This window comes from Microcaecilia unicolor, chromosome 2 (assembly GCF_901765095.1).
Source record: "Microcaecilia unicolor chromosome 2, aMicUni1.1, whole genome shotgun sequence".
Classification (NCBI taxonomy): Eukaryota; Metazoa; Chordata; class Amphibia; order Gymnophiona; family Siphonopidae; genus Microcaecilia; species Microcaecilia unicolor.
The window spans coordinates 174,839,946-175,416,661 of record NC_044032.1 but is presented as its reverse complement, the minus strand read 5'-3'; the positions used below and the strand labels follow the sequence as shown (position 1 = coordinate 175,416,661).

The 576,716-nt window shown below is 43.0% G+C and overlaps 1 protein-coding gene across 3 annotated transcripts; it reads left to right on the top strand.

Moving 5' to 3' along the window:
* Window positions 1-315,876: 315,876 nt before the first annotated feature.
* SEMA6A (semaphorin 6A) lies at window positions 315,877-575,359 on the top strand. 3 transcript variants are annotated; one of them, XM_030193513.1, is made up of 20 exons: window positions 315,877-316,363; window positions 447,574-447,706; window positions 459,578-459,695; window positions 470,128-470,188; window positions 473,247-473,309; window positions 480,171-480,272; window positions 494,636-494,726; window positions 506,713-506,832; window positions 507,582-507,670; window positions 512,892-513,109; window positions 517,888-518,019; window positions 525,584-525,739; window positions 526,699-526,875; window positions 527,739-527,879; window positions 528,024-528,104; window positions 529,176-529,234; window positions 531,616-531,636; window positions 531,759-531,809; window positions 547,135-547,290; window positions 573,393-575,359. In XM_030193513.1, the coding sequence occupies exons 2-20, from the start codon at window positions 447,607-447,609 to the stop codon at window positions 574,586-574,588; spliced, it is 3,132 nt and encodes a 1,043-aa protein (XP_030049373.1). In that variant the 5' UTR covers window positions 315,877-316,363; window positions 447,574-447,606; the 3' UTR covers window positions 574,589-575,359. The 3 variants fall into 3 exon arrangements, with proteins under 3 accessions (XP_030049373.1, XP_030049375.1, XP_030049376.1); XM_030193515.1 differs by lacking the exon at window positions 531,759-531,809; XM_030193516.1 differs by lacking the exons at window positions 531,759-531,809; window positions 547,135-547,290.
* The last annotated feature ends 1,357 nt before the right edge of the window (window positions 575,360-576,716 follow it).

The following is a 576,716-nucleotide window of genomic DNA, read 5'->3' as shown; positions in this document are numbered from 1 at the left end:
TTACTATGTAGATATTTTTATACAAAAAAAGTATATGTGCTAATAACATAAAGAAGGGATGTCAGCACCATACTGGTGTCAAAAAATATCCAACTCTCATAATTTTGAATCATTGCACACGTGAAAAATTTATTGTAGATACAATGTCCAAACCAATCCATTTATATTGTATTTAGATGTGACCAAGGTGAGATAATCTGCCGATATGTAGTTTCTGTGTAGAAAATCCTGTTTGTTCTGTTTTCTTAATAAGAGATATGTTGGGATTCTCGAGACTGGTGTAATATTTGCAATGCTGTCTTTTCATACGCGGTATGGCTAGTGACAGGGGCATAGATACTGTGGGGGAGGAGCCCAGAGAGTCATCCTGTCACCTAATTCTGGCCCTATATTTATTTATTTGTTGACATTTTTATCCCACATTATGCTTAGACGTGTTCAGGTTCAATGTTGCTTACATGACAATAAAACAATTGAGAAATACAATTTTAAGTATATTAACATTCATGAATGCATCTAACAATTAGGATTAAATCTCCTAGTATAAAGCACGTAGTAAAGAATTTTTATATGTAACACAGAGTTATAGAATGTAAAAACAAATATAAACATTTGATTAATTACAATCCAGTCAAAGATTCATTGATTGAAATAGAAGTTTGTAAGAAGATAGAATGTGTTGAATCAGAACAATCATTTGGTAGTTATAAATTAATTGTTTCCTTCTTTAAAAGTTGAACTGAATAGTTTTTTTTATTATTATTTATTTAGATTTTGCTCACATCTTTTTCAGCAGTAGCTCAAGGTGAGTTACATTTAGGTACACTGGATATTTCTCTGTCCCAGGAGGGCTCACAATCTAAGTTTGTACCTGAGGCAATGAAGAGTTAAGTGACTTGCCCAAGATCACAAGGAGCAGCAGTGGGATTTGAACCGGGATTTGTTTTGTAGTAGGCTACAAAACAGCATGTAGTCGTCAATGAGTCTGATCTGTTTGGGTAGGAAATTCCATGTTTTGGTACTTTCATAGGAAAAATTAGCAGTATGAATGGTTTTATAGATTAAATTCTTGCAACTAGGGAAGTTGCAAATTAGATAATCTCTAGTTGTTGTGGAGGCACTACGTGGTGGTAAATCAATGAGATATTCATGTAGGATGGTGACTTACCATGTAGAATTTGGTGGACAAACAGCAGTACTGGCACTTTTTGTCTAAGAAAAAAGCACTGAGGGAATAGTATGACTTCCTGTTCCGATATATAGCCTGCAGGTGGTATGGTCCAGTTTATCCTAAGAATGCATATATTGGGTTTCATTTTCACTCACTTGTACAGGTCCATTCTGTCCTGAAAAACCAAAACACAGTAAATGTTGAGAATGTAAATATGAGAAAAGTCCAAAAAATGATTTTTTTGAATTAATCCCCATGATGTGTTTTGGAGTTTTGCTACAGGCTTGAAAATGCAACCAGATGTTAAATGGCTTCCATATTAAGAAGGACATCTGGTGAGTTAGCTTAGTTTTGACAAATATTTGAGTTACTGGGTTCTGGCTTTTCAGGGCAGCATACTATTCTGGCAGTCATATACTGTTACATAATAAACAAGCAAGATGTCCACTTCAAGTTTTTCCTTGTTGGAGGAAAAGATTTCAGTTGCTCGGCTTTTTGTGTAACGAGTACACATAAAGTGCTGGGAGAGCTTCCTCATCAGCCAAAAACCTCCGACTTAACTTATAGTGTCCAATAGTCATGAAAATACACTATTACAAATTGGACACTATAAATTAAGCTGGAGGTTTTTGGCTGATGAGGAAGCTCGCCCGGCACTGAGTAAGTGTATTCATTACACAAAAAGCTGAGCATCTGAAGTCTTTTCCTCCAACAAGGAAAAACTTAAAGTGGACATTTTTCTTGTTTACTATGTTATAGAAATAGTTTCATCAACAAGCACCATACATTAATAGAAGTCATACACTGTTGCAAGATTGCATAGGCATACTTGAAACTACTGTCATCTCTTCTGGAAGTCTCTCTACCTCAGCTCCAAGCAAGAAGTTACAGTTACTTGTTTATACTGCTCCACAGGCAAAACTCCAGCTTCAGTCTCAGGACTGAACACACTCCCCCTTGAGCAGTGGTTCTTAACCAAGTCCCCAGCTCACCCCCGGATAGTCAAGTTTTCAAGATGTTCACATTGCATGTGCATGGGATAGATTTGTAAAAGATAGGGGCAATGCATGCAAATGCACGACATACATATTTAATATAGATATCCTGAAAATCGAACTGGTTGGGTGTGTCCCAATGGTTTGGATATGCACTTAGGGGCACTTTTACTAAGGTGTGTAGGCGCCTATGTGCATCCAATGTGTGCCAAATTGGAACTACCACCTGGCTACTGCATTCCCCGGGCAGTAATTCAATTTTTGACGCGCTCCCAAAACACGCGGTAGAACATATTTTCTATTTTCTACTTCTTGACACTTACCCGGCGGTAATCAGCAGTGTATGTGCGCTGGCCGCTTACCGCCCGGTTAGAACTTGAGACCTTACCGCTAAGTCAACGGGTAAGGTCTCAGCTCAAAATGGACGCACATTGACTTATATTTTGCTGCACGTCCATTTTCGGCCACAAAAAAGGCCTTTTTTCCAGGCGCACTGAAAAATTGACCTGCACATATCCAAAACATGAGCCTACACCAACGCAGGCCATTTTTAGGCACGCCTTAGTAAAAGAGCCCCTTAACCTGTTAAGATAACCGCATAAATAGGACCGCATAAAATGCAGTTCTATCTTTATGTGGGTCTTCATAGCCAATTAAGTGCTGAATATTGCATTTAACCATGTTTTCACCACCTCCATATACCCAGAAATTCAATGCTGGAGCCCAGAAGAAAGTAGTCCCTGAAGAAAGAATACTGAAACCTGCGGTGTCGGGCGTGTTCAGGGGAAGGCGAATAATTAGAGATTTATTTTCAGACATAAGAAAATCATGGACACAGCATAAAAATAATGCAGATACAGCACAACTCAGATAAGTGTTCATTAAATATTTTAACATTAATTATTTTTACATAGCACTGATTTTGATGAACATTGGGGTAGGTTATATTTTTGTATTGCACATAAGGCTGGTAGGAAATTATTATTATATCATTTGAAGAGTTATACCAGCCTGTTAGCACTTATCAGGTGATTCACAAAAGACGAATAAAAATGAGTAACCCGATGAAAGAAGTGCTACACCACTAAGCAACAAAAATTTGTTGTGCTTTTTATAGTGGGAATATCTGAGGGTGCTCTTAAAAAATTACAAGAAGTGAAGTTGATATTGTTAGGTTTATTATATTCTGGTTATAGTATTTTGTCATCGGAGCCCAGATATGGACAGGCATTGAATTTCCAGGTATAATGCAGGTGGAAGTTAGCACAATGCTGATTGCCGCCAGCTGAAAATCTGATCCATGATAAATAATGTGTCCAAAGTGGAAAACTGGCTGCAGGGAATGGTCATATCATACCCCACTGCTTTTTAATCTGGAGCAAAATACTGAGAAGAAAGGCCAACAGTGGTGGAGATAAAATGAAAGTTCGCTGGCAGATCCTCAGTTACTCAAATTGGAGTGGCGCTCAAAAATTATTTGAAGGATAATGATAAGGAGAGGTGACACCAGCAACTCTATCGGAAGGTTTAAAAGCTGTTGTTAGAGGTTAGCTAATTATGATTGGAGATTACCAGAAATGTAAATATAATGAATGGGTGAGAGCACTTCACAATCGTTGGCCAATGTGGATACTAAGCATAAGGCAGAACCTCATGATAAATCTTTATTGCAGCTTCTTAGCAAAACTCACCTGGAGTTGCTGGAGATGGATTGGGATAAAATCAAATTTAATTTGCAAACGTTTGCAGCATCACAGGAGGAATGTGGGTTGCATTTTAGGGATTATTTCCTTATCGTCAAGTCTATGATTTCCTGCAGCATAAGGCCTTAAAAGATTTGTTGCCAACAAAGCAGAAATTAGAAAACGTTGTGTGATTGAGAGAGAATTCAAAGATGATTTCTAAACTTTATAACGCATTGTTAATCTATGATAAACACAATCTTAATAATGAATAAAAATGGGAGAAACATTTGGGATATTCCCTAACACAGGGTGGGTTCAGACATAGGAAAATTCTTGAAGCTCTTGACTGCAAATAATTTAATTGAGAATGGGGATACTCTATCAATGCTATCATACTCCACATCACCTGAAAGGCTTTTGTACTGCTCTTTCAGATTTATGCTGGAGAGATGTTTTTTTTTTATTTTCAAATTTTAATAATTACAATATTCAGTGAATCTTGAATAAAATACACGAAATATGCAACATCATCATAGGGAAACAATAATATAAAGAGAACTAGAAAAAATTATGCTGGAGAGATTATTGGTCACTAGGGCACATTTTTGCATATTTGGTGGCCATGTTCTAAAATACAATTATTTTGGGATCAGATGGCCCAGATGACATCTGAAATGTTGGGCAGACCTGTTGGGAAATCTTTGTCCTGGTTGCTACTTAATGACGATCTGCCTGATTTACACCCAGAGGCCCAGCATTTGACAGCCTTAATTGAGACAGTTGTAAAAGTAGTGGTTGCAGCAGCTGAACCTGAACCTTCTCTAAAGGATGTAGTCACAGCTTTTTATATATGATGTGGGCTGAATGGAATAGATTAGGATCCTTTGTGAAGATCTGGAAACCTTTTAAAGATTGGTGGGGACTATAAGATACCTGTCTTTATTCTATATCCATATCTCTGTTCTTAGAACTCAGTTTCTATTTCTTTAAAGATATTTCTGGCTGCTTGGGGAATTTCTCTGGTTCTTCGGCATTTAAGAGATCGGATCTTTGAGTGGGAGAAGGAAGGGGAGTGGAGGATTCTTTGCTGGCTGTGATTTACAATTGTACTGAGTGAATCCACATGGTAAACATTTCTACCTAAGTGTATTTTAGAAGTAGTGCCTAGATTTAGGTGCGGTATATAGAATACGCTTAGTTGATATCCCAGCGCTTAAAACTATGCACATCCATTTATACCAGTGAAAAAACATGGTGTAAATCCCTGCATATAGATTTGCACAAACTGGGCAATATTCTATAACAATGTGCATAAATTTGGGAACATCCATAAAACACCCATTTCACTGCCCATGGCCATGCCCCTTTTGAACTGTGCACTTTAGAATTTAGGTACAGTTCATTATAGAATACGCTTAGCGAGTTATGCATGTAAATTCTAATTACTGCCAATTAGTGCTCATTATTGTTAGGTGCTATTATTAACGCTGATTAGCTTGTTAAGCCAATTAAGTTACACGTGCTATTATTTTTTATTTTATTTTATTTTATTTCTAGCATTTGTAGCCCACATTTTCCCACCAATTTGCAGGCTCAATGTGGCTTACATTTGCCATAGTGGTGATTGCCATTTCCGGTAACAGAATTACATTTGGTATTGCATTAAGGTGCATACATACCTGATAAGGAAGAATACATTATGGTGATAGATTGAAATGTAACATATGTTAGATCATCAATTATAGAGAAATCGATCGTTTTCAATATAAGGATTTAAGTGGTATTGCATTAAGGTGCGTACATACATGGTAGAGAAGAATACGTTATGGTATTTCACATAGGTTCCAGAGTAATAGCTTAGCTAGTAACATTTGTTAGGTCGTCAATTATATAAAAATCATTTCGACGTTAGTGTTAAAGTGGTATTACTTGTTCGTTAATAGTAATGAGGTTGGTCAGTCAAGTGATAAAAGTTTGGTTCTGTCTGGTTCACGATCATTCTTATTATTTTAATAGTTAGGATGGTTATTTATGGTATGCCTTCTTGAACAGGTCTGTTTTCAGTAGCCTTCGGAAGATAGGTCTTGCGTTGTTTTTATGGCCTTCGGTAGTGTGTTCCATAGTTGCGTGCAAATGTAGGAGAAGCTGGTTGCGTATGTGGATTTGTATTTTAGTCCTTTGCAGTTGGGGTAGTGTAGATTGAGGAATGTGCATGCTGATCTTTTTGCATTCCTAGTAGGTAGGTATATAAGGTCTGACATGTAGGTCGGGGCTTCCCCGTGTATAATTTTGTGGACCAGGGTGCAAACTTTTAACGCGATTCGTACTTTTAATGGGAGCCAGTGCAGTTTTTTTCTTAGGGGTTTAGCGCTTTCGTATTTTGCTTTCCCAAATATGAGTCTGGCTGCTGTGTTTTGAGCTGTTTGAAGTTTCTTAATGATATGTTCTTTGCATCCAGCATAAATGGCGTTACAGTAGTCTGGGTGGCTTAGCACCATTGATTGTACTAGGCTGCGGAATATTTTCCTTGGGAAGAAAGGTTTGATCCTTTTAAGTTTCCACATTGAATAGACCTGGATTTTGGCACAGATCTTTAGGTGCAATATGTAGAATCCGGCAGAATAGTAGCTCTTATGTGGATGATTAGTGTCAATAATTATAAGTTATGTGTTTAAGTGCTAGGAGGTATTCTATAGACATTGCACCTAAATCACTTAGGGGGTCTTTAGTAAGATGTAGTAGCATTTTTAGCTCACGGTAGAAATCAGCTGGTGGTAAACGCTAAGATGCCCATTATATTCCTATAGACATTTTGGTGTTTACTGCCAGCTGATTTCTACCGTGAGCTAAAAACATTATGGTGAAATAGTAAAAGACCCCCTTAGCATGCAAGTGTCAGGGGACATACACATGGGAAGAGCATGGGCGTGTTAAGGGCTTGTTACCAAATGAGGCATGCAGCAAATAGAATCCTATCAGTTGTGTACATTACATGGCACACTTAGCCGTGCCCATTTAGGACAGCCATTGACCTGTCATAAGTGGCACACCTAACTTTTGGTGCACTGATTCGGCTTTGCGCAAGTATTCAATAATGGCTAATGCATGCTTTTAATCCATTAGAGAACTGATGATAAGTGAACCCATTTGGGGTATCTAAAATAAGGAGTCAATTTATTGAATTGTCGCCACAAAATGTGTTTCTTTCTGCCTGTTTTCATTTGTGAACAGCATGCAATGACACGACATATGCCATTGATGCTTTCCATGTTTTTGCAAGCACCTGCCCATTCCTATTATACACTTCTCCCACCCGTCCCCTGGCTGGCAGTAGAAAGAGGAGGAGGAGAATAGGAAAAGCAACATACCTCCTTCCTCCTGTTGACAACCTGCCATCTGCTTCTGCTGTTTAAAGTTTCTCAGTTTGAACAGCACATGCCTCATGGGAATAAGTACATATTTATTCTGCCATTACTACTAAATAACTAAATGATGGCGTGAACTTTTTAAGATCTCTCTAGTATTGTTTTTCCCATTGAGCAGTGTAGGCAGTATAAACCTATTTTTAACCAGGCTTCTGTATTTTCTTTCCTTTTACATACCCCCTGCAGTGATGAAAATACTTCTGAATAAGGAAAAATGAATGAGAGTTTTAGGAAAGCCTGAGAGTTTGAACCACTGATCTGAGCCTAGCAACTTGCATGGACTGTGCTTAGGAAGTCATTACCAGGCAAATTGATCTTCTAACAAACCTAATCTTTTTTCCTCAGGATGGGAGATTCCTCCCGGCTGCAGATTTGAGGTTTCCTTTTCCTGGATGCTGATTTTGACTGATAGCAGCCAACGTTCTTTAAAACATGCAAGGTTTGCTCTCATGCTTCTAAGCCCTTGGCTTTATGAACTGTCCTCTCGGTGTAGGGCATCCTGTGCGTAAAACTGTTGTGTTCCACACTCTGTATTTTTACTTTCATCAGCGTATAAGTCAACTAGAACAGCAGATAGGAGGGAAACAAGTGAACTACAGTAACCTCAAGTAAAGAAGAAAATAATATATAGAATCTAGTTCTGCCCATTTAGAAGACATGAAAAAGACCAAACCCATAACATCAATTTTATCAATAAAAAGTATAAATTTAAGTAGCACCTGTATTATAGAGCTCTGGCATATTTTTCTGTCTTGCAGTTTTTCCTTTTGTTTGTTTTAATGACTATTTATGGGAGACCACACAAAGAGCATATGCATATACTTTGAGGATATGATTACCTTCTATACTTCAAAAGTGAATATGTATTTTAAAAAATGAATAGTTCAAAATGCATTTATTGATTCCTTTTTATTTAAAAAATAACTTTATATTTGTATCCAAGCAAACGTAATTGAAATCATGAAATGGATCAGAACCAAAGTTAATTATTTATAAATAACTGTACATTTATATCCAGGCAAACATGCAGAGCACATTTGTGTTTAAAAATCAGAGCAATGCCGTAGCGAGGGCGGTTGACTCCCGGGGCGGGTCACCGCTGCGCCCCCCCCCCCCCCCCCGGGTGCAGCACAGCACACACCCCCTCAGCGCACCCTCCCCCCCCGGAGCGCATTCTTACATTGAATTAGGAAGTGAGAGGCGGGCGAGAGGGCCGATCCGCCCCCGAGTGCACGTCGCTGGGAGCTGCGTCGGCTCCGCTGGTTCCCTGCTCTCTGTGCCCCGGAACAGGAAGGGGTTAGATGGTTTCTTAAAGGACAAGTCCATAAACCACTACTAAATGGACTTGGGAAAAATCCACAATTCCAGGAATAACATGTATAGAATGTTTGTACGTTTGGGAAGCCTGCCAGGTGCCCTTGGCTTGGATTGGTCGCTGTCGTGGATAGGATGCTGGGCTCGATGGACCCTTGGTCTTTTCCCAGTGTGGCACTACTTATGTACTTATGTAACCTGTTCCAGGGCAGAGGGCAGGGAACCAGCAGAGCCGACACCCCCCCCCCAGCGGCGTGCACCCGGGGCGGACCGCCCCACCGCCCCCCTTCCTATGCCACTGAATCAGAGTTGCCCCTTCAAACAGTAACATTATTAAACAACAACAACAATGAGCTTTAGTCCAGTGTCTGTAGGTTAGCTCAAGTTGAAGAGGGACCCTGCCAATGCTGGAAGTGTCTATATTGAACCATATACCTTAGTTCAGAGATGCCGGTGTGATGCACAATAGAAAATGACACTCTGAAATCACTCTTTCCTTATGAAATCACTCTTTCCTTACTTCTAACACAATTGGGGAGATAAAACTAGGAATGTCTGTGGGAGAGAAAGAGGACCAAAGAAGAGTAGGAGTAATGCATAAGAGATAAGGAGGCAGACCCAGAAATGAATGATGAACAGCTGACGAGGAAGTGGGAACTAGGTAATGAGTGAAGAAAGGTCCTTTAAGGATAAAGAAGGAAAGAGTGGTCTGGGAAATAATAAACTGGGAAATATGAAAGATGGAGAGGACTGAAGATGGGAGTGAGAGACAGGATCCTGGATTGGGCAGCAGAGATAATGAAGAAAGAAAAGGTTGGGGAATGGAGGAAAGTATGTAGAAGAAAGGGGAGGAGGAATAGGAAAATGAGAGCTTGAAAGGGAAAGGGGAAGGAAAATGGGACTTGATATACTGCCTTCCTGAGGTTTTTACAACTACATTCAAAGTGGTTTACATATATTCAGGTACTTATTTTGTACCAGGGCAATGGAGGGTTAAGTGACTTGCCCAGAGTCACAAGGAGCTGCAGTGGGAATTGAACTCAGTTCCCCAGGATCAAAGTCCACTACACTAACCACTAGCCTACTGGGGATAAGGAAGTAGAGTTGAGCAGAAAGATAAGTTAGAAATATTTACTCTCAAGCAAAGAAGAATGAGAGAAGTAGAACATATTACTACTAATAATCATTTCTATAGTGCTACAAGACAGTTCTGTACACATTATATGCAGGTACTTTATTTGTCCCTAGAGGGCTCACAATCTACGTTTGTATACTTGGGGTAATGAAAGGTTATTTGACTTGCCCAAGGTCACAAGGAGCTATAGTGAGAATTGAACCCAGATTGTCAGGCTCAAAGTCTGCCACACTAACCATTAGGCTGTCCAGAAGACATTGTTGTAACTTACAGAACAGGTGAAGGAAAAAATAGGCTGGGGACCTTGCTAGACCTTTCTCTTTTTTATCCACAAGTACAAAAAGCTCCTACACTTGAAGTACGGCAAAGAAACATTGTGCCCCTAAAGTTACTGCTCTCATTACAACTTCAGCCTCTATCCAGACTGAATGCTTGGTCCAAGGCAAGATTCTGGTTTCATGTGATAAATGTATGCACATTGAATCCTTCATGAAAGAAGTGCCAGTACTAAGAGAGGAGGTGGCAAGTCTAAAAAAGCATCTGTGACAACCAGAAATTCATTCTGGAGGTGCATGTTGAAATATTGGGGATCTCTAGCAAAAAGAAAGAAGATCTTGTACAGAAAGAAGATAGCTGGACACAGGTCACCAGATCCTGCAAAATCCCCCAACTCCATCTTTTGTTGAACTGAAGAATCGGATCGCAGCCCTGAAGGCAGAAGAGCTGAAAACATCTCGAGAACATGAGGAAATAATGATAAAAAATCCCAAAGCCACTGGATCAGTGGCCAATACTACTACTACTACTTATTATTTCTATAGCACTACTAGATGCACGCAGTGCTGTACAATAAGAAGTGAAAGGTAGTGGTGGTGGGTGATTCTCTTCTGAGGGGTACTGAGGCACCCATCTGTTGACCAGACATGATGTCCAGGGAGGTGTGCTGTCTGCCTGGTGCCAAGATTTGAGACGTAGTGGAAAGATTGCCGAGACTCATTAAGCCTACTGACCACTATCCTATGCTGCTTATCCGTGTTGGCACAAATGATACTGCAAGGTATCCTACTGAACATATCAAAAGTGACTTCATGAATCTGAGTCAGAGAGTGAGGCGGTGATCTCATCAATCCTTCCTGTAAAGGTAAAGGCCAAATGAGGGAAGCTCGCATCCTGGAACTGAATGTGTGACTGTGTGGATTGTGCCAATGTGAGCACTTCAGTTTCCTAGATCATGGGATGATTTTCCAAGAGCTACTGAGCAGTGGTGGTGTCCATCTTTCAAGGAAGGAATGAAGTATCTTCAGTAACAGACTGGCTAGAGTACTAAAGAGGTCTTTAAATTAAATTTGCTGGAGATGGGTGAGAAAAGCCCCAAAGTCATTAATAACCCTCAGAAAGGTAAGGCATCAAATACCTTATAGAAAAGGGAAAAAAGAGCCTTGTAAACCAATGCCCATAGTATAGGAAACAAATTTCTAGAGCTAGAGGTTACAATGATAGAAGCTGACTTCCATGACTGGGACATAGTTATACCTGGCTATAATCTATTCATGAAGGACAAGGTAGGAAAAAAGGGTGGAAGAGTGGCATTATGTGTTAAGAATAATATTAAAGTGACAGAACTACAGGATATATGGGGAAAGGAAGAAGCACTGTGAGTTACAGTAAACTGGTAATAGGGAAAGGAAAATGTATGTACATTGGTGTAATATACAGGTCAACTTCACAGTCAGAAGAAATGGACAGAAACTTAAATGAAGACATCCACAAGATAGCTAGGAAAGGGGAAAAACTACAGATAGGTGATTTTAATATGCCCGACATTGATTGAGGCATTCCTGTGGGGTCTTCAGCAGTAGGTAATGGAACCAATGCAGGATGGAGCTATTCTAGACATGGTGCTTACAAACAGGGAGAACGTTTCTGATGTTATGTTGGGAGATCATCTGGCATCTAGTGATTACCGAATGGTGTGGTTCAATATTAAGACACAGGAGGAGAGGGCTTATTCAAGATTGAAAGTCCTAGATTTCAAAAGAACTAACTCTGCTGAGATGGAAGAATTTCTCCCCGGAAGAGTTAATCCGATGAGAACAGCTGAAGGAAGTAGAACATCAGTGGGTAAAACTGAAGGGAGCTATTTTAAAGGCAACAAACCTCTATGGAAGAAAATTACATAAAAGTAAGAGGGGAAAGAAGGCCACTCTGGTAAAGGTAAGGGAAAAGGTAAGGGAAAGAAGGTTAGCCTTCAGATGTTACAAGACTACTTAGAAAGAGGAAGATAGGCAAAAATAAATAGAAAAGCTAAGAGAAGCTGGAAAAGCTGTCAGGAAAGAAAAGAGGCAAATGGACGAAAAGATAGCCAGTACAGTAAAATTGGGGACAAGATGTTTTTCAGATATATAAGTGGCAAGTGGAAGTGCCAAAATAGCATTGTGAAGCCTAAAGCTGAGGGGGGAGGAATATGTAGAAGTTGATATGGATAAAGCTGAACTGCTTAGCCATTATTTCTGTTCTGTGTTTGCAGATGAAAGGCCAGGGGTAGAACCGCAGAAAACAAATGCTAATGGGGATAAATGGATGGTAGACTAGGGCCAATTCTCAGAAGACTGTGTTCATGAGGACCTAGCTAAACTAAAAGTAGACAAAGTGATGAGGCCTAATGGGATATATCCGAGGGTACTCAAGGAACTCGGAGACGTTCTGGTGGCTCTGTTGTCTGAGCTCTTCAATGCTTCCTTAGAGTCTGGAGTGGTCCCAGAAGACTGGAGAAGGGCAGATGTTGTCTCTCTGCACAAAAACGAAAAAGTATGGAGGAGGTTGGGAATTACAGACCTGTCAGTCTGACCTCAGTGGTAAGTAAACTAATGGAAACGCGTCTAAAGTGGAGGGTTGTGAGGTTTCTCAAACTGAATGGACTGCAGGACCCGAGGCAACATGGTTTCATTAGAGGCAGGTCATGTCAGACAAATCTGATTGTTTTCTTTCACTGGGTGACCAAACATTTGGATGTGGGAGGAGTGCTAGATGTGGTGTACTTGGATTTTAGCAAAGCCTTTGACACAGGCGACTGATAAATAGAGTGCCCTCATTATGTGACCTAAAGTGACTAATGGGCTCATTTTCGAAAGAGAAGGACGTCCATCTTTCGACATAAATCGGCTATAAATGCACAGGTCACCTTTTCTAGACCATCCAGGCCTGAGACTCTTGCTCATTCAGTTATATCATACATATTCAAATTTGTACCACAAATCCAGGGCTTTTTTTGAGGGGGTACTCGGGGGTACTGAGTACCGGCACCTTTTCCAGTGTCTGCTAAAATTGACCCATGGACCACAAGTTTTTATGAAAGAGCTCAGGCTCAACACACCAATTCTGCCTTGTCATAGATTCTGTGACTGGTTGCAGGGGACCTGGCTAATGTGGGATGAGTCCCTCAAAGATCAACCCACCCTTGAAGGTTGGCCTGGAATTTGAGTACCGGCACCTTTTTTCCTAGAAAAATTGCACTGCACAAATCTATTCCACTTTGACAGATTTCATATTATGTTCTTAAATAAATCTTCCTAGATCCATATAAGCTTTGTGACTTTATGTAACAGAACAATTAATTAAAGTCTTCTCTCTAAATAATAAAGATGACATCTTCTGGTCCTGCAGTTGAGCTCTGATATTCAAAAGGGATTCATAGTTGCTAAGTCACTGAAGTACATTGATAAAAAAAAAAAAAAGATTTATTAATTAGTCATATCACACAGCACAAAAATGCAAGAAGCCCAGAATTTCTTATTATGCAATACTCTCATTGTCGGAGAAGGTCTGCACAATTTTCTCATTGATACGGGGTTGAATGTCATGGCAAAATATTTGCCAGGCAGAGATTTCATTAACTTGTTTATACTGTCAGTGTGCCCTTTCATTTAAAAGGACATTGTTTTCTGATTAAAATAGTCACAGTATCTTGTTATGCGTCCTGTGTAGGTTTTTAGACTGTGTTCATTAAATTAGTCAGTCAAAATGTATTTTCAATTTATTATTTTTAATTTGGAAACTTTTATGTTGATAGCCCAGCAGCCCTATCATCTTCATTAAGATTTAGAAGAAAGCTACAATATGCAAACATATTTTGCCTAGTTACTAAACTAAGCAAAAGCAAGCTAACTGCTCCCAAAAGTACCATATTAGGACTAGCAGACACTCAGTGAAATTCACAAGAGGTAATGGCCAATTGGAGACTGGTGTGATTTTAGAGAATAGCACCAGTGGACCAGAAGAGCTAGGGATTTGATCCTGCTGATTTGGTCACCACAGGATGGAGTAGATGAAGGAGAACTCTGGGGTAGTCTACAGGGGTCAAGAGGGATGGTTACTCTCTCTCTCTCTCTCTCTCTCTCTCTCTCTCTCTCTCTCTCTCTCTCTCTCTCTCTCTCTCTCTCTCTCTCTCTCTCTCTCTCTCTCTCTCTCTCTCTCTCTCTCTCTCTCTCTATATATATATATATATATATATGTGTGTGTGTGTATATATATATATATATGTGTGTGTGTGTGTGTATATATATATATATATATATATATATATACAGTGCAATCCGCTTAAGTGCAAGGGTCTGGGACCAAATAAATGAAAGAAATGCCCATGCTAGTCTCATGCGGACCCCCGTGGGGAGAGGATCGATTGCCTCTCCCTGCTCCGAGGGCGGCGGTGGTGCCACTCATCGATCCCACATGGGCTCTGGCAGCCGGTTGGCCACACAGTTGTGGTCTCTGCTCCATCTGCCTGAAGTGCACTGCACCCACTAAAACTGCTCCAGGGGCCTGCATACTGCTGTCATGGAGCTGGGTATAATATTTGAGGCTGGCATAGAGGCTGGCAAAAAAAATTTTAAACTTTTTTTAGGGTGGGAGGGGGTTAGTGACCACTGGGGGAGTAAAGGGAGGTCATCCCTGATTCCCTCCAGTGGTCATCTGATCAGTTTGGGCACCTTTTTGAGGCTTGGTCGTGAAAAAAAATGGACCAAGTAAAGTCGACCAAATGCTCGTGTGGGACGCCCTACTTTTTTCCATTTTGGGCTGAGGACACCCATCTCTTAAGCATGCCCCAGTTCCGCCTTCGCTATGCCTCTGACGCCCCCGCGAACTTTGGCCGTCCTCGTGACGGAAGGCAGTTGAGGATGCCCAAAATCAGCTTTTCATTATGCCAATTTGGGCGACCCTGTGAGAAGGACGCCCATCTTGCAATTTGTGTTGAAAGATGGGCGCCCTTCTCTTTCGAAAAAAAGCCTGATAGTGTTAAAGCAATAGACCAATAACCTTGGCTGAGCAGCAGCCATAAGAAAAATAGGGGGGGAGTGGGGTGTCATGAGGCAGAGATGGTAATAGGGTTCTGGAAGGAGACAGGTGGCAACGAGAAAATAGAGAGTGGTAGATTAAAGGGGTTGTGGGCAGGAACAGAAGAACAGCAAAATCAATGGAAAGGAAGGGATTGGCTTGGGGGAGAGGGGAGGAGATTGGAAGGACGGGAAAGGAATGTTTTAGTGGGCAGTAAGATTGTTAGAGTGGTGGGTAAAGGAGGGGAAGGGTGAGGGAGAGAGTGTGGGAGTAAAACCTGAGTAAAGCTTTAGTATTAATTCTCTACCTGGGGTGCAGTGTCATCTGCTGGGGCAGGCAGGCGCAGTGCCTGTTACCGATTGCAGTGTGGTGTGTGGTGACCATTGATGAGATGCGCTTTCATCAGGGTGTTGTTGCATTATCAGGAGTGCTGAGTGTCCAGTAAGTGGCTACATTGCTGTATGTCTTTCAGGCAGCTGGTGCCGGAGTTTGCCTTCTGGAGTGGTCTGTTCGGTGATCAGCAGGTTCTAGGTGGAGGGGGTGGGGGGTTGAATTGTTATAGGAAGAAGTTAATTAAGCTGTGGCTAATTTTATTCCACACTTGTGTTGTGAGGTGTTAATTGATGTTAGTGGTTGTATAATTAGTTGAGAGCTATGGATGCAGTGCGAGTGCCAAGGTTATTATGGTCAAACAGAAGCAAAGTTGGCTTTGAGAAAGCATTCAAGAAAGAAATCTAAAACTAATAAGAAATGTACATAAAAAAGCTCAAACGCCAAATATGCAAGTAGAACATGTGACACAGCAAGGCTATATTCTAGACTATACTATACCGAATATTAAGACACATCGCACAATTCATTAATAAAAGATATAAGATGAAAATTAAATAGATGGTGCTGTGGCAGGGTAAGATAAAGAGTGCTAGAAACAAATCTAAGTAAAATTTTAAAAGTGAAAGCACAAATTGCAAAATATGCAATAAGGATATAATACAGAGAAGTAACATTAACGCTTAGAAAGTGCTCAAGAAGCAAATCTAAATAAAATTAACTCATAAAAAATGCACCTATTAAAAGTGCCAAACACAAATCATGCTAATTGAGTATAAGTAACACAGCAAGACTATATGATACCAAATATTGAGAAAAATCGCACTATTCGGTAACGATAGATATAAGATGATAATTTATATACTAACCAGCTTATTTTCGAAAGAGAAAGACGTCCATATTTTGAACCAAATCGGGAGATGGGCGCCTTTCTCTCATGGGCGCCCAAATCGGTATAATCGAAAGCCAATTTTGGGCACCTCCAACTGCAGTCTGTCGCGGGAATGAACAAAGTTGACAGGGGCATGTCGGAGGCGTGGTGAAGGCAGGACTGGGGCGTGTTTATCGACCGAGGAGAGATGGGCGTGCTCGGCCAATAATGGAAAAAAAGAAGGGCAGCAGAAGCTAGAATTCGGGCTGCTTTTTTTGGACCCTTTTTTTTCACGAACAAGTCCCCAAAAAGTGCCCCAACTGCCCAGATGACCACCGGAGGGAATCTGGGATGACCTCCCCTGATTCCCCCAGTGGTCACTAACCCTCTCCCACAAAAAAAAAAAAAAAAAAAAGAACTTTAAAAACTTTTTTTTCCAGCCTGTATGCCAGCCTCAAATGTCATACCCAGCTCCATCACAGCAGTATGAAGGTCCCTGGAGCAGTTGTTAGTGGGTGCAATGGACTTCAGGCAGGTGGACCCAGGTCCATCCCCCCCTACCTGTTACACTTGTGGTGGTAAATGGGAGCCCTCCAAACCGCCACCAAAACCCACTGTACCCACATGTGCCCCCCTTCACCCATAAGTGCTATGGTAATGGTGTAGAATTGTGGGGAGTGGGTTTTGGGGGGGATTTGGGGGACTCAGCACCCAAGGTAAGGGAGCTATGTGCTTGGGAGGTATTTAAAATGTTTTTGTTACTTTTTACAAGTGCCCCCTAGGATGCCCAGTTGGTGTCCTGGCATGTGAGGGGGACCAGTGCACTATGAATCCTGGCCCCTCCCATAACCAAATGCCTTGGAGTTGTTTGTTTTTGAGCTGGGCGCCTTCGGTTTCCATTATCACTGAAAACCGATACCGCCCAGCTCAAATCCGATGCATTTGCCTGGCACTAACCGTATTATTGAAACAAAAGATGGACACCCATCTTTTTCGAAAATACGGTCTGTCCTGCCCCTTTGCGTACCCATCCTCGGAGATAGGCGCCCATGGAGATGGGCATTCACGTTCGATTATGCCCCTCCACGTCAACCACACTGTGACAAATTAAGGGATCTTTTTACTAAGCTATGGGAAAAGGGGCCCTGTGGTAGCAGTGGGGGCCATTTATCCTGCATGCTAGGGCCCTTTTTACTGCAGCAGGTAAAATAACCCCCCCCCCCCCCCTCAGAAAAAAAACAAAATGGCCATGCTATAAGATAACCCTTAATGCATGGCCATGCGAGCGGGGAGCGCTTATCGCCGTCCACTGAAGTGGCTCTAAGGGCTCCCACGGTAACCTGATGGTAACTGGACAGTACACGGTGATGCCCAATTACCGCTGGGTTATCATCACACTACAGATAAAAACATTTCTGAAACACCAGAAATGGTACGTGCTCCAGCCGGAACTACTGCGTTATAACCATTATGGCATATTTTGCAATTGGTGCTTTCACTTTTTACATTTTACTTAGATATGTTTCCAGCATTGTTTATCTTACCCTGTCACAGCACCATCTGTTTAATTTTCATCTTATATCTTTTTGTGATATAGCTTAATATTCGGTATAATATAGTCTAGTATGTAGCCTTGCTGTGTCACATACACTAGTTGCATATTTGGAATTTGGCACTTTTTTTATGTACATTTCTTATTAGTTAGTTTTATTTAGATTTCCTTCTAATGCTTTCTGAAAGTTGTTTGGGCTTCTGTTTGGCCATAATTATAGACCTATTTTTTCAAATATGTAACGTTCATGTAGCAGTGTTTGTTTCATTAAGTTATTTTTTTTTCCTGCTGGACTTTCTTATGCTTCAATAGTGTTGTTGCTAATGTTTGTATGGGTTTTAAAAGGTCTCTTCTACTTTGTAATGCTTTACATTGTTCATATTAGTTTTTTGCCTTTTAATTATATATTTCCATCAGGATTATATGCTATTTCTGCTGACTTTTTATATTTGTTACAGGTGTTCTTTATAGTTATATTATCACATTTTATAGATTTTTATTAGGTTATTTTCCTGTATTGCTTTTCACATTTCTTTACTCTTCTTTTTTTCTTTCTTTAACTTGACCTTTCCACATTCCTTTGAAATTCACATTTGCACTTTTTTCAAATTTCACATTTTTTTATATGCATACATATTCACAGATTCATTTATGTCACATTATCACTGTTTAAGGTGGAATATTGCTGTTAGTCACAACATGAACATGTATCATATATATATTATTCACCTTTTGTTTCCTCTTTTTTATCCTTTTCTGCATCACGTACTGTCACATTTGGATACTATTTTACCTATGTGATTATTTATTGTTTATTTGGTTGTTTATTCTTTTATGGTTATTTTATATTTTCTCTATAGTTGTGACTCCTGTGAAAGGCACACTGCTGAAACACGGTCCTTGTTGTTTCTGAACTGTTTTTGCAACTTTTATTGGAGAATAAACTTTTTAATTTTGAAGATATTTGACTTCTTGCTGTCCTTGGAACCATTTATTCTGAAATACCAAACATACTTGTGTAAGTGCTGACACTTAGATGAGCATGTTCTCTAGATGCCTCTGTTGATGTTTTAAATGTTGACATTTGGAAAATTGGTGCTGTTATCAAAAGAAGTCAGTACATACACACCCATTCCTAAATGTGTTTTAAAAAATGCTCTTCGTCTACAAACCCTTTTCTATAATATTACCGAGACTGCACAGAGTCTTCATCCCCCACTTATATGAGTCAGAATGCCTCCTAATCCAGCTGAGAGATAAGAAACTACTGTGGTTGCTTGTGGTCTACCTAGGTTACTGATCATGGGAGACTTAAACTTACACATTGAAACTCCAGACATTACCACTGTTGCCTTCCTTGATACGATGGCAGTTCTAGGATTCATTCAGGTGATCAAAATTCCAAACCATGAAAAAAGGCCATATGCTAGACTCGATGTTCTGCAGTGGGGTTGACATCTTTGAACTCAAGGCTGGTGGCATGAAAATAACATCTTTATCATGAACAGATCATTTTCTAATTTTATTTTCTATTAAGGACTACCAAAAACAAATGTGCCCAATCAAAGTTTGGAAGGAATTTTGAGACATGAAAAATCTGACTACTGATATATTCCTAGAGGCCTTCTCCTATCCCTATGTGGATGAAAAGATGATGACAGAACAGGTTGATGTCTGGAATGCATACTTAGCAATGGCATTGGAAAAAACTGACCCTCGGCTGAACGTACAAATGTTCTCCCTAGAACTATGGGTACTTAAGCCTCAAGTATACCAACTTGAAAGAAAATGGTGCAAATCTCATTTAGATGAAGATAGGCTCAAATGTAAGAAACACATGGCAAATGTACCACCAGACCTTAACAACAGCCAAAAAAACAATATTTCTCTCAACACATTGAACAAGCTGCAAATTCAACCAAACAACTATTTAAAATACACAGCCTACTACAAACCCTACAACAGAACCAGCCTTTCCATCACAACTAACCAGAAATTATTTTTCCACATACTTTACCAACAAAATTAAAGGTCTCATTCAGGACCTACAGACAGTCCCATCAAAACTCTCACCAGCTAATGAGAACACTCCCTCTCCCCCACCATGCACAGCCATCTGGGACTCACTCAACCAGGTCACAGAAGAATCTCTTGAAAAAATTCTGAAAGGCCTATGGATGACAACTTGCCCTGTTGACCCCTGTCCAGCAAAGATAATATATCTAGCAAGCACAGGCCTCATTGAAGGGGCCACAAAAATTGTTAACTCCTCTCTTGTGGAAGGGCAGTTGCCAACAACACTAAAAAGAACTGGGGTACACCCCCTATTGAAAAAGGGCTCCCTCAACCAGGACAAGCTTGAAAACTACCGTCAAGTCTCTAACATTCCTTTCTTGGCAAAACTTACAGAACAGACAGTTTGTATTCAATCAATGATTGAACCTATGTTAATCTAGCATCAGACCTGGGTACGGAACAGAGAAATTTCTTGTATCCCTTCTCGATGATCTACACAGAAGCCATGACAGAGGATCTGCTTCAATACTAATGCTACTGAATTTTTCAGCAGCCTTTGAAACTGTGGATCATAATATCATGCTTATGGGGCTGGCTGAAACAGGTATCAGTGACACAGTATTTACATGATTCAAATTCTACTTGTCAGACAGACAACAATCAATTTTCTTCAACAACAGCACATCATTACCTTCAGCTCTGAACTGTGGGGTGCCACAGGGATCCATACTGTCTCCCATTTTATTTAATATCTACATCAAGTTTTTGTCGAATGGTACAAAATTCTATATCAATGCTGATGATCTGCAACTACTCATACCCATTGAACCAAATCTACCCACAGCTTTGAATAACCTGACTGCCTGTCTAACTGCAACTCAGGAATGAGGGGGAAAAAACTCTATCTGAAACCAGGCAACAGAAATTTTTTGGGTACCTAACACAAGTGGACAAAGACCTGACTTCAAAATACCTTTGGGGAAGTATGAACTTCTCCTAAAATCACAGGTCAGGAATTTTGGGATTCTGCTACATTCATCACTCACTCTGATCCTGCAAATTCAAACAACCCATAAAAATTGTCTCTATCTCCTATAGCAAGTATAAAATCTCTCTATATATATTGAAAAAAATGAGACTGACCACAGTGGCCCATGCCACGATAATGTCACAACTAGACTACTATAATGCCCTATATACTGTCAAACCAAAAAGAACTTGCATCAGCTCCATCTAATTCAGAATGCTTCAGCCCAACTGAAAGAAGACCGCAAGTGGCCTGACCACATCACCCCCTTCCTGCAAAAACTACACTGGCTACCAGTACCTTACAGGACTAAATTTAAAACTCTGTATTTGATTTTGAAGGTCCTTAGACAAAATGGATTAGAGTACTTAAAGAATAAGTTAGCCCTCTACACACCTTTGAGACCTCTAAGGTCCTCTTAAGGAGCATTACTATCTATGCTCTCATCAAAAGAAATTGTCTGATGTGTTATCCATCATTGAGCCTTCTCAGGAGTAGCCTCCACAGTGTGAAGTTTACTCCCAGAGGGCTACGTCTAACTCAAGACTAACTCTACTTCAGGATACAGGTGAAGCCTGGCTCTTCTCACAAGCCTCTAATACATGTGGTGACTGACTCTACATTCACTCCGCATCTGGACTAGCTTGCTACACAACCTATAACTTAGACCACTTCCTCATATCTTCTTTAACTGTACAAAGATTTTGCCTTGAGTTTAACCACCTATCTATATATCCCAATTGACTCAGTACTACAAATCTTGCCCCCATCTATATATCTGCACTTGGCCACTCAGCTACTTAGAAAAGCATTAGCATTATAAATGCATGTTATATGTAAACTGCTTTGACTGTATCTACAGAAAGGTGGCATATCAAGTGTGGAATAAACATAAACATGTCAATGCTATTTGAATGTTCTGTTGCATTGCTTATTAGGTGTTTTATTGGTATTATGCTGATGTCGTATTATATCTATAACTAGCCATTGAGCCCGTGAAAACGGGCTACTTTTGGAATGGGGGGGTCCGAGCCCCCCCCCCCGAGGTCGGCGCCGCCCCGCCTCCCCCGGAGTTGCCGCCTGTCCACCCGGCCCGAGCAGCACTATAAACTTACATCAGCACGCAGCAGCAGCAGGCACATCAGCAAAGCTACCGTCAGGGCGGGCTTCCTTCTCTGCCTGTGTCCCGCCCTCGTGTGACGTAACTTCGGCGAGGGCGGGACAAAGGCAGAGAAGGAAGCCCGATGGCAGCTTTGCTGATGTGCCTGCTGCTGCGTGGTGATGTAAGTTCACAGTGCTCGGGCCAGATGAAGGGGCGGCGGCGATTCTGGGGGAGGGGGGAGGGGGAGCAGTTCTGACGTCTGCAGCATGCCAGTAGAGACTTCCCTCTCTGTCCCGCCCCCGTCATCACATATTGACGTGGGGGCGGGGCAGAGAGGGAAGTCTCTACTGCGCATTTGCGAGTGAGTATGGTCACTCGCCATTTATATGTTTGATATTTGAATATTCTTCCATGCTATTATGGTATTGTTTGTATTGTACTGACATCATATTTCCAAGTTTACTTAATTTAAGACTCCTTTGACAAAACCACACTAGCGATTCTGGTGCAGCAAATGCGATGAAGCTCTTAGGAATTGAATGGGCTTGTTGCAATTGCCGAGCCGGAATAGCTAGTGCGCCTTTGTAAAAGCAGCCCATATTGAATTTATGTATATATTTGGTCATTTTACTATTGTGTTGTTAACAAAATTGTGTTTTATGTTAAACTGGATCTGTTGTACACCACCTTGGGTGAATCTCTTCATAAAGGCGGCTTATAAATCTCAATTTGGCACAACTTGACCTGCATGTCTCAATTCTGATTTGCATGTTCTTTCTAAAATCTGCCTTTGGGGCTCATTTTAGAAAGATAAAAATGTCTAACAAGTGGCATAAAACACCATTTGGATGTTTCTCTCACAAAAATGTCCAAATCGGTATGTTCAAAACATATTTTTCAGATGTTTCTGAATGCTGTTCGTCTACAGTGCATCCAAATCTCTAAGGAGCATGTCAGGGCTTGTTAAAGGCGGGATTTGGGCATTCCTAAGATTTGGACATTTTTCAGCCATAATAGAGCAAAACAAAACTGTCCATGACTAAACTAAGATGTTTTGTGCTAGACCTGCATTTAGCACAAAAGGTTGCCCTAAATGACCAAATAACCACTGAAGGGAATCAGAGATGACTTCCCTTTACTCCCCCTGTGGTCACTGATCCCCCCCCCCTGTCACCCCACAAAAATATGATTAAAAACATTACTTACCAACCTCTATGCCAGCCCCAGATGTTATACTCAGGTCCTCCAGAGCAGCATGCAGGTCCATGGAGTAGCCTGGTGGTCAGTGCAGTGCACTGTAGACAGGTGGACCCAGGCCCATACCTCCCCCTACCTATTGCACTTTTGGTGGAAGACGTGAGCCCTCCCAAACTCACCTAAACCCTACTGTGCCTACATATAGGTTCTCCTTTCACCCATAAGGGCTATTTCAGTGGTGTACGGTTGGGGGTAGTGGGTTTTAGATAGGTTTTAGGGGGCTCAGCAGTCAAGGGAGAAATGGTGATATGTGTACCTGGGACCATTTATTTGAAGTCCATTGAAGTACCCCCTAGGGTTCCCTATTGAGCTCCTGGGATTTCTAGTGGACCATTCTGCTAAAAATGCTGGCCCTCCTACATCCTAATGGCTTGATTTGCTATATTTTTCACTTGTGTGCTTTTTTTCAAAAATGATCAAAAAAAACGTACAAAGCAGAAAACTGTCTGAAATGGTATTTTCAAAAAATGATAGACTTTTTTTTTTTAATGGTCTTCTTTCTTATTTGGATTTTTGACGTTTTGTGCAAAACATCCAAAGTTGGATTTAGATGTCATATCAAAAATGCCCCTCTTTGTATGTGTGAATTTGTTCCTCACCTTGAACAATGGAAGGTGGATAATAAATAGGTTTAATTAAATAAAAGAAAAGAAAAATGTCTTTGTGGGAGGCTCTAAAAATAAAGAATAGGAAAAATCAAAAGCCAAAAGTAGAAGAGGCGTAAGTAACAAGAAAGCAGACTGAAGAAGAGAATAAAGAGCAGATAAGGAAAAAAAATACCCGGGGTCTTGTAGAAAAAGAGGATCAGTGATAAGGGAAATAAACCCTATGAAGATGAAAGATGTAATTATGTGAAAGGAAACAAATTGATGTGTGTATATTGGGGGGGGGGGAGGGAATGAAAAAGAGAATGAAAAAGAGAAAAAATATGTTTAAAAAAAGGGAAGCAGTAAAATCAGCTCATATAGAAATTTTTACTGGAAACTGAATTATATTCAGAGGTGCCACAATCAAATTTCTTCTGGGAATTTGTAAAAACCACTCTCAAATTGTTAGTGAGAAGACAGAGTTCAATCCATATACAAAGAGTTTATTAGTGTCCAGGCTCCCTATTTTGCTTGAATATTACTGTGTAAAGATGAACACTGTCTTCTTATATTAATAACCTGACATGCATTGCTCTCAACATTTGTCCACTCCTGTACCTCCAGAATTTGAAGAATGAATCCCTATGTGACACCAAGCAAGCTACTTAACCTCAGCACTAAAACAATTTCCACTGCAAACTCTTTCAGGAAGCCACTTAGTACCATGTGAGTGCAAATTGATAACACCAAGTCAGACTCTAAGGAGGTGTCTTTTGAATGATTAAGGACCCTGTTTACTAAGGTGCACTAGTGTTTTTAGCGTGTGCTAAAAATTAGCACGTGCTAACCATATAGACACCCACTGGAATATTATGGGCATCTACATGGTTAGTGCATGCTAAGCTCTAGTGTGGCTTAGTAAACAGGACTCTAAGTGCATTTTGCATGTGTGAAAAGCTGATTTACAATTGTAAATTAGCATGTACACAATTTTAAAACAGGCCTATTAGACATGTATTCCAGGGCACACAGATTGATGGAGGGTATGTTCTAAATGTGGTTTGGACAGACCTTGAAAATAAGTGCATATTCTGCATTTTGAAATAGCAAAAAAATATTCCCCATCAACCTTCACACCTGCTTCAAGTAAAATGTAGCTGTGGGCTAACTTTGGCTGGGCTTGGGAGAAGAGCTTGTGGGGGAAAATTGTGCTTTCCTTTCTAGCGCTGAAAATCAGTTCCAAATGCCAAAAAATTCACTGCTTAGACCTGCAAGTAGTGAAGGAGTAGCCTACGGGCCCTTTTACTAAGTTGCATAAGCGTCTACGCGCACCCAATGTGTGCCAAAATGAAGTTACCGCACGGCTACACATGGCTCTTGTGGTAATTTCATTTTGGCACGCATCCGATACACACATCTGAAAAATAATTTTTATTTTTGGCCACGCATATCAGACGCGTGCCAAGTGTCATTTGGCGCACGTAGGTCATTACCGCCCGGTTACCGTGTGAGACCTTACCACTAGGTCAATGGCTGGCGGTAAGGTCTCAGACCCAAAATGGACAAGCAGCAATTTTGATTTTGCTGTATGTCCATTTTTGGCAAAAATTTTAAAAAGACATTTTTTCCAGGTGCACTGAAAAATGGATTCTGCTCACACACAAAACACGCGCCTACACTACCGCAGGCCATTTTTCAATGTGCGCTAGTAGAAAGACACCCTAGTGATTAGAACACTAGCCAGCTTATTTTAAAAAGAGATTGCCGTCTATCTTCCGACACAAATCGGGAGATGGGCGTCGATCTCCTGAATCCAGCCAAATCGGCATAATCAAAAGCCGATTTTGGGCGGATTCAACTGAGTTGCGTTGCGGGGCCGGCGAAAGTTCAAAGGGGGCATATTGGCATGGTAGCGAAGGCGGGACGGGGGCGGGATGGAGGCGTGCGTTGAGATGGCTGGCTTCGCCCAAAAATGGAAAAAAGAAAGCCGGCCATCACGAGAATTTGGTCCGCTTTATTTGGACCCTTTTTTTTCAGGTCCAAGTCCCTAAAAATGGCCCCAACTGACCAGATGACCAACGGAGGGAATCAGGGATGACCTCTCCTGACTCCCCCAGTGGTCACTAAACCTCTCCCACCCTCAAAACAACAACTTTAAAAACTTTTTTTGCCAGCCTGTATGCCAGCCTCAAATGTCATACCCAACTCCCTGACAGCAATATGCAGGTCCCTGGAGCAGTTTGTAGTGGGTGCAGTGCACTTCAGGCAGGAGGACCCAGGCCCATCCCCCCCTACCTGTTCCACTTGTGGTGGTAAATAGGAGCCCTCCAAAACCCCCCAAAACCCACTGTACCCACATGTAGGTGCCCCCCTTCAATCCTTAGGGCTATGGTAATGCTGTAGAGTTGTGGCCAGTGGGTTTTGGGGGGGATTTGGGGGGTTCAGCACCCAAAGGAAGGGTGCTATGCAGCTGGAAGCTAATTGTTTTATTTTTTAAATTTTTTAAAAGTGCCCCCTAGGGTGTCCGGTCGGTGTCCTGGCATGTCAGGGGGGCCAGTGCCCTAGAAATGCTGGCTCCTCCCATACCCAAATGCCTTACATTTTGCCGGGTTTGAGATGGCCGACTCTGGTTTCCGTTATGGCTGAAAATCGGAGCCGGCCATCTCATCTAACCCCGGCGAGCGATTTGGCCGGTGCCAAGCGTATTTCGCTTGGCTCTGCCCCTTCACAGAGCCAGCCCTGAAGATGGCCACCCATCGATTTGGCTGGCGCCGTTCGATTATGCCCCTCTAGGGAGCTTGGTTCGAATCCCACTGCTGCCTCTTGTGATCTTGAGCAAGTCATATAACCTTCTATTGCCTCAGATACAAAACTAAATTGTGAGCCCTCTGGGAACAAGGAAATATCTAGTATAGCTGAATTAGTTCACTTCAAGCTACTACTGAAAATGATGTGAGCTAAGTAAATGTTTAAAAAGTAGTGCACCTTACACTACAAACTCCCAGTGCTCCTTATACTACAAACACCTCTCTTTTTCCTTTTGTAACATGTTTTCTTCTACAATGTGTCCTGCCAAATGCATGTTTTTTTTTTATGTGCTATGCATTTGTTATTGGACAGAATACAGAGAGTAGGGTTAAATGATGATTTCTCTCAATGGAGGAGGAGGGTGAATAGTAGAGTGCCGCAGGGATCATTATTTGGACTGGTCCTGTTTAACATATTTATTAATGATCTGGAAATCAGAATGGCAAAGCAAGCGGCACTACTGATTAGCAGCACGCTGAATGCAAAGCCCATTCAATGGGCTGGAGTGGAGGAGTGGCCTAGTGGTTAGAGCAATGGTCTTGAAATCCAGAGGTGGCCCGTTCAAATCCCACTGCTGCTCCTTGCAGGAAGATCTTAGGAAACAAGAAGACTATCAACCACATGACAGATTAATCATAGTTATCTTGATGCTAGGGTGCACTTTAGGAGTCATCACTCAAGAAAAAGACCTAGGTGTTATTGTAGATAGTACACTGAAATCATCTGCAGCCCCTCCTTACCTCTCTACCCTCATCTCCCCTTACGTTCCTTCCCGTAACCTCCGCTCTCAAGACAAATCTCTACTTTCAGTACCCTTCACCACCACCGCCAACTCCAGGCTCTGCCCTTTCTGCCTCGCCTCACCCCACCCCATGCCTGGAATAAACTCCCTGAGCCCATATGCCAGGCCCCCTCCCTGCCCATCTTCAAATCCTTACTCAAAGCCCACCTCTTCAATGTCGCCTTCGGCACCTACCACCATACTTCTATTCAGGAAATCTAGACTGCTCCAACTCGACATTTCGCCCATTAGATTGTAAGCTCTTTTGAGCAGGGACTGTCCTTTTTTGTTAAACTGTACAGCGCTGCGTTACCGTAGTAGCACTCTAGAAATGTTAAGTAGTAGTAGTAGTGTGATGCAGTGGCCAAAAAAGCAAACAGGATGCTAGGAATTATTAGGAAAGGGATGGTAATTAAGTCCAAGAATATTATAATACCTCTGTGTCATTCCATGGTGCGACCTCACCTTGAGAATTGTGTTCAATTCTGGTTGCCGTATCTCAAAAAAGATATAGTGGAATTAGAAAAAGTTCAAAGAAGAGCAACCAAAATGATAAAGGGGATGGAACTCCTCCCATATAATAAAGAGGTTAGGGCTTTTCAGCTTGGGAAAGAGACGGTTGAGGGGGGGGGATATGATTGAGATCTATAAAATCCTGAGTGGTGTGGAATGGGTAGAATTGAATCAATTTTTCACTCTTTCAAAAAGTACAAAGACCAGGGGGCACCCAATGAAATTACATGGAAATACTTTTAAAACAAATACGAAGAAATAATTTTTTGCTCAAAGAATATTTAAGCTCTGGAAGTCGCTGCCGAAAGATGTGGATGTTGTTAGCGTATCTGGGTTTAAAAAAGGTTTGAAAAAGCTCCTGGAGAAAAAGTCCATAGTCTGTTATTGAGATGAACATGGGGGAAGTCACTGCTTGCCCCAAGACTGGTAGCATGAAACGTTGCTACTAATTGGGTTTCTGCCGGGTACTTGTGACCTGGATTGGCCACTGTTGGAAGTAGGATACTGGGCTAGATGGACCGTTGGTCTGACCCAGAATGACTATTGTTATGTTCTTATGTTAAAAAGGTTCAGCTTTCAGTGAGCATTTTATAATATGCTACCACAGTTTTGCACACACAAACCCAAACATCTGTCTTTTGAGTCAGATGTACTATATAAAATTGGGCTGTGCATGTGACTGTGGAGAAGGTTATAAATAGTCGATGCAATCTATTACTGTATGTCTGATTGCTTATGTCATAAAGATCTAATTTGCACAGTAGGAAGATTACTCACCAGTAGCTGTAGTTTTCACAGTGACTGATAATGGCTCACAGCTACTGCACTCTGTCACTTACAGGTCAAGGTTGAACTTAAACAACTGCCACAGCTAAATTTAACTTCTATCAGAAGGGCTAGCTTTATGTTTCTAACTCTAAAATGAATGAATATAATTAGGTAGAGCTTACGGAAATGTATTCTTCCTCGCTGACCATGGCCTCTTAACTAACTGCAATTCAGGCTACCATGTAAATGCTATGATTAACCAGTGAAAATAAACCTCACACTTGCAGCTGAGCAACATGATATCTGAGGTATATACATTCCTCCCTGGAAAAATATACACTCAAAGAGTTTTCTGCCAGAGTTCTCTTTTAAGGCAACATTAACGGCTTTCATTTAAGCTGCAAATGTTCCTAAGTAGCATCCTCTTTCTCTTTCTTCTTCCAGTGATATACTGTGTTTTGATGGTGGTCCTACTGTTTACTCAAAGGCAGAAATTTCCTGTTCAGCGTGCAATAGTTAGACAGTAATTTCTTTCTCCGACGCTGGAGCTTTCTATGGAAATTGAGGGCCGCAGCATGGGATGATGGACATTCCTGCTGGGCGTAACTAACAGGTGCCACACAGATAGATTTTCTTGCTCAGTCTTGATGTGTCATTGCTGAGGGTCTCCCCATTGTAAGCTGTTACGCAGCCTTCACTTTTTCAATCAGTGCCTTGTAAGACCACTGCTGCACATGTGAAGCAGGGCTGGGGAGGGGGAGGTTTTTGAATGGCAATGATTTTTGTGCTCAAAATCTGTGCTTTCAGAATGCCAGTTCAGAAATTGTGTTCATGCCTTGACCGTTTCCATGTAAAATGCTTTCTGGGCTGCTGAAATATTGCTGCTAATTTGCTCTGTAGCTGTACGTAAGGAAATCAATGGCAACAATTTGCACAATCAATCTTTAGTCTTGTTTCCCTTTATTGAAAATTTGAGTAGGCACTGCCATACTAAAATGCTTAAAAAGTGCTCCTTTCCAAAGAGTTCAAATGTGAGATCATAAGAAGCCATTTGACTTTTTATTGTAATTAATAGGGGTGTGCAGCCCCCAAAGTTTTGTTTCAGATCATTTTTCGTGTCTGTTTTGGGAGTGTTCATTTTGTTCACTTTTTAAAAAAATGTTTTTACATCATGGGAGCAATATTGTTGGTAGAGTACCTTTTTTAGGAAGAGTGTGTGCCCTTTTTGTAAACAGTGCATACTCTTCATGAATAGTATCCATTCTTTACAACACAACCCCCCCCCCCTCAAAAAAATTGGAGGTTTACCTGTTATTTTCTATTCTATTGTAATCAGGGTATTTATAGCCTACTAATATCAATAAAGAGTCTAAGTTCAAAATATTATACTGGATAGTTAGGAAGGCTTACAGAATTAATCATTCAGATGTTTGTTAAAAAGATAAGTTTTCAATCCCTTACGGAACTGTAGATAACTAGAAAGCACATGGAATTGTGTAGGTATAGAGTTCCCCAGTTGACTAGCCTGAAAAGAAAAAGAATTATCATGAATTCTCTAGTAACGGAAGGAAACCCCAATGACAAAGTGGGATAGAAATGAGACAATGGAGAAATGTGGACAATGGGGAGCCGGTTGATATTGTATATCTGGATTTTCAGAAGGCGTTTGACAAAGTGCCGCATGAAAGACTCCTGAAGAAATTGCAGAGCCATGGAATCGGAGGTAGGGTATTATTATGGATTAAGAACTGGTTGAAAGATAGGAAGCAGAGAGTAGGATTGCGTGGCCAGTATTCTCAGTGGAGGAGGGTAGTTAGTGGGGTCCCGCAGGGGTCTGTGCTGGGTCCGTTGCTTTTTAATGTATTTATAAATGACCTAGAGATGGGAATAACTAGTGAGGTAATTAAATTCGCCGATGACACAAAATTATTCAGGGTCGTCAAGTCGCAGGAGGAATGTGAACAATTACAGGAGGTCCTTGCGAGACTGGGAGAATGGGCGTGCAAGTGGCAGATGAAGTTCAATGTTGACAAGTGCAAAGTGATGCATGTGGGTAAGAGGAACCCGAATTATAGCTACGTCTTGCAAGGTTCCGCGTTAGGAGTTACGGATCAAGAAAGGGATCTGGGTGTCGTCGTTGATGATACGCTGAAACCTTCTGCTCAGTGTGCTGCTGCGGCTAGGAAAGCGAATAGAATGTTGGGTGTTATTAGGAAGGGTATGGAGTCCAGGTGTGTGGATGTTATAATGCCGTTGTATCGCTCCATGGTGCGACCGCACCTGGAGTATTGTGTTCAGTACTGGTCTCCGTATCTCAAAAAAGATATAGTAGAATTGGAAAAGGTATAGCGAAGGGCGACGAAAATGATAGTGGGGATGGGACGACTTTCCTATGAAGAGAGGCTGAGAAGGCTAGGGCTTTTCAGCTTGGAGAAGAGACGGCTGAGGGGAGATATGATAGAAGTGTATAAAATAATGAGTGGAATGGATCGGGTGGATGTGAAGCGACTGTTCACGCTATCCAAAAATACTAGGACTAGAGGGCATGAGTTGAAGCTACAGTGTGCTAAATTTAAAACGAATCGGAGAAAAGTTTTCTTCACCCAACGTGTAATTAGACTCTGGAATTCGTTGCCGGAGAACGTGGTACGGGCGGTTAGCTTGACGGAGTTTAAAAAGGGGTTGGATAGATTCCTAAAGGACAAGTCCATAGACCGCTATTAAATGGACTTGGAAAAATTCCGCATTTTTAGGTATAACTTGTCTGGAATGTTTTTACGTTTGGGGAGCGTGCCAGGTGCCCTTGACCTGGATTGGCCACTGTCGGTGACAGGATGCTGGGCTGGATGGACCTTTGGTCTTTCCCAGTATGGCACTACTTATGTACTTATGTAATTCCTTCGTAATGCTGGATAAGCTATCAACTGCGGAAGCAGAGACGAACAATTCCCCTGTAATATGCTAAATACAATACAGGCAATCATAAAAAGTATCCAAGTAGAGACTGGTAACCAATGTAATATTCTAAGCAATCAGGCTACATGATCATAACGTGAACATCCATATATTAATTTGGCTGTAGTATTTTGCAATAATTGCAACTTTATAATTAATCCTGAATTTAATCCACCATATAAAGTACTACAATAATCCAACTGATGTAATACAATAGCCTGTTTTGAGCAGAAAAAAAACACAAAGGACTAGTTTGAGTTAATGGCGCTCAAATTTCAGCACCCAAAAACATTGGCGTTAACCGTGATTCTACAAAGGGTACATGTACATTATAGGATCATGCTTACTTCCAATTCTGTGCTGAACATTTAGGCGTCATACTTAACGTCTGGTAAAATCATGTGTAAATGCTGGTGCCTAACTTGGGTATATGTGGCCTGTATTCTGTAAATCCATACGTAACTTTTTGGAATGCCCCAGACACGCCCCTGGCCGTGCCCCCTTTTTAGATGCATGCTATATAAGTTAGGCGCCGAGCCTTATAGAATAGCAAGCAGCCAGATGTGCACACAAATCCTAATTGGAACCAATTAACTGCAATAATTGGGTGTTAGTGCCCAATTCTTGCTAGTTAAGGGCTCGCTACTCAACTACGTTGTATGATCAACTTGAGCACGTTTTGGGCATGCAATTTTGGATGCCATCCCCCGGACTCTATATATCTTGCCTAGATTTCTGCATGGAAATCCAAGCGTATTCCATAACAATGCATATAATCTAATTGGTTAGCATGCCAATCAACACTGTAAATTGGTCATTAACAAGCAATTAGGAGCACTAATTGGCATTAATTAGAACTTATGCACACAACTTGCTAAGTGCGTTCTATGAATTAGTCCACATCAATTCTAATGTGTGTTGTTAGAAATGGGGCATGGAATAGGCAGATCTTGGGAGTTCTGAAAATGTATATGCACGGTTATAGAATATACCTGCTTTGTACCTAACTTAGGCGCTGGTATTTACACCAGGATTTATTTGGCATAGTTCTTCATGGCTAAATATAGTTGTGTGAATGTCTATAAGCATATTCTATAAACTGTGCGGAAATGTTATTGAATAAGCTTAGGCGGAAATGTTGTCCGCACAGATTTTCCAGGTACCATATATAGAATCTCCCTCCATACATATAGAATCCAGGGGGAAATGACATAGGAAATGTCATTTCCATGTCATTTTAAATGAATGCACATCCCTAGTAATTAATGAGAAACCGTTAAAAGACATATGAATACATTACTTTTCTGTTTCAAAAAAGGCTGCTGAAAGGCTCCACATGTGTGACATAGTAAATATAGTATAGGGCAGCAGATAAACCCAAATGGCCCACCCAGTGGGCCCAGTTGTCCCTGCTTTTATGCTCTAGCTAAGAATATCTCACAGCTGTCAGCCAAACTTGAACACCTGCAGAAGATCTCTCTTTGTCCAGACCAACTTTTTCGTCTCAATTTTTGGTCTTCTGCCATTAAGGGTATTTAAATCAACACTGAGGCTCTCATTTCCTTTCCCCAAACCTCTTTCTCAGTCTCCATGGTACCTTTACTCTCTGTTCCAATTAGAGGCATGCTTAAATTCTGTCATAACGCCACATCTGAAAAATGAAAATGAACCTCTTTGTTCATGATTTAAAAATCTGCCTCCATCTCTGTGGCAATACATTATGGAGGGACTGCTGTAAATGGTGCCTAAAGTTAGGAACTAATTCTGTGCCCGACTTTCAGTGTGGAAATACATTCTAACAGATGCCAGGTGCTGAAATGGGGCTGAAAGGGCAGATCAACATGGAGATTTATTTTAGCCGAAACTCATCTTCTGGTTTTAGCCGAAGCTGAAACTGAAACCCAAAACTCAAGTTTGGTTGTGTGAATGTGAACCTGTGAGGGCCACTGGCCATTGTCAGTGCTTGCCATCTACATCCCTCTGCTAATCCCACAGTATCCAATCCAGAATATAATGGCCCACCTAGGGTTACCATATGTGCGGTTTTACCTGGACATGTGTCAAACTTGTGAGTTCTTGTACCAAGTAGAGCACTGCCGAGTCCGATGTAGCAAACCCGGGTTCTGCTTGGCGGCTGGGGAACCCCAAGGTTCACCTGCGGTGACCACTGTTCCCTGGAGGTTGAGCCCCCAGCTGCAGGCAGCCAACAGGACTTACGTGGAAAGACAAGAAAGGGGGTGCCAAGGGATTCGGCCAGCAGAAAGGAGAATAATTCCGAAGCAGGTAGGCAGCAGCAAGAGAGTAATCCAGGTACGGGCAAAGTCAATAGGCAGGCAGCAGGCAAGAGAGTAATCTAGGTACTGGCAATGTCAACAGGCAGGCAGCAGGCAAGAGGGTAATCCAGGCACAGGCAAAGTCAATAGGCAGGCAGCAGGCAAGAAAGTAATCCAGGTACAGGCAGAGTCAGCAATGAGGGACAGAGTAGATCAGAATCAAACTACAGAGCAGGTAACACCTACCAAAGTAGAAACCGAAGCATGGAGTCCAGGAAGAGCTCAGCTGATAATGTGCTGGCATCTGACATCAGCAGGAACCAGCATGGAGAAGGAGCACAGCCATAGGATAAGAGCAGGGGGAGGAGGAAACCAGAAGCCCAATAGGAGAGAAGCAAGGGAAGACAAAGAATGTTCCCACCAGAACTCAGCCAACACACACAGCTGACAGGGAAAGGGAAGCCAGGCAGAGAAAGAACAGACACAGGTGCGTGGAAGCAAAGCAATCAAGGAGCATGGAAGCCAAACAGAGAGAGCAGACACAGGTGCATGGAAGCAAAGCGATCAAGGAGCCTGCAACCACCGTCTCTCTGAACAAACCCAGAGAAGAACTACACACACATGGCTCAGGGCTGTGCCAGTCAAGTGTGCATGTCGATGGGAACCCGCACAGCCCGATGATGCTGCTTGCGTTGAGGTAGGGGACATGACAACATGTCCTCGTTTTGAGGACACTGCGGGGTGTCAGGACAGGTTTTGCCAGCTTGGCCATTTGTCCGGATTTGCAGACAGATGGGTAGGCTGGCAGACAGATGGGTGAGCGGGCATCAGGGTGTCCTCCCCTCCCCTCCTGTACCTTATTGTCATGCCCTGGTGGTCTAGTAGCCTCTTTGGGGCAGGAAAGAGGTCCTGGTGCCAAAACCTATTCTATAAACAGCAACCAATTCAGAGTGCCAGTTAATTTTTATAGGCACCCAAGTTTGGGTGCTATTTATAGAATTTAGTCCTATATTGTTACCAGTTCTTTAAGCTTGTTGTTTTGATATCAAGTTTGTGGTCTGAAAAGCAGTAGAAAGGAGACTTTCTGGACCTTCACAACTGAAAACTTCTCCTACAAGGGACCCTTCATCATGATCAGCACATTTATGAGCAGGCAGTCTCGTTTGGCTCACATGACGCTATCATCTACTGTTGTACTATGGATGACAATTTGAAGTAAAAGTTTGAAATCAGCATAAAAATGAATGCACCTCTTTTTGTTTTCTGTTTTTATGATATGCAAATCAGTGCATGTGTGTCATCAACTTCTACCATTGGGAGGTTATGAACCCTCAGAATGCAATTTTGAAGAGTGTTTATGAATTTCCAGAAGAAGTGTTACCTTCCCATGTTGTGTGGGGAACAAAGCTGGTTGTAGGCTGTAGAAGTAATTGCATTTATTGCTTGGATTTATGTGCAATAGAAACACAGCAGGTTACCAATGACATATAAATGCTAGTTTATATTTTTGTATTTGTTTTTATTTTGTTTATGGTGATTGAATGTGTGTTTTGATTATGTCTTATGTCGTAAGCCTCTTAGAATTTTAGATTTGGGACATATAAATTATTTTAAATGAAATAAAAATAACATATACGGCCATATAATTTTTAAATACGCTTTTCCACATCTAAAATAGGGTGTATACACAGAAAAACTGTTATACAATTACCCATTTTATGCCTATTGTCACCTTTTTTTCCATAATGTAAGAGCCCAGGGGTTTTATATCTGTTTTATAATAAGATTTGAAGGCTTTATTTATATTTCAACATCTAATTCTTAATCAAAAAGCCAGACTGAGACTCAATGTGTGTTTTGATTATGTCTTATGTCATCCTTTAACTGTTCCACCTCTCTTACTGCTGATGAACCACCAGTTCCAGTGGATGTTCTGTCCACTAGGCCCAACAGACAGTTCTCTCTCAATAATGCAGCTGCAGGCACTTCAAGTGTGAACAAAATCTAAATGAAATATAAATGCCTGGGGGTGGCAAGGCTGTGATGATTCATGAGGAACTATTGCCAGCATTCTTGCTCCATAATATTCTTTCTTTTTACTCTCATCAAGGGCGACGAAAATGATAGTGGGGATGGGACGACTTTCCTATGAAGAGAGGCTGAGAAGGCTAGGGCTTTTCAGCTTGGAGAAGAGACGGCTGAGGGGAGATATGATAGAAGTGTATAAAATAATGAGTGGAATGGATCGGGTGGATGTGAAGCGACTGTTCACGCTATCCAAAAATACTAGGACTAGAGGGCATGAGTTGAAGCTACAGTGTGGTAAATTTAAAACGAATCGGAGAAAATTTTTCTTCACCCAACGTGTAATTAGACTCTGGAATTCGTTGCCGGAGAACGTGGTACGGGCGGTTAGCTTGACGGAGTTTAAAAAGGGGTTAGATAGATTCCTAAAGGACAAGTCCATAGACCGCTATTAAATGGACTTGGAAAAATTCCGCATTTTTAGGTATAACTTGTCTGGAATGTTTTTACGTTTGGGGAGCGTGCCAGGTGCCCTTGACCTGGATTGGCCACTGTCGGTGACAGGATGCTGGGCTAGATGGACCTTTGGTCTTTCCCAGTATGGCACTACTTATGTACTTATGTACTTATCATTGTTAAGACAATAAATACAAGTGCCAAAAATAAAAAGACTCAAAATAAGTCATCTCATCCATCTGCAACACATACACACAAGTTTAACCAATATCTTGCACAGTTATTCTCTTTTATTTTCTGGCTCTCTGCCACTCTCTCTCTCTCTCCTGTGTGTGTCTCTCTCTACTGCCTCATGAGGTCCACAAACATTTCTTGAAGACAATCTCTAAGGGAAATCTGTTGATAACTTCTGTTAAACATTTTGGGGTCTTTTTACTAAGCTGCGGTAAGCACTAACACATGCTTACCTCAGGTTAAAAACATCTACCTTAGGGAACACTGAGGCATCCTGCAGTAGTTTGGGGATTGATGTGCACTTCCCATGTGCTAAAACATTGAAAATATTTTTTAGCACTGGCGAGGTGGGGGGGGGGGGGGGGGAGAATAGGCATGCCCAGCGCTAATCACTAGTGCAGCTGCATTACCGTGTGCTAAGTGATTAGCATGTGGTTAGCACGGGAGCCATTCCATCTAATAAATAGGAGTTGGTAAGGGCTCCCATGCTAATGGCCATGTGATAATTGGGAAATAAGCATGTAGCCATGGACAATGCGGCTATTTTACAGCTGCGCTAAAAGTGAACTCAGCTCACGGGAAGCCCGTGAGCTAGTAACAGTGCAAAATAACTTTTTACTGCAGCTTAGTAAAAGAACCCCTTTTATTCAATAAATTTTGTTTCTAAACTTGTAAAGTTTGGATACATTTTGACATGAGCTGAACAGATTTTTCAAAATTTTATGCAAAGCCAAAACATTTGTATTGGACTGTATTTTAAAGATTCACGTATCTCTAGCCAAGAGCTCACTTAATTCTAAGGGTGTAGGGACTAGAGCAGTGCTTCTCAATGCAGTCCTTGAGATGCTCCTAGTCTCCAGATTTTCAGGATATCAACCATGAACATGCATGAGATAGCTTTATATATCAAAGAGGCAGTGCATGCAAATCTATCTCATGTATATTCACTATGGATATTCTGAAAACCTGATAGGACTAGGTGTGTCTCGAGGCCTGGGTTGTGAAGCACTGGACTAGAGGAATGCATCGTATTTATTTATTTTCAGCATTTATATACCACCTGGTCCTAAGCGGTTTACAATTTTCTTTTTCAGGTACTGGTAGTGTCCCTAATGGGCTACCAATTGAAAATACTTCTAAAGTGTTAGGGATTATTTTAGACTCTTCTTTATCCTTTGAACCTTTAATTATATGAAAGGTGTTTCTGTAGGGACCATCCATCTACATTTACACGAAAACCATTTTGCCATCTTAGTATAATTAATTGTTTTGTCTCAGACTACTTCTGGCATCCTTCAGGAAAAAAAAAAAAACGTCAACTTTTGCAAAATACAGCGGCCAGATTAGTTTGTAAAAGGAAAATGTTTGATCATGTATACCTTTTGTTCATTAGTCTCCATTAGCCCCCGAATTAAAGCACATACTGCTTTTGAACTTGAATGTTTAATTTTTAAGATTCTAAACGGCTTGGTTCCTGAAGATTTGCTTTCATTGATTTCTGTCCATAGTAGTTGGGAACCTTCTAGATCGAGGGAACGTCAGGTTTTGAACTTTCCATCTTTTCGTTTAGTTCATACTAGGAAAATTCTTGAATCATTTTTGTCCTTTCAGGCAGTTTTGATCTGGAATGGCTTACCATTAGGGATTAAACAATTGTCTTACCACTACTATTACTGCTGATTTCTATTGCGCTACTAGATATATGCAGTGCTGTACACTTAATACGTATGAGACAGTCCCTGCTTGACAGAATTTACAATCTTCTTATTCTGTGTTCCATATACACTTTAAAACTTATTTGTTTCAAACATTCCTGATTAGTTCTAACAATTGATAAACTTTATGGGGTTTTTTTGTTTTGTTTTGTTTTGTTTTTTGTAAACTGCTTTGGACCTATATCACTTGGGAAAAGACAGTTTATAAATTCAGAGATTATATTAGATTACTGAAGAACAAAAGACCATGAGTAATTAGCTAACCAGTTACAATATTGCATCCATTTATGTCACCGTGGTGGATATGACTGATTTGAAACCTAGCAAATTCATTTTTCATCTTGTGGAAGTGAAAGTCTTGGTCCATGAGGTGGTCTCACGTTTCCTAAAGCTGTTTGGAAAACATTTTGGTACCATTAACAATGTCTCCAGACAGGATATTTGGAGCCAAATTCAGGGCTTCTTTCACTAAGCGGCAGTAAGCCCAACGCAGGCTTACCACTAGCTATACAGGAAGTACTGCCAGGTTACCATAGCAGCCCAGCGGTACTTCCCACCCCTAGTGCACCGTCATTTCCGGTGCTACAAATATTTATTAATTTTTGGAGCACCAGCATGTACCCGGCGGTAATCAGGCAGAGCCACGCATTGCCCGGTTACTGCTGGGTTAGCGCAGGAGCCCTTACCGCCATCTCAATTGGTAGCGGTAAGGGCTCCCACCCGAAATGGCTACGTGGCAAGTGCTTTACTTGCCACATGGCCATTTCTTGTAGGAAAACAAGACTTTCCTTTTACTAGCTGCGGTAAAAGGGCACCTCGGTGCACGTGAAAAACGTGCGCTGACACCAGCGCAGGCCCCCTTTTGTCACAGTTTGGTAAAAGGGACCCTCAGACCCCTATTCACAGAACTGAAAAGACACCCAGCAAGGAAGAGGAGCTCAACCCCAATTGGAGGGACATGAGATTATTAACGGCAGGGCTTTTTTTGAGGGGGTACTTGGGGTACTGAGTACCGGCACCTTTTCCATTATCTGCTGAAATTGACCTATGGACCCCAAGTTTTAATGAAAGAGCTCAGGCTCTACACACCAATTCTGCCTTGTCATAGATTCTGTGACTGGTTGCAGGGGGCCTGGCCATTGTGGGGTGGGTCTGTCAGTGATCACCCCACCCCAGAAGGGTGGCCTAGCATTTGAGTACCGGCTCCTTTTTTGCTAGAAAAAAACATACTGATTAACGGTCTGTATTTGTGCCAGGATCAGGGATCATGCCAGAGGCACCAGAGGAAATTAATGACTTACAAAATAGTCCATCAACCCGGGGAAGTTGGTTGCTGAAAACACCACGGTTGAGGAGATGATTCAGGGGCTCTTTACACTGAAGATTTCTTCCCCAGGGGTACCTCAAAAGGACCCCAAACCACTGAGGCCACCTACATCATGGCCAGGGTCCTGATAGTTGGTAGGTAAGTTTTTGTGTTATAGAAAAACAAATTGAGCCTCTAGGGAGTAATTCAATAACTAGGCCTCTTCATTTATGCACCCTCAAGGCCGTAGGATAAGAGCAAATTCTAAAATGGAGCCCAGGCACTTAAATTCTGTTTTAGGATACTAGTGTAACCCGGTATCAGCATGCCTACAATTTGGGCTCTCGCACTTACACCAGCCATAGAGCTGGTATAAGTGCAGATGCCTTAATGCTGCAAGGACATGTGTAACTTACAATATTCCGTAAGTTGTGTGCACAAGTGGGAGCCCCACTTTTATCCGGCCCATATTCTTTCCTTCTGTACACCTCCATTGCAAATATGTGCTCTGTAAGTTAAGTGGGTATTTGTAGAATAGTGCTTAGATGCCCTGCTAGCACTTACATGGATATGTTCACACATACCCCATAAGTGCTTGCATTCTAAACATTAACACATGAAACATGCCTATGAAAGTGGACACCTAGGTTAGAGAATTGCCCTTCACATCCATAGACTCTGAATGAGTATTCAGTGTGTAGAGTACTCTATATTTTTCAGATGATTTAAAATGCTGCTATGAAGATGCTTTGCCCAGATCCTTGATGCTGTGATGTGACATAAGGAGGAAAATTGCTGATGTGATGCTGTCCTGGCAAAAAGATATCAGCACAGACCTTGACAGACTTAAGGACATTCACATAGGTTACAGAACATTTAAACATTCTGGGATAAGTGTCAAACAGAGGAAATGTATTCTGCATGTGTAGTAACACAATACTGACATTGAGGATTAATGAGACAATTTTCTGAAAATGGAACAGAAGATTTTAAAGTGTCAAGTGGTTTTAACAAGGTGAGGGTTGTAATCTACTACAGAGAAAGTGATGCTGTCTGTTTACAAGTGAGGTTTGCTTAAGAAAGTGCTTCCTGCGATTTCTGGGGAGTTGATATTTTTCACATTTCCTTGTCCTGGTGTGTGATATATTAAGACAGTATGTTTTATATAAACTAGACTTTCTAGTTTTGCATGAAAAGAAGGGGGGGGGGAGTTATCGAAGTCTCTCTCATAGATTACAATGGGTGTCTTATGACAGAAGTAAAGGATTTTCCAAAGATATACTAACCAGATGCACAGAAGTATAATCATGGGGTGGGGGTGGAATCCTAGGTTTCACTATCTTTGCCTCAAGCCTACTCAATCCAAGACACTTTAGAAGATGGGTATCAATGCAAGTGGAATTAGAAAAGTGACATTCCTATAGACCAATCCAATGTAGGAAGAGCTCTGAGAATAGTAAGACAAGGCTAGACTCAGCCAATGGAAAGGCACTTAGATGGAAGAACTGGAGGGCATGCTACCAAAAGGGAGGGTGTGAGTGCCTTTGCCATGCTAGCAAGGCTTTTGCGCGAGCTGGCTGGGCTGATCTCTAAGAGAGGCAACAGAACCAGTGATGAAATAATTCTATGTGCGTGTGTGCATCAGTATATGTGCACCTGAGAGTAAGACAGTGTATGTTTGTTTCGGAGGGGGAGAGGGAAGAGGCAGTGTATAAGAGAGAAGGTTTGGCTCCTTCCCCTTCCCCAGCATAAAGCTAATACCATATGTTTATGTGCCTATGAATGTTAATCTTAGGCACTACCAAACATTTCCTGCTGACAATCATCCCACAACACAAGGCTTAAAAGTGCATACCAGGAGCAGGTTGTGGCAGTAATGCAACAATACAGTTCTCTAAATTAAGAACCAATCAATGTATCTGTATTTATATTCTGCACATTATAACAATATGGATCCCAATGATGTTTGTTACAATCCCCATCATTGAAACTGGTGAGATTGACTTCTACAAGGAACAGAGCCTTTAGTTGTATTGGACCTTTTCTATGGAACTACTATGCCTACTACGGTCAGTAATTTGTCTAGTTATTTTGGATTTTGAACAATTTTTAAAACTTGGATTTTTGAAAAGGCTGTGAGCAACTCATAAGCTGTATAATTTGAGGACTTCTGTTAGTTAGGTTTTAACATTGTATTTTTAAGTTGAATTTAATGGGTATTCTTTTTTTTTTCAATTCCAATGTATATTTTAATTATATGCTATTTTTTGTTGTAAACTACTTTAAAACGTAGGGGGTTGTTTACTAAAGCTTAGCTCAAGTTATCTGCAGCAGGGTCCATTTTATTCCTATGGGCCCTGCTGCAGACAAAACTCGAGCTAAACTTTAGTAAACAACCCTCTTAAAGTCAAAAGCGGTATATCAAATCAATAAATCAAATCAAATGCATGTACAATCTCTATGTTTGTGCAGCGCTGCGTACACCTTGTAGCGCTATAGAAATGCTAAATAGTAGTAGTAGTAAAAACATAGCAATCAAATAAAAATAGCATAAAACAAATAAACATCACAAAAATAGACATGGAGGGGTATAATCGAAAGGGATGCCCAAGTTCTGTTGAGGACGTCCTCGCAAAACCTCCTGATGGAGGGGCGGGGATACCCGTATTATCAAAACAAGATGGACGTCCATCTTTCGTTTCGATAATATGGTTGGGAATGCCCAAATCTTGACATTTTGGTCGTCCTTAGAGATGGTCGTCCCTAGACTTGGTCGTTTCTGATTTTCGGCAATAATGGAAACCAAGGACGTCCATCATAGAAACGACCAAATTGAAGCCCTTTGGTCGTGGGAGGAGCCAGCATTTCTTGTGCACTGGTCCACCATGACATGCCAGGATACCAACCGGGCACCCTAGGGGTCACTGCAATGGACTTCATAAAATGCTCCCAGGAACATAGCTCCCTTACCTTGTCTGCTGAGCCCCCCAAACCCCCCTAAAATCCACTTCCCACAACTGTACACCACTACCATAGCCCTTATGGGTGAAGGAGGGCACCTAGATGTGGGTACAGTGGGTTTTCTGGTGGTTTTTGGAGGGCTCGCTGTTTCTTCCACAAACGTAACAGGTGTGGGGGGGGGGATGGGCATGGGTCTGCCTGTCTGAAGTGCACTGCATCCACTAAAACTGCTCCTGGGATCTGCATACTGCTGTCATGGACCTGAGTATGACATCTGAGGCTGGCATAGAGGATGGCAAAAAATATTTTGAAAGATGTTTTTTGAGGATGGGAGGGGGTTAGTGACCACTGGGGGAGTAAGGGGAGGTCATCCCCGATTCTCTCCGGTGGTCATCTGGTCATTTTGGCCACCTTTTTGTGCCTTGGTTCTAAGAAAAATAGGACCAGGTAAAGTCGTCCAAATGCTCATCAGGGACGCCCTTTTTTTTCCATTATGGTCGAGGACGTCCATGTGTTAGGGATGCTCAAGTTCCACCTTCGCTACGCCTTCGGCACGCCCCCCTTCAACTTTGGCTGTCCCTGCAATGGAAAGCAGTTGGGGACATCCAAAATCGGCTTTCGATTATACCGATTTGGATGACCCTGGGTGGGAGAAGGATGCCCATCTTCCGATTTGTGTCAAAAGATGGGCATCCTGCTCTTTCAAAAATGAGCCTGATAGTAACATAATAAAATAGGAACATCCAGTACACCGAACAGTCACATTCATATCAATGTGTGATTAAACCAACAATCTTAGGGGCCCTTTTACTAAGCCGCTTTAGAATACAGGCTTAGCACATTTTAATACAGGACTTTACTAAGCCCATTTGTATTGTAGACATTTTTCGATTATTTTTTTCAGATCATGTGCTTATGCTCACATTAGTGTGTGTAACCTGAAAAAAGTTAATGCAGGAGCATTTAACACTTCCTATTTAGGAGGTACTAAGGGCCCAATTCTATATATGGCGCCTAAAGTTAATGCACGGTGGGTAATAAATCTATGCATGGTATTTAGAATGCACTTAAGCATAGTTCATGTGACTAGATCTACACGTGTCCATTTACACCAATGAAAAGCTGACATAAATCCCTGTGCGTAGATTTGCATGCATTGGCCCATATATTATAACTACGCACGTAGATTTTGGAACATCCATGAAACGCCCATTTCCATGCCCCTAACCATGCCCCTTTTTGCCTGTGCAATGTTAGAATGTAGACGCAGTACATTACAGAATATGCTTAGCTATGTACACGCATAAATTCTAATTTTTCCCAATTAGTGCTCGTTATTGCTTGTTAAGAGCTGTTAACAGTGCTTAACAGCTTGTTAAAACAATTAATCTAAGTGTGTAGTTACAGAATACGCCTAGATTTACACACAGAACCTCACGTAACTCTAGGCATGCTATATAGAATCCGGGGGTAAGCACTCCCGCATTAACTCTGTGTTAACCAGTTCACTCACACTAATGCAAACACTCTAGCTGGTTATTGCTTCCTTGCCTATTCTCTGCCCAAGACATACCTTCAGCAAAAAAAAAAAAAATATATATATATATATATATATATATATATATATATATATATATATATAAGCGAATGAATGAGTTATCACATGTTTTGTTGTAAGTCTTTTTCCACATTAAGAATGTGTTAGCACTTTATGAGGTTTAGTAAAAGGGTCCCTTAATTTGCAACATGCCACTAATCCTTGTCTCTTATTTTTTGTTCACCCTTCAGACTCAAGACCTCAGATTTGTATTTTTTTCAACATATATCTTTGTAACTCCCTTTTTACAGTGTTCAGCATAGAAAGGAAAAGGGAAGGGAAAAGCTGCCTGAATTCTGGATCAGAATTCTTCCTCAGGGGACAATAAGACCAGAGGGATCACTTGCAGTTTTTTTTATGGAACGTCTTCATACGAGTGTATTTTCCAACCAAAATGAAACTTTACAGAGGTCGAAAACCTCATATGTTAAAGTAGCAGTACAGAGAATGTTTATGAGTTCAAAGTCCACACCACCAATCACTAGGGCCTTCTATATTCTGACACTTTCCAACTGGAGGAGTGGTAGAGATCTTCAATGACAGCTGGAACCAGGACCAGAGGAACCTTGTCAGTGACATTTGCCCTTGAACTTGACAACATATTAACTGTTGAATTATTTTTAGGCACAATTTGGAAGACATTTTTACCTGTGACTTTAAATAAGATTCAAATGTTTCTACGGAAATTTGCAAATGGACTTTGTACAGTTGATCCTCCTCTAGAAGTAGTTTTATGGCTGGCTAATTTGATAACGAGTACTTTTCCACATCTGTTTGGATGGATATTGTCTTCTCAGCTGAAATTCTATAAATGGTGCTTAAAATTGCATGCACAAATTTGCATGTGCAATTTAAATGAATAATGAGCCAATTAGTGCTAATCTTTATCGGCACTAATTGGTATTAATTGAAATTTACGTGCACATTTTTAGCCATGGGGATACATGAGTAAATTTTACACATGGCTCCAAATGGTGGCATGGCCATGGGAGGGTCATGGCTGCATCAGGGCATTCCTATAATTTTTGTGAGCTGTTAAAGATTAAGGAGGATCAGCACCTAATTTAAATATGAGGATTTACACCAGAGTTTACTTGGTGTAAAGTCTCACATCTAAAGTTACAGTAGGTGCCGATCCCCGCTAACCCCGGATTCTATATGGTGCGCTTAGATTTAAGCGCTGAAATTGGCATGGATTCTATAACACTGCATGTAACTCTGGAATTCATTGCCAGAGAATGTGGTAAAGGCGGTTAGCTTAGCGGAGTTTAAAAAAGGTTTGAACAGCTTCCTAAAGGAAAAGTCCATAGACCATTATTAAATGGACTTGGGGAAAATCCACTATTTCTGGGGTAAGCAGTATAAAATGTTTTGTACTTTTTGGGGGATCTTGCCAGGTATTTGTGACCTGGATTGGCCACTGTTGGAAACAGGATGCTGGGCTTGATGGACCTTTAGTCTTTCCCAGTATGGCAATACTTATGTACTTATGTAACTTAACAAGTTAATGAGCACTGATAACAGCACTTAAAAAGCAATAATGAACACTAATTAGTACTGATTAGAATTTAGCGCACAAGTTGCTAAGCATATTCTATAACGATGTGCACCGAACTTCTAACGTGTGGAGAAAAAAGGGGCGTGGTTATGGGTGAGGAAATGGGCTTTTCATGGGCATTCTAAAATTTAGGTGCCTAATTACTGAATATGGCCCAGTGTGCCAAAATCTAAGTGCTGAGATTTAACCAGGTTTTCATTAGCTTAAATGGATGTGCACAGTTATCGGCACTGAAATATCAACTAAGCATATTCTATAATTAGCGCCTAAATCTAGGTGCCGATTAAGAATACATTTACATAGTAATATAGTAGATGATGGCAGAAAAAGACCTGCACGGTCCATCTAGTCTGCCCAACAAGATAAACTCATATGTGCTACTTCTTGTGTATACCTTACCTTGATTTGTATCTGCCATTTTCAGGGCACAGACCGTAAAAGTCTTGCCCAGCACTAGCCCCGCCTCCCAAACACCAGCCCCGCCTCCCAATCTCGGCTAAGCTTCTGAGGGTCACATGTTTTGTGGTAAGTCCTTTTTCCACATTAAGACTGTGTTAACACTTTAGGAGGTTTAGTAAAAGGGTCCATTAATTTGCAACTTGCCACTAATCGTTGTCTCTTATTCTGGTCACTGATTTCAGCACTGATTTTTTAGGCGCCATATATAGAATCTCCTCCTAAGCATATTTTATAAACAGCATCTAACTTTCAGCGCTGTTTATGGAATAGTACTTAATGTGCATTTTTGGCACTATTTGTAGAATTGGTCCATTGCTCTTTTGGGTTAGATCATAGAAGCTATAGCTGCAAATCAATTGTAATCATATTTGGATGCTCGTGATTTTTTGCATCCAAAGCAGTCTGGATTCTGAGCCTTATTCAGCACAGAGACATTGCTTTCCACCCTGATACATAATCTACAACTTTTACTAGGCAGAGGTAAGCAAGGTATCATGATGCAGTTGGAGTTATCCACCGCCATTGATTTGATCGATCATGATTTACTGTTTGCCCTGTTGAATGATTTGGGGATCACAGCAGTGGTGTAGCAAGGGGGGGGTGGGAGGGGCAGTCTGCCCCGGGTGTCAGTTCGGGGGGGGCTCCCTGCCAGCTCCACCCCCGGGTGCAGCACGATGACACCCCCCCGACCCAGTGCCTACCCTCCTCAGCTCCCTCCAACCAGCTGAGCACCCTACCTTTAAAGAAATTTCGGAAGCCATGGAGAGGCGAGGCGCAGCGCCTCACGCCTGCAAGTAAAAGAAGCATGGATCATCATCGGGTCTTCCCTCATGCTGCCTCTCCCGCTCTCCGCTGACGCAACTTCCTATTTCCGCAAGGGCAGGACAGACAGTGTGAGGGAAGGCCCGATGACGATCCTCGCTTCTTTTACTTGCAGGTGCGAGGCGCTGCGCCTCACCTCGCCTCTCCACGGCTTCTGAAATTTCTTTAAAGGTAGGGTGCTCAGCTGGTTGGAGGGAGCTGAGGAGGGTAGGCACTGGGTCGGGGGGTGTTGATGCGCTGAGGGGGGGTGTCATCGTGCTGCACCTGGGGGGGGGGGTGCAACGGCAAACCGCCCCGGGTGGCAGCCCTCCTTGCTACGCCACTGGATCACAGGTCCTATACTGAACTGGTTCTCAGAATTTCTGTCCAACAGAAGGCATCAGAAGAGAAGACGAGGAAGAGGGGCAAGAAAGGAGCAAAGCCGAAGAGAGGCAAAGCTACAAAAACATGTTTAGGAAAGCATCGGAGAAGTAAGAAATGCTGGCTTAGCTGTTAGACATTGAGATGAGGTTGAAGTTAATTCGTCCCTATAATACACTGTATCACCCAAATTCTATACACGGCACTCAAAATTGTGTGTGCAAATTGGGGTAAGCACTCAAATTTGTGCACACAATTTAATTGACAAATGAGCCAATTAGCATTGATAATTGGGTGCTAATAATCAATTATCAGTGCTAACTGGCATTAATTTAAATTTACACACGCAGCTTGAGCATCAGGATCAGTGATTAAATTTTACATGCAGCTCAGAAAAAGGGGTGTGACCATGGGAGGGGCATGGGCAGATCAGTGGCATTCCTAGAATTTGCACATAGTGTTGTTACAGAATAAGGGAGATCCGCGCGTAATTTAGGCATGAAAATTTCACCAGGTTTCAGTTGGTGTAAATCCTTGCACCCAAAATTTGGCACAGATCCTGGTGCCAAAACCTATTCTATAAACAGCACCCAATTCAGAGCGCCATTTAATTTTTATAGGCACCCAAGTTTGGGTGCTATTTATAGAATTTAGTCCTATATTGTTATCAGTTCTTTGAGCTTGTTGTTTTGATATCAAGCAGTAGAAAGGAGACTTTCTGGACCTTCACAACTGAAAAGTTCTTCTATGGGCAGGCAGTCTCATTTGGCTCACATGATGCTATCATCTACTGTTGTATTATGGATGGCAATTTGAAGTGAAAGTTTGAAACCAGCACAAAAATGAATGCAACTCTTTGTGTTTTCTGTTTTTATGATATGCAAATCAGTGCATGTGTTGCATCAGCTTCTACCATTGGGAGGTTATGAACCCTCTGAATGCAATTTTGAAGAGTGTTTATGAATTTCCAGAAGGAGTGTTACCTTCCCCTGTTGTGTGGGGAACAAAGCTGGTTGTAGGCTGTAGAAGTGATTGCATTTATTGCTTGGATTTATGTGCAATAGAAACACAGCAGGTTACCAATGACATATAAATGCTAGTTTATACTTTTGTATTTGTTTTTATTTTGTTTATGGTGATTGAATGTGTGTTTTGATTGTCTTATGTCGTAAGCCTCTTAGAATTTTAAATTTGGGACATATAAATTATTTTAAATGAAATAACAATAAAATATACGGCCATGTAATTTTTAAATACGCTTTTCCACATCTAAAATAGGGTGTATACACTGAAAAACTGTTATACAATTACCCCCTTTGTGCCTATTGTCACCTTTTTTCCATAGTGTAAGAGCCCAGGGGTTTTATATCTGTTTTTTTAATAAGATTTGAAGACTTTATTTATATTTCACCATCTAATTCTTGATCAAAAAGCCAGACTGAGACCTATATCACTAGGCTTCCTGATCATGAATTATGAAGATCTGATCAGCCCATCTCTAGTCTATGTCAAATGACATTGGAAATGTATCATAGAGCATATGATCAATTCAAAGATTAGAACATTATATTATATAAAAAGAATACAGGGTGATTATTGCTGTGTATGCTTTGCTTCTTCCTCAATCATATGACCATGGGCAAAGAATTATAACGTGAAAAATGTTGCAATGTCCTCTACTATAAATGTAATGAGCCCACAACCTTCTGCGATTACGGAGGTGTTGACCATTACAGGCAGAAAATAACTGGTATTTTCAATGGTGGAAATAATACTGGCATTGTCAATAAATGTCTGAGTCTTTATGGCTGTTGCAAGCTATCCAAGTGCCAGCCGATGTTCAGACTGGTTCCCGGGTAACTTCCAAATAAAGTTAGAACAGCTCTTTTGCAGTCCTAACTTTATCCAGGTACTTGCCCAGTTAAACTGAAAATCCATGCTAATTGCTTAAGTTCCGGCACCATCCTGACTCCATCCACAGACCACGCTGGCACAAACTGGATAATGGTCTGTGCTGTGGCACTACCCAGTTAATTGGGATTCAATTGTTTAACCAGACAGGATCCAGAGGAATTTAACCAAGTAGAAGCCTTCCTACTCGGTTCAATCCTTTTAAATATCTCCTCCTAAAATGCTTAACTTTTCATGAAAAGGGGCAGGATGGAAACAAATACTGTTTTAAGTATAGAGGTCTCTCATTGTAATCTCTCCTGCCTTACCCATCAGGCACCACCTCAGGGACTGTTTTTGTTATATACACATATGGAAGGTAATTATTTAACAAGTTGTCTATTTGTGAAGGCCACGTGGGTGCCAAATTTTTAGACAGTTTTATAAAGATACATAGCAGCCTACAGGGCCAGTGCTATGGTCTCTGGTGCTCCCCTGCAAACTATCAGTTCGCACCCTCCCAGCATCTCCTTCTCTCTCCTCCCACCCCGCACCCCCGTTTTTTTCTCAACAGCTTTTAAATTATTTGAAAGCTTCTCATATATAGATATAAATATCATGAAATAAAATTGAATATCACTAAAACTGCTTAAAAATTATTGTAGCTGGTGGAAACAGCACAATAAAGGCTATATTTTGTGCTCCTTTTTCTGCACTATTCTATACAATTCAGTAATACATGGCCAAATTTCAGTGAGGATATCCTGTTTACTGATGGGTTCATCTTAACTGTTGCTATAATCTGCCTTGGGAAGCCTCGTGTTTATTGGAATTAAACTTAAACTCTCCTTTCATTGGGGCACGTATCTTCACCTCATCTCTTTTGTACAAATGGAGTATTCTGTTTTGAGCATGTTTCAGGAACAAGTGGTTTCCATAAGTCAAAATAATAAAAATAAATATTTTCTTTCATGCAGATTTCTCATTTGTTTAAACATAACTAAATGGGTATAAGCCCCTAAAGCAGTCCATTGATTTTCTTACATTTTGTCCTTGTGATGAGTGTCTTATACTATGCCAAGACCTGCCCCCCCCCCCCCCACTGCCACCGCAGCTTCCACAGTTGCCACCAGTTTGCCCCGCACCAACATCAGGCTCATTGGTCTATAATTTCCCAGATCATCTCTAGAACCCTCTTTAAAAATTGGTGTTACATTGCTCACTCTCCAATCTTCTGGCATCATGCTTGATTATAAACGTAAATTACATATTACTAACAATAGTTCTGTAAGTTCACTTTTTCAATTCTATCAGTACTGTAAGATGTATGCTATCCAGTCCAGGCAATTTGCTACTCTTTAATTTGTCTAATTGCCCCATTACATCTTCGAGGTTTACAGAGATTGTTTCAGTTTCTCTGACTCATCAATATTGAATATCATTTCTGGCTCTGGTATCTCTCCCACTTCTTCCTTGGTGAAGACCAAAGCACAGAATTAATTTAATCTCTCCGCTATGGCCTTGTCTTCCCTGAATGTCCTTTTTACTCCTCGATCATCTAACTGTCTGTGAGGCAGTGAGGGACTTAGGGGTCCTTTGACATAGGTTTGGTAAAAAGTGGCCTGCGGTAGTGTGGTTGTGTGTTTTGGATACATGCTGGGCCATTTCTTTACCACATCTGGGAAAAAGGGGTATTTTTCATGGGCTAGGAAATGGATGTGGGGCAAAATTAAAACTAGTGCATGCCTATTTACGGCCTGACCCTTAATGCCACCCATTGACATAGTGGTAAGGGCTCATGCACTACCCGTGCAGTAACCATGCAGCATGGGCCAACTGCTGATTACTGCCGGGAACGCCCTCCGCAGTAGAAATAGAAAATTATTTTCTACTGCAGGATTCAGCATGCGCCAAACTCAGAATTACCGCCAGGCACACGTACTAGCCCAGCGGACATGCCGATTTGGCGCATGCAACCTGCTCATTAACCCTCCCTTGCCTTTGTAAAAGGGCCCCTTAGTGCAGATATTCCTGCAGTTCAGACACCTTGCAGCAGATGGCATTAAAACCTGCTGTATCAGGAGCTGAACTGCAGAGCTATTGTGAAAGAGTTAGTGCATTGTGGGAAGGGTAGGCTGCTTGACTAGGAGGTAGTGGCTTCACAATGCACAAGAGGAAGTTAAAGGCTCAGCAAGAGAGCAGAACCGAGAGACCCAGGAGAGAGAGAGGTCCAAGAGAGAGAGAGAGAGAGGCCAGGGGGAGCAGACAGAAGCTCCATTAGATGCCCTGACCCCAGTACAGAGGTTTAGGGAGGAGATTGAGGCCCCAATACAAAGGTCCCAAGCCATGAGTGTGTTTAATTACTGTGAGTTGGCTGAGTGAAGCCATGAGTGTGTTTAATTACTGAGAGAGATGGCTGAGGCCCTGATACAGAGGTCCCAAGAAGGTAGAAGCCATGAGTGAATTTTGATTGTGATGAGTTGACTGAAGGTAAAGGCTGGGAGAGGAAATCCCTAGAGAAAGTTATTACAGCCTATAAAGGAAATCTGGAAGAAGATTTGGGCGGGAAGAATCAAGGCTAGAGGTGGGGAGAACCCTCTGTATGTTAAGCTTTGTAATCTACGAGAGTAGTATTAGTGAGCTGAACTGAGAAAAGGTTTGAGAGCGAAGGTGTACTTATTTGAAGAGTGGAAGTGTGCTAGAAGCCTTGGCACTACTTAGAGAAGTTGGAAGGTGGTAGAAGCCTTGGCACAGCTGAGAGAAGTATGGAAGTGTGCTAGAAGACTTGGCACTAGTTAGAGAAGTATGGAAGAGTGCTAGAAGACTTGGCAGTAGTTATAGAAGTATGGAAGTGTGCTAGAAGCCTTGACACTACTTAGAGAAGTTGGAAGGTGCTAGAAGCCTTGGCACAGCTTAGAGAAGTATGGAAGCATGCTAGAAGCCTTGGTACTACCTAAAGGCCCTGTTTACTAAGGTGTGCTAGTGTTTTTAGTGCGTGCACAAAATTGGCGTGCGCTGTATAGGTACCCACAATATTCCTTTGGGTGCCTACACAGTTAGCGAATGCTAATGGTTAGCACGCGCTAAAAGCACTAACGCGACTCTAGCATGGCTTAGTAAACGGGGCCCTAAGTGAACTATGTAAGTATACTAAAGGCATTGGTATCACTTTGGTGATGTGAAGAGAATTGTGAAGTGTACTGGAAGTCTGGCAGAGGCCAGACCAGGATAGGGAATGAGATTAGAGAGAAGTTTGGATGATAATTGAGTTTTTGAAACTGAATACATACTGAGGTTGAGTTTTATCCCTGCCGTCCAGCTGCCTTATTTTATAGGCCCGAGTCCAGCCCTTGCTCGGGGTCTTACAATGTCCAACTGATTCTTTTACTGGCTTCTTGCTTCTAATAAACCTATAAAGTGTTTACTATGTGTTTTTCCCTCCAATGCAATCGTCTTATCAAAGAGTCTCTTTGCCTTCCTTATCAGCACTTTGCATTTGGCTTGTCATTCCTTATGCTGTTTCCTATTATTTTCAGTTGGAGCCTTCTTCCATTTTCTGTAGGATTTTGTTTTAGTTCTAATAGCTTCCTTCGCCTCACTTTTTAGCCATGCTGGCCGTCATTTGGCCTTCCTTCCTCCTTTTTTTAATATATAGAATATATCTTGTCTGGGCTTCCAGGATGGCATTTTTGAATAGCATCCACACCTAATATAATTTTTTAACCTTTGCAGCTACTCCTCTAAGGGTTTGGTTGTTGTTTTTTATTACCATTCTCATTTTATCATGGTCTTCTTTTTGAAATTTAAATGTTAACATATTGGATTTTCTGTGTGTACTTACTCTGAGATTAATCAAATACTGTATGTATGCAATTCTGGTCACCACATCTCAAAAAAGATTTAGTGGAATTAGAAAAGGTACAGAGTAGGGCGATAAAAATGATAAAGGGGATAGGACGACTTCCCTATGAGGAAAGTCTAAAGCGGCTATGACTCTTCAGCTTGGAGAAAATATGGCTGAAGGGAGATATGATAGAGGTCTATAAAATAATGAGTGAAGTGGAACGGGTAGACATGAATCGCTTGTATACTCTTTCCAAAACTACTATCACTAGGGGGCATGCAATGAAGCTACAAAGTAGTAAATTTAAAACAAATTAGAGAAAATATATGTATTGTACTGTTTTGGGATCTTGCCAGGAGCTTGTTATCTGAGTTGGCCACTGTTGGAAACACGATGCTGGGCTTGATGGACCTTCGGCCTGTCCCAGTATGGCAATGCTTATGTTCTAATTATCATGTTATGACCACTGTTATCAAGTGGCCACAGCACCATTACTTCCTGCTCCAGATCATGTGCTCTATTTAGGACTAGGTCTAGAATTGTTCCCCCTCTTGTTGGTTCCTGAATCAGCTGCTCCATAAAGCAGTCTTTGTTTTCATCAAGAAATTCTACCTCACTAGTATGTCCTGATGTTACATTTACACAGGAGGGATACCGCAAAAGCAGAGGATTGTATTCCACTACGTCAAAAGTACAAGGAAAAGGAGTAGTGTGACCAGCAGAGCTCTCCCATGAAAAAACAACAGGGCAATGAATTGAGTAAATAAAACCTTTATTCTTCAAGAGACCCGACATAGCACTGTGTTTCGGCAGAAAAGCCTACATCAGGGGTGGCTAACTCTCCATAATTTTGTTCTTTATGATAGTTTCCACTATTTTGACTGGCTCTGAAGTCAGGCTTACCATTCTATAATTTCCTGAATCACCCCTAGAAACCATTTTCAAAATCAGCATTACATTAGCCACCCTCCAATCTTCAGGTACTATGAACGATTTTAACGACAGGTTACAGATCACTAACAGCAGATCACCAATTTCATGTTTGAGTTCTTCAGTACCCTAGAGTATATGCCATCCAGTCCAGGTAATTTATCACTCTTTAACTGAGTGTTAGGAGCTCCTTGTACCGAGTACACACATACAACTTCTCACCAAATGGGAGATAATCAAACATGTGAAACTCAGTGCAAAAGATTTGTTGCTGGACTTCTGCCTGCATCTTACTATTGGTGATTTCTTAATTAGTTGCAAATAGAGTGGGAACATGTAAGCTAAAGTCCCCTAAGCTTGCTTGTTATATGTTAGGCAACGCTAATATTTAGTTTTTATTATTATTATTTTTTAACATTATTAGTAGGTTCCCCTCTATGATTCTAAGTAGACTGCATTTCTAGGAGCTAATTACTGGCTCATAGAGATGCCCTAATTAAAGTTAATTGGTTCAAAGGCCTATAAATTAGAGAACAGGCCAGGGATGGGCGGGAATTAACATCTAAACTGAGGCTTCCTGTGCCTATTAGTTGTGCTTTATACTGATAAAATAGTACAAATAGCCCCCTTAAATGCTAGCCTATGGAACTGTACCAAATACTTTCCTGCTTATAATCGAAACAGAAAAACGCCTATATTGTGACCCAAATCGAGAGATGGGTGTCTTTCTTCCGTGGGCGCCAAAATCGGTATAATCGAAAGCCGATTTTGGGCGTTTCCAACTGCAATCCGTTGCGGAAGAAGGTAAAGTTGACGGGGGCATGTCAGAGGCGTGGTGAAGGCGGGACTGGGGCATCGTTATCGGGCGAGGAGAGATGGGCATCTTTAGCTGATAATCAAAAAAAAGGCATTTTTAACCGCGATTTTGGGTCACTTTTTTTGGACCCTTTTTTTTTTCACGAACGAGTCCCAAAAAAGTGCCCCAACTGACCAGATGACCACTGGAGGGAATTGGGGATAACCTCCCCAGACTCCCCCAGTGGTCACTAACCCCCTCCCACCAAAAACAACCCACTTTAAAAACTTTTTTTCCAGCCTCTATGCCAGCCTCAAATGCCGTACCCACCTCTATGACAGCAGAATGTGTTCTATCCTGTGACAGCCTTTCCCTGGTTCTGATGTGGCTCTCGGGTGAGTGTGACACCTTTTCTGTTATGCGCACTGCAGAGTCACATTAGCAATGCATTGTGGTGGGTGTAGGGTATTGGGCTCCGTGATTCTACTAGCTTGTGGCAAATGCTCACGATGTTGGTAGTTGGTAGGCTCTACTCCCATGGTGCTTTTCCCCCTGCTTACTGGGTCAGAGTGTGCCCTGTTTTGTTTCCGGTAGTCCATGAGGTAGTGGCCATTTTTGTAAGCCAGTTTTAGATCCCTTTCACGTGTTAGCCACGTTACAGAACTTAGTTCTTACCTTGAATGTGGCTGAAAGAGGGCATTGTACAGCTTTCTGTCAGCTCTGACCTACTGCTAATCTCAGTACCAGGGAGACTCTTTGCTAGTGGGGCACAACCAGGGGTGTGCTGGTAAATTTTTAACAACAGGCTCTTTCACTGGACGTAGCCAGCTCTGCAGTTGGAAGGGCCAGGGGTGGCCGGAGGGGGGTGGGGGGGAGCAACACTTGTCTCTCTCTCCTCCCTCCCTTCGTGCGGGCATGCTAGGCATACCTTTGCTGGCAGCCAATAAATGGACTGCCACCACTCCCAACATCTTGCTCTGAGCAGCATGCTGGAACTTCTCTCACATGCTCGAGAAGTCCCAGCCTGCTGCCCAGAGCTGGAAAACAAGCAGAGGGGAGAAGCAGTAGTCTATTTACTTGGCTGGCAGGGCTCAGCATCCCCACCAGCAAAGTAAAAGATAATTCAGCAGGTTGCCCAAGCCCACATTTTGGAAGCCAGTTGTTAAAGTAGCCGTGGAGGGCCCTACTTTAACAACCGGCTCCCAAAATTCTTAAAAACTTAACAACCGGCTCTTGCGAGCCTGTGAGAGCCTGCTCCAGCACACCACTGGGCACAACCTCTGATCTGCAGTTAACTGTGAGTAAGCGTGCTTATTCCAATAAAGGACATTTTCGGAGAGATTAGTCTTCAGGTGTCAATGTTATGTTATATAGCAACAACAAGTCCTAGAGGCCTGCATGTATGCAGGTCCTGGAGCACTTTTAGTGGGTACTGCAGTGCACTTCAGCCAGGTGGACCCAGGCCCATCCCCCCCCCACCTGTAACACTTGTGCTGATAAATGGGAGGTCTCCAAAACCCACTGTACCCACATGTAGGTGCCCCCTTCACCCCTAAGAGCTATGGTAATGTTGTACATTTGTGGGTAGCGGGTTTTGGGGGAGGGGGGTTGGGTGCTCAGCACCCGTGGTAAGGGAGCTATGCATGTGGGAGCTGTTTCTGAAGTCCACCGCACTGACCTCTATGGTGCCCAGTTGGTGTCCTGGCATATCAAGGGGGCCAGTGTACTACGAATCCTGGCCCCTCCCATGACCAAATGGCTCGGATTAGGACATTTTTGAGCTGGGCATTTTTAGTTTCCATTATCGCTAAAAAAAAAACAAACGCACAGCTGAAAAACGTCCATTTTTTCGAAAATACGGTCTGTCCCACCTCTTCACGTACCCGTTTTCGGACATAGACGCCCATGGAGATAGGCGTTCGCGTTCGATTATGCCCCTCTTTATATGCTACAAAAAATTATTCTTTAAACTCCTTTGCTAAGTGAGCAAAGTAACTTAAAATAAAGTCCCTGAGGTTACCTATTGGACACAGTGAAGAAACTTGCTAAATAGTGGGGGTGTTCAGCACCCAAAACAACCAATGTGCTCCTGGATCCTATGACAACCAATATGCATTTTAAAAATGATGATAATAATAATAGGAAATAATAATAGAAAGATCTAGTGAAAATACTTAGGGCCCCTTTTACCAAGCTGTGACAAAAGGGAGCTGGCGTGGTGTCGGTACATGTTTTACACGCATGCCAAGGCCCCCTTTTACCACCGTTGGTAAAAGGGAAGTCTCGCCTTCCTGCAGGAAATGGCCATGTGGCAAGTAAAGCACTTGCCGTGCAGCCATTTCAGGGGGGATCCCTTACCGCCATCCATTGAGGTGGTGGTACTGGCTCCCCCGTTCACCCAACAGTAACAAGGCAGCATGCAGCACTGCCCGATTACTTCTGGGTACACTCCGGTGCTACAAAAATAAATACATTTTTGTAGCACCAGAAATGACGGTGCACTAAGGGTGAGAAATACCGCTGGGCTGCTACAGTAGCCTGGCGGAACTTCCTGTATAGCAAGCGGTAAGCCCGCATTGGGCTTTCCGCAGCTTAGTAAAAGGAGCCCTTAAAGAGAAGTGACATTCCTGTAAAAATTTTCAAACTTTGAAGCTTTCCCCTGAAATCATTGAGGACCATAGCATCTTTTTAGCTATGAAAAATAATTCTTCAAATGTTTAAATACAGAGGCCGGGAACCTGTTTAAAATACCACCATCAAGCAAACCCTCTTACATCTTTCTGCATGTCTCTACTACAGGGTAAAAATCCTCCTTTGAATGAAGCAGCCAAACATGAGCATGCCTTCATCTTAAATGATGTTCTAGGGGAGCCTCCTCTGCATTAATGTCACTCATTATTCTGTCAGACTTAATTATATTAGCATGATATAATTAAAGCTAATAAGGCATTGGTGCTCATCCAAAATGCAGTCATCAAAGCACATTTTCTCGTGGAGTATGCACATATTAAATGCCAAACTCTTTTTTTTGCATGGAATATTCACTATAATTATAACTGAACTTTGTATCATTTTAGTAGCCCTTTCCTAAACCAATTCTATCCTCTCGATGTCCTTATGAAGATATGGCCTCCAGAACTAAACATAGTATTAAAGGGGAGACCTCTCTAGTGACCTGTATAAGGGGATAATTAACTCTTTTTTTAAAATCCTGCAGATACTTTTACTTCTTCAAATGTACATATTGTTAGAGTCCCCTGTTGCTTCATTACTTTGAGATGACAGCCACAGTGCCACTCTAGCCTGATGCTCTCTAACAGGACTGAGGGGCCCTTTTACTAAAGCGCGTAAGTGTCTACGCGCACCCAACACACGCCAAAATGGAGTTACTGCCGGACTACTGTGTGGCTCTTGCAGTAATTTCATTTATGGCATGCGTTTGATGCGTGTGTCTGAAAAATATTTTGTATCTTTGGGCGCAAGTAACATACGCGCACCAAGTGGCATTTGGCGCACATAGGTCATTACTGCCCGGTTACCATGTGAGTCTTTATTGCCAGGTCAATGGCTAGCAGTAAGGTCTCAGATCTAAAATGGATGTGCAGAAATTTTTATTTTGCCGCACGTCCGTTTTTGGCAAAAAAAGGCATTTTTTTACAAGCACTAAAAAATAGATCAGCGTGCGCCCAAAACCCGCACCTTTTGCTAAGGTGTACTGAAAAATGACCTGTAGACGCATGTTTTTGGGCGTGCACAGAATTGTTTTTCAGCACTCCTACAAAAATAATGCCTTTTTTGCCAAAAACGGACATGCTGCAAAATAATTTTGGTGCGCATTGGGCATGCGTAGATGCTTATGCAGCTTAGTAAAAGGGACCCTAAGTGACTGTGCAGTACCACTCCAGCACAAAGTCTCTTCCACTGCTAAGCAATGGATAATTTTAAACATATAATTCATGGAGATTTGTCCAGGATATCTAGTGGAATTATTATATTTTGCTCCGATTAACAATTTTACTCACCAGTGTAAATCCTTATTCCTTATTATTGCATTATCCTTCCTTGAATGGAGTCAAATGTAACGGAATCCATTCTTCCATGCCTGGTTCGGATGCTTGTTGGTGGAATTCTCTTCCACTGGACATTAGGCATGAAACTGAATATATGAGACCAGAAGAAAGTAAAACATTTTCTATTTCAGAAATTCTTAGTCATTTAGCCAAAATTCTCTGTATGGTGCTGATAAATCAGCACCGATAAAATTTCACACTAAGTAATATTCTATAAACAGCGCTCAGAGTTGGACGCTGTTTATAGGACAATGCTTAGTGCTGAGATCCACACCAAATTCTGGGCAAGAGGATTTGCACCAACGAAATCCTGGTGTAAATCCTTGAGCCTAAATTAGACATGAATCTTCTTTATTCTATAACACTGTGTGCAAAATGCAGGAACACACCTGGTTAGTCCAATCCTTCCTATGGCCATGCCTCTTTTTGGGATCTGCACATTAACATGCTTATTTTCGAAAGAGGCTGCCCATCTTTCGACACAAATCAGGAGATGGGCATCCTTCTCGCAAGGTCGTCCAAATCTGCATAATCGATTTGGACGACACCCTCGACTGCTTTCCATTGCGCATACAACCAAAGTTCACAGGGGCGTGTCGGCAGGGTAGCGAAGGGGGGACTGGGGCATGATTAGGTGATGGTCGTCCTCAGCCGATAATAGAAAAAAGAAAGGCGTCCCTGACAAGCACTTGGCCGACTTGGTCCATTTTTTTCACGACCAAGCCTCAAAAACGTGCCCCAACTGACCAGATGACCACCAGAGGGAATCGGGGATGACCTTCCCTTACTCCCCCAGTGGTCACTAACCCCCTCCCACCATAAAAAACAAGTTTAAAAATACTTTTTTGCCAGCCTCTATGCAAGCCTCAAATGCCATACTCAGGTCCATTGCAGCAGTATACAGGTCCCTGGAGCAGTTGTAGTGGGTGCAGTGTACTTCAGGCAGGCGGACCTGGGGGAGGGGTTGGGGGGCTTAGCACCCAAGGTAAGGGAGCTATGCACCTGGGAGCAATTTCTGAAGTCCACTGCAGTGCTGTCACGGTTGTGCCCATGTTTTGTGCTCTCCTTCTTCTCGCCACCTGGTGGCCAGACCTGGTGGCTGCAATGAACTGTCTGGTTATTGTCACCCGTTCCAGATTTCAGCCCAGTCCGGTCCGGATCTTCCAGACTTGCTCTTTTTATTTGAACCTGCACAGCTCCCGTAGTTGCTGGGCTTATTAGCCATTTTGAAACCTTTCTGCTTGGCCTTTGCATCGTCTAAGGCCCTGAGGTTTGTCGGTGTGCTGTGTGCACATCTGCCTAGTCTGGTTTTATTGTATTGATTCTTGCCTGAGATTCTTTTCTGTTCTAGTTTGTGTGTAGTTTGGATTAGGTTGTTGTTTTGTTTGCTAGTCCTGTCTCTGGGTTATTGTTTTGTGTTTAGTCTCTGTCTGTTTGTGTCTTTGTGGCTGCTCTGCAGCTTTCAGTTCTGTGTCTTGTTGGCTGCTTGCAGCTTTCAGTCTTGTCCTTTAACTTATCCCTTCCTTGCTCTGCTGTCCCGGTATGTTCCTTTCCCCTCTGACCCTCAGTCCTGGTTCAGCCTAGTGGGTTTCCAGTCCTGCCTTGCCCAGTAAGTCCTGCCGGCCACCTGCAGCCAGGGGCTCAACTCCTGGTGAAAAGTGGCCAAGCGCAGGTGAAGTTTAAGTGTGCCTGCTCTGCTTATTCCTGCTTGTTTGCCTCTGCTGCAACTCCAGTCCGGGGTTCCAGTCCTGTTCTGCCTAGTCTCCGGTGTGGGGTGGTTTTGCCTGCCACTGCCGCTCCTCGGCAGTGGCCCAAGGGCTCACAAACCTAGTTCCTGTTTTGAAAACATGACAGAATGCAAAGGCCATGAGCTTGGCAAGATCACCCTACCTGCTGGGCTGCCGGCCTAGAACTTCTGCTCTTGTTTCCCTGGTGAAGTTCAGTTCTGGCCTTATGATTGTTCCTGATCTTTTCATGACACTAGAGGAATATCGTCGGAAACTTTTGTCTGATCCACTCTTGAAGAAGCTGCCTGAAGCTTCATCGGAGAGGAAGCATATCAGGCAGCTTGGGCTCGTGGATAACTCTAGATCATTTATAAATATGTTAAAAAGCAGTGGTCCCAGCACAGAATTAGAAAAGGTTCAGAAAAGAGCGACCAGAATGAGAAAGGGGTTGGAATTCCTCTTGTATGAGGAAAGGCTAAACAGGTTAGGGCTCTTCAGCTTAGAAAAGAGATAGCTGAGGGAAGACGTGATTGAGGTCTATAAAATCCTGAGTGGTGTAGAATGGGTAGAAGTGAATCGATTTTTCACTCTTTGAAAAAAGTACAAAGGAGACAATCAATGAAATTACATGGAAATACTTTTAAAACAAATAGGAGGAAATATTTTTTCACTCAAAAAATAGTTAAGCTCTGGAACTCACTGCCAGAGGATGTGGTAACAGCAGTTAGCATACCTGGGTTTAAAAATGGTTTGGACAAAAAATGGTTTTCCTGGAGGAAAAGTTCATAGTCTGTTATTGAGATGGACAAGGGGTAAGCCACTGCTTGCCCTGGGATTGGTAGCATGAAATGTTGCTACTAATTGGGTTTCTGCCAGTTACATGTGACCTGGATTGGCCTCTGTTGGAAGCAGGATACAGGGCTAGATGGACCATTGGTCTATTCTTATGTTCTTATGTTTTAACCCCACTATCTACCCTTCTCCATTGAGAATACTGACCATTTAACCCTATTCTATGTTTTGTATCTTTTAACAAGTTATTAATCCACAATAGGACACTACCTCCTATCCCAAGACTTTTTAATTTCCTCAGGAGTCGTTCATGAGGTACTTTGTCAAATGCCTTTTCAAAATCCAGATATACAATATCAACCTGCTCACCTTTAGCCACATGTTTATTCACCCCTTCAAGGAAATGTAGTAGATTAGTGGAGCAAGATTTCCCTTGTCGCATTAATCAATGCCTATGTATATGCTCAGTAATTGTGTTCTTTATAATAGTCTCTATCATTTTGTCTAGCATCAATATCAAGCTCACCAGTCTATAATTTCCCAGATCACGTCCGGAACCCTTTAAAAAACTGGTGTTACATTGGCCACCTTCCAGTCTTCCAGTACCACGCTTGATTTTAAAGATAAATTACATATTACTAACAATACCTCTGCAAGTTCATTCTTTTCAGCTCTATCAGTACTCTGGGACATATACCATCCAGTCAAGGTGATGGCACTGCAGTAATGATGACAATGCCACTACTACTACTACTACTACTTATCATTTCTATGGCACTACTAGACGTACGCAGCACTGTACAGTTGAACATAAAGAAACAGTCCCTGCTCAAAAAGCTTACAAGCTAATCAGGCAAGTGTACAGCGTTGAGTACGTCTAGTAGTGCTATAGAAATGATAAGTAGTAGTAGTACTGGTAGACAGACAGACAAAAAGGACAAAAAGGGATGAGAACTAATAAGGTGGGAAGGATAAAACATACAAGAGTACTGTACAAGTGAATAGGGAGTAGGAGTTAAAAGCAGCATCAAAAAGGTGGGCTTTTAGCCTAGATTTGAAGCCGGCCAGAGATGGAATTTGACGTACTAGATCAGGAAGTCTATTCCAGGCATATGGTGCAGCAAGAAAAAGGATTGGAGTCTGGAGTTGGCAGTGGAAGAGAGGGGTATAGATAAGAGAAATTTACCCAATGAATGGATTTCCCAGGGAGGAGTGTTTGGAGAGATAATAGTGGAGAGGTACTGAGGAGCTACAAAGTGGATGCACTTGTAAGTCAATAAGAAGAGTTTGAACTGTATGCGGAAATGGATAGGGAGCCAATGAAGTGACTTGAGGAGAGGGCTAATATCAGCATAGTGACACTGGTGGAATATAAGTCGTGCAGCAGAATTTTGAACAGACTGAAGGGAAGAAAGATAGCTTATTGGGAGACCTGTGAGAAGCAAGTTGCAATAGTCTAAGTGAGAGGTGATAAGAGTGTGGATAAGGGCTTTGGTAGTATGTTCAGAAAGGAAAGGACAAATTTTTGTGGTACTATAGAGAAAGAAATGACAGGTTTTGGCAGTTTGTTGGTTATGTACAGAGAAAGAGAGCGAGAAGTCAAAGATAACCACAAGGTTACGAGCTGATGAGACAGAGAGGATGAGAGTGTTAACCCAGTGGCGTTCCTAGGGGGGCTGACACCCGGGGCGGATTGCCGATGTGCCCCGCCCCCCCAGGTGCAGCGCCCCCCGGATGCAGCGCGACCCCCCCCCCCCCGGCGAAAGGACCCCCCCGTGAAAGACCCCCCCCCCCCAGTTGCACGCCGCTGGGGGAGTGCCGTGCACGCCTGTCCTCCATTCATTCCATGCTTCTTCTCTGCCCCGGAACAGGAAGTAACCTGTTCCGGGGCAGAGAAGAAGCATGGAACGAACAGAGGACAGGCACGCGCGGCACCCCCCCCAGCGGCGTGCACCCGGGGCGGACCGCACACACCGCACACACCGCCCCCCCCCCAGGAATGCCACTGTGTTAACCACAGAGTTAGAGAATGGGGGAAGAGGAGAGGTGGGTTTAGGGGGAAGACAAGAAGCTCAGTCTTGGTCATGTTTAGTTTCAGATGGCAGTTAGACATTAAGGCAGCAATGTCAGACAGGCAGGCTGATACTTGGGCCTGGATTCCTGCTGAAATTTCTGGTGTGAAGAGGTAGATCTGGGAGTCATCAACATACAGGTGATACTGAAAACCATGAGATGATATCAGGGCACCAAGAGATTATTTCTCATGAGATGGCATTATTGTTGACAAAAGGTTGGACAATATCGACCTCTAGTCATGTTTCAACTTAACATACCCCCCTGTTTACAAAGCCGTGTTAGCAATATTACACTATTTATTCAGTTTCCAACTACATGTCATAGCCAGCAATGAAATATATAACTGTTTTGCCAATTTTTTTCTATGTTGGCTGTGAACTGTCTTCTAATAATTGCTATTGCTCATGGTTCTGTGCTGCAGCTATCATTTTCACACCTTTAGGTTTCTATTCAATTCTTATGAACCATTTCTGTGTCAGGTTTTGATTGCTGTAGTAGTTCTGTATTTGTGCTTAGCCAGTTGTTTTTTCTTGTTTGCTGGTCTGATTTTATAAATAGTTTTTTCCCTTATATTACAAATTATGTTTGAGTTAGCTTAATCAGATTTTGTAAATTGCTGTTCAATACATAACAACTTAAAACCAACAACAAAGCAACCAGTGGAGGACATGAAACACAAAGGACTGGAGTTACAAGCTATATGTGAAGATAGAAAAGGAGGAGATATGAGGAACAAAAAGATAATATAGTCAAAGCATGGTGAGTTGGAATCTAGGGATATATTGAACCAGACTGATAGCCTGGCAGTGGAACTGAATCAGGATTAAGACAAAGTAAACAAACCAGCCCAACCAGGAAAGAGAAACACAAGCCTCTAGCCTGAACAGAAATCCTAGCAGTTAAAACTTAAAGTGAAAAGCCAGGTTTTAAACCATTGTTAAAAGTAGAATGCTTGGGAGCTCAAATATCCAAAAAGTGTCATAAAGCAGAATTTGGACAAATTTCTTCTCAAAACGTCCAAATCGGTATTTCTGAAACCTATTTTACAGACATTTATTTATGCAATTCATCTGCAGTGCTCCTAAATCACAAGGGGGTATATCAGGGGCATTGTAGCACTATAGAAATGCTAAATAGTAGTAGTAGTAGTAGTAGGCTTAGGACATTCCTAACATTTGGACATTTTACAGCCAAAATGGAACAAAATGAAAACTAGGGCTGAAACTTCAATGTTTTCGTGTAGACCTGTTTTTAGAATGAATAAGGCACAAAATGGTGTCCTAAATGACCAGATAACCACTGGAGGGAATCAGAGATGACCCCCCCCCCCCTCTTTACTCCCCCAGTGGTCAATGACCCCCTCCCACCCCCAAATATGTGATTACAAATACTACTTACCAGTCTTGTTGACAACTTCAGTTATTATAGCCAGTTCTATTAGAGCAGCCAGCAGTTCCCTGGAGTAGTTTAATGGCCTGGAAAGTGGACTGTAGAGAAAGGGACCCAGGCCCATATCTCACTCTACCTGTCATACTTGTGGTAGAAACTGTGAGCCCACCAAAACTCACCAAAAGTCTTCTGTACCCACATATGGGTGACTCCACCCATAAGGGTTATTGTAGTGGTGTACAGTTGGGTACAGTAGGTTTTTGGTCGGTTTTGGAGGGCTCAGCAGACAAGATAAGGAGGTAATAGTGAAATGTGTACTTGGGAACTTTTATATGAAGTCCACAGCAGTGCCCCCTAGAGTGCCCCATTGCTGTCCTGGGATGTCTGTGTGGCCAGTCTACTAGGATTGCTAGCTCCTTCTACATCCCTATGGCTTGATTTTGTGTGTTATACATTTGGATGGTTTTTTTTCCCGAAAAATGTACCAAAAGGGTAAATACACAGAGCACAAAACCATCTAGCATTGGTCATTTTCAAAAAAAAAAAATGATAGATGTTTTGCTGTTTTGAAATTGGCTATATTTTCTATTTGGATTTGGGGCGTTTAGCACAAAACGTCCAATGTCCAACTTAGAATTCATATCAAAAAAGCCCCTCCACATAATTTATGTGTTCTAGCCAGATTTTTGTTAGAGGTGAAAGAGCAAACTAATGTTTCCAGGGAGCAGGTCTAAACACCAATATCCATTTGTGTACACATAGATGTTTCTTCCCCTTCTGAAATAGAAAATGGCTGCTGCATAGATGTTAAAGTGTCAGCCACTCCTTAGTCCCACCCAAAACAAACTAAGAATATTCCCCTCCTACCTTGCCATATGGACCTTCTGCAGATTTAGACAGCCATAACCCATCATTGCAAAATCGGTATTTGGATGTCTGGGCATTATGAACATCTAAATGCTGGTTTAGGGACATCCAACACATGAATAGTGCTTCTAAAATAGCCACCTTTATGTTTATCAATGACCTGCAAAGGAAAAGCAATTTATTTATAAAGTCAGGGTGACACATTGACAAATATCCCTAATTATTTCTTTTTGTGAAAACATTTTCCTCCTTTATCCTTAGTGGCAAATATAGCAAGATGTTTGCATATTTAAAGCCTGGTTTACATATAGAAATTGGCTTTTATAAAATTGCTTGACAGCACATGCACACTAGCAGACTTATTTTTGAAAGAGAAGGGCATCCATCTTCCGACACAAATCGGGAGATGGGCGTCCTTCTCTCAGGGTCGCCCAAATCGGCATAATCGAAAGCCGATTTTGGGTGCCCTCAACTGCTTTCTGTCGCAGGGATGACCAAAGTTCCCGGGGGCATGTCGGAGGCGTAGCAAAGGCGGGATTGGGGCATGCTTAACAGATGCGCGTCCTCGGCCGATAATGGAAAAAAGAAGGGCGTCCTTGACGAGCACTTGACCGACTTTACTTGGTCCATTTTTTTTCATGATCAAGCCTCAAAAAGGTGCCGAACTGACCAGATGACCACCGAAGGGAATCGGGGATGACCTCCCCTTACTCCCCCAGTGGGCACCAACCCCCTCCTACCCTAAAAAAAGAACTTAAAAAAAATTTTGTCAGCCTCTATGCCAGCCTCAAATGTCATACCCAGCTCCCTGACAGCAGTATGCAGGTCCATGGAGCAGTTTTAGTGGGTGCAGTGCACTTCAGCCAGGCGGATCCAGGCCCACCCCCCCACCCCCACCTGTTACACTTGTGGTGGTAAATGGGAGCCCTTCAAAACTCACCCGAAACCCACTGTACCCACATGTAGGTGCCCCCCTTCACCCCTTAGGGCTATTGCAGTGTTGTACAGTTGTTTGGAGTGGGTTTTTGGAGGGGGGAGTTGGGGGGCTCAGCACCCAAGGTAAGGGAGCTATGCACCTGAGAGCAATTTGTAAAGTCCACTGCAGTGCCCCCTAGGGTGCCCGGTTGGTGTCCTAGAATGTGAGGGGGACCAGTGCACTACAAATGCTGGCTCCTCCCACGAACAAATGGCTTGGATTTGGTCATTTCTGAGATGGGTGTCCTCAGTTTCCATTATCGCCAAAAACCAGGGATGACCATCTCTAAGGACAACCTATGGACAACCATCTCTAAGGTCGACCTAAATGTTGGGATTTCGGCGTCCCCGACCATATTATCAAAATGAAAGATGGACGCCCATCTTGTTTTGATAATACGGGGTTTCCCCACCCCTTCGCCGGGACATCCTTAGAGATGTGCACCCTTAGAGATGGTCGACCCCGTTCGATTATGCCCCTTAAAGTGTGCCAACAGAATTTATGTCCCTGCTTTTATATGTTTTGTATATATGGATTCTCAAGGGTATGATTTCAGTGGAAAAAAGATGGGGTTGCATTGTACATGCATATTTTGAAATGTACATCCACATATTTATACCTTCTTTAGAGCAGATGTAAATTTATGTATCAGCGTTTGTGTACTATTGGGGCTGGCTCTAGGGGTCTATTTTGTAAAGGTCTAAAGGCACCTCTGTCATCATTATATAATACCCCTAATTCTATAAAAGTTGCCAAAAATTACACACAAATTTGGACACATGTCCAATTTGTATGCACAAATTGACTAATGACTTTTTAACAAGCAATATTGGCACTAATTATATTTAATTAGCATTTATGCATGTAAAGTTAGTTGTGCCTAAAATTTACACATGATCTGAAAAAAAAGGCATGGAAGTGGAAAGATTATAGGCAGCATGTTCCTAAAATTAACACTCACCGTTATAGAATAATGGGGATACACACCTAATATAGGCACAGACATTTGTACATTTCAGTTGGTGCAAATGGCCGTGCCCAAAGTTAGACACAATTCTAGGGTGCAAGCACTATTCTATAAACCATGCCTAACTTTAAGCATGGCTTATAGAATAATGCTTTTTTGGTGCCATATATAGAATCTAGCCCCAAGTGTTTACAATAGGTAGTTTTCTGGACTTCTCATATAAGCATTGGAGCCGACTCTGTGGGTGCTGTGGGTGCTTGAGCACCCCCAATATTGAGAAAATTCCTTGTATGTGTCCAGGAAGGGGTTATTTCCATTGGGCTTAGCACCCCCAATAATTTTAAAAAGTTGGCTCCTTTGCATATAAGTGTTCTATTATAAAAACAAAGCATTTAATGTATGTACCTTAGGTACATAGGTAGAAAGCAAACACAGAAAGGGCAATTATATAAACTGATGCCTCAATCTAGGCACCCCAATGCCATGTGTTTTGCACTAATTCTAAAATGGCATCTTGATGCCAAGATGCCATTATACAATACTAACATAATGTTGGCATTGGCATGCCAATGTAGGCATGCCCTCTTAAATCACGTTAATGACTGGCGTAAGTTGGCACACCTAGGTGCACCAAGAGATGCACATAGTTTATATTATTCTACAGACAACACACTTAACTGGGACACATGCCCATGCTGTGCCCACATGTATGTCCACTTGCAGTTAGACACTATGGTTACAAAGTATCGGTAAGCCCAACGCGGGCTTACCACATGCTAAATTGGAACTACTGCCAGCCCAACGTAGTCACTCCTGATTAAGAATTGCAAGTTGGTCATAGATAGGGTTACCATATATCCTGATTTACCCGGACATGTCCTCTTTTTGAGGACATGTCCAGGCAACCGGGCGGGTTTTGCCAGCCTGCCCGTTTGTCCAGAAATCTGGACAAATGGGCAGATTGCTAGCCTCCCCTCCCCTTAGCTACTACTGGCCTGGTGGTCTAGTGACCTCTTCCGCCTTCGTGGCATGAAAGAGCCTCCTCTATCCTGCTCGGAGCGCTGCCCTACATGCATTCTTTCTGTTGGTGATATCGGCGCCGATTCAAAATGGCTGCCAAGAGTTGAAGTGACCTCGCGAGACTTCAACTCTCAGTATCCATTTTGAATCGGCGCCAGGATCACCAACAGGAAGGATGCATGCAGGGCAGCACTCCAGGCAGGAAAGAGGGGGCTATTTCCTGCACCGAAGAGGTCACTAGACCACCAGGGCAGTAGTAAGGTAAGGGGAGGGGGTTGACGGGGAGGGGGGTGACAGGGTGTGTGACAGAGGGGAGAAAAAAATGTGACAGGGGTGGAGTGAGGGCGTGAAAGGGGGTGGGATGGGGTGTGTGGTGGGGGCGGGGCATGTGTCCTCCTTTTTGGGGACAAAATATGGTAACCCTAGTCATAGACCCCGGAAGAGATCATGAATTGTTGATTAGCTCATCTCTGATTATACTTGCTTGCCTTCTTTACAAGGATAATGCAAGAGTGATGGACGGTGTTCACTTGGAACCGTATTTGGAAGTTGATGGGCATAAAACAAAATTGATTGTGTACCTTCTATATTTTAAAACTATGCACGTTCCCAATCATTCATAGCTTGCCCCATGATAGAGTAACTTCTTTTAGACCACATACCCATAAGGACACGGGAACAAGTATTTATGTAGGGTAAAGTAAATGTCAGAGCACTGATGGAAAAAGCCAGTGGAGAAATAGTTTTTTAAAAATTCCCTATTTCTTACCCTACACTGAATAACATTACACTCTTGCTACTCTCAGAGATACCACGTTACCCAGTACGAGGCTGGAGAATTTGGAGCAGTACTGGATTTCTAATCACCCCATCCTGGTGCATTATGGGACTTGCAGTACTGATTTCAGTGGGCAAGATCAGGCACTACAACTTCCACATTGCTTTGGGATGTAAAATCAAAACCAGGACTGGGCAAATGGTCTCCAGCCTGAAACTGGGTAACTTGGCATCTATGGTCTCCACACTGCTCTGCACAACCCTGGCCTCTTGCTTTTCTGCTATCTCCTTGCATCCTTTCACTGCACAATCTCCTGGTGAACGTTCCAGAAACCATATCCCTGGCATGCTTTCCAGCTAGATGTAAAACACATCACTTAAAACCAGCTGACACAAATGCCTAATTTGTCTTTTCTTTTTTGATATCGTGTTCACAAGGGTATAATGCAACAAGGTCCACTTGATTAAGTTTTGTCAGTGATAAATGTTAGCAATGGTTTTATGTGCATTTTTTTTTCATATTAAAATTAGGTTGCAAATATATTTATCAAAACATTAAGTTAAGATACCCAGAAACAAAAATTATGTGAAAAGAAAAATGCCTAGCAATGATTTAATAAGTGTTCCTGCTAGACTTTGAGCATGAATACAAGATTATCAGTATTCAAAAGGTTTGTCTGATAACTTTAGGAGTAAGGTAGACAATACATGCTATTTCAGTTTTGCTCCCATTGTCCAGCTAAATGTTATCTGAGCAATCATAGCTGGCACAAAAGTTCTGCTAAATACAAAGAGGTGGAACTTTTTAAGCTCAGCTTTGCTAACTACTTTAACTAAATGTTCTGACAACAAATTTCACATCTTAATGGTGTGATAGCCATATTAGTCCACTTTTAAAGGAAATAAATAGAAATAAACAAAACAGAGAAAAGAAAATAAGATGATATCTTTTTATATTGGACTAGTAGAGAGGTGTGGTAGCCGTGTTAGTCCACTCTTAAAGGTTATCAATAGAAATCAAACAAAATAAAACATGGAAAAGAAAATAAGATGATACCTTTTTTATTGGACATAACTTAATACATTTCTTGATTAGCTTTCGAAGGTTGCCCTTCTTCGTCAGATCGGAAATAAGCAAATGTGGTAGCAGATAGTATATATGAGAGAAACATCAAAGCATTACTTTGACAGTCTGACAGAGTGGGAGGGTGGGGGTATGCAAGGGGACATCAAAGCATTTCATTGATATTCTAACAGAATGTTGGTAGGTGAGAGGAGGGTAATAAACAGAGAAATACAGCTTATGGTTTATAATGGGTTAGAAAACCCAGATCCTTATTAAGTCCTGTTTGTTGTGTGTCAAAATATTCAATCATTCTTATTATATTGGACTAAAAATGTATTAAGTTAGTCCAATAAGAAAGGTATCATCTTATTTTCTTTTCTATGTTTTGTTTTATTTGTATTTATTACATCTTAATGGTATATTGCGTGAAAAAAAATACTTTCTTCAATTTGTTTTAAATGTTCTACCTATTAATTTCACGGACTGTCCCCTCATCTTAGTAGTATTTTAATAGGTAATAACTTTTTGCTCTCTGCCCGTTCCATTCCACTCATGATTTTATATACTTCTAGCATATCACCTTTTGGCTGTCTTTTCTTCAAGCTGAAGAGCGCTAAGATACTTAAACCTTTCTAAAAGAAAGTTGTTTCATTCCTGTTATCAAGATTCGTCTTTCGTAACCTAGTGCAATCCCTCGTCCTCAGCCATCTGGATTACTGCAACTCATTATACGCAGGCTGCAAAGAGCAAACACTGAGGAAACTTCAAACAGCCCAGAACACAGCAGCCAGACTCATCTTCGGAAAACCAAAGTATGAAAGGACAACACCACTACGAGAAAAACTACACTGGCTTCCACTTAAGGAATGCATCACTTTTAAGGTATGCACACTAGTCCACAAGATCACTCACGGCGAAGCCCCAGCCTACATGTCCAAGTTGATTGACTTACCACCCAGAAATGCTAGAAGATCTTCCTGAACATACCTCAACCTCCATTTCCCTACCTGCAAGGGCGAGAAATACAAGACGCTACATGCGTCAACCTTTTCTTACACGAGCACGCAGCTTTGGAACACACTGCCGCGCAACCTAAGAGCGATCCACGAAGAAGCATCCTTCCGCAGATTACTGAAGACCCACCTATTTGAATCAATTTACGGAAAGAACAAAAACACATAGAGTCCACACTCAATGTTCATCAATGCATCATACATCCACCTATGATCTCTCATCCCCCATAATTCCACATTACTCATACATTTACTCACAGAAATATTTACACCATATGCCTTTGTGTCTTAACACTGCCCTTAAGCTTCCCATTGTCTCCTCCCAATGTCTCAATGTTGATGTCCCAATGTGATTTTCTTAATGATAATTCGATTATCTCGCATAACTTGTACAATATAACCCATAACCAAGTTGTAACAAATGTATTTTCACTATTCTTATCTTATTGTAAGCCACACTGAGCCCGCAAAGAGGTGGGAAAATGTGGGATACAAATGCAAACAATAAATAAATAAATAAAAATTTTGGTTATTCATCTCTGTACCTTTCCTAGTTCCTCTATACCTGTTTTGAGATAGGGTGATCAGAACTGTCATGGATACTTCTTTCCTCTCTTCCTTCCTGTGCATAAATCAGCATATGCCCCTTTCATTCCCTTCTTCCACCTGGATCAATTTTTAAATATATATCATGGGGGGCCTCTGCCCTGTTCATCCCCCCCCCCCCCACCAACCCCCACCCCCCACACACGTCTTCCCCACTGTTGTGTAGAAGTAAAAATAAATCCAGTTAGTAAAGAGAATTTTGCTCCTTCTCTTCCTTTGCACTGACCTTAAGAAATACTACCCCCAAACACTTTGTTCCTATATGATATTAAAACCAAAAAAGGATAGTACAGAGGGAGGAAGTGTGTGAGGATCTCCTAACTGGCAACGTTATTTTTTCACTTCTAGTAGCAGGGATGGAAGGAGGAAGGGGCATCCATCTTGGTTCTATTTAGTTTCATTGGGTGGAGAGAAGGTTAAGAAAGAAGGGGATATCAGCTGAACAGTCTTTCTTAAATTAAGTGGAGAGGAAGGGAGGAAGAGAATTGGTGAACCCTGGCAAGGGAGGGCAGAACTAATTTTGTGAAAGGGCAAAGAAGGGAGAGATCTCCATAGTTAGTTTTATATTTTTTAGAAGACTTGGATGGTTTGATTTTCAGCACTATGAGGGAAATTCTATAAAGAGGTACCGATTTATTTGCTGGGACTTATTAACCACCTTTATGAAGAGATGTTTAGAGGGTGCCTATGTGGAGTCTATTTTAAAAAGGAAAGTAGATACCTATGTCATTATTGAGAGCAGTCTCCATCCATCATCATCGTCAAATGGCAAATGTACCCAACGCATGGTAAGTTAGACCAAATATTGCATTAATTTTGTCTTGCTTATTTTGCTATTAATGTAAACAGGGGGAAAACAGTTCTTCTTTCCTTTCCATTTGTTGGATGTGGTGCTCTTTCTTTCTGACTAGTGCCTGGGGTAAGACCTGCCTAGACCTCAACTGGTAGTGGCTTGTGATTAAGAGCAGCGTCCATGTATTTCTCTTTCACGCCAAAGAAGAGATAAGAGCCAGTAATGGCAAATAGCAGCAGGAACTCTGCTGATGGTTTGTGCTAATGATCAGTTGTTTGGAGGCCAGCCAGTGACAAGAATGAGCTGCAAACCTAGAAATAGCACCCAGGCCACAGCTCCACACCTTAGACATGGAGAAGAGCATAAGGAAGTAGTGAGAGTACTCCTATCAGTTCTTGCTATTTAAAGTGTCTATAGATGTTCTAGAGAGTAAGTTACAGAATTTAGCAGCTTCTAAATCACAGATTTAAATGTCCAGATTTCCTATTTGATTATGACTGTGAGATGTTTTGCACTGAAACTGCCCAAAAATGAATTTAGCAGCTTATCAGAAACCCAGAAGGCCAGGTCACAGCACCACTGAAAGTTACACATTCATAACAAGGTGGCAAACAGTGGGGAGAATATTCAGGAGAGCTTCCACTGCCTCTCATGTGGTTCAGATGGAACTTCTGGATCTCTGGCAAACTGGGAGCCTGAGGAAAGGGCAGTGGTGAAAAGCAAAGCAAAGTCAGAAACCTGTAAAATGCTTTGAAAAGGACGGTTTTTGGTGCATGACAGGCATGAGCACTGTAAAGCTCACACTGAAGCTAGTGAAAGAGAGAAGATCCAGTTTCAGGCTGCTGCAGCCCCATGGTGTCTGTAAAGAGAAAAAAAAATGGAGTAGATAGAAAGAACGCAAAAGAGAGGTTTGCATGATAGTGTACAAGAGTGTTAGTGAAGACCAAGACAGATTGTCAGCTGTGAAAAAAAAAAGCAGGTTTAAGCAGCACAAAATGTATTGTACTGTTTTGGAATCTTGCCAGGTAATTGTAACCTTGATTGGCTACTGTTGGAAACAGGATGCTGGGCTTAATGGACCGTCAGTCTTTCCCACTATGGCAATACTTATGTGCTTATGTACTTATGAGGTGGGGCTTGGGCTGCAAAGGGGGCCACCGGATGGAACTCCAGGCCTGACCTATGAAGGTAAGCATCAGCTGCAGGCTGCTATTAGGGTCCTGGGTCAGGTAACTGTAAGTAACCTGAGCAAGGCCAGGAATCAGGCTGTTCCGGAACTAGAAATTCAGGGGGTTGAGAGACAAACCGTGGTGACTGGAAGCTCTTTGGAATGTTATCAGCAATATGCATTCATCTTTAGTATTGACCGCTAACCAGAATACTAAAGACATTGTAACTATTTCTGAGGCAGTTCTGACCCAAGCACAGGGGATAGGTCAACAGCTCTCTGAACTAGGTGCCTTAAAGTCTACAGTACAGATTGTGGAAAGTTTTGAAGTGGCCTCTATTCAGTGGGGTTCCGTGGTTGGCTGACACCCGGGGCAGATCGCTGCTGCGCGCATCCCCCCCCCCCCCCGGCATGGCACTGCACCTTCCCTGGCGTGGACCCCCCGGCGCAGCGCCTCTCACTCCCCTCCCCGACAGTCCCCACCTGCCTACCAGCTGAGCTCCGTGCACCCGGCACCTCGAATCTGCAGCGCTGCTGACTGTAAAAGAAGAAAATTGTCTCGTTGTTGGCCCTTCCCTCGCACTGTGTCCCACCCTCTGATGTAACTTCCTATTTCCTTGAGGGCAGAACACAGTGAGGGAAGGGCCAACGACGAGATAATTTTCTTCTTTTACAGTCAGCAGCGCTGCAGATTCGAGGTGCCGGGTGCACGGAGCTCAGCTGGTAGGCAGATGGGGACTGTCGGATGGGGGGGAGTGAGAGGCGCTGCGCTGGGGGAGTCCACGCCAGGGGGGTGCCGTGCCATGCCAGGGGGGTGCCGTGCCATGCCAGGGGGGGGTTGAATGAGGAACCCCCACCAGTTAACACCCGGGGTGGACCGCCCCCACCGCCCCACCCTTGCTACGCCACTGCCTCAATGAAAGATAGAAATTTTACACATAGGCGTCTGGAGTTCCTGGAAAATCAGACCAGGAGGCATAATTTGAGGTCCCTAATAAAACAGCCCAGTTTTATGAAGAACTACTGGTTGTCATGGCTGGTTCAAGGACATTAGGTAACCTAGGCAAACGTTTAGCCTTGTACCCCACTTACCACACACAAATATATGTAGCCCCTCTTCTGAGTACTAATTACTCCAAAAGGCTAGCTGTGTCCCAGGTACCCTCTCATAAGCTTATTTAGGAAAACCCAGCATGCATTTTCTAATGATGTAGAGTGTTACTTGACTCTAAGACCTTAGGCTTAGTAAATGGTGATTAAAATATAATCTTTATTGAATAAATTTATCCAACAGAACCTGTTTCTAGCAACAGATTTCCAATAACGGCATGCAATATACATGTAGTAGGCTGTCAAAATGTTATGTCATTGCAGCAACAAGCAGAATATTCTTGCCCTTGCTCTAGAAATTATCAAAAGTGTACCAAGGAGTTAGAAGTAATTTCTATAAGTCTAGATGTTGGAGCTAGATGTAAATGAAGTTTCTTCAAGGAGACTTTCTACTGTTTCTGTGATGAAGTGCTATAATCAATGTTTTCATTAATTTACTTTAATTATAGACAATTTGCTTTTTTCTTTTTATTTCAATTATCTTGTACATACTTGTTACTGTAACCCGAGGAGTTAATAAAATAAATAAAATGACCTGAGTCCCAGAGTTCCGTTGTGGTCAGCAGCATAGGTCCTTGGAATTGGCTGAGACCTGAGCTTCTGTTGGCTTGGTAACAGCAGCTGGCAGTTGGCAGAGTGGAGCTGACTTCTGAAGAGAGAGGATGTGCTGTGCGGTGAGAGAGAGACAGTGGTGTGAGTGAATAGTGAAGTAGGGGGGATCTAGCGGGATTTTTGGTTTACTCAGTATACTAAGGCAGGTGGAAGTGAGAAGGTATAATTGGGAAGGGTTTTACCTAAATTATTCAAAGCTGGAAAGTTTGGGGTAATGGGTGGATAGATGGTATAGGAAGTGAGTTGGAGTGTTTGAAAGGTAGTCAAAGGAGAGTATTATGCTTGTATTGGGGAGCGAATTTTAGGAAATCCAATAATAGGAAGAGAGAAATAATCCTGATTTGCAGTGTGAGTGCATGGTTAGTGTTGGCATAGAATGTTAATACTGGTGCTGCTGAAGGAATGTTGGGGAGATGTGCTGTAAATTAAATTGTGTCAGCCACACTCCATAGCTGAGGGACAATTAATTCAAGTGCAGGCCTGGAAGCATAGGAGAATTTGATTTATTTTGACTAAAGCTATTGGGCCACAGTTTTTGGTTAAAACTTCCCATATAAACCCTACAGCGAATATAGGGAGGCAGGGTTTTCCCTCCATTTACTTTAATTAAGTGGAAGGTGTAGGGGGACGTGAGGTGCCGGATAGAGTGCACAGATTGCAGAAGACAGCATGGGCCCCAACGCAAGAAAGACTACTTAACATCGGAGTGAAAGAATTCTACCAAAGCTAAGTGACTTTGTGAGACACAGTGACAATTCTGAGGGTTTACTTGAACAGGGAAACCTGAAAGAGGAAAAGATACTTACCTGATTCCTCCTGGAAAGTGGGTAAGAGGGACAACATCTGCAAAAGACAAGAAAATAACCCAAAGAATCAATTTCTTGGGATTTCAATAAAAGAGAGAAAATATTTTGGTTGAGAAATTTAGGAATGAAAGTTTAAGTACTTATCTGATATTCATTCTGTTTGATGCAAAGATTCCTGCAGGGAGGTAAAGAAGTGAAATAAGTGCACTGAAACTACATTAATTTAAACAATACAAAATTTCCAGTTAAGTTTTCTGATTTCATTAACATTACAATGGTTAATTATACAGCTGAGAAATGTTCTAAATAAATCCTTTAAATTGTTTCACAGTCTAATTTGTGAGATTGTGTTTTGTTGTCCAAAAAGGGGTAAAATCCTGAAATTAGTTTTATTTCCTCACCTATCCTTTGAGGGTAAGTGACATGGTTAGTTTTTGTTGCTTGCTCCTCATTCCTGTGTGCTGGTTTCCAAGAAGTTGCCACGACTGCTAACATCTGGCTTCCTGGAATCCTGTTCCTACATAACATCATCCACAGGCATGAGTGGGGCATAGCTACATTACGTACTAGGTACACAATGCTCTTCTGCTTTTGATATTTTCTGCACTTAATCCTTTATAATTACTACAGCAAGCCCACTAGCTATGTACCCTGGTTTAAGTAATAAGAGGAAAAAAAGAGAAATGTTGGTGACAGATCCTACAAATGATGTACCATCCTCAGGGGTGACTTTCAGCCCCAACTAATGAGGGAGTTGCTGCATAATTAAGTATAGCAAGCAGAATAGGACCTCAAACACCAGAACAAGCTCTTCTTATGCTTCTTTTCCACTCCTAGTGGAAATGAGACCAGGCCATACTGTCAGCTTTACAACTACCCCCCCTCCCCCCCACAAAGCAAAGAGACAAGACACACATCTTCCTCTCCTTAGCTGCACCTTCACAGGTCCTGTGCACCCCTACTGAGGATCTCCTATAAAACACCTCCACTGATTTCCATTTGAATACATGTTATATACTCATTGGATAAAAACAGTACAACACTCCTAGAGGGAAACTTGATTCTTACTCTGTGCTACTTCCTCTTAGTCTCTGTTCATTATGCTGATCTCTAAGGAAGTCAAAGTTATATGAGTAGGAGCCAATCCAACCTAGGTACAAATCAATGCTCTCTACTATTAACAGTAGCTATTTAAAGGACAATCAGAATTTAATTGATGTTTTCAATCTTCGCCATACAGGTGTGATCATTAAGCATCTAGAGTTCCTCATCGGTCTAAAGTTGAATCTATTCTTGATATATACTTTAAAGACAAGTGAATATTTTTGTGAATATCGATTTCAATGTGAGAGATGTTTTTAAGAAAAAAGTGAATATTTGAATGAAGGTAATATTAAAATGGAATTGATAAATTTGGACCGATGAGGAAGTCTAGATGCTTAATGATCACACCTGTATGGTGAAGATTGAAAATATCAATTAAATTCTGATGGTCCTTTAAACTACTAACATTAATAGTAGAGAGCATTGATTTGTACCTGTGTTGATCTCTGAGGAAGAACATTCCTTTAGAATCCATATGCATCCCAGACCCAATGCAGTGAGTTGCTCTATCCTTTACTGCAGTAGTTGCACAAGATTTCCCTGCAATAAAGTAATAAGGAATATTAGCATGGTAAAATTCAGTGAAAAAATCACTGCGCTAAAGGGACTCGGTGGCCATTCAAATTGGTGGTGCTTGATCCTTAGCATTGCATAGGGGCACACTGCTAAGGGTAAATCTGTCAAATAAGGCAGTGCTTTCAAAATAAGGGAAGCACTCTTTGATTAGACAGACTGATCCCTAGCAGTACATCCTACAACACTGCTAGAGGTGAAGCACTACCATTTTGGATGATGGCAGTGCTGGCAAAAAGAATGAATGTGTATTGCTCCCGCTTCCCAACATTTAGAGGTGGGAAAATCAAGGGGGACCCCCAAGGGGCCCACTTTGACCACTAGGTACTATTTTTGTAGAGATAGGGAACAGGTATGGGGGAGCCCAGTTGTTCACTTTTATATACAGGATGAGGGAAAAAAAGAAACCCCCTAGAATATTTTGTCATTTTCTCAACAACTGCTTTGAATTTTAATGAGAAATTTTACATACTTATTTAGTCATCATACTTATGCATTATTATTATTATTAAACAGCTTTTAATTATCTTAAGCTATGCTAATTTTACTGACAATTCAGCATTACTACCTAGCGATTTTTGCATCTTAAAAATGTTTGAGCTAAAACATAGTAAAATAGCATCATTCAAATCATTCATCAGAATTTTGCAGTCACTGTGAATGATCAAAGTGTCCACCCCTAGCTTTAACACAGGCCTTCGGTCACTTTAGGAAGTTCTTAACAGCTTTGTCGATAGGTCCCTATGACAGGCTGTCCCAAATCATCAACAGTGCATCCTTGAGTTTGGCAATTGTTTGCGGCTTTGGGTGGAACTTGTGATAGGCCTCCAACATTGCTCCCCAGACAAGTCTACATCACTGTGATGTCATTAACAGTAAGCACGGTGCATGGTGCATGGTGCATGCAGTAATTAGCTCCTCTCAGTCATTCAGGCTTACAAAATCTGCCTCTTACAGTTGAAACATTTTTGAACGTGTGAAAATCACTGGGTGGTCAAGCTAAAAAGTCTATAACTTTGCTGTGTTTAAAGATAATCGCAATCCACTTTGCACATAAATGTGGATAGCAACAGCAAATAAAGTTGTAAAATTTTGCATTGAAATTCAAAGCGGTTGCTGAAAATGGCAAAAAACTTGGGGGGGGGGGGGTTACGTTTTTTCCCTCACCCTGTACAAATAACTTTTAGAAATCAATATTGTTCATTAATATGAATACACATTCTGCTTTTATGCTAACAGATTTCTTTTACATAACAAATGAAAATATAACTGGAAATTTATTAACAACACTGAAGGAGACATTCAAAGTACAGTCATCTGAGGTAAAGCTATTGCTTGCTTAATGTGCCGTGAGTATTATAGTTTCATGCACTGCTGTGATGGCAGTCAAAACAATTACTGAATATCCTGCAAAAGTACACACTCAGAACCTATGTGGCACACTTGCCTTATGAAAACACACACAGCAACAATTCTACTTAGGAAACAAACAGCAATGCAAATATTAGTACAGGTCCCAACATACCATATACTGGGAAAATAGAACAAACCAGACTGTTACAATTCCTACACAGAAACTACTAGTAGAATGCCACACATCCAGAACACAGACAGACCTTCACCAAATACAGAATAAGTGAACACAAATTAGAAACAGAAAAATGTAGAGAGTAAATAAATTGGAAACCCAACAAAAAGATATAAATGAATTGGAGAAGGTGTAGAGAAGGGCGACAAAAATGATAAAAGGGATGGGACGACTACCCTATGAGGAGAGGTTAAGACGGCTAGGACTCTTTAGCCTGGAGAAAAGGCGGATGAGGGGTGATATGATAGAGGTTTACAAGGTAATGAGTGGGGTAGAGCGGACAGATGTCAAGCATTTGTTTACACTTTCTAACAATAATAAAACCAGGGGACACAAGATGAAATTAGAATGTGGTAGTTTAAAACGAATCAGAGAATGTGTTTCTTTACTCAGCGCGTAGTTAGACTCTGGAACTCATTGCCGGAGAAGGTACTTATGGCAGCTGGCCTTGCTGAGTTTAAAGGGGGTCTGGATAGATTCCTGAAGGAAAAGTCCATTGATCGTTATTAAATTTTGGGTTTTTGCCAGGTTCTTGGGGCCTGGATTGGCTGCTGTCGGAGACAGAGTGCTGGACTTGATGGACCTTAGGTCTTTTCCCAGTGTGGCGGTGCTTATGTGCTTATGTGCTAAACTAAACTCTGTATACAAAGCATTATTAGAGAAATAGGAATAAAAATGAATTTTCTCTTGTACCACACCAGGGAGAGAGAAAAGATGCACCTTTCCCAAGACTGACATGTTCTAATTACTAAACTGAAAATGAAATGTTTTTTTTCTGCTTTTCCAGTGCTTTCTTTCCACTTTCCATTTGTTCTCTGCTCTCCTTCCTTCTTCACATCTTCCCTACATAGATGGCCATGCGTGATGAGGAGGAGTGAAGGGATGATGGTAATGGTGGGAATTAGAAGTTTGAGTTATTCTAAAGGATCTGAGCGTGTACAGGCAGGTTTAAGCAGCCTCTCTGGGGATTCAATAGCTTTACATGAGCTAGATTGGATGTTAGATGTGTGCTTTTATCTATTTTTACATGTTTGTAAACCACCTTGTATGATTCTGGTTAAATTATGGAGACATAAGATTTTATAAAGCAATTAATTAGAAAGTTATAAACATGAAGTAGAACTATAAAGACTGATTGATATGGATTTTATTTTTTTCAATCAAACATATTCTGATTGAAGAATAAATATTTAGGATTGGTAGAATACCAAAGCTCTCCACAAAAGATCAGTTAATTCTAAATTGTGTGTAACTTTTTCTCAAGATGCCTCATTTCACCAAAACTTGCATATGCAGAGACACTCTCATATATGGCTGCTTTATAGCAGCCACATCTCCTGTATGAATCTCATGTGTGATCAAAGTGTTATATTTAATATCTGTATCATTAACTGAAAAGATATATCAGTGCTGCCAGAGAAACATTTTAACTGCAAAGCTTGCAACTCATCTAAGAATTCCCAGTCAACCTTCACCAAAGAAATTTGCTTCAGCCACTCCTCTGTACTCAGCAGTGTGAACTTCGTCTGTCATACATGTCACCCAAAAACTTTCACCGGCTTTTATAATTCAGTCAGCCTGGTTCTCAGTGGAATAGAAATTTCGGATTCTCCCAAGTTCATCATCCTTACTGGCACATTTCCCCTTATGAGATGCATTAATGCATTTGCCACCAACATTTTATCTGGCAGATTAATCTTTCTTGTAACTGTAGCCATCATGCTACAGGCATGAAGACTTCTTACCTACTGACATTTTCCTTTCAAATTTTTTTCTGACATTGACAGAATTACTTCACAACCTTTACAAAACCCAGATGGTCATCAGAATCAATTTTATCAACCTTTTTCTTTTCTGCAATATCTGACAATATTCTAAAACCTTGTCCAGTTGTTGCAGTAAAACTTAAGATATCTTTAAATAAACCTTCCAAATGTTTGATCACATTCATTCCTGCTATTCTAGGAGTTTTGGTCTCCTCCACTTGACCATTCTTGGGGCAACCTAGCACCAGTAAGACTGTTCCATTGGCCACAGATACTGTAATCCAATTAACTTTCTTTGAATCTGCCATGTTCTTAAAGTTTTTGTCGAAATTACTAGCATATATGGAGGAACCTTTAGACTTGTTGTCCACTGTGCACAGGGTATCAACTCCATTGATCTTTAAGTTTAACTTGCGCCTTTCCCCAATAGCTTGTTATCTGAGCTGTTCCCAGTCTTCTGTCCTCAGCTCATCTGTCGCCTCAACATTCTGAGCCTTAACCAATGTCTTGACGACATCACTACCCTTAGAGGCATTTGCTACCTCACTGACAGTTTTTCTACTTAAGCTATCAGAACTGCTGCTTGGAGCTTCTGAACCCCTGAGGGAGTTAGTTTCACCACTATCAAGATCCTTACACTCCACCGTCTCTTTTTGCTTTGGCATTACTGGGCTATATGACCTGGTTCCCCACATTTATAACAGATGAAATCCCCACTTCCATTATGTAAAGGCTGTGTCTTTTCCCTGTTACTCACATAGCTTTGTTGAACAGGTGCAACAGGTCTATTGTCTCCAAAGTCTCTCTGACTTCGTTCTCTCTATCTTTCCCTCCATTGATATGCTCGTTCTTCATCCTTTTAGCAGGAGACTCCCATTTTTGCAGGCCATCTCCCACACTCCCACTGGGGAGCCGGGATCTCCCACTGAGTGGCCTCCCTGTCCAGAAGCAGCAGGAAATGCCTTCATATAATGTCATTTCCTCCTGCTGCTGCTGCTGCTGATGATGATGATGATAATGATGATGTTTTATGAAGGCACTTCCTGCTGCAGTTGGATGTGAGGCCACTTCTTTTGCCACTGGCCATAAATCGATATGTGCCAGGGACAGAGCTAAGGGCAGCAGTAGCATAGCCAGGGGGGGCACAGGGGGAGTCGTCGCTCCCCCAAACAGATCTTTAGAGAAAATGGCGCCTATGCCCCAAAGGCACCTCATACTACTAACTTGTCTTTTCCTCCCGGCCACTGCCTTTTGAGTCCATGGCAGCCTGGAGGATCCGCCAGCTTCCCTTCCCTGCCCCTCTCTAACTGGGTCACTGAAGCCGTTGGCTCCCTTACTGACTTGGCTGCAATAAAATGAAGCTGTACGCTGCTGGGCCATAGCCCTATGCGCACCACTGCCACCTCTGCCAATTTCCTTCCTCCATCCCTCTCCATGATATAATTTCCTGTTTGGGAGGGAGTAGAGAAAGAAAATCGGCAGAGGTGCCAGAGACATTCATAGGGCTATGGCCCCATGCATGGCTTCATTTTTATTACAGCCAAGTTGGGAGGCAGAGGTGCGAACAAAGAGGTTGAAGTAAAAATGTTGAAAGCCATTAGGCATGTATTGTCTCCCTCCCTTTCCTCCGCGCAACCATTATCCTCATTTACCCAAAACAAAGCAAGCAAATCTAGCAGCTGCTCTATCCACGTTTTCATGTTTTTATTGTTGGTAGCATTTTTATTACATTTTTAAACAAGCCGGGTTATGCAGCATAGGATGTATACAGAGGAAGTATTGATTTCATCGGTTAAAGTACTACTTTGTTCTAAATTGTAAATCATGTCATTTGGAGGAGTTGATTATAGGGACTTCCTATATTCATGCAGAGATGTTTTCAGATGATTAACAATCAGAGTTACTATTTAAAAGTACAATTTAAAAATAAATTAATTAGGTTAAAACCTGAGAGCATTTAATATCTTTTTTTTCTGTGCCTACATCAAAAGAAAAAGATGGCATGTGGGAACTTGCTCCTTTTATTTTGTGCATTGCAGTGGTATATTATAAAAATGCACTTGCCTTTTATATTACTACTATTTCACAGAGAGGCATTGAATAACAAGGGAAGGGTGTCCTTCATTCAGAAGTTCTGTCCCGTCAGTCTAAATGTGCCAACATTGTCCAGTTCAGCACAATATTAGCCACCAAGTTCATACAAAGTTAATTATGCTCAGTGGAAAATAAATCTGTTGGCTCAGGCTGCTTACTACTGAATATTCCATCATTGTTTCATTATTGCTACTAAGTATTACATATTAAGGGCATTTTCTTTAAACTTGTTTTAATTTGTTTGCTCAGTCATTACATGCACTTGATTTTGCTTTTTAAACCCAAAGGTGAATCCTAAGGGAAGTTGAACAATTAGATATAAACTGTTTTTTCTGACTTCACTTATTTTGGACTGCTGTGGGTCCTGCTGATTTGTACATCTGCTGTTTAGAATTCTGGAAGATGGAAATGAGAAAATAAAAATTATTTTGGATGTACTCTGTAGAAGTTGTTGTTTACCTTTGCAACTTGTGTATGGATGCCTGTTCTGGTATGTGTATGTGATAATATTTGAATAACTGTCTATACTTATGGCTATGATTTCTGAACATGTGGCATCATTAAAAGACAGACTTTTAAATGCCCAGTTGGGTATATATGCAAATCTCAATGTTGTAAAATATTTCACATTAAACACAAAAGTACCCTGCATTAATTTATAACACGTATTGTTTAATCCAGAGTATCAAACCACACACATATACATAAACACACAAGGTACCCAAGGAACTCACTCATACAAACCTTTCATACCGCCACCCCTCATAAATGCATGTGTTACAGATTTTTTCACATTACATAAAGCTGAATATGTAAGTCCATGTCCACGTTCATTAATGGGAAAATGACCCTATTGAATAGTTCTACTAACAAGCACCAGTCTTGAATATCAACACAACGCTAACTCTCCCACGCTGTACTGTATAAGCAGATCTCCATCCACTGGTGCACACATCCAAATATTTTATCAGCTACATAGTGGAACTCAGCTCTCCACTTCAAACAAACATTCCCACGTAGACAATGTAAGATGTTTCCTCAGTGGTGCTATGCAGCTTGACAAGCGCTAATGTTGGGAACCACTAGCACATCACATCACAGCATCAACTCCACTTAAGCTCCCCGATGCGAGACCATATTTCGGAACGTCCTTCTTCGGGAGGAACAACTCCTGACCCCTATAACAATACACATAACCACTACTTAACCACTCTCTAATAGCTTCTTGCTTTGAATCGTTACGTTTTTATTATTAGCTAAATTCTGAATACAGCACCGTTGGTGTATAGACAAATTACTATTTGATCTATTCCCAAGATTTTCAATGTTGGATAGTTCAGCTAGAACCAGTCGCTGAAAAGCCAATATAGAGGGATCCATAGGCCCAGGGGGTCCCACGTGGACTTTGCATGAACAAAGAACCCAGATTCTTGGGAAACGACCATTATGTGGACAAATGGAACTCTGTGATAACCAGATGCTCGTTAGATCATCTGACAATTGATGCCTTACAGGATGAAATTAAAACATATAGGGATGAATTACTAATGAAACAGGAAAGTATTAAACAGATGCAGGACAAATCTACATTTGAAAAACAGCTACATGAACATAATAGTAAAATTGAACAATACCGCGTCGAACAAAGGGGATTAAAAATAGCTAAATATTGGCATGATGAATATGATTATACCAGGGGGTACGTGTATAGCTGGATGGACAAGCGGAGTCGGGGTCTCAAAACATGACCGGGAGGGAGAAGAGTTAATTTCCAATTTTCCTCCAGTGAGTCATCTGGGGAGGAAGATAGTAGGAAAGAGAAAAAACAAAGAGATGCAGGGGCGGGTTGTAGCAAGACACAGGAAACTGAGACTATTTTGTCAAATTCTTTTTTACGGCTTCCGGAGCAAATGCAGGAGCTGTCAATGGAGCCCAAACCGGAGGGAGTCAAAGGGGTGGGCAAGTCGAGGAAAGTAACCAAGAAACCGGCAACATAATCACTATATCTAGCATAGATTTGACTGGGGAGGAGAAGGAGCTATTAAGTAAAGGACTCTCTTTTGTCCCGTCTAGTAGATATGATGCCTTTGCCACCCTCTGATGGGCAGTACTGGGTGGACTTAAAGGCGGGGCTGGGCAGAGATAGGGTTACCATATGGCTCCAGAAAAAGGAGGACGGATTGAGCCAGCCGGGTTTTACTTCCATTGGTTTCCATTGAAAGCAATGGAAGTAAAACCCAGATGGCTCAATTACTTCCATTGAAAGCAATTGCTTTCCATTGAAAGCAATGGAAGTAAAACCCGGCTGGCTCAATCCGTCCTCCTTTTTCTGGAGCCATATGGTAACCCTAGGCAGAGATGAGGGTGGACTGGGATGGCCCTAAATCTCCCACTGAGTAGGTCGATCTCCTTGGCAGCTTTGCAAAAATAGTGCAGCAGGCAAGCAGGTGCCTCAAAGAAGGGGCCCCAAAAATTGTAACAGAAGGTGTGTCCTCTGCTAAAGAAAAACAACCTTGACTAGGACAAGCTTGAAAGATACTGGACAGTTAATAACATCCCATTTCTAGGAAAATTTTATAAAATAAATCTTCATTCAGCTCATTAACTGGTTTAAAGAGAGAAATTAGTTAGATATGTGTTAATCTGGATTCAATTGTGGAACAATGATAGTTCTCACATCCCTACTAGATTATCTTCACAGAAACCAAGATAGGGGATTCACCTCATTGTTAGTACTGCTGGATTTCTCAGCAGCTTTTGACACTGCAGACCACAATGTCTTGCTAGCATGACAACCAGAACCAAGTATTGGTGACACAGTACTCGCCTGATATTAGATAAGTAGCAGTCCATACTGAACAGCAACACCTTATCACCACTGGGTGAATTCACCTGCATGGACACTCACAAGGATCACTACTGTTGCCTATTTTATTTAATATCTACCTCAAATCACTAACCAAGCTAATTCAGTCAAAGGATATTCAGTTCAATACCTATGCAGATTTTGTGTAGCTACGCACAGTCATTGAACTAAACTTACCTACAGCCCCTGAATACACTGACTACCTGTTTAACAGCAATTCAAGAATAAGCTAAAGCAATATACTCCCCCCCCCCCCGACCGCTGCCAACCTCCCCCACCTCCCTGTACCTTTCTGTCTCTGAGTCACTGCTGCGTTGCTTCCTCTCTCTGTCCTCTCCTGCTCTAGTGCTCCTGTTTGCCGGGAGTCGGGATTCAGGTGATTGCATTAATGCAATATTGCGTTAATGTAATTATCTGGCTCCTGGGCAGCATGTAGGAGCAGAAGAGGACAGACCCAGAAGCAGACAAGAAGAAGCTTGCCAGCACCAGGCCCAAGCCCAGGTCCCCCATTGGAGGCCAGGTCTGGGGAATTTTGCTCCCCCCCCCCCCCCCCCGCCCTACCTTTTGGCAGCCCTGTCTGTGGATCTCTAACACAAGTGGTTACATACTTGACATCAAGTTTCTTTTGAGAGCTACACACTCTCCCTTAAATGACAGGTCAGAATCATTGGGTACATCCAGACTCATCACTTAACCTGATCTTCCAAATCCAAGCAACCTGTAAGTGATGTGATCACAACACGCCATTTCAGCAAAAACATCACTGGCTACCAGTATAATGCAAGGTTAAATTTAAAAATCTATGTCTGACCTTCAAGGCCCTTAATGATAATAGACTAGAGTGTTTGAAGAACAAGTTTGCCTTCTATATACCTCCAAGGTTGCTGAGTTTCTCCCAAGGAATATCCCTGACCACACCCTCACCAAAGGAAATCATGCAATGTTACACCCGCCAATGAGCCTTCTCCAGAGTAACCCCCATACTCTGGAACACACTCCTAGAAATGCAAGACAATCTCTACTTCAGGAAGCAGGTAAAAGCTTGCCTCTTCTCCCAAGATACTACTAATTAGCTAGTCATGCACACAAGGACTAACACCAGCTGCACATACTATATCAGGACTTTATTATCCATTCCTGATCCAGCTGAGATAATTTTAATTCACCTTTTCTGACTCCATGTGTTATATTCTATGGTACATCTAAGCAAGATTACTTTAATGTGCATTCTGTTGACATTGTAAGTAGCATGCTATGCCATAATGTGTATTGTTATTTGAATATTTGTACTGCTGTAATTTCCTATTGTCTATGTCTGGCTTGTTCTTGCTGCATATCACCTTGGGTGAATTTCTTGAAAAGGGTAGTAAATAAATCCTAATAAATTAATTAAATAATGTCCTTCACTGCAAATAACAGGGCATTCCAGCTACAGGCTAATAATTTCACATTGAACTGTGTCATAAAAGCTGAAGTATTATTTTATTTAGTTATATAATTTATATACCAGTATTCCTGACAGTCATTCAAGGTGGTTTATTATTATTATTATTATTATTAACATTTGTATAGCGCTACCAGACGCACGCAGCGCTGAACACCTGACACAGAGAGACAGTCCCTGCTCAATAGAGCTTAGGTTTACTGTGTAACGTCCAAACACCACCCAAAATCTGATGGATGTATGATAACTTAAAACTTGATAAGGTTAAAATTACTTCAGTGACCAAAAGAATCACTGTAAGAAACAGCAAGACAAAACAACATCTTTACCCAGCCAAGGAGGAAAAGATTTTGCATTTTTCCAGAACCCAAAAGCGTAAGCTCATTTCTCAATGCCAAAAGGAGTTGGTTCCATATCACTGCTGCAATTGCTGAAAAAGCACATGATATCCACCTATCTAATTGCTTCTTAGTTCTCAACAGGCCATCCAGCAGCTACTCTGGTTATATCTTAATGACCTAGACAGAAGGTAACCATCTAATCTTTCTCTAAAGTTCATCTCAGTGTGGATTCAAACATTATGGCCCCTTTTGCAGACAAAGTCAAACAGTCCATAAAGCTTATGAAAACAGGAAAGGCTCCAGGTTTAGATAGCATCCATTCCAAATTCCTCCTATTGTTAACTCCCGTTGACAAATAGATGACTGATTTTTGCTCAATCCTTGCCTTCAGAGTAAATGCAAACAAAAGACCTGACATGTCATTAGAACTTCACAGTTATTCCCACATAAAGAAAAACACTAGATCCCATGGATACCAACATATTTTGTTCCTCTGAGAGTCAGGTGGGCTTACAGAGAGATTGATTTTAATGGGCATTGCTGAGGTCACTGAATCACCTTTTGCTAAATCAAGAATTGTGTAACAACAGAATGTTGACATGTAAGTCATTTGTTTAAGGCTAGGCACGGTGACTGATAATCACGTTGGTACTATCCTGGTGGACTTTCTAGTGGCTATTACACTTTCACATGGTACTGTCCAGTTTCTATAGAATGATTCCTTTTCACCTGACTGGAAAATGTGATGCCTTGAAGATCCAGCATGCAGCTCTCTATGATTTGGACCACTGTTTCATGAACTGTGTTATAGAAGTGGGCTTTTTCTGTTTGTATTTAACAATTGATTTCCTTAGGTGTCTAGAGCTTATATTTAAATAAAAATGTGTTGGAAATATGGCAAGTGAAACATTGCATAAGTACTCGTGGCTTGAAAACAGACATCAATTATGAAGGGCTATAGCAATTAATGCTAATAGTAAAATGCAAGTGAAGAGAATCTGATCTTTGCATGTTTATGATGATTAACAAATGGCTTTCTTTTTTTATATACACTAGAGTTGAGTTTTAATCACGGTTAGCATAAACACGAGTTAGTATAATGTCTAATTTTAAGTTTGCAATAAATTAGTTATGGATATCAATAGAACATTCAAGGGAGAATTTCCTATGCTAAATCTATGATGAGGAAAGCTTACACACAAAAGGAACAGAATGCAAGAGCGAAGAAGTGACATTATAATTTAAATATAGCACACTCTTAACGAGCATAACCTCAATCCTCAACAGCAAACTAGTCAGGTTTTCAGGATTTCCACAATGAATATGTAAGAGATCTATTTCATATAATGAAGGCAGTGTATGCACATAGATTTCATATACATTCATTGTGGATATCCCAAAATCCCAACTGGCCAGACAGTCCCCTAGGACTGGACTGAGAACCACTGATCTTAAGCAATATTTACGTAAGTACATAAGTACGTAAATATTGCCATACTGGGACAGACCAAAGGTCCTTCAAGTCCAACATCTTGTTTCCAACAGTGGCCAATCCAGGTCACAAATACCTGGCAAGATCCCAAAAAAGTACAAAACATTTTATACTGTTTATCCCAGAAATAGTGGACTTCCCCCCAAGTCCAATTTAATAATGGTCTATGGACTTCTCCTTTAGGAAGCCATCTAAACCTTTTTTAAACTCTGCTAAGCTAACCACCTTTACCACATTCTCCAGCAAGGAATTCCAGAGTTTAATTACATATTGAGTGAAGAAAAATTTACTCCGATTCGTATTACATGTACTACTTTGTAGCTTCATCGCATGCCCCCTAGTCCAAGTATTTTTGGAAAGAGTAAACAAATGATTCACGTCTACCTGTTCCACTCCACTCATTATTTTATAGACCTCAGCCGTTTTTTCTCCAAGCTGAAGAGCCCTAGCCACTTTAGCCTTTCCTCATAGGGAAGTTGTCTCATCCCCTTTAGAAATTTCCGTCACTCTTCTCTGTACCTTTTGTAATTCCATTATATCTTTTTTGAGATGTAGTGAACAGAATTGCACACAGTATTTGAGGTGCGGTCGCACCATGGACCAATACAAAGGCATTTTGCAGAAATATGTGATTATCACATATGTATGATACAAAAATATTTCATGCACCATCGTATTTTTTTCTGAAACGCTAATTGGTGTTTTTAAAAATAATATTAAAAGAGATGCTGTATGCAAAATTGCTATTTTTAACAACTACTATTTTTTAGCTGTAATTAGCATATGGGAAATGTAAGTGTTGCATGTATATAGACATGCAAACATTAGAATATGGAAGCTGAGATGGTGAATTGGTCCTAAGTATCCACTGACAGAGGTGTAGTGATGAAGGCCTGAGATAGCACACACATAAAACCAATTATTTGCTGACTTGCAAAGTTTATTTTCAGTTCTAACCTAAAAGTAAACATATAAGCATTGACTGTACAGTAATTTAACTGGCATTAAAGCTTATTCTCCAATTCCACAGACTGTGCATGCATCATTAACCAAAACCAGCTTCTGCAATCTTGTTTTCTGCTCCTAGCTTGTACCTTGTCATCATTATAGTTTTGTAGATGTATTAGTAGTGGTTGCATGGGCAATATGCCCCCACCAAATCATTGTAATTTCCCCATTCATCTGGCACTGAACATGGCTGAGAAATGTGAAAGCTGGGAACAGTGACTTCCCACTCTCTAAGTGCACATTATCATGAAGAGACCTTCAATAAGTACATTTTCAGTAGTGTGCTGCTTCCAGTTAAGTTGAGAGCATTCTTATGTCATGCATTGTTACCGTATCTTCAGTGGTTAATAGAGCCAAAGGCTACACAGAAAATGTTTAGGGAGTTTAGGCTGCTTGAGCTGTATGGTAAAGAATCAACAGTGAAATTGCATCTGTAGTCTCACTGGCTGCTGCTAGCACGATGGGCAGAATTAAGTCGGCCACATGTCCACACTTGTATGCCAGCTCTATGTATTTATAAGATGCTTTTCCACATTCACAGAAGCCAGACAGGGAGAGGAACATCTTTATTTCAGTGCACATCATCACTAATTCAGTATTATCTCTGATAACTAATTTTATAGAACGTTTCTTACAGCCATGTACTTGTATGTGGTTTTTTGGACCGTGTTCCAATTTCTTGTAAAATACCTAGAAGAGGAACACAAATGCACACAATTTACAGTTTTGTAATATTTAGTGCCCTAAAATATCCTAGGTAGGATCCTTGTTTTGAAAGTTAATCCTGGCATAGTAGATTTGCTGTAGGTTCTGAGTGGCTTTCTATTTTATAGATTTTTGTACTACTTTACAATATGCCTGTCATAGAGATTACACCAGGAACAAAAATGTCTTTGTATGGTGAATTTTACAGGGAATTGTACTAGCTGTGCTCTGCATCCACTGTTGGGAGAGGGCTAGGAGTTTCTGTGGATGCAGAATGTGTTTGACTTCAATACCATATAGGGAAAGCATATGTGTATTGGGGGACTGTGGCTCAATGGGAGCTGAAGAGTGTAGTCAGTATATCCCTTCCCCTCCACACACAATCACTCCTTCATACATATCCAAGAATGTTAGCAGTTCAGTGGCAAGTGCCTTGCCAGGTGGAAGATATGGGTTCAGTTTCTATAATAAATGTCTGCTCCCTGGACTGACCAGGGCTGGGAAAGCGGCAGAGATAACATTCACAACCCTTGCACAGCACTTCCCAACCCTCTTCTGGAGGTACCTCAGGCAATTTAACTTTCAAGGTTACCATAATGAATATATATGTAAGATACATTTGTATAGTCTGATATTTTTTATTTATTTTTGTTACATTTGTACCCTGTGCTTTCCCTCTCATGGCAGGCTCAATGTGGCAGGCAATGGAGGGTTAAGTGACTTGCCCAAAGTCACAAGGAGCTGCCTGTGCTGGGAATTGAACTCAGTTCCTCAGGACCAAAGTCCACCACCCTAACCACTAGGCCACCCTACCCCCTTATGCAAATATATCTCGTACATATCCATTATGGTGAGCCTGAAAACCAGAATGGCTATGTATGCCTCTAGGACAGTGTTGAGAAGCACTGCCCTAGGGGATGGAGGAGAGCCTCATCTGAACCCACACTGACTATGCTCTGAAGCAGGGGCTTAGCCAGACCTCGAGGTGGGAGGGGCCAGAGCCCAAGGTGGGGGACACATTTTGGTCACCATCCTCCTCCGCCGCTGCCCCCCTCTGTCGCCTCGCTGCCCCCTCCACCGCCCACTGCCGCCACTGTAACACCTTGGCTGGTGGAGGTCCCCAAGCCCCGCCAGCTGAAGATTTCATCCAGCGCTGATCTCTGGTGTGCGGTTATGCCACAGGCCAGCGCTGGATGAAGTCTTCAGCTGGTGGGGGTTGGGGACCTCTGTCAGCCAACCAGGGGCCCAGAGCAAATTTGGGGGGGGGGGGGCCAGGCCCCCATGGCCCCACCTAGCTACGCCACTGCTCTGAAGGGAGCTGAAGTTTGTGGCTTCTAGACAGGGACCACTGCTGCGGTGGTTGGGATGGGGTGGAAGAAGAATATAAAAACAAGAGAATAATCCCCATGCTGGTGCACGTGAAGACTTACGGCACTGTAATCTAATGAAATCCAATACCAATTGAATGAAAACTCAGAAAAATGAAGCACAGAGCAAACTAGAAGAAAAAAAAGCTAACTTTCAAGGATGGTGGCAAAATATCATTAAGAATAATGCATATCTCAGTCATCTCACAAAAAGACTCATGTTGTTTGATGATACTGAGCTGGCAGATTGCACTTCAATTGCATATCATGTCATCTCAATTAATGGTCAGAAAGAGATTCATCTTACACATACAGAGAGGGGCATAATCGAAGGGGGCTCCCAAGTTTTTCTGAGGAAGTCCTCGCAGGACGTCCCGGCGAATGAGCGGGGAAACCCGTATTTTCGAAACAAGATGGGCGTCCATCTTTCATTTCGATAATATGGTTGTGGGCACCCAAATCACGAAATTTAGGTCGACCTTAGAGATGGTCGTCCTTAGAGATGGTCATCCTCGATTTTCTGCGATAATGGAAACCAAGGACGCCCATCTCAGAAACAACCAAACCCAAGCCACTTGGTCATGGGAGAAGCGAGCATTCGTAGTGCACTGGTCCCCCTGACATGCCAAGACACCAACCGGGCACCCTAGGGGGCACTGCAGTGGACTTCACAAATTGCTCCCAGGTGCATAGCTCCCTTACCTTGTGTGCTGAGCCCCCCCAAAACCCACTCCCCACAACTGTACACCACTACCATAGCCCTGAGGGGTGAAGGGGGCACCTACATGTGGGTACAGTGAGTTTCTGGTGGGTTTTGAAGGGCTCACATTTACCACCACAAGTGTAACAGGTAGGGGGGGATGGGCCTGGGCCAGCCTGTCTGAAGTGCACTGCACCCACTAAAACTGCTCCAGGGACCTGCATACTGCTGTCATGGAGCTGCGTATGATATTTGAGGCTGGAAAAAATATTTTCTTTAAACTTTTTGAGAGTGGGAGGGGGTTAGTGACCACTGGGGGAGTTAGGGGAGGTCATCCCTGATTCCCTCCGGTGGTCATCTGGTCATTTAGGGCACATTTTTGAGGCTTGGTCGTAAGAAAAAAAGGACCAGGTAATGTCGTCCAAGTGTTCGTCAGGGACGCCCTTCTTTTTTCCATTATCGGTCGAGGACGCCCATGTGTTGGGCACGCCCCAGTCCAGCCTTCACTACCCCTCCAACACGCCCCCTTGAACTTTGGTCATCCCCACGACAGAAAGCATTTGAGGACGCCCAAAATCAGCTTTCGATTATGCCGATTTGGGCGACCCTGTGAGAAGGACGCCCATCTTGTGATTTGTGTCAAAAGATGGGCGTCCTTCTCTCTTGAAAATAAGCCTGAGAGGCTGTTTTGATTTTTTCCATATTTGTGTCTGTTCTCTATACTATTAAATAGCATTTGTGAAATTGATTCAGTGCATGATGCTGTCGTTAGCACAATTATGAAGCATGACATATTGCTCCATCAATCAAAAGAAAAGGCTATCATAACATCCAAAAGCCTTGTTTTATATCAAGAGTGCTGCTGCTTTCTTTTCAATTTCCCATCACTACTCAAGTTGCTATGAAATTATTGTTTGTTTATTTACATATTAATGAATTATGAATGCAAATTCTAACTTCAGTAAATATTAGTTGAATAACATAATGTGCTAATCAAGCTAATAATACATAATTAAAGGGAAATCTGTACATTTGTACACTGTGCAACAAAGGGGCGTAGGAGGCTATAATTGAACCCTCTGCGTTTTGACCACCATGGTGAATCCAACCCTGCTCCCAGAAGTGGGTAGAGGTCTTCGGGAGGGGGGGATGCTCTTTGGGGTGGGGAGGTTCTATGGGGTGGGGGCTCAGGAGGGAAATAGATGTGCTTGGGGGAGGGGAGCCAGCGGCTGAGACCTCTCTCAGTTCTTCTCCCCCACTCCTCCAATATTGTCCCCAGTGAAGGTCACGAGGAGGAGGGGAATGGAATCCCTTCCCAGATCAGCAGTAACTAGGCTCTTGTCCTATTATCTGCCTGTAGGCAAAGAAACTTTGGTAAATTCAGTTCCTTAAGGTGCCTCTGCAAATTACTGCCACAAGCCAGCAGTCTCCCTTTCCAAAGCACGGTGTCAGCTATGTAATAGCACCCTCTTGATAGTGAAACAAAAAGTCAATTGACTTTGTTTCACATATCACTATGACCTAGGTCTCTTCAGGTGTCTCTCATATGCCTCCCCCACAGGGGCATAGCCAGACACCCAAGTTTGGGTGGGCCTAGACCCAAGGTGGGTGGGCAGCACTCCGCCTTGTCCTACAAGTGATTTGGTTTCTCCCTGTCTCGCCTGCATGCCATATGGTCTTTCAAACATCCCCTCTCCCCCGTATACCTTTTAAATAGCAGATTTTCACTGGCAGCAAAAGGTTGTTGGGAGTTTTTGGCTGATGGGGCTTGGGGTCCCTGCCAGCCACATTATAGGAGTGCTGCTACTTGGTGGGCCTGAACCTAAAGTGGGTGGGCCTGGGCCCACCCCAGCCCACCCTTGGCTACACCACTGCTCCCCCAACCCAGCGTTCATCCGCTATAGCCCTGGTGGAACACCATATCCCTCCTGAACACATGCCTCACTGTGGCCCTAGTGTAACACCACAGAAGTACTGATACTAAGTAGTAATGCTCATTCTCTATAACATTATTTATTAACTGTTCCACCATTATTTCCTGTGCCTCTTAACGTAGTGCTATTCAAAACAACATTTCAAAGGATCTCATTTGGAATACAGTCTTATGGGCTGAATGTGATGTCATTTGTGTACAACCAACATTGACCAATAAGATCTAATCTGTATGAGGTATAAAACACTCCTGCTAAATGGCTACTCCCAGAATTGCAAGTTTGGTTTCAGAAATATGTTCAACATGTACAACATTTTACTACAGAAGTTGATCCACAGTGAATAGTACTGCTTCAAATATTATACACAGAGACATTTTAAGTATAATAGTGGGAAGGGCCAAAAGTTCCCTATTAAACATACCTAAATTGAAATGCATCTCTATTTGCAAGAAAATAAAAACCTCTTAAGGGACAATATTCAGTTGAGACAACATTTTTTTTTTTAGATTTTGGCTGTCAAAGTTACATGAAGTCTGAATATTCAGTGCTGCTAGCCAGACAGTGGCCAATGCTGCATATCCTGAATCAGCAGTGACTGATTATCCACGGATAGGCTCACCTAAGCCATTTAGGAAGAACAATTACTAATATGTGTTGTAGAAGAACAGAAGAACATAAGCATTGCCATACTGAGACAGATGAAGGTCCATCGACCCCAGTATCCTGTTTCCAACAGTGGCCAATGCCGGTCACATGTACCTGGTGAGATCCTAAAAGAGTAGGGTTACCATATTTGGTCCCCCAAAAAAGAGGACACATGCCCCGCCCACACCACACCACACCCGCCCCACCCCCTTTCACACCCTCACTCCGCCCCCTTTCACACCCTTGCACCGCCCCCTGTCACATATCCCCCTCCCCCCTGTCACACACCCCGTCACCCCCTTCCCTTACCTTATTCTACTGCCCTGGTGGTCTAGTGAGCTCTTTGGGGCAGGAAAGAGCCCCCTCTTTGCTGCCCGGAGTGCTGCCCTGCATCCTGTTGCTGATCTCGGCACCAATTCAAAATGGCCACCGAGAGTTGAAGTCTCGCAAGGTCGCTTCAACTCTCAGCGGCCATTGTGAATCAGCGCCAAGATCAGCAACAGAATGCAGGGCAGCGCTCCGGGCAGGAAAGAGGGGGCTCTTTCCTGCCCCGAAGGTGGAAGAGGTCACTAGACCACCAGGGCAGTAGAGTAGTAAGTAATGGAAGGGGAGGGCAGGGAGGCTAGCATAGGACGGTCTGCCCGCCAGCCTGCCCATTTGTCCAGAAATCTGGACAAACGGGCAGATTGGCAAAACCCGCCTGGTTGCCCGGACATGTTCTCAAAAAGAGGACATGTCCGGGTAAATCCGGACATATGGTAACCCTTTAAAAGAGTAAAACAGATTTTATACTGTTTATCCTAAGCATAAGCAGTGGATTTTCCGGAGTCCATCCTACTAATTGCTTATGGACCTTTCCTTAAGGAAATTATCCAAACCTTTTTTAAACCCTGTGTGAGGGAGTCTATAGGATGCTGCCACTTCCCCTTAAGAACACACCCTCACAGGGACAAGGCCACTTTAAACCCCTAGTCCCACCCAAGGGGGAAGTGACAAGGGAGAGGTGGAGCCAAGAAGGTATGATATAGGAAGCATAAAGGCCAGCCCAGAGGATGGACGTTTATAAGACAGGAGACAGCATGACATCAAAAAGTTCAAGCCATTTTCTCCCAACAGCCGCCATATTGTTGTACCTAAAATAAACCCCACAAAACTCCCTAAGCCCCCACCCCCCCAACTCCTAACAGAAAGAATGCAAAACCAAGGAGGTTTAATAAAACAATATAAACCTCATAAGTTTGCTAATGGTTTTCAATAGCTTCAGCCCATATAATGGGCCATATAGCCTCATGCCATCTCCTGCCTTATTAAACCTCCTTGGGCCAGAGCTAGGTTAAGGAGGACAAGAGGGAAGCAGCAATGCCCACTGCAGATACCTCCACACTGAAGCTGAGAAACTGCAAACATTACCTTCAGGTAGACCAAGGTCAGCTTGGAACCTGGAAGAATTTGTGTTTTGACCTGGCCGGCTGCAGGCCAGCCTCGTGTGTTAGAGACTATGCTGCTTACCAGGCTGGAGACTAGTAAGAATTGCTGCTGAGAGAAAGACATTTATTTTCTAGCAATGAATTCTAGAGTTTGATTACATATTTTATATATGGTGACCAAAGTTCCACATACAAATTTGACACTGAGGCCAAATTGCGCACACAACTTAATTGACAAACTGATTGGTGCTGATAATTGGCCAATATCAAGCAATTATCAGCACTAATTGACACTAATTGGAATTTACACGCGCAACTTTCTAAGCAAATTCTGTAAAGTGGTGCGCATAAATTCTAATGTATGGATCTCAAAAGGGGTGTGGCCATGGGAGATGCATGGGCGAGTTGTGGGTGTTCTTAAAAATTATGTGCAATGTTACAGAATACGCCCGATTCATTCCTAAGTTACACAAGGGCATTTACACCAGGTTTTTTTGGGGCGTAAATAGGCATGCCTAAATTGTAGTCACGGGATAGGTGCTATGCATATTCCATAAACTTTGCCTAGATTTAGGCTAGGTTTATAGAATAGCGCTAAGCGCAGGGGTGGGGGCACTGTTGAGCTGCGCATCAAAATGGCTGCTAAGTGCGGGGGGGTTTAGTGATGATTTTTTCTGCATTATATATAGAATCTGGCCCTGAGTGAATATTCTCTCTTATTTATTTTAAATTTATTACTTAGTTGCTTCACTGTGTTAATCCTAGTCCTTGTATTTTTGAAAGAGTAAACAAGTAATTCACTTCTACCCATTCTACTCCACTCAGTATTTTATAGACCTCTATCATATCTCCCCTCAGCCATCTCTTCTCCAAGCTGAAGAGCCCTAGCCTCTTTAGCCTTTCCTCATAGGGAAGTCGTCCCATCCTCTTTATCATTTTTGTCACCCTTCTATGTCCCTTTTCTAATTCCACCATATCTTTTTTGAGATGAGGTAGCCAGAATTGCACACAATATTCGAGGTACAGTCGCACCATGGACCGATACAAAAGCATTATAACAGGCATTCCCAATGCAGTCCTCAGGGCACAATTAGTCGTATTGGGTTTTCAAGATATCCACAATGAATATGCATGAGATAGATTTGCATGCACTTCCTCAATTGCACGCATATCTAGCTCATGAATATTCATTGTGGATATCCTGAAAACCCAATGGGACTAGGTATGCCCCGAGGACTGGGTTGCCTCACCAATCTACTACTAAATCTATGTTAGCTTTGCTTCAATAATCTCTATCCTATATAATAATTTGTACCTCCAACATTCTCTGGCTGGCTGTCTGTCTAGGTTCGTAACATCTCCTGACATCAGCAAGCCTCCAGCATTCCCTTCCCTCTCACTGCCCCGCCCTCGTGTAAAGACGTAATGATGTCAGAGGAGGGCGGAACAGTGAGAGGGAAGGGAACGCTGGAGGCAAGCTGACGTCAGGATGTTACGAATGAAACGGAAGCCTTCCAGCCAGAGAACGTTCAGGTACAAATCGCTGGACATGGAGGGGAGGAGAGAATCACGGGACATCGAGGGGAAGGGAGGGCAGGGCAATGGAGAATCGATGGACATGGATGGGATGGGATGAGAGGAGAGGAGAGAATCGTGGGACATGGATGGGAGGGCAGGGAAGAGGAGAATCGCTGGGCATGGGATGGGATGGGATGGGATGGGAGGGGAGGGAAGAATCGCTGGACATGGTGGGGAGGGCAGGGGAGAGAGAAAAAAATGTTTACACGAGAGCCTTCCTAGGGCCCGTTTCATTGTTGACGAAATGGGTTTGGTTCCACTAGTCTCTCTCTCTCTCTCTCTCTCTCTCTATATATATATATATGCTTAGTAATTTTGTTCTTTATAATAGTCTTTACCATTTTGCCACAGTAATGTACAATACTTGCCTCTCAGTGCATGTTAAATGGAAACATTATGCATTATAATTCCGTTACACACTTCGGCAACATTTACCACAGGATCCATAATAATGAGATGAAAATCATGCAAATGCATGCAAAACAGTTCATTACTATGTAGATTGAATAACACAATTAGATGAACTTCACAAGCTACATTATTCCAGGAAAAATAATCAGAACTGGTGTTATTTTTCCTGCACAGGAGCATCGGTCTGCTCCCTGTGACCTGCTACTCCTAGGAAACCTCTCTTAAAAAGGCCAGCTTGATTAAACAATAGAAATGGTCTGAAAGTCCTCTCTCCCCTCTTTCCTCTTCCCAGGCATACCTTATTCCCAAGAACCTCCATTCCCCCATCCCTCAAAAAAATAATATGTGGTAAATATAAACCCTGTTCCCACCCCAGACTCCCCCTAGAAAGACCTTGACCTCACTGAAAACCCCACATCTCCTGTCAGCCTTCCTAGACCTACCTTAACAAGTCATTGGTAGTCCAGTGGTGGCTTAGCAGAAGTGATCCCCAGTCATTCCTGTCCTTACCAGTTATGATTCAAAATGGCACGGGCTGACCTCTAGCAGATGTCTGTCTGTACTACTGCTAGGGGACAGGCTGCCATATTAGGGATTTTGCCCTTTTATGACAGCTGTACCCTTTAGCAGTAATACTGACAGACACAATTTTGAACAGGAGCAACTGGAATCATTCCTGCATGATTATCCTTTGACCACCAATAACTAATTAAGGTTGGTACAGTGATCCATTAGGGGTTAGGGATCTTCAGGGGGTCTGGGTCTTTCTAGGGGGGGGGCCAGGACTTGCATTGGCCACATGCTATGCATCTTCAGAAGTTGGGGGTCTGGTGGTTGAGGATAACTTCAGGGGAAGAGAGGAGGGGGCACTAGATAATTCCTATATTTTAACCAAACTGGCCCTTTAAGAGAGATTCCCTGGGAGCATTGGGACATGGGTTAGCAGCCCAGTGCTTGCAGGCAGAAAAAATAATGCTGCAGGTTATTGATTCTCATTGTAAAGTAAGCTGTGGGAAAATGTCAGCTTTTACCATAGGTTAGTATCGTCCCCTTATACAGATAATGGTGGCAATTCTCTGGACAAATGGCATTGATTATCTACTGATATGTTTTGTTTCTATTGCTTTCCATCTTGGTCAAACTTATACCAGATATACCCATGTAATTTTCAAGAGTGAATGCCTTCACCCTCTCTCCTTCTGTAAACATGTTGATATCACCATTATTTCTATAGTACTATATTACCTGAATGTGGAAGAATATACTGAGGAGTAGCAGCAAAGAGGAAGTTCAGGTCAATAGTTCCCAGGTGGCAGCAATATCAAAAATGCCCAGGGGTTTGCAGATGTCCAAGCAGAAACCCCATCCCAATCTATTTAGCAATAAGACTGTGGAGCAGCATTTTAGAGATGGGCTGGAGTGTAAATTTTAAGGGGCTTCGACGTTAGCTTCAGAACTTTTAGTACAGGAACAGTGCTGGGCAGACTTTTACTGTCTGTGCCCTGAGAAAGGAGGGACAAATCAAACTCGGGTATACATATAAAGTATCACATACCATGTAAAATGAGTTTATCTTGTTGTACAGACTGGGTGGACCGTTCAGGTCTTTATCTGCCGTCATTTACTATGTTTACCATATGTTTACTATGACATAGAAATTGGAATCGAGATGTCCAGGTTGGAATATCTCACATTCCACTACTATTTTAGAACAGGATCTGCCAATGTAGCGCCTGTTCTAAAATGCATGAGGAATGGATGTTTATGTGCAGGCTGTCTGTAGTGGGAGCTTCCACTTTAAAATACCAATGGGGCATCAAGGGCACATAACGTGTATGTTCTGGCTCATGTTATGAAATAGTCACATACATACTGTATGTATGTGCCAGAACATACATAACTTATGTGAGACCATAGGCCCTGGACTAGGAGGATCCACAGGTGCCATGGCATCTTTAAAATTTTGCCACCATTCCTCTCTCCCCATGAGTCCTTTTTTTTTCTTATTTTGCTTCTCTTAGCTTGCATCTGCGCATACTGAAGACTGGCTGGCTGGCTTCCATCTCCTCAGAAAGAGGAAGTTCAGAGGGGGCAGGAGCTAGTAGGCCTTGAGCATCTGAAGGCCCTGAATCAAGCCAGCCGTGCAATGCCTCCAAAGTAGCTAATAGAGTTGCCACCCTAGGGGAGCATGGTAAGAGAATAAATACCTCATGGACACAGCAGGGAAGAAGAGAAATGCTGAAGATGAGGGAGGGGGAGGTTTGAATGATGGACAACACAGGCAGAGGGGGAAGAAGTGAAGGAGAGAGATGCTGAAGGGGAAGTGAAGGAGAGTGAAACTGAAGAGAGGAGGGGAAGGGAAGAGGAGGGGGGAGATGCTGAAGACCATGGGAGGGTTGAGAGGGAGGAAAGGAGAGAGATGCTGGAGACCATTGTGGTGGTAGAATGTTGAACACCACAGGGGGGTTGAATAATAGACAGCACAGGCAGAGGGGGAGGAAAGGAGACAGGAGGGGGAAGGAAGGGGAGGGAAGAGATGCTGGAGACCATGGGAGGTTGAGAGGGAGAGAAGGAGAGAGATGCTGGACACCCTGGGGTGGAATGTTGGACACTACAGGTAAGGGATGGGAGAAGGGAGAGATGCTGAAGAGGAAGGGAAAGAGTGAGATTCTGCAGACCATGGGGGAGCGAGAGAGAGAGAGTAGCGAGAGAGAGAGAGAGTAGACCATGGAGGGTTGAAATGGAGGAAATGAGAGACATGATGGATAAGATGGGGGGAGGGAAGGAGAGAAATGCTTGACACCATGAAGGGGGGGGGGGGTTAAGAGGGACAGAGGTAAGGTGAGATATGTCAGATGTCATCAAAGGGTTGGGGGTGGAGCTTGCAAACAAAAACTTGTTCCACTGCCCCTGTGTCAGACATTTAAAAAAATACACTTGTACTTTTCCTGAAAGTATCACAGAGACCGATATTCCTCGACAGTTTCACTTGGAAGTGGGGTGCAAAAACCATTGGGGATTAAAGGCATGATCTTTCCTTATCCCACTCTCTGTAATCACTATTTCAAAACCTATTCATCCTGGGTAGCAAGTGTAAATCCTGATAATCATTTGTTTGGCATAAATGTGCATTCCCCTTCTGAAAAGGAGAATACATATTTGTGTTTAGCCTCACTCTAGTCCAGCCCAAAACACACCCAGATCACACCTTCTTGTTGTATGTACACTTTCAGTTTTAGACATGCATATCGCAGCTTTGAGAAACCAGGATTTAGACTTTTATGCTATAAAATATCAATTTATGCATTCCTAAAATGTGCATAGCACTTCTAAAATAAACACCATAATGTCAAAATATGAGGTTTCCCATTCACTGTTTGCTTTTGACTTTAATAATTTCCTGTAAACTGCCTACAAGGTCCTCAGCAGTGTGACAAAATGATTGCATAGAAACAGAAAGCTCCCCAGTCACCATCCCTCACTGCTTGCCTCAACCTGAACCATGCTCACGTTGTTCTTGAATTACTAAATCTAAACACGAAGGAGAATATATTTGTCAGATTGAAACCTATCCATCCCTGTATTCTCCTTGAGAAAACACTTACATTTATGTAAAAGAACAGAATGTACTGATGTGAAAATTGCTTACAAGGTAAAAAAAAATTGTGCTTAAAAAAAAAAAAAAGCTTATCAGTTATCCATTGCTGTCTTGCTCCTTGTTGCTGTTGGGAGTCGCTTTGCAGCCTGGCACTTATCCAAGGCCATTTTTTAGATGTTTCAAGCAGACATGTTAACTACAAAATGCATCATCCCAGCATTTCTCTATTTTGCTTAATTTCATTTTTGCTACCTTTTCTCAAAGACAACAAGATATAGGTTCTGACAGTTTATGGCCTCCGCCTACATCTTACACAGCAACCAATTTGTTGAGAAATAAAATGATTTAAATTTCCAATCAAGTAGATAGGATTGAAAAACACTGTTCCAACAGGAACTATATCAGCTCTAAAACTGTTATTTTTTTTAATTTTAATGAATCCAATATTCTAAATGATTACATTCTAAATGTAATCATGTCGATAGGATTTATGAATAAAGAATATGGAATACAGAACCATTGCTCCTTTTGTGATTTCTCTAGACACGTGGTCCTACAGTGTCCAAGGCTAAGGAATAACTGCAATAAAAGGTACTGAAATATAGGTGCCAAGATGATGCACATTAACTATTCTATAATCCAGGCCAAGCAGATCAGAGGGAAATAGCAACACAAAGGATCGTGAAGCAACGAACAGTGTATAGGGCCACAGATGGAACAAGACAAAGCCAAAATTCAAAGGAAGCAATTTATTGTAACACCCAACATGGCCTGTGTTTCGGCAAATGCCTGTGTCAGGGGTCAAAATAGCCCCATATTGTGTAATTGTGTGTATTGTTAAAGGAAGATACCTTGTTCTGTGAATCTACTTTGACCCCTGATGCAAGCATTTGCTGAGACACGGGCGTGTCGGTTCTTACAAGAAAGCGTTTCATTTGAATTTGGCTTCTCCTCATTGTTCCATCTGTGGCCCTATACACTGTTTGTTACTTTGCAAATTCTATAATGGCAGTTTTGTATGGAATGGCTGTTTTAGAATACTAGCGTAAATTCACAGCTTCACGCCTAACCTTCGGTGTGAGCAATTGTGCCATGTCAGAGGTTAAGTGTTCATGCCTAACTGTTGGTAGTTACACGTGCAGGTTATAGAATACTAGGGATTACACACCTAACTCATAGATACACCCTAACCCACCCATGCCCCTCCCATGACCATGCCCCTTAGAAGTTGCGTGCAACAGAAATTGCAAACGAGGCTTCTAAAATAGCGACTAAAGTCAGTTGCATGCACAACTGCCAATCGGTGACAATTAACACCAATTTAAGTCAATAATTGTCTGTTAATTCCAATTAACAGTCAATTATTAATTTAAGTTGAGTGCACACCTGCCATTATTTTATAAAGTTGGGCATCCAATTTTGTAGGGTAAAAGAGTTATGGAGGTGGCTGGAGCACAGGTTAATGAAATGGAAAGCAACAATTTTGAAAATGGTAACAATCCATCCAAACTGAATATAAGAACAAGAAGTGAGCCTAATAAAGGATTTAAACACTCAGTTCACCCAATGTCATCTTGAACTCTAGAGGGTGAATAACATGAAATATTTGGGGAATGATCATAAAGGAGACATTCGCTATATATTTAGTCACAAAATAAACAGAGCTGCCTGAAAAAGATATTCAAAGCTTGCAGGAGGAGGAGCTACCTGCAGGGACCCTCCCGTCTAGCATATAGGCCTGCCAACAAAACTCTATGATCCCTCAAATCTGAATATATTTGCTCCTGTTTAATAAGTAAGGTTTGGAGCACCTTGCATTTTTTAGTTGTACAGTTCTCATTATGAACTACTGGAGGCATTTGATGATAGTTTACCCTTGAGTTAAAGGAAGAAATCAAACTAAAACAAACCTGCTTCTTTTGCTCAAACACAGGAGACCACAAAATATCACAGATTAGCATAAACTATATTTTTCTGGCTTGAATGTACATATTCATGGGTCTGTTTTTTCTAAGTTGCAGTAAAGGTTTGGGGGCTTTTACTACTACTACTATTTAGCATTTCTATAGCGCTACAAGGTGTACGCAGCGCTGCACAAACATAGAAGAAAGACAGTCCCTGCTCAAAGAGCTTACAATCTAATAGACAAAAATAAATAAATAAATAAATAAATAAATAAAAAATAAAGTAAGCAAATCAAATCAATTAATGTGAACAGGAAGGAAGAGAGGAGGGTAAGTGGAGGTGAGTGGTTACAAGTGGTTACGAGTCAAAAGCAATGTTAAAGAGGTGGGCTTTCAGTCTAGATTTAAAGGTGGCCAAGGATGGGGCAAGATATAGGGGCTCAGGAAGTTTATTCCAGGCGTAGGGTGCAGCGAGACAGAAGGCGCGAAGTCTGGAGTTGGCAGTAGTGGAGAAGGGAACAGATAAGAAGGATTTATCCATGGAGCGGAGTGCACGGGAAGGGGTGTAGGGATGGACGAGTGTGGAGAGATACTGGGGAGCAGCAGAGTGAGTACATTTATAGGTTAGTAGAAGAAGTTTGAACAGGATGCGAAAACGGATAGGGAGCCAGTGAAGGGACTTGAGGAGAGGGGTAGTATGAGTAAAGCGACCCTGGCGTAAGACGAGACGGGCAGCAGAGTTTTGAACCGACTGGAGAGGGGAGAGGTAACTAAGTGGGAGGCCAGCAAGAAGCAGATTGCAGTAGTCTAAACGAGAGGTGACAAGGGTGTGGATGAGAGTTTTGGTAGAGTGCTCGGAAAGAAAGGGGCGGATTTTACGGATGTTGTAAAGAAAGAAACGACAGGTCTTGGCAATCTGCTGAATATGAGCAGAGAAGGAGAGAGAAGAGTCAAAGATGACCCCAAGGTTTTGAGCTGAGGAGACAGGGAGAATGAGAGAGCCATCAACAGAAATAGAAAACGGGGGGAGCGGGGAGGTGGGTTTGGGGAGGGAAATGAGAAGTTCGGTATTGGTCATATTTAATTTCAGGTGGCATTGAGACATCCAGACAGCAATGTCAGACAAGCACGCTGAAACTTTGGTTTGGATGCAAGGTGAGATATGCATGGTATTGTCTGGCACAATATGCCACTCCATTTACCTCGCTTCTTCCTTTATAAAGATAAACAGCAAGGTGGTTTGGGATTACCTAATTTATTGTAGTATTATAGGGCTACTCAGGCTCATGCCAAGTGGTTACAGGACCAATCTCACAAACTCTTGGAACAAGCCATGGTAGGGAACTCCCAAATCGAAATATTTGATGTGGCTCCATTGAAAGTATAGATCCATTTCTCCACATCTTTGCCTATCAATAAGCGTTACTTTGTTTATTGGGATTCTCTTTTTTCTCATTTAGATTCACTACTGTCCCGCCACTCTCCAGTGTAAACAGTCCATTCTTTCTTCCTGATATTAAGGTTTGAACATTTATTTGGTGCGCTTTACTGGGCATAGCTACCTGGGGACAGTTTGGAGATATATAATAGAGGTCTATAAAATAATGAGTAGAGTGGAACAGGTAACGTGAATTGCTTGTTTATTCTTTCCAAAAATACTAGTACTAGGGTGGCATGCAATGAAGCTACAAAGTAGTACATTTCAAACGAATCTGAGAAAATATTTCTTTAGTCAACGTGTACTTAAACTGGAATTCATTGCCAGAGAATGTGGTAAAAGCAGTTAGCTTAACAGGGTTTAAAAATGTTTGGCTAGCTTCCTAAAAGAAAAGTCCTTAAGCTATTATTAAAATGGACTTGGGGAAAATCCACTGCTTATTTCTATGATAAGCAGCACAAAATGTATTGTACTGTTTGGGATCTTGCCAGGTACTTGTAACCTGGATTGGCCACTGTTGGAAACAGGATGCTGGGCTTGATGGACCTTCAATCTGTCCCAGTATGGCACCGCTTATGTTCTTATAGGATGATGATTCCTTCATTCTCTTTTGCACTTTTGCAGCAGATTATCAGCTACCACCGCAGGATGTTTATGCCTACGCTTTTTTGTCTCAGTCCGATGTTAAACATTGGATCCTCAGAGAAGACTCTTGTTTGGAAGATCAATATAAGGAATCAAGAGGCACTAAGGTCCTGATTTTGTGTATATAACTATCAATGTAACATATTAAAACCCTACCTCTTACATACAATGAATTGGGAAAGAGAGTTGGGGATTATTCTAGCATCCAAAGATTGGACTATAGACTACTTTGGAAAATGTTTTGTCTAAAGTATCATTGGCTGTTTCAGTCAAGGAGAATGCCATTCAAGTTCTATACAGGTGGTAGGTATTTGACCTCTTCCCAACGTTACCATATGTTTCCTACAGTTTCCTTGCTTTGTTGGAGAGGGTATGGTGAGCAGGGCTCATATTTGGTGGTTCTGAGTCAAAGCAAGAGCATACTGGGGAGCTATTGTCAAAATTACAGTATTGGCTATTCAATAGCATCCACTACGTTTTCTTTTTGGCAAAAAAAACCCAAGGACTTTCCCGGCTCCAATCGTTGTTCGTTCTCCAAGCCTTGAACGCAGCTAAAATGAATTTGGCTACCTGCTGGAAACAACACAGTGTCCTTTCTGTGGTTCAGTGTTTGACTAATTTGTGGTACCTTTCTGATGGAGTGCTTGATTGCGATCAAAAAACACACTCTGGCCAATATTCAGTGTTATTTAACCAACCAGTAATGGCTCCTGGCCAGTTACAAAGCATTTAGCTGGCTAATCACTAATATTCAGTGGGAGATAGCCGGTTGTCTTTGCTGAAAATTCACGGTTAACACAGTGTCTAACCGGCTATATCGCACGATATATCTGGCTATCTGCATATATTCAAGCGTGCTGGCCAGCTAAGTTAGTGGCCAAATCTACTACTATTAATAATAATAACCATTTCTATAGCACTACTAGGCATACGTAGCAATGTACACATTATATGCAGGTACTTTTCCTGTCCCTAGAAGGCTCATAATCTAAGTTTTTCATCCTGGGGTAATGGAGGGTTAAGTGACTTGCCCAAGGTCACAAGAAGCTGCAGTGGAAATTGAACCCAGGTTGCCAGGATCAAAGCTTGCTACACTAACCATTAGGCCATTCCCAATCAAGCTGCCTAAATAGCAGTTCTATCTTTGGCTGTTATAAACTTAACTGGCCAGCACTGAACATTCACTTAGCCGTTTAAGTTTGAGCAGGCCAATAAAACCCCAGATATTCAATGCCAATCACTAGAAACAGCCCAGCATTGAATATCTGGGGTCAGGACTGATTGCTACACTTATGTGGGCTGCCTACCATGCTCTGAATATTGGGCCCAATGTAGCTAAGTGGGAAAAGCTTTGGAAACCTTTCTTAACCAACTGTTCATACTGACTGCACATTGGTTGTTGTTTTGGATGTGTGTGTGTGTTTTTTTTAATCTTGTGATTTTGACAGTTCCCTTCTCCTTTTCTTCCATGGTAGGGAGGGGGTTTGCTTGTTTAGGATGGGTCTATTTCAACAAAAATATACAGAATTGTTTTATTGAACTTGTTTTTATTTTATTGCCTGTAATCCACTTGGGAGGTTGTTCTATTCTCACCATTTTCAAATGCGCTCCTGGCATGCAATGAGTTTTCTTTTTGTTTTGCGCAGTCTTTTGTTATGCCAATTTGGTTCTTGTATGTATTCATATTCTCAATTACAATAAAGACTTCTAAAAAAAATTTTTTTAAATTGTGTGGTAAGTACAAAGGTTGTACAATAACTGTTGGGGGTGTATCCAGCATGTACCCTGCAGTTACGCCAAAGAAAATTTCTATACGGTGTGTTTAGTGTAATCGCAATTAACAAGGACACACTTGCACTAATTGCATAAGGAACAGTTAGCATGTGGTAATATACCCTATACTAACTCAGTGTGCATTCCACACCCATTTTCTACACATAAACTATCCAGTTCCCACCTCATGATGTAGCATGCAGGTAGCATGAGTGACTGTTCCTTCAGAACCCTCACTAGCATGGTTCTCTCTAAGCCAGGGGCGTAGCTACGTGGGTCCACGGGGACATGGTCCCCCACAGATTTAGCCTGGGCCCCCTCCCGCCATCGCCAACCCTCCCCCGCTGCCGTCAGGTACCTTTGCGGCGGGGGAGGGTTGGCAGCGGTGGGAGGGAGGTCAAAAAGGGAGGGCGGCAGCACCGGGGGGGCTAAAATGTGCCCCCTCACCTCAGGCTCTGGACCCCCCTCCCACCGAACTCTGGCTATGCCCCTGCTCTAAGCAAACATTTTTCATCAGGTGAAAAATGTCCACGTACATTTCCCTATGGGCACTACTTGCTATTACAAAATACAGGTAATTAATTAAAGAAAACAGTCATTCCTCACAAGAGTGTAAAATAGAAGCATTTCCATTTTCAGATGTCACGTACCACTTTAATAAACACGCAGTGCACAGTTTCATATCATATTTACTGCTGTCTCTTATGTTCAGTTCGCAGAAGATATTTAGGAAAGGGGCAGTCCACCAGTAGAATCAGGGACTGGGTTACCTAATGAAGTAAGAAAGAGACTGTCAGTCATTGAGAAAACCTGTAAGACAAATCAGAGGCTTAACTGAGAGTGCAGCTTTAAATATACAGAAAAAAATGGGTTCTTATTCTCTCTTATTGTTTTCCTTCTTTCTCTCTCTCTCTCTCTGTTTTCCACAATTTATATGCACTGTCCAGACTAACACTATTCTAGACTGTAGATATATTTTAATCCTCATTAAACTGTCAAGGTGTTCTACTACTAGCTGGTTTCTCATCATAGTTTTAAAGTCATTTATCAATCTGAATCCCCTTTTACAGTCAGCATTTGAAGCTCAAAAAATGTCACAAACATCTAGTAAACAATATAGCTCAGTATACAATCAATACTATAATATGAAAGTTAGTATTCCTACAAACATATTTATTAGTACATATTTATTTTTTTATATTGAGAAAAGTACACAGTACTTTCAGCTCAAGCACTACACACTAAAGCAAGACTACAAAGAAGTGTGAGGATGTTATAATGCCGTTGTATCACTCCATGGTGCGACCGCACCTTGAGTACTGTGTTCAATTCTGGTCGCCGCATCTCAAGAAAGATTTAGTAGAATTGGAAAAGGTGCAGCGAAGGGCGACTAAAATGATAGCAGGGCTAGGACGACTTCCCTATGAAGAAAGACTAAGGAGACTAGGGCTTTTCAGCTTGGAGAAGAGACGGCTGAGGGGAGACATGATAGAGGTATATAAAATAATGAGTGGAGTGGAACAGGTGGATGTGAAGCATCTGTTCACGCTTTCCAAAAATACTAGGACTAGGGGGCATGCGATGAAACTACAGTGTAGTAAATTTAAAACAAATCGGAGAAAAGTTTTCTTTACCCAACGCATAATTAAACTCTGGAATTTGTTTCCGGAGAACGTGGTGAAGGCGATTAGCTTAGCAGAGTTTAAAAGGGGGTTAAACGGTTTCCTAAAGGACAAGTCCATAAACCACTACTAAATGGACTTGGGAAAAATCCATAATTCCAGGAATAACATGTATAGAATGTTTGTACGTTTGGGAAGCTCGCCAGGTGCCCTTGGCCTGGATTGGCCACTGTCGTGGACAGGATGCTGGGCTTGATGGACCTTTGGTCTTTTCCCAGTGTGGCATTACTTATGTACTTATAAATGGATGCAGATAAGTAACTATAACCTTTTACATTTGAGGTGAGGATTTTAGAGCCCTGTGTGGGAAAAAGTAGCATCAGGGGAAACTATGTGGGAGGTTACGGGGGGGAGGAGTGAAACTAACCCTACTGACAGATATTGATATAATTCCTTGATAGCTATGCATGAGTGACAAGTGCCCAAGGAGTGAGTGAAAAAATCCTCATTTGCGTATAATCTACATAGGTGGGATAGACATAACCTCAAGGGAGGGGCCAAGGTAGGTCATTGTAGTCAGATAGGTAGCAGAAGTTGAGCCAATTCTTTTCTTTGGCTGAAGAGGCTATGGTTAGACTTTAAGATGGAAGGGGGTGTTTTGGTCACTTGCTCACCCCCCCCCCCCCCCCCCCCCCACTGCCTGTACCTTGGCTGGTAAAAATGCCTATTTCTCACCAGCTGAAGCACTGCGTCCACAGCTGCTGTACATGTCTTGGCTTATAGATCCCATCCCTAACTCCTACCAGCTGAAGAATATTTTCTACTGGTCCTCTGGTGTTACCATATTTCCTGCCCTGCTCTCTGTTCTACTCATGTCAAGTCTAGTATGCTCTTTTTAATGAAACTGAGCCTGCGCATGTTGTAAGGGGAAAAGAGAGCAGGGCAGGAAATGTGGCAGCACCAGAGACCAGCACTGGAAAAACATCTCAGCTGTTGGGGGTTGGGGACCCCTGCTAGCCAAACCAGGGGCACAGATCCAGCTTTGGGGGGCCCCAGGCCCCCCAGAGCTATGCCACTGGACATGGGACTATTTGTTGGCAGAGTACTAGCTGGCAGATTCCAGAGACCTACTCATAGATGAACTTCTGGGATTCTTATTTTGTATAAATCCACCTTCTTGTTTTGGATCGGGATTACCACTTTGCTAGAGGTTTGGATACTCAGCTTATGCCTTTGGGTGGGTAGTGCTTAAAAGAGTTTTTGTCTTTGTTTAATAAAGTGCCAAATCTGCTACCCAATCTAGTAAGCTGTTAATGTCCACAAGTAAAATTATTCAGATTGGACAGAGTATTAAACGTAGACTATTCATAATCAGGAAATCTTGTATCTATTTTATTGTAGTATGTAGCTTGCACCTTTCCAGTGGTAGTTCAAGATGAATTACATTCAGGTACACTAAGGGGTTCATTTTTGAAAGAGAAGAACGTCCAAAAAGTGTCATAAAGTAGCTTTTGGGCGTATTTCTTCTCAAAATGTCCAAATCAGACGTCCAAATTGGTATTTTTGAAACCTATTTTGCAGACATTTATCTATACTTTAATGACACTGTAGTGTAATATGAACATCAACACAGCTTTCTTTAAATACGTTATATTAAAAGATAAATTAGACTTCAGATCCCTGGTTCTGTTGTAGCCTTTTTTAGCAGTACCGCTCCACTATATCGCTGGGTATATATCTCCCCTTGCGTTTTCTAGCGGGAATCCTCATTAGTCTTAAATATCTTTATTTTACGATTTTATCTCGTTTTTTCAGAGTAAATCAATCTTCATTAGTTCAACACATCTTTTTATTCGGGCTCTCTCTCTGGTTCGCTCTACAGCGAGCTCCTGTTTCATCTCGTCTTCGTCAGGAGCTGAACCTTTACTTTGCCCTAGGATTAAACATAGTATGTTCAATATCTGATATCTACTCCCTAACTGTGGGATTCAGTCTCATGTACTCACTTTTTAACCTCGGACTTTACCTTTTCCCTTTGCTAGATCCACTTCATCTTCTAGTTTTTACGAATATGGCTTTGTGACATATTGCATAGACATTTATCTATGCAATTCATTTGCTGTGTGTCCAAATCACAAGGGGGCATGTTGGGGTATTTTGGGGCAGAATTAGGGCAGGTTTAGGGCATTCCTAACACTTTATGGCTATAAAACACTTAGGGTGTTTTATAGCCATAGTGGTGTGAAATGAAAATATCTAGGACTAAAACTTCAATGTTTTGACCTAGACCTGTTTTAGAACAAATAAGGTACAAAAAAAGCACCCTAAATGACCTCTGGAGGGAATCAGGGATGACACCCCCCCTTGTGGTCACTGACCACATCCCACCCCACCCCCTAAAAATATGAATAAAGATAGCATTTACCAGCTTCTATGACAGCTTCAGATGTTATAGCCAAGTCTATTAGAGCAAGAAGCAGGTCTGTGAAGTGGAGCAAGAATCAATGCAATGCAGTATCAAAAGTTTTTTTTTTAAAAAGGACCTAGGCCCATAACTCACTTTATCTATCACACTATGGTGAAAACTATGAGCCCTCCAAAACTGACCAGAAACCTACTGTGCCTACATATAGGTGACACCTTCACCCATAAGGGCTGTTGTAGTAGTGTACTGTTGGGGGCAATGGGAGGGTTTTGGAGGGTTCAGCAGACAAGATAAGGGGGTAACTGTGAGACGTGTACCTGGGAGCATTTATATGAAGTCCACAGCTGTGCCCCCTAGGGTGCCAAATTGCTCTCCTGAGATGTCTGTGTGACTCAGACATCTCAGGAGATAGCTGACTTCTCCTACATCCCAATGGCTTGATTTTGTGCGTTTTTCATTTGAATATTTGTTTTTCTTTGAAAATGGCCCCAAAAGATAAACGCACAGAGCACAAAGCCATCTAGCATGTGGCCATTTGGGGGGAAAAAAGAGACATTTTGCTGTTTTGAAAATGGCTATATTTTCTATTTGGAGTCTGGATATTTAGTGTAAAATGTCCAAAGTCTTACTTAAGGATCATGTTGAAAATACCCCTCTAGGTATTTCTCTATCCCTGGAGAGTCATATCCTAAGGGGCTGTCTTACTAAAGAGTAGTAAGCCCTTAATGCACAGCTAGCATATACAAACAAGTTACCACAGGTACACATTAAAGCATTTTTGTAGTACTTTGCCTCTTTGAGTACAATAACCTGCATATTACTGATATTATAAAAATACTTTAGTAAAACATAGAAGCATAAGCTGTCTAGCAAATTATACTTTATGGACTAAATAGAACTGAAAAGTGGAAGCTCAAATCTATAAAGAATCCATAACACAAACATTGTTGTCCCTGTGTACGATATAAGTAGTGCTATGACAGGTATACATTCTATCACTAAAAAAAACAGATCTCCCAGACATACGAAAACCACCTGGCTATAGTCCATTCCCATTCTACTCAGTGTAGACCCCTGGGACCCTGCTAGGGTGGTTGTAGTCCAGGGTAGAGACTACGTGGGAGGTACAGGGATAGACTAACCCAGTCCTGAAAGGCGGAAAGTGGATTAATAGCATAATCTGTGGAAGAAATAACATTGACTGGGATAGTGATTTGTATAATTGGACTAACCAAGACTTTGGACTGATTTAAAACCCCAGGAGAAGAGGAATTGGAGCCTTTGGCTCTCAGGGCTGAACTGGAGCCCTAGACTTATCTGGGGTGACCTGGACAAGTGGTGATTGATGTGGAACCATTTCACCCTGAGTGTGAAAGGGACCTATAAAGAAGACCTAGCAGCCCAGGAAGCCTAGGAAAATAAAGTCAGACTTCTTTGGACAGCTGGATATGGGTTTATATTTTGGTAAATAGTGGGTGGTGTGTTTACTTTGTAGGTTAATAAACAGTGCTCTGGTTTTTAGCTTATATTTTAGTAAGCAGTAGATAAAAGATTCAGTTTGGTGAGTAGTGTTCTAGATTTTAGCTTATACTTTAGTAGATGGTGGTTTTGGTTTGCTCTTTAGTAAGCAGTGTTTGGTAGAAAACCTTTAGCCTATGTTGTTAGAATACACTAAGTTGTTATCTAAGCACTTAAAACTATGCACCTCCATTTACACCAACAAAAATGTGGCATACATCCCTGTGTGTAGATTTATGCTGATTAGCTTGTTAAGCCAATTAGGTTGCGTGCATTGTTATAGAATACGCATAGATTTTGGTGTAGATCTCTAGATGTGCTATATGGAATCCTGCAGTAAGTGCATAAACGACGCCTAGCCTTAGGCACCAGCAATGATGCCTGCTGAAGGCAGATGTAAATGACAGCACCTAAGTTGGGCATCGATCAAGTCTATTCTGTGCACTGTGACAATGCACTTAAATTCTTGGAACACCCTTAGAATGCCCCCCTGAAACACTCCTATCCATGCCCCCTTGAAATTACATGCTATAGGAGTTCCACGCACAGCATTATAGAATACAATGTGTGCGTAACTCCCTATTAAAGTCAATTAACACCAATAATTGGTTGCTAGCACCAATTATTGATTCTGATTGACACATTAATCAATTAAGTTGCATGTGACAAGGTAAAATAAAAGTTTTAAAAACAGGACAGGAGGAAGGAAAGGAGGGCTATTGTGGGATGCTGAGGGCAGGCATGTGGGGTTGGGATTGGAACTGGAACTCAGTAGCTGAAAAGGGGGCATCTGGGGCTGGGGCGAGTCACTGGTCATGGATGGGTGGGGAGAGCAGAGGACAATCGCTGGGCATGGATGGGAAGGGAGGGCAGGGGAGAGAGGAGAAATCACTGGACATGGAGGTGAGGACAGGGGAGAGAGAAGAATTGCTGGATATGGATGGAGGAAAGGGCAGGTAAGAGAGGAGAGTTCCTGGGCATGGATGGATGGAGGGGAGGGCAGGGGAGAGAGGAGAGTTGCTGAACATGGATGGATGGAGGGGAGGTCAGGAAAAATGCTGGACATGGATGGAGGAGAAGGAAGACATGAAGGAGATAGACATGGATGGAGGGGAGGGGGAGAGAGGAGAAATGCTAGACATGGATGGAGGGGAGGAAAGACAGAGGCAGAAGATACACATGAATGGAGGGGAAGGGAGAGAGGAGAAATGCTGGACATGGATGGAGGGAAGGGAAGACAGAGGAAGTAGATGCATATGGGTGGAGGAGAGGGAAGACAGAGGAAGGAGATGCACATGTATGAAGGGAAAAGAGGAGAAATGCTGGACACGGATGGAGGGGAGGGAAGATAGAGGAAGTGAGATGAACATGGATGGAGGGGCGGAGAGAGAAGAGAAATGCTGGACATCAGTGGAGGAGAGGGAAGAGAGAGAGGAAGGAGAAGCATATGGATAGAGGGGAGGGAAGAAAGAGGAAGGAGATGCATACTGATGGAGATGAGAGAAAGGGAAAAGAAAAGAAAAACTGCACATGGATGGAGGGGAGAGAGGAGAAATTCCTAACATGGATGGAGGGGAGAGAAGACAGAGGAAGGAGATGAACATGGATGGTGGGGAGGAGCGAGAGGAAAAATGCTGGACATGAATGGAGGGGGAGAAGAAAATGCTGGACATGGATTGAGGAGAGGGAAGAGAGAGGAAGGAGATGCATACTGACGGAGATGAGGGAAAGGGAAAAGAGGAGGAAAACTACACTTAGATGGAGAAAATAGGCAAAAGCTGAATCCACTCTATAGTTCCTCCAGTCAAGTCCTCAGAGGATCCAGCTTTTACATATGGATATAGGGCAAGACATGAAGAAGAAAGGAGGAAAGTAAAGAAATAAATGGAAAGGAAGCCCTGGAAATGGAGATAAGAGAACAGATAGAGAGCAGCAGAATCAGACACTGGAAGCAACATGATCAGATAAGTCACCAGACAACAAAGGTAGAAAAAAAATCATTTTATTTTCATTTTAGTGTTTGGAATATGTCCAATTTGAAAATGTACATCTGCTGTCTTATTTTGCAATGTATAGCAATGTGTTTCTTTCTGTTTTTTTGGTATTGTGCTGCATGCAGAGTCTAGCTTCTGAGGATTTCAGGTTAATTTTTGAAGAATTTGAAGAGGGGCTATCTCTGTTCTGCATGTGTGACTGCAAGGCCAAGTGCCTGAATAGGGACCTGTTTGTTAGGTTCTGATATTTTGATAACATATTGTTTCAGGTTTGGCAAGACTGTTCTCCTAATTCCTGGTCTGTAAGCTAATTTAGTTTGTGTGATGTTGGGTATACTGGAGCTGTAACAACTTACAAAAATTATTTATAATGAAAAAAAACAAGTTATTTTTCTTCTCCTATACTGGTGTAATATTTTCAGTGATGCCTGTTTATATGTGCAATGGCTGGTAAAAGGGGTGTGGCTACCATAGGGACGGAGCCATAGTGAACCTGCCCCTGGATGGGTAGGAGGCGCCGACTAATAGGCTGCAGGAGGGCATCAGAAACCCTTGCAACGGCCCTGTCTTCATCCAAGTGAGATTTACACCATCTCCTTTCCAGTTTTTGTCCTTCGTGTTTAAGGATCCAAAGTTTTGGATAAAACCAAGGTGAGCATTTGTGAGTGGGGCATAAGACCTTTTTTAGTGTGCTGTTTTCTCTAAGGTCTTGGCTAAGTGTGTAGTCCAGATGTCAACTTGTTCTGACACTGTTGTTGTCTTTTCATTCACATGTAGATAGTCCAAGGCCTCTAGGAAATTTTCATTGGTCAACTTTTTTTTGTCTCTGATCTCCTTCTAAACTCTAGGAGGTGCTATTTGTTTCAGGTGGTCACTTAGGGAGAATTTAATTAAAAAATGATCTGACCATGATAGGGGTGTTATTTCAATACTGTTATCCCAGAATTCTGGGATATCCGCCCCTTTGTAGAATACCAGGTCTAATATGTGACCCTTTTCGTGGGTTGGAGAATTGATCACCTGTGTAAATCCCAGTGCTGTCATCGTGTCCAGAAAGGCACCTGTGGTGGTATCTGGGGTTTCGATGTGTAGATTGAAGTCTCCCATGATCACCAGCCTAGGGTAATTCAGGGTCACTTGCGTAATCAGGTCTAGGAGTTCTTGCACAGCTAATGTGTTGTTACGAGGTGCTCAGTATACCATGAGCAGCCAGATTGGTTTTTCCTCTTCAAGTTGGATTAAAATAGATTCTGATTCATGTAGCTGGGGGATGAATATTCTGTACAGTTTGATTGTATCCCGAACCAAGACTGCTACCCCTCCACCTCATGTTCCTGGTCTTAGTTGATGCTGGATGTTGAAATCTGTTGGGCATAGTTCAGCCAATGGCATCATGTATCACTGAGGATTTCTTTGCATCTGGCATTTACCAGTCCTATTGTTCCCCTCTCTTCCTCTGGGTCCAACATCTCTCCATTTCTTCCTCTCTGCCCTGGATCCAACATCTCTTCCTCTCCCTTCACTCCATATCTCTCTTCTCTACCCCGAGTCCAACATCTCTCCCTCTCTTTCCTCCATACTTCTCTCCCTCCCCTCTGCATCTGGGCCCAGTATCTCTCATTCTTTCTTCCCTCCATTCCCCCTCTCTGCCCTCTGCTCTGGGTCCAATATCTGGTTTTTGATATTATCTCCCTATTGGTTTGCGCATTTGTCAGCCTCTACTTTTGCTGTTTTGCTTTGCCTTTCCGTGGAAGCTTCTCCTGTCTTCTTGGATTTGCTCCAATATCTATCCTTCTCGCATCCTCCATCCCTCCCTCCCCCCTTTCCTCTCTTCCTTCCCTCCCTCTCTTCCCTCCCTCCCTCTCTCCCCTCCTCATCCCCTCAACGCCTAGGCTGGGTACCCCCAGAGCTTTCCCTTTGCCACTTTCAACCCTTACAGAAGCAGGAAATTACATCAGAGGGGGAAAGATAAGGCAAAGGAAAAGCTCTGTGCATAGCGTCGGCAGCTTTATGTGAATCGGTAAAGCTGCCGGCTGCTTCTAGAGAGGAAAAGCACATTTTCAAAGGTAGACTGGGAGAGTTAGAGAGAGGGGAGCTGCTGGATCATGGGGGGAGGGGGGGATCAGTTGAGAGAGAGGGTAAGCCCAACCCAGGGGTGGAGGAGAGGAGAGGGAGAGAGCTGATGTGCTGAACATGTAGGGGTTGTCACCGACAACAGGGAGTTGGCTGCAGCAGAGATTCAGGTGAGGCAGGCTTTCGGCATCCTTGAGGCTTTGGCACCCAGAGCCAGTGCTCACCTAGTCCATGCCTTGAGCTGGCCCTGGTGAACATGCTATTATTTGCACATTCAGATTTGTCTATCTGTGACATCCATATCTTTAGTTACTCCAATCATGGAGGTATCATTTAGATGATTTTTCTTGTACTAGAAAAAAAAAAAGGGAACATATCCTGATTGAAAGTTCTAAATATTAGACAGTAGTAGAATGGATATTCTGTCAATTAACCTGATTGACAAGTGACATAAGGATGAAATCAGTCAATCAGTATTGTACTTTAGACATGTATACAATTTTACTAATAAACAAAAGGTCTCTGAACACTACAGTTGTTTAAATATAGGATGTGTTTATTTTTATTCATCTAAGTCAATAAATAACTTTTGGCTTAAGCTTTCCTAAGTCTGAATTTTTGAGTCAATGAAACTTTAGGTTCACAAAGCAGCAGATGTCACTTCGCTTCTGGCAAAAAGAAGAGTTTTGAGAGAAAGCTGCATTTAGAGACTCCCATCTCTTCTCACAACTCACACACATCTGAGTGTCACATCAAACAAACTGATCACTAAGCTGAAGAGAAGTAGTGAATGCACCTGCAAAACCAAATGGGAGATAGAGTAAAGGACATATGGTAAGCTTGAGTTGTGCCTTTATTGTCCTGACATGAAAGGGAGCTCTGCACAATGACTTCCAATGCCTATCAAATCTGCAAAAGAAGACTTTAAACACTAACGTGGTGGCATTTAAGACAACGTCATGCAAGACTAAAGGCCACCTGGGATCTTTGAATAATTAAATGCCATTCTGTTACTCTTAGCTCAGACCTCTTATAAGCACAAAACATATACTCATTTCACCTCAGTGTGTCGGGGAGCTTACATAACTATCACATCTCTGAATAACAAGGTGTCAGAGATCCATAAAAGCTCAGTTGGTTGAATGAGGAATAAAGACAAAGAAATCAGAGCACCTGTTTCACTGACTTTTACTATGTTTAAGCTGTGCTGGTTACTGAAGCCTGCAGTATAGTCTATATTCTTCAAAATAGCAACTTACTTGTTTTTCTGTTTTGTTTTGTTTTATTTTTAATCAGGGCCAGTCCTAGGGTTTCTGGTGCCCTCCTGCAGCCTATTAGTCGGCGCCCCCACCCATCCAGGGGCGGTATCACTATGGCTCCACCCCTATAGTAGTCACACCCCTTTTACTAACCATGCCATCATTGAAAATATTACACCTGTCTTCCCTTCCCTCCCCTCCATCTATGTCCAACAATTCTCTCCCTGCCCTCCCCTCCATCCACCCATGTCCAGCAACTCCCCTGCCCTCCATCTATCTATCCATCCATATCCAGCAATTCTCCTCTCCCCGGCTGCCCCCCCTCCATCTATCCATCCATATCCAGCAATTCTCCTCTTTCTCCCCTGCCCTCCCCTCCATGTCCAGCAATTTCTCCTCTCTCCCTGGGCCCTGCCCTCCCATCCATGTCCATCCTTGTCCATCGATGCTCCTCTCTCCCCTTCCCTCCATCCATCCATCCATATCCAGCAATTCTCCTCCCTTCCCTCCCCTCCATGTCCAGCAATTTTCCTGTCTCCCTGGGCCCTGTCCTTCCATCCATGTCCATCGATCAATGCTCCTCTCTCCCCTGCCCTCCTGCTCCCATGTCCATCTGCCCACCCTCTTCTCTGGTTTAAATCTTGTGTTTAAATTCACCTCCGACGTTGCAGCAGCTGCGCAGCTTCAGTGAAAGCGCTGCTGCCGACGTCTCCCAGCCTTCCCTTTGCTCGTTCGTTCCCTCAGTGTCCCGCCTTCTTCTGACTTCATTTCCTTGCGAGGGCAGGACACTGAGAAGGGAACGAATGAGCGAAGGGAAAGCTAGAGACATCGGGCAGCAGCGCTTTCACTGATGCTGCGCAGCTGCTGCGATGTCAGAGGTAAATTTAAATATAAGATTTAAATGCCCTAGGGCGGCGCGGGTACCGGAGCAGGAAACCGAAGGCAGGGCTGATGTCGGGGTCCGGGAGCTGAGTAAGGAGCTCTTCTGATGTGATTGTTAAACTGATTGAAGGGCCTGAACAAGGAAAACTTTTACCACATTGTAACACAGTTTACACAAAAAATATTGTATATAAAGAAATCTTACACATGTAAACAACAATTATATTCAGAATACAACCGTGGAAACATTAATGGCAGGAACTCATTGCATTGCTAGCACCCGTTTCATTGCGTTAAGGAACGGGCCTTTTTTACTAGTTACTATTATTATGTGAATGCGATGCAATGCAATGCAATGCACTACCGATTCTGACCCCATGCACCGTGGTTAACCTAACAGGAGGTCTGCACCTCTCGTTGGGGCTGCTTTGAACGGAACCCCTGCAGAGGAGGATGCCCATCGCAAAAATCGGAAGAAAAAAAAAAACATCCAAGTGCTCGTCAGGGACGTCTTTTCAAGTGCCTTACACTTGAACGTCCTTCATTCAAAAAAAAAAAAAAAGGACGTCCCTGACGAACACTTGGACGTTTTTTTTTCTTCTGATTTTGTGATGGGCTTCCTTCTCTTGGACGTGTTTTTCTTACGTGCCCGGAAAAAAAAGCCATTCACAGCACGTTTAGCTGACACCAGTGTTAGCTGCTAAACGCGCTGTAATTGGCTGAGAGAGTCCTGGAGGGGCATAATCGAAAGGGACGTCCAAATAGTTTTGATTTGGGAATCCTCACACATCCCGATCCCCGATTCTCTCCGGCGTGGTCATTTCGGGCACGTAAGAAAAACACATCCAAGAGAAGGATGCCCATCACAAAATCTGAAGGGAAAAACGTCCAAGTGCTCATCAGGGATGTCCATTTTTTTGAGTGAAGGACGTGTATGAAGCCGTCTTTGGCATGCGCAGAGCTGCCAGCATAACACTTGGCTGTTCTGTGCATGCTCAGCTGGCCAACTGGCTTCCCCTCCTTAGGAAAGAAATTGCATGTAAATGAGCTAACAGCGAGCAGCTCATTTGCATGCAATTTCCTTCATGCACGCCCGTTTTTTACCGATTTGCTAAGGGATCGGTAAGGGAAGGGCTCTTTCCGTGGAGTTAGTGCATCTGGCTCTTAATCTGGCCCTGCATTGGAAGATGGCATCAACTTGAGCATAGCAGTGGAGGCCAGAGTATAGTAGGCCATGAAGTAGTGCCAGTGGTGTTCAGTGGAGGAAAGATGGCACCTCTGCAGGGAAGACAAGCAAGAAAAGAGCTATGCTTGATCGATTCATGTCTAAGAAAGGAGTCTGGTAGCATTCAGAAAGTAGTTCAATCTGAGTTTCTGTCTGACAGAGTCACCTTGAAGACACCGGGCTTGGCATCTTCATTTATTGTTCCATCTGCTTCACTGAGCATATAAGAAAAACTGGATTTCAGCCACTCGCAAATTATACTTGGTTTTGAAAATGATGGATATTTGGGGGGGATTTTAATAGCATTATGCAATTTATTTTCTCTATCTTTGAGGAGATATGCTGTATAATGGTGTTATTTTCTGTACAAGATTATTTCCTGGAATTTACTGTTTAGACTTGAATACAGTAACTATAAAATAAAAGATGACAGTCCATAGCACATACATATTTGTTTCTATTAAATGTACTCAAATTAGTGCTCACAATACTAAGAAGCGTTAATATGTCACAAAGAAATAATTGGTATTTTTAGTTGCTTGAGGCTCAACCTTCAAAAAGGAAAAGAAATTATGGCCATACTGCCATTTGTCAGACATGAAAATGTTACAGTTTCTGTGTTGTGTGCTTATTTCATAGACCTGACACAATCTAAGCTTTCATTGAACCAAGGTTAGCAAACACAATTCTTGTCTTGTTCAGAATTTATTTCTTTATAAACAGTGGAATAGCTACACACCATGATGCCTAGAACAGAGCACACATCTACTTCCAAAAGCTGTCCCTGATGCTGGTAGAATTGTATAGAAAAGGTTTGCATTGCTCATTTCATAATTTTTACCTTTTGTAGATGCCTGCTATTTGTAGTTGCTGTTATAATGGTTTTCCAGGCTTCCTCGATTTCCAGGAGGTTGTTATAATGAAGATGGCCATGACATGCATACTGTGACTACTGTCTATTCTGCATTTGGCTTTCTATAGTGGAATGTTCTAGAAACAACATCTGTCATAATCATGTCATATGTGGATAATACTGAAATTTAAAACCATATTTCTACAGATATGAGAAAATAAATTAGGGGCCCATTTACTAAAGGGTAGTAGGGGTATCACCGGCTTGGCGTGTGGCAAATCAGCCCACTGCCAGGCTCACCTGGGTCCCCTGTGTGCCATTTCTCGTGCTAGAAAATAACTTTTTATTTTCTAGTGCCAGGCAGCGATTACCACCAGGTTACCAGCGGACCCCTCACCGCCTCCTAAATAGGAGGCAGTAAGGACTCCAGCAGTAAATGGCTACGAGGCAATTTTTTAAACATCATGTGACCATTTACTGTCCTTTTATAAAAAGGCCTTTTTACCAGCAGCATTTACAGGTAGCTTCGGCACACGGCAATCCCACACGCCAATGCTACCAAGGACTACATTTTATCACCATTTGCCCCTTAATTCTGGAACTTATAGCTATCATTTTTCCAATAAAAATTGCAATTAAAAAATTGTGATTGGTCTCAGCCACTATTTCTATGTAATCGTTTAAAATCAAATCGCAAGATCTAAAATATCTTCCTTGATCTTTGCATAATTATTAATTGATTAATCCTCGAAGTAGAAGCAATAGGTTGCCATTTTAGCTTGTAGGCCTTTATTAACATTGCAAACAATCCATCATTAAGGGGTCTTTTGACCAAGCTGCGGGAAAAAGGGTTCTGCGATAGTAGCGGGGGGGGGGGGCATTTTTCCTGCATGCTAGGGCCCTTTTACTGCAGCAGGTAAAAAAGCCCCCAGCACACATGGCCATGTGGTGAAAGAACTCCTACCTCATAGCCATGTGGTAGGGAGCCCTTACTGCCACCCACTGAGGTGGCAATAAGGGCTCCCGCACTAACCCAGCAGTAATCAGGCAGTGCGTGGCAATGCCTGATTACCATCAGGTTATCACCGCACATGCCATTTCTGGGGTCGCATTGGGCCAGCAGTAGTCCTGGAAGAGCGAGCAGTATGCCTGCATTGGGTTTACTGCCACTCTGTTAAAGGGCCCCTAAAGGCATTTGAATACATCTTTGAATGCCTTTTGAAGCCACAACATTTTAACACAAGCAAACTTTCTCTGAGAAAGCCCCATTCCGTTATGTAGCTTCCCACTATTCCAGAACCTGTGAGATAGTTAAGAACATAAGAATAGCTATACTGGGTCAGACCAATGGTCCATCTAGTCCAGTATCCTCTTTCCAACTGTGGCCAATGCAGGTCACAAATATCTGGCAGAAACCCAAATAGTAGCAACATTCCATGCTACCAATCCCAGGGCAAGCAGTGGCTTCTCCATATCTGTCTCAATAGTAGAGTATGGGCTTTTCTTCTAGGAACTTGTCCAAACCTTATTTTAAACCCAGATATGCTAAACACTGTTACCACATCCTCCAGCTACTCATTCTATACCACTCAGGATTTTGTAGACCTCAATATATCTCACCTCAGCTACCTCTTTTCTATCTTTGGCATTGCATCCAGACATTCAGGACCTGATTACAGCAGAATGGGTCTCACCAGACTCAGAGCTGAGAGTGGGAAGAGCCATGACTCGCTTCTACCCATTTGATCCAAAGAAGAAAGACAAATTGTAGCTTCCCAAGGTGGGCTAAGATCGCCTTGCTAGTGGAAGGGGGCATTGCTGTAAAAGACCTACAGGATAGGAAGCTAGAAGGATCACTGAAACAAGCCTTTGAAGTGGTCTCGTTGGGCCTTTAAGCAACAGTAGCTCATTCATGGCAAGAGTATGCCTGAAGTGGCATCAGCAGTTTGCAACACAAGACAGGTGCCATAATATCCAGCTGGAAGTGGGGTTGGCCTACTTGGTGGCTGTTATTTATGATGTGTTATGGGTTATAGCCCGCAGTATGTCTTTGGTTGTCATGGTACGTCGGCAACTTTGGTTGTGGCACTGGGTAGAAGATGCAGCATTAAAATCACATAATGTTAAACTGCCCTTTTGGAGCAAGTGGCTATTTGGAGAAAATCTCAGTAACTTGGTGAAAGGACTGGGAGAACCTAAGCCACAGTGGTTGCTGGAGGATAAGCTGAAAGCCTCTGGTCTTCCATCTTTAGGGGTCTCTCAGGTCTCAATTTTGAGACAGCATACGGTACCGCCTGGTCATCAGCAATATAGTTGAAGTCCCACTTTCAAGCATACCAATCTTTCTTTCATGTAGAAAGGAAGCCCTCCTCTCAGTCAGCTAGAGCATCCAACTCCTCAAAAGCTTTGCAATGCAGCGAGGCTGGTCCACTCTTCTCTTCCTCCGGTGGGAGGATGTCTTCAGGAGTTTTGGGAAGTGTGGGCCAAAATCACATCAGACCAGTGAGCTCTGGATATTCTTACAAAAGGTTACAGGTTGGAGTTCTCCCAACTGGTTGTCCCCTCTCTTCTTGCAGTCTCCTTGTCAAAAGGGAACCAAGTCAGTTGATGTTCAGGCCACCTTATATTACTTGCTGGCACTCCAGGCCATTGTTCCACTTCCTCAGGCCGAACAGAGACAAGGCAGATACTCCATCTACTTCATTGTCTCAAAGGAGGAAGGTACCTTTCGTCCAGTCATAGATCTCAAAGGTCTAATCCATTGCCTCTGAGTGTCTCGCTTTAGGAAACACTAAGAGAAGTCATAGACTCAGGTCAAGCAGAAGAATTTCTCACCGCCCTCAAACTCAAGGAGGTGTACTTGCATATAACTATATGGCCCTTTTACAGAGTGGCAGTAAGCATCAGAAGTTTCTATATTTTGCGATGCTGGGCCGTCACTTCCAGTTCAAGGATTTGCCTTTTGGTCTCATCAAGGAACCAAGAACATTTACCAAGGTTATGATGATGGTGGTGGAAGCTTTCCTTAGGCACCAAGGAATTAGAGTTCACCTGTATCTCAATGACTGGCTCATTCATGTGTCATCCTATTTGGACAGTGTGGGGGCGATGGACAAAATTGTCCATCTTTGCAGTCATTGGGTTGGGTGATAAATTTCAAAAAGAGCAGACTAACTCCATTACAGACGCTGGAGTATCTGGGTTTTCTATTTGACACAGCAAGGGAGAGGTTCATCCTCACAGAATGCGGGAAGTCAAAGCTGGTTGTACAGATTTGTCTTCTCTTCAATCAAGGCTGGCCCAAAGTCTGGGACTACATCCAGGTTCTGAGGTCAATGATGGCAGTGATGGAAGTGGAGTCATGGGCAAGTGCTCATATACAACCATTACAGAAGTCTTTTCTCAGATGCTGGTCTCCAGTATCACAGAAGTATGACCTTCATCTTCCTTGGACACTGGTTGTCAGGTGGAGTATGCAGTGATGCTTATCACCCAGGAATTTGACCTTTGGAGCTCACTTTCTGATAACATGATGGGAGATGGTGTCAACAGAGAACAGCAACTCAGATTGGGGAGCTCATTACAAGTTCCATCTGGCACAAGGCACCTAGATGGAACAGGAGTCTCAGCAGTCAATAAATCTCTTCAAGCTCAGGGCAGTGCAGAATGCCTTACATGCTCCATTTCTGGTGGAGGCCCCAGTCCGAGTTTTCGCTGACGATGAAATTGTGGTGACCTATATATCAACAAGTAAAGTGGTATCTGCAGCTGTCCGATGGTGGTGGAGGCAGCCTCCCTCATGAGTTGGGCAGAGAAAAATCTCTGCTTGAAGGCAGCTCACATCGCTGGGTCCTGGAATGTGGAGGCAGAATTTCTTAGTAGGCACTCCTTGGACCAGGGAGAATGGGACATATCCGGCCAGGGTTTTCAGTTGATAGTAAACCAATGAGGTTCTCTACTTTTGGACTTGATGGCAATGAATAGGAATGCCAAACTGCCAATGTTTTTTTAGCCGTTGGAAAGAACTGGGATCAATGGTGATCAATGCCCTTCTGCAGCCCTGGCCAGAGACACATTTACTGTATGTCTTCCCTACTTGGCCCATTGTAGGCCATGTGTTGAAAAGGTTCACATTGTACTAGAGTCAAATAATTCTCGTAGCCCCAGATTGCCATAGATGCCATGGTATGAGGACCTGATTGAACTGCTGGATGGGGATCCTTTCCATTTTCCACAGGTACACAGCCTACTGAAGGAAAGTCCCATGCTTTTGGTCTTATGGCTTGGCCATTGAAAGGGCTTTGGTTGAGGCAAAAAGGTTATTTTGATTGTTACCTTGCTTCAGGCTTGGAAATGCTTTACATCCATAGCATATGCGAGGGTGTGGAGGACATTCGAGGGCTGGTGTTCCAAGCATAGACTTTCTCCCTTCTCTGCTCAGATTGCACACATCCTAGCATTTCAAGTGTACGTCTAGTAACGTTATAGAAATGATAAGTAGTAGTAGTAGTAGTAGTAATTTCTCCAGGCAGGTCTTCAGAAAGGATTGGCGTTGGGTTCTCTAAAAGTTCAGAGTGCAGCTTTTGCTTGCTTCAGGGGATGACTACAGAAGACATCTGTTGCAGCTTACCTGGATATCATTCAATTCTGGCAGGGAGAATGCCTCCCTTTCTTATGCCGTATCCAGAGTGGAACCTTGATGTAGTTCTTTGGGCTCTTCAGCAGTCTCCTTTGAGCCACTCCAGAAGGCCTCCTTGAAAGATCTTATGCTAAAGGCAGCATTCTTGATGGCTGTTGTATTGGCACATAGGGTTTCAGAGCTTCAGGCTCTGTCTTGTCAGGATACCTTTTTATGCTTTTCTGAGGCTGGGGCCTCCCTGTGCATGGTTTCTTCCTTTCTTCCAAAAGTGGTATCAGCATTTCATCCCAGCAAGTCTGTGGCACTTCCGTCCTTTTGCAGAAAGGTCAAAGAGGCTCAGTATTCTTTCTTGAAGCTTCTCAATGAGTGTAGAGTCCTCATTAGATATGGTGAAGTCATGAATGAGTTTCATAAATCAAACAGACTGTTTATGCTTTTTGTCAAACAGACGCTTGGCCTCATGGTTTCCAAGCCCACAATTGCTAGATGGCTGAAGAAGACTATTGTATCAGCTTGCTTGCTTATTTATTTATGAGGAACCCGGCTCCTCAGGCCTTATGAGCTCATTCTCAAGGTGTACAGTGACATCCAGGCTGAAGACTGCTTTTCTGTCTCCAGTGGATATTTGCAAGGTGGCAATGTTTTCAACGCTGCATACCTTTGCCAAGCTCTACAGGGTGGATGTTTTGGCACACTCTGAGGCCAATTGTGGGGTTTCAGTCCTCAGGGCTGTGGTGCCAGGATCCAACCTACTTTAGGGATTGCTTTTAAACATCCCACAGGTTCTGGATTAGTGGGAAACTATATAATAGAAGGAGAAATTAGGTCTTACCTGATAATTTTCTTTCCTTTAGTCTTTCCCACTATACCTGAGGCCTGTCCAAAGTTTCTGAAATGTTTAATCGGTGTGAAGTTGCCTTGCATGTGGTTTCCTGCATATCTCTTGTTCTCTACAAGTTGTCCAGAAATGAAAAAGGTCCACACTTGTTTGCTAGTCTGGTTAGTGTTAGGATAGTGAGTTGTTTAAGGTTGTTGTGTTGAGTTTATCCTTATTGCTTGTTTGGGTAAATACTGAGGAATTGAACTGGATGCCAAGAGAGAGATGTCTCAGCTCAGTTTTCAATTCTCTATCTCCACCTATTGGTTGATGGACACAACTATCCCACAGGTTCTGGAATAGTGGGAAGGACTAATGGAAAGAAAATTATCAGATAAGACTAGGGCTGCACATTTACCCCTGGATTCTATATATGACACCAAGAGTTATGCGTGCAAATCGGCACACATAGCTGATAATTAATGAGCCAATCTGCATCGATAATTGGATGTTAACAAGCAATTATTAGCACTAATTGAGACTAATTAGCATTTACGTGCATTACTCACTAAGAATATTCTATAAATTAGTCTGCATAAATTCTACCCTGTAGATCTCAAAAAGGGGCATGGCTAAGAGAGGAGCATGGATGGATCATGGGCATTCCTAAAATTTATGCGCAGTGTTATAGAATAACCTGCTCCATGCCTAAACTTAGGCACAAGCATTTACACCATCTTTTCATTGGTGTGAATGACTGTGCCTAAATCTTAGTCATGTGGACAGTGTTATGCGTATTCTATAAACTGTGCCTAACTTTAGGCATGGTTTATAGAATACACTTGTGTCCTTACTGCATTAATAATATGATCAATGCGTTAAATGTTTAATTTGTGTTAAAAATTTGAATGCAGTTAATGCATTGCTCTGTCACTCCCCTCCCCCATATCCAGCTTTGCCCCATTTGTCTCCCCTTCCCTCTGGCTCACTCATTTTAGGTGGTTTGTAGGTCCCTGTATCAATCTTCTGCTTCTGTCTTCACCGCAGCTGTGGCAGGCAACTGCAAGAAGAAGGCAGGCATAGGGATGTTCCCCTTTATGTGCTGCCACTGGACCCAGAAACAGAAAGTTGCATCAAATCTTGATTTAACTTCCTGTTTTGGGTCCAGCAGAGCCAGTGGCAGCACACAGAGGGGAACATCCCTGCAGCTGCCTTTTGCTTACTGCAGCCCTAGGTAAAACCTAATTTCTCCACTTGTTAGATCTTGGAAATTGAGTCTGGATAGTACCTTGGTAGGACTGGGTGCTGTGGTTGCAGCAGAAAACCCACTGCAATATCTTGTCAACAGTGTTATGGTCACCATGTTCATCTAAGCCTGTAACAGATAAAGTACTTACCGCCATTACCACATTCATTGACAGTTCTTATAATATGTCAACTCATTAATAAGCTGGTTTTCTCAGAAAAGATGTATATACGCATTTCCCTATTTATCGTGACCAAAATTCTCCAGTACTCTTATTTCTCCTAAGTTCAGGTTTCCCAAAGCTGTTCTGGTGACCATATGGCCAATCAGATCTTCAAGATATCAGAAACCTAGTATATCTAGATATCTCATATTTATTGTGGCTATTTTGGAATCCTGTCTGTGAAGTCACCAGAACAGACTTGGAAATTCTTGTGCTAAGTAATAGCCTGAATTAGGTGCCTTTGAAGTTAGCTGGCAATGTAAGATGTAAGATATCAGACTGAGTATGAGTTGAGCACCTCTGAGGCTTGTGACGTGTAATTTGTTCTGGTTGTTTTATATTGTTATTATTATTACTATCCACCTTATAATTGAAAGAGAAAAACGCCTAGATTTCGACCCAAATCGGGAGATAGACGTTTATCTCACAAAAACGAATAAATCGGTATAATGGAAAGCCGATTTTGGACGTTTTCAACTGCACTCCATCGCGGAAGCGTACAAAGTTGACGGGGGCGTGTCGGAGGCGTGGTGAAGGTGGAACTGGGGCGTGGTTATCGGCCGAGGAGAGATGGGCGCCTTTCGCCGATAATGGAAAAAAAGTATGTGTTTGTAGCTAGAATTTAGGGCACTTTTCCTGGACCCTGTTTTTTCACGAATAAGGCCCCAAAAAGTGCCCTAAATGACCAGATTACCACCAGAGGGAATCGGGGATGACCTCCCCTGACTCCCCCAGTGGTCACTAACCCCCTCCCACCACAAAAAATGATGTTTCATAACTTTTTATTTTCACCCTCAAATGTCATACCCACCTCCCTGGCAGCAGTATGCAGGTCCCTGGAGCAGTTGTTAGGGGGTGCAGTGGACTTCAGGCAGGTGGTCCCAGGCCCATCCCCCCCCCTACCTGTTACAATTGTGCTGCTTAATGCTTAGTCGTCCAACCCCCCCAAACCCACTGTACCCACATGTAGGTGCCCCCCTTCACCCCTTAGGGCTATAGTAATGGTGTAGACTTGTGGGCAGTGGGTTTTGAGGGGGATTTGGGGGGCTCCTCACACAAGAGAAGGGTGCTATGCACCTGGGAGCTCTTTTACCTTTTTTTTGTTTTTGTAAAAGTGCCCCCTAGGGTGCCCGGTTGGTGTCCTGGCATGTGAGGGGGACCAGTGCACTACGAATCCTGGCCCCTCCCACGAACAAATGCCTTGGATTTATTCGTTTTTGAGCTGGGCGCTTTTATTTTCCATTATCACTGAAAAACAAAAACGCCCAGCTCACAAATTGTCGAATAAAACATGGACGTCTATTTTTTTCGAAAATATGGTTCGGTCCGCCCCGTCACGGACCCGTTCTCGGAGATAAACGCCCATGGAGATAGACGTTTTCGTTCAATTATGCCCCTCCACGTGTTTTTATGTAATCTGCCTGGCTTTTGGCAAAATAGAAACACATAAATAAATAAATAAATAATAGCATATTCATAGTTTCTTGTATTTTACAATCCACCTGCACTCACTCTGTAAGTAACCTTTTCATGCACAAAATATTTTTTTTTTAATTTAGTCTTTATACACTTTACCCATCTCAGTCCAGTTCCAGTTCCAAGTTATGGATCATAGATTTGTAAGATAAACATTGCAACCGAGGGCCTCATCCTTAGAAATATTCGAGCATGCAGTTCCATCAAAGGTATGCTTTCCATCTGTGGACTACTTTTCTGATGCTGATTAGAACTCAGTACCAGCTCTTGGAAAAGTAATATCCAAATGAAAGTGTTGTGAGCACTCTGTTTTATCTGTATCTCAAAAACACTGCAGAGACATCTAACTTTGAAAAGCAAACTAATAATCACTCTCAATTTCTCTCAATTTATTAAGCACTTAGTTTCAAGACCAGAGCATTCCATCACCTTTTTCCCGCTGTTACTAAAAAGTGAACCTGTTCAGTAGCCTTTGCTATCTTCTCAATGATTTCGGAACATATCTATTGATCCAGCTCTTTTTTTGAGTCTTTTCTGGTAACTTTTACTACAGGATGTTATGGTTTCTATTTTGTTTTTGTACATGACAGGCAATTTCCCTATCCCAAAGGAAACATCATAATATACGTCATCTGTTTTTTCAGTTTCCATTGCTTTTCTTGGAACTTTCCCTGCATAAACTCATTTTCTGTCCAAGTCCTGCTATGCTGCAGTCTTTCACTATCCATCAAAGGGATTTGAACTGCTTTATATATGGATTTTCAACCTTTTTTGAATAAATCTGTTTGAAACTGAGATGCAAGGCATTTTAAACTCCTCAGATGAAAGAAAATAACAAATTGTTTGGGAGAAGACCTATCTCTACTAGGCTATCAATATCACAGTGAAAAACTTATATCTTTATATTTGTGTTAAGCACAGGAGTGGTATGGGCTTTCTAAAACTCAGGAATAGAAGTTACAGAACAGTTTGGGGATAGTCATGTGCAGAGCAATTGTGTCATGTATGCATTAATGCTGTCCAATTTGCGATTCAAATCAACACATTTGGGGGAAAATTGGGACTTCCCCACCTCCCTCCCGCTGTCGCCCAAGCTGCTACTACTGCTTCTCAACAGCAGCGGTGGTAGCAGTATAAGAAGAAGCTACTCACCGTGGGGCCAGACTTAACATTCGCGCAGGCTGATGGCTCTGCTCCAGAACGGGAAGTGGTGTCCAAGGGGGTGGGACTGGCAGCCACGCCAAGAGGGTTCACCCGTATTCAGTAGCTTTTTTTGCCACCGCTGCTGCTGCTGAAGCAACAGCAGCAGTGGCAGAGGTGGCAGGGAAGGAGGGGGAACAGAGAAGAGGCAGACGCTGAATTGGGGAGGGGGGTGAACTGAGAATGGACAGAGGCTGGATGGAACAGGTGGGAACTGGAGAGAGAAAGGGCAGAAACTGGATTAAAATGGGGCAGAGAAGGAAGGCAGATGCTGGATGGAAGGGGGCGATAGGGAGGGCAGACCATGCAGAGAAGGAGGAAAGAAAAGGAAAGCAGAGGCTGGTTGGAAAGATGAAAGAGAAGGAGCGCATATGCTGGATGGAAAGGGGAGAGAAAGAAGGCAGATGCTGGATGGAAGAGATGGGGACTGGAGAGAAAGAGGGCAGTCACTGGATGGAAAGAGGAGACACTGGATAGAAGGGGGAGGGGAGGACAAGAGAGAAAGAAGGGTGATACTAGTCCTAGAGGGAAGGAGGAATAAGGGAAGTAGCTGAATATGAGAATGGATAGGGACATAGAGATATGATGCTGGACATGGGGAGGGGGATGGGGTCACAAAGGAGTGCTGCTGGACAGATCAAGAATAAAGATACAGAGAGGGGTGATGCTCAACATGGCAGTAAGATAAGGGCATGGACACAGAGGGGAGTTGAGTGATGGACATGGACAGAGAGGGAATGCCAAATGGTCCAGGAGAACCTAGCAAAAGAGTTAAGAGAAGACAGAAGAAAGCGGAAACCAGAGACTGGAACCAACACAATTACAACAATTAACAGACCAGACAACAAACGTAGAAAATGATACCAGCAAGCGAGCCTTCTCCAGAGTAGCCCCCACACTGTGGAATGCATTGCTTGAAAGGCCCCGCTTAACACAAGACTATCTCTACTTCAGGAAGCAGGTGAAAGCTTGGCTCTTCAACCAAGCCTTTAATGGAAGAAGTAACTAACTTGTTAGTCTCACTCATACAAACAAGGAGTGACTCAGGCTGCACATACTGCAACAGGACATGTTTATCCACTCCTACTGTAACGGGGGGATTAAAAGAAAAGGGAAGATGAGGGAAAGGAATTTTACCTGGGAGAGTCCGGTTGGGGGCTCCTGGCTGATTCCTGGGGGCTGGTGAAAGAGAGGAGCGCTGGAAGAGGGCTGCAGGGGGCAGCGTCATCTGTTTCTTGGGGTCCAGGTAAGGGAGGCATCGGGCCGCACTAGAAAAGAACAGCACCGTCATTTTCGGGGCCGGTGCGAGGACTGAAGACGCTGCAGAGGGCAGCGTTGAAGTTTTGTTACTCCCGGGGCAAAGAAGCGCGTCCCCAGGACTGAAGAGCTGCAGCTGGCGGTGAAGAGGGAGAGAGGAGTGCTGGTGTCTACCGCGTTCAAGCGGGACGCTGAAGGCTGAGGTGTCCCAGCAGCGGGGAAGCTGAGGTGAGGCCTGCTTGAGTGGGAAGAGTTTGCGGGCGTGTGCATGAGGTGGTGTGCCTCATGCACGAATTGGCGGCGCGCGTTTTCCTGTTTAGGCCGAAGCCGGGGCCTAAATTTTGGGCTGGCTTCATAGCTTTTTTATTTTTGACTCCGTTTTTGCTTGTGGACGTCGGAGACCGGAACCAAGGACAGGGGTCGAGTGTGCAGAAAATCCTGGTTCAGGTAAAAATTTTAATTAATTTAATTTTAAAATGTGTAAATACGGTTTTTGAGTTTTTAAAAATCAGGGATTTGTTTAATTTAAATTCTGTTTTCAGATTCGGGTTCGGGGAATTTTTGTTGATTTTTCTGTCGGGTTAATTTTTGAATTTTAATATTTTAAGGGTTTTTTTGGAGGGGGTTTGGTTTTAGATGGCTATGAAAGGGTTACATTTTTAAATTCGATGGGGTAGATTCAGGGGGAGGTGAGTGAATTTTTGGGGTATTTTTAAAATAATTTTGGGATTTTTAAGGGGGTGTTTTGGGGGAAAAATTAGGACGGACGTGAAAAAATGTTAAATTTAAATTTAAAAAACAGGGTTTAAAAGCGGAAGTAATGTTTCGTATTTGGGAGTGATTTTGGTGAAATTTGGGTAAATTGGGACTTTTTAATTTGGTTTTGAATATTTTTCCCATTATTTCCTATGGGAAAGATAAAAATAAAATGGAGTTTCAGTTGTGCTGCCCAGGGTTCCATTGGTCAGCGGGAAGGAACAGAACCTTGGGGAGAACAACTGATTGGCTGAGGGGTCCCCGGAACTCTGGCCATAGTTCCGTTGCTTAGGCAACGGGGCTGTGGACAGTTGGTCAGAGGAGCTGAAGACACCGAGGAGAGAGGTTGTGTTCTGTTGTGTCTCAGGGGTTGTGAAAGAACATAGGTGCTAAAGGTGACTGAATGGTGTAATTGAGAAAAAAATAAGAACTATTTGAATGCTGGTAATGAAAGAGGGGGATTGTGTGGAAGGTGAATGTCATAGAAATTAAAATTAAATTTTAAAGGGGTTGGTTTGAGGGTTAATAGGGATTAAGGTGAGTTGGCTGAAGTGGGAAGGTGGTGCATGAGTGGAAGGCGCTAGTGCTCCTCTAGTGCAGGGAAAAAAATAAAAAGATAGAACAGGTCCGGAAGAGTAGGGATATTTAATTTATTTTATTTTTGAAAAAGTATACGGCCAAAGTGTTTTCCAATTGACACCTAGAAGTTTAACACAGTAGGGAGATAGGGTTTCTTCCCCTTTTGAGTTGTTAAGAAAGGTTTAGGGTAAAGAGCGAGACGGACGGCAAGCGAAGTGCACAGCTGGGCCCCAACGCAAGAAAGACTTCAGCGCTACAGAGAAAAGCATGTACAGCTAAGTGACTTGGGGAACAAACCAGTTAAAATAACATACTTACCTGAGATCCTGGGTTCTGTCACTGAGGATCCTAAATAAAACAAAAACATTACAGAAAGAATCAAATTCTTGCATAGAGAAGAAAAATAAATTAACTGAATAGAACACATTAGCTAGAAAATAGAGTTCTAGGGAAAATCAATAGGATACTTATCTGATATTGTTGTTGTTGTTGTTGTTGTTAATGAGTTGATCTGCAAAAGAAAGAAACTGGGATTAGTAGGGTTGTGGTTTTTGGAGATTCACTGAGCGAAATTTAGTTATAATTACATTGATTAAATGTTTACTCTGTTCAAAGTAATTGATTTTTGATAAATAAAATACATGTGAATTATTCAATAAATAGTGACTGGTGCCATTGAATTCTGGGAAAACCAACTTAAAAATCCTAAATTAGTTTAATTTTCCTCTTCCGCCCTTTGAGGACGGAAGACAAGGATAGTGTATCTGCAACACTTCTGGAGCTTCACAGTGATCCGAAATCCTGGCCGACTACAAACACCTGGTTTTGGGAAATCACACGGTTGCACCTGAAACACCGGAGGTGTTTGTTAGACTACCCTAGGTGAGATAATATTTAACCATCTCTCTGACCTCATGTGCAACTTTATTTAAATTAGTCACCTTACTTTCTAACTCTTCTTATTGTCTTACCTGTCTATCCTGCTTATAATCGAAAGAGAAAAATGCCTATATTGCGACCCAAATCGGGAGATGGGCGTCTTTCTCCCGTGGGCGCCCAAATCGGTATAATCGAAAGCCGATTTTGGGCGTTTCCAGTGCTTTTTTTGTGCCGGTACGCAACGGTACGGCGTACCGGCACCTTTTTTTTTTGCTCCCCCCGCCCCGTGAGTCCATGTCCCGCACGCAGTGCCAGCCCCCATTTCCGGCCGCTGCTGCTTCTCCTGTTGAGCAGCAGCGGCCGCTACACAAAGAAAAAGATTTTTTAAAAAATTGAAACCTGTCCTGGCTGAAACGCGGCACCCCGGCACTGTAGACAGCCATTATAGGCATTGGCTGTTGCCCCGCAGCCGCTCCTCCTCTTGCCTCTACATCACTGCGCTCCTCCGGGGTCTTCCTCCAGGGGCAGTGACGTAAGGCAAGAGGAGGAGCGGTTGCGGGGCAACAGCCAATGACTAATGGCTGTCTACAGTGCCGGGGTGCCGCGTTTCAGCCAGGTTTCAATTTTGTTTTAATCTTCTTTTTCTTTGTGTAGCAGCCGCTGCTGTTCAACAACAGGAGAAGCAGCAGCGGCCGGAAATAGGGGCTGGTGCCGCGTGCGTCGCGTCTTCGCGCCGTTCGCGCCAAACTTGGCAGGGAGAGGGAATCCAACAGAGGGAAGGATTGGGGAGAGAGAGAAAGAGGGAAACCAACAGAGGGAAGGATTGGGGAGAGAGAGAAAGAGGGAAACCAACAGAGGGAAGGATTGGGGAAAGAGGGAAAACAACAGAGGGAAGGATTTGGGAGAGAGAAAACAACAGAGGGAAGGATTGGGGAGAGAGAGAGAGAGGGAAAACAACAGAGGGAAGGATTGGGGAGAGAGAGAGAGAGAGAGGGAAAACAACAGAGGGAAGGATTGGGGAGAGAGAGAGAGAGGGAAAACAACAGAGGGAAGGATTGGGGAGAGACAGAAAGAGGGAAACCAACAGAGGGAAGGATTGGGGAGAGAGGGAAACCAACAGAGGGAAGGATTGGGGAAAGAGAGAAAGAGGGAAAACAACAGAGGGAAGGATTGGGGAGAGAGAGGGAAAACAACAGAGTGAAGGATTGGGGAGAGAGAGAAAGAGGGAAAACAACAGAGGGAAGGATTGGGGAGAGAGAGAGAGAGAGAGGGAAAACAACAGAGGGAAGGATTGGGGAGAGAGAGAGAGAGGGAAAACAACAGAGGGAAGGATTGGGGAGAAAGAGGGAAAACAACAGAGTGAAGGATTGGGGAGAGAGAGAAAGAGGGGAAACAACAGAGGGAAGGATTGGGGAGAGAGAGAGAGGGGGAAAACAACAGAGGGAAGGATTGGGGAGAGAGAGAAAGAGGGAAACCAACAGAGGGAAGGATTGGGGAAAGAGGGAAAACAACAGAGGGAAGGATTTGGGAGAGGGAAAACAACAGAGGGAAGGATTGGGGAGAGAGAGAGAGAGAGGGAAAACAACAGAGGGAAGGATTGGGGAGAGAGAGAGAGAGGGAAAACAACAGAGAGAAGGATTGGGGAGAGACAGAAAGAGGGAAACCAACAGAGGGAAGGATTGGGGAGAGAGGGAAACCAACAGAGGGAAGGATTGGGGAGAGAGGGAAACCAACAGAGGGAAGGATTGGGGAAAGAGGGAAAACAACAGAGGGAAGGATTGGGGAGAGAGAGGGAAAACAACAGAGTGAAGGATTGGGGAGAGAGAGAAAAAGGGAAAACAACAGAGGGAAGGATTGGGGAGAGAGAGAGAGAGAGGGAAAACAACAGAGGGAAGGATTGGGGAGAGACAGAAAAAGGGAAACCAACAGAGGGAAGGATTGGGGAGAGAGGGAAACCAACAGAGGGAAGGATTGGGGAAAGAGAGAAAGAGGGAAAACAACAGAGGGAAGGATTGGGGAGAGAGAGGGAAAACAACAGAGTGAAGGATTGGGGACAGAGAGAAAGAGGGAAAACAACAGAGGGAAGGATTGGGGAAAGAGGGAAAACAACAGAGGGAAGGATTTGGGAGAGAGAAAACAACAGAGGGAAGGATTGGGGAGAGAGAGAGAGAGGGAAAACAACAGAGGGAAGGATTGGGGAGAGACAGAAAGAGGGAAGGATTGGGGAGAGAGGGAAACCAACAGAGGGAAGGATTGGGGAGAGAGGGAAACCAACAGAGGGAAGGATTGGGGAAAGAGGGAAAACAACAGAGGGAAGGATTGGGGAGAGAGAGGGAAAACAACAGAGTGAAGGATTGGGGAGAGAGAGAAAGAGGGAAAACAACAGAGGGAAGGATTGGGGGGAGAGAGAGAGAGGGAAAACAACAGAGGGAAGGATTGGGGAGAGAGAGAAAGAGGGAAACCAACAGAGGGAAGGATTGGGGAAAGAGGGAAAACAACAGAGGGAAGGATTTGGGAGAGAGAAAACAACAGAGGGAAGGATTGGGGAGAGAGAGAGAGAGGGAAAACAACAGAGGGAAGGATTGGGGAGAGACAGAAAGAGGGAAACCAACAGAGGGAAGGATTGGGGAGAGAGGGAAACCAACAGAGGGAAGGATTGGGGAAAGAGGGAAAACAACAGAGGGAAGGATTGGGGAGAGAGAGGGAAAACAACAGAGTGAAGGATTGGGGAGAGAGAGAAAGAGGGAAAACAACAGGGAAGGATTGGGGAGAGAGAGGGAAAAACAGATGGAAGGATGGGGAGAGAGAGGGAAAAACAGATGGAAGGATTGGGGAGAGGGGAAAACAGATGGAAGGATGGGGATAGAGAGAGAGGGAAAACAGGGAAGGATTGCGGAGAGAGAGAAAGGGAAAACAACAGAGGGAAGGATTGGGGAGAGAGGGGAAAACAGATGGAAGGATGGGGAGAGAGAGGGAAAAACAGATGGAAGGATTGGGGAGAGAGAGGGAAAAACAGATGGAAGGATTGGGGAGAGAGGGAAAAACAGATGGAAGGATGGGGAGAGAGAGGGGGAAAACAGATGGAAGGATGGGGAGAGAGAGAGGGAAGATGCTGGATGGAAGAATGCAGAAAGAAATAGGGGAGACACTGGAAGGATGGGGAGAGAAAGCAGAGCTGCTGGATGGAAAAGGGGAATAGAGAAAGACTGGAGAATAAGAGGAAAGGGCATGGGGAGAACAAGGGTGAGGAAAAGATGAAAAGCCACAGGTAGATGAAGGACATTAAAGAATGGATAGTAAGAATGAATTAAATCTGGACAGAGAGAGAGAGCCTGAAAAATATTGAAGAAAGCAAAGAAAAAGGAGACAAAAATGACAAATGGCACAGAAGAGTTAAGCGAAAAGAAAAGAAAGCAGAATCACAGACTGGGACCAATATGGAAAGAAAAACAGTCACCAGACAACAAAGGTAGAAAAAAATCATTTTATTTTCATTTTAGTGTTTGTAATTATGTCCAATTTGAGAATTTACATTGGCTGTCTTATTTTGCACTGGGTATACTGGAGCTGTAAGAGCTTACAGAGATTATTTATAATGAAAAAAATCACGTTATTTTTTTCTTCTATAGTACTATAATATTTTCAATGATGTCTGTTTATATGCGCCATGGCTGGAATAGGGGGTGTGGTTAATGTGGGTGTGGCTATCATAGGGGTGGAGCCATATGTGGTGACCCCGCCCATAATGAGTACCGGCACCTTTTTTTCTACAAAAAAAGCACTGGGCGTTTCCAACTGCAATCCGTCGCGGAAACGGGTAAAGTTGACGGGGGCATGTCGCAGGCGTGGTGAAGGCGGAACTGGGGCGTGGTTATCGGCCGAGGAGAGATGGGTGCCTTTAGCTGATAATCGAAAAAAAAGGCGTTTTTACCGCGATTTTGGATCACTTTTTGTGGACTCTTTTTTTTCATGAACAAGTCCCAAAAAAGTGCCCTAACTGACCAGATGACCACTGGAGGGAATCGGGGATGACCTCCCCGGACTCCCCCAGTGGTCACTAACCCCCTCCCACAAAAAAAAACCCACTTTAAAAACTTTTTTTCCAGCCTGTATGTCAGCCTCAAATGCCGTACCCACCTCCATGACAGCAGAATGTGTTCTATCCTGTGACAGCCTTTCCCTGGTTCTGATGTGGCTCTCGGGTGAGTGTGACACCTTTTCTGTTATGCGCACTGCAGAGTCACATCAGCAATGCATTGTGGTGGGTGTAGGGTATTGGGCTCCCTGATTCCACTAGCTTCTGACAAATGCTCACGATGTTGGTAGTTGGTAGGCTCAACTCCCATGGTGCTTTTCCCCCTGCTTACTGGGTCAGAGTGTGCCCTGTTTTGTTTCCGGTAGTCCATGAGGTAGTGGCCATTTTTGTAAGCCAGTTTTAGATCCCTTTCACGTGTTAGCCATGTTACAGAACTTAGTTCTTACCTTGAATGTGGCTGAAAGAGGGCATTGTACAGCATTCTTCCAGCTCTGACCTACTGCTAATCTCAGTACCAGGGAGACTCTTTGCTAGTGGGGCACAACCAGGGGTATGCTGGTAAATTTTTAACAACAGGCTCTTTCACTGGACGTAGCCAGCTCTGCAGTTGGAAGGGCCAGGGGTGGCCGGAGGGGAGTGGGGGGGAGCAACACTTGTCTCTCTCTCCTCCCTCCCTTCGTGCGGGCATGCTAGGGAGACTCGTTGCCAGTGGGGCACAACCTCTGATCTGCAGTTAACTGTGAGTAAGCGTGCTTATTCCAATAAAGGACGTTTTCGGAGAGATTAGTCTTCAGGTTCAACTGGTGTGCCAATGTTATATAGCAGCAACAAGTCCTAGAGGCCTGCATGTATGCAGGTCCCTGGAGCACTTTTACTGGGTACCGCAGTGCACTTCAGCCAGGTGGACCCAGGCCCATCCCCTCCCCCACCTGTAACACTTGTGCTGGTAAATGGGAGGTCTCCAAAACCCACTGTACCCACATGTAGGTGCCCCCTTCACCCCTAAGAGCTATGGTAGTGTTGTACATTTGTGGGTAGTGGGTTTTGGGGGAGGGGTTGGGTGCTCAGCACCCGTGGTAAGGGAGCTATGCATGTGGGAGTGTTGTCTGAAGTCCACCACACTGACCTCTAGGGTGCCCAGTTGGTGTCCTAGCATGTCAGGAGGGTGAGTGTACTACGAATCATGGCCCCTCCCATGACCAAATGGCTCGGATTAGGACGTTTTTGAGCTGGGCGTTTTTAGTTTCCATTATCGCTAAAAAAAACAAACGCCCAGCTGAAAAACGACCATTTTTTTTGAAAATACGGTCTGTCCCGCCTCTTCACGTACCCGTTTTCGGACATAGACGCCCATGGAGATAGGCGTTCGCGTTCGATTATGCCCTCCACATGTTCCATCTTTGTTTACCATTCACTATCAATTAAAATTTTCTATTACGTATCGTGTTGACATTGTAAGTAGCATACTATGCCGTACTTTGTATTGTTATTTGAATATTTTTACTGCTGTAATTGTCTTATTGTTCGTGTTTGATATATTCTTACTGTACACCGCCTTAAGTGAATTACTTCAAAAAGGCTGTACATAAATCCTAATTCATCTTAATAAATAAATAAATAAATAAACATCACATAGCTTGCTTTTAAGTCTGAGGTCCATTGCAAACTCTTTTATACTCAAGAAAGGAATGAATATCTTTTATAACATTCATTTTTTTGTAATGGTGCTTACTGTTTCAAGTCTCTGGAGCATTCTTTTCTAATCAGTTTCTCTTCTTCTGTAACCTGGAAGACATTACAAACATTGAAGAATCTGAACTAGCTATAGTGAGAAATAATACCCTTTTATTCTTCCCTTTTCTCTTGAACAATTTAGATTCCATGGAAACTGGAATGCTTACAAAACTATTTTCCTTTTCCCTTCCAGAAATATCTGTGGAGTGAAATTCAGTACTAGGACGGAGCTTAGGCAACCCATTTTCCCTGCTGCCTCTTATATTTGCAACCTGTTTTTTTTTTCTTTATACAGTACATAGTAGATGGAGGGACAAACAAAAAATGATTTACTGAGTCTGCACAGTTATTCCTGTTCACACTGCTAAGTGTCTAGGCCTTCTACTAAGGTCTATGCTCTACAACACAGAAAATAGATGAAGAATAGTGAGTCATGAATGAAACCATTTTGCTACAGTACTGTCTTCTAGGATTGACTACAGTGATACAGCCCCGTGACAGGTCAAAGGATTCACAAAGAGATTCTGAGTAAACAAGGGTTGTGGGCACGGAAGGAAAAGTCTCCCCTATTTTATACCTGGAAAAGAGCAGGAAAGGAGAAAGTTGATCTTCCTGAGATTTTTGGAACTGGAGAGGCAGAAGACCACACATAAGAGTTCTTGTGTTAGTGCTTCACGCATGTAGTGAAGTGATGTGCCTGAGAGATCCTAGAGTATTGAGGTTGAAAAGGTGAAAAGGAGAGAACTGTCCAAATGGGCTTAAACCAGCAATCCACTGGAATCCATGAGGTGAAGAAAAGAAAAGGAAAGGAATGCTGAGGAGAGATTCAAACACTGGTAATAACAGGTAACAAGAAGTGTCCTTGGGCATCACAGAGCCCAGTAAAAGTCCAAAGTTCAAAAGAAGGCCGCAAGGTGTGCTTGGAAGGAAGGATCAATTTCTTACTCTGCCACTCTGACTGTTACCATATGCCTTCTTTCATTTGAATAAACATTTATCAGTACAGTCTTCTATTTTGGAATGCCACTATTTCATCTGCAGTGTCTTTTTGAACTAGTAATAGTACATCTTGGAGCCTAATATAAGAATCCCTTCTCCCGTTGGGCAATCTTTGGCACATAGCCCTGGAACTGAGAGAGCCCCTGGTTTATAATGGGTAACCCGAAGAGGGGCTAAAGAATGCTACATCCCAGCTGTCAGTTTTTGTCATCTGCCTTCTTTCTTGAATGTTCTCTTTGAATTTTGAACAAGTTAATCCTGGTACCTCATGTTGTTTGGTTCTCTAAAGCGTACTACTAGCAACAAGTTCAGTGGTGTATCGAATTCAGAAAGGGCTGATTCAGTAGTGTGGGATAACAGGTGCTACAGTTATCATAGGTTTATCATGCATTTGTATTAGTGAGTTAGCCCCTGAAATAATGGGGCCAATAACAATTAGGACCAAATTCTATAAAGGAGCTGAAAAATCGGTGCCGAAAAAAATAGAACTATTCTATAAATGGCACCCAAAGTTAGGCGTCATTTATAGAATAGTGCTTAGCACCAGGATCCACGACTACTTGTAGGCACAAGCGTTTACACCAACTGAACCCTGGTGTAAATCTTCGCGGCTAGGTGAGGTACTGATCCCACTTATTCTAGAACAAGGCACATAAATTGTGGGAATGCCCCTGATCCACCCATGACCCTCCCATGGACACGCCTCTTTCTGGATACAGCCACGTAAATATGCATGCATAAATTTTAATTATTGCCAATTAGCACCTATAATTGATAGTGTCCAATTATTGGCACTAATTGGCTCGTTTTTAAATAAAATTGCATGGGCAGATTGGATGTGTGCCCAAATTTGCACACACAATTTAAAGCGCAATTTATAAAATTTGGCCGTTAAATGTGCAAAGTAATGGCAGATGGGTTACTGTGGTTTAGTGAATCAGTCCCATGATGATATGGAAAATGAACTTATTTATTTAATAAAACCTTGATTTCCATATCTGCCTTTCCGTAAAAAGCATCAAGGTCAGGTATTATAAAAAGTGCAATGACAAAATACATAAAAGAGACTGGGCCCAATATTCAGAAAATGCTGAGCTCCTAAATTTATGCTACTAAGTTGTCCTGCTAAATTTGTGCCCTTTTTGAGCCACACATAGAATTATAACTTTTCAGCTGAAAATTCATCTTAATTTAGAAGGTTTATTGTTATAATACTTATAAATTTATAAATTCTAGGCCGGCAGCAACCTCCTGCCTCCAGAGTCCAAATGATATTCTCTTCCACATTCCCAACCTGCACCCTGGAAGCCCAGCAAGGATCATAAGAACATAAGCGTTGCCATACTAGGACAGTCCAAAAGTCCATCAAGCCCAGTATCCTGGTTCCAGCAGTGGTCACTCCAGGTCCAGGTCACAAGTACCTGACAAAATCCCAAAACAGTAAAACAGATTTTATTCTGCTTATCCTATAGACCACAATTTTCATGTGTGGGGACTTTCAAAACAATATATTATAGTCCTTGTCCCAAACCACCATAATCTTTCATCTACTCTTATTATCTTTATTCCTCTTCTTTATATATCAATTTAAATTTTTCTCGAGATGTCTTCCACAATCTGATACAGTCTATGGCAGTGATGGCGAACCTTTCAGAGACCGAGTGCCCAAACAGCAACCCAAAATCGAATTATTTATCGCAAAGTGCCGGTACTCATTATGGGCGGGGTCACCACATATGACTCCACCCTATGATAGCCACACCCCTTACACCAGCCATGGCGCATATAAACAGACATCATTGAAAATATTATACTAGTATAGGAGAAAAAATAACATGATTTTCTTTCATTATAAATCATTTCTCTAAGTTGTTACAGCTCCAGTATACCCAGTGCAAAATAAGACAGCAGATGTAAATTCTCAAATTGGACATATTCCAAACACTAAAATGAAAATAAAATGATTTTTTTCTACCTTTGTTGTCTGGTGACTTTGTTTTTCTATCCATATTGGTCCTAGTCGCTGATTCTGCTGCTCTCTATCTGTTCTCTTAACTCCGTTTCCAGGGCTTCCTTTCCATTTATTTCTTTACTTTCCTCCTTTCTTCTTCATTTCTTGCCTCCATTTATTTCTTTACTTTCCTCCTTTTTTCATTTCTTGCCCTCCATCCATGTCCAGCAACCCTCCTCTCCCCTCCAGCCACAAATGTCCAGCCACCCTCCTCTCCCCTCCAGCCATCTATGTCCAGCCACCCTCCTCTCCCCCTGCCCCCCTCCCACCCAGCACCCAGCATCAGGCCATCAGCCCTCCCACCCAGCACTAGGCCTCCCTCCCACCCAGCACCCAGCGCCAGGCCTCCCTCCCTCCCACCCACTCAGCACCCAGCAGCACCCAGCATCAGGCCTCCCTCCCAACCACCCACCCACCCAGCATCAGGCCTCTCTCCCAACCACCCACCCAGCCAGCACCCAGCAGCACCCAGCATCAAGCCTCCCTCCCTCCCACCCAGCACCCAGCGGCACCCAACATCAGGCCTCCCTTCCAGCACTAAGCATTAGGCCTCTCACCCACCCAGCAGCACCCAGCACCAGGCCTCCCTCCCTCCCACCCACTCAGCACCCAGCAGCACCCAGCATCAGGCCCTCCCAACCACCCACCCACCCACCCAGCGTCAGGCCTACCTCCCTCCCACCCAGCACCAGGCCAATCTCCCTCCCTCCCACCAAGCACCACGCCGCTTGCCCTCGCTCCCTCCCTCTTCCAAACAAGCATCAGCCCGCCCGTCCTTCCTTCCTCCCTCCCAGCACCACGGCCCCCCTCCTCCTCTTCCTCTGCAATTGAAAAAAAAGTACCGGGTTAAGGCAGCATCGGCAGCGGCAACGAAAAGGGTAGTCTTCACTCGGCGCGCTTCCCTTCTGTCTCGCTCTCAAGCTCTGGTCCCGCCCATGAGGATGGGACCAGAGCTTGAGAGCGAGACAGAAGGGAAGTGCGCCAAGTGAAGACTACGCTTTTCGTTGCCGCTGCCAACGCTGCCTTAAAGGTACATTTTTTCAATTGCAGAGGAGGAGGGGGTGGTGCTGGGAGGGAGGGAGGACAGGTGGGCTGATGCTTGTTTGGAAGAGGGAGGGAGCGAGGGCAAGCGGCGTGGTGCTTGGTGGGAGGGAGGGAGGCCGGCCTGGTACTCGGTCGAAGGGAGGGAGGGAGAGTGGGCGGAGCAGACCAGCGACTGGCGCGCGTGCCAAGGGAGAGGGCTCTGCGTGCCCTCTCTGGCACGCGTGCCATAGGTTCGCCAACACCGGTCTATGGTCTTGAGTCAGATGGATTACTGCAATGTCATATATGCAGGATGCAAGGAACAACTACTCAGGAAATTGCAAACGGCTCAAAATACTGCGGCAAGACTGATCTTTGGAAAACCCAAATTTGAATCTGCAAAACCACTTTGAGAGACTCTGCACTGGCTCCCCATAAAAGAGCGAGTAGCCTTTAAAATATGTACACTAATCCACAGGATAATCTTCGGTGAAGTCCCAGAATATATGCTTGAGTTAATTGACTTACCACCAAGAAACAGAGTTAGTACCTCACGATCATACCTGAACTTGCACTATCCAGACTGTAATGGCCTTAAATGCAAGTCAATTTACGCCTCCAACTTTACATACATAGGCACTCAACTGTGGAATGCTCTACCCAAATCAGTAAAATCCACCCAGAACTACCTAAACTTCAGAAAATTACTGAAATCAATATTGTTTAAGAACGCTTATTCCCCAGGTTAAACTTGATTTGAATTAACTCCTACCATTAATAAGATTCAAGGACACTAATTACCTGCTATTATCTCTTGCCTATTGCTGTTTAATTATTTCCTATCTTATTATCAATTTGTATAACTGTTTTTTCTTGCACTGTAGCCTTACTACAGATTTATGTAAGCCACTTTGAGACTGCAATCAGTGAGGAAATGTGGGATATTAATGTAATAATAAATAAATAAACAATGCAATACTCTGTAGCAATATTTTCTTCAGGAATCATCAGATATTAATGCTGCTCTCACCATATGAACACAACTTTCAATGTTCTTTTATCCATCCAGGAAAAATGGTTGAGGAGTAAATCTTCATAGATCAACCCACATTCACTTGTCATCGGTATAAGAAATTCTTACAGAGCCAAATAACGCGACTTAAAGCTTTAATGCCACTTGATGAATTCCCCCATAGGGTCAGAATCTATTTATGGTGCTGTAAAAATCAGCGCTGGAAAAGAATACACCTAGGCATAAACTATGCCTAAAGTTAGGCACAGTTTATAGAATACTCCTAGTGCCTGTCCATGCAACTAAATTTAGTTGCAGGTATTTGCGCCAAGTAAAACTTTGTGTAAATGCCAGTAACTAAGTTAGGCATGAAGTGGGTGTATTCTATATCAACGTGCATAGTTTTTAGAAACATCCATGACCCATCCACTCCACTCCCATGGCCATGCCCGCTTTTTGGTTCTGCGTCTTAGAATTTATGTACAGGCCTTTACAGAATAAGCTTAGCAGGTTCTGTGCATAAATTCTAATTAATGCCAATTAGTGTCAGTAATTGCCTATGAAGTGGCAATTATCAGCACTGATTGGCTTAAGATAATTAAGTTGTGTGCGCAAATCAGAATTTGACCTGATTTGTATGTGCAATTCCTGTCACACATATAGAATCCGGGGGGTAGTGGCTAAAGCTCTCATTTGTTTCCTTCCAATGAAGATAGAGGAACCTCTGGAATATTAAGAATTAATTCTTGAAGCTTGGGAGGGGTAGTAGTGGGCTGCAGCTTTAAGAAGGTGTCGGAGTTCTTTGAAGTGGGAGGTACTTTATGGTCTAGAAGACATGTTCTTTAAGCTTGGATAGAGCAGGAAGTAGTCTGACCCAGGAGGAGGGGTGGTTGCTTCTGCCAATGAGGGCTAGTTTGGAGGTCTGGAGGGTATAGTGTGGTTTCTGACCTTGACAATGGAGTTGAAGGATCAAACTTCCTCCCCTGCCCTTTCATTTTAGGTCTGTGAGTGGGGGTGGGACCGTGGGAGATTTAAGAGACAGCATACACAATAAAAATTAGCACCTAGTGCGAGGCAGGTTTTATGTTTTTGGCATTGATGAGCCCATTGTGAATACATTTGTGTGGGGACCCTTATTTCCATTATTGATGCTTGTGTTTCTCCACTGAGAAGCACATAAAAGGTAGCATAATAAATTAAGAACAGGAGGAACTAAAGGGTCCTTTTACAAAAGTGCGCTAGCATTTTTAGCGTGTGCTAAAAATAAGCACAAGCTAAACGTTAGAGACGCCCATATATTTCTATGGGCATCTCTTGCATTCAGTATGCGCTAATCTTTAGCGTGCACTAAAAATGCTAGCTTGCCTTTGTAAAAGACCCTCTAAATCATTTGGGGTACCCCACATGAGTAAGATAAATGGTGCAGTCCAACCAGTGGTGAGCATGGTCATATTTGATTTGATTTATTGCGTTTTATATTCCACCTTTCACAGCATAAATATCAGCAAAATGGATTAAAAATAGAATATCTAAGTTATATGAATAATAAATTGATAATAAAACAGTACACTTAAAAATACAAAATCTCCAAAACATAAATTAAAACCATTAAAATAAAATCTCTTTACCATAAACATGCACAAACAGCCTTGCCTTCAATAATTTATGAAAATGGAGGTAATTCATTTTTTCCCTTAAATAAATGGGCAAAGTAATCCATAAAAAAGAGTCAATTTAGGAGAATACTTCTCCTAGTTGATGTATGTCTGATCACAGATAAGGCAGGGAGCTGTAGCAAGCCTTTTGGTGATGATCATAAATGCATGCATTGGCTCATATCCAATTAATCATTTTTCAAAACAAGCAGGAGTCCCTTTATAGTAACATCTATAAACCAAAGAATCTTAAATTGCAACTTTGCCTTTATAGACAACCAAAAACATTTCTGAAGGAGAAAGATAACATAAATGGACCATTTACTCCCAGTGATCATTTTAATACACACATTCTGCAGCCTCTGCAGTCTCCATAGGCAATATATAGAACATAGTCAAAGTTATTATCCACAATATAAACTCACTCATTCTGATTATAATTGTATTGGGCACCCAGTGTCTCTGGAGCTACTACCAAACTCAATTTAGTCATCATCATCCACGTTCCTTTTGTTTTATCTGGATTTAATTTCAGATCATTTTGGTGTAACCCTGCTACAGTCATTGTCAACAAATGAGTCAATTGTTTCATGCTCAGCTTCTGAACTTGGGACATACCAATCAGTGATTGCATATCATCTGCAAAAACAAAAACGTCTGCCCCAAACCTTTCCACCTCGGTCAGTTAACTCCAGTACAAGTTGAAAAAGGTGGGAGACAACATGGACATCTGTGGAACACCACATCTCACTGGCCCAAACTGTAAATATTTGCCCTTTTAAACACACTTTGATACCTAGGGCTTTTTTGAGGGGGTACTTGGGGGTACAGAGTACCAGCACCTTTTCCATTGTCTGCTAAAATTGACCCATGGAACCCAAATTTTAATGACAGAGCTCAGGCTCTACATACCAATTCTGTCTTGTCATAGATTCTGTGACTGGTTGCAGGGGGCCTGGCTATTGTGGGGTGGGTCCCTCAGTGATCACCCCACCCCTGAAGGATGGCCTAGCATTTGAGCACCAGCACATTTTGACAGAAAAAAAAAACACACTGTTGATACCTATCCAATAAATAATATTTTAAACCACCTTAATGGTTCACACTGCACTCCCAGTTCACTCAAATGAGCAAAATACCTTTTGTGATCAACTGCATCCAAAGATTATTTCAAATTTAAGAACATAAGAGTAGCCATACTGGTTCAGACCAATGGTCCATCTAGCCCAGTATCCTGTTTCCAACAGTGGCGGGAGGCGGAGATGGTGCTGGGCAGACTTATACGGTCTGTGCCAGAGCCGGTGGTGGGAGGCGGGACTGGTGGTTGGGAGGCGGGGATAGTGCTGGGCAGACTTATACGGTCTGTGCCCGGAAAAGGACAGGTACAAATCAAGGTAAGGTATACACAAAAAGTAGCACATGTGAGTTTATCTTGTTGGGCAGACTGGATGGACCGTGCAGGTCTTTTCTGCCGTCATCTACTATGTTACTATTCATTGAGTGAAAAAATATTTCCTCCCATTTGTTTTAAAACTATTTCCATGTAACTTCCTTTGAGTGTCCCTTAGTCTTTATACTTTTGGAATGAGTGAAAAATCGATTTACTTCTACTTGTTCTACATCACTTAGGATTTTGTAGACCTCAATCATATCTCCCCTCATCCGTCTCTTTTCCAAGCTGAAGAGCTCTAACCTCTTTAGCATCCCATCCCCTTTATCATTTTGGTCACTGTTTTTTGAACCTTTTCTAATTCCGCTATATCTTTTTTGCAAGTACAGAGTATCTGACCAGGGCATGTAGACACTCCTATACTGCAATTAGCACTGTCTCAGTGCTGCAACAATGATGAAACCAGATTGAGCTGGATGCAACACTTGTATATTCTCAAATGATCTTCTAGTTGACCCAAAAACAACTCTTTCCAAGGGTATTTTTTGTTTGTTTTGTTTTTTTTACCAAAAATGACAAATTTGAAAGTGGGTGATACCCCAGGATATCCCCTACTACAGACACTCCTTTCTTCAATATAGGATCAACTACTGTGGTCTTCCACTCTTGAGGGATCAACTCCTCTTCCAAGGCTTTGTCCTTCAAGGAGGAAATCATTAGGGCCATATCTCAATCAAACATCACGTCACCCAAGATGGAATAGTATCTTTGAAATGGAGAAAAAAAGTGAGGAGAATGAATGAGGATACCAAAAATATGTTTATTCACATAAAAAATGACAAAATTCTCATAAAAAATGACCCAACATGGCCGTGTTTCGGCCCAAAGGCCTGCCTCAGGGGGTCTTTAGCAATCTCCTCTCTGAAAAAGCGTGTGCACGGAGAGGAGATTGCTAAAGACCCCTGAGGCAGGCCTTTGGGCTGAAACACGGCCGTGTCAGGTCATTTTTTATGAGAATTTTGTCATTTTTTATGTGAATAAACATATTTTTGGTATCCTCATTCATTCTCCTCACTTTTTTTCTCCATATCTCACGGTTTCGTGAGGGTTTTTACCTCCTTTTTGTTTTATCATAGTATCTTTGAAACCATGGGTGTTTAAAATTCATTGTTTTTACAAAGTGACAAAATTTCCATTGGAACCATCAAAGGAAAGGAAGACCAAGTTGACTGATATTGATCAATACTAGCAGTCAATGGTTTAGTGCCTGGCAATGAAATCTCTGTTGTATCATTTACATACCCCACCTGTAATATTGTACTCTCATCTGCAGACAAATCTTTTCGCTCATATACAAATCTATTACTGTCTATCTTATGCTCAAAATGAACCAGAAAATGTATTGCCCTCACTATCTGTTGACTATAGAATCCATCATGTAATCCACATCTCTTCCTATTTTCTGCTGTGGGACTCTTCTCCATACTCTCTCATAGTGACGTGATTGTGGTTTAAGCATAGCCAAATCTGAATGATACCATACACATGACTGCTTAGTCATGTGAGCTCTATACATGCCTTCAGACAAATTACGGTACCTACAGACAGCTCCACCTTCATGTACTCTTCCTGAAAATCCAAATAAATTCTTACGCAAACAGAGCAGCTTATTAGCCAAACACCAAGAACTGTTGCTCATATCACTACCACCTTGTTTTATCCTGACATGAATCAATACATAATCCAGTCACGATACTGGTATAATTCTAACCCCCATCTGATAATTCCCAAGTTAATTAGACAAAGTGCTTAAATCTAATATGCTTTCCAATCCATGTGTGGTTACATTGAGAATCTGCTTATATCCTACATCAGCGGTTCTCAACCCAGTCCTCAGGACACACCAAGTCAGCCTGGCATTCAAGATATCCATAATGAATATAGATGAGATAAATTTGCATACACTTTCTCCATTGTATATAGATCTAATATGTGCATATTCATTGTGAGTATATTGAAAACCTAACTGGTTGAATATGACCTGAGGACTAGGTTAAAAATCTCTGTCCTAGATCCAGTATTACAGCTAGTAAATTTGACCCAGCTGATTGCAAAGATTTGTTGATACACATATTAAAATCTTTTAATACCAACTTCATGATCCAAAGGCTAACCTGATCTAATAACTCTCTTAATCATCATGTCCTGATGAGCAATAAATCAATAAAAGACAGATCCCCACACACCTGAACCAGCAAAGTTTTCCACCTTTTCAGTGGCACAGTATCCAAAAATTGAAACTGTACAGAACAGCAACACCCTCTCCCTTCTTTCCTACCTGCAGCCTACGAACAGACCAATAATCCAATGGGCACATCAGATTCAATGTTACAACGTTACAGAATCACTCTCATAGATCAACATCTCTGTAAAAAGAAAAAAAATCCAAATTATGCACTTCAATCCTGTCTTTCAATAAGAACGATTTATAATTCATAGATTGCCCTAAACACAAATACCTTTTTCCTGACACTGCTACAGCTGCATTATCTATCTCAGTCATCTAAAACAGCATTTCCCAAGTCAGCCCTGGAGTACCTCCTTTCTAGTCAGATTTTCAGGATATTCACCAAAAATGTGCAGCACTATTATTTTTACTTGAGTACAATTTCAGGGGTCCTTTTAGAAGTGGAGTAGCCTAGTGGTTGGTGCAGTGGACTTTGATCCTGGGGAACTGAGTTCGATTCCCACTGCAGCTCCTTGTGACTCTGGGCAAGTCACTTAACCCTCCATTGCCCCTGGTACAAAATAAGTACCTGAATATATGTAAACCACTTTGAATGTAGTTGCAAAAAAAAAACCTCAGAAAGGTGGTATATCAAGTCTCATTTCCCTTTCCCTTATAAATCTTTATTTAAATATAACATCTTTACATAGCCTCTTTGACAAATTATAACCTAGATAATGCCTCCCTTTGTTATGTTTACTCACTGACATCATTATTCAAACACACTCACAATAACATTATCTCATTAAAATTATACATACAGTTTACCACTATTAAAATAATTTCCCTCTCTCTCTCTGACATGAATTTGAAATAGCAAAATTACTAGAATTTTTCCACAAATACGTTGTTCCTGCTATGATTACATTTTACTAATCTGAAATTTTAAAAAAGTCCATAGCAGGTCCTGTCATTGAAAAACTCTGGACCCCTTCTACTAAGCGGTGGTAAGCCCAATGCGGTCTTACCTCTCGCTACACAGGAAGTACTGCCAAGCAACCCCAGCAGCCCAGTGGTACTTCCCACCCCTAGTGCACCATCATTGTAGTGCCAGAGCATAGGCGCCCGGTATAAGAGGCTTGGAGAGGCTAAGCCTCCCCCCTGCTGCAGCAGAATGGATCAGCTGTGGAGTCCAGCTGCTCTGAGGGGATTAAATTGTTGATTTACCTCCATTCTCACAGCAGGAGCTGCAGTGAAAGCCCTCTAGCAGTTGTAGAAATTGGTTTATGGTTTGTTTACCTTACTGCTGGGAAAGCAGGGGGGGTTGGCTGGAGGTGTCCTGGGTTGCCAGGGAGATATTTAATGAGAATGACTTCCTGACCTACACTGAGGACAGATAGCAGCAGAATGGATACTGGGCCAGCATGATCAGAAAAAGTCACCAGACAGCAAAGGTAGAAAAGATCATTTTATTTTCATTATAGTGTTTGGAATATGTCCACTTTGAGAATCAGGTGCTCAACATTAAAAGTTTATATTTATTTACTTATTTATGGCATTTTATCCCACATTAAACATGAATTAGGGTGTTTTGTGGCTCTACATGAGAATTGTGATGATATGATCCCTTGTTTCATATTGTTGACAGTCTGCATTTTCCGTATGGGTGGTATATTGGTGTATTAGGTTCTGCCCAGTGTAATATTTATGATACAATAAGGTTCTGAGTGTGTTTTTGGACAAAGTTGTGCATAGTGTTTTGCAGTTGAGCGATTGTGGTTAGAAAATGCTTTGAGCAACCACTTTATTCTTTGACATATGATACATATCTAATATCTAAATTTAATAAAAGGTATTAATTGTGACTTTTATTTTTATTTATTTATTTTTTCTGCGTGTTATCAGACAATTATGGATTTAAGCTCCACCCCTGGCCCCACCCCTAACCCCGCCCCCTTTAGCCTCCCCAAACAGTTGGGCCACCGACCGCCTATGTGCCGAAGTGTACCCAGCGGTAATTGGGCATTGCCACATGCTGCCCTGTTACTGCCGGGTTAGCACAGGAGCCCTTACCGCCACCTCAATTGGTGGCGGTAAGGGCTCCCCCTGAAATGGCTGCTCAACAAGTGCTTTACTTCCACACAGTCATTTCCTGCAGGAAAGAGAGACTTCCTTTTACCCACTGTGGTAAAAGGGGGCCTCAGCCCGCTGTGGTAAAAGGGGCCTCTACGACTTAAATATAGCATGTAAATGTAGATGTGCATATCCATAGGAATCCTCAAAGTCCACAAAACCTTCAGTCATCGAGCACAACTCTGGGAATTACAACTTGAAATCACAGCTTTATTTGAGTCAACCATTGTTTCTGTTCAGCTCCAACTTTAGATCACAAACCGTTAAAGTCTGGTATTAAACCCAACACAGTCACTGTGTTTCACTGAAAGCATCTTCAGGGGTTGAACTGTCAGGAACAAAACAACAAAGACGAAGCCTTATACTCTCACTATACACTTGCCTTAATTGAAAATGTAATAAAACGCTTACCCTAACAGTTTTTAAAGCAATTCTTGGCTCCATAACAAGATCTGACCTCAAATCGGTACCAGGAACAATGGCGCCCTGCTCCCTGCAACTCCAGAGCATGAGCACTGAATATCCTGTTACTCCCCTTAAGCTACTTGAGCACGTCATGTGCATACTCACAACCACTCTACTTCTTTATTTAACCCATATGGGCTCACAGTCTTCTAATCATAAATCAATCTGTGTTCTTTGGAGAACATTTTTTGTAAAATGTTCCCTCCACTTTGACTATCAAATTGTATCAAAACCACGAATCTCAAATCAGTTGTTTCATGTTTTAATGCAACCCATGCTCTACTAGTGGAGCCTCCATTTTTTGTATTCTGATATTACTTAAATGTTGTGCCAATCAATGCTTAATCTTTTTAATACCACAACCCACATGGGCAAGATATTGCATAAATAACCATGGCTGAATTACACTCTGTTTTATTTTCCTTCTGATTTGAATACAAATCCACTTTGTTTCCAAGGCATACTGATAATATGTACATTTTAAACATTTTGTATGGAACCTTGATCACGATGCGGTAATCTATTAACAGCTCATTTTTCTCCTATATTCTGTCCACCACGTGTATAAGCAAATCCATTATGTATACCTATCATGGGCCAGTGTTTGATATGATACTTTTTACTACATTGGACTGAGGACCATATCGTAAAACACAGGTCATCCTATCCATTATATTATCGGTATCTATAGAAGTGCTACTCCTCTCTGTTTGAGAGGATCTCCAAGTGGAACGGTTGGACATTCAAAATATTTGATAAGAACTTCAGGGTCCCTTTTACAGAGGAGCGGTAAGTCCAATGCAGGCTTACCGCTCACTCTTTCGGGACTACCACCGGCCCAATGCAGCTGCCAACGGTAGTCCCACCCCGGAGCATGTGCCATTTCTGGGGGGAAAAGAAAATCCCCAGAAATGGCTTGAACGGCGGTAAAGCCGCAGTAATTGTGCATTGCCACACACTGCCTGGTTACCGCAGGGTTAGCGCGGGAGCCCTTATTGCCACCTCAATGGGTGGTGGTAAGGGATTACTGCCACATGGCCATACGATGAGTTCTTTTACCGCATGGCCATGTTTGCTGGGGGCTTTTTTTACCCGCTGTGGTAAAAAGGGCCCTGGCGCATTGGGAAAACGGCACCCGGCGCCAGCGCAGGGCCCTTTTTCCCGCAGCTTGGTAAAAGGGCCCCTAAGTATTTGATTACATCTGTTCCTAACTCAAGTTTTACTGGTCTAACATTATGTGATGTATTTTACTTTCTCTTAATATATTTTGAACACGTTCATGCTTTTCTAATTGTTATGTAAGCTACACTGAATCTTAGCTCTACTTGGGCTAATGCGGGATATAAATGTCATAAATAAATAAATAAAATAAAATAAATTCTAAATAGATATGATTTAGAAGAATATAAAGGACCCTAGTTTGTTGAGCAGAAGAACTCCAAGGAGATGAAGACAGAATTAAGAGGACTGGGGATGCGAACATGAAAAGAACGCCTTTGTACTCAAAAGCAAATGTGATCAGAGAAACCTGATCTAGTATCCACTTCTGAGCATGGAACATCCTCTTAGTGGTCACCCCTAGTTCCCTCAACTCCCCTCAGTGGTACCAACCAACTGTTAAGCTGTTTTAGTACAGAAGTCATTGCACCATCCCTGCTGATCCAGGAAGAGAAGCCACAGTTTCTCCCTAAGCCTTAGCAGAGGATGGTCCACTGGCTGCTTCTGTGGCTGCTAAGGACAGCTGGCTACAGCAGGGATTGGGAGGGTCTTCAAATGGAGGGTTACCTCCTGACCCCCATCTTCATTTCCTGAGGCCAAAATGGAAGAAGAACCTATGGGGACAGAGAGAGGGGAAAAGAAATGCAGGGGACTGTTTATCAGCTTTTGGCTGTGTGATGATTGCAAAGGGAAACTGTGTGATTGTGAGAATAGGGTAAGTCCAGTAGCTGCTGCTGCTGCCTCTCATGTGGCTGTAGGTGGCATTGGGCTTGGCCTGGTGGCAATCTCACCTTCTGCTACAGGAGGAGTAAGAAAGACTCACCAGTCACCTGGGAAAAGAGAAAGAATGGAAGTTGAGTTCACAATACAGAAGTTTAGCTGAGTAAGGCTCCATCTTTAGGAATGAATGAGTTTTAAGGAGAAAGAATGGAGCTATTCTTGAAGTGCGGTTATGTGAAAAGGTAGTGTTGAGAGCTGGTAAAGCAAAACTATCCAGAAGTAGAGGAGAGTACAGAGGTGTGGGTGAGACAACAGTGACCATGAGGGAGATTAATGTTTTTAATATTGTTGCTCTTTTTTGTTTCCTTTTTGTTGTGTTTGTAGATGCTGCTTTATAAATATCCCATCAAAATGGCTGACATTTAATTAAACAATTTGCTGTGCCATGAACATAATACCAAATAACATATGTGAAGATGGATTTTGCAGCCTAGTTCACTGTTTTATAGAGCAAGTTCTTAGGCTCTATTTCATCATAAATCCATCAAACAAATCCAGTGAATCGTGTGCTTTAAATGTACTTCTTCTCCAAAATTATTTTTTTTAAATGTTATATAAAACAAAATTTGTAAATATATATCTCCACTTAAATTAATTTCATGTTATCAAGTCCCCACAAATGTCAGCATGATCATGGTTCGTTAATATCTTCCTCAGGGCGTGGAGGCATCCTGCAACTGTTCAACTTCAAATCCCTTGTCTTGTGGTGAAAGATTTGAAGTTGAACAGTTGCAGGACGCCTCCATGACCTGAAGAAGATATTAATAAAACATAATCATGATCATGATCATGAAGTTAAGTGGAGATATATATTTACAAATATTGTATTGTATATAAAAAGGTTTTTTTTTAAATTATTTTGGAGAAGTGCATTTAAAGCACATGATTCACTGGACACGTTAGATGGATTTATGATTAGAGCCTCAGAGCTTGCTTTATAAAACAGTGAGTGGGGCCTGTTCTAAAATACAGGAGAAAAGGGCATTTATATGCCAGATGCATGCAGCATAAATATCCATTTTAGAAAAATAAATATATATATATAATATTGAAAGGTTCAAAGTTAGCCCAGAACCAGTTATATACTGGCACATAACTGGTTATGTTGTACAATAGCAAAATAACCAGTTATATGCCAGAACATACAAAGCCACACAGCAATGCCAACACAACACATTCATAGCCCATTACCATACTGGCAGCTGCTAGTGTGGCTTTGTAAAAGTGAGGGAGGTTATCAGGCTTATTTTCGAAAGAGAAGGGCACCCATCTTTTGACACAAATCAGGAGATGGGCGTCCTTCTCCCAGGGTCGCCCAAATCAGCATAATCGAAAGCCGATTTTGGGTATCCTCAACTGCTTTCCATCGCAGGGACAACCAAAGTTCATGGGGGCATATCAGAAGCGTAGTGAAGGCGGGACTGGGGCGTGCCTAACACATGGGCGTCCTTGACCCATAATGGAAAAAAGAAGGGCGTCCCTGATGAGCACTTGGCCGACTTTACTTGGTCCATTTTTTCTTACGACCAAGCCTCAAAAGGTGCACGAACTGACCAAATGACCACCGGAGGGAATCAGGGATGACCTCCCCTTACTCCCCCGATGGTCACTAACCCCCTCCCACCCTAAAAAAAAAATTTTTTAAATATTTTTTGCCAGCCTCTATGCAAGCCTCAAATGTCATACCCAGCTCCCTGACAGCAGTATGCAGGTCCCTGGAGCAGTTTTAGTGGTTGCAGTGCACTTCAGGCAGGCGGACCAAGGGCCCATCCCCCACCCACCTGTTACACTTGTGGTGGTAAATGTGAGCCCTTCAAAACCCACCACAAACCCACTGTACCCACATGTAGGTGCCCTCTTCACCCCTTAGGGCTATGGTAGTGGTAGTGGGAGCAATTTATGAAGTCCACTGCAGTACATCCTAGGGTGCCCGGTTGGTGTCTTAGCATGTGAGGGGGACCAGTGCACTATGAATGCTGGCTCCTCCCACGGCCAAAGGGCTTGCATTTGGTCGTTTCTGAGATGGGCGTCCTCGGTTTCCATTATCGCCGAAAATCGGGGACGACCATCTCTAAGGACGACCATCTCTAAGGTCAACCTAAATTTTGCGATTTGGGCATCACCGACCGTATTATCAAAATGAAAGATGGATGCCCATCTTGTTTCGAGAATAGGGTGAAAGGCAAGCCATTTGGGGGGAAAAGAAATGGCCATGTGGTAAGTGAACCACATGGCCCTCGGCCATTTCAGCGGGGAACAGTTAACGCCACCCATTGAGGTGGCGGTAAGTGCTCCTGCGCTAACCTGGCAGTAACCTGGCAGTGTGCAGGTAAGCACCAGAGCTGCAAAAATATTTTTGTAGTGCCTGAAATGGCGCACGCTGGGGGCAGGAACTACTGCCAGGCTCCTGTGTAGCCTGGCGGCAGTTCTGGATTGGCGCACGAAAAACCTGTTGCCGTGTGCCACCCCTTTAGTTAAAAGGCCACTGTGAGCTTACTTTCTTTTAATTCTCCCTTTATATGCGCACTAAGACATTGACTCCTTAATCTCCCTCTTTTACTGTATCTCTCTATAGCTTTCATCTTTCCCTCACCCCAGCGCTTATGTAGTTTAGCTTAGTTTATTAAAATTCAATATACATACTTTTCAAAAGGCAAGGCAGCTTAAAATAATGTAATAATACAATAAAATAACTGGAAAGGAACTGCAACCAATAAGAAAAGAGAATTATAGAAAAGGAAGAAACTAAGAAGTAGAGAGACAGCAGTGGAGATCCAACTGGGCTGAAAACAGAATGCCCATACTACTAAGTATTATCAGAAAAGGCCTTAATAAACAGGTGAGTTTTCAGGTCTCTTTTTGAAATGTTGGTAAGAATGCTCAAAACGGAGTGCAAATGAGATAGAATTCCAACGAGAAGGATTTCTAGGGACTTAGAATAAAGAATGCAGAATGGTGGGTTGATTGAAGTCTAGAATGAGCAAGTGCAGGAATAGCCAATTGATGGCTACTAGAAGAACGGAGGTTATGTGAAGAAGTGTAAGGAACAATCAAAGTCGATAAATATGATGGAATCTCAGAAAAAAAGAACTTTGTGAGTCAGAGACAGAATCTTATACAGAATGCAAAATGAAACGCGTAACCAATGAAACTGTTTGTAATGTGGTCAAAACAGTGTGCCCCTGCTAGAAGACTGACTGCAGTGTTCTGAACAGACTGAAGTTTTTTAAGAAGAGCAGAAGAGAGACCAGCTTAAGAAACATTGCAGTAATCTAGCTTAGATATTACTAATGCATGAAAAAGTATACAGCAGGCATTTTGGTCAAGAAAAGTGTGAATAGCTTCAATAGAACAAAGTGAACAAAAACAAAACCAAACTACTGCAGAAATTTGAGAAAAAAAGAAATCTGAGGGTCCAGAATGATACCTAGATACTTAAGAGAATCAACTACTTGAAGTGGAATATTATGGATAGAAGGGACACCAGAAGGCCATGAGCTCATACCAGTTATCCAAAGTTTTTGAAGGGTTAAGAACTAATCAATTAGAAGTAAGCCAACCTGGGTCTGCTTTTCCTCTACCTGGCTTCCTGTAATCCGTTGGGTTGGTCGTGAGCCCTTGAGCCCTGGCCGAGGCCAGCAGAGCGCCGACCCAGGCCAAGGGGAGATCGACCCACCACTGCACACCCCAGCTACTCAAACCCCTAACCTACCCTCCCCTGCAGCACCTCAGGAAAAAAGGGAAATGGGCATAGAGGCGGGCCTCACGGCCGAACAGGAACCGAGGCGCTCAGAGCCACTTGTGCGTGCCTCACGGCCGAACTGGAACCCAGACACATACAGGAGGGGGTGAAAGAACCCAGGAGTCCTCCCCCCAGGACCCCAAAGTTCCAGCCACACGCTGAAACCAGCCACAGGGCAAAGGGAGTAACAAAGGAACCAGAGTGGGGCCACACACCCCCAGGGGACCAGCGCAGGACAGGGGAACTAATACAGGAAGCCCCCTGCCCCCCGCGGGCGGATGAAAAGACAACAGCCCAAAGGACAGGGGAACTAATACAGGAAGCCCCCTGCCCCCCGCGGGCGGATGAAAAGACAACAGCCCAAAGGACCCCCCCTCCCCCGGGGCCAAGGGGAGAAGGAACACCCCACCCCCACAAGCCAGAGACAGGAGCAGCAAACAAAAGGAAAACCTAGGCCCCAGCCAAATGCCAGGGAAAAGACACAACAGAAGAGAAAGGAAATCTCTGACAGAACACCCAGAAGACAGAGGCAGAGCCACAGCACACAAGGGGTTAAACTTACTGAGCCAGCAGGCAGGCACACGAGGGAAACAAACAAACAGAAAGAAAGCTCAACTGGGAGCCCAGCCCTGCTGAACAGACAGCGGGCTTCCCATTGAGAACTGCAAGCAGTGAGGGAGAGCCCAGCTGGAGGCAGTGAGCTGAACAGAAACACAGATCAAAGCCAGAGCACAGAGCACGTTCTGACTAAGAACTGTCCGGCTTTCTAGTCACAAAGAAATGTAACGCCAAAGCAGGGAAGGCAGAAGAAAGCAGGCTAAAGTACACCCCTGACGTCAGTCAGACCCTGCCAGCCAATCAGGAATGAAGTCCACCCCCTTCCCCTACCAAACCAGCAGAATCATAACACTTCCCTTGCTTCTCTCCCATTGGTCTTCCGGTTCCTCCTTCCCCTGCTTTTGTCCTATGGCTGTGCCCCTTCTCCCTACTGATGTCAAACACCAGCACTTTATCAGCTGAGCTCTTCCTAAACTCCTTGCTTCGGCTCCTACTTTGGTAGGTGTTACTTGCTCAATAGTGTGCTTCTCCTCAACTTTGTTCTTCGTTGCTGACTTAGTCTGTACCTGGATTACTCTTGACCTGCTGCCTGCCTACTGACTCTGCCTGTACCTGGATTACTCTTGTGTCTGCTGCCTGCCTACTGATTCTGCCTGTACCTGGATTACTCTTGTGTCTGCTGCCTGCCTCCTTACCTTGCCTGTACCTGGATTACTCTCGTGTCTGCTGCCTGCCTACTAACTCTGCCTGTACCTGGATTACTCTCTTGACCTGCTGCCTGCCTACTGACTCTGCCTGTACCTGTATCACTCTCTTGCCTGCTGCCTGTCTGGCCGTCACGTTCATCACCCCACTTCCTGCTCCATCTCGTAAGCCCTGCAAGCTGCCCGCACCTAGGGGCTCAACCTCTGGGGAATGGCGGTCAGTGCAGGTGAAACCCAGGGTTGTCCGGCCACTAAGCAGAACCTGGTCCAAGTACCAGGCTCGGCAGAACTCTACTTGGTACAAGAACTCACAGGTCTGACAGTGCCTACCATTAGCTGCTCCAAAATTGAACCTTGGCTGCCATTTTGCACACATCATAGAAACATAAAAACATGATGGCAGATAAAGGCCATATGACCCATCCAGTCTGCCCATCCTCTGTAACCCCTAACTCTTCCTTTTCCTAAGCGATCCCACATGCTTATCCCATGCCTTTTTAAATTCTGAAACAATCCTTATGTGCACTGAAAAATATATGAACATACATTGTACACATGTACTGTTGGCAAGTGCACATATACTTCAAGAGAAGATATATAAAATACTTCTAGCTGGCCCCATTTCCTATCGTACATCTCGGCCTACCCTGCCCATATAAAATTAACCTTCATATGGTAAAAATCCAAAGTCCCTATATGCATAGGCCTCTGTATCCTTAGGGGCCAATCAATATTCAGCTGACATTATTCCTGGATATTCAATGAAGGCCCATGTTCAGGGGAGGCACTGAATATCTGGGCATATACGGCTGGAAAAAGATCTAGGCCAAGATGCACTAAAAAATCATTAAAGCCCTTCCCTTACCGATTCCCTTAGCGAATCAGTTAGGAACAGGCATGCATCAAGGAAAAGGAATGCAAATGAGCTGCTCGTTGTAGCTCACTTGCATTCTCTATTCTATTGGTAACCAGCCAGCTGGCCGGTCGAGCATGCATAGAGCAGCCAAGCGTTATGCTGGCTGCTCTGCGTATGCCAAATACGTCCAAAAAGTGCCTAACACCCATGTAAAAAAAAAAAAAAGCTGCATGTCCCAAGTCCTTGTGAGGGACTTTAAAAAAAAAAAATTTTAAGTTATGGCACCTTCGCTATGCCTGTAGCCATCTCTGCGCCTCCCTGTGACACCCAGGAAAGGAAGATGCCGCACCACTGACCCCCTCCACGGCCTGCTGCAGGAAGGCTCCGATGCGGCTCGATCATAGCAGGAGAGTGCAGTTGAAGGCGTCCATCCAAAAAGACGTCCTTTTTGGACGTCCTCCCCCCCCCCCCCCCCCGCAATAATAAAAACAGCCTTTTTGGACGTCCTTCACTCAACTGAGAAACCTGGAAGTCTCTGAGCCAATCACAGCGTGTTTACTACTTGCTCGTTAATGGCTCGTTAAGTTTAGTGCATCTGGCCCCTAGTCAGTTAAATGTAATGTTCAGCACTTGACCAGCTAAAATGAACCACCTCCTATTTATGCGATTATCCTAGTCTGTAAAGTGATGAATTTAAGCATTTAACTGATTAAATGCTAACTCTGCCCCTGGAATGCCCACAAAGTAGCCAGTTTTGGCTTAAGTGCTAACCAGGCTTTTTCCATGGCTCTATCCTATTAAGTGCTGCTGAATATATCTGGTTAGCCCTGGGCAAGCGAATTAAACAGCCAGGAGCCATCTCTGGCTGTTTAAATCACTTTGAATATTGGCCCCTTAGTTTTCTGGGTTTTACTACACATATTTATTAAATTTTCTTTTCTATAAATTTCAAATTCTGTAAATATAAAAATTTGATACGTGAAAGATAAAAGCTTTGCATATTTTATTTCTAGTGGTGCAACTGGTAGGCAACAAATTTAGGGCCCTGTTTACTAAGGCACATTAGCGTTTTTAACGTGCTAACTGCGTAGGCGCCTTTAGGGATATTGTAGGTGCATACTCAGTTAATGCGCGTACGTGGTTAACGCACGTTAAAAATGTTAATGCGGCTTAGTAAACAGGGCCCTTATTTGGTTTCCTGCAGCAAGCAACATAGATACTTTCAGTCAGCCAGTGGAAATAAAATCTAAACCACATCTTAACCGATAAACTCCAGTCTTTGTTTTTCTGGATACAGGAATCTATTAGGAAGACATTAGCTATCATTACCAATTTGCCATTTTGTAGTGTCTTACATATTGCCTAGTTGAAGTAGAACTGCACATCCAAGCAAACTGAAACAATGAAGGCTGAGCACTAACTCTTAGAATGTGACAAAATCACATACTTAGAAGTTTCCATCGGTGTAACATGTGCTTATTAGTTTCAGTCTTCAAGCTAATATTACAAAGCATGTTCCCTGTCAGAACAGGAGGCCAACCCCTTGGCACTCTTTTAAGTGCTTTGCCTTTCTGTGAAGTATTTGTTCCATCAAAGTGTGTCAGTGGACCTGATAAAATTTATATACACTCTTCCAACAGCTGCCTTTGTCAGCCTGTGTTTATGGGAGTCTGTGATGTGGTCAGAGAGAGCTTGCACCTGCTCCTGGGATTTTTTGCACAACTGTGGGTGCTTGTGTGGACATGTGTATGAAGAGAGAGAGAGAGAAAGCAAGATGAATTAAGTAACCACCGAAATGCGTGCTCTGTATATCACATATTATTAGTCTGCATTTCTATAATCTGGACCAAGGGACACCAAGAACTGTACCTAATTCTTCTGAAAACAACTCAACACAACAATTTTACAACTTGGACTGCTAAGGTATCAGCCGTTGCTTCTTACCACAGAATATGCACAACTTTGCTGAAATTTAAGATGAGCAAAGAGAATGAACCGCAAGAAGGTGAACTGTGAAGCTGTATACATTACATGTTAGATTAGCAAGGATAATAACTGGGTATAATTTGGTAGGTGGAAAAATAAGACAGTAACTTGATAGCCTAAAAATGAGGTTCTTTGTTGTTCTCTTTGTACAAGAATAGCTACGCGATTAAGATTTGTCTGTAACTTAATCACTTTCTACCTTAACAATATTAGGCAAACTCCAAAGTACTTTGGGCTCAATTAAGGTTAGCAGATTTAAAGTGGATGAATCTGGGACACTTGCTCCCGTATAGTGCCTGTATTAAATGATCAGTTAATTGGACTGAAAACTTTCAAAATAGACCTAAAAAAACACAAGGATTCACAGTCAAACCCTGCAGTCAGCATTTCTTAATGCCATTCAGGCATTTAAAAATCATTCCCATATGTTTTAAGCACCACCATCACCCTAATTCTATAAAAGTTGCCAAAAATTGTGCAGGCAAATTTAAATACAGTGGTGTCACTAGACAAAAGTATTTGTGGGAGGGTACAAGGGAGGCAACCTAGATACTGAGGAGGCAAGCCAAAGTGACACTTCTGTACATCACAGCTGTCCTATCCCCCCCCCCCCCCCTCCCCTACCTTCAAATTAGCTCTAAAAGGTAATGGACCCTGTTTACTGTCTAAAAGAGTTTATAAGGCTTTGGGGACTTCTCCTACTGGGCCCTGATTACTATGCCATGCTGTAAGCGCATACACTTTTTACTGCGTGCTAAAACTTAGCACAAGCTATTGCTAGAGACATCCATTATATTCCTATGGGTGTCTCTAGCATTAGCGTGTGTTAAAAAATGTGCATGCCTACAGAGCAGCTTAGTAAACAGAGCCCAGTATGAGAAGTCCCAAAAGCCTTAGAAACTCTTTTAGACAGTTTCAACCATCCATTAATCTACTACTAATCTACTAATCACTTTTATAGCGCTACAAGGCATACGCAACGCTGTACACCATACACATAAAAGCAGTCCCTGCTCAAAGAGCTTACAATCTAAATAAGACAGGTAACAGACAGAACAACTAAGAGGCAGGGGAATTAAAAAGGAGGGGATAAAAGGTACAGGCAAGTTAGCAGTGGTTAGGACTCAAAAGCAGCGTCAAAGAGGTGGGCTTTTAGCTTGGACTTAAAAACGGCCAAAGATGAGGCTAGATGTACATGCTCGGGAAGTCTATTCCAGGCGTGTGGTGCAGCGAGATGGAAGGAACGGAGTCTGGAATTAGCAGTAGAGGAGAAGGGGGCAGACGAGAGATTTGTCAATAGAACGGAGTGTTCGAGGAGGGGTGTAGGGAGAGACAAGAGTGGAGAGGTACTGGGGAGCAGCAGAGTGAATACACTTATAGGTCAGTAAGAGAAGTTTGAATTGAATGCGGAAATGGATAGGGAGCCAGTGAAGTGATTTGAGGAGAGGGCTAGTGTGAGCATAGCGACTTTGGTGGAAAATGAGTCATGCAACAGAGTTTTGGACTGATTGAAGAGGAGAGAGATGGCTAAATGGGAGGCCGGTGAGAAGCAGGTTGCAATAGTCTAGGCGAGAGGTGATGAGTGTGTGGATGAGGGCTCTGGTAGAGTGCTCAGAGATGAAGGGACGGATTTTGCTGATGTTATAGAGAAAGAAACGACAGGTTTTGGCAATCTGCTGAATGTGAGCAGAGAAGGAGAGATAGGAGTCGAAGATGACCCCAAGGTTACGAGCTGATGAGACAGGGAGAATGAGAGTGCCATCCACAGAAATAGAGAAAGGGGGAAGAGTATTATTTGATAGCACCATTCAATGAATTATTCCATATGGAAGTGAAGGCTGGAGACTGTAGAGGATGGGATGGAATCTCAATATAAACTCATCACTCTCAGTTCTGTAACATACTCCACATTCCCCAATAATGGAGCTAGGACATTTACCTTTATAATACAGCATACAAAAATATACAAATATTAAAACTGTAGTATACATTTTGGGAACACATTCAATTTCCAGTTGAAACATTTTGTGAAGTAACACAAAACCCTGCAAAAAGAGACATTTGAAACCTATATATTTTTTTTTTGTTTGTTTATTTCACACTTAAAATACTGTCTTTCTGTAGATACAATCAAAGTGGTTTGCATAAACTATTTTTACAGGTACTTTTCTGTCCTTAATGGGCTCATAATCTAAGGTTATTTTGTACCTGGGGCAATGGAGATTTAACTAACTTGCCCAGGCTCACAAGGAGCTACAGAGGGGAATAATCGAACATCGCCGACGAAATAGGTCGCTGGCGATCTATTTTGGCGGCGGCGCAACAGCAGGCCGGAACCGTATTTTCAAAAAAGATGGCCGGCCATCTTTTTTTTTCAATAATATGGTGTGGGCCGGCGAAATGCCTTTGATTTTGCCGGGTTTGAGATCACCAGTTTTGTTTTTCCGCAATAATGGAAAAAACTGCCGTGATCTCAAACCCGGCGAAATCCAAGGCATTTGGCCATGGGAGGAGCCAGCATTTGTAGTGCAATGGTCCCCCTCACATGCCAGGACACCAACCGGGCACCCTAGGGGGCACTTCAAACATCTTTCATAAACAACCAAATTAGCTTCCAGGTGCATAGCACCCTTCCCTTGTGTGCTGAGTCCCCTAAATCCCCCCCAAAACCCACTGCCCACAAGTGTGCACCATTACCCTAGCCCTAAGGGCTGAAGAGGAGCACCTACATGTGGGTACAGTGGGTTTTGGGGGGTTTGGGAAGGCTCAACATTACCCACCACAAGTGGAACAGGTAGGGGGGGGGGTGGGCCTGGCTCTGCCTTTCTGCAGTCCACTGCAACCAACAACAACTGTTCCAGGGACCTGCATACTGTTGTCAGGGTGCTGGGTATGACATTTGAGGCTGGCATACAGGCTGGCAAAAAAAGGTTTGTATTTTAATAATTTTTGGTGTGGGAGGGGGTTGGCGACCACTGGGGGAGTAAGGGGAGGTATCCCCCATTCCCTCCGGTGGTCATCTGGTCAGTTGGGGCACCTTTTTGAGGCTTGGTCGTGAAAATAAAAGGACCAAGTAAACCCGGCGAAATACTGCTTATCGCCGGGTTTTATTTTTCCATTATCCGCGAAAGCCGGCCATCTGGTAGCCACGCCCAAGCCTGCCCATGTCCCGCCTTCGCTTCACTGCCAACACGCCCCTTTGAACTTTCGCCGGCGAGGCGAAGGGAAAGCGGCGAAGCTATCACAAATGTAGCTTTCGATTATACGCTTTTTGCCGCTTTTGCGAAATCGCCGGCCATATCCCGATTTGTGTCGGGAAATAGCCGGCGATTACTTTCGATTATAAGCTGGACAGTGTGAATTGAATCCAGTTCCCAAGGGTCTCAACCCAATGCATTAACCATTAGGCTGCAGCAGTTTGATCTCAGTTTCCCAGGTTCTCAAACCACTGCTACTCTTCCACTCCAAGCCAAACCAAAGTAGCATTAATTTCCATGATTCAATCTGCATCACCCCTATCTGAGAAAAGGCAGCACTACAAATATTGCACCTCCTATTGTGGGGAGCAGAACAAACCAAACAGCTAGAGATCCCAGGAATTACAAACTGGCTGCATCTTCACCTCGGTCACAAATGCAGAATATGGAAATGCCCTTATTTAATACAAAGTATAAGATCACAAATTACAAACAGAAACATGCAGATAAAATAAAAATTCCCCTTAAAACTACACTAAGAAATGCAGTGCTGAAAAAAGAAAAATAGAAATGCATTTTCTCCTGTACTTTGCAATATAGAAAAGCTGATAGATCAGTCCCAAAATATGGAAAATAATATTTTTATTTTCTACCTTTGTTGTCTAGCCATCTTTTTTTTCTCCAATTGGATTGGTCTCAGGTTCTGTCCTCCATTTTTCTTGTTAGTTTCCTAGGTTCTTTTCTCAGGGTCTTCTTTGCATGTCTTCTGTCTCCTACTGTTGTCTTCCATTCCTACTCTACATCGTTTTTTCTTCACTTTTTCCTTCTTTGCCCCTCTATTCACTCATATCTATTTTACCATGCTTCCCATTTTTCACCCTCATCTCCTCTTTTTCTCTTTTCACTCACCTTCAAGCTTTCCATCTCACCCCTTCTCTAGTGCTCCAGTTGTCCCCAACTTCCCATAACCCCCTCTATATTTCACCTACTCTCTATCCTAGTCCTTCATTTCTACTGTCTATACTTAGCTCCTCAGCCCTTATCTACTTTCCTCGGCCTTTCATCTCCCCTTAAGCTCCAACTCCTTCCCTCTTAATTATTTGCTCCCTAGTCTCAAACTCATTCTTCCATCTCTTATCTCCATCCAACCTCTCATTAACCCTCTTTTACCATCTCCTTTGCCTCATTTTCCCCCTCTCACCACCTTTACAGAGCTCTAATTCTTCTCTCATATCCATCCACAGTACAGATTCCATGTTCTGTCCCCCCAATTCCATCTTTCAAAATCCCCACTTTCTCATAAAACCTGAGTCCCTGTTTTCTCCCATTATTACCAAATCCCTGTTTATTTCTTGTTGTCCCTATCCCACCAATTCCCAAATCCAATCCTTCTGCTCAGTCCTCCACAGCAATGCCCTCCTGAAGAAAGTGATGGAAACAAATAGTTATGGGATCTAAAAAGAAGTGAGATATACTAGCAGACAAGGTGCCGGTGCTCAGTACTCCCAAGTACCCCTTCAAAAAAAGCCCTGCTTTTAGCAGACAAGGTGCAGGTGCTCAGTACCCCCTCAAAAAAAGCCCTGGATATACAGAGAGAATCCCTAAATAGCAAAAGGATGGAAACTAAGCATTGAGCATTTACACTCAAAAAAGCAGTGAAACAAAGTTTTAATATAAAGGCATGGAGATAGTCTGGTCAGTATGAAATTAAACCCTCAGTGAAGGCATGGGGATAACCTGCTCTCATTGTTCACACTCTCACAGATCCTTTCAACTCACTCATGCTCAAAGTCCTCCATGCTTGTCACACTCCTTCCCATGTTCTCATCATCAATTCTTCCTGCTTCCTGTTCTTCCCTAACTCTCTCTCTCTCTGTCACCTCCCTATATGCTCCACTATGTTCTATTATTCCTCCCCTCACCTGCTCCTATATGGCTTCAGGTACTCAGTATTGAGGAGCAAGGCCACTGCAACGATATTAGATGGCCCATAGTCAACCTCAGCCTTGGACACTGCAAATATCTTTCAGGCCCCTATGCCCCACTGAATCTTTAATAGTTAACCTCAACAATCGTGACCACTGCAACGTGACCCCCTCAGAACAATCCTCCAAAAAGATATAATTAGACATCACATTTTAAAATACTAAAACCTTGTTGTATGTATACATCAACATAGTAAGGGCAATTTCCAGCAGCCGCTGGATTAATGAGCTATTTTAAAATTACACACTCTCATTGTGAGTACAAGTTTGTACAGGTGGTTGTTTGAGTTTGAGTGGCTGTCAAGAGACCACCTAGTTTGTTGAATAAATAAGCCAACCTTTGTCAAGAGCCAGAATGAGAGGCATGTACCTGCAGTGGCAATAGTAAGGGAAGGGCTGTTTCACATGGACACAGGCTCCTCCATGTCTGGGAACCCTGTCAACCTCACTGTTCCTGCTCCTATCCAAGTTATGTGCTCTGTTTCTTCACCTGTCCCTAGACTCCATAGTTCTGTCTGTGACATCAGTGTCATTCACAGATGGATGGATGGACAGATGGACAAAGCTAAGTCTGAGATTAAACTAATATGTTAAGACTTTGCCTTGTTTAACTTGTTTGTGTTTTCACAATAATGGAAGAATTTGTTCTTTTATCAAAGTTTAGCTTGACAAAATACTCTCAGGTGTTTTTATGGCACACATCCCATACCAATATTGCCTTGAGCAAGTAAAACGTAAGAGCAGATAATGTTTTTCAGTAGATAATTGAGTGTGCAATGTCAGAGCATGGTGTCCTGAATGGATTCCCACATGTGTCAGAGGTATAAATGGTTCACTTAGCAGGAGGTCTGGTGGCAACTGCAGCAATCTGTCAGATGGCACAAAGCAGCATTATATTAGCTCAAGGGCAGAGAATTTTACAGATAGGCCTGGTCCCACAAGTGTTGGTGTTGAGCTAGCTCATAGAATAAAATACTAGTTGTTTTGCAAGGCCAATAAACAGCTCTCATCATTCAAATGAGTGACTAGTAGAAGGTATTAAGAAGTTGTTTATCTGTAAACACCGAAAGGGGAATTTTCAAAAGCATTTCCACATGTAAAACAGTGCTTTACTTAAGGAAATGGGCTTTTAAAAACTTTCCCTCCCAATCTTTAGGTGTAAATGAAAGGTCCCAGAAAACGGACTGTCAAGTGGGCCATAATTTTCAAAACGAATGAAGGCAGAGCAGACAGGATAATAAGAACACAAAAGACCCTCATGGAGGCTGGAGGTCCTATAATGCCTATGATAAAGTGAGTGATTCACACCATGATAGCCCAGTGGTTCCCAAACCTGGGACCAGATGCACTAAACTTAACGAGCCAGCAACGTAGTTTTTAAACCAGTTCTAGCCAGTCTAGCGAGCAAGTAGTAAAACAAGACATGCACAAAAGGGTTATCCAAGCCATTTTCCTGTAAAGGTAGCAGCTAACGAAAATGGAATGCAAATGATCTACTTGTTATTATAATGAGCTAATTAGTATTATAATGCACATGCAAGGCAGATGCACAGCCATTTTCTGACCCCATGCCCTGTGGAAAACCTAACGGGAGGTCTGCACCTCTGGTAGGGGCTGGGCGGGACCCATGCAGAGGAGGACGCCCATCGCAAAAATCGGAAGAAAAAAAATATGTTCAAGTGCTCATCAGGGATGTCCTTTCAAGTGCCTAACACTTGGACGTCCTTCACTCATACCTTCAGATTTTGTGATGGGCGTCCTTCTCTTGGACGTGTTTTTCTTCTGTGACCGAAATGACCACGCCTTTCGATTATGCCCCTCCAGGTCTCTCTCAGCCAATCAGCTGACACCAGTGACAGCTAAACATGCTGTGATTGGCTGAGAGAGACCTGGAGGGGCAATCGAAAGGAACGTCCAAATAGTTTTGATTTGGACATCCTCGCATGTCCCGATCCCTGATTCACTCCGGCGGTGGTCATTTCGGGTACGTAAGAAAAACACGTCCAAGAGAAGGATGCCCATCACAAAATCTGAAGAAAAAAACGTCCAAGTGCTCATCAGGGACGTCCTTTTTTTTGAGTGAAGGACGTGTATGAAGCTGTCTTTGGCATGCGCAGAGCAGCCAGCATAACGCTTGGCTGCTCCGCGCATGCTCAGCTGGCAGACCAGCTTCCCGTCCTTAGGAAGGAAATCACGTGCAAATGAGCTAATAGCGAGCAGCTCATTTGTATGTGATTTCCTTCATGCATGCCCGTTTTTTACCGATTCACTAAGGGATCGGTAAGGGAAGGGCTCTTTCTGTGAGGTTAGTGCATCTGGCTGCTGGTCTTGGAGGCATTCCAGCTAGACAGGTTTCCAGGATATCCACAATGATTATTCATGAGAAAGATTTGTTTGCAGTGGAGGAAATGCATGCAAATCTCTCTCTCATGAGTACTCATTGTGGATATCCTGAAAACCGGACAGGCTGTGATGCCTCCAGGACCAGGTTTGAGAATCACTGGTCTAGCCCCTGAAGCAGCTCCTGAATGGCCATGTTGGGTGCTCTTTTTAAAATGTATAGGTATAAATGAAAGTGCACAGTTTTCACAATATAATCCAGACAGGCCTGTACAGAGAAAACTATGGGGTTAGATCTATAACTTTGCACCAGTTAGGTGCACTGATTCCGCATGCTGAGCACCAATTCTATAACAGCAGATGTGCGCCAAGGTGTCATTATAGAATACTAGTATAAAAAAGAATTGCCCTACTATAGGCATAAATGAGCACTCTTAAGTGCCCCATATGGAGCGGCATTTTCAATATGGTGTCTAAATCCAATTTTGGATGTTTTGCTGAAAATGTCCAAAAATCAAGTGTCGAACATAATGATTTTTGAACCAGAAAAATGTTTATCTTTTTGTTTCAAAAATGGCCATTGCTCAGTGCTTAGTGCCAGTGCTTAGTGCATCTATCTTTTCGGCCCATTTTTGAAAAAAAAAGAAAACACTTCCAAGTGAAAAACACACAACATCAAGCCATTGGGATGTGGGAGGAGCCAGCATTCTTAGTAGACTGGCCACACAGACATCCCAGCAGAGCAGTGGGGCACCCTAGGGGGCGCTGCAGTGGACTTCACATAAAAGGTCTCAGGTACACATCTCACCGTTACCCCCTTATACTGTATGGTGAACCCTCCAAAACCCACAAAACACCTACTGTACCCAACTGTACACCACTACATTAGCCTTTATGGCTGCAGGTGTCACCTATATGTGGGTACAGTAGGATTTTGGGGGGGGGGGTTGAGGGGACTGACACTTTCCACCACATGCATAATAGTTAGTGTGGATTATAGGCCTGGGTCATTTTCAAAGAAAAAATATAGATGTTTTTCTGGTTTGAAAATGGTCATTTTCACTACTTGATTTTTTGAATGTGTTAAATAAAACGTCCAAAGTCAGATTTCGATGCCCCGCCACGTAACTTTGCAAATCTATGTGCTTTGAAAATGAGCAGCATAACTATATAAAAAATTGATTAGGGGTGAATTCTGTTAGTAAAGCTATTATATAGATTTAGTGCTCAGGAGTATTTTCAGGAAATGGAAAAATAATAGGAAATGTCTATCCAGTTAAATTTACTTGGATATTCAGTAGCACTTAAGTGCTGCCAAACATAAATGGATAAAGTTAGCTGCATAAAGATATCTACTAACTTTAGGATAGCCTTCCAGCAGTCAAACCATACCCTCAGAATGCTTCCTACTAACTCTCAACAAAATTCTGTATCCCAAGGCTCACCAATTTATTTTAAAGCACTTACATGGCATGCATTGATAATCTTGTTAAGTTCATATCAATATTATCTAATGTTTATATGGGACCTCAATAATGTCGGCTTCTCAAACAAAAGATAACTTGAATCGCCCAGTTCTTCATTGGTCCAACAGTTCTTTTATTTAAACAACTCCACATTTTTATTAATTTGATTTTACTGTTTTCTTAAAATGTTATATCAAATTGTTATCAAAAATGAATAGAAATGAGGACGAGCAGCTAGATATTTTAAGGTTTTTTGGACAGATATCTAATTATGCTTTTGTTTCTCAGAGGACAGAACCCTGAAGCAGCTTTAAGCAAAACATGCCGCATGTAGGCGAACGGTCCTATGAGCTATTTAGCCTGAGTTAAGTACAATTTTTGATATCAATTCAACTGATTATCATATTTCAATGCTAGTTCACACAGGGGTCCTTTTACTACGGTGTTCTAATGAAATTAGTTCATGCTAATGATTAGCATGTGCTAAATGATAAGACCCCTATTAATTCCTAAGGGCATCTTATCGTTTATCACGTGCTAAATCTGTTAGCACACCTTAGTAAAAGGTCCCCCTAGTATTTATAACAAGATGTACTCCGTCTACATTCTTTTTTTAATATCCGTTACTGACAACCCTTGAGCAGCTGTAAATGATGCTGCTCCTATTCTAAAAGAATGAGTTCCAAGGAGCTTACGATCAAAACCAGCCATTCTCAACGCATGGCAGGAAACTGATACCTCATCAATGGTGTAAAATTAACATGCTCAAACCAATAAGTACCACCTTCATGTCTTATTTTTGTATGATTAATTGAGACTTTCACTGGGAGGATGGTCCCATGTTATGCTGTCCCAAGTACTTCTGGGGTTATATTCTTATGGTGAGAGTCCGCCGAGGCAGAGTAACACTGAGATCCCACGAAGAAACACAGGAATAAAAAAAGAAAAGGAGTGGGAAATAGACCAGGCTACCCAGAGACAAATGAGAAGACATCAGCCGATTGGTTGGTGAAGACTCGACACAGTACCATGTTTCGACTGGTAGCCTGCCTCAGGAGTCTGTGGGATAAAGTACATGAGGAAAATGTGGTCTTTAAAAAGACCTTTAGATAAAAAATGTGTGAGTTCAAAAATTTCCCACTCCTTTTTTTTTTAATTCTTGCTATATTCTTACACACATAAGTGCTACTATTCTAGATATTTGTGTGTGCAAGGGGTACATAAATGTGGGCATTTAATGTACACAATTACACTTCTGATGTGCAGAAGTTAAAGCCAGAAGATATGTGCTGGAGGCTATGAATATTAGGTATTAATGATTTCTACCACTTAAGCAGAAGTTCAACACTAGAGAGACCTTTCTTTCCTCTGTTTTCAAACAGAAGTAATATAAATGATTAATGATGACATTTGTACCAACTGCAAATGAAGCTGTGGAAGTGAACATTTAGGCAGCATACCAAGATGTGCTTGGAAACTCTTTTTAACCAGGCTAGTGGTGCCAAATACAAATGGGACAATTTTTGGAAAAAAAAAAAGATGTACTTACATCGGCCTATTTGATCGTAACAAGAAAAATAATTTGTACAGTATTGTACAGCCTGCTATTCTCAGCATAAGTCTTAAATGATTATAGTTGTTATGAAACACACAGCAGTTAAAATGATATATGGAAAGAAAAACTATGACCATGTCACCCTATTTCAGAAGACATTTTCCTGGTTGTAAACATGGCTAGAATAGAATATAAGATACTAGTGTTAATTTAATAATGTAAGAAAACTGACGACAAAAATGATAAAGTGGATGGGACGACGTCCCTATGAGAAAAGGCTGAAATAGCTTCGGTCCTTCAGCTTGGTGAAAAGACGGCTGAGGGGGAGATATGATAGAGGTATATAAAATACTGAGTGGAGTGGAACGGGTAGACGTGAATCGCTTGTTTACTCTTTCCAAAAATACTAGGACTAGGGGCATGCGATGAAGCTACAAAGTAGTAAATTTAAAACAAATCAAAGAAAATATTTCTTCATTCAATGTGTAATTAAACTCTGGAATTCATTGCCAGAGAAAGTGGTAAAAGCAGTTAGCTTAGCGGGGTTTAAAAAAGGTTTGGCTAGCTTCCTAAAAGAAAAGTCCATAAGCCATTATTAAAATGGACTTTGGAAAATCCATTGCTTATTTCTGGGAAATGCAGCGTAAAATGTATTATGCTGTTTTGGGATCTTGCCAGGTACTTGTGACTTGGATTGGCCACTGTTGGAAACAGGATACTGGGCTTCATGAACCTTCGGTCTGACCCAGTATGGCAACATTTATGTACTGAACTGGACAACCAACCTACTTGGCAAAATTACAGGTAGCTTATGAACAAATGAGATCCTTGCATTCATCACAACTGTACCTCTTGAGGGTGCCACCTCCATCAGAAGAAAAAATGACTAGCACAGGAAAGTTGGCCCTCAGTTACTATGAACTTCAGTTATGAAACATGTTAATACTAGAGATTAGAGGAAAGATCAGTTATCTAAGATATTGCAAATTTGTAATAGCCTGGTACTTTCAGGGAATTTCTAAGAGCTTTTTTGATTGTTTAAGACTATCAAGGAATGCTACATTTTAAGGATATAATTTGTAATAAAATGTTATTTCAAATGTTATTAACCTTGGCAGTATATTATGAAATTCTTATAAGCAAATTTGAATAAATAAAAAATAAATACTATGAGGGCAATTCTATAGGTTCTGCAGTGCCACGTGTAGTATTCCATTATAAAATACTAGTATAACCTGCCATCAGTGCACCTTAAATTATACACCCTCTCCTCCCTCACCTGTTACACCAGCCACAGACCTGGTGTAATTGTGGACATCTAAATGTGTCAAGGTTGCATGTAACTTACAGCTTCTGTAAGTTGCATATGTAATTGGCAGCACCTCCTATGCTCTGCCCACTTGAATCCCCCTTGCATTTACCTACTATACCACTTGAAACTGTCCTTATAGAACAGCACATAGACACTTTGGGCTAGATTCAATAAATGGTGCAAGTTTAGGTGCTGGGGTGATCCACACTATGTTAGTATTCTGTAAAATGTGCTCTACTCTAAGCATCTAGAATACTAGCATTATATATAGGCCATTCTTTTCATATGGATCATGCTGGACTCAGATGTGGTCACAAGTGCTTCAACATACCATCTCAATTTAAAAGTTTCACATTCACATTTTTAAAGTTTCACATTCAAATTTTAAACCAAATTTTTAAGCAAAGTTTTAGCAGCAGAGAGAGGGAACCTTCTTTTTGTTCAAGTGCATATAAAAGGTGCCCATAGCCTTGGGTGGTGGACTAACCTTGGCTGAGCAGCAGCCAATGAAATAAGGTTATTAGCATGAAGATAAGTAGTAGTAGTAGTAGTAGTAGTAGTAGTAGTAGTAGAAGGGGAGAGGGAGGTGCACTGGGGTGGGGGTGTGAGATAGAAATGTAGTTAGTTATTGAAGTGGGGGAGAAAGGTGATAGAAAGGGATAGGAGAGAAAGTTGCTGTTAGGCAGAGAAGAATGAGCTGTAGGAAGTTGGTAATTGGTACAATCTGGTGGGGAAGAGTTAGGTGGGAATAGTAAGAACATTTTGGTAGCCAATGGAGTTGCTGAGTAGAGGGAATAGGCAGGGAAGGGAGAGGGATATTGGTGCGGGAGCAGAAAATTCTTCCTTCCCGTCCTGCCTGGTGTTGGTGGCTGGCAGGGGAGGTGGGACAAGGAGTTTGGGATGGGGTGGTTGTGATTGTGGGATGGTGGGGGGGTTCTTTGGGGTGTGAGGGTCACAGAGGTGGGGTAGTTGAACAGTTGACCAGGTGGCCAAATGGGTGGGGTGGGGTATGAAAGGGAGAATTAAAATAAATTGATACGTAGGCTTGAAAAGGGGAAAAGGCTCAGGTGCGATATTGCCTTGAGCTGAGGCATAGACTTGGCGACACAGCAAGTCTTGCTTTCAGTATATTGGCTAAAAAATTTGTTATTGGTGGGTATGAGGCTAGGTCGATACCGACTAGCCTTAAGATTCTGGAATGAGGGATTTTGGCCACTCTGGTGGGAAATAAAGAAAAACAATTGATGTTTAAGATTTGTTTTATTATAAGAAGATGTTAAAGCTGCGGCCAATTTATTCCAAATGTATTTATATTGGTGTTTCTTGGGCTTGTAAATTTATTTGGGTTATTTGAATGAGTGAGACGGATGTAGTACCAAGGGTAGTGAGCACATACAGCACACAGAGTGGCTATTTAGCCCTAATATAAAATCAGCAGGTATGTCTCCAGCATTTGTTTTACCTTATTCTCCATAACCTTTTTGGTACAGAAGATCATAGGCGAATATTGGCATGCGTTAGGAGTGCATCAAGAATTGAATTTTACTCCAAATTTTGCCTACACTCAGAGACATAATTTTGCAGAATTGTTTAAAAGGTATGAACTACTCATGAGGCTAATCAACAGGAAGCAGGGCAGTGGCGTAGCCACAGGTGGGCTTGGGTGGGCCCTGGCCCACTCATTTATGGCTCAGGCCCACCCAACAGTAGCACATGTTTAGTGGTAACTGGTGGAATCCCAAGCTCTGCCAGCTGAAGATTTCCCCCTGATGGTAATAAAAACGCTACTCTCTACGACACCGGCACCTGTGCATGCTCAGTTTTCAGTGCAATACTGCTGCCAAGGTTGAAAGAAGTGTTTTCCCACCAGCTGAGATTTTTTTTTGGATGGGGGGGAGAACACTTGGTGCCCACTCAATTTTTGCCTAGGCCCACCCAAAATCTGTTGTCTGGCTACGCCCCTGAAGCAGGGCACTTTAAATGCCATTACACGATCCAGGCAGACAGTTTAGGTTAAGGAGTCATACAGATTATGATCCCAGTCAAGTGATTTATGGGATACAGTGCCCATGCTCCCTTTGGTATATTGGTTAAAAAATGTATAGCAGATCATCTTAGTCATAAACGGATCAATCATATGCAAGTTCCCTTGTTGAACATCAGATATCAGATTTACGTTTTGTGGTTCTTATTCATATTGCAAATCATCAGAGAAGAAATGCTTCTAAGATTTTATTAAATAAAGACAAATGATTGATTTATTCATGGGATACAGTTCCCCAAAGGGACTTAATAAGGAAAGTGAGTGGTTGTCTCTTTAAGATATCAGTTTGGTGGGAACTTGATGAACTCATAAGGAGTGCATGCACTGTCGTTCTTTTGATTATAAGGGAAAGACTTGAACAAAAGGAGGGTTCCCTCCCTCTGCTGCTAAAAATCTGATTACAATTTTGGTTTAAAATTTGAATTTGAAACTGTTTAAAATTGGGATGGTTTGTTGTGAAAGAAAATTTAAGGTGTAGAATGATTATAATGTAATAATTACTATTTTGTAATTTTAAGTTTTATCTATTTCAGTCTGATCTCCTGAAGACACAATTTTGCAAAATGTGTGCTATATTGAGATTGGCATTCAGCCTGATATAGACAGCACTGAGGAATCCTTTCTCTAAGCTGCAGGAAAAAGGGCCCTGCAGAAGTGGTAGGGGCTATTTTGCTTGTGTGCCAGGGCCCTTTTTACCGCAGTGGGTAAAAAGCCCCCAAAACAAAATGGCCAAGCGGCAAGAAAACTTACTGCATGGCCATGTGGCGGAGAGCCCTTACCCATTGAGGTGGCGGTAAGGGCTCCCACGGGTAACTGGGCATTGTGCAGTGATGCCCGATTACTTCCGGGTTACCACTGCACTAACCATTTCAAGTGGGTTTTTTCCCCTGGCAATGGCATATCCTCAACCCGAAACTACCGCCGGTGGCCATGTTGGGATGGCAGTAGTCCTGAAATAGCGATCAGTAAGTCCGTGTTCAGCTTACTGCTGCTCTGTAAAAGGGCCCCTGAATTTGCACAGTATGCACATAGACGAAAGCTTTATTTTCTGCCTTAGTCACTGAATTGGAAGAACTTTATCCATTATCGAAGCCAGCTCATCCAGGTAAGTCCCTTTCTTTTTTATATTTTTGACTTTGAAGTTTATACTTATGGACTGATTTTTGAATTGAAAGCACAGCTTGGGGCTATCTTGAATTGCTGCAATGATTGAACGCTATGATATTCAGCCAGTGGCTGAGTCTGAAATTTAGTTCTGAGCACCATCACCTGCATTTTAATGATTATTCATAGTTTACTCTTATTTAATTAGAGATATTTACATTGAGAATTTTCCATTTATCTATTAGGTACATGCTGTGAATCACGGCACATTTTCAGCAAAGTGCAAAGGCCTACAGGGTGAGGCAAAAAAAGGTAACCCTTTTGTTTGCTGTTTTTTCAGCAACCCCTTGGAATTTCAATGTGATATTTTACAACTCTATCTGTAGTTACTATCTACATTTATATGCTGAGTGGAATTATCTTTAAACATGACAAAGTCACAGACTTTTTAGCATGACCACTCAGCAATTTTCACAGATTCAAAAATGTTTGCACTGTAAAACTACCATTATTTGAAAAAAAAAAAAAAAAAAGGGGGTACCAGCTTACTGATAATGACATCACAGTGATGTAGATTTTTGTCTGGGGCAGTGGCATTCCTAGGGGGGCTGACACCCGGGGCGGATCACCGATGCGCCCCGCCCCCCGGATGCAGCGTGACCCCCCCCGGCGAAAGGACCCCCCCCCGCACAAAAGAACCCCCCGCCTGGGTGCACGCTGCTGGGGGGGGGGTGCCACGCGCGCCTGTCCGTTGTTCGTTCCATGCTCCCTCTGCCCCGGAACAGGAAGTAACCTGTTCCGGGGCAGAGGGAGCATGGAACCAACGATGGACAGGCGCGCGTGGCACCCTCCAGCAGAGTGCACCCAGGGCGCACCGCCCCCCCTAGGAACGCCACTGGTCTGGAGAGCAATGTTGGAGGCCTTCCACAAGCTCCACTCAAAGCCACAAACAATCGCCAAACTCAAGAAAGCGCTGCAGATGACCCAAGACAGCCTGCCACAAGGACCAATCAATAAGGCTGTTAAGAACTTCCCAAAGCAACTGAAGGCCTTTGTTGAAGCTTGGGGGTGGACTCTGAGCATTCACAGTGACTGTGAAATTCTGACACGTTGTTCGTATTGGTTGAATGACGTTATATTACTGGGTTTTAGCTCAAAAAGTTTTTAAAATTATTATTAATCTATTTGTATATAATACAATCAATTACAAGTACTCACTTGCATAAGAAACTCAAATGAAACAAGAAAGAGAAGAAACAAACTCAAACAAGAAATCTCTTCCTTAGACCGCAAATTAGGAAGGGAGTGAACTAAAAATCAATGGGAAGAATAAAAGGAAATATAATAAGCAAAAGACTCTAACTGAACAAAACATTTACTATTTCTTCAAGGCCATAAGAAGATTTTAAGTTCCCCTGGAGATCTTAAAACCCATCTCTTCACTAAGGGCCCTGTTTACTAAGGTATGTTAACGTTTTTAGCACGTACACAAAATTAGCATGAGCTAACTGTGTAGGCGCCCATAGGAATATTGTGGGCACCTACACAGCGTGCACTAATGGTTAGCGCACCTAAAATAACTAACGCCCTCTAGTGCGGCTTAGTAAACAGGGCCCTAAGGCTTTTAATAGGTTTTTCCCTACTGCTTGGCTGCCTGGTGATCAGCTTTTGTGTTCTCTGTTTCTATTTTTCCAGTGCCTTTGCTATCCTCTCTCTCTTCATAGTTGGTGTTCTTTCCCATTTTCCTTGTGATTTTACTGATTTTATGTGTAAACTGCTTTGATTTTATGAAAGGTGGTACATTAAATGAAAATAAACTAAACTAAACTATGAAGGCCTTCACATGTTGTGGCTCAAAATATATATTTTTAAACCCAAATATTTTACAATGTATTTACATGAGTAAACAAGCAAAAATGAAGAACCAAACTATGTGTGTCTTCTCTCAAATTCAAAAACTGATTTTGTCTATCCTGAATACACTTAAGGGCTCATTTTTGAAAGAGAAAGACATCAAAAATTGTCATAAAGCACCACTTAGATGGATTTCTCTAAACATCCAAAATGCATCAGAAACCCACTGTACCCACATATAGGTGCCCCTTTCACCCATAAGGGCTATTGTAGTGGTGCACAGTTGGGGAGAGTGACTTTTCAGTGGGATTTGGAGGGTTCAGCAGGCAAGATAAGAGAGCAGCAGTGAGATGTGTACCTGAGAGCATTTGTTTGAAGTCCACAGTAGTGCTCCCTGAAAAGATAAATGCACAGAGCACAAAACCTTGTTAAAAATGGTATTTTTGTTGGAAAAAAATACATTTTCTTTTTTTTTAAAACATGGCTACACCTGCTATTCAGATTTTGGACATGTAGCACAAAATGTCCAAAGTCTGGCTTACACCTCATAATGAAAATACTCCTTCATGTCACGACAGGGCAGGCCCATACTTTTTAACCACAAAAAAGTTTCTGGGAATGATGAAAAAACAGTCCAATCACGGCATTTAAACCCTGATCAAAAGCAAAGGAGACAAGAAGTGTAGCTTGCTCTTGCACCTCAAACAATCTTTCAGTATTGCAGATAGATTTTGCAGCCCATCACCTTCATTCTGGGCCTTGGCTGCTCCTTATAAATTTTTTTTGGGGGGGCGGGGATCCCTACAGTCCCCAAAGAAACCAGTAAATCATATATCTTATCTAAAGGAGGTATAGCATTTGTGGAAAATTGATGAATCTCTATTAGTTACTTCTTAAAGAAATTCACAGGCAACATCCCCATAGCCTTAAGAAAATTTAAAATTCGTAAATTCAGCCTCCAGTCAATTTGTTCTAATTTACTGTAAAGTAATGCATTATCTTTAATAATAAGTGCTACTGTTCCCTTCAATTCTTTAATATCAATTCCAATTTCTTCCAAATGAGTCATATTTTTGTTTCGTATTCTCCATTAATAAAGATAATTCACCCACTTTACTTATAAGGAGAGACATCTCATAAGCAGATTTGGACACCATTGATTCAAGACCCTGAAAAATTATCCATATATTATCCAGGATTACCACCGCAGGATTAATAGAATCCAATGATCTTCCATCCATCGATATGGCGTGCAACTCACCATGTCAAAAACAATGCCTCCCAAGGGCTCTACACCAGCAACTTCCACCTTCTGAAGCTTCAACCTGGGCTTCAGCTGGACATAGTGGAGGTATGACCACTGTGCTCTCACCAGGTCCACTCCCACCGGTTTGCAGCGAACTGGTTGATGGTTTGCTGTACAGGGGCAACTGGGCCCTCATGCTCCCCTTCCGCTTGATTTGTAGCATTCATAAACTCTTCAAACAGCTAGAGAAGAGAAAAGAAAGGAGGAAAAAAGCAGTGCTGAGCCTCTCCGGGACCAGGTAGCATTCAGTACACCATCTTGTCATGCCCCTTAGTTCAAACATTTGTAATATGCAAAAATCGCTAGGTAGTAACACTAAAACGTCAGTAACGTCAACATAGCTTAAGATAATTAAATATTGTTTAATAGTAATACGTAAATATGAAGACTAAATAAGCACATAAAATTTCTCGTTGCTGAGAAAATGCAAAAATCTCTAGGGAGTTACTTTTTTTTTTGCCTCACCCTGTAGACAGCCCTTGACACCTCTCAACAATCCTCTGTTTCTTATGGGCTATGGTTTAGCTATAACACACCAGACAACTGTTAGGTCTGGTGTGTTATATCATTCCCAGTATCCCTCCAGGAAAGGTCTCCTCCCATCTATACCTCACAGGTCAGGAGAGCCTTCCCCAGTTCTTGAATCTGCAAGGGTATAAACAGGTCGCAATGTAATATACTAGTAGGGCCACTAGAGGTCTCTGCCACCTTTGCAAGACAGAACCTGAGAAACCTCTACATATGCATGAAATAGGTTTGCATGCAATGGAGGCATTACATACAAATCTGTCTCCTGAGTATTCTTTTTTTAATATACTGAAAGCTTGGCTGGCTGGGGAACCCCAGGACAGGTTTGGCAATGTCTGATCTAAACTAATGGAAATCCATTTCTAATCTTTCAGTTACTGTATATACTGATTTGCAAGCTTCAAAATTAACAAGTTAAAATAATGTATTTAAGCTGCCGTTACTGTTGACCTAGTAAAATAGAATGCCGAGAGTGTAGGGATCTAATTCACTGCCAATGATATATGAAACAGGGACAAGTAAAGGCAAAGCATGACAGAAATTTCAACAGAGAAATGTTCCTGCTGGATTTCATTAAAAAAAAAAAAAGAAAGAAAGAAAGCAAGAAAGAAAACCATCACCAATGACTTAGAAAATATCATCAAAGATATGAGGGGTGTTTTCATTGAAGAATGTGACCAGGATGACCAGGTGCTGAGCACGGAGTAACAAGAGGAGCATTGTGGAGTGGAGAAGGATGTTGTCTGGGGAATGAATATTAAAGGAAGGATCAATGGTGCTCTTTGACGTAGCATGGTAAATAACCAATTGAAAACATATTCTCACTGTTGTGAATGAAAACATAAGCAAGTAGATGGGGGTAACAGAGGTGAAAAGGAATGTAAAGAAGGAAGGAGATGGGAGGAAAAGGCTACAAGAGGTGTAACTCTTAATTCACTGGTATGCGGGCAAATGCATTGGTTAACTGTATTCCAGATGGGTGGGAGGGAGGACGGTGGAGCTGTCAGCACCTCATGCACTTGTTATTGTTAGGGTGGGGGAGGAGGAAGATGGAGAAGGGAATGAAATGCCTTTCTGCTGTGCAGAATTGTTATTTCAGACAGGAGGGGGAGGGAGGATGAAAATAAAATAAAAGTCTGACTTGCATGAAAATGATGGCCTATATATGATTTAAATGTTGGGCTTTCTTGATGGAATTAAATGGTAATAATTGTAGGACACCGAGAGTGCAGCTCACTTCCCTTTTGTTTTCAGACTAAACAGTAGCCTATTATGCCAGTAGTTTGCCACTTCATGGCAGAAGCAACATGCTATACCACTGTGTGCAAAGGAGATTACTCTCATTGTAAGGCAGTTCTTTATCCACTAATCACCATCTATTGTCAAGCCTTCTGGTCTAGCTGGGATTGGTTTGAGCAGTAAACTTTTGAATTCCAGGAAATGAAGCTAAATTTGTAAAGTCCTGTATTCTAAAATAGCAGCACCAGAAATAAGCACTACCTGATAAAAATATCTTTGACATCAAATTACTCTGAAAACGAATATTTGTTTTTAAACTCTTCCTCCTGGCTCTGTATACGTCATGTGTCACCAGGCAACGTGCTGGCAGACAACCAAAGAACCCTCAGCTATTTAGGCAAACAATGCCATTCTTGCAGTCTTAATTCATTAAAGTCTATGCTTGGCTTCAACGAGGGGGGGGGAGGGGAAAACACAACTAATTCCTTCTCTCCTTTACACTGTGCTATTTGGTCCCATTGGAAAACATTTCATTGCAGAGACAATTTACAGCTTCACACCTAACAGAATTATTTCCAGGCCTGCTCTGAGATATCTGCTGACTGCCATGTCCAAGTCACACTGGTTAAGTTGCCTACAGACTAAGTTGTAAACCTTCAACATGATGTGAAATTGTCACTAGCGATGGCTTCCACTGCTCAAGAATGTTATACCACTCGTGTATCCTCTCTACTATGGTTTCGGCAAATCATTTTTGTATCGGGGGAGCACTCCAATTATTTTAAAGTTGCATAAGGCAGCAAAAGTGCCAAGCTCTGCATTTACTGCTGCTACAACGTGATGAATGACATGGACGGCTATGTTTATCGACATACGCCACAAGACGAACAGAGCAAATCAGCTCTTTGCTGTAGAGGAAGGTAATAAATAAAAAAAAAACAAACAAACAAAAAGATAAAATGATACCTTTTTTTTAGTGGAGCACTCCAACTGTACAGTAAGAAAATGCCTTAAGTCACAAGAAATTGTAAGTTATTAAATCCAGTAGGTGTTAATTCAGATAAACTAATACAACTATTGATATAATACTGCGGAAGAGATGGGCTGCAGGGCAAAGTTTTGTTATAAGGCAAAACCTCCTGCGAGGCCGACTGACTGAATGGTTTTAGGTGGCATGCAAAGTTTAAACATGGTTAAAAAATGAACTTTCACAGCACATATATCAAATTAAGGTCCCTCTGGCATACTTTGTACTTCTAAGTTTAAGAATGTGCATTCTGCGCCATAAAAGGCATGTGGTTCTTATTGCTGTTCTGAAGTTGTTCTTTATTACAAGTACTTTATCACGAGTGGATGAATTTATTAAGTATTGCACCAGCGTACACATGAAAAGGCCCTTCTACTTATCAGTGCAGTTTGTACATGTGCATAGAAAACATTGTTTGGAAGAGGAACCATCCTTAACCTAAGGTGTCAAGTGAAAAATTGAGGTGCAGCCTTACAATATTTATACAAGGTGGATCCACAGATCAAAACTATCAGCCACAGCTAGGGTTATTTGACTGGCTCACTACCCATGCTAGGAAAGGGGTCTGGCACTGAATAGTAATAAAAGACAAAAATGCTTATTCCTTTCTACCCGGCAAGTGCTGGTTTATGCCTCAGAAGGAGCGGGAATCTCTTAATATGCTTCAAGGAATGCACTTCTGACAAATCAATTTGTGTCTTTGTTTGGAGCTTAATTCTTTAGAGTTGGGTTATTTTTTTCATTTTGGGTAATTGTTGGAAGGTTAGAACTAGGGTGACAGGGATTGTTTCTTTCAGGGTTTCATCTCCAGTAATTATGGCTACAAACCTTTTATTTTTTTACATTTTTCCTTATGTTTTCTAGTTCTGGATTATATGTTACAAGACCCCAGATCCATAGTTCCCCTCCCTTTGTATTGTAGTAGAACTTCTACAGATGTTTTAAGTGAGGATGTGATTTTCTTGCAGGTGATTTTAGAATGGTAGCCCTTTCATTTAAAGGACTTAGGGGCACTTCTATTAAGATGTGGTAGGTGCCTAGCATGGTAAAAGGACACTACCGCAGGATGTGCAGAGGTGTCCCACGGTATTTGGGCAGCAGCATGGGCTATTCCCATGGTTTAAAATATTTTTATATTTTTTGCCATGGGAGGCATGCTTGGGGGAGGAGAGTGGGCATGCCTGTGCTAATTGGGTAGCGCAGGCACATTACCACAGGAGTAGCAGGGGAGCCCTTACCACCTCCTAAATAGGAGGTGTTGAACTCACAGGAGATGGCTGAGGAAGAGGGAGAGGTGCTGTACCCATGGAGATAAAGGGGAGGTGCTAAGCCCATAGGAGAGATGGAGGGAGGGTGGGAGACAGAGAGAGAGAGGGATCGATGCTGAACCTGCAGAGGGAGGGGTACAGGAGAGATGCTGGACCTGTGGGAGGACAGGGGAGGGGGAGATGTCAGACCATGGAGGGAGGTAGAGCAAGAGTGAGTAAGAGAGAGATCCTGGACTATTGAGGATGGAGGGAAGAGAGGGAGAGATATACTGGATCCAAAGGAGATGTAATTACATAAACGTTGATGCTGTGTTCCTTCCCAGGTTGTGTAGATGGCAAAGTGCACTTAGCAGGCTTTCACTTCCAGTGCACGGTTTGCCACATATACAACCCGGGAAGGAGTACAGCATCAGTATTTGTGTAGCTGCATTTCCTGCCACCAAACTGGGTTTTCTGCATCTGTTCTCCCCTCTGAGCCAGCTACCCTGCTGAAAATTAAAGCTGCACTTTTTTGTTTGGGGGGGGGGGGAGGAGGAGGAGAAAGAAAGGACACAGAAATGCTGGACCTTAAGGGGGGAGGGGAGAGAGAGGGGACTTGGAGTTGCTGGCCGTAGTGATGGAGAAGAAAGGACAAGCCTTGAGCATGTATGTTCTGTACTTGCTGAGAGTTTGTCTGGGTTTTGCATGTGAATGACATGTGATATTCTGTTTGCATATAGTTTCTGTGTAGAATTCTGAAACAGTCCTACTTGTTCTGTTTTACCAGTAGTAGGTATATTGGTGTTTTAGGGTCTTGTGCAATATTTGTAGTGCTGCCTGTTTTTAGTTAGACTTCATGTTATTTGAATCATATGAATTAGTGCTACTGTTGTATGGTAGGTTTGCTACATGTATTTTGAGTTAGAAGTTTTTCAAATTTTGTATTTCACGGCATAGCTAGTAGTGGAGAGATTTATACTGCTATCACTCAGATAACATGAGAATCAGAATTTTGTTTTTGTTTTTGCATGGTAACTACCATGGAGAATGTGTTTTATTTATTTGTTGCATTTGTATCCCACATTTTCCCACCTATTTGCGGGCTCAGTGTGGCTTACAATAAGACTTGAATAATAGAAATACATTTGTTACAACTAAGTTATGGATTACATTGAACAGAGTTGTGCGAGGCATTCGAATATCATTGGTGTTCTAGTTATGCACTTATTGTTGGGGGAAGATAGGGTTTTTTGTGGATGCAGAGCATGTTCACATTTAACTTATGTCACGGTTGTGTCCAGGTTCCTGGCTTGAAGTCACCTCGGGCCCCGGGAGTTAGACCCGGGGAATGCTGCAAATTGATGGTTTACCGTTTCCCATGTTCCAGAAGATTTGCTGGTCCGGTCCGGATCTTCCAGCCCTCCAGTTTGTTTTGGGAGTTTTTTGGAACTAAGCGGTATCCATACCTGGTGAACTCCCTTGTGGGCTGCCTTTATTAACCACCTGGAAAGGTTCCTCATTGCCTTGCAACAGAGGTCCTCAGAGGAGTTTCCTTTGGTGGAAGTCATTTGCAGTGCTGCTGAGTTTTTCCTATTTTAGGTTTTGACCCTGCTTGTTTGCTGACTTATTCGACTGACTGCTGCCTGCCCAGACCCGGCTTGTCTTCTGACTTACTCTTCTGACTGCTGCCTGCCCAGACCCGGCTTGTCTCCTGGCTTACTCTGCTGCTGGCTACCTGCCCTGCTCCAGCTGGGTTCCTTTAGCCTGCTGGTCCCTGCAGCTCTGCTTTTCTGCCCTGTCCGGTAAGTCCTGCCGACTGCACGCACTCTGGGGCTCAACCCTTGAGGAACGGTGGTTAAGTGCAGGTGAAGTTTGGGCTATTTCGGTCTAGTTGGTGTCTGCCTGAGCTAAGAGTTCCAGCCAAGGGTACCGGGAAGTCTGGTCTGCCTGTCCTGTGTTTGGGTGATTCTCCTGCCACTACCACTCCTCGGCAGTGGCCCAAGGGCTCACTAACCTAGAAGTACCGTTAGAAGCGTGACAACATAAGAACTGCCATAGTGAAAGGTCAGTGAGGGTCATGTAAGCAGTGTGTCACGTATGCAAGCATCATCCGTCAGGTGAAGTTGAGAACAACTGCTTTATAGAATACTAGATGCACATGTATGCACTTAGAAGGGAGTGTTTATACCAGCAATAGAGCTGCTGTTTGTATTCCTGAGTGCCACTAAGAGGCACCTAGGGGTGAATTCTATAAATGGTGTCTAAAAAGTTGGCACCAAAACAACCCACTTAAGCAGTATTCTATAAGCTGCGCCTAAAGTTATGCACAGTTTGTAGAATAACGTTTAAGCATAGAGGTCACATGTAAATTTAGGCACCATCGTTTCCAACGACAAAAAAGTGGTGTAAATATCCACACGTAAATTTATGCATGGCACACCCATATTCTATAATTATGTGCGTAAATCAAAACCATGCCCCTGAAACACCCATGACCTTCCCATTTCTGTGCCTCGTTTTTCAGGCCATGCATACATTTTAGGAACAAATCCAATACCTAAATGTATACAAGTAAGTTCCAATTAAGTCAAGTTAGTGCCAATAATTGCTTCTTAAAAAGTCAATTATTGACACTAATTGGCTCATTATTCTATTAAATAGCGCACGCAAATAGGAGGCATGACTAAATTTGTGTACACAATTTTTGCCGACTTTTATAGAATCAGGGAGTTAACTTCTAATATTCTATAACTTAGGCACGTATCCCCACTCACACACCACCCAGACTCCACCTATAAAGTATACACTATGGGACCCTTTTACAGAGTGGCTTACCGCTCGTTCTTTTGGGACTACCGCCAGCTACCACTGGCCCAATGTGGCCACTGACGGTAGTCCTGCCCTGAGTGTGCGCCATTTCTGGGGGAAAAAGAAAACCCCCAGAAATGGCTTGCGTGGCGATAACCCGGCAGTAATCGGGTATCACTGAGCACTGCCCGGTTACCGCTCGGTTAGCGTGGGAGCCCTTATCGTCACCTCAATGGGTGGGCAATAAGGGCTCCCTCTTGCGTGGCCATGTGGTAAGAATTCTCTTACCACATGGCCATGTGTGCCTGGGGTATTTTAACCTGCTGCAGTAAAAAGGGTCCTGGTATGCGGGAAAAATGGCTCCTGCCACCAGCGCAGGGCCCTTTTTCCCGCATCTTGGTAAAAGGGCCCTTATTTATTTATTTATTTATTTATTTGGATTTATTTACTGCTGTTTTGAAGGAATTCACTCAAGAATAAGTCAAATATAAGCAACAGAAGATTACAGCGGTAAAAAAAAATATATATTCAAACAACAATACAAAGTATAGCATAGATGCTACATGACAATGTCAACACAATACGTAATAAAATGACAGCATAGGATGTAAGCAAGGATGGAATATATAGATAGATAACGTGGAGGGGCATAATCGAACACGAACGCCTATCTCCATGGGCGTCTATGTCCGAAAACGGGTACGTGAAGAGGCGGGACAGACTGTATTTTCAAAAAAATGGACGTTTTTCAGCTGGGCGTTTGTTTTTTTTAGCGATAATGGAAACTAAAAACGTCCTAATCCGAGCCATTTGGTCATGGGAGGGGCCACGATTCGTAGTACACTCGCCCCCCTGACATGCCAGGACACCAACTGGGCACCCTAGAGGTCAGTGCAGTGGATTTCAGACAACGCTCCCACATGCATAGCTCCCTTACCACGGGTGCTGAGCACCCAACCCCCCTCCCCCAAAACACACTACCCACAAATGTACAACACTAACATAGCTCTTAGGGGTGAAGGGGGCATAGGAGCCGACTCTGTGGGTGCTGTGGGTGCTTGAGCACCCCCAATATTGAGAAAATTTCTTGTATATGTCTAGGGAGGAGTTATTTCCACTGGACATTGCACCCCCAATAATTTTGAAAAGTTGGCTCCCATGGAAGGGGGCACCTACATCTGGGTACAGTGAATTTTGGAGGCCTCCCATTTACCAGCACAAGTGTTACAGGTATGGGGGGGGATGGGCCTGGGTCCACCTGGCTGAAGTGCACTGCGGTACCCACTAAAAGTGCTCCAGGGACCTGCATATACGCAGGCCTCTAGGACTTGTTGCTGCTATATAACATTGACACACCAGTTGACACCTGAAGACTAATCTCTCCGAAAACGTCCTTTGTTGGAATAAGCACACTTACTCACAGTTAACTGCAGATCAGAGGTTGTGCCCCACTGGCAACGAGTCTCCCTGGTACTGAGATTAGCAGTAGGTCAGAGCTGGCAGAATGTTATAAAATACTTTTCTAGCTTTACATACACAGTCTTAAACATCCATTTTGCTACCTATGTGCCTTATACAAAGATATCTTCCCTCCCTCCTTTAAAGTTGTATTGGCTCAATCCCAATAAAAAGTATTATTCATGTTCACTGACGTGGAATTATGTATGTCTCTTGTATTTTGAAATAACTAGCTAAATACAGTCTCTACACAAAATGAACTATTTTTCATTACCTTCTGAGGCTAGAAAAAAATTACACATAGAATTAAACTAGTACAAGATGTAGCCAGAGTTGGTCCAGTAGAGAAGAAATTATTACTGTATACATATTTGCAGAAGTTAAACTATTTTGACGTTTAAGAATTTAGCTAGACAGAGTTAATAAGAATACCATTGAACCGAAATAACCAAAGCAAAAATGACAGATTTTTCACTCTAAAGCACTGACTAAACTCCCACTATAAGAAAACGGAGAAGATTCTCATTTACTGTTCTTGTTATCACTCCTTAAGTAGTAAAAAGGTTTTAAACAAATTGACTGAGCACAAATTGCACAGAGGTCTAGCGTCCCAACTGTTTTGGTTAAGTGTTTTGAACTAACCTGAACATAGAATCTTTAAATGAGTTTAGTTTAAAGGGAAAAAGTTACAATAATTGCAAAGGATAAACATCCATATCTCACCAAATCTCAAAAAAGATATAGTGTAATTAGAAAAGGTGCAGAGAAGGGTGACGAAAATGGTAAAGGGGATGGGATGACTTCCCTATGAGGAAAGGCTGAAGTGGCTAGGACTCTTCAGCTTGAAAAAAGACAGCTGAGGGGAGATATGATAGAGGCCTATAAAGTAATGAGTGGAGTGGAACGGGTAGACGTGAAGCGTTTGTTTACTCTTTCAAAAATACTAGGACTAGGGGGCATGCGATGAAGCTACAAAGTAGTAAATTTAAAACGAATCAGAGAAATTTTTCTTCACTCAACGTGTAATTAAACTCTGGAATTCGTTGCCAGAGAATGTGATAAAGGTGGTTAGCTTAGCAGGGTTTAAAAAAAGTTTGCCCGGCTTCCTAAAGGAAAAATCCATAGACCATTATTAAAATGGACTTGGGGAAAATCCACTGTTTTACATGTAATGCACTATACAATGGTCTGACTACAAAGGGCCTGCACCAGCTGCAGTTGATTCAGAATGCAGCAGCAAGACTCATAGAAGGTTGCAAGCGACATGACCACATCACACCATTTTTGCAAAAACTTCATTGGCTACCAGTACAATACAAGGCTAAATTTAAAACTCTATGTCTGATCTTCAAGGCCCTGAAAGGAAATGGACCTGAGTACCTGAAAAATAGGATGATCCTCCACACACCGCCAAGGACACTAAGGCCCTCCCAAGGATCTATCACTAACCACACCCTCTCCAAAAGACATTACACGATGTGATACCCGCAAGCAAGCCTTCTCCGGAGTAGCCCCCTCACTCTGGAATGCACTGCCTGAAAGGCTGTGCTTAACACAAGACTATCTCTACTTCAGGAAACAGGTGAAAGCTTGGCTCTTCAACCAGGCCTTTAATGGAAGAAATAACTAACTTGTTAGTCACACACACACACACACACACACACACACACACACACACACACACTCACACTCACACTCACATTCACTCTCTCTCTCTCTCTCTCTCTCTCTCTCTCTCTCTCTCTCTCTCTCTCTGCAGCAGGACATGTTTATCCACTCCTACCCTAACTGAGATAATATTTAACCATTTCTCTGACCTTATATGTAACTTTCTTTAAATCAGTCACCTTGCTTTCTAACTCTTCCTACTTTCTTACCTATGTGTTACATCTTTCCTTTTCCCTTCACTATCAATTATAGTTTTGAATATTTTTACTGCTGTAATTGTCTTTTGCTCATGTTTGATCTATTCTTACTGTACACCGCCTTGAGTGAATTCCTTCAAAAAGGTGGTAAATAAATCCTAATTAAAAAAAAAAAAAATTAGTGTGCTTTGAGTGCTATGTGGTCCATAGGTGTAAAAGAGGACAGGCAGCATTTTGCATGCACTAATGTCCATTAGCACACGCTAAGCTTTAGCAAAAGGGTCCCTAAGAAGAACAAACTCCTAATAAAACAATGATATGACAGTGTGGCTGACAGACAGGCATGGAGCCCTCACAAACACAGGCAGGGTATAGTATAAGTCAAAGCAAGAGCTTTATTACTGAACAAGCAATCAAAGTGGCATAGTCTGTGCTTGTCACAGACTCTGCTCAAACCTGGGCAACAACCACATTGACAATTATTACCACATCTCTTAATAATTCTGTCTGGCCAGGCTTCTTCAGAACAGTTCAAATTACTCACACATAAATCCAGGCCAAGTTCCAGCTGGGACATTCAGGATCAGGGTCTTCACAAATAATAAAGGCAACCTTTTGCCTTGGCAGTCTTCTAATTCTTCTCATACAATCCCAGGGCGTCTACTTAACACCATAGCTGCCAAGAGGGGGGGGGGCAGGGGGGAGAAAATTCACCAGGCCCGGTGCCACAGTCCAACCCGCCCTCCGTCGTCGACTGTCTGCCCCCTGCATTGAAGTCGCAGTCTCACCTCCGTGAAAGCAGTGCTGCAGGCAGCAGAACGCCTCCCTTCGGCCCTCCTTCCCTCCCTGTGTCCCGCCCTCATCTGACGTAACTTCCGCGAGGGTGGGACACAAGGAGGGAAGGAGGGGGGGAGCGGCGGCTGCGACCTCAGGGGGGTGGAGGGGGAGCGGCGGTGGCGACCTCGGGGGGCTGGAGGTGGGGAGCAGTGGCTACGGCGATCTCGGGGGGGGAGCAGTGGCGACCTCAGGGGAGGTGGAGGGGGGAATGTCAGCGATGACCTCAGGGGGTGGGGCAGCATGGATGGGGCCCCAGGGGCGGCCTTGCCCCGGGCCCGGCCCAGTCTCTCAGTGGCCCTACTTAACACCGAGTGCAAACCTCTGAACTAGAGCCACTCCTTGCTTCCTTGGGACTCTCTACAGGTACTGCAGCCCAGCCAACACCCTGGGAAGCTTCCTTCATTCAAGACCTCCTGGACACCTCTTCCCTTAGGGCTTCCCTGATCTGTTCTGCACCAGGGCAATTAACCACTTCCCTACTTGAGCCCCACCCCTTTGACTCAGCAGGATAGCACCACCTGTCCTAAGGTGGATCAACTCCAGCACCAGTGAGGGACTGTTCATAGGGAAACCTGTCACTATACCACTTACTCACCCACAAATGATTAAAAAGCTAGAAAATGATTGTTTCCTTACTTGATAACAAATTTAATAGTAATGCGAATGGGACAGCAGGATGGCCATTTCCAAAGGACCTTAAACTCTTTGAATGCATTGTAGGGGATCCTGTCATTGCACAGAATTCCAGGAAGAATAGATGTCATAAAACGCCTAAGCACCCGCCTGAAGGGTCTGTCCCCAGGACTGCTCAGGCCCGCCTGCACCTGAACACATGCTCTATACTGGCACCCTCCTTCCACCGACTGGGTTACACTTGCCTCTGGGTGAGTCTCCCACTCTCAGGTTATTCCCCAGTGATTTTTAGGAAACTGGGGCCACACTCCAGGAGTCCTACAGTTCCCAGAAAGCTCCCACAGACTCAAAAACATGAACCAGGATTCTTAGTCAGTCCAGGACAGCAGAGTCAATAAACTAAATAAGGTTTATTATCACAGAACTTGAACAGTGAACAGAAAAAGGTGAACTCAGTAAGCCATAACAGGTAATTGAATATGGATCAATTATAAAGCTATCTAAATATTTGTTTACTACCTGGGTAGTACCTAGGGAGGTCAGGAAATATAGCTGCTCACAGGTTATAGTTGCTCACAGGGTCTCAGTAACGAGACCTTTCGCTTTCCTCTCCCTGGCAGAGACTGGAGAAAATCCAGTACCTTCAGGCTAGATTTGAAATCCAGGGCCAATCATAGCCCAGGGTATCATTTTTTAAAGTAGCTGCCCAATTATATTGCAGATTGCCTCTCCATAAGCTGACACTGGAAGAGAGATAGTCTTTTTCTGCAACAGCTTTAAAACTCAAAACAAGTGCCATCTGCTGGCCAATTAGGAGAAATGCATTTCATGAAACACCTCAGTTTTCAGGATCTGAAACCCACTGTTTAGTCACAGATGTATATAAGATACAGAAAAAGACAATTTGAGGTTTTTAATTCTGTGCAAATAAATATAGCGTTTGCAAAATTAGGCCCTGATTGAGCAAGATAAAATCTTGAAAATGGATGACGATCCCTGCCTGATGAAGTATAAACCAATTACCCACAAAGCTGCTTAAATGACATTGCCCAAGACTCCTTTTTGCATCAGCTGGTTACAGAAATAACTGCTTCTGAATGCTACAAAAGTCTACAATCTTCTCTCTAGGACACTACAAATCAAAAGATTGCTTACACTAAAGAATGGGTGCATCCTTCATATTTGCCATATCAATTCTTCATAATGATGCATGCAAACCTTTCTTAGGATATGTATACATAATTTAATGGGTTGTAAAATATGATATGTCATCTGAGAAATGAAGCTTTTATAAATTATATTCATTAATAACACCCTTTAGTAATATCTTTGTTCGCCTCACTCTTGTAGGATGAAACATCATGGGACTGAGACTCTAGTAATTCAGAAAGCGGGGACATGAGTGCTTTGAAGCATTAAAGCGCCTACATTAAATGAAGTGTTAATTAATAACATATTTTGGCATCTCATTTCCAGCATGAAGCAAAAAGGTCTTCTTTCAATAGCATAATATTGTGAAGAAAACTTTATCATGGCAGGGTGGCTGGCTGAGGTAAGTGTAGAACAATTATAGACCATGTAGGTTTTATACATCAGAATTACCAATTCTCTTTTCATATAAATCTATGTGCAGTGAGTGTGTTCACCCAAATATCAGTGAGTGTTGTGATAAAGCTTCTTCTCTGAGTTACTGTAGTAGTAATAATGCAATATTTATAACCAGGGCCTGGAACAGCTAAGGTGATTCTGGTGGTAGGTAGAGTGAATACCTATGAACATCTTCCTATTTGGATACAGTAAAATAGTATCACCTTTTAAGAGGATGTCTGTGTGAGAAATCCTAAAAGGTGCCTTCTTTAAGCCTATTAATGTATTTACAAGTGACAGGCTTCTACAGGCCTTTATAACATAGGTTCCTAGAACCAGCCCCAATAGCATGAAAATGTCCACAAAGAAATTTACAAGTAGCCAAAAGAAGCACCAGGAGCCTTCAAAATCGGGGCACAGATCCTTTAATCATATACAGTAACTTGAACATCAATCCTGCTCAGATAAAGGTGTAAAGTGTGCTGTCCTAACTTTATCTGCCCATCTAAGGGGGCCCCAGTCCGAATATCAGCTGGTGCCTTTTTAATTTCTGGGTGACTGCACATACCTTTGATATCTGGGCTTAGATCTGTCTGTATCTATCAGTGGCTTAGAAACCTCTGACCACCATGGGCTAAATATTACCCCAGGAGTTTCTTGTAAACAAATTTATAAGGACATGTAGAACTGCTCATGTATTTACCAGAATACAGAGTGGGAATCTCCATTTTACAAAAAAAACAAATGTGCAAAGAAGAGTGGCTTCACTTGGGGTGTTACAGGTGTAAGTAGCTGTATAAATCTCACGTGTAAATGCCATGAAATATCCATGCAAGTGCTGGATTTTGTAAAGCTATATGTATGTACGTATATGAGAAGCCAGTTAAGGAGCCAATTCTAAAGCAAATTGTTAGTTTTTTGAGGTGGTTTTTAAGACCAGAGAGTAGAGCCGGCCACCCCATTAGGCAGACCAGGCATCTGCCTAGGGAGGCACAATGTGAGGGTGGAACCGTGGCAGCCATCAGCTTGTCTAAAAAAGACCCATCTTGGCCGAAACGGGGTCTTGAATATCCATACATGCTCAAGGCCTGCTGGAACCCTCCCCCTCAAAACTTTGTTTCGGAGAGAGCAGGATTTGATGGCCTTGAGCATATATGGATGCAATGATACTACTTTAAACAAACAGATGGTGGTTTTGGTGCTGCACCACAAGTGTTAGAGAAAAGAAGCCACTAAACACCTTGGCAGGGGGATACTGGACATCCAGGGGAGCAGAAATTTAAAATAAATGTCCAAAACAGGTACATTTTAATCATACTTCTAAAATGTCTGTAATCTAAGGCAATGATACTGGTAACAAACCAGAATGATTAACTGTAACAAATGTATATACAATGTCTCTCCTGTACTTCATTTCTGTATTTCACTGGGGTGGTGGCCTTTCTGCATCCCTTCTAATCATAGAAAGAAGGGAATCTAACCTATTTTGTTAATACCAACACTATGTCAAATCTACTGTTGAATTTGTTGTATATTATTTTGAATACATTTCGAATGTTGGACTCCTGTGGATCCACTTATTTGTTTGGAAGTCCATGGACTTTTTTCCCTACTTTTTGGCTCCTCTGGATTTGCTTCTTGTAGGAGAGTGGAGGAGTAGCCTCGTGGTTAGAGCAATGGTCTTGGACATCCAGAGGTGGCCAGTTCAAGTCCCACTGCTGCTGCTTGTGATCTTAGGCAAGTCACTTAACCCTCCATTGTCTCAGTAAAAACTATAGGCCAATGATCAGAAGCAAGCACTAGAAGCTATTAGAGCCATACTAGTGCCTGTGATTTCTACCGCCCTATGACCAGACCCCCAAGAACATGAAAAAATGTGCTCATGGGCTTTGACTAAACAGGGCTTGTAGCATGCTCCTCCCCAATGATCAGCAGGCAACAAACCCTACACCAGCTCAGAACTAGCATTATGGTTTTCAGACCATTCCCCCCCCCCCCAATACAGCCCAACCCCACACCCCCAAGCCAGACCCCCCATCCCCCCCAAAAAGCCCTGGTGGCCCAATGGGCTGCAAATCAAGCCCCCCCCCCCCAACCTGGTGGTCTAGCGGCCCTCTTCCCATTTTCAAGATGACACTGAAGAGGAGGGAATGTACTACCTCCCTCTTCCAACAAATGTATGGGGGGGCAGAGAAGAGGGCTGCTAGACCACCAGGTTGGGGGGAGCTTGATTTGCAGGGCACCAGGACATTTTAGGGGGGGTTAGAGGGCTGGAGATCCACCAGATGTCCAGACCCCCTCTCAGTGAACTTGTCAGGGGGTTCAGAGAGATTGAGGATCCACCAGACCTCCAGCCCCCATGTCGCTGGCCTGGGGTTGAATGTTTGGTGGGGGCACTAGGCCACCAGGGCCTTGCCATTTGGGGTCCACATGCTCAGGTACAATCCTCCCCCACTTTTCCCTATGATCAAAGATAATAGCATGCATAAATTTGCATGCTATTATCTCTGATCATAGGGGTGGTAAAGCACCACACTGTTCCAGCGCTATTTGGAACAGTGCGAGGCTTTTGATCATCTGGGCACTAAATTGTGAGCCCTCCAGGGACAGGGAAATACCCAGTGTACCCGAATATAACTCACCTTGAGCTACTACTGAAAAAGGTGTGAGCAAAATCCAAATAAATAAAGTAAAAATAAGTAAATAAATTGACCTCCTTCCCTTTCTCTGCCTTAATGTAACTCACCTTCAGCTGCCACTGAAAAGGTGTGAACTAAGTGTAAATGACTAAATAAATACTGAGAAAGTTCAAGCACCCAACAAGCTGGAAGTTGTGGGCATTGCCTTCCTAACTAGTTAGATTCAGCTGAAAATTTGGTTAAACATAGCCAGCTCTTGCTGTAAGATTCTTAGATGCAAACCAGGCGTGTTTTAAAATGTATTCTATGCTTCCCCGAGGTTGATAACAAACTGCAGGTTTTAGACTTCTAATTTCCGTGCAAGCTTTCAAAGATCTAACTTATTGTGTACTCAGGAAGAATATTTAATTGCTCTTTTCATCCCTATACTTCTCTTGCAGTTTTGCTCTGTAAAGTTAACAGGCATCTTAGAACAGATTTTCTTCAGAATACTGATGAGATATAGTGGGGTCAATATTTGTCAGCACCTAAGCAGTCAGCAGTGGGTACTAACCACATAAATGTCTGTTTGTTTTTCTTTCTTTTTTTTTTTTTTTGAAAATTCATTTCTATGGATAAATGTTTTCCCTATAAATCACTATGAAGATAAGTTTATAACGTGTCATCTGGATTAAGAGGGCTAGAAGGTGCACAAGTTACAGTCTATTTTTATAAAGATGTATTAAACTAGAACCAAGACTATTACAGCTACACTAAGATAGCTAACAGCAATATAAGCATACATATATAACCTTATATTTCTTTTTTTCTGGTTTATTTTTGTTGCTTTTTTACTTTTTTCTTTTTCTTAAGAGTGCCCTCAGCAAAAAACACTCATTTCAGGCAATTGCATTTCTTTTGCAAGGTGGCATAGCACTTCTTTCATCGGGCTGCTCTTTTTGTTTTGTGTGTGTGCTATTACCTATCTAAATAGTGCTACAACTTAAAATAATAAATCAAAAACACTAAATCCTCACTTCACTCTCCAGATGCCACAGCCGCTATTGTCTCCGACTGAATTCCCCTGAAAACACCCGACTCCGCAGGTTTCAGAAGTCTTTCCTCAGGGACTTGGGTTAAAGCCGTCCAGGAACTTGAGTTAAAGCCATCCTCTCTTGACTGAACAATGTGTGTGACATTCACCAAGTGCACTATTGCAGCTTATAAAGGCGCCCATCTTATGACATGAACCGGAAATGATTGTCTTGACGTCAATGCAAAATAAACAAGATTTTTAATCATCTGTTTAGATTTTGTATAGCCCATATAATATAATAGGCACAGACATTGAATTATATACACCACAAATGATGATTGACATGTAGACAAATGGCCCAGAGTAAATGTCTGCTGTGTCCTCACATTACAAGTAAAAAGTACTGCAAAAAAAAAAAGTAACTCGTTATAAGTAATACTACTGCCAATTGTACTTAAGTACTGTAACAAAGTACAAGTACTCTGTTACTACCCATCTCTGTACGTGTCTTATGTTAGCACAAATCCTGCAGAAATCATAGGTAAAGGGAGCATCTGAACATTTATACCTGCTCATGAGCAGGTGTAATTGTACACCCATAAAATATGTACAATCATACGTATTTTATATAAAGTAGTCATGTAAATCACACCTCCACCCAATCTCTGAACTAGAATGTGTCTGTTGCAAATGTGCATGCAAGTCCATGCGATCTTTCCATCATACATACTTTTACATATGAAGTAATTTTATAAGAGGCATTAAATGCACAAATATTTGCAGACACTCCTGAAAATGATGATAAAATTTATCCTCTTCGGAATAATTCTATGATAGTGTGCCTGTATATAGGTGGTCAGAAGGCACCTTTGTGTCCCCTATTCTATAAATGTCCCTACTTTCATTTATAGAATATTAGCTTAACAAGTGATATACATGTCTATAATTCAGGAACAAGCACCTATGCCAGCCATAGAGCTTGTGTAAGTGCTTGAGCCTAAAAGATGGAGAAATGAACTTGTTATGTTATTCTCAGACAGCCTGAAAATCCTCGGTGTAACATTGGACCGCTACCTAACACTAGAGAGCCAAGTAAAATCCACAACAAAGAGAATGTTCTTCACAATGTGGAAACTCAAACGAGTAAAACAATTCTTCCCTGGGATTCAAAATGGCCGCTGCCTAGGTCGGACATTCCTTAAGCTCTCGAAGAAAATTCCTAAAAGAAGGGGCTGCGTTTCCTCCTCTGCTCCCCCTTCACGGCAAATTCTCCCAGCGCAATCCACAATAACTACTTACTGTCATAGATCTGAGTTGCCGAATACACCGGGACCGGGACCTCTAGATCTTCCTGGTGAAAGTGGAAACGCCACGGAGACCTCTGGGCTGGAGCTGTCGCTCAGTCCCAATGAGAGAGCACCTCCCCTGCAGCCCTCCGGAATGAACACGTCGACGCCGGTTTCCAGTCGGACGCCACCACAGAGTGCAGCAGTTCAACGGATCGAGGAGGATAGACAACAAGCGGAGAAAGTGGCCTTAGAAGAGCAAGGTGCTTCTGGAGGGACATTAACAGCAACTTGCAGCCAAGCTCAGGGGGAGACTGAAAGAGAACCTAGAGTGCAACTCTCTTCTGGTGTAACAGAGGTACAATTTCCTTTACTTCGAAAACCTACTGAAATTACTATGGATACTTTATGGACATTGATTGTGGATTTGGGTCAATCCCTAAGCATGCAAATAAAACAAATATCTCAGGAAGTTGTTTCTTTGAACCTAAAGGCTCAAGATACTGAAACCAGGGTTGAGACAATTGCAAACCGACAAACAGATATGGAGAAAGAACTGAAAGTAGTACAATTACAGCAAGAGACTATGATTAAAGATTTAATTATCTTAAGGAGACGAACCGAGTTCCTAGAAAATGTAATTAGTTATATACCTCTTAAGCATTTCTCTCGGTAACACCCCTATTTTTTTAGGAAAGTTCAAAAAGCGGATATTAAGAGGTATATAACTGAGATATTGGGGGTTTCTGAAGAAATGGTTCCACCTTTTACACAAACATATTATTTACCTCAAAAAGACCAAATATCTCAGGAAAATTCGGCATCAGATATTTGAAGGATACTGGAATCCTCAGATACTGATTTAATAAAATCTTCTACGTTAATTGCCACTGTAGCCTTATCACCAGATAAAAACTGGTTGATGAGGCTTTTCTTCCAGAATTAGCATAAAAGCTTTCTTGGATTGAAGGTGCATCTCTTCCCTGATGTGACTAAAGAAACTCAAAAATGGAGACAAAGATTTTTACTTATGCGTCCAGGTGTAATTCAGTTAGGTGCTTCTTTCTTCTTAAAGTACCCCTGTAAATGCCTGATTAAATATCAATCTAATAAGTATGTCTTCTATGATCCTTCTCAGCTCTCCTCCTTCTTGGCTGCAAAAGGTCAGGGGAGTAATTAGTATGAGCTCTATGTGAAGAAAGGGTACTTTGAATTTCTTAAATGGAAATCCGGCCTAGTTTAGCTTACTTGAGAATTTTTTTTTCTTTTTCCTTTATTATCCACTATGGTAAATTTTGAATCCTATTAATGAGGACTTTGATTAACTTGCTGTGTAATTCTTTAGTTATTTGATGTATGTAACTTGCTATAATTTTGCTGAACAGTATAGTTATTTTCTTGACAAGTGTGTTAACCTTGTTTTGATATAAATGTAAATGTATGAATAAATATTAAAAAAAAGAAACAATTCTTCCCGAGGAAACTATTTCGCAACCTGATACAATCATTGGTGCTAAGCCATGCTGACTTCTGCAATGGAATCTACGCGGGATGCAAAGAGCAAGTCTTAAGGAAACTTCAAACTGCTCAAAATACGGCAGCAAGACTCATCTTTGGAAAAACATGTTTTGAAAGCGCAACACCCCTTTGCGGAAAACTACATTGGGTCCCAATTAAAGAACACATCGCCTTCAAAATCTACACTATGGTTCACAAGATCATCCATGGTGAAGCACCGGGATATATGATGAACCTAATCGACCTACCAACCAGAAACACATCCACATCAGCATGACAATACCTAAACCTTAACTACCCAAGCTGCAAAGGACTAAAATACAAATCAACCTACGCATCCAGTTTTTCCTACATCAGTAGACAGCTATGGAATGCACTACCAAAAACCGTGAAAACCACCTATGACCACCTCCAATTCAGAAAAAATCTAAAAACCCACCTGTTCCAAAAGGTTTACCCCCCCCCCCCGACCCAACTTAAATGCCTGAAATCAGTGACACTACACCACCACAGTTTGTATTGATCACCAAACAATCTCATCTGTTCTTGCTATCCTCTATAAGGCCCCACCACATGTTCCTTCATGTCATCCCTACCCTTCCTACCCCAACTTAACCATTATCTGTATTTGCTTTACTCCAGAGTTTATTAACACCTCTCCAGTATCATGTAAGCCACATTGAGCCTGCAAATAGGTGGGAAAATGTGGGGCACAAATGTAACAAATAAATAAATAAACTTGGAGATGGGAAACTGAATCCTAGGAATAGGACAAATATGATACAGTATCAGAAATATATACATTTAACAGCATTGTAAAGCAATTATATAAAATAAATATAATAAATGCCATCAGAATATAAGTGATACCATAGTAGGAAAGTTGCTACAATATCAGCATGGAAAGTGAAGATCCCCCATTTGACCACAAGGCAAATCATCATCCATGCAAGCATCCCCACACCATTTTGCCAACGTCCCTCAGTCCTGTTCCAAAGACACCAGCAGATGGTGAGATAGTAATTCAGTTTCTCAGCCTAGTTAACCTTTGCCACTCTGCAGAGACTTCCAATTAGTACCAGTGTTGTAACTGATGTGAATGTTGTCGTGTATACTTGTTCACTGGAAACCAGCCTGAAACCAGCTCATTTTGTGCTTGCCACCAAATGGTCACTAAAATCAGGATCTAGCCCACCATTTTCTTGAGATGAAAGGCTCTGTATCCATGAGCCAATCCACTCAGCCCATCCAGTTCCCCTGTTTGTTCTTATTGGAGCTGCAGAAGTGGGTTTTGGGCTTGATTCTAGGTTGTGATCAGTGAGAAAATGAGCACTTCTGTGCTTAGAACTAGTCACTTCACCATATTGTCATTATAAGCCCCCCCCCCCCAGGATTGTCGTCACCCCCCCCCCCCCCCCCCCACACACACACACACACAGAATCATCATCACCCCCGCCCGCCTGCCCACCCAAAGTACCTTGGCTGGCCCCGTCAGCTGCAGGCAGCGTGGCTCCTTTCTTTGCTCAGCATTGCCTGCCCCTGCGGCTGCTTTCCTCAGGTCACACATGCTCAGTCTCAAAACTGAGCATGCGCGGCCTGAGGGTCCAGCAAATGCTAGGCAGGCAATGCAAGGGGGGGCCTGACGTCGGGCCCCCCTTGGGGGCCCAAGACTGGGGAATTTTGCCCCTGCCCTCTCAGCAGCCCTGCCAAAGGGGCAATCGTACATGATCTCTAGCAACTCTGCTGCTTGCATCCATCTGGGTCCATGCTAAATACAGTCTTGCTGTTTCACAGGATATGGCTGTTTGATATCTGTGTTCTGGCTAAAGTAGTATGGTTGCGATATCGTCCACTTTAATGTTGTCTTTTGCTCATTTTATTTTGACCAGAGGAAGGGGGTGCTAGCTCTCAAAAGCTAGGAACATAAGCATTGCCTCACTGGGACAGACCGAAGGTCCATCAAGCCCAGTATCCAGTTTCCAACACAGGCCAGTCCATTGGCTAGTCCAAGTACCCTTCAAGATCCCCAAAGAGCAAGAAACAGATTTTATGCTGCTTATCCTAGAAATAAGCAGTGGGTTTCCCCAAATCCATTATAATAATGGTGTATAGAAAAAATGTATTGTAATGGCTAGTGAAGAAATGTATTGTTAGTTCAATAAAATGGTATCACCTCATATTTTTTGCAATTTTTGTTTTTGTCTGTTCATCTTTGTATCTGTGCATTCTGGCTGACATCCTACTTAGGGGAAAGGAGACTGATCTTACTGTCAAGATTAAGAAAGAGCTGTGCCTGTGATTACTTTCATCTCCCTTCCTGTTCTCTCTTTTTTCATGCTTCTTACTTTCTAACCCTTCCCCTCCTACCTCTTTCCCCCTTTCTCCCAACACCAGAAACAGCCACAACCTGCTGCAGTAAGACTGGTGCAATGTGGGTTCATTGAACAATTGTCAAAACAATAATGTGTGAGTAGACGCTACAAACCTTGGCTAGAACACTGCCTCAGTTTGGGTGTTAGCAGCGCCCTCAAAACTCAAAATTTGCTAGAGTGCAGTAGAGTTTTGCATTATTATAGTATTGTGTGGTCGATGTTTTTGCCTGTTATATTCCTCTATGCCCCCTCCCTCTTCTGTTGCTTTCCTATCTGATTTTATGGACTTCTTTCTTGTTTTTTTTAATTGTAAACTGCTTTGTTCTGTCTCTGCACAAAAGGCAGTATATAAATAACAATAAACATAGTAGTACAGAAGTATTGCCATACTGGAACAGACCAAAGGTTCATCAAGCCCAGCATTCTGTTTCCAACAGTGGCCAATCTAGATCACAAATACCTGGCAAGATCCCCAAAAAGTATAAAATCTTATCCCAGAAATAGTGGATTTTCCCCAAGTTCAGTTTAAATATGTACATAATTACCAAAAATTATTTAAGTACAACTTTTATATTCAGCTCAATCTTAGTGTTCTTGCCGGATAACAAAATGAAACATACATTATTAAAAATATAGGACAGCTTCTTACTAAAATACAAATTACATAAAAACAATACAAGAAAAAATATACATATAACAGGATAGCAAAGGGAAAGGGGATGGGGCTTGATATACTGTCTTTCTGTGGTTATGATCAAAGTGATTTACATGTTATATACAGGTACTTATTTTGTACCTGGGGCAATGGAGGGGTTAAGTGACTTGCCCAGAATCACAAGGAGCTGCACTGGGAATTGATCCTAATTCTCCAGGTCAATCAGGCTACTCCTTCACTCTAACCATACAATTCAGATCTTTTAAATAATTTACAACCCCATAAGCTTCATGAAAAAAATACTGGGCCTGATATTCAGCCAGCGGCGATGAGGATTATGATCACCACTGATGGAGTTAGTCCCAGATGTTCAAAGGCAGGCCCTGGCTGGGCTTCATCTTTGAATATCTGATTATTTTTCAGCCATAGCTGCTTAAGTGGATATTCAACACTTAAGCAGACTTTTTTGCGGTCCCATTTATGCACTAATCCTGGCTGCATAAGGACTGAATATCAGCACTTAAGCAGCCAAGCGCTGACTCTGCCCCCAGATTTCAGTGACACTTAAGGGTCCTTTTACTAAGGTGCGCTGAAAATGGCCTGCGTTCACATGCTTCAAAAAATGAAATTACCACCCGGGCCATGCGGTAGTTCAAAATTGATGTGCGTAGGACACACGTACGCACCTACATGGCTTACTAAAAGGGCCCCTTAGCTGAGTAAGTGCCGCTGAAAATTAGCAGCTAGCCCCAACCAAGTGATTTAACCAGTCAGTGGCCAGCTAAATCATTTCAAATATCAGCCAGACTCTGTCCCTACTATTTACCTCTTAATTCTTATAGTCCCATAAGCTTCTTTAAATAAGAATGTCTCTGTTAAACTGCCCCATATTCTACAATACTCGTAATTCCAGTGGAAGAGCATTAAGCATTTTTTTTAGTGCTGGGAAAGCGTGCGCAGATACCTGAACTACCACAGGACACCTGAGCGAGCCCCTTAGTAGTGCATTTTGGCGTGTGGGAAGCAGGCTGTAGTGCTTACTGCCACTTAGTAAAAGGACCTCTATTTTTGTTCCACATTTGAAAGCAGGCAATGATGTATGCATCTCGTTGCTTTTTTATGTTAATAAGGTCCTCTTTACTGTGCACTTGCTCTCTATTAGCTGTCTTGCCTGGTGCTATGTTACACACCATCTAATATGCCAAGGGACTCATAAGCCTGCTGTCTCAGGCTTCATTTGCAACAGGAAATCAGGACAAAAAAGGGACTGAGGTGACTAATGTGAGAAATGCTTAGCTTTTATAGAGGAGCACAATACAAAATTAAAAGAAAAAAGAAAAGAAAAACTCAGCACTGCTCTCCTTGTTATTCATTGCCATCTCATTTTCACAAATAAATAACTTGTGCTTGTCTTACCATGGTGAACACAAAGAACTGGAGGGTGTCTTCTGTCAACAATGACTGCATTGTATGGAAGGAAGAGGTCAGCATTCCTTTGACTTGGATAATCTTCACCTGTCATCTTCTCCCATTCCCTACATGCTCATTTCCTGTTTGATGACAGCTTAAGGCAGTGGTTTCCAAGCCTGCCTTGGGGGCTCCCCAGCCAGTCTGGTGTTCAGGATATCCACAATGAGTATTCATGAGAGAGATTTGCATTCCCTCCTTCCAATTGTGGATATCTTGAAAGCCTGACTGACTAGGGAGCCCCCAGGACAAGCTTGGGAACCAATGACTGAAGGAGTTCAGTGATTCAAAAGTATTTGTTCTTTCTCCTTGCACTTCTTTTACTCTCCTGAAAAGGGAGCAGTGTGAAATATTTACAAATGGGGAGGGCAATTTTCAAAGCCATTCATTATTATAATAATAACTAGTAGTAGTAGTAGTACTATTACTACCAGGATTTGCATAGTGCTTACTAGATGTATGTAGCACAGTACAGAAACACATACCCCTGATAATCAAAACTATTTAACTAGCCAGGAACAGCTCTTGTCCAGGTAAATAGCTTTTAAGCGCCTAACCTTGGATATTCAGCGGGAAATAACCAGTTATCTCCCACTGAATATCCCGGTTATTGGCTAGCCCGGTGGTTCCCAAACCTGGTCCTGGAGGCACCCCAGTTAGTCGGGTTTTCAGGATACCCACAATGAATATTCATGAGAAAAATTTGTGTGCACTGCCTTCACTGCATTCTAAATCTCTCTCATGAATATTCATTTTGGGTCTCCTGAAAACCCGAATGGCTGGGTGCCTCCAGGACCAGGTTTGGGAACCACTGAGCTAGCCAGTTAGGTGCGGATATTCAGCGTCAAATTGGCTATGTTGAGCGGTCAGAGTAGGCTGCTTAAATAGCAGGCCTATCTTTGATTGCTAAAAAGTTAACTTGTTAGCACTGAATATCAGCATAGCAGGTTAACTTTTTAGCAATCAAAATAAACCCAGATATTCAATGTCGGTTGCAGGAAATGGCCCAGAATTGAATATCGGGCTTTAAAACCAGCGTCGGAGAGCAAATGTGCAGCCCATTACTAGCTGAATTTGGAGCCCTTAGAGAATAATTTTATAACAGGTCACCTAGCTTAAGAGGATAGGAAGGTGCCTAATTTCACCCTGTTTTATAAAGACATATAGGTGCATATGTGTCTTCATAAAATACCACAGGTAAACCAGCAGAAATCACAGATAGGCTGAAGCAGTGGACATTTGCATCTGCTGTGGAGCAGAAATTAATGTTAACAGATAAAGGGGCCTAGTTAACAATAGGAGCCACTGTTAAGACATGTTGTTTTACCACTTGTCCCATTTTTTGCAATGAGACCTAGTTACTAATGACTAGGGTTAACTGTAAAATAGCATGCTTTAATTTTTTATTTTTGTTACATTTGTACCCCGTGCTTTTCCACTCATGGCAGGCTCAATGCGGCTTACATATTGTGTACAGGTACTTATTTGTACCTGGGGCATTAAAGGGTTAAGTGACTTGCCCAGAGTCACAAGGAGCTGCCTGTGCCTGAAGTAGGAATTGAACTCAGTTCCTCAGGACCAAAGTCCACCACCCTAACCACTAGGCCACTCCTCCACTCCCATGTTGATAACTACACCCCAACGTGTAAATTATGCTTCTGCCCAAACTCCACCCCACAACATGGCAAAATGTTGATCGTAGTGTTGTACCCATGAGTGGGCCCCAGCATGTCTATCATCATCCCTGACCATAGCTGGAGGAGATCCCCCAAGTCTCGCCAGCTCAGGACCTCATTTAGTAGCAGCCAGAACTCCCTTCTACCTAGGGTTACCATATGACTCCAGAAAAAGGAGGACGGATTGAGCCAGCCGGGTTTTACTTCCATTGCTTTAATGGAAGTAAAACCCGGCTGGCTCAATTACTTCCATTGAAAGCAATGGAAGTAAAACCCGGCTGGCTCAATCCGTCCTCCTTTTTCTGGAGCCATATGGTAACCCTACTTCTACCAAACTCAGCAGTTGATGGCAGCATCCTCAAGTCGTTGACACCAGCTTATCACACATGCTTCATGTTTGCATGTGCACAAAAACCGAGCATGTGCTGGGTGCCTGTATCAGCAGCTCAGGGATGTAGCTGCCAACTGCCAAGCTTGGAAAACAGGAGTTCTGGCCACCTTTAGAGGAAGTCTTCAGCTGGTAGGTCCTGGGTATCCTTGCTAGCTAAGCTATTTAAATTTTCAATTGGAGAGCATGGGGTGGGGGGAGGGCAAAGAGGGAGTAGAAAGCAAGGGGAGAGGGAGGCAGAGAGAAAAATGTGTGCCCAACCACTTTGGGCTCAGGCCCACCCAAAATTAGTTGCCTGGCTATGCCACTAGTGGATCATGCAAAAAAATGCATTATTGGCACCATGGCGTACTTATATAAAAGCCCTTTTAAATGCTCGAAATAGAGCTTTATACATATAAAGTTTATAACTTTTTCCCCATAATGGAAGTCCATTCTTCATGGAGCTTAGTGAGGGGTTTCAGTTAGGGTAGATGAGGTATGGCCAAGAAGAATAAACTAAGCCAGGTCTCAATTAAAGAGTAAAGGGTCATGGATTTGATATACAACCTTTCTGTGGTACAACCAAAGCAGCTTACATTTTTTAGGCTCACAATCTAAGGTTTTGTACCTGGGACAATGGAGGGTTAAGTGGCCCATTTAGTAAACTGCTGCAAAAGGTTGCCTTAGTGTGCCATTGCATGGGTTTTTCCCATACACTAAAGTCATTTTTACTGCAGACATAAAAATGTCCTTTTTTCCATTTTTTTGTATTAAAGGCCATGTGCTAATGTTGCCATTAGTGAGCAGCTATTAAAAAAAATTGCCATGTTAGCACTTTCTGCCACCCATTTTGTAGGTGGTAAGGGCTCACACGGTACCGGTTAGTGCACAGTAATGTAGCTGTGCTAACTGATTACCCCAGAAATGCCCATGACACGCCCTCTCTAATAAAATACAAATTTTTAGTGCGTTCTAAATTGGTACATACCGCAGGATGCCTGAGTGCGTTCTTCAGTATGCATTAGTGCCTAATCCATCCAGCTTCATAAAAGGGCCCTAAAGTGACTTACCCAAGGTCAGAAGGAGCTACAGTGGGAATTCAAACCAGTTCGCCAGATTCTCAGCCCACTGCATTTTTTATCCCTTACCTTTATAGTTTAAGGGGTCCTTCTACTAAGGTGCGCTGAAAAATGACTTGTGGTAGTGTAGGCACTAGTTTTGGGTGCACGTCGATCCATTTTTCAGTTTGCCTGTAAAAAAGGCCTTTATTTTTGCAGAAAATGGACGCGTGGCAAAATCAAAACTGCCATGCATCCATTTTGGGTGTGCGACTTTACCACCAGCCATTGACCTAGCGGCAAAGTGTCATGCGGTAAAGTCTCACGGGGTGTGCACCCGATACACGTGTCCAAAAATATTATTTTTCAGCCGCACCAAAAATGAAATTACCGCAAGAGCCACACGATAACTCCATTTTGGCACATTTTGGGCGCACGTGGAGGGGCATATTCGAACGGGGCTGGCCATCTCTATGGGCGGCCATCTCCGGGGCTGGCTCCGTGAATGGGCGCAGCCAACCGTATTTTCGAAAAAAATGGCCGGCCATCTTTTTTTTCGATAATAAGGTTGGGGCCGGCCAAATCTCGACATAAATGTTGAGATCACCGGGTTTGAGATGTCCGGCTTCGGTTTTCACCCATAATGGAAACCGAAGCCGGCCATCTCAGACCCGGCCAAATCCAAGCCACTTGGTCATGGGAGGGGATAGCATTTGAAGTGCACTGGTCCCCCTGACATGCCAGGACACCAACCGGGCACCCTAGGGGGCACTGCAGTGGACTTCAAAAATAGCTCCCTTACCTTGTGTGCTGAGCCCCCCAAATCCCCCCAAAACCCACTCCCCACAACTGTACACCACTACCATAGCCCTTAGGGATGAAGGGGGGCACCTAGATGTGGGTACAGTGGGTTTTGGTGGGGTTTGGAGCGCTCAATATTTACCACCACAAGTGTAACAGGTAGGGGGAGGATGGTCCTGGGTCCATCTGCCTGAAGTGCACTGCACCCACTAAAACTGCTCCAGGGACCTGCATACTGCTGTCAGGGAGCTGGGTATGATATTTGAGGCTGGCAAAAAAATTATTTTTATTTTTTGAGTGGCAGGGGGGTTGGTGACCACTGGGGGAGTAAGGGGAGGTCATCCCCGATTCCCTCCGGTGGTCATCTGGTCAGTTGAAGCTTGGTCGTGAAAAAAAAGGGACCAAGTAAAGCCGGCGAAATGCTAGTCAAGGCCAGCTTTCTTTTTTCCATTGTCGGGTGAAGCCAGCTATCTCGTGAGCACTCTCCCGTCCCGCCCCATCCCACCTTCACTACCCTACCGACACGCCCCCTTGAAGTTTGGCCAGCTCCGTGACGGAAAGCAGTTGAAGCCGCCCAAAATCGGCTTTCGATTATACTGATTTGGCCGACTTCAGGAGATCGCCGACCATCTCCCGATTTGTGTCGGAAGATGGCCGGCGATCTCTTTTGAAAATAAGCTGGATTGGCGCTTATGTGGCTTAGTAAAAGGGCCCGTAAGAATTTTTGTTCCCCTTTTTTAAGTTTTCTTTCTTTTTCCCATGCTTGGTAGGTTGCACTTAGGCTTTTCGGTCAAGCTTGCCCCCTTTTCTTTTTAGGTGCTTTGCCCCTTTTTTCGGCATCATCGAGTCTTTTGTGTTGGCCACAGCTGTTTTTCCTTCCATGTCATCGAAAGCTCCCAGTGGCTTTAAGTGTTGTAGCCAGTGCACCTTATTTCTGTTGTAAGCACTATAAGCATTGTTTCTGTACTATGCATAGAGTGAAACCTGTGTTGTGAAGAGTGTAAATAAATAGATTCTTCTAAAAAAAAAAAAAAAGAGATAAAATTGATAGTTCACCACAAACTCTAAGAGTTTCACTATCCAAGGAATACTCATCACTGGAAGACAGGGGAGAAGCTGGACAAGGAAATATAGGGAACATGGAGGAAGATAGAGGCACAGAGATGGAAGAAGTTGGATAGCGGACATGGAGACAGTCCACAGGAGACCTTGGTGAGTGAGTTAAGAGATGACAGAGGGAATCAGAGCCTTGGGCTAACATGATTTGAAAAATAAAATGACCAGATAACAAAAGGTAGAAAAAATCATTTTATTTTTCCATTTTGTGATTAGAATATGTCAGATTTGAATATACATCCTGCCAGAGCTGATGTTAGATATGGCCGGGCCCAGGGCAGAAATTTGGGAGGGGACCCCAAAGCTTACTACTAGGCTGCACCTTCTTCAGCTTCCAGCTGGCCTGTAGTTCTCTCTAGCCAGGGGGCCAAGGACAGTTGCCCTAGTTGTAACCCCTAACACCATCTGTGGCATGTGCAATCACTATATTTTGCACAGTGTAGGAGAAAATGCCTTTCTATTTCTCTCGTGCTGTATTACATGCAAGGTCTGGCCTGTTGGGATTTCGATTTAATTTGTTAATGGTTTGTGGTCACTTATTCAGATTTTGCCATTTGTGTTCTGTGTGTGTGACCAAAGTATTGTTAGCATGAATTTTCTATGTAGTACTCTGTAGTAATTTGACTTGTTCGGTTTTCTCGATAGACGTATTGGTATTTTAGAGCCCCACTCATGGGCGTAGTTTCACTGTTTCATTTGGGGGGGCAAAGGATGGGGCAGAGCATATTAGCATATTCATTTGCATATATATATATATGCAAATGAATATGCTAATATGGAGGAAGGAAGGGAAAAAGAGCTGACTTTTTTGGGGAATAACCATAATGAATATGTATGAGATATCAAGCCAGCTCTTTCTCCCTCCCTTCCTTCTTTCCTCCTTACCCAGCACTCCCTCCATCTTGTAAGGCACTGCCTACCCAACAAAAACGGAGAAAATCAATCAATTCAGATGGCCAGATCTCTAACACTTGTAAGTAGTAGACTTAGTAAAGATGGACCAATAAAGAACGACAACGTGGATGCAGGCAGCAGCAGCAACTCACAGGTTTGCTTGCTGTGTTTTGAGTGAATGGCGACGGCTGCGCGGGGGAGCGGAAAAAAATGAGACGGTACCAAATTTCTTCTACTAACCTATAAATGTACTCACTCTGCTGCTCCCCAGTACCTCTCCACACTCGTCCTTCCCTACACCCCGCTCCATGGATAAATCCTTCTTATCTGTTCCCTTCTCCACTACTGCCAACTCCAGACTTCGCGCCTTCTGTCTCGCTGCACCCTACGCCTGGAATAAACTTCCTGAGCCCCTATGTCTTGCCCCATCCTTGGCCACCTTTAAATCTAGACTGAAAGCCCACCTCTTTAACATTGCTTTTGACTCGTAACCACTCGCCTCCACCTACCCTCCTCTCCTCCTTCCTGTACACATTAATTGATTTGATTTGCTTACTTTATTTCTTGTCGATTAGATTGTAAGCTCTTTGAGCAGGGACTGTCTTTCTTCTATGTTTGTGCAGCGCTGCGTACGCCTTGTAGCGCTATAGAAATGCTAAATAGTAGTAGTAAATAGTAGTAATAATGACATCTTCTTCTTAATCCTTACTGTTTCAGGACTATAGGCTCAGGGCCTCAGGCTCAGTCACTTCCACTCACGAACTGTCTTCAGGACAGGCTTGCAGCAGCGAACTAGCTAGCGCCAGTAAAAGCACCAACAAACAGGCAGGCTCGACTCCATCCTTCGCTTCCCTGCCCTCTTAGCGTCCTGCCCGCCCAAAAGGAAATTACATCAGAGGAAGGCGGGACGCAGAGAGGGCAGGGAAGCGAAGGACGGAGTCAAGCCTGCCTGTTTATTGGTGCTTTTACTGCGACTTCGAGTGAGAAAGTTGTAAGTCATCATGACGTCAGTCGTTTCGTTTGGGGGGGGGGCAATGCCCCCCTCGCCCCCCCCCCAGTCTACGCCCATGGCCCCACTGATTATTTAGGGCCCTACAATATCATAGGTAGGATCCTTGTTTTGGATGATTGTTTTTGTGCTGGCATGATAGATTTGCTCTTGGTTGATAGATTTTTGTACTATACAATATGCCTTGTTATTCAGATAACACTAGAAACAAACATTTTTGTATGGTGAGTTTTATATTAAAAAAATGTCCTAGCTCTGCTCTACATCCACTGTTGGGGGAGGGCCAGAGGGTTCTGTAGATGCAGAATATTTGGGGGAAGCATATGTGTGTGTTGGAGGACTGTGGCTCAATGGAAGATGAAGAGTGCACCCTCTTGTACTTCCCCTAGCCCTAAAAATGGACTGCAGCCAGCACTGCTACCCTCATTGAAGTTATTGGGAGTGGGGTAGAGATGCGGTAGAGATAGGGGCAGGAGCAGGGAATGGGGTGCATGGGGTGGCAGGTATTTCTCTAGTATCCACCCATCCAACCTGTTGGCCCATCCAAAAAGTGCCTTCTGGGTACGCCACTGGTGCATGGTATTTTCAAATATACAAATGCTGTTTTACCCTCCCACCTCAGCTGTCCAAACATATAAAAGGTAAAATGTGTGTGAGCACTTTCACTGCACTAATGTTTCAAAAGAACACATGGCACATGGCTTCCTGTTGAAAATGTGCTGCAATGCACATGAGCTACAAGTGCATATGCACTTTGCAAACAAAGCAGGTTGTTCACAAGGAGGTGTTAAGTGCATCCTGTCAGTTATAAGCAGTCTTAACCTGGGGTGCAGTAAGTGAAGAGGACTTGCTGGGTACATCCCTAACAATTACCTTAGTCTTAGTTTTTGAAAACTGTAGTGATTTGGGGGGATAATAATGTGAACACCTTTAAAGGAGGAAGGAAAACTCCAGAAATTAGAATCTGAGGGAACTGTTAAAGTATGGTAAGTGCAAGAACTTACCACACTTTAATAAAATAAAATTATTGTGACTAAAAGTTCAGTTTTCAGCTGATCTATCTGGAAAAGATTATTCATGAAGTCTTGCTGGTCATTCCAAAGGTATTTGGTGAACCTGAGGTGAACAGCAATGTTCAGAGGGACCCTTTTACTATTGCATTATTTATTTATTTATTTATTATTTACAGCCTTTTTGAAGGAATCCACTCAAACATGAGCAATAGACAATTACAGCAGTAAAAACATTCAAATAATACAAAGTATGGCGTGGAGGGGCATAATCGAACGCGAACGCCTATCTTCATGGGCTTCTATGTCCGAAAACGGGTACGTGAAGAGGAGGGACAGACTGTATTTTCAAAAAAAATGGACGACTTTGTTTTGTTTCGAAAGTATGGTTTGTACGGACCAAATGCCATGGATTTGTATGTTTCTGAGCTGGGCGGGTTTTTTCTTTAGCGATAATGGAAACTAAAACTGGCCAGCTCAAAAACGTCCTAATCCGAGCCATTTGATCGTGGGAGGGGCCAGGATTCATAGTACACTAGCCCCCCGACATGCCAGGACACCAACTGGGCACCCTAGTGGTCAGTGCGGTGGACTTCAGAAACAGCTCCCACATGCTTAGCTCCCTTACCACAGGTGCTGAGCACCCAACCCCCCTCCCCTAAAACCCACTACCCACAAATGTACAACACTACCATAGCTCTTAGGGGTGAAGGGGGCACCTACATGTGGGTACAGTGGGTTTTGGAGGCCTCCCATTTACCTGCACAAGTGTTACAGGTAGGGGGGATGGGCCTGGGTCCGCCTGCCTGAAATGCACTGCGGTACCCACTAAAAGTGCTGCAGGCCTCTAGGACTTGTTGCTGCTGTAGAACCTTGGCACACCAGCTGACACCTGAAGACTAATGTCTCCGAAAACGTCCTTTATTGGAATAAGCACGTTTACTCACAGTTAACTGCAGATCAGAGGTTGTGCCCCACTGGCAAAAAGTCTCCCTGGTACTGAGATTAGCAGTAGGTCAGAGCTAGCAGAATGCTGTACAATGCCCACTTTCAGTAACGTGGGTAACACATGAAAGGGAGCTAAAACTGGCTTACAAAAATGGCTACTACCTCATGGACTACTGGAAACAAAACAGGGCACACTCTGACCCAGTAAGCAGAGGGAAAAGCACCATGGGAGTAGAGCCTACCAACTACCAACATTGTGAGCATTTAACACAAGCTAGTGGAATCACGGAGCCAAATACCCTACACCCACCACAATGCATTGCTGATGTGACTCTGCAGTGCGCATAACAGAAAAGGTGTCACACTCACCCGAGAGCCACATCAGAATCAGGGAAAGGCTGTCAGAGGATAGAACACATTCTGCTGTCATGGAGGTGGGTACGGCATTTGAGGCTGGCATGTAGGCTGGGAAAAAAAGTTTGTAAAGTGGGGGGTTTTTTGGTGGGAAGGAGTTAGTGACCACTGGGGGAGTCAGGGGAGGTGATCCCCAATTCCATCTGGTCAGTTGGGGCACTTTTTTGGGACTTGGACCTGAAAAAAAGGGTCCAAATAAAGTGGACCAAATTCTCGTCAAAAACGCCCTTCTTGTTTCGATTATCAGCTAAAGACGCCCATCTCTCCTCGGCCGATAACCACGCCCCAGTCCCGCCTTCACCATGCCTCCGACACGCTCCCATCCACTTTGTTCATTCCTGCGACGGAGTGCAGTTGAAGACAACCAAAATCGGCTTTCGATTATACCGATTTGTTCGCCCACGGGAGAAAGACGCCCATCTCCCGATTTGGGTCGAAATATGGGCGTCTTTCTCTTTCGAAAATAAGCTGGATAGTATACTACTTACAAGGCCAACACAACACGTAATATAACATTTGAATTGACAGTGTAGGGTATAAGCAAAGATGGAACATATAGATAGGTGAAAGAGTAAGAGAAGTTAGAAAGTAAGGTGACTAATTTAAATAAAGTTGCACATGAGGTCAGAGAGAGAGTTAAATAATGTCTCAGCTAGGGTAGGAGTGGATAAACATGTCCTGCTGCAGTATGTGCAGCCCGTGTCACTCCTTGTGTGTGTGAGTGAGAGTAACAAGATAGTTACTTCTTCCATTAAAGGCCTGGTTGAAGAGCTAAGCTTTCACCTGCTTTCTGAAGTAGAGATAGTCAAGTGTTAAGTGGAGCCTTTCACAGAGTGCATTCCACAGTGTGGGAGCTATTCCGAAGAAGGCTCACTTGCGGGTATCACATCATGTAATGTCTTTTGGAGAGGGCGTGGTTAGGGATACTCCTTGGGAGGACCTTAGATTCCTTGGAGGTGTGCAGAGGATCATCATATTCTTCAGGTACTCAGGGCCATTTCCCTTAAGGGCTTTAAAGATGAGTCATAGTGTTTTAAATTTAGTTCCGTATTATACAGATAGCCAGTGAAGGTTTTGCAAAAATTGTGTGATTAGGTGTGCTAATGTATTAAAAATGGCCTAATGAGCATTAGTTGCATTAGTTTTGACATGTGCACATGGTAACCGCATGGTGAGTATTTTTTGTCTTTTTTTTTTTAGAGAATATGTCAGGAATGGAGAGTGGACAAGTTAGTAAATCTACATTACTGCGCACTAACTGGTTAACACAGGGATGACATAGGAGCCCTTTCCACCTACAAAATAGGTGGTGGTAAGTGTGGCCATGATAAGTTTTTTAAATGGCCGCACACTAATGGCAACATTAGCGCATGACCATTAAAAATAGAAAATTGGGGTTAAAATAGCTTTAGTGATCAGGAAAGAATACGGTAAGAGCACATTAAGGCCACTTTTTACCACAGCTTAATAAAAGGTACTCTCAGTTTCTTCGTAGCACTCCTCCTATGAACTCTTGATTCAATTTGTTCCTGGTGCTTGATTCATGAATCCCACATCAGCCACAAGGAGATGGGCCTGTAGATCTTCAGATATTAGACTGGGGTTCTTTGTGACTTTGTGAATGATCTGGTTTGCTCTCTCTCTGATTTTGGCAGGATGACTGTTTCTTGCCAGTCACTTAGGACCCCTTTTACAAAGGCGCGTTAGCACTGTTAGCGTGCGCTAAATGCTAAAATGCCCATTGTATTCCTATGGGTGTTTTAGCTTTTAGCACACTCATTTTTAGCATGCACTAAAAATGTTAGCACACCTTTGTAAAAGACCCCCTAGTCCAGTTTTTTTTAATTTCAATTTGTAGACTATCTTGCAGTTGATTGATGGAGCCCAAAATGTTTAGACCTGGTCTTGCATCTCTGATCGAACAGATGTGCATTAACTACCCTTTTTTGTAGGTCCTCTGAAATTTCATGAGTGAAGATCAAAATCCAAATATTTTGCATTTGTATATAGAACAGGATGTCCAAACTCAGCTATGCAAATTTACTGTGCAGGGGTATTTTATTCATTACCCAATTATTTAAGCATCTGATTCTAATTAGCCAATTAATTGAGCTAAGGAAATTAGGAGATCACTTATCCTGAATTACTCTTATTATTCCTACTCTATGCATTAATATGCCTCAAGAAACACAGCTTTGTTTAATTTATATCCATGTTAATGCATTAAAAAGACTGGTTTCAATTAAACAAGGGCATCATGGTGAGAACATGTAATTCTCATCATTTTAATTGGGGTTCACAAACGTTTTCTCAGTATTGTGTACCAGTAATCATGTACCAATAATTTTATGCTTCCTTTTTCTCTTGTGCGAAAATTTCAAGTCATAGCTAAGTTTCAATCTCACAAGTTTCTTTGTGCACACAAAACAAATTCTCTTCAAAAAAAGAGGCTTTGGGTTCAGATAACCCTTTAATTCTAAAACAAGTACATTTCAATTGTTTCTCAGCATAAGAATGGGAAGAGCCATTTATCTGAAGCATCAAATGCCCAAGACCTGTGTTACTGTGCTGAAGGTACTTGTTCTTGAGTTATTCTGCAATGGATTCTCATTTCTTATGTCAAGAATACATATTTCTTTGATTATATTGTTTACATTAAAAAAAATGTTATTCCACAGACGAGCTTAGTGATGACACCTATAAGAGTGCAGAAAATAAATGTCAACCCTTAACATCACAGTGGAACAGCACATTGAACAAGGAACACAAATCTATTGCAGCCTATAACACAGAAGGCTTTTGTTTTTCCCTATTTTTGACAATATTAATATTGGCACCAGTGCACCCAAAGTAATTTTGAGTTCATTCTCGTATGGTCACCACTGAAAACAGAATAAAATTAAAGAGTAGGATTCCAAACCATATAAGTGTGGTAAAGAAAGGAAAATACCTTGTAACCTTGAATTTTCTTATTTTTCTTCTTGTGACTTTATTCTCTGTGTAGCTTTAGTGCATGGAAAAATGTTTGGTTCAACAAAAAACATTCGGGCCCCTTTTAGAAAGGCATGGGAGGGCCTACAGTGTACACCAAATCGGCTAACGCACGAGCCAGGCGGTAATTCTGAATTTGGCATGCGCCACATCCTGTGGTAGAAAATATTTTCTACCGCAGCAGTTGGTGTGCACTGCATGCTTACCGTGTGGGTAGCGCGTGAGACCTTACAGCTAGGTCAATGGGTAAGGTCTCAGGCCAAAAATGAATGCATGCTAGTTTCAATTTTACACATGTCCATTTTCTGGCCCCTTTAAAAAAGGCCCTTTTTCCTAGACGTGGTAAAAAATGGCCCAGCACATGCCCATAAGACGTGCTCGTACTACTGCAGGCCAATTTTTACCGTGACTTAGTAAAAGGACCCCTTAGTTCCCTTTTTCAAAGACGAAGTTAAAGTGGGTTGTATGAATTTTATTTTTATTCTCTCCCCTTTGAAAGTCCCTGAACTTCTTCAGTTTAATTTCAACTGTTCTTTACTTCTTGATTGTGTTTTTCACTTGAGGGAAGGGGACAGAATAATTCTAGTGTGGTTTCTTTTAAACACAACAGGCCTTAAACCAAACCTAGCACACTCAGTGGGATCAGGGGCTACAACAACAGCATTAGGAAAGGACGCAGGAAGTGTAAATGAGAAAATGTGCTATGCTGCTTCCAAGACATGTGGCCAGCTCCCCGTATAGGAATTAAAAAAAAAAAAAAATAGGGCAGAACATTACTACAATAAGGGTTCTATGATTTAAAAATATAAAATTTCAAAGAAATTACAAAAAAATAAGAAAACTTAGAATACAATTAACAGAAGAAGAATTAAGGCCAAGAAAGAGTCAGTTTAAGAAAATTGCATGGGATTACTCTGTTGCTTGAACTGTAGTATCAATTGTACTTAATATTTTGATATCACAGTTCTAGCAAGCTGCTCTAGCAGAGATTGAAGTTTTGTTTATTCTTGTTTTCCCTTTGCACTGGTGATATCATAGAGAATTATAAATGTCTCAATCAGCGCTCACACAAGTCCTTAAACGCACCACCAGGATTATCCCGCTAATTGAAGAAATAGATAACATGTGTCTTCGGCAGCCTGTATTTATTTTTGCAGTCATTTCTCATACACTCAGAGAGATTTTCGGTTTGAAACACTGCATAATTTAATAACTCCATCTGGAACGTTCACCAGGAAGAAAAATAAACCCTCTTTAGAATATATCTCTCTTTGCTACCGCTGTGGAATCTGGACACTATTGTTTCCATATGCTGAATAAGAATGGAGCTGGGGTGCTGATGGTGAAAACCTCTGTTGTATGCCAAGAACTGGTTTAAGAATTACAGGAGTCCTTGTTACAGTAGGTGACAGTATATGGAAGCAGAAATGATTTTAATTTGCAACCAGCACACTACAGGTACAATAATTTACCACAAACCTTGAATGCAGTTGGCCCTTGACATCTTCCCATGGTGATTAAATACATTTTTTGGACGTACTTCTGATCTTACTTCTACAAAGTATGGTGCCATTGGTTCATGGCTAGGGCCTAAGGCAGGTTTGTCCAACCCTCTATATGTTACAACCCCCCAAATAAAATCTCTGAACAAATATCAACACTGCCACTGTCTCAGTCATTACCTCTTTGTGTTTGCAGGTGCAGTACCAGAGATGGAAATCAACATTTCAAGCCTCAGCCTCGTTTGTTTCATTTTTAAGACAAGGGCACACAAACAATGCTAATGAAAGGGACATCTGTTTTGTGATTTCATCATGGTGCTTTTACAGCATGGCTCCCAACCAAAATGTTGATGACGTGTGGTATGTTATCCCTTCTTGATAATGCAGGTGTGAGAAACCAGTCGGGTTTTTCAGGATTTCCCCATGAATATACAAGAGATCTATTTGCATGCACTGTCTCCACTGTACACAAGTAGGGGCATTTTCAATATGATGTCTAAGTCCAACTTTGGGCGTTTTGCTAAAAACATCCAAAATTCAAGTGGGGAATATAGCCATTTTCAAAACAGAAAGTCTATCTTTTTTTTTTTTTTTAATGACTATTTGCTAGATGTGTCTGTACCATTTTCAAAAAAAAAGTCCAAGTGAAAAACGCACAAAATTAAGGCATTGGGATGTAGGAGGAGCCAGCATTCTTAGTAGACTGGCCACACAGACATTTCAGGTACACATCTCACATTGCTCCCTTATCTTGTCTGCTGAGCCCCCTAAAATCCACCCAAAACCCACTACCCCAAACTGTACACCACTGCAGTAATCCTTATTTATTTATTTATTTACGGCATTTATATCCCACATTATTCCCACCCACGGGCAGGCTCAATGTGGCGTACAATAGTCTATTAAATAACAATAGTACAGAATACAGTAATTAGTGTCGTAAGAGGGAAAAAGGGACAGCAGGAGGGAGAGGGAGAGAGGGGAAGGTGACAATTTGTCGCTATGGCAGCCGTAGTTCAGAAGGATGAGACATCAGGAGGGCTCACGGTATATGCTCTACCGAAAAGGAAGGTCTTGAGCTGCTTCTTAAAGGTCGGGTGATCAGTGGTGAATTTGACCACTTGGGGCAGCCCATTCCTGAATTGAGTGCTAAGATAAGAAAAAGAGGAAGCATAGACAGTCTTATATTTTAGGCCACTGAAAGCTGGATAGTGGAGATTGAAATACGAGCAAGCTGACTTACGGGAGTTCCTGGGCAGCAAGTTAATGAGAGTGTCCATGTAAGCAGGAGCGTCTCCAAAAATGATTTTGTGCATTAATGCACAGATCTTGAAAACGATGCGGTCCTTCACAGGAAGCCAGTGCAACCTCTCACGTAGTGGGCTCGAACTTTCAAACCTCGATTTACCGAAGATGAGTCGAGCTGCTGTGTTCTGAGCAGTTTGCAATTTTTTTAGTAGCGTAGATGTGCATCCCCCTAGATACTGTTACTGTTATGAGTGAAGGGGACACCTATTTGTGGGTAGAGTGGGTTTCTGGTGAGTTTGGGAGGGCTCACAGTTTCCACCACAAGTAACAGGTAGGGGGAGGTATGGGCCTGGGTCCACCTGTCTGCAGTGCACTGCACCCACCACTAGACTATTCCAGGGACTTGCATAGTGCTCTAATGGACCTGAATATAACATCTGAGGCTGGTAAGTAATGTTTTTAATCACTTTTTTGTGGGGTGGGAGTGGGTCAGTGACCACTCAGGGAGTAAGGAGAGGTCATCCCGGAATCCTTCTAGTGGTCATCTGGTCATTTAGGGTACCTTTTTGTGTCTTGTTATAAGAGTGGAGTGGAGGAGTGGCCTAGTGTTTAGGGTGGTGGACTTTGGTCCTGAGGAACTGAGTTTGATTCCCACTTCAGGCACAGGCAGCTCCTTGTGACTCTGGGCAAGTCACTTAACCCTCCATTGCCCCATGTAAGACCCATTGAGCCTGCCATGAGTGGGAAAGCACAGGGTACAAATGTAATAAAAATAAAAACAGGTCTAGATCAAAATGTTGAAGTTGGGTGTGGTCTCCTTCCAGTTGAGTGTGAAGTTTCATTTAAAGTGAACTGACCATATTACTTCTTCCCAGTTAATGTTCTCTATCTTACAATTATGTTTTTCTGTGAATCTATATGCAAACTTATCTAGAACATGACCTTTTACATGGGTTGTGGTAACTACTGGGAATTGGAAACCCCATTGTTGTAAGAAGGACATGTTGTCCCTGACAATCTTATCCTTGAGGTTGTCTGCATGTAGGCTTGCATGTCCCAACAGTATCCCATTGGAGTGGTTTACACAGGTATTTGAAATAAAGTCCATGAAATCTACCTGTGCCTCCGCCCATTTGTCTAGGGGACGATAGAATATGAGGCAACATAGTTGACCCTGTAGTGAGTTGTCGTGGGTAGTGCACGCAAGTATTTCCAGGTGGGGGAATTAAATGTGGTAATGATTTCTACTTAGAAGAAGGATCTGTATAGTATGGCTAAGCCCCCTCCTTTCTTTTTGTCTCTGGTCAAGTGAGTAATTTTGTATCCTGTAGGGCAATGGTCATTTAGGATTGGGTCAATCCTAGAATGGAGCCAGGACTCCGTAATAAACATGTGTTTTAAAAAAATATGTATTTTACGTATGTTTTACTTTGTGCACCACCTAGAACTGTGGATAGTGCAGTTAATAAATATTTTAAATAAAAAAATATTTACCACAAGGTCCATTTTAGCACCTTAGCGTGCACTAAGGGGCTCTTTTACTAAGCTGCATTAGGTGCTAATGCATGCCTAACATGACGCGCTACAGCATCTCACCATAGTTTTTGAATGTGCACACTAATTTTGAGGGGGGCGTGTCAAGGGAGGAGAGTGGGCGTTCCTGTGCTAACCAGTTAGCGAATCTACATCAGTGGTGTAGCTACGCAGGGCCTGGGGGGCCCGGGCCCCCGTAGATTTGGCCCTGGACCCCCTGCCGATGACCCGCCGGTCCCCTCCCACCACCAACCTGCCGTCGAGGTCACCTGCCTTTGCTGGCGGGGACCCCAACCCCCGCCAGCCAAGGTCTTCTTCTTCTCGCAAAAGGCTACCTTCTGTTTCTGACGTCCTGCACGTACAATGTGCAGGACATCAGAAACAGAAGGAAGCCTTTTGCGAGAAGAGGACCTCGGCTGGCGAGGGTTGGGGTCCCCCACAGCAAAGGTAAGCGACAGCGGGTTGTCAGCGGGAGGGGGGGTCAAGAGGGTCAGCGGCAGGAGGAGGGCAAAGTCGGTAATGGTGGGGGGCGGCGGCGCCGGGGGGGCTAAAATGTGCCCCTTCATCTCGGGCTCTGGACCCCCCTCCCGCCGAAGTCCTGCTACGCCCCTGATCTACATTACTGCACAGTAGCTGGTTAGCAGTAAATAGCCATGCACTAATGACAACATTAGCACGTGGCCATTAATGGAAACAAATTAAAAATTGGGGGTTTTACGGCTGCGGTAAAAATGTATTTATTTTTATTTATTTATTTAGATTTTGCTCACACCATTTTCAGTAGTAGCGCAAGGTGAGTGCTTTAATGGGTGAGAAAGACCCATGTAAGGGCAAGTTGAGGCCTATTTTTACCTCAGCTTAGTAAAAGGACCCCTAAACTTGTAGCACACATTAAATGAAACAGCCCTGAACTAAATGAAAATGCATACAGCTAGCATATTTTCCTTTTGAAAATTCATGCACACACCACAAGTAACAAGTACCCTGAGACTTTCCAGCAAAGACTGCAGTATGGAAATCGTTTCCATATCTCCTGGCTTATTATACCAAATTTTCACTTACTATAATAGGAACATTTCAATTAATAGAATACCTCTCCAAAGCTCTCTTGTGTTTCCTCAAGGCAGTGATTTCCATTTAGTTAGACATTTATACCAGATCTCAAGGATTTTCTTACAAAGGGAGCCCAAGGCAGCACATGGGCACAGAGTGTTGAAGACGAGTATAAGATCTGATGTCCTCCTCGCTACCCCCCTCCTCCGTCACCCACCACACCAGCTCCCAGGAAGACATTTTCTTGAAATACCATTTTTGGCATCATTTTGTTGTTTTCAGTCCTTTCTTCAGTAGCTTAGGCAGTTAACGCTTGACAGTATCTCCCACTCTTTTAAGGCCATTTGCAAGATGTTTGGGTGCATTTTTTCTCATTTATTTTCCAAGAGCAGAAAGGAACAGAGGTGATATATGGTTACTTCTAAGCTTGTAAAACCTTCCAAGCCATGAATTTACAACAGTAACATAACAAATTAAAGAGTAATAAATAAATACCTCTAGCACACTGTAACTACACATCTAATTGATAACATGTACAACCAGAGCCAGTGCAAGGGTGGTGAATGCCCTAGGCAAACTTTCAGTGCTACACCCCCCCCCCCCCCCCCCCACCTATTAGTTTTCAGGCCAGTAGCCTGCAGCCCCCTCCCCCCAAGTATGTTTTTAATAATTAAACTCAACAATTATGATTAGCACACAAACATCCTATACAAATGCAGATTACAGTATGTGCTGATGGTTCTTAGAATATAGTTTTGCATTGACTGCAGCTGCTTTTACTGCCCACAAGAAGCTGCTGCCCTAGGCGATTGCCTAGTCATGCCTAATGGTTCTGCTGCCTTTGTGTACTACACAGTGGCTATTTCTACTTAAAGTAAGCACTCACTTCAAAGAAAATCTAGGGTTCAATATTCAAAAGCACTTATCAAGATAAAAGCACATGCTAATCAGATAAGGGCTGCAGACCAGGATATTCAGAGGCACTGTCTGGATAGCGCCTCTGAATATCCTTAGAGACTCCCAATGTACTATCCCCCTAAATTTCTATAAACTTGTGTACCCAATTTTACATGTGCAAGGGAATTCTATAAATGGTGCTTTAAATAGTGCACACAAATTTGGGTGCGTGCCCAATCAATTATTGACATTAATTGGGAACAATTTGGATTTACATACACAAGTTGCTAAGCACTATTCTATAAAGATGCATGCGCAAATCCTTTAGCATGCAACTGAAAAGGAGGCATGACCATAGGAGGGGCATGGGTGGGTCAGGGGCATTTACTAAAGATGTATGCACTACTATAGAATGTGGGAGATCTGTGCCTAATTTAGGCATGGGGATTTATACCAGGATTGAGTTGGTTAATCGAAGATCTGAACTCTCATTCTGTGTTCCACAATCTCCTGGTTGATGTCGTCACAGTATCTCAGGTATATCAAGTTGTTTCTGTAGTCTGGGTGTACAACAAAGCAGTAGAACATTTGTTGGATATCCGCTGTTATGGTGCTGGGTTCCTTTCTGAAGTGACTCAAGACTTCTAATAAGTTGTTGATCATGTCAGGCTCAAAAAGCAGCACACTGTTGAGTGGGATTCCTTGAAATTGAGTACTGGAATCAAACACAATCCTAATCTTACCTGCTTTTGTGGGTGATACACACCAAAGGTGTATAAGTACCAACATTCTTCTTTGCCTTTTAATGGTGGAGCTAGCTCTGCATGGCCATTATCCAGAATGTTTTGCATGAAAGTTATAAAGTGCTATTTTTATCACTGGCTTCCATCTTAGAGTCTTATTCAATGAAATAAGTTTAGAGAGAGAGCTTACTCTCTGATATTAGGGAGTTGCAATCTGGGCATCCAAAATGTTAGAGGAACTACCCAACTATTTGACTCATCTTTGCAGAATTCCTCATCCATGATTCTCAAGAACTCTCTATCTTTTACTGAAAGAGTTGATTTGTCATCATCCTTGATGACTCGATACACTGAATTCTCCAGATGTTCTCCTAAATCTAGTGGAGAGGTATTCTGACAGATGGTTGAACCAAGGTCTGGTTCTTCCCAGCTGAAATCATCCTTTGCATGCAGATGGTTATGACAAAGCTTGAACAAGGTGGTGTGCCCATTCCCCAAGACACATGTTTTGTATACATCTACACTTGGTCTCCTCAATCCGTTAAGGCAGATGTCACTTACTATCACCCATCCAAAGGCAAGTCAGTAGGCATATGGGGCATTGGGTGGACCTGCATGTAACTCACAAACTCTGATCAATGCTGGTATGTCTCTTCCCAACAAAAGTAAGATCTGAGCATTTGGGTCCAAAGGATGCAACAGATACTCTGTTACAGGATGCAAATGAGGGTGGTGTTGCACATCCTCTAGTGTGGGAATTTCCTCACTATCAGGTATCTTATTTCACTCAATAAGAGTCAGTAAATGGGTCTTACTGCTGCCATCCATCGCTTCTATCACATGTCCACTTGCTCTTCTCCACATCTTCTTTGTCTTGAGGTTGTAGGGATAGCAATCTCCCTGGATGTCAAATAATTCAAAGAACTCTGTCCTTACCAGGGACTGATTACTTTGCTCATCTATGATGACATACATCTTTACTGTCTTTTCCAGTTGCTCTTTTGGATATACTTTAGCTACACATATCTTGGTGCATGAATTTCCAGTGCGGCCTCCTCCTCACACTTGTGTACAGTTTGGAGTAACGTTCGGTGGTGATGCTTGCTCTGCCTCCTTCTCCCTGCTGTGACTGGAGTTCCTGGAGAAATAGGCTTTCTCTTGTCAGGGTGTAAGGTGCTGACATGCTGATCACTATTGCAATCCATATACTTGATGGTTGTTTTACAATCTTTAGCCATATGCTTGAATGAAGAGCAACATCTGTAACAAATTCTGTACTTTTTCAACAGTTCTTTGCATTCTCTCAAGGGTTTCTCCATAAATTCTCAACATTTCTTGAGAGGATGAACTTTCTTATGTATAGGACACTGTTGGTCTGAATCATCTAGTTTCTCTGTAGTAAGAGGACAATCAGATGGTGGGTTTGCTGTGGGCAATACATCGGTCAGATGTATAGCTATAGGCTTCCTGGTGTTGTTGTACTTCTTGACCAGCCTTTTATTCAGGAAGTAGCCTATTTTGCCTGCTTCAGGTACATCAGACATGAAGCTGTGATCATTTCTTCTCTTTGCCAAATTTTGTATAAACTTCATGAAGACTATGAAGGGAAGATACATCTCTTGGTTGTCCTCTTTATACTTTGAGCCTAATGATAACCATTTCTTTCTTATGTCATATCACAGCTTTGTTATAATCTCATTTATGCCCCAAGCTATGTCCAAGTAACACAGACCTGGAAGGTTCATGTCAGTTTTGATAGCTTCCAGTTCCTGGAGGAGATCTCCTAATTCTTGTAACTTGTCATTAGCTCTACTTGAAAACCTTTGGGAAATTTCTTATTCTCTTCTTCAGTGCATTCTATATAGCTTCTGGGCTGTCATCATGCTGGCTAAGTCTTTCCCAAATTTTCTTTTCAAACCTCTAGCCAGGTCATGCAAATATGCATCCTTTAGTCTCTTTACACGATCAGCTGGCTCAATTCCCAGCCATTTTATTATCAGGTTCATTTCTTGTATTGACCTGCTAGCCTTTAGCCCATGTGTCTAATTATATCATGAAAACCACCGTTGTCTTTATGGCCAACAAACATGTTTGGAGCAAGGACAGTGATAATCCATGACAAAGACAAAATGAGAGTGTACTAGAAAATGGAATATAAAGGAAATGAACAGAAGGAAGAGTAGTTCCAGACCAGTGGTTCAGGTGACAGATGCCACAAACTGCCTTACATAAGGTCCCAGGCTCAAACCTTCTGTTCCTCAGGTTCGCTCAGGCTAGGAATGCTGTGCATGCAAACTCAATTACAGTTCTCTATGATCCTGGAGACTTCACCATCAAAAAATATAAACAGGATACAGTTAGTCCAGAAGGTTTCTATTAAATTGGTCAACCATCTTCATCATAAAGCAAATGGGAGCAGACATAAAGATCTCAATATACTTTAGAAGAAAGGCGAGAGAGGAGAGATATGACAGAGATATTTAAATACCTCCATGGCAAAAATACATAGGAGGTGAGTCTTTCAATTGAAAGGAATCTCTGGAATAAGAGGGCATAAGAGGAAGGTGGAAGGAAACTTCTTCATGGAAAGGATGGTGAATTCATAGAACAGCCTCCTGGTGTAAGTGGTGGAGACAAAGACTATCTGAATTCAAGAAAGCTTGGGACAAGTACATAGGATCTCTGAGAGGAAGGGATAATAGATGGCATGGATGGGCAGATTGTATAGAACATATGGTCTTTATCTGACTTCATTTCTCTGTGTTTCTATGTTTTTATCTCATCTGGAAAGGAGGGGGTTATGGGCATTGCTTAGAGAGACATCAGCAGCTGGACTCAGGGCCCATGACTGTAGGATTCTGAAAGGAACCTAGATACATGGCACTCCCAAATGGACACTGTGATAGGCATGTTGGGAGTGAAAGGGTTATAAAATAGAGGGAAAATATCCAAGTAGTTGCAAATAAAGGCTCATGGCAGCCCCTAGAATCCAGTCCTGTTTTCCAACTGAGCTGAAGGTACAAAGGAGCAGGAAGAAACTATCGGATCATAAAAAAGGAAAGAAGGAACAGAAATACAGACCAAGAGATATAGAAAGAGAGGCAATATACAAGAAAAGTGCACTGAGAGAAATGGTAGGAAAACAATGAAGGAGGAAACAATAGATACAAAAACAGATGGAGAATAAGATGTTATGGCAAACAGAGATGTGGGTAAGCGAGAAAAATAATATGACAAAAACAGAGATGCTTCCCTAATGCTGCTGTGGAAAATCAATCCAAAATATTATTTTCAAAACCCAGTAGCATCTGAAACTCCTTACACGCATTTTTACAGCTCAAGACAATTACCCCTTCCCATTCACCACCCCACTGAGGCGTTCTAAATATCAAATTACTGGTCAATGTGGGAAACTTACTCAACCCCATTCCTTGTCGAATTTTTGAATAAAATTGCAGTGCTGAAGATTTAGCCAAGCCTGATATGAAGAAGGGTTGTAGCACTAGTGAATTTCTAGGAATAAAGAGATGATTGAAACCACACCAGGAAAAGTAAAAAGAAAATTAAAGCTCATTCGAGTTATTCTTTTAGGCCTCAAAGGTCCTGATAACTCTGAAAGTTAATGACTTTTTTTGACAGAAAAATCACTACCTTCCCATGACAGTATCTGATGTTCAAACTGTCTCCTATAACATATGCTTTGAGCCTGTAGACACACTGCTCATCTGATGAATAAGCGGGTTTCAAATTACACTGAATCCTGGATCTGAATCATTAGGCTATTATGCGGCAAGGGCTTATTCTAAAGTATAATGTTTCCTCTAAGTATATGCTTTACTAATACTGTCTGTCGTCTGTATGCCTCTGTTTTCTTTTCTTTTTCCATTTTCTTGTCAGTTACCCTCTACACAATAGGTAATTCCTGATGATATCAATTGAGCGCAAGAACACTACATATTAGAGCAAAAGACATTACGGTTAGGTGGTGAAGATAATATTAAGTGGCCATAAATCAAAGATAGATATATAGAAAAGTTGTGTACTATATTCACAGCCTTTAGTTTCCTGTGCCTAGTCAGGGCTAAATTCTGAAGCCAGGGTTAGACAATTTTGCATCAGTTCTGTGGCACTTTTGCAAAAGCATGCCTCATTCAAAGCACTTTATACGGGCAGGAGTCCTGCCCTCTTAAAAATCTACCTGACACCTAAGTAGGGATATTCAGTGGCACTTAACCAGACAGTTGCACTGAATATCCCCAAAGACGGCCCAAACAAAAAGTGGGCAGATCAGGGGCGGCACAGGAAAGGAGCCCAAGGTTATGCAGGTGCTGGCAATATTCAGTGTCAGCACCTGCATAGCTAAGTGGCCTTACTTAGGACAGCTTTTGAGCATTGAATGGGCATTGAATATCTGGGTGTAAAGCAGCCATTTACTTATCTAGGGACTGGTGATATTCAGACTAGTACCTAGTTGATCACCTAGATAAAGTCAGGACAGCCTTTTTCTTTCTTAACTTTATCCATATCAGGGTCGGTGTTGGGAGGTAACAACCAGGGCTGTTGTACCGATCCCCCACGCCACAGGGGGCCCTATGACTGCATCAAGAAGAAGGAAGCATAGCCTGCAGGTGGGCTTTGAGGCCCTCTCCCCAGTTTCTGCCTTGGACCCCTGCATGTCTAACACCGGCCCAGATAGTTAGTGGGTTAGTAGATTGAATATTACCGCTAACCAGGTAGCTCCCATCTTCACTCAGACTTTGCCTCTGGAATTCCTTGGTATTATCTGGACAGTTCAGAGGCAGTCTGACCAGATTTTCTATGGATCTGTCTGGATAAGTACTGCTGAAAATCTGAATATGACCTGGTGAGTGGGACTTATCCAGATGGGAGCTGCTCCTACCCAGAGAAGTCCCACTGAATATCAAGCCTGAGATTATATCTTTCTATAATTTTTCTCCAGCATCTCCATCATACTAAAGAGTCCCATAGTATCTTCAGTGCCTTCAGTGTACCAGTCTAAGCCACACACTTCTGAACCTGAAGAATGTTCTCTGCAACATGCTTATTATGGTCTTGAGATTTCACTGCAGACGATTCAGTAAAAGTACACAATTCCTTACTAATATCCATTACTAAAGCCTCAGTATGGGTCACTACTGCCCAAGTATCTTGCAGAGATTCATTAACTGAAAAAGGAGCAAGGGAAGAGACATGGAAACCCCAGGACTTGGTATTATTCCATTCAGTCCACCATCTGCCATGGCACATATGTTTGTTCTATTTTCACAGAGGAACAGAGCCAGTAGTGGGAGGCGGGGCTGGTGGTTGGGAGGCGGGGATAGTGCTGGGCAGACTTATACGGTCTGTGCCAGAGCCGATGGTGGGAGGAGGGGATAGTGCTGAGCAGGTACAAATCAAGGTAAGGTATACACAAAAAAGTGGCACAGTGAGAGGCAGGGCTGGTGGTTGGGAGGCGGGGATAGTGCTGGGCAGACTTGTACGGTCTGAGCCCTGAAAGAGACAGGTACAAATCAAGGTAAGGTATACACAAAAAAGTGGCACATTTCTTGGGCCGACTGGATGGACCGTGCAGGTCTTTTTCTGCCGTCATCTACTATGTTACTATCCTGCTTATAATCGAACGAGAATAACGCCCAAGTTCCGACCTAAATCGGGAGATGGGCGTTCCTCTCACAAAAACAAATAAAGCGGCATAATCGAAAGCCGAACTTTGGACGCTTTCAACTGCACTCCGTCGCGGATGCAGACAAAGTTGACGGGGGAGTGTCGGAGGCGTGGTGAAGGCGGAACTGGGGCGTGGTTATCACCCGAACAGAGATGGGCGCCCTTCGCCGATAATGGATGCGTTTGTAGCTAGAATTTAGGGCACTTTTCCTGGACCCTGTTTTTTGACGAATAAGGCCCCAAAAAGTGCCCTAAATGACCAGATGACCCCCAGAGGGAGTCGGGGATGACCTCCCCTGACTCCCCCAGTGGTCACTAACCCCTCCCACCACAACAAATGATGTTTCACAACTTTTTACTTTCACCCTCAAATGTCATACCCTCCTCCCAAGCAGCAGTATGCAGGTCCCTGGAACAGTTGTTAGGGGGTGCAGTGGACGTCAGGCAGGTGGACCCAGGCCCATCCCCCCCCTACCTGTTACAATTGTGCTGCTTAATGCTACTAGTCGTCCAACCCCCCCCAAACCCCCTGTACCCACATGTAGGTGCCCCCCTTCACCGCTTAGGGCTATAGTACTGGTGTAGACTTGTGGGCAGTGGGTTTTGAGGGGGATTTGGGGGGCTCAACACCCAAGGGAAGGGTGCTATGCACCTGGGAGCTCTTTTACCTTTTTTTTTGTTTTTGTAAAAGTGCCCCCTAGGGTGCCCGGTTGGTGTCCTGGCATGTGAGGGGGACCAGTGCACTATGAATCCTGGCCCCTCCCACGAACAAATGCCTTGCATTTATTCGTTTTTGAGCTGGGCGATTTCATTTTCCATTATCGGTGAAAAGCAAAAACGCCCAGCTCACACCTTGGCGAATAAAGCATGGGCGTCTATTTTTTTTTAAAAATACGGTTCACTCCGCCCCTTCACGGACCCGTTCTCGGAGATTAACGCCCATGGAGATAGGCGTTTCTGGTCGATTATGCCCCTCTATGTCACTTATCCCTACAAGGAGTCCACCAGCAGTCCCCCACACCTCCATCTATTGCACCCACCTCCCAGTCCTGCTACATCTATTCTACAAAGAAATATAGGCACATACTCTTCTTGACAGAATACACTTAAAGTAGGTGCCATAACCTGCACTTTTAATAGGTGACCTGTTATGGACTTACCCTCCATATGCTGTTTTATGTCTCTTTATCAGACAACTAATGGCCTGATATACTAAGTTTTTATTCAATTTGGAAAAAGAAATCTTTTTCAAAAATGTGTTCTGTTTCTTCACTGAAGAAGACTCCATTGGCCACTATTCTCTATGTCCTGCCACTCAACCAGTTCATCACCTGACAATTTGCTTACCATTCCAACTGTTTAACAGTCTTCTGTGGAGAGCAGTGACAAATACCCTACTGAAATCTAGATAGGAAATATCTAATGCATCTCCAAAATCCACTGATTTTGTCACCCCAATCAAGAACTAAATCAAATTTGATTGTCAGGATCTTTTCTTTGTGAAGCTATATTGTCAGGTGTCCTGTAAACTACGTGTTTTAAAGTTCATAAGATAGTGTTGCCATATCCTTTTCCTTTCATTTTGTTTCCATAGTGTTGTCCATTAATGAAATCAGATTAATGGGATTTCATCCACTCTACCCCGGTGCCTCAGAAAATCTCTTGTCACTTTTTTCTTTTGTGAATACTGAGCAATAGATTTCTGTTGGTCTGCTTCTTTCTAAAAATTGGAGGAGTAGTCATGTATGTGAAAAAATATTAAAGTGACTGCAAAGCAGAAGCTTGCAGTAGGAGGAAACAGTATGGGTCATCTCAGAAAGAGAAGATAGAACTTCCTTCCACATACGTGCCATCTACATACAGTGGTGGAAATAAGTATTTGATCCCTTGCTGATTTTGTAAGTTTGCCCACTGACAAAGACATGAGCAGCCCATAATTGAAGGGTAGGTTATTGGTAACAGTGAGAGATAGCACATCACAAATTAAATCCGGAAAATCACATTGTGGAAAGTATATGAATTTATTTGCATTCTGCAGAGGGAAATAAGTATTTGATCCCCCACCAACCAGTAAGAGATCTGGCCCCTACAGACCAGGTAGATGCTCCAAATCAACTCGTTACCTGCATGACAGACAGCTGTCGGCAATGGTCACCTGTATGAAAGACACCTGTCCACAGACTCAGTGAATCAGTCAGACTCTAACCTCTACAAAATGGCCAAGAGCAAGGAGCTGTCTAAGGATGTCAGGGACAAGATCATACACCTGCACAAGGCTGGAATGGGCTACAAAACCATCAGTAAGACGCTGGGCGAGAAGGAGACAACAGTTGGTGCCATAGTAAGAAAATGGAAGAAGTACAAAATGACTGTCAATCGACAAAGATCTGGGGCTCCACGCAAAATCTCACCTCGTGGGGTATCCTTGATCATGAGGAAGGTTAGAAATCAGCCTACAACTACAAGGGGGGAACTTGTCAATGATCTCAAGGCAGCTGGGACCACTGTCACCACGAAAACCATTGGTAACACATTACGACATAACGGATTGCAATCCTGCAGTGCCCGCAAGGTCCCCCTGCTCCGGAAGGCACATGTGACGGCCCGTCTGAAGTTTGCCAGTGAACACCTGGATGATGCCGAGAGTGATTGGGAGAAGGTGCTGTGGTCAGATGAGACAAAAATTGAGCTCTTTGGCATGAACTCAACTCGCCGTGTTTGGAGGAAGAGAAATGCTGCCTATGACCCAAAGAACACCGTCCCCACTGTCAAGCATGGAGGTGGAAATGTTATGTTTTGGGGGTGTTTCTCTGCTAAGGGCACAGGACTACTTCACCGCATCAATGGGAGAATGGATGGGGCCATGTACCGTACAATTCTGAGTGACAACCTCCTTCCCTCCGCCAGGGCCTTAAAAATGGGTCGTGGCTGGGTCTTCCAGCACGACAATGACCCAAAACATACAGCCAAGGCAACAAAGGAGTGGCTCAGGAAGAAGCACATTAGGGTCATGGAGTGGCCTAGCCAGTCACCAGACCTTAATCCCATTGAAAACTTATGGAGGGAGCTGAAGCTGCGAGTTGCCAAGCGACAGCCCAGAACTCTTAATGATTTAGAGATGATCTGCAAAGAGGAGTGGACCAAAATTCCTCCTGACATGTGTGCAAACCTCATCATCAACTACAGAAGACGTCTGACCGCTGTGCTTGCCAACAAGGGTTTTGCCACCAAGTATTAGGTCTTGTTTGCCAGAGGGATTAAATACTTATTTCCCTCTGCAGAATGCAAATAAATTCATATACTTTCCACAATGTGATTTTCCGGATTTAATTTGTGATGTGCTATCTCTCACTGTTACCAATAACCTACCCTTCAATTATGGGCTGCTCATGTCTTTGTCAGTGGGCAAACTTACAAAATCAGCAAGGGATCAAATACTTATTTCCACCACTGTACTTCCAGTTCAACTAGAGAAACTGAACAGAGATCTGGTCATAGATAGCCAAAAGTTGGGAATAGAAGACACTGTTGTAAGGAGATTTCAACCTTCCAGATATGAATTGGAATGCCGTTGTGCTGGCATTTAAGGTTAATTTTTGAGGGATTCTAATGGAAGTTTTGGGTCCCTGAGAACTTTAAGTGGCCTAGTACTTGTGAAACTTTTATAAAAAATTATTTTGGGGGTTAAGTGAGAAGGTTTTAGTTTGGACCAGTTCAGAGCTTTGGATTTGTTTTTTTGAGAGGGTGTCGCTCGGGCTTGTGCGTGGGGCAATGCAGAATATTATTAGAGTGAATGTCTCTAATTTTATAGCAGTTTTGATAGAGATTTATGACAAAAATATGTGAACATCTTTAAATATGTGTTTACATTTATAAAAAATGTACTGTATGTGTAGTTCGGCAGCACTACTGGTTATAGGATATTTTAATCACATTGTATAGTAATTTTTATGATATTTTTTCTAAAAAATGTAACTTTTCTATTATTTTTTAAGGAAAAATTATTTTCCAAAATGGAAATTGTGAAAAATGCTAATTAGGGTCCATGCTACAAATATCCTGTGTTCTGAGACCTGATTGGCTAGCAGAGGTCACCGTCTCCCTTAGCAACAGTTTGGGAGTGGGAAAGAGGGGCTGAAGACACCGAAGAGTGAAGATGTGTGTGTGAGGGAGGTAACTGCATGATATGATTTCTGAGACAGAAAGTATTTGAAAGTGAGCTTTTTTGCAAGTGTTTGAGCACTCCAGTGAAGGTGAAGTGAGCTGGAAGTGTGTTGGATTTAAGCAGAGAAAAAAAATCTAAAACTGATTTTTTTTTTGTTACTAGTGTGCTGTTTAAAAGTTTTGCAGTTAAGCCTGAGGTAGACAGACCAAGTGCATGACTTCTGTGAAGCAAGTTTGTTTAAGTGCATTAATCCCAGTTAAACCATTAGGAAAACTGGTCTCCAAGGTGTAAGGTTGGACCTGGGGTATTGCAGCTTGTGTGTTCTGCGTGATCTGCTGGTGTGCTAGTGTGGGAGATTGCATGGTTTTGGAGAGACCAAGTTGCTGTGGGCAGTGTGACTACAGGATTCAGTGAAGAGTACTCTTTCTTAGTTAGGGTACACAGTAAAAGAATAGAAGAATTATTTAAGGTTGCAAAATTATTATTTATTTTGTCAGCTAGAAAGTCACAGTTATCCCTGTACCCCTGCAAGGGCTGTTCCTGGTGTTAGGAAGAAAGTCTTTTTTGTTTTTTCTTTAATGTGTGAGGCAGTAGGTTCCTGAACTAGAAGAAAAGAACCTGAGCTCTAATGTTCAAGCAAGGAGAAGAAAGAAGCTCCAAGAAAGACCAAAGTAAAGATAAGTCTGCACTTCTGTGCACAGCTAAGGAAAGGACACTGAGAAGTCACTGAGTTTAATCTATCTTACCTGTTCCAGAGACTGGATCTGGATCTGGGTGTTCACACCTGAAAGACATAAATTAGTTCAAAAAGAATCAATTCTTGAGACATACACTACAAAGGAAAGTTATAACTATACAGTAAGAGAGAACAAATAAGATAATTTGGCCAATACTTATCTGATGGTTTCACTGTTGTTCCTAAGCAATACTACTGTACCTGTTAGAGAAATTTCAGTTGTTAGTTTATATTTAAATGTATGTTTATGCAACAAAAGAACCTAATGTGTTAACCACACCACATTTTCTATACCCCAAACTGGGTTTAAATAAAAAAAATAGTAACTTGTACTTACTGGGTCTTGAAATTCTTTTAGGGGTCCTTTTACTAAGGTGTGCTGAAAATGGACTGTAGTAGTGTAGGCATGGGCTTTGGGTGTGCGCAGAATCATTTTTCAGCGCACTTGTAAAAAAGGCCTTTATTAAAATTTGCCAAAAATGGACGTGCGGCAAAATGAAAATTGCCGTGCATCCATTTTGGGTCTGAGACCTTACCATCAGCCATTTACCTAGCAGTAAAGTCTCATGCAGTAACCGGGCGGTAATGACCTATGTGCGCCAAATGCTACTTGGCGCATCCAATATGCACAGCAGAAAATAAAAATTATTTTTTAGCTGCATGTATCGTATGCACAGTAGCTGTGTGGTAACTCCATTTTGGCACATGTTGGGCACGTGTAGACACTTACACGGCTTAGTAAAAGGGCCCCTTAGTTTCCTTTCCTCTCCATACTTTAGAACTTTGGAGACAAGGATAGTTTTATTGTCTCTGAGCTCAGAGGTGAACTGCAAGCTTGAGGTATTCTGCCATGGATAATAGTAGAGCTTGCAGGGCCTTCTGAGACTCGAAAGCTACATATTTATGTATAATGAAGCATCTGACTGACTGATAACATCATTGTGATCCATCCATAAAACAAGCTCAAAGATACCAGAGTGTTTGGCCACATTTAAAATCATATACTAGCACTGTACATATTATATGCAGGTATTCTTGCTGTCCCTAGAAGACTCACAATCTAAGTTTTTATATGTGGAATAATGCAAGTTAAGTGACTTGCCTAAGGTCACAAGGAGCTAGTGTGGGAATTGAACCCAAGTCAACAAGATCACAAACCACTGCACTAACCATTAAGCTACTCCTCTGCACTACTAGCTCCCTGCTGAGTAAAAGAGTACATTTTAAGACTTAATATTTTCTTTCTTCTTTGTTTCAGTAGAGAATATAGCTTGTCTTGACTGCAAAAACAGAGCTAGACTTTGCCCTAAAGAATCTCAGTCACAGGCATCTACACAGAAAGCAAAGATTTAACAGAACTAAGGGATCTCAGGTGACTTATTTTTTAAGCTTTTTAAATATGATTTAAAGGAAATGTGACAAGTGCTTCTCTCAGTTTAGTTACTCCTAAAATAATTCAAAATGGCAATTAGATCAAGCAGATGACACAGTGATGCCATGCAGGAGATAAATATTTGGAAATGGCTACAGATTACCACGCACACAAAGAGGGGCATTTTCAAATGGGGACGCCCATCTCTAAGGGTGCCCATCTCTGAGGACGTCCCCGTGAAGGGGTGGGGCATCCCGTATTATCGAAACAAAATGGGCGTCCATCTTTCGTTTTGATAATATGGTTGGGGATGCCCAAATCTCAACATTTAGGTCAACCTAAGAGATGGTCGACCTAAATGTTGAGATGGTCGACCTTAGAGATGGACGATCTCGTTTTTTGCCGATAATAGAAACCGAGGACGCCCATCTCAAAAACGACCAAATGCAAGCCCTTTGGTCGTGTGAGGAGCCAGCATTCGTAGTGCACTGGTCCCCCTCACATGTCAGGACACCAACCGGGCACCCTAGGGGGCACTGCAGTGGACTTCACAAATTACTCCCAGGTGCATAGCTCCCTTACCTTGGGTGCTGAGCCCCCCCAAAACCCACTCCCCACAACTGTACATCACTACCATAGCCCTAAGGGGTGAAGGGGGCACCTACATGTGGGTACAGTGGGTTTTGGGTGGGTTTTGGAGGGCTCACATTTACCACCACAAGTGTAACAGGTAGGGGGATGGGCCTGGGTCCGCCTGCCTGAAGTGTACTGCACCCACTAGAAATTGCTCCAGGGACCTGCATACTGCTGTCAGGGAGCTGGGTATGACATTTGAGGCTGGCATAGAGGCTGGCAAAAAATATATATATTTTTGTTTTGGGTGGGAGGGGGTTGGTGACCACTGGGGTAGTAGGGGAGGTCATCCCCGATCACCTCTGGTGGTCATTTGGTCAGTTGGGGCACCTTTTTTAAGCTTGGTCCTGAAAAAAAAGGGACAAAGTGAAGCCGGCCAAATGCTCGTCAGGGACGCCTTTCTTTTTTCCATTATCGGCCGAGGACGCCCATCTCTTAACCACACCCCCATCCCACCTTCAGTACACTGCCGACACATCCCCGTGAACTTCGGTCATCCCCGCGACAGAAAGCAATTGAGGACGCCAAAAATCGGCTTTCGATTTGGGCGACCCTGAGAGAAGGACACCCATCTCCCGATTTGTGTCAGAAGATAGGCGTCCTTCTCTTTTGATTATGCCACTGAAAGCCTTAGGGGAGGCTGCTGACCAGGCAGAGCCTCTTTGTCAGCACTGCCTGCCAACCAGCTCACAGAGTGGGACCAATGGAGGACAACTGCTATGATGGCATCCACAGGTGGGATGAGTTTTAAGGAGATGGATTGGAAAAGCTGACCCATGTCTAAGATGACTCACTGAGCTTTTCCTATGTGCTAATGATTACTGGAGAAAAGAAGAGCCAACCCTATAGCAATCAATAAAGTTATTTTCAGGATATTTGATATCATATTTTATATAGTATTCTGATTTGCATGCAATATGGTTTTTATTTTACAAATATACATTATGCAGTAGGATATTGAGGGCTTGATTTTCCAAAAAATATAATTTATTCTCTGTGCATTTTTTTCTTTTGCTTTAACTATTTTCTATTTCATAATGACATTAGTGCAGTGAATTAGGTAAACATTATCAGCAAGTGCCTAAATCTATTTACTATGTTAATTGTTGACTGTCAATATACCAAGCTCTAACCAATTACCAATCTTTTTTTAGAATAAACCTTTTTTTTTTTTTTTTTTTTTTGTAAAGTGCTTAAGAAACTGATGGACTCTGATCTGTGAAGATGAGATAGCATATTTAGAGGAGCTGAGGAAAACAGTGAGACATATAGAGGAGACCTTCAGGAACATAGAAGAGAAGTCCTGCCTCTAGTCTGGCAGCCTCTGTGTTGCCGTAGATGAGAAAGATCACTTGAATGGAGAGCTTCACATTGGCATTGTAGACAGTAATCCTATAGCCAGAACCTGTCTTACAGAGAAAGTGTCTACAGGAGAATGTGCCCAGGAGGGAAGGGTTAGGACAGCATAGCTGTTGCATAAAACCATTAAGCATGTAGATAACTGTCTGGCTGGTAGGCATGAGGAATTCCTAGTAACCTGCCTGGCTGGTGTGAAGGTGGCACACCTTGACCTCAAGTATCCTGGGGAGGATCTAGCTGTAATTAGAGTTAAGAACCAAAGAATAACCATACTGGGGACAGTCTGACGACCAAATAATTTAAATGAATAAAACTACAACTGCCCAAGTCACTTCTTCCTGAAGACAAAAAGACTGGTAAGCCTGATGTCAGTGTTGGGCAAGATAGTGGAAATTATTATAAAGAATAAAATTATGGAACACCTAGACAAACATGGTTTAATGGGACAGAGTCAGCATGGATTCACCCAGTGGAAGTCTTGCCTCACCAATTTGTTTCATTTCTTTGAAGGCATGATTAAACATGTGGATAATGGTGAGCCGGTTGATGTAGTATAACTAGAATTTCAGAAAGCTTTTGACAAAGTTCCTCATGAGAGATTCCAGAGAAAATTAAAAAGTCATGGGATAGGAGGCTCTTTCTGTAGATTAGGAATTGGTTATTGGACAGAAAACAGATGGTAGGGTTAAATTACCATTTTTCTCAATGGAGGAGGGTGAATAGTGTAGTGCCGCAGGAATCTGTACTGGGACCGGTTCTATTTAACATATTTATAAATGATCTGGAAATCGGAACGAGTGAGGTGAATAAATTTGCAGATGACACAAAATTATCCAAAGTTGTCAAAACGCATGCAGATTGTGAAAAATTGCAGTAGAGAGGTGTGGTAGCCGTGTTAGTCCACTTTTAAAGGTAATCAATAGAAATAAAACAAAATAAAACATGGAAAAGAAAATAACTTAATACATTTCTTGATTAGCTTTCGAAGGGTGCCCTTCTTCATCAGATCAGAAATAAGCAAATGTTTGTAGATGACAGTATATATAAGTGAAACATCAAAGCATTCCAGTGACAGTCTAACAGGATGGGGGTGGATAGGTCAGAGGGACAGGGGGATATGCATGGAGACAGGAAGGTGACAAAGCAGTACAATTTTATGGTTTATAATGTGCTAGAAAACCCAGATCTTTGTTTGCAGAAAGACCTTAGGAAACTGGGAGACTGGGCATCCAAATTCAGATAAAATTTAATGTGGACAAAGAATAATCTGAATCATTGTTACCTGATGCTAGAGTCCAGCTTAGGGGTCAGTACTCAAGAAAAGATCTAAGTGTCATTGTAGACAGTATGCTGAAATGTTATGCTCAGTGTATGATGGTGGCCAAAAAAGCAAACAGAATGCTAGGAAAGGAATGCAAAATAAGACCATGAATATTATAATGCCTCTATATCGCTCCATGATGTGACCTCACCTTGATTATTGCGTTCAATTCTGGTTGCCGTATCTCAAAAAAGATATAGCAGAATTAGAAAAAGGTTCAAAGAAGAGTGACTAAAATGATAAAGGGGATGGAACTCCTCCCATATGAGGAAAGGCTAAAGAGCTTAGGGCTGTTCAGCTTGGAAAAGAGACGGCTGAGGGGGGAAATGATTGAGCGGAGTAGAACGGGTAAAAGTGAATTTTTCACTCTTTCAAAAAGTACAAAGACCAGGGGACACTCAATGAAATTACATGGAAATAATTTTAAAACAAATAGGAGGAAATAATTTTTTACTCAAAGAATAGTTAAGCTCTGGAACTCACTGCCGGAGGATGTGGTAATAGCGATTAGTGTATCTGCATTTATAAAAGATTTGGAAAAGTTCCGGGAGGAAAAATCCATAATCTGTTATTGAGATGGACATGGGGAAGCCACTGCTTGCTCCAGGACTGGAAGCATGGAAAATTGCTATTGATTGGATTTCTGCCAGGTACTTATGACCTGGGTTGGCCACTGTTGGAAACAGGATGCTGGGCTAGATGGACCATTGATCTGACCCAGTAAGGCTATTCTTATGTTCTTAAGCCTGAGGAAAGGCACTGACAGGCTGATGATCAAATTCCCTATGGTGTTCTGAACAGTGCTGAAAAATCAGTGCCAGAACAGCATGGGGAATTAATATCCCAATGTTCAAAACAAATAGCATGCAAATTTATGCATGCTATTAGCTTTGATCAAGGGGGGATTTCTGCAGAAGGACTGTGCCTGGGCATGCGCCGAAGGTACAATCCTCCTGCAGAAGTTGCTTGACAGGTCCAGGCCGTCAAAAAAAAAAAAGTTTGGACCTGTCAAACAGACCAAGCTGGAGCCCCCCCCCCCCCCCCAGCTGCACGCAAGGGGCTAGAGGTCCACTGGAACACTAGCCCTCCTAACCCCCTCCCAGATGTTTCCCTTGTGGCCCAGTGGGCTACCCACCTGACACCAAAAAAGCGTTCCTTGGTGTCCTAGTGGTCAACTCTACCCCCACCCTGGTGGTCTAGCGGCCCCCAAACCCCCCATACCTTGAAGATGAAAGAGGGATTAGTACTCCCTCCCTTCCAGCATGACTTGAAAATAGCGACGCCCTGCCCAGTGCATCCTGGGATGAACTGGGCAGGGCTTCCCTACTATATAAGGGAGTTTTCTTATATGGTAAGGATGCCCTATCCAGCACATCCCAGGGTGCACTGGGCAGGGCAGGGCACCACCATTTTGGAGGCAGTGCTGGAAGGAGGAGGGAGTGCTACTCCTTCCTCCACCTTCAAGGTACAGAGGAGTTCGAGGGCGCTAGACCACCAGGAGGGGGCTGGAGGACTGGAGGCTGAACCTCCAGCCCTCTAACTCTGGATGGGGGGTTGGGGGGGCTTCAGGTCCACTGGATCTCCAGCCCCTTGTGTCCGGGGTGGGATGGAGGGCCTGCAAGCATGCAGATGCATGCTGGACAGGGCTCCCCATTCCTCCCCAATGCTCTGCAAACCCTAATACCAGCTCTGAGCTGTGCCTTTGTTTGTGTGCTGCATGCTGAGTATTGGGGAGGAATAGTTAATGCCCTGTTAAGCATGCATTTGCATGCTACTTGCAGTCAGAGTCGGCGAGCTCGTTTCTCACACTCACCGGCTCTGATCATCAGGCGGGTGCAAATGCAGGCACTCGTAGGGCTCTAACAGCCTCTAGCGCTCCCATTTACTTCTGATCATCTTCCCCTGAATTATTGTAAGGGAGAGAAGGATGGAGTAATAACAGCAGATATAACTTACTAGTAATTGTCCGAGTTTTCCAGACTAAAATAATGATACAAATGTGCATCTCTTGACAACTGACATTTTTCACTATCATGTAACCACATTTTAATATATACCAAGCTGCATATTATATTTAAATGTCAGTAATTTATAATCTACCTTGAAATACTGTATAAGAGACTGTGAATAGCTTCTTAAAAACTCATAATTTATTGTGGGGCCCTGAGGGAAAAGACACTATGGGCAAGAATCCATTTTATTTATTTTTTTTCTTTCGCAGACGCTTAAGTTTGGACTATTTCACATCGCCCCTAAGGAGAAAAGAAAGTGCTTTTATGGAGAGTTCTTCCATGTGAAATCACAGCTTTACCCCCATAAAGATCTGCAGGCTACCAAGGGAAAAAGTATGGAAAGAAGAGAAGACACTTTCCACTTTGATCTGTTCAAATGGTCTTGTGAAAGGAAGTTGAGCAGCAGCTCTGTATATTTATTTTTTATACCATAATTGGCAAGGTAACATCCTTGTTAGTTAATAAATGTTAGTTGGTTTGATATTTAGATGTGTGGATTATTTATTTTATTTATTTATTTGTTACATTTGTATCCCACATTTTCCCACCTATTTGCAGGCTCAATGTGGCTTACAATAGTACCTTAGAGGCATTCGCCAATTCCGGTATAAACAGTTACACAGTGATGTAATGGTAGAATAGGGTTCATGTGGAACAAACAAACATATTAGGGAATCATATAGAGGAAGAGTTACGTTATGTCCATTACGTTCTTTGGTGTCGTCGTGTTGATACCAAAGAAGCAGAAAGCTCGCCTATGGGGCAGGACTGTTTGTTATTCTCTTCTGATCTTCACATGCACAGCAGACCAATGAACCCAACTGACAGCATACTTTTATAACATGAAAATATATTTTTTTTTCTTTACATGAACCTTGTTTGTATTCCGTACCTAGAATATGAAATGGATTGTTCTAATATCCAGGCAGTATAACCTTGCACATCAGCATACACAAGAAGGCTCTGTTCTTTTTCTAAAATTTGCTTTATTGAATAAATGTAGCTAATTTACTCACAGTTGTAGATTCTCAGAAGCTTGGCAAGAGACTAAGAATTTCGGAAGGCTGTAGCTGGAGTTGAAGGTGGAGTTCTGAAGAGAAAAGGCTTTATGGCAGAGGTGGGAGAATTGACAGGTAGATGGAAATGGTTTCAGAGGTGAGATGTTGAGTTATGCAGTATAAGTATAATGACTTCAGGGGAGTAGAGGAACACATTCTCCTAAAGCAAGATGACTTGTAAGTTCAGAAGAGAGCAAAAACACTCACAAGGCTAGGGGGCAAGGTGAAGGGACCAACAGGAGAAGAGCCTAACACCATCAGGACCAAGGAGATTAGATTGAGAACAAGAGATGGTACAAGACTATTTAGCCCATTATATGGGTTGAAGCCAGTAGGCGTAGCTTGCTGGCAGTAGGCAGAGTCACAAGTACACCCAAAACAATAGCAAATGCTATTGAAAGCAATAGTAAAAGATTATTAGAAATAATGGATTGTCTATGCATGGTCCATCTGTAAAAAGTAAAAAGCTGTTCCAGTTGGATAGGCAGTGCCCTAAAAGATGGAGAACAAAAGATTTTTTTTTTACTTGACAGCTTTTTTTAATTTATTTGAAAGGTTCCCATATGTAGATATAAATATCATGAAACCAAAATTCAATATCTCTAAAACAGCTTCAAAAATTATTGTAGTTGGTAGAAACAGCAGAACAGCACTAATAAAGGCTGTATTTTGTGCTCATTTTTCTACACTGTTCTATACAATACAGTAATAAATGGCCAAATTTCAGTGAGGATATCCTGTTTACTGAAAGATTCATCTCAACTTTTGTAATAATCTCCCTTGGGAGTCTGGTGTTATAAAGATTGGAAGTAGAATTAAATTCTCCTTTCATTGGGGCACATGGAATCACATCATCACCTCATCTCTTGTACAACTGGATCATTCTGTTTTTTTGAACATGTTTCAGGGACAAGTGGTTTTCATAAGTTAAAATAATAAAAATAAATATTTTCTTTCATGCAGATCTCTCACTTGCTTAACCATAACTAAATGGGCTATAAGCCCCTAATGCAGTCCATTGGGTTTCTTATATTTTGTCCTTGTGATGATTATATTGTGCCAAAACTGGAAATACAGTGAGACAGAATAATAGAATTCAGTAACATCCAAAACTTATTAATTAACATTATAATTGTGTTCACATTTGGGTAATAACTGAGAAAATGTTGCTGAAAACTGACTTGAAGAAGAAATAAATATATATCACAGAACTGGAAAACGTTGGCACATTTAGACTGACTCTGAACTTCTGAATGAAGGTAGCTTTGCTTTCATTAATTAATATCTTTCTTTTAAATAGTAATAATAAACAATATTAAGTGCATTTTTATAATAAACCACTTCTTCACACAAAACAGAAGGAGCAAATCATTTTTCTCTTTTGATGTAGGCCCAGGAAAAATAAATTAAATAATCCTAGGTTTCAATCTAATTCATATTTAATGTGAGATAAAAGTAAATAAATAAATAGATAGAAACTCTGGATGTTGAGCACCTGATCCTTATAATATGACATCTGTTTTAATGGCCCAAAGATCTTTGCACAAATGTAATACATGCTAGGGTGTCCCTATAACCAGCCCCTCCAAATGACACACTGATTACGATTTATAATAAATTACTACTCTACCTATGAAAAGTTATTCTGTTATTATACTTCTCCTGTGTACATCCGTATGCTGCACAAGCCAGCATGTTTGAAAATTTAAGGAGGTCTTTTACTTAGGCGCGCTGGCTTTTTTTAGTGTGCGCTAAAAATAGGCACGCGCTAAACACTCGAGATACCAATATATTCCTATGGGCATTTTTAGCATTTAGCGTGTGCCTATTTTTAGCATGCGCTATAAACGCCAGCACGCCTACGTAAAAGAACCCCTGAGATTAAATAAAAATGCAACCAACAATAAAGAACAACATGGATGCAGCAGTTATTTTATTTATTTATTAGGATTTATTTACCGTCTTTTTGAAGGAATTCACTCAAGGCGGTGTACAGTAAGAATAGATCAAACATGAGCAATAGGCAATTACTGCAGTAAATATATTCAAGTAACAATACAAAATATGGCATGGTATACTGCTTGAAATGACAAAACAATATGTAATAGAACATTGTAATTAGTAGTGAAGGGTAAGGCAAAGTTGTAACATATAGATGAGTAAGAAAGTAGGAAGAATTTGAAAGTAAGGTGACTGATTTGAAGAAAGTTGCACATGAGGTCAGAGAGATGGTTAAATATTATCTCAGTTAGGGTAGGAGTGGATAAACATGTCCCGTTGCAGTATGTGCAGCCCGAGTCAATACTTGTGTGTGTGTGAGTGAGACTAACAAGTTAGTTACTTCTTCCATTAAAGGCTTGGTTGAAGAGCCAAGCTTTCACCTGCTTCCTGAAGTAGAGGTAGTCTTGTGTTAAGCGGAGCCTTTCAAGCAATGCATTCCACAGTGTGGGGGCTACTCTGGAGAAGGCTCGCTTGCCGGTATCACATCATGTAATGTCTTTTGGAGAGGGTGCAGTTAGTGAAAGTCCTTGGGAGGACCTTAGTGTCCTTGGCGGTGTGTGGAGGATCATTCTGTTTTTCAGATACTCTGGGTCATTTCCTTTCAGGGCCTTGAAGAGTTTTAAATTTAGCCCTGTATTGTACTGGTAGCTGTCTCCTGTTCTCAATCCAACCTCCTTGATCAGGACAAAGATATTAAGGTGATCAGGAAATAGCAGCAAAGGGTTCAAGCTCGGCTGAGGAAAAGAGGAGGTCTTTGAAGAAGAACGGACCACTAGCAGTAAAGCTTTTACTCTAAGCAGGGGTGGCTGCAGTAAGTATGGGACTACATTTCACACAATGCACTGCTCACATACCATGACAGGAAGTAACTGCAGCACTAAAATCATAAGAAGTGAGAATAATATTAGATACATTTTAGAGCAGCACTATAAAGAATATTGTGAGGCTGCCAGGGGCAGAACATGGATGCAAAGGATTAGATAAACTATCTTTACATTCTTCAAGTGGGCATGTCAAGAGGAAAATGAGTTACACATCTTCTTGAATCTTGAACAATGCTTCATTTGCATCATTTGGATGCTTTTCACTTTGCAGCCATTTCATCACAAATGTATCTTACCATATCTGCATTCTCTTCACATTTGTCTTTTTAGTTTATAGTATTTGCCTCTTTTGTAATTGAAGTTTTTTTTTATACAGTACATATTGTTTCAGTCTTTTGGATATATCGTGTCTTAGTACTACACTATTGTACATTATCTGGTTGATATTGAAAACTACTTAACCAGCCAGGAACAGCTCCAGGCCAGTTAAATAGCATTTTAGTGCCTAACCACTGATATTAAGGTGGAGATAACCAGTTATCTCCCACTGAATATTCGCAATTAGCAGCTAGTCGCTAACTGGTTATATCACGTGATATAGCCAGTTAGGCATGGATTTCAGTGCCAAACTGGCTACGTTTAGCAGTTAAATTAGTAAACAATAGTAAGAGGATCACCATAAAGGACTCCAAGGTATAAGGTCACCAAACATATATAGAGGAATCCAATAAAACGTATATGGAAATATGATGTTTAATTTTAACAAAATATTTCTAAAAAGCAAGGAAAATACCTCAAAACGCCTAGCCGCTTACTTTCAGTTTTCGGTGGCTTTAACTGGGGGCATGGTGTTCATCACTGATCATAGAAACCTTGCTTGGAACAATTATTTTAACTTTTAATTTATTTCCAAAAAGATTTTAACAATTTTACTCTTTTTTACAAATTTGTTTTAATATATTGACAATATCGATGCTAACTTCAAATTGTATTTGGTTCATAAAAACCTTCACTAATTCTCATGAAGTACTGTAGAGCAGCTTGGGCAACAGATAAGTGCTCGACTTTACTTTATCTATGTAAAGCTGCTCTACAGTACTTCATGAGAATTAGTAAAGGTTTTTATGAACCAAATAAAATGACCAGTGATGAACAACACGCCCCCAGTTAAAGCCGCCAAAAACTGAAAGTAAGCGGCCGGGCGTTTTGAGGTCTTTTCCTTGCTTTTTAGAAATATTTTTTTAAAATTAAACATCATGTTTCCATATAACTTTTATTGGATTCCTCTTTATATGTTTGGTAGCAGTTAAATTAGGACACATAAATAGCAGGCCTATCCTTAACCACTAAGGGCCAGATTCTATATGAGGCACCTAAAACATCTGTGTAGTAAACATTTCACCTAAGTGTATTCTATAATCTCCGCATATATAGAATACTCTTAGGTGGCAATTGTAGCGTCTAGTCTACGTGTGTCTATTAACACCAACAAAAACATGGCATAAACACCAGTGTGTAGATTTAGGCGCAGAGGGTCATATTCTTAACTGTGTAGATAAATTTTGGAATGCCCACGAAGTGCCCATTTCCCCACCCATAACCATTCCCCTTTTTGTCTGCGCACATTAGAAGTTAGACGCAGTGTGTTACAGAATATGCTTAGTGAGTTGTATGCGTAAATTCTAATTATTGTCAATTAGTGCTCATTATTGCCTGTTAAGTGCTTTTATCAATGCTATTGATGGAGTGGAGGAGTGGCCTAGTGGTTAGTGTGGTGGACTTTGGTCCTGGGGAACTGGGTTCAATTCCCACTGCAGACACAGGCAGCTCCTTGTGACTCTGGGCAAGTCACTTAACCCTCTATTGCCCCAGGTACAAATAAGTACCTGTATATAATATGTAAGCCGCATTGAACCTGCTATGAGTGAGAAAGCGCAGGTGTTAAATAGCTTGTTAAGCCAATTAAGTTACGTGTGCTATTATACAATCTGCTTGGATTTCGGTGTGGATCTCTAGGCACGCTATTTAGAATCTGGAGGAAAGGGAAGTTATGAGATGGAGTCAGGGGAGGAACTGGCAATGATGCTGGTGCCAGCAATATTCAGTGCCCACTGCTATCCGGGGTGCCTGGTTCAAATCCCACTGCTGCTCCTTATGATCTTGGGCAAGTCATTTAACCCTCCATTACCTCAGTTAGAAAATTTGATTGTGAGCCATCCAAGGACACTGGACCACCATGATATGTTTTATGTGTTTAATCAATAATGCTAGTAATATTTGTAGTAACGTTTTGCGTGACTTTTTTTAAGATATCTAAGAAAAAGAAGCAGCAGTTGTAGTAGAAGTAATATTTTGATGAGATGATATGGAGGTCTTGCTAGAATCATAGAGGAAGATGAAAAGGCTTGTAATGGCTTACCATTGGATATGCATGGGCATAGCGCACCTTATTCAGCTTAAGACATTTAAAAATGGCTTATTTTTTGTAAGGCTTGTGTATTTCATTTATCTGAGTGTGGATTGGATGATTGTTGTTTGTTTTAACTTTATGTATGTTTTTACTGCAATCTACTTTGAATCTCGACGATAAATAAATAGGGTGAAGGCCAGTACTGTGGCAGGTTTGGAACACTCCTGGGAGAGATGTGGAGAGCAGTGGTGGGAAGGAGGTTCAGAGGTCAGGTAAACGACATGGGAGAGGTGCAGCTGGTATTTTAGACATGGATAATAGAAAAACAGAGGAAGAATCTCAGCTGGGTAGACTGGGTAGGCCAATTGGTCTTTACATGCCATCATTTACTGCTATTATGATAGTTTATTCTATAATCTCCGCATATATAGAATACTCTTAGGTGGCAATTGTAGCATCTAGTCTACGTGTGTCTATTAACACCAACAAAAACATGGCATAAACACCAGTGTGTAGATTTAGGCGCAGAGGGCCATATTCTTAACTGTGTACATAAATTTTGGAATGCCCACGAAGTGCCCATTTCCCCACCCATAACCATTCCCCTTTTTGTCTGCACACATTAGAAGTTAGACGCAGTGTGTTACAGAATATGCTTAGCGAGTTGTATGCGTAAATTCTAATTATTGTCAATTAGTGCTCATTATTGCCTGTTAAGTGCTTTTATCAATGCTATTGCCGGAGTGGAGGAGTGGCCTAGTGGTTAGTGTGGTGGACTTTGGTCCTGAGGAACTGAGTTCAATTCCCAGCACAGGCAGCTCCTTGTGACTCTGGGCAAGTCACTTAACCCTCCATTGCCCCATGTAAGCCGCATTGAGCCTGCCATGAGTGGGAAAGCGCAGGGTACAAATGTAACAAAAAATAAATAAAAAAAATAAAAGATAAGAGAGGCAAAACACAAGAGTTTTAAAATAGCTCAGAGGCCTTTTTACTAAATGTGGGCACCAGTGGTAGTTCCACTCCCAGCATACACCATTTCCAGTGCTACAGAAAATCAGATCTGATTTTCTAGTGCAGGGGTTACCCGGCAGTAATTGGGCAGTGCTGAGTGCTGCTCAGTTACTGCCAGTTTAGTGCAGAAGCCCTTACCGCCACTCCATGGGTAGCCGTAAGTGCTCCCCCCCAAAATGGCCGTGCAGCAAGTGTGAACTTACCACACTGCCATGTCTTTGCTGGTCTTTTTTGCACGTTGTGATAAAAAGGGCCTTGGCATTAGGCAAAAACAGCTGCTGTCACTAGCGCAGGGCCCCTTTTACCGCAGCTCGGTAAAAGGGCTCCTTAAACACCAGACTTGCATTGAGAATGAAGTAAAAATCCGAGCAAATCAGGTGATTCAAAAGATTTTATTCAAACTGTGGATCAGAGCCAAGGACCCTTTAACATTTTTTTTTAGGCTGATAACTTTCTACCATCCCTTTATTGGCAATAAGTAACCAAGCGTTTTATATTCCTGTGAAATGTTTAATATCCTCTGTTCTAGCCAGCATCAGTTCTGAGGGCTTGGGGCTGGTGGTTTAGTAAAATGTGCCTCTGGAGTCTGAGAAAGGAGCAATACTGTAACATCTCTGCATAATAATCAGCCAATTTGGAACTGCTTAGGCATTTTAATGATTGATGAGAACTTTGCCAGAGCCTCTCTTTGGAGAGGAGGAAGAAGGCATTGAATTTCCTGAGGAAAGATGAAGGGAAGAGAAACTTTCAGAATGGTCCATCGTCCCTAATCCCTTTCGCCATAAGAATGCCCAAGCAAGAAAAACAAGGGACTCTTTGTACCCACAGCGCTGACCAGCTCTCTGTTTAATGTATTTAGTTATTAGTAGGCCAATATAAATCTAAAAGAGCTATGCAAAAAGTCAGCAGGGGGTCTGAGCCCTGCCATAAATTTTCCCACCACTACATAAATGATTTCTACTGGATTCCTCTTCATTAGTATGTATGAAACCAGTGGAATCTACACTAGGAGAGTCCCTCTGTTCTATGTTCAGCTTAATTAACTGCACACAGAACGGATTTCTCTTGGGGAGGAGGGCAGGAGGGAGAGCAGATCTCCCCAAACAAATCTTCATTAAGGTTAAATATGTAAATCTGTCACAACATGGAAACTTTCAAAACTTTCCTTATTATTTCATAAGCCTTCTAACACACATTGATGGTTTGGCAGTCTTTGGGTATTTCTGACTAAACCTTGCAAAATTTAGCCAATAAAACAACAAGGTACAGTTTTCCCCCCAATATTACTGAGGTACTTTAAACAGGGTGGTTGCTTGTAGTATTAATTATTACTTTGTTGTACCAGCAAGGAGGAAAGAGCAAGCTGCAAGTGTCTACCGTTCATTAACAATAAATGCACATAGGGCAATTGCATAACAGGGAGCCTAGACGGGGAAAGCACATGGGTACATATGTTGGGTCTATTTTTAAAAAGCAACAAATAGTCCTATATGCTTTTATGAAATAGTTCTCTGGACAGCTTTCACACAAACCTAAAGCTGTTCCTGTAACTTTTTACATGTAAGAATCATCACTTATGCATGTATTTTCCCCCCAGATTCTATATAGCGCGTCTAGAGATCCATGCCAAAATCTGAGCGGATTCTATAACAGTGCACGTAACTTAACAAGCTAAAGAGCACTGCTAACAGCACTTAACAAGCAATAATGAGAAGTAATTGGCACTAATTAGAATTTATGAATAAAACTTGCTAAGCGTATTCTGTAATGAAGTGCGCCGAACTAACACATGCAGGCAAAAAGGGGCATGGTTATGGGTGGGGAAATGGGCGTTTTGTGGGCATTCTGAAATTTACATGCATAGTTATAGAATATGGCCCAATGCGCGTAAATCTACATGTTGGGATTTGCACCATGTTTTTATTGGTGTAAATAGATGCATGTAGTTTTAGGCACTTGGATATCAACTAAGCGTATTCTATAATCGGCGCCTAAATCTAGGCGCCAATTATAGAATATGCTTAGTTGGCACTGATTTCAGCGCCGATTTTTTAGGCACCATAAATAGAATCTCCCCCTTAATGTATAACCTAGGTGTCACTAACTGACCTGGCTAGAAGCTATAATCTTTGTTGTGATGATCATTCAATGGTAGTACAGGCCCTGGTAGCAGCAGATCCCTGGACATATGATTTGCACACACACATTTTTTTTCAGGCACCCAAACAAACCAAATGCGGACTGTCAAATGCACACCCTTACTACAGCAAGCTCCTGTGTCTCTCCACACTTCCTACAAGCAAAATATCCACAAGATAAGAAAGTTAGGAGGTGTGATCAGACTTCCTGCCTAGCTGGATGTGTGAGGGTGTGAATGAGTGACTGATCATTTTAAATGTAGATGTTTGCTGATGCCTGTCATGAAGTAGGCTCATGTTTATTGTCATAGTGCATGTATATGAGGTAACTTGGAAATAGTGGGTTCTGACTGTTTCCTATGAAAGGATGATCTGAAACACAAGTGACATTACTCTTCTCTATGTCTACAGAAGTGTCATCTCCTTTGTGGATGGCAAAATTAGCTACTACTCCCCACTGCATCCCATATGGCTGTAGTATGCATGATAGAGAAGAAGTGTCAATGTGATTCAAAGAGTTAGGTCATTTGCTGAATGAGATGCAAAGCCTGAGGCGAACTGTGGCATCCTATCCAGATGGTGACTTTTTTTTCCCAGCCTCCTGCACCTTAGCCCTCCACCCCTTTCTTTGAAGTGTCTATTGTGTTGTTTTTGGATGAGAGTGCATGGTATGATAGAAGGGCAATAGCAGAGTCTGGCACTGCTCACTTGTGGAATGTAGAGAAGTGTGCTATATAAATGCTTAGCTGTTGCATTACTTAGTAGCTGCAGTAGTTTGCAGCTTAAGAAGAGAGTTGTCCTCTTGGATAAGGCAATGCAGCTGCTGAGGGAGTGAGGGAAAAGGCAAATTGTGTAGTGTTCCCTTTTGCAGAATTGGAGCTGGACTTGCTAACTTGCAAAATTGTTTTGCAAGTGGGGCCTTAATGGAAAATGCACAAAAGACCAAATTTTATAAATGGCGCTGAAAAAAAACGTGCTAAGCACTATTCTATAAATAGTGCTGAAAGTTAGGCAACATTTATTGAATACGCCAGGATCGGCGCCTAACTTTAGACGTGAGGATTTACACCAAGTAAACCCTGGTGTAAATCCTCGCGTCTAAATTAGACGCAGATCCCCCCTTATTCTTTAACAGCACGCATAAATTGTAGGAATGGCCCTGATTCGCCCATTTCCTCCCATGGCCGGGTCCCCTTTTGGGAGTCACATGTAAAATTTACACACGGATCCCCGTGTAAATTTCAAGTAATGCCAATTAGTGCTGATAATTGATCATTAGCACCCAATTATCGGTGCTAATTGGCTCGCTATTCAATTAAACTGTGTACACAAATTGAATGGGTATCCAAATTTGCATGCACAGTTTTAAGTCCTATTTATAGAATTTCAGGAAAGTGTCTCAAAAAATGCAAAAATGCCAAAATATCAGGGGGTTGTTTGGGAAAAAAAAAGTCACAATCTGCTACTTCACCATACTAAAATGTCGCATATATTCCATTATGTTCAAAATGTTATTTTAATTCAAAATTGATTAACTTCTGCGCTGCAATATCATGCACAGTAATTTATTAATTCTGACTTTCATGAAATCTGATGCGCAAAAGCTAGCTACACCTCAATAAGATGTAATTATCTTTTTTTCCAGCAGACCCTATAGAAATTTTCATTTGAAACTTTGCTACCCAGCTCATACATGTGAATAGCAAATTTTTATTTGCCTAGGTAGCAATAATTCACTGGAAAACCATCAAAAGCCTACGGGAAATCCAATCAGTTAGCATCAGAGCCATTGGAAGGGGCAGACAAGGTGGGCACCTGTCCAGGATGCCAAGATCCTGATGCTTAAATCTCCTTTGCTAAAGAAAACAGTGCCTGTCCCATACCACAGGACCAGTGCAGAAACAGTCTTCCAATACTCAGAGCTAATGGCATTCAAATTATATGCATGTTATGAGGCTGGAATTAAGGGGGAGGAATGTGCCTGGTGCATGCGCATAAAAATTTCACAGTAAGCACAGCTCTTGTTCACATGTGCCAGGCTAACCTGGAAGTGAAGTACATATAGGCACTGTTCTTCTGTGCTTTTAAATATAAGCTTTTCAATTTTTTTTTCACTTGAAAGGCTTATATATAAGCGCAGAAAACAGGCACTAACGTGTGCTTTCACTTTCAGATTTGCTCGGCCTCGCACACATTTGTTTCTCAGTACCACCACTTAGAGGCTTGCACAGGCTTCCTTCCACTTCCAAAAAATAAAAATTGGCAATCATAAGAGATCCTCTCTTCAAACCCCCCAATGCTAGCTCTGATTTGACGATAGGCTTCCATCGTTAAAAGCAAGATTTGTTTGAGCACTGTTCTCTAACATTTGAAGGGAATAGCATATGGTCTCATTAACATCGTATTAACTACATTTAAATGCAATTTGCAGCCATCTTTGGCATGCATGTTGTTTTCTGAACTTAAGCCTTCTGAACATTCTGCACGGATTAACACCACCGCTAGTCCAACACTAATTGGCTCTAACACCAGTGTTAGGTTCTGAACATGGGGGCCGAAGTCATGGAGACACTAGACTGAGGGTTGCCAAATTGGGAGGACATGAGGCATCATGATGTTATCATCTTCCAATTAACACTACAAAATCTAGGATGTCACTGTTTCAACCTGTGATAAATATCATAAATTAATGGCCATTTTGTTCAAAATTTGCGCATACTGCCACAGCCAGGAATTCTGCATGTTGTCAGATAATGAAACACATACATTTTCGCAAAATGGCCTCCCTTTCTGCATTGTAGTACTGAGCTAAAGTGAGCACATTGTCCCTAATCCAATGCTATTCCTTGGGGATCAAAATCACTAATGTGCCAGTGGCTCCTTTCCCCCAGACTCCTGGATGGCTCAAGAGTAAAAGGCATATTGGGGTATTTTTTACCTGTTTATTTTTTTTATTATTTTTTTTTTATTTAGGCAATTTAAAAGATACAGTCAAGCTAACAACTTGTACAAAAAGTAATCAATAATCTAAAGTATATAAGAAGAAAGTAGGATTACTACAATATCAAATATATATATATATATTAAACTGAAATATTGATATACTCAAGTCAATATCTACTGTCATACCACTATCATGTTTTTCATTATCATGTTGCCCAAGGCCCTTCTGTAATACTAAATATCTATTTTCTAATGTATTTCCACCATTCATGATGTATTGTAAGACACATTGAGCCTGCAAAGAGGTGGGAAAATGTGGGATACAAATGCAATAAATAAACAAAGTATTTTTGGATCCAAGAATTTTAAATCAGAAAACCTAGGAAAAATTAACATCAAATGCTGAAAAACAAAAAATTAAGCCTCACCATATACACAGATAGATTATTTTTACATTATTTTATTTTAACTGTTTTGCTAGAATACATCCTCTCTTAAGTTCCATCTAAATGAGATGGAGATCTTACATCAAGTTGTTTTGCAGCCTAAAAAGCACTGAGATGAACTGGTTCAAAGAAAACATATTTTGTTGACTGATACCTTACTACATATTTACATGGATATCTGAGGAAAAAAACATAGCTCCTACCTTAAGCATTCCAGATCTCAAAAGTATAAATTGTTTCCTCCATCTCTGGCTGTCTCTAGAGATGTCTAGAAAAACTCTGATCCTTATACCATAAAAAGTTTTCTCTCTATGCTTGAATAATAGTCTCGGAAGCCATTGCTTATCAGGAGCTAAAGCTAGAAATGCAATCAATGTTGAACTTGTTGGAGATTCTGCCTCTAAAATAGCAGGACACATCTAAAGGACCCTCAGGTTCATGTGAGGTTTGCTGAACATTCTCTGAGCTTCTAGAATCAAGCAAATAATAAACCTGATTCAGAGGAGGAATATTTTCATCAGAAACTTGAAGAAATTCCATAAGATATTTTTTCAACTTATCTCTTGCAGTAATCAAATTAAGAAAGGGAAAAATTAAAGGAACTTAAGTTATTACTTCATGAAACTTTTTCCAAGGCTTCACATTTTCCCCTTGTTAATTTGTAAAATCTATAAAGATCACTGCTTGGGTTGTCTTGATTTTCGTTACTTCTTTCTAAATCTTTTCAATCTTATTAGTCAAAGTTCTTATTGTTTCTGATCTCTCTTTCACAAAGCCGCACTAGTGAATCCTGTGCGGCAAATGAGAGGAAGCCCAAAGGAATTGAATGGGCTTCCTCTTATTTGCCGCACCAAGAATCAGCAGTGTGGCTTTGTAAAAGAGGCCCTTAACCTCCTGTTTGCTAAGTCACGCTAGTGGCTGCCGTGAGCTAATGCTGACAAAGCCCATTCACTTTCAATGGGTTGTGTTGGCATTGCCACGCGGCTTAGTAAACAGGGGAATTAAAGTGTAATATCTTCTTAAAGCATGTATGTATTAAAATAACCAAACAGTATAACCTTGGCACAGCAGCAGATACCAGAAGTCTCTTACATTTTTCTGAAATTTACTTTTATTAAATAAATGTGGCCAATTTACTATGTAGCCAATTTACTCACAGTTAGTACATTCTCAGAAGTTACTGCCCCAAGGCAAGAGACTTCTTAATTCTGAGAGCTGTATCAGTGGGTGGAGATGGAGATTTGAAGAGGAGGAAGCTTTATGGCAGAGCTGAGAGAGCTGACAGATGGATGAAGGTGGTTCAGAGACCGGATGCTGAACCAGTGGAGGTAAAAAGACAAGTTCACTGTAGAGGAGCAGCAGAACTTAGGATTCCAGACAAGATACAGAATGTCTGGCTCTTGGAGACAGACAGGTCAAGAAAAGGCACGCACAATCCCAGGAAGGGTGATGTAAAGGGGCCAAAAGGGACAGAGCCTGAGACCAGGTAGCAGACCACTACCCATCAGCTTTATAAGCAGGCTCTCAGCGTCTTTCGTAATTAACTGTGACTCAAAAACCCAGCTTCACACTGCTGCGTATATTAACCATGAACTCCACAGCTGTCACCCCTAGTTTACCACAACCATACACTTAGTGATGGAGAAAAAAGCCTCAGTAACACCACCCAGCCAGCCCAGAAACAGACTATACTGCGTGGGCTCGGCACACCGTCATCTGGCTCAAAAAAACTCCACAATTACTCAGTGTTCCCCGGTGTTCCTTGTAAACCGTTTTTTTACTTTCACAGTGACACACTTGTGCATATATTCTTTAGAGCACAGAATCCCAATCGGTACAATTTATGCAGTTTGTAATAGGTCAATATCACATCACTCCTGCATTTTTACAATCCTGGTGATTGCAGCCATAAACTACTTATCTTCAACTCCGTCATAGTGTTTACGCTGACCAACAAATCATCGGCTTTAACCCAACAGGGAGTCCCTGTTTCGCTTCCGCTACATCAGGGGTTCAGTACACCATCTCAAATACCAATCCTGTGACTCCACTGTACTCGAAAACCAGGAAACACCACCAGCATTTCATGTCAGAATCACTATCTTGGATCCTTATTTTTACCTGTTTTATTGGATTGTCAAGTTTATCACTATGATTATTGCTTTATCTAGTAAAACTCGTTTTAGACAGAAAGTAGAAATCAGAGCTGAGACGTCTAGATCGGGATGTGTCAAATTCGAGTGGTATTTTTAAAAAAAAATCTGCAAATGTAGAGCCTTTTCTAAAACCCATGCAAGAATGCACATATATATACTGGCAATGTGTGGTGAGAGCAACTATTTTACAGTTGTTAGCTTCTAAAACATCCAAATCTTCATTTGGGTCAAACAGTTGCTGCCAAAGGTATTCCTTCAATTTTGGAAAAAAAGATAGAAATCACATGGTGCTAAATCTGGGCTGTATGGCAGATGGGGTAAGGCTGATTTCATTTATGTCCAGATAATGGACCCAATCTAGGTTGACTGGGATAAGCCCCAGCCTTTATGGGCATATATTTTATCCCTTCCCTTCTCTCCTTCCCCCTTCCAACTCATACCCCTTTTTTCCTTTCTTTTTCCTTTTTCCACAGGTGGGATATTCTTTCGGACTGGAGTAGGCCCCCTCTATAGATGGCTTCCACTTGCTCCCCCATCATGTGTTGTCGTTCCAAGGTTTGTTTGTTTGTTTATTTTTTGTTAGTCACCCAGTTGTAGTTTCTGGCTCACCCAGTTGTAGTTTCTGGCTAGTAAGGCATGAGGTCGTTTTTAGCTTGCCTGTCTTGACCACAGTTCTAATATACTGTGGGCATTGCATAGTCATACCCTAAGTCTGAAATGTTGTCTTACAATTTACGTAGTTTAAGGAATCCCATCAAAACAGAAGAAAGTGATGGAATACCTCAAACAATTTACGCCATCAGTTGTAATGTTGCAGAAGCCCAAATTTCAGAGACTGAAGATTTGAAATGGAAAGGATGCTGGATAGCGCAATATGACTTGTGAAAGGGAGGAGGGAATGGAGTTGTGAGCTTATTTGCTTCCAGTACAAATGTTAAAGTTTGTTGAGCACTTGAGGGATGATGGGAATTGACCCTTGTATATATCCACAACCGTAAAGTCCTTTTTTCAAATCTATATGCTGCAATGTCTGATTTACAGCTATTATTTAAAAACTTTGGAATACAGTGATGTTCCCCTTTTACTTGTGGAGACTTTAATATTCCATTAGATCTATATGACAGAAGCACTCCTTGAAGATATTTCTAGCTCTTTTTCAGAAGCACTCCTTGAAGATACTGTTCAACCAACCACTATTTCAGATCACAGAGTCATCAGTCTCTCAATGAGATAGGACTTGCAAACTCAAAGTCACTGCCCCATTTAGAGATTTAATTTACAGTTAGTGAATAATGAAGAGATTCTCACTTTAATCCGCCAAGTCATAGAACTTTATTTTGAAAAGAATGCAACTGATGAGATTCCCCCTCCCACCCCACCAAAGACAATAGCAGCCCTGGTCCAATTCCCCACCCCAGTAGTTCTCCTTAGGCCTACCTGAAATTTTCCTGATGATCAAGGGGGTCCTACAGGCAGGAGTGATGGCTACTCGCACCTGCCTGTCATGAGTCCGGCCTCAAAATGGCCACCATGACACCTGGCAGCACTCTCATGGTACTCATGAGTACTGCAAGACTGCCCCTAGGGCAGTGGTTGCAGTCACTGTTTCCTCTAAGCTGAGCAGGAGACCTCCAACTGCATTACTGTCAGTTCTGGTCACATATCTCAAAAAAGATATAGCAGAATTAGAAAAGGTCCCAAGAAGAGTAACCACAATTGTAAAGGGGATGAAACTTCTCACATATGAGGAAAGGCTAAAGAGGTTAGAGTTCTTCGGCTTAGGAAAGAGACAGCTGAGGAGAGATATGATTGAGGTCAACAAAATCCTGAGTGGTGTAGAACAAATAGAAGTGAATCAATTTTTTATTCTTTCAAAAAGTACAAAGACTAGGGGACACTCAAGGAAGTTATGTGAAAATACTTTCAAAACAAATAAGAGGAATTATTTTTTTCATTCAATGAATAGTTAAGCTCTGGAATTCATTTCTGGAGGATGTGGAAACAGTGATTAGCATATCTGGGTTTCAAAAAGGTTTAAACAAGTTCCTGAAGGACAAGTCCATAATCTGCTATTGAGATAGACTTGGGGAAGTCATTGCTTGCCCTTGGATTGGAAGCATGGAATGTTGCTACTATTTGGGTTTCTGCCAGGTACTTGTGACCTGGATTGGCCACTATTGGAAACAGGATACTGGGCTAGATGGACCACTGATCTGACCCAGTATTCTTATGTTCTAATATTCTTAATATTGTGCTTTCAAGTGCTAGGGACAGGTAAGTTCCTTGGAGTCCTACAGAGCTTGTCTGTCCTTTGCTATTAAAAATGTGATAATGAAACAGCACCTCTCTCTGTAGGTAGAGGACTCCTGCTCAACTTAGAGGGAACTGTGGTTGCAGCAGCCATTCTGAGGCTGGATCTGTGACGAGCAAGAAGAAGTGGGTGTATATAACCCCCTTTGACCACCACAGAAATTTCCGGTAGGCCCAGGGGCCTATGGAAGTGAAGGCTTGGGCTGGGGTTGTTATTGCCTTTGGAAAGGTAGGAAAGGTGGATTGGAATGAAGGGGCACCCAAAACCCCCTTGCTGCTACCTGGAAGTTAACTGGGATCAGCCAATATTCAGACTAGTGCCCAATTAGTTCCACAGCTAAAGTTAAGACAGCCTTTTGCTTAACAGATTAGCAGTGTGAATATTGCCACTAACCAGTTAAGTACCAGCTCCTCCCAGGCTCTGCCCACAGATTGCCCCAGTACTAACTAAACAGAGCAGGAGTGGCTAGTGGTGATATTTAGCACTTTGAATATCAAGCAGTACCATTTTTAAGGTTAATACACATATAGAAAATGTTGAAAATTGGAATAGCTCCCATGGCCTTAAATTAAATGAAGTCAACACCAAAGTGCTTTGGTTAAGCAATTCCTGTAATTCTATTCCAGATGCTGGAACACTACCAACTGGCACTACTCTTCAGGTTGATAGAACCACTAAAGATTTGGGATTTATATTTGATTCACAGCTTACTACAGAACCTCAGATTAATTATGTTATTTTTTAAAAAGTGGTTTTTCAAATTTTGCCCGTTACATTCAATACTGTCTTTGTTTCTTGAAGATCATTTCTCTCAGTTGGTTCAAGCCCTGATCCTCTCTCGCCTTGACTATTATAACAGTTTGTATTCAGGTATCACTAAACATTTGGGGTCGAAAGTGCAAACCTTGCAGAATGTAGCAGCAATATTGATTTTTCATTGTTATAAATTTGATAGGTTTATTCCATTCAATAAACCATAAACCATTGTTGATTAAGCTACATTGGTTGCCAGTTTCTGTAAGAACAGAATTTGAATTGGCTTGCATTATCTATAAATTGTTGGAGGGCTGGAGTCCAGAATGATTCACTTGTTCTCTTGCTACTAACCCTAGAATGTTGTCTTCAAACTCTGCCCCTATCTTCTGTGACAAAAACACATTAAAAACTATTTGAAGGCTCTGTTATTAGGTAGTGGCAATTTGGAATGTTTTACCTAGGGAGTTAAGATTTTTGAAGCCTTATCTAGTTTTTCAATGCTACTTAAATACATTTTTACTTAGCAAATTTGTAACTGATTTTTTTTTTACTTCTTATAGATTGGCTTTTATCTGTATCCTGCATGTAACCTTCTTGCAATCTGCTTTGTACCCTAGGGGAGTTTGCAGAATTGAAACCATAAATTAGATTAGATTAGATTAGTTCCAGAGGTAGAAAAGAGAGAGATGAGATAAAAACAAAACACTGATGTCAAAGATGGATGTCAAGCAGCAAATAACGAAGACAAGAGATGAGAGAAGAGAATAAAATAGAAAGGAAAGCCTAACACATTCCTCATCTACATCATGGTAAATTCCTATCATGCTCTTCTGTATTTCATTATGAGGCACCTGGCTGTGGTACAATAGAAAAGTTACAAATAAACAGTGCCATGCCTTATTTATATTTAAGGTAGAAGCCTAGATAGCAAAAGGAAAAATGCATAAAATGCTAATTTTTTTTAAAAAAAATCTGTTGTTAAAGTGTTAAGGGTTAGAAAACTAACATTCATGCAGTATTGATTTTAATTAATTTACTTTGAATTTTTCAGAAATGGTTCGAAGATTATAAATGCCAAAGAGCATGTTAATTACTTGCCTCATTTTTTCTCTCTGCTGGCGCGTGTGTTATTTACCATCTGCTAACAGAGTACTTTATTTGCACCCTTCTTCAGCGTGACGTGACTAAGAAAGTTTACTGCTGACCGAACAAGAAAAATGGTGGACTTTTGACAACACTTCTGTCTTGCAGCTAAACTTTGCCTATTTGGAAATTGACAAAAGGCTGTTGTCATTATACAGGTTGGAATAATTGCTTTGCCAGATATTAAATAATTTTTTCCCTGACAGAAAACACACTTTATTTTAGTCTTTGATTAGAAAAAAAGAATACCTATAACAAGTTAAACTGCCTCCTTGCAACGTACTGGTCTTTCATTTTGTACTATTGATATTTGTGCTGCTGCTGCATTTAATTTGTTTAGATTCCTATGGTCACTATGGGATTGTTGCTGTGGAAGTCTGTAAGAGAGGCTGGGCAAAGTTTGGGGACCTTTTACTAAGCTGCAGTAAAAAGTGGCCTTAGCGTGCTCTTAAATGGGTCTTTTCCTGTGCAAAGGCCACTTTTTGTCATGGTGAGAAAATGGCCAGTTTTCCAATTTCCGATTTAATGGCCATGTGATAATGTTAGAGGTAAACTAAATGATACTATCCAAGGGAGAGATACCCAAACCAGCAAACATGCACAATAAATATATGGGGTTCTCTTTTTATAAATGTAGTCAGCACAAAAGTCGTTACTGGAGGAAAAGCCTCAAGAAGCTCCTAGACTTGTTAAATTGCCTTACAGGAGTGGGACTTCATCATCATCGGCAAAAACCTCCATAAAGTAGTTAATGCTATAAATTATGCAAACTTAGCTTAGGCTGCCAGGTCTCTTTTTCTTCCCTTCTCAGGTTCTCAAGACACCGACCATGATCAGTGATGGCCAGCGTTTCGAATCACTGCTTCAGAATCACAGGCCAGAGGAATTTCGGTTCCGTTCAACAACGCCGACGGAGACACCGACCGTGATCAACGATGGCCAGCATGTCAAATCACTGCTTCAAGATCACAGGCCAGAGGAATTTTGGTTCCATTCAACAACGCCGACGGACCGTCGATGTTGTTGAACGGAACCGAAATTACTCTGGCTCCATATCTCTCCTGTCCATAACCTCCCCTTTGTGTCTCTGTCCTTATTCCTCCCATGTTCAGCATCTACTCTCTGTGTCCCCATCCCTTCCCCCTCCCCCCCGTTGTCATGTTGTTAGCCCTGGGGTGGGAGTGCAGGAGAGAGGAAGAAAGAAGGAGGAGCATCTCTTCCTGTTCTCTCCCCTGCCCCATACTACTGCGTCCTGTTCTCCCCCTTCCCAGATACAGCTTTTTCCTAGTCTCTCCTCCCTCATGCATCCCACCTTTCTCTCCCCCTCCCCCCGGTGGGCCCAGATTCCACCCTCCCCTTCATCCTTGTTCTCGCTTTCTCCTTTCCCTTTGGACCAGCATCGCTCTCCCTCCTCTCTCTCCACCCCCTTTCCCCTTCCCCAGTGGACTGGCATTGCATCGCTCTCCCTCCTCTCTCTACCCCCTTTCCCCTTCCCCAGTGGACTGGCATTGCATCACTCTCCCTCCTCTCTCCATCCCCTTTCCCCTTCCCCTTCCCCTGTGGTCTGGCATTGCATCACTCTCCCTCTTCTCTCCACTCCTCTTTTCTTTTGCCTTCCCCTGTGGTCTGGCATTGCATCATCCTCTCTCCACCCCTCTTTCCCTTTCCATGTGGTCTGGCATTGCTTTCCCTCCTCTCTCCACTGTCATCCTGCTCTGCAGTCTTCCAAGCTTCCAGGCCCACCAGCAGCATCAGCAATGTAAGCGCTACCTTCAGCCTGCCCTGGAAGCCTTCTCTGTGCATCTTCCAATTTAGGCAGAGCACTGTACAGAGAAGGCTTCCGGGGATGGCTGAAAGCAACGCTTACATAGCTGATGCTGACACTTCCGGATGCCTGGAAGTTTAAAGGCCTACAGCGGGTGAGGGGGGTGAAGAAAGGAGGAGGAGGAGCGATACTGCACCAGTCACGGGACACCCATGGCAGTACCGCACCAGTCGGGGGGGGGAACATCCATGGTGGCACCACACCAGTTGGGAGAGGGGGAGATACCTATGGTAGCACCCCCTTATGATTCGCACCCGGGGCGGGCTGCCCCCACTGCCCTGCCCTCGGTACACCACTGCTTAAGAACATATCCACTATAGCTTCTCTGAAATGTGGTCAATGGCATGCATTAGCCACAGGCCTTAAACAACACTTGCAGTGAGGATAGAGGCAGAGAGAGTATCTGTGTGTGATTGGATAATGAGTGAGGACCAAAGTCAGTCTTTGTCACAGAGCAGAGTTTCATAAAGTAGAACATCCAGAAGGCAGGTGGCACAGTGCAAAGACACTGGCTCCCTGGGTAAATGTGGAGGGGCCCTCTGCAAATGGAGGAGAGAGAACAAAGCAAAAGAGGTAGCAATTGTACTATATTAGTCCATTGGACTGGGGGGGGGGGGCATTGGGGACTTATCACAGAGCAAGGAAACAAGTGTGACTACCATGCAGCCATTGGACATGGTAAGGAAAGCTGAAGAAACAGGCCCAGGGGCACCTGTGAGCAGCTCACTGGAATATAATGTCTTAGGACCTAGATCTAAGTGTATGATAATGATAAACTCATTTTCTAGGTGGGCCTACTCCAGCAAGATGACACAGAGGGGCATAATTGAACGTCGCCGGCGAAATAGGTCACCGGCAATCTATTTTGGCAGCGGCGCAACAGCTGGTCGTAACCATATTTTCGAAAAAGATGGCCGGCCATCTTTTTTTTCGATAATACGATTTAGCCCGGCCAAATGCCAGAGTTCGCTGGGTTTGAGATCACCGGTTTTGGTTTTCAGCAATAATGGTAAAAAATGCCGGCCATCTCAAACCCGGCGAAATCCAAGGCATTTGGTCATGGGAGGAGCCAGCATTTGTAGTGCACTGGTCCCCCTGACATGCCAGGACACCAACCGGGCACCCTAGGGGGCACTTCTAAAAAATTTTTTTTAAATATACAAATACCTCCCAGGTGCATAGCTCCCTTACCTTGGGTGCTGAACCCACAAATCCCCCCCAAAACTCACTCCCCACAACTCTACACCATTACCATAGCCCTTATGGATGAAGGGGGGCACCTACATGTGGGTACAGTGGGTTTTGGGGGGGGGGGGTTGGAGGGCTCAACACTTGCCACCACATGTGTAACAGGTAGGGGGGGGGGGGTGGACCTGCGTCTGCCTACCTGAAGTGCACTGCACCCATTAAAAACTCCTCCAGGGACTTGCATAGTGCTGTCAGGGAGCTGGGTATGACATTTGAGGTTGGCATAGAGGCTGGAAAAAAAGTGTTTTATTTTATTTTTTTTAGTGTGGGAGGGGGTTGGTGACCACTGGGGGAGTATGGGGAGATCATCCCCCATTCCCTCCGGTGGTCATCTGGTCAATTGGGGCACCTTTTTGAGGCTTGGTTGTGAAAATTAAAGGACCAAGTAAACCCGGTGAAATACTGATGAACGCCGCTTTTTTTTCCCATTATCCGCAAAAGCCGGCCATCTGGTAGCCACACCTGTGCCCGCCCATGTCCCGCCTTCGCTTTGCCACCGACACGCCCCCTTGTACTTTGGCCGGCGCGGCGACGGGAAAGCGGCAATGCTGTCAAAAATGCCGCTTTCGATTATACCGATTTCGCCGCTTTTGTGAGATTGCCGGCCATCTCCCGATTTTTGTCGGAAAATGGCCGATGATCACTTTCAAAAATAAGCCTGACAGGCTCCTTTGGGTGCCATGATTATGCCAAATACTCAATGTACCCAAATGTAGCTCACCTTGAACTACTACTGAAAAAGGTGTATCTAAATAAATAAATAAAAATGTGCCTGATGGAGAATGTGCGCATGTACAGGCACTATTTTGTAAATTAAAGTGCCTAGAAATTTGACACATCTCAGTAGGGTACATGTATGCCATATGAATGCATCATTACATGCAGGAGTGGAGGAGTGGCCTAGTGGTTAGGGTGGTGGACTCTGGTCCTGGGGAACTGAGGAACTGAGTTCGATTCCCACTTCAGGCACAGGCAGCTCCTTGTGACTCTGGGCATGTCACTTAACCCTCCATTGCCCCATGTAAGCCGCATTGAGCCTGCCATGAGTGGGAAAGCGCGGGGTACAAATGTAACTAAAATAAATAAATAAAACCTTATGAAATAGGCACAAATAGATGCCATAGCTTGCAATGCTCAGATGTCTGATATCATGGCAGCTGAAAGAAGAGACATTTGAGAAGCCAAACTTCCCTTCAGGTGAGCTAAGACTCCTGGTAAGGAAGGAAAGAGGCATTTTGATGTGCTTTATCAGGCTGCAAGGTCTAGGGCCAGAATTCTGGTGAGGCACCTATCAGTGGCTGAACACCATCTACCACCAGAACCATGATGTTAAGGACTTGGAAAAAAAAGTGGCAGGACCTGCATTGCAAGGCCTGTAAAAAGTAAGCTGCTCAGCATTAGGATGGCCCTGCCAGTTCCATATCCCTCACCTTCCTTGAGAGGGAAGTGCTGGCTACCTGTGACTAACACCATTTCAGGGGTCAGCCAGCATGACACTGCTCACTAAAAAAGGAGGTAAGGAGATGACAATTCTATATAGAAATGTGGGCATATGAGAGGGTCCAAGGAGGTTCATTGTAGGAGCTGATCTCCACTCTTCCATTCCCAACCAGCTCTCACATGTCTGACTCAGTGGCGATCCTAGGTCGGCTGACACCCGGGGCGGATCGCCGCTGCGCACCCCTCCCCGGGTGCAGCACGACACCCCCCCCCCCCCGATGCATCAACCCCCCCTTGGTGAATCAACCCCCCCTTCCGGTGCATCAACACCCCCCTTGGCGAATCAACCCCCCCTTCCGAATCTAACCCCCCCTTCTGGCGCATCAACCCCCCCCCCCAGTGAATCAACCCCCCCCCCGAATTCCGGCACATCAACACCCCCCCCCCCCCCCCCCGGGTGCCTTCTTGGCTGCTGGGAGCAGCCGCGTGCCTGTCAGCTCCGCTGGCCCTGCTCTCTCTGCCCCGGAACAGGAAGTAACCTGTTGCAGGGCAGAGAGAGCAGGGAACCAACGGAGCTGACAGGCACGCGGCACCCCCAGCAGCGTGCACCCGGGGTGGACTGCCCCCCCCCCCCCCCTTGGTACACCACTGGTCTGACTCATACTTAATGATGTCTAGGACACATGTCTGTTGGCACTGCACATCTTCCTCTCAGTGAGCTACGGACTGTTAGAGTACTGCACAGGGCAGGATTAACATTTTCAGTGGCAGTATGAAAGCTGGACATTGGTCCACCGATCTGAATGGGAGTACACTTGAAGATTCCCTAAAGGAAGCCCTATGTTATACTCAATGTAGAGGGACACTTGCAATACAGAAGGCAACAGAATGTTTAATGTGCAGGTGCCCAGCTCTTGCCTATTGGGTGATAATGCACAGAGGATGGGTCTACTGGTCAGACCTCTGTGGTCAGTTGTGCCTGTTTCAGCAGTAAATAAGAGCTGTCCCCAACTACATAGAAGGGCCCTAGGCCAATGACTACTTTGCCTATGCCTTAAACCTGCCCTGCCTATGTATTGGTATCTGCATGTGCAGGGGTCCCCAAGCCCCGCCAGCAGAATCCTTCCTGTAGCGATATTCAACATCGGGCTGCCTGTCCTTCTTTCCCACCCTGACACATATGCTCGGTTTTAGTGAAAGTGAACATGCGCACAGAGGACAGGGAAAGCAGGACAGACAGTACGGCGCCGAATATCGCCATAGGAAAGCTTCTGTTCGTGGGGATTGGGGACCCCTGCTAGCCAAACTAGCAGACCATGGGGGTCCCAAACCCAATATTAGGGCCCCCAGTGGATACTCTACTGCTTTGGGATCATTCTCAAACCTCCCCCCCCCCCAACTGTTTTGATAACCTCTGTATTTTGATTTCAGTTGGAATTTTTTTTTTCCTTTTCTTTTTCCTTGTGGATTGTAAAATTGAAAATTACAATAGCATGTACTTCTTAAGACACAACCTATTCAAAGTACCAGATTTTACTTGCAAAAGTAAAACAGGACAGTAAAATCCAAATTACTGTGGTAGAAAAGCTCCACCCCCCCCCCCCCCCCCCCGAGACTTTCCCAAATATTTACTGTTTCTAAAGAGACAGTAATCTGAATAAAGATATTTGGGGTGAGCAGACTTCTCTCCATCTTTGCTCGCACCCACAAAAGTTATTCACCTACCTACATATACAGATTTTATTTGCTTCCATGAGACAACTGCCATGAATATATTAACTGAGAAGCAGTGGTGTAACCAGGTCCCACACACTTTGGACTCAGGCCCACCCAGTATTGGTGCTTCTCTGATGTGGCTGGCGGATCTCCTCAAGCCCTGCCAACTGAAGACTCCCAAACTCTCTCCATCCCCTGCCCTGCAGGCGTTCCACCATTTCAACTCCCCCCCCCCCCCCATACCTTTTATAGCCTTCAATTATTTTCCAGCAGCGAGCTGCAACTCATACCCACTGCTCATGCCGGTCTCAAGCCTTCCCTCTGATGTAACTTCCTGTTTCTGCATAGGCAGGGCCAGGTCAGAGGGGCAAGGGGAAGGGAGTGTTGAGAGACGCCAAGTCACTCGGGGAGGGAGAAATGCTGGGCAGGAGGTGGGGTTTTCGTGTCCACACATTTTGGGCTCAGGCCCACCCAAAATTGGATGCCTAGCTACACCCCTGCTGAAAAGTCCGGTTGGCCTCATATTTTTGCTTGTGTGCTTCTCACTGGGGGTCATTTAAAATTAGTTCACATTAATGGCATTAGCATGCAGTATCTGCCACAGGGTATGTGTGCATTTTATAAGTTTATATTCATAAGAGCCAGTCCTGCCCCAATTCCACCCTCACTCCACCCCTTCACAACCCATCACCACCCCCAGAAGCTCATACACGAATGTTGCATAAAAAGAGGCACTATGTTTTCCTAGTACATAATTTTATGCATGTGTATGTAACATCAATTTTATAGGTGCATACTTCACCAAAAGGAGCGAACTGCAGGGAAATATCAGCCCAAGGGATTTTTTCCCCAACTGCCCATGGGATATCAAATTATACCAAAATCAAAGCATAATCATTTTTTTGTCCTTTAGATTGTAAGCTCCTTCGAGCAGGGACTGTCCTCTGTGTTAAATTGTACAGTGCTGCGTAAACCTGGTAGCGCTTTATAAATGTTAAGTAGTAGTAGTAGTAGTTAATGAATTTCAGCCTTGTATTCAGGGCAGCCCGCAGCACTGCCCAACTACCACCGGGTAAGCCCCCCCAAAATAATATCAGTCACACTGGAAATGGTGTGCGGTGGGGGGTGGCACTGACACTGACTCTCAGTGGGCCCACAGTAGTGCCAAAATGACGTGCAGCAAAGTGGCGGTACAGGTACCGCCGCTTTGTAAAAAGGGCCCTAAATCAGGCATGGAAATTGTTTAAAAATACTATCTTGGAAGCCTAGACCATACGTATTCCACGTATCTAAAAAAAAAGTGAAGATCAAATAGCCAGCATGTTTAAAAGGTGAAGTGAAAGAGGTTATTAGATCCAAAAGAACATTTTTCAAAAAATGAAGGAAACAGGAAACAGCATAATCACTGGCAAGTTAGATGAAAAGCATTAATAAAGACAGCTATAAGAGAATTTGAAATGAAAATTGCTATAGAAGCAAAAACTTTTTCAGGTATATTCAAAGCAGAAAGCCTGTGAGGGAGTCAGTGGGACCTTTAAATCATCAAGAAGTAAAAGGGGCACTCAGGAAGACAAGTTCATAGTGGAGAGACTAAATTAATTCTTGTTTCAGTCTTTACTGAGAAGAATGTAAGAGATCTAACTGTGCCAGAAATTGTTTTCAAGGGTGACGATACTGAGGAACTAAAACAAATCTCAGGGAACCTGAAAGACATTCTGAGCTAAATTGTCTGGTTAAAGAGCAGTAAATAACCTGGACCAGATGGCATACATCCCAGGGTAATGAAACAGCTTGTAACCTGGATTGACCACTGTTGGAAACAAGATACTGGGCTAGATGGACCTTCAGTCTGACCCAGTATGGCAATTCTTATGTTCAAGCACTAGACCCTATAACCCAACAGCCATTGCTACCACTGTTGGAATATATAGGTAGTTACCCTGAGGATATCGTACAGTAAGTCTTTAGATCAGGGGTATCCAACCTCAGCCCTTGCCCAGTCAGGTTTCCACAATGAATGTGAAACAGATCTATCTGTATACAATGGAGGCAGTATATGCAAATATATCTCATGCATATTCATTGTTCTTCATATCATTAGACTAATCCACACATCTAAATATCAAACCAACTAACATTTATTAACTAGCAAGGATGTTACCATGCCAATTATGGTATATTGGTGAAATAACCCGTAAGATTAAAATGCGTATAGCGCAACATTTGAGTAACATCAGATTGCATAAAACAGACACTCAATTAGTTAGCCATTGGCTGCAGTATCAGCATTCGATACAGGATTTGCAGTTTATAGTGCTTGTTAGTATTCAGAGAGGTAGAGGTTGCACTGAAAAACAATTAATCCGTAAAGGACAGCATATAATATTTAATTGGAAGATGGTAGAACCCCATGGACTCAATAAAGAGATTGATTGGCCCCGTTGATGTCTTTGTAAAGGCGAGTATAGGTTTCCATAGACAGGGTAAATCACCTGATTCATTGTGATGATATCAATACGTCGGAAGCTAGAGTAGCTGGAGGTGTGCCTGACGTTTAAATTAGGCTGGTCAAGGTATTATTTTCAACAAGCTATATTTTGTTGAGTAGAAGTCGTATTTGGGAAATATATAGTATGGGTTGGGATGTAATTGTATATGTTTTGTATCAGGTCTCCTGATAAAGTAATAAGAAACACAGCCTGTGTTGAGACCGAGGAAAGATTTTGACTCACTGTTGGAATATATGTGAATCATCAGAAGAAGTTCAACTTGTGATTGCCTTGAAGGAGGAATGTGATTCGGCTGCTTGAAGACAGCATTGGATAAATTGGACATGTGGAGGGGCATAATCGAATGGGGCGCCCAAGTTTTCATGAGGGCGTCCTCGCAGGACGGCCCCACGAAGGGGCGGGAAACCCTGTATTATCGAAACAAGATGGGCATCCATCTTTCATTTCGATGATACAGTCGGGGACGCCCAAATCTCAACATTTAGGTAGACCTTAGAGATGGTCATCCTTAGGTCGTCCTTACAGAAGGTCATCGCCGGTTTTCAGCCATAATGGAAACCGAGGACGCCTATTTCAAAAATGACCAAATCCAAGCCCTTTGGTCATGGGAGGAGCCAGAATTCATAGTGCACTAGTCCCCCTGACATGCCAGGACACCAACCAGGCACCCTAGGGGGCAGTGCAATGGACTTCACAAATTTCTCCCAGGTGCATAGCTCTCTTACCTTGGATGCTGAGTCCCCCCCAAAAAAAACCCAAAACCCACTCCCCACAACTGTACACCACTACCATAGCCCTAAGGGGTGAAGGGGGGCACCTACATGTGGGTACAGTGGGTTTCTGGTGGGTTTTGGAGGGCTCACATTTACCACCACAAATGTAACAGGTAGGGGGGGATGGGTCTGGGTCCGCCTGCTTGAAGTGCACTGCACCCACTAAAACTGCTGCAGGGACCTGCATGCTGCTGTGATGGAGCTGGGTATGACATTTGAGCCTGGCAAAAAAGTTTTTTTAAGTTTTTTTTTTAGGGTGGGAGGGGGTTGGTCGCAAGAAAAAATGGACCAAGTAAAGTCGGCCAAGTGCTGTTCAGGGACGCCCTTCTTTTTTCCATTATCGACTGAGGACGCCCATCTCTTAATCACGCCCCAGTCCCGCCTTCACTAGGGTGCCGACACGCCCCCGTGAACTTTGGTCGTCCTTGCGACGGGAAGCAGTTGAGGACGCCCAAAATCGGCTTTCGATTATGCCGATTTGGGCGACCCTGAGAGAAGGACGCCCATCTCCCGATTTGTGTTGGAAGATGGGCGCCCTTCTGTTTCGAAAATAAGCCTTTAAATGGACCGGAATCATAGTCATTTATCCAAAATGTGGCTATAGTGCTGTTTGTGGTTATAATAACAAACAGTTATTTGTTGGACATGGTTTAAGCCACTTTGAGTGGGGAATGTTTATTGCATTCAGGTAGCATAATATGTGTATAGGCATTACACTTGTTGAATAGTATGAGTTGTGTATTTATTGTGTACGAAAGTAACATCCTTGTTAGTTAATAAATGTTAGTTGGTTTGATATTTAGATGTGTGGATTAGTCTAATGATATGAAGACTAATTTATGTAAGGACAACCTAGTATTGTAGTAGTAAATGCATATTCATTGGGGAAAGCCTGAAAACCCAACTGGGTTGCGGCCCTCAAGGACTGAAGTTGGACACCCCTGCTCTAGATGGTATATACCAATGCAGACACTCCTCCAGATAAACTTTTTTGTTGTTACTACCTAATACCTGAGGACCTGATATTCAGACTGCTGGAGGTAGCCCGGGTAACTCCTGTGGTCAACACTGAACCCGGATATTCAATGCCCGGCCATTTCTGGTGACCGGCATTGACTATTGTGGCAGATTCAAGCGTAACTGGCCAATCGATATTCAGCACTGGCTGGTTAAGTTTGAACCAACCAAAGGTAGGCCTGGTATTCACATGGCCAAATATGGCCACCAAACTCATGCTGAAAATTGATGGTTAGCCAGTTATATCATAACCGTGAATTTTCAGCAGGTCATGGTAGGCCATGTCCTGCTGAAAATTCACAGATAGCCAGTTATGGGATATTTAACCAGTCAGGTGCTGATCCTGGCTGGTTAAATGCTTTTCAATATCAAGGGGGGGGGGGGGGGTTAAAAACTAAACCTAACAGTTTATAAAGGCAACATTTCTTAATCAGAAGCCAATGCGAACCCTCAAACAAAATGCTATACAGCCCATGGCAGTAGTTCAAGTTGATTAACTATAGATTGAATGATTTGAGAGAAAATATGTGCCTATGCAGATAGACAAAGCAAATACATACTGTATGCAATTATTTTTGTTTAGGAAAGAAGTGCTAAAACATGGGAAATATTCAAAAGTGATCTGGAAAATTAGCATATGAAAGAATTGTATTGCGTGGGCATTTAATGTACACATCACGAAAAACTGTGCTGAATACTCATTTCCACCCAATCATCTATGGGCATTACCCATGGGTAAACGGGCTTAAGAAAAGGAAAAAGAAAAGAGTCTTAAATCTTTTGGAGAGAATGATTTTCAATTCATTGTCTACAAAGAGTAGTTCACTCACCAGCAAGCTTTGCAGCTGTGATAACTGACCTCCCACAGATGTAAGACATCCTGCCCACCTCCCAGTCCCTCAACAATTATCTGACTGTACAATCTGCTGCCCATGTAGCCATCTCTAAAAAGGTATTTATGTCTTGGAAAGAGGACCCTCCCCTACTTTTTGCTTCCTTCCTTTAACTCTGCTCTTTACAAATTCAAATCACCTAGACCTAGCTTAGAAATTCACAGTGCATGGAAAGCAGAAATTAACAGGAAACAGGGTAAAATAATGTTTACAGCTCCTCACTAATCACATTGTGTATACTCTTGGTATTATAAAAAGATATTTAGCTAAAGCAGCCTTGGGGACCTTTAGGTTCAGATTAAAATAGTGTTTCCCTTCACAGACTGGAAGTTGCTAATGGCAGGGATTTATGAGTTTTTCAGAGTGTAAATCAAACACCCCAGCAAAGTCGTTTTCCAGCATAGTTTTCGTTGCCTAGAAGTGGAAGCGAGAAACAAAAGTACTGGCAGAAGCAAGTGATTATTTCAGAGTAATTAAAACGAGACATATCTGATGGTCAAATAGACCAACAGTAATTTCCTAGCAGAATTCCAACAGTTGACTTAATCTAATTACCAAAGGCATAAATCACGTTTGAGTGACTACACTGCAAATGGCCAAACCAGAAAATAGATACCTTTCAAGTTCAAATGACAGCACGGGTCAGCTACAAAGTGAAAAATAAAGCTTGAATAAGAAGGATTAAAGCCCTGGCTCCACAGGACAAACCTCAAGATACCGCAAGCAATTTACCCTGCTCCTCTAAAACAGAAAGAAAAAATTGTTGATTTATTTTTAAACTGTAGGAGGAAATCAGGGATGCAGCCAGACCTTGATGGGTGGGGGGCCAGAGCCCAAAGTGGGGGGCACATTTTGGCCTACCACCCCGCCGCTGCACCCTTCCTGCTGCCGCTTCTGCCTCTCGCCACTACTACACGAAGATACCTTAGCTGGCAGGGGTCCCCAACCCCCACCAGCTAAAGCGTTTGCCCTGCGCTGATCTTGCATTGTCTGTCCTGTTCTCAGTCGCACCATGCACACTTGTTTTAATAAAACTGAGCATGCACAACGCAACTGAGAAAAGCAGGGTAGGCAATGCAGCGAGACCAGCGCGGGACACAATGCTTCAGATGGCGGGGGTTGGGGACCCCCACCAGCCAAACTGGGGGCCCTAGAGCCAATTTGAGGGATCCAGGCCCCCGTGGCCCCTTTAGCTACGCCACTGAGGAAGATACTTTTTTCTTTGGAGATTTTTTCTTTAAAGTAGGCTAGTATTGTAACCAACACTATTTCTGTGCTGTATTGAATCCTGAAGCCTGATTGGGATTCATGTAGTATGAACAATTTGGTAATGTAATTAACTAGCTGGTTGGCCGCCATTACTTTAGTGGTTAAAGGTATGAATGCTACTGGGGTCTGTAGTTTGTGATGTCCTTTGCACGTTTGTTGTTATCCTTTGGGATTGGTGCGAGCAATATGTTACCCTTTTCCACTAGGAATTGGCCCGGTTTTCGGCGATAATGGAAACCAAGGACGCCCATCTCAAAAATGACCAAATGCAAGCCCTTTGGTCGTGGGAGGAGCCAGCATTCGTAGTGCACTGGTCCTCCTGACATGCCAGGACACCAACCGGGCACCCTAGGAGGCACTGCAGTGGACTAACATGCACTAACGGAACGGAAAAATCCCTTCCCTTACCAATCCCTTAGAGATTCGGAAAGGAATGGGCATGCATGAAAGAAATCGCATGCAAATGAGCTGTTCACTGTTAGCTCATTTGCACATGATTTCCTTCCTCAGGAGGGGAAGCCAGTGCAGAGCAGCCAAGCATTATGCGTGGCTGCTCTGCGCACGCCAAAGATGATTTCTTACATGCAGACAAGCTGAGTGTATAATAGCCGTCTACAACCTTAAATAAATTGCCATCTACAACCTTAGAAAAATACAAATCCAGGTGAAAACATCTAAGTGCTCGTCAGGGATGTCTTTTTTTTTTTTTTTAGAGTATGGGTGAAGGACGTCCTTTGCAATGCCTCCGTCCCTGCGACGGCAGTTGAGGACGTCCAAAATGTGGATGTTTCTGTGAGAAGGATGTCCATGCCTTTGCTATACCTCTGACACCCCCTTTATTTATTTGGATTTTAGATCACAAGTAGCAGCAGTGGGATTTGAACCAGCCACCTCTGAATTGCAAGACCAGTGCTCTAATCACTGGGCCACTCTTCCACTCCATGCCCTTGAAATTTGGTCATCCCTGTGGTGGGGGAGGCAGTTCAGGACGTACAAAATGTTTGAAAGAAGGATATCCACACCCTCACTATGCCTCCACTGACACACACATACCTCCTCCCCCAGGGACCTGCGTACTGCTGTGATGGACCTGAGTATGACATTTCAGGCTGGCAAGTTTATAAAGTTGTTTTTTTTCGGGGTGGGAGGTGGTTAGTGACCACTGTGGGAGTCATGGGTGGTCATCTGGTCATTTAGGGCACTTTTTTGGGACTTGTTCGTGAAAAAACAGGGTCCAAAAAAAGTGACCCAAATTCGCACTAAAAACACCTTTCTTTTTTCGATTATCGGACGAGGACGCCCATCTCTCCTCGGCCGATAAACACGCCCCAGTCCCGCCTTCACCACGCCTACGACATGCCCCCGTCAACTTTGGCCGTTTCCGCAATGGAGTGCAGTTGAAGACGCCCAAAATCGGCTTTTGAATATACCGATTTGGGCGGCCACGGGAGAAAGACGCCCATCTCCCGATTTGGGTCGAAATATGGACGTCTTTCTCTTTCGAAAATAAGGTGGTTAGGTTCCAAGTCAATGAAGATGTAGTTAAATATCCTCTGGGACAGGAACTTTGTGAGAATATGTAAAAAAAATCTTGATTACCAGCTCTTTATGCTTACCCAAACTGTGCACAAGTAACAAGAGAAAGTAGTATTGAAATGTTTCCTGTTTTGTATTTACATATAGCTAGAAAACTGATTAAGAACAAGCATGATATAGAATCCTACTAAAATAGGGTAAAGGAGTGCAGACACTAGTCTCCACTGCAGACATTATACCAGCCTGAAGCACAATTCAGAATAAAAAAGCACATTGATGTCACTGAATCTGAGAACTATATGCTCTGAAAAATTACAATCAAGAGCAATATATTTCTCAATTATTTTCTAATATATAAACTTAATTTCATCATAATCTCATTTCCATACTTGACCAGTACTTGTGCTCGAAAACAATCACTGCAGGTTCCTTTCTCATAGAATCTAGCTTCTACACGCCACAAGCTGCATCTTCATCATACCCAACAGAGCCTGGAAATTCTTTAGAGTCACCCAAACAGTACCCAAGCCAAAATATATATAATAATTGAAATAAAGAAAGACCATATTTCACCTCCAAGCAAAATAGCCTCTGCACACATGGACCTCAGCTAATGAAAACTGAAATTAAAAGCCACAGTGCTTTTACAATGGCTGACTTTGCATTGCATGTGGAGTGACAGTTCTTCCCAAATTTACAGACTTAAATTCCTGCTAAACTTTTGTATCAAAACCATTTATTTGGAGCACTCTGCTTACCATATAAACTACTATGCAAGATTATAACTGCATTGCTTTCAATCACATTACACACACATACACACGCAAAAAACAGAATGCAAAGAGTTGTTTCCGCCCCCCCCCCCCCCCCCCCCCCCCCACTATCTTACAATCCCTTATGTTGTAGTGGTGTACGTGGTGTAGTCATGGCAGGAGTGATTCCCAGTCGCTCTTACCCATATCAGCTCTACTCTCAAAATGGCTGCCATGACCTCTTGCAGGACTCTCATGAGATTGCCTCTAGAGGTCATGGCAGCCATTTTGAGAGCAGAGCCAGCATGAGGAGGAGTGACTGGGGATCAAGCCTGCCCTGATTACACTCCTAGTCTGCTAGGGATTGTAAGATAGGGCCAAGGTGGGAACCTACAGGTGGGCAGTGGGGAAAGGCAACTCCTGTTTGGGAGGGAGGGAGGGAGGGAGGGAGGGAGACAAACAGGTGGAAGCCAAAAAATTTTCAGCTTCCATCGAAGACACACGGTCAGTTTCAGCCAAAACCGAACCATGGTGGTAGCATTTTGGCTGAAACCAAAACAGTGCAGAAAAAAAGATTTTGGACCAGTTTTGGTACAGTAACCAAAATCAAAATTTAGTCGACCTCCAAAGTATGGCCTATCTCCTTTGTGTTTTTCCTGCTTTTTTCTCTTTCCTATGTTATTGTAGTTCCTTTCATGGCTTGAGATTTGTATTTTTCCCTTTTTGTAAACCACTCTGATAGTTTTCTCTTGAGCAGTATATTAAGTCTATAATAAATTTGTAATAATAAAGGAACATTATTTCCCAAATGCTAAAGGTATTCAATATGTCTATTTACATTTCATCATTTTCTTATCAGTCAGCATTATTTTGGAATGAGCTGCTTTTAGAATTAAGGTTACAAACTAATATTTATTATATTGAAGACATTTCTGTTTAGTAAGTTTAGTAAGGAATCATTAAACAGGTAGTGCAAATATCAGGGTAATATATTAATGCTTTTATTCACCTTAGGCATGTCCAGCTACTGTATCTTTTCTAATCCTTCCAGAACTGTTGAGGTTGTGTCAGAAAATAGATATTTATATTCCATGTTCACAGTGCCGATGTCAGTGGCGATACTTTGAGTCACTTTGATAGCTGGTAATCCAGGAGGCTGCATATTTCTTCAGCTGACAGGGCTTGGGGATCCTCAGTAGCTAAAGTAATCTTGAGAAGAGGGTGGCAGAGAAGAGAAAGGGGGAGGCAGAGGTCACCCATGGTCACTGTCACCACTCTCCTCAAAAAATATTGCTCTAGCTATGCCACTGAATATACTATTACTTTGATTATTATTGCAAACCCTTTGTTAAAAAGTAGTTGTAGAGTTTGCATCAACACATGCTGTGAAAATGAACCTGTACGGAAACAGACCTTGAAACAGCTGCATGGTGAAACGTGCATTCATGTCGGTTTTGAAGCGTTTCCTACTTATATTTTATATATTTACAACAAAATGAAAAAAATTAATGAAGAAGTAAATAAAAGATAAGTACCTTATACATTTTGATGGGATATGAAAAAAATTTACAGTCCCGCCTCCTATGATGCAATTTCCTGTTTCTTTGAGGGCGGGACACTGGAGAGGAACAAGAACAAGCCTGAGCCCAGCCAGAGGCAAAGTGCTTTAATCACTGCTGTTGCTGCTGATGCACAGGGAGAGAGAAAGAAAGAGAGAGAGATCAATGATTTTAAAAAACAGCTTTTGTAGTTCCTGTTTTTGAGGTCTGCCAGCAGCTGGCCTGGCCATTGGAGAACCTGCTAGTTGGCAGTGCAAGAATAGAGGGAGGGACCGGAGCTGCTGAAGCACCCCCCTTTTTGATCCGCACCCAGGGCGGGCTTCCCCCACTCCCCTCCCTTGGTACACCACTGGGCCAGTACCAGGCAGACTTCTATGGTTTGTGCCTTGAAAATGGCAAGGACACATGAAGAACAAGTTTGTATATATAATATGGGTTTATCCTGTTGGGCAGACTAGATGGACCGTACAGGTCATTTATATGCCATCATCTACTGTGTTTCTATAGGGTTCATTTTAAAAGCACATAGAGGTCTCAAAATGACCAAAAACGTCCATCTGTCAAAAACATCCAAATTACGACTTTGGAAAGGCAGAATGTTTTGGGTGGGACTAAAGAGGGCCCAAAATTAGTCAAGAAACCTTAGGGGCCCTTTTACTAAGCTGTGTAGGTGCCTACGCACACCCAACGTGCACCAATTCAGAACTACTGCCTGGCTACCATGTGGCTCGGGCACTAATTTCATTTTTTATGCGCGTCCACTATGCGCATCGGAAAATATATTTTATTTTCTGGCATGCGGCACTAACTGGGCAGTAATCGGCATTGTACACATGCTGATGATTAACGCCTGGTTAACACTAAGTCTCAAACACAAAGTGGATGCACGCCAATTTTCATTTTGCCACAAGTCCATTTTCACCAAAATAAAAAGGCCTTTTTTACAGGTGCACTGAAAAATGGATCTGCGTGCGTCCAAAAGACATGCCTACACTAGCACAGACCATTTTTCAGCTCACTTAAGTAAAAGGACCCCTTAGTATCCAAAAAACAAGGGAACCAATTTCCACTCAAAATAAATAAAAAGTTCTAGCACACAAAACCAAAAAAGTGGAAAAAAAACATTACTTAATAGATCAATAACATATTAATGTTGTAATATTAATATTATTATTATAACATTATGAGTGGAGAAAAAACCTCAATCGCCCAAACAGTGAGCTTCTCAATAAATTCATGACTCTGCTACTATCAACCGGGCTATCATCAAAGATCAAAAAACATCCACTCACGCAACAAACAAATGTAAAGATAATATTGATTCAACAATCGAAGACACAGGCCCTCTGATATTCAAAAGCAAGATCGGCACCTGGCCGGTTAAATTCTCCATAGCCGCCTATCTCCCACTGAATATCACAGGTTAGTGGCTAGCAGATAGCTGGTTATATCGACCAACATAATGGGCAATCCATCGATTTGTCAGCCCCACTTTAGCGGCTATGGGGCCCTTTTACTAAGGTGTTCTTAAAGTGGCCTGCGTTGGTTTAGGCATGTGCTTTGGACGCTCGCTGGTCCATTTCCTCAGCGCGTTTGGAAAAAAGGCGCTTTTTTGTGCCGGAAAATGGACTTGCGACAAAATTAAAACCAATGCACGTCCATTTTTGGCCTCAGACCTTACAGTCACCCATGGACTTAGCAGTAAGGTCTGATTCGCTAACTGGGTTGTAAGTGGTCAACGCACGTAAATATTTCCTACCACGTGTTTTGGGCATACACCAAAAATGGAATTACCACCCGGAGCACGCGGTAGCCGGATGGTAGTTCCAATTTGACGTGCATTGGATGCATGTAGGCATCTATGCTCCTTAGTAAAAAGGCCCCATATATTTGGCCGCATGAATATGTGGGATATGTGGCTGGTTAGATGATAACCAGCTAAGTCTGAATATCAACGTAGCCGGTTAGCTTGTAACTGGCCAAAACAAAACCAGATATTCAATGCTGGTCACCGGTAACGGACCGCCATAGAAAATCCAGGTTTAACGCTGACGACGGGAATTAGCTGAGCTAACTCCCGCAGTCTGAATATCAGCCCCTCAATATCAATAAGCAAGATGAAACTGCACTCATCTTGAAAAGATCCCTAACGAGGAGCCCGTTTCACCAGCGGCTTCGTCAAGAGATCATCATATTTCAGTGCTGTTTTAATCATGCTGTGATTTCTCACACCACAGCTCCTGTGAATGAAAAATGGCGTAAAATTAGGACATCGAGCATGGATGAATCTTTTTATTTAGACCTGTTTCAGTCACATCCATGGTACAAAAAGTTGCTCTGATTGAGCAGCAGAGAACTAGAGGGATTAAGGTGTGACCCCTTATGAATACCCCAGTTGTTGCTGTCCCTCTCCCTCTCCCCTGAAAGTGAAACCAGAAAAGAATACCAGGCTCTATGACAGCATCAGGTATTATGGGCATTCTGAACAAAGTAGAAAGTAGGAATAGCCTAATGGTCAGTGTGGGGGGGGGGGGGGGGGAGAGAAGGACCCAGGTTCTATTCCCACTTCAGTTCTTTTTTTTTTTCCTTTAAATTGCAAGCCCTCCAGAAACAAACATATACCTACTGTACCTAACTTTTTATGACACCAGCCAGCCTGAAAGCTATTGAGGTGGTGTACAGTCAGGTACAGTAGATATTTCCCTGGAGGGCTCAGCATTTAAAATCAAAGAGTTGTAGGGGGATATGAACCTGGGTGCCCTGGTTTACAGTCCATTGCACAGACCGCTAGGCTGCCCCTCTGCTCTACAAGGATGTCTGCTTGGCCATTTCTGTAAAAATGCTGCCAGACAGATATCCTTATCCCTGGAATTTAGGCAATCATAATTTGGCCTTTTCAATTCATAAAATGGCTGTTCATTTTGGACTTTCTCACATATTTTCAAACAGGAAACGCCAATGTATTTCCTGTTGAAAAATGTCTGTGAGATGGACAGTTTTTTTGGACACTATAAGCAGGACGCCCCAGTTCTGACTTGTACGTCCTTTCAAAAATGCTTTTTCATAACAGTACACCCTTCCTGTGCTTTATGATAGACTGAGAGAATAGCAAAGGGGTTTAGGATATGGCTGGGTCTCTCCCTAGTTGATGCTGCTAGGGTGGGGGACAGATCCTGCAGCCAGAGGAGCACCTATTGCTTTGGGACTCAAAAAGAAGAGAAACATCACAAGACAAGACGTACTAAGCCAACTTAATCAAGACTAAGAAGCGTGATTAAGGCCATGTCTACAAAAAAGAAAAGATCACAGTTTCTTCAAAACACAGCAGCACTTCTACCTTCATTTGGGGGAGGGGAGAGTTTGACCATACAATCCCTAACTGTCCGCTCCACTGGTTTCCAGTCATTATTAGGGGACTGAGTTCAAGATCCTGTGTTTGGTTTTTAAGCATATTTGTACAGAAATGCCAAAGTATTTGGCCAAATTCAGTTGAATGAACCTAACCTCTTTGTTCTTCTCAGCAGGGGTTGCTAACCTTACTCAAAGATTTCATTATAAACTACAAAGTCCTCTGTATTTAACTGCTCATAACCAAAGCTATGGAATTAGTTACCACTGGAACTGAAGGGTGAGCACAGGTACTTATTGTTTAGAAAAAGAATTAACAACATGTTTTTTGGATTATCAATTTTTTTCTGGAATTTATGGTAGCTACAAGTAAGATAGGTGTTTATTAGTTTTTATACTGTTTCCATTTATTATTATTATTGCTATGTAGTTCTTATTGTATCTGATGATGGATGTCTTTTGTTGTATTATTAATTATATACTGCCTTGCTGCTTTTGTGGAAACTAACTTATTGTTTAATAAATCAAATCAAAAAATAATATGACAGAAGTGAGCAAGGCATAGAACTTAAAAAAAGGATCCTGCAGTCTGCCCATCCTGACCTCCAGCTAAGCATTACTCTCTTCAGAGGCAACTTGGCAGAAGGATAATATAAATTTAGTATGTGTCAACATGTCAAACCTGCAGCCAAATACACTTGACTGGAGGAATGGAAGGAAAAGTCTGAAATACTTTGAGGAATGTGTGTGTGTGCGCAACACTGAATGGCAAAATGAACCCCTCCCCATCCTCATTCTCACCGTGGCAAATATACAGTGAATGACCAAAATGCACCACCATGTGCACATCTCTATATATAATAATTGGTCAATCTGCTTCCCTGGATGGCTGGCTGGCTGGCTGGGTTCGTAACCGTATGCTAATGAGCTTACATCAGCTCACCTCTAGCGTTCCCTTCCCTCTCAGTGTCCCGCCCTCGAGGAAAGACGAAATGGCATCAGAGGAGGGCGGGACACTGAAAGGGAAGGCAAGGGAAGGCTGGAGGCGATGCGAGCTGAGCCTGCCACCGCTGCGACCTGAGGTATGGATGGGAGGGGAGGGGAGAGGAGAATCGCTGGACATGGATGAGATGGGATGGGAGGGCAGAGGAGGGGAGGGGAGAATTGCTGGACATGGAGGGGAGGGCAGGGCAGGTCAGGGGAGAATCGCTGGACACGGAGGGGAGGGCAGGGGAGAGAGACGAGAAAACACTTAGACGATATCCTTCCTAGGGCCCGTTTCATTTGTTCCGAAACGGGCGTTTTTGATTGCCAACATATAAAAGGTATAGACGTACAATAACTTGGTCAGTCTCCCATGCAGGAAATCCAACAGACTGCTAACACCTGTCGTTTCTTTTCAATATCACCAAAATAAGTCCCTTCCTTTCTGAGCACACTACCAAAACCCTTATCGACACTCTTATCACCTCATGCTTAGATTACTGCAACTTGCTTCTCATAGGTCTCCTACTAAACCATCTCTCTCCCACATCCCCCTCTCTTCAAGTCACTTCATTGACTCCCTATCTGCTTCCGTATACAAACTACTCTTGCTGATTTACAAGTGTATTCATTCTACAGATCCTCAACATCTCTCCACTCATATCTACCTACACCCCTCCCAGGAATTCCTTTCTCCAGGTAAGTCTTTCCTATCGGTACCCTTCTCCTCCACTGCCATCTCCAGACTCAATTCCTTGTGTCTTGCTGAACCTTATGCCTGGAATAGACTTCCTGAGTTGGTACATCAAGTTCCATCTTTGACTACTCTTTTTCTTTCTCTGCTAAATAGACTGCTAAAACCTGTCATTTATTTTTCTTTACCACTAAAATTCATCCCTTCCTTTTTGAACACACTACCAAAGTCCTTATCCACACTCTTGTCACCTCATGCACAGACTACTGCAACTTGCTTCTCACAGGTCTCCCACCAGTGGCATAGCTATGGGGGGCAACGAGGGCCTGGGCCCCCTAAATTGGCTCTGGGGCCCTCGGTTTGACTGGCGGGGGTCCCTGACCCCAACCCCTGCCAGCTAAAGCATTTTACCTGTCCTGCGTTGGTCTTGCACTTGCCTCCCCTCTTGTTTCCAGTTGCGCAGTGCATGCTCTCGTTTACATGAAACTGAGCATGCTCGCACATGCTTAGTTTCATTAAAACGAGCGTGCAGTGCACGGCGCACTGAAAACAGGAGAGGAAGCAAGTGTGAGACCAGCGTGGGACACATAAATGCTTCAGATGGCGGGGGTTGGGGACCTCCACCAGCAAAGGCACCTGGTGGGGGGGGGGGGTTGGAAGCAGCAGTGGTGCGGGGGGGGGGGGGTGGAAGCAGCAGGGGAGGGGGGCGGCGGCTGGGGGAGGTGGCCTAAAATGTGCCCCCCACACACACACACTTTGGGCACTGCACCCCCCTCCCGCCGAGGTCTGGCTACTCCCCTGTCTCCCACTAAACCATCTCTTTCCCCTTCAATCTGCTCAGAATTCTGCTGCATGACTTATATTCTGCACATTAGCCCTCTCCTCAGGTCACTTCATTGGCTTCCTATCCGTTTGTGCATACAGTTTAAACTCCTCTTATTGACTTAAAAGTGTATTCACTCAGCAACTGCTCAGTATCTCTCCACTCTTATCTCTCCCTACACTCCTCCCGTAGGAACTGCGTAATCTCTGTTATCTGCACCCTTCTCCTCCACTGCCAACTCCAGACTCTGTTCCTTTTATATTGCTGCACCGTAAGCCTGGAATAGACTTCCTGAGTCGATATGTCTAGCTCCCTCTCTGGCAGTATTCAAATCTAAACTAAAAGTCCACCTTTTTGAGGCTGCTTTTAATACCTAACTCCTATTCACTTGCTCAGTACCCATGTCTGTTTTAATCATTCCCACCAAAAGAAATTCCCTAATCCCTTATTTGTCCGGTTTGTCTGTCTTGATTAGATAGTAAGCTCTGTTGAGCAGGGACTGTCCCTTACATGTTTAAAATGGAAAAATTATGAATTGGAATGGTTTCACAATATATGATTCATATGTTATGTTATCTATCTGTGAGAAAATTCTATAACACACGAAGGGGTCCTTTTACTAAGGTGCGTCGAAAAATGGCCTGCGCTGGTGTAGATGCAGGTATTGAGTAAGCGCAGGTCCATTTTTCAGCGCACCTGCAAAAAAGGCCTTTTTTGGCTGAAAAAGGACATGCAGCAAAATTTAAATTGGTGCATGTCCATTTTGGGCCTGAGACCTTACCGCCACCCATTCACTTAGTGGTAAGGTCTCACGCATTAACCGGGCGGTAATCGTCAGCACGTGTACAATGCCGATTACTGCCCAGTTAGCATCGTGCACTGGAAATTTTCCAGCACATGGTGGGCATGCATAAAAAATGAAATTACCACCTGGACCATGTGGCAGCTAGGCGGTAGTTCTAAATTGGCGCACATTGGGCGCACGTAGGCACCTACGCAGATTTGTAAAAGGGCCCCAGTCTTTTCTTTTTTTATTTTCCGAGCCCAAGAGGCACTGCTTCCAAGAATCTCTTTAAATGTTTATTTGCCTTCCAGGCTGCAAAGTTCTGGAGTTTTTTTACCAGTTTCTCCAAGATTTTCATTTAGTTATAATTTTTTTTTTAAAAGAATCTAAAGACACTGGCCCCGATATTCAGCTATCTTTTAGCCACTAAGCGGCGATATTCAGTGCTGGAGAGCCAGCTTTCCGGAACTGAATATCATTGGATAGCCACTTATGTTCCTTTTTTATGGCCATTTTCCTTTGAATATCAGGCAAACTATTTTTTAACAAAAATGTGATGAACAAATGATTATTGATAATGTTAAATGATTTTTAAAGGCTAATTTTTTTCATCTGTTATTCCTAGACATTTTGAGGGGCATTTTCGAAAGGGACGTCCAAGTTGCAATTTGGACGTCCTTGCAAAATGGCGAAATCCAGGGGCGGGGGAAACCCGTATTTTCAAAAAAGATGGACGTCCATCTTTTGTTTCGAAAATACCGTCAGAGATGTCCAAATCCTTAAATTTGGACATCCTTAGATTTGGACGTCCCTAGACCTGGACATTTCTGACTTTCGGCGATTTTCGAAACAAAAGCCGTCCATGTCAAAAACGTCCTAATACAAGCCATTTGGGCGTGGGAGGAGCCAGCATTCATAGTGCACTGGTCCCCCTGACATGCCAGGACACCAACTGGGCACTCTAGGGTGCACTGCAGTGGACTTCTTAAATTGCTCCCAGATACAAAGCTCCCTTACCTTGTGTGCTGAGCCCCCAAAACCCACTACTCACAACTGTACACCACTATCATAGCCCTTATGGGTGAAGGGGCACCTATATGTGGATACGGTGGGTTTGTGGTGGGTTTTGGAGGGCTTGCTGTTTCCTCCACAAATGTAACAGGTAGGGGGGGTATGGGCCTGGGTCCGCCTGTCTGAAATGCACTGCAGTACCCACTAAAACTGCTCCAGGGACCTGCATGCGCTGTCATGAACCTCAGTATACTTAGTACGCACCAGAGTATTTATTTATGTTGAAGGGAGCTCACATTCTATAAGTAAACACTGCTCAACTTCAATCTTATTTTTCGATATATATATACTACTAGCTTACTGAGTTCAAAATCACAAAAGTATATATATGTCTATATATAAGGATCTCTCAGACCGGCGTACCTTCCCTTAATAAGGCTAAAATGAGCCTAGCATATATTTCAAAAGGGGGTAACGCATTCGTCATTGATCCTCAGACATTTTTCATATCTTTTTTTATAAATATACATAAAGTATTTTTAAATTTTTCTATTATTTCCCCATTTTTTAATCTCAATATATTCTTTAGTACATAGCTTATCTCATTTCTTTAGTACTTAGCTTATCTCGTTTCTTAATCGATATTCAGTAACTTTTCAATATTCATCGATATTCAATATCTTTTCAATATTCATAGGCTGGAGACCAGATGTCACACCGACATAGATCCATGTTTCGCGTATTACAACGCTGTTTCAAGGTAGTCTCCTATATAGAAAAACAAGTTTTAATCACTATTTTCCATATTGTGTTTTAACCTACAAGTAAGCTTAACTCACCCCGCTCTTGTCAAATAGTCTCCATCAAAGATGGCCGACCAGCGTCTATTTCGGATTATATATCCGGTAACGTAACTTAACGTAAACTAACGTATAGCGTCATTCTCCACTCTCGGGTTACCAGTTGAAAAAATCTCAATTCAAATAAGCGTCTGCCAATCTATTTCCCGGTTTAATCCCATAGGTTCAATTGCATGTAGAGTAAATATCCAATATTGTTCTTTATAATTTAATATACCTTCAAGTATTTATAAAAAAAGATATGAAAAATGTCTGAGGATCAATGACGAATGCGTTACCCCCTTTTGAAATATATGCTAGGCTTATTTTAGCCTTATTAAGGGAAGGTACGCCGGTCTGAGAGATCCTTATATATAGACATATATATACTTTTGTGATTTTGAACTCAGTAAGCTAGTAGTATATATATATCGAAAAATAAGATTGAAGTTGAGCAGTGTTTACTTATGAACCTCAGTATGGCATCTGAGGCTGGTATAGAGGCTGGCACAGCATATTTTTAAAGATGTGTTTTGAGGGTGGGAGGGAGTTAGTGACCACATTGGGAGAGTAACGAGGTCATCCCTGATTCTTTCCGGTGGTCATCTGGTCATTTTGAGCGCCTTTTTGTGCCTTATTTGTAATAAAAACACGTCCGGGTGAAAACGTCCAAGTGTTCGTCAGGGACGTCCTTGTGTTTTTCGATTATGGGTCAAGGATGTCCAAGTGTTAGGCACGCCCAAGTCCCACCTTCACTACGCCTCCGACACGCCCCCTTGAACTTTGGACGTCCTTGCGACGGACTGCAGTTGGAAACGTCCTAAATCGGGTTTCGATTATACCGATTTGGACGTCCCTGAGAGAAGGACGTCCATCATCTTCTGATTTATGTCGAAAGATGGACGTCCTTCTCTTTTGAAAATGAACCCAACAGTGTTCTAGTTTTCTTGCTTTAACCTGCTATGAACTATGTAAATGGCGCTAGCGGGCTATAAGTCAAATAACTGTAACTGTAGTGTACAGTGCTGTGTAGTCTAGTAGCGCCATAGAAATGATAAATAGTAGCAGTAGTAGTAATAGTAGTAGGGAACAGCAGCCAGTTTCCAGGGCTGTTGATTTCATGTTACATGATTGTTAGCTGGCTGGGGGAACCAAATTCCAGGTGAACTGAAGAAGGACAGGGTTTCCATTATAGATCACAGATTTTCAGCTAAGGTGGCCCATGTGGATTGAGTTGCTGGTCTGCCAGTGTCCATGATAGTAGTATTCACATCACAGCTCCCACAGGATTCCTCTGAATCTCTGAATTTTGTTGCACACCTCATCCCTGACTTGTGACAAGGACAAGACAAGAGAGAAAGAGCTCATTTCTAATTATCCCTGTCTGTTTTGGTGGCATGCTTTGGTGCTCTCTGTACTGTATAAGGAAACCTGCATTCCCCACAGTGGAGACCACATATTCTCCTCACCCAAAGAAATAGCCATCTGCCTTCAGAAAGCTTCCTCCAGGATATCCTACTGAGCTCATTACTGGTTGTTTACATTGGCAGAAACTCCCAGGCAGCCAGAGGTTCATAATTTAACCAATTAGTAGCAAATGCATTTGTCTGTCTGTTCTACATTTGACTCTAGGCTGTCCATTTGCATAATACTAAGTGCAGAGACTCAGCAAAACAATGGGCTGAAGAGGGAGTACAGGTCAGGTATAAGAACATAAGAATAGATTATAACTATCTCAGTTAGTTTACTTGAAGTTTAATTTTTCCTAGATCTTAGATCACTTATTGTGGACTAAAAATTTATTGAGTTGTTACCTGTATTTTTTCTTCTTTTTTTTGTATTTTTCTAATATTCTAAAAATTTATGTTTATTGCATAAATGTAATTTGTAAAAATTTCATAAATAAAAAATTTGAAAAAAGAACAGAAGAATAGCCATACTGGGTCAGACCAATGGTCCATCTAGCCCAGTATCCTGCTACCAACAGTGGACAATCCTGGTCACAAGTACCTGGCAGAAACCCAAATAGTAGTATAATTCCATGCTACCGATCTGAGGGCAAGCAGTGGCTTCCTCCATGTCTATCTCAAGACTATGGACTTTTCCTCCAAGAATTTGTTCAAACCTTTTTTTAAACTCAGACACTCTAATCACTGTTACCATATCCTTTGGCAATGAGTTCCAGAGTTTAACAATTCTTTGAGTGAAAAAATATTTACTCCTATTTGTTTTAAAAGTATTTCCATGTAACTTCATTGAGTGTCCTTTAGTCTTTGTACTTTTTTGAAAGAATAAATAAAAAATCAATTCACTTTTACTCATTCTAAACCACTCAGGATTTTATAGATCTCAGTCATACTCAGCTATCTCTTTTCCAAGCAGAAGAACCTAACCCCTTTAGCCTTTCCCTTATATGGAAATGTTCCATCTCTTTTATCATTTTGGTCACTTTCCTTTGAACCTTTTCTAATTCAGCTATATCTTTGTTGAAATACGACGACCAGAATTGAATACAATACTTAAGGTGAGGTCACACCATGGAGCGATACAGAAGCATTATAATATTCTTGGTCTTATTTTCCATCCCTTTCCTAATCATTTCTAACATGCTGTTTGTTTTTTTTGGCCATTGCTGCACTCTGGGCAGAAAATTTAAGCTTATTGTCTCTAATGACACCTAGATCTTGTCTTGGGTGCTGACTCCAAAGGTGGACCCTAGCATCAGTTAACAATAATTTGGATTATTCTTTCCAATGTGCATCACTGCATCTGTCCACATTAAATTTCAGCTGCCATTTGGATGCCCAGTCTTCCAATTTCCTAAGGTCTTCCTGCAATTTTTCACAGTCCGCATGTGCTTTAACAACTTAAGGTGATCAATTTGCAGATGACACAAAACTCTTCAAACAACTTTGAACAGTTTTGTGTCATCTGCAAATTGATCACCTTACTTGTCATTCCAATTTACAGATCATTTATAACTATGTTAAATAGCTGCTACTACTACTACTATTTACTACTATTTATCATTTCTATAGCGCTACAAGGCATACGCAGCACTGTACACCATACACAAAAAAGCAGGCTCGCTTGACTTCAACTAGGGAGTGTGGGTTTTTGTGGTATGCCCTATTGTTATGGATTCAACTTCCATTGGAGATACGGAGAAGAGTGGAAATAATTTAAAGTGAAGTGGAAAACTTTTTTTTTTTTTCAAAATTCTTGGACCGGGAGAGGCCTGATTGAATCTTGGGCAGGTAACCTGTAGTGGACACTTACGAAACTGTGCACCCGTCTGCGCCTCTGCCATCGCCGACCGGGCAACGACGCCCCCAGACTCCGCTGCACACTGGGAGGAGCGCCGACCGGCACCTGTCCGCACCTCTGGCATTGCCGGCCAGGCAGTGGTGCCCCAACCTCCGCTGCACACCGAGAGGCTGCAGAAAGAGGAGGAAAGCAGGGAGCGCCGTGCACACAGCTGCAGCTCAGGTCCCAGTACAGATCCCTGTGACACTCTACTATTTACCCTCCTCCATTCTATGTATGGGACTAGATTCTATATATGGCCCCTGAAAATCGGCACAGAAAATATTTCCACCTAGGCATATTCTGTAAATCGGGCCTAGATTAGGCACAGTTTTTAGAATATGCCTAACCAGTTTACAGAATAAATCTAGTGGCCATGCCTGTGCCTAACTCTTGGCATGTCCATTTATGCCCACACATCTAAATCCCTTAGCGTGCAACTCAAATGGGGCATGGCTAGGGGGTGGGGCAGAAATATTACAAAAAATTGCATGTGGAGTTAGTGCCATTCCCAAGCCCAAATTATTTTCAAAACTATGCATGCGCGGCCTGAGGAGAAAAGCAGCCGCTTGGCAGGCAATGCAGCAGAGTGAAGAGCAGCGCTGGAGGAAGACCTCTTCTGCTGGCAAGGCCTGGGGGGGACCCTTGCCAGCCAAACTAGAGGTCCTAGCCCAAAGCCCTGCTGTGTCCGCTCCTCCCCAGCCTCCAAGGGAGGCCCAGTGCCAGAGTTTTCTTCAGGAGCAGGAGAGAGAGAGAGACCCCAGCACTGGCGCCGGGTCCCCCATGGAGGCCGGGCTTGGGGAATTTTGCCCCTCTCTCTCAGCAGCCCTGATCAAATCGACACTACCGCCGGGCTAGCACAGATGCCTGCTGGTAATTTCAAAGTTGACGCGCTGTTTCCCATGGTAGAAAATATTTTTCTGTTTTCTACCTTGGGGGGGGGGGGGGTTCCCGATGCCTGATTACCACACAGTTAGCATGTGAGCCCTTACTACTAGGTCAGTGAGTGGTGGTAAGGGCTCAGGCAGTAAATAGCCATGTATTACTTTTGATTTTAGCACACAGCCATTTACTGCTCCATTAAAAAAAAGCCCTTTTTCCCAGCCACGGTAAAAAAATGGCCCAGTGCACACCAATTTCAGGCATCCAGACTACCACAGGCCACTTTTTACCGTAGCTTAGTAAAAGGACCCATTAGTGTGCACTTTATAGAATAATTCTATTTAAGTGCACTACTGCAGTATTTAGGTGTGCCATTTGCACTGACCATTGACATGGCATACGTGGTTATGCCTAAAATTGGTGTCTACATGTCAACTTATGTTGGTATTCTATAACAGATGGGAAGGGGCATTTTCGGAATGATATCTAAATCTGATTTTGGACATTTTGCTGAAAATGCCCCAAATCAAGTGGTGAACATAGACATTTTCGGACAAGAAAAACGTCTATCTTTTTGTTTTGAAAATGGCTATTTCCCAGACATTTTGTAGACGTTTTGTGATCAAGGGGGAAAATGCACAAAAACAAGCCATTGGGATGTAGGAGGAGCCAGCAGTCTTACTAGACTGGCTGCACAGACATCCCAGCAGAGCAGTGGGACACCCTAGGGGGCACTGCAGTGAACTTCACATCTCACTATTACCTTCCTATATTGTATGGTGAACCCTACAAAACCCACCAAAAACCTACTGTACCCAACTGTACACCACTACAATAGCCCTTAAGGCTGCAGGTGTCACCTATATTTATTTATTTATTCATTGGGATTTATTAACCGCCTTTATGAAGAGATTCACCCAAGGTGGTGTACAGCAGGCACAGTTTAACGTAAAGCTTACAATGTTGTTAACAGCATAACAACAGTAAAAACTGCCAAATATAAACATGAATGCAATAAATGAGGTAAACTTGAGAGTAGCAAATTAAAACCTGTATCAAAAATATACATATTTAATAGCATTGAAATCCAAATAACAGAGATATAATATGATGTCAGCATAATATTAATGAAACATCTAATAAGCAAACATTAGAGCATTCAAATAACATTGATATGATACTAATGTTTTTCTACAATACAGCTTACCATATAGCTGAGGGAACAAGTACAGATATATATAGAAGGGGAAAAGATGGGTGGTACAGTGTCAGTTGGGTGGCTAAACTCAAGGCAAGTTCTTTGTACAGTTAAACAAGATATAACGAACTGATCTAAGTTGCAGTGTGTGTTGCAAGCTAGTCCAGGTGCAGAGTGGTATATAATCAGTCCCCTGAGTATTAAAGGCTTGGGAGAAGAGCCAGGCTTTCATGTACTTCCTGAATCAGAGACAGTGTCGAGTTAGATGTAGCCCTCTGGGAGTAAATTCCAGAGTTCCAAGGTTCAATGGCCAATTCCCTCAAAGCAGGAAGGTGAACAGTGGAGTGTTGCAAGGATATACACTGGGGACCAGTGTTTTTTTTTACCATTTATAAATGATATGGAAATAGGAATAATGTCTACAGTTATCAAATTTGCAAGTGAAATGAAACTATCCAAACTAGTGACATCACATATGGACGGCATAAAATTACAAGACCTTGGGAAGCTGGAAGACTGACCATCCAAATGGCAGATGAAATTTAAGGTGGACAAATGCACAGTGATGCACATTGGGAAGAATAATCCCAATTATAGCAACATGATGATAGGTTCCACATTAGGAGTCACCACCAAGGAAAAAAGATTTAGGGGTCATAGTGGACAATAAATTGAAGTACAGTAGGTTTTTTGGTGAGATTTGGAGGGCTCTCACTTGCCACCACAAATGTAACAGTTAGAGTGGGATATGAGCCTTGATCCCCTTCTCTACAGTGTACTGCACCAACCACTAGGCTACTGCAAGGACCTGCTTGCTGCTCTAACGACCATGACATCTGTAGCTGTCATAGAGGCTATGTACTTGTTCAGTATCCTTATTTTATCATCCCCACCTTAGTAATTCCATTCTCCTCTTATTTGTCCTGTTTGTCTATCCTAATTAGATTATAAGCTCTGTTGAGCAGGGACTGTCTCTTCATGTTCAAGTGTACAGCGCTGCGTACATCTAGTAGCGCTATAAAAATGATAAGTAGTAGAAATGATAAGTACTGTTTCTTTCACACCTTTGAGGGGTGAGAGAGGGTCAATGACCATTGGGGGAGTAAGGGGTGATCATGCCTTAATCCCTCTAGTGATTATCTGGTCATTTAGGGCAACTTTTTGTGACTCAGTTGTGATTGAAACTGGTCTAGATCAAAATGTCTAATGTTTAGCCCTGGACATTTTTGCTTTGTTCCATTATGACAGAAAAATGGCCAAGTTTTGGGAATGCCCAAATTCCACTCCCGACACACCCCTTTGTGATGATGAACTGCATATAAAACGTCTTTAAAATGTGTTTCAAAAACAGTGACTTGAACGTTTTGGCAAACAAAACATTCATCTACCGCTTTGCGTCGCTTTTTGGATTTTTTTTCTCTTCAAAAATGAGCTTTTAGGCATGTTAATATGCCATTATAGAATACTAGCAGTGGGGCCCTTTTGCTAAGCCGCCTAAGTGTCTACGGAAGCCCAACATGTGCCAAAATGGAGTTACCGCCCAGCTACCGTGTGGCTCTTGTGGTAATTTCATTTTTGGCACGCGTCCAATATGCGCGGCTGAAAAATAATTTTTATTTTTGGACACGCATATCAGACGCGCACCAAATGGCATTTGGCGCAAATAGGTCATTACCACCCAGTTACTGCATGAGACTTTACCACTAGGTCAATGGCTGGCGGTAAGGTCGCAGGTCCAAAATGGACACGCAGCAATTTTGATTTTGCCGCATGTCCATTTTCGGCAAAAATTTTAAAAAGGCCTTTTTGCAGGCACGCTGAAAAATGGATCGGCACACGCCCAAAACTCACGCCTACACTACTGCAAGCCATTTTTCAGCGAACCTTTGTAAAAGGACCTCTGAGTACCCTAATTTTAGGTTCCTAACTTTGAGCGCCTTTATTAAATTGACCCCCAAATGCGCAGTAGTTTATAGAACACTAGCACTCACATTTGTCATTGGTGCCACATATGTGGTAGGCACTTTTCTATAAAGTATGCACCAAATTTGCTTAGTGCATGCCAGCAGTGGACACACATGACATGAACAGAGTCTGGATGAAGCAAGGATAGGGTGAACAAGGAAGAAACCCTACACAGAATATACTGTCCAATGAAGTAGGGAAGGGACTTAGGTCAACCAAACACACGGATTCCAGAGGTAGAATAATTGAATGTCTTTACTGTCAAAAAACAAATACAATGGACTCAACACAGTTCCGTGTTTCACAATAATATGCCAAAAAATGACAATAATAAGTATCTGTCAAGCTGTCTCAATGTCTTTCACAAAAATAAATATATCATAAAGGAACAACTGTAGTAGCGTAAGTAGTAGTAGTAGTAAATTGCCACAAGAAATGCCTCTGGAGTTCCACGTGTGTTTGGTTGACCTACAGCCCTTCCCTACTTCATTGGACAGCAAGGATAGGGTGTACAGTTATGCGTATAAATCAAAGGACCTTTTACTAAAGCTTTGTGTGCACTAATAGAATTAGCACCTGCTAAGGGCCTTATTCTATAAAGGTTATGCTCCTAAATTTGCGCTCCTAAAATTTATGCTCCTAACTTATGAGCATAAATTAGGCTCCTAAATTTAGGCTCCTAAATTACAAGTACAATCTATTTTGGAGCATAGAGTATGCTCATAATTTAGGAGCATAAGTTATGCTAATAAATTTCGAAGCATAAATTATGCTAATAAATTTAGAAGCATAAATTTTAGGAGCATAAATGTAGGAGCATAACCTTTATAGAATAAGGCCTAAATGCTAAGAAGCCCATTTTATACCTATGGGCGTCTTAGTATTTAGAAGTGAATTCTACATTTGGTTCCGAAAAAAGCACTATTCTATAAACTGCGCTTAAAGTTTAATGCGGTTTATAAAATAATGCTAATGACCAGGAATCGTGTCGAACTTTTGGTGCAGCCATTTTCACCAACTGAAATGTGGTGCAAATGAACACACCTAAATTTGGTGCGGATTCCCGTTATTCTATAACAAGGCAGGTAAATTTTAGGAATACCCCTGTTATGCCCATGACCCATCCATTTTTGTGACCCCCTTTTTAGGTTGCGTGTAAATTTTAGGCGTGGATCCCCCACATGTGTACATCCAAATTAAATCTAATTAGTTCCAATAACTGCTTGTTAAAAAGAAAATAATTCCCCTCCGAAGGGACACCACCTTGTAAGTGGTGGAGGGGCTTCCGTGTTTCAGTGACTCAGAGGGCTATGCTGTAGGGTTACCCATATCAGACAGGCCTCTGAGGAGAAACCAGACAAAGAGTGTCCCAACCTGGAGGATCCAAGATGGCGTTGAGGGAGGACGTACGCTAGTTGAGTTCCCGTTTTACACCAGAATGCCTGAAGAAGAAGGCGCGCTCCCCAGAGAATGGGGAAGAGAAAAGGCAAAGCCATGGTGTTGTCCTCCTCGAACATGGCTGGGGTTCCCACCACTTCTCAGTCTATTTTGGAGAGATTCGGGGTCATAACGTCGGGAATATCGGTTCCTGCTTCGGGGAACAGCAAGGCTTTATTGCCGAATCTCAGTGGAGAGGGAGTGACTTTGAGTCCCCCTGTTGGCACGACCCCTCCAAGACCCGGAAACAGTATTGCTTCGCTATGGAGGTCAATAATGGAAACGCCCGAAGTGGGTTAGGATTTTCACGTGACCCGAGGAGGTCCTGGCGCAGCATCGACTCGGATAATAAACCAACTGGGGGATTGGAGAGTGAGCTCTTCCCCCCAAAGATATCTGGAGCGGTTTCTGTGGAGAAATTGGACTTGGTGAAGCCAATAATGTCATAATGGACGTATTATAGGAACTGCAGCAGAATGTGAATAACTCTCTTCTTCAGATGTTTACAATTTTTTACTATGTGAGTTAAAGAATTTATATTAATACCTATCTAACAAAGTGGAAGTCCAAGATATAAAAATAGAGACTTTGATTACGGAAATGGCTTCTCTATGAAAATCAGACAATTTGATAATGAAGAATAGTTATCTTTCTTGTAAAAATTGGAATTTCTGGAGAACCAATTAAGGGAAAAAAAACTTGAGAATGATAAATTTACCTATAATATCCTATATGTCAGCTACTGAATTCTTGAAGGAATATTTCTCTGATACTTTGCTAATACCTTCTGATAGCCACCTTTTGGTGACTAAAATTATGTTTCCTTTATAAATCTTCCTTATCAGAGAAAAGAGATGTAAGTTTAACCGACATTTTGGAAAATTCAGAAGTTATAGATAGAGTTATATTATTAGTGACTTTCGTCTTTGATTTAGATAGGAACAATGTTCTGAAATTGTATTTCCGATACATGGGTTCAAAGATGCATATATTTCCTGACACATCAAGGGAATCGCAGACTGGGAGGTGTGAAGTCTTGGCTTTTAAGCCAGGAATCATTGCCCTAGGTGGGACCTTCCTAGCGCGATTCCCTTGTAAGTGTTTTATTTCCTTATTACTTATTTGTTTGAACCTAAGAAATTAAAAGAGTTTGTGGAAACAGATGAAGAATGCTCTGCAGCAACTTCCTTCAGTTACCACTGTACCGGCTGCAATAACCGATTAACCTTCCTCCCTCAGAAAATGTGAAGTGTAAGATTAACCATTTTGAGTTTTTCTTATTTTCTTTAAGATTGTTTTCCTGATCTTGGATTTTCCAATTGTGGACAATTATGTAAATATATATTGTTGAGAGAAAATGTTTTCCTTTTTATATTAATTTCTGTATTTCCTTACATTTATGTGATAAATGTGAATGTAATTAAGTAAAATGATAAATAAAAAAAAAATAATAATAATAATAATTATTGGCACTAATTAGCTTGTTATCAACTAAATTGTGTACACAAATTGGGCACATGCCCAAATTTGTGTGCGCAATTTTTGGTGACTTTTATAGAATTAGGGGGTTAGTGTATGCTAAGTTTAGTAAAAGAACGTTTATAGAATACTCTATTTTACGTGTGTTTTACCAATTCAGGTGTGAGCATTTACACCTAAATTATACTTGTGTATTTGTTCTGCAACACTAGTATGGTCTACAATTCTTTATAGAGCCAGGCTCCAACTAGGCACCTTCTTGACACCTAAAAACAGACAAATACAAAAACCATTCTACATCAAGAAAAACACTCATGGATAGTGTGTATAATACGTGGAGCAAACAGCCTCAGTAAGCCAAGACCTACTTAATTCGGTCTAACACACAGCTTCAGTCCAATCATAGCAAAAAAACTCCCGTAATTAAGGCTTTTCAGTATTTAAATTTTTAGGATTTAAATTTTACAACAATATTCAATATCTATTGGCAAGAAGTACTTAACTTAAATATAGTTGAAACTGTTGTTGCCCAAATCCAGCGGCTCCATCCTCCATTTTCTCCACACCATCCGGCGATGGCCAGTGTTTCATGTCCATGTATCAGGGATTTGCCGGTCGGCTTCAGAAGGAGCTCAGTTCGTTGCTACTGGCTATCTAAAAATAGACACCACTTTATGGAATTGAAACCCACAAGGTCAAATTTAGAGGGCAACTTTGAGAGAGGTCAGGAACCTGCAAGCAATGTTTTTTTCCAAGAAACTCCATTGAAAACAGAATAACGGAGCCATATGGACTTTGCACCAGCTTTACAGCAGAAATAATCTGTAAACAGCCAGGATTTAGTCTAAGGACCTACAAGAAACTGCATGTGGGGGTTTCTAAATGAAGTCCTCATGTATATTTTCCTGTTCCTGGCCTATCCTGCACCTGGCCCAGGCCAAGTATTCATACTTTGAAACTGTGTATTTGTCCTTCTACCCCTACTGAGAGCAATCTTCAAAAAGGTGTAAATAAAGTTGTATTAGCATAGCTAGACAACAGTCTTATCCTTGACTATTCTTGCTGCCATTTCTTTCCCTACACAGACAAGGCAGAAACGTAGTAAGCTCATCTTGAAAGATGCAGTTCAGGAATTAGTTACAACAGAAGAACAAGGCCTCGTCCTACACAACCTGCACCTGATGAAATTTGGTATTTCTGTGCAACTTTTGCAAACGTTGCACATTTTTTGTAATGATTATTAATTTATTTAAAGTTTTGCATAAAGGACCTTGCAAACTAATGACTAGGTAACACATAACTAGATATTCATTAGCAAGAAAGCTCTGAACTAAACCAAAACCACACACACAACTAGTCAAATGGAAGAAGCTCAGAAGTGGGTTCTTTGGATAAAAAATATTCCTGCATTAAGACTGGTCTGTATCCTTTATGGTTCTTTCATAAGAAAAGTAGAGCAGCGGTGGGAAGAGGAGAGAAGAGAAAGAGCCTCAGGGAATGAGAAATGGAGGAAGAGAAACAGAATTCTGTTTCTGAGTCTGACGTCCTGCACGTACAACTTGCAGCGACGTCAGACTCAGAAGAAACTTTCAACGCCAGCTTTGCAGACTGCAGTGGAAGAAATGAAAGGACCTCGGCTTGGCTGGCGGGGGGTGGGGGGTCCCCCGCCAGCTGAAGGAATTCTTTTAAAGGCAACCGGCAGCGGCAGGAGGAAGCGGACCTCGGCTGGCGGGGGTTGGGGTCCCCCACCAGCGAAGGTAGGTGACAGCAACGGCGGGGGGAGGGTTGGCGGTGGTAGGGGGGTCCAGGCCGAAATCTGCGGGGCCCAGGCCCCTGTGGCCCCACGCAGATACACCCCTGGCTCATGCGCTAATGGCCACATGCTAATGGCAAAATTAGCATGTGCAAAATTTACTATTGGCAGTACTGAGCAGAAATAATTTGCCCAGTGATCCTGAAGCAGAAAGTGTTGATTCGAAACGCTGGCCGCCGTTGATCACGGTCAAAAGTTTGAGAGAAAAACGCAGAGATCTACTAAAAGAAGCTAAGTTGAATTACTTGTTTAGCTGAATTTAAATCTTAAGGCTAAATAATATACAGAGGTTTTTTTTGCCAATGATGAGGAAGTCCAGCTCCCCATAGACTGTGCTATATGACTGGGGGCTTCTCAAGGCCTTTTTCCTCCTAATATTAACAAGTGTGTTTGCTGGTTGTATTTTGAGAACCCATTAGATCGTGGATATACAAAATTAGCATGTGGCCATTAATAAGGGAAATAGAATAATCAACCATTTTACCCAGCAATAAAAATGGCCCTAGCACATAGGAATGACCTCGCTAAGGTCACTTTTTGCAGCTTTTTGGTAAAATGATCCTAGTTTCTCGTACCTGAGGTGATGGTTAAGTAATTTGCTCAAGATTAAAGAAAGAAGGGATTTCAAGATGGGGTACAGGAGCCAGGCATAGAGGGGATTGGGAGGGAAATGCTTCCCATTACATCCTAGTCTTATCTCTCCTGTTGAAAAAATGTCTGCAGAATATATTTCCACTCAGATAGTAAAAGGTGATCCATTATTTTGCAATTTATCAGCCATGGAAGGGGAGAGTTGCTTAGCAATCTGGAACATGTTAATCACTTCTTGTTCAGATGACCTGTAACCTGAGTATCCTCCCTTCCTTGTGCTATTCATTCCCTTTAGTTCTTTCTAGCCTAAGGCTCTTATTAAAGATTTCTTGATTATCTTAAGATCTGTAGTACAGTTTGTTTAGTTTCAATTTCCGGAACAAGACTTCTATATTTCTTCAAAGTGATAACATTTTCCCTGGTGATTCTTCTCTCCCTTTCCTCCTTATATGTAGTGCTTCCCACTGCACCCCATATCCCTGGTTCCATCTGCCCTCTCTGAAACACACACACATCATCTTGGAAGCCCAGACCAGATAACTTCTACACTTTAAAAAAACAGATGAAAAGAAGGTAAAAAAACTGCTGGCAAGATGAGGTGAAAGATGCTATTACAGCCAAAAGAACATCTTTCAAAAAAAATGGAAAATGGATCTAAATGAAGAAAATAAGAAACAGCGGAAGCACTGTCAAATCAGATGCAAAGCATTAAGAAGACAGGCAAAAAGAGAATTTGAAAGGATGGTTGGTGTAGAGGCAAAAACTCATAATAAAAATGGTTTGGGGTACTTTAGAGGCAAGAAGCCTGCAAGGTAATTGTACAATTAGATGACTGAGGGATAAAAGTTAACATTAGAGAATCAAGTAAAATCCACTCCAAAGAAAATGTTCTTCACAATGTGGAAACTCAGACGTGTGAAACAATTCTTCCCAAGGGAAATATTTCGCAACCTGATACAATCAATGGTGCTAAGCCATGTAGACTATTGCAATTGAATATACGCGGGATGCAAAGAACAAATCTAGGTCCTCTGCAAGGCTTCGTTCTGTTTCTGTGAGTCTGAAGTCCTGCACGTCAGACTCAGAAACAGAACGAAGGAAGAAGAGGACCTCGGCTGGCGGGGGTTGGGGGTCCCCTGCCAGCAAAGGTAGGCGATGGCGATGGGAGTGAGGGTCGAGAGGGTCATCGGCAGGGGGTCCAGGGCCAAATCTAAGGGGGCCCAGGCCCCCGTGGCCCCACGTAGCTATGCCACTGCTTACGCGCCTTTGTAAAAGTGCCCCTTAGGTACCAGAAAGGGGCACACTTAGAGGAGAATTCTATATAGAGTATCTAATGTTAGGCACAAAAATGATCCATGCTGAGCCCCTATTCTTTAAAAGGGCACTCGCCCTTTATAAAACACTGGCGTATCACGCAAGTCATATCTAACTTTGGGCACCGGGCTTACGCCTGATAGAAACAGGTGGAAGTCTGGCACCCAAAGTTAGGCAGGGATCGGCAATATTCTATAACTTATCACCTAAGTTTTGAGAAAGCCCATGACCCACATATGCCCCTACCATGGCCATGTCCCCTTTTGAGTTGTGCACAGGACAAGGAACGCACCAAGATGCAGAATACAGCGGAGGGGAGCTCCACGGGCAACTTCAATCAAGCATCAATTACTGCCAATTAAGTGGCAAATTAGTGCCCATTTCCTCAGTTGCGCGAAGATCTGAGATCCACATGCATATCCAGTGCCTAGCTTTCGGCACTACAGTATCTATAGAATTCGGAGGTTAGTGACAGTTCTATAATGTTTAAGGGCTCACCTAAGCCATAATAGAATATTAGAGCAAAACCATAATGGTGTGCCAATAGTTAGATACGCCTACTTATGACAGGTGGCTGGCATACGTGGACGCGCTTAAGTGCACCATGAGGTGTAGGAGCCTGGTGAGGAGACAGACTATCTCTGAGGCATATCTTTCAACAAGCATGTGAATGTGTTTGTTAGTGACATCTTTGAAAAGAGAAATAGAACGCAAAGAAGCACAAAGAGCCTTCAAGTTAGGGGCATCTCAGCTATGCTTTATTGGTCAGACCTGACACGACCCGTGTTTCAGCAAGAAATGCCTGCGTCACGAGTCTGAACATGTCTTCAATAGTGTGTATGAGCTAGAATTCTGTATGTTGCCAAGTGCTCTGTACTCAATGCAAACAAGTAGAGACATACCTAGTCTTCGGTTGGTTGTATTGAGTATAGTGTACGTGGTGACGTGCACAGCCCTGTCTCGTATAGCGCTAATGAACACCACATTTTAAGATTCCTGACGCAGGCTCCTTGTGCTTCTTTGTTCTCTATTTGCCTTTGTGCTTTTAGATTCTCTCTCCTTGTTACGTGGAGGAGTGGCCTAGTGGTTAGAGCACCAGTCTTGCAATCCAGAGGTGGCCAGTTCAAATCGCACTGCTACTCCTTGTGATCTTGGCCAAGTCACTTAACTCTCCATTACCTCAGGTACAAAGTTAGATTGTGAGCCCTCCTGGGACAGAGAAATATCCAGTGTACCTGAATGTAACTCACCTTGAGCTACTACTGAAAAAGGTGTGAGCAAAATCTAAATAAATTAATAAATATGTACAACTAATAGTATTCTACAAGCTGCACCCATTGCTTGGCAACATGCACATAAAACAACCCTGCTCTACCCAGACAGTATGTGTAGGCCTCCCTGACAGCTGCACACAGCTGTGATTTAGATACACTTTGGCCAATATTCAGCCCACAACAGTCAGTGGTTTTTTAAAACACTGACCATTGCTGGCTAAATCAGCCCGATATTTAGTGCTGGAGTCATTTTAGAAAGTCGGCCACTAGAAGCAGGAGTGAGTGGCCTTCACTCCTGCCATGTCACCCCACTGGACTATCGGGGACTTCCGGTAGACCCAGGGGAGGGCCTGTCCAGAGCACAGGGGATTTTGGAGGGGGGTCTAGCATTACGAGGTGGGTGCAGGGGGGATACCCTTGCAAGGGGGGTGCACAAGGAGTGTCTAGCCTTGCAAGGAGTGTGCTCGGGGTGGGGTGGAATCGGGAGAACACAGGGTACTTTTCTTTTATGTGGGTCCCAGCTGATATTCAGCTAGAGCCTGCATAGCTAACCAGCTGAATTTAGGACAGCTTCAAAGCTATCTTAAATTCTCAGGGTTAGCTATGCAGGTGCCACCACTGAATACTGTCAGCACCCACATAACTACCAGCTCTTCCCCAACTCTGCCCCTGTACCACCCCTGACCTGACAACTTTTCACATGGCCGGTCAGAGCCAATATTCAGTGGAATTGCCTGGTTAAGTGCTGCTAAATGTCAGCAGTTGGGTGGCCCTGAGCATTTTAAGTAGGGAGGAGCCTCTCCCGCCCACTTAAATTGCTTTGAATATCAGGCAAACTCTTGATAGAATAGAAGCTAGCACTTATGGGTTTAACTTCCAATTATGATGCCAATCATGCGTGTAAGCACTACTATTCTATAAACTAGGTGCACTATTTAGGCACCAGCTTATAGAATTGCCTTTCATATTAATTATTTGCTTGGTATTTACTGAAGATATATGAAGGTACCCATGCCAGAAATGGCATTTAATGGTGATGATCTGGAGGAATTATGACAAATATCAGTGACCGTGAAAGATATAATAGGGAAAATTGACAAACTAAAGAGTATCAAATCACCTGGACCAGATGGCATTACCTCCCAGAGTGCTAAAACAAAAATGAAGTTCCAGACCTATTATTAATAATGTATAAACTATAAATAAAATAGTCTATTGGGGCTGGTGGTTGGGAGGCGGGGCTAGTGCTGGGCAGACTTATACGGTCTATGCCCTGACAATGGCAGATACACATCAAGGTAAGGTATACACAAAAAGTAGCACACGTGAAATTATCTTGTTGGGCAGACTGGATGGACCGTGCAGGTCTTTTTCTGCCGTCATCTACTATGTTATGTTACTATCCAGCTTATTTTCGAAAGAGAAAAACGCCTATAGTGCGACCTAAATCGGGAGATAGACGTTTGTCTCGCAAAGGCGCCCAAATCGGTATAATCAAAAGCGAATTTTGGGCGTTTCCAACTGCACTATGTCGCAGAAACAAATAAAGTTGATGGGGGTGTGTCGGAGGTGGAACTGTGGCATGGTTATCAGCCGAGGAGAGCTGGGCATCTTTAGCTGATAATTGAAAAAAAAGGCGTTTTTACCGCAATTTTGGGTCACTTTTGTTGGACCCTTTTTTTTCACGAACAAGTCCCAAAACAGTGCTCCAACTGCCCAGATGACCACTGGAGGGAATCAGAGATGACTTCCCCGGACTCCCCCAGTGGTCACTAACCCCCTCCCACCAAAAAAAACCCCACTTTAAAAACTTTTTTTCCAGACTGTATGCCAGCCTCAAATGCCGCACCCACCTCCATGACAGCAGAATGTGTTTGATCCTCTCACAGCCTTTCCCTGGGTCAGATGTGGTTCTCGGGTGCACTACAGGGTCACATCAGCATTGCATTGTGGTGGGTGTAGGCTATTGGGCTCCGTGATTTCATTAGCTTGTGTTACAGTCTCACGATGTTGGTAGTTGGTAGTCTCTTCTCCCATGGTACTTTCCCCCCCCTGCCTACTGGGTCAGAGTGTGCCCTGTTGTGTTTCCTGTTGTAGTCCATGCGGTAGTGGCCATTTTTGTAAGCCAGTTTTAGTTCCCTTTCCTGTGTTAGCCACGTTAGACAACTTAGTTCTTCCCTTGAATGTGGCTGAAAGAGGGCATTGTACAGCATTCTGCCAGCTCTGACCTACTGCTCATCTCAGTACTAGGGAGACTCGTTGCCAGTGGGGCACAACCTCTGATCTGCAGTTAACTGTGAGTAAACGCGGTTATTCCAATAAAGGACGTTTTCGGAGAGATTAGTCTTCAGGTGTCAACTGGTGTGCCAATGTTATATAGCAGCAACCAGTCCTAGAGGCCTGCGTGTATGCAGGTCCCTGGAGCACTTTTAGTGGATACCGCAGTGCACTTCAGCCAGGTGGCCTCAGGCCCACCCCCACCCCCACCCCCCACCTGTAACACATGCTGGTAAATGGGAGGCCTCCAAAACCCACTGTACCCACATGTAGGTGCCCCCTTCACCTCTAAGAGCTATGGTAGTGTTGCACATTTGTGGGTAGTAGGTTTTGGGGGGGGGGGGGTTGGGAGCTCAGCACCCGTGGTAAGGGAGCTATGGATGTGGGAGCTTTTTCTGAAGTCCACCGCACTGACCTAGGGTGCCCAGTTGGTGTCCTGGCATATCAGGGGGGCCAGTGTACTACCAATCCTGGCCCCTCCCACGACCAAATGGCTCGGATTAGGACGTTGTTGAGCTGGGCATTTTTAGTTTCCATTATCGCTAAAAAAAACAAACGCCCAGCTGAAAAACGTCCATTTTTTCGAAAATACGGTTCGGCCTGCCCCTTCACGGACCCGTTCTCGGAGATAAACGCCCATGGAGATAGGCGTTTGCGTTCGATTATGCCCCTCCACGTGACTGAAGACTGAAGGATGGCCAACATGATGCTAATTTTTATAAAGAGTTCCAGGAATGTTTCAGGAAATTGCAGTCCAGTGAACCTGACATCAGGCAGAATGATAAAAACTATTTTTTTGAAAAGTAAAAAACCATATAGGGCTTTTTTACTAAGGCATGCTAGCAGATTAAGCACGTGCTAAAAATTAGTGCACATTAAACACTAAGATGCCCGTTATATTCTTATGTTTAGTGCACATTTAGTGTGTGCTAAATCCATTAGCACGCCCATAGATAGCAGGACTGGCTTAACTATTGGACCAGGTGAGGTATGGCCCAGGACACCATGATTAAGGGTGCCAAAATACACAGCCTCTGACCTCATCTGGTCTACAGGTTAAGCCTTTTCTGCTCCCCACCCACAAGCTCCTTTGATGCAATTTTCTGTGGGCAGGATGCAGCAGAGGGAAGACCTAGAGGCTGCTGCTGCCACTGGCGACTGACGTAAACTTTACAGAACCGCGGGGGAGCGAGAGAACTGAGGGAGCAGTGCCGGACCCACAGGGAGGGGAAAAACGAAACCAGACTAGGGGGGGGGGGGGGAGAAATGTCAGTCCAAGGGTGGGAGAGATGCCGAACACATTGGGGGGGGGGGGGGGACAAGGAAAGGGGCACTGCCAAAGTAAGTTGGCTCAGGGTGCCAGTCTCCCTTGAGCCGGCCCTGATAGTCATGATTTAATAGGATAGATTTAGCCAAGAGAAGTCTTTCCTCCTTAACCTGTTACATTTTTTTCAAGATCAGAATGTGGATAAAGGTGAGTCAGCTGATGCGATAGTGTGTGTGATAGCGCTATATTATGGGTTATTTGTCCCTTTGTGTGTGTCACTTTACACCTCTCTGTATTAAGGGAGGAGGTTATCAAACTGAGCTATCATTAAGATGGGCTATTTTACCACAACTCATGGTATTTTAGCAGAGGGTCAATTTCCAGAAAGCATTTGTCCAAGTACCTCATGAAAGACTGCTGAGGAAATTAAAAAGCCACAGGATATGAGGTAATGTCCTTGTGGATTGGGAACTGATTAAAAGATACAAAACAGAGAGCAGGGTTAAATGATCAATTTTCTCACTGGAGGAAAGTGAATAGTGGAGTACCCTAGGGATCTTTACTTGGAAGGGTGCTTTTAAACTTATTTATAAATGATCAATAAATGGGAACAAATGAGGTGATCAAATTGCAAATGACACCACATTATTCAACATTGTTAAATCACAAGTGGATTGTGAGAAATAGTAATGTAGAAGTACCTTGCGAGTCTGGGAGAGTGTGGGTATACAAATGGCATATGAAATTTAGGGGGAAAGTTATCAATGTGGAATACCATTAAGAAGGGTTATTTTACCACAAGTTGTGAAAAAAATTAAAGAAATTAAAATGATTTTGTGAGTTTTTCAGGGCCGATGAAAGATAAAAAGGAAGCTAAGGTTCAAGCAGATAAGAATCTTTACAGTATGTATTGAGAAAGGTTGCCGAGGTCCTTTTCCTAATTTTTAAAGAAAATTGTGAGTTTGTTTAATTGTGAGTTTGACACTTAAATCATTTATATGAAGAAAAGTTGACATGATAAATACATAAGTATTGCTATACTGGGACAGACCAAAGGTCCATCAAGTCCAGCATCCTGTTTCCAACAGTGACCAATCCAGGTCACAAATATCTGGCAACATCCCAAAAAAGTACAAAACATTTTATGCTACTTAGCCCAGAAATAAGCAGTGGATTTTCCCCATTTTAATGATAAGACAGTACATCTTTATATGCTGGTAACCCAGATCTCTGTGAAATTGTTTTGTTCTAAATGATTTGGGTTTGACTCTGATTTGCATTTTATTGACCCTCTGCTAAAATACCATGACTTGTAGTAAAATAGCCCATCTTAACAATAGCTCAGTATGATAACCTCCTCCCTTAATACAGACAGGTGTAAAGTGACACACACAAAGGGAAAAATAACCCAAACTATAGCACTACAAATGTTATATTCTACATTAACAGTCATCACCCAGTAAAAGGATGGTTGCAGATAATATGTTGAAATCCTCATCTGAGTATATGGTGGTAGCCAAAAAAGTACATATAGTAGAATTTTAGGAATTATCAGTACAGGAATAGAGAATAAAATTTGTTTTCAATGCATAATTACAGTCTAGGATTCATTGCAGGATGGTGTGGTAAACACTGATACTATAACTAGGTTTTAAAAAAGGTTTGGACAGGTTACTGGAGGAAAGGTGCATAAACCATTTTAAATTAAGAGTGTGCAGCCCAAAGCTGTTTTATTGTTTATTAGGTACATATCAAATCAGTTTACAGTTTTCCAAACATAACTTTTTGGTTTGGTTTGATTTTTTTGTCATTTTGGGGCAATGTTTTAAAAAGTGTGCACTCTCGCAAAATGCGATTGACATTTCTCATGTCATTTCAAATGAATGCACCTCACTAATATTGCATATCTTTGGAATAAGCAGCATGAAATCTATCTACATTTGGGGATCCTGCCAGATACTTATAAGCTGGGTTGACGACCCATAGAAAAATGGTAGAGGACTCGATGGACCTTGGCTTCAGTCTGACCCAACATGCCAATTTTTATGACTCCTCTCTCTCACACACACTCTTGGTCAATTTCATCTGTCTCTGTCTCTATCCCTAACCCCCCCCCCCCCACCCAACTGCTGTCAGACACATACATACAGGATCTCCCCCCCCCCCCCCCACTCCCAATTCCTTCCATAGCTGCCAAGTTACCCAGTTCCAGGGGGGAAGGTTCTAGGCCAGGCCTGAATTTCTGACCACCCTATCGTAAGACCTGCAGCACTGATTTGAATAGGTAGAATAAGGTACTATTAAATAAATACAAATATACCATAGAGTTTTGGATATAAGTTCAAAAAAGGTCTTTCTCCTGGGACTGAATAACTTGGCATCTCTGCCTTTGTCCCACTTTCATTTGCCCCAGCCAATTCACTTTCATCACCCCCCCCCCCCACCCCCCACCTGCTATACAGTGCATAGAGATATGTTTGTAAATTGTACTGGAGCAGCAAAAAATCTCAAGGTGGAGCATTCTGGCTCCAGGACAACCAAACAGCGTTCTGAATGTATCTCCATAAAATGTATAGGACCGTAGTACAAAAACATATGCTACAGGTTCTTTGACCCAAGCAGGCTCACACGCTGAAACACGGCTATGTCAGGTCCTTGATGTGTTGATATTGTTGACTGTATTAAAGATCCTACATACAGGGCCGGTCTTAGGCAGAGGCAACCAAGGTGGCCGCATAGGGCTCCGCGCGCCTCAACTCTGCCTCCGACCTCCGCTCGGACGACCGCAATGTGCATCATGATCCCGCTCGGCCGCTCTACTCCCGCCACCGGCGCCCACCCCCCGCTTGGGCCAGCTGAGCCCGCCGTCAGCTGAGCTCCCCGGACCGGACCGCGACATTTGCAGCGAGCCAGAGAAGGCCCCGACAGACAGTTGCAGCAACGCCGATGGCTCACCTCTCCAGCTTTTCACTTCCCGCTCAATGCCCCGCCTTCTGATGAGGTATTTCCTGTTTCCACGAGGGCGGGAGTCACTGAGCGGAAAAAGCTGGAGCCTGGTCCGAGGTGAGCCATCACTGTGGTGCGAGCAAGTGCGTGCAGTGGAGCAACAGACAGGGCTACAGTTTGTGCCATTAAGGCAAGGTATGATAGCTTTTTTTCTTATAAGGAACCGAACCTTTCTAAATTAAAGTGGTTTTGTTGATTTGCCAATGGAACCTGATGATTCGTCATGTTGCCTAACTGCTCATTTCCGTTGTCATAGGCCTTTCCCTTCCTCCCTTCCTTCACTTCAGCCCAATAGTTAAGAGGATTAAGAGAAGTCCAGGCTCTGGATTCTTTTTGTATGCTGTTATTTTGTTCAAAATAGAAAAAGATCGGATGAATCTTTTCAATCATTAATTTTTTTCTTTGTTTATTTTACTTCAATATTTCTTATTTGTTATATTTATATGATTCTCTAATAGGTGATTTATAGATTCTCTAATAGGTGATCTATAGAAATGATTAGATTTCTCTTAGGTCCAATATTCTGTGATTCACCTCACACCTTGGTAGATGAACATATTTTTATAAAAGGTTATGTTTTTACGATGGTTAACATATTTCAATATTTTGCATCATTTTCAATGCCAGCATTTCTACTGCTTTTTGGTTTTCAACTTTGTCATATATATTCTTAAAAAGTGATATATTGAATAATCTTATCAATGGGGTGGAGCTAGGGTGGGGGCGGGGCTAGGATGGGGCCCCACCAAATTGGTCTGCACAGGGCCCCACACTTGCTAAGACCGGCCCTGCCTACATACTGATATTTTGGAATCCTCGGGGGGGGGGGGGGGGGTTGCCTCACTCCTTTTGTGTTGGTCACATATCCGTAAGGTTTGGACTCTCTCCTTTCTGTTCTCTCCTTCCCTACAGTAAACAATCCCCCTTGACCCAAGCCATCCTAGCTAATTCACCTGTAGCTGCCCCTCCCCCTCCCTCAGGGATCTCCCTTTACACTGTGTCATGCACCTACTTTGTAGCCAGAACAATGGTTTGGATTTAGAATGAAAGCACAAATTGACTCCAGGAAGATGACACAATCCAGAGCACCACCAAACCCCTCTCTCTTCCTGCTCACCTGATCAATGAAGTGGGAAGGAGGTAGTTGTTGTGCCCCCCCCCCCCCCCCCCCAGTCAGCATCCTGCCCATCCCCTGACCAAGATTGGTGTGACTAAGCTGGACTTTGTTCCTGTGATTTGATGCAGAAACAAATAGTTCTGAAGCAAGTGCTGGATTTTCCAGCCCTTACTGTGGCATTCCAGGAAATCAATTCACTAAGTACTGAGCGGACGCCACCACACATTTCAGCTCCCTATCCCTCACCCCCAAAATGTAACAAGAGTCACATGCTGACGGTTTAGTGTGCAGCTTCCACAGCAAAATTAACTTCAAAATATACCGGAGCAAGACAACAAGCAATGAACACACACACACACAATGGGAGACGTTTCAAAATAAAATGTTACCGGGTCTGTATCAGCTCCTTTGAAACTCCTCCCCCCAACCCAATCCCCACAAAATGTTTTGGCAGCCCAATCCCTTCCCCAAAAAATAAATGACATCCCTCTACCCCTTGATTCTCCAAAAATATTCCTGGCGTCTAGTGGCACCCACCCCATCTCCCCCAACCCCACAAAATATCCCTAGTGTCTGGAAACACCCAGCCCCACCCCACTCCAACCCCAGAACAAATGTCCCTGGTATATATTGGCATCCACCCACCCCAGTGCCCCCCTCCCTCAAAACTCCACATACCTTCATGAGGAAGGATTAATTCCCACTCACTTCTGCCTCCACTCTACTGTCTTGTTCTCCCAATTGTCACCTATTAAGACCATGAAAGGAAGCAATAAATCCAAAAACAGACATTTTCACAGAAAAACTTGTGCTAATGCTTTGTAGCATATAGTCCTGATTAAATTATTTTAAATTTAAACAATTTTTGCGTTTTGGGAAAGCTTTTTTATTTAATAAATTATAGGAAGTGTGTGTGTGAATAATGTCTGATTCTGAGGTCAGTCCCATTATAAAATAAATAAACAAAAGTCAAAATCTCTTCTATCTGCATCCCACAGGACAAGAAATAACAACAAGAAAGAAATCCCTCAGATTAATACTTCTGTAAAATAAGCAAGAAAACGTCTTGCACTTCAGTACTACTACTACCACACAAGCTTCCTCTGAACATCGTTGCTAAAAACCCAAACCTAATTAAAAATTATTATGCATCATAATTTAATTTTAAGAAAAATGCATTTTGAAAATATTGCACGTACCATTCCAAACATTACCGTGTGGTAAACAAGAAGACTTCACTGTTTGTTTCTCTCAGGGAAGAAGTTAAAAGCATGGAATTAATTTCGTTTAGCCTGTGAAACAATCGTTTGCCCTGCCTAATTCTAGCAATTAAAGAAGTTTTCTCAGATATAAATTAATCAACATATAAATGAAGGAGAGAGAGGCTTAGGAAATTGCTATTGGTCTCTGTAATATCTGTGATGAAGTGAAAGGCTGAAGGAGGGGCCGGACCTTTTTTCTCGCTCCCCACTTCTGTACTTGCTTAAGTTTGGGGGGACTGTAGCCAGTGATAGCTTGCACTAGCACAGGATCAGCAAAACAAATGATGGGGTAGGGTAGGAAGACCGAGAGGGAAAGAAGGACGATTGATGTCTTAGCTCGTTTCTCGTCCCTTCTTTCACTATTTGGCTTAGAGACAATGACTGGATCAGGCCACTGACGAGCCATTAAATCAGGATTTGGGGGCTGGGGGTAGGGGAAACAGATGGATTCTGAGCAACAACCATCCACAGTTACCGCTTTCATTTGGACTCAGCAGCAGGAACCCGCCCCGCTGAATGGGAGGGGGTGGGGGAAACGCTGAAATGCCATGTGCTGCTGGACTGATTCACAATATTTATCCGTAACCACACAAGGCTTAGGAGATCACAGAGAAAACAAAGAGATTCGCATGAAATTCACACTTTCCCAGTTACTGTTACCTGGTAGGTGTCACCGAATAATTTTAGCAAGTCACGCCCTTGCCCAGCCCACCTCGTTAACTCCACAGACTTTCATTGTTCTTTTTAAAAACAAAAAAATCAGGAAAAAAGAAGTCTTTCCTAGGTAATCAGCAAGTTCTCAGAAGTTCTGTAAAGCTAAGCTGTGAGACAGAGACATAGATGGTGTGATAAGACTTAAGAGCTGCTCTGTTACTGCGTTTGTCTAAAACATCTTCCCAGAGCTAAGAGAGAAACGCTATATTATCTTTAAACCTTGGAGCTGGGACCCGTTCTACCAGGCATGTCCCCACATCCCCCCCCCCCCCCCCCCCCCCCCGTACGCTTTCACTCAATAACTCTCTGCACACAATTGTGGAATAACCATAGACCGCAGCTTGATTTATTAACATTTAAACTTCCAATTAACATCCGTATAGGATAACCCCCACCCCCGAGCTACAGTTGTCATAACAAAAGCACCCACAATTGCCCCCTCCGCCGCTCGCCATGATAGCAAAGCAGCAACTTCCACTTCCGGCTGTCACCGCAACTCTTCACCCTTTCGACTCCGCCTTCACAGCAAGAGGCCTGCGCTAGAGCTGAAAAGTCCATCGGCTCTTCCCGGGCCGGCTCTGGTTCAGTTAGCTCCATAAGACATGGTTCACTCTCTGCCCTTTCCTCCTCTGGAGCCCAATCCATATTCTCTTCACCCCGCCCATCTCCCAGCTGCTCCCCCTTTCCTTCATTAAAGTTCTTTGGAGTCCCTTCTTTCTCCACCCACTTGCTCCACCACCTCTTCCACCAGGTTGGAGAATCAGCCTTACTCCTTCCCCTGTGGCCCTCCTCTGGTGACCAAGGGGAATGCATATCCTTTCTCTTATCCCCGAGTTCCCTTGGTGCATTCTGGGAGTTGTAGTCTCTTATTCCTAGTTCTTTCTTGGGGAATGTCTGCCGGTAATGGGGTTGTTCTGGCCTACCCCAGGGGTCCTTTGGGGCCTGCGGAGGGATGTAGTTTCTTGCTCTCCACTTGTCCCTCTGTTCCCCAGAGCTGGCTCCATCCTCTTTACAATAGCTATGCACTTTCTCCGCCTGATCTTCCTACGTAACGAGCGCAGGACCCACTCCCAGACAGGGCTACCCGGGCAGGCGGGCCCCTCGTCCTCTCTCCAGCACCCTTTGCCAATTCTGCCACCCTGGAGATGCCCACTGACCGAGAAGAGGAGGATGCGGAAGAGGAATAAGAGGAAGCCCTAATCCGCTTCCCCCCTGCCCCTCCCTTTTCGTCACCCACTCCCCCCTGTGCTCGCTTAGAGGACGACCCATTACCCGATCCAGAAGCTCCAGCACCTGCCATGGACGATCCCGAGACTGCAGCAGGGCTGTGTCCTGACGCCCAGTCCAGCTGCTCCACCGTGTCCTGGATGAACGGGGTCCTCTCCTGCCCTGTCTCTGTCTCACCACTGGTTCCTCCTGCTGCACTGTAGAAGGGCGTTCCGCCGTCCCCTGCTCGATCTGGCTGGACCTGCCAGTCGCCGGCTCCACTCCCTCCGTTGCACTCTGCACCTGTAATGACAAAAGGAAGCGGCAGCAAAACCAGCCCCCTCGGACTCCCACACTTGCCCCAGCCCCCCCCCCCCCCCCACCCAGGACGCTTCCGGCAAGACCCCATGGAACCCCGGAAATGCCCAATGCATATCCTGCCCTCGGAGGTATCCCAGCCCATGTGACCACCTGGGGAAGAGCCATGGCCGCTGCCCATAGGGGCATAGCGCAGGGAGACCCAAAACCCATGGGTATGGACCCCAGCCTGTCGAACAGTCGCCTATGTTTGTAGGAAACCCTCCCCCATAGCTCCTCGATACAGGACCAGAAGGCTGTGCGTGCCCACCAACCGCCGCTGCTCTCTCCACCCGCCGTCTACCCGCAGGCAGCAGACCCCCCCTCCATAAGCACTCTGCCCAGGCCATGTGTGCTCCCCTTGAAACCCCAGCCGTTGCCACCTCTGCCATGCAAGCAGCAGGGAGGGGGTAGGAATCCCTCACTGATTCCCTGCCCAGCCCCCCTACTCTGACCCTTTCTCACTCACCGCCAGCTCCAGCCTGTTAGTGAAGGTCAATGCCTCCACTGGCAACTCCCCTGCCCCTTTTTCTGTGACCCCCGCTGAGCTCCTTAGATCTGACCAATCCCAGCTGCCCACGTGCTCACCAGCCGAACACGACCCCCCACCCCCCCCCCCCATAACCACATGCTGTTCACCCCACTGCCCTCAGAGCCTTCTCGAACGGGCCCAGCCCTCGTTTAACTGGGCCCGTCGAGACAAGCTCTCGGGCCTTTCATTCTTTTAATTTTTAACCACTTTATATATTACTTTGGCTTCAAATGAGCAAACTGCAATGCAAATAAAGTTTCCTGCCTGTGAAGTAGAAAGCTCAGCACAGCTCCCCGGGGAGGCAGCGGCTGCCTGTCACTCAGCTCAGCTGGCTCCGGCAGCGGCGCAGCGATGAACTGGAAAAGCGACCCCTACTGGCAGACGGCCACAACAACAACACAATCGGCTGACGTCAAAATGCCCAGAATAAAACTGTGACGTAATATACAGTATGCAAACACTGAAGTTAGATCGAAATGATTTCTGGTAAGTGTGACTCTACTTCGGAGCGACCTTATTTTTCTAAGTCGTAACTGGAAAGGTCCGTGTTACCTAAGCAACTTGATTTGTTGTTCTAATTTGCACTACCCTTTAATTTTGTGGGGAAACTGCTGTTTTCTTTACAAAAACGTAATCACAATAGAATTTATTTAGTAGTATGAACAATATAGTATTACATACGCATTACACATCATATTCGGTCTAGTTAGGGAACACGTTTTTCTGGAATAAACTGTACATCATAAATATTGTTTGGGCTGCATAGAGCTTCTTAGTGATGCTTCGCTAATCACAACTGGACAGACTCACATTTGTTCACTTATGCATTCAGCATTCAAACTTCTCAATCAATAGTAAGTAAATCCTTGCTTTTAGCAACTCCTTTAGCCTACACTGCATTTGTGTGTGTGTTCGAATGAAAAAGAGGAAAGAATTCACAGTTACGTCAGTCTAGTCCTTACAAATCCGAAATATTATTCCATAAACGCTCCACTTTCTGCTGCTAAGCGAGCTCTGATTCGATTCCCCCCACCCCCCACCGCTATCCTCCCCCACGCGTTCGTTCTAGTAGAGATCCATTTCGGAAAGCAATCCAAAGGCTCAGCCGTGATCCATTCCGGGATTTGCGAGTGCCTCCCCCAGCGATGCCTCCTGCTAGTGACAGGAGCGTGGAGGGAGGCTCGGGCTAGAGCAGGAGGAAAGGAAGGAAGGGAGGCAGGGCAAAGGGAGTGAGAAAGCTGCTCCCAGCTCAGCTCTCTCTCACACACACACACATACACAGAGAGAACGGTGGCAAGGAGCTTAGGATCGGAGCAAGCCACAGCCTGACCCCGGAGGAGCAGGGCAAGCCGTGCTAAGTAACAGGACTCCTTCTCAACCAGCCTTCGGCTGAAGGCGACTTCAAGCCAGTGGATTTCTCGAGGAATTTGGGTCTGTGGTGGAAGAAGAGTTGCCGTGCGAGCTGGGCTTTGTATCATTATTGTTATCATTATCCCCCTTCCCCGTCCCCCCCTCCACTCCTCTTCCCCGATCTGGAAGGGAAGCAGCTTGTTCCGTGTGAAAAGTAGAAAGCAAATGCCCAGCTAAAGCACATGTGCAGTAATGACAAAGGATTGCAAGGGAGAGAGCGGTGGACCCGGTTACCCACACAGATCCCCTTAAACGGATTACTAATGGGACACTCCATCAGCTAGTCCAGCTGCCTCTGCGTGAACAGAAGGTACAGTATTTGCCTCGTGTGTGTCTGTATTTGGGGAGGGAGGGGGGGCTCTGCACTTTGAAATAAAGAGCCTGGATGGGTGGGTGGGTGCCCGGCGACTCACAGAACTGGGCTCAAGCCCGATCCGTGGCAGAAGAGGCAGCAGCAGCAGGGGCTGCCTGGTGGTTCATGCCACACTGACTCTGGGGTGCAAGTGCAGGTTTCCCCACATCACCCTCATTTATTTTGCATTTGATTTTGATTTAGGAAAAAGGCTTGGCTAGCTGCACGGGATGGTTGTGCTGTGTATATATATATAGGATGAGCTGGGGGAATGTGCTTGCGAGATTATACAAAGGCGCTGGTCGTGCCTCCCTCTCCTTTTCCCGAGCATTGTTCTCCTCCTTGTATTGTCACACACTGGTCGCCCCGCTGAGGGAGGGAGGGCGTTTCGGGGGTGCACGGTATTTCCATCTTTTCGTTTCTCTTTTCAAAACAAATGAAACCTTCTTCTGAATGCTGGTGGTACTTTGAGCAGCAGTATGTTTTTACGGTGTTATATTGTCATCCAGGTTGACGCTTCCCGAGAAGAATGCGCTTCTTCATCTTTCTTTGGTGTTCAAAGGGACATTATCCGTGTGGCCCTCGGGATGGGAAAGGTGAAAAGCTGGGGGGGGGGGAGGTTAGATTAAAGTCCCCCCCCCCCAACCTCTCTTTCCTTGAAACTCGGCTCTTTGCCCTATTTTCTTTCCCAACCCTGTTAGTCCCGAGAGAGAGGGGGCGCCTTCCACTTCACCCTCTTAAAAGTCTGCTTAGGACTGGCCATCAGGAAGACCTGCAGAAAGTTCCCCAGGGTATTGTGCAGTTAGAAGTTGCAATGACAGACCGGACTTTAGAGCGGCTGCTGCTACTTTGCTGGGGGTGCATGGACAAGGAAGCAATCCACTGGGAGTAGCGAGCTAATAACTGTGAATCTGCACTACCACCAGGGAGCTGCTGCAGATTTCTTATGAATGTGTGTATGTGGTTGTTTTGGGGGTTGTTGATGTTTTTTTTTTCCCTCTCCCGAGTTTGCCCAGCAGGGGTGGTTTTACAGGCAGACATATATAGATGGCAAGGGGGAACAGGACAGCCGGACGCCACTGGAACCCCGAGCTCTCGGCGCTAGGTCCCCCAACCACGATGGCTCCTAAAAGTTTGTTTCAAGGGTGGGTGTGAGGCCAGGAGGTGCCAAGGCTGGACCTGTTGTTTCTCCTAAAATAGATCAGTGGCTGGCAAATAATATAATGAACACATGCCCCACGGAGAGCTGACGCGAGCTTTAAAACGCCTGTCCACGGCTGCGAGCTGCTCTCCTGCCGGGCGCTTTGCCCAGCTCTGGCCGCCCTGTTCTCAGATTTGAAACTTCATAGTCACGGGGTGGGGGGGGGGGGGCTTTGAAAAAAAATCTGTACTACAGCTTCTGTTTTCAGCCCTTAAACAAAAGCATACCATTCTATTGGCTTCTTTTTTTGTTCTAAAATGTTCCTTCAGAACGAAATGAAGTTTGAGCGTTTAGGGCTCTGGATTCATTTTGCTAAACGCAGGGAAAATCTAATGCGCGTAAAGCGGGGGAAGCGATTAAGCCTGCCCGCAGAACAATGGCTTGAATTGTTTTAGTGTCATTGGACCCGTCGCAAATGATTATTTGGGTTGCTGCACGGAGGGGGGGGGGGAGAGTTTTTGTTACTCTGAGATCGTGTTCCATACAGTTAGAGCTCAGTAAGCAGCGCTTTCAAAAGTTAATTATTAACGCGACTTGTAACTGCAACACCAGAATTGTGTCTCCAGCCGCTATCCTAAGATGTCTTAAAAAAATAATTTCCCCAGCCTAACTTTATCGTTATCTTCTTTCTAATGCAATATTTAATTAATCTGATCTCCTTCCAAGACTTTTATGTTGGTTTGAGTTATGTTCAAATATTACTAACACCCACTGTAAAGGTAACCTATTATATGTATACTTTGGGAAATAAATGCATTGTCTAGTGTTGATAGTCGGTGCCTTTATTTGAGTACATTCTGAGAGATTATTTTCTTTTTAACTCGTTACTTCACTGGATTCATAACGTTTCGGTGGTATTTTTGCAACATCAAAGCTTTCACATGGCAAGTGCCTCTCTAGAAAACCACAGGAGGCTCCGGACAGTAAATGAAGCGTTTGTAAAATAGAAATGTCGAGAAGTTTTAGAAGACGAGAGGGATAGGCACAGTTTGAAAGGTTTGGGCAGTTTTTCTACAACAGCCTCGACCGACACCGAAACTGTTCATTTTCGGTGTGGCAAGGATCCGAATTTTGTAGATTCACAAGCAGGGGATTCGAGTCCCCCTGCAGTTCCTCGTGACGCTGGGCAAATCACTTAACCCTCCATTGCCCTGTGAGCAAAATCAAAATAAATAAATAAAAGTACCTGTATATAATATATGAACTGCTTTGGGGGTTGTAACCATAGAAGGCAGTATATCGAATTCTATCCCCCCTTTCCCTAAAAAATAAATGATATTTTATCGCATTCTTGTGAGCATGGGAGGGATCTGGCCTGAAGAACAGCTGCATTTCTGTATACCAGAGGAGGGGAGGGACACTTCTTGGAACATAGAATGGGTGGCAGGGGGTCACAGACAAGGTGGTGTCTTCATTGATCGAATGACAGCTAATTAATGACCTGCGATAAATGCAAAATAGAGTTGTTTGCTTTTTAAGGGCTGTAAGTGCTTGTGAGCGTGTTTTGGTAGTGGAAGGGAAAATCCTCCCCCAGCTTGTTGTTTGAAGAGTGACAAATACCAGGGCTGTGTTACAGTGTTGACTGAAAAGGTGTTGGGCTGAAATTGGCCCCAGTTCCTGTTGGTCTTCTCTGGTGCTTGTTTCCCGTCTCACATTTCCATCCTAGCAGCAGAATTAGTTAATTCAGCCATGAAGCCTGGTGGGAAGGGAAGTCATTGTTAGCACTAGGACCTTGGAAGGCAGAAATAACGAGCAGAAAATTTACATTTTCCACCTTATTTAATAACAATGTGGTTCAAATGGTTTATTTGTATACATTTTCTGAATTCAGAGGATGAGTATTTTTTTTTAATGCTTTAAGGAAATGTGCTGGCAGTGCAGCCACCTTTGCAGGGGTAAAGCCTACCAGGTGGGGGTACCAGTCACAGGCAGGCACTTGTCTTCCCCTAAAGCTTTCAAAGGAAGATGTGGTCATGTATTTTACAAATTCTGGAAAGAAAATCGCAATGGAATAGACAGAAAATTAAGAGTTGCTGAATGAAATCATAGGATCCAGTATCCTTGTGGTCAATCTTTATTTTAAATGTGCCCCCATCCCCCACTGGTCCATATGGTACTGTGTGTTGGATTATATGATCTCTTTTAGACCAACTGTGTTTGCAAGATCCAGTGTAAGGGTTTTTTTTTTTTCATAAAAAGACCAAGTGCCCATTTCCATATTTTATTTCCTGGACAGCAGTCAACAGTATTCAGGCTCTTCACTGCTCTTGTAAAAAAATCTAATCTTTTGCAAAACTCTCCAGTGGTAAACATTTTTATGAGAAGGAAATGTCCCTTCCTCTTTCTTTTTAATAACAATCCCTTCAAAGTGTATAGGAAACAGACCAGGTTTCAGAGCCAGAGCTGGAAAGCAGGAAAGTGACCAATAGTGTTTTCCCAGACAGTTAACACAGCACAGTAGCACATTCACAGGAACCAACTTTTCAAAAATTATTGGGGGTGCTAAGCCCAATGGAAATAACCCCTTCCTGGACAAATACAAATATTTTCTCAATATTGGGGGTGCTCAAGCACCCACAGCACCCACAGAGTCGGCTCCTATGAGCACATTACTAATACAGAGTTGGGCATGGTGGATTAATAGTAAAGATTATTGTCCCACTGAGTTAAAATATTACTCTCAGAGCACAGACAATAAGGTTTTCAGCCTTTAGTTAACTTCTTGTGCTCTTCCAGTGGGCTTCGCAGATTGGAGGAATCTGTAGTCTACCATTTTATGCACTGCATGCTCATTTTCATTTCAGAGTGCACATTGAGTGTTACTGACATCCTGACTGAGACTCTCTACCAGCCAGGGTATCAGTTCCTATTTTCAGCACTGTTTGAAGTGGCAGGGTATCCCAGACTGATCAGCAGACTTCCGTCCCCAAATAGGAAAGCGGGGATTGCCTCATGTCTCAGGCTTCTGCTCCTCCTGCAGTCTGGGATTAGATGTGCTGCTGAATTAGCATCCGTATCTCCTTTAAGGATGGCCATGTCAAATGCTTTTCTTATGTCAACATATAAGGGCAAGTGAAAGAACAGCACTGGAAATAGTGCTTGATGGAGATGCATTCTGCTCTCCACCACCGGAGGTCACTGCAGGACCTGGCCTGCATTTGAAAGATGATTTGGGGTAAAAAAAAAAAAAAAGGGGGGGGATTGTGATGAAGGTGATCATTCTAATGAGAACAGGAGTGGAATAATTAAGGAGGTAGATCTGGTAAAGAAGATACATTTAATGAAAGTGTGCTCTAAAAATGCGATACATAGGCATACACACCACGTATACACAATATCACATGGGCCAACTGAAAACAGTGCCATTGTATTTTTGTGTTGTGTGTTTTGTGGACAGATGTATTCCACAGTGTCTCAAGTCAGCGTGAGACTAACAGTAAAAGGAGGTAGAACAAATAAAGAGGGAGTGGGTGGGAATTACAGGACGAGCTGCAGCAGAGATGCCATCAAATATTATATACCAAACTCTGCAAACTTCTCAGCTGAGTAACTGGGGGCAATTATAGGGAAAGTTAGAAGAACTGAGTAACTTTTCCATTTGTGATTTAGTAGTCTGCTTGTAAGTAATTTATAAGGGGAAAGAAAAACCTCTGGCTATGGCTTGGGATCTTTATTAGACACTAGTAAAAAAGCCCCGTTTCTGATGCAAATGAAACGGGGGCTAGCAAGGTTTTCTTCTGTGTGCATGTGGGAGTGTGTGTGTCCCTGGCCTCTGCCCTCTCTCCCCTCCCCCCTCTGAGTCCTTCACTGTTACAGAGAGAGCGATTCGATTTGCTGTGTTTTCCTTCACTGACTGTTTGTGTTACAGAGAGGGCGGGGCAAACACTCATGGGGAAACCGGATAACTCTCCCCCTTCACACTTCCGGCTGGAGGCTTCATAGAATGTTGGTGGTGCCTTTTATATAGAGAGATGATAACATAGTAACATTGTGACATAGCAAAGATGACAAGGGCCAGTTCCAGCTGGTCCATCCAGTCTGCCAAAATATTTCAGACTCTTGTTCTGGTTATCTATTGTCTTGAGTAGTTAACATAAGTTACTATTGGCCAGTGCCCCCCCCCCCCCCCCCCCCCAATAAATCTTTTTCTACCACCATTCTCCCTAGCTGTCCTAGGGCCAGATGCACTAAACTTAACGAGCCAGCAACGTGGTTTTTAAACCAGTCCTAGCCAGTCTAGCGAGCAAGTAGTAAAACAAGACATGCACAAAAGGGTTCTCCGAGCCATTTTCCTGTCATGGTAGCAGCTAACGAAAACGGAATGCAAATGAGTTAATTAGTATTATAATGCGCATGCAAGGCAGATGCACAGCCGTTTTCCGATCCCATGTACCGTGGAAAACCTAACAGGAGGTCTGCACCTCTCGTTGGGTCTGCACGGGATCCATGCAGAGGAGGACACCCATCGCAAAAATCGGAAGAGAAGAAAAAAAATGTCCAAGTGTTCATCAGGGACGTCCTTTCAAGTGCCTAACACTTGGACGTCCTTCACTCAAAAAAAAAGGACATCCCTGACGAGCACTTGGACATTTGTCCCTTCAGATTTTGTGATGGGCGTCCTTCTCTTGGACGTGTTTTTCTTACGTGCCTGAAATGACCACGCCGGAGAGAATCGGGGATCAGGATATGCAAGGACATCCAAATCAAAACTATTTGGATGTCCCTCGTCCAAGTGCTCATCAGGGACGCCCTTTTTTTTTTTTTTGAGTGAAGGACATATATGAAGCCGTCTTTGGCATGCACAGAGCAGCCAGCATAACGCTTGGCTGCTCTGCGCATGCTCAGCTGGCCGACTGGCTTCCCCTCCTTAGGAAGGAAATCGCGTGCAAATGAGCTAACAGCGAGCAGCTCATTTGCATGCGATTCCCTTCATGCATGCCCGTTTTTTACCGATTTGCTAAGGGATCGGTAAGGGAAGGGCTCTTTCCGTGGAGTTAGTGCATCTGGCTGCTAGTCATGTCCATGTTTTTCATTTACTTCTGCCTCTAAACATTTGTCACTGCCCCCCCCCCCCCCCCCCCCCCCGAGAACTACCATGTACTGTTTTTGATTCTAAGAATGCCATCACAGCTTTGATTGACACAGCCTCCACTCCAGGTATCGGTCACCCTCTCAGCAAAGAAATATCTTCTCTCTCTCTCTCTCTCTCTCTCTCTCTCTCTCTCTTCCACCCCACCAAAGCCTCTCAAACATTTGAAGGTTTACATTCTGTCCCACTTATCTTTTCCTTCCTTCGGGGAAAGAAAACATTTGCTTCTACCCACCCTGCAAGGAAAGAGTTTAACAAAACTGAGCTATAGCTCCATTCTTACAGAGTGCCATTGGCTTCCACATTTCAGTTTCTTTCTTGACATAGTTCATGAGTTGGATAATGTAACCATGTATGAAAAACACCTCAGCCTGACTGACTCACTTAGCCTGGAGGCCTTGGATCAGTGCATCCTACTTATACTGAATGGTGAAAAATATATCTACTTTTTTGGGAACTGTTGATTACTTGTGACCCGGACTGGCCAGTGTTGGAGACAAGATACTGGGTTCAATGGACCTTGGTCTGACTCATCATGGCTTTTCTTATGTTCTTATATACTAACATAAAGTTGTCATATTTTGCACATACAAATATGAAATAATAATTTCCACCCTAAAATATGTTCTGCAATATCTATGTCATCTTAACCTCATACTCACTAGGATTAAACTGATTTTCTGGGTTATAAGCTGAGGATAGACATTTTTAGGTCCTTTGGCTGACTATAGGTTTCATTTTATGCCACTGACAACATGAAACTGTTTGGACTCTGGTCAGACTGTGAGAATCATAAGTGTTGCCATGCTGGGACAGACCGAAGGTCTATCAAGCCCAGTATCCTGTTTCCAGCAGTAGCCAATCTAAGCCACAAGTTACCTGGCAAGATCCCAGAATAGTAAATCAGATTTATTCTGCTTATCCTAGAAATAAGGAGTGGATTTTCCCAAGTCCATCTTAATTATGGCTTATGGACTTTTCTTTTAGGAAATGGTCCAAACCTTTTTTAAACCCTGCTAAGCTAACTGCTTTTACCACATTCTCTGGCAACAAATTCCAGAGTTTAATCAAACCTCCTGTTAAGAAAATGAACAGCCCATAGACAAAAAACAAAGGAACATTAAGATTTTAAAATAAATGAAGTACCCATGATTGTAACATTCATAGAAGCTCACAAATACATGGGTATGGAATGACTGAATTGCAGGTTTCAAACAGTATCAGTCAGAAACTACAGCATCAGATGGGAAGTTTCATTGAATATATTCCTATTTAGTGTTACTTTGTGCTGCCATTACTTCAGTTTCCTTCGCCTGGTGGTTAACAGGTGAAAGTTTTATGCATAGAGAAAAGCAGAGAAGTGATGTCTGCTGAATGGGTATTGCTATTCCTGGTCTTCCTTACGAGATCCAGGGCCGGAAGTCTGGCATCCTCAGGTTCAGAACTCAGCTGTTCTATTTCCTGTCTGGTAAGCCTTTCTGTTTCCATTTGTCCCGTTTTTCATTGAAGTCATGTGGTCCTTTTCCCATTCCACAGATGCTGTGTAGACTCCAGCTGTTGAAAAAACATCCCTTAGCATCTGCGTTCCTGAAGGGCCTTGCTTTAAAAGCAGCCTCAGGATGCTACTCAGGGGGTAAACCCCAAATCCTTCTTATTTATTTTTTTACTTTGATTTAGCTCATACTTGGATGTAGTGCTGGTTGTGTACTCTACAGATGTAAGTTCGGTATTCTTTGCAGGACAGGAAGGTTCTGGTGGTCACATTAGTCCAGAAAAGGTTACAATGCGTATTGTTGGAACAACCTGATACTTAAAGACAAATGTTATAGCACAGGCACTTTCAAGCCTATATTCAGATGGTGTCCCATATGCCCTTGAGAGCTCAGGTACTACAGCCTGTGGGCATGATCATTCTGTAGGACTGGCTGAAGGTATCCCAACCTACAGAGGCTTCCAGCTTAGAGGAAGGAGGCTTTGCTCACAGTTTCCCAGCAGCTCGGAGGTTCTGCTGAAACTTTTGTGATGTTTGACCACCAGCTGGCTCTCTCTTCCCATTGCTGGCCTCCCACTTTCCCATTTCTTTGCAAAGCTATTCACCAAGTAGCCTCACTTGTGCCCACTGAAGAGGAAACCTCCATGAGTCAGTTAGAAAGTAAGCCTGCTCTGCAAAGCAGCTGACAAAGCTTTGCACAGTCTAAGTAAACAGCAGATAATCAAAGCCATTCTTCAAACTCTGCTTCTCCATCCACACTAGATGGATGTTGACCTGACAAATCAGACCGTGGTTGAGGCTGAGCCAGGGTAATTAAAGTCACCCCTCCTTAAATCTCCGTGTACAGGAAACCATGAAATATATCCATTAGAAACATATATTTTTAATGGATTCAGTGTAAGATTTGGCATTTTTCAATGTGCTGATGAAAGTGTTGTGTTTAACAGTGTAAGTGCTGAAAAAAAGCCATGTACTGAAGGACAAGGAACATAAAAAGAAATGAAAGAGCATTTCTTGATCCATGAAAAAGGAAATAAACATTGATGTGGGTTAGATGTTTAACAGTTAAGCAAAGCTTACCAAAGTCTTTTTAAAGTTTGGCTTAGAATACAGTTAACCAGTCCAAAAAAGACCTCGGTTTGTGGAAATGATACAAAACACAGAACATAAGGAAAAATCATATGGTTGGGTATAGTTCAGTTTGTGCAGTTTTCAGCAGTGTAGGAGTAGTTTAGCCAGTTGGGTATTCTATTTCGTAAAAGATATTGGACTGTATTCCAAAAGAACTTTCTTCTGTTCTGTGCCTGTGGGAAAAACATCTTTATTGACTAAGGTCCATGGTATTGTTTTGAAAGACCATAAGCAGATTATACATAAACATACAGAGAGAGAAATTAAACAAAATACTTAAAGTAAATCAATTGATGAAAGCAGGGATAGCAAAGGATGTAGACAAAGCCCCTTATTCTATAATCCTCTCCCCCCCCCCCCCCCCCCCCCCCCCCGTTTACTAAGCCATGCTAGCACAGCCCATTTTAAATGGGCTGTGTCGGCATTGAGTCGCTAGCATGGCTTAGTAAATAGGGGGGTAAAGTTGCACGCCCAAATTTCCAACTAGCACATAAATCTACATGTGCAATTTATAGAATTGTGCCAGTAATGCACCTTAGGGGCCCTTTTACAAAGGCCCAGCAAGCCCAACACGGGCTTGCCGTGCGCCAATTCAGCACTACCGCCAGGCTACCACAGGAGCTCAGCAGTAGTGCCTGCCCCCAGCACATGCCATTTCCAGTGTGTCAGTGGATTTTTTTTTTGTAATGCGGGGGGGGGGGGGGGGCTTTCTCAGTAGTGGACTGCCCGGTTACCGCTAGGTAAGCGTGGGAACCCTTACCGCCTCCTAAATAGGAGGCGGTAAGGGATCCCCCAGGAAATGACCGCACAGCAAGTGTTTCATTTACCCCACAGCCATTTCCATTCCTGGCCCGGTAATTCCCTTTTACCAGGCGGCGGTAAAAGGAGACCTCGACACGGCAAACCCATGCACCAATGCCACCACAGGACCTCTTTTACCGCCGCTTGGTAAAAGGGGTTTAAATTGTTAAATTAGGCAGCAAGTACTACTATTACTAATCATTTCTAAAGCACTACTAGATGTACGCAGCACTGTACAGATTGTATGCGGGTACTTTCTCTGTCCCTAGAGGGCTCACAATCTTAAGTTTTGCACCTGGGGCAATGGAGGGTTAAGTGACTTGCCCAAGGTCACAAGGAGCTGTAGTGGGAATTGAACCCAGGTTGCCAGGATCAAAGCCTACTGCACTAACCATTAGGCTACTCCTCCACGTTAATTGGTGCTAATTGGCACTAATTTGTAGTTACACATATAACTACACTCAGGCGCTATTCTGTAAACATGCACATGGGCGGATCGGGGAAAATGATAAAAACAGCAGACAACAGTGAGATTATACCGCTACCAGGTACATGCTGGCATCTTGACATGCCCCCCCCCCCTTATTGATGTGATGCCCGCAGGCGAGCCTTCTCCGGAGTGGCCCCCACACTCTGGAGTGCACATCCTGAAGGGCTTCGCTTGGCATGGAACTATCTGTATTTCAGGACGCAGGTGAAAGCTTGGCTCTTCAACCAGGCCTTTAATGGAAGAAGTAAATGACACAGGCTGCACATACTGTAGCAGGACATGTTTACCAACTCCTACCCTAGCTAAGATAATGTTCTAGCACCTTTCTGACCTCATTCACAACTTTCTTTAAATTAGACCCTTATTTTCTTACTCCTGTTATTCTATTTTATCTGTCTATATGTTTCATCTTTGCTTACACCCTATGCTATTAAAATGTTTTATTCTATATTGTGTTGACATTCAATCTCATTTTCAAAAGAGAAGGACGCCCATCTTTCGACACAAATCGGAAGATGGGCGTCCTTCTCACAGGGTCGCCCAAATCGGAATAATCGAAAGCCGATTTTGGGCTTCCCCAACTGCTTTCTATCATGGGGATGACCCAAGTTCACGGGGGCGTGTCGGAGGCGTAGTGAAGGCGGGACTTGGGCGTGCCTAACACATGGGCGTCCTTGACCCATAATGGAAAAAAAACCTGGGCGTCCCTGATGAGCACTTGGACGACTTTACCCGGTCCTGTTTTTTCTTACGACCAAGCCACCAAAAGGTGCCTGAACTGACCAGATAACCACCGTAGAGAATCGGGGATCACTTCCCCTTGCTCCCCCAGTGGTCATTAACCCCCCTCCCACCCTCAAAAATCATCTTTAAAAATATTTTGTGCCAGCCTTTATGCCAGTCTCAAATGTCATACTCAGGTCCATCATAGCAGTATGCAGGTCCCTGGAGCAGTTTTAGTGGGTGCAGTGCACTTCAGGCAGGCGGACCCAGGCCCATCCCCCCTACCTGTTACACTTGTGGTGGTAATTGTGAGCCTTCCAAAACCCACCAGAAACTCACTGTACCCACATCTAGGTGCCCCCCTTCACCCGTAAGGGCTATGGTAGTGGTGTGCAGTTGTGGATAGTGGGTTTTGGAGGCTCAGCACACAAAGTAAGGGAGACATGTACCTGGGAGCAATTTATGAAGTATACTGCAGTGCCCCCTAGAGTGCCCGGTTGGTGTCCTGGCATGTGAGGGGGACCAGTGCACTAGGAATTCTGGCTCCTCCCACGACCAAAGGGCTTGCATTTGGTCATTTCTGAGATGGGCGTCCTTGGTTTCCATTATCACTGAAAATCAGAAACGACCAAGTCTAGGGACGACCATCTCTCAGGACGGCCTAAATGTCAATATTTGGGTGTCCCCGACCGTATTATCGAAACAAAAGATGGACATCCATCTTGTTTCGATAATACGGGTTTCCCTCCCCTTTGCCGGGACATTTTGCGAGGACATCCTCAGCGAAACCTGGGCGTCCCTTTCGATTATGCCCCTCATTGTAGTGTAGCATACTGTGCCATACTTGTACTGTTAGTAGAATATTTTTGCTGCAGTAATTGTCTATTGCTTATGTTTGACTTATTCTTGCTGTACACCGCCTTGAGTGAATTCCTTCAAAAAGGCGATAAATAAATCCTAATAAGAATTTTAAAAAGTGATAGAATATTATCACTTACAAGCACAACTACCAACATTAGGTGCTAACATTACCCCGTCTATGACATGGCCTAAGTCCTCGTGCCTAAAGTTAGACATCTGCATGTCGCTCGAATTGGGGGCATAGTGTTCCATATTTTTCAAAGCTAATTTTTGATGCACTTTCTTGAATCTACCCCCAAACTTTCCACAGTTTTAAGGAGGAAAGCATATGGTAAGTTTTCTGTTTTGACCTTGTCTTTTAAAGTAATGTCAGCGGTAACGGCAGAGCTTTGTACAATATAACAAGGGAGGGGAGAGTTATTTATGCCTAACAAGAGTCCCATCTATAGCAATTTATAAACAACACCTCCATCTAAAAGCTATTGAATGATGACCTAACTCATTTAATCCTAAAGCAAGCAGAGAGCGCCATTACACTCCTGACACACTCTTTTCCAGGGCTCTCTCGCTAGATCAAGGTTTGTCTTTTGGACAGTAAGGATTTGTCTAAAAGAGTCCATATAAAAATGCCCTTCATTTTCTATAAGATCTCCCCTCACTACTCCAGAACCTTCCTACTTCAGTGGAAGCTACAAGTAGTCTTCTAGCTTGTCCTAAAAGTAGATATTAATCGTGAAGGCTTCTTCCTATGGATTGCACACTCTTCAAGATATTGCAAACTTTTCATATCCACATCAGAGTTACCCAAGTAGACCTTGGAGTTTAAGTCTCTCCATAGAACATGCCCTCCACTCCAATCCCATCTCCAGTAATCCCAGTCTTCTCAGTCCAAGTAGACATCAGAAAAGCTCTTTTAGGTAGGTTCTCTGATTGATTAGCCTGTGATGTTTCAGCCCTCGAACTGATTTGGTTGCCCCCCCCCCTTTTTTTTTTCCATTTCTCAATGTTTTGGTTCATCAATTGCAAAAGAAAAATTAACTCTCTTCATGACATGCAAACAGAAGTTGGCTACTCTGTTATAGTCAGACTGCCATAATCCAGTTCTATTTTATTAACAGATGTTGATTCCAGTTCCAATTTAATTTTTTCTTTGTGGCGATGTGACACGGATTCTAGGCTAACCCCTCACAATGTTTGAATAATGGCTTTAGCTAGACTCCGTCGTTGGGATCTTCATCTATTAATCAAGGAAGCTGCTTTCTTATTCCGTTGCCATAGTTTCAGTGTCTCAGATAGTGTTGGGGTGCCTTGGGAAAGGCTTGAGATGCACTACACTTGTATTTTATCAGTAGGAGAGCCATGAAAGAATAGAAAGCAGGTTCTAATGTAAAGTTAAGTGCTGGATTAAAACAGGCCACTTCCGGATGCATCTCCCTGGACCTCATTAAAGGGAATATCAAGCTGATATTTACTCCTGGATTTGCCTGTATTTAGAAATGCTGGTAAAATAAAAATGTACAATTCAGAGACGAATGGCTATTTGATCTACTACTAATTGTACCTGATATCCTGAAATGACAATGTTAACAAAACTATGTAAGCCACATTGAGCCTGCAAATAGGTGGGAAAATGTGGGATACAAATGCAATAAATATAATATATCTCTCTGGAAGAGCAGGGGAGCTTTTTCATTAGATCCAGTGATAAATGGCCGTACAAGTGAGAGCATGTAGGGTTTGCTAAGAAATCAGGTAATTTGTTTAAGAATCTCTTGAGCCTAACCAGGAGCAGCGTGAGATCCTGAAGGCTTTTGTAAGAATAAGTGTGTTTATTTATAGGACTCATTAATAGCTTAATTGAACATTTATTTTCATCGCAGATGGTTCAAATTGTGGAATATCTTACAAACGAGTTGGCAACTCAATGCACGTAGCAGTAATGAGGCATCTATTTATTATTCCCTTCACCATGGATTTAAAAAGAAACACAAAATTTTTTAAAAAGGTATTTGAGCAATAACTTGTCTTTAGCCTCCTGCTTAATGCACTCTGCCAATTTAGTGTTTGCTGGCTTATGACCACAGAACTGGACTTAGAGGGATATAATCTCCCCAGATAATTAAGCAAAATGGTCATTGAGGCAGGAAAGGAAATTTCATAGGCTTGCAAGGCCAGGAGACGGAAACTCTATCCATAGCACTACCTGAATTACTTATGCAGTGCAATACACTCTCTGATAATTTGCATTGGTAACCTGAGGTGTGAAATTCAGCTCTCTTCCTTTGCTATGCAGAATTGGTTTTATGTGGCAAGTTCTGTCATTGCTTAGCACATGCTGGGGCTCATCCTTGGAGCAGGCTTGGATGGCTCCCACTGGCCTACACAGTGGAAACTGATTTTTGCATAGATAACATCCTAATGGATATTTGTCTCTTAAGAAGCCTGGAAGAAACACATCAAACAATACCTAACAACCGTATCATTAGATAACAAAGTTTGATTAGATTACAAGAAAAAAGTATGGTTCATGCCCAGGGCATTTTCATTGTTAGTTCTGCCATCTCAGAAGTTAATGTTGCAGCAGTGTTTTGTTTTGTTTTTCTCAGTAACTTTGGAGAATATGCAAAGTTCCTGAAGAAGGATTTTTAATCAGAAACGAAGCTTTCTAGAACCCGTGTTTGCTAACTCCGTGGTTACTTTCGAGTTTGAGAGACATTTTTTGGGGAGTGACTTTGTTATATTTGGATTATGTTTACGGTTGCCTTTTTGTGATACCCGCACCGGATCTTTCTCCAGAGTAGCCTCCACACTCTGGAATGCACTGCCTGAAAGGCTCCGCTTAACACAAGACTATCTCTACTTCAGGAAGCAGGTGAAAGCTTGGATCTTTAACCAGGCCTTTAATGGAAGAAGTAACTAACTTGTTAGACTCGCTCAAACACACAAAGAGTGACACGGGCTGGCTGCACATACTACAACAGCAGGACATGTTTATTCACTCCTACCCTAGCTGAGATAATATTTAACCATCTCTCTGACCTCATATGCACCTTTTTTTAAACTAGTGACCTTATTTTCTAACTCTTCTTAATCTCTTAGTTATCTATATGTTCAATCTTTGCTTATACCCTACTCTGTCAATTAAAATGTATTACATATTGTGTTGACATTGTAAGTAGTATAATATTACTACTACTACTTAACATTTCTAGAGCGCTACTAGGGTTACGCAGCGCTGTACAAATTAACAATTAAGGACGGTCCCTGCTCGGAAGAGCTTACAATCTAAATTTATTTTCGAAAGAGAAGGATGCCCAACAAATGGGTGTCCTCGACCCATAATAGAAAAAAAAGGGCGTCCCTGACAAGCACTTGGACGACTTTACTTGGTCCTTTTTTTGTTACGGCCAAGCCACGAAAAGGTGCCCGAACTGACCAGATGACCACAGGAGGGAATCGGGGATGACCTCCCGTTACTCCCCCAGTGGTCACTAACCCCGTCCCACCATCAAAAAAATAGTTTAAAAATATTTTGTGCCAGCTTCAAATGTCATACTCAGCTCCATCGCAGCAGTATGCAGGTCCCTGGAGCAGTTTTAGTGGGTGAAGTGCACTTCAGGCAGGCGGACCCAGGCCCATCCTTCCCACACCTGTTACACTTGTGGTGGTAAATATGAGCCCTCCAATACCCACCAGAAACCCACTGTACCCATATGTAGGTGCCCCCCTTCACCTGTAAGGGCTATGGTAGTGGTGTACAGTTGTGGGTAGTGGGTTTGGGGGGGGTGTTGGGAGGCTCAGCACACAAGGTAAGGGAGCTATGTACCTGGGAGCAATTTATGAAGTCCACTGCAGTGCCCCCTAGGGTGCCCGGTTGGTGTCCTGGCATGTCAGGGGGACCAATGCAGTAGGAATGCTGGCTCCTCCCACGACCAAAGGGCTTGCATTTGGTCATTTCTGAGATGGGTGTCCTTGGTTTCCATTATCGCCGAAAATCAGAAACGACCAAGTCTAGGGACAACCATCTCTAGGGATGACCTAAATGTCAAGATTTGGGCGTCCCCGACCGTATTATCGAAATGAAAGATGGACGGCCATCTTGTTTCGATAATAGTGGTTTCCCCGCCCCTTCACCGGGACGTCCTCAGGAAACTTGGGCGCCCCTTTCGATTATACCCCTCCATGTCATACTATGTATTGTTATTTGAATATTTTTACTGCTGTAATTGTCTGTTGCTAATGTTTGATTTATTCTTATTGTACACCGCCTTGAGTGAATTCAGTCAAAATGTGGTAAATAAATCCTAATAAATACTGCTTACAAAAAAAATGTTTTGGGGACATTTATATTGGGCTATCCAACTGACATTTCAGTGCCTTATTCACTTTTCATTTGTGTGTATATATATATATATATATATATATATATATGTATATATATATATACACACACACACATCACACAATCCTCCGGATTCTATTTATGGTGTCTTAATTTCTGCGTGGAAATCAAAGCGTATTCTATAACAATACATGTAACTTAATTGGTAAGCTAGTTAATCAATGTTGTTAATTGGACATTAACAGCAATTATCAGCACTAATTGGCATTAAGGTTTATGCCCACAACTCGCTAAGTGTATTCTGTAATGTGGTATACTTAAATTCTAAGTCACATGGTTGAAAAGGGGGCGCGCCATGGGTGTTTCTAAAATCTATGCGTGTTGTTATAGAATACACCCGCTCTTCCCCGGATTGTAAATAGCATGCATGGAAATCTGAGCCAAAATCCAGGCAGATTGTATAATACTGCGTGTAAATTAATTGGCTTAACAAGCTAATTAGTATTGATAACAGCAGTGAGCTAGCAGTAATGAGCAATAATTAGCAATAATTGGCAATAATTAGAATTTACGCTCACAATTCGCTAAGCATATTCTGTAACGCAGTATGCCTATTGTCTAACTCATGCAGGTAAAAGGGGCGTGGTTATGGGCGGGGAAATGGACGCTTCATGGGCGTTCTGAAATTTACGTATGTAGTTATATAATACGGCCCAATGTGCATAAATCTAAGCAGAGGGATTTACGCCATGTTTTTGTTGGTGTAAATGGAGGTGCGTAGTTTTAGGTGCTGAGATATGAGCTAAGCGTATTCTATGTACCACACCTAAATCTAGGTGTCACTTATAGAATACACTTAGTCGGCATTGATTTCCATGCTGATTTTTTAGGCGCCATGTATAGAATCTCCCCCTCTGTGCTTAATTTAGGTATCGGGATTTAAGCCAAGTGAAACATGGCATAAAGGGCCGTGACTAAATTTGGTCATGTTTCAAGGTGCTTGGCATATTCTATATAAGACGCGGAAATTATGCCTATTCTATAAAATATAGGCGTACTTAATAGAATATGCCTAGGCATATTTTTTTCCATACAGAATTTTCAGGCACCACAAATAGAATCTAGCCCAGTGTGGTTCACTTGAGGATGTGTGTGTGGCATCTGAATGAAAGCTGACATAGGCTTATTCATTGAAGATTTGACACCTAGTAGCACCAAGGGTCCTGGGTGGCCATGGTTGGAATATCGAGAGTGACCACTAATTATTATTTATATTTATATTGCTTTGACTATTGAGGCATTGGTATTAGTTTCGTTTAGCCATTGTTTATCTGAGAGTAGAGGAGTAGCCTAATGGTTTGTGCAGCGGGCTTTGATCCTGGCAACCTGGGTTTAATTCCCACTACAGCTCCTTGTGACCTTGGACAAGTCACTCAACCCTGCCCCATGTACGTAAAAAAAAAAAGATAGTGAGCCCCCTAGGGACAAAGTACCTGTATATAATATGTACAACACTGACTATGTCTAGAAGTGCTATAGAAATGATTAGTAATATTAGTAGATTTACCTTTCTATAAAGTACATTACTAAAGAGTGACACCTAGTGGTTGGAGTCAGGGCCTATGACTGCAAGGTTAAGGAGCCCTAGAACATCATCCCCCTGCACAGGACCATCACTATTATGATCAGATTAGCTACAAGGGAGAGGTGCAAGGGGACAATTCATAAAATAGGGAGACAGTCCTGGGGTAAAAAAAAGTGAAGGCTCATTACCCTGATTGAGTAGGAGTTTGAAAAGAGCAGGAGAAAACTACCAGGCAAAAAAAATAAAAATAAAAAAAGAAACTAGCAGGGAAAATGAACCACACTTCTTTGTAGGTGAATAATCATTTTGAGAAGGGGATGCCTGACTGGCTCAGTGACACTGTCTGTCATGCAGAAGATGTGGGATTTCTGGGCCAGCTGGGGCCAGGGATGTTAAGGCTGCTGCAAATGCAAGACTTGTGGCCCCTAGGGGAGGGAGTCTCAGTTATCTCTCAACAGACACCAAGAAGCCAGACTTAGAGCAAGATGCACTAAAGACGTCGGTAATTCCCGTTCCCTACGGATTCCATAGCAAATCGGTAGGGAACGGGAATGCAAATGAGCTACTCGTTGTAGCTCACTTGCATTCTCTATTCCTTCGGTACCTGAGTCGGAGAATCGGGACGTCCCTTTTGATTAGGCTCCGCTTCCTGGTCTCTTCAGCCAATCAAAGCGGGCTTAGCTGGCTGTTGTCAGCGAAATGCGCTCTGATTGGCTGAAGAGACCAGGAAGAGGAGCCTAATCTAAAGGGATGTCCCGATTCTCCGGCAACCAGGAAAATAGAAAAATTTTGCTGTGGAGGGTTTAGTGGCGCAGTGAAGACAAAATAGAAGGGGGAAAAAAACACGAGCGCCGGCAGAGCAAAAAACTGTGAAAAAAAAAAACCGTGTCTCACAAGCGCAGGGAGAGTACATCCTTAAAGGACGCCCCTCACATGCGCTCCCTGCTTTTTTTCTTCCTTTTTAAAAATTTTTTGGGGGCTCTTTTCCTTTCCGATTCCCTCACAGGAGCCCTAACGAGAGGTGCAGACCTCCCGTTAGGGTTCCTACGGTAAGGGAATCGGAAAAACAGTAGTGCATCTCATTATAATGGGCTGCAATGGTAGTGCAGCTCATTATAATAGCTTTTGAATCATTTGCATTCCGTTTTCATTGCCTGCTACCGTGGCAGGGAAAATGCCCTTAGTGCATGCCCCGGGTAAACTACTTGCGTTTTAAACTGGCTGGAACCAGTTTAAAACGCAAGTTGTGGGCTCGTTAGGTTTTGTGCATCTGGCCCTTAGAGTTGATGTTAGCAGGTATATGGGCGGTCTCACACTTTGTGCTGTCTGTCCAAGGACTGCTGTGATGCGATGGATGAGTTGGGAGGAGGACAACCAGACACCTGCAAGTGAATGCCTGTTGCACTTGTAACCCTGGGTTGGTTATGACCAACAGATGGGCTACACAAATGTACTTTTATTTGGACTGGTTGAGGGCAGAGCTGGCCCAGAACTAGACGGCCAGCTGGCCCATGATCCACATGCTCAAGCAACGAAGTAGTCCACACAGGGTTGATTTGAACTGTGAAGGGTTTACTGCCAATTAACAAGGAAACACTTTCATCAATTGTGTATTCCAGGATAGGTATTTAATTTTTAGGATTTTAGTTATTGGGATTTATTAACTGCCTTTATGAAGAGATTCACCCTAGGCGATGTACAGCTATATAAAGTAAGAGATAAATCTTTTACAGTCTTCTTATTCTTCTTCCTTATTCTCCATTCCTATGTACAGTTCTCAAGACAGAGCTGATTCCTCCCTGATGAAGGTCTGGAAAGTAGTGAGGCTTTACCTTAGCTCCAGCTGGATGTAATAGCACTTCTCCTTTCCTTGCCTCTGTTCCTCTCAGGTAGTGGTGTAAAACAGTTTCCACATTCATGTTTTCCCTGAAGCAGTTCAGCAGCTTTATACGCTCTGAGGCTGGTTCCCACTGCTGAACCACAGGGTCAGCAACTGTGTGAGTGAAATACCTCTCTCCTAGCTGCAGTTTGGAGGTTAGACTATATATTAGTCCCCTGCCACTGATTTTAAGGGAATGGCCAGAAACTCTACCAAACTCTGATCCCCTTGAATAGATGTACTCTGGTCGGGGAGCTGAACCGAAGACAAAGACCCTCTAGGCTGAGTATTTATATAAGCCCAAATATTTCTCCAAGGGCTGGATCCTCCTACTCTGTCAGGAGGTTGCAGAGGTTAGTATGAGGTTTTTATTCTGGTACAGTGCTGAAGATACCTGTACTCCTGTACAGGCAGGACTTTAGCTATCACTACCTGCTATCAGTGGCGTAGCCACAGGTGGGCCTGGGTGGGCCAGGGCCCATCCACTTAGGGCTCAGGCCCACCCAACAACAGCACATATTTAGTGCTAGCTAGTGGGGATCCCAAGCTCCGCCAGCTGAAAACCTCCCCCTGATGGTGCTGAAAACACTGCGCTCCACTTCAGCAGTCTAAGCTTCCTAAGCTGCTGATACTGACCTCATCGTTTTGGGGGGAGGGGGGAGGAGAACACTTGGTGCCCACCCACTTCTTGACTAGGCCCACTCAAAACCTGCTGTCTGGCTACGCCCCTGCCTGCTATAGTCCACTGTCTGGATTGATCTGGAAGCCCAGAAGGTGCAGGATGAAATGCCAGGCCAAAAGAAAAATGAAGGTTTAAAAAGGTTGTGGCTTACAGTGGACACACAAAATGAGACAAAAAAAACCCCTCAAACATTGTCCCAAACACTTTAAGATTACAACAATTCTAGATATCACTATGAACAGCTACATTTTTTTGTGTGAGAGGGGATTATTTATGAGGGAATATGATTAAACTATAGGTCTTTTATAAGCTTTGATTGCTCCCTAGATTATTGGTTAAACAAACATGTGCTAACAAACTTCCCCTTTCATATCCTGCTCCTCCCGCTCCCCTGTCTTTTATTCCTTTATGGTACGTCCATCCTCTTGTAAATTTAAGGTGGTTGTGGGAACATGTGGTAATGTTCTTTCATTTTGTTTTGTTTGTCTCACCTGGATTTCTTGGTTCCAGCTGGCAGCCTGTCACTTTTTCCAATAACAGAATGTTTTTTGTTTGTTTGTTTGTTTTATCCTGCTTCAGTGCATTCACACATGATGATCGATTTTGAAGTCAACTAATTTAAAGCATATCAGAAAGATAAGAGGAGCTGTAATTGCTCCTGGTTTTTCCAGCAGGCCCCCTCTTGCTGAAATCCCTGGTGGAATAGTCTTGCACTTTCAAGTGTCAGGGCGGCGTTTGATCATACAGTCTGACTTTTCCCATAGCTACCAATTAACCCTGCTAATTCTCTTCCAACCCCGTTAGGGAACATGTGTGGAATTTGCCAGCATTTCGGCAGCCTTCTTTCTTCAGGTTTCACTTATGTATTCTGATATTTGCCATCATTTGCTCAGTTCTGATCCGAAGATGATATTGCCTTTGAAAGCTAATCATAAATTATTAAGTTAGTCCATCATCTTCTTTTCTTTGTTTTGTTTTATTTCTATTTATTACCTGTGTTCCCATTCTGAAATCCTGCTTCTTGTGCCCCTCCCCCCTCTCCCAAGGGTATTCTGTCCAGTTGAAGGGGGCATCTGAGGCTTGATGTAATGTAGCAATCACTGGGGCAGGTGGCTTTCAATTCACAGTTGTTATTTCCAGAGCTGTGGAGTCAGAGGTGGAGTCAGAGTCGGTAAAAATGTATTGAGTCCGACTCCAGCTTCAAAATCAAAATATATTTCAATATATGATAAATTTATCATTTGATACTTTATCTATCTATCTATCTATCTATCTATCTATCTATCTATCTATCTATCTATCTCCTGGATCTAATGTACTGGTAAATAGTAAGTTATAGATGCAGAACAAAAAAATTGAAAGCCTAATATCAATAGGAGTCAGAGCTAAAGTCACAAGTTGGAGTCGGACAGTAGAACAATAGAGGAGTCCAGTGACTTTAGTCAGAGGTTTGTTGTACCGACTCCACAGCCCTGGTTGTTTCTTCACAAAGGCATCTGATTGAAAATTGCCTTGTGTTCTCTGGCTCTTAACCACATTGCATCTTGTTAGCGGCACCTTTTCCCAACATGTCATATGCTTCACAGCAGCCCTCAACAGGCTGGATTGCAATTTGCAGGCTGTATTCAGAACATTCACAGTACTTGGTTTTTAAGAATAGCTTGCTTATGGAAACGAGGTGTCATAAATCAGTGCCAGCTTTTGAATTTTAATTCCTCTGTGTTGTCAACAGTCCTATTCTCCCCTCCTAGCATTTCAAGGAGCTTCTTAAGACCTAGCAGTACTGAATAATCAGCATTAGTGTAATCTGGCCTTTTAATGATGAGATAAAGCATAATTCCTGCATGGGGTTTGCAGATCTTTCAGCCATGCTAATGAGGAATGGCCTGAGTTACAGATCAGTCATATTTGCTGCAATGGCTCTGGAAAGTGAACCCCCACCCCCATTTTTATAAGAGACATCCCTCTAGTACAGTTTCTCTCTGACAGAAATACATTTCTTGCACTGTGGTTTGGTAAAGAGCCACCAGACAGTGGGGTGATTTTATTTCCCTGCACCTGGAGAACCTTTATGCTTGTAAAAGTCTCTCTCAAAGATTTAAGGCTTTAATAAACTATCAGTGTTTTGGGTAAATGGTGGAGTCAGCCGGAGGCAGAAAGAGTAGGATGAATAGAGAAAATCCTTTTTTATTTTATTTTTTATTAACTTTTATTTCTATTTTATCTGAGAAGGTACAGTTTGTTGTGGGATCCTCTATTAAAGAGGTGTTTTCAGACTGCTAAGAATTGTTCCATAATGCATGGCTGTTTTTAATCTTCAAGGTGTTTCCTTTAAATTCTGATTAACGGACGCTTGATGCTCATATAAACTGATGAGCTCAGGCTCAGGGACATGGGAAAGGGTGGCACTGGCACACTCCCTTTTTGCCTTTTATCCTGTCCTAAACAGAAACCCTGGGATGCTGCTGGAACATTTCCTTTCCCAGGGGGAGAAAAGGCTGACCACAGTTTTCTGGTGGTACTAGAGATGAAAGAGTTGTTCTACAGTCACAGTAGATAGGAACCTGGTTTAAGCAGCCTAAAGGTGTGGACTGGCAGCTGACATGTGATGGCTAACGCATGGTTTTGTACAAGGATATCATTGCTATATGTGGATCACTAGCAGTCAAGGAGTATAAATAGACTGATACAAGCTGTTAGCATTTTTTTGAAACAGATTTAAAAGGAAAAACATTTACAAGTAAAGTCTTAAATGATGTCCTCATGCACAGGAACGCATTGCTTGGAAGTTGTGCTTAGATTTTATAACTAGATAGCAATGTGCACTGTGTTCCAGAGGCGGTCTGAGATGTCAGGACTCCGGGATGTGGCTGCACACTGTAGCAGTAATACAGGGCTTTGGCTGTGAATAGTGTTTAGGGAGATTGCAGTGTAAGCTGACAAGATCTAGAATAAAATAATATGGACCAAAATAACAAAGTCCCCAAACCTATCACAGGATGAGCATATTGTAAGGCTCCTGGGACCTCAGCATAGAAAAATACTGCCCTCGTTCTCGGATATGTAAGGCCTTCTCACCATGAGCCAAGGCATGCTGGATCTGCTGATAAATTAACCAGATTGCCTTGTTGGTTTATTGAAAGTGGAGTTCGATATACAGTTTCCTTTTACATACAGACATCTTTGAATCGTGACCTCTTTTTGGCAAAGATCCACATGTAGGGGGAAATCTATAAATGGTGCTCAAAGGGGTGCGCACTCTGTTTAGAACAGTGATTCGAGCGGATTCCTGCGCCCAACTCCAGGTGCTCAACTTATGTCAACTGAAACCTGGTTTAAATCCTGGTGCACAACTTGGGCACGATTCCCCATACTCTATAGCACTGCGCCCAACTTTTTGGAATGCCCCTGACCCACCCATGCTCGTTCCATGGCCATGCCCCTTTTGGCCTGCACACTATGAGATTTTGGCATGCACGCAACCAGATGAACACACAAATCCTAACTGGTGCCAATTAACATTAATAATTGATAGCCTCCAATTAGTGTTCATTAATGGCTCATTATCAAATTAAGTTACAGGTGCATCTATATAGAATACAGGGGTAGGGTCTTAGCTCTGAGGATGGTGCTTATTCTGGAGACTGATGGGCCAGTCTGTGCTCTAGAGAATAGCGTCTGACCCATACCGCAGGAACAATGCCAAAACATAGCTCCCCAATGTTCAACGCTAATGGTATGCAAATGGTATGTGCTCTGTGAGACCGGAAGAAAGTGGGAGGAATGTGCCTGGCTCATGTGCAGAAGAGTTTTGTAGTAAGCACAGCTCTTGTACACATACCAAGGGCAAACCAGGAAGTGAAACACACATCAGCACCTTTCTTCTGCACTTGTAAATATAAGCTTTTCAAATTTTTTTTTCACTTGAATGGCTTATATTTTAAGTGCAGAAAACAGGCATCGATGTGTACTTTCACTTTCAGGTTTGCTCGGACACACAGACATTTGTTTTTCATTCCCAGCACTAGAGGCTTGCACAGGCTTCCGCTTCTGCAATAAATCAAAAATGGCAGATTTTAAGCTGAAAAAAATTTGAAATCCTCTCTTCAAACATCCTATGTGTCCAGTGGTAAGGACAGGGCTTGTTTGAGCACTGTTCTCTGAGCATTGGGAGGGAATAGCAAATGGCCTCATTTACATCTGTTTGACTACATTTAAATACAATTTGTGCTAATCACTGGCGTGCACGCTGTTTCCTGCTCAGCTCTCTGAACATTCTACACAGATTAATACTGGCGCTAATCCAGCACGAATCGATTTTAGTGCTGGCGTTAGGTTCTGAGCATCTATATGGTATGAGGACTCCATACTCTGCCACCTATTCTCATTAGGGACATGAGGGTAACACCATTGTCAAAGCAGGAGGATTAAATCTGCTGCTTAATAGGGGTGGGCAACCACAGTCCTCAAGGGCCACAACCCCAGTCAGGTGTTCATGATGTCCACAATGAATACACGTGAGATCTGTGTGCATACAATGCAAGCAGTACTTGTAAAATCAATCTCATGCATATTTGTTGCGGAAATCTTGAAAGCCTGACTGGGTTGGCCCTCGAGGACTGTGGTTGCCCACCCCTGATATAGAGGGACAGACAGACACCTGCAAAACATTAGTCCTGGCTGTGCCTCTCCTCTCACTGCTGCTGTTTGCTGGACTTGCGGATCCATGCAGGCTAAACCACTGATTACCTGCAGTTTTTGCATGAGCCTCTCCATCCCATGTGTCACAAAGGCACACTGCTGCTTGCCATCAGACATTGTCTGCTAATCATATATGGATATAGATAGATTCAGACATCCTTATTAACTCATTTTGAAGTGACCTAATGAAGGGAATCTAGCTCTCAAAAGCTGAATTATTAGAGTGTTAAGTTAGTCCAGTTAGAAAGCATCACCAATAGCTTGTTTGTAGACTTAATTCCACAGATCTGTGAAGAAAAATAGATATTTAGACACATAATAATATAGTCGAGGGGTTTCTCTCTTTTTTTTCTTTCCCAATTTTCAGCTTGAAAAGCCCAATAGACAAACACATTCACACTTTGCCCATTCTCCTTCAGGCCATGCACACAAACAAGACCTTTTCTCCTTCCCCTCTCACACATGCATACAGATTTCCCTTTCCAATAACCGTACTCATGTCATCTTCTCCCAGCACAGACATATGGACAGCTCACCCCTTTGAACGATCACACTCAGAGCTAGATGCACAAAACCTAACGAGCCCACAACTTGCGTTTTAAACTGGTTCCAGGCAGTTTAAAACGCAAGTAGTTTACCCGGGGCATGCACCAAGGGCATTTTTCCTGTCACGGTAGCAGGCAACGAAAACGGAATGCAAATTATCCAAAGGCTATTATAATGAGCTGCAGTACAGTTGCAGCTCATTATAATGAGATGCACTACCGTTTTTCCGATTCCCTTACCGTGGAAACCCTAACGTGAGGTCTGCACCTCTCGTTAGGGCTCCTGTGAGGGAATCGGAAAGGAAAAGAGCCCCAAAAAAATTAAAAAAGGAAGAAAAAAAAGCAGCGAGCGCACATGAGGGGCGTCCTTTATGGACGTACTCTGCCTGCGCTTGTGAGGGACGTCTTTTCGCCGTTTTTTTTTTTTTTTTTAGTTTTGTCTCCCCTGCGCTGCTCACCTTCTGTAGCAGCGAGGAGAAGGGATTAGGGAATCGGGGACCTGCGACTCGAGTCGATCCGGAGTTCGGGACGTCCCTTTCCATTATGCTCCTCTTCCAGGTCTCTTCAGCCAATCAGAGTGCGTGTAGCTGACACCAGCTAGATGTGCTTTGATTGGCTGAAGAGACCCAAGAAGAGGAGCATAACCGAAAGGGACGTCCCGATTCTCCGACTGGCTACTGAGGTAATAGTGAATGCAACGGAGCTACAACGAGTAGCTCATTTGCATTCCCTTTCCTTAGTGAATTCCCGTTCCCTACCGATTCGCTATGGAATCGGTAGGGAACGGGAATTACGGACGACTTTAGTGCATCTTCCTCTCAGCCCCCAATCCCTGTTTTCCGTTTTGCCTTGAAAGGGCTCCTAAGAGCGGGACTTGGGGGTGATTGTGTCTGAATGACCTTAAGATGGCCAAACAGGTAGAAAAGGTGACGCTCAAAGCCAGAAGGATGCTGGGGTACATAAGGAGAGAGATGACCAGCAGGGAAAAAAAGAGGTGATAGTGCCCTTGTACAAGTCTCTGGAGACTGCACTTACGGAAAGATATAAACAGCAGTCTCGGTCATATAGGGACAGGCTCATGAACCTCAACATGTATATACTGGAAGAGAGGGGGGAGAGAGGGGATATGATGGAGACGTTTAAATATCTCAGTGGCGTTAATGTACAGGAGGTGAGCCATTTTCAAATGAAGGAAACCTCTGGAATGAGAGGGGATAAGATGAAGTTAAGAGGAAATACTCTTTCACAGAAAGAGTGGTGGAGGTCGTGGAGACGAAGACTGTGTCAGAGTTTAAGAAGGCATGGGACAGAAACATGGGATCCCTTAAGGAAAGGAGGAGTTAGGTTATTGAGGATCGGCATGCAGTGATGTAGCTGCGCTGATTGGCACAGACATGCCCATTCTCCACCCCCTCAGACACGCCCCCTCATCAGACATTTAAATATTATTTTTTAGCACACCGACGGCACACGCACATGTCAAAAGTACTGCACACGCCTCAGTGCGCCACACAGTATGTCATTTTAAGCTGCTGAAAGCATGCATTAGTGCTTACCACAGCTTGGTAAAAGGGCCTCTTAGACCTTTTTGACATTTTTAATTTCAGCATAAATTATTTTGCAGTATGGCTAAGCAGCCAAAATATTTTCATTTTGTTTAGTTCCCTGCATCTTTTATGGGAATTTTCATTTTCTTATTTCTTTTATTTGTTCTAGGAACAATGTTGTAAGTAATGTGAACTCTTCGTAAAGCGTACGCCACTACTTATGACAAGGGAAAAAAGCCCACAGGGTTTTTTGTATTTTTTTTCTGTCATTTTGGGCAAAAAAGGATATGAAATGACGTAGGAAATGTCAACATTTCCTTTGTCCTTTCAAATGAATGAACCTTCCTGTTTTCCAGGTGTTTGTCCATGGGTGTCAATGGGGATGCAAGACGCAAATCAAAGGCTAAGCAATCACCTTGAAATAAACTTCAGAGGGCCACAGACACTCTTCTGGTTCAGATGCCTAAGTTCATGCTTCGAGAACAGTGATGCTCACATTCTCATCAAGAAGCTCAGAAGTTTTCTTTCTCCATTTTCCTAAGGTGTTGTTAGAGAAATCCAGTGTTTGCACAAGACTCTCCTTATGAGAACCAATAGCACTTTGCCATACAGGGACTCCTGAGGCAGGCCTGAACGGCCGAAACACGACTCGTGTCGAGTCCAGTTTTTTAAGAATAAACTCTTGCTGTGAACTTTTTTCTGAGTCCAGTAGAAGTTTGTTTGGCGTCATCCATCTTGTCACCTTCGCTGTGTTCTTTTCTCAGATGCCTAAGTACCAGTTTGTTATATATAAGTATTCCACAGCAAAAAAGGAATGTGGAAGAATACCGACTGCAGGTCTTGTTATTTTAAGCAAAAGAAATTAACATGGAGAAAATTCAGAAATCTGTGTTTGAAACACATGTGGAAAGTACAGATGGGAAGGCTTAAAAAAGTAAATGGCATAAAGCAAGGAGCCCTAATTACCATATTCTGGAAATAAGCTGTGCTGTGCATATGTGTGTGTTCCTTCAGGAATGTAGACATTGTATTAGCTGATTCAGGATTTTAGCAGGCTTAAGTCTACTTAAGTAGATAGGTATTTATGACTGAATTAGCACCGTATCATCCAGCCTCACCCACCTAACAAACCACATGTAAATAGGAACAAAAGCAAAACATTGCTTAGAGGAATAGTGTACATATTTTGAATACACTCATGCAATCATTACGAATGACTCATGAATAATAGCCACGTATATGGCACAGTGACATATTTATCCATCTATGAATGCTTCTGTATATCTGTGTCTGTTTTTTATCAAGATCCGTGTCTCCGTGTGCGTGTGATCGATCTACAATGTGTTTCAAATAAAACTATACAAAGCTTGTTTTCTGCATAACTCTGTCAAACGTTGACCCATTTCAATAAAATTTGGAACGTATCATCCTGAATAAATTTGCAATAAGCCTACACTCATGGCAACCACCTCATCTAATCAACATCGTCACCACCTAGCAATTCAGAACACAAGCATTACCATAGTGATACAGACCAAAGGTCCATCAAGCCCAATATCCTGTTTCCAGCAATGGCCAATCCAGGTCACAAGTTACTTGGCAAGATCCCAGAATCCCAGAACAGTGATATGTGCAGATGCCATTTTGCTTTAAAGATAACCAATTACCATGGTTTTCAGGCAGGTGGATCTGACCCTTATTAAAATTTTGCATCTGGAGAAAGGTTATGGTTCTTAGATTGGTGCAAGAGTATCCAGAAAAGAGGTGGAAAAGGATAAACTTAGAATATGTTTTGTAAAAATTGGGAGAAATAGGCTCAGCTGTTCACCAATCAGGAAGCGGCAGGGGCTGATCAGTTTGCTCTGAAGAAAACATTGTGACAGCTGAAGAACCAATTAGTGAAGTGACATTTAGGTGAGGAGGCCAGGGTAAGTGTAGGCTTATAGCAAATTTATTCAGGATGATATGTCCAAAATTTTATTGAAATTGGTCATTTTGACAGAATTATGCAGAAAATAAGTTTTATATAGGTTTTTTTTTTTTTTTTTTAACACAGTGTATATCTGTTAACATTTGGATCTGGGACCTGTACAGCTGGGCTCGCACCCACCTCTCCCCCTTACTTTCCCTCCTCCCATGTTAATTTCCTCTGCTTTTTCCCAGCCTCATGACAATAAACTCACATACACAACAATTATGGGACAACAATAGGCTGCAGCTTCATTTATTAACAACTTCCAAACACATTACATCAGTAATTAACCTACCCCCCTTCCCGAACTACAGCTGGCAAAAGGTCAAACATCAACCCCCCCCCCCCCCCCCCCCCCCCGCCACTGTTCACCATGACAGCAAAGCAGCCAATCCGCTTCCTGTCGCTGCCACTAATCTTCCTCCTTCCTCTTCCGGCTCCGCCTTGCCAGCAAGAGCCCCAGCCTGTGTGGACCTCCACATAATTAGTCAGGGTCACCTGACCCATCTTTTAATGACCTGGCTCATCTCCCATGAACCACTGCTGCTGTAGCTCAGGTTTTTGCAGCTGGGACAACCCCAACTCACACCATCTGAAAATCAAAACTCCAATAAAAAAACAGTCATGCCCCACCCCTCCAAACTCAAAAACTAGGTAGGTGGGCAGGAAAGCTGCCTCCGAGGATCAGGAGCACCCTGAGTCTCGGAGGGGGACATCCATATAAAGGTCCTTGATTTCCCGTCTCCGGCTACCCTCCCAAACAATCGCTTAACCAGACGGGTTCATGGGCAAGCGGCATTCTTTAACTCCGGCCAATAAACTTCTGCCCTGAACTTGCTGGACACACGCACCTACTACCCTCTACCCCCCCTCAGATGACAATCTTCTGCCCAAGCCCGCGTTTAACTGGGCCCGTTGAGACAGGCTCTTGGGCTTGTTCTATCTGTAGATACACACATACACATAGATAAATAAATTCAGGTACTTGTGACCTGTATTGGCCACTGTTGGAAACAGGATACTGGGATTGATGGACCTTTGGTCTGTCCCAGTATTGGAATGCTTATGTTCTTAGGTTACATGTAAGCAGTAGAATATTTGTGCTTTTTGACTCCAGAGAATAATTAGTGAAACAGGGTAGACTACTAATAATTCTCATTCATGTATGTGTATCTTGTGGACTGGAGGGTAAAACAGAAAACTAAGCTTAGGAAGCAAAAATGAGATAAAAAAAAATCTATCTCACAATACAAAAGGCAAGGTGGGGTTTTCAAGGGGGTTCCCTATGTGAGTAATTATGCAGGTACCTGGGCTAAGAGAAGCCTTTAGAGGCTGAGGGACAAGGCCTGTGAGTGTTCTGTGTCCTTATATAAGCCTAATTCAGTACCAGCCTGTTTACATGCACTTGTCAAAGCTAAGTCCCTGAGATTTTCACTCTTTGTAAAGAACTGCATAATGAGCTGCTTCTTGGACCTTTGAGCCATGAAAGGTAGCTTTGTTTTCCTGGTTTACAGATTATTTCTCTCTAGCTACAAGACAGGATGTGGTGAGTAGGGTGGTTGATGGGGTGGAGGGGGGTTCCACTTTGTCATCAATTTGCTTCACAGCGTTTTGTCTCTGAAGGAATTTTCTGAAGTCCAAGGAAGTGGAGAAACCTGTTTCTCCCAAGGTAGCTTGAAAATCTCCTCCAGTCAGGATGTTTGGGTGGTGTTACATCACCCTTAACTATCCAACTGGGATGCTGTTTGAGACACAAGCCCAGGTGAGCCAGTCAGTGAGGATGCAGAAAAGAATGTAGATTTTGAAACCATGATCCCGTGAGAATATTATTTCAAATAAAGGTTTTATGGCATTTGTTTGTTTGATAGCAGTACTTCAACCTAAATACACCCCTGGGTGTGTAGTGTTAAATTATATATTGTACAAGCTTGGCAGGAATAAACAGCCTTTTAACCAAAAGGAATTTTCTTCGTCATTGAGCTATCAATGAAAAGACCTGAGTGAAAATCCAAATAAATAAATAATTCCACAGTGGTTGTATTGGTCCCAGAGCAAGCTGGAGTCTTTGCAGGCTGTGAAACATTTTGTTGGACCAACTTAATTGGCCAGAGATGATACAGAATGATTTTCTGAAACTGCATAAGTCTCTTTTCCATAATCTAAAAGTTGACCCATGCAGTCTCTGTCCCGACAAGATCCTTACAATATGGTTCCCAAAACTCCTATGCTATTATTGAACCATCCAAGAAGTTGAATCACGGTATTTAAAGACTCATCTATATCAACTGGAGAGATCATTGTGAGAGCCTTAACTCCAGATGTGCGTTATGGCTCTCCAGTGGCTATCTTAGGATGCAGCTGTGGATGTTTAGGCCATAGCTAAGTTCAGCTGGAAGTCAGCAGACTGCCTGGGATGGAATATAGTGTTCTGGTGCATGCCAGTCCCTAAATGAAAGAGAACATAACTTAAAAAAAAAAAATCACTAGGATAGGCAGAACTAGGTTTTAATGCTGCTCATCCACAAGGGATCATTGCAGCCACAGCTGTTTTCATATCAGCTAAGCCAAAGGCTGCTTTATGGAGAATTGAGTGGACTGAGAGATTTTGCTGTGATGAGAAATGTGGCTTTAAGATTCTAAAATAAATGGTTTAGTGGGATTCTGTTGCTTGTGCATAATTCAGTGTTCTGTAAATGCAGCATTCAAATCAAGCCGGAGTAGTATAAAATGATATGCATAAATCACTTGTGTGTACTGGGCATGTGAAACGCTGTACGTGTTATATAAATATGCTTGTAAGTATGATTGATTCTTCTGGCCCCGAGTATTTCAGTTGTGTGTGACAAATGGAAAGCTGGGCTCCTATTTCTGCATCACATACATGCTGCCCTCTAGTGTTCATAAATCTCAGTGCTGCTAAACTCAGGCTTCCAAGAATAGGGGAGAATCTGAACTGAAACTGTTCAATCCAAGCAACACTAAACAGCAACCTATCTTGTATAGTTGTTTTTTCATAAAAGCATTCCAAAAGCTTTATCAAAGCTTTTTAAAAATCTCCCGCAAATAAGGAGCAAAGGGGGGAAAAGAAAAGATAAATGAGATATCAAACAGAAGGCTTCATTGTCATGGGATGTCAAACCTGCTGCCTGATTGCTTTGGCAATGTAATGTTGCATGTTGCAAAGGAAATTGTATGTCCTGACCCTGGTATAAAACTAAATGGTATTTTAATAATATCGTGGAAAAAAGGGATTCTTAGAAGAGCAGATGAGACTCGCCCACCTGTAAGTCAAGTTTTAAAAAAATTAATTGGAGTACCTTGCTGTGTGAAATATTGAAAGCTCATCTTGCTTTGCCCTTCAGAGATAGAGAGACATCATGCTCACTGGTGCTAGCGAACTGTAAAAATCTGTAGTGCACACAGCTATCAGATAACATCTGGCAATAGTCCTTAATCTACCCTTCACATAGATGAAATATAGCTCTCTCTTGGTTATAGATTTTTTCACTGCGAGCAATTATCTGTTCTTTTTTAACATTTGGTATCTTGGTTCGTTAGCCCATCAACCTTCAGGAGAATGGAAATGCCACCTCTTACTGCTGGGAGCTGAGAGTGAACAACAGGGACTGATTTCCCATTGAGGTCTGTTGGGTGATTCTTTCCAGCAAACTAGAATGGCTAATGTCACAGACAGGATGCTGGGCTCAGTGGTTCATTGGTCTGACCCCACGTGGCACGTCTTACAGTGGTGGAAATAAGTATTTGATCCCTTGCTGATTTTGTAAGTTTGCCCACTGACAAAGACATGAGCAGCCCATAATTGAAGGGTAGGTTATTGGTAACAGTGAGAGATAGCACATCACAAATTAAATCCGGAAAATCACATTGTGGAAAGTATATGAATTTATTTGCATTCTGCAGAGGGAAATAAGTATTTAATCCCTCTGGCAAACAAGACCTAATACTTGGTGGCAAAACCCTTGTTGGCAAGCACAGCGGTCAGACGTCTTCTGTAGTTGATGATGAGGTTTGCACACATGTCAGGAGGAATTTTGGTCCACTCCTCTTTGCAGATCATCTCTAAATCATTAAGAGTTCTGGGCTGTCGCTTGGCAACTCGCAGCTTCAGCTCCCTCCATAAGTTTTCAATGGGATTAAGGTCTGGTGACTGGCTAGGCCACTCCATGACCCTAATGTGCTTCTTCCTGAGCCACTCCTTTGTTGCCTTGGCTGTATGTTTTGGGTCATTGTCGTGCTGGAAGACCCAGCCACGACCCATTTTTAAGGCCCTGGCGGAGGGAAGGAGGTTGTCACTCAGAATTGTACGGTACATGGCCCCATCCATTCTCCCATTGATGCGGTGAAGTAGTCCTGTGCCCTTAGCAGAGAAACACCCCCAAAACATAACATTTCCACCTCCATGCTTGACAGTGGGGACGGTGTTCTTTGGGTCATAGGCAGCATTTCTCTTCCTCCAAACACGGCGAGTTGAGTTCATGCCAAAGAGCTCAATTTTTGTCTCATCTGACCACAGCACCTTCTCCCAATCACTCTCGGCATCATCCAGATGTTCACTGGCAAACTTCAGACGGGCTGTCACATGTGCCTTCCGGAGCAGGGGGACCTTGCGGGCACTGCAGGATTGCAATCCGTTATGTCGTAATGTGTTACCAATGGTTTTCGTGGTGACAGTGGTCCCAGCTGCCTTGAGATCATTGACAAGTTCCCCCCTTGTAGTTGTAGGCTGATTTCTAACCTTCCTCATGATCAAGGATACCCCACGAGGTGAGATTTTGCGTGGAGCCCCAGATCTTTGTCGATTGACAGTCATTTTGTACTTCTTCCATTTTCTTACTATGGCACCAACAGTTGTCTCCTTCTCGCCCAGCGTCTTACTGATGGTTTTGTAGCCCATTCCAGCCTTGTGCAGGTGTATGATCTTGTCCCTGACATCCTTAGACAGCTCCTTGCTCTTGGCCATTTTGTAGAGGTTAGAGTCTGACTGATTCACTGAGTCTGTGGACAGGTGTCTTTCATACAGGTGACCATTGCCGACAGCTGTCTGTCATGCAGGTAACGAGTTGATTTGGAGCATCTACCTGGTCTGTAGGGGCCAGATCTCTTACTGGTTGGTGGGGGATCAAATACTTATTTCCCTCTGCAGAATGCAAATAAATTCATATACTTTCCACAATGTGATTTTCCGGATTTAATTTGTGATGTGCTATCTCTCACTGTTACCAATAACCTACCCTTCAATTATGGGCTGCTCATGTCTTTGTCAGTGGGCAAACTTACAAAATCAGCAAGGGATCAAATACTTATTTCCACCACTGTATATCCTTATGTTGTCTCTGAATGGGCACCCTGCGGTTTAAGTGCTGAAAGAAAAGAAGGGTGCAAGAGTTATAAATTTGTGTCAAAGTTTCCTGTGTCTAGCTCCTGTGCCTTAGGATGGTGCAGTCATGGGGAACTTGTTTAGCAGTCCTGTCCCAGTTGCCAGCTGTTGGTTGAATCCTCTTGGCAATGTCTGTGCTTTTCGGGGAATGAGAATGTAACATGGTGGCAACTCTTCTTACCAGCTGCACCACAGACTGGTGCTAGGATTGTCTCTGGAGCTGGTGAGATCCTCACATGGAGGGTAATTTTATAATAGGGTGTGTAGACAAAATATGCACCTATGCACCTTAGTAAAAGTGTCTCCCCAAAAGCTCCCACTTTCGCCCAGATTCTATATATGGTGCACACCCAAGTTGCGTGTGCAACTTGATTGAATAACGAGCCGTTAACTAGCAATAATTGGGTGCTAGCAAACATTTATTACAGTTAATTGGCTCCAATTAGGGTTTGCAAATTTAAGACCCACATGCAAATTTTACAGCACGCAGTTCAAAAGGGGGCATGTCCATGGGAGAGGCATGGTCTGGTCTCTAAAGATGGGCACAGTATTATAGAATTTGAGGGATCCATACCTAGCTTACACGTCAGGATTTACAACAGGTTTCAGTTGATGTAAACCCTCACAAATCAAAGTTTGGTGGGGAAATTGACTCTACGTGTATACTGGTCAACTGATATGCATATATACAGACATATACGTTGTACTTTTATACCGTATAATATCACCAGGTTCAAAGCGGTTTACATACAAGAAACTAAGTCAAACTCTTGCGATTTCAAGGAGAAACAAACCTACTGAAAGGAGTGGTTTTTAGATTTTCTTGAAAGAAGAAAAAGCTAAATGAAAATGTACACAATGATATGGGTATTTCCATAATTTTGGGTCTTGAACAGCCAGAAGTCAGTTGAATACCTTAAATCTCTTTATCCCTTTAATGGAAGGTAGCACAAGTGGTGAATTGTGAAATGACCTCCTTTTTCTATTATTAGACTGAAATTGTAAATGAGCTAACATATAGTCTGGGCAAATGTCCGTGAAAGATCTTATCGATCAGACAAGAAAATTTGAAAAGAATCCTCGCCTCCACAGGCCGTCAATGTAATACAATGAAACAAGAGGAAATTCAATCCCTTTTTTTTAATGGGAAAATAACTAATCTAATTGCTGTATTTTGAATGGTTTGCAACTTACAAATAGTCTGTTTTAGAGCATCCAAATGAATGAGATTACAATAAACTAGCTTTGATAGTAAGAATGACTGAACCAATAGCCTAAACTGTTCAAATTCAAAAAATTGGGTATTCAAAACATTGTATTTTCGAATGTTGTAATTTTTATGATGCTGATGTTCTGAATTTGTAAGCCGCATTGAACCCTTATTAGGGGATATACCCCCAGATTCTATATATAGCGCCTGAAAATCCATGCGGAAACCAACGCATATTCTATAACAATGCGAATACCTTAATTGGTTAACTAGCCAATCAGCGCTGGTAATTGGATGTTAACAAGCAATTATCAGCACTAACTGGCATTGAGATTTATGCGCACAACTTGCTAAGTGTATTCTATAATGGGGTGTGCTTAAATTCCACGTCGCATAGTTGGGAAAAGGGGCGTGGCCATGGGGAGATGTGGATGTTTCTAAAATCTATGTGCATTAATATAGAATATACCCACTCTGCGCCTAATTTAGCATCTGGGATTTACACCAAGTAAAATGTGGCCTAAATGGACATGACCAAATTTAGTCATGTGGCAAGCCACTCAGCCGATTCTATATATTACGTGGAAATTTAGGTCTATTCTATAAAATTTAGGCATACTTTTGAGAATACACCTAGGCCAGTGGTTCCCAAGCCTGGTCCTGGAGGCACCCCAGCCAGTCAGGTTTTTAGGATATCCATAATGAATATTCATGAGAGAGATTTGCATACACTGCCTCCACTGCATGCAAATCTCTCTCATTAACATTTATTGTGGATATCCTGAAAACCTGACTGGCTGGGGTGCTTCCAGGACCAGGTTTGGGAACCACTGGCCTAGGTATAATTTTATTTATTTTGTTACATTTGTACCCCACGCTTTCCCACTCATGGCAGGCTCAATGCGGCTTACATGGGGCAATGGAGGGTTAAGTGACTTGCCCAGAGTCACAAGGAGTTGCCTGTGCCTGAAGTGGGACTCAAACTCAGTTCCTCAGGACCAAAGTCCACCACCCTAACCACTAGGCCACTCCTCCACATGGATTTTTCAGGCACCCTATACAGAATGTAGCCCATAGCGTGTAACAAAAGCTGCAATGGCTAACTTAGATTTAGGAAGAAGTTTAAAATATGTCTTTACCCAAAATCCATGCCCTGACCCCCTTGGCACTCTTTAAAGCCTCCCACTCAACCTCACCCTATGTCTAACCAGGCCTGTACCCCCTCTCTCAGCCTCTCTCAAATTTCTTCATGCCTTGCTCTAACCAATGTACTCTGTATGTAAACCACACTGAACCCAATCATAGGGATATTAGCAGTATATAAATCCAAATTTAAATTGAATTGGTATTGGTATTGGCACTATAAATAGCGTGCAAGTTGGAGAGCTGTTTATAGAGTAGCATTTCACACAGATTTTTTTTAGTGCCCAAATTTGGGTGCCATTTGCTGAATTTAATCCTTTGTGTACGTGCCACAAGGAACTGGCACATATGCACATATTTTATGAAAGATGCACATGTGTGCCAATCCCGACCTTGCTCAGTCCATTCTTCAACCCTGCAACATTTGCAAGAATATCATGGAAAAGGAGGTGCCATGGTTTTGACATCTATGTGTGTATATAGTCAAGCAATTTTGTAAGTGCTTATTTGAACATATAACAAACACACTATTCAACACTCTCAAGTGGTTAGGGTGGTGGACTTTGGTCCTGGGGAACTGAGGAACTGAGTTCAATTCCACCTTCAGGCACAGGCAGCTCCTTGTGACTCTGGGCAAGTCACTTAACCCTCCATTGCCCCATGCAAGCCGCATTGAGCCTGCCATGAGTGGGAAAGCACGGGGTACAAATGTAACTAAAATAAATCACATATAAAATTACCCTCTAGAGAGTCCTTTCAAAGTATAGAGATCATTGAAAGGCTTGCAAATTATCTTATCTACTACTGTAACTAGACTGTTCCCCTTAGTTCTTATATTATTATTTACTGGTGCATAAAATTGTTAAGTGCACACAAAGGCGTCAGTAAATGGCGTCTAAAATGTAGGCCCGTCAGAATAACACACATAGTGCTATTCTATAAACTGTGTGTATATTAAGGCGCAGTTTATAGAATAGCGCATAGGTCGGGGAAATGCGCCTATATTTAGGCATGGCCATTTACACCACTGAAAACCTGGTGTACTTACCTGTGCCTAAATATAGGCATGTTCCCCCAAATTCTATAATAACGCATGCAAAGTCGAGTAATGCCCCCGACAGGCCCACACTCCTCCCATGCCCCCTTTTGTGTTGGAATTTACTCAAGCCTCTTTTTAGAATACGCCTAAAAAGAAGCACAACTAAATTCCAATTATTGCCAGTTAATGATAATTGGCTATCATTGACCAATTATCAAGACTGATTGGCTCATCACTCAATTAAGGCACATGTGTAAATTGGGCTTGTTCCCAATTTACACATGCATTACCCTCCACATGTTATATAGAATCTGGGGGGGAAAGTGCAGAGCTTGAGTTTGGAGTGGAGATAACCTACTCTTAGTGCAGTGGGCTGAGAACATAGGGAAGTGGAGATCAGATGATCAAAAGCAAACGCGGGCGCTAGAGGCCATTAGCGCTGAACTAGCACACACGTTTGCTTGCGCCCCATGATCAGAGCCAGCAAGCATGTGTAACAATGCTTTCGCTGGCTTTGAACAGTAATAGCATGCAAATGCATGCTAAACAGGGATATTTGTATTCCTCCCCAATGCTCAGCAGGCAGCGTGCCAAACAAGGATGCTGCTACCGCTGTAAACCCTACAGCAGCTCATACCTGTCATTAGGGTTTACAAAGCATTAGGGAGGAGTGGGGAGCCCTGTCCAGCATGCATAAGCATGCTAGTGGAGACCCCCATCCCCCCAACATAAGAGACCCCCCCTGACGACTAACCGACCCCTCACAAGAGACCCAACCCCCATCCCCAGACAGAAAAGAGGTCTAGTGCCCCCCCCAACCTGATGGTCTAATGGCCCCGAACCCCCACGTTCCTTCAGATGATGGAGGAAGGAATAGCACTCCCTTCTCCTTCCAGCACTGCCTCCAAAATGGCGGTGACCTGCCCTGCCCAGTGCATCCTGGGATGCACTGGGCGGGGCTTCATACCATATAAGGGGGTTTCTCCGTGCTTACCGCAGGGTGCACTCAGGCATCCTGCATTCATCTTTGCATGCACTAAAAAATGTAATTTATTTTTTATTGCTGGGGAGTGTCTGGGGGCATGTAGTGGACATGTTCTGTGTTAATCAGATAATGCAGCTACATTGCCACATGCTAACCGATTAGCGCGTGGTTAGCGCATGAGACCTTACCGCCTACATAATAGGTGGCCGTAGAGGCTCTAATGGCAAAATTAGCACGTGACCATTAATACAGAAAATGGAAAATTGACCAGTTTAACCCTGTGATAAAAATGGCCTTAGCATGAACTAAGGCTTCTTTTTACCACAGTTTGTTAAAGGTTCCCGTAACCTTCTGTTGGCCCAGGTACAAAAATTTAGACTGTGAGCCCAGTACCTGTATATAAAAAAAATGTCTGCTTTGATTGTACCACAGAAAGGCAGTATAATCAAATCCCATTACCCCTTTATAGATCTAAATAAATATACTGAATCAATAGTCTCTAGACTCTGTCTTTAGCTATTAGCCTCCTGGGAAGGACATGTCACCGATGAACATCTTTTAAAAATTTCATTAAGTGGAAATAGCTGCATGATTTTTTTTCACCTAATAAATTGCTTATGAAAAGAATGGATTTGAAAAACCCTGCACTTCTTTTCAGAATGTTCCTTTCATGATAAAACGGACTTGTTCCTACTTGAACAGGCTGCGATTAGCAGTTTTTCGTCCAAATAGTCAAACTGTCTTTTCAGTTCCTCCAGCGTTTTGTTGAGCGTTTCCATTTTTCATTTTGTTATGTGCGAGTTGGGAAGCATGCACTAGCTCTTGAGTTCATCACAAGCGATGCCGTTCTGTGCCAGACTCTTGGTACCCAGTGGCAAGCTGTCATATCTCCCTTATAAATGAAGCTGTGCATGGAGATATTTTTTTTTCTTATGGAAATGTTTGTTTATGGCTCACGCCTGAATTGGTTTATTCATGGTGCAGCGCTCTATGGAACGTGACAGCTTTCAGAATGTAAGGACCTCCATTGTCTTTCCTTGCATGGAACACAGCTCTTATTAAAAGAACCAGAACACGCTCAATTGGTAGGGCTGAGCGCTATTGAGTCTGCTAGTATTTTTTTTATCTCTTGCACCGAGAAGCTAGATCTGTTTTTTCTGGGCACAATGGCTTGTAGCATTTTCATGCCATTAAGATAACAGACTTTCGTAGCTCTTTGGGTGTTTCCTCATATGTACCGCCTGTGCCTGCCTGTGTAGTCCACGTTCTTGCATGTGTAACCATATGAGCCTGCCTCTCTGACACTACTGTCCTTGATAGAAGGGGCCTTAGGCATAATATATAATTCGTATACTAATGAGCTTGTATACTAATGAGGTACAGGGACAAAGATCGCAATGTCTCTGACATTTGCTCTGAGCTCTGTTCTTTGTGCCTGCCTCTAAAGCTTTGGTGTGGTCTTGGGAGAGCAGTGAAAGGCATTTGGGGCTTTTTTTCCTTTGAGCTGGGGAGGCGGGTTAAGCTTCCCGGTGCTAAATATTGAAACAAACATTTGGAAGCCAACCATATAACTTGGTATGTGAGACATCAGGAGGTTCCATGATGAAACAAATGTTCATGTTTATTTATTTATTTTTATAAATATTCACAATAATTCAAGAAAACTGTTGGTATGAAAGATAGGGGAACATAGGTAATATAAATTCAAATTATGCAAATATCCATATAACAAGAAACATATTATTTCCTCCCTCTAATCTCAAGTCCACAATTTACGAGAGAGAGTACAAGGTACAATTCTATGCAATATATGTTCCACTAATTAAAGTATGAAAATAAGGAGAAACTTAAGTGCCTTATCTTTAATAATTACGGAGTCGATGATGATAATATTGCTGGCTGCAGGTTAGGAGTTATGGCAACCTTCGAGTCTAGAAAAGAACTTAAATGAATAGGATCATAAAAAATATATTTAACTGAATTGACTTTCAATACACATTTGTAAGGAAAAGTAAGCCAAAATAAACCGCCCAATTGTAATACCCAGGGACGAAGTTTTAAGAATAATTGATGCCTCTTTTGAGTTGCTCTTGCAATGTCAGGAAATATTCTAATCTTATTATTCATAAAAAGTTCATCCTTGTGACAAAAAAATTGTCTCAGGATCCAATCCTGGTCCAGTTCCAAAACAAAAGTCACTACTAAGGTTGCTGGTGAAGTACCCATCTCATCGTCTTGGATTATTTGTGTAAAGTTCAGTATATCAATTGAAACTTCTGCTCCTTGTTCAGCTTGATTAATATTTTCTTTTTTTTCCTTATTATATGGTGGCAGGTAATATATCTTAGAAACTGGCGGATAGGCCTGTTCTGGAATCTTCAGTATTTTTGTTAAATATTTCTTATAGGTTATTAAAGAAGCAATAGATGTAATTTTTGGAAAATTAATCAACCTTAGAGTTTTAGCTCTTAGTTGATTCTCTAAATTTTCAGTTTTATAATGTTGTAACTTATTTTCCTTAATCAAGTTGAGCTGAGTTTGTTGAAGAGATTTTATATTGTCATTATTCGTTTCTATTATTTTTCTCAATAAAATTCCAAAGTTGAAATTTTTTCCAAAGGCAATTTGGTAGTTTCAGTCACCAGTAACAATTTCTGAGAGAAAGAAGTTTCTAAGCCCATAAGAGCCTCACAAACTGAATCCAGGGTAATAATACTTGGTTTAACAGGCAGAAAAGACTTACTAATGAGGTGAATTCAGCAAAAGTTTGGCTCGATGGCTGCTGCTCCTCTGCTGCTCCGGAGTACGCCAAAACACTGTTTTTCTCCAGTGCTTCACCTCTGTGGCTGACCTCCGACTGTTCCACGCTGCGCTCTAACCCCACTGGAGGAAGCACTCCTTGGTCAAGAACAGAAGGGGTTTCCCGCCCCTGTCGCAGCTCCACTGCCGGCATTATCGGAGGGTTCCGTTCGTCGGGGCTGAAGGAGATCTGAGCCTCAAGCTGGGGGAGCGGGACACCTCCCACCACTCCCTCCTGCAGCGAGGATTCAAGCCCCGAAAACCTTCCAGGCACGGCAAAGCAGTCCATCGGCCCCGATGGTCTCACATGTGTAGCGGGGCCAACACGCTTTTTACCCCTCCTCTTTGGCGTAATCACAGGTAAAAAGTTTCTATTTGGAGGAAATCAGGTGGAGAGACGCCTTGCTGCGTTCTCCTCAGGACGCCATCTTGTTTCTCTCAAATGTCATGTTTGTGAGGTCTCTACAACCTATATACAGTTATCATTCCCAAATTAATTGGTGTTCTCACAGTACTGATGCCCACAGTCCTTGACTGAGCATTGTGCAAGTGTTACTATTGTTCAATGATTCCTCATCTTATCCACCTCAGAGGGATGAAAGACTATATTAGACAGGCTGGCATTTGAACCTGGGAACCACAAGTTGCCACATGTCATAGGGAAAAGCTTGTGAAAGCACAGCTAATTCTCAGCTGAGCTGTAGATAAACCAGTAGGCTTGATCAATGGAACCCACTAAGACTAGAGGATCATGGCAGAGCTACCTGTGAGTTAGGGAATCAAACCTCCACAGCACCTGGGAAATTGGAGTGTAGATTAGGCTGCCAGATTTAAAGGTTAAGCAACTCTAAATCACCAAAATCAGCATTTGTAGTGGTAATATTAAAAACAGAGATTGTAGTGTGATTTGTTTTTATGGATCTTGTGACTGTTCTAGCTTTTGAGCAGGACCTCACATAAAAGAAAATTTGAGATTATAACCTGGGACACATGATAACATTCAGCTCTTGTTTAGTTATGCTCTCGAGTTCTCTGTATTGTTGTGAAAACACCTCTCTGCTCTGTATCGATAAAGCTCTTTAATTTTGTCAGCTTGTACTGGGAAACTCATGCCGTTGTGTGCTGAGGCAGACTGTGCCTCCTCATTTTATCTCTGCTGACAGGTTTCTAAATGAACTTGCCAAGAGAAATTGCAGACTACTTGAAAAGAGATTTTTAAATAAATGGAAGTTTCCATAAGGTTCTGTTCCACCTTCTTTATAAAAGGGAAGTAACGCATCATAAGGCCTCTCTGGTGCTAGTGAAGTGTCATAGTGTTAGTAACCAAAAGAGGAGGCCTGAGGGGGATGGAGGCAATTATTGTAAACCGCCTAGATAGTATTTATTTATTTATTATTTGTTACGTTTATACCCCACATTTTCCCACCTATTTGCAGGTTCATATTAGTATGCTTATAGGCAGTATATCAAGAAATAAACTTGAAACTTGACGGATGCATGGCCATTTGCAAAGACTCACTGCAGGGTCTCAGCTGAAAAATAGAGCATAAAAGCAGGGCCATGTGCATAAAACACAGTTGCTCAATAGTACAGCTGACCCTGGGGACACCATGGAGTTCAGGGGGGAAACACATCTCTTTAATTTATGGGAGCAAACCTTCCTGATGGAGTGTGCATGCTGACATTGCTATTCCTGCTTTCACTGATGATGCTAATCAGGGTTAAGAAAAGGTAGACTATTCCACTACCAAACAGCTACTCATTAAATAAGAGATTCTGCTTGTTGCTGTGATTATTTGGTTTTATTAAGGGTAACTTTCAAAATCTTTTTCTTTTATTGCAGAAATGCAGTCTTTGTAAACTGCCCACCGTGTCTGCAGTATACTTATGAGCATAATTACCAGTGTGTTTTTTCTAGCAAAAAAGGTGCCGGTACTCAAATGCCAGGTCACCCTTCAGGGGTGGGGTGATCACTGAGAGACCCACCCACAATAGCCAGACCCCTGCAACCAGTCACAGAATCTATGACAAGGCAGAATTGGTGTGTAGAGCCTGAGCTCTTTCACTAAAACTTGGGGACCATGGGTCAATTTTAGCAGACAACGGAAAAGGTGCCGGTACTCAGTACCCCCTCAAAAAAAAACCCTGATAATTCCAGTGCACACACAGGATTACTCACACTGGGGAGGTGTTGCTGGAGGCAGGGTTGTGGCAGGAACTAGAACTTATATGTGTAGCCAGCCTCTCACCAAGGCCCTGATGATCAATTTCCCTGCGCCGTTCCAAACAGCACTGTAAAAATAGCATCGGAACAGCACGGGGATATAACTCCCCTATGATTGAAGCTAATAGCATGCAAATTTAGGTGTGCCGTTAACATCAATCATGGGGGGAAAGTGTGGAAGGATTGTACCTGGGCATGCGCCCAAGGCAGAATCCTACCGCAGTTGTTTGACAAATCTGGGCTGTCAAAAAAAAAAAAAGTCCAGTGCCATTTTGGAACCTCTAGTGCGGCTTAGTAAACAGGCTCTTTATTTATCTATTTTATTTATTAGGATTTATTTACCACCTTTTGACCAAGGCGATGTACAAGAAGAATAAATCAAACATGAGCAACAGACAATTACAGCTGTAAAAATAGTCAAGTAACAATACAAAGTATGGCATACTTACAAGGCCAACACAACACATAATACATTTTAATTGACAGTGTAGATGGAACATATAGATAGGTAAGAAAGTAAGAAGAGTTAGAAAATAAAGTGACTAATTTAAAGAAAGGTGCACATGAGGTCAGAGACATGGTTAAATGTTATTAATATATTTATTGTTAGCTTTAATTAATGCAGAAGATAAAGGGATTAAACTAATCTAAACTGAAACCATAGGCTAAAAACATTTCAAGATAACACAGCTCTCGGGCCTAAGGCTGCCATGATTATAGATTCATGATAGAATTGAAATCCCATCACATAGCATTTCTGGATTAACACATTTTCTGGTTACCTAGTTCTGCGACCATCCAGCTCTAGGGCCAGACAGCTAAAGCTCAAATGCAACTCTAATCGTGTTCTTCAGTAACCTTATATAAGTCCGTGTAAAACATTACCAGCATTGTAATACTTGCATCAGCTCTTTGGATTAAAAAACACATCTATTTTTTACTCGTTAAGTACAAGGAGACAATTTATAATTTGGTGGTGCTCTGCAGAATGAGATGTGCTGTAGGACAGCCAGCAGTGAATGGCATGTCATATTACAATATGGAAATGAGCACCCACTCATCTATGAATATATGTGGCTGGAAGGCTCAAACATGGGAAGGTTCATTATCAAGAGAAAGGTGTTATGTCCTCATACGGGTTAGTATGAGGCTTTTCATTTGCCAGTCAAGAGAACAGTACATACAATGAGTTTCATTATAGATGAAAAGAACTGGTATCAGATATAATTTGCTATTCTGCCCTAACCTGACCTGCTATCATTTATTGCAGATATGCCTCTCATTTTCATGGGTTATTACTGAGAAAGAAAAATATACAATCATTCATACATTAAAGTGCTTATTTAGAAGTTTTAGACATGCATAAACCTGCATGGAAACGTTTACTTTGCATAAATGTCTATTTTCCGGGTTTTCAAAGCCAGGATATACATGTCTAAAACTGAAGAATGCATATGTAAGAGGAGGAGTGGCCTAGTGGTTAGGATGGTGGACTTTGGTCCTGAGGAAATGAGTTCAATTCCCACTTCAGGCACAGGCAGCTCCTTGTGACCCTGGGCAAGTCACTTAACCCTCCATTGCCCCATGTAAGCCACATTGAGCCTGCCATGAGTGGGAAAGTGCAGGGTACAAATGTAACAAAAATAAATAAAAATATATGGCAAGGGGGACATGATCTGATTGTGTTGTGGGCAGGCAAAGGCAGACATAAAAATGAATATTTATTCCCATTTCTAAAGGGGAATGAACAGGGCTTAATTTCTGGGGGGGGGGGAACAGCCTAGAATGCAGTTCCGTCACTTCTTTTCAGACTCCAGGGGGGGGGGGGGAGGGGATCAGCCTAGAATGCAGTTCCATCACTTCTTTTCAGACTCCAGAGCAGAGGGTGTGTTTGCTCCAGTACCTCCCTTTCAGGAAGCCTGCCTGGAGCAGAGCAGATAACAGTCACTTTACTCCCTAATTCAGCCCCTCTTTTCCTGTTACTGCCGCCCCGGCCCTCCTGCCAGGGCTGCCGAGAGGGGGGAGCAGGGGGGGCAAAATTCCCTGGGCCCAGGTCTCCAAGGGGGGCCCGGCACCTAGGGTCCCTCTCTTTCTCCTGCTCATGACAGGACCTGGGTGATTGCTTCCCAACAGGAGCAGCAGAGAGAAAACTCTGGCACCGCAGCCGGGTCCCTCTTGGAGGCTGGGGAGGACTCGGAGGAGCACCTCCAGCGCTGATCTTCTGCCCAGCTGAGCGCTGTTTTTCCTTTCAGGCGTGTATGCCCTGAGAGGAAAAGCAGCTGCAGGGTCAGGCAATCGGCAGAAGAGCAGCGCTGGAGGAAGACATCCTCTGCTGGCGGGGCCTCAGGAATCTCCACCAGCCAACAAGGTGTTTCAATTCCAGCAGTGATCCGGAGGGGACAGCAGCGATGGGGGGGGGCAGTGGTGACAATTGTGGGGGGGCCCGCAGCGATCCGGTGGGGCGGTGGCCCTGCCCTGGGCCTGGCAGCTGCAGCCCTACCCCAGGCCCGGTTCAGTCTCTCTGCGGCCCTGCCACCTGCCCCCTTGCCTGGCTCCTTGGAGGCAACCTGTTATCCACCTCTCCCACCCTATCATTCTGTTGGGTTGATGCAGATCCCCTTCCTTTTTTGTCTATAAATTCAGCCCTGGAAATGAATATGTTAATTCATTAGAACTTTTATTTGTACATCAGACTGTTAAATTATGATGCTCTTTACCGGTTTCTCTTAGAATTACATCGATTTATTTTAATTTTTGAAACAGTTTGAAGACCTATCTATTTTAAAAATGTTTACGTTTACATTTATTGCAGACTTGATATACCACCTTTCACAAAAAAATCTGAGCGGTGTACAAAACTCAAACAAAGACAGTATGAAAGGAACGCCAATCTCAATAGGACAGAGGAAATAAAACAGATTAGCACAGAAAAGAGAGAGAGAATAGATTAAGATGGGCAGGGCAACAGAGACAACCAACTAATACCTGGCACCTGTAGGAACAAAAACTTAAGGGAGAAAACAAATGGGTTTTAAGAAGACAGCGCAAACGAGAGCTCAGTCTTGAAAGGACAGGGTAAAGAATTCCAGAGGAATTAACATTATCGTTAATCTGCTTTCATACTTTAATTCCTCCTGTAACCCTTTTTGAACCAATTTATTGGGAGTTGGGCTATAAGTACCCTATCACACCACAATAAGATTGATGTTTGGATCAGGGGCGTAGCCAGACTTCGGCGGGAGGGGGGTCCAGAGTCCGAGGTGAGGGGGCACATTTTAGCCCCCCACCACCACCACCATTGCCGCCAACACTGCCCGCCCGCCAATCAGTCATTGTCGACCCCGCCACCACCAACTTTGCCCCCCCCCCCACCGCCACCGACCCACTCGACTCCCCCTCCCGCTGCCAACCCGCCATCACCTACCTTTGCTGGCGGGGGACCCCAACCCCCCGCCAGCCGAGGTCCTCCTCGCAAAAGGCATCAGAAACGGAAGGAAGCCTTTTGCGAGGAGGACCTCGGCTGGCGGGGGTTTGGGGTCCCCCACCAGCAAAGGTAGGCGATGGCGAGTTGGCAGCAGGAGGGGGTTCGAGCGGGTCAGCAGCAGGGGGAGTCCAGGGCCAAATCTATGGGGGTCCAGGCCCCACGTAGCTTACCCCACTGGTTTGGATTTACACTGCTCTCTTAGGGGCCCTTTTATTACCTTGCAGTAAAAAGTGGCCTGCGCTAGTTTTTGGCATGTGAAGTTGGCGTGAGCTGGGCCATTTATTGCAGCAGTGGGGGAAAAGGCCTTTTTTAAAATGGGGCAGTAAATGGTTGTGCACTAAAATTAAAATATCACGTGGCTATTTACTGCCTGAGCCCCTTACTGCCACCTATGGAGAAGGCGGTAAGGGCTCATGTGCTACTCGTGCGGTAATCATGCAGCACGCAGCAATGTGGCTGCGCTGTCAGTTACTGATGGGAATGCTCCCACGGTAGAAAATTATTTTCTACCAGGGGAAACTGCACACTCCAACTTTGGAATTACCACCGGGTGCCCGCACTACCCCGGGTAGGGTCGATTTGGCGCATGCTAGCTGCACGGCTGCCCTACAGAGGCTTAGTAAAAGGGCCCCTAAGCAGGGTCGGTGCTATACATGATGGGGCACAGGGCAGATGCTAGGGAGGGGGCCCCAATGCTTGCTTGCAGGCCATCTCTCATTCAACTTCAGGCAGGTTTGGGTTTCCCTATGACATGGGGACCCAGGGCAATTGCTCTGTTTTCCCACCCCTAACACTGGCCCTGCCCTTAAGACATCTGGTTGCAGAAATGTGCTTGTCCCCTTAACCCCCCCCCCCCCCCCCCACACACACACACACACACACACAGTGGTTGATGTCCCTCCTTCTCCTCCCCTAAGAGCCAAACTGGCAAGGGATACTGGGCTTTCTGACAGCTTTAGGAGAAATAAACGTTTATGTTTCTAAGATAAATGTTTACGTTCAGGCACACTGACGTTTATATTTGCTATTTCACAAGATAAACATTTATGTGCCAGCATATAAATGTGTATGGCCCGCTTTGACCTCTCAATATTTTAGACATTTATTTTTCTAAAATGGATGCAACAAACACATAAACATCCATTTCACTATCTATTTTAAAAGAGGTTCTTTGCCAGGAGATCCTGTTCTAAAATACTGGCAGAACTTGAGGTGCTCGATCTGGACTTCTCAATTCTGATTTGATACGAGGTGATACGACATTAGTGGAGGTATTTTTGATGGGTCATTTGTGTGATAGTGGTAAAGCTGCAGGGAACAGTTTTCAGGGTTTTGAGCAAGATTCAAGTGGTAGTTTTTTGGGGGGGGGGGGGTGGACCAGTTGCAGAGAGGTATTTTGGGGGATAGGGCAGTTGGAGCACTATGAGTGGAGTAATTCTTGGGAAGAGGGCAGTTTGTGAGGCGTTGGGGCAGTTGTCGGGAGGTAGGGGTAGGGCAGCTTGCAGGGTGGTGGGATAGCTGCAGTGGTAACTGCTTGGGGGGCAGCAGTTTGCAGGGTGGTGGAGCAGTTGTGGGTGGTAGTTTGGGGGATGGGACAGATTACAGAGTGGTGGGGCAATTGTAGAGAGCAGTTTTAAGGGATGAGGCAGTTTGTGCATGAGGATATTTTTTGGGATGGGGTAGTTTAAGGGATGGAAGATCAGACAACAGGGAGAGACAGTTTGAAAGGAAGAAGGAGGAAGTCCCTAAGTACTGTTTCACAGTACGTAGATTTCTATGCTGCTGAAGCTGTAACTCATTTCATCAAATCCTAATAAATAAATAAAAAATAGAACTGCATCAGGTAGTTCTTTATTTTGGAGATCTCAATCCAATATGGCCCATTTTCAAACTCAGTATGTATTTTCACCTGTTTTGTTTTTCACATGCTACGTTTCAGCCCATTCCATTAAATTATCAGAAGGTTATTTTGCCCCTAGACCTGCTCCCGTAGAATTGGGCCATTTTTTGGGGGTGGGAGTGGGATTATTTTTCTGGAATCCCTGGTCCAATTGTGCCTATGTTTGAACTCAGTATGTTTTTGCACTGGTTGCTTCCAATGTGTCAAGCTTAACCTTATTCCTTTACATTTTTGGTGAGTTATTTTGCCTCCAGCCAGACAAACGGACGGATGGATAGATGGACATTCTCAAACCCTTTTCCTATAATTCTTTCCAACTTCCGTTGAGTTGGAAAACATAAAAATGGGAAAAGACCAATGCTTAGAAGAATCCAGCGAATGCAGCTGCTTGATATTAAATGGCATCAGAACAGCAGGGCTAACAGCACGCAACCTTCTCCCCCATGCGCTCTAATGTACATATGGATATTCTTCCAACTCCTGACAGATTTGAGTCAGACCTACTGGGGCAGACTTCCGCAGCTGAGATCCTGCTGTTCCACAACATCTTTTAATATGTGTTTGCTTTGTCATTGAGCTAGCAGTTAGGGAGAAAAAAATGAAAGAAAGCCAAAATGCTCTCACTTAAAAAAAAAATTATCCAGCAAACCAAAGAAACTACTGCATTGGGCGCACACAACCGCGATGGTGATATGCCAGAGAAGCCAAATAATTAAGGGGCCCTTTTACAAAGGCCTGTCAAAAAGTGGCCTATGGTAGTGTAGACGCATGTATTGGATGCATGCTGGACAATTTCTCCACTGCGTCCGGGAAAAAAAGGGGAGTTTTTGTGGGCCAGAAAATGGATGTGCGGCAAAATGAAAACCAGCGCGTCTATTTATGGCCTGAGCCCTTAATGCCACCCATTGACTTAGCAGTAAGGGCACACGCGTTACCCACACGGTAACCGTCCAGCACGCACCAACTGCCGATTATCGCCGGAAACGCCCCTGCGGTAGAAAATAGAAAATTATTTTCTACTGCCGGTTTTCAGCATGCGCCAAACTCAGATTTACTGCCAGTCACTTGCGCTAGCTGGGAGTTAATGACGATTTGACGCACACTACACGTGAGTAGGCCCTTACGCACCTTTGTAAAAGGGTCCCTTAGAGAACTGCTGCTAGTTATGATGTTGACTTTTAAAGTGCTCTGGTCCAGTGTCCTTGAAGTTGATGGATTTTCATGAAGTGTAGTTTGGAAGTTAGTCCTGTTTTTTTGTTTTTTAAAGTATCTTTATTAAGTCAAAGGTAGGTACAACACATTGCAACCAACCAGCAAAGAAAATACAAACATATCCGAATACAAACCGTGATGCGTAAAAGTACAATAAAAATATAAACATTAAAGTGCAAATATGATGCACCTCCTCCGATCAGTATCTTATTTCCTCCCCCCCCCCCCCCCCCCCCCACACACAGAACAGAACACATACCCCCTTCCCCTAGTTTAGTCAGTATGGCATCATCATTTAAAATGTACACTCCCTTTCCTAGTGATGTTTCCACATTTCATGTGACTAGAAACGTACAGATTACATATTTGTGACAAGAAAGATAGACCTTGAGCTAACAAATAGCTCTGAATGTGCCACAGATTGCAACAAATGAGCAGTTCCAGTGATATCAATAATGTTCTTAGTACTTTTCAGTTACCTATTTTAGAAAATGATCTTGTAGAGGCTTATGATATGAGCAGCATTATTTTGTTGGTAATTGCAGATCTGCAAAAAAAAAAAAATGGCATCAATCTTTCTTTCAGAGATTAGAGAGAAGAGCTGTAGGAACAATGGTACAGACGTGCTAAGTTTTATCACTACCAGAATGCCTTGTATGTATAGTCAAATCTGAAAATTCAAGTCTCATGGTCAAGTAGAAAGTAAAAAAAAAAGTGTGTGAAAATATCATGATTAAAACAGATAAATGTCACTTAGAAAGGCCATTACATAGCTGGCCTAGTGGCTCTGCTGCCACACTGTGGGCTAGATGCACTAAACTCCATGGAAAAGCCCTTCCCTTACCGATCCCTTAGCGAATCGGTAAGGGAAGGGCATGCATGAAGGAAATCGCATGCAAATGAGCTGCTCGCTGTTAGCTTGTTTGCACTCGATTTCCTTGGAAGCCAGTCGGCCAGCTGGACATGCGCAGAGCAGCCAATTGTTATGCTGGCTTCTCTGCACATGCCAAAGATGTCCTTCACAAAAAAAAGGACGTCCCTGACGAGCACCTGGACGTTTTCCTTCAGCTTTTGTGATGGGCGTCCTTCTCGGATGTGTATTTCTTAAGTGCCTGAAATGACCACAGCCATGGAAGTTCTCTCAACATTCTCTATCCCCTCCAAGGTTGTTTTCAGCTTGCGCCCCTCTCCCCAGGATCGGAATGTGCGAGGACATCCAAATCAAAACTATTTGGACGTCCCTACCTCCAGGTCTCTCTCTCAGCCAATCACAGCGCGTTTAGCTGATACCGGTGACAGCTAAATGTGCTGTGATTGGCTAAGAGAGACCTGGAGGGAGAGACGTCCAAATCAAAACTTTTCGGACGTCCCTCCCACCAGGTCTCTCTCAGCCAATCGCAGCACGTTTAGCTGTCACCGGTATCAGCTAAACACACTGTGATTGGCTGAGAGAGACCTGGAGGGAGGGACGTCCAAATAGTTTTGATTTGGACGTCCTCGCATGTCCCGATCCTTGGGGGGGGGGGGCGCAAGCTGAAAACAACCTTGGCGAGGACGAGGAGAATGTTAAGAGAACCTCCATGGCTGTGGTCATTTCAGGCACATAAGAAAAACATGTCCGAGAAGGATGCCCATTACAAAAGCTGAAGGGAAACGTCCAGGTGCTCATCAGGGACGTCCTTTTTTGTTTTTGAGTGAAGGACATCCATGTTAGGCACTTTAGAAGGACGTCCCTGACGAACACTTGGACGTTTTTTTTTCCCTTCCGATTCCCTCACAGGAGCCCCAACGAGAGGTGCAGACCTCCCGTTAGGTTTTCCACGGTAAGGGGATCGGAAAACGGTAGTGCATCGCATCGCATACACATTATAATACTAATTTGCTCATTTGTATTCCGTTTTCTTTAGCTGCTACCGTGACAGGAAAATGGCTCGGAGAACCCTTTTGTGCATGACCCGGTTTACTACTTGCGCGTTAAACTGGCTAGAACCAGTTTAAAAACCACATTGCTAGCTCATTAAGTTTAGTGCATCTAGCCCTGTGTGTTGCCATGCAAACAATATGTGCAGTTCTCAGGCTAGGACTCCTACTTCCAGGACAAGCCAGGACCAGTGGCGTAACCAGACCCAGTATTTTGCCCTTCCACGGTACACCACAGCCACCACCCTCCCCCCTCCCCCCCGAGATATAAAAAAAATTATACATTTTTTTCACCTACTCCACATCAACATCTCTCCTCCTCCGTGGCGTCCCGGTATTTGCCCACCTATTGCTGAACCCCGTCCCTCCCTGGTGTACTTTACAGGCATCGCCGGTGCCTGCAGTGATCTAATTATTTCTGCCTGCGCTAGTTCCACAGGCTTCCATTGGCTGGGTCTCACCAGACAGGAAATGATGAAAGTGAGGGTGGGACCCGGCCGATGGAAGCTTGAGGAGCCGGCGCAGGCAACAATAATTAAATCACTGCAGGCACCGGGGACACCTATAAAGTACACCAGGGAGGGACGGGGTTCAGCAACGGGCGGGCAGATGCCGAGACACCACGGAGGAGGAGAGATGTTGATGTGGGGTGCCGCCACTGGATGGACCTGAGCCAACAATGGGTGGGCCTGTGCCCACTCAGACCTACCCATAGCTTTAAGAAAGGCCGCAGCTCTGCCTGAGTCTCAGGGCCGAATTGTGGGGACCTCCCTCTCTGAGGCTAAAAAAAAACCAAACCTTGGGTTACATATGGGATGCTTTCAAATAAATAAAGAAACTGTCAAATAAAAACACACACACACATAGGCAGTCATAAACCTCAGAAGTTTGATATTGTTTCCAATAGCATCTGCGAATGTTTGGGGGTCACACAACATGGCAGCTGCAGGGGGGAGATGGCTTCAACCTTTTGATGTCATGCCGTCTTCTGTCATAAAACCTCCTTGAGTACTACAGTGAGCGTTAGCAGTAAATTTGAGAGATTGAAATCACACTCACTTACACTGTCTTAGGAATGAATTCACGACTGTCATGGTATGTTCAAAACCTATTTGGAGACATTGCCTCTGAAAATAGTAGAACCTAGTTATTAAGAATACCTTTGTGTATTTTGCCATTAGGCCACAGATGTATAAATCTCCAGTAAGGTTGTGATAGCGTAATAACATAGTACGTTTCTTTTGATTGACAACCAAAATATTTCATTGAAGCCTTTCTTTTTTATCATTGAATGGTTTAACCTATAAATTGGAAAAAAGCTTTGAAAATGTTAGGAGTATTGTTAGAACATAATATGGTTAAATATATTGATTTCTAAGTATGGTACCTGTAATAATCTCAGTTTATCAGTCCCCTCTTATAGGGGTCTATGTTCAAAGAAATATTTTACGGTTTTATTTTCTTATCATGCTTGGAATTCCCTACCAATCTCAATCACATTATTTACCTTTTCGCAAATCTTTAAAGACAAACTTATTCAGAAAATATGTGCATTCTAATTAGTTATTGATGTTATGTTTTTATTCTATATTAATTGATCATATAAAATATGATCTGTAGACTGGTTTTATCTTGAATTGAAATGTACTCCGAACCTATTTTAAGATTTTGAGGGGAATACGACATTAACATTAACATATGTCCTTGAACATGCAGTGTTGCAAAATGCAGTATTTACATGTTCATACGCTAGCATTTACATACATTTGGAGCAAAATTTGCCACTTTCACTTATATGTACAAAGCTCCGAGCGATGCAACTATTTTGAAAAATAAGATTATTGTTCCTGCAATACATGCTACCATGATAGATGTGTGTTTACTGTTGTCTTATTTGTATTTTACAAAAGGCTCCCCGGACGATATTCAAAATGAGCTACCCGGCTGGGAATGGCTGCCATCTGGTTAACTCGCTTATCTGCGGCTATCTGGTCATTTTCAGCAGTACTGGTTATCTTTACTGAAAATGACCAATCATGTCGGGGGTATTTCGGGGGTGGAGTCCGGTTAGCTCCCGATATTTAGCGCTAATCGGTCAGTGTTAGTGCATACATAAGACCGCATAAATAGCAGTCCTATCTTTATGTGCTAACGAGTGGCTGGTTAGCTCTTAATATTGAGTTAAAGGGGCATGAGCTAGCCAGTTTAAAAGAACCCTGGACATTTAATGCCGTCAACCAGATATGGCCTGGGGTAGCGTAGGAGCCCTTACCACCTCAATGGATGGCAGTAAGTGCTCCCACCCAAAATGGGCTTTGTCGGTATTACTACTACTACTACTACTATTTAGCATTTCTATAGCGCTACAAGGCGTACGCAGCGCTGCACAAACATAGAAGAAAGACAGTCCCTGCTCAAAGAGCTTACAATTTAATAGACAAAAAATAAAGTAAGCAAATCAAATCAATTAATGTGTACAGGAAGGAGGAGAGGAGGGTAGGTGGAGGCGAGTGGTTACAAGTGGTTAAGAGTCAAAAGCAATGTTAAAGAGGTGGGCTTTCAGTCTAGATTTAAAGGTGGCCAAGGATGGGGCAAGATGTAGGGGCTCAGGAAGTTTATTCCAGGCATAGGGTGCAGTGAGCCAGAAGGCGCGTAGTCTGGCTTGATAAAAGGGGGCCTTAATGAAGCATTTCAGGGCCACTCTGTTTTAAGCTGCTGAATGTATTAACTGTGCCATATCCCTCCCTGCATATGAGCCTCATTATTGTATCGTGGACATGCAAAGATATTCAAATCAAAATCCACTTGTTCAGTTGTTTATGCTTGTGTGTATTTTTAGAAGAGATATATATATGGAAACAGTTAACCACACCTATGTTAGCGCTAAGAAGAGTCTCAGCTTGAATGCCAATTGCTTTACACCATGTAGGAACTGTCACATCTGCTTTACTGCAAAATGACTTATGAGAACCCTTACGCCAAATTGAGGCAGATCTATCCTAGATTAACTTGATTTTGGCTTGCAGTTCCAAGGTAGTGCGTGCCTTTGAAAAGAATGTAGGGCCCATCATCTGAAAGAGATCTACTCAGCTGGGTTTTCTAAGACCACAGGTCAATGTACTGCCTCTTTCAACAGCAACACCAGAATCTGAAAAATACCAGGGTGTCTAGTAAGGCCCACCTACACAAAAACACATTTTGCTTTTTTTTTTTTTTTTTGAGGGGGGAGGTAGTTTGAAAAGGTGACTTTAATGTATTACAGAAAAAAAAAGGTGAAGTATGACCACAAAAGGTTCTGTCCTCGACTCCTCCTGGTGACTGTTCCTTATCACATTGGTTCAAAATAATTAGCAGTGTAAAGTTACAGCTTACTGCTTGTTCAGTGGGTGAGTGAGTGTAAAAGCAAACAGGCATAAAATGCAGTGTTTTTGAAAGGGGTTTAGAACAAGCAAACACCTACCAGGTCTAAAGTACACAGAAGCCAGTAGACAAGGTGCCTGCTATTGTGCAGGAGTGTAAAACCAGAACAACAGAACCAATCACCTTGGCAAGGTGAGTTTAGGACATGTAGATAAATGGTTCTGTAACTTCTGTGGTCATGTTTTACCTTTTTTTCTTCTGTAAGACATTAAACCACCTCCCCACACAAAAAGGCTATTTTTTTTCCCAAATTGCAGTATGATGTATTGAAATCAAAGGTACATCAATCGAATATTGTGTACCCACGATCCATTCTGTGTCTCCATGGAGGCACTGATCTGCTGTTTGGAAATCATTGAAGTAGAAACAGAAACGAGCCAAAATAAAGACCATGCAGCCTACTCCAACCCCTTTCTCTCCCCATTTGTTGTCCCATGCTTTCTTAAATTCATCTCCACCACCTCCACTCTTCCCATGAAAGAAAATATCCTTAGATTACTCCTGAGTTTGTCCGCAACCCCCGCCAGCTGAAGCGTCCAGCGCTAAAAGGAGTGTGCAGGACATGAGAGAAAGACAGAGCAGGGTAGGCAACGAGGCGGCGCCGCAGACCGGTGCTGGACAACGCTTCAGCTGGCAGGGGTTGGGGACCCAGCAAAATCAGGGACCCAGAGGAAATTTGGGGGGCAAAGGCCCCCACAGCAACACATAGCTACACAGGGTACAAGCAATTTACATGTTATACAGTGGTGGAAATAAGTATTTGATCCCTTGCTGATTTTGTAAGTTTGCCCACTGACAAAGACATGAGCAGCCCATAATTGAAGGGTAGGTTATTGGTAACAGTGAGAGATAGCACATCACAAATTAAATCCAGAAAATCACATTGTGGAAAGTATATGAATTTATTTGCATTCTGCAGAGGGAAATAAGTATTTAATTCCTCTGGCAAACAAGACCTAATACTTGGTGGCAAAACCCTTGTTGGCAAGCACAGCGGTCAGACGTCTTCTGTAGTTGATGATGAGGTTTGCACACATGTCAGGAGGAATTTTGGTCCACTCCTCTTTGCAGATCATCTCTAAATCATTAAGAGTTCTGGGCTGTCGCTTGGCAACTCGCAGCTTCAGCTCCCTCCATAAGTTTTCAATGGGATTAAGGTCTGGTGACTGGCTAGGCCACTCCATGACCCTAATGTGCTTCTTCCTGAGCCACTCCTTTGTTGCCTTGGCTGTATGTTTTGGGTCATTGTCGTGCTGGAAGACCCAGCCACGACCCATTTTTAAGGCCCTGGCGGAGGGAAGGAGGTTGTCACTCAGAATTGTACGGTACATGGCCCCATCCATTCTCCCATTGATGCGGTGAAGTAGTCCTGTGCCCTTAGCAGAGAAACACCCCCAAAACATAACATTTCCACCTCCATGCTTGACAGTGGGGACGGTGTTCTTTGGGTCATAGGCAGCATTTCTCTTCCTCCAAACACGGCGAGTTGAGTTCATGCCAAAGAGCTCAATTTTTGTCTCATCTGACCACAGCACCTTCTCCCAATCACTCTCGGCATCATCCAGGTGTTCACTGGCAAACTTCAGACGGGCCGTCACATGTGCCTTCCGGAGCAGGGGGACCTTGCGGGCACTGCAGGATTGCAATCCGTTATGTCGTAATGTGTTACCAATGGTTTTCGTGGTGACAGTGGTCCCAGCTGCCTTGAGATCATTGACAAGTTCCCCCCCTTGTAGTTGTAGGCTGATTTCTAACCTTCCTCATGATCAAGGATACCCCACGAGGTGAGATTTTGCGTGGAGCCCCAGATCTTTGTCGATTGACAGTCATTTTGTACTTCTTCCATTTTCTTACTATGGCACCAACAGTTGTCTCCTTCTCGCCCAGCGTCTTACTGATGGTTTTGTAGCCCATTCCAGCCTTGTGCAGGTGTATGATCTTGTCTCTGACATCCTTAGACAGCTCCTTGCTCTTGGCCATTTTGTAGAGGTTAGAGTCTGACTGATTCACTGAGTCTGTGGACAGGTGTCTTTCATACAGGTGACCATTGCCGACAGCTGTCTGTCATGCAGGTAACGAGTTGATTTGGAGCATCTACCTGGTCTGTAGGGGCCAGATCTCTTACTGGTTGGTGGGGGATCAAATACTTATTTCCCTCTGCAGAATGCAAATAAATTCATATACTTTTCACAATGTGATTTTCCGGATTTAATTTGTGATGTGCTATCTCTCACTGTTACCAATAACCTACCCTTCAATTATGGGCTGCTCATGTCTTTGTCAGTGGGCAAACTTACAAAATCAGCAAGGGATCAAATACTTATTTCCACCACTGTATACAGGTACTTTCTCTGTCCCTAGTGGGCTCATAATTTAAATTTTTGTACTTTGGGGCAATGGTGGGTTAAATGACTTGCCCATGGTCACAAGGAGCTGTAGTGGGAATCAAACCCAGTCCCCTGGTTCTCAGGCCACTGTACTAACCATTAGTCTGCTCCTCCACCCAGCAAGGTGTATGATGAATTGGTTCAGGAGGCAGATACATGCTGAGGAACATGAGTTGCCTGAAGGAGTAGGGAGGAAATTGGAATGAATGGAGTACATATTTTGGCAGCTGGGTTCCACTCTTTGCCTCCACTGGGATCACTTCTCAAACACACAAACACGTTTTTGAAAAACTCTGATGTGCAGAATGAATATGAAAAGGATTCAATGCAACTTTTTTCATGTTAGCTCCACTGCTGCTTCATGTTGGTGGCTCCAGGGGCCATTATCATCGTCTGTGGCTCATGGTCCCACGATTGCTCCCCCACTGGAAGTTCCACAGGTGTGTGTATATGTGTGTAGGCCAAATATAACTGTATGACTTGAGGTGTCAGGGACTGGGTTATGCAATGGTTTGGCCATGATATTATCATTTTCATGTCACCTGGCACTTGGTTGCTACAGGCGCAATGTGTGGTACTGCTTTAACTGAAGCCAGAGAAAAATTATATGTAAGGGGGGGGGGGGGGGGATGTTAAGTTTATTGTTCCTTTCTGAGAAACACAGCTGTTGTCTCACAGCTTGAAGCCTGGGGCAATGTCAAGCATGCAGACTGAGTCCAACAGGAACATGACCTCAGCCTCATTGTATAGAAACATGACGACAGATAAAGGCCAAATGGCCCGTCCAGTCTGCCCATCCTCTGTGACCCCTAACTCTTCCTTTTCCTAAGCGATCCCACATGCTTATCCCATGCCTTTTAAAATTCTGACACAGTCCTCGACTCCACAACCTTCTCCGGGAGGCCTTTCCATGCTTCTACCACCCTTTCTGTGAAATAATACTTTCTTAGCTTACTCCTAAGCCTATTCCCTCTAAACTTCATCATATGACCCCTCGTGCCAGAGCTTTCCTTCAGTTGAAAAAGGCTCACTTCCTGTACATTAATGCCCTTGAAATATTTAAATGCCTCTATCATATCTCTTCTCTCCCTCCTCTCTGCCAGCCTATACATGTTGAAGTTCATAAGCCTGGTCCTATATTTTTTGTGTTCAAGACCGCTTACCAATTTTGTAGCCGCCCTCTGGACCGACTCCATCCTGTTTATATCTTTCCATAGGTATGGTCTCCAGAACTGCACACAGGGGCCTCACCAGAGACTTATTCAATGGCTTTATCACCTCCTTTTTCCTGCTGGTCATCCCTCTTTTTATGCACCCAAGCCTCCTTCTGGCTTTGACCGTTGTTTTTCTACCTGTTTGGAAGCTTTTAGGTCATCAGACACAATCACTCCCAAGTCCCGCTCTTCCTTCGTACATATGAGTCGTATATATGATGTATATGGTCGCGTTCAGATGTATATGGAAGTTTGCACTAAAAGTGGCTGCAGCACCAGGCTTACTCTCCTCTGGCTGAAGCAGAAGGCTTCAGTTTGCCTACCGTTTCTCTTTAGTGGGCACAGGAAGAATTCAGAATGCTTAGCTCCTCTGGTGTTGGCTGAACTTTGACGGTTGTCTTACCAATTTTAGGACTCCTTTTACTAAGGTGAATAGTGGATTTAGCACGTGCTAAATGCTTAGATGCCCATTATCCCCTGGAATCTATATAGCGTGACTTAAGTTGCGAGTGGAAATCCAATCATATTCTGGATTGGCGCCCACAATGTAATTAGTTAATGAGCCAATCAGTGTCAATAATTGTCAATTAGGAAGCAATTATTGACACTAATTGGCATTAATTAGAATTTAAATGCACAGCTGTTTAAGCGTAATCTGTAAAGTGATGCGTGTAAATTCTAATGCGCATAGGTGAAAATGGGGCGTGGTCGTGGGTGAGTCATAGGCATTTGTAAAATCTACAGGTGTTATTTTATAATACTCCCAGTCCACACCAAATTTAGTCACATAGATGTCCAGTTGGTGTTTTCTATAAACCGCTGAAATTTAGGTATATTCCATAATGCACACCAAAATCTAGGCATATTTTATAGAATACGTCTAGGCGCTAGTTTTTCCACATGGATTTTTTAGGCGTGATATATAAAATCTAGCCCTATATTCCTATGGGTGTCTTAGCATTTAGTGCATGCTAATTTTTTTTTTGCATGTGCTAAATTCGCTAGCACATCTTAGTAAAAGGGCCCTTAATGAAGATTCAAGAACTATAAGCAAAAGAAAAAATAATGGTGAAATTCCTTTGGTAAAAAAGAATCTTATTGAATGAAAGGAAAACTGGTGCAGACAGTGAAACAAGAGAGAGAGAGAGAAGATGAGGAGAATAGTTTTCCTTTAATCAAAGTTATTTCTTGCCAAGATCTGATGTTGGTGCTTAGTAAAATGGTGGCTCTTAGGAACCTTATAGTCTGTTGAGGGATGATCCTGAGAGATGATACAGCGGCCCAGTCTCAACCACAGAAGAGCCGGAGTCACCATTTTCCTCATAGACTGGGATTTGCCCCCCCCCCCCCCCCCCCCCAGTTAAATCTGTTATTGCTTCCAGTTCCAGAGTCTTTAAAGAACAATTTAAAACATGTTTCAGCAAACAGTAGCAGCTGATGTGTGTGCCCTGTATTTTGCCTACATAACCATTTGTGACCTGCAGCTGGTTGGATTGCCGCTTAGTGGAGATGCAGAGACAGGTCAAGGTTTGCAATCTTTGCTGATGGGTTTCCGACTTCCAGCAGGTGTGAAAAGAGCCAGGTTCACCTCAACAGCAAGTGTGTCAGCTCCTGCAAGGATGGGAAACACTCAACCTAACAAAGCCACTTTGAACACGAAGCTTTTGTTTCACCGTTCCAAAGGAAAACAACAAGTTTTTGAGTTCAGTTTTAACACAAGAAAGGAATGCCACCAGTCTGATGCTGGAAAACATTTCGCAGTAATAGCACTGCTGCCAATCATTGGCACAGAGACCAAACTTTTCATTTTGAAATGATTCTCAGGAGCAAAGAAGGGGGAAACTTAAAAAAAAATGAAAGAGATAAACAGCCTATTTAAAAAAAATACTGAGTCTGAAGTGCTGCACTTTATTTGACCCAGGAAAAGGAAGTCACAGGATCCCTGGTGGATGTCACTTCACACACTGCATTTATTTATTTATTTAAAATGGAGTGCTCTATGAATTAACATGCAATGTACGGAGCCCCTTCATGAAGGACAGCATTCACAGCCTTCATCTAGGCAAGAACCCAATACATTGTCGAACAGATTTCCATTGGAAGCTAACAAGGGATAGTTTAGCATTTCAGCTGAGCAGAAACAAGAGGCCCTATCTTCTAATATGCAAAGTAATTCTCCCCCCCCCCCCCCCCGGCGTAACACAGAAATATTTCTTGAGCTCTGCTTTCATTTGTTTTGCTTTTCAGATATGTCTTGGCACGTGTTCATGAGCTACAAAGGGCCTGATTCATTGGGCTCCCAGCCCCCCCCCCCCCCCCCCCGAGACACAGGACAGGAGGAATAAAAGCCTCCCTAAATCTGACCCAAAGTGTGGGTCACCCTGGACCCCCCGCCGTGAAGCTTTGCATTAGCATTTTGCTGGATCAGCTTTATTTTCATTTCAACATAACTTCTACAATCTGATTGCTTTTGCGACTTTTGTATAAATAAGTTTGGACGGTTTTAAGGTGAAAGATCAGTGCAACAAGCCATGCAAATTGTGAACTGACTCGGTAGACCTGTCTTCTGGGCGACTGAAAGCTCTCTCAAGCTTGCAGAATTCAGGGTTTTCTACCCTCATTATCCAGTCATGCGTAAGATATTACCGAGTGCAACAGAACCACTAATTAGCATCTGAACCTCTAATGATAATAATGCGAGTTCAGTATTGATAGACAAAAGTTGTGTGGGTGGACTGTTAGCATGAATGTGCAGTAATTAACTCATTGCTTTTTCATTCCGGAGCTTCTGCACAAAATGGAGTTCTCTTAATATCTTGGATTCTAGCGTCTCTAGGACTATACAGTTTTTAATCCAAATTAACTTTGGGGTTTTTTTTTATTATTAAGGGAAAGGAAAGGAAGTGAAGAAGGGGTGTTTTGTTTTGTTTTGCTTTTGGTTCCCAGATTCCAGGCAGAAGCAATTGTGGTAGTGATTTGAATGTTTCCAGACCATGTGCTTTAAAACAGCATTGCTGAGGTTTCAAGTTTTGGAGGCTGATTAGTATACTTGGACTGTTTTTTTTTTTTTTTTAATGGGGATTTGGATGCAAACCTGGATTGTGTTTCAGTGCTTTCTAAGCTAAAATTGATGAGCACAACTTAGCAAATGCTGTTCTGATGGTTAGTATGTGCAGCTGTGCGGCTTGGACACCCACGCGCACCTGGGCTGTGGGTACTGGGCAAGCTTGGCAGGTCTATACAGGAACAGGGAAATTGCTGATCTTTAGTATCATTAGTCTTGGGGTCATACCTTGGCAAACAGAAGCAACCACTAAGGCCCCCCCCCCCCCCCCCCCTTTGCCAGGGTTATAGCTGTTCCCTGATCTCTCTGATTTTAGTTGCTTGGACATCTTTGTCACATTCTCTCTAAGGCCCAGATGCACTAAACGTTTTTCATCGTTAAATGAGCCCTTAAGGAAGAATTTCCTATCCTTTCCATGCACTAAAGCCTATTTTTCGACGGCAGTAGCAGCTAACGAAACTGGAATGCAAATGAGAAACTACCATTGAAATGTAGACAATTCGGAATGCACTAACCATACCGATGATAGCAACAATTCACTTACCACCAGAAATTTAACGTCAGCTCAGACCTGTCGTTAAAGCCTGAGCTGTCATCTCCCCACTGCCCCCTGCACGATGAAAAACCAAATTGCTGGCATGTTTTAAAAGAAAAGTGGCTCCCTGCTTCCCTGTGCCTAAAATAAAAAAGGAAACTAAATTAAAAAAGGATCGGGAGGGGGCAAAGGCGCTCATCAGCAGCGTCCTGTATGGACGGCCTGGCCTTGCCTTGCCTTGCTTGCCCCCCCCCCTCCAAAGTCCCCGCTGCTCCCCGCTGCTCCGTTTGTGAAATAAAAGCTTTTAAAAATGAAACCTTTGCAGTTGCTGGGCTCCCCCTCCCTTCCTGTGTCTCTCTTCTTTAGTCGGCAATGCTCCGCCTCCTGCCCTCCTCCACCTCCGTGCCCCGCCCCCCCCCCCCCCCCGATTTCGTCCCCGCCGCTCCCCCCCCCACACCGGACCCCCCCCTCCACCATAATGGCCGGTGCAGCGCCTCTCACCTATGTTTGAAGGCGCTGCACAGGATGGATCAGCTATTCTTTAGCTCTTCTGTCTCCTCCGATGTCTCCTTTTTCTTCCTGTGTCCGCCCTCCTCTGACATCAGCTATCTACGTAGATAACTGACGTCAGAGGAGGGCGGACACAGGAAGAAAAAGGAGACATCGGAGGAGACAAGAGCTAAAGAATAGCTGATCCATCCTGTGCAGCGCCTTCAAACATAGGTGAGAGGCGCTGCACCGGCCATTATGGTGGAGGGGGGGTCCGTTGGGGGGGGGAGCGGCGGGGACGAAATCGGGGGCGGGGCACGGAGGTGGAGGAGGGCAGGAGGCGGAGCATTGCCGACTAAAGAAGAGAGACACAGGAAGGGAGGGGAAGCCCAGCAACTGCAAAGGTTTCATTTTTAAAAGCTTTTATTTCACAAACGGAGCAGCGGGGAGCAGCGGGGACCTCGGGGGGGGGGGGGCAAGGCAAGGCCGTCCATACAGGACGCTGCTGATGAGCGCCTTTGACCCCTCCCGATCCTTTAATGTTTGTGGAGACATGCAGGGGAAAGTGGGGAGCCACGTGTTTGTGTTTTCTTTTTTTTCTTACGTTTCTGGCATGCGCAGAGCAGCCAGCATAACGCTTAGCTGCTCTGCGCATGCTTTACGAGCCGATTACCGACGGGGATTAGTGCATCGTTCTTTCCAATACCGCACCAAACTTTTTGGGGCTGTGTTTTTGGAGCATGCTTCGTTATTTGAGATTCGGTAAAGGTTTTTACGTTTCTGATTTTTTTACGTTTGCTTGATGCATCTACCCCTTAGTCCTATAGTTTGAGGCAGAGTGGTTGGAAAATACTCCTTTTCCTAGTAGAGAGAAAGGAATGTCTTCGTCGGTGAGCAATGACTTAACATTTAGCTTTCATTGGCATCCATACATTCTTTTTTTTCAGATGGCCTTTCACTATGCCAGTCCAACCAAGATAGCAGACTGTCAAATCTACCACATTGAGCTGGAGTCTACTGCTTAGGGAGGCCATCTTCCACACAAAAGTAGGAAACTCTTGCGGGACATGGGAAACTCAGGAACCTACCTTTAGGATCTCTGCCTGCACGTTCTTGAACCTAAGGTTATAAACTGGACCCAGATTCACCTGATGGGGTTGATTAAGTCCTAGGTTTACCCTACTGCATGCAGAAATTTGTAGTCTAGTTTTTCTGGAGGAAATGGGGAAATCAGAAGCAGATGGGGTAAACCCAAGACTGAATCAACCGTATTGGGTGAATCTGAATCCAGTTGGCAACCCTAACGACTCTGAGCAACTTCCATTTTATGGCCAACACTTGATGCTGCAAGATTTGAAGCTGTACCCAGACACATTGCTGGCAGAGAAGTGATACTGGCGGGGGGGGGGGGGGGGGGGGGGGAGGGGTGTATACAGAGTGTGGACAGGCCATGGGCAGAATGGGGTAGGGCATTAGATGGGTTGGGTGACATGGTTAAAATCTCCAGTTTAAAACTGTTTCACCTTGGCAGCTGTGGAATAGGATTGTTTGACCAACGTCAAGCAAACAGTTGGCTCACTTTCCAAGCTTCTAGTGCTTCAGACTTGCTATTTGACTGAAATGTGCCAATAGAGGATGCACATTTCAGTGATTTGGCTTAGCAGGGACCCTGTTCCCAATGCCACCTCCTTCTCAAGAATCCTTCCTTGGTTTCACCTCTCCCACTCTCTCCACCCTTTCACACCTTACCCTTTATCCACTTAATCATAATTCAACCATCCCTTTCCCCCTCACACGCCTCTAGTTGAACCTAAAATTTTGTAAACTAGAAAATAAGAAAAATATACGTGCAGTGTAGCTGATTGCATCTGAGCAGGCCTCCTTCATATGGCTGTAGTTTGCTGTTGGAGTGCTCTGTTTACCAGCGTGCCAGCCAGAGTCGTGAAAGCTGGCAGGCTGCACTCTGCTCACAGCCCTATCAAATCCCAGTGAGATTACAAATGGAAAGCTTCAGTGCCTCTAGACTTGGCTAGATTAAGAGTGTGGTACTCATAGGTAGCAAGCAGCTGTACACAGTCGAGGAAAGCTTGCAGCGTTGTAAGATACAGTGAGCAAGGGGTAAAGACAGATGATTTTGGAGGAAGAGTTATGGAGAAGGGGATGAGTGGATAATGTTCCTATAAAAGATCACATAAACGAATATATAAAAGGACAACAATTAAAATAGTGGTAGCAAATTATCTGGTGGAACTGAGGGGCTCTTTTACTAAAGTGTGTTAACTTTTTGCACATAACGCACCTTAACAGCAGAAAGAAGTGCATGTTAAGTGCAAAGGCTGTGCGCTAATTGTTAGTGGTGTGCCTAGCATGTCCTCTGGAATTAACATAATTAGTTTGGCTGCAACTACCCCCAAATGGGTGCCCAAAAATTACACTTAGCGAGCAGGTGATAGAATAGGGTCAGTTGCATAGGTAAATTAATTTAATAATGAGGAGCTAATTGGTATTAATGAATAAGTGGCCTTAATTGGCACCAATTAGCTGTTACACATACAACTACCTTTAGTCGGTATTCTAGAAGCTGCATGCGCAAAATCTGTCATGCGCAGCTACTAGGGGTGTGGACCAGGGGCGTAGCTGCTATGGGGCCACGGGGGCCTGGGCCCCGTAGATTTGGCCCTGGACCCCCTTGCTGACAACCCTCTCAACCCCCCCTCCCTCCATCAACCCGCCGTCGCCTACTCTTACGCCAGCTCAATGGTTAGAATAAGCACGTGACGTGAGCCTGATATCAGTTATGCACATATGTGATAGTATTCTATAACCTGTGCGTGCTCATCCTGCCCATGCCCCTCCCATGTCCACACCAGGGGCGTATCTGAACTTCAACGATGGGGGGGGGGTCAATAGTATTCTATAACCTGTGCGTACTCATCCTGCCCATGCCCCTCCCATGTCCACACCAGGGGTGTATCTGAACTTCAGCAGTAGGTGGGTCCATAGCCGAGGTGAGGGGCACATTTTAGCCCCCCCCCCCCCCGGCACCACCGACCCCCCCCCCCCCCCCCCCGGCGCCGCCAGCGCCGACACCACCCCAGCACCACCTCCAACAACTTTGACCCCCCCCCTATGACCCTCTCGACCCCCCCTGCCCGCCCGCTGTCGCCTACCTTTGCTGGCAGGGGACTCCAACCCCCGCCAGCCGAAGTCTTCTTCTTTCGTTTGGTTTCTGAAGGTCTGACGTCCTGCACGCACGTACAACGTGCAGGATGTCAGACTCACAGAAACAGAACGAAGGAAGAAGACTTTGGCTGGCAGGGGTTGGGGGTCTCCCGCCAGCAAAGGTAGGTGACAGCGGGCGGGCAGGGGGGGTCGAGAGGGTCATAGGGGGGGTCAAAGTTGTTGGAGGTGGTTCTGGGGTGGTGTCGGCACTGGCGGCGCCGGGGGGGGTCGGTGGTGCCGGGGGGGGGGGCTAAAATGTGCCCCCTCACCTCGGCTATGGACCCACCTACTGCTGAAGTTCAGATACACCCCTGGTGTGGACATGGGAGGGGCATGGGCAGGATGAGCACGCACAGGTTATAGAATACTATCACATATGTGCATAACTGATATCAGGCTCACGTCACGTGCTTATTCTAACCATTGAGCTGGCGTAAGTGCTTGCATCTAAAGTCACTCACAGAAATGGGCACTTATGCTAGTATTCTGTAATTTATAGAGTTTGCATTTTGTGTGCTCTATCGGGCCCTGTAACTTTAGGTCAGGCGCATAGCCAGACACCCAATTTTGGGTGGACTTGAGCCCCAAGTGGGTGAGCATGAGAACCCCACCCCTCACCTAGCAACTCCCCCTTTCCTCCCCTGCCCCAGGCGACCGAGCAGATCTTAACTCTCTCCCTGCCTCTCTGTACCTTTTAAAGCTTTCATTTCTTTGCCAACATAGAGCAGCGACTCATACCCGCTGCACACGCTGGCCTCGAGCCTGAGGAAAAGACTGTCAGCCGGCGCAAGCAGTAAGTATAAGTCGGTGCTTCTTGCTAGCAAAGAAATGATGGCTTTAAAAGGTAAGGGGGGGGGTTGGGTAGAGTTGAGATGCTGGACCGCCTGTGGGGGAGGGGAGGGAGAGATGCCAGGAGTCTTCAGAGATGTACCACTACTTGGTGGGCCTGATCCCAAAGTGGGTGGGTCTGGGCCCACTCAGGCTCACTCGTGGTTACACCACTGCTTTAGGTGCCCTTTCTTGAATTTATCCCCTAGTGCCTCCTATTGAGGAGACACTAAGTGAAGCCACATTAACTACATAAATGACAGCATGTGTTACATACCACGCACTCACCACATTATTCATTCCACACGTAGTCTCTGCCCATAGCTCATCTAGTTCCTGTTTCCTAACCCAATATGCAGTTAACAAGTGGAGGAGTGGCCTAGTGGTTAGAGTGGTGGACTTTGGTCCTGGGGAACTGGGTTCAATTCCCACTGCAGGCACAGGCACCTCCTTGTGACTCTGGGCAAGTCACTTAACCCTCCATTGCCCCAGGTACAAATAAGTACCTAAGCTGCATTGAGCCTGCCATGAGTAGGAAAGTGCGGGGTACAAATTAAAAAAAAAAAATCAGTGAACACACACTGTCATGCTGCTGTGGTAGCTGTTAGTGCACTTCTGCAGTAGCAGTTAACATGCCCTAATTCACACATTAACAGCTTAACACACTTTAGTAAAGGATCCCCTGAGTTTGCTTTATTGGTAACTTTATAGTAAGGCTGATTAACAGAGCTGTTTGCTTCTTGCAACATCTGGTTCTTATGTTCTTTAGCCTGCTCAGGCTATATACTTTAGGTAGGTATTTTTTTAAAATCTTCTTAAAACATTTGCTTGTCTATCCATATAAATATAAAGCACAATGGATGCAAAAATGAAAAGGCAGACAAGTCGGTATGCCAGGAATTAAAGCTACATCTTCAGTATTCCACCCAGAGGCAGATATAGAAAAGCCCCACCTCCTGTAGCTGACATCCAGACCACAGCACCCTCCACAGCAGTGCAAGCCTACTGGTATCTTGCTTGGAAAAACAGGCACACCAGAGTGCAGAAGCTCCTCTATCCAATGCTTGTTACCCAAACAGCATGGAAGGCTCCTAACCTGCAAGATTGGTTTTATTACCCTGTACATTTCTGTAATTGAATCCTCACATTTTTAGTGGGAGTCTTTTTTTTTTTAATCTTTCTTTCTAAATAACTGATCTTGGTAGTTCTGGATCTGGTTCAGATTTGGAAGTGGAAGCTAGTGATAGTTTCAAAGGATTTCCTCTTGCCTGGGTGGATGTGCACTAAATAAATAAGCCATCCTTCAAGTACAGAGAGATAGGAGCTGAAAGTAAAGCCGGGGGAGTTGGTGTGTATGTGCAAATTGAATGCGAGAGGCTGCCAAGAGAAGACTAAAGAGACACAGGAATACAAGCATCCATTCAGAAAAGAAGGGAGAAAGTAACATGGAGATGGTAGGATACCAATATATCATTGTCACATTGGAGACTGGGGGCACATGTTCCCCTGACTTCTGGTGAGCCACCAGTAGCCCCGACCAAAAAAGAGAGAAATAGAACATGTTAGCAAATAAAACAGTGACCCTTAATGAGCATCTTGTCTACCCAGGTTCCTTTCATACTCCAATACCATGGAATTGATTTAACCTCCAGCTTACCCTCCCTTCTACAATGCTACAGATCTGTAGAGCTGGTCCTATTCTTTCATATATCCTTTTCTTGGGGTCCTGACTTGCAATATTTTGCTGCTCATTCATTCTTGCCTAGCTGAAAATACAGTTGTTAGAACCAGTAGTCAACATTTTGCATTTGAGTACAACCCAGTACCGACCATTATTATTTCTTCTGGTGTGTCCTGTATCCTCTCCAGGGCCGGCGTTAGGGGGTAGCAAACAGGGAAATTGCCCTGGGCCCCCATACCATAGGGGGCCCCAAGCTAGCCTCATGCTAAAGGAGGCATACGCTGAAGACCAGCTTTTTGGCCCCCTCCCCAGGTTCTATCCTGGGCCCTGAATAACACCAGCCCTAATCCTCTGTCTATGCCAGCTTCAGTCTTTTCTGCTGGAAAACGCAGTTGTTGGCCTGGAACATTCCCTGCTTACAGTACCCCAGTGCATACACTGTGTGCAGAGCGTTTTCTCGTTTTTAGGGAGCTCCCACCTTTCCCCCAGTACTGACCTTCAATTGACAAGAAAAGCTTTTCCTACTGTTCAGATAGGTTTGGCTTCTCGGGGTATCCAGGAAGTGGGGTTGGTGGAAATCCCCCCTTCTCCCTCAGGTGCTCTTTCATCCTTTGTACCCCTCCTAATAGCCTATATGATTCTAACTATGAATAATGCACAGTCTTTGCAAAGCATAAAAGAACATCAGGTTTTTGTCACGCCAGTGCTTGTACTAAAAGCCATTCAATGGCTGCCTCTATTGTGCTTCTTTTATTTTGATGCTGAAAACATCTTGCTGTTAACAGTGTGGTACCTGAAGAAAGCACTGACACAGTGAGCTTTTTAGGAGGGGAACGGAGACTGGAACTTTGCCAGGTCATTAAATCAGAAATCGGTTCTTCTCCCTGAATTCATAGCCCATTTGTTTTCCTCATTATTTCATCAGAGAGGCTTCTCAACATGTTGGTGGTCAATGCTTTGGTGTTCCAGAATCATCTTCAGTCTACATATAATGCATTCTGATTGGTCGGAGTCCACTCATACAGTTCACAGCACATCCTGATGCAAGCTGAAGTTCCCAGGCCTGTGCTTTTCTTCAAAAGACTTACGGCCAATATCTGGTCTGCCTTGACTATTTAGAATCAGCCAAGCAGTAATCCCAGTGCTCAAGAGTAAACTCTTTGTTGGCTTGCAAATAAACAGTAAATTCCTCTGTTCCTAATTAAAATAAATACAAGGGGCTCATCTCAGTAAGCCACCACTTGGTAGGTTCCACTAGGCGTCCAGCCAGAAGGCCAGCCACCTGGGCACAGATGACTCACATCTGGCATCATAGCTGGAGAGATGCAGTGAGGGAATTTGCATATGATAGACCATTGAGCCTACACATACTTATATGGTGTTTCTGACATATACAACTTTTAAATGTATCCCTGTCTTTTCTGGTGAGAGAACAAAGCCTGAAAAATGAAAGTTTCATACAGATATTAATTAACTGTTCTTTCTGTCATTAAATAATAGGAATTTCTTCTGTAGTTTTTAATATTGTTACTGTGAACAATGGGTGTTATATCAAATAACAAATTGTAAGCCTTATTTTAGAGCTTTCTGCCACCTATGAGATAGAGATGAGCTCAGCCTCAGAGTGAACCAAGCAGATAAGGTCCAGGAGTGGTTTTTGATGTGCGATCTGCCCTGAATTTCTAATTCCATGTGCCATGGGGAATACAAACCTAGACAGCATTTTTCTTAAAGTGAAATCTGTAGTAAGCCAAAGCATTTGTTATTTTCAGGTGAGAATCCCTTGGGTGGAATACATTGATAAGCACAGACAGATTCATGAAGAGTCTTACTAACAGCAATTCACTCACTGCCTTTACTACCAAATTAAAACAAGGAAGTATAAAGCTTCACATTTCTTGGGGTACATCACCTAGTGGTTAGAGCACCAGTCTTAACATCCAGAGATGACTGGTTCAAATCTCACTGCTACTCCTTGTGATCTTGGGCGAGTCAGTTAACCCCCCATTGCCTCACATACAAACTTAGATTGTGAACCCGACAGGGAAATACCCAGTGTACCTGAATGTAACTCACATTGAGCTACTACTGAAAAGGCGTGAGCAAAATTAAATAAATAAATAAAACATTTCATATTTCACTGTGACACTTTCAGTAGTGTTTCCTTTATGTTTTGTTGTGACATTACCTCTTGTTTGTGGTTTGGAGTAAGGCTTGTAATTCTCATTATCTGGGGAAGGATTTGAGGAAGATGTGATAGTCTTGTTGCCTGATAAGAGAATGCCAGTATATGTGTTTAATAATAAAGAAATGTCATCAGCTTTGTTTTGTTTTTAAACAAAATATCAGATTAAAATTTCATAGCACCTATTTGCACCTATTTATCTAGGGCTCTGCTAAAGCCCTAAGCCATGGCCTAGTCATTAAAACAATGGGTTACAAACTGACAAAGCCAAGGTTTGTATCCCACTTCTGCTACTGACACCCTTTTGGACTCATTTTCGAAAGAGAAGGGCGCCCATATTTTCACACAAATCGGGAGATGGGCGTCCTTCTCCCAGGGTTGCCCAAATCAGCATAATCGAAAGTCGATTTTGGGCGCCCTCAACTGCTTTCTGTCGCGGGGGACGACCAAAGTTCCTAGGGGCGTGTCGGAAGCATAGCAAAGGCGGGACTGGGGCGTGCTTAACACATGGGCGTCATTGGCCGATAATGGAAAAAAGAAGGGCGTCCCTGACGAGCACTTGGACGACTTGGTCCATTTTTTTTTTTACAACCAAGCCACACAAATGTGCCCTAAATGACCAGATGACCACCAGAGTGAATCGGGGATGACCTCCCCCTACTCCCCCAGTGGTCACTAACCCCCTCCTACCCTAAAAAAATTTGTTAAAATATTTTTTCCAGCCTCTATGCCAGCCTCAAATATCATACCCAGCTCCATGACAGCAGTATGCAGCTCCCTGGAGCAGTTTTAGTGAGTACTGCAGTGCACTTCAGGCAGGTGGACCCAGGCCCATCCCCCCCACCTGTTAAACTTGTGGTGGTAAATGTGAGCCCTCCAAAACCCACCACAAATCCACTGTACCCACATCTAGGTGCCCCCTTCATCCCTAAGGGCTATGGTAGTGGTGTACAGTTGTGGGGAGTGGGTTTTGGGGGGCTCAGCACACAAGGTAAGGGAGCTATGTACCTGGGAGCTTTTTCTGAAGTCCACTGCAGTGCCCCCTAGGGTGCCCGGTTGGTGTCCTGGCATGTGAGGGGGACCAGTGCACTACAAATGTTGGCTCCTCCCACGACCAAAGGGCTTGCATTTGGTCGTTTCTGAGATGGGCATCCTCAGGTTCCATTATCGCCGAAAATCGGGGACGACCATCTCTAGGGACAGCCATCTCTAAGGTTGACCTAAATGTGGAGATTTGGGCATCCCCGACCGTATTATCGAAACAAAAGATGGCCACCTATCTTGTCTCAATAATACGGGTCCCCCCCCCCCTTCGCCGGGATGTTCTGAGAGGATGCCCTCAGAAAAACTTGGCACCCCGTTCGATTATGCCCCTGTTTCTGACCCTAGGCAATTCACTTTATCTCCTACTACCTCAGGTCCCCACAGAGATTCTCCAGGACAGGGACGTGGTGTACCTGGATACTTCTCACCCTTGTACAGTGCTGTGTATTCCAGTAGTGCCATACAGATGAAATATAATATTACTTACCATACTGTAAGTATAGTACCTATGAACTGTTTCTGTCATCACTGGTGCATCTGTGGTCTTGATACGTCCCTTGTCTCATCCTCTGAAAAACTCTGCTCTGACCTGGAGGGGAGGGAGGGCACAGTTTCAGTGGAGTGGTAAACAAATATTTTGTTGGTTTGGAAAGAATAATAAAATCAAACTGAGTGTAATAATCTATTTAATCATTAGTCCCAGACTCTATATATGGCACCCAGATTTGAATGCACAAGATGTGCACACTAGTTGAGTAATAAGCCCTTAACTACCAATAATTGGATGCAAACAGCCAATTATTGAAGTTAATCAGCACCACTTCGGATCTGTGTGCTTGTCTGGCTGTGCGTTATTCTATAAAGGCATGGCACCTAACTACTAGTGCAACTCAAGAGTGGGTGTGGCCATGGGAGGGGCATTCAAAAAAGTTGTACATAGTTTTATAGAATAGCACCGTTTCTGCACCCAAATGCAATGAGTTGGGTGCCAGCATTTACACCAGCTTTGAGCAGTTGTAAGTTTGATGTCTATGGTTGGGCACAGAAATCGGTGCTAAGTGCTATTCTATAAAGACCGCTTATTTTTTTTCAGCACCAGTTTTTTGAGCGCCATTTACAGAATTTCCCCCAAGCTATCACAGTCTAACCATAGAGTACTGTAAGGTACTTTTATATCAGATAATCATCACAAAACCAATTATTCTGGATTTGTTTGCTAGCTAGCTGAACCAATGAAAGGAGCAATGACACAGATGAAATATATATTATTATTTGTTAGGTAGAAAAATAATAGTTATGTGGCAAATGCAAAGCAGATTTACAAAAATAGATTTATGCTACCAAAAAATATTTTATCACCAAGATATATGTACAAAGAAATATGATTAGCCAAATAGACTATCTAAATAAGTGATAATACAACTGATCACAATAACGATATCCTAATGAGATTATGACAACTTACACAACTAATATCTTGTGCAAAATATACACTTAGCAGCTAATGATTCACTGACCACCAGTCCTGAAAACTGTGCTTCTTCACCTCTAGATGGCAGTCCACATGGAGAGCAGTTGTATAACTGGGTATCCATCAGTAGACACTTAAAGAATGCCTGGTACTAGCTGTAGTCTACCTTCGATGTGGCATGGGGGCGGTCCATCTTGGGTGCCAGCAGCAAGGGGTTGCACAGAGGAAATGCGCACTGTTGGCTCTGCCGGTCCCCTGTCCTGGAACAAGAAGTTGACGTCTGAGGGGGCCGGGGACCGGCACAGCTGAAAGCACATGCCTGCTCTGCACACCCCTTGCCTGGAGGAGGGAGGTATGCACTGCCTGGAGGGGGGGGGGGGGGGGGAGTGCTGCGCCCCGGGTGCCATATAAGGTAGGTACACCATTGCGTGGTAGGAGCCTCTTCTATAAAGGGACGTAGTCATCTACTTTCCTTTATACAATATTAGCATAACTACAAATATACATGCCTAGAGATTAGGCACAAACACTTACACCAGCCACAGAGCTGGCATCAGTATGTGTGCTGCCTGTGCCAGAGATATGCTGCACATATGAGTCCCGCCTATATTCTGCCCAGACTCCACCCATGCGAGTCCACCCATGCAAGTGCCCACCTGGGAAATTCACACTATGTGAGATATGCAGGTATTTACAGAATAGTACTTAGGTGGAATTTTATCATATATACCACTATTCTAATGAAATATGGGTATAACTGGCACTTAACTGTGAATGCATACTTTATAGACTTGCTTTGATAGCAACTATTAAGAAAGTTATACGGTTCAGAGAAAATGTATTTATTTAGACTTAGCTCACACTTTTTCCACAGTATCTCAAGTTGAGTAATATTTAGGAACAGATGGTATTTTCCTGTCCCTGGAGGGCTTAAAATCTAAGAGACCCTTTTACTAAGGTGCATGAAGCCCTAACACAGGTTTAACGTGCTGAAAAAGGCTTACCGCAGGACACATTAAAGGGTCTTGCAGTGGCTTCCTTGAATTGAGAAAATGAAAAAAAACTCTCGGCTGTAGAACGCCGCAGCTGCAAAACTCATCAATGATGTCAATAGTGTAAATTTCCATTGACTGGCATTCAGTGGTGTTCTTTGGTCAGCTGTCACCCAGGGCAGATTGCCGCTGTGCACCCCCCCCCCCCCCAGGTGCAGCATCGACCTCCCCAGGTGTAGGGTCCCCCCAAGTGCAGCATTGTCCCCAGCCCCCCCCCCCCCGATGCATCACCTCCAACCCCCCCCCCCCCCCCACTGCTCTTACCTCCTTGGGTGCTGGGAGCAGCTGCGCGGCTGTTGGCTCTGCCGGTTCCCTGCTCCCTCTGCCCTGGAACAGGAAGTAACATCAGAGGGAGCAGGATACTGGTGGAGCCAACGGCTGCGCGGCTGCTCCCAGCACCCAAGGAGGTAAGAGCAATGCGGGGGGGAGGGTTGGAGGTGATGCATCGGGGGGGGGGGAAGCTGGGGACAATGCTGCACTTGGGGGGACCCCCCCCCCCCCCCGCAGCGTGCATCTGGGGTGGACTGCCCCCACCGCCCCATCCTCGGTACACTGCTGGCAACATTAAATATCTGGGTTTTTTGGCCAGCGCTGGCTGGATAAGTTTATAGCAGCCAAAGATAGGCCTGCTAATTACATGGTCCAATATGGCCACTTAACTTAGCCTACAAAGTACTGAATATTCGTGGCTAGCTGGCTAAATCACTTCATATAGCCGGTTAGCTGCTATGCTCTGGCTGCAAATATATAGCTGGCTATCCCCGCTGAATATTCACAGTTAGCCGTCAGGAGCCATTTCTGGCCGGTTAACTAGAGATGAATATCGGCTGGACAGAATTTAGTGCAACCACTGGCTAACTCTCTTTCTAAAACTGAGAACACAAAGGGTTTATCTCCTTTCTGTACGAGCCTGGGCCCATCTGTGAAATAGCCACAAATTTAAATGTATGTAACATCAGTCATGTGTTAGGGTGTTAGCTGTTGCACTTTGCTGCATGGCTACTTGCCGGTTTTAAAGATTATGACTGTGGAGACATAAACAGGACAAGTGACAGTGCATGGCTGCAAACAGTATAGCTGTGGATTTACAAGAGCTATCCTGGTACTGCTTCAGTCATTAGCTGAGTGGATATTTGAGCTTAATCAGCATCAAAGGGATGTAGACCAAGTCTTCCATTTCATTAAGTTAATTTACATGACTCAGCTTACTCAAGAATCAAATTTTCCTGCACTGTCAATCTACTTACTGTAAAAGGACGCAGGAGGATGACAATGGAAGAACAATGAGAAATACACAAATTCAGTGGTAGTGGATGTATCTTCTGATCCTGTGGGAGTTCACGCTGCTTTTGGGAAACCAAGGGTACATGTCAGTGAGGTTTACAAAGCCAGTGCCTGTTCCCTTCTAGTTTCAATGTGACAACTTACAAAGGGGCCAAGAGAGAGCTTGAGGGAATTGCTTTGGCTGAGTACATGAACTGTTCCTCTAGTTACATGCTCAAAACAGATCTGTTGATAACTATAGCCAAGGACCCAGGGTATCAAGGTAAATGTTCTCACAGCAGATCTAAGAAAAGAAAAAACACTCAAGCAGGCAGAACTTTTAACGTGTGCCTAAACAAACTCTACTGAGTCCTGGGCTCCACCAGTAAAGTTCTGCTGAGGCACACAGCCCTGTGCTCTCTTACAATTCACAGCTGACACTTACATTTGGTAGAATACTGTTACTTGTAGCAGTGTCCTGTAATCTCTACAGAGTCAGTATTTGATGTATCTTAAAATACTGGGGCTCTTTGGTATTCCAAAGACTTTTTACATAAAAGACTGAAAAATAGGACCAACTATATTATTTGTAAGCAATTTTCTTCTTTTTTTAGTCTTATTTTGGTGGTGTAATATTTCATTCTAATCCAAGGTGGCCAATATGCAGTCTTTTATCCGGATATTGGGCCAGATAAAAGGCTTATTTAGTAACACTATCCACTTCTTTGGTTTGATTATTCTTTAATACCTCTCTTCAAGGAGTAATTCCAAAAAGCAGGCACTAGGGGGAGAGGGGGGGGGGTCCAATATTCAGCTGGTGGCAATCAACGGTTTACTGACTGCCACTGGTCCTAAACCTGAATATCCAGCACTGGGCCATGTCCGGGCACCAGCATTGAATTTCCGGGTTTCTGGAGCCAGCATAACTGGTTAAGTGCGATATTGAGCAGCTATGGGGTGCCATCTGGACTGACTTTTACGCCGACGCCACCCCAGAATGCCCCCCCCCCAAATAGTCGGTTTTCAGTTTGGTGCTGGGTTTTTTTCAACGGCACTAGCCAGTTAAATGATGCTGAAAATGACCAGTTAGCTCCGAACAGGTGATTTATCTGGTCAGGAGCCATTTCTATTAAATCTTGTTGAATATCGACCCCCTAGTGTGTAAATGCCAAAATTCTGTCTATTAGTTTATAAATTCACACATCTTACAAAGCAGATATTTTACAGGTACATGCACACATAGCCAGCCAGAGTCTGGGCGGAGAATGAGCAGGACTCACATTTAACATGCATAACTTCTCAACCCTTTAAAAGTTAAAACACATCAGACCCTACTTTACAATGGGAACTTTCAGATTTCTAGTACAATCACTTATCCTCTCGCAGCTGGATTACTGCAATGCCATGTAAGCAGGAAGTAAGGCAAGGGTCATAAAAAGACTTCAAACTGTACAAAACACAGCTGCTCGTTTTATCTTCAAACTTTCCCGTTTTGAGCGAACCACTCCTCTGTTAATGAAATTGCATTGGCTCCCCATTAAAGGCAGACTATCAATCAAGTTGTGTTTATCAGACACTTAAGGGACTTAATGGTATGACTCCAGGTTATATGAACCATTTAATAGAGATATCTTCACGTAGGTTCTCCCTCGAAGCCAAAGACTCCCTTCTACTCCGTCCACCAAACTTTAACTACATAGTATACAAATCTATTCTGTCTGTAGATTTCTCATGTATTGGAACCCAATGTTGGAACTCTGTTCCCAGTTCTGTTGGATCTCATCCTGACTACCTACAATTCCGAAAACTATTGAAATCCCATTTCAAAATCCATCCCGAAAGGCCAGACTACAATTAAACAGCTGGCAGTTACAGTGTTCAGTTCTCTCTCTATGCCTCTTTATGCACCAAATTAACAGTTCTTTTACGAATCCTTCAATACTTTCAATACACTCTGCAACTCTTAACTAACATAAAATATTTTTTTCAATAATGATGTACTTTACTACTCTATATCATTAATACAATTTGTAAGCTACATTGAACTCGAACCCATTTTTGGGATATAAATGTCATAGGGGTCGTTTTACTAAGCTGCGGTAAAAAGTGACCTGTGGTAGTTTAGGCGCATGTGTTGGGTGCACGCTGGGCCAGCTTTTACCGCATCTATAAAAAATATTTGTTTTCTTTTAATGGGACGAGAAAAGGGCCTGCGGTAAAAATGAAACCAGCGCGCACCCAAAACTGGCCTGAGCCCTTAATGCCACCGATTGGTCTAGCGGTAAAGGCTCACAAGCTACATGCACGGTGATTGGGCGGTGCGTGCCTGGCGTGCGTAGCAGGAAATAAATAAATAAATAATCTACTCATTATGGGTGCACGCCAAATCTGAAATTACTGTCAGGAGGGCATGCTGGCCTGGCAATAGTCTCATTTGGGCGCGCCCTGCACATATGTACAGCCTACCGCAGCTTAGTAAAAGGTCCCATAAGAAGTTACATACATATCTCTAGCATTTACACGCAATCACTTACACCAAGTCTATGGCTGGTATAATTGTTCATGCCAAAATTATAGCCACGTATTTCAGCTGTTACGCTAGTATTCGATAAACGAAACTATGCGCTTATGTTTCTCTACAGTATAGATGCCACATAGGCACCCCCTGGGCCCCTGTATATAGGCATCTTGTTATAAAATTAGCCTCCCCACCCCAATAAAAAAAAATTGTCTTAAAACAAGTATTCAAGTGAAATAAAGAAAATTAAAAAATAAAATGGTTACAGAGGTGAATCAGGATGAAAACTCTGTTGTGATGTGTTCTTTACAGGGTCTTTCTCATTGATGAGTATTAATTTATTTGTAAGGTTTTATTGCAGATAGCCCCAGTGGTTGGTAATTGTATGTCTTTTTGGGCCTGCTTATAAAAGAGAGCTTGTTAGTAGACTGCATCCTCCCAGCACTGGTTCACTCTGTGAACAGAAAGCAGATGCTATTACCAATCTGAGCTCCTTTCTTTCAGTCATATCCTAATGGAGAACATGGCCCCTTAACAGTGTTTACACACACAAAAAAAAGTACCTTCAAACCTTTGCACTAATGATGAGGCTTTTGTGTTCATGTTCTCTGTAGCTTTTTGAACATGGTGCAGAACTAAGCAGATGACAAAGTCGGATTTTTGTTTGTGTGTGGGAAACCCCAGTGCACTGTGCAGCTCATAGCATAAAGCGTTCTGAAAGCTTTCTTCTTCTCTTGCTAGGCCTCTTTTTTTTTTTTTTCCTGTCTTTTCCTTTGGAACTCTTTCAGCCTAGCTTGACTCCCAGACCACCAGTGCCATCCAGTTAACATGGGTGGTCTACCATCCAGCACCACCCAGCTAATCTGTGAGTCATCAACTGGTAATCAAGTCCTTAGGGTGGGAATTATGGGAGGCCACACTTGTGATTCAGACCTGTATCTTTAGAACAAGCTTATCCAAGTCCTCGAGGGCTGCTGAATATGCAAGAGAGAGATCTGCAAACAATGGATGTAGTGGGCATGCAAATATTCCTCATGCATATTAATTAGGGATATCCTGAAAACCTGACCTGTTTGCAGCCCCGGAGGACTGAACTTGGACAAGCCTGTTTTAGAATGTCTGTGTTTTTTGTTATTCCCCTAGCCCTTCCTTTCTACTTGCAAATGCACACAATTTCTTTTACTAATTTCTAATGCATGCCCAAAGGAAAGCATTTTGCTCTGCAGTGACTTTGCTAAGGGTTTTCTTAAGAGAAGTAGTTGGTTTTGTTGGATTATTTGTAGTAAATAATTAGCAGATTTTAGTACACACAGCTTCAGCTTTAGAAATGTTAATTTCTTTCTTCATCTCTCTCTCATTCACCCCTGAATAATTCACTGCTGAGTCACTTTAAAGTTGAAGTAACAAAACATCTGTTTACTCACAGTTTGTAGTTAGATTATAATCAGACAGGCTTATATATACATATTACTATACATTTGTATTATCAGCTCCTTCCATGTGCTTAGATGGTAATGGATGCTCACACCACCATAGATCCTCTCAGGTTAGGAGAGATCATGAGCTCCATGTGCTCCATGTGCTGCATCTGCTGCATCTAACCCCCACAGGAAGTTGCATAGCTGTGTGACCTCTCTAAGTAATTCACATCAGAGGTCACAGAGTAATCACAGAGAAATAATAGGTGACAGGCAATGCATGTAAAATACAATTACATTCCAACAAACCCCTTCTCATGCATAACTGTCATGCAATTATTTATTCATACAAAGTCCAAGCTTTATACGCAGATTCACAAAATGTTCTCTGTGTAACGGATTGGTCATGATGTCAGCTGTCATCTCACTGGTGTGACAATAGTGTAGACTGATGACCCCTTCTTTCGCCAACTCTCGCACGTTGTGGTATTTCGTTGCGATGTGCTTGGTGCGTGACTGAACCTTGTCATTCTGTGACAGTCGGATGCAGCTCTGATTATCTTCCATTATCTGGATTGGTCTCTTTTCAGCTATTCCGAAATCCAGCAAAAGTTTTTCAATCCACATCAGTTCTCTGCACGCTTCCGATACAGCCACATATTCAGCTTCTGTAGAAGACAAACTCACAATACTTTGTTTATGACTGGCCCATGAAATTTGTACATTTCCATACATAAACACATATCCACTTGTGGATTTATAATCAGAATGATCCCCTGCCCAATCTGAATCACAGTAACATATTAGTTTTGGATTACTATTGGCTGAAATCTTTAATTTACAATCAATGGTACCCTTTAAATACCTTACCATCCTTTTAACTGCAGTCCAATCTGATTTGGTAGGTGAGCTGACCCTTCTGCTCAAAATTCCTACTGCATTTGCTATATCAGCCCTGTATGTGGTAGCTAGATATAAAAGCTTACCTATGGCTGATCTATATTGGATGTTATCTGGTAAAGGTTCTCTTACTGTTTCATCCTTCAGAAAATCAGTGATCATGGGAGTGCTTACAACTTGGGCATCTTGCATACCTAAACTTTCAATAAGCTCATTTATTTTCTGCTTCTGGCTTAGAAGATAAGAACCATCATTTTGTTTCTCAATTTCTATACCAAGATAGTATGACACATTACCCAGTTCTTTTATCTCAACATTGTGGTTTAAACATTTTACAATGTCCTTGTACTCTTGCTCACTTTTGCTTGCAATGAGCAGATCATCAACAAAAGCTAAAATGTATGCATATTGTCCATTTGTGCACCTAGTGTACAAGCATTTATCTGCTTCACCTTGCTTAAATCCTAAATTTGTCAATATTTCATGCAATTTGTCATTCCAACATTCTGCACTTTGCTTTAATCCATAAAGACCTTTGTTTAATTTACACACTAGCTGTCTTTGTTTTGTATTTATGAAACCTGTTGGCTGTTCCATGTACAAGTCTTCAGTTATATCTCCGTGAAGAAATGCTGTTTTCACATCAATGTGTTTGACTTGCATGCCTTTTGAGACTGCAATGCTCAGAAGTGTTCTGATTGTCGTGTGTTTCACTACAGGTGCAAACACTTCATCAAAATCTTCTCCATATTTTTGAAGATATCCCTTTGCGACTAATCTGGCTTTATACCTTTCCACTTTTCCTTGTGCATTCCTTTTTAACTTGAATACCCATTTGCATCCTATAGCTTTCTTGCCAGGAGGTAATTTTGTAAGAATCCAAGTATTATTTTTATCCAATGCATCAATTTCTTCTTGTGCAGCTTTATGCCATTCAGCAGCTTCTTCTGCTGGCATTTTCTCAATCTCATCCCATGTTAAGGGCTCTTGAGCTTCTGCTGACTTTGTTAGGTAAGACAGTCTTGGGGGTGGAACACCTTTGTTTTCCCTGGATGAGCGTCTGACAACAGGTTGGTCTGACCTTTCCGCATCCTCTAAATCTGAGAGTTCTTCTCCAATTGATTCCCCTTCTCCAACTGTACTGTCTTCTTCAATGATCCTTTCTGTGTCTGCTTCCTCTGCCTGTTCCTCGTTAGATACAGATGAGTTGCTTTCAGACATCTGCCTTGGTATGGCATTTATATACACTGGCATATCTATTATGGTTCTAGTTTCATATTCTGGATGATAAGGCTCATCTGGGATAATCCAGCCTTTATCAACCCTTTTGTTTTCATCAAAATATGTAACATGTCTTATGCCAACAATGCCAGTTTTCAGATTCAAAATTCTATATCCTTTGTGTCCTGGAGTATAGCCAACTAAAATGCCCCTTTCTGTTGTGGAATCCAGCTTATGCCTTCTTTGCTTTGGTACATGAGCATATGCTGTACTTCCAAATGTTCTTATGTGTGACAGGTTTGGCTTCCTACCATTCCATGTCTCATGTGGTGTGCGCTCAGCGCCTTTAGTTGGCATTCTGTTTTGTAGGTACACTGCTGTGAGAATGGCTTCCCCCCATAGTCTTTTAGGGAGATTGCTATCTGACAGCATACATCTGGTCATTTCCACAAGTGACCTAAATTTTCTCTCTGCAACAGAATTTTGCTCTGGTGTATAAGCTACTGTTGTGATATGCTGAATGCCTTCTTGTTCTAGAAATGTGCGCATGCTTTGTGAAGTGAACTCACCACCATTGTCGGTCTGAAGAACCTTTGGTTTTCTTTCAAATTTATTTTTCACCATGGCTACGTATTTCTTCAGCATGTCTGTGACTTGACTTTTTTCTTTCAGCAAATAGGCCACACAGTATCTAGAGAAATCATCCAAGAATATTAGCACAAATCTGTTATTTCCCAATGATGGGATATTAAACGGTCCACATAAGTCACTGTGTATTAAGTCCAGTACTTTATTACTCCTATTTCCTGTGTATGCAGGAAATGAGGGTCTCACACCTTTTTGAGTAACACAGTCTATGCATTTCTCCATTTTACCAGCATCTGCACTTATCTGAATGCCAGTGGCCAGTTGCTTACTGTAAAGATCCTGGATCACCTTAGAATCACGATGTCCCAGGCGGCGATGCCAGATTTCCAGACTACATTTACCATCATTCTTCCTTACTTGCGCCATATGTGAGGCTTCACCTGAAATGTTCAGCTTATAAACATCATTATGCATAAAAGCTTCAGCATACACTTCATCATTTTTAGAGATTGTGCACTTACTGTTTTCAAAATGAATCGCAAATCCCTTCTTATCTAATGTAGATACACTAAGCATATTGCAAACTGCTTGGGGAATATACAAGACATCACTTACAGGAATTTCTTTAACTTCATTAGACACTTTGCATTTTAAGAATCCAATACCTTTTGCTTGGATCTTAGCAGTCCCTGCGTTTGCAGTTTTAAGAATACCTTCCTCTGGACACATTTCCTGAAAGAAATTCTTACAATTGGTTAAATGGCATGTGCTCCCCGAATCCAAAATCCAAGTACTTTCATTTGAATTATTATTTACCATAGTCAAAGATTTTTCTGCCATTAGAAAACCCTTGTGTTTATCTTTGTCCTTCATACATTTCCTGGTTTGAAAATTCTTTAGTTCCATTGGCTTAGGTGAGCTAGAGGGAGTGTTTTGTGTTTCCTTACACCATTTAGATACATGTCCCTCCTTTCCACATGAGTAGGAAATCAGCTTGCCCTTGGGTGGAGTTTTCCCATAGCTCCGCCTTCCTCTGTTCTTTGCCAAGAAATTTGTTTCATTTCTCTCTGACTGACTTTGAGAACACATCTCCTCAGAATCATTTATTATGCATTCCTGCCTTAGTTTTGATGTTGTCTGTTCAAAAGATTGCCCTTCAATGGCCTCATTTACAGACCTAAAAACATCAAACTTCTTTGATAGTGAGGTAAAAAGAAATGCTCTTTTCAATGCATCACACATGGGAATTCCAGAAAGTTCTAACTTTTGAAATGAAGACATAAGATGCATAATGTGATCATTACATTTACTTTTATCCCTTAATTTGGTTTCATTCAACTCTGCCAGCCAAATTGGTTGCTGCTTTGCATATGTAGTTGCATACATAGTTCTCAGTTTATATAAAATGTCCTTTGGTGTATCTTTTCCCTCCACTAATATGGCTTGTTTCTCTGAGAGAGCTTCCAAAAGCATGCACTTCACATAATAGTTTGCATTGTCCCATTCAGCCATATTTTCAGCTGTTCTGTCTTGGTCTAAGCATATATTTAATCTTTTTGCTCGAAGGAGACATATGAATCTTAGTTCCCACTGCTGATAATTAAACTCAGTTAATCTAGGCACCTTGAGAGAATAGAAAAATGGTGAATTTCCTCCCTCAGCCATTTTCTTAGCCTTCTGTCTGCTGTGTGGGGGGAGAGAGAGACAGACTGAATCTTTCCTTTAAAACTTAAGAGAAAAATGTGGCCTTTTTTTCTGCCTGGTAATATTTCTCTTCTTTTTCAATTCCTGAGCCCTGGGCCCATAACCCTTTTGTTGGATTATTTGTAGTAAATAATTAGCAGATTTTAGTACACACAGCTTCAGCTTTAGAAATGTTAATTTCTTTCTTCATCTCTCTCTCATTCACCCCTGAATAATTCACTGCTGAGTCACTTTAAAGTTGAAGTAACAAAACATCTGTTTACTCACAGTTTGTAGTTAGATTATAATCAGACAGGCTTATATATACATATTACTATACATTTGTATTATCAGCTCCTTCCATGTGCTTAGATGGTAATGGATGCTCACACCACCATAGATCCTCTCAGGTTAGGAGAGATCATGAGCTCCATGTGCTCCATGTGCTGCATCTGCTGCATCTAACCCCCACAGGAAGTTGCATAGCTGTGTGACCTCTCTAAGTAATTCACATCAGAGGTCACAGAGTAATCACAGAGAAATAATAGGTGACAGGCAATGCATGTAAAATACAATTACATTCCAACAGGTTTTGCCTAGATCTAAGTAGCCCAATTTCTCGAGGGAAGACTGTGGGGCAGGCCATCTGAGCTTCTTGAAACACTGCCTCCTCTTTGCCTCACCCCAATTCATTTTGCTGCCTGTTTGATGTGACAGGAGAAGGACTTCAAAGACCACAGTGCACTGGAGTGGAAATTTCAAAACTGGGAATTGCTCAAATTCTCCCTTCAAAGAAACTGTCTCATTGGGCAGCTCTGTGGATTCTTTCTTCTTCCTTACAGCCCCTAAAGATTATCTGTGCACCATTTCCAGACTAACCTGCATAAAGCCCAGGAACCCAGAACGTCTTATTCCAACCCCAGTATTCTACTTGATGGTGTAAAATGCTAACCCAACAAATAGTAGACATAATGTTCACTTGAATATAAATGGATAGGAGAAAAAAGTCTCATTTGTCACTGGGTCATATCACCCTGGTCTTCAAAACCGGGTATATAAATGAAACCCACTTGTGACTGTTGCAATCATCGACAAAAAAACTCTCTTACCTATAACTGTATTTGCATCTTTTTAATCATTTCTCAAAAATTTTCTAAACTCAATCTGACACTGAAAACTCCTATAAAGAGTGACTGGCAATTGGCATGTAGCTCACAATATGTAGTACTGCTTATCTTAAAGCTCGTTGGACCTCGACAGGCACCAGTTTCGCTGCCGCTTTCTCAAGGGATCTGAGCCAATGGGCACCTACAAAAAACAACAATTGTCATTCTTTGAAAAACAAAAACAGTGAACAAGAAATAACGATCGTCCAAATACAACCTGGCTTCCACATACGTAATGCCTTCACGCTTAATGCTAATGCCACCAGACTAAGAACTATGGAGGTGGTGGGTTTTTTAACTCTGTGATAACCGGAAATATAGAAAACAGCTGGCAGGAACTGACAAAATACTAATCTCTTCATGACAACAGTTTCACATAAAACAACCCCAATTGATGCTGGTATTCAAGCCAATAGGCTCCAGAGATTGTAGGTGGTAAATCCAAAAAAGTTCTCTTTGTAGCAAGATTCTCTATGTCACCTCTGTGTAATGAGGGAACTACATGATCTATCGCCAGAGCGTTTTTTCTAGCAAAAAAGGTGTCTTTAAATGCTAGGCCACCCTTCAGGGGAGGGGTGATCACTAAGGACCCACCCCAAAATAGCCAGGCCCCCTGCAACCAGTCACAGAATCTATAACAAGGCAGAATTGGTGTGTGTGGAGCCTGAGCTCTCTCGTGAAAACTTGGGGACCATGGGTCAATTTTAGCAGACAATGGAAAAAGTGCCGGTACTAAGTACCCCCTCAAAAAAAAAAGCCCTGTCTATTGCAAAGCAAACTAAATCATTAAAATTATGTGTTTGTGTTACGCAGTGTTGCACTAACACTGTTCCTAGAAGTTGTCTGCTAACCAGCAACCCAGCACAAATACTGGATAGCATTATTGTGGAGTTACCCTGTCATGAGGAAGTTGGAGTGGCAAAACGTGTGTTACAAACCTGGCCCTAAGATCAGTGTGCACTTCAGGGCTTTCTCCCAGTAGTGCGAATGTTAAATCCCTCTTGGGAAAATACATAAAATCTGTGCTGCCAGAATGAGGAACATTCTGCCACATCACTACACTGTTATTGAGAGAGTCCCAGCAAATCCATTCTGCAAACAAGCAGTGTTTATCCTATTTTGGCATTGTGGATTATGTTACTGTAAATTTTACTTAAGTTTTTAAGATTATTTAAAGTTTTATTGTTTCCATTTTGAGCATTGTTTTGGGAAGATGGATAAGGACATTGAACAAATAGTATTCCAGACAAGGGCAGTTCACAAGTTACAAACGGGTACAATGAACTTACAGTCTAAGGGATGATGTAATAAGTCACGTGTTGGAGCTGTGCACTGAAGTTCAGCCCAAGTTTTCTAAAGTATGCACTCACACAATAGCCAAATCTATGCAAATAATGTGCATTCAAAAAATGTGCGCAGACACGAGAAAGCACGCTTGTCACCATGGAAACATGCATAAATTCTAGTGATTAGGGCATGCATTAGCCGCAGAATCACAAAGGTTCTACCAGGGCGTTGAGGAGTGTCATGAGTGCATTACATAGCAATATGCACATATTAGATTATGCACATTAGGAAAGTAATTTTATAAAGTCATGCTTGGTTAATGTGCGCTTTCACATGCCTACTTTATGCATACTTTATAAAGTCAATTACGCACATTCAAATAAAAAAAATTACAGGTGGTTCATGCTGGCATAAAAGAAAAGATACTGAGACAAATCCCGCATTATCGCTATTCGCAGAAGAGCAACCTAATGTTTTACTGTCCCTCAGACCACACACTAAAGCCCCAGCATTAGAAAACTGCGTACTGGGTCTTTTCCTGTCCACAAAACTGCTCTGGGCATGGGGCATAATAGCTTGGAAAATTGTGTGCAGAACCCATGCTTTGCTGTGTGCTAATCCTCCTGTGCTTTATTACATCAGCCTCTATGTGAGTAGCTAATGGGAAAGAGCGTGATTTGCACAAGGTTTCTGGGTAGGTCAGAGGAAGAGCTGAAGAGTGTGGACCTGGATCACAGGGCTGGCTTTACCATTAGAAGAGGGTGGCAAAATACAAAGTAATAGATCCTGACAGCCACATAAACCCAAAGAACCATCAGCCTACACTTTTACCCACAGTGAGGGTGGGTAATTTTCACATACCCCATTTAACTCCTAAACCTAAACCTTCAACTGTCCCCTATCCCTGATATGTCCTGTCTGTCCTAACCCTTATCCCTTACTTGTCCTGTCTGTCTGTCATAATTAGATTGTAAGCTCTATTGAGCAGGGACTGTCTCTCCATGTTCAAGTGTGAAGCGCTGCTTACGTCCGGTAGCGCTATAGAAATGATAAGTAGTAGTAGTAGTTATCTAAATAAGTAGCCATTCACATGGATACATGGCTTTTGGAAACTGCCCTCATTTTTGTTTATTTTATTTAGCTCACTAGTAGCTGTTGGCGAGTTACATTTAGATATAAATATTTCCTTTTCCCTAGAGGGCTCACAATCTAAGTACCTGAGGCAGTAGAGGGTTAGGTAACTTGTCAAAGGTTACAAGGAGCAGCAGCGGAATTTGAACCCAGGATTCATATGTTTCAGATAGATAGATAGATAGATAGATAGATAGATAGAGATCTAAAACAAAGTTGAATATTTAAACATGTAGGGACCGATATTTAGACTGTGGGCGTTAGCCAGACTCACTCCCTTGGTTGAGCCTAGATATTCAATGCCAGGCTGTTTCCAGTGACTGATATTGAATATCTGGTTTATGTTTGGCCAGTTTCAACTTAATTGGCCAAGTCAATATTCCCGCATTGGTCGGTTAAGTTGAAACCGGCCAAAGATAGACCTGCTATTTCGTCAGCCCAATTTGACTGCCAAACTTAGCCGGCGATGCGCTGAATATTAGCAAATAGCCAGCTATATTGTGCGATATAGCCTGTTGTCCGCTAAGCGCTGACCGCAAATATTCAACGGCTATAACCAGCTATCTCACCCTGAATATTTGCAGATAGCTGGACCCGTGCCTGGCTGATTAAATAGTGCTAAATATCAGGCGGGTAATGTTCACCTATGCCTTTTTACAGGATTGCTCTGGAAGGAACGCTGTTGGGGTTGTCATGTTGTCCTATCCTCCCTCATTCTGTAACATGGTGCCTATTATTAGGTTGCGGAATGCTAGCACTTACTCTCGTCAGAGGTACAATAATTGGCATTTATATATAAGTGCTAGGCGCTATTCTATAAAGTGCACACCGATGTCATTTAGAGCCGGATTCTATAAATGGCGCTCAAAAACGAGTGCCAGAAAAGATCGGCACTAAGCACAATGCTATATGGAAAGGAAGCCCCACCCAGCACATCCCATGATGCACCGGGCAGGGTGCCACTATTTTGAAGGCGACACTCGTAGGAGGAGGGAGTGCTACTCCCTCCTCCTGCCTTATGGTATGGGGGGTTTGGGGTTGGCTGGGGGCTTGGGGGGGCTACAAGGGTCCCACTGGACACCGGGGGGGTTATATTGGGGGTAGCCTCCCTGTGTCAGTGTCTGGGGGCCTGGGGTTGGTTGGGGGGCTGGGGGGGCAATAGCCTACCAGAGTGGGGGGGCCATCGGGGGTTGGGGTCCAGGGATCCACTGAACCCCAGGACTAACAATGGCAGCCTGGGATGACAGTGACAGCCCGGGCTGTCTGGCTTGGGGGGGGGGGGAGGAAAAGAGGAGCTGTAACCCTGACACCAGCTCCGAGCTGGCACAGAGTTAAGGCAGTATTCTGCTCATAGGATCAGAGCACAGTGCTCTGATCATATGGGAGGAATACCACACAGCTCATTTAAATATCTGCCACGCCACACCCCTCTGATCATTCTGTGCTGGTAAATGTGGGTGCTAGTCTGGCACTAGTGACCTCTAGCGCCCGCATAAACCTTTGATCATCGAGGCTTGAGTAACTGTCGGGACTGGGTGACTGGTGACTGCCAGGGTTAGAGAAGTTTTGTCTGTGAAAAGCAAAGCTAGAAAGATATTTTAGGTGACACTTTTCTAGAGCTAATAGAGGACATGATGAATTACTTTCTAGGCCCCTGAGGTCCACACAGACTGAGCATAAAAAGATCCATCTGAAGTATTGTTTTCTCCCTTGCTGCAGTCACGAGCAATGCTACCAATAAAGCTGTAAAAAAAAAAATCCTTGACATAGGAGCCAGCTCTGTGGTACCATGGGTGCCGAGCACCCTCAGTATTAAGAAAGCTCCTTTTTTGTGATGGGTTGGGGGGGGGGTAATTTGTATTGTGTTTTGCAACCTAATTATTTTGAAATGTTGGAATCTATGCACCTTGACATATGGTAGAAAACAACATGTATAGATCCAGGTCTGCAAAACCTCTTTCCTTAGCCTCAGCTCTTAGCTCTTCAGAGATGAATTTATTTACCGTTTCTTCAACAGCTTGTGATGTGCTTTTCTAGAAGTCTCTTTTCCCAACTGTAATTCTCCCACAGTGAATGTCTCTGTGCTGAGCACTGCTCCATAAAACACTCTTGAAATTTTGCCTAGACCTTGCTGTTGCCTGCACTGGGTGATTGGATTCTCTGCTGGTCAACCATTGTTGCTATGGAAGGAATGCATTTGTAAGGCGCATGGTGGTGCAGATTAGATGAATGAATCATTTTTATGGGGAAATCACATAATGTGGCCAATATTGGATATTGGGGCTCACCCAGAAGCCAGGTGATGTCCTTAGATGATTAAACAATGGACTCTAATGTAAGGATTAGCATTCCTCAGCCTGAGTTAAATTAAAAGAGTGAGTATTTTTGGTTTGAGTAAATGGAGCCAAGCATCTTCAAAGGGTGTAGCAAATCAGGAAGCCACATTCATTCTGCTTCTTGAGCTCGGGCATTTGTTTTTTAAGTGCTTGTTTATGATTATGCTAATCGGCAAGAAGCTGCTCTAAAGCATCATAATTTATTACTGAGAGTCTGCTTTCATTCTGGAAGTAGTCTGTACACTTTATTTATATCATCCGTGATAGTCATTTAGATTGTTGTTGTTTATCTTTGCTGGGGGGGGGGGGGGGTGATTCGGTGGAGGCCATTTAAATGCATGGAAGGGAACAGAGAAAAGAATGAGGTTACCAATGAAATCTAGCCTGAATAGCTTGCTGCATTGAGCTGAGAGATCATATTTTGGGATTATATTGTGATCTTTACATTCTGTTTATAATCAGACTTGTATCCTGATAATGGGAGGTTCTGGAAGCCTAATATAGGATGTTAGGTAGAAAGCTGAAATCCAAGAACCAAGGGTAGCCTTTGGTCCCTGTTCTACTTCTAGGGTCACATTGGCAGGCCAAACGTCAGAGTCTTGATGTGTTGGCAAGATGATGTTGGAGGGAAGCAGGCTTTAGATTTATTATAAATTGTGCAATATCACGGGGAACGGAAATTTATTCTGAAAGAATTAACCCAGCTGCTGGCACCCGCATAAGAACATAAGCAAAGCCATGTTGGGTCAGAATACATAGTAACATAGTAGATGACGGTAGAAAAAGACCTGCATGGTCCATCCAGTCTGCCCAACAAGATAAACTCATATGTGCTACTTTTTGTGTATACCTTACCTTGATTTGTACCTGTCCTTTTCAGGTACAAAGTTTATGCTGTATTTTGCTGTACAACCCCCTTCAAGCTACTGTGATGCTATTAAGATCCATCAGTCCTAATATTCTGCTTCTGACAGTAGCCAGTAAGGATTACCAGATCAAATTCTCATAGCTTATTTTAAGGGGTAATTGAAGGCTTTCCCAAGTTTCCTTAGTACTGTTTTATGGACTTTTCTTCCAGGAATTTGTCCAAAATCTTTTAAACCCTGCATAAGAAAACACTTTCTACAGTTTGTTTCCATCTGCTGGCTATTAGTTTCATGGCACTTCCTCTTGTTCTAGTGCTGTTTGAAAGGTTCAACAACTGTTCTGCCCCCTCCCCCCACCTCCATTTGCATGGAGACAAATAGTAGGATATATAATAAAATGCAAATCCCTGTAATCCTGTAGTTCTCTGTGATAGGCTCTTTCAGAGCACATGTCCAGCTCCCTGTGTCCAAGGTTGCCAGGTCTGCGGGTTTCCCACCCAATTGGGCGGTTTTCCGCGACCCATTGCAGGCAATTTTTGCCGGCTGCGGGAAATTGGGCGGCTTTTAAAAAGCCGCGTTGCGGTGATTGGGCGGTTTTCTGGGGCTTCTATTGGTTAGGGGTGGGGTTAGTGACATCGGCGGCTATGTCAGGAGCGGGGTTAGTGACGTCGACGGCTATGTCGGGGGCGTGGTCAATGATGTTGGGGATACGTCAGGGGCAGGGTTGGTGACGTCGGGGGCAGGGTTTAACTTTGTGTGGGTTTTGGGCGGGTTTTGGGTGGGGAAAATTTTTTCAACCCGGCAACCCTGCCTGTGTCTTTTGGGACTCTTTCTATTTGCTTGCCTTGTTCTATGTGCATGCTGAGCTACTTGCCCCCCTCTTTCTTTTCCATCATTTCTGTAAGAATTAGTCTGCAACATATCTCCTCTGTGAACTGAAACTGCTTATGCTGTATTTTGATCTACAACCCCCTTCAAGCTACTGTGATGCTATCAAGATTTTATCAATGTAAAAGTGTAAACAGCATCATCATTACTCAGTGTGTTGAATTCCTCCCAGCTTCCCTCTTTCATGCAAGAGAGCTGGTGGAGGACAGACTCACAGTTTGCAAGGCAAAAACTCTTGTCCAGTACATTTGAACTGTAAGTTATTTTTTTCAGTGTTTGATTACTGCATTAAATAAGATTTTGGTTCAATTGTTCTGATATTCTGGTTTAAACTGCATGCCAATCACCTCAGTGACAGGGCAGAACAAAAACTGTTCACTACCTTTCTAAGGAGCCAAAGTATCTGATATTCAGCCGATGGCAGTCAGTGGGTTGTTAAACGCTGACTATCACTGGGTAAATTAGCTCTAGATATTCAGTGCCAGGCCATGCTCGGGCACCAGCACTGAATATCAATGGTTAATTCACAGTATCCTAGCCACTACAGCTTATACAGTTCAGCTGATATTCAACCAGGACCCGCATAAGATACTTATGCTGATCCCATCTGAATATGGGCCTGAACCCATGAAAGAAATTCTTGTCCAGATCTTGATCCTCCCATCCCAATGCCCTCTCCCACAATGGAAAGAATCCCCCTGGCCTGATCACCGCTCCCACCCACCCCTGGAAGATACAGCAAAGAAGGCCCAGGCTCCTACCCTGCCAGGCCTACCTTGAAGAATCCCTGGCGGTCCAGTGGTAAATGGCAGAAGCGATGCACACTTGCTCCTGCCCATGTCCAAGGCCACTACAAAATGGCTGACATGACATAAGAACATACGAGTAGCCATACTGGGTCAGACCAATGGTCCATCTAGCCCAGTATCCTGTTTTCCAAACAGTGGCCAAGCAGGGTCACAAGTACCTGGCAGAAACCCAATTAGCAGCAACATTCCATGCTACCAATCAAAAATTAATTCAGAAAATGTATAAAATGTAACTTTGCTCAAAAAAGTCAGGTTAATCAGGCATCTTTCAAATAGTGGTAATGAATGAAGAAATAGGAAAGAGCATAAGCACTAGCAAGTAAAATGTAAAGTTTCAATAAGGTGACCCAGAGAGGCAAAATGTTTTTTAAAAAATACTTTTTCCAAGTACAGTATATTCAGAGCAAGCAGCTTGCGAGAGAAATCATGGGTGTCTCAGCATTTACCACCAGCTGATTTCTATCGAGAGCTAAAAATGCTACCACGGCTTAGTAAAAGACCCCCTAGATGACCAGGGGGTAAAAGGGAAACTCAAGGAAAGCAAAGCCTTAGCAGAAAAACCAAGGGGCCCTTTCACTAAGCTGCATTAGGTGCTAACATGCGTCTAACACAGCTAAAAATGGAGTCCCGTGGGACATGCTCAGGCATCCTGTGGTGACCTTAAAATGTGTACACATTAACTGTGTCCTAAAAGATCCTTTTTTTTTTATTTGAGGAGGCATGACGAGAGCGGAATGTGACATTCCTGGGTTAACCAGTTAGCACATCTACTTTACCTCACACTATATGGTTAGCACACAAACCGCCTGAGCCCTTAATGGCTACAAAATGGGTGGTGGTAAGTGCTCATGTGGTAATTTTACAAAATAGTCGTGTGCTAAATGCCAACATTAGTGCATGGCCTTTAATGCTGAAAATAGAAAAACAGCCTTTTAAGTTCTGTGGTAAAAGTGGCCCTAGTGCATGGGAAAGACCTGTATAAGGGCATACTAAGGCCACTTTTTATCGCAGCTTAATAAAAGGACTCCTAAATGAATTATTTGCTGATATCAGAGAGATACCTATGCCAGAAGCATTCTTTGAGAGTGATAATTTAGAGGCACTGAAGCAAATCACGGTGAACTAGGAAGGTGTAATAGAACAAATTGGAAAACTAAAGAGTAACAAATCACTGGGACCTGACGACATTCACCCTGAAGACCTCAAAATGAAATTGCATACTTATGACTAGAAATCTGTAACTTTTCATTCAGATCGATTATCTAAGCATAGGAGGGCAGGCAATATAATACCCAGTTTTTGAAATCAGTTCAAATGATGATCTGGAATACCACAGACTGATAAACCTGATGTCAGCATTGGGCAAAATGAAAGAAGCAATTCTGAAGAGCAAAATTACTGGCCATCTGGACAGACATAAATTAATGAGGCAGCACCAACATGGATTCAGCGAAGGAAAATCTTTATCTTACCAATCTGTTTTGAACGAGTTAATAAACACGTGGACAAGACTGAATTACTGATTTTAGCGTACCTAGATTTTCAGATTGGCATTTGACAAAGTCCCTCATGAAAGACTCCTTTGAAAAATTTTAGAAGTCATGGAATAGGGGGTAGTGTCCTGTTTTTGGTTGGTACTGGCTTAAATATAGAAAACAGAATAGAACCAAATGGCCTTTTTGTCTTAGTTAAGAAAGAAAAGCATAGTGGATTTCCCCAGAGACTTGTACTGGGACTGGTGCTTTTAAATATTTATAAGTGATCTAGAAAATGGGGCAACGAGTAAAGTGATCAGATCTGCTGATAATATAAAGTTATTGAACGTTGTTCAATCTGATCCAATTGTGAAGATCTACAGAACGACCTTGCAAGACTGGGAGACTGATTGTCTAAATGGTAGATGGTATTTAATGTGGACAAATACAAAGTGAAATATATAAAGAATACAAGTTCAAAGTGATATATATATATATATGTGTGTGTGTGTGTGTGTGTGTGTATGTGTGTGTGTATGTGTATATATATATATATATATATAATCCAGACCAAAGTTATACAATGCTGGGTTCCAGGAAAAAGGATTTTGGGACATTGTGGACAAACTTTGAAATCCTTCGCTCAGTTTGAAGTGGCAGTTGAAAAAGTAACTAGAACGTTATTAGAAATAAAGGTCAATAAATATAAACTATATACAGTGATACCTTTTTATAGGACTAACACTACATTTTGTTGACTAGATTGTGGGAGCCAAATCCCCCTTCCTCAAGTCAGTAGAGTATTAGCAAAGGATCTGGGGGTTTTTTTTCCTTCCCACACCTTTTCCCTTGAGACTATGTTGGAGTGCCTTTATGATTAACATATTCTTTTGCTCATTCTATCCTGACCTGAGGAAGGAGTGTTTAACTCCCAAGAATTAATCAAAGAATGTCTTTAATCCAATAAAAAGTATTGTATTATAACCTTTTTTGTTTCTTTTATTAACCTTTATTTTTCTACATGAAAGTGAACTAACACAGCAAACACACTACTTTGTCCATGAATTATTAGGAAAGGAATATAAAAGAAAACACAGAATATCATAATGCCTCTGTATAAATCCATGGTGTGACCGTGACATGCAACCTTGAGTATTGTGGATGCTCCATCTCAAAAATTATATAGTGGATCTAAGAAAGTACTGGCCAAGCTTTGTTGACTTTGTATGGCAAAAATCATGGAGGAAAAAATACTCAACCCTTCTCTCCATTGCCTAAAGTGTGTGTATGTGTAAAGAGTTAAGGGTGATGTCCTACAGCGAAGGACTATTTTTCTTCACAGAGCGAAAAAAAAGTGAAAAGTTGCAGTTGATTGGGTGCTTAGATTTCCCAGTAAAAATCAGCATCAGAAAGACTAATGAAACTGTTGTTGATGTTGTACCTCTTTCTATTATGCATCCTGAGATGAAATATTAAAGCACATATTAAAGATGGTATTCTGTCCTGCCAGAAAGCCATAAATGCTTCACTCAGCTCTTAAATCCATTCACAGTCCTGACAGAAGGTTATTGAAGACTTCATAATAATCAATCAAGCTACTTCTTGATTGTACGGAACATGTTAGAAAAAAACAATGAAGACATCATTGAAATGACTGAATGAGTGGTTTAAAATGAAGTTATTACTCTATAGGTTTCTGTAGAGAAGTGAACATGGCCATGGGGTATTTTTCGGTGGTTTCTATTAATAGTGTGAAAATTGATATTTATTTTATTGGTTTGTGCTAGCTTTGCAATCCTGTTTTAAAAAATGTTAGAAGGGAGGTGAATTTGATTCCTGGCTCAGTCTTCCCTGGGTCAGCCAGGGCTTGAGCAGAAAGATGGCACCCCAGGCCTCTCGCAATCATAATACCTCGTTGCTAGATTTAAGGACCACATTTTCAGAATTCCAGAGAGTTCCTTGGTACATGGCTTATGGCAAAGACTGTCACTGGAATGGTTGGGTTAAGCGAGATAGGAGGGGGTTAAATAGGGGAAACTCCTTTTGGTAGTTGTGAATGAAGACTTATGGCACCATAGCCCAATAAAGCTCAGTTCCAATTAAAGCAGAAGCCAAAAGAGCAGGAAAAAACTGAGCCGTAAAGAAAACTGGTTTATGAGAATTCATTCATATGCATGACTGAAGAAAAGAGGTTATTATGACATTATACGACATTGAAATACCAAGATCTTAAAATGTTTCCTGAGTAGATCCAGAGTGAACATTCATGAGTATGAATATACTACCTTGTAATTACTTATTCTTAGGTATGAATTAGCCTAATTTGTATGCCTCATTTATCTGGAAACCAAACAATTTTGGAGCCCTTCAGAATTGAAGTTAGACATTCCCGTATTACATCATGAAAGCCAAGGCAAGACAACCTTGATAATGTTACAGTGTTGGTTGACACAGCATTGTAAGATCTCACACCCCAGGGAATTATACAATTATGCACCTACATAATTTTGCACATAATTCATTGTAATGTGCATGATCATGCTCATTTGCTTAATTCCCCAGAATGGCAACATCATTAGTCCATTCAGCTAGTAAGAAAATGGGGCAGATCTACACTCCCTCTTCCTGTCTCACGGCAGATAGGAGTCTGTGTGCACATTTCTGACAAAATAGGAGACAGATAGTAAAGGGCAGGACTGTGCACCTGCTGGTGAAATGATTGGAGCAACAGCAGAACATAGCGGAGAAAGCAAGGCAAGAGGAGATATGTGTGAGCTCAGCTGGGTTCTGAGTGTCAAAGACGACTTGTGCATATGGATTCCAATACTGAAACTGCTGTTACTGCTGCCTTAAAGGGCAATTCTATCATCTAGGTGCCTGCACTTATGCACCCTTGTGCTTGTAAATGTGTATTGAGCAGTGGACCTTGTGTAAATTTTCAGAAGGGTGATATCTATATAACATACTGATAAGATATTGATATAAGGTTAATTTGGTGCACATACCTGTGTATGTGTTCAAATAACTTCTTAATTTACTAGAGCATTTTTGCAAGGGAGGTGTATATAGGGGTGGAGGATGAGCAAGGCTTCCATTCAATGCATGTAACTTACAGAACAGGTAGAAAAGGTGACAGCAAAAGCTAGAAGGATGCTTAGGTGCATAGGGAGAGGATTGTCTGTAGGAAAAAGGAGATGATGATGTATAAGACCCTGGTGAGACCTCATTTTGAATATTGTGTACAATTCTGGAGGCCACACCTTCAAAGAGATATAAACAGGATGGAGTCGGTCCAGAGGGCGGCTACTAAAATAGTCAGTGGTCTTCATCATAAAGCATATGGGGACAGACTTCTTTGGTAGAGTATTCTTTGGAATAAAGGTGGGAGAGGGGAGATAAGATAGAGACACTTAAATACTTACATTGTATAAATACACAGGAGGTGAATCTCTTTCAACTGAAAGAAAGCTCTGGAACGAGGGGGCATAGCATGAAGGTGAAAGGAGACAGACTCAGAAGTAACCTCAGGAAATACTTCTTCACAGAAAGGGTGGTGAATTCATGGAAAGGCCCCCAATGGGAGTTGTGGAGACATAAAACAGTATCTGAATTGAAGAGAGCTTGGGTCAAGTACATAGGATATCTAAGATAGTGATAGGGAGAGTAGACGGCATGGATGGGCAGACTGGATAGGCCATATGGTGTTTATCTGCCTACATTTTTCTATGTTTCTATGTTTAATACTGTAAGTTACACACATCCCTGTCACATTTAGACACACACTTTTAACACCAGCTTTGTGGCTGGTGTAAACTGCAGGCACCGAATTGTTAGGTGCACAGATATTGTGTTATGCTAGTATTCTTTGGGCTCTGTTGTAGAATAGATTCCTGCCATCGGAGCCGACTCTGTGGGTGCTTGAGCACCCCCAATATTGAGAACATTCCTTGTACGTGTCTAGGGAGGACTTATTTCCATTGGGCTTAGCACCCCCAATAATTTTGAAAAGTTGGCTCTTATGACTCCTGCCACACATCTTTGAGGCTCCTAAATGGAGGCAACCTGTTCGCAACATACATAACTGCTTAAGGTAGCAAATCTTGATGGTGGTAAACATAGGTGAAGCCTCTACCAATGCAATTAGATTGTGAGCCTCCAGGGACAGAGAAATGCCCAGAGTACCTGAATGTAATTCACCTTGAGCTACTACTGAAAAAGGTGTGAGCAAAATCCAAATAAAATAAATCATTTATACAAAGCCCTTGCTCAACTCTCATTAAAGGTACACCAAAAAAAGAAAAGGAAAAATATTGAAGACATCTTCATGGTTAGCACAGGTTACTAAGCATGAAAGGTGGGTTTGGGCTAGGTAGCTGACAGAGCCTATCAAGCACCAGGGGCAGCCAGAAAAGGTGGTAAGATTTTTTTGCATGTTCTCAAAGCCAGTGAACATATGGCTCATAAAAGTATTTGTAAAATTTGTGGGCCAGTTTTTCCAATGTGCTGATCTCACAATGTGTATTTATAGCTTGCTTGTCCAATTTTCAAAGGTTTACTAAAATTGTCCATGCAACAGCCAGCATTGTATCACTCATTCTTTAAAAATTCTAGGGTCGATATTCAACGTGATATCATCCACCAGAAATAATTTCTGGCTCGTTATATCACTTGTTCGGGGCTAACTGGTCATATTCAGTGGCACTTAACCAGCTAATGTTGCTGAAAATATCTGGTTAATGCCCAACTCAAAAGCAGCTATTTTAGGGGTGTTCGGAGGGCAAACTCAACACTTGGCTGGTTAAGTGCCAATATTTAGAACTTATGTGGCCAAGGTAACCACATAAATAGGACCACATAAAAGTCTGTCCTGTTTTTATGTGGGTCGCCATAGCCAGTCATATATATATATATATATATATATAATTTTTTTTTTTTTTACCAGCTCCATAAACCTGGAAATTCAATGCCTGGAGCCCGGACATGGTCCGGCATTGAATTTCTAGGTATAATGGTGGCAGCGGCAGTCAGCAAAATGCTAACACTACCAGCTGATTATTGACCCCTCTGTGTTATACTCTAATGACTAGAATCTTATCTACAACATCCACTATATCTTATAGACTACTACTACTACTACTATTTAGCATTTCTATAGCGCTACAAGGCATACGCAGCGCTGCACTAACATAGAAGAAAGACAGTCCCTGCTCAAAGAGCTTACAATCTAATAGACCAAAAATAAATAAAGTAAGCAAATCAAATCAATTAATGTGAACGGGAAGGAAGAGAGGAGGGTAGGTGGAGGCGAGTGGTTACAAGTGGTTACGAGTCAAAGGCAATGTTAAAGAGGTGGGCTTTCAGTCTAGATTTAAAGGTGGCCAAGGATGGGGCAAGACGTAGGGGCTCAGGAAGTTTATTCCAGGCGTAGGGTGCAGCGAGACAGAAGGCGCGAAGTCTGGAGTTGGCAGTAGTGGAGAAGGGAACAGATAAGAAGGATTTATCCATGGAGCGGAGTGCACGGGAAGGGGTGTAGGGAAGGACGAGTGTGGAGAGATACTGGGGAGCAGCAGAGTGAGTACATTTATAGGTTAGTAGAAGAAGTTTGAACAGGATGCGAAAACGGATAGGGAGCCAGTGAAGGGTCTTGAGGAGAGGGGTAGTATGAGTAAAGCGACCCTGGCGGAAGATGAGACGGGCAGCAGAGTTTTGAACCGACTGGAGAGGGGAGAGGTGATTAAGTGGGAGGCCAGCAAGAAGCAGATTGCAGTAGTCTAGACGAGAGGTGACAAGGGTGTGGATGAGGGTTTTGGTAGAGTGCTCGGAAAGAAAGGGGCGGATTTTACGGATGTTGTAAAGAAAGAAACGACAGGTCTTGGCGGTCTGCTGGATATGAGCAGAGAAGGAGAGAGAAGAGTCAAAGATGACCCCAAGGTTTCGAGCTGAGGAGACAGGGAGAATGAGAGAGCCATCAACAGAAATAGAAAACGGGGGGAGCGGGGAGGTGGGTTTGGGGGGGAAAATGAGAAGCTCGGTTTTGGTCATATTTAATTTCAGGTGGCGTTGAGACATCCAGGCAGCAATGTCAGACAAGCACGCTGAAACTTTGGTTTGGATGCAAGGTGAGATATCAGGGGTAGAAAGGTAGATTTGGGGATCATCAGCATAGAGATGGTAGGAAAAGCCATGGGATGAGATTAATGAACCAAGGGAAGAAGTGTAGATAGAAAAGAGGAGGGGACCAAGAACAGAACCCTGAGGTACGCCGACAGGCAGAGGGATAGAAGTAGAAGAGGATCCACCAGAGTGAACACTAAAGGTGCGGAGGGAGAGGTAGGAAGAGAACCAGGAAAGGACAGAGCCCTGGAATCCAAGTGAGGACAGGGTATCGAGAAGTATGCTGTGATCGACAGTGTCAAAAGCAGCGGAAAGATCAAGAAGAATGAGGATGGAATATTGACCTCTGGATTTAGCCAGTAATAGGTCATTGGAGACTTTAGTAAGCGCAGTTTCGGTTGAGTGGAGAAGGCGAAAACCAGATTGTAATGGGTCAAGAATAGCATGTGAGGAGAGAAAATCAAGGCAACGGTGGTGAACAGCACGCTCAAGTAATTTGGAGAGAAAAGGAAGGAGGGAGATGGGTCGGTAATTAGAGGGACAAGTAGGGTCAAGTGAAGGCTTCTTAAGGAGAGGTGTGACCACAGCATGTTTAAAGGCAGCAGGGACAGTCGCAGTGGAAAGTGAGAGGTTGAGAATGTGACAGATAAAAGGAATAAGAGTAGGAGAGATGGCATTAAGAAGGTGGGTGGGAATGGGATCAGAGGAACAGGTGGTACATTTTGAGGAAGAAAGGAGAAGTGTAGTTTCCTCAATAGTAACTTCAGGAAAGGAGGAAAGGGAATGAGGGGAAGGCTAATGTAAACCTACATTTCCTGACAATCTCACCTTTATTCTTTGTCTTTCACTATCATTTAGTCATCCCTCATACACTCTTGCTCTCTATATATACATTTCTTGCATAAATTTAAGCCCATTATATCATGGCAAGATCTTAAATAATGATACATACTGGGGAATCATGGTGACATGAGCATCCTTAATACTGTAGCCAATATAACATACACTAGCTATAGTTTAAAACAAAACATAAGGAGGCAAGTGGCATCTTACAGACTTATCAGTTTATTAAAATACAACTTAGGTTCAGTTCTGATAGTCAGAAAGCTCAGCCCTCAATAAATGCCTTCAGCAGTTTTGATTATCTGGAGACTCCCTAGAGCAGGGATTCAGGAATACACGCCTTGCGTGCATTAGCATTACCCTACATTGGTTACAACTATGGGCATTGCCATCAAGTCCTGTGATTCAGTTATCTCAAAGTAGAACAAAAGGAATGTGTGATCATATATGATAACATTGTGATAGCATGAGCAGTTAAAAGCACAGCAACCTACTCGATGCTAATCGTTAATTGTAATGTCAGATATTAAATGTTTAAGTAAAGGTTAAACCGTTCCTTTAAAATGCTAGCACACAGCCACTACAGATGGTACAAGAAGATAGCCAAGACTTGAAATTCTGTGAGTATAAAAGGCAAAACGAAAACAAGCTTATGACTGTCATACAGATGACACAGCAAAGGAAGGTCACAAGTAGCAGAGGCTCAGCCGGAGAAAAGGATGATAGTGCTTATGCTTTCATCTGAACAACTCAAAAAAGGTCTATGGCCTGGAGACAAAATAACAGCACATGGAACCATGCAAACAGTTGAGAAAGGATAAAGAGGGAAAAAAGGGCACAGCAAGCGCATCCACCCAGGGCGCGATCTAAGGATGTGCATTCATTGGTGTTCATTCAGTTTGTGTGCGTGCCCTAAATTCAGTATGCGCTAAATCAATTTAACACTTGTACAGTCAGCACTTTCAACTGAAAATATGGATAAAACATTAGGAGGGGAGGGCGAATGAACTGAAAATGTTGTCCTGGTCACATCCCTAACACAATCTAGCCGCTAGTTGATCTTCAAAGGGAACCATAATAATACGAAGGTGTTGGCTTCAACCTCATCTTTCTAAAATTAAAAATAAAGAAAGTAGAAACGATTTTAGTATACCACCCCATGTGACATGAAAGCTTTGCCAAACACATTAGCTACACATTTAGTACCCCATTTCAAGGATAGGGTAGACCAGCTATCCTCAGAGGGTTAAGAGTACAAAAAGGAGTAAATTCTCTAAGTGGTGCCTAAAAATCAGCACTGAAACTTTTATGCACCAAGCACTATACTTGGGTATACAGGGTACCTGTCCTTTATAGAATAGGGCTTAGAGCCTAAACTGTGCCTAAATTTAGGCACCGACAATTGGGCCCGCTAAAATCAGGTGTAAATACCGGTGCCTAAATTAGGTGCGGTTTGTCTGAATTCTATGTTTACCCCCACACAATTTTGGAACGCCCCCGAAAACACCCCTAGCCACCACCACCCCCCCCCCCCCCCCCCCCCCCCCCCCAGCATTTATACACGTTAGGGTTTATGTGTGGATTGTTATAGAATACATGGAAATCCTAATTAAGGCCAATTAGCACCAATAATTGGTTATTAGCAGCCAATTATTGGCGCTGATTGGCTTGTTAAGCAATTAAGTTGCGTGTGTAATGTTAGTCACCGTTTATTGAATCTGGGGGAAAGTGATATGTACATGTTATGCAACAGAAAGATACCACCTACTGATGCAGGTGCTTTTCAGGTGCCCCATTGAGACCTATTCTGTAACAGTGCATCTATAATTAGGGGCCTAGAGGCAGTGGCGTAGCTAGGTGGGGCACCAGGGGAGTGGCTGCTCCCCCAAATGGAGCTCTGCTGGCACCAGCGCCTACTTTTTTCTCGTCGTGTTGCATTGAAAATGTGTGCCGGCGCCGGCAGAAGTCCACTCTTGCATCGCTTTCGCTCCCCCCGCACCGTCAACCTGACTCCGCTTCTGCCTAGAGGGAGTCATCTATTAAGCCTATTCTATAAAGGAAAGTAGGCTCTGAAATGTTGGAGATATGCATGTAACAAATAGCATTCTATAAGTTATGTGCCTAAGTGTGAGTCCCAAACTCCAACTGTGTTTATGCTCACCAGTAAACTACACACTGTTTAAGCTATGGGACAGATTCTATATAAGATGCCTAAAAAATCCACCCAGTAAACAATTCCACCTATGCATATTGTATAACGCACCTCCATTTACACAAGCGAAAATGTGGTGTAAATCCCTGCTCGTAGAGTTACGCACACTGGACCGTATTCTATAGCAATGCGTGTAAATTTGGGAATGCCCACGGAATGCCCATTTCCCTGCCCGTAGCAATGCTCCTCTTGAACTGCGTGCATTAGAATTTAGGCACAGTTCATTACAGAATACGCTTAGCGAGTTGTGCGTGTAAATTCTAATTATTGCCAATTAGTGCTTATTATTGCTTGTTAAGTGCTGTTATCAATGCCGATTGACTTGTTAAGCCAATTAAGTTACACACATTGTTATAAAATATGCCTAGATTTTGGCGTGGATCTCTAAGCGCACTATTTAGAATCCAGCCGTATGTGTGTATTTCCAGAATAGCACCTAGGTGGATTTTTCTGGCATGTGGAGGAGTGGCCTAGTGGTTAGAGCACTGGTCTTGCAATCCAGAGTTGGCTGGTTCAAATCCCACTGCTGCTCCTTGTGAACATGGGGAATTCACTTAACTCTCCATTTCCCCAGCTACAAACTTAGATTGTAAGCCCTCCTAGGACAGAGAAATATCCACTGTACCTGAATGTAGCTCACCATGAGCTACTACTGATAAAGGTGTGAGCAAAGTCTAAATAAATGTGTGCCTGTATAAGCCAGTAATCTAATCATTTGCATTCAAAGTAGGCACATAAATTTGTAATTGTTTGAATTTGCCTCTCAATTTTTTCAGTTGTAGCCGAAGATGAGTTACATTCAGGTACAGGTAGAATTGCTGCCATTCTTTCTTATAGTGATGTTTCATGCAGATGAGCCGGAACTGGGAAATTTCTTGTGGTGCAGATATTGCAGCCTTCACTATGATCAGTTGGCTATAAGGAAAATCATGCCGTGGTGGTGGAAATGGGACACTGATGGTGGACTTGCAAAATACACACCATTTCACAAGGAATATTTGCCAGTATATGATATACAGGAGTGCAATATTGATTTATTGGGATTTATTAAAAACTTATGTTCATCCAAATGTGGAATACAGTTGCCTTCAGCTACACTGTAACTGGCCTCAAGCGAACCTGCCATGAACCTCAAGTCAGGACTTGTAACATACACATGAATGTTTCCGGATGGCCTTACATCTCCTTGCCCTCTCTACTCCTTCTAGGGTAGATTGTTCTGTATTATGCTGTGTGTGCTACTGAGGGTGAGGGAGGTAGGGAGTTTCATAATGAAAGTGGAGTCGTTGATAGGCAGAAATGTGTTTGTTTGTAAAGGGATCAGGCCTCCTTTTCTTGTCATACCGGATATAAGGGATTGACGACAAAGTAAATTTGCAGTGGTGAATGATTTCCCCCCCCCCCCCCCCTTTTTATATGCCTGTTTAACAATCTGTGTGGTTTATTTTCTCTCCTGGAATCCCTCCTCTGAATGCAGCTAAAAGCATGCGAGGGAAGATGATTTTACATACAGTGAACATATGTGCATATATTGCTATTTATCTATGGGAAGGCTTCAAAAATTGTATTCTTAAGGAGCATTGATCATAAGGCAGCAAAATAGGGCATTGGGGAGAGCCAGGAGAATGCTTGAGCATACAGGAAACAGGGGTGAATCTCTGTACAAACCAGTTTTATGATTTTCGGTTCTTGTTTCTACTGATGGCTGTCTACCTGAGTCTGCTTTAATCTGTTCCTTTTGTGAAGAGATATTTTATATTATTGGGAATGAAAGGTGTGTACCTGACCTCCTTCCAGAATGATCTGTGGCAGCCCTGTTTCAGGGACTATCTGTGTCCCTGTGGCACAGCTATGAGCATCGCAGCCGGCTCTGTAGTTGCAGTGTTGGTGCACCCCAATATTGAGCAAACCAATTCATTGTGTCCAGGGAGGGGTAATTTCTGTTGTGTTTGGCACAACCCAATCACTTTGAAATGTTGGTGCCTATGAAGATGGGGCTTTTTACTTCAGTTTTGGGTTCCACTGCCTTCCTCCACTTTCAGCTGGTGGATGTCATTAGAACACAGTTCAGCCTCATTCACCTGGCTTAAGCGACGATTGGAGATGAGTGGCCTAGTGGTTAAGGTGGTGGACTTTGGTCCTGAGGAAGTGAGTTCAATTCCCACTTCAGGTACAGGCAGCTCCTTGTGACTCTGGGCAAGTCACTTAACCCTTCATTGCCCCATGTAAGCCACATTGAGCCTACCATGAGTGGGGAAAGCACAGGGTACAAATGTAACAACAACAAAAAAACACAAGACTCTCATGGCACCTTGGTTCTTTTTAAATCCTCTTGGCCAGAAAGGCTGCACACTGGGGGCTCAGGAGCCATTTCCAGGTGGGGTTATCATCTCTCAACTGTAAAGGTGGGCAGACTCCTTCAAGAGCTTTTCAAACGTTATGAAGTCACCGCAATTAAAAAAAACCTTTCTCATCTCCCTTCCTGTCATTGCTCATGCCAGGACAGTGCTATGACATTTCCCATCCCTTTCAAATCTTTACCTTTAGCAGAAAATAAAAGAATCAAAGAACAGCAAAGAACATCTGCTTTCTCAGGAACCGAAGCTCATTTTCTCATTTGCTTTGGCCTCCACTTCAATGCAAATATCACTGAACAGGTGGTGGATGGGGGTCCCTGCAGACTGTTTACTGTAAAGGTTACAACCAGAATCGATGGGGCTGAGTAGCTTCCAGCTGAGGGGTGTGCGTCTTTCGTCCACCCCGTAAATGCTCTGAGCAATTGTATTCTACTAGTGCTGTGCTTAATATTAAAACTGCAAGACAGGCTGGTCAAGGAGCTCTCCAGTATAACCAATCGTTTGTGCTGTACAGCCCGAGCTATGTGGGAACAGCGTTCATGTCCAGCACTGGGCATTCCCGCCAGCCTGATATCTGCTTACACCCTTCACTGGATGGGGGTGTTCATTGTGTCTGCACGGGAGTTGCCCAGATCTCTGTGACTTATCAGTAAGTGAACCACCAGGCAGCAGGGACATTACATATCATTACTGGCATTTTCTGCCCACGTTTGATTTATTGCTCTTATTACACAGCAGATTGAGAAGGCTGAAGGATTGTGTGTTGGAGTGTTCATGCTTGTACAAATATGAACATGCAAAAGTGTAATATTCCTCTCTGAGAAGCACTTGGAGTTTTTATTTGAAACTCGATTTTTGACCTCAGAGCAGCACTGCTGCCTAGATTGTTCAAAACAATACATCGCCTGGTTTTGATTCTGTTGTGGTGTCTTTTAGGTTTCTCGGTTTATATATTTCTTCCTTTATTTTATTTCACTCCTGTTTTCACAGATGTCACCCCCTGAGTCCTCCTCTCCTTAACTGAGTGTCTGTGTTGGAGTTCTCATGAGGACAGACACAGCATGCCTGGATTTGCAATGATTTGTAATAGTAATGAGTACTTAAACAGTTGAATCATAACACTTGGAGCTGGGACTTGTCACCCCTCTGCTCGGTACCCCTCCTCCCTCCACACCTTCCCCTTTCAACTCTCCCCCTTTGGCTCCCCCCCCTGCTCAAATCCCAGTGACAATACACAACGCAAGAATGTATGGTAGTAAAATAGGCCACAGCTTTGTTTATTAAGATAACAATATTTCACATAGCAATTCATAAACAACATTTGCACCCGAGCTACAACTGAATTATTACTATGTTACTATGCGGAGATTGGGTGGCAGAGCCGGTGGTGTCTAGGGGCCCTTTTACTAAGGCTTGGGAGGGCTAACGCATGGGTACCATGCGCCAAATCGGCACTACCACCGGGCTAGCACATGCACGTGGTGGTAATTCTGAGTTTGGCATGCGCCAAACCCTACGGTAGAAAATAATTTTCTATTTTCTACCACGGGGAGTGATCCCGGTGGTAATCAGCAGTTGGTGTGCGCTGCATGGCTACCACGCGGGTAGCATGTGAGCCCTTACTGCTAGGTCAATGGGTGGCAGTAAGGGCTCAGGCCGTAAATAGGTACATGCTAGTTTTAATTTCAGCGCACACGCCCATTTCCCGGCCCATTAAAAAAAAAGCCCTTTTCCCCAGCTGCAGTAAAATATGGCCCAGCGCGTACCCAAAACATAGGCCTGTACTACGGTAGGCCATTTTTTACCGCAGCTTAGTAAAAGAGCTCCGATATAAATTGATTCTTGTCTTTAGCATCTGACTTGTCTCTCCAATATAGCACCATTCTTGCATTATTTATTTATTTGGATTTTGCTCATACCTTTTTCAGTAGTAACTCAAGGTGAATTATATTCAGGTTCACTGGATATTTCTCTGTCCCAGGAGAACTCACAATTGAAGTTTGTACCTGAGGCAATGGAGGGTTAAGTGACTTGCACAAGATCACAAGAGGGTTTTGAACCAGCCACCTCTAGATTTCAAGACTGGTGCTCTAACCACTAGGCCACATTGAATGAAATATACCACATTTGAAGATGAACCTGTGAAGGATCCCCTTATGCTGAATGTTTTTCCCATGTGAGTGACTGTGTGTTGGCACAGTTTGCAGTTTGGTATATTGCAGGTTCGTGTGCCATTCTCTTGTTTTTGAGCTTGTATTGGGAGCTTGCTTTTCACTAATTTGTGTTTCAAGTTAGGTGGCTGTCAGGAGGCCTGCACTGGTGGGGCTGTATTTTAGAACAGGCTGTGTGTTGGAAGACCCTGTTCTAAAATACTGGTGAAACGAGACGCTATGACCTTAGCATCTCAATTCTTACATCTATGACGTGTCTAAAATAGGACTGCACATGTGTATTTTTCTTTCTGGAAGTGTGTTTCCATTTTATGAGAAAATCCAGTTAATAGCTCAAATTACATTAGAACAAGCCTCCAGCACAGATGAGGCATATTTCTATTGACTTTCTCCACAATTTTAGCTACTGCTTTTTCACAATGGAAAATCACTCCTCAAATTTAACAACAAAGTCATTGCTGATGTTCTGTTTTTGCAGTTACTAGTGCCTCCAGTTATAAAAATGGCTGAAACAGCACACCCAGCGCATGGTGAGGGCAGCACTACTGCTAGCTCCTTAAGTGAGCTGGTGGTAGTGACGGATTGGTGTGCGACAAAGCAGTGCCGCTTTGTAAACGGGCTCCTTAATCCTGTGCTTGAAAGTTTTGCTGCCTCTTATCCAAAGATAATTTATTTTGAGACAGAATATCCACATATTCTGCTGCTGCAAAAGCCAAGGTCAAGCAGAATACCTTGATGATCTAGTTGCTTCCTTCATGTCACACATATTCTAAATCATCCCTGAGGAATTCTCTGTTTAGATTGGCTATAAATGGAAATAAATAGTAATATAAATACAGTAGCTGATGGCAGTTGCACTGGTACTACCGAAGTTCTTCCTTTTATCTGACAAAAGACCTGCTTGGCAATCAGGACCAAAACTCTCTAATTCAGAGTTATGCACTGAGATATCAGCAGCACTCCTGTGGAGACCAGGGCCCCTGCGAGAGACTGAACCGGGGCAGAGCCACCCCCCCCCCCCCCCCCCAATTGGCAGCCCTGGAGGAGACATGCATTTTCTGCACCCTCAGAGAACGCTTCACCTTTATCAAATGTTTTCGGGTTGTTAAAAACAAGTCTTTTTGTATAGCAACTTGGACTTTTCAAAAATGGAAGCTGGAAATATGCAAGTTCTGAGAAATGAAATAAAATTTGAAAAAAAAGAAAGAAAAAGAATCATAACAATTCAGTTTTAATGACTAACTACATTTGTTAAAAAACAAAAAACAAAAAAGGTTCTCAAGGCTGGCCCAATGGCGCAGCATTATGGGATACTCGTTTGAGTCTGGTGTGCTGCTGGGGTGATAAGCATAAGGCCCTGACTGCCAAAGAAGATGGCTGCTGTAACAATCCCTGATGATGAAAGAGTAATGCTGAAGTTTAGTCTCCAAAGAGATTTTTCACTATCCTGGAGACCAGCCAAGGTTCCCTATTGCCCTGCACGCCATCTGGGAAAGGGAGATATATATACACCAGGGAGACTTGAGATAGATAAAAGCTTTTAGGATTAGTATTGTAAAATTGATGTTGCTCTGAATATTAGAATGTGTCCTTTAATCAGCTTAATAAAGTATTGTAATTTTTATTCAGAAAAGTGATATTGTCAAGGGCTTATGAAAGGTTTATTATCTTTGTGCAGATGAGATGATATAAAAAAAAATACAAAAAAATTGAACTTTTTCCACTTCTAGCAACAGGGAAACATTTTAAAAAATGTTTCCCTGACTTTTACTTCTTGAGATGATATGAAGGTACCTTACAGGATAGACATTCCAGATAGATAGTTTATATTTCATCTTTATTTGATATACTGCTCACCACTGAAATATCTAAGCAGTTTAAAACACAGCAATTAAAAAGTGGGCAAAACTTAGAACAGACAAAATGGCTTAGATTAAAATGCAACATAATAATCAAATTATAACAATATAAATCCTTCTAAAATATCACATAACTAACAGACATTAGGAGGGAAAGTTAGTGCCCCAACAAAACAAAGATAGAGAAGACAAAAGGGGCATCTTAAGTTTGACTTCGGACATTTTGCACAAAAAGTTCAAAATACGAATAGGAAAGAAGGTCATTTTCAAAAAAAGCAAAATGGACAAGGTTTTGTGCTTTGTAAGGTGTTTTTTTTTTTTTTTTTTTACCATTTTGGAAAGAAAATGGCTAAGTGAAAAACAGAGAAAATCAATCCATTGGGATTTAGGAGGAGCCAGAATTTTTAGTAGACTGATCCCCCAGACATCCCAGGACAGCAATGGGGCACACTAGGAGGCACTGCAGTGGACTTCAAATAAATGCTTCCAGGTACACATCTCACCATTGCGGCCTTATCTTGTCTGCTGAGCCCCCCAACCCCCCCTCAATTAACCTCAATTGGTTGTTAACACCCAATTATTGATAGTCATATCTTGTTAATCAAATAATTTGCTCATGCATCTCAGGAAGAAACACATCTGGATGCCATATGTAGAATTTAGGGGATAAGTTCTAATTTTATAAAGATTTACACATTTAGGGGTGAATTCTATAAATCGCACCTAAAATAATTGGTGCCAAAAAATGCGTAAGCGCTATTCTGTAAGCCATGGCACATCCACTTGTGCCAACGAAAATGTGGTGCAGATGCCCCCACCTAAATTTATGCATGGAACCCCCTTATTCTATAATTGAATGTGTAACTCGAATCCACACCCATTCTGTGACCCAAAATGCCTATGAGCCTACTATTTCCGCTCCCCCTTTTCTGGGACAAGTGTAAAATTTAGATGTGGATCACGCGCTTAAATTTACGTTCGCACATGTTAATTGATTTCAATTAGTGACAGTAATTGCTTGTTAAAAGCCAATTATTGGCACTAAATGGCTCATTGTTCAATTAAATTGCGCACACAAAAATGAGCACGTGCCCAAATTTGTACACACAATTTTTGGCAACTTTTATAGAATAAGGGGGGTTAACCTGCATGTCAATAGGGATGGTCATAGAACTGCCCTTCACATAATTGTTTTTTGTTTTCATAGGATCTACTCAGTATTCCAGCACAAATCATCCCTTAAGAACCATAAAGGAACATATTCTTAAAGTGCATTTCTTAGAGGAAATGCAAAGCCTGCAAGGTTTGGAGGAGTGGTTTTGAGGGGAGGAGTAGCCTAGTGGTTAGTGCAGCAGACTCTGGGCAAGTCACTTAACCCTCCATTGCTGCAGGTACAAAATAAGGACCTGTATATAATATGTAAACCACTTTGAATGTAGCTGCAAAAATAAAACCACAGAAAGGCAGTATATCAAGTCCCATTCCCATTTTTATGCCTTTCCCATGGATTAGCACATTACTGCACATATAGAATGTGCTTCAGAACACTGCCTGGCCTTGTGCATTTACCAGGGCCGCTGAGAGGGTGATGCAAGATTTCCCCAGGCCGGGCCTCCAAGAGGGGCCCTGCGCCAGGGTCCCTCTCTCTATCTCGCCTATCCTGATGGGATCCGGGTGATTGCGTCCCAATAGGAGCAGGAGAGAGAAAACTCCGGCGCCGGGCCCCTCCCCCTTAGAGGCTGTGGAGGAGTAGACACAGGGCTTCAGGGCTTCTGGTTTGGTTGGCGGGGTTCCCCAGAGCTCGCCAGCAGAACAATCCTTACTCCAATGCTGTTCTTCAGTCCGCCGCATTCCCTGCCCTGCGGCTGCTTTTCCCCTTACATTGCGTATGCTCGGTTTTGATGAAATTGAGCATGTGCGATGTGAGGGGAAAAGCAGCCGCAGGGTCAGGTCAAGCAATGTAGGCCCCCACCAGCTAAGGTTTGTGGAGTTGCGGCAGGGGGGCAGCAGCTCAGGCCCGGCTCAGTCTCTCAGTGGCCCTGGCATTTACCTACTGCAAATTCAAATTCAAGTAGTTTTTCTAATATTATTTTTATTAACATTAAAATCCAATAACAATTCCAACCAGTGCAGAACAACACAGTATCTGTCTAATACAATACTAATCCCCTTAATCCTCCCCCCTCCCCCAATCCCTTTTTAATAAGTGAATATTGGTCAGGTTGAGTTGTTTCCTGGTTGAACTGAGGTATTGTCCCTTTCAGTCACGGTTCTAGCTTTTTATAGACTAAAGACTTTGTTATCCCACAGTAAAGACACTCTTTGTACTAGATTGCTATCACTGCATTGATAATGGAGGCAAAAGTAGGTTGAGTGACTAACTACAAGCTTTCATATTGAAAGCAGGTAAGACGACCCCTAGGAATGGGAGGGCTCCATATTACTGAGCTCTGGAAAGCAATCTTCAAGCATGATGACTATGAATGAGCAACACAAAGGAGTTTTAATATGCAAATATGAGTTTTGCAGGCCTAGGAAAGAAGCAGGTCTTTGAGACTGACCGGAATTTGGGATAGAAGGGTATCTATGCTGAAAGTAACTGTAGTAATTAAATGAAAAAGCAATGTAACATGTACCTCCTGCAGAAGAATGTTTGTTTCAGGCACCTTGAGATTGAAAGCCTATTTTAAAAAGCCATGCTATGTAGAAGAGACCTAACATAGGCGCTCGACAGTTTGCCCTCTTTCTCCTTATTCCTCTTGGCCATCCTCCCCCCCCCCCCCCCCCCCCACACACACACTACTGTAATAATGCAACATGAGATAGAGCCTTTGGGCTCAAATTCAGGCCACAGCTTAATTTGAGAATTGGTCCATCTGAGCCAGTACTTAGGCACTGCCCCATGAATGAGTCCTTCATTCTCCCACCCCTGTCTTCCAGTTCCTTTCCATCAGGAGTGAGAGTCAAAGCTGGTCAGCAACCTAGCATGGCTAATCCTCAGCTCTGCCAGGACTTCAGCACTGTTTAAGGGTCCCCAACCATTTCTCTGAACCCCTCCACCATCCCAGAGAAAACCCAACTAATCTGGTGACTGTCAACCGATGCTGCACCCCTACAATACCAACAGCATTCCAGGATGAGCTTCCAACTCAAGTTCACCATATTTCCCTCTCCTGCTGGCTCAGGTGTTCTGCCCTGGTGCGACGAGTAACCACTTATGAACAACCTGCAACATGAACAATTTTTGCATTATCACAAAACAATGATAACTATCTACCCATCCGTTTTGCATCTCCTTAGGCAGGAGGTTGTGGATCACGCTGGTTGGGCCTACTCATGCTCTGCGTATCTCCCCTGCCCAGTACATAAGTGTAGGGATCAATAATGTCCCTACACTCACTGCAATTTATTCTCCATGCCCTCTTCCACTTCCCCATCTCAGCCCCTCTGCCTTACTAATTCAAACTCTAGGTATTCGCGTGTATTCATATGTAGATGACTTTCTTCTTGTTCACTATACTGCCAAGGAATCCTTTGCTCTTTCTCCCCTGCAGCATTGTGTTTGGGAAGTAGCGGCCTGGTTACTAAATAATCGATTAGTGCTAAACCCTGAAAAGTCTCTTGTTTACCGAGACTACCTCACCCCCTAATTGGAATCCATTTCTTTTTGATAGATCTATTCCGACTGTTTACTCTTTCAAATATTTGGGTATCATCCTACACTCAGAACTCATTTTTTCTCCCCAGATTTCTGCTGTGCTGAAATTAGATTTTCTTGCTCTGTGAAGATCAAGATCAATTTTTAACTATTTAGATACTGATATATTACTCATACTCTTCTATGCATATATTAACTCTCGCTATGACTATTGTAATATTGTATATTTGGGTGTAACTAAAACAAATTTAAAGAGATTACAGACATTACAAAATAGAGCTACCAGGGTACTGTGTTGTGCGAAATGCAGAGACCATCCAGCTCATTTTCGAAAGTGATCGCCGGTCATCTTCCGACACAAATCGGGAGATGGCCGGCAATCTCCTGAACCCAGCCAAATCGTTATAAGCACCCAAGGTAAGGGAGCTATGTACCTGGGAGCTATTTTTTTTATTTTTTATTTTTAGAAGTGCCCCCTAGGGTGCCCGGTTGGGGTCCTGGCATGTCAGGGGGACCAGTGCACTACAAATGCTGGCTCCTCGCATGACCAAATGCCTTGGATTTGGCCGGATTTGAGATCGCCGGCATTATTTTCCATTATGGCCGAAAACCGATGCTGCCCATCTCAAACCCAGCGAACTCTGACATTTGGCCGGGCCCAACCGTATTAGTGAGAAAAAAGATGGCCAGCCATCTTTTTCGAAAATACGGTTGGCTCCGCCCACTTACGGCACCGGCCCTGAAGATGGCCGGCCAGCTATTTGGCCGGCGCCGTTTGATTATGCCCCTCCATGTGACCCCACTTCTAAAACAGTTACTCTGGCTCCCAATCGAATATAGGATTCGATTTAAGATACTGACTTTAACCCATAAAGTTTTATACAAAGGGGTTCTATCATACCTTGATGCTGCTGTCATTCCATTTACTCTGGCACGGATGCTCCGTTCCTTAAATGATAATAAACTAGTTCTAATCCAGCTATGTGGAACTCTCACCACAGTATATTAGATTTGAGAAATTCTACACAAATTTTCACTCTCTGCTTAAAACCCATTACTTTCAAATGGCTATTAATTACACTTAATTATGTGTTTGACCTGCTGATGTGTGCGACAGGCTGACTACAGATTGGAGCATGGGGAATGTTCTTTCTTGTGAGCTTGGGTGTCGCTTTCCTATTAATTAATGGAGTCCGTTTGCATCTTATCTTCTTTTTGTGTATGTTTTTATATTGTAAACTGCTTTGATTTGCACTGCAGCTTAAGCAGTATATAAAGTCTAAGAAACGATAAAAGAGGGATCCCTTCCTGTGTTAGTTTTTCTGGACATTGAGGGGCAGCTGATCAAAAGCACTGGGCAGGGCAGGACGCTGCCATTTTGGAGGCAGCGCTGGAAGAAGAAGGCAGTACTACTCCCTCCTCCATCACTGAAGGTATGATGGGGGTTTCAGAGGGTCACTAGACCACAAGGGAGGGGGCGCTAGACCACCAGGGGAGGACTGGAGGTCCAACCCTCTATTCTGTTGGGTGGATGGGCTCTTCTGGTGGGGGGGGCAGAGGGTTGGGTGTTGGGTCGGGCTATTCTGTCTTGGGGCGTGGGCGTGTCGTGCCAGACTTTTCTGTAGGGGGGGGGGGTCTGGATTTTTTATTGACAGCCCAGATCTGTCAAACAACTTCTGAGAGGATTGTGCCTTTGGCATATACCCAGGCGCAGTCCTCCGACAGAAGTACCCCTATGATCACAGCTAATAGCTTGCATAAATTTGCATGCCATTAGCTTTGATCATAGGGATGTTATTGCCCTGCACTGTTCCAGTGCTAATTTTAGAATGGGGCTTCTGATCATCTTTACCTTTGTGGCTTTGTCAGTGTCTGATAATAACACATACTCTTTGGAAACAGTGGGCATATGTGGAAAGAGCGTGCAATGTTTCAGGAAAAGGGACACTCTTTTCCTGACAGGGCACTCATTTGCACACATTTGCACATGCTTAATGGTTTGTGAATACGTGGTGGTTCCACTTTTGGAAAAGAGAGTACATTCTTTCTGAAATTTCATTCCTTTCCCTGCTCATTTTCATTTGGTAACAACATGCAACGACATAGGCTATGTCATTGCAAATGACAGCAGCAGAAGATAGGGTCAAAGCACACACAACAATGGGGAAACAAAAAAGCACCAAGGGTCATTCAAGCACGGGAAAGTCAAGAGTCCTTTACTAGACCCGACATGGGCCGTGTTTCGGCAACAGAGCGCCTGTGTCAGGGGTCTGATATAAAATAACAGAAAAAGTATACATAAAAGAACTATTGGTTGATCACAATGCAACAAATACATACATATATTTATTTATTTATTTGGTTCACTTGTATCCCACATTTTCCCAGCTTGTGCGGGCTCAATGTGGCTAACAAAGTTAATACATCAAAACATAATACAGCAGGATATAATAATTATAGAAAATTAACAAATACAGTAACGAAACAGCTAAATAGGAGAATACGGATGGGGAAACAGGAGCAACAAAAGGGAAGCAGACATAAGGCAAAAAACGGGAAATTAGTCAAAATGGAAATAGGGGATTAAAAAGTAATGAGGTCTTTGGGCTAAGCTTTACTAAACAAATAAGTCTTTAGTAATGTTTTAAATGTTGGGTGATCCAATGTCTCTTTCAGTAGTCTCGGCAAAGCATTCCAGGAGTGCGGGCTGATGAACGAAAAAGAAGAAGCGTAGATTGTCTTGTACTTTAGATTCCTGCAGGAAGGATAGTGCAGAAGGAGATAAGTACTATATATATATATATATATAGTATTCATTGAAATAAAATTAATTGAATCATAATAAATATGAAACTTTTAAACAGCCCAATACACTTGCACTAACATAGTAAATGACATGATGTTTGCTGTTAAGTCATTATCATAAGAAATATAATGCTGGGAGAAGGAAGGAGAGGGAAAATGGCAGCAGGACCACTTTGTATTGGAATAGAGCTCATTTTTATTTTTTAAAGGTCCCAGTGGGATTGTCAAAGACGGGGAAACAGAGAAAGAAGACTTTGCTTCCTGTACTCTGCCCATTTGATTGGATCAAACTTTTCCATTTGTCCCACCTCCCGGGTCGCAGCCATTAGACTTTGAGACAGTTAGTGGAATGGGTCACTCACTGTCAGTACTTCTCAAGGCTTTGGTGCATGACATTGTAAAATTCCTTTCACTGCACATGGCAAATTTGTGAGGTTACATACTGTAAATAACCAAATGAATTTACTGCAGGTTAGTACAGAGGCCTCTTTCGTTAAATCATGTGTGTGCACTAATTGTACGCATGAAAACAAATTTTACCATTAAGCATGCATTAGAAGCAATTATGCTTTCAAAATAGGCAATATACAGCTTTAAAAAGTAATTGCCTAGCCTCAGGAGAACATGAAAGTTGTTGAAAAAGAAAGTGCCGGATGCAGTGCTGAGTGACTTAAAATGTCAAATTATAAATGCAGAATGGTAAAAAATCTGTCAGCATGACTGAAAAGAAGGTAGAAATTGTGAGACTTTTCAAGGATTTTGAAAGATGCCTTAACGCTTTTTTTTAAAGTATGTTTGGAACTTGCTGATGGTGTTAAGATGGAGTAGGTGGAAAAGCCACAGCATCTAGTTTCCTGAAATGCAGAATAGTCTGCTGTGGTTTTGCTCTGAATTGTTTGGTGCTGGGTCAGTGTCCTCATGAATTAGAAACTTGGGCCTCATTTTGTTTATGGGCATAGAATGATGAAAGTCCTTTATTATGAATAAGACCCTAAGGGGCCCTTTTACTAAGCCACGTAGGTGCCTACGTGCGCCCAACACGTGCCACTTCAGAGTTACTGCCTGGCTACCGCATGGCCCGTGCGGTAATTTCATTTTTTTCGCGTATCCGCTATGCGCACCAGAAAATATATTTTATTTTCTGGCATGCGGCAAAAATAGGGCAGTAACTACGACTTGATGAGCGTAGGCGATTACTGCACGGTTAACATGAGAGACCTTACCACTAAGTCAATGGCTGATGGTAAGGTCTCAGACCCAAAATGGACCCACGCCAATTTTTATTTGGCCACACATCCATTTTTGGCAAAAATTTTAAAAAGGCATTTTTTTACAGACACGCTGAAAATTGGATCTGTGCACGCCCAAAACCCGCACCTACACTACTGCAGGCCATTTTTCAGTGCACCTTAGTAAAAGGACCTCTAAATCAGCAGTTCTAGATCTTTAACAAGTCAAGTCATCTTCCTTTACCTCCCCCCTACCCAATGACTTTGAACTCCACCCTGCCCCTCCGCTACCTTAGTTTGCAAACTGTAGTTAATTTGGTGTTGTTGGTGACTTTCTTCCTTCCTGGCTGCTCGGCCATTTGGTCCCCAGGTGACTTTTCTCTCTGGATTCTGGTAGACTTGAATTCACTTCCTTAGGCAGCAGTGGGGCAGGCTACTCTTTTCTCTGGAACATGTCATGAGTGAGAAGGTAGAGAGGAACAGTGGTGTACCAAGGGGGGGGGGGGCGGTGAGGGCGGTCCGCCCCGGGTGCACGCCGCTGGGGAGGTGCCACGCGCCTGTCGGCTCCGCTTGTTCCGTGCTCCCTCTGCCCCGGAACAGGTTGTTCCGGGGCACAGGGAGCACGGAACGAGCGAAGCCGACAGGCGTGCGACACCCCCCCCCAGCAGGTAAAAATGCACCCTGGGGTGTCCTTTCTCCGGGGGGGGGTCACGCTGCACCTGGGGGGGGGCGCATCGGCGATCCGCCCCGGGTGTCAGCCACCCTAGGAACGCCACTGGAGAGGAATAAAGGCAGGTGCCTCTGCTCTGCCACTTCCTATGTTCATTAGGAGAAGTAGCCTAGTGGTTAGTGCAGTAGACTGTGATCCTGGGGAGCTGGGTTCAATTCCCACTATAGCTCTTCCTTCAAACCATCTAACCCCTCCATTGCCCCATGTACAAAATAAGTACCTGTATGTAACTGCTTTGATTGTAAGCACAGTAAGGTGATATATCAAATCCCATTCCCTTCCCCTCCCCCCCCCCCCCCCCCCCCCCATCAACATGGTTGAAGAGGCAGATAGCCCTGCTCATTCAGAGCTCCTCACTGCTTTGGTGGGTGTGCAGATAATGCATACAGGTCTAAGAGGCAGATGCAGCAACCAAACGTAAAAAAATCTAAATCGTTAAAGTCCCTAACGATTTTAAAATAACGAAAAATGCACCAAAAAAAAAAGTCACACATGCTGAGATCGGTATTGAAACGTACAATGTATCAAAGAATCACAATACACATCGTTAATCGGCCCCCAAATCATGCGCAGAGCAGCCAAGCGTTATGTTAGCTGCTCTGCGCATGCCACAAACAGTCAAAACACAGTCAAATCACAAGCACATGGCTCCCAAATCAAAATAAAAATAAAAAAAGGGTCGGGAGGGGGCAAGGGCGCTCATCAGGAGCGTCCTGTACGGACGGCCTTCCCCCCCCCCCCCCCCCGCTGCTCCCCACTTTCCGTCACTCCCCCCACCCCGAAAAAGCAAAATTCTAGCAGCCCCTGCCCCCCTCCCTTCCTCACTACTCTCTCACCTCAGCTCCGCCTCCCGACATCCTCCGTCCTGTGCCCCGCCCCCTTTTGGGGTCGTCGCCGCCATTCCCCTCCTCCATCTGGCCCCCCTCCCTCTTACCGGGCCCGTGCAGCGCCTCTCTCCTCTGTCCGAAGGCGCTGCACGGGCAAGAAGACCTAGGTTACTGACGTCAGACAGGGGCGGGCGCAGTAGGAGAAAGACGCGCCATCGAGGCTGGGCGAAGGCAGCCATCAGCTTTCTTCTTGCCCGTGCAGCGCCTTCGGACAGAGGAGAGAGGCGCTGCATGGGCCCGGTAAGAGGGAGGGGGGCCCGATGGAGGAGGGGAATGGCGGCGACGACCCCAAAAGGGGGCGGGGCACAGGACGGAGGATGTCGGGAGGCGGAGCTGAGGTGAGAGAGTAGTGAGGAAGGGAGGGGGACCGGGGCAGCTAGCATTTTGCTTTTTCGGGGGGGGGGAGCGGCGGAAAGTGGGGAGCAGCGGGGGGGGCAAGGCCGTCCGTACAGGACGCTCCTGATGAGCGCCCTTGCCCCCTCCCGATCCTTTTTTAATTTTTTTATTTGATGTGCTTTCTGACGTCCTTTGGACCAATCACAGCGCTTTTAGCTCTGCTAATGCGCTGGGATTGGCTCAAAGTTTATTTTTTCACTTAATGATTTTTCCTAGCACAGAGCTGTCCTAACGAGAGGTCCAGACCTCTCGTTAGATTTCCTGCCTTTTTCCTACGTAAAGGCAATCGGAAAAGGTTAGTGCATGTCGTTTCAATGGGGTTTTCACACTAATTGCTCATCTCCATTCCGTTTTCGTTAGCTGCTGGCTTCCTCGGTAAAAGCCCTTTGATGCATGCAACGGATCAAATTTTCCTCGTTGGAGGGTCATTAAAGGCTCATTTAGCTTTAGTGCATCTGCCTCTAAGTTTCCCCAACTTCTTCGGTGGACAGGGAGGACTTGTCTAGGGACTCCTCCCTTCACACCATGTATCTGTCTCTTCTCTTCCTCCCCCCCCCTGTATCTGTCTCTTCTCTTCCTCCCCCCCCCCCCCCCCCCTCAAATTGAGATCATGGCTTTAGATGTAACAACTGGAAGCCTACATTTATTTGGATTTACAATATAATTGTGTAACCTGAGGCAATGGAGGATAAGATGATTTGCCCATGATCACTAGGAGCAGCCATGGGATTTGAACTAGGCACCCCTGGATGTCAAGCCCAGTGCTCTAACCACCACTCACCTACTCCTCCACTGGCTTGCACAGATTTTTGCCTTTTGGCTGTATTTAACAATAGCACTTATCACTGAACAACTCTGAGAAAACCAATCAATTAGTGGCTAATTCTTCATTGCCTCATGTTCATATTTAACACTTAATAGTGCTTGTAAGGATCTACTCTTGAGTCAGCACACAGGCATAGTGAGATATCAGCATATATCAAACAGGCACAATGGGCAAGGAACGTCATTTTTTTGCCACACCGAACTTGTATTGTAGCTTCTGTCGTAAGTTACTGGCAGGCAGTTTCTTAAACCAAACCCTACATAGCAAAAAAGGTTGAAGAAGATCTGATGATCCGCAGATCAGCTATTACATCTCGTTCGTTTATTTTGGTTTTGCCTTGTGTGTAATGCCCTAGAGGCAGTCTTTGCTTCTATTTAAGATGTATCCCTGGGGCCATGTGTGTATTTCTCCCTGCACATGCTTTTTCTTGCAAGGTAAATCAGACAGCCAGGATCAGAGGCTTTTATTTTTTTTACAGACTTTCTCTGAACTAATCATGGAGCAAAAAAAAAGGTCACATTGCATCAAACATCAAGCTTTTGATCTGTTAGGGTTTTATATATATAGATGCTTAGATTGCACCTAAATTTAAGGAGGGAACATAAACACCTGTGCTAGTAAAGCTCTGTCATTAAGTAACATCTGCTCTGAGGCAGGAGTATTTTTATGTATGTGCCTGTAAGAATTGTCAAAATCACAGGCCATTCAATGAGCTCTCCTTACATCACAGAAATTTCCATGTATTTTTAAAGTGTCAGTGAAATGTGTCCATAATTGAAAAACAGAAGACGCCATGGCTGAGCATTGGAGGACGCCAAAGCCTGTTTTAGAGGAGATCTGCTCCTGAGGAAGAAAGCAAAACGGAGGCTCTGTTGAGTAACGTCCTGCTCCTGCTTATTCAGATAAGTGTTTGTTTGGTTCTGATGCATTGGGCGTCTCCTACTTATATATATTTTTGAGCAATGGTCATCAATTGGATTGATTTTGTATTTTGCTATGGATTGTAGACTGTTTCTCATTTATGGACATGTTTCACTGACACTTTAAAAATACATGAAAATTTCTGTGATGAAAAGAGAGCACATTGAGTGGCCTGTGATTTTGGCAGTTTCATGTTAAACTCTCGGGCTCAGGTGAGTCCTTTCTGATGAATTTCCACTATTGCAAAATACTTTTTTATATCATTATGTTGATCAGTTTACTATCTTTTGGGCGGGTTTTTACTATTTATTGTACTATTTGTATCTTCTGAGTTATTGTGGGTGTTTAGCGATGCCTGTAAGAATTGTGGCATATTTTATAAAATAGTTGCCTAAGTGTCGATCTCCCCCCCCCCCCCCCCCCCCCATTTCTCCTGTTCTCTGAACTTCTACAGAAAAGTTCCTACTTGAGTGTGGAAACTGCTTCTCTACATGCTCAAGTCACTTATAAAATTACCTCCAGAATGTCCAGAGCCTGGTTCATTGATGGAGGAGTGGCCTAGTGGTTAGGGTGGTGGACTTTGGTCCTGAGGAACTGAGTTTGATTCCCCCTTCAGGCACAGGCAGCTCCTTGTGACTCTGGGCAAGTCACTTAACCCTCCATTGCCCCATGTAAGCCGCATTGAACCTGCCATGAGTGGGAAAGTGCGGGGTACAAAAGTAATAAAAATGCAGGATTTCAGATCCAGAAAAAAGAAATCAGGCAATTTGATGGACCGATCCAACTCTAAAGTCTCTTTGCGTGGACATTAAGGGGGTCTTTTACTAAGCCGCAGTAGCATTTTTAACTTGCAGCAGGAATCAGTTGGCGGTAAATGCCGAGACGCCCATAGGAATATAATGGGCATCTTGGTGTTTACCGTCAGCTGATTTGTACTGCGAGCTAAAAATGCTACCACAGCTTAGTAAAAGACCCGCTTAGTAAGCTGTTTATAAAGCTTTTTTGACATGTAAAGCATGTTTTACTGGAATGCCCTATCAAAACCAATGCTCAAATTCAACTGCTACACCCAATTCCGTAAAGCCTTAAAATCCGGTCTATTAAAGAAATACGTCTTACCAAACTCCTCGTAAACCTGCTTCCCCGACATGACATTTTAAATATGTCTAACATCAAACTGAAGTTCCTTTCTCTGCATCTGTGCATTAGACTGATTTATCTGCCCATTAACCCGCTCTGTAATCTGCTATGAAACTTGACTTCTCAATGTAATCTTGTTGATCTCTTTACTCTGTAATCCATTCCAATCCTCTCGAGGTGTGAGCGGAATATAAGCACCTGGTAAAGTCAAGTAAAAGTAAAGTTTTACACCTGGAAAATGGCTTATAATATTGTGCATTCACAAACATGTGTATAAGTACATGCATAATTTCTGACAAGGCAGTATGTACATACATGTGCAACACCTATAGGTGTCTCTGGGGGTGGAGAGTGGGTGGAGTTAGGGCAGAAGTATGATGTATGTGTCTTTTTATAAAATCAGCATCACACCATAAACCACCAGATTGTTATAAATTGTATACTGTTTGCCTCAGTGGTGCAACTCACTGAAATTAACTGCAATCAATGAGATTTCCAGCACCCACTCCTCATCGCCAAACCAGTGTAATTTAGTATTGCTAAAAATACCTTTTAATGGTTCTCAAAATTTGCTGTTAGCCAATATTATAATTTATATTTTTCAATTACTTACCTTTTTAGGAAAACTGTCATCTGAAGACCCCGACCAGCAGTTTTTTTCATCTTCAGTTGATCATTTTTCTAAAAAGATAAGTAATTGAGGAATATAAATTATAATATTGCCTAATAGAAATGTTTGAGAGCCATTAAAAAGTATTTATAGTATACTAGCAGTTATGTGCCTAACAGCCTACAGTTAGGCCTGAGTATTTACACCAGTCATTGAGCTAGCCCAGTGGTTCCCAAACCAGGTCCTGGAGGCACCAGTCAGCTTTTCAGGATACCCACAATGAATATTCATGAGAGAGATTTGCATGCAGTGGAGGCAGTGCATACAAATCTCTCTCATGAATATTCATTGTGGATATCCTGAAAACCTGACTGGCTGGGGTGGGGAACGACTGAGCTAGCCTAAGTGCTTGTGCCAAAAGGTAGGTGCGTAAATACAGACACACTAGTGTTTTATAACAGCAGTTGTATGTACAATTACTGATAGAGAATTTGCACTTAGAATGCATCATCCAGGCGCCTAACTCTAAGCAATCTATGGAGAATTACCTCCTTACTGTACATTTTCAACTTTGGAACAAGTGTAAATTTGTGTTAGAGAATTTATGCACTGGGTACCTCTCTTAGGGGGTATTTTAGTAAGCCGCGTATATTTATTTTAGCTCACGGTAGAAATCAGCTGGCACGCCCATGGCGTCTCGGCATTTACTGCCAGCAGATTTCTACTGTGAGCTAAAAACGCAACCACGGCTTACTAAAAGATCCCCTTAAAAAGGCACTTAGGTACCTACGTTGCTTTTTTATAAAATAGGTACATTTTTGACATAAGTGTCTTGTTATAAAATTACTCCCATGTGTCAGCTAGGGTTGACATTTCGATAAGCAGCAGTGGTAATCTGGCTTTAAGTATGGTTCCCCTGCCTACATGAAAGCTCAGTTTTAAGTCAAAACTCTAATGTCAGGTAAAAGCTTGCCATGTGCTGGTCATGATACTGGTGGAGTCGCACTCATTTTTATGCAGGAAAGAACAGCTGTTGTGGTGAAGTTAGAAGCTGAGCTGCATTGCTCTGGACTTTTGTTGACACTTTTCTTTTCTTTGGCATGGAGAAAAGAGATAGTGTACCTAACATTAAATAGTGTTGCCAAGAACATGCACTGTGCCAAATTAACTTTCAGAGACAACGGAGGTGACAAAGTTTGACTTTCCGCACATGAATCTTACGTGATTGATGAGCTGCTGCAAAATAACTTTATTTTAAAAAATAATCTTCTGCAGGCAACATCAAATATGAGCAGCGCTGCTGCTGATGAAACTACATCTTGAGCTTTACGTTTTATTCTCCGTGTAGATTAACACCTGGGGTGAAATCTGACTGGAATGTCTTAGCTACCCATTTAATGTTATTTTATTGTCTCCGGAGGCTGGCTTGTTCTTTTTATCTTCAACCTATGGAGATTTTTCACACACTGTAAGCAGTAAGCATGAACAAACCTGCCACGGTGTGGGTGCAGGTCAGGCCTGACTCAAAGACTTTTGAGGTTTGGGGGAAGGAGAAGGTGGGGGAGAAGTGGAGGGACTTTCAAGTTATGGGCAGCTGGTTCTTGCTTGTTTTGTGGTGGGTGAGATGAAAGAGAAGAAAGAAAATGTTTTGTGCTGCTTGAAAGTTACCAGAGAGAAAGACAGAAAACAAATGTAAGCATATTTATTTATTTATTTACTTCATTTGTAACTCGCCTATTAATTAGGCAGTTGACAAAATACACACATAAAGCAACAAAATGCAGCATAGAACAGACTAATTTCATTATATAAAAGAATATATATATTAAGAAAATACTTCCTGGCAGTACTCAGCTCCTCACTACTCAAACAATTCCCAAATAGGCTTGAGCAAACAAATATGCCTTCACATTTTTCTTAAAGGTACTGATGGGCCGCCAGAACACTCTGGTGCTTTCTGGAACAGTCCCCGATCAATACCGCAGAAGCCATGCAGAAAAATAGCTCCCTGATGCTCAACCGTAAAAAGATGCAAATGATATGTGTGCTGTTTGACTGAAAGCAAGGGGGAGGAACAGGGGCATAGCTAGGTGGGGCCATGGGGGCGTGGGTCCCCACAGATTTAGCCCTGGCCCCCTCTACTTTTGACCCCCCCTTCCGCTGCCGCCCCTCCCCCGCCGCCAGGTACCTTGGCTGACAGGGGTCTCCAACCCTCGCCAGCCGAAGTCCTCTTCAGCACTAGTCTCCGGCGCGTTCACTGATCTGTTTCTGTGAGTCCTGACTCACAGAAACAGATCAGGACATCAGGAGTCAAGACTCACAGAAACAGATCAGCAAAAGCGCCTGAGACCGGCGCTGAAGAGAACTTTGGCTGGCGAGGGTTGGAGACCCCTGTCAGCAAAGGTACTTGGCAGTGGGGGAGGGGCAGCGGCGGCAGCAGAGGCACGGGGGGGGGTCAAAGGTGGCGGAGCAGGGGGGTCGGCCCTGTATGGAGAAAGGATTTTTGAGGTAAACAGAGGGTAGGGATGAGAGAGGGGGAGAACCGGACCCAGAGAGTTAGAGAAGGGGTGTGCCGGACCTGGGGACGGGGGAATAAAGGGGGGGAATGCCGGGGATGGAGGGGGGTAAGAGATGTGGGACCCAGGGGCAGAAGGGAAAGGATATGGGACTTAGAGATGGGGGGCCCAGGACCCTCTTATTGCCCGGGGGGCCCATATCCCTGTCAGTCCACTCCTGCTTACAGTGAATATATATGAGAGATTTGCATGCAAATTCTAAGGGTAATCTTACAACCAAGCACCTTGATAGAAAGTACACATGGGGTCCTATTTTTGGGCTATTTTAAAAAGGCTTATAAGGATCTATTTGTCTTTGTAGAATAGCGTCACAAAACCCTGCAGAAAGCATGCCTAAAATGCACCTGTGTACATTTATACCTGCCTGGGAGTAGATGTAAAGGTACGCATGTGAAGTATTTGTATACATGTACATTTTATAAACTAGGCATCTACTTTGTGACGCCACCTGTGTTTTTCTGCAACTACAACCCCCAGGAATGCCTACATGCAGGTTGAATAGCAGTACACACTTTCTCATCACCAGCTGCGCTTTTACATGTGTATACTATGGGGCAATTATATAAAATAAACCAGGGTATACCTGCAGAATAGACTTTATAACATCGCCTCCTGTATATGTCTTCATTGTGGATATCCTGAAAGCCTGAGGCCACAGAGGGAACAAGGTGTGTTAGTGAGATTCCAAGCTGCTCAGCCCACTGCTCTAGCCATTAGGCTACTCCTCTGGGCCAAAGACCAAATGGACTGCCAGTGTGATTTTGATTAGGGGGTTTGTGTGTATACAAGTGACTGTATGGAACTGGCAATTCATATGAAAGGTGTCCAGTGTGTGCAATTCAATATGAAGAGTAATTTAAAGGCGCCTCTGTGAATCAGTGACCTATACTATGTAATCTAAACTGGGTATGACATACTGCAGATTTCTTATATGATGGAGTCTTGGTTACTTCCCTGTTTTCAGGAGGGAAAACCAACGTGCACTTCAGTTTCTAGCAAAGATTGCTTGCTCTCTCCTGCGGTGTGCACTGACACAATGAACAGTGGTGAGGTTCAGTTTGTCTCCCACTAGTAATCTGGAATGAATATTACCACTGTTGGTTTAGTTGAGTAACATGACACCAGAAGTCTCCCTCCCTCCATCTTGCCTCCATGCAAAGGGGTTTTCTCTCCTACTCTCACTCATCCTGGTTCCAGTAACGTGCGGTGCTTCATATACTCTGTCTGGGCTTTATCTGTGTCTTTATTTCAGCCATATTGAAAGTGGTGAGCTGAAAAGGGAGGGCTCTTGCATTTGAAATCCTATGATCCTTCTTGGCTAGGTGCAAGAACAAAAACATGCAAGCCAGACATGAGCTGGGTTTGGCACAGATTTTTCCCAGAATTGGCAAGAAAACTCAGATCTAGTCTGCATTCCTTTGTCACAGACGTGCACTGATATAACTAAGATCATCTCCCATCATCCTGGCTGACTGGCTATAAAATCTTTTAGGCTGCTTGGTTGCAACCTGACCCCGATCACCCATACTTTGATAGCAGGCAGTCAATATTCAAATGGGAAGTGCAGTGAAGTCTTATATTTGTCTGGAGCATACACATAGATTAGACATTTGAGCAGTGCTGCTCATATAGGGTCAGATTCAGTAAATGATGCTCAAAATTAGAAAACGGGAAAAATCCACACCAAGCACTATTCTATGAAGAGCACTCAGGCTGACTGTCGTTTATAGAATAGTGCTGAATGTGGACATGCCTGCTGAAACCTGATGTAAATCCTGGCACTCAAGTGGGCACGCAACCTTGATATTAATACTGCGCTTAAAGTTTTGTAATGGCCCTGACCATTGTTCTGTCTAAGCTGAGTGGGAGTCCTCCAACTGCATTGCTACCAGTAGGGGGTGGTGTTTCAATATTGTGTTTTAAATTGCTAGGGACAAGCAGGTTCCCTGAAATTCTGCAGAGCTTGCCTGTCCTTCACTATTGAAAATATGATAGTGAAACAGCACCCCCCTCCCCAGTGGTAGGACTGTAGGTGAACGACTCCTACTCAGCTTAAAGGGAACAGTGTCCCTGATTCACCCATGCCCCTCCCATGGCTATGCCCCCTTTTGGGTTGTGCACAAGATACTTTGGTTTTGCAGCGTTATAGAACAGCGCATAGGCAGATGCGTGTGTAAGTCCAAATTAGTGTCAATTAGCATCAATAACTAATAGTGATAACGGTGATCGTGCCCTTTATATAAGTCTCTGGTGAGGCCCCATTTAGAATATTGTGTACAATTCTGGAGATCTTCAAAAAGATATAAACAAGACGGTATCAGTCCAGAAGGCAGCTACTAAAATGGTCAGTGGTCTCAGTCATAAAGTATATGGGGACAGATTTAAAGACCTCAATTTGTATACTTTGGAAGAAAAGCAGGAGAGGGGAGATATGATAGGGACATTTAAATACCTATCGTGGCATAAATGCGCAGGAGGCAAGTCTCTGAAAAGAAACTCCGGAATGAGGGGCATAGAATGAAGGTGAAAGAATAGACTCAGAAGTAAAGGAAGTATTATATAGTAATTTTATTTGGTTACTTTTGTTTAATATATCGCAGATTATGCCCATTGCATGTCTGGTTTACAATAAAATACCAAAAAGGAAGGGAATTTCAAAAGGAAAAGGATAGATTGAGAAAAGGCAGGGAGAGAAATAGAGGGAAGAGGGTGGGTCCCCTTGAGTGCCAGATAGTATTAATCTGTTGAAAGGCTTGCTCAAATAACCATCTGGCTGATATTCGGCAGGCATCAGACAGCATGTTTTTGTCCACTGCCAGCACTGAAACCAGAAATTCAATGTCGGGCCCTGAGCAGGCTTCAGCATTAAATTCCTATTTCTTTTTTAATTCCTTTTTTTTTTAAGCCAGTTAGCACATGACCGGTTAAGTTAATATTCAGACTTAACCAGCCATGGGTTTGCACATAAAGACAGGACAGCTATTTATGCGCTAAACCTGACCAATTAGGTCCAGTGGCTCTGGGGCCCCTGATCTGTCTGGTGGGGGTTGGGGACCCCCACCAGCTGAAACATTTGTCCAGCACTGGTCTCCGCCGCATTGCCTGCTCTGCTTTTCCCCTCACGTCGCATGCAGGCTTGTTTTAATAACATTAGCGTGCGCGAAGTAGGCTGTTGCCTAATCTTAAAGGGAAGTAAGTTCCACAAATATGAAATGCAGTCTCAGGAGAGAGGTCCAATTGCAAGCGGGACGGAGGGGGAAGTGGCAAGTGTGCGCATTGCTAGGAACACAGTGCTTGAGCAGGAATGTGTGGGAGAAGAAGATCTGCAGTGGAACTTGGGGCACCTGAGAGAAGGCGTTTGTCTACTAAACTTCTTTACAGAAAGGGTGGTAGATGCGTGGAAAGGCCTCTCAGTAGGGGTGGTGGAGAGGAAGACTATATCTAAACAACACAACCTCTAACTGTAACGCATCTTTTCATATAAGAAATGAACATGTCTTCTCAAGAAACCCAAACTATTCCATACGCACTGTTATCTTGCCAACCACTGTAAAACACAGCATCATACAACCTTGTAAATGAAATTGAATGAACGAGTCGGTCCAGAGGGCGGCTACAAAATTAGTAAGCGGTCTTGAACACAAAAAATATAGGGACAGGCTTATGAACTTCAACATGTATACGCTGGAAGACAGGAGGGAAAGAGGAGACATGATAAGATGTTTAAATATCTCAAGGGCATTTATGTACAGGAAGTGAGCCTTTTTCAACTGAAGAAGAGCTCTGGAACGAGGGAGCATAGAATGAAGTTGAGGGAATAGGCCTAGGAGTAATCTAAGAAAGTATTATTTCACGGAAAGGGTGGTGGAGGTTGTGGAGTCAAGGACTTTGTCAGAATTTAAAAAGGCATGGGATAAGCACGTGGGATTGCTTAGGAAAAAGAAGAGTTAGGGGTTACAGAGGATGGATGGATCCGACTGGATGGACCATTTGGCCTTTATCTGCCGTCATGCTTCTATGTTTCTATGTAATCTCTGACAACTGTTAAATGTAAGCCACATTGAACCGAAGCTTGTTTTTGGATAATTGTGGGATACAAGTATGAATAAATAAATAAAAATAAAATAGTGGATGATATGTAGATAGAGACATTGATGGGCCACATGGTTTACATCTGCCATCGTTTTTCAATGGGTCCAATGTTCAGCCAGTGGTGATCAGCATTTTGCTGAGCCCTGCCGGTGTTCAACTCGGAAATTCAATGCCTGGCCATATCCGGATACTGGCATTGAATTTCCAGGTTTGCTGAGCCAGCTGATGCCTAGCCGGTTAGGTGCAATATTCAGCGCTTAACTGGCTATGTGGCATCGGATAAAGATAGGACTTACTTTTATACAGTCCTATTTGTGTGGTGGCCTTGGCCAGTTAACCGGCCAAGTGCCAACTCTGTCCCTGGACCGCCCCCCAAATAGCCAGGTTAAGTGCCACTGAAAATTAGCAGCTAGCCCCAAACAGGTGATTTAACTGGCCAGGAGCCATTTCTGCCCCGTTAAATCGCTTTGAATATCGACCCAACTGTTTCTCTATTTCTACTGCTATTGGGAGTGGGTTGGCTGTATAGCAGCTCATTTTATCTAGCAGCTAGAGGTTTCTGCCTATAAAACACAGCAGCATGTTGTAGCTTGCTTGCACCATCCGTTTCTTCCAGATTCACAGTGCTGCAATACTCAGTTTGCAATATAACGTTATAACATGCTTATATTGAAGTGGCATATACCATCATATTAAATGTATAAACCTTTCTGAAACACCTAAATCTCCTGCCCTTCCCCCACCTAGAAACAAACAAAATAAAAGGCGCTGTTGTTGGCAGCTTGTGCTCAGTATTCAGTCTAGCATGTCATAGTGTATCTTGGCTGAGAGCGCTTTGTCTATTGCACCGTCTCTCTGTCTGACTGTGGAAGTAGCACATGCAGGCCCTGAGCTCCCAGATAAAGTTAGTGTCATGATCAAACATCTTGTGGAAAGGAGAAGGCCTGTAAGTGAAGTGGGTAATTTACTATACTATACAGTACTTCTATTCCACAAAACACCTGGCCAGTTCGTTGCAGATTAAATAAAGAAGACTGGATCAAAACTTTCCAGGAACTACAATAAATTTAAAAAATAAAACAAAATTAAACTCCAAAAAACTTCTCAAAAAGCCATGTTTGCTTTCCTCACATAGCCTGCTCTGCTCAGAACCAAGTGGCTGGTGTTTCTTTGGGTGGGTGAAGCGCTCACTGTACAGACAAGTTTGATATCGAACTTGACAAGAGCAATGCTTTGTTTCTCACAGGGTGAAGTGAAGACGTCCCCTCGCTGAACTACTATGAGGTCAGAAGCCTTGCTGCTATATCTCACACTGCTGCAATTCGCTGGGGCTGGTTTCCCAGAAGACTCTGAGCCAATCAGTATTTCGCATGGCAACTGTAAGTATGAATGCCCGCTCAGTGCCTCGTAGGGTCTCAAGAAGGCAGCCATTGATGAAGAAGCTGTCAGCCTACAAAGTGGCAGTTGTTCTCTGATGGGCTCCTCTTTTTTCCTGGGACCTCTCAGGTCATCCAGGTCATCCTCAGAATTTGTCCAGCTCACAGGGGTGTTCCTTTAGCTTGCTAGGCCTTCAAAGTGCAGGAATGATCAGCTGCTGACCTCTCCAAAAGCCATCTCATTCCAGAGGGCAGTGTCTGGCTCCAACCAAAGAGATCCTTAAAAGGCAATGGCCAGGTTTAAGGACCTGGGCAAAAGGCAGGCAAAGAAGTAAAGTACAAAAAGCCTGCAAGTGAGTTTGCTCACAGAGTTTTCAGATAACATATCTTTTGCCCATGGATTTAATTTCATGAGGTTTCGGGAGGGGAAATATTCCACAGGAAAACAATTCAGCCAAGGTTAAACATATGCGAACAGTGTTACAAGCCTGTTACTCAATCCTGAAGCCCTCTCCTCTTTAACAGAAGCACCACAGTGCAATTTGCACATATTTTTCCTTGCACTATTTTAAAATTGGAAAGGCAGGCTGACTTGCAGTATTTGCCCTATTTTTAACCTGAACCATAAATCTGGCCCAATATACTAAAGGCACTTCTCGCTGTTGTTTTTTTCCAAATTTATTTTTCATTCTGGAATGAATGTCAACAGTGTATACTTTTTGCTAATTTAATTTAATTTAATTCTGGTATTTATAATCCACTTAACCATCAAGTTCAAGGGAGAGGACAATTGCAGGTACTTTCTCTGTCCCTAGAGGGCTCACAATCTCAGTTTTTATACCTGAGGCAATGGAGAGTAAAGTGACTTGCCCAGGGTCACAAGAAACTGCAGTAGGAATCGAACCCAGGATACCGGGATCAAAGCCCGCTGCGGAGTGTGCATTCCTCTTAAAGAGCACACATTCTCTTCCCGATAGCGCGTGTAATGCTGGAGCAACGCCCTAATGCTCAACACTAATGAGATGCAAATATAGGTGCACTCATAGCGTTGGGCATTAGGGAATTTGGCGGGAGGATTGTGCTTTGGCACGGGTGGATTGTGCTTGGCGCATGCGCAGGAGTTCCACGATAAGCTCGGCTCCTGTGAGCATGCGCCTGGTAAAACCCGAACATGAAGCACACATTAGCATCTGTTTTCTGTTGCTTAAATATAAGCGATTAACATTTTTTTTTTTAACTTGGACGCTATATTTAGTTGCAGGAAACAGACGCCAATGCTTAAGGGCTTGCACGGGCTTCCTTCTGCTTCCAAATGGCAGATTTTGCAGAAAGTATCATGAGAGAAGCATGAGAATCTTGAGAGACCATCTTTTTCAACACCCCAATGCCTGCTCCGACCTGGCGTTATTTTTTGCAGCGGTAAAGCAGTTTTGTTTTGGGCACTTTTTTCTGAGCATTGAGGAGGAATAAAAATAACCTAATTTACATGAGCTTGACTGTATTTACATGCTCTCTGCCCTAATTCCTGGCGCACTCATTGTTTGCCATGCTAGACCTCTCTGAACATTCTGCACAGGTAAATTTAAGCTGTGCAGATGATCAAGTGTTGCTTACAGAAAGGGGCCCGAAGGTCAGTGAAGAATCCTCCATGAACTGCAGACAAGTCCATGTTCTCCAGCACTCCAAATCTTTTTTTTTATTAGAGATTGATCTGCCACAGCTGTGAGACCCGCCCTGACTAAGTCTTTGGTAAGTGGAATTTTAAAACCACTAATAATAATGTATTTAGGTCAGGACACCACACACTTTAGAAATAATGTGCATTGTCTAATTAAGTGAGCAGGGGAGGCCAAATCACTCCTCTCCCCCTCCAGAAAAAACAAACCGCTGTTACCTATGACAATCAACCCCTTCTTTACAGCCTTTTCTTTGATTTTTAATTATCAGACTTCAAAGCTTGCTTTGATCTTTATTAAAACAGCAGCCCTACCAAAAACGTCTCCTAACTATTCATTTGGTTATTAGAAAAAAAAAGGATCAAGATTCCCCCACCTACCTTTTTTCTTTGTTGGTTATCTCATTTTTTGCACAGAAAGATTTTTTTTTTAACATTTTTGAAAGCACGCTCTGTTTATTTGCTACAACTATTTTAGCTCTAAGCTTGAGTGATTCTCAAATCCTACTGTCTGGGTAATGCAGGCAGGTTTGACTTGCAGAATGTCCACATGATATTCGGAAGAAGTTTTTCCATAATCTTGGCTAAGAAACAGGCTTATTTGCAAACACTGTTAAGCCTGGGGGAAAATAAAAAGCCCACATAGGTCAATATTTAGCCAGTGGCAGTCAGCGTTTTGTTTTGTTTTTTAAGCAACTGGGGGCCACTGGATAAATTACACCCAGATTTTCGGTATTGGGCCATGTCTGGGCACCAGTATTCAATATCCAGGTCTTTAGTTAACCCACATACCAAACTGATACTCAATAAAAGTACCCACATACCAAGCTGCTATTCAATACCAGTACCCACATAAGTATATATAAATACATAAGTGTTGCCGTAATGGGACAGACCGAAGGTCCATCAAGCCTAGTATCCTATTTCTGACAGGCCAATCCAGGACACAAGTACCTGGCAAGATCCCAAAACAGTACAATACACTTTATGCTACTTATCCCAGAAATAAGCAGTGGATTTTAAGTCCATTTTAATAATGGCTTATGGACTTTTTCTTTTAGGAAGCTATCCAAACCTTTTTCAAACCCCGCTAAACTAACTGCTTTTACCACATTCTCTGGCAACGAATTCCAGAGTTTAATTACACGTTGAGTGAAGAAATATTTTCTCTGATTTGTTTTAAATTTACTACATTGTAGCTTCATTGCGTGCCCCCTAGTCCTAGTATTTTTGGAAAGAGTAAACAAGCGATTCAGGTCTACCCGTTCCACTCCACTCAGTATTTTATTGTCAGACTTGTGAGCTCTTGTACCAAGTAGAGCGCTGCTGAGCCCAGTACTTTGACCAGGTTCTGCTTGGCGGCCAGACAACCCCGGGTTTCACCTGCGCTGACCGCCGTTCCCCAGAGGTTGAGCCCCTAGGTGCGAGCGGCCTGCAGGACTTATGAGACGGACCTGGAAGCGGGGTGGTGAACGTATAGGCCAGGCAGGCAGCAGGTCAAGAGAGTAATCCAGGTACAGGCAAAGTCAGTAGGTAGGCAGCAGGCAAGAGAGTAATCCAGGCACAGGTAAAGTCAATAAGCAGGCAGCAGGCAAGAGAGTAATCCAGGTACAGGCAAAGTCAGCAACGAGGGGCAAAGTAGAGAAGAAGCAAACTACTGAGCAAGTAACACCTACCAAAGTAGAAGCCGAAGCACAGAGTCCAGGAAGAGCTCAGCTGATAAAGTGCTGGTGTCTGACATCAGCAGGGACCGGCAGGGAGAAGGAGCACAGCCATAGGACAAGAGCAGGGGAAGGAGGAACCGGAAAACCAATAGGAGAGAAGCAAGGGAAGCCAGGCAGAGAGAGAGAGAGAGCAGACCCAGGTGCATGGAAGCAAAGCAATCAAGGAGCCTGGAAGCTAGGCAGCGAGAGAGCAGACCCAGGTGCATGGAAGCAAAGAAATCAAGGAGCCTGCAGCCAGAGAAGAACTACACACACATGGCTCAGGGCTGTACCAGTCACGTGTGCGTGTCGATGGGACCCCGCGCAGCCCGAGGACACCGCTTGCATTGAGGTAGGGGACATGACATTTATATACCTCTATCATATGTCCCCTCAGTCTTCTTTTCTTCAAGCTGAAGAGCCCAAGCTGTTTCAGCCTTTCCTTATAAAGAAGTTGTCCCATCCCTTTTATCATTTTTGCCGCCCTTCTCTGTACCTTTTCTAATTCCACTATTTCTTTTTTGAGATGCGGTGACCAGAATTGCATACAGTATTCAAGGTGCAGTTGCACCATGGAGCGATACAAAGGCATTATAACATCCTTGTTTTTATTTTCCATTACTTTCCTAATAATACCTAACATTCTATTTGTTTTCTTTGCTGCCGCAGCACAGTGAACACAGGTTTTCAAAGTATCGTCAATGATGACTCCTAGATCCTTTTCCTGGTTGGTGACTCCTAATGTGGAACCTTGCATCACAGAACTATAGTTCAGGTTCCTCTTTCCCACATGTATCACTTTGCACTTGCTCACATTAAATATCATCTGCCATTTGAATGCCCAGTCTCCCAGTCTCATAAGGTCGTCTTGCAATTTTTCACAATCCTCTTGCGATTTAACAACTTTGAATAACTTTGTGTCATTGGCAAATTTAATTACCTCACATACCAAACCGACACTCAATAAAAGTACCCACATACCAATCTGATACTCAATACCAATACCCACATACCAGGTTGATATTAAATATTAGTATCCAGATATCAAACCAAGCAACTGAATTATCTTCTGCCCACTTAAACCACACTGAATCATCCCCAACATTGTCTGCGGGCCACCTGGACATGATTTAAGAGCCATTGTTCTAAATATGTTGGGATGCTGCTGGGGAACCCACAACGCTGGAAAACTGCAATAGAGCCAGGTTCTGAGTACCGCATATACCATTAAAGAGGAACCTCAACCGGGGAAAGCTTTTAAATCAAAGGTGTGTCTGTAGTACGAGATACACACACCTTTGCCTTATTTCATAAAGGTATGAGACATAAAAACATTTGTGAAAACAGAGGAATGGTGGGATGATCAGAAACAACGGTGTTAGAATAAAAAATGCAGGCAGGTTAATTTTTCAAGAAATATTTTTATGTATGTATGTATTTATTTATTTGATTTTCTTGACCATCTTACGTACAAGTTTCTCAAACTGGGTTACAGTTAAAACATTGAAAATTCTTAACACAGACTGAAGACCTAAACATTGGATGTTCTGCAAGAAAGGTCCAAAAATCAAGTAGCAAATATGGCTATTTTCAAACCAGGAAAACATCCAACTTTTTGTTTCAAAAATGCCCATTTGCTAGACATTTTTGTGTTCAGTGCGTCTATCTTTTAGGACCATTTTCGGGAAAAAAATAATCCAAGGGAAAAATGCACAAAACAACAGCCATTGGGATGTATGGGGGCCAGCATTCTTAGTAGACTGGCCACACAGATATCCCAGCAGAGCAGTGGGGCACTGTAGGAAGCCCTGCAGTAGACTTTATATAAAAGCTCTGAGGTACAAATCTCAGCATTACCCTTTATATTGTATAGTGAGCCCTCCAAAACCCACCAAAAACTTACTGTACCCAACTTACACCATTATAATAGCCCTTATGCCTGCAGGTGTCACCTATATGTAGTTACAATTGGTTTTTGGTGGGTTTTGGAGGGCTCACACTTTCCACCATAAGTGTACCAGTTAGAGTGGGATATGGGCCTGGGTCCCCTTCTCTACAGTCCACTGCACCGACCACTAGGCTACTCCAAGGATCTGCTTGCTTCTCTAATACGACTGGTCATTGCATCTGAAGCTGTCATAGAGGCTGATATGTACTGCTTCTTTGCATCTTTGGAAAGTGAGAGGGGGATCAGTGATCACTGGGTTAGTAAGGGGGGTCATGTTTTAGTCCCTTCAGTGGCCTTCTCATCATTTAGGGAACCTTTTTGTGACTTAGACGTGATTGAAACAGGTCTAGACCAAAACATCTAACTTTTAGCCCTGGACGTTTTTGCTTTGTTCCATTATGGCAGAAAAACAAGTTTTGGGAACGCCCAAATCCCGCCCCCAAACATGCTTCCTTCTCATGTGGATGCACTGAAGATAAAACGTCTCAAATCTGAGTTTTGAAAATCACGTGGTATATAGAATATGCTTAGTTGGCATCCTAGCATCTAAAACTACATGTATGCATTTACACCAACGAAAACATAGGGTAAATCCTGGCACATAGATTTAGGCGCACTGGGCCATATTCTATAACCCTTGAACGCCCTTCAAACGCCCATTTCTCCACCTATAACCATGCCCCATTTTGCCCGCACGCATTAATATTTAGGCGCTCTGCATTACTACTGCTACTACTACTTAACATTTCTAGAGCGCTACTGGGGTTATGCAGCGCTGTACAGTTTAACAAAGAAGGACAGTCCCTGCTCAAAGGAGCTTACAATCTAAAGGACGAAATGTCCTGTTGGGGCAGTCTAGATTTCCTGAATAGAGGTATAGTGGTTAGGTGCTGAAGGCGACATTGAAGAGGTGGGCTTTGAGCAAGGATTTGAAGATTACAGAATACGCTTAGCGATTTGCACACATAAATTCTAATTATTGTCAATTAGTGCTCATTATTGCTTGCTAAGTGCTCTTAACAATGCCGATTGGCTTGTTAAGCCAATTAAGTTGCATGTGCTGTTATAGAATCCATTTGGATTTCAGCGCATATAGAATCCGGGTGTAAGGGCCCAATTTTCAGCCAGTGTCACCAGCTTTATTCCTGGATATTCAATGCCAGGCAATGTGTGGACATCGGCATTGAATATCCAGGCACATGCATCTGGATAAAATGTGAAGTGGCATAATCGAATAGGGCGCCCAAGTTTTCCTGAGGACGTCTTCGCAGGACGTCCCTGCGAAGGGGCAAGGAAACCCGTATTATCGAAACAAGATGGGCGGCCATCTTTCATTTCGATAATACGTTCGAGGACGCCCAAGTCTCAACATTTAGGTCTACTACTACTACTACTACTATTTAGCATTTCTATAGCGCTACAAGGCATACGCAGCGCTGTACAAACATAGAAGAAAGACAGTCCCTGCTCAAAGAGCTTACAATCTAATAGACAAAAAATAAATAAAGTAAGCAAATCAAATCAATTAATGTGAACGGGAAGGAAGAGAGGAGGGGGTAGGTGGAGGCGAGTGGTTACAAGTGGTTACGAGTCAAAAGCAATGTCAAAGAGGTGGGTTTTCAGTCTAGATTTAAAGGTGGCCAAGGATGGGGCAAGACGTAGGGGCTCAGGAAGTTTATTCCAGGCGTAGGGTGCAGCGAGACAGAAGGCGCGAAGTCTGGAGTTGGCAGTAGTGGAGAAGGGAACAGATAAGAAGGATTTATCCATGGAGCGGAGTGCACGGGAAGGGGTGTAGGGAAGGACGAGTGTGGAGAGATACTGGGGAGCAGCAGAGTGAGTACATTTATAGGTTAGTAGAAGAAGTTTGAACAGGATGCGAAAACGGATAGGGAGCCAGTGAAGGGTCTTGAGGAGAGGGGTAGTATGAGTAAAGCGACCCTGGCGGAAGATGAGACGGGCAGCAGAGTTTTGAACTGACTGGAGAGGGGAGAGGTGACTAAGTGGGAGGCCAGCAAGAAGCAGATTGCAGTAGTCTAAACGAGAGGTGACAAGGGTGTGGATGAGGGTTTTGGTAGAGTGCTCGGAAAGAAAGGGGCGGATTTTACGGATGTTGTAAAGAAAGAAACGACAGGTCTTGGCGGTCTGCTGGATATGAGCAGAGAAGGAGAGAGAAGAGTCAAAGATGACCCCAAGGTTTCGAGCTGAGGAGACAGGGAGAATGAGAGAGCCATCAACAGAAATAGAAAATGGGGGGAGCGGGGAGGTGGGTTTGGGGGGGAAAATGAGAAGCTCGGTTTTGGTCATATTTAATTTCAGGTGGCGTTGAGACATCCAGGCAGCAATGTCAGACAAGCACGCTGAAACTTTGGTTTGGATGCAAGGTGAGATATCAGGGGTAGAAAGGTAGATTTGGGAGTCATCAGCATAGAGGTGGTAGGAAAAGCCATGGGATGAGATTAATGAACCAAGGGAAGAAGTGTAGATAGAAAAGAGGAGGGGACCAAGAACAGAACCTTAGAGATTGTCGTCCTTAGCGATGGTCGTCCCTGATTTTTGGCAATAATGGAAACCAAGGACGCCCATCTCAGAAATGACCAAATCCAAGCCATTTGGTCATGGGAGGAGCCTGCATTCGTAGTGCACTGGTCCCCCTCACATGCTGGTCCCCCTCACATGCCAGGACACCAACTGGGCACCCTAGGGGGCACTGCAGTGGACTTCAGAAAAAGTTCCCAGGTGCATAGCTCCCTTACCTTGTGTGCTGAGCCCTCCAACCCCCCCAAAAAAATCCACTCCCCACAACTGTACACCACTACCATAGCCCTTAGGGATGAAGGGGGGCACCTAGATGTGGGTACAGTGTGTTTCTGGTGGGTTTTGGAGGGCTCGCTGTTTCCTCCAGAAGTGTGACAGGTAGGGGGGGATGGGCCTGGGTCCGCCTGCCTGAAGTGCACCTCAGTACCCACTAAAACCGCTCCAGGGACCTGCATACTGCTGTCATGGAGCTGGGTATGATATTTAAGGCTGGCATAGAGGCTGGAAAAAATATTTAAATTTTTATTTTTTAGGGTGGGAGGGGGTTAGTGACCACTGGGGGAGTAAGGGGAGGTCATCCCCGATTCCCTCTGGCGGTCATCTGCTCATTTAGGGCACATTTTTTTGCTTAGTCATTAAAAAAAATGGACCAAGTAAAGTCGCCCAAGTGTTCGTCAGGGACGCCCTTTTTTTTTCCATTATTGGCCGAGGACGGCAATGTATTATGCATGCCACAGTCCCACCTTTGCTATGCTTCCTACACGCCCCCATGAACTTTGGTCATTCCCGAGTTGGAAATCAGTTGAGGACGCCCAAAATTGGCTTTCAATTATGCCGATTTGGGCGACCCTGTGAGAAGGACGCCCATCTCCCGATTTGTGTCGAAAGATAGGCGCCCTTCTCTTTCGAAAATAAGCCTGATAGCTAGTTAAGTGCAATATTCAACACTTATCCAGCTAAGATGAATTACATAAAGATAGGATTGTGTTTTTGTAGTCTTATTTATATGATTATCTTAGCTAGTAAAGTCCTGACTGTGCCCCAGAACGCCCACAAAGTAGCCAGTTCCAGCTCGGGTGCTAACCTCCAGATTCTGTATAGTGTGACCGAAACTGTGTGCGCAGATCCGGTCATTTTCTGGATTTGCATGCACAGTTTGATTACCTTAACGAGCCAATCAGCGCCGATAATTGCCACTTAACAATCAATTAATGACACTAATTGGCATTAATTAGAGGCAAAGTGTATTCTATAAAGTGGCACTCGTAAATTCTAATGCGTGTTGCCAAACAGGGGATGTGCCCATGGGTGTAGAATGGGTGGGTCATGGGTGTTCTAAAAAATTATGCGCAGGGTTATAGAATACACCTGTTACACGCCTATCTTAGGTGCTGGTATTTCCACCAAGTTTTACTTGGAATAAATGGACACGCCTAGAGATAGATGCAGGCATGGCCGCTAAGCGTATTCTATAAACCAGGGGCGTAGCCAGACTTCGGCAGGAGGGGGGTCCAGAGCCCGAGGTGAGGAGGCACATTTTAGCCCTCCCCCCTGGAGCCGCCACCCCCCCACCATTGCCGACCCCCCCCCCGCCGCCGCCACCACCACCACCAACAACAACTTTGACCCCCCCCCCGCCGATGACCCTCTCAACCCCCCTCCCGCTGCCAACCCTCTTCCTGCAGGACGCCAGACTCAGAAACAGAACGAAGGAAGAAGAGGACCTCGGCTGGCGGGGGTTGGGGTCCCCCGCCAGCAAAGGTAGCAGGCGTTGATAGCGGGTTGGCGGCGGGGGGGGGGGGTCGAGAGGGTCATCTGCAGGGGGGTGCAGGGCCAAATCTATGGGGGCCCAGGCCCCCGTGGCCCCACATAGCTACGCCCCTGCTATAAACTGCACCTAGATGTAGGCGAAGTTTATAGAATATGCCTAGGTGGACATTTTTTCAGTGCTGATTTCTCAGGTGCTATATATAGAATCTAGCCCTAACGGGTATTTTCAGCAGCACTATCCAGTTAAGTACCACTGAATATGCCTGGTTAGCCCCAGACAAGTGATTTAAACGGACAGGAGCTCTTTCTGGTCGTTTAAATCACTCTTTGGGGCCCTTTTACAAAGGCATGCTGAGAAATGACCTGCGGTAGTGTAGACGTGTGTTTTCGGCGTGCACAGAATCATTTTTCAGCGCACCTGTAAAAAATGCCCTTTTTTAAAATTTTTGCCGAAAATAGATGTGCAGCAAAATGAAAATTGCCGCACATCCATTTTGGGTCTGAGACCTTACCGCCAGCCATTGACCTAGCAGTAAGTTTTTATGCGGTAACCGGGCGGTAATGGTCTACACGCGTAGAATGACGATTACCGCCCGATTACAGCCCGCGCACCAGAAAATAGAAATATTTTCCCACGCACCTAGCAGACACATGTCAAAAATGAAATTACCGCAAGGGCCACGCAGTAGCTGGGCAGTAACTTGAAATTGACATGTGTTGGATACGCTTAGGCGCCTACACGGCTTAGTAAAAGGTCCCCTTAATATTGACCCCAACCTGACAAGGCCTATTAATTTGTAGGCTAGTGCACGTTAAATTAATTTAGTAAGCACTAAATTTTATAAGGCCCACTAAAAACATCCCTAGTTCCTTATTTTGGATCTCAGTATAGAAGATGCTAAAAGCCATCGCTGTGCCTATGATTCCAATTTTGACTAGCTCCTCCTTATATGCTGAATGACGGATTATCTTACTGGGAAAATAGCTTTATACCAAAAGTCCATCTTTACCACACAGCTTCAAGAACTCATTTTTTCTACTAGACATGAAAGGATGGGTGCTTGAACTAAAGTCAGTCGCTTATATAAAGGGGTTTCTTCACCGTACTGCTTCCCTGAAAGCTCTGGTTTTCAGTGTATGGAATGCTACGGCCCAGCTTGTTAAATGTTTTACAAGTCATTTACCATCAATTCCCACTTGGAAATTAATATTGTTGGGGAAGGGATGGTCCCGTTTTTCTCCTGTGCATGATTTTGCTGAATTGAGTCCTCAAAACATTCCTTCTGACACCATTAACCTGAGCGTAGGACTGTGATGGAGAAGTGTAAAGTGATTACAATATCAGCGAGCAGGAATGAAAATGTGTCAGTAAAAATTGGTAATGAGGAGCCAGGAAAAGGAACACACTTCAGTTACCTTAAATAAACCATTACATTAGATGTTTCATCAGAAGAGAAAAATTAACAAAACAGAAGCTTAGGCATCACCATTGGGCAATGGGAAAAACCGAAGAAAATCTGACCTGGCTGCAAGATCGTAATTAAAATGAAATCCCATGTCTTGTACACTGTTGTCATTTTAACACCCTTGTGTGGCTGGGAGACCTGGAACCCAACAGAGCACTGGAAAAGCGTATTTTCAAAACGTATTTTCATAGTAACCTATGAAACTTTGTAAGTCTAAGTGCTTTGAAAAGGAGACCCTTGCTGTTTTAGAAGACTTTCTACCACACACAACTCACTCTGTGAAAGGTCATACTGTGCAAGGTATCAATTTATATGAAGCCGTTCTCAAAATCACAAGTAGAAGAAGTGGTTCGATCTTGTGAAAAGAAGCCCCAGCACCACCGTACTGCAGGCTACTGTATTGATGAAGGAAAATAAGACCTAGGAAAAGCTGAACTGCCATTAATAACTAATGGATGAAATTCAAACTGACCTTTTGTTACAAGGATGACATATCACTGGGTAGAATCGAGGAAAATGGTTGCTAGAAGTCCCTGCAGTGGACCTGACTGACTGCTGTGATGGGTGCTGCAGTGCACTCACCCCTCCCACCTTCTCCCCACCCATGCTGGAGTTTCAGTTCTCAGGACTCAACTAAGCTGAAAAAAGTAGATACTGTATGTCACTGAGGGCAGAAAAGAATAGTGGCTTGCTCGTCAGCTAAATAAATTAGATAAAGGAGTAAGTCTGCAGTCTATAACGTCCTTCCCTCTCTCTCTTCTCTTTTCCTTCTTACAGATACAAAACAGTATCCGGTATTTGTGGGGCACAAGCCAGGACGGAACACCACACAACGACACAAACTGGACATCCAGCTGATCTTGATCATGAACAGAACCCTCTACATTGCTGCTAGGTGAGTCCCGTTTTCACTCAGCTATTATTTTTTTTCTTTTGCTTCTGCTTTGAACTTCAAGTTCATTCAGAACAAGCCTGTTGGGGCCTACAGTGCCATAAGCCTTCATATACAATCAACTGGGAGGTGGATATTCAAAGCGATTTAACTGGCCGGAAATGGCTCTTGGTTGATTAAATTGCTTGTTCAGGGTTAGCCACTCATTTTCAGCAGCGCTCAAAGTGCCCAACTCAAAACCGGCTATTTTGGGGATGTTCCAGGGTTGGAGTCAGCACTTGGCTGGTTAAGTGCCAATATTCAGCACTTATCTGGCCAAGGTAACTGCATAAATAGAACCACATCAAAGTCAGTCCTATCTTTATGCGGTTCACCATAGCTGGTTAAAAACTAAATATCGCACTGAACTGGCTATGGTTTCACCGGCACCATAAACCTGGAAATTCAGTGCAGGAGCCTGGACATGGCCTAGTATTGAATTTCCGGGCAGAACCCCAACAGTGGTGAGCAAAACGCTGAATAGCAACCCTTGCCCCCCCCCCCCCCCCCTGTTTTCTATATCCATTCCCTTCCTGCCTAGTCACACCATTGTAACTGTAATCTTTGGATAGGGGCCACAATTTCCAACAGTAACATGGTCCATGAGTCTCAGTGATAGGTGCCACCATACAACGACTGGGCTGTCTTCCTGTTGAGTGCTATGAATATTACCTCAATAGTACCACCAGCCCTGGCCAGCACAGGAAGCAGAATGCTGGCCTGGGCTACAGACTCTGGTCCTCTACTGCACTGCCCCTCATATTCCATGGAAATACTTTTAAAACAAATAGGAGGAAATATTTTTTCACTCAACGAATAGTTAAGCTCTGGAACTCTTTCCCGGAGGATGTGGTAACAGCGGTTAGCATATCTGGGTTTAAAAAAGGTTTGGACAAATTCCTGGAGTAAAAGTCCATAGTCTACTATTCAGGCAGACATGGGAAGCAACTGCTTGCCCTGGGATTTGTAGTATAGATTGTTGCCACAATTTGGGTTTCTGCCAGGTACTTGTGACCTGGCTTGGCCACTGTTTGGAAAACAGGATACTGCGCTAGATGGACCACTGGTCTGACCTAGTGTGGCTACTCTTATGTTCTTATGTACAGTGGGGGAAATAAGTATTTGATCCCTTGCTGATTTTGTAAGTTTGCCCACTGACAAAGACATGAGCAGCCCATAATTGAAGGGTAGGTTATTGGTAACAGTGAGAGATAGCACATCACAAATTAAATCCGGAAAATCACATTGTGGAAAGTATATGAATTTATTTGCATTCTGCAGAGGGAAATAAGTATTTGATCCCCCACCAACCAGTAAGAGATCTGGCCCCTACAGACCAGGTAGATGCTCCAAATCAACTCGTTACCTGCATGACAGACAGCTGTCGGCAATGGTCACCTGTATGAAAGACACCTGTCCACAGACTCAGTGAATCAGTCAGACTCTAACCTCTACAAAATGGCCAAGAGCAAGGAGCTGTCTAAGGATGTCAGGGACAAGATCATACACCTGCACAAGGCTGGAATGGGCTACAAAACCATCAGTAAGACGCTGGGCGAGAAGGAGACAACTGTTGGTGCCATAGTAAGAAAATGGAAGAAGTACAAAATGACTGTCAATCGACAAAGATCTGGGGCTCCACGCAAAATCTCACCTCGTGGGGTATCCTTGATCATGAGGAAGGTTAGAAATCAGCCTACAACTACAAGGGGGGAACTTGTCAATGATCTCAAGGCAGCTGGGACCACTGTCACCACGAAAACCATTGGTAACACATTACGACATAACGGATTGCAATCCTGCAGTGCCCGCAAGGTCCCCCTGCTCCGGAAGGCACATGTGACGGCCCGTCTGAAGTTTGCCAGTGAACACCTGGATGATGCCGAGAGTGATTGGGAGAAGGTGCTGTGGTCAGATGAGACAAAAATTGAGCTCTTTGGCATGAACTCAACTCGCCGTGTTTGGAGGAAGAGAAATGCTGCCTATGACTCAAAGAACACCGTCCCCACTGTCAAGCATGGAGGTGGAAATGTTATGTTTTGGGGGTGTTTCTCTGCTAAGGGCACAGGACTACTTCACCGCATCAATGGGAGAATGGATGGGGCCATGTACCGTACAATTCTGAGTGACAACCTCCTTCCCTCCGCCAGGGCCTTAAAAATGGGTCGTGGCTGGGTCTTCCAGCATGACAATGACCCAAAACATACAGCCAAGGCAACAAAGGAGTGGCTCAGGAAGAAGCACATTAGGGTCATGGAGTGGCCTAGCCAGTCACCAGACCTTAATCCCATTGAAAACTTATGGAGGGAGCTGAAGCTGCGAGTTGCCAAGCGACAGCCCAGAACTCTTAATGATTTAGAGATGATCTGCAAAGAGGAGTGGACCAAAATTCCTCCTGACATGTGTGCAAACCTCATCATCAACTACAGAAGACGTCTGACCGCTGTGCTTGCCAACAAGGGTTTTGCCACCAAGTATTAGGTCTTGTTTGCCAGAGGGATTAAATACTTATTTCCCTCTGCAGAATGCAAATAAATTCATATACTTTCCACAATGTGATTTTCCGGATTTAATTTGTGATGTGCTATCTCTCACTGTTACCAATAACCTACCCTTCAATTATGGGCTGCTCATGTCTTTGTCAGTGGGCAAACTTACAAAATCAGCAAGGGATCAAATACTTATTTCCCCCACTGTATATGTACCAGGCCAGTCCTACAACTATGCTTGATTCCTTGTAGCACAGGACTTTCACTTTTTATCTACTTGCCTTGTTTAAAAAGCTTCATAGGCCAGCTGGAAGAAGTGAGAAGGAAATACTAAAAGAAATAAAACACACCAAGTTGTTTGTGGTAAGTCGATAAAAGCACTTGGGTGCTCTTTTAAATGCGTGATCACTGAGATGGCAAGAAGACTAGATTGCTGAAGTCACCTGGTGCAATTCCCATATGTACTTTTTGGGTGTCTGTGGTTAGCTACACTTATATAGCAATTAATATAAACAGTAGTGTTTACCTTTGCCTTCCCTCCCCCTGCCCTACCCTTGATCATTTCCAATTTCTGTCTTGCCAGCTGCTGACTGTTTTCAGTTGGGCCCTTCTCTTTGCTTCATCCTTTTTTCTGAGCTGCTTTATTCTATCTGTGCCATATGACTTCTTTCGTTGCTGACTATGTTGAAGCTTCCTGGCCCCCATTCGGGTCAGGCATGCACAGAAATGGAAAGATACTCATGTCACCCACTGAACACAGTGAGAGGGGAGGGAACAAGACAAATATACAGAATGACACAGAAGGAGAGGCGGTGAAGAAAGCTGCGGGATATTACCAGTATGAGAACGGCCAAATATTTTTTTGAAAAACCTCAAAACAATATTTTTAAACCCCCCATTGGGAGGTTTTGGGGATCAGTGATTACTTTTTCACTGTTGGCTTCTAAGAAATGTGTGTTCCAGTTGCCACAGTATGATGAGATCCCTTTCCTCCCTCAAAAAAAGAACATTGTTGAATCTTCACTGTTTTGGTGTAATGTTGAGTTAATACAAGAGCATTTAATACCTCCTAAATAGGAGGGGCTAAGGTCCAGATTCTATATATGGCGCTTAAAAAATCCACAAGGAAAACATTTCCACCTAGGCGTATTCTATAAGCAGCGCCTAGATTTAGGTGCGGTATATAGAATATGCTTAGTTGATATCCTAGCACCTAAACCTACGTACATCCATTTGCACAAAATGTGGTGTAAATCCTGGCGCGTAGATTTAGGCGCATTGGGCCATATTTTATAACAACGCGCATACATTTTGGAACGCCCACGAAATGCCCATTTCCTTACCTATAACTACACCCTTTTTTGCCTGCACGCATTAAAATTTAGGTGCATTGCGTTATTGAATACGCTTAGGGAATTGTGCACATAAATACTAATTATTGCTAATTAGTGCTCATTATTGCTTGTTAAGTGCTGTTAACAATGCTGATTAGCTTGTTAAGCCAATTAAGTTAAGCACATTGTTATAGAATATGCTTGGATTTCGGCACGGAATGCTAGACGTGCTATATAAAATCCTGGGGTAAGTGCTGCCATATTAATTTTTTGCAAGTCCCACATGCTAACGGAAAATATTAGCCTGGGGCCTGCAAAATAAATAAAATAAAAAAGCTCTAAATACTGCCGCATTGAATCTGGGCTTAGTGTGTGGGAAAGTCCAGCGTTAAGACATGCTAAGCCCAGATTCTAATGCCCTTTAGTAAAAGGGCCCCGCAGGCCCCCTAATTCTATAAAAGTTGCCAAAAATTGTGTACGCAAATTTGTGTGCGCGCCCAATTTGCTTGCACAATTTAATTCAATAATGAGCTAATTAGCACCAACAATTGGATTTTTAACAGTTAGTGCAAATGGCCACGCCTAAAGTTCGGCACGATTCCTGGGCATAAGCGCTATTCTATAAACCATGCCTAACTTTAAACGTGGCTTATAAAGTAGCACTTTTTTCAATGACAATTTTTCGGTGCCATATATAGAATTCACCCCAGTATATGCACTGCTTTATTTAAGGGTCCAGCGTAAGCACTAACGCATATTTACCACAGCTTAAAAAGGCTTACCATGGGGCATGCTGAGGCGTCCCATAGTAAGTTTTCAAAGTGCAAGCGCTACCCATATGCTAAAAAATATTTTGTTATTTTTCGGCCGAAGGAGCATGTCTGGGGCGGAGAGTGGGCATTTCTGTGCAACGTTAGCGCACAACCATTAATTTGGAAAATGGAAAATCAGTCATTTTCTGGCTGCTGTAGAAATGGCCTTAGTATGGGGAAGACCTGCATAAGAGCACAGTAAGGCCACTTTCTACTGCTGGTTTGTAAAAGAACCTCAATCTTTAATGCAAATTTTAAAAGAGACTGATAATTCCTTGCAGAAACAGAAAAAGGCAACAAGACATTTACTGTAGATGTTATTTATTTTATTTATATATTTCTAGCTCACCTACTAACTAGTCAGGTTACAATTAAAACATGCATAAATGCAAAACAGACATTGCATAAAACAAACAGCTTGCTCAACCAAATCGGAGGAACTGCCTTGCACAACTCAGGGCACAAATGCCTGATGAAATAATTATGCTTTCAGTCGCTTCCTAAAGCGTGACAAATCAGTAACCAATCTCAAAGGTTCAGGTAATTTGTTCCATAAAGAAGGCCCAACAATTGAAAAGACTGCGTCTCTGGTCACATCATAATACACCCTTGAAAAGTAAGGTTCCAGCCACAAGCTGTATTTTACCTCCTGATCTTAATGTACGAGATGGAACACACAGACAGAAAACCTGAGAAAAATATTCCAGATAACACTTTGAAAACCAGTACCAGGAATTTACATTTAATTCTAAATCTAACAGGGAGCCAACGTAACCTCTTCATTGACAGCATGACATGGTCAACCCATTACAAGTCATACAGCTGACAGAAAGCAGACAGAATTACCCTAAGGACTTGAGCTTGCATAGTAAACTTGGAGAGAACTATGACTTTTTCCTGTCTAAGGAATCATGACAGCTCTTGATTGGCGCAGGACCATCTGTACGTTAATAGCATTTGAAAATGAACCAGTCCTTCTCTCCCCCCTCCCCCCTTTCCCTTGCCCCTCATTAACTCATTACACTGTTTGTTTTGCCGGAGAAAATGGGGTGGTTCTTTATGCTTTCTTTCACCTGCTCAGTCACCCATGTGGCATATAGAGGACTGTTCCCCCAAATTGCCCTGGCACAAGGTGCCTCTTTCTCCCAGTGTACAGTCTCACCATTCCAGCCCCTCTGCTGGGTGGGCAGGCTGAAACGCAGCCTATGCCAGTATTGAAATTCTCTTCCTCCTTGACCTTGTGCCATGGCAACAAAACCCCATTGTGGTTGACTGGAGGTGGGAAAGCGGAAGCCCTCAGATTAAGCCAGTTTGTATTAGAATAAGCCAATTGAAGGGAAACTGGACACGCAGAGCAGAAGAGGGAGGGAGGGGAAGGCAGGGGCTGCAACAAAGACAGTCACTTATTGTCTGTCCAGAGTTACAGGGCAGAAGCTCATATTTTTCAGTAATTTCCTTTTTTTTGAGAGGGGGGAGGGTGCAAGGAGGGTAGAGAGAACCACAGTGAAAATATCTTGGCCTGGCTTTATGCATTGCATGTGTAGAATAGGTTCAGGGTGATCCTGGAATCAGCTCAATGTTTACAGAAATCCATCAACAGGATTATGAGTGCTCCCCGGATTTACTTGCAGGGGGGAGGTGAGCTGAAGAAATGCAGATTGCTAAAATAAAATAGCAGTGGATGGTGCGCAGAGCTCTGCGGCAGAGGCCTCTCCAAAATCATGTTTTTATTTTTAAATCCTTTTGTTTAAAAAAAAATCCTAATTAACATAAAGAACGATGCCAGAAGGAGGCAATCTTAGCACTTTTTGAGGGGTTGCCAATGTTTATCATTCAACTGCTGATTTACAATTCAGATTATTCGCTTCTGCTGCTTGCGTAGTGGAGAGTAGTTTGCAGGAGAAAGCAAGACGATGAAAAATTAAAGAAACAATGTGATCTTCCAGGTCAAACTCACAGGTGCTGGTATTTCTGTAATGATCCGACCATCCCTAGCCCCACCAGTACATTTGAAATAAACAAGGATATGGAAGGATTACTTTACCGACTAGAAAATAAGAGGACAAATCATCCTTTCAGCCATCACCACTTTCCTCTGTCCCCTCGTACTGAGTTTTGGAAGATGGTTTATGTGGGTGTTTCATACGTGATGGCCCTCTCCATTCCTCTTCCATAAGCCCAAAATGCAGTAGACAAGGGACCTGATATTTTCCTCAGCATTTACAAGGATGAGAACAGAGTCTGCAGGGCTTTCGAGCTCTCTTCCCTCCAGCTAAGTTTTAATTACCAAGATTTTCTTTTCAAAACCAGAAGCAGACCGAGACATTATGGTGTTGTGTTGCACACGTAGAGAGGAAATTGTATTGGGTGCCTAAGGCTTGATTAAAGCAATTTCCAGGCACACCTTGATAAGTTGCCTGTAGTATTAGATCCTATGGGCCCCAGAAGGAAGATCTTTTGATGCAATGAAAGTACTAGCAGTAAGGGCTTGGCCTAGAAGTGAGGTTTTATTACTGTGTGGTACTGATTTCATATGTCATGCTTCTTATTTGGTAGAAGTTGCAAATTTATTTGGATTTACCTCACTGCTTTTTCAGTAGTAGCTCAAGGTGAGTTAGATTCAGGTACACTAGATACTTCTCTGTCCTTGGAGTAATTACAGCACAGCTTCCCAAATTGTAGGTTGGAACCCCAAATAAAGTCAGAAAAGTCACATTTGGGGTCGTAGCCTGAGTGGGCTTCCTATACATTCGTCATTGTTCTGCATCTCAGGGGTGGGGGCACTTTTTTTTTTTGTCTGTGATCATGAAGTCACAGCCACAAATAGATTGGTACACACTGGATTACAGTCTAAGGGGTGTGGTTATCATAATATGGGCTACCGTTAAGATGGGTTTATTTATTTATTTATTTGTTGCATTTGTATCTCACATTTTCCCACCTATTTGCAGGCTCAATGTGGCTTACATTGTACCGTAATGGCGACTGCCAATTCCGGATCAAGAAATACAGAGTGGTATTGTAGTAAAGTTCGTACATGACAAAGTAAATTAAGCAGTCAAGTGTTAAAGATTCTTTTCCAGGATAAGAAATCAAGTGGTATTGCGTTAAAGTTCAGTAATTGACAGAGCAGGTGAAGTAGTCAAGTATTGAAAGTTCATTTTGTCTATTTCTAGTATTGGTTTCATTGTCTGGTATTTAGGATGGATGAATTGTGGTAAGCCTTTTTTATATAATAGATTGGTACACACTGGATTATAGTCTAAGGGGTGTGGTTATCATAATATCGTTTATCGTTAAGATGGGTTAATTTTACCACTAACTCATAGTAACATGGTAACATAGTAGATGATGGCAGATAAAGACCTGTACAGTCCATCCATTTTGCCCAACAAGATAAACTCATTATATATGGTATGATGTGATATTTCATATGTATACCTGTGCTTGATTTAACCTTGCCGTTTTCAGGGCACAGACCGTAGAAGTCTGCCCGGCACTGTCCTTGTTCTTCATTTCTGATGTTGTCAAAGTCCCTGAAAAGCTCCACTGCAGCTCATCCAAATCTATTTTAGCACAGGTCCCATTTTTTGCAGTGAGACCTAGTTACTAATAACTAGGGTTAACAGTAAAATAACATGTTTTAACCATAGCCCAGGTTGATAACTTTTTCCTTTATGGTTAAGTGACTTGCCCAGGGTCACAAGAATTAGCAGCAGGATTTGAACCTCGGCTTCCTTAGTTGTCACTCTGGTGCTCTAACCACTAGGCTTTTTGGTTTTCAGCTGGGTGGGTCTGTTTTTTAGATTACTTTGTTTCAGGATCAGCAAGCTTGCAATAAGAGTGTGCATAGCCTAAGAAAGGCAGTTTGTGTTCATTTAAAACAAAATTTTCCCAACCGTGGGGCATGTTTTTGTTAGTTTGACCTATCCGTTGTTTGTGCATGTATTGTATGCAAACTAGAACTTTTTTACGTATGCAAATTGATTGCAGGTACTTTAATTTATAGGTAAAAATTCTTAGGCATCCAAACGGACCAAATGTGTGCTCACGAATGCACACTGGTAGCTTGCAGCTATCCTGTCCTTTTCATTTTGGCAGTGCCAGCGTGTATCCCAAATGGAATGGAATTTCTAGAACAAGAGTTCATGAATGAGGCTAAAAAGGAGGGAGGCTCAGGTGCTTTCACAGAAACGATGGCGGATGCATGGATCAGCCTCCCAGAGTAGCTGGTGGAGGCTAACCTGATTCTGGAGGCACCTCAGCCAGTCAGGTGCTCAGGACATCCACAATGAATATTCATGAGAGAGACTTGCTTGCAGTGGAGGCAGTGTATGCAAATATCTCTCATGAATATTCATTGTGGATATCCTGAACACCTGACTGGCTGGGGTGCCTCCAGGACCAGGTTTGAGAACCACTTCACTAGGAGACAGCATGAATGGGATGACTAGCATTTTGGCCTTTCTATGAGAGCGCACTTTCCTCTGCAGCCGGAGACCTGCATGTTCATTAGAGCCCACTCCCCACCCCTTCTGCTGCTGCTCCTTAGGGGCTTTCCAGATTCCCAGAACTGGGACTTCTCAAGGCTCCATGACCTTCCAGCTTCTCTGAGTCCTGGCACTTCTCCCAAGGATGCCTCTCTCACTGCGTTTTGGGTCCTTCCCAAACTGCTACAGCAGCTGCTTATCTTCAGTCCCCAAAATCATTCGTAGCCAGCCCTGGAGCTACAGATAAAAGAGGTCTGTGTTCGTCAACAGTGCCATTTTCAAAATCCTTTTGCTTCCTGCGCCCTTTTTAAAAGTAGGTGATGTCAGTGCAAGGAGAAAAAAGGCAAGATTTTCTCTCCCCAACCTGCTTTTTCCCCTCCCCTCCCCTATTGCTTTTTCTGACTCAGTGAGAGAATAGCAGTTTTCTTTCTGCTGGTGCGGAGAGGATGTTTAAAAATAGTCCCCCCACCTGTGCTGCTATGTCTCTTCCCTTTCTTACAATGGGAGTTGTGCCAGAAGTCAAGAGCTAGCTGTGGAGGGAGCCAGTCTATCCAGCATAAACAGGAAGGTGAAAAGGGGCGAGTTGTGTAAACGTTTGCTGTACTGCATTTTGGCGCTTAATTGACCGTCAGCCTGTTAAAAGAAGAATGACTTCTGCAAACTGTTTTGCTGTTGTCAACCTTTTTCCTTCCGCACTGTCAATCAAATCAGCGTGGCTGAGCATAGGAGCATAATTTAACAGCGCATTAACCTCTTGTTAACCCCAAACAAATAAATGTGATGGACAGAATTTCATTTCATTAAGTTAGAAATGCCATAGGAAGCAGGAATGCAGCATCTTTAAGCAAGTCCCAGAGGGTTTTGCTACCCACAGAGATACGGGGAATGCACCGCATAGTTTTTTTTTAGTTTGAGAAGAGTAGGATGAAGGAGGTTTCCTCTTGGCACAATCTCTACTCCCATCATATAAGACAAGGGTGGGTCCTTGATCACTGTTGCTCTACCATAGATCAGGCTGGTGAAGTCACTGATGTTCTCTACTGAAATTGATGGGTGCTTGGATGCAATTCTGAGGAACATTTTTGGGTATCTACGCACTACAGTGGGGGAGAGGAGGATAGAGAAAAAAATTGATTGCCCTTGCAAACACACAGGATTTTGTCATCCTGACATGGCAGGATGTAACTTATTACAGCTGAAAATTAACCCTTGTCTGATTTCCCTTTACGGTGTATTAATTCTGCCTTTTATTGTCTTTGTGTTTTACACAGGGACCATATTTATACTGTCGATATGGACACATCTCATACAGAAGAAATTTATTTTAGCAAGGTAAGTAGCCTTTCAAGCTATAACTAATCCCACAAGGGCGCTGGCAAGGACAGAGTATCAAAAGTCACTCTGTGTCATCAAAATTGATATCTGCATTGTACAAAGTACAGAGCATCTTGTTCTAGTTTGGAATTGCAATTACTTTATCTATGAGTTTCTGATGTAGAGATTAGCAGATGTGATATGCGACCCGTGTTCTAATGCCAGGAGATCTCTGGTGTATTACCCATTAAATAATGTCCTGCAGTCTCAGGTAATTGCTCTATTATACCAATTATTAAGTGCACTGAGAGATCTGTTTCTGAGGCATGCAGAGGATGATTTATGAAATGTTTTCCACGCAGTCACAAAATGGGAGAAAACCCTTTGTGGAGCAGGCTCATTTTATTGTAATGTCACTGTTATTAGACAGTCATCAATATGGAAATTTGAAGAACTGGCTCCCAAGACTGCTGTGGTGCATGTTTAACTGATCAGTACCGCTGCACGCTCCAGGTTTATAGTCAAATTTAAAGAAAAGTAGTGCTAGCAAAATGTTAACTGTGTAAGCAGTAGAAGTAATGGAAAAGAAATCTTTTCAAGGGCTTTAGCATGCTTAAGTGCTTAGGGGGTCTTTAACAAAGGCATGCTAGCATTTTTAGCATGCGCTAATGATTAACGTGTGCTAAATGCTAGAGATGCTGATAGGAATATATGGGTATTTCTAGCGCTTAGTGCACGCTTATTTTTAGCATGCACTAAAAATGCTAATGTGCCTTTGTAAAAGGGCCCCCTCAGTTATTTTGGGGTCGATATTCAGCGGGTGACAGCATTATTCCCTGATATTCACTGCCAGGCCATGTCCGGGCACTGGAATTGAATATCCAGGGCCATGCGTCCGGCTATCTTTTATGTGGTTAAGTGCAATTTTCAGCACTCAACTGAATAAGCAACTCCACAAAAAGATAGGACTGACTCTTATGCATTCTGTAGGACTGCTAAACTTAGGCGGTTCATGTGGTGAATAACAGCAGTTAATCGCATAAGCAGTGACGATCCTAGGTCGGCTGCCACCCGGGGTGGATCGCTGCTGCGCACCCCCCCCCCCCCCAGGTGCAGCGGCGTCCGTCCCCCCAGGGTGCAACATGACACCCCCCCCCCCCCCCGGCACATCAACCCCCCCCCCTCCCGGGTGCATTCTTAGCTGCTGAGAGCAGCCGCGCGGCTGTTGGCTCCGCTGGCTCCCAGGAAGTAACCTGTTCCGGGGCAGAGGGAGCAGAGAACCAGCAGAGCCGATAGGCGCATGGCTGCTCTCTGCACCCCTCCAGCAGCGTGCACCCGGGGCGGACCGCCCCGCCCTTGGTACACCACTGCGCATAAGTGCCTACTGCACCCCCAGACTGACCACAAAATAGTTGGCTTTCAGTTTAGTGGTTAGTTAAATGGCGGTGAATATCAGTGAATTGCCCTGCACAAGCGACTACCGGCCAGGAGCCGTTTCTGGCCAGTCAAATTGCTTTGAATATTGAGCCATATGTCTTTCTGCAGTTAATAAGTAACAGGGCCGATATTCAGACCATGAGAGGCAGCCCGGCTAACTCTCGTGGTCGGCGGTGAGCCCGGACATTCAATACCAGGCCATTTCCGGTGACCAGCATTGAATATTTGATGTATTTTTGTCTGGTTACACAGTTTAAACTTAACCAGCCAAGACAATATTCAGCATTGTCCATTTAAGGTTATAGTGGCAAACATAGGCCTGCTATTTGGGCGGCCCGATTTGACTGCCAAACTTAGCCAGCAATGTGCTGAATATTTGCAGATAGCTGCTTATATTAAGTGGTATAACTGGTTAGCCGCTAAAGGGGGGATTCTGTATATGGCACCTAAAATATCCGCGTGGAAAATATTTCCGCTTGAGTATTCTATAAGCGGTGCCCAGATTTAGGCGCAGTATATAGAATATGCTTAGTGCCTAAAACTATGCACATCCATTTACACCAACGAAAACATGACATAAATCCCCCGGCACATAGATTTAGGCGCACTGGGCTGTATTCTATAATTACGCATGTAATTTTAAGAATGCTCGTTTTCTCACCCATAACCACACCCCTTTTTGCCTGCACATGTTAGAACTTAGGCACACTGCGTTACAGAATATGCTTAGCGAGTTGGGCACGTAAATTTTAATTAATCCCAATTAGTGCTCATTATTGCTTGTTAAGTGCTGTTAAACAACACTGATTGGCTTGTTAACAGCAGTTAAGAATCCGGGGATAAGCGCTGACCGTGAATATTCAGCATGAGAGAACCGGCTATCCCTCGCTGATGGGTCCTTATACTAAGGTGCGCTGAAAAATGGCCTGCGGTAGTGTAAACTTGTGTTTTGGATGCGGACAGATCCACTTTTCAGCGCACCTCTAAAAATGCCTTTTTTAAAAATTTTGACAGAAAATGGACATGCGGCAAAATGAAAATTGACGCGCGTCCATTTTGGGTCTGAGATCTTACCTCCACCCATTGACTTAGCGGTAAGGTCTCACATATTAACAGGGCGGTAATGGTCTATGAACATCAAATGCCTTTTACCATCCGGTAGCGCTGGGCACCAGAAGAAAATAAAAATTATTTTCTGGCGCATGTAGTGGACATGCGCCAAAAATGAAATTACCGCCTGGGCCATGCGGTAGCTGGGCGGTAACTTGAAATTGGCATGTGTTGGGCGCTCATAGGCACTTACATGGCTTAGTAAAAAGGCCCCTGAATACTTGAGGATAGCCGGTTAAGTGCTATTTAACTAGCTAGGAGCCGTTCCTGGCTGGTAAAATAGTGCTGCATATCAGGGGGTTAGAGTTTTGTGTTTAGACGAGAAGGTAGCAGCACGCAGAGACATAACGATATTTCATCACTGCGATGTCTTACGCAGCCGTGAGATAATCACCCAGGGAGGATGAAGCTTTTAATAAATGTGTGGTCAATCGCATGTCTCCCTTAGAGCTCTCTTGACATTTAAAATCAAATGTGCCAGACCCTGGAGTGGGGAGACCCTGATTAATTCATTTCCTGCTCCTTGCAGAAACTGACATGGAAATCTAGACAGAGCGATGTAGACACGTGCAGAATGAAGGGAAAACATAAGGTAGGACATTTTCATTTCTTTCTTGCTGCCACTTTGGATTTATCTTTTTGACTGTGTTATCTCAGGCTTGCGCCTACGATGTGCAGAGGATTGTGCTAGACACGTTTCTGTTCATAATTGCTCTTTCCATCAGCTTCTTGGAGGCTTTTTAATTTGCAGAGAAATACTGTACCCCTAATGCAATGTAACATGTCAATAGCAGCAGGGGCGTATCTGGAATCCGGCGGTAGGGGGGGCCAGAGCCAGAGAGGGGGGGCACATTTTTGCCTCCCCCCCCCCCGTCGCCGCCACCGCCGCCGCCGCCGCCGCCGCCGCCTCTCTCCACCCCCTCCCCGCCGTCAACCCTCCCCCGCTGCTTACTTTTGCTGGCGGGGTCCGACCCGCAATCTCCATATTTCGGCTTCCTCCGTGGCCATGTGCTTCCAGGAAGTAACGCTGCAGCGCTGATTCGTTGAATCTAGTTCGGCGTCTGACGTGTGGGACGTCAGACGCCGAACTAGATTCAACGAATCAGCGCTGCAGCGTTACTTCCTGGAAGCACATGGCCACGGAGGAAGCCGAAATATGGAGATTGCGGGTCGGACCCCGCCAGCAAAAGTAAGCAGCGGGGGAGGGTTGACGGCGGGGAGGGGGGCCAGGGCGAAATCTGCGGGGGCCCAGGCCCCTGTGGCCCCACGCAGATACGCCCCTGAATAGCAGAAACTGTAAAACTTGAGAGCACTGGAGATCAGAGGTGCATCATTGACTGCAATCAAAAAGGGGAAATTTTTAGCAGGGTACCTAGTTAATCGGCAAAATGGTGCCTATTTTGTCCCTACATTATAAAGACACGTGGGTGCCTGTCCAGCTTATTTTCGAGAGAGAAGGCCGGCCATTTTCCGATACAAATCGGGAGATGGCCGGCCATCTCCTGAAGCCGGCGAAATCGGTATAATGGAAAGCCGATTTTCACCAGCTTCAACTGCTTTCCGTCACAGGGCCGGCCAAACTTCAAGGGGGCGTTTTGGCAGGGTATGAAAGGCGGGACTGGGGCGTGGTTATGAGATGGCCAGCTTCAGCCAATAATGGAAAAAAGAAGGCCGGCTCTGAGGAGCATTTCGCCGGCTTCACTTGGTCCATTTATTTTTAGGACCAAGTCTCAAAAAAGTGCCCCAACTGAGCAAATGACCACTGGAGGGGATTAGGGGATCACCTCCCCTTACTCCCCCAGTGGTCACCAACTCCCCTGCCACCCAAAAAATAAAAATAATTTTTTTGCCAGCCTCTATGCCAGCCTGAAATATCATAACCAGCTCCATGAGAGCAGTATGCAGGTCCCTGGAGCAGTTTTTAGTGGGTGCAGTGCACTTCAGGCAGGTGGACCCAGGTCCATCCCCCCCCCCCCTACCTGTTACACTTGTGGTGGTAAGTGTTGAGCTCTCCAACCCCCCCCCAAAATCCACTGTACCCACATGTCGGTGCCCCCCCCTTCACCCCTAAGGGCTATGGTAGTGGTGTACAGTTGTGGGGAGTGGGTTTTGGGGGGAATTTGGGGGGCTCAGCACCCAAGGTAAGGGAGGTATGCACCTGGGAGCAATTTTTGAAGTCCACTGCAGTGCCCCCTAGGGTTGCCCGGTTGGTGTCCTGGCATGTGAGGGGGACCAGTGCACTACAAATGCTAGTCCCTCCCACGACCAAATGCCTTGGATTTAGCCGGGTTTGAGATGGCCGGCCTCGGTTTCCATTATCGGCGAAAACCAATGCCGGCCATCTGCAAACCCAGCCATCTCTGACATTTGGCCGGCCCGAACCACATTATTGAAATGAAAGATGGCCAGCCATCTTTTTCGATAATACGGTTCGGGACTGCTGTTTGCGGCGCCGGCCATATAGATGGCCGGCGCTGTTCGATTATGCCCCTCTGTGTGTCGTTATAAAATACCAACACAAATCCTGTGAAATCGTACCTAGATTAAAAGCACATACATTGTCTTTGCTTGAGAGCAGATATAAATATTGTCACATACTTTACATACGCATATGCATATTTTACAAAACATATGTGTAAACTGAGATTTTGCCCACAGCTCAAATTCCACCTCTGAGCTTGCCTTCTGTACAAGTACACAACGGTTTGCACTGCTCAAATTTTAGGCAAGATCTAATTTGATAAGATCCCATTTGTGTAACTAAAACAATGTTTTAGGCATGACAGTGGTTAATCAAATTACATTCACATTGTCTAATGAGAGTAGAAAAATAAAGCTGTCCCTCCATCCACTGGGATTTTACAGGAAAGCATCTACTATGGCACAAGCATCCTCCTTTGTACAGTGGTTTCTTCCTTGGGAAGTTCAACCCACCTGAAACACTTTTGCCCACATGGATCTTGATAAGTCTTGCAACCACAAACAGCAGGCTGTTGTATGAATACCAATGTTGCCTTTGTTGTGAAAAGCTGTTTTCCACCAGTGTTACTCCCGCATCAAAGCTGCGAGTTCCTGAAACAGATTCCGACCTCCTTAATTACAGCTTGGAACATGGAAGTGTTCTGCCGAGTGCGGATGGCATGTGCCTTTCCTATTTCCAAGTTTAGGAAGTCACAGTACCACCACCATGGTGACCATTTTGGAAACATATTGCAGCGGTTTGTCATTGACCTGCTTAAGCCCCAAGGTCTACCCAGTTCAGCTTCCCCCAGGGAACTGTTGCTGCAGAGGTCTGATTAATACAAATTCATTTTCATATTGGTATACGATTTGTATATTCAGCCGGCAGCGCTCAGCGTTTTGCTGACTGCTGCTGTCTTTATACCTGGAAATTCAATACTGAGCCATATCCAGGCTGCGGCACTGTATTTCTGGGTTTATGGATCAGGCAAAACCATAGCCAGCTAACTGCAATATTCAGCACTTATCTGGCCATGGAGAACTGCATAAAGATGGGACTGATTTTTATGTGGTCCTATTTATGCAGTTAAGTGCTGATTCTGCCACCGGAATTCCCCCAAAATAGCCGGCTTCGAGTGGGGTGCTAACTGGACATTTCCAGCAGCACTAACCAATTAAGTGAACATAAGAATAGAAGAACAGCCATACTGGGTCAGACCAGTGGTCCATCTTGCCCAGTATCCTGCTTCCAACAGTGGCCAATCAAGGTCACAAGTACCTGGCAGACACCTAAATAGTAACAACATTCCATGCTACCAATCTTGGGACAAGCAGTGGCTTCCCCATATCTATGTCAATAGCAGACTATGGACATTTCCTCCAGGAACTTGTCCAAAACTATTTTAAACCTAACTATAAGAGCATAAGCGTTGCCATACTGGGAGAGACCAAAGGTCCATCAAGCCCAGCATCCTGTTTCCAACAGTGGCCAATCCAGTTTACAAGTACCTGGCAAGATCCCAAAACAGTACAGCTAACTGCTGTTACTACATCTCTTGGAAAGTGCCACTGAATATAACCAGTTAGCCTCGAACAAGTGATTTAACTGGCCAGGACCCATTTTTTGACCAATTAAACTGCTTTGAATATCAACCCCTATATGCCTAAGGGTCTGATGTACTAAAGAGTTTTTCCCATTTTGAGGACAATGCTATAAATGGGCACTTCCTTGAAAGTCTATTCTAGAATGGTATCTGAGTGCTTACATTCCAGTATCGGATACCAGCGGAACTCGGCCTCGGCACCTTACATTTACACACCCGCAGTAACACCAGCCACAGATGTGATGTAACTGTGAGTGTCTAAATGCAGCCAGATGCAGGGAACTTGCAGTACTCTGTGACCTATGTGCATCAGTGACAGCCAGCTATATGTATATGGTCCTTCAATGCTTCGCTCAAGTGAACTCCGCCCCCCGCATTTACACACTATCGCCCTAACTCTATAAACTTGCGTGCACAATGTGATGCTTAACATGCAAAACTGCGCATGCAAGTTATAGAACAGTGTCAATATGCACATTACTTAATTGTTAAATTTGTTGCTAATTGGCATTAACTCAGTAATTGGATGTATCTGGTGTAAATTGGCACTAATCTGCAGTTACATACATAACTGTCCTTAATATTCTACAAATTGAGCATGCAAAATCCATACCACCTGACATTTAGCGCTATTTAACCAGCCAGGAACAGGTCCAGGATGGTTAAATAGTGCTTAACCGGCTATCTGGGAATAGTCAGCGGGAGATAGCCGGTTATCTCCCGCTGAATATTCGCGGTTAGCACTTAGCGGATAACTGGCTGTATTGTGTGATATCGCTGGCTATCAGCATGTTCAGCGCATCCCGGGTAAGTTTGGTGGCCAAATTTGGCCACTGAAATAGCAGGCCTATTCTTTGGCTTTTTTGCAACTTAACTAGCCAGCACTGAATATTGGCTTGGCTGGTTAAGTTGAAATCAGCCAAAAATAAACCGGATATTCAGTTCCAGTCACTGGAACTGGCCCGGAATTGACTATCCCGGTTCAGTGCCAACCGCAGGAGTCAGCCTGGCTAACTCTCACAGTCTGAATACTTATTTATTTTATTTAACACATTTATACCCCACATTTTCCCACTAGTTGTAGGCTCAATCTGGCTTACACATAACCATAGGTAGGCTACAGTTCAGAAAAGTACAATTAAACAATGTAATAGTAAGATAGTAATCAAATAGGTATCATATAAAACAGCAAAGTTAATAAGATAATACAAGATAAAAGGGTCAATGAATTTTGTTGAAACCAAGAAGAGGTAATTTAGGTTGAGTCTGGAAGGTAAGCCTTCTTGAACGAGGTGGTCTTCAATAATTTTCTGAAATTTAGATGATTCTGAGTTGATTTTAAGATTTTGGGTAGTGCATTCCAAAGTTGTGTGCCTATGAAGGAGAAGTTGGATGCGTAGGTAGATTTGTATTTTAGGCCGCTGCAGTCTGGATAATGTAGATATAGGTAGGATTGGGAGAAACTGGAACTGTTTCTGGGTGGCAAATCAACCAGATCTAGCATGTATTCAGGAACTTCTCCATAAATAATCCTATGAATCAAGGTACAGACCTTAAAGGCGATACGTTCCTTAATGGGAAGCCAGTGTAATTTTTCACGAAGGGGCTTGGCAGATTCGAATTTTGATTTTCCAAAGATCAGCCTTGCTGCTGTGTTCTGGGCGGTCTGAAGTTTCTTGATTAGATGTTCTTTGCATCCTGCATAGATTCCATTGCAGTAATATCAGTAATATTAGCCCCATAGTGTGCAATTGCAAGGGAGCATGGACCTGGGAGTGTCATTAGCAGGTTAGGGCCTGCCTGGCACTTATGCACACAGGTTAAAGAATGTTATCAATTACACACATAACCAGGGCTTTTTTGGACGGGGTACTTGGAGGTACTGAATACCGCACCTTTTCCATTGTTTGCTAAAATTGACCCATGGTCCCCAAGTTTTAATGAAAGAGCTCAGGCTTTACACACCAATTCTGCCTTGTCATAAATTCTGTGACTGGTTGCAGGGGGGGCCTGCTTCTATTAGAGCAAACAATTTGTAATACAACAGTTCAAACCCCATCCTTTTATGTGAAAAATTATAAAAGAAAATGAAGTTCAAACATGCTACTGCTTTTGGACCCATGACATAAAGATTGGCCATTTAGGATCTGCGACTTTAGTCATGTTTTCCTCGAGATGGTCACAAATGACTAGAATACCAGCATTTAAACGTGTTCTTGATACATAACTTTAGGTGGCTTTTTATAGAATTATCCTCCTGGTCTAAATCATGCTAGAGGGGGAAAAATGGTGATGCCAGGTGTATGTTGGAAAGCGTTTCCAATGTCTTTGCGGGCTGTGTCATATCTTTCACAATTTAAACACCTTTGAAAGCACATTATTATATAGCTGTATTTGATACTGCTCTTCCTGAAGTTTAGTGAGTTTTATGTTTCTGAGTAATTATGCTTTTATATTATGTTTGTGTTACTGTTTCTTTTTGTTTCCTGTGTGGTGTGCTTTCCTATTATACATTGGAGTTCCATTTTTTTTATTTAATTTGTTTTTCATTTTAAAGTGTACACTGCTATGATTTCTTGTGAACTATAGCGGTATATCATGTTTAATAAACTATGGGGCCCTTTTACTAAGCAGCAGTAAAAGGGGGGCCTGCGCTAGCATCAGAGCATGTTTTTGATGCGTGCTGAGGCCCCCTTTTACCATAGCGGGTAAAACACTGTCTATTTTTGATGAAAAGAAAAGGCCGTGCAGTGAGTGAAGCACTTGCCGCTCAGCCATTTCGGTGGGGAGCCCTTACCACCACCCATTGAGATGGCAGTAGGGGCTCCCGCGCTAACCCTGTGGTAACCAGGCAGTGCCAATTAACGCCGGTTAATTTCTGGCACTACAAAAATTGAAAAAATTTGTGTAGCGCACACTGGGGATGGGAACTACCGTCGGGTTCCTACAAAATTTCCGGATTGTCACACGGCAAGTCCATTGCTGCATGCCATCCCTTTAGTAAAAGGGCCTCTGTATTTACACTGCTATGCTAGTATTGTATAAGGGATAGTAGGGGCCTACTTTCCTTTATAGATTAAGGTCCAGATAGGTGCCTTTGTTAGTGCCTAAAAATAGACTTCCCTTTATAGAATTTCCCTCCACATGTGTGGAACTCACACCATTTCTATCTGCAGTTTTCTAAATGATTAACATAGAAAACTGTAGTTTGTTTCTCATTAAATAATGCTAAGATATTTCATTAAGCCCTGTAATATAAAAATGGCTACCAGCCAACTTCCTTTCTGGCACTGAATAGTAGAGCACCAGTGTATTTGAATAAAATTGAATGTATGTAGCTAGTTGGCTGAAATATATATATATATATTTTTGTTTTTCTACATGTTTAGGATGAATGCCATAATTTTATTAAGGTTTTGCTGAAGAGAAGTGATGATACGTTATTTATCTGTGGAACTAATGCCTTCAATCCTGCCTGTAGAAACTACAAGGTGAGTGCTAGGCCCACAGATGTTAAATATCTGAAACTCAAATAATGAATAGTACACTATCAGCATGATTTTGTCGCTTATAAATTATCCCACTTCTCTAATATGCTATGTGTGCAGTCTAATTATGGATTACACATTCCTTTGAGTTTAGAAAGGTAGATGGATTACACACCTTTGAAGTTCTTCCATTGTTCTATGAGTTTATGATTTCTAAGTGACCTGACAGAAGAAATCCAGCATGATCCAACATGCTATTGAGTATTATAATGCTGTTAACTGTGTAGCACTATGTACACAGAACTCCTAAGCTCCTCTACTGCTAGAGCCAATCAAGTTAGAAAAAGCCAAAGCTAGCAAGGATTATTTAGGAATTGGCTGGTATAAAGAAATAACAGTGAGGGCCTAATGTTTTTCACAGAGCTTTTCGTATTGGTGGTCAGATATCAGCTTAAAGTTTTGGTGAGCTTTCCCTTCCACAGTCACTCCTGCCATTCTGAATTTAGGTAAAATCAGCACATTGCTGTAAAGATCCCTCCCCTAAAACACCAAGAGGGCAGGATTAACCCTTTGGTAAGGCCCCCTATCATAACATGAATACATGTAAAACTCCCACAAACGAGGGCCTTGTGGGGTTCTGACTCTAAAAGAAAGCCAGCAGAGATGGGGAATCAGCAGGAAAGAAGCACTGTTCACATAAGAACATAAGAGTAGCTATACTGGGTCAGATCAATGGCCAAGCCAGGTCATGACTTCTCCAGCTGACTGGAGGACAATGCATAGGAGATGGCAAGCATAGGTAGACCTCTGTGAGGAGTGCTGGCTGTAGTGCCCCCATTCCTACTCTTCCACCAACAGCTGAATTTTCATGGGAGCCATTGAATTTGTCCACCTGAGAGGGCCCCTCCTAAATTTTGGAGCCAAGGCATGTGCCTAGTTTGCCTATACATTAATCCTGCTCTGAACTCCAAGCAGACGTCATGCCAGTGATTCCAAAGCACAACTACTCATTTTCAGTTCAACAGTGGTTTGGTGGCAGGAGATGGTTATAAACAGGGTGGTGTGTGTATAATTACAAAAAAAAAAAGAAGAAGAAGTTGTACATTTTTAATCAAAAAATTGGAAGAGAAAAAAAAGACAGTCTAAAGTGAAAGTAAAAACATACCTAAAAATAAGGTCATTAACAAGAAAGTATTAAAGCAAAAAAATGGCAATGTGTGAGTCATTGTTTTGTGAGGACGCAAAGATTCTCCAGATGGTTAGGGATACCTTAGCTATGTTGAAGCACCACAAGTGTTCAGTTAAAATAGTTTCTGGGGCCAGTATAATAAGCTGAGCATTACATATGTACCTTAAAATATTTTACTCTCCAAGCAGTAAACTAATGGCATCATGCAGATTACCATAGCATTAAAAACGTCTGCACAGGGACTGGGTCATGCACTGACAGAAGGGTGGCATTTAAAAGGAAAAAACTTCGGCTCCCTGACCCCCATTCCCTAACCCTACTCAGTAAAAATTCCCTGGTGGTCCAATGGGACCCAAAGTCCTCGACCCCCACCCTGGATCCTCCCGGGGTTGTCTGCATCAGACCAGAGCTACTGAGAGACTGAGCCAGGGCATGGCCACCCCAGTCACTGCCCCCCCCCCCCCCCACACACACACACTCGGGACGCAATCACCTGGCTCCCAACAGGAGCATGAGAGAGACAGACACTGGCGTTGGGCCCCTCTTGGAGGCTGGGCCTGTGGAATTTTGCCCCCCCCCCCCCCGACCCCCCTCTCGGCAGCCCTGCATCAGACAGCCTCAGGCGAGAAGTTGCTATTGAATCCTCTGAGGTAAGGGGCTACGCTTCACCTCGGAGGACCTTGTTGTTCCCCAATGTAAAGATCCTACCAGGACCTGAGCCAAACATAAGATTCTGTACTAAAGGAGAAGAAAAAAAAACACTAAAATTTAGCATGATTATGTTTTACATTGGGATCAAGTCCTGATTCAGTAGGTTTGCATGTGATCTACATGCCACGCTACCCCTTAGTGCAATGATTTTACTGTGGATTTTTCTGTGCTAAAACCCTTACTTTATTGGGAGTAAGGTTTGCGTGGAAAATGGAAAATAAACTTCTGTGCCAAAGGATGGCACAACTTAAGATGTAGAACTCCTTCCCACACTTTTGCATTTTCTCCTTGGACTGAGTCATTATTTCCCCTCTTCTGCCTGTAATTTCCTTCCTGTTTTTTGTTCTTTCCTTGCTAGTCAACCCGACTATCAATATTTTTCTAACATACTAGATTCTCGGTTAACTTGAATCTATAAACTTGGTTGAATGTGTTGTGTGATTTAATGGGATAATAATAGTATAGCAACTTCACAGTAATCCATCTCTTCATTTCACGGAGGATCTTACAAACGGGTTATTAAACCTCGGTTAAAATGCTTCTCATTTTGTCTCAGTTCACAGCATGAAATCTAGAGGCCTCGTGAGATTTCCTGTGCTGTAATTCTGATGACATACTGTATTTCCCAGTGAAAATCCAATTGGCAACTTAGGAGGATACTGATCCCCATTGTAGTCCTGCAGCATCACATTTTAGGGTATACAGCACATCTGATAACCTAAAAATATTGTCCTTATTGTCTATATGCACCATCTGCTGTTATTTTATTATTTTATTTATTAATGTGTACCCCGCACTTTCCCACACATGGCAGGCTCAATGCGGCTTACATAGTAACAATAAAAAAAATTATAAAGTCATAAGAAGAATATACAGTTTGTAGTGAACGCAAAATTAATGGGGTTAATGGATAAGTTAATGGTTAATGCTATTCATAAGAACTCTACATTTTCCTTCCACATTCTGTCTTTAGGTCTCCTTGCATTCGTCTGGATCTCAAAGCCAGAAATATCCCATTTTTCTAATTTATAACCAATCTACTTTGAATTTGAAGTGGAACAGTATGCGTGAATGTGTCATATTTGCATTTTTGTTTGCCCTACTAGGCTCTGGCAAAAGGAGGAGTATCTATGCTTTACCAAGGCCAATCTGCTGGCTACCAAAGTTAATCTACACCTCTGATTCTGCCCCCTATCAGAAGGCCAGCAGTGCTGGAGTACAGTGGAAAGAGGTGTTTCTGGTGTCCTCAGCAGTTCCTCCTTCCTTTCTCCAGCAAGCTTGGGAAGCTGGGTGAGATGGAGGAGCCATCTTGAAGTGTCCTGAAAAGGGACCTAAAGGGAAGGGGTGGGGGAGTCAATGGATCCTGAAAGGATTGAAAAGAACCTAGAAAGAGAAGAAAGACTGAAAGGCGTGAGAGGAACCTACAGGAGGCAGATGGGAGAGTGGTAAGAAAATGTAGAGAGCGAATGGGCACAGAATAGGGAGAAGGGGAATGGGAGGGCAGCGATAACATAACAGTAGATAGAGGAAACAGGGAAGAGAGATGCATGTGTGAAAAATGAAGAGATATGGATGAGCAATTGGAAAGGGAAGATAGAGGGAGGAGGGAGAGAGAGATTGAAGATCCCGAAAAGAGGGAGAGCATGCTCACGTTGCATACCTTTCTTTTCAATGGACTGAGTTTATTTAAAGTGACTTGCCATAGGCTGCGAGTAGCCAACTTCCAAGGCAGGCTAGTAGTCTGGAGTTATATTGGAACCATCAGATTGAAGTTAATATACTAAAATGATATCTGTTTGGTTGCCAGAGACCACACTTGTTTCTCTCCCTGTGTCTCTGAAATATAAAGGTGAATTAAGATTAAATAAATCTTTTAGCAAATACAGAAATGTCATTTTATTTCAATTTTTTAGGTCAGAAAACTGGTGGAGAGATTAAAAACTGGAATTGCTGTGTGCTATGGGCAGGAGAGGAGAGGGCTGGCGTGTGAGAGGGGCTGTCGACTGCTGACAGAATATAGAGTGCAAGAAATACAAAACAAATTGAAATTGTTTTCTTTAGGATTGAAGAATGAAAGTAGGAGGAAGCAGAACAGAAGCCTTGTGTTTTGGGAAATGAGATCCTCACTGGACAGCCTTACCTACAGTGCAGAAAAATACGCTATATAAATGGGGTTCATTTGTGTACATATCCCTTGATATTCAAAACCATTTAACCGACCAGGACAAGCAGTGGCTTCCCCATGTCTACCTCAATAGCAGAATATGGATATTTTCCTTCAAGGACTTGTACAAACCTTTTTTAAACCCAGATACTTTAACCAGTTATTCTTTGAGTAAAAAATATTTCCTCCTATTTGTTTTCAAAGTATTTCCATGTAATTTCATGTAATTTCCCCTAGTCTTGATTGATTTGAAACTAAATGAAAGGGGAAGGGATTTTTGATTTGGTTCTTGCCTTTTTTTCAATAGCAGCTCAAAGTGAATTACCTTCAGGTACAGTAGGTATTTCCCTGTCCCTAAAGAGCTTACAATCTAAGTTTAAACCTGAGTCAATGAAGAGTTAAGCGATTTGCCCAAGATTACAAGGAGCCACAGTAGGATTTGAACGCTGGCCTTTAGCTCACTGTTCTAACTCACAAGAATTTCTTCCCAGATAAGAGTTTATGTCCTTAAACCCCATTCCCTGTCTAGCTAACCTAGTCTAAACTAATGTGAGTATTTATAGTCCACTTTACCAAAGTAAGGCTCAAGGTGGATCACAAAAAAAGATAAGAGATTGGACTATAGTCAGCAAGGACAAGAAAGTCCTGCTTCTACAATTTGACATGTCAAGTTCATTTGGCATGGTCAACCACCAAATCCTACTAAGAATGCTGGACAAACTCAGTATCGGAGGCAAGGTGCTACAATTGTTTAAAGGATTCCTAACATCAAGATCCTACCAGGTCAAAATGAACAACATACTCTCCCCCTATGGAAGGCAGACTGTGGGGTACCGCAAGGCTCACTGATCTCACCCGCACTGTTCAACATAATGATGATCCCACTGGCAAGGACACTATCAAAGCATGGCTTCAACCCATTAATCCACAGTGATGATGTATCCATACACATCTCATTTAGTCAAGGCACGACAGAAATAAACACCTTAATAGCTCAAGGACTGAATATCTTGGAATCCTGGACCACAGCATTCAAACAGACAAGACTCAATTCTTAGTGCTCACATCCATACTGCAAGGAGGCCTTCTCCAGCATTTCCCTTGATGGGACCACCTACCCAATAGCAGACAACCTGAAAATCCTAGAAATCACACTAGACCAAAACCTGTCCTTCGAAGCACAAGCAAAGAATACCGTGACCAAAATATTCCATACTGAGATGCAACAGAAGCTATTTTCTGAGAGAAGTCTTCCAGATGCTTGTATACACCCTAACCCACGCACACTTTGACTACTGTAACAGCATCTATGCAGGCTGCAAGGATTCAGTTATAAAAAAACTTCAAACGGTATAAACACTGCCACCCGACTGATCTTCAGAAAATTGTGCTTTGAAAGAGCCAGCCTACTGCTGCAAGCCTTGCACTGGCTCCCTGTACAGGCAAGGATAGCTTTCAACCTCTGTACACTAACATACAGAATCATCTTCGGTCTGGCTCCAGAATACATACTGAACCTAATAAATCTACCGCTATGCAACATACACATGGAAGCACAAAGCTATCTCATACTCCACTTCCCCAACTGCCAGGGTGTACGATACAGTTTACTCATTAGGCTTCACCTACCTATGTACTAAAAGTTGTATTGCAGTCCTTAAAGCATTGAGGGGCCTAGATACTTACCTGATCTTTTTTGTAAATGAATCAAGGCACACTTCTTAAAAAAAAATCTTTCCATGATGCTCCATTGTGAATCAGCTAAGAATAGTCATCACGCTTAGCAACGTCTCCGCCATCCCTTGCCTGGTCACAACCCTGCATTAGCTTCCGCTAATAAATCCACCTCCCCACCCTGCCACCCTTCCCCTGTCCTTCATATTTCCTCCTGCCTCACTTCTCCCCCTATCCCTCTTCAAGCCACTTCGATTTTATGTAATTCATATCAATATCAAAACTAATTGTATTTCTTTGTTCCATGTAAGCCACATTGAAACAACACTAATTGGAAAATGTGGAATAGAAATGCTGTAAATAAAATTGATCATATTAAAATGCCAGAAACATTAAAATCCCTAAAATTAACTACTTAAGAAGTGCTGTTCAAACAAACAAGATTTCAAAAGGCACCTAAAAAGTATAATAGCAGTCAACTGCTGTAAGAGTGGGCTGAGTTATTGTACCCACATCCTGATTCCTGTGTGGACGCATACTGAGTCTAGACAGTAGATGTCACTGTTGCAAGATAGCTGGCGGGCACTTGCACTTGTGACTTGAGTGCTGTAAATGTTGCTTTCACGCTATCCCAAGCGCCGGCTAGCCTGAGGAGCAGAACCCAGGCATAGGAATCAAACACAGATCTGCATGGCAGCACACAGCATTTTCCACTGTCCACAGATGAACTGTAAGGTTTCTTGCAAATATTGTGCCAACCACAGCCTAGAAGCATGTGGCAGTGTCTGCATTCTGTTTATATCTGACCTTGGTTTGTTGACCAAATAATTATTGATAACCTTGTTTTTCCTTTCCTAAGAGTAAGCAAATTTAATTAGCAGTGACAGAGTTGATGTTAATTTGTCTGGAGCAAAACTGAAGACATCAAGAGAGCAGGCGGAGTGATGAATGAGGCTGCCTAGCAGCTTGCTGCCTGTAGCTCATTGGTTTAAGCTACAGCATGGAGAGCAGGTCTGCAGGTGCACAGAGCTACAGCTGCTTCCCTGCTGCTCTCTTATCTCCTTCACTTGCTCCTGAAAATAGGCTTCTGTTTCAGGAACAAGCTTATTTCCCAATAATCATCTCAGTACTTGTTATGAATGGAGTCTAAGTCTGGACAAGGGCTCTGATTACACATTTTCTCCTGTCTCTTCCACCCCTGCCTTGTCTCTCTCTCTCTCTCTCTCTGAATCTCTTCAGATGAGTTTCCTATTTCAGGACACACATTGGGTTGTTCTGAAGGCCCTAGGGGAGGGTAGGAATGCCCAGGTTCTGCTAGTGATGCTGGTGACACTGCTTTAAAGGCCTACAGTTGGTTCTGGTAGCAAATACCAAGGAGCTTCACTCCTACTCCATCCCCTCCTTTGCACACGCTCTCATTCTTTAAGGCTGTCTCTTACCACAGTCATAGTGCATTCTTCTTGGCACTGTAATGTACCGGATATAAGTGGTCTGTGCTTTACGTAGACGTTTCATCTCTGTAGCATATGGGCCGTGTTGATTCCATCACCTGTTGCTCCTGCTGTTGAAGCCTCCCTTGGGATAGCTTAGTGGGCCAATGTGAGGCCACTAGGACAGCTGCACTGACTTTCCCTCTTTGTTTTTCCAGCATTAGTGGGGACACTTGAGTAGCTCTAGCTTGGCAAGAGTGCTTAAGCAGCTTCTGGGGCCATAGCAAAGTGAAATGGCAGCTGGGCAGGTCCCTTTTCTGTCACTCTCAGCACTTTCTCCTTCCACAAACTGTGCTTCTAGAAGGCTGGATGGAGAGGATGCCCAACAGGAAACAAATGATGACAAATCATCCACCAAGTGATTTTGGGACTCATAACTTAGGCACTAAAAGTTGATTGCAATAGCCTGATATGGCGAGATGGATTATTTTTCACAGTTTGTGGTTCTGAACTCTGAATTTGATTTATACAGTGTGTTCGGCGGCTCTAAGTTGAATATGTTAGATGAATTATACTCACATTTAAAGCACACTGCAGACTTGTGATATATGAATCTCAGATTTGCAAAGTCAGCGCCTTAAGCTGGATTTTTATTTTCCCTGGAACCTCTCGAACTTCAGTGTGTAGTTTATACTGTTATTTGTGTAATTATCAGTGCTCTACCATAAATTAATTTCCCAGGGGAAGGAGATGGGTTAAGGAAAGTCATACATGAGTGAGAATTTACAGGTTTTGGATTAATTCCTGCTCTCTAATAAGATGTTTTAAGCATGGCACAAGCTCATCTGATGAGGCAATATCACCAAATCCTTTCAGACATGCAAATCTGAATATACATATAATATATGTGTGTGTCTATTCATACATGAATACATACACACATATATGTACACATTGCTAACTTGTCTGGAATGTTTTTACGTTTGGGGAGCGTGCCAGGTGCCCTTGACCTGGATTGGCCACTGTCGGTGACAGGATGCTGGGCTAGATGGACCTTTGGTCTTTCCCAGTATGGCACTACTTATGTACTTATGTAACTCCCTAGGCTATCTGTATTTTAGCACATTTGATGCTCTAAACATGATTAGATCCTAAGAGAGAAAGAGCACTGAATAAATAACTTGAACAAAAAGCAACAAGGGTATATTTTGATTATTATTGAACAAATAGATTCAACATGTGGGGCCCGATATTTAAAACAATTTAACTAACTGTGGCATTCATTACCCACTTAACCAGTAGTTCCAGGCAGGTTATATAACAAACTAAAAATATACAACTTTACATCAAACAGACTATCACAAATTACAAAAAATACTATTAAAAACATTGAATTAAAAATTATAACAGCATTAACCTAAAATTTGTATTTAAAATATTTATAAAATAACCAGGTTTTTACCAATCATCAGAAACTCATATAATCAGACATATATCTGATATTAAGAGGTAGAAAGTTCCAAATCTCTGAATCTTTTCCCATAATTGTATTGCTGAAAGTTGTCTTCAGTCTACAGGTTGCACGAAAAGGGACTTCAAGTTTCGTACTTTGTGAAGATCTTAAAGCCTTACTTGGGACATATAATTGAACATAAGACAACGAATATGGTGGAGCAAGACCATACAGAATGTTAAAAATAATAATCAAAAGTTTACATTCTGTTCTTGTCCTACAAGGGAGCCAATGTAACGTCATACCTGGATAGTGCCGCTGAAAATGTCTGGTTAGTGCCCAACGTGAAATTGACTATTTTGGGGGTGTTCTAGGGGTGGAGTCAGTCCTTAATCAGTCAAGGTAACTGCATAAACAGTTCTATCTTTATGCAGTTCACTATAGCCAGTTTAGTGCTGAACACTTAACCGGCTATAAGATTTTGGGATATCTAAAAAAAAAAAAATTGATGCTGATATATATTTCATTCAGGAAACACATTTATTCATTAAAGAATCTAAGAAAGTAAAAGGAGGTTGAATAAGTGAATGTTGCTATTCTCCTTCAATAAATAAGAAAACTTGGGTTACAATATTGATAAAAAAAAGTACAAGTTCAGTTAATAGACTCTTACAATGGTATGGAGGGCAGATGGATACTAGCTAATAATAAGAAATCAGTGTTCTTATTCAATTATAAATCTTTATGCTTCATCTAATGGTAGTACCATGTCCTTTCAACATTTACGAGTTCAAGCAATTGAGAAAGCGCCGGCTATTCTAATTTTAGCAGGTGACTTTAACAATGTTATCGATTCTTGTATTGACAAAAAAACCAGTAGGAAAGTGAAATAACTAATATGGGTCTTAAACTTCTATTGGAAAAGGAAAATTTAGTAAATATTTGGAGATTACGTCATCCTTCTGAGCTAGACTTTACTTTCTGCTCCCAAGTCCACAAATCCTTTTTAAGAATTGATTACCTTTTAATAGCAAAGGTCCTGATTCCAATGACAAGTATATCTAGGGTCCACCTTGGGAGTCAGCAATTAAGATAAAGATCTAGGTGTTGTTGTAGACAATGTGCTGAAATCTTCTACCCAGACTGGGGGACACTCAATGAAGTTACATGGAAGTACTTTTAAAACAAATAGGAGGAAATATTTTTTCACTCAACGAATAGTTAAGCTCTGGAACTCTTCGCCGGAGGTTGTAGTAACAGCGGTTAGAGTATCTAGGTTTCTGCCAGAGACTTGTGACCTGGATTGGCCGCTATTGGAAACAGGATACTGGGCTAGATGGACCATTGGTCTGACCCATTATGGCTATTATGTTCTTATATTTTTGCCAATCCAGTATACCTGGAAATTCAAGGCTACAGCCCGAATATAGCCTGGCATTGAATTCCTGGGGATAACGCTGGCGGCGATCAGTAAAACGCTGATCACCTCTCGCTGAATATTGGGCCCATGAAGTCCTATTTTCTACAGATGTCAAGGGGCACAGAAGGGACACCAATGTTGGGGTTTTCACAGTTTGCAACCTATTTCCTAAAGGCATGCTGAACATGGAGCCTTTTATAAAATATATACAAGGCCTCAGGAAGACTACACATATTTAGCGGTACATATATCATGAATATCAATTTTCTAAAAAACCTCACATGAAATAAAGAGCAGCATTGTGTAGGGCTTTGTGAGTGTAAGTGCCATTTATTTACACTCATGACTACCAGATTTTGCAAAAATGAACATACGAGAAAAGTCAACTAAATAGCTGAGCCCTGAAGCTCACTTTTTGTTTGAGAAGGTTTTGAATACCAGAGAGAGAATCTCAGTTCCCTCCATTACTTCTCCAAACCCCTGATCCAAACAATTAGTTAGCTGCCATTTATGTATACCCCGGAGCGTGTTTAAATGCTGACACCAAATTGTTTTTGAGATATGCATATATTTTTGTTGCAAGATAGTTCTCCCTCTCACAGCAGTGCGTGTTACAAATATATTGTATGCATGTAAGTAGCTGATTTCCTAAAATCACTAATTACATATGCATGATAATTTAGTTGTCTAAATCAGCTTTCTAGATGTATAAATGGCATATGGCCCGTCTAAAAGCATCTCCTAAGTATCTTTGTGTGAAAATATATGAGAACCCTCCATTCAGTAACTGGTGGCACCACCGCAAGTTGCAATAACATCAACTTAACCGGGCATGTCCAATTGTTTTCTATTGGGGGCCACATTTTATACTTTGTAACATTTAGAGGGCCAAAATATGCGTACATGTGCAATCACGCTCTCTTTTTGAAAATCACACACACACTCTGAGAACACCCAGTCTGTGTGTGTCTCTCTCTCTGAACTCCCTTCTGCCAGCCTTCACCCTGTCTTTATGTCATGGACTCCCTCCAACCTTCACCTCATCTCTCTCTCATGTTCTCCCCAACTCAGGGGCATATCTGCTTGGGGCCACAGGGGCCTGGACCCCCCCTACCGCCATCAACCCTCCCCCGCTGCCGTTGTTTACCTTTGCTGGTGGGGGACCCCAACCCCCCGCCAGCCGAGGTCCGCTTGCCACCTTTAAAGATATTTCTTCAGCTGGCGGGGGACACCAACCCCCGCCCGCCAGCCGACCCGACGTCTTTAAAGTTCTTCTTCGGCCTCCATGGCCGTGCTTTAGTTGATAGCTGTTCAATCCAGTTCGGAGTCTGACGTCCCAGCAAGTTGTACATGCAGGACAACGTGCTGGGACGTCAGACTCCGAACTGGAATGAACAGCTATCAACTACAGCACGGCCACGGAGGCCGAAGAAGAACTTTAAAGACGTTGGGTCGGCTGGCGGGGGTTGGGGTCCCCCGCCAGCTGAAGAAATATCTTTAAAGGCGGCAAGCGGACCTCGGCTGGCGGGGGGTGGGGTCCCCCGCGAGCAAAGGTAAGCAACGGCAGCGGGGGAGGGTTGACAGCGGGGGGGGAGGGTGGAGAGTCGTTGGTGGGGGATCTGGCAATGGCAGGGGGGGTTCTGGCAATGGTGGTGGCGGGGGGGTTGTTGGGGGGGACTAAAATGTGCCCCCTCCCTCTGGCTCTGGCCCCCCTACTGCCGGAGTCCAGATACGCCCCTGCCCCAACCTTCACCCCGTCTCTCTCTCTCTCTTTCTCATGTACTTCCCCCAACCTTTTTCTCTCTCTTTTATGTACTCCCCTTAGCCTTCACCCCATCTCATGTACTTCCCCCAACCTTCATCCGTCTCTCTCTCTCTCTCTCTCTCTCTCTCTCTCATGTACTCCCCAGTCTTCACCTCATCTCTCTTTCTCATGTACTCCCCCAGCCTTCATCCCATCTCTCTCTCTCTCTCTCTCATGTACTTTTCCCCCCAGCCTTCATCACATCTCTTGTGTCTCATGTACTCCTCCCCCCAGCCTTCATCCCATCTCTCTCTCTCAGGTACTCCCTCTACAGCCTTCACCCAATCTCTCTCATGTACTCCCCTCCAGCCTTCACCACATCTCTTTCTCTCATGCACTCCTCTCCCCAGCCTTCACTCCATCTCTCTGCTTCATGTACTCCTCCCAGCCTTCACCCGTTCTCTCTCTCTCAGGTACCCCCCCTACAACCTTCACCCCATCTCTCTTTCAAATGTACTCCCCCCCCCCCACAGCCTTCACCCCATCTCTCTCTGTCATATACTTCCCCCTCCTCCCAGCCTTTACTCCGTCTCTTTCCCCCCACCTGACTCCAGCTGCAGAAGCTCAATCGGATTCCTGCTTCCCCTGCCTTGACTTGGCTGTCTGCAAACTTGAGCTGCACGGTGCTGGAAGTTTGGTTTGGTCTCGCAGTTTGAAGTCTCAAGACCAATCCAAACTTCCAGCACTGTGAGGCTCAAGCTTGCAGACAGCTGAGTTGTGGCAGGAGAAGCAAGAATCCCACTGAGCTTCTGAGGGCCAGGTAAAGCTCTTGGTGTGTCAGGTTTTGACATGCGGGCTGTAGCTTGGACGAGCTTGAACTAAATGTTTCTTATAACTGTTGGTAAAGTTCTCTCATAGCCTATTAGGATTTTGGCCCATTCTTCCATGCAGATCTGTTTCACCTCTGTGATATTTGAGGCTTCTTGGCACTACATTTTGATAGGTTTTAACTCTGACTTAGCCATTTCAAAACTTTGAACCTCTTCTTCAGTCATTCTGTAGTAGATTTACTTGAATGTCTTCTTGCTATTGACCACTTATAGCTCAGCTTCAGCTCACCGATGGATAGTCTGAGGTTCTCCTCTAGAATTTTCTGATGTAATAAGTTCTATTAATGAAGCCATGTGGAGTTCTTTGTGACTTTGTGGATGGTTTTCCAGTGTACTGTTGGGATGATCAAGATGACAGCTCCTGGGTGGTGTCATTGCAGTCTTCAACTTTTTTCCGAATGTAAACTATCTGCCTCTCAATGGGTGGATGGAGTCCCAGATGTTTAGACACGGTCTTTTAATCTTGTCCAGACAAATGAGCAACAACTACCCTTTATTTTCTAATTCCTCTAAACTTTATTTTGATTGTAACATGATGAGTGCCTGCTAACTTTATAGAGAAAACAAAACTCAAAACCTGATTCGAATTAGCCAATTGATTGTGCCTAGGAATCTGAGGGTTCACTTACATTTCACACACTGATTCTATCTTACGGTTCCTACTTTGAACATTGTGTCTCAAGGCCCATGGAACTGTTTATTTTAAACCCTTTTTATTGCATAAAAAAGGACTGGTTTCAATTAAACAAGAGTATCATGGTAAGATCTTATAACTCTCATTATTATTCTTGGGTTTCACAAACATTTTGTCAACACTATATTATGTCTCCAGAAAAGGCGGTATATGAGATTAAATAAACCATAAATCTGTGTATCCATGCTGAATCAGTCTTAAGATCCATCAAGCCCAGCATCCTGTCTCTGCCAGTGGTCAGTCCAGGCCACAAGGACCTGGCAGATTCCAAAAAGTAGATCAAATATGTGTATCTGTGTATTCATATGGCTTCATGAATATAAGCAGCGTCAACGTTAAGAAACGAGAACAAATTATTTAGTAGTTAGAAACTAGCCTAGTGTTTTTGAATCTTTCCAGAAGGTCTATAAGTCTATTCCTGTGGATAAGCGATCTTCTGGTGCAGTATTGTGTATTGAGGATAAGGGTTGACTGTCTGCCAGAACCACAGACCATGCAGATCTGTAGGAAACATGTGTTCAGATAGCAAATCAGACTGAAACCTTTGTAAAATGCTGTTGGAAGAGAAGGGGGGATGGGGAAAGGTTAAAGGAAACCTCACTGGATTTCTTTTCTGGAAGAGCTTGGGCTTTTTTTTTTTTAAATACGTTTCAGTATCTGAAAGCTTTTAGATGTGAAAGAGAACAGAAGGTGATATCTTACTCTGCTATTGGAGAGTGCACTGGGTTTCTGTAAAGTTTTAGGAGGGGGAGGTCAGGGAACGGGCAAAATGGATAGCAAAATGAGAGAGGACAAATTGTCAGTCCCATTTTTTTCCCCCTGCTGGGTTATTTTGGTGCTGGTCCCTTCCCTAATTGGTTTTCAGTCTGGCCCTGTGAATATAAACCACCAAGGTATACTATTAAAAGACTTATTTTCAGAAAGGAAACTGTGTTCTACTGAAGCATGTGGTTTGACTGCAAGGCAAAGCTGATTCAGGGCCTGCTCCTTCTTCCAGATGGAGACACTGGAGTACCAGGACGAGGAAATCAGCGGGATGGCTCGATGTCCCTATGATGCAAAGCATGCCAACGTTGCACTGTTTGCAGGTAATCATGTACCCTTTTCCTTCCCGTTCTTTCAGACTGTGTTTGCCTTTTTAATAGGAGGGAAAGAGTTAGTAGAGATTTCTCTGTTTTAATATAACAAAATACCTAATGGGAGGCAGGACCAGACGGGGGGTAGGGACAGTGGCGTACCAAGGGGGGCGGTGGGGGTGGTCTGCCCCGGGTGCACACCGCTGGGGGGGGTGCCATGCGCCAGTCAGCTTTGTTCGTTTCCATGCTCCCTCTGCCCCGGAACAGGACTGTTCCGGAGCAGAGGGAGCATGGAAACGAACGAAGCTGACCGGCGCGTGGCACCCCCCTAGCGGTGTGCACCCGGGAGGGGAGTTCTTTCGCTGGGGTGGGGGGGTGTCCTTTCGCCGGGGGGGCACGATGCACCGGGGGGGGTGCGCATCGGCGATCCGCCCCAGGTGTCAGCGTCCCTAGGAACGCCACTGGGTGGGGAGAGGGGGGCCTGATAGTTAATTGAAGGGGATGCAATGTTGAAAGTATGCCTAGGGTACCCACTACCCTTACATCAGCTCTGTTGGGGAGAATATCAGTTGAAGAATAATATAATCAGTGTTAAAAATACATTTTCTTTTTTTCTGCTGAAGGGGTTTAAAAGAAGCACTCAATAAACAGGTAGGCAGTATGCTTAGATTATAGAATTGTATCTGGGGTTTTTTTTAATGAGAACATTTTAATGCTCTGATTCAATTGTTTTCTTATTCAATCGGTGTTAGTTTAAAACTGCTATGACCCCACACCTCTATCTTCGCAATAAAATCTTCAGCTTGTTAAGTGTGTGACTCGGCTAGTAAAAATAGACAGGAGCCATGGTCTCGTCTGCCTTAACTAATTAACAGATACACTGCTTGTGAAATGATCTAGTTTGGTAGTGTTAGGATAGTCAAAACTTTTTAAGCAGGGGTTACTATAGACCCAAGGGGGCTAGAGGAGAGCCATTGAAGATATTCCTACAATGGACAAACCACACACCGCTGATTGGTATGTTTTAGCATGACCCCTCTCTCTCTCTCTCTCTCTCTCTCTCTCTCTCTGACTTCTTTACCTTGTCCCCAGCATTCTCTCTCTCAACTCTTCTACCCTGACCTCAGAAGTCTCTCTCTTTCTTCTATCCTATTCTTAACTCTCTCTCTCTCTCTCTCTCTCTCTCTCTCTCTCTCTCTCAATTCTTCACCTAGTCCAAGGCAGTCTCTATCTATCTATCTATCTATCTATCTATCTATCTATCTATCTATCTATCTATCTATCTATCTATCTATCCAAATCCAGATAGATAGATATAGATATTCTTCTAAGCTCTCACAGCCTCTGATGGTGTCTCCTCATTAGCAGCAGATAACATCACTGGCAGCACCTGGAGGTTTCGTCTTCACCTCCATTCTTGCTCTCCTTCCCACTGACCTGCTGCTGCTTGTCTTCAGCTGACACGGTCTCGCACACTGACTCCGCCTTTTTACAATCATTGACTGTGCCAGTGATACGTCTTCTACCCTCGCCAACCAAGAGCCTTTTTCTTGTCCTGTCTCCATCACTGGCTGATGTAGAAGCCTCCTCATCTTCAGTCATGTCAGCAAATAATGATTACATGAGGGACATTAAAAAAAAACACTGCAAAGGAAAAAGGGGATTGAGGGCCACTTCTGGCTCATGGGCTTTGTGATGAGGAAACTGGGATGCTGTAGGTAATCTTTTTCAATTAAGTAACTGTTCAAACTATTAAAGTTTGAAGTTCACTACTGTTCCTGCCACTGTTGACCTGAGCAAGGGAGAATATCACCGTTCCTTCTGATACTGACCCCACCACTGCAAGCTTAGAGTGATGACTGCTATGTGGAATCAATCCCCATCCTGTATGATTCTTGGTTCCCTAGTTCTGAATAGTGGTTGGTCCTTTCTTTTAAAGTGAGAGATTGTAAGCTGTCTTGAGTAGGGACTATCCTTCCCCATGTTAAACTTGTACAGCGCTGCGTAACCCTGGCAGCGCTATAGAAATGCTAAGTAGTAGTAGTAGTAGATGAATACGTGAATATAGAAGTAGTTGTGCACCTCTATTACAATCCTTTTTCCCTCAGTGCACTGGGTTAAACATTAGCTGCAATATGAGGGCAGTTTTATAAAAAGACCTCAGTGGAATTTCAAAAACCTAGATTCACCAGTAACAATCACCATCATCTGAAAGGAAGTCGTTGTTTCAATGCTTTGATAGAGTTTTTGACCAATGATGGTGATTTTTGCAATTCCATTGAGGTCTTTTTCTCCACCTTTTTTGACTGGTATTATATATTTTGGTATGAAGATATTCCTGCTATAATACTTTTCCTTTAAGGCGGATCTTTATTTATTTGAGATTGTTATTCTCCATCATGGTGCTTGAATGGTGTGGTCATTTTAATGCATTTGGGGACAATATACTGCTCTCTTATAAAATTCTGACAGGCATGAAAGTACGTGAGATGGCATGAATGCGCATCATTTGACTGTTTCTGGGGGTATGGTCACAAAGTATGTGCATTGATTATAAAATACAATAATGTAAATATGTACTTTCATACTCTATGTGCTAACATTTACATCTGCTCTTCAGCAGGCATAATATTTGGGCCTTACGTCTAGATGTGATTGCTGCAGGCTTTGAGGTAGTAGTTTATAAAAACATGTAGGTGCCAAAGACCCGTTTCCTGCATTCTCTACTCTGTCCCCACCTAGTGGTGGCTTTCTGCCAGATCACCGACTTGAAACTTTTTTGAACTTGCTTCCTTTCCCCCATTGCAGCTATAGTAGAAAATGGAAGCTGGTGTAGACTCTGATTTTATGGTCTTTATTCATTTTTTTTTCTTTCAGAAAATTACTATTATCTCCACCACATTCCCACAGGTCTCCATTCCATCTGCCCTCCCCCACAGAACTTCACTGTATCACCAGCTCAAGCTTCCATGGGCCTTTACTCTCTTCCTCCTCCCTATTCTTACTTTGTTGTTGTAGTTAGGTCAACTACTCAAGCAGGCACTGGATCCAGCTGGTAAGAGGAAATACTAGCTACACTGGATTGTCATTGACAGTGCTGTTCACAATCCAAAAGAGACCTCACCCTTTCACTTCCAGTTCAAAAAAAGGAAGCCTGCACAGGAGGAAGAGCTTTCTTTGGAAATTTCTAGAATTTGACACATGCTACATGCATACAAAAGTAAATGAGTCTTTCCACTGTTAAAGCAAGAGCATTTTTTGATGGTGTTCTGATAAAATATCTAGGGTTTAAAAATTTGCTTCGTTCTTTGCTTTTAGAACAACAAAAAATTTTTGAACGTGTAATCTTTTTTGTTATTATGTATTACTAATACGATTGACACACACAGAATTGTAGAACCACCATTTTGCACTCTAAAAGGATAATTTTATACTAGGGCACCCATGTTCCTATGTAAAATTGTCTTCTTGAAATCTCCCAAAGTTACAGTTGTTCCAAGGCAGGTGTATTTTTGTGCATGGACGTGTCTCCTTCAAAATAGCTCCTGCTTCAACATGTGTCGATTGCGTATTGACACTCGACTTGGAACATCCCATACAATATTACCTGATAAACAGCTCTTCATACTTCGGTTTGCTAAAGGCACTGCAACAGGTGATGCTGTCTGCTGAGAAGTTACAATTTGAAGGTGAAGTAATAAACTGTATTAAGCAGTGCTGTAGTCTGGAAAAGGGATCTGACAGGCCGCTCTCACATTTCTTTAAATCGTTAAATGCTTCCGAGCTAGTGAAGATGGATGAGGTGTGAAGGCCTCTGAAGCAAGGGCATGCCCAGTCATAATCTGAAGACTCAGTCCAGCTGTGTTCTCTTTGGAGCAAGATGCATAGATCTTGTCACAGCAGCAAGCCAGTTACTGCATGAACCAAGACTGAACACATGGGACCTTAAGATCTTCCTGGAGGGAAATTAACTTGGAGACCTAGTAACTGGAACCTCTTCCTTCAGTCAAGCATAAAATAAAAGTCAAGTATGTTGACTGCAAAGCAGTAGACTATTGCATGCCCCCTCCTCCCCACTTTGGCCCTCATCATTATTCACTTTCTTTCATTTAACAATACAATTGTGAGGGGGCAAGTTGGTATAAAGGGGACCTGGAAATGTGACTTGATATATGGCCTTTTTGAGGTTTTTGCAACTACATTCAAAGCGTTTTACCTATATTCAGGTATAAAAGAAAGACAATTCATTTTTTTTACATTTTAAAGTGTTGCATCCTTAAATCTTTCAGCATTTCTGCTTAGCTCCCTTAATGATGTGATTTGATGGTATTATTACTAAGGCTAGGGCTGCCTCTTCCTGCAAGGTGATGTGTTTAAAGTGCAGAGGGGAGCCCTGCTGAGTGATGCTGACTCATGCTCCAAGAATATAGTGTATGACAAAGCAGGCAGAGACACTATCCTGCAAGAAATTCACCATAAAAACTTGGGAGCTGATATTTAACCCTGGCTTTCAATGGTTAGGTAAAACACTGAGTGTTGCAGTTAAAATGAAACCGGATATACCTGGACACCAGCCAGTGCTGGAATGGCTATCCAGTTAGATATTCATACTTCTAACCAAGTAGCTAATCAATTAAAGTTAGGACAGCCTTTTTGCTGACCTCACTTTATCCAATTTTTGGTCTAAATATGGCCACTAACCTGATAACCTCTGGCTCTGCACAGGCTCCGCCTACAGACTGCCCTGGCACTGTCCAGAGAATGCCAAGGTGGTCAGAGGACATATTCAGTGGCACTATCCAGTTAGTGATGCTGAATATCCCTTTCACCAACACTTATCCAGTTCATAGCATAGTAACATAGTAGATGTTGATAGACAAAGACCTGTACGGTCCATCCAGTCTGACCAACAGGATAACTCATGGCATAAGGTATGAGGTGACATTACATATATATATATATATACTTGATCTTGATTTGTTCTTGCCATTTTCACAGACTGTAGAAGTCTGCCTGGCACTGGCCTTGTTCTTCAGCTACTGAAGTTGTCATCGAAGCCCCATTCCAGCCCATTCAAACCTGCCAAACCACGATCAGGTCACAGACTGTAGAAGTCTGCCCGGCACTGGCCTATCTGTCCAGCCTCAATCAGGGCACAGACAGTAGAAATCTGCCCAGCACTGGCTTTGCTTCCCAGTTACTGGTGTTGCTATCTAATCACCACTAAGCTTGTTTGATCCCATATCTTCTGTATAGGAGTGGCCTATTGGTTAGAGTGGTGGCTTTTGGTCCTGAGGAACTGAGTTCAATTCCTACTTCAGGCATTGGCAGCTCCTTGTGACTCTGGGCAAGTCACTTAACCCTCCATTGCCCCAGGTACAAATAAGTACCTGTATATAATGTGTAAACTACATTGAGCCTGCCATGAGTGGGAAAGCATGGGGTACAAATGTAATAAAAAAGAAAGTTCATTTTTGAATTCCTTTACCGTTTTCATCTCCACCACCTCCCGTGGGAGGGCATTCTAGGTATCTACCACCTTCTCTGTGAAGCATCTGCCCCTACAGTTATACTGTAATTTGGCTTTGTATAGCTATTTGGAATCTAACTAGATTGCTTTGGATGGATTCCTGTTTTCTTGTGCATTAGAAACAAAACATTTGTTATAAGTGCAGGAAGCTTTCTTGGAGGAAAATGATCGTGATGGTCCCCAGTGCCTGTGAAATTCGCAGAAAGGACCGGGCTTAAGTTTTAGGGTAGAAAAATGCCAAAAAGCTGCAAGTCAGTTTGCTTGCGCGGTTTTGACATAGTACATCTGTTGTTGAGGGGTTTAGTTTCATGCAGTGTTTTGAATTGGAAAGCTATATCCACAAGAAAGTTGTGCAAGCAGAATGTTATGTAAAGCAAAGCTCTGCTGCACCTTTTGCCTAAAATTAGCTAATTTAAAGTTCTGCCAAGTCTTGCATTACTTTGTTCACAAGAGTCAGCTCACACTGCGTTTTTGTTTTCTGTAGCATATTTCCTTTTCCACAAATGACAAGAGAATAAATCCTTGAGCCAAAGAAGCATTTTTGCAAACCTGTGCAGGTTGCAAAGAAATGAAAATGTACTGACCTAGCAACTACATTACCTTAATGGTGCAAGCAGTCTAACTTGTGGGCTTTTAAAACTATTATTGCCTTATTTTTTGTCTGGCACTTAAAAATCAGGTTAGCTCTTCCAGGTAGACTTTCAATTCAATCATTTGGTGCCATTGTGATTGCAAATAAAAATAAAAAAGAAAGAAAGAAAAATAAGACAATACTCTTTTTTTATTTGACTAACTTAATGCATCTTTGACTAGCTTTCGAAGGCCTGAAAAGATGACAAAATATCAGAATAAAAGAGAAACTTAAAAGCATTCCAATGGCAATCTCAAGGAGAAGGGTGAAGGGGGAGTGAGAAACAGGAAAATCAGAAAATGACAAAGCAATGGTTTACAATCCTGCTTATAATCGAAATAGAAAAACGCCTATATTGTGACCCAAATCGGGAGATAGACGTTTATCTCACAAAAACGAATAAAGCGGTATAATCGAAAGCCGAATTTGGACATTTTCAACTGCACTCCGTCGCGGATGCGGACAAAGTTGATGGGGGGCGTGTTGAAGGCGTGGTGAAGGCAGAACTGGGGCGTGGTTATCGGGCGATCAGAGATAGGCGCCTTTCGCTGATAATGGAAAAAAAATATGCGTTTTTAGCGAGAATTTAGGGCACTTTTCCTGGACCCTGTTTTTCCACGAATAAGGCCCCAAAAAGTGCCCTAAATGACCAGATGACCACTGGAGGGAATCGGGGATGACCTCCCCTGACTCCCCCAGTGGTCACAAACCCCCTCCCACCACAAAATATGCCGTTTCACAACTTTTTATTTTCACCCTCAAATGTCATACCCACCTCCCTGGCAGCAGTATGCAGGTCACTGGAGCAGTTATTAGGGGGTGCAGTGGACTTCAAGCAGGTGGACCCAGGCCCATCCCCCCCACCTGTTACACTTGTGCTGGTAAATGGGAGCCCTCCAAACCGCCCCCCAAAACCCACTGTACCCACATATAGGTGCCCCCCTTCACCCCTTAGGGCTATAGTAATGGTGTAGACTTGTGGGCAGTGGGTTTTGAGGGGGATTTGGGGGGCTCAACACCCAAGGGAAGGGTGCTATGCACCTGGGAGCTGTTTTACCTTGTTTTTTTTTTTTTGTAAAAGTGCCCCCTAGGGTGCCCGGTTGGTGTCCTGGCATGTGAGGGGGACCAGTGCACTACGAATCCTGGCCCCTCCCATGAATAAATGTCTTGGAGTTGTTCGTTTTTGAGCTGGGCGCTTTCGGTTTCCATTATCGCTGAAAAACAAAAACGCCCAGCTCAAAAAAAGATAAACGTCCATGTTTTTCGAAAATACGCTTCGGTCCGCCCCTTCACGGACCCGTTCTCGGAGATAAACGCCCATGGAGATAGACGTTTCCGTTCGATTATGCCCCTTAATGTGATCTTAACGTCAAACGTCTTATAGTCCCAGATTGTTTTAAAATTTCCATAAGGTCAGTGATGCAGTTCTCTGGTCCTGAAAAATGATCATGGTTTTCAGGACATTCTGCAATGAACATGCATGTTATAAATGTACATGCAAGACAGATGCATCCCTTATTCCATAATCTGGTGTCTAAAGTTTGACTTCTGCATCGAAGGGTTTAGAGAGCGCATCTTTTGGATAACTCTAAACCCGTAGTTTCTTATGCATTTATGATTCCTCATATTTTGAAAATATAGTGCTATAGAGGATTGAACTTCTGACACAGGCAGCATTGTCGAAACACGGCCTATGTCGAGTTGCACCTCCTTTTGCACCAGATTTGTGCTGCATCTTAAATAAATGTGATAGACATTTAAGGACTGGTCTCCTAGGAGCTTTGTTTGTTCCAAATACGTGTGCTTGCTGAGTGTTCTACACCTGTGAGGAACTTTTCTGTTTCTTCACATTTACCTAAAGTTAGGCACCAATTTTGTGCATAAGTTCTAGAATACTGAAATGTATGTATGCAGGGCCACCAAAAGACTAAGCCGGGCCCGGGGCAAGGCCGCCACCCCCCAAGGATTGCTGCTGCCCCACCCCACTTCCCCCCAATCGCTACTGCTGCCGCCTCCCTCTCCTGCCCCCAGGCCACTGGCACCACAGTCCCCAGACTCCACCTATCTTCCCTCAGCTCCCTTCTGTCTTCCATTTCATCCCTTTCATTTAAAAAAAAATCTTGAAATTGGCAGAGCAGCGCCTTCTGTGTGAAAGTGACAGATGGCCTCAGGTGGGCCCTCGTTGGAGTCCTGGGCCCAGGGATTTTTGGCCCCCCTGCCCCCCCTCAGCGCCCCTGTATGTATGTATGTATGTATGTATGTGTAAAGTGCTAGGTGCAATTCTATACCTTATCTAGTGAGTTCTATATATGGCACCTAACATTATACGCTATTTCTGCACCAATTTTTTGTTGCAGAAAAGCATTATAATGGAAGCAAGGCACTAAAACAGCCCAAAAATGGCAGATCATCACGAAACTCCCCTCCTCCTTCTCCCCATTATGGAATAGCACCTAAGTGTTTCCATGCAGATCTGAAAAGGGGGTGCAGGGTGCCAATCAGAGAGACGAGGGGGGGGGGTCAATGGAGCCGGTAGTGCGACCAAAGGCACAGGGGAAGAGGGTACAAACTTAGTTTTCAATTTATCTTCCAGACAACTATCTGTTGTCCAGGAACAAGGGACCTGGGATTAATTTTTGTACCAACTCAGTTTCATGACCCTTTTGACATCAGGGTATGATTGCACAAATTGTTTCGCAAATTAAGATTACGTTTACATTTTTCTGGTTCAAGTGATGAGATAAATGATGAGAGTGCTTCACAAGATATGCGTTGGCCTGGCCAAATGTTTTTGCAAAAATATCGTTCACCATCCACATGGATTCTGCAAGGTTTATTGGGTCCCACTTTGGCTACTTTCCAGCAATGGGTTTTGCATGATTTAAAACAACTAGAAACTCAGTTGAGGAAAGGATGGTTTAATCTATCATTGTCTCAACAGCAAGCTCTTTTTGATCTTCAAAGGGATATGGCATTGTATGACAGGCTCAATGTGGTTTACATGGGACAATGGAGGGTTAAGTGACTTGCCCAGAGTCACAAGGAACTGCCTGTGTCTGAAGTGGGAATTGAACTCAGTTCCTCAGGACCAAAGTCCACCACCCTAACCACTAGGCCACTCCTCCGTATGGCCTCTTAGCTGGAACACCCGTCCCTGCATGTGTGGAATAGTCACATCCATGATTTGCAAAACATATGGCTGCTCATCTCCCTAACCCTTCTGGTTAAGTTTGGAGGACTGAATAAGAACAGTGATTCCCTTTCTTTCTGTTAGCATTGTCTAATATAGGTAGGACTTCTTCTCTGTTTTATCTCCTCTAGGCTGATATGACTTCACAAGCATACTTTTCCAAGAAATGTTATTGAATTTTCAAAATATACAAAATGTAACACAATACAATATATAGAATGTATATGTAAAAGCATAAAAATAAAACAATCTAACATTAGTATGCATAGGAGAAAGGTTCACAAATTTGTACAATATAACATTAAATCAAGTGAATCATTATCAATGTGTGTAAATATTCATTGAGAGGACCATATCAAAGTCTTTTTATTTATTGATCCAGTTAAGCGTGCTGATACTAATTCAAATTTATGATAAAGTAAAACAGACTGCCACCAAAAGTGTTCATTGAGCAATAAGGAGTTTTCCCAATTGGTTAGTATAATTTGTTATGCTATTGTAATCAATATATCAAATAATGCTTTTTGATATTCTGGAATAAATATATCAAAAGAACAGGATTTGAAGATTATTAATGATATGGTATGTTAATTTTGAGTATACAGCAGATAGTTTTCCAAATGGAATGCCAAAAAGGTTGAATCTTCTGACATTCAAAAATCATATGTACTAGAGTACCTATATGCGTTTGGCAGTGCCAGCATAAGTTTGAGGTTGTTAATTTTGCCTTGTGCATTTTCCTTGGGGCCCAAACAGCTCTATGATATAAAAAGAACATTGATTGCATAAAGTTCGCATCAGATATAGGCCTAATAAGAGATGACCATAAATTGGAATGCTGAGATTCAGATATCTTTTGATTAGTGTCTTTTTCCCATAAAGATTGAAGAGTAGCGCATTTATATTTAGATAATAACAAAATATTATATATGCTGGAAGCCGCATGGCCAGTACTTAATAGAGTTGTAATTAATTGATACATAGAAGGTTCATAACAATTAGAAGATTTCCATATATCAGATTTTTTCAAAATGAGAAGGTTGGAGCCAGTGGAAATATTGCGTGGAAGGTAAATGAAATTGTGCTTGAATTTCTGGAAAGGTTAACACATCATTTTTTACACTATTATATATATCTTTAACAGACCACAAGCATACTTTTCAACATAGCTCTTCTACTGCAGCATATTCAGGTTCTATTCTCCATTGAAGAATTCAGAATGGCTGCAAGTACTGTGCACTACATTGTTAGGATTTAGGTTAAGAAGTTTTGTATTCAGTGTACAGTCAGCCATAAATATGGTTGAGATGGGGTGGGAAAGTGAAACTTAGGAATAAGACCAAAATGTGAAACAACTGAGTGAAGTATCAGCCACGTTGATAATTTAATTCACCTTGAACATTATTATATCCGTGAATATTCAGCATGAGAGAATCGGCTATCCCTCGCTGAGGGGTCCTTTTACTAAGGTGCACTGAAAAATGGCTTGTGGTAGTGTGAGGAGTGGCCTAGTGGTTAGGGTGGTGGACTTTGGTCCTGAGGAACTGAGTTCAATTCCCACTTCAGGCACAGACAGCTCCTTATGACTCTGGGCAAATCACTTAACTCTCCATTGCCCCAGGTACAAATAAGTACTTGTATACAATATGTAAGCCACATTGAGCCTGCCATGAGTGGGAAAGCACAGGGTACAAATGTAACAAATAAAATTATATTGATTAAATGTAATAATATTATAGCATTTGAGTGTTCTGATTAATTTGTTGGCTTTGGATTGAGTTGTGGCCATTTCAGCTAATAGACATTCATAAGAGTAGAAAGACTTTGTATTTGGCATAGCTTCAGGACAGATGCTTTAAGTCACTTTCTTGTTTATAGTCAAAGGGAAGGTTATCATGTGAACTTTGATAATGAATGGGGGTCATTCAGGGGGAGGGCCCTATAGGAAGAACTTCTGCATGTGATACTTTAAAGCTTTTCCACCTTCCAGGCGGAACTGCATAAAATCATTTGTAAGCAGAAATTTATAATATAAGGCAAGAGGCTTGTGAAAGGAAGTCTGATTTATAAAACATTCATACTGGTCTGGTAACACAAGACCTCAATCTATTTGTTAAACCCTTAAGGGAAGTAGTATCTACTATTGATAAGGCAGAAAACATATTCAGGGCTTACCCTGGTTATATGCAGTATCCAATCCCCCCAATGATCACTATATAATTTGCAAATGAAACTCATTTAATGCGGCTACAGTCACAATTTTTATTCAAGTGTTTCCCAAAGACAGCTTGGGTTTAGGTTTGAATTTAAACCTGCAAAACATAGGTCCGTGCCTTGGATTCCAAATTTTGAATGCCCCAAATTTCCAGGCCAAAGAAAAACCTGTTGATGCTTCAGGGTTGTGCACTGAAGCCCCTTCAAGGGGGATGCCATGGCAATCAAGCCCCCAACCCCAATCCCTCACCATCATGGTCCTTCCTTCTCTTTGATCTGACCTGTGATTGCCAAAATCTTGACTCCAGCCTCATTTGGATTATTTCAACTGATGCAGGATACTAATAATGTATGTTTTTTTTCTCTCCCTCCCCTTTCTTGAATCTCTTCCCTGTCCCCTTCCATCCTTCCCTCCCCTCTCTCCTTGCAAAAGATGGGAAGTTGTATTCTGCCACTGTGACCGATTTCCTCGCTATTGATGCAGTCATTTATCGGAGTCTTGGAGACAATCCAACCCTAAGGACTGTCAAACATGACTCAAAATGGTTGAAAGGTGAGTAAACAGTCAATGGCAGGAAAGAAACAGAAGGGGGAAGAAAAGAAGTGTCCTTGTTTGCTTGCAGTGCAGTAGCCTTGACAAAATAGACTCTATTTTCATTCTGGAAATGCCTTCTGTCAGATGCAAGAAACCGTATTGCATCTTTTACCTATATTGATTTATTTCTTCCCCCCCCCCCCCTCCGTCCACACTACTTCTCTGAGTTACGGAGCATTGAACGGAACTACAGCCACCAGTGCAATAGAATACATTCCATTCATCTCCCAGGCCTGAGTTCCTCATTTTATAGACCTGGGCTGAAGTCCAAGTAACTTAACATTCTGAGGCTTGCACCAGTACACTCTCTCCTGAGATATTGCTTGGGGCCTATACAGAGAGACAAAAACTTGACTGCTTTTTTTCCCCCAGTCTTTTCTCTCCTAACTTGCTGATAAGTTAAAGATTTGCATTTGGTTCTAAGGGTATTATTTCCCCATCTTCCATAGAAACTGCATAAAAGAAAACCCTTCAATGAACCCCCCCCCCCCCCCAACCTAAGTACAAAATGGAAAAGTATTCCATAGTATAAACATAGATCTTGAAAAAAATTATTTTGGTATTTCCTATTTTACTTGCTTTTGAGTTGATTGAATTCTTTCATAGGCCCAGAGACTGTCTACTGCCTTTTCTACTGCATTTAATAGTTACTGAAATCTTTCAGGGCTCTTGAAGATAAATGATTAAAGTGTCTTATCTCTTTGCAGAGCCATACTTCATACAGGCGGTAGATTATGGTGACTTTATCTATTTTTTCTATCGGGAAATAGCAGTGGAGTACAACAGTATGGGGAAGGTAAGGTGAAAACTGTTCCTAATTCCTCCTGTCTCTGAAAGGAAAAAAAATTGCTTATGATCCATTATTGCTATGAATGACCTTGAAATGAGAACCATTAATCACAGTGACAAGGTCAGTGGTTTTGGAGAAGTGTGCTGCTGAAGCCAGAGGTTGGTTACAGTGAAAGATTGCACTGTCTGTACGGAGGGCAAGATGTACAGAACAAGATGTGTAGAAAATCTGTTTAATTTGTCTGCAAAGAGTAACTCTCAAGGTAAATGATAATTTATTTTTGGGGGGAGGGAAAGGGGGTTGAATCAGCTGATCATCAAGAACCTTGGTAGGGTCGAAAGAGGATAAGGGGATGCCAAGGAGACTTGGAGTCTGTGTGCAGAGCACCCATAACACAATTTTTCTCTAAGTCAGGGGCTCTCAACCTAATCCTTGGGACACATCCAGCCAGCAGTGGCGTACCAAGGGGGGGGCGGGGGGTGCAGTCCGCCCCGGGTGCACGCTGCTGGGGGGTGCCGCGTGCCTGTTGGCTCCGCTGGTTCCCTGCTCTCTCTGCCCCGGAACAGGTTACTTCCTGTTCCGGGGCAGAGGGAGCAGGGCCAGCGGAGCCGACAGGCGCGTGGCTGCTCCCAGCAGCCAAGAAGGCACCCGGGGGGGGGGGGGGGTTTGATGTGCCGAGGGGGGGAGTTGATGCGCCGGAAGGGGGGGTTGATGCACCATAGGGGTGTTTGATGCACCGAGGGGGGTGTCGTGCTGCACCCAGGAGGGGGAGAGCGCAGCGGCGATCCGCCCCGGGTGTCAGCCGACCTAGGATCGCCACTGCCAGCCAGTCAGGTTTCCAGAATATGCATGAGATAAATTTGTGTGCACTACCTCCACTGTATACTGATCTATCTCATGCACATTCAGTGTGGGTATCCTGAAAACCAGGTTGTGTGTCCCGAGGACTGGGTCGAGAACTCCTGCTCTAAGGGCCAGATTGAGTAAATAGTGCTCAAATATAGGCGCAAGGAGAAATCCACACTAAGCACTATTCTATAAAGGGCATTTACGAGCTTAATGTGAGGACTTAACGATTGCTGAAACCTGATATAAATGCTGGTGCACAAGTTGGGTGCGTAACCCCCAGTATTCTATAACACTGCGCCTAAATTTGGGGCCAGCCCCTGAACCACCATGTCCTTCCCGTGGTCACGCCCCCTTTTGGGTTATGCACGAGACAATTTAGGTGCACAGTGTTATAGAATAACGAGCAGGCAGATAGGCATGCAAATCCAAATTAGTGTCAATTAACATCGATAATTGATCGTTGACACCTTGTTAACTCATTAATTTGCACACACATCTACCCTCCAGATTCTAATTTGGGGGACCTATAAAGGATCTGGGGGTAAAATGTTCAAAAGCAGTACTTCTCAACCCTCTCCTGTAGGCACAGCTATCCAGCTATGTTTCAGGATTACTGCAATGAATATGCATGAGATACAATTACATAAAGTAGAGATGCATTGCATACAGAGGTGGCCGGTTCAAAGCCCACTGCTGCTCCTTGTGATCTTGGGTAAGCCACTTAACCCTCCATTGCCTCAGGTACAAACATAGATTGTGAGCCCTCCTGGGCCAGAGAAATATCCAGTGTACCTGAATGTAACTCGCCTTGAGCTACTACTGAAAAAAGTGTGAGCAAAATCTAAATAAATAAATAAAATAAATACAAATATAGCTCTTGTCTTCATTGCGGTAATCCTGAAAGCTCAACTGACTAGGTGTGTCTCCAGAAGAGTGCTGAGAAACACTGTTGTAAGAAAATTGATAGAGACAAGTGGCACCTATAAACTAACTAACTTGTTGAGGCATGAGCTTTCGAGGACCAGAGTCCACAGCATCAGATGCATGAAGTAAAGTTGAGGACATGATGCATGGTGGGGGGGGGGGGGGGGGGGGGAGCGTAACAAAGATAAAGTATTAGAAAATAAAGGACAGGGTTTGGAACAGTGGTGTAGCCATGGGGGGCTTTGGAAGCCTGGGCACCCCCACTTGACTCAGGCTCTCTCTACAACTGGATTACCCGCTCAATCCCCGCCAGACAGTGAGATCCACTGCTCGGAACTGCCCCCAGTGCTGCCTCCGCAGCGGAGAAGTCAGCGGCCTGCTTTCCAGCTGCTGACGTCAGCACTCCTTGTGGAAGCTCAGTTTGCCCATAAATTGTGCATGTATGAGAAGTGCCAATGTCAGCGGCTGGAAAAGAGCTGCCGATTTCTTTGCTGCTGAGCAGGGCCGTGCCAAGGGTCTGTGGTGCCCCCCTGCAAGGGATCGGGTGGCACCCCCCCCCCCCCCACAGGGGATCGGGTGCCGCCCCCCCCCCCCGCAGACAAGCGGTTGTAGCGCGCCCCCCCCCCCCGTGAAGATGATCGCTGTCCTCTCTCCCCTGCCCTCCCGCTCCCATGTCCCAACTGCCCGCCCTCTTCTCCCCCCAACAAAATCTCTTTTAAATTTACCTCTGTCTGGCTGGCAGGGCAGCGAAGGCGCAGCGTCAGTGAAGGAGGCGGCGCTCCCGACATCTCTACTAGTCTTCCCTTCGCTCAATGTCCCGCCTTCTTCTGACATCATTTCCTTGACGTCAGAAGAAGGCGGGACATTGAGCGAAGGGAAGACTAGTAGAGACGTCGGGAGCGCCGCCTCCTTCACTGACGCTGCGCCTTCGCTGCCCTGCCAGCCGGACGGAGGTAAATTTAAAAGAGATTTTGTTGGGGGGAGAGGAGGGCGGGCAGTTGGGACATGGGAGCGGGAGGGCGAGGCAAGCATGGCGCGGCAGGGCGCCCCCCCAGAGGACGGCGCCCCCCTGCCACGCTTACCTCGCTTACCGCGTTGGCACGACCCTGCTGCTGAGGCAGCACTAGGGCACTTTGGGCAGCGGATCTCATCAGCTGGTAAAATAGTAATGAGGCAGCAGTGGCGAGAGGGGGAGCAGAAAGGTAATGTGCTGCCCCCCCCCCCCCAACAAAAAAATTCAAATGCTGGCTAGGCCCCTTGTATGCAAAGGGAAAGATTATGGCTGCATAGTTTGATTAACTGATAGCTGTGGTGGATGACAGAGAACAAAGACAGGGAGATCTCAGAGAGGTTAAGTCCATTCACACCTGTAGTGAGCTACTGTCTCTATTCAGGCCTAGGGTGATAGTGTTGAGTTTTGTGATGAATTCCAATTTAACAATTTCACACTGGAATGTCCCTTTGAAGTTTCTTTGTAGGAATATGGCAACCTTAAGATCAATTAGGCCCTGATGCTCAAAACTCCGGTGCTGTTCAGAACAGCACCAGAAAATACCACTGGAACAGCGCCAAAAAAGAATTTCACAATGCTCCACGCTAATGGTGTGCAAATTTTAAGCATGCTGTTACCACTGAGATTGGGAAGTTAAGGAGGGGGAACGTGGCTGGTAAGCACAGCTCTTGTGCACATGCCTAGTCAGACTGATGAACCTGTGCACTAACTCGTCCCCCCAGCGCAGTTTGGAGAACAAGAATTGTTTAAAGTTTGCTGCAGCTTTCTTTAGCAAAGAGCCAGGCCTGGCAAGCACGCTTGCAAAGCAGACACAGTCAAGTCAGTCCTGCCTCCGGCTCGGTACAAGCACCCTAACGCCTGCTCCGAGCTGGTGTTATTTTTGCAGCGGTAAAGCAGACTTTGTTTTTGTGCGCTGTTCTCTGAGCGTTGGGAGGGAATAGGAAATTACCTCATTTGACTACATTAGCATGCTATTTGCACTAATTTATTTTTTGACATTTATATATCCCGCATTATTTCAAACAAGTTTGAGTTCAATGTGGCTCTTTGTTCCCCGCGTTAGAGCCCTCTGAGCATTCTGCACTAGCAAATGCAGGCACTAGTCCGGCGCTAATGGCCTCTAGCGCCGGCATTTGCTTCTGAGCATCGGGGCCTTACTACTACTACTACTACTCTTTATCATTTTTATAGCGCTACAAGGCGTACGCAGCGCTGCACAAACATAGAAGAAAGACAGTCCCTGCTCAAAGAGCTTACAATCTAATAGACAAAAATAAAGTAAGCAAATCAAATCAATTAATGTATACAGGAAGGAGGAGAGGAGGGTAGGTGGAGGCGAGTGGTTACAAGTGGTTACGAGTCAAAAGCAATGTTAAAGAGGTGGGCTTTCAGTCTAGCTTTAAAGGTGGCCCAGGATGGGGCAAGACGTAGGGGCTCAGGAAGTTTATTCCAGGCATAGGCCTTAGAGAGTGTCATGGAAGGTTGAAATATCAATTCTTTTCTTTTGGTATACCCCGAAGGAGTTCGCTTCATTGGCATCTGAGAAGTAGCACTAGTGAGGCGAACTGTTGAGTAATCAGCTTTCAGTGCACTGGATAGTGTTTTATTGGTTGAGTGGATTTCAGTTATTGACCCCTGATGCAGATGCTTAGGCTGAAACACGGCCCATCTTGGGTCTCTCATTAAAGAGCTGCTTTGCTATCCCAACCTTGTTGCTTTTTTTCTGCTATTCGCCTTGAGCTGTTTGCTTTGGAATCCCTCTCTTCTGCTGAGGTTGAAATGTTGCCCATAATGGGTTTTGAATGTTGCCATTTTATTTTATTTTGGGTCCATTTATCCTTTTTCGTAAGGGTGACCAGTTTGTCCTAGTTAGAAAGCAGAGAGACATTGCTGGCAGATGATGGCATATAGCTATTCTAAGAAATGGCTCTGTGCTTACAAAACAATATTTTTGAATGTGATGGGAACTCCACAGTGACTTTGTCAGGAACTGAACCGAAGGCTGGCCAGGCTTAGAAAAATGCTGGAAAGAGGAGAGGGGAAACAAGAGAAAGGAGAGAGACACACAGCTCTGAGAAGTTCAGACAAGAGGGGGAGGAGGATAGCAGGGATTTTGAGTGTAAAATGCCTCTTTGTTTGGGAAATGGAAAGCTAAGCAGTCTTTATGGAAATGAATTAATATGAGAGCAGATCTCTTGACAGATTTATGGCTGTGCATGAAATGCCACAGTCTTATCTTTCACAGCACACAGCTCCAAAACTGCATTTCCCCACTCTTGTTATTTGTCATGGACGAGTAGAATGTGCAATCAAAATTAAAGGCCCCCCCTCGCCCCCCCTGTCCAAAACAGCATGTGCCTCCAGCGTGTATGATGTAGGTGTTTGGTGATATTAGAGGGAAATTGCAGAATTTATTATTTTTTTCTTTGGCCCTTGCTACAGGTTGTTTTTCCAAGAGTTGCCCAAGTGTGCAAGAATGACATGGGGGGGTCTCAGAGGGTGCTGGAGAAACAGTGGACATCTTTCCTCAAAGCCCGCCTCAACTGCTCAGTCCCTGGTGATTCACATTTTTACTTCAACATCCTGCAAGCTGTGACAGACGTGGTCCACATGAACGGCCGTGATGTGGTGCTTGCTACGTTCTCCACACCCTACAACAGGTACATGATTTGGGGTTTCCTGTCTTTAACACCTTACGAGTCGGTGAGGTGAGGATGGAGGGAGGATTGATAGTTTGAGGTCTAGTTGACAGAAACATGAATGTTTCCAGGCATGCGTATGTGCAATTTCCTGTTTATTTACTATTTGCCATGATTCATCAAAGCAGAGCCATTCGGAATCATTCAGCATATGGTTTGAAATCAGTTTGAAACTGGTTTACAAACTCATTGGCAAAGAAAGCACTGAATGTACTTTACCTTCTGTAGAGATGTCCCATACCAGTATGGAGAAGTCCACCCGCCATCGGACTTTTGGATTTTTGCATTGCAGGTTTACAGTCATTTTACTTCTGTATTTCTTGCCCTGGTGTGTCACAGTTTGACTTCATTAATCTAAAGTTAACAACTTCAGTCCTTTCTTTTTGTTGACAGCTCTCTGCTAGTCCCCACACACCGCTACACTACTGTAAAATTCTCAATTTTTCATTTTAGGGTGTCTTCCCTATCCCAAATGCATTGTATACAATTAGTATCAAATTTGTCTTTTTTCTGGATTTTGTTTTTTTAACTATATTTATATATTTACTAGTAAAAGAGGCCCGTTTCTGAGCAAATGAAATGGGTGCTAGCAAGGTTTTCGTCGCCAACACCCCTCCCCCTTCCCTCCCTGGCCAACCCCTTCGTTGTTCTGTCATTGCTCCGCCCCCAACATCATGACGTTTGACATGAGGGCGGGGCCCGGAGCGATTCCCCCCCCCCGCCTCCCTCCCTGCCAACCCCTTCGTTGTTCTACCATAGCTCCGCCCTTGAGGGCGGGGCCCGGAGCGATTTTGGTGGCTTCACCACCACGAACCTTCGAACTTAAGGAAGTCAGGGCTTGGCTTCACTGACATCAGTGTCCTCAGAATGTTGAGGGTGAGTTTTATTATAGTAGATGTGATGTTTTTTTTTTTAATTTCATCATCCATATGGTTTTACTTATGTATATATTTTTCTGACTCAGATCTATGTACATTGGATTCCTGAAGCAGTCACTATCGCCAAAACACAGCCCCTGTAGAGTCCTTTTTGGAGGTCATATAATTCGTTGCATGATTGTATGTCAATTTGTTTATTAAAGGTTTTTAACTTTGGCTACACCCTGGTCCATGGTCATCTCCAGTGTTCAGCTGCAGCTTTCTGCTACTCACCTTTTTTTCTTCTTTTCTTTTCCACCTATTACTTTTACTCAGTGCCCCCCCCCCCCCCCCCCCCCCCCCCCATCTCAGCACCAGTGTTTGTCTTTTTCTTCAGCTGAGATGTTTGTTTACCGGCATTTCATAGCTGCTTTTATATCCTGCACTTGATCTAAAGCAATTACTAGCTGTGAAATCAAACTGAAACAAAAACCTGAACCCATAAGCCAGAGCAGGAGAAAGTCAGGCCATTGTCTGGGGAAACTCACAGCTGAACTGCAGGTTTGAAACCTTCCTGACTATTTTTGTTTTCCCATGCTGCACTGAAGCAGCAGTTCTCACTTTGTCGCCCAGTAGCAGCTCCCTGTGACCCAAGCAGTGGCGTACCAAGGGGGGGGGGGCGGTGGGGGCGGTCCGCCCCGGGTGCACGCCGCTGGGGGGGTGCCGCGCGCCTGTCGGCTCTTCATTTTCATGCTCCCTTTGCCCCGGAACAGGGAGCATGAAAACGAAGAGCCGACAGGCGCAGCACCCCCCTCCCCAGCGGCGTGCACCCGGGGGGGGTTCTTTTGTCGGGGGATCGGGGGTTCTTTCGTCGGGGGGGGGGCGCTGCACCCGGGGGGGCGGGGCAAATCAGCGATCTGCCCCGGGTGTCAGCCCCCCTAGGAACGCCACTGGACCCAAGTTAGACATGCTTATGTGATGGGACCGAAGTGCGGTATGTAAGTGGTAAAACATTTTCAGTCAAGGGACCGTTGCTTTGAAAATACAGTTAGAAAATGCCTCAGGATTTCTTAGAACTTCTCTATTTCCTGGAGTCACTTTGAGCATTCCAGGCCTCACTATCCTGTGTCGTAAGTCCAAATTTTAGTGATCTAACCTACAAGTTATCCCTCTTCTGGCATTAAAAAAATGCCCTTTGGACAGGTTGAAGTGAGAGGGCACAAAGTGAAACCTAAGAAAGCCTGCATGCTTCAGACTTCATGAGAAGGCACACCTAAGAACCTGTCCAAATACTCTTACATCGTGTATTTTTTGCCTAGGAAAAAAAGATGCCAGGATTCAAGGTGGGGTGACTATCCGTGGCTCTGCCCTACAGTAGCCACACCCTTGCACGAGCCATGCAACATATAAAAAGGCAGCACTGCAAATATTACACCAGTCCCTAGAATACCAGCGCATCTTTTATTGGGAAAACAGAACAAACAGGATTTCCTACACAGAAGCTACATATCAGCAGAATATCTGACCTCAGTCACAGATACACAGAACATGGATATTACACGGCCTTAATATACCAATATACACCGGAAGTAAAATGGCATGAGCTGTCACTTATGTTATAAGCTGGCAAGGAATGCAGGGTGGGATTGAATTAATGCTATAAAAACAGATCTGTCTGATTGATCTGGGTCATTCAGGGTGAGGCTGAGCCAGTCCATCTTTTACCCTCATTGTGTTCAGTGGGAGTAAATTCAAGACTGGCAAATTGTTAAGGGCTGCATGGTTGCCTAGTCCAAACATGACTGACCAAACCTTCCAGAGGTACAACACGTGTTTGTAGCCTATTGAGCAGAGAACTGGCCACTTAAAAAAAAAAAAAAATTCCTTGTACCATTGTAAGGAAGTGTAGTAATGTCTATACCTGGAAGGTGGCTGCTTTTAACCTGAAGGCTGTAGGTTCAAACCTGGCTTGTGCATGACTAGAAAAAAAAACATGCTGAGACCACGAGTCTCATTTTCGAAAGAAAGCATTCAAAAAGTGCCATAAAGCACCATTTGGACATTTTTCTTAAAACGTCCAAATTGGTATTTTTGAAACCTATTTTGCAGTTGTTTATCTATGCAAATCGTCTGCAGTGCATCCAGATTACAAGGGGGAGTGTTGAGGGCGTTTTGAAGGTGGGATTGGGACATGCCTAACACTTGGACATTTTACAGCCATAATGGAACATAACAAAAATGTACAGGACTAAAACCAAGACGATTTGATCTAGACCTGTTTTCAGAACAGATAAGGCACAAAAAGTGCCCTAAATGACCACATGACCACTGGAGGGAATCAGGGGTGACCCCCAATACCTCCCAGTGGTCACTAACCCCCTCCCACTCCCCAAAAACGTGAATAAAAATATGACTTTACTAGTCTTTATGACAGCTGCAGATGTTACAGTCAGCATGCAGGTCCCTGGAGTAGTGTAGTGGTTGGTGCAATGCACAGTGGGGGAGCCAGGTCCCTATCTCCCTCTACCTGTCACACTTGTGGTAGAAACTGTGACCCCCTCCCAAAGTCACCAAAACCCTACTGTACCCACGTATAGGTGCCCCCTTCACCCTTAAGCCTATAGTAGTGGGGGACAATGTGTTTTGGGTGTGCTTTGGAGGGCTCAGGAGCAAAGGTGATATGTGCACCTGAAAGTATTTTCATAAAGTGCACAGAAGTGTAATCTGGATGCCCTCTAGAGTGCCCCATTGCCCTCCTGGGATGTCTGGGAGACCAGTTTACTAAAAATGCTGGCTCCTCCTGCATCCCAATGGCATGAATCTCTACATTTTGCATTTATTCTGTGTTTTTGGTTGTTGTTTTTTCTAAATGATACAAAAAAAACAAAACATCCAAAGCATAAAACCTTGTTTGAAAAAGTATTTTCGAAAAAATAAGAAGACGTTTTTCTTTTTCGAAAATGACCTTCTTTCTTATTCGGATTTTGGACGTTTTGTTCAAAGCATCCAAAATCAGACTTAGTCATCATATCGAAAATGCTCCTCCATGCATGAGATAACTAATGGGATGGGTGAGACATTTTTGGAAGGCAGGAAAAAAAGGTGCCCGTACTCCAAAAATAAGCCTCCCTCCACAGATCCCTTTCCTTTATGTGTAATGGAGAGCAGAGCAGACAAATCATCCCCAACTGATGGCTGCTTACCTCTTCATGAGAGGGTTGCCTAAGAGAATGGACTATCTGGCCAAGTCATCAATCTGGCTGAATGCCTTCTGGTGCCTTATATAACATGATAACATAGCGCTGCCACTGTATGGCACTTTATTTCCAGAAGCTGGGAACAGAATAGGTAAATTAGTTGTTTATTTCAGAAACTGAAAGCAGAACTAGCGTGCATTAAAAAAAAAAATTAAAGCTGGCATCATGCTGATCGGCTGTCGTGCTTTAATTTGATGCTTCACTTTAGCAGCGTTCCAGCTAGAACTCGTGAATGAGATTGTCTTTGTCACTGTAGGCGCTGTGTGAATTAATATCAAGAATGTGTTGATAACTTCCACTTCCAAATAACAAACTCTAAATCTGCCTGACCATTCTTCATTGTGGGCAGCCCAGGGTCAGCAGGGTTTCTCAGGGGTCTTTCTTCCTTTAATTTCTCTGTGATTAGTTATTTCTCTAAAAGTGAGCCTGCTAACGGGAACTGACTGCCTGTTGATACATTTTTGTATTGGTGAAGCTTTTTACTGTCAATACCCAGAGGGTAAATAGTTCAGTACTGAGTGGTGTATAACAGGAAAAGTTCTGTAAAGCTTCTTTTCTTTTTCAGTCAAAATTTTATGCATAGCTGTATAGTGAGTAACAATTTCTGGAAAATGTTGCATTGCAGCATCCCGGGCTCCGCTGTCTGCGCATACGACATGACTGACATTGCTAATGTGTTCACTGGGAGATTCAAGGAACAGAAGTCTTCAGATTCCACATGGACCCCTGTTCCTGATGAAAGAGTGCCCAAGCCAAGGTAAGACCTCTTCCCCTTGGTCTGTGAAGCGCACTATGAAGAGGCAGCCTTTGCTCAGCCACACACACACACAGCTGGACCAGATGAACTTGAATGTGAGGTGCTGATACAGAGCAAGCAACCTTATAGTAAATGCAAACATGTTTACAGGGCTTTTGTATTTCAAGCTTTGCAGTAAATTTCAAATGAGTGGGCTTCTGAGTTCTATACTGCGGATTATGTTCAAGGCACTCTGCACTGGGGTTTTTTTTCCCCACAACCTTCCAACCACATATTCTTCAGTTAGAGCAAAACCTTTCTGACATAAGAAGACATCAGGGCTGTAGGATGCACTGTCCATAGCTGCAGAGTTTTCTTGAACTGGTGTAGTTTATTCATCAAAACACCAAAGCGGTGTACAGTGCAGGTAATATCAGGGGAAAAATCTTTCTGAAGGGAAAGAAGAGAATATCTTTCAAAGAATAGAGATAGAAAGGAAAGGAAGAGAACTAAAAGACTCAGAAGTGGCACTTGCTTTTGTAGCTCCCTGTTGTCAGGCCTGATTTGAAAGTAGTAGAGGTGCAATTTGTTCTCAAGGAAAGGAGCAGGGTGTTCCAGAGTGAGGAGCAAAGAAATTGAAAGCAGAATGACAAGAAGCTTCCAACTGTATTGGAAGATGGAATCTGTAAACTGTCATTAAAATTAGTTGTTTCTGGTGTCAATAATGATATATATATAAATTAGTTACAGTACCCAAGGATGGAAGAGGAACAATACAACACCAGTTTTCAAAATGAGCTATAGATCAGTGAGCTGCACTGTGGTGCCAGACAAAATGGTAGAAACCATTCTGCAAAAAAAAAATGAACCTATGGAGAGGCATGGCTTAATGGGACCTATGGATTAAGCAGAGGGCAGTCTTGTTTTAGCAATCTGTTAGATTATTTTGAAGGGTGTGATATACTATACAGATTTGCAAGCATGACTTAAACCGTTTTTTAATATTTTCAGCTTTTTTTGTTTTGGTTGGAGCAGTCTAATGCAGTCAGGTTAATTTGAAGAATACTTGTAAAAACTTTAGGGCCGTGCCATGACTTAGGCTGTCTTACTACTCACTGCAATGTGGGGGAGCTGTTTCCAGCCTTGCTGTGGTTAACAGGCATGGAAGACAGTTGATGCTATTTTGTTGGCCTCTTCTCCCTTCCATCCCTTGGAACGTTGATGCAGGGCCGCTGAGAGGGGGGGCGGGGGGACAAAATTCTCCGGGCCTCCAAGGGGGGGCCCAGGGCCGCAGTCCCCGGTCTCACCCGCCTGCATTCAAATCACAGCGCCTCACCTCCATGTGAAAGTGCAGCAGCGGCAGATCGCCTCCCATCGGGCCTTCCTTCTCTGTGTCCCGCCCTCGCCTTGGCGGGACACAGGGAGGGACGGCCCAAAGGGAGGCAATCTGCCACTGCTGCGCTTTCATACAGTGGTGAGGCGCTGTGATTTGAATGCAGGGGGCACCGCCCAGTGGCGGATGGAGGGGGGCTGTCGACGGGGCTGGAGGTGGGTGGGTGGAGACTGGGGACTGCAGCATGGTGGCCTCGGGTGAGGGCGGCGGCGGGGCCCCAGGGGTGGCCTGGCCCAGTCTCTCAGCGGCCCTGCGTTGATGGTTTCCAGAGCTGTTTGAGCATACTATCTGAAGAGGGGAGGGCAAGGATGGCAGGATCACAGGGAAGTCATGTAAAATAAAGTACTTGAAATCAGCACTGAGAGATCAATTCAGAAAGCCATGCGGTAGGGCTGCATGCCAGTGGCTGAGCATGTGGCTTCTACCGCAAGATTAGCAAGAACACATGCCATGGTAATGCAGTAAGCTAATGAGATGCAAATTGAAAGTACGCAGAACTTATGTGCTAATCAGGGAAAGCCTGCTGGACACATGCGCGCAAAGGTCACTGTGCACATGGCTGAAGAAGACAAAAGTGCCGGCACATCTGCACACTAACATCAGCCTTGCAAAAATGCACATTTACTGATATTTATATGCTGAACAAGATGTGCAGATGTGTGCTGGTACTTTCGTTTTCTTCAGACACTTGCACAGTAATGTCGCTGTTACCTCCGCACACAGCTGTTACTGCCGTTCTGCCTTTTAAAGTTGCAGGTACTTCCTATGGTCACAGAGGAAAAGAAAGAGCTGGCAGTAAATCCCCAAAGCTGGCATAAAATCCACTTGACTAACACTTCTGCGCTGCCTTGGATTTAATGGTGAATTTTTCCCATTGTGAACACATTAAACTCCTCCGTTCACTTCTGTGCATCGCAGTGTAATACCTAATGGCCTCATTACCATGCATTTTAATATACTGTGTGCTCATGCTTTCTGCATTCTGTGCCCATTAACATGAGTGTACACCTCCCAGAAACCACATGCTTCTGTGGTCACAGGCATCGACCCCTGAGCGATGAGCTTCTGTGTTTATGATAGCCTGAGGCATGGGTGTTTTGGTAAATTTTTAACAATGGGCTCTCTCTCTGGGCGTAGCCAGCCCTGAAATTTGAGGTCCAGGAATGGACTAGCAGGGGCAATGCATGCCTCTCTCCCTCCCCTCATGCAGGCACACTAGGCACACCATCCAATAAATAGACTGCCACCACTCCCCGCTGCTTGTTTCTGGCTCTGAGCAGCATGCTGGGACGTCTCCAGCCCCCCTGTCCCCCCCAGCATCCACTCAGGTGTCCCTGATGGCCCAGTGGGCCGCGGGTCAATCCCCCCCCCCCCACCTGGTGGTCTAGCGGCTCTCCCCCCCCCCCCCCCACACCTTTATTGGAGGAGGGAGGTGGCCTCCCTCCTCTTCCATTGGCGCTGCCTCGAAAATGGTGCCCAGCCCTGCCCAGTACATCCTGGGATGTGCCGGGTGGGGCTTCATAGGATGCACTGGGCAGGACTGGGTGCTTCCAATTTTGAGGCGGCGCTGATGGAAAAGGAAGGAGGCCTCCTCCTCCCTCCTCCAGCCTCCCTCCTCCAATGAAGGTAGGAGGATGTGGAAGGGCCACTAGACCACCAGGTGGGGGGGGGGATTAACCTTCAGCCCACTGGGCCACCAAGGACATCTGAGGGGATGCTGGGGGGGGGGTTAGGGGGGACTGGAGACCCACTGGATCTCCAGCCCCCATTTTGCTTGGCTAATGGTGGTGGTAGTTGGGATCTGGTGGTCCTATGGACCTACAGCCCCTTTGTTTGACAGGTCTGGGCTTTTGACAGCCCAGACCTGTCAAACAAGTGCGGGAGGATGCGCTCAGGCACAATCCTCCCACACTTCTACCCTATGATCAGAGAGAATAGTGTGCTTAAATTTGCATGTTATTGTTTCTGATCATAGGGGCAGTACAGCCCCGCGCAGCGCTATTTTTAGAGCTCTATTTTTGATCTGCTTGCAAATGAATTGCTTTAATTGGTGCTAACTATCAATTAGTGCCATTAACAGGCACTTGATACTAAGTAGGGTTTATGCATAGATCCTGGATCCACACACTTCTGTAATAACCGTGACCAACTGTTCATGTACACATCTAAAAAGGGGACATGGTAATGGGAGGGGCATGGGCAAGTCAGGGGCAGTCCAAGAGGTCACATGTGGTGTTAGAAAATAATGGTCTATGGCAGTGGTGTGCTGGTAAATGTTTAACAACAGGCTCTCTCCCCGGTCCACCTCTGCGCCCCCCCCTCGTCCACTTCTGCGCCCCCCCGTCCACCTCTGCGCCCCCCCAAATTGCAGAGCTGGCTATAGCCGGGGAGAGAGCCTGGGGGGGGGGGGCAATGCATTACTCCAGTAAAAAAAAAAAATGGGTAATGATCCCAGGTTCCAATCTAATTCATGTTAAATGTGGGATAAAATGCCATAAATAAGTAAATATAAACTTTTTAATGTTGAGCACCTGATTGTCAAAGTGGATATATTCCAAACACTATAATGAAAATAAAATGATTTTTTTCTACCTTTGTTGTCTGGTGACCTTGTTTTTCTAATCATGCTGGCCCACTATCCGATTCTGCTGCTATCTGTCCTCTTAACTCCGTTTCGAGGCCTTCCTTTCCATTTATTTCTTTACTTTCCGCCTTTCTTCTTCATTTCTTGTCCTACATCCGTAAATAAAAGCTTGGTCCTCCGCAGACTTGACTGTCCAGTGGATCCAGCTTCTGCCTATTTTCTTCATCCATGTGCAGTTTTTCTCCTCTCTTCCTTTTCCCTCATCTCATCTCCTTCCTCACTCTTCCATCCCCTCCATCCATGTACTACTACTACTACTACTACTACTACTTAACATTCCAGCATTTCTTCTCTCTCCCTTCCCTCTCCTCCATCCATGTCCAGCAACTCTCCTCTCCCCTGCCCCTCCAGCCATCCATACCCACCCAGCGATTCTCTTCGCTCCCTTGCCCCCCCCTCCAGCCATCCATACCCACCCAGTGATTCTCTCCTCTCCCCTACCCCCTCCAGCCATCCATACCCACGAAGCGATTCTGTTCGCTCCCCTGCCCCCCTCCAGCCATCCATACCCACCCAGCGATTCTGTTCGCTCCCTTGCCCCCCTCCAGCCATCCACACCCACCCAGCGATTCTCTCCTCTCCCCTGCCCCCCCCCCCAGCCAACCATACCCACCCAGCGATTCTGTTCGCTCCCCTGGCCCCCCCAGCCATCCATACCCACCCAGCAATTCTCTTTGCTCCCCTGCCCCCCCTCCAGCCATCCATACCCACCCAACAATTCTCCTCGCTCCCCTGCCTCCGTCGCAGCAGCCGCAGTTAAAGCCTATCTCTAGCCTTCCCTTCATTTCCTGTCAATGTCCCGCCCTCACAGAAAGAGGAAATGATGTCAGAAGAAGGCGGGACACTGACGGAAACGAAGGGAAGGCTAGAGACGGACTTTAACTGCGGCTGCTGCAATGGAGGTATCAACAATTTAAACCCCCCAGAGCGGCGGGGGATGAGGTAAGCATGGCTTGTGGTGCCCTCCCGCCATGCTTACCTCACTTACCGCTGGGTTGCGCCGTCTCTGGGAGCCGGCTCGCCTGCCACAACAACTGGCTCGCAAGAACTTTAAAAATTTAACAACCGGCTCTTGCGATTGGCCGCTAGAACCTAGTCGGTCAGCCGATGAATATCGGCGTAACCGGCTAAGTTTGCGGTGCCAAAAATCCCCCAGAAATTCAATGCTCGTGGCTGGATACAGCCCCGGCACTGAATTTCTGGGTTTGCTGATGACAGCAGGAGTTAGCCAGTCTAACTCCCACATATCAGGGCCGTTGGAATTGCAAATTGAGCTTCTAAAATAACCACCAATTCTGGTCGCCGTATCTTAACAAAAATATAGCACAATTAGAAAAGAAGAATGCCCAAAATGATAAAGGAGGTGGAACTCCTCACTTATGAGGAAAAGTTAAAGAAGTTAGGGCTCTTCAGCTTAGAAAAGAGACTGCTGAGGGGGGATATGATAGAGGTCTACAACATCTTGAGTGGTGTAGAACGAGTAAACGTAAATCACAAAGACTAGAGAACACTCAAAGAAGTTACATGATAATACTTTTAAAACAAATAGGAGGAAATATTTTTTCACTCAAAGAATAATTAAGCTCTGGAACTCATTGCCAGAGGATGTGGTATTGTTGGTTAGCATATCTGGGTTTAAAAAAGGTTTGGACAAGTTCCTGGAGGAAAACTCCATAGTCTGCTATTGAGACAGACATGGGGAAAGCCAGTGCTGGTCCCCGGGATCAGTAGCATGGAATCTTACTACTATTTGGGTTTCTGTCGGGTACTTGTGACCTGAATTGGCCACTGCTGGAAGCAGGATACTAGGCTAGATGGACTGACCCAGTATGGTTATTCTTATGTTCTTATGCGATATCATGGGAAGTAAAAGATGCTTACAGAAAGACAATGTTTGGAAGAATGTTGATTAAAAGGAAAGGGAACGAGATTTGATATACTGTCTTTCTGTGATTACAATCAAAACAGTTTACATCTTATATACAGGTACTTATTATGTACCTGGGACAATGAAGGGTAAGTGACTTTCCCACCTGGTTTACTTGGTTTTCAGCTCACTGTACTAACCATTAGGCTACTCCTCACTCAGAGCAAGAAGTGAGTGAGTAATAATGAGCTAAAGACCCTTCTTTGGCTGGACTTTCCCCATTTCATAACCATTCAAACTATTATAAAGACAGCTTGCAATAGAACTTTTTCATTACTCTCTTAAATCTGAAAAGTCAAAAAATACTGTTTTGGATCAAGCTGGCTGGGATTCAGTCCTGCACGCTGATTCCAACCAGGGCCACTGAGAGGGGGGGGCAGGAGGGACAAAATTCCCCAGGCCTGGGCCTCCAAGGGGGGCCCGGCGCCAGGGTCAGGCCGCCGGCGCTGCAGTTCCCGGTTTCATCTGCCTGCCTCCTCGGCTCCAGGCCCCCCTGCATTCGAAGCGGCTGTCACAGATCGCCTCCCTTCGGGCCTTCTCTCCTTGTGTCCCGCCCTCACGGAAACCGGAAGTTACATCAGACGAGGGTGGGACACAGGGAGGGAAGGCCAGAAGAGAAGCGATCTGCGACTGGCAGGTGAGACCGCGGACTGCAGCGGTGGGGGGAGCGATGCGGGTGGCAGCGGCAGGGGGAGCGACAGAAAGCAGCAGGGGGAGCAACGGGGGGGGGGGGCGGGAGCAGCGGGGGGCGTAGGCAGGGCAGCCTTGCCCCGGGCCCAGCCTAGTCTCTCAGCAGCCCTGATTCCATCGCATGGCAAAGGCTAAGAAATTCTAATTGTTAGGAGCAGGGCATACCTGCAGTAGAGCTGAGGGCAGCAGGGGAAGGGGCAGGAAGCAGTGACTGTCTGTTTACTATGTTTTGAGCTCATTTCTGCTTAACTCAGTTTATTACAATGCTTCCTTAAGTAGTTACAATGGCAATAATTATACTCTCATTAACTAGTTCAATGTTCACCTGGGTTTTCATGCTGTTAAAAAAACAAAGCCTAATGGTTATCAGAAGTCAAGGATGGCCCCTGAAATATTAGCAGTGAATGATAGCTAATCTCCCTGCTAACCTCAGCAAGTGGTGGGGGTCTTCATTCATGCTCTTGCCCACCTTTCAAAATTCCATCCATCTCATAGTTTGAACTGTCTCTTCTGCAATACTGCCCAGGTAGAAAAGTGTCACAGATCCTTCACACAGAGTAGTGGAAACACTGGTGAGAGCCATAAAAATTTATTGATGCTAAGCAACATTTGCAGCAAATATATAGAAACTACGTATTTTTTTCATATTTTTTAAGTCTTATTTGACTTGCTTTCTCTGCTATTTTTAAGTCAGGTTGTCGCAGCATAAAATGAAGTTCGACCTTGAATTCTAGCTAAGGAATGAGCAAGTTCAGAGGAAATATTAAGACCATACCCTTTAGCCGTATTAATTATTCACCATCCTCTAAAAGTGCCTGGGCGCATAGCATTTGGATACCTGTTTCCATCTGTTGAGAAAAGTTGTTGAATTTCTCTCAGTTAAGTGCTGCAAAAATGTTGTTTTTTTTTTTTCTCATTCATCCTTTTGTAGGCCTGGTAGCTGCGCTGGCTCTGCATCATTAGAAAGATACACAACATCCACTGACTTTCCAGATGACACCCTAAACTTCATCAAAACTCATCCTCTCATGGACGAAGCCGTACCTGCAATTGCCCACAGGCCCTGGTTTCTGAGAACCATGGTCAGGTACGTGAATTGAGAATCCGGGGAAAAGTGAACATATTTCCAGTCTTTGTTGTGCTCTTTTCCTAGAAAGCGTTTTGAGACACATGGAAGGTTGCGTCGACATTTCCCATTGTGCTGGCACAGTTCTCATACAGGGCTGGTGACAGGGCTGAGCAGATGCTGCACAATCCTCAGAACAGTTTTCAGGATATGAAAAATGCTTCAGTGCTTTCCAGCCAAGCAGATCTCAGAGGAAATACAGAGCAAGGAAAGTTGCTCGTGGGTGTTTATTTATGGGGTAGCACGGAAACAGCTTTTGTGAAGAACTTCCAGTAAAATCCAGAGATATTCAATGTTTGCGTAAGGCATGTTAGTACATATGAACAGAATCTGGACATGATACTCAGGTAAGGAGATGCTCCCTAGGTGTCACCTTTAGGGTATTAAACCCATTGATGCCGTCATTATGGACAACATGACTAACCCCAAGCCTACTTCTGTGATTTAATGACATCTTGGCTACGGTATCCATGTGTGTTTTTCACTTTCCATTATTCTTTTTTACATTGTAAAGACAAAATCCTTCCACCACTGGAATGTGTTGTCATATCCTCAATGGCACAATGTGAAAGCATAGACTGAGGTGAATGTCGCTCTTTTTAATTCAACAGAACAAGCTTCTAGTATTTTCTTTCTGTTAAGCCAGTTACACAGTCTGCCACATTGCCTATATCTTTCTATTTTGGCATGCTACCAACCCAGAGAAATATACAGCCTCCCTCCCCCTGGGCCCACCAACATTTTGAGGTCCTATTAATTCTTCACATGCACAACTGTACTAGAGTCAGCCAAAAATGTTCACAATGTGGATTTTTTTTCTATTTTTAAAATTACAAGCAAAATACAAAGTAATTATTGGAAGTGGATAAAGTTGCAGAATAATGACAGACTAACAAAAACATGCAATATTGTCATTGCAGATACCGCTTGACCAAAATTGCAGTAGATACAACTGCTGGCCCATATCATAACCACACTGTGGTTTTCCTGGGATCAGAGAAAGGAATCGTTCTCAAGTTCTTGGCAAGGACAGGAAACAGTGGCTTCCTAAATGATAGTCTTTTTCTAGAGGAGATGGACATTTACAATCCCGAAAAGTGAGTATTTGGCTTTTTCCTTACAGTAATCTCTTACAGCAGTACAGTTTGGTGTCAAGTAGCTTACAAGGTTATAGAAATCGCTTCCCTTTTTGAATCTCTTTTTTTGCCATTCTCTTATCTGCTGCTCCGTGTATACTACCTTTCTTTGTAAAAGTTGCTTCCTGCTTTCTGTTATCACCTATGACATTTTACACAAGAACATAAGAAAAGCCATACTAGGTCAGACTAATGGCCCATCTAGCCCAGTATCATTCTTCCAATGGTGGCCAATCCAGGCCACAAATACCTGGAAGAAACCCAATTTGTAGCAAAATTTCATGCCACCAATCCCAGGGCAACCAATGGCCTCCCCAATGTCCATCTCAATAACAGACTATGGACTTAATAATGGTATGAGACTGATATACTAGTGTTTGTGCTAAACTGGTTATAGTTTAAAACAGGCTTGTCCAAGTTCAGTCCTTGAGAGCTGCAAACAGGTCAGGTTTTCAGGATCTCCCTAATGAATATTCATGAGGAAGATTTGTATGCACTCTCATGTATATTTATTAAGGAGATCCTGAAAATCTGGTCTGCTTGCAGCCCTCAAGGACTCAACTTGGCAAGCTTGGTTTAAATGCATGAAAAGAAGAGAATGATGTTGCATTAACAAGAAAATACTGCAAAAATAGACAAAGAATGCCAAAAAAAAGATATTGACCATTTTTATTCACCAGGATATGAAGACCACTTGAATAGGTAGCGTGTTGGAGGAGCACAATTCCTCCCCCCCCCCCAATTAGTGTGAAACTAGAAAGAGAAAAATAACAGAAGTAGTACTAAATGGAAGCACTCATGTGTCCATATGTTGGTCAAATTAGGTGCAGTTATGACGGGGTAGAAGACAAGAGGATTGTGGGTATGCACCTGGACAAACACAGCAGCTCTCTGTATGTAGCATTCTCTACCTGTGTGATCCGCGTTCCCTTTGGACGATGTGAGCGTCACGGCAAGTGCAAAAAGTATGTACTAAAGATCATTAATCCATTGAACTGCAAAAAGTAAAAAAATAAAAACAGGTTTCTAAAGGCAAAAGCCTCTGATGAAAGTAGTTCAAGAAAGATGGGTTCTACCATTGGTCATGAGATTTATTTTATTTCTTGAAGGACTTGTATTGCATCCAGAGATCCATACTGTGTTTGGTTGAAAGAAGGGGGAGCATGCACCCAACTGGTACCAGGGACAAGGTAAGTAGTGAGCAATGTGTATGAGGCTGCTCAAGGATGTGTTAGGGCCATTGACCTAAGTAAATGTGTATGGTTTAGGTATCATCACCAAGTGAAGTTTTGAAAAGAAGTGGGGTTACCACGTCATGCTGAGCACTGGTGACAGAAGACAGCTCGGGTTCCCCTTGTGCCTAACTGAATTCTGTGGTCACAAGGACTCACCTGATCATTTTCTGTCTGGGTTCAAAGAGAGCCAAAATCAGAACAAAGCTTAGCTCTGCAAATAGGTAGGGAGCAGTTCTGGGCCATCTGCAGTTGGACTCTTATCTGATTAGTAACAGAAAAGGAGTCTAGATCAGGCAAGAGAAAATTGGAGCACCCTTCTGCTACTCCTTAAGTCAGAGAAGCAGAGAGTACAAATCTTGATAGTAAGAAGAGGCTGTTTTTTTCTGATAACATGCTAGCTCTCAAATCCTTGGGCAGCTTCCTAGTGTTTCATCAATAAAATAAAGTAGTGACTTTCCCCATACTTGAATCAAATGATCTGCTGCTATTTAATTCTGTGTGCTAGGCACTGCAGTATATTTATTTTGGAGTAAGGAAAAAAAGATGCTGATGGGTAAGGGATAAACAGCAATATTTCTTGTTTAAGCTGGAAGAGAAGTGAGAAGGTAATACTGCAGATGTGAGTCTCTCTTGCCAAATAATATCGGCTGCACTTGAAGAGTTGGCATGTTTGAGGCATCTGGCAATGATGTCTCCATTGTTTGCCCTGGATCTGTATCACTTTATCCGCTCCAATAACAAAACGTTGGGATTTTCTTGCAGAGATAAATGCCTGACTTACAGATGAAAGTGTGCTCGTAAACGATATAAACAGTGAACCCAGTAAAGCGCCAGGTTGACCCGAATTATGCCTGTATATTTATTTGTGCTTGTCTTCTGGGTTATATTCGGCATTCATGCTGGAAATCTTTTTGTGTTGCCTTTATCTCTGCAGACCCTCATGCATTTTGTAAATTGTAATTCATTCTGTTTTTTCCTTCTCTATGTGTGTGTGTGTCTTGTTGTTTTTTCTCTTTTGTCATACAGAATGGCATTTGAGCAAGACGTAGAGCATGGCAATACAGAAGGCCTGGGAGACTGCCAAAGTAAGCAGAGCATGTACCCTGCGTTTGTCTTGGGTCAAAGCTTCTTTCTGAATGCCTAGAGTTGGTATTACATAGGAAGAGACTATATTCATGAACAGTGACAAATACCTAAACAGAACCAGCAATCAAAAGAACAGGTCCAGCCCTGAGCCAACTTTTGGATTGGTGCCCCCACCACCACCACCACCACCCATGATCCACTAGTGCCCCCTGTATCTCAAGTCTTCCCCTACTAATGCTGGTGATAAAGGGCACCAAAATCCTGAATACCAATTCGGCATATCTCCTTCCCCACCCGCAGAGGGGAAGGAAGAAGGATGGAGAGATACTGGAGTGGGATTTTGGTGCCCTTTGTCACCTGCACCCTGGGTCAGTGCCTCACTTGGTTCATAGGTTGCACCTGTAAAAGAGCAACAAAAATAATTTTATCTCTGAGTGTGCTAAAAAAAAACATTATTGTCATGAGATATCGTGGATATGAGACTATTTATATAGATAGATTAGATTTAGTACCACATGTCTTACAGTTATTAAAAATAAAAAAAGTAAGAACTATATGTGGAATACTGTTATTTTTTAAGGGTCCAGTCTACTAAACTGTGGTAACTGTTGCACTTAGCAGATGCATAACACAAAAACTACCATGCTGTAAGTGCAAAGGTTGTGTGATAAATGCAGGAGGTATAGGTTTGCGTCACAAGACGTATGAGGATTGACTTGTGGACCTGAACATGTATAGCCTGGAGGAAAGGAAAGAACAAGGCCAGTGCCGGGCAGACTGTGTAAGGACAAATCAAGGTCAAGTACATATGTATTATCACATCATACTTTATACTTTGAGTTTATCTTGTTGGGCAGACTGGATAGGCCATGCAGGTCTTTATCTGCCATCATCTACTATGTTACTATGTTACACCATCTGCCCTGCATTTACTGGACAAAGCAGACAGTTACCACAGAGGCACCATGTTACATGCAGTACCTCATATAGTACAGGTGCTCGCACACTGTCAGATACTAAAGTAATGCAGTGCAGGCCAATAGCAGAAATAAATAACTAAACCCTAAACACCAGGCTGTGGTTGCACTTCCAAACCCCCCTCACTCAGTACCCCCTCCTGATCTGCTTCTGATTGGTTCCTCCCACCCTGTCCCCAAGCCCTGATACAATAAGTGCCCTCCTCCAAGCCCAAACTCTAACCCTCCAATTCATACCTGACCCCCCCCCCCCCCCCACTCATGTACCCTGACCACACTTACAAAGGTGGGGCCCTCTGAGCAGTCCAGTCAAATCCCACCTCTTGCCAGGGAAACCCTACTCTCCACCACTCTGAAACCTTACCCCCTCCCACGGAAACCTGGACCCCCTTCTTCACCCACACCCTACCCATGTCCTACCAGAAAAGGATGGGTCTGCAGAGTTATTAGGTCATTCAAGGCAACACCAGTCCCTCTTCACTGCAGCCCCGGTCAGCATCTGCTCCAAAATGGTGCCTGAACCCCCCCCCCCCCTCCCCCATCAGTTGTCTTGAGATGGGGGTAAGTGTGGCTGTGCTATCAGTATCCCTGACAGCCAGACATGGTAACTAGCCATGTTCCACCCTGACCCCACCCTCTCCCACGATGAGCAGCTAACACGGGGATTTTACCTCAACAGCTGCCTTTTTAATGCAGGAGAGAGTAGTGCGCATGTGTGCTATTGTCTGCTGCACAATAAATCCTATAGCAGTTTAATGCAGCTTCATAGACGGGCCCCTTATTTAATAAGTATGATTTGCCACCTAACTCATTACCATGACCAAAGGCAGATTACAGTAAAATTCAATTAAAGTTACAACAGATTCAAATCTAAATCAATAAACTCATAACAACATTAGAAACCTAAGAGACATTTCTGGTGACTTCCATTGTGGAGTGTGGAAGTAGTGTCAGTGGTTAATGCAGAAACTGAAATCAAGAAAACCAGGGTTCAAATCCTACTGTGGCTCCTTGTGATCTCGGGCAAGTCATTTAACCTTCCATTGCCTCAGATGCAGACTTAAATTATAAGTTCTCCAGGGACAGTGACATACCAAGGAGTCCTTTTACTAAGGTGCACTAATGGATTAGCATGCATTAAATGATAAGACACCCATTATATTCCTATGGGCATCTTATCATTTAGCACGCGCTAATCATTAGCGAGCTAAATCTGTTAGCGCACCTTAGTAAAAGGACTTCCTAATATATTAGAGGGTAGCTTGCCTTGAACTAAGTACAGATAGCAACCGTTAATTGTTTATTCTGAACCACTGGCAGCCAATAAACCAGCTTATAAATAAATACAATGTTCATTTTATTTTCTGTTTGTACCTAAATTTCCTGCTTTGTTTTTCTTTCAGATTCCTTTGTGGCTTTGAATGGTAAGAGCACCACTTCCGATCTATTCAACTTAAACCTCTGTGTCAGCTACTCTTAGTTTATTTTCATGTCCTGCTTAGTTTTGAAACGTTATTACAGTTTCCCCCTCAATTATTTTTTATAGACATTTCAGCTACCCTACCAGATCATGAAATGTATCACAACGCAGTGCATGGTCAGTGTTTTGTATATCTTAAAGTATTCTAAAATGAAACTCCCATCTTCATCTTTGTTGCTTTCATCATAGAAAATAGATCATTCCATGCTGGGGCCTAATTCACTAAATTTGCAGTGCATATTTGTTGTTTTACAGTATATATGGTCATCCCTGAACTGATTTGTTATAAACAAATTTTTGCTAGGAGATACTTGCAGTGTGAAACTTTAAATGGTACATAGGGCATAGTAAAGTAAGAAGACCATTTAACTAGCACTTTTCTCTCCATTCAGAAGGCAAAACTTTGTTGTTTTGGTAGGTGCTAGTGTATGGACTATTTATTGAAGAAGTCAAGCTGGTTTTCTTAGTACTGTGCCCTCATTAACCATCACACCTGGGGACTTTTCAGTTCTGTTTACCCTGAGATTATGGCAGTAAGTTGGATGAAGGAGGAGAGAGAATTTGGCAAGTATTTTCTTTGACATATTATAATACCGCAAATGGCTGGGTAGACATTGTCATGCCTGGTTTACAGGTAGATGCTGCCTACAGATGGTTGAAAGGAAGCCAGAATAAATCCATCTAGGAGTACATGCAAGAAATGAAATACATTTAACTGAAAAGGTGGACAATTTCCAGCTTTCACACCTAAAGTTTTTGTTTCCCTATCCCACCATCCCTTCCTCTTCTCATCATAGCTTCTGCTTGGGCTCTTTCACCTTCCCTCTCTTGGAGTAAGACCCTGGCTCCAGGCCAGGTCTCCTGCTCCTCCTCCTCCTCTTCCCTCTTCCCCCCTTCCTCATTAACTCTTTGCTTTCTCTGCCTCCCCTTTACCCCTTTTGTCTGTTAACCCAGTCCAAGTCCACTTTTCTTCTGTTCTCCCCTCCTTTTCTCCATTGTTTTGTTCTTCTCTTTTCCAGTGCTATACTCCACTTCTCTTTATTTTTGTCCCTTCCCTTGTTTGTTATACATCTGTCCTGCTATGGCCAATTTAAATAATATCTAACACTTATCCTGGTCCATAGGAGCCAACTTTTCAAAATTAATGAGGGTGCTAAGCCCAATGGAAATAACCGTTCCCTGGACAGATATAAGGAATTTTCTCAATATTGGGGGTGCTCAAGCAGCCACAGCACCCACAGAATCAGCTCCAATGTCCTGGTCGATATTCATCCCACGATGGTCATCATTTTTGAAAACACCAACAACTGTGAGCAGATTTATGACCTGATACTCAGCATCACTGCAATTAAATGATTCTGAATATTAACAATGGACCCACTCAGCGTTATTTAACTGGGGAGAAGCTTTTCCTACCTGGTTAAATAGTACTAAATATCGACCATCATTTTTATAGTAATTCTGTACATGCACAGTACTGTACAATGGTGATGAGTATCCAGGTATACTATGTACCTTGTCCAGTGAGTTTACAATTTAAGGTGGGAAGTTATCAACATGGGCTACTGTTAAGGCAGGTTATTTTACTGTTAACCCCAGTTATTAGAAACTAGGTCTCATTTCGTAAAATGGGACCTGTGCTAAAATAACCCATCATAACCACTATTCCCTCTAAGCTGAGTGGGTGTCCTCCAACCGTGCTACTACCATAGGGGGGTGATGCTTCAATATTGTGTTTTCAGTCACTAAAGGCAGGCAGGCTCCTTGGAGTCCTGCAGGAAATTGTGACAGTGAACACAGCGCCACCCATTGGCAGAACTATAGATGGAGGACTCCAACTCAGCTTAGAGAGAACAGTGATTGTAACGGTAGCCCACATTGATAAATTTCCCTCCTAAATGGATATCTGAGGCAGTGGGAGGTAAAGAGGGTAATTTTATAACAGGTTGCTGAGGTTTGGAGGTCAAGCAGGCTCCTGTTTGTAGCCCATTTTATAAAGACATGTAGGCACCTTTGTGTCTTTATAAAATTACCCCAGAAAAGCTGCAGAAAACTTGGGTGCCCAGTTTGATCATGCCCCTCCACGTGTCTTTAAACATAGCACCTGTAAGGCCTGAGACTTATGAGGCGGCCTGTTATTAATTTACCCTCTTAGAGGGCAATTCTATTACTGAGCGCACCTGGTCAAGGCACGCTGATGCATCATGAGGAGCGCCTATTCAAGAACGGCATCTGGGCACCCAAATCTCTTACTAGAATACTAGCATAAGTCACCATCATCACACCTAACTTGCATCATGTCTATGACAGGCCTAAACGGGATTGTCCAAATATGATGGTTACGAACATAACTTACAATATTCTATAAGTTGCCCACATAAGTAAAAGACACGCCTATGCTCCTTCCCCATGAATGCCCCCCTTGCATTTTCGCCCTAAGCAAGTTGTGCACATACATTATAGAATAGCATCATACAGCTGCTTTTTACCCACGTCAATGTACACTTACCCATGTGGATGACAGTCTTCTGTAAATGTAGATGTGCAAGCAGCGTCTACAATTAGGCGACTAGTTATAGCTCTCAACCTCAGAAAGAGCTGCATAGCCACTGGGACCTGGTTATATGCAACACTTGACCAACAGTGGAAAAACATGGGTAAAAGCTTATTCAGAATTTGAAGGCATAAATAAACATGTGGACAAAGGTGAGCTGGTTGATGTAGTATATCTGGATTTTCAGAAAGCTTTTGACAAATTTCCTCATGAGAGGTTCATGAGAAAATTAGTCATGTTCTGTTGTGGATTAGGAATTAGCTATTGGACAGAAAAAGAGGGTAGGGTTCAATGACCATTTCTCCCAATGGAGGAGGGTGAATAGTGGAATGCCACAGTCCCATTTTATTTATAGAATTTAACATTATATCCAAGCAATTTTACACTTGTACAGAAAAGTGTTGCAAAGCAGTACTAACATAAGATAACCCAGCATTCCAAAAAGGAAATTAAGCAAACTCTCAAGTAAGTCTACAATATTGAGATTGAAGACTTAATGAGAGGAATTAAACAAAGAAATAAGAAAACACTTTAGGTATTAACATACCCCAGGTACTTGAGCTAGATACTAATTAAATGAAGAGCTCAACTCAATCTCCTGACACCCATTTGGTTGCCAAAAAGGCTGATAGGGAAGAAGGTTCAAAGAAAACATATTTGATAGAATTGTGTCTAATAATACATTTGCATGGATATCTTAGGAAAAAGGTCCCCCCCTACTTGAAGAACACCTGGTTTCAATAACAAAAATTGCTTACTTCGGCGATGGGTGTCTCTTGAAACATCAGGGAAGGTTTGAATCTTAAAGCCCATAAACAGTTTCTCTCTATTTTTAAAGAACATTCTCAATAACCATTGCTTATCAGGAGATAATGCCACTGAAGCATCCAGTATTGCGGAAACATCCAAAGAGCCTTGTTGCTGTTCCACTGCTTTCCTCAGGAAATTTATCCTCTGGTATACCAAGAACTTCTTTCATATAACATTTTACCATTTCCAAGGGCATAACAGAACACTTGGAAAATTTAAGAAGCGAAGATTGATGTTCCTTGCGAATTTTTCAAGAGTCTCACATTTATTCCTCAAGTTAGACAAATCTTTTACCAAAGAAGTCTGTAAATTCTGAACCTCAGAAAACTTCCTACTAATTCATTCCACTCGAGAAGACAACACCTTCACCTCTGTTTCAGTTTTTTCTGCTTTCAATTGTACTGAGAAAGTTTATGTGTAAGCGTATGAGTTTGTGGGAAAAAGGTTTCACCCAAGTCCGAAATCAATAGCCATAAAGAATCCAGTGTTACCTCAGTGAGCTTCCTTTGCAGAAACTCGGGAACAGGCACAATCGACAGTTCAGGTAATTCACCTTCCAGCTACATTCCATTCTGGTTGCCGTATCTCAAAAAAGATATAGCAGAATTAGAAAAGGTTCAAAGAAGAGCAACCAAAATGATAAAGGGGATGGAACTCCTCCCATATGAGGAAAGGCTAAAGAGCTTAGGGTTCTTCAGCTTGGAAAAAAGGCAGCTGATGGAGAATAAGCTGAGGTCTACAAAATTCTGAGTGGTATAGAATGGGTAGAAGTGAATTGATTTTTCACTCTTTCAAAAGTTTAGGGGACACTCAATGAAATTACATGGAAATACTTTTAAAACAAATAGGGGGAAATATTTTTTCACTCAAAGAAAAGTTAAGCTCTGGAACTTGCTGCCGGAGGATGTGGTAACAGCAGTTAGCGTATCTGAGTTTAAAAAATATTTGAACAAGATGGCGGATTTGTGACCGCGTCTGGGAAGAGAGCTCCTTGCTGCACGAGTGAAATAGATTTTTCCTACCGCAAAATGCCGCATACAAAGCGGAAAGGAGCTGTGAGGATTCCTCCGCGACCCGCAGCTGCTTCCTCTCCACTTCAAGGCAGCATTGAGCCCTTCCTTTCGCGTTCGTCTCATAGATTAGAGACGGAGACGCCTGCTTTAGGGGCAGCCGGTGGAGCGGTTCCCCTACTGGGCCTTGAAACATCGCTATCTCCGCCTCCAGAATCAAGCTGTCCTCCGTGTCCGGCGTCTGTGATGGTCGAGGGAGCAAGCACCCGAGACCCCATGGAGGTGATCAAGGTGGCTGCAAGCGGAGACCCTTTACCACAAGAAAGTAGCCGAGAAAGAGGAGTCCCTGTGTTTGAGGGACCCGGAACAACTCCGGAGGTGAATCTGGAGAGGATATGGCTGATGCTGGGAAAAATCGACTCTACTCTTCAAAATACCTCTGAAAAGGTAAATACTTTATCCCTGAAATTTGAAGACATGGTGAAAAATTTAGAAATGGTGAAAGAAGAGCTGACTACACAAGTTAAAGATTTAAAAAAAGATGTTGTTCAATTGCAAGAATTTAAAATCACGGTAATGAAAAATCAGTTGGCAATGCACAAAAAAATTGAACAAATTGAGAACTTCAATAGAAGATTAAACCTCCGAGTACTGAATTTTCCTAAAATTCCTGGTAAAACACCTATTGACTTATTTAAAAAATACTTGTTGGAAAACTTGAAAATACCGCAAGAACTTATTCCCCCTATAAGTAAAATATATTACTTGCCAACAAGACTTGCTGGAAAAGAAGGAAATAAAGATGGCCTCGGAGTAGAAGGAGTAGATCTCAACAACTTATCAGCAATTTTAGAACAATCTATTGAAATTGTCCCGGAGAGGGCTACCCTCTTGGTTTCCCTGGTATTTGAACAGGACTTTAACACAATATTTAAATTGTACTTTAAATATTCAAAAGAACTGTTCTTTGGAAACAAATTGTGGATATTTCCTGACGTTACTAAGGTAACTCAGGAACGGAGAAAATTATTTTTACTAATGAAACAGGATGTCATTAAGTTAGGTGGCTTATTTTTGTTAGCATACCCTTGCAAATGCTTGGTCAAGCTCAATGGGATAAAGTATATATTTTATGACCCAGAACAGCTGAAATCCTTTCTGGACATGAAACAACTGCATGCAAATATAGTAAAATGATGAGAGACGAATTAGTGCACATAAACCGCGTTATGTATAATTTGGCAATAATACCTTCAAATCTCCACTGATTATGTAACTCCCCCCCCCCTTAATTGAGGTCTAAGAAAGCTGTTAAACTTATTCTTGTTTAATTTTTTTTTTCTACTTTAAAAATTTAAAATTGGCTGTTTTTCTGTAACAAGTTTTGCACTTGTAAGAAATTAAAAACTTATAAATAAAAAATTAAAAAAAAAAAATATATTTGAACAAGTTCCTGGAGGAAAGGTCTATAGTCTGTTTTTGAGATAGACGTAGAGGAAGCCACTGCTTGCCCCAGGATTGGTAGCATGGAATGTTGCTATTAATTGGGTTTCTGCCAAGTATTTGTGTCCTGGATTGGCTACTGTTGGAAGCAGGATACTGGGCTAGAGGAACTATTGGTCTGACCCAGTATGGCTATTCTTATGTTCTTATGTATGTACATTGCAGTTACAAGGATTATTTGGTACTCTCCCATCCAATTGCCACATCAAAATTATGTATGCAAAACACATGACGTCCAATGATCATGCAGCACCTCAAAAACGAGTTTCAGGACAGACACAGGATAAGCTAAGAATGAGATTTCAGTACGCTTTGTATTCTGTCATTCGTCTCTGGGCATGGAAAATCAGATTCTTGACTTTAAAATTCCATTACATACGACAGACAGCGATATAATTGTGTATCTCTGTTTCCATATTTGTAGTCTCATAAGCATGTTGTCTTAGTGCCTGACCTGGTAGCTTAGTCCTAAGGATGCTGATTTAGTGTGGGCTCTAGTTGAAATATTGAAGTGTTTTTATGGTGTAAATGTTAGAACTTTGTATTTTGACTTTTATTGAAATCTCATGGAAATCTTGTATTTTTTTCATATAAACGTACTACTACAGGGACAACTAGAAGACCCAAATAATCCTTATTTGTCAGAATCTATTTATTGTACATAAGTAATGCCACACTGGGAAAATACCAAGGGTCCATCGAGCCCAGCATCCTATCCACGACAGCGGCCAATCCAGGCCAAGGGCACCTGGCAAGCTTCCCAATTGTACAAACATTCTATACATGTTATTCCTGGAATTGTGGATTTTTCCCAAGTCCATTTAGTAGCGGTTTATGGTCTTGTCCTTTAGGAAACCGTCTGACCCCTTTTTAAACTCTGCCAAGCTAACCGCCTTCACCACGTTCTCCGGCAACGAATTCCAGAGTTTAATTACGCGTTGGGTGAAGAAAACTTTTCTCCGATTTGTTTTAAATTTACTACACTGTAGTTACATCGCATGCCCCCTAGTCCTAGTATTTTTGGAAAGTGTGAACAGACGCTTCACATCCACCTGTTCCACTCCACTCATTATTTTATATACCTCTATCATGTCTCCCCTCAGCCGTCTCTTCTCCAAGCTGAAAATAGCCTCCTAGACGTGGAATCATTTTTAAAAAATTACTTATTTATCTCAAAACTTTGCACTCAACCCAGCTGTCAGTGGATAACAGGTCAGGAAAACTCCAGGCTGGATGCATGCCTCCAATCTCCTTTTTTAGCAGTAGGATGCTGTCATTTCACTACAGTGTCTTTCCCTCTTGGGGCACATACAGATGTCTTTATATGGATCTCATCCTTCTCCTGCCCCTTTGATGGAGAGGAGTAAAGAAGCGTGTGGCACAGACCACTGAATCAGAGCTAAACAAAGGGCAGCAAATAGGGTTAGCACTTCTTCATCTCTTCTGAATCACAGTGGGAAAGAGTGAATAATAAAAAGAAACCACAGCTTGATAATTTGACCAGCCTAATAAATTGATACCACATTAATAATGCATCGAGTTCCTATAATAGGAAAAAAATAAAGGTCCTTTTATCCTGCTCTTGAAGACTGCTAGCCTGGCAGAATTTTTATAAAGCATCAGGATGGAAATGTCTCTGCTTATTGCGCTTGCCTGCTTTTTGATGGAGTATAGGCATTGCGTGGAGAGCAATCAACACATCTACGATACTGTTCCTTTCTCGCCCTGCTAAAAACTGCCCCATTATTCTTACAAGAAAGCAGTGTTTCTGATCTAAATATGGTCAGTATCCCTAAAACCTTATCAAGATTAGTAAGATATCCATCCAGTAGAGGTGTGCATTTGGGGGTCCTTTACAAACTGCAGTGAGAATCAGTCTTGGAGTGCCTTTACACGGGTCCTTCCAGAATGCTAAGGCCACTTTTACCATGGCTGTAAAATTTCCTTTATGAACATGTGCTAATCTTTTAAAATTTTACTGTGAGAGCATTTACCACCATCTATTAAGGAGGCGGTAAGGGCTCCTGTGTTAACCTAGCGCTAACCAGTTACCGTGCAGCAATGTAGTCAGTCAGCACAGGAATATCCACTCTCCACCCTAGACATACCCCATAAAAAAATAATTAGCGCGCAGTTAGCACGCACACATCCCAAAAAGTGACAGCAAATGCATTAGTACGTCCCGTATTAGGCTTTTTTTGCTGTGTTACATGCCTAGTGCAGTTCAGTAAAAGGGCTTCTCGGTTTCTCAGTGTGCCTTAGATCGATTTAATGCTCATTAAATAGATTTGTGTACATTATAAAGTTCTACCATGCATTAAATTAAAACAGATGAACCAAGAATCTGTCTGAAAGTCAGAGAAAAGGCCCCACACTTTTGCCCTAAGCTCATCCGTAACATCCAATATTAATTCTGGCCACCATAAATTCTTAATGTAGTGCTGATATTCAGAACTTCTAATGCACTGAAGATATTAAATGGAAACATTATGCACTGTCCGTTTAGTGAATTGGGCCCGTCTGTTTCACCCTTAATCATCACATTCTTGACTCCTGGTATAGTATTGATTTAGGGGCCCTTTTATAAAAGCACAGTAGGGCTACCATGCGGGTGGCGCATGGCAAAACGGCTCTACCTTGTGGCACACTATAGCGCATTAGTTCTGGGTTTGCCGCATGGCGTTTCCTGCCCCAGAAAATAATTTTCTATTTTCTAGCGTGGAGGCGGGGATTAGGCGTGCCTGGCGGTAATCGGCCATCGGCGTTCGCTGTCTGATAACCGCCGGGTTATCGTGTGAGCCCTTACTGCCTGCCAAATTAGGAGGTGGTGAGGTCTCAGGCAGTAAATCGCCGTATGCCAATATTTTTATTAGTGCACGGCCATTTACACTTTCCGTTTTAAATAATGGACATTCCTGCTGCAGTAAAAGTGGCCTCAGTGTGCGGCAATTTTCACCCCCCCCCCCCCCCCCCCCACACTACTGCAGGCCACTTTCTACCACAGCTTTGTAAAAGGGCCCCTTAGTGTCTTCCTTTAATTGTATAATTAGGTTGTTATAGTTTTAATAGGATAGTGCATGGAACATCCTAATCCCTTGGGCCGCTTTGGTCTGTACATTTTGAGCATGTATTGAGTACCTGGTCTTTGTTTTAAATCTATGTAAAATTCTTGTTTTATCTGTATATTAAAGTGTCAGAGACAAGCAGCAACAGCTACAGGAGTCTAACACCCCCCCCCCCACACACACACACACACACACACACAACAATTAAAGTAATAGCATTCAGAAACCTAACATGTGACTCCTTGTTGTGATGCGATTGTTGTGGGTACAGAGTCGCATAGGAAAGGCCACACAAAATCACATTTAGAACAGTCAGTGAAACATGCAGTCATTACTGTTTGACGCTCAAAATTTGGCACAGGAAAATAATCGGCGCTAAGGGGGAGTTTTATATATGGTGCCTGAAAAATCAGCCCGGCAATCAATGCTGACTAAGCGTATTCTTTAAGTGGCGCCTAGATTAAGGTGTGGTATATAGAATATGCTTAGCTGATATCTCAGCACCTAAACTTACACGCATCCATTTATACCAATGAAAATGTGGCATAAATTCCAGCGTATAGATTTAGGTGCACTGGGCCATATTCTATAACTATGTGCATAAATTTCTGAACGCCCACGAAATGCCCATTTCCCCGCCCATAAAAATGCCTCTTTTTGCCTGTGCACATTAGAAGTTAGGCGCACTGCATTACAGAATGCTCTTAGCAAGTTGTGCGTGTAAATTCTAATTATTCCCAATTAGTGTTCATTAGCTTGTTAAGCCAATTAAGTTATGTGCGTTGTTATAGAATATGCTTGGATTTTGGTGTGAATCTCTAGGCATGCTACTTAGAATCGGGGAGTTAGCGCTACACACCCTTTATAGAATAGTGCTTAGAGTGGATTCCCACGCCCTGCTCTGGGCATCGGACTTACGCCAGCTGAAACCTGATGTAAATCTTGGCGCGCAAGTTGGGCACGGATCCTCCATATTCTAGAACACTATGCACAACTTTTTGGAACACCTCTGACCCGCCCAGGCCCCTCTCATGGCAACACCCCCTTTTGGCTTGCACATTATGGGATTTGGGAGCCCAACTTTATAGAACAGTGCAGCCAGATGCATGCGCAAATCTTAATTGGTGCTCGTTAACATCAATAATTGATTGTTAGCCTACAGCTATTGCGCATTAATCTCCCATTATCCAGTTAAGTTGCGCATGCGTCTTGAATCGACATTGAAAATTTGGGCACCATATATAGAATCCAGAGTTAAAGGGACAAAGGACTAGATTCTATATATGGCACCTGAAAAACTGGCACTGAAAATACTTCCACCTATGCGTAGTCTGTAAACCACACCTAGATTTAGGCGCAGTTTATAGAATATGCCTAACGGGTTTTTAGACTACACATAGTGGCCACACCTGTGCCTAAGTCTAGGCACGTCCATTTACACCAAGTAAAACTTGGTGTAAATACCGGCACCTAAGTTAATCACGAAGCAGGTGTATTCTATAACTGTGCATGTAGATTTTCAGAAAGCCCGCAGCCTGCCCATTCCACGACCATGGCCACACCCCTCTTTTGACAGCATGCATTAGAATTTGCGCACACCACTTTACAGAATATGCCTAGCATGTTTTGTGTGTAAATTTTAATTAATATCATTTAGTATCAATAATTGCTTGTTAAGTGGCAATTATCAGCGCTGATTGGCTTGTTAAATAATTAAAATGCACACGTAAATCCAGAATATGACCGGATTTGCGTACACAATTTTGGTTGTGCTGTATAGAGTCCGGAGGAATTGTGCGTTTTATTTTGTTGTTTTTTTAATTGTAATTTTTGTAATGCCTGCTGACACGTCTAAATGATAGTGAGAGAACGAATTCCTGGTGCAAAACTAACAGCACAAGCTTTAACCAAAGAGATAAGGGCATCTGTTTACCGATCCCAAGCACTAGCTAAAGCTTTTAATAGCAGGTTCAAAGCTTTATCCGTCTTCTGCGAAGTCAAAAATACAGCCCAGCATGTATGTAATTTGCAAAATGATATCTCCGTACTTGAGTGGTTAGACTCATTTTTGTCAGGCACAAGCTAATTTCCTCTTATAGCATAACCATGATTTTCCATTTGTAGGGATTTTTTTTTTTTTTGGCACCTTGAACTACATAGTTTTCTATTGCCAACTATTTATCAGTAGCAAATGGATCAGGAAATTTCTCTGTGGGGAATTAGTAGCAGATGACACTGTATCAGGACATTCGCTGCCCTGGATGTATTTGTCCAAAACAGATTTTAAAAGTACCTCCAATGCTAGTGAACTGCTATGGTCATTATGAAGAACTACTTAAAGGATAAAAGGCCTCAGAAAAGCCAGATTTTAGACTAGTAAAATTACTAGAAATTTCACTAACCTACAATCTGGCTTTTCAGCGGTCTTTTCCCCTTTAAACAATTCTTTGTAATGACCATAGTGTTTGCCATACTCGTAATGTTATTAATGATCAGTGAGCACACAAGCAGACAAAAATTATATTTTGTTTATTTATTTATTTCTTTATTGGCATTTATATTCCACAAACTTAATGAAGTCATTCAATGCAGATTACAATTTATCACATATAAAGATATCATCTGACAAGGCAGACGTACATATGAACAGTTGGTTGTAAAAATAAAGAACGAACAGACCACAACACAGCAGAAAGCAAATTCAGCCTCATAAATTGGGTTCTCTTTCATACCCAGACTCCCAACTGGCTTCACCAAATGCTTTGGACAAACAGTTGGGCACTCAGCATCTTCCGGAATGCTAAATAGTCCAATTTCTCTCGTAAAGCTAATGGCTGACATCTCGCTATGGAAAAGGCACTTTTCCTCATAACTGTCAAATGTGCCCCCTTAGGGAAAAGGTCTTCCCAGCTCTTTTCCCTTCTCAGGATCCTGTTCTGTTCTCTGCCTTGGAATGTTCTGGGTTTAATTATGTGGATCTGCCCAGATAGCATTTGAATTGGCCAAAAAGAAGAGTTGTTGGAAGTCTAAGCAAAATAGTTTGGAGAGGAACCTATTCATTTATATGCTACCAATAATTGCAGCTGAGCTATGTGGTTTTCTGGATAGCTGTAGTAGATAATCTACTTAGCATCTTCTTCTAGTGAAGCAAAAATGAGAAAAACACTCTAATTTGAAGTACTGAAGACTGACAATGGAACCATGCTTCCTGTCATGATGGATAAGCACAATGCAATGCCCTTATCATTGCAGTCCCTCAGCTTGGGGTGTAGTGCTACATTAATCACTGTAGTGATTAGCTGTAACTTCTCAAGGTTGAACTCTTAGTCACACCACAGCTGATCCAGCATGTTCTTTTGCAAAACATGCCAGTCAGACAAGAGAGATGGTTGTATTCGAGTCACCTGTTACACACCGCCAAAAGCGCTGTCACATGTGAACTGACACCGTAAATCACAGACTCTGCTCAAAGCATATGAAGCAGAGACACTATTAATAGTCTTTGAAAAGAAAACAAAATAATCAGCATAGGGGATCCTTTAAATCATTACCCATCAACACCAAAAGGGGAAGATGTTGACATCATCAGCATTTCATCTTTGTCAAGCAGCCGCTAGACTACCTATGGAATCAGCTTACACAAAGCAGGTTTCTGACCTTGCCTATTCCCATGTTGCTTCTAAAACAAAACCCAGAGGTAAAGGTAAAAAAAAAACCCTATGTAAAATCCAAGAAAAAAAACCAAACAGTAGGGGAAACCAAACAGTCTTGCAGTGTAAGTGTAAGACCCCTGAAGCAGACGGGCATGTCTCGTCGAAACACCGCTCCGTGTCAGGTCATATACACGAGTGGTGCTGAATAAAGTTTATTGCATCTTACTTCTGGCTGCAAGACTATTTGATCCACCCCTGCTCTTTGTTTTTCTTTTCCATGTTGCTTCTGTCATGGCCAGAAAGCCCTTTTCTTGCAAGCAAGGTCAAACACGCCTGCTAAGCACACTACCTAGTCATCTTCAGATGCATTCAAAGTCCTATCAAAAATGGATTGTCAAACTCTCTAAAATCTCCTCGGGGTGTGAAGAAACCTGTATGAGCAACATGGCCAGTAATCATGAGCACATCTTAAAGCAATCCCAGATGGAATGGTCCTTCAGTTTTGTATGCAGAAAGTGTTCATTTTTTTAAGCTTGCATTTTTTTCTGGACAGTCCATCAAAACACAAAAACTAGAGCTGAATTATTGTATTTGTGCTCATTTCCAATCTTTCATATTAACCCCCCTGTTTATGCCGTGCGGCAATGCCAGCACAGCCCAATGGGCTGTGTAGGCATTGCCGCGTGGCTGCCGCTAGCGCAGCTTAGGGAGGTAAGTCATGAAGATTTCACTTTGGTCTCTATTGTGCTGCATTGCTGAATTGCATAACTGGCGCAGTATGCCATATGACATCACAATATGTCATTTTGGAATAGTCCAGTGATATGGAGATTTACTTGTGATCACCCCCTCTGGTTTACTAGCTGAGAGACACCTATTTTAAGCTGCTCATAGCTTTGCAAATTCATTTATAGATGTTAAAAAACAGAAAATAAAGCACATAATAACATATGCAGATTTCAACAAATGCTATTTGCTGTTTTAGCCTGCATAGTTTTGGAATTGAGAAACTTGTTTAAAATCACTAGTGAGCTGAAAAATCATGCAAATCAGTTCAAATTATTTTGCAAAACTTAATTACACCTCAACAAGGAGTAATTAAATACTTTTACAGTAACGTCTTTGATTTTGCACAAGCTTTAGTGCAGACATGAAGCAACAAATAAACTGTATATCCCTATTGTTTAAATGAGCCAGACATGCAGAACATTTTTCACATATTATTGACTCATTAGTACGTTGGCCTTCTAGACAGCTTTGTTGTATGCATAGATTGGACTCAGATTCTGTACCAATAGCTCCAGGTTTAGGGTTCAGTCCCATCAAATCTGGAATTTCTTGATTAGCTTTCGAAGGTTGCCCTTCTTCGTCAGATCTAACGAAGAAGGGCAACCTTCGAAAGCTAATCAAGAAATGTATTAAGTTATGTCCAATAAAAAATGTATCATCTTATTTTCTTTTCCATGTTTTATTTTGTTTTATTTCTGTTGATTATCCATACTTCTGAGACACTACCACTGTTGGCACCATCACTTAATAGATGCTACCAGTAGGCAGAATATCTAGAGAATCTCCAGATGATAGGGAGACCAGCTGAGATCCCAAACTGGGCAAAGCAGAGTGTTCAGAGTTACCCAGAGATAGAAAAAAATACAAGTCACCTGCTAAACCAGAACAAAGTTGTCTATTGGACCAATTGAGGAGGACAAAGAAAAAGCTGAGTCTTTAGGTTTGACCATCTGTTTGCACATCATAAGGAAAACCAATCATCAGTAATGATAACATAAAAAAAACTATCTCAAAATCTTTAATCACTGCTCCAGCAGAGTAACCAAGCAACTCTACTTCTTCTGGGCTCCAAGGGGCAGTGCTCCCCTTTGGTTACACCCCTGCAGTTGCACACCAAGACTGTCCCAGGCTTATCAGGCCCCAGGATGACTACAAATGTCATCAGTATCTTGGATTCACTGCAGCTGTGGGATCATGGTATGGCTGACACACAAACAGATCTCCCTCAGCTTTCACTTCACCCTATAAATTGCAAATGTAGGTATTTATTTTCCAGCTAACTAGGAGTTCTTTGAGTTAACAAAATACCAGTGTTTACTGGAGTTCTCATGCCACAAGTACTACTGCTACATACCTTTTCTGGTGGAATCACATCGGTATCCTCCACTCCGGAAAAGGCATGAAAACAAGACAAGCCAGAGGAGGGGGTGAGAGAGCACTGGGGGGGGGGGGGAGTGATGGTTTTCCAGTGTTTATCTAATAAACACATCTTTTTATTTATTTTTTTTACATCGTGGGTGTTTTATCACTGTCTATTGTTTAAAATCTAAAGTCAAAATCCCTACATATAAGTAATTGTTCTGCAACTGGGGAGGGGACGTGAGGACATAACATAGCAGCAATCAGCGTGTGCTGTAGCATAACATTGCTCGCAGTCATTCCATAGCTCTTTGCCGTAAGGCTTCTCCTCTCTCAATCCAATTTCATTCATTTTCAGTACATTTATGAAGCCATATGTTATTTTCACCAGGACAGATTGACCTCAGTTCAGAGTAGAGCGTTAAACTAGGTACGATGATAAATGATCTGAGCTGCTTCTCGCACTCAGCTGTGTCCTTCCTTTCTGTTGAAGAGAATTGTTTCCTCACTTATCAAACAGTGGACAGTGCATGTCCTTTAAATTCAGAGATTGCCCTTAAGCCTTTTTTTTCAACGTGACATTTTTCTGGGGGGTGAGAGTTTTACGGAATCATGAACGTTTGTGCATACAGTGATGCCTTTTGTATTATTCAGCAAGAGTTGTGTGTCATTCTTCTAACTGTGCTTATGCTGAAACAGGCCACTCCAAGTCCCTCTTTCCCACCACCACTTTGCATTCCGGAGAGGGGTACGATGGTAAGGGACACATGCTGGAGTGGAAGGACCCACTGGACTCATCTGAGAACACAGATCCACACATGGCAATCTCATCCCATAATCACCAAGACAAGAAGGGTAAGGCCTTGGAAATCACTCCAATGATACTAGCAGGGGAGGGGGATGGGTCTCGGGAGGGAAACTGCAGTATAACTGCTTCCAGCTGGATTGTTGGCGAAATGTAATAAAACCTCCTATGCTCTAATTAAAGGCTTATAAAAAAAAAAGTAAAACAACAACAGCAAAAACTAAATGACTGATCTTGCACATAGATTATTCACGGACTATGGAAACCACAGAAAACAAATATATGGTACACTGTGCATGCTTGTGTGTAATCTTTGCTTTGTTTAAGAAGAAAGGACTTCAAAGGAATGCTGACAAACCACGCAGAGACTGAGAGGGAATCATTTTACGTTACGAGTGCTACTGGTACTGTTTAAGTATTGAATCTTTGTCTAATATAGTTGCATGTTCTGCAACTCATAATGGACTAGATTCTAAATATAACACCTAAAAAATTGGTGCTGAAAAAAAATACGCCAAATAGCACATAGGCAAGCAGTCTGCAAAATCCAGAACAGCAAAAAAGAAGAGCAGACCCACGTAGTAAAATAAAATGATATTTATTCAATGCAGATCTATAAAAACAGCATACAGTTTTCCTTTAACCGCCCAACATGGCCATGTTTTGCCTTCACAGGGGCGGCGTCAGGGACTTAACATAAAACTAGCAGGAGTCGTCCAATGTTTTCCGTATCTGATTAGTGCAATGCAGTGCAGCACTCAGAATAAAACTCACTCATAGTGAGTTCTCTTTTCCAAGCAGCAGCAGCCTGACTTACAGGCTGCCCTCAGATGCAAATAGCTAGAGGATGGTTAGAGGAAAATTCTATGCTGCTTTTTTGTATCTGTATTGAGGGGTCCTTTTACCATACTGCAGTAAAAAAGGGCCCTGCGGTAGCAGCAGGGCCATTTATCCTGCATGCCAGGGCCCTTTTTCCTGCAGTGGGTAAAAAGGCCCTAAGAAAAAAATGGCCATGCGTTAAGATTACTCTTACCATGTGGCCATGCAGTGGGGAGCACATACTGTCACCCAATGAGGTGGCAGTAAGGGCTCCGGCGGTAAACGGGAAACGCGTGGTGCTGCCTGTTACTGCCGGGTTAGCGTCCTGGTAAAAAAGTTTACGTTGTGCCAGAAATGGCACACGCCGGAGGTTGCTTTGGGCCTGCTGTAGTTCCAGGATGCAGCGCGGCAACCCTTTAGTAAAAAGGCCCCTGAATGAATAATTTTGCTAGGCAGTTCTTAGACTAGTTCAATAAAAGCTATCGCAGCTTCCTCCCTCCTCCCTGTGCTTTTGCTCTGATACCGTAACTAGTTCTAGAAGTCTGCATTATAACTGAACAGACACCAGAGCTTAGCCCAAACTGACCAGCACCAGCTAACCTAGACTAGGATACTGAGTGCCAGGCCCACTCCAGGCACTAGCACTGACTGTCGGGGTTTTGGCAGTTGATAACCAGTGCTGTACCCACATAGATAACTGGGCAATATTAGGACTTGCACAGTTAACTATATGGGCATCAGCACTGAATATTACCATGCCCGCATAACTCCTGGCACCGCCCCAATTCTGCTCTGGACTGCCCCAGTACTAACCGGAGAGTGCTGTGGTGGTCAGAACAGATATTCAGCTGCACTGTCTGGTTAAGTGCCGCTGAATATCTGCTCCCTCCCCTCTCAATGTAATTTAACTGGGCAGAAACCTCTCCTACCCAGTTAAATCACTAAGGGACCCTTTTACTAAGCTGCGTAGGCGCCTACGTGCACCCAACGTGCGCCAATTCAGAACCAACACCTGGCTACCATGTGGCCCGGCGGTAATTTCATTTTTTACGTGCACCCACTACGCGCCCTGGAAAATTTCCGGCACGTGGTGCTAACCGGGCGGTAATCGGCATTGTATGCGTGCTGAAGATTGCCACCCGGTTAACGCATGAAACCTTACTTCTAAGCGAATGGGTGGTGGTAAGGTCTCAGGCCCAAAATGGACACACGCCCATTTTCATTTTGCCGCACGTCCATTTTTGGCCCCCAAAAAAGGCCTTTTTTGCAGGTGCACTGAAAAATGGACCTGCGTGCGTCCAATACACGTGTCTACAACAGTGCAGGCCATTTTTCGGTGCACCTTAGTAAAAGGACCCCTTTGACTAGCAAGTGCAAGGGCTCTCTCCTAGTTCCAGCCAGTTGGTGTCACTGTGGAGCAATGACGGTGACTTCTTTCTCACTGGGATCGGTGAATGCTGCCCCTGCAGCCTCTTCAGCCCCAGCCAGTCCAGGGAGAAAAGCTGGGTCTGGGAGTTTAACCCAGCTGTTTTGCACAGCTCTTTCCAAGGAATCAGTAGACCATATTTCTTCAACCCTTTCTTTTGTTAGTGGGAAATGGCAAAGTAGGGAAGAGTCTCTATAAGTGGAGTCTATAATGTCTCTTTTTGCAATTTGCTGGTGAGGATCAACTCAGCTTTTTGGGAAGGTCAAATTCCATTATTTGTTATGTGTGGTTTCATATTCATGGCAAATTGAGGATGCAATTTCCATGCCAATAGGTCTTACAGACAAATAAATACAAACCAAATCTAAAAAAAACAAAACAAAAACCTGAACGGAAAGTACGATTGGGGGATGGTGGAAATGGTTCTTCACTCCAGAACACTGAATGGGTTCCTGTTCTGCTCTGAAGGATCACCTTCCCTAAAGAAACAAATCTCAGTTCTTTCAGGTTTGAATTTTGTGTATTCCTCATGGACTTATTTATTAACCCTGGCCAAGCTGGAAGCAGTGTATACACTCGCAAAACAATGGTGGCAGAGGTGACTGCATGAGTGTTACTCATCACTATGCATCCGTGTGCTCTTGACTCCTTGTTGACTGCCTCTGTCCGACAACAGAGTTGCAAGAAAAAGCAGTCGGAAGAGGAGAGACAAGGAGTCTGAAAATACAAGGGAAGCTTTGCTGTTCTTTTATACTGGACTTTTTTTTTTCACTTTTGCAAAGGTTGAAAATTTTCTTTACTTGGTTGAATTTGATTTGATTCATTTTTGTTCTGCAAAGTGCTGTGTGGTGTAATGTAGTGATTGTGTTATTCCTTTTTAAAGATGTTTCCTTTTTCTTATTTTTATTTTTCTTTTCCTTGCTTCTGGTGAGTGTTCTCTGTGCACTGGTTCTTAATCCCACTTGCTTCTTTATTTCCCGTGACATTGGTGCTTCAGTAATGTCACATCCATATGTTTAGATGTAGAGTCGGTCCAAGCATCTCCAGGAGCACCTGTAGTGCAGGATGGAGGGGGAAGTGAAGGGTACCTTTAAGTGGGATGTCTCATGGGATGTGACATTTGTGTGCAACAACTTGAATAGCTTGCATATACTCCGGAATTGCCGAGACACCGCAAAAACAGCTAAATGGCGCTATCCTGACAGCAGTACACCTTACTGATGTCTGTCTGCCTTTTGAGACTCACGTCTTGACTATGAGTTCTTGCTAAATCTGACATCAATTGGCAATGATTAACTGCAGGCTGTAAAATAATAATCATATTAATTTAAACAAAAAATAGCAACAACAATTCCGGAGTATAATTGTTTTTATTCTTTGCTATGCTTTTTGGTGTTCCTTCAACTCTGAATGCCTTTTACCTTTGTAAAGTTTTTTTTTTTTAAAAAGAAGGAGCTAACCCTCCCTTTTCAGCATAACCCTCTTCTGCTGCCATTGTATGTAGTATCCCTCCATCTCTCGTTCCCCCCAAAGCTAAAAGCTACCTACCCACATATCCATCTGTGAATGCTTCCAAGGCCTTATCCTGTAAGTACTGGATTGCTGCACTGCTTCGATATATGTACAAGCATACTAACAAAAGTTAATAGATTTTTAAAAAAAGAACTCTTCCATGGAGAGCAAATGAAGAAAGGACCCAGCCTCTTGCCCCTTCCTGCCTTTCTATAGATGTGCTTCTCAGGTCCTTCATTAGCAGAAGCCCAGCCAGCTTCCCCCCTTTTTCTGTCTCCCGGTCCTTGGATGTCTGGAGCCTCCCCAGTCCGTTCTTTCATAACAGACTCGATAAATTAGATTCAGTCCGGTCTTTCACTTTGCTGGATTGCTGCCATTTCTTTCTGCCGCTTCCTTCATTGGAGGAGAAGCTGTGACTGGTATCTTGGAATAGATTAAATTCACATGGGAAGACCTTGTGTTCTCAAAGAGATTTGTCTAGTGCCTTTTCATAAAACATTTGGGGGGAAAAAAGGAAAATCATTGTTTCTGCAGTCTCCATTTTATTGAAAAAAAAATGTTATGCAACGTGTCCTTTAGATTATTGACTTTATTTTTAAGAATGGCCATTTTGTATTAAATTAAAAAGAAGGTGAGCAGGATTCTATTTGCTGCTATGAAGTATCAGCTCTAAAACCCTTTGCTACTGAGAAGACTTAAAATGTGGTATTTTTAACAACCTCACCCACATATCCAACATTTGTAAAATTTCAGCCTGTTTCCACAGTAAACAGAACACTGTTCTGTGTCATCTTGATAGTTCTTTTCTGTGTCCTCAGAGAGTATGATGTACAGGGCACCATCTTATTAATTACACATCTGGGACATTTAATAAAAAGGATCTTTAATTAGTACAGCTGTACCCTGTTTGCCCACAAAGGGTAGTATCATTAAAAAAAGTCATACATTTTTACATTTTCAGTCCTTTACAAGACAAAAAGAATTTCATGGGATTGTGCATGTAAATAGTTACCGGGATGCAGTAAGCTTTTATTTGTAATTCATCAGTTTTGTGTAGCAGAGAACTCTCACTATATAAAGGCATTAGATTTGGATACAGAATTTTGCTTAAAATTTAGGGCCCCTTTTACTAAGCCGCGTAGGTGCCTACGTGTGTCCAACATGTGCCAAAATGGAGTTACCACCCGACTACCATGTGGCTCTTGCGGTAATTTCATTTTTGGCGCATGTCCGCTACGCGCATCTGAAAAATATATTTTTATTTTCTGGCACGTATCCGCTACACGCGTCTGAAAAATATTTTTTATTTTCTGGCGTGCGTAGTGGACGCATGCCAAGTGGCATCTGACATGCATTGGTCATTACTGCCCAAATTCTTTACCGCTAGGTCTATGGCTGGCGGTAAGATCTCAGACCCAAAATGGACGCGAGGCAATTTTGATATGGCCGTACGTCCATTTTTGGCAAAAAAAGGCCTTTTAATAGATGTGCTGAAAAATGATTCTGCGCGTGCCCAAAACCCGCGCCTACACTACCGCAGGACATTTTTCAGCGTGCCTTTGTAAAAGGACCCCTTTTATAAGTGTAATACAACAGAGTATAGCAGAATAAGAAGAGATGCCTCAGAGCCCCTAACATTTGCTTGCTGCTCTATTGGGAATGGCCGTAATACCTGTCATAGAGCCTGGTATCCACTGTCATTTTCACTTCTTAGGGGGATGGAAGGGGGTCAGTAACCACTGGGAGATGGAGGGGTCATGCCTTCATCCTTCCAGTGGTCAGCTGCTCAATCAGGGCACCTTTTTATATCCTGGATATGACTGAAACAGGTCTAGATAAAAACATCCTTCTTTGTTGCCTTGGATGTTTCTTCCTGTTCCATTATCGCTGAAAGACATCCTGATTTTGGGCCCACCCTAGTCCTGCCCAAATACGCCTCCAACATACCCCCTGACTATTTGGACAAACTGCAGTATAAAAACGTCCAAATTCTGCTTTTAGAAATCATGATTTGGACATTTTTGGCAGATGGCCATTTTTTTTTTGGCCATTTTGAGACATCCATCTGCTTCGAAAATGAGCACCATAGTATTCTACAAGTTGTGTATGTATGTTGGAGACTTGCCCATGCTCCGGCCATGTGTATGCACCGGCAGTTACATGCTATAGCACCTAAATGATATCTTATAGAATAGAGCTTACTGCATATATGCTTTATTGAAAATTTGCTATATTGCTTCATTTGCGCTGCAAGTCAAAGCAGTGAACAATTCACAACTAAAAATACAAATTAAAAGGTAGGAAAGGAACTCCATTGTACTATAGGATAGACTCAATCACAACAGACTCATGATAGGAGATTAAAACAGATTAGTCACCATTTTCCAGTGTTTCCCAAGGCTTCAGGATATCCACAATGAATATGCATGATCTTGATTTGCATACTCTGCCTCTATTATATGCAAATCTCTTCATGCATATTCATTATGGATATTCTGAAAACCTGACTGGCAAGGGGTACTCCAGGACTAGACTTGGGAAACCCGGCCATATTCTGCAGACTAGGAATAGCCGTGAGGCTCTCTGTTGTGATTCAAAAGCATTGGTGCAATAATGGCTTTTTAAAAGTTTGTTGTTGTTGTAGTTTTGCTCACAGTGCAGAAGGAAAGGGTAAGTCATTCCAGAGACTAGGGGCCAAACAATGAAATGCGCTATTCCTTGGGCTCTCCAATTTAGCCTGAGAGGGATTTGGGAGAACCAGATGGTGATTGTTCAGGGCACGCAAAATCCGGGAAGGAGTGTACGGGATGATGAGAGATGACAGGTAATCAGGAGTGCCAGAGTGAAGTGTTTTGAAAGTCAGGCTCATTATTTTGAACTGAATCTGATAACGTATCAGGAAGCTAATGAAGTTGTTTCAGAAGTGGTGTAATATGGTCCTGTCTTTTTGCTCGACATATAAAGCAGGTGGTGGTATTTTGAAGGGATTGTAACCATTTTAATTCAGATTGGGTTAAGCCAGCATAGATCATGTTACGTACTGCATATATGCACCCAAGTGGCGCTTTTCTGTGTGCTTACACGTGTAAAGTGTACATAACTGCATGCACACAGTTATAGTATTCCATGTTATACCCATTAAGGGGAGATTCTATATATGGCGCCTAAAAAATCAGTGCGGAAAACATTTCCACCTAATTGAATTCTATAAGCAGCTCCTAGATTTAGGTGCGGTATATAGAATGCGCTTAGTTGATATTCCAGCATCTAAAACTACACACATCAATTTACGCCAATGAAAGCATATGTATTTATTTTATTTATGTTACATTTGTATCCCGCATTTACCCACCTATTTGCAGGCTCACTGTGGCTTACTTAGTACTGGAGAGGCATTTGCAGACTCCGGTGTGAACAAATACAAAGTGATGTTGTGGTAATAAAAAGTTCATGTGGAACAATCAGCAGAAGAGTTGTGATATGATCATTACATACTTTTTGTTGTGTTGCAGAGATCAGGCATTTAGGTTGGATCGGTAGGGTATGCCAGCACGTAGTTTTAGGCGCACTGGGCCATGTTTTATAACTACACACGTATATTTTGGAATGCCCGCGAAATGCCCATTTTCTCGCCCATGACCATACCCATTTTTGCCTGTGTGCATTAGAAGTTAGCTGCAGTGTGTTTCAGAATACGCTTAGCGAATTCTGCGAGTAAATTCTAATTATTGCCAATTAGTGCTCATTATTCCTTCTGAAGTGCTGTTATCAATGCTGATTAGCTTATTAAGCCAATTAAGTTATGCGCATTGTTATAGAATACGCTTGGATTTCAGGGCAGAACGCTAGGCGTGCTATATAGAATCCAGGAGTTAGTGTTCAGTTTGGGCAAAAATCATCGGTCTTCCTTCTCCGGTGTATGCACCTCCCCTTCACAGTAGCCTGAGCTGCCTTATATTTCTGGTTGGATGGGGTAGAGCCATCTGCATCTCTGCTTGGGCAGCCTCATCCTGGCTTTGATTTTTCTCCAGATTGCTGAGATTTCTGGGATCCAAAGTGAACTGCAATCCAAAGTGTTACCATTGACTCTGGTTTGGCGTGCTTGACAGTTGGAGTTTTTAATTGAGCTAGTATGCGTTTTCAAAGCAAAGGGGCTCAAGTTAGCCCCTAGGCAGGAAGATGCACCTGCTCTAGGTAGTTCTTTCATTTAACCCACACCAGAACCACTTTTATCTCTGAACTGGGTGAAGTGGCACAAGCTGGGCCACATTTAACTCATAGTTTAACAAGTTGGTTAGGTGTATTCCCCCAGATTCTATATAGCGTGCTTAGAGATCTTCGCCAAAATACAGGCATATTCAATAATGTGTAACTTAATTGGTTTAACAAGCTAATCAGCATTGATAACAGTGCTTAACAATCAATAATGAGCACTAATTGGCAATAATTAGAATTTATGCGCACAACTTGCTAAGCATATTCTGTAACGAATTGTGCCTAAATTCTAATGTGCGCAGTTCAAAAGGAGCATGGCTATGGGCAGGGAAATGGGCATTCCAAAATTTACGTGTGCAGTTTTAAAATATGGCCCACTGTGTGTAAATCTACGCACAGGGATTTAGGCTACATTCTCATTGTCCTAAAAGGACACGCATTGTTTTAGGTGCTAGGATTTCCACTTAAGCATATTCTATATACTGCTTCTAAATCTAGGCGCCACTTATAAAATATGCGAAAATATTTACCGTGTCGATTTTTTAGGAACCATATATAGAATCTGGCCCATTGGGAATATTTGGATCAACGCAGTTGCTTCTAGTGAAGAGGAAGCTTGATTCTCTCCTATCCCCAGGATAGGACTTTTAGTTGGTCGGCTCAGAGAGGGATCAAATTGTTGTGCTATGTTAAAATGGATGAGAGGGGCTCAGCTGTTCTTAAAGTTCTGTATTTCTTTTCCTTCCTTTTACTGAAAAAGTACAGAGAAATTGATGTGAAAATGCAGTGCCACAGACAGATTTAGTAAGAAGCTCATTCTGTTTACCTTGTTCTTTAACAAGAGAAACTCTCTCTCCTCCAGCTGCTGCACCCTGTGGAGAGAGGCTCTGTGGGGGATAGTCTCCCTATAATTTAAACAGCTTACCATACACTTCCACATAATATGTGAAAAGGAAAAAAAAAACCAAACAATCTAATATCAGTTTGAAAAACTGCAACTGTAGCACATGACTGACAATTCAGGTAGATTGATAACAATTTAAGGGCCCCTTTTACTAAGCCACGTAAGGCTCTATGCATGCCCAACGTGGGCCAAAATGGACTTACCGCCCTACTACCACGTGACTCTTGTGGTAATTTCATTTTTGGTGCGTGTATATGTTTTATTTCCTGGCGCGTGCCAAGTGGCATCTGACACGCGTAGGTCATTACCGCCCAAATTCTTTACCACTAGGTCTATGGCTGTCAGTAAGGTCTGAGACCCAAAATGGACACGCGGCAATTTTGATTTTGCCGTATGTCCATTTTCGGCAAAAATTTTAAAAAGGCATTTTTGGTAGGTGCGCTGAAAAATAATTCTGTGCGCGCTCAAAACCCGCGCCTACACTAATGCAGTCCACTTTTTACCATGCCTTTGTAAAAGGACCCCTAAATTAGTGGTAGAGGGTTTGTGAAATAATGTGCAGAGCCTCTCTTCGGTTTACAGGAGTTACCTGATGAGACCTCTAAATGTGTAGGTGTCTGTCCTAAATGGGCAGCAGAATGACAGCACACCCTGAAAGGTCTGGAAGGAAGAAAAATACCACACTGTAACATGAGTAATGGAGCAAAGAGTTCTCCTCGTGTCCTTTCCACATGCAACTGTGCTTGGCACCACATGAAAGAGAAAATATTCTGAAAAGGTGGCGATGATGGTGCTGGTAGAAATGGAAGTGGGCTGAATAACACACAGCCCGCAGTGAGCATTGTTTCAAGATGTGAGACTCGAAATAGCTACGACACCCACAGCGTGTGCAACTTATTGGCTGCTTCTCTGCTAACATGACACATTCAGTCATTGAGTCTTTTCGAGGCAATTAGGAGTTCCAGAAACTAAAGATCTTCATCTGTAATTGAGCACACACTTTATGTCCACGTCTGTATGTGCCAATATTTAGTTTTATTATGTTACCATCTGGTCCGCATTACAGTAGGAGAAAGGCAGCTTCCTGCTGGGAACCACAGAGCGCTCTCATTTCACATTTCATGTGGCCACAGTGATTGGACTGGGTGTGGTACTTGTGCCAACAAATGATTCAGAATGCAGTATTTAGCAATGCTTTTGAAAGCGATATGATTTCTATATGTCCATATTCCTCTATAAGGAATACATTTATAGACCCTCTTCTAGGTTCTCATGTTAGACTAGATGCTCTCGTAGCCCAGGGAAAGAGACCTGGAACTTTCTCCAGTGGATTCTCTGATGGGGGAAGGGTCCAAGCTATACCAGCTCTCATTTAGGGAGACATTTCAGACTGTTCCAAAATAAAAGCCTTCACTGAATACATTTTCTTCAAAGCAAACAGTCAGTGCAACATAGCATATAAATATAATAAAGCAGAATAAATTCAATTCAATTTTTGTATATCGCTAATATCCCCTTTCCAGGGTTCAGTGCGGTTTACATTCTAGGTGAGACAAAAGCAGATAGTGTTAGTGTGAGGTATGAGAAACGTTAGAGACCATTGGATAATGCATGAGACTAAAAACATTAAAGGATGTAAAAGTCATGATGGATTATTATGAAGCAGACTTTGGGAAGAGAAAGGTTTTTAGCCTCTTCCTGAAGTTGAGGTAGCTGTTTTCTGTTCTGATGGGAAGAGGTAGAGAGTTCCATATTTTGAATCCCAAGTACGGAGAATAGAGAGCTGAAAATCTTCTGATTTCAAATTGTCTTTTGAAATGGTGATGCTAGCATTAGTTGTTCCAGTCTGTTAGATTGGACCAGATGTGGAGGGGCATAATTGAACGAAAACGTCTATCTCCATGGGCATTTATCTCCGAGAACGGGTCCGTGAAGGGGCGGACCGAACCGTATTTTCGAAAAAAAAGTAGACGTCCATGTTTCATTCGACAATTTGTGAGCTGGGCGTTTTTGTTTTTCAGTGATAATGGAAAATGAAAGCGCCCAGCTCAAAAATGAATAAATCCAAGGCATTTGTTCGTGGGAGGGGCCAGGATTCGTAGTGCACTGGTCCCCCTCACATGCCAGGACACCAACCGGGCACCCTAGGGGGCACTTTTACAAAAACAAAAAAAAAGGTAAAAGAGGTCCCAGGTGCATAGCACCCTTCCCTTGTGTGTTGAGCCCCCCAAATCCCCCTCAAAACCCACTGCCCACAAGTCTACACCATTACTATAGCCCTAAGGGGTGAAGGGGGCACCTACATGTGGGTACAGTGGGTTTGGGGGGGTTGGACGACTAAGCATTAAGCAGCACAATTGTAACAGGTAGGGGAGGGGGTGGGCCTGGGTCCACCTGCCTGAAGTCCACTGCACCCCCTAACAACTGCTCCAGGGATCTGCATACTGCTGCCAGGGAGGTGGGTATGACATTTGAGGGTGAAAATAAAAAGTTGTGAAACATCATTTTTTGTGGTGGGAGGGGGTTAGTGACCACTGGGGGAGTCAGGGGAGGTCATCCCCGATTCCCTCTGGGGGTAATCTGGTCATTTAGGGCACTTTTTGGGACCTTATTCGTGAAAAAACAGGGTCCAGGAAAAGTGCCCTAAATTCTAGCTACAAACGCATACTTTTTTTCCATTATCGGCGAAAGGCGCCCATCTCTCCTCGGCCGATAACCATGCCCCAGTTCCACCTTCACCATGCCTCCGACACACCCCCGTCAACTTTGTACGCTTCCGCGATGGAGTGCAGTTGAAAACGTCCAAAATCGGCTTTCCATTATACCGATTTATTCGTTTTTGTGAGATAAACGTCTATCTCCCGATTTGGGTCGAAATCTAGGCGTTTTTCTCTTTCAATTATAAGGTGGATAGCGAAGCGGTCTTAGTCAGCAGTTCAGAGGTGAAGCCCTGTAAGATTTGAAAAACTAAACAAGCAGCTTTGAACCTGAGTCTTTCTGCTATGGGAAGCCAGTGCAGTTTGTTTAGATGAGTTGAAACACTAGTATATCTATTCAATCTGAATATTATTCTTGCAGCTGTTTTCTGTATGATTTGCAGGTTTTTCTGATATTGACACAATACCAAGAAATATAGCGTTACAGTAATCCAAGTGAGGTAGGACTAACATTTGGACTAGTAGTGTGAAGGCTTTTTGGTCGAAGAATGGTCTGACTAGATGTAACTGTCTCACTTTGTATAGCTGATTAATATGCGAAGAGAAGGTGAGTAAAGAATCAAGCAAGACCCCTAATACTCTGGTTTCAAATTCGACTGTAAAGCTTTGACCATTGGACAAAGATATTGATGATGGGACCTCAACTCCCTGATTTTGTAACCACAGGGTTAGATTCTTTTACTTCTGGTTTTCTGCCTTCTTTTCCTTTGGGTTCCTTCTTGATCTTTACTAAACCCCTCGACTCCCTATGAACCTTTGTAACACGTGTTACTCCCAGTGCTTGAATCCCTCCTCTGCAAATCTTTTCCTCCTCGCTACCTCATACTCTTGTGACCTTCTGGATTAAGCGCTCCAGTTGGGAAAGTTTTTCTTTTCACCTTCCAAAATTCCACAAGGTGGATCCCTCAGGAACACTTTCTTTGGATACTAGAAGCTTCACCAAAAGGATTCTTCTGGGGGTCCACTGCATTCGTCACAGGACACTAGAGAAGAAAAACAGGCTTCCTTTCCCTGTCCAGCTTCAAAGACACACAGGAAAAAGAGTCCAGCTTCTCCTCTCCTGCTGCCTTGCAGAAAGAGGGGGCAAGAAACTGAGTTTACCTTCCCCAACTCAGAACTCTCAGACAGAGACAAGAGACAACCTTTCCCTCTGCTACTACTAAATTTCTATAGCACTACTAGATGTACACAGTGCTGTATATGTTATATACAGGTACTTTCTCTGTCCCTAGAGAGCTAACAATCTACATTTTTTGTACCTGGGGCAATGGAGGGTTAAGTGACTTACCCAAGATCACAAGGAGCTGCAGTGGGAATCAAACCCAAGTCAATTTTCAAGAAGTCTTGCTAGAATCTGACGGACACAGTGACCAATCCCTAAATGGTCCTGTCCCACTCTCTATTCTCAGCACATGGCAAAAGGCCTGAGAAAAGGCCCCTTTACTGATATATATTAAGTGCCAGTGACAGCATTTAATCTATATATTCAGGGCAGCTATGTATATGGGGGAGGGAGGGGGATTCTATAAATGGCGCCCAAAGTTAGATAAGGAAACAGTGGATCCAAAAAAGTCCTCTCACAAGTGGTGTCTCCTTAAACAAGTTCTTTATTTCAAATCAATAAAACAACGACCCGACACGAATCGTGTTTCGGCCGTAATGTATCAATTGGAAGTGAATAGGTACATTCCTCTATGTATGTATATTTATATCATTTTCATGGATAAATGTTTTTTTGATACATATATATGTTTTTATTTATGTGTGTTACACATGAGATTTAAATGTTGCTCATTGATTGTATTTATGTTTATTTATAGACCCCTGACGCAGGCCTTTACGGCCGAAACACGATTCGTGTCGGGTCGTTGTTTTATTGATTTGAAATAAAGAACTTGTTTAAGGAGACACCACTTGTGAGAGGACTTATTTGGATCCACTGTTTCCTTTGCTTCGTTATTTTTCTGTGGAGAGAACACCTTCTGTGTGTGTTGGCCCAAAGTTAGATGCCAGGAAGATCCGGGCTAAACTAGAATTCTGCAAATGGCGCTGTACACAGAGCAGCCTTTATAGAATACTAGATAAATGCGGATCTCGCACCTAACTTTGGGCATGGCACTTACGCCTTCAAAAACCTGGTGTAAATACTGGCATACAACTAATGGCAGATGAGTGCATAAGTGACCCTTTTCTATAACATCACGCCTAATTTCTGGGAGCGCCCCTGATCCGTCCATACCCCTCCTATGACCATGCTCCCTTTTGAGTTGCGTGCTATAAAATTTAGGTGCACATTTTATGGCTATGCTTGTTTCATTAGAACTTGATATATCGCTTAACTTATACAGATCTAAGTGGTGTACAATAAAAAAAATTAAATATAATAACAAGAAAGCCAAAAACACTCATTCAAGAAATCAGTTTCTCTATAGAATAGGGCACAGGGCAGATACACACGTAAACCCAAAGAAGTGCCAATTAACACTAATTATTGATTGTTAATAGATCATTGATTAGTTTGTGCGCAGATCTGGGATCGGCGCTCAAATTTTGGCAACCTTTATAGAATCCGGGGGATAGGGTGTCAACACAGATGATACAGATTGACCCCCGACCATGCTGGCACTCTCCAGCCCTAAACAGATAACCCATTTAGGGGTCCTTTTACCAAGCTGCGGTCAAGACGACTGTGTGGTAATGATGAGGGCTGTTTTTGCCGTGCACCAGGACCCTCTTTACCGCAGCAGGTAAAAAGCCCCTTAAAAAACATGGCCATGCAGTAAGAATATTCTGCCATACTGGAGGCAGCACTTACTGCCACCCATTGAGGTTGCTGTAAGGGCTCCCGCAGTAACCCAGCAGTATCCGCTGCCCGATTACCTCTGGGTTAGCACTACTTATCTACAACTACTACTACTTATCATTTCTAAAGCGCTACTAGACGTACACAGCGCTGTACACTTGAACATGAAGAGACAGTCCCTGCTCGACAGAGCTTACAATCTAATTAGGACAGACAAACAGGTCAAACGAGATAAGGGACTATTAAAGTGAGGATGATAAAATAAGGGTTCTGAACAAGTGAATAAGGGTTAGGAATTAAAAGCAGCGTCAAAAAGGTGGGCTTTTAGCTTAGATTTGAAGATGGCCAGAGATGGAGCTTGACGTACCGGCTCAGGAAGTCTATTCCAGGCATAAGGTGCAGCAAGATAAAAGGAACAGAGTCTGGAGTTAGCAGTGAAGGAGAATGGTGCAGATAAGAGAGATTTACTCAGTGAATGGAGTTCCCGGGGAGGAATGTAGGGAGAGATGAGAGTGGAGAGGTACTGAGGAGGTGCAGAGTGAATGCACTTATAGGTCATTAAGAGGAGTTTGAAGTGTATGTGGAAACGGATAGGAAGCCAGTGAAGTGACTTGAGGACAGGGCTAATATGAGCATAACGACCCTGGCGGAATATTAGTCGTGCAGCAGAATTTTGAACAATTGAAGAGGAGAGAGATGGCTAAGTGGGAGACCTGTGAGAAGCAAGTTGCAATAGTCTAAGCGAGAGGTGGTAAGAGTGTGGATGAGGGTTCTGGTAGTGTGCTCAGAAAGGAAAGGGCGAATTTTGCTGATATTATAGAGAAAGAAACGACAGGTTTTAGCAGTCTGTTGAATATGTGCAGAGAAGGAGAGGGAGGAGTCGAAGATGACCCCAAGGTTACGAACTGATGAGACAGGAAGGATGAAAGTGTTATCCACAGAAATAGAGAATGGGGGAGGAGGAGAGGTTGGTTTAGGGGGAAAGATAAGAAGCACCGCCCTAGAAATTCTGGAGGTATTTTTCGCAGCACTTGAAATGGCGTGCACTCAAGGCAGAACTAACACTGGCAGCCACTTTGGGTCGGTGGTAGTTCTGGGTTGCTGCACGGCAAACCTTTAGTAAAAGGGTCCCTTAGTGTCTGAATATCACTACCAAACAGATAATTTGTGGTGCCGTCTTCGCTCTTCCCCTAGCTTGGCCCATAATCATAAGGATACTGTTGGGATATTTGGTGATTTAAACTGCCCAATTCTTACCTGTAGGTTGAGTTATGTATTAACCACCCAACCACCAGTACACAGCTCTCTTTGAATATCAGTCTGAAATGTTATCGCCCAGATTCTATAAAAGTTGCCAAAAGTTGTGCACCACACAGTCCTGAGTTGCATGTGCAACTCAATAGGTTAACAAACAATTAAGTCATTAATTGGATGTTAACAATTAGTTCTTGGAATTAATTGGCATCAATTGCACATGCAACTCGCTGCACACTATTCTATAACACAGGTTGCGTAAATCCCATAAAGTGCAACCCAAAAGGGGGCGTGACCATGAGATGGGCATGGGCAGTTCAGGATCCCTCTGAAAAGTTGTGCGCTGTGCTGTAGGATCTGGCAGAAATGCACCCAACTTGCACACCAGGAATAACACCAGGTTTATACTACTACTACTACTTGACATTTCTAAAGCGCTACTAGAGTTACGCAGCGCTGTACAATTTAACATAGAAGGACAGTCCCTGCTCAAGGAGCTTACAATCTAAAGGACAAATGTACAGTCAGTCAAATAGGGACAGTCAAATTGGGGCAGTCTAGATTTCAGCTGGTGTAAGTCCTCATGGCCAAAGTTGGATGCAGGCATCGGTGCCCTTTATGGCATAGTGTTGCACATTGATCTCGGTGCCATTTACTGAATCCAGCCCTATATATTTAAGCAATACAATCACGTAGTAGGCAATTAAAGGGTAATGCTATACATAAGAACACAAGCATTGCCATACTAGGACAGACTGAAGGTCCATCAAGCCCAGTATCCTGTTTCCAACAGTGGCCAATCCAGGTCAAAAGTACCTGGCAAGGTCCCAAAACAGTGCAATACATTTTATGCTGCTTATCCTACAAATAAGCAGTGGATTTTCCCCAAGTCCATCTTAATAATGGCTTATGGACTTTTCTTTTAGGAAGTTAGCCAAACCTTTTTTTAAACCCTGCTAAGCTAACTGCTTTTACCACATTCTCTGGCAACAAATTCCAGAATTTAATTACACATTGGGCACTAGGGACATGATGTTAAGCAAGTGTCTATTTCAAGCCTATTTTATAAAAACAAATAGGCATCTATTTTTCTTTGTAGAACATTTGTACAAGTGGCACAAAATGTACTTACATTTATGGTGCGATCATTTACACCAGCCCTGTAGCTGCTGTAAATCCCCATGCCTACATGTTAGAATACACATAATTTATAGAACATTATAATTTGCATGCATAATTACATGCTGTATGGGCCAAATTCTATAAATGGCGCCTTAAAAATCGGCGCCAAAAAAACACACAGCGTGATTCTGTAAACTATGCCTAAAGTTAGGCATAGTTTATAAAATATGCTCACATGCCATTCTTGTGACTAAAATTTGGACACACACATTTAGGCCAACTAAAACCAGGCCTAAATACCTGCACCTAAGTTAGGTGCAGATCGGGTGTATTCCATAATGGTGTGCATAGTTTTTTGAAATGCCCACAACCTGCTTATTCCACAACGATGGCCACACCCCCATTTTGACTGTTCATTAGAATTTATGTGCAGCACATTGTAGAATATGCCTAGAAAGTTGTGCGCATAAATTCTAATTAAAGCCAATTAGTACCGGTACTTGGTTGTTAAGTACCAATTATCAGCGCTGATTGGCTTGTTAATCAATTTAAGTTGTGCATGCAATTTGGCCAAGTGGCCAAATTAGCATTCACAACTTAAGGCGCCATATGTAGAATTTAGGGTTATGGATATTCCACCCATATGCTCACCCATCGGCACAGTATACACCATCAAATTTTGGCCTTTGATGGCATGTACTTTTCCATAGTCATTATTCTATAATAGGCCACTTTCTTAAATGACAAATACCACAATTTCAGCTGTCTAAACTAGGCAGCTCCTTCTAGAAAATTCTTCTCTTAATGCAGTGGTTCCCAAACCTGGTCCTGGAGGCATCCCAGCCAGTCAGGTTTTCAGGATATCCACAATGAATATTCATGAGATAGATTTGCATGCAGAGGAGGCAGTGCATGCAAATCTCTCTCATGAATATTCATTGTGGATATCCTGAAAACCTGACTGGCTGGGGTGCCTCCAGGACCGGGTTTGGGAACCACTGTCTTAATGTCTTTTAATTCCTTGTCTGAAGGAGCTGCAAGCTTAAGGTAACACAGGTGGAGCATCAGCCAACAGTAAGTACCCTGCTCAGAAAGGAGTACTGCTATCAGAATCCAAAATGCGGTTTATCTCTTTTTGTAATATATTTATTATTAGAATGGAGCCGTGGCAAACACATCTGCCACAGTTCAGTCTTGCACCAGGAAATATCTCCATTGTGTTTGTGACTTGAGTTTCAGTCACTCAGATTTTTAATGGCGCTATAAACATTTAAAAAAAAAACTGAAAAAATCAGAATCCACTCCATTTTGCTTAGCATGTAGGATCGCTAAAAGTCCAGAGTTTGGCTGCAATTCATATTTCACCTTTATTTGATATACTCCAAATCTAATTTTAAGAATCTAAGCAGTTTTCAGAAAATATATTGTGATGGGTATAACAGAATGGGAGCGCACATTAGGAGACCTAGCTAGGTTACAAAAAATAATAGACTTAGCAGGGCGGCTGAGATGAACATATAATAATATTAACATCATAGTGAACAATAGGAATTGATGTCTTTTAGCAATAATCTAACTCCAGGAATTTTACCCATTTTTATTCTGTACTCATAAGAGAAACTGGGACTTCCTCTGTAGACATAATGTTTCCATTCCCTGCCCTGTTCCCCACCCCCCTCCAACAGAAGGACATACTAGCAAAATTTAAAAAAAAAAAAGAAACCAGGGACTGCTGACACCTTATAGAAAACCAATTTATTGGCACATGAGCTTTCCAGATCAAGAGTCCATCATATGCATGAAATGTACAAGTAGTTTATGTATCTAATGAAGTGGATTCTTATCCTCAAAAGCTCATTCCTCAATAAATTGATCAGTCTGTAAGGTGTCATTGGCCTCTCTCAAAGAAGATAATGACAATTTGTTTTTAAATTCATAGACTTTGTTTTGTTGGGAATCATTGTTCCACATAGATGTCTGTTAATCACTTTTCTAGCCAGACTGACACATCCATAGAGTTATTACAGTTTAGAAACAGTGGCCCATGCTTCTAGAATGTTCTTGAAAAACATGCCACCCTGATCTCCACCAAAGCTTGGCATCCTTCTTTTATTTTGCCTCTCATTCTCTCTTGAGTGGTCACAGACATCAAGAATAATTTTAGAATTGGTCACACAAGTTGATGTGACTGGTATATGCGTAAATAATGGCAATTTTGACAGAGAAAATACATGTATAGATTCCCTTCAACAGTTGCCACTTACAAGTATATCCAGTGGCAGCAGACACATATGTGTATTTATGCCTGCTCTGGAGCAAGCACCTATGTCTCTGTCAAGATTTACCCGTATACTCCTCAAATTTCAAAGTATACATATAAAATCTGCCCACTGGACTGTTCACTTAAAAAATCTTTAAAAGTATATGTAGTAATGCTGTCAATGTATTTACTTTTATATATGTATCCAGCACCTTATTGTAGAAACAACGCATCATTCTAACCACAGCCCAGTTTGTCTCTTGTGTATCTGCATGTGTAGAGGGTAAGTGTGGTTGGAAGGGGCACACACTTTGGCCAATAGAAGCTGCAACTGTGAAAAGTACCTTTTATTGCCAAATTTGTGAAGTGAATTAAAAGTCATATGTCATCCAGCATTGACTGGCAGGAACAGACAGATAAAGAAGTAGATGGTGCGGCAGTATAAAAACACACCTTTGGGAGCTGTTCCAGGACCAGTTTGTTGTGATTTGTGAATGCATATGGGCTGTTTCCAATTTATTTTTATTCTTAGCATCTGTCATTTGTTCTATGTAAATAATATGGATGTAGCTAAATAAAGTTTGTTTCTAAAACTTAAAGCAGCATTTCAACCCTGCCATCTAAAATGACTTCATCGACTTACTCAGTTGCAGTTTCCTAGTACTCTGGCTGCCTCTTCTGTTACCTAAGAAATAGGGCCCGGAATTCAAAGTGATTTAAGCAGGCAGGAGAGGATCCTGCCCACTTAAATCGCCTTTGCCACTATCAGGCTTGTTTTCGAAAGAGAAGGACGCCCATCTTTCGACACAAATCGGAAGCTGGGCGTCCTTCTCACAGGGTCACCCAAATTGGCATAATCGAAAGCCGATTTTGGGCGTCCCCAACTGCTTTCCGTCGCGGGGATGACCAAAGTTCCCGGGGGCATGTCGGAGGCGTAGCGAAGGCAGGACTTGGGCGTGCCTAACACATGGGCGTCCTCGACCCATAATGGGAAAAAAGGGCATCCCTGATGAGCATTTGGACGACGTTACCTGGTCCAGTTTTTATTACGACCAAGGCATAAAAAGGTGCCCGAACTGACCAGATGACCACCGGAGGGAATCGGGGATGACCTCCCCTTACTCTCCCGGTGGTCACTAACCCCCTCCCACCCTCAAAAAAAACTTTAAAAATATTTTGTGCCAGCCTCTATACCAGCCTCAAATGTCATACTCGGGTCCAACGCAGCATATGCAGGTCCCTGGAGCAGTTTTAGTGGGTGCAGTACACTTCAGGTAGGCGGACCCAGGCCCATCCCCCCCACCTGTTACACTTGTTGTGGTAAATGTGAGCCAATCAAAACCCACCAGAAACCCACTGTACTCACATCTAGGTGCCCCCCTTCACCCGTAAGGGCTATGGTAGTGGTATACAGTTGTGGGTTGTGGGTTTTGGGGGGCTCAGCACACAAGGTAAGGGAGCTATGCACCTGAGAGCTTTTTAGTCCACTGCAGTGTCCCCTAGGGTGCCCGGTTGGTGTCCTGGCATGTCAGGGGGACCAGTGCACTACAAATGCTGGCTCCTCCCATGACCAAGGGCTTGCATTTGGTTGTTTCTGAGATGGGTGTCATTTGTTCATTATCGCCGAAAATCAGAAACGACCAAGTCTAAGGACGACCATCTCTAAGGACGACCTAAATTTCAAGATTTGGGCGTCCCCGACCGTATTATCAAAACGAAAGATGGACGCCCATCTTGTTTCGATAATATGGGTTTCCCCGCCCCTTCACCGCGATGTCCTGCGAGGACATCCTCATGAAAACTTGAGCGCCCCTTTCAATTATGCCCCTCCACATATCACCTCTGACTGTCCATTAAAAAAATGGACAGGTCAGGGACGGTACAGGGACAGTGTTTGGGAGGAGCCAGCAGTTATTCAGGTACTGGCAATATTCAGTGCCAGAACTCACATAGCTAAGCAGACAAATTTAGGACAGATCAAAAGCTGTCCTAATTCTGCCTGCTTAGCTATGTGGGTGCCGGCACTGAATATCACCCACATAACCCTGTTGTTTTTTTGTATAGCCCCCCAAAAATCTGCCTCCCCTTCCCCCAGCTTGCCACCATGAAGACCCTGCACCCCTGTGGTCTGTGGGTCACTGAGGGCAGGAGCAAAACTCCCTCAGCAGCCATTTTCTTTGGGAAGCCGCAAGGGGCAGGAGTGAGGGGGCTTCGCTGTTCCTCGAGTGACCCCATGGACCACCATGGACATCAAATAGGCCCAAGGAACCTACCTAGACCACAGGAGGGGCATGTGTGGGGGTGGGGTTTCTACGTGGTGGCGAGTTAGGGGAGAGGGGAGGGAAGGAGGGGGATTTGGGTGGGGCTGGGAGGGGAATCAGGGGGACTTTAAAAAGAATAAAAGGGTTATGGAGGTCCTGGCCAACATAACTGTCTTATGCAGGCCCCAGCTGAATATCGGCCAGGACTCTCATAAGCCCCCGGCACCATCATTGATCAAATTAGCCCCGGATATTCCTTTCAAGATTTTATAGACCTCTATTATATCTCCCCTCAGCTGTCTCTTCTCAAAGCTGAAGAGCTCTAACCTCTTTAGCCTTTCCTTATATGAAAGTCTTTCCATTCCTTTCTCACACATCAATCTCAACTGCCCGTTATTTTTACTGCTATTGTTATAATAGTATTTTTCAGGCCATGTGCAGCTAAAGTGTCTGAAAGCACTTGAAAGGCATGAAAATTCACCAGGATTCATAGCAGACAGAGGAACAAGGGTGGCCTATGGAGAATGTGGAGGGATACGGGCCTATGTGCAGGGGCTCACTGTCGGGCCTCATTTGCACCTCAGTACATAAGTACAGAAGTATTGCCATACTGGGACAGACCAAAGGTCCATCAAGCCCAGCATCCTGTTTCCAACAGTGGCCAATCCAGGTCAGAAATACCTGGCAAGATCTCCTAAAAAGTACAAAACATTTTATGCTGATATCCCAGAAATATTTTCCCCAAATCCAATTTAATAATGGTCTATGGACTTTTCCTTTAGGAAGCCGTCCAAATCTTTTTTAAACTCTGCTAAGCTAACAGCCTTTACCACATTTTCTGGCAGCGAATTCCCAAGTTGAATTACATGTTGAGTGAAGAAAAATTTTCTCCGATTCGTTTTAAATTTACTACTTTGTAGCTTCATCGCATGCCCCCTAGTCCTAGTATTTTTGGAAAGCATAAACAGATGCTTCACGTCTACCCATTCCACTCCACTCATTATTTTATAAACCTCTATCATATCTCCCCTCAGCCATCTTTTCTCCAAGCTGAAGAGCCCCAGCCGCTTTAGCCTTTTCTCATAGGGAAGTCATCCCATCCCCTGTATCATTTCCGTCGCCTTCTCTGCACCTTTTCTAATTCCACTATATCCTTTTTGAGATACGGCGACCAGAATTGCACACAGTATTTAAGGTGCAGTCGCACAATGGAGTGATACAAGGCACTATAGCATTCTCATTTTTGTTTTCCTTTCCTTTTCTAATACTTCCTAACATTCTATTTGCCTTCTTGACTGCAGCTGCACAGTGAGCAGAGAGTTTCAAAGTATCATCAGCAATGACACTTAGATCCTTTTCCTGGATGGTGACTCCTAGTGTAGAACCTTGCATCATGTAGCTATAATTTAGGTTCCTCTTTCCCACATGCATCATTTTGCACTTGCTCACATTAAATGTCATCTGCCATTGGGATTCCCAGTCTCCCAGTCTTGTAAGGTCCTCTTGCACTTTTTCACAATCCTTTTGCGATTTTACAACTTTTAATAATGTTGTGTTATCAGAAAATGTAAGTACCTCACTAGTTATTCTCTTCTCTAGATTATTTATACGTATGTTAAAATGCAGTGGTCCCAGCACAGACTGTTTCTCCTGCAACACAATCTTCTTTATAAAATCTCTCTTTGCCTTCCTTATCAGTGCTTTGCATTTGACTTGCCATTCCTTATGCTGTTCCTATTATTTTCAGTTGGATCCTTCTTCCATTTTCTGAAGGATTTTCTTAAGCTTCCTTCACCTCACTTTTTAACCACACTGGCTTTCATTTGGCCTTCCTTTCTCTTTTTTCTATATATTGAATATATCTAGTCTGAGCTTCCAAGATGGCATTTTTGAATAGCATCCACGCCTAAAGTAAATGTTTGACCTACCTGTAAATGTTTGACCTTTGTAGCTGATTCTGTAGGTTTTGTTTTGTTTTTGGGTGGGTTTTTTACCATTCTCCTCATTTTATCATAGTCTCCTTTTTGAAAGTTAAATGCTAACATATTGGATTTACTGTGTGAACTTATTCCAGAGATTATATCACACCTGATCATGATATGATCACTGTTATCAAGTGGCCCCAACACCATCACCTCCTGCACCAGATCATGCGCTCCACTAAGGACTAGGTCTAGAATTGTTCCCCCCCTCTTGTTGGTTCCTGAACCAGCTGCTCCTTAAAGCAGTCCTTGATTTAATAATCAAGGAACTTTACCTCCCTAGCATGCCTTGATGTTACATTTACCCAGGCAATATCAGAGTAATTGAAATCACCCATTATTATTGTGTTACCCAGTTTTGTTAGCTTCCCTAATTTCTGTGCTCCTTCCTGACAGAGAGTCGGTGCTGTGTGAGCCATGCTCTGTAAGGACCCAGCAAAGATCAGTCCATGAAAGAAAAATTAGAATTCACCCCCAAACCATAAGTATAAATAACTTATTTTCCTTAAATTTATTTTTACTTCCAAGCAGCATGTAGCTGTATTTAATGGTGTGATCCACCCACTGCTCAGCATAGCAACTTGGCCAGCTCATAAAATACTGTTTTAACACCACTGAGGTGAAAAATCTACAGTATTTATAGTTATAGGTATCATATGGGGTGGGGGCTCTTGGATAAAAAATTCTTTGTTTCAGTTGGCTTGAGAATGTGTCACTTTGTTATTTTAAAAGCCCTGCATATTATTGTGTGTTTTGAACTGTGTTTGAAATTGTATATTGCATGAACAGGGCCATTTCTGATTAGTGTATACAAATGCCCTTAATACACATTATTTTATCACAGGTCCCATTGCATACAACTGATTTGTTGTTTTTTTAACTTTATTGTTAAACAAAAAGCCAAGTGCAATCAAGACATACTACTAAAAAGAAAAATATGGCATTCATATTCTTATCTATTATCTAAGGTAGAGAGAGCAAAGATGAAAAAATAAAAAAGCAAAAATATATGTCACATTGATTCTGATGGTGTGCAGGAAGCCCGCATAACTTCTGGTACTAGCTGGTACATTTTCAGTGTTCTTCCCTCCCTCCCATCTCTCTGGCAGGGTCCAGACTACCCTGAAAAAGCAAGACCCCCCCCTATCACCCCTCCCACAAGGTCCAGACCCTCTCCCACCAATCCCTGACAAGGCAAGCCCCCCCCCCCCCACCTCGCTCCTGCCCCTAGTGGTTCCATGGTCAAAATGCCCATGTGAGACTACCACTAGAGGTCACAGCAGCTGTTTTGATAAGGGAGTACTAGGTGCAGGAGCGAGTGTGGTTCGCACCTGCCCCCCTCGCCCAGCTGGATTATTAGGGAGTTCAGTTAAGCCCAGGGGGGGGGGACCTACAGAGAAAGAATCTTAGAATTTTTTAATTGGGGATTTTATAAATTCCAGGATCCCATTATATCATAAAAAGGAAAACAAAAATGTGTACGAGTCTCTGGCAGCATACAGCAGTGTGAACAGATGAATGAGGAGGAAATGGGGTACAGAGAGACAAATTCAACCTTAAATAAACACATGCAAATACCAGAAATAGAGAATAAGAGAAGGCTTTGACTCTCATTTATTTGCTGCTTTCCTGGATCCTGAAATTGGCCAAATAATTCCAGCAGGATTTTAAGATTTGAGAACATCCCAGAGTCTTAGAATTGCACTGACTGTTTACAACATGTTGGAGAGCTATGGCATAGGAATCACTGTATTCACATTCAGAAGAAAATGTTTATAAATTATTTCCATGTATGGAACAAATGTAGCCAGGGTCTTAAAGCAGGTCATGTGCTTAGAAGCTATGAAGTTCTTCTTTGCCAGTTTACAGCTTTCATTTCTTATACTTTCCTCTCCCAACCTCCCCCCACCAAAAAAAATTAAGTAAGTATAGCTGTTTGAAGTGTACCCCCTTATAGGAATACCATGGACAATGCACAAATCTCATTTGACTTTCACTGCTAGATGTGTGACCTTTTTCTGCAGTTGTATGGTTCATGAGCTGCTGTAACTAAAGAAGTCTTGCAAGTTCCTTCCAGGATCATTTTATCTTAGCCATTATAAAGGGATCATGTTTGCTTTTCTCACAGAATGGTGTCTTTAAGGTAGTTATTTCCACCTTTCCTTTTTAGTCCCGAATAGAGTTCCTGAGATATTTTTACAGCTGCTTTATCAGACGCTGTCTTCAAGCTGTGACTCTTTCCTCATAAGGTGATAACAGACATCCAAGTTGTTTGACTGCAGAAAGAAGGCTTGGTTTCTGGGAAAGTAGGGGTAGAAAAAGCAGTCCTCTTCAAAAATGTGTTGCCTTGGTTAATCTACTGAAAGACTATTTACTGGTGAATTTGTGGTTTTTATTAATGTGAATGAAATTAATCCTCCAGCTTTCCTATGCCAGAAAGCAGAACAGATGCCAACACTTCTGTGAGCATTTTGGAAAGCTACCAAATGTTGCAATGAGTTTGTTTACTTTGTTTTTATATTCCTAGTTATAACCATTTCTTATTTCTTTTTTTATTCATATTTATAATATTTTCATTAATACTTGCCTACAAATTGTTCCATGTGTAAGATGCAATCACAGAAGAGGTTTCGACACATGTATGGTCAAAATCAAGAAATTATCTATAGTCCCAAAATAACACAGAGAAGTTAAAATAACAGTGATCTCAGCATATTTAGCTGCTTCCCAATCCCTAGTCTCTGATGCAAATTAACAATTTTTTTTAAATAAAAAGCAATTTGCAGAACAAAATAATACTTTGCCATTGACTGAATGACTGTGCACATGTCTCTTTCAGCTTTGCCTTTACCTAACAATATATAATATTTGTTGCAGGAGTGATACGGGAAAGTTATCTCAAGGGTCACGATCAGCTGGTTCCTGTTACCCTTTTGGCCATTGCCGTCATTCTTGCTTTTGTTATGGGCGCTGTCTTCTCAGGAATTATTGTGTACTGCATCTGTGACCATCGCAGGAAAGATGTGAGTGTAGTGCAAAGGAAGGAGAAGGAATTGGGTCACTCCCGCAGGGGTTCTATGGCTAGTGTCACCAAGCTCAGTGGCCTCTTTGGGGACAGCCAGTCCAAGGAGCCCAAACCAGAGGCTATCCTCACACCCTTAATGCACAATGGGAAACTTGCCACTCCTGGTAGCACAGCCAAAATGTTAATCAAAGCTGACCAGCACCATCTGGATCTCGCAGCACTACCAACTCCTGAGTCCACGCCAACATTACAGCAAAAGAGGAAGCCCAGCCGTGGTAGCCGGGAATGGGAAAGAAATCAGAACCTCATCAATGCTTGTACAAAGGATATCCCTCCTATGGTATCCCCAGTGATTCCAACCGATTTACCCCTCCGAGCTTCTCCCAGCCATATCCCAAGTGTTGTGGTTCTTCCAATTACTCAGCAAGGGTATCAACATGAGTATGTTGATCAGCCTAAAATGATTGATGTCACACAAATGGCTATGGAAGACCAGAATGCCACCCTTGAATACAAAACCATAAAAGAGCATTTAACCAGTAAAAGTCCAAACCATGGGGTTAATTTGGTGGAAAATCTGGATAACATTCCACCAAAGGTACCCCAGAGAGAAGCTTCACTGGGGCCACCGAGTTCTTCATTGTCCCAGAATGGCCTGGGCAAGAGAATGGACCTTCATTCTTCTGCTTATAATGTGGACTACAAGAGAAACTACCCTACGAACTCGCTCACACGAAATCATCACTCATCAACTCTCAAAAGAAACAATACTAATTCCTCCAATTCTTCCCACCTCTCCAGAAATCATAGTTTTGGCAGGGGTGACAACCCCCCTCCTGCTCCACAGCGAGTGGACTCTATACATGTCAGTGCTGCTCAGCCTCAAGCACAAGCAGTGACTGTATCTAGGCAGCCTAGTATTGGTTCATACAACTCATTGCCCAGATCAGGGCTGAAACGTACACCTTCTATAAAGCCAGATGTACCACCCAAACCTTCGTTTGTGCCCCTTTCAGCATCCATCAAGCCCAGTGATGCTTGTACATAATCAGAACAGGACAGCTGAAACATCCGTTAAGCAGAGTTTGCCATTCAAGCCAGTGTTCTGTGATTGCATCACTAGTTTCAGCTTACAAGAAGGCTGTTGTTCAGTTGTGGACGCAAGGGGAAAAGTGGAATGTTTTCTAAATCGGGCCACAACTTGTGGATCAAAGTTTTCAACAGCAGGACTCACATGCCATGTGACAGTTGTTAATCAGAAGACTAAAGTTAAAGATTAAATAAACTATGAGCCAAAAGCACAACGCTGTGTTAAATTTTCATCTCCTGACTGCGTGGTGCATTCCCAAACTGATAGAGTTCTCTGAGAAAACAAAAAATAGCTGAGAACAGTAACAGCAGCAAAATGGATAATGACAAACGATTCGAAGCAAAAATCATGGATGAAGCTAACTGAGACTTAACAATAGCGGAAGTTTACTGTGTGCAGATACTGTGAAATGCCCAGCAGTGTTATGGTCGCTTGCTGAAAGCAAATAAGACGCCATGTTGGGTGCAGCTAAGTCGAATTTCTGCTACTCTTCTCTTAATGAATAACGTGACCATTAACACAAGTAACTCGTATTATTTATTTGTTCATTTTTGTTTTTCCTAAGGAAATGACTCTTCTGCAAATCAGCTTATGAGCAGCTCTCTGGAAAACTCATAGACAGTTAAAACTATTTAATATGATTCCCATTAACTGGAGTTGGTTGAACTCTGCCTTTATATTTCTCCCAATAAATTCATTGAGTATATGAGTAGGAGCTGGAATTCTGAACTTTGTGTTTGGACAGTCTGATGTCATTCTCTCTCTCTCTCTTTCCAAACAGGGAATATTTATTTACATTTGTCACTAAATTTGCTGACCAGGCCTTTGATTAGTGGCAGGCAAATATCTCTCCAGTTCATAAAGCCAACAGTGAGAGGAGCTCTGTAATTTTTATCTTGCACATCTGTGCACCACAGCTGTTGCCATTAGCTCTGTCAGTAGTTAACACTTTCTGTGAAGGCACCGGATTGCGGTGTGCCATCCCATTTCACCTTGCATGTGAGGCAGAAAAGCAGAATCCACCAAAGAGTGTGGACTGATTACTGTACCAGCTATTGTCATGCATAACTAAGTTCTGGTCTCATCACACAGGTTCTTTGTGGGAATACTTCTGTGGCTAGCCTATTTTCTTCCACATGTAAATTTGTGCCTTACACCTTCAGTTGTGTATACTTGTGATCTGTAGTATGTAAAACCCTTTTTCTTTGAATAAATGAATATATTTATTTACATGCCCTGCTCAAAAGTACAAAAAAGGAGTCAAGCATTTCGAAGAGGAATGTAGATGTCATCATTCTAAATCGGTTTGTTGGATAATAGGGGTTTCTAGTTCTTACAGTTCTACCCTGAGAACACCCTCTTGGGCTGTGTTGGCAGTTTAGAATGTTGATGCAGATGGTACCACTTTTCTGACATCAAGTGGCATAGCCACGGAAGGGCCTTGGAGGCCTGCCCCCCAACACTTTGGGCTCAGGCCCCCTCCGTAACTGCAGCACCCCTTTACCTTTGCTGGCAGGGATGCTGAAGTCAAATAAATACAGTGCTTCTGCTGTCCCCCTCCCCTTCTTGGCTGCTTTCTCCTTATAGACTTCAGCAGCGTGCCTTCAGCTGCCGACACCGGGACTTCTCACACATGCTCTGAGCAAGAAGTCTCGGCACCGCCGACGTCTGCAGAAAGGAAGCAGCTGAAAAGGAGAGGAGTGGAGCTACTGTATTTATTTATTTGGCTGGCGGGCTCTCAGCATCCCTGCCAGCAAAGGTATGGTTCACGTGTGCGGAGAAGGGGAGAGAGGAATGGGTTGCCTCCCCAGTCCACCCTTGAGCACCCCAAAAATTGGAATGCTGGCTACGCCCCTGCTACTGACATCCTTTCATATCATCTAAGTATGGTGGTTTTTCAATTTACCAGCAGAAGAGTGAACAGATATACTTCATGTCTCACATACACACAAGATAGGCAAACACCCGAGGTCTCATTTATTAAAAGGTCTTATTTTGTTGCAACAGGGAAAACTTTTGAAAGTCCAATGCCTGCTGTGGCTGTCTAGCTCCCTTGAAAACATCCCACCCCAGCTATACACAACTA

Excerpts from the sequence above, each read along its gene's own strand:
- SEMA6A (XM_030193513.1), top strand. The coding sequence starts at position 447,607 with ATGAGGTCAGAAGCCTTGCTGCTATATCTCACACTGCTGCAATTCGCT. Across the intron at positions 507,671-512,891 it reads AGTACAACAGTATGGGGAAG|GTTGTTTTTCCAAGAGTTGC; the intron begins GTAAGGTGAAAA and ends CCCTTGCTACAG. Across the intron at positions 531,637-531,758 it reads TTCCTTTGTGGCTTTGAATG|ACATTTCAGCTACCCTACCA; the intron begins GTAAGAGCACCA and ends TATTTTTTATAG.